Source organism: Danio rerio, chromosome 18 (genome assembly GCF_049306965.1).
Source record: "Danio rerio strain Tuebingen ecotype United States chromosome 18, GRCz12tu, whole genome shotgun sequence".
Classification (NCBI taxonomy): Eukaryota; Metazoa; Chordata; class Actinopteri; order Cypriniformes; family Danionidae; genus Danio; species Danio rerio.
In genome coordinates, this window is record NC_133193.1 from 38,368,161 (window position 1) to 38,891,764 (window position 523,604).

Genomic DNA, 523,604 nt, shown 5'->3' on the forward strand with positions numbered 1-523,604 from the left:
GTTTCCCCAGTGTTTCTGAACAGATCTCAGTCCACACAACACCACTGAAAATGCACATCACGTGACAACACACACACTCTGGCATGTGGTGAAGCGTATGCGCACATCTGAGCTCCAGGCAGTCAGTGGGTGCTTTGAGCGCACCTCCCCGAGTGACAGCAGCGCAGGTCGGACAGTTCATCAAGGATCTTCTGCTGGATTTCATCTCACTATAGTTGTTAAACATAATTTTTAAGTCATCTGGTTTCTATCTAATGGTCTTTTGACCATCTATAACTTGTTCTCAGGTAACATGTTTTGGCTGAGCGCAATATATTAATATATAATTTTTTTGTAACCACATACACGGATTCTGCACATTTGACTAATTGCTTGCCTTTATTTGCTATTATGTATAAACTTATTGTACTTTATACTTTAATAATGGCCATTATTGATTATTAAAACTGATATTGAGCAAAAGAGACTTTGCTTCATATTTGTTGAAGAAAAAGAAAGGAGTCAGTTATGTTATAGGCTACGTTTTGCAATAAATATCCAAACAGTGAAGATGACAGGAGGTCATATAGATATGTAGCTACACGATGCCTCAATATTTTTAAGTTAATATCAAAATAAAAACTGGCAGTTCCTTTTATCATGTTTTAATTTCATTGTTAAGATAGTGAAACAGCGTAGCCAGGGTGATGTTAATGACGTTATGAAGTAGCCTACAGTTTTTACCCGACATGTTCTCTGGAGTTTGTTTTCCATATCAAACATGCAAAGTCTGAACTTTGAAGAATGCAAGACTGAACTTTGTGCACTTAACATAGAAGAAAAAGCCCCAATCAGATGTTTGCAAATGTCTGCAGCCACATGTCGTTTTCCCCCATCTACACTAACACGGAGCAGCAGCGTTTTAAAACCAAAACGGCCTCTCCAGCGTTTTCTAAAAGCTCCATTTTTAGTGCTCGGGTATGGTGTGGACTGAAGGTGTAACCGTAGCTAAACGTATGCGTTTAAAAACGAAAAGGTATTAGTGTAAACAGGGCTCATCCAAGTTATACTAAACTTTTAACAACACAAAACAAGATATTTTGTGGAATAATAAAAAAAAGCCAAACAAATTTTTTTTTAACATTCTTCAGTATATCTTCATTTGTGTTGAACAGAAGAAAAAAAAATCAAACAAGTTTGAAACAAGTGGAGAATGAGTAAATGATGGCAGCATTTTCATTTTTGGGTGAACAGTCTCTTTAAAACTCATGGTTGAATAAAAGATGTTTAGTTTTTCACTGATGCTAATTCCATTACAGATGTGTCTGCAGAGTGCGGTAAACCATACCAGTTTTCTCTAAACAAACATTTATTGTCCAGGCTGAGTTTCTGTAAGAACACTCAAGACTGTTCTTCTTAAACATGGAAACTAAAGCTCCAGACGGAGGAGTTTATCAGCGCCACAAGGCCAACCCAGCAGCAGTGACGCACACACCCTGTAAAGTACAGCTTATTGATTTTACAGCTTAAATCCATGAGGAATGTCTGATTACTGTAAATGACATAACTCAGCTGTTTGAAGGAGAACTGAAAAAAAAAAGCTTCCAATGACGTACAGATACCTATCAAACTTTTACTTTCACAATTAAGAACAACTTCCTCTTGAAATTCCTAAACGTTTTGTCGATATTATCTTTTCTTTACTTACTTGGACAGGAAGACAAAAACAACACCTCTGCTCGTAACGAACAGATTGCAAAACACGCTGATAATACGCAAAAATTCTGAGACTACACTAAAAACCTACTTTTTAATATATAAACCAAATATAAATGACACTTTCAGAATTCGAGTTAAAAGAACCCATGTAACTATGTTGTGCACAACAGTATATATAATGTTATTACGTTTCATATACATTTATTAATCATATTATATATGATCTGATATGAACAGCTAAACGATTATAAAATAATGATTAAAAAATTATGCGTGTTTGTATAAAAAAAAATGATGAATGCATTTTCTCTCTCGATCGTTTCTATTTCAGCTTACTTTGCTCTTCTTCATTTCCATCCACTCTCAGAAATAAATGTACAATAGCCCTCTTTGTGGTGGTACCCTTTCAAAAGGTAAAAAAATGTCAAAATGTACCTTTTAGGTGCAATATGGTCCTTTACATACCAATATGTTTCTTCCAGGTTTAATTTGGATGCTTTTGGTACTAATACATATACTCTGGAAGCACAAATGTGTATCTTCTAATAGCTTTTATGCCTTTATATCTCAGTGTGTTCAAAAATGTCAACATTCATGGTTCAACTAAACCATTCTTTTTCAGCATGTGCTGAGTAGAGTCGAGGTCAGCTGTAATTCAATCTTCTCAGTTTCTGACCTCTTTTGACGACACTATAGCCAGCGGGCGACAGACAAGATCTCAAAAGCCCTTAAAGGTCTTCCTGTCTTTCTGCCTGCTTAAATACACACTTCTTGTAATTCTTACCGATTTCCTGCAGTTTCAAAACAGGCAACATATTCGTAAAAGTATTGCATATATTTAGACACGGGCATTCACAGCTTTATCTGTAATGTCAAACTGAACACATCCACCACCGTTCAACAATGACATCATACATTTTAACACACAACACCTCGTATCTCAGTAGTGATTGTGACACCAGCAACAGATTCACCACTGCCACTCCCAGTCTGATAGTTGTACAATATGAAATGTTGTCATAGAGATAACGAATAATGGAGTGTCACTATGAGATCCACCCTGGGTCAAAGGTCAAACCCACCCTGGACAAACAGACACATCTACTTTATCTCAAGGACAGGATTATGTGGGGTTTATATTTCAGGCTCACTTGTCAGGTGACTGCTGTTGTTGGACTGATCATCTGCCATGTATGAGCCATCAAACTTACAGAACTATGCCATTTCACACATTTTCATACACCAGACTTGACATTTAAATCCAGTCAGAATTTCAGATCAACACAGCCCATAAATACTTTGGTATATGTTGTTTTATTCTACACCACTGGTGAAAAGTTTGATATCTATGAGTATTTATTTTTATTTTGAGACTCACCAAGCCTGCATTTATCTGATAAAAAAAGTAAAGCTAAAAACCATTATATATAAATATATATATATATATATATATATATATATATATATATATATATATATATATATATATATATATATATATATATATATATATATATATATACACATACACACATATATACATATATATATATATATATATATATATATATATATATATATATATATATATATATATATATATACACACACACACATATACATACTATATGTATACACACACACACACACACACACACACACACACACACACACACACACACACACACACACACACACACACACACACACACACACACACACACATATATATATATGTGTGTGTGTGTGCGCGCGTGTGTATATATATATGTATATATATATATATATATATATATATATATATATATATATATATATATATATATATATATATATATATATATATATATATATATATATATATATACATACATACATATATATATAATGTTTTTTAACTTTACTTTTTTATCAGATAAACGCAGGCTTGGTGAGTCTGAAAATAAAAATAAATACTCAATATAAAATACTATATATATATATATTTTACAGGAATATCTGATTATTAATAGAGAGTTAAAAAGAACAGTGTGATGGCCAACTATGTGTCCCCACATTAAACAATGGTATATACACACAACCACACTTTATAATTCTTAATTTAGTAATTCTTATTTGTTACTGATTATAAACAATAATGTTAGACACAGTTTAGTACACTTCGCATTTTTATTTTCATTTAAATTATTTCAAGTCATATTTTACTAGTTTGTTGTGCACATTTTTAAGTTCTTTTGACAGGATTTATTGATATTAATTTCTTTGAGTAAAAGTTAGCTGTGGGATCCAAGATGGTGTGGCTCAGTGCTCCAGAGACTGCAGTCTAACAGAGGTCCAGCTTGGCAAGATTGTACTTGATTGTACAAGATTTGCCGAGATTTTGTTCCGCCTGACCAAACCAACATGCAAATTGGCTAAGGGGGGTGTTTGAATGTTTATTTCTTTATTTTTGTTTATTTCTAGTATTTGAACTGCTAGTTTTGTTTATATATTGATTAATTATTTTAAGTGTATTATTTGACTATGTTTGTTGGTTGTGTCGTATTAGTTTGTGATGTTTAGTTTCCTTTTCGTTATGGACTAGTCCTTGTCTTTTGTGTATATTAGTCCCGATTGTGTTTAAAGAGAGAGGTCTGTTTTTCTTTTTCTCTTCGTTTGTTTGTTTGATTTGGTTACATTTATTTGCTTTAAGTCTAGATCTGACTTTACTTTATTCAAACGCTTTAGCTTGTAACTTTGTTTCTAATAAATAAATAAATTTTCTTTTGGAAACTTGGTGTTCATTGCCCTTGACTGCTTGGTCCCTCATAAACAGCATCTAATTTTGATATCAATATCTGAGAAAAGAGTGTCCAGCAAATCAAACTAATGTAAGTAGCATGGCAAACAGAGAAAGAAATGACACAAAACCGAAATAAAAAAAGAAGAGGACAGGACTTGATATATGAAAATATGGAAAATCGTTTCTGAAATTTGCTATGGGGCTGGTGGACATCTAATGGGAACATTTTCAAAGTTCTTTTAGAAAACTTATGTTTAATAATTAAAATCAATAACTGCTAAATTAAACTGGTTAAACTGCAGTGCTTTCCTGTGATAAAGCAAAATGAACATCTCTGTATTTCAATTATTCTTGTCTGCCATTTAAATAAACAAAGAAAGCTAACCGTATCAGTCAATTTGTTTGTAAAAAAAAAAAACAGCAATTGGAACAGGCTGTGAAGAATCAAGACTAGTGCAGCACTACAGACCCCATAACATAATCAGGCTTTTATTGCCTCAGCAATGCTAGTTCAATCTTTAAAATGTCATGCAGAGTGACTGTGGTGAAAAGTTGTTCAACAAATCAATTTTGTGGATATTTAGAAATAGTGAGCCTAGTTTTGCGTGTGTGCAAGTCTCTTACCTGGCAAGCAATACAGCAGGCAGTCACCAATTTATAGGCAAAAACAAGCATGCACAACCACACAGTTAAAACACTCTGATCACGAGCGTGCAGAGACCCACGACTCCCGCACTGCCCTGAAACCACACACACATCCGGGAAGCAGACAAAGCTCTAACACATACACTCACTTCATGTGCATGGAGCACTGATTAACTCACAGCTCTGAGAAAACTCTCCCTTTCTCTCTGATACCAGGTCTCATGAACTTTAGGCAGTCTCTGTCCCCTGTCAGTCATCATCAGTCAGTCAATGTCTTCTCGTTTTTCAGATGATCCCCCCTGCACAATCTTATCTTTCTCTCCCTCCTTCCCTGATCCACTTTCCTTCACTATAGATCTGAGAAAGCATAGGGGCTCATACATCTTTTAATACACAATGGGAAACTTTTAAAGAAACACATGTTAAAATAAATAAACAAAGTCACGAATTATGTTATGCATTTGCTATAGGGTGAGTTCTGGCATAAAAGCAACCACTCAGATGAAAGGTTCTGTAAGCAAGTTTTTTACTATTCTAAATAATATAAATACAATAATATGTTTGCTAATAATATTGCCGATAAATCTGCAGAACATACTTCTTTATTTGAAAAACAATGCTAAAGTCCGTTATTCTCCTTTGAATATGTGTGTTCCGTGTCGGAACGTCTGTCTTTGTTTTGATCTCTATAACCAGCCCACTGCCAAGTATATGTCAGCACTCTGGGTTGCCTCTGTGGAAAACTGTGTATTTTGTTTCAATCTTGAAGGCTGCCGCAGTGTATGTGGCAGTGGAACACAACGTGACCTCTGGAGGACAGCAGCAGCCTCCAAAATGAGATGCTTAGCCAGAGTCAAAAAAATCTAAACAAGGTAGTTTTTAATTAGCAAAAAGAATTCATAGTTCAAATGTAAATATTAGCTAATATTATTAACACCGTATTCTAACAACACACAATTCCATCGACAAGAATTTGGCATTCCGCACCTGACGCAACACCGCAGAAACATTTAAATACAGGCATTTAGAAGCACATAATAGTGCACTGTACTCCAATGAAATGTTCAGGCTGATAATCTAATTTACATATTAAACCTCTTTAATATCTCTTATTAAACATCATTAAAAGTAACTGCTGAGTGACTGATATTTGTTTATTTTATTTTCAAAATCTAGAGTAAACTTCATGCTGATGCTTACAGTATGGCAATAAATGTCATGTAAAGTGGTATTCAAACTTACATTGGTAACATTTAACCATGAATAAAGCACATATTCAGTATCTGCGGTTGTCAGTTCCATACAAGTATGTGCTGTTGTACAGCCGCAAAAAAATAGAAATAGTTTTTAAAACAGAAAATTCAGGTGATGGTTTGAACAAAAATTTTTTTAACAAGGAAAATTTTCCTTTTGTTGCATGTAGTTAGGACACTGTGCAGGCTTAATAGTCGGGCAATGTTGGGGGAAACATATTACAAGTAAGGTGAATTGCATAATATTACTTTTCTTAGTAACGAGTAAAGTAACGCATTAAATAAAAAAAATATATATTCATCACCAATTATCATAGTAGAACAGCTTCTCAAGCAGTTTGTGATGCATTTTGGAAACGGGAGATGAACCCCTGGTCTAATGCGCCACCTGACTAGAGAAACCTGTTCTCAAAGACTTATTAATTGGGTAGCAAGCATATTCTGAATGACTTCGGCAGAATTCAAATGAGTAATTTTAATCTAGATTAAAAACAATCTACGACCACCTATATAAATATATAGTAATATTATGGAAAGTAATATTATGGAACTCGCCTTGTATATATACATATATATATAAATACACAAGGCGCGTTCCATAATATTACTTTTCTTAGTAACAAGTAACGCATTAAATAAAATAAAAAAATTGAAATAATATGTGAGTTACTTTTTTTAACAATGCAAGTTAGTTTTGTTTAATTAGCTTTTAAAAAATAAATTACTAAATTAAAAATTAAAGTAGTCACAATGAATCACGCAGTCAAAGAGAGAATGTTTTCATTATTTTGACTGCATTGAAGAAAAGGAAAAAGGGAATCAAAAATACCTGCTCCAACACTGGTCAGCCACGCTCCATTCTGTTGGTACTGTCAATCTGGCAACCTGAGTTTGTGTGAAGTCATGGTCAGAGGAGTCGGGTGAAAAAGTGTTTTGAATTAGGAGTGCAATACTTAGTTCATTCACTGGGGCTCAATCTTACTGCAGCTTTAAACCCATTGGAAATAAAGTCTGGTTTGTCCATATTTAACCCAGCATTGGGATTAGACATCTCAGCATCTTTTAAAGTTTTTATGGTACTGTGGCAATTGATAAAATGATACGATATATGAACTAAATATTACCAGCAGATAGAAAAAGTGTGTCGTGAGCTCAATATCTCCTAATAATAATGCTCTGAAGCAAAACTACTTTTTTTGGTTGACAATTTGTTGACAGTTTAGCAATAGCTTTTAAAGCACTGACACACCACATCAGATACTGTCAAAACAACACTTGACGTTTGGATTTCATGACAAAACTGACACAATTAAAAGACTGAAGTAGACATAAGGATCCATATTATATCGTTAACTTGATCAGTGAAGGCAGGACAGAAAGAAATCAAAAGAAATCAAAATGCAGATAATAGGTCATATTTAAATAAAAATGTAGATGTAAAGAAAACGTGCTGCAAAAAAAGCTAAAATATTTGTTGGTTCAAGATTTCAGTTTACAGGTGGAGGTGGCATGAAATTAGATGATGGCGGCTGACCCATATTTCTATATGCAGAAAAACAATATTTTATTTAAATGTGCCATGGAATATATTTGAACAAAATGTAAAATTGTTGTCTAAGATTTAATAGAAAGTACGTGACCTTATTTAGAAGGATTATGAATATTAATTAGCATGGATTAATATCAACCTCCACATAAACAGGTGAGTTTTTGTAGTTGACATCCTTTCACTTGAGAAACATCACAGAGCTGAGTGATTTGACAAGATGCAAACATTATAATAAGCTGTTTACATGTGGAATTTGCAGTGTACAAACAAGCACAAAACACAAGCCAAACTAATAAAAGACACATTTGAACAGACCTTACACCTTTTAAACAGATGAGACAGTTTAAGGTCATGCATGGCTTCCTTCTTTCCCAGAACTACCTATGCCTAATTTACGCTACATGACTTTAAACATTGCCAAATCACTGTGCGGTTCAGACAACATGACTTGATTGAGTGTCATGTGACGAAGTCGTTGTGGTGTTCACACTATGCAACAAAATGTAAATAATCCAAAATAGGGGGTCACACACTACATGATCAGACAACATCTCTGTCACCCAACAACACTGTCCAGCAATATGCGCAAAGCGAAACCATCAGAAACACTAGAACCCTATTTGATGCTTGTGTGATGGTGACCTGCATTAATGAAAAAAGCCAGACAGCATTTAGCTGATTATAACTCTAAAAAAGGAGTGTTTAAAAGCAGTGAAAGCAGTCAAAATTACCCATGTCCTGATTAACTCCATATTCCACAGTGCAGGAAGCTCTTCAACACAGACGTGATAAAAAACATAAAACATAAATAATAAAAAACAAAACAAACAAACCACATAAGTTTGGCGTAAGGCTCTGGGTCAGCCGCCGTGAACCATCTGCATAGTTCAGCTGATAGATGTGGCTTTTGTATGTTCTCATGCAGGGACCATTCCAGCCAATTACAGTAATTTCTGTTGAGCATGTGTAAACAATGGCCAGAAAACCAGGCCAGATTTATTAATCATTCTTACTGTTTAATGAAAGCAAACTGTCGTTATTATTAAAGACGCAAACCCCTTACTGCAGGATCTTTTGCAAACCTCCTACCTCCTGCAGCACGAGGACTTTATGATTGTTATGAGCGTCAGAAGTGGTTAATCTATTTGACAAAATATTTGACTGCGAGTCACCGCATCCCAAACCAATAAAACAATATAACTATAGAAATCTCCGCTGTGCTGAGAGAGAGCGCTTTTTACTGAACAGCGCATCATCGAGGAAGTAAGCGGGAGGGGGACAAGCGTGCAACTGCCTTGAACCGGGCCAAAGCACGCTTGTACCCCCTACCATCTCCCCTGACGGCTTGCACTCACATTACATTCGGGCCTGGGGACACTTACGTCATCGATGATGCGCCTTTCAGAAATCGCTTTTGCTCAGCACAGTAGACATTTCTTTAGTTATATTGCTGTAGTCGTTTGATATGCAGTGACACGCAGTCAAATAGTTTGCCGAACAGATCAGCCTCTTTTGACGCTCATAAACAACCATAAAGTCCTTGTGCTGCAGGAATTAAAAGGTTTGCTGAAGGCACAGCTGTGGTGCAGTGAGGGGTTTGTGTCTCAATAAATAAATAAACTACAACAATTTGCGTTCATTGAACAGTAAGAATGATTAATAAATCCATATCAAACGGTCCATTAAAAGTCACGTCTCGCTTTCAGTTTAGGTCTTAAGCAAGTTTTGTGGTCAGCTGTCAATTCTAAATGACTCAGTCAATGCCTTCTGGCTTGGGATGACAGGAAGAGCTACCACTGCGAAAATGTAAAGCGCTGAAGATGAGAATGAAAATAACACTGACAGATTTTGTTTTAAAAACCATGGCATCTAAAGTTACAAATAATGACACATCTTATAAGTGATCATGTGCTGAATGTTAATCCACCAACAACACTTTTCGAAGAGTGGATAAAAGACTTCCATTGGCTTCAAGTCCGCTATGAAATCTGTGGGATGGAATTTTCAGGTAGCTGTTTGCCAGATCTAGCACGAGAGCTTCTGTTTAATCCTTCATATAATTGCCAGATGCTGACCGACGTGCAAGTGCCAGCTATATGTAAAATTTAACACCACGTACACCATCGCAAACAGGCTTGCACGGAGTAAACTAATATTGCTACTCATGAAAAGACCAGTATTGCTATTGACATGGCGTATGCATATAATAAGGTACAGTATATGTCAAAAGCATCAGTGCAATATCAGACAGCACCCGTGAGAACAGCACAGTTACATTGTTAAGAGATTCATTCATGTCAAGCAGTGCGTGCAGGGCCTGTGAGCGATCCGTGTATCTTTTGGTCACTCATTTACGTTAGAAATTTTTTTTGTGATAACGGGATTTCCTTGAGACATATTTTCCTCATGCATGCATATCTATTTTTTGCTTGTTAGTTTGATTAGTGTTGATTTCAAATGCAATAAATATTTTTTGTATAAAACTTGTGGTAACAGTGTTTATAATTGGTGGGTGCGACTAAATTTTGGCTGATGCGCCTACATTTTTAAAGTGAGGAGCACTGGTGCTACCAAGCAAAAAGGTTAATTTCGAGCCCTCATAAACAACATCCAAAATGTTTTGGGATGAGATTGCATACTTACAAGGCCACAAAAAGGACAAAAGGAACCCCCTCCCTCTCCAAAACTTTTACTAAAATATTGAAATAAGTTCCATGCTGTCATAAATAATATGCTATCCTAAAATAAGTTCCATGCTCTCATTATAAATTTGCATTCTCTCGCACATACATTTTTCTTTCATCTCATGTTATTTTCCTTTTCAGTTTAAATGTTAATGCATTGTAAATGCTACTTCTGACGCATCTCAGACAGCTTCACATTTATCTGTCAATCGTTCAATCACATGTTAAAACAGAAGGTTTTAAAGTTTGCCGGTTACGTGCTACGCAAAACAAAATGACCTTCACGTATCTTCTCCCAGGTTCTCCAGGATGATCATGCAAAAGACATTCAAGAAACTGATTTAATAAGCAATGGTACTCATTACATGACTTATTTTTAGAAAGCAATCGTGATTACAATCAAGTGACAGTGGCGCTGGCCTTTGGCAAAACACTGCTAATGTAATAAATGTGCTTTTCTGGTTTGTTTGTGTTTGAAGACACTGTAAAAAAACCCCACCCACCCCCTTCACCCACCTCTACCCTCACTACAGCCAGCCATTTTCCACTTCGCCCCTCCCTCTGCTTCTTTTCATCCGTCTGTCTCTCTGTCTGTCTGTCTGTCTCTCTCTTTCCAAGAAGCTCCTAAAGCACTTTCATAATAGACATAAACCTGTCCAACAGCTTCACACCCAAAGCTTAAAAGAAGCCAGCAAGAGAGACGTCTAGATCTCTTACATTCTTCCTGAGAAGTGTTTTCAAACTTTTTTTTTTTCATTATTTAAGAAGTGGTGGAAGAAGCTGAAGTTATTATTTAAATAATTCTAAAATGCTGTCTTTTGAGACTTTCTCAGCATGCTCAACAGGAAATAAAGTCAATTGCACACACAGATGTAAATAAAGCAAAATAATGTATGTCTTGATCACTGAAGTAAGGCATGACATAGATTAAGAAAGACATGAAGAAACAAAACAAAAGAGAAGCAGCACCATATTTGGATTTATGGTTACTTGGTTACAAAGGAACCGCCCACAGCTGATTTTTCCATGACAGTGTGAGTGTGAGCGATGGCTCAATGTTGTGGCTGCGTGAACAGGCCTGTGTATGTCAGAGGCTGATGAAACACAGTTCATTTGGTTTGTTTATTTAAAAAAAAAAGTGTTATGAAACGCAAAGAAAATAGCTTCATAAGTAATATCAAATAAAATGTCAATCATGGTTGTATATAGAAGTATAAACTAGATAAAAACAACTAGTGACTACTGGCTTAAAGTGACTTGAGGAAATCCCAAATTATTATTTTTACTAGGTTTTTTAGTTTTTTGTGTTTTTTTTTTTTACTTTTTTCTAAAGATAATGAGTTTTAGTGTTATTTGAGTGCTTAAACTTATTTTATAAGGTTTCAAATGCAGCATTTCATATGCATGCATGTTTGTGTTTTTTATTCTTATCTGATCTTATATACTCAGCTTGGATGAGTTAAACAGCAAGCGCATAAGAAAAATCATTTGTGAAAAATATATATATATAGAAAAAAGATTAATCTTTTTGAGAATATTACAGTGTGACTGACAAAAACGTCAATAAAATATTAATCTCATATGTAAAATAAGAATAGCATTTCAAATGTTTCTTTTATGCAAGAAAATTAAATGCAATAAAGAATAAATACTTAAAACCTAATCAGTTTTAGTGAATTATTATTATTTTTTAAATCTAATAAATGTGGTCCCTTTAAGCTTAACACTTTTAATGCTGAAAAACTTCATAGATAATAAGAAAATAAAAGTATCGTGTTAATTTTTTTATTTTTTACTTTGATTAAAAATAAAAACATTCACAAAAGCAACATGATAACATGTTTTTTTAAACAATCATATGACAACCCTAACATGTAAACATTGAAATTTCAATTGTCATCACAGGACATAGGCCTTTATTTGAATACATACTATCAATAGTCGACTACATTTTTGAAGAGTCAAATGCATCCCTGGTGACAATTGGAAGTTTAGGGAAAGATTATGATTAGTCAACTTCCTGACAGTCATTTTCTCTGGATTGATTCATCCTGATTCATGGATCGTTCAGACAAACATACACAACTTGGATAATTGAGCTGGGAAACTGGAGATTAGCACAGATGTGCTGAGGAAATGCCCGCAAAAGATGTCTGAATCCTATGTTATCAGATCTGTTTATGCTGACTTTAGTCATGGTCTTACTCAGCAGAGATATAAACAGCTTTTTAAATTAAATGATTCAGAACTCAACAGACACATGCCAAGAGAAAATTCATTTGAAGTCCTCTGAACAACTCTATTTATCCACATGGACTCAAAGCGCATTCATAATAGTATGTTTAATGAGAATGTCTGTTCCTGGAAAATCAAATCCATGACCTTGACATTGCCAGCGTCATGCATTACCACTTGTGCTTCGGTAACACACGAGCTCTTTATGTCCAGCCTACTCAGTGCACTGATCGCCGGGTCAGTTTCTGTTCACATGAAGGTAAACAAAAGACTCATCAGAGATATGAAGTTTCATGTTGCAACAAAAGCCAGTAAATGCCACCTAGTTTCAGATGGATTAACCATCCAGACACAAAACTGGCTGAACATGTCGTCTATTTATGAGATTCAGACACAAAGACACTGATTTTGGGGGGATTTTTCCAGCTGGGATCTGCAGTATCGGGATTTCGACTCCTCCATTAGTCATCTTTGACTGACTAGGACAGTGAGTGTTTTTATGAAATCAAACAGCAACCTTTGGAAGTAATGTCAAAGTTCTAGTTTCCAGACACTGAAAAAGTTCCTATTTTTCATCTTTAGAAATTCACTCATACTTTAAAAACATCCCCACGTACATGTCATTAGGTTTAACTTACTCATCTCACCTTAACGCCTAAAAGACAAATATCTAGCGTAGTTGATAAATTTCCAAAGGAAGAAAAAAATCTTTCCAGCGAGTTTCAAAAGCACACAGATACAAGTGAAACTGAACAAACTTTGCCAGACTGGAAGCTTTTTGTCAGAAACAATGACATTTCGGTAACCCTTCTGATGACTTCGAAAAGGCCTATGGGTTGAGAATCCATATACATTGAACGACAACATGTGCTCTGATTTTAATGTGAATGTCAATGTGCCTTACATTTACCACTTTCACAATACTAAAGTTGGAGATTCACAGATAAGGAGATAAAAATAGCAGTAATATCTAATAAATAGTTTCAGTTACTGAGTGCTCAAGCATCCTCATCATGTTCATGCAATTTGAAGATGAAGAATCGCTATACATTAACAGGATCTTAAGCATAACAAAGCTGTATAATTAAATACAAAGAAGTTCCTTACTGGTACTCATAAACTCCTAATCAGTTTGAAGCAATATCAGTAGATAACAAGAAGCACAAGACCTCATGTCTGCTACTTGATAATAAAGCTGGTAATAAAACAGTGGTGCACAAACAAATGCCTCTCCTTTAAACTGAGACACAACCTTTTGTTATAACCTAATGTAATAGTTTGGTGATTTTTTGTGCAATGAAACTAAAATGTAAGGAACTTAAAACGTCTACTACATGCAGTCAGTTCAACTTAATATTGCTTTTTTGAAATACTTGTGTAAATTATGTGGGACTTTATTGTATATTTAGAAATTTTCAAAAATACTCATTACATCTTTGAACAGTTGTCACAGCACAGAGGCAAAGTATAATGATCTAGAGCAAACTAAAACTTAATTAATGTCATTTTTATTAAGAAAATCTGTATGAAATTGCTATGTAGTAACTATACAGAATTGAACAATGGATCTGCATACCCTAATAAAAGTCTTTCAATAAATCAGTATATTTTAATCTAACATTAAAACCAAGCTATTTTCACTGCTAGTTAATACAAAGATACGTTGAGTTCTTTAAAGCAGAACTAAAGATTATTAAACCAATAATTGTAAAAATGGAACCTTTTATTTGATATTATAATAAAGTTCACTATTTATTTGTTTGCTACACACTCTGAGAGGCCTTTACCATTCTATTGTCTGATAGAGTGTTTGCAACTTGAGATTACAAATAAACTTAATACAGTTCATTTTTACAAGCTTAAAGGTATAGCTTGGCCAAAAATGAAAAAAAAAAATCTCATCATTTAATCTTCATCATGACTTTCTTTCCTGAAACTAAAATATTTTGAAGAATGATGGGACCCATCAACTTTCACAGTGAAGAAAAATAAAACGAAAGCCACTTAAACAGCATTTTTCAAAATATCTTCTTTTGCTCAACAGAAGTAGGAAACTCAAATAAGTTTTAAACAAAAGAAGTGCGAGATGACAGAATTTTCACTATCCGTTTAACTATCTGGAATGGTTAAACATTTATGCAACAGGTAAATTTTAGCTAATTATCAGTAGGCTATCTTGAAAACTTAATGAAGTCTAAAACAAAGCAAGTAAGAAAACAGGACCTACCCCTGTTAGTTCATCGGGACTTGCGAACATACTGGGGGACAGACTGGTGGGTTCGATATCACTGCCTGTAAAATCATCTTCAGACTCCTCAAAGGACGAGGCAGATGATAATCCAGCAGAGGAAGAGCTGGACAGTTTCCTGTGGAACAGAGAGGGCGCAGGGGAGCCTCCACAGCCGCTGTCCGAGCAGGGCGAGTCCTCATCTGGATGCAGATCCAGCGAAAAGCCGCCAGTGCTCAGAGTCAAATCACTAATGCGAGGACAGTCCTGACCGCCACATAGATCATCGTGGGTCACTATTAGTTTGGGAATAATCCTAGGGCACGGGCTTGTGGCTTGTTGCTCCACTTCTCCACTCTGCCGACCCGACACGGGAGATTTTAACGTACTTTTGGTCATTTTATGAACGGCTAAGGGAGAAGAGCAGCTAAAGTCTACAAGAAAGTCTGGCGCGTTCAGACTCCGGGTCACATTTTCCTCCGAAACTCTGCCTGGAGTCACGGTACCTCCTTCTGACACTCTTTCCATGTCCCACGGCAAGACGCAACACTCATGGTTCTCCTCCTCCCGCACTCCTTTCTGTCCGCCTTGGGAATCCGAGACAGATCTCTCTAAATCCGTCGATCGACTCAGAAGAATGAAGTTTTCGGGCGCATGTTGATTACCGGAAGAACTCGAGTTTAAAATCAGTTTTTTCGACTCGTGGGCTCGACCATCCACAGAAGTCTTCTCCTCTTTATAATCGTCCCGCCAGCACTTCTGAACACTTGTCAAGTCCTTGGTTTTCATCGGATTGTCGTCTAACCGGTCACCGGTATGTGACGAACAAAAAGCTTTTTGCACGCGAGCTCGTCTGGAAGTCTCGAGTGCTGCTGCTGTGCTGTTGTTACAGCAGGGTGAAGGAGTGTTGCTGCTGGATGATGATTGGCCCATCGTGGATACCGTACAGCTCACTCACAGCCTTTTAAATGACACGCCCACTGCCCAGCGCTGCTTTAACCCTGTAAAAGATTGCCAAATTGAATAAATAGTCAGAAAAAAGCTTAGATTTTTAAATAATTATTGATCATTTGTATAAACTATTAAAGAAAAACATTTGCTTAAGTATTTTTAATCATTTTGTACAATATTTTATAGGCTGCAGGGCCAAAAATTTAAGTTCTGTTCACCCAAAAAATTACCCCCCCCCCACATAAAAAAAATCAAACAAAGAAAAAAAAAACAATTACTACAACACAATGTCACATTAAAGTCCGTGTGAAAGCAAAATGTGCAATGTTTGTTTTGAAAGCACACAATGCTATAATTACAGGCAAAATAAATCCACTGAAAAAAAAAAAACTTTTGTTTTGGTTTTCTAACAAAATCTGACCATCTGCTTTTGTTGATGGCTTGGACAAAAACACACTAAGCCCCGCCCCTCCAAACGCTTGTTTGATATGAGTGAAATAAGAGGAGGAGCACAAAAATAAAACCCCACCCCTACTCGATATTCATTTTCAGTTAAAAATATCATCATACTGAAATTAATGACTGCAACAATTAATCATGCAGGATATTAAGAACTGTGTTTCTCACAAAGTTTCTTTCTCTCTCTCCTCAGCTTAATTCATTGTAACTTTTTGCAGTCTATTCAACATTTAATGAACATTTTAATAATTAATTAATTTATTAGTTCTGACTGATAAGTACAGACCAAACAATTTCAGCAGTAATAATCAGCAAAAAGTTTGGCTCAGTGGCATTGTTTATGTTCTCTGCCTCCAATATGGCCGATTGATGATGCATCATGAAAATGCGAGACACAAGTTTATGCAGAAATTAAACAATTAAGATTGCAACAAAGACTACAACATGTGATGGAGTACCAAAAAAGCAGTCTTTTTTTGTCGTCGTAACAGGAAAACAGTGAATTAATTTTTTTATGAAGTCCTGGATCATGTAAACAAGAATTTGTTCACTTCATTCTTTCTTTTTTATCTACGCACTAACATCTCAATTTGACATTGGCTGTCCAGAAAGACTGAACCAAAAAAAAAAAAAAAAAAACTTTGTCCCGATGGATACATGGATAAGCGTGAGTATCTGTTTTTATTATTTTCACCATTGCTTTGTTTGTTATTCAGACAACATTGTTTGAAAAAAAAAATGCACACCCAAAGCTGTGATGTGGTCAGAGTTTTACTTTGTCTGTGTGGTTTCCTGCACACCTCAAACTCAATTCCTGGAGGGCCGCAGCTCTGCACAATTTTGCTCCAACCCTAATCAAACAGCTGATCCAACTAATCAAGGTGTTCAAGACTACTAGAGACTATTAAGAAGCTGTGAGTTGGAGCTGGATGGAGCTAAACTATGCAGAGCTGCGGCCCTCCAGGAATTGAATTTGAGACCACTGCCTTAGAATGTTCATCAGCCAATCAGAATCAAGCATTCAAAAGCCTTGTTTTATATGTAGACTTTAACTATAGTTTTAAATAAAATAAAATCCACAGAAGATGTCTTTCTTGGTTATGTTTTAAATTAACTCATAGTACAGGGTTGGTGAATACTTAATTTTAGGATCACATGATATTTGCAATATTTAATTTTTCATTCATTCATTCATTCATTCATTCATTCATTTCTAACTGCTTTTCCGAGGCCGGGTCGTGGGGGCAGCGGTCTTAGGAGAGAACCCCAGACGTCCCGCTCCCAAGACACTTCCTTCAGCTCCTCCAGGGGGTTCCCGAGGCGTTGCCTGGCCAGCCAAGAAACATAGCCCATTAAGGGTCTTCCCTAAGGCCTCTTCCCGGTGGGACATGCCTAAAACAGCTCCCTAGGTAGACGTCCAGGAGGCATTCGAAACAGATGCCCGAGCCACCTTAGCCGACTTCTCTCGATGTGGAGGAGCAGCGGCTTTATTGAAATCTCTTTCTAGGTGACTGAGCTCCTCACCGTTTAAGGGTGCGCCCGGCCACCCTGCAAAGGAAACTCATTTCAGCCACTTGTATCCAAGATCTTGTCCTTTCGGTCATGACTCAAAGCAGCTCATGACCATAGGTGAGAGTAGGAACGTAGATTGACTGGTAAATCAAGAGCTTTGCCTTTCAGTTCAGCTCTTTCTTTACAATGGATCGGTACATCAACCGCAGCCGCTGCACCAATCCGCCTGTCAATCTCTTGTTCAGTCCTTCCCTTACTTGAGAACAAAACTAATTAATTAATTACAGAATAAATTTTTCAGTGATACATATTGTGATATGGGGTATATTTTCACCAGATGATTTGAATAGCTCTATTTTAAAATGATATATAATTTTAGATTGTTTTGGGATGATATTGTATGTGAGTGCATCTGCATAAAATATAACAAACCAATCACAAACACTGTGTAGAGCACAATACAGTAGAGATACAAATAAAATAAACAGAGTTTTATAGTTTTCTGTGAGTTTAGTAGGTACACAAATTGAGTAATCAAATGTAAAATAACCCAGTATAGTCTTCATTGTATGTACTGTATAAGAATTTCATCTTTTCAAACATAAATTCTTGTTGATGAAAGGCTATATTGTGCAGGCCCATTTGATTCTGATTTGCTGATGATTAAGGTTCTGATATTCTGATAAGGTGTGCAATTATTTTCAGGGTACCGAACAGCAAAAGAACTGCACCGTTAAAGTACCATACAGCTAAAGTAAATCCATATCACCACACCCATTGGTTTTTATTATTTCTTTAACAGTCAAAAGTCATCAAATCATTGTTGTTCTCATCAATAGCCTAGTGGTTATAAGTGCCCAGAGTCACCAAAACAGCCCGGTGGTGCTCACAGCAACCTGCGTTTGATTCCCAGCTTGAGGGCCTTTGCCAATTCTTTTGCTCTCTCTGCTCCACACATTCCTGTCTCAACTCTCCTCTTTCCTATCTAGTAAAAAAGTTAAACCTCCCAAAAAAAAATTAAAAATCAAATAAAACAAAATATGTGTCACAGTGGTACAGTGGTAAGTACGATCCTCAAAACAAAAAGCCCCAGCTGAGTCAGTTGGCATTTCTGTGTGGAGTTTGCATGTTCTCCCCATGTTTGCGTGGGTTTTCTCCGGGTGCTCCGGTTTACCCCACATTCCAAGGACACTTGGGGTGAATTGAGTGGGCTAAATTGTCCATAGTGTATGTGTGTGTGTGAATGTGATTTTCAGTGAAATGATCTTGCCAGTCTCTAAGCGAGCAGTCTCCGGCCATTTGTTTCGACAACACTTAATCTTTTAATCGCCCAACAATTGCACAACACTATTTGTTCCTATCTGTCAGCTTGTCCTGCTTGTTTGTACTTAAACACTGCTAAACTAACTTGGACTTGTCATGGCGTCTGTATATTGCAGGTCTCTGGTGATTTGAAACACTTCTATCCTCATTTGTAAACAAAACATAATGCTTTGGGGGAGATGTGTCAAAACCGTCCTACACACAAAAGTGTTTTGTGGAAAAAAACCCTATCATGTCTTGAAATACAACATCTGAACAATGTCTTTAGGTGTGGTAAGCATATAAGCGGAATACTAAAAATAATGCATGCGAGGTGTAACTCCACTTCACTTTGTTGCCGCATTACAACCTTGGGAGTCCAATCTGCATAATTTTGTAATCATTCAACATATGGTGAGATGTGTAAACAACTATATAATACTAAACAAAGGAGCAGTTTAAAACAAACAAACAAAAAACTGACAAAAGTCATAAAATACAGCAATGCCTTTAGGTGTGGTAAATTTAGTAAAAGTGGAATAATTGACTCCAGTTTTGAATAATTAGTAACCACCCAGGGTGTGCATTATTTAATAGTAATTTATTGTCGCAACTTGTTGTTTCTTGCTTAAAATTGAATAAATACTTGTCAGTACAGAACTGTGCATTTGGTCCTCAAAACTGTGAATTCTAACAATTTCTTTTGTTCAATTTTAGGGCAAAAAAATGTTTTATTTCATCTTCAATTCCGATTTGCTATATTTTTTGTTTTTATTATTATCCTTTTTTATTTTAATAATGTTTAAAAACATTGCTTGTAATTATTAACAAACTGTTTTGAGTTGACATAAAAAGATTTTCCACTATTTATGTTTTATACGCACTCACTGGCCAGTTCATTAGGTACACCTGTCCAACTGCACGTTAACATACATTTCTAATCAGCCAATCACAAGGCAACAACTCAAAACATTTAGGTATGTATACATGATCAAGACTATCTGCTGCAGTTCAAACCGAGCACCAGAATGGGGAAGGAAGGTGATTTAAGTGACTTTGAACGTGGAATGGTTGTTGGTGCCAGGCTGGTCTGAGTATTTCAGAAACCACTTGTTACAACTGAGTTATGCAGAAGAGCATCTCTGAAATCCCTTGATTTCTGCTGCAACATTCAGATAGTAGTGTCAGAATTTGGCATCAACACCATAAAAGCATGGATCCACTCTGCCTTGTAATAACAGGTCAGGCTGGTGGTGGTGGTGTAGGTGTAATGGTGTGTGACATTTCCTTTGGGCCCATTAGTACCAATTGAGCATCGTGTCAATGCCACAGCCTACCTGAGTATTGTTGCTGACCATGTCCATCCCTTACTGACTGCAATGTACCCATCTTCTGATAGCTACTTCCAGCAGGATAACATTTATTTATTCACTCCTTTAAAAAACATGTACACATAGCCGTACTTCAATTGCTTAATAACACAATCAATATTAATAAAATTATCAAAGTTTAACCCAACTACAAAGGAATATTGTACTTGTATAAATCACACCCCTTACACAAACATCAATAAATGTCACTCCATAGATCAGTATAAACACATGTTTTTATTAAACAAACAAGGTTATATAGTTTAATAAGTGACACATAATCGAGTCCAACAATTACCAAAAGTACCCGTCTTCAATAAAAGTGCCCTATAAATCATAAGGGAAATGTTTAACTAACAGTCATTTGATTCAATGAGATAATGAAGATAATGACTGAGTTAACTGTGACCATATACTTTGTGGTCGAGGTGAAGAGAACAGCTGTCACGCGTTTGTCTCCCTCCAGTGCATAAAGACGGAATCTCCACACATTTCAAACAAATACAATCATAGTGTATGGCCTATTATCATTTTCTTTTTCAGGTCATGGATCGGAAATGACAAAAAGGCAAGAAAAAAACTACATAATTTTCATTTCAGGGTAAACTAAACAGGATTGTTTATTCCGCACTCTTAAAAATAAAGGTATCAGAAAGAACCGTAGTCATAAGAACCTTTTGTTCCCACATAGCAAAATTTCTCTGGCCCAGCTGTGGCCCACACAATCAGGTTTTGCTTGGCCCACATGCCGCATCGAATTACGGTACATGACTGGACCAAATCTGGCTTCCAGACAAGGGCCAAACACGGACCACATCTGGGCCAAGTCTCAGCCAAGTTAATAACTCATAACTGGGCCTGAACTGGGCCAGATAGGTTGGTGTGTCACGATTGCAATGAAATTGATAAACCCATGGAGTGATGCGCTTTAGGCACACTATGGGCACGCTTTTTCTCAAAGTGACCTGATTGGTAGAATTTTTTTTCTTTACTCAAAAATGATTTTAGTGTATTTTAAATGTGGGTCAAGACTGGCCAAACTCACATGGCCCACTTATCAAATTTTTAAATCTGGGCCAAATACTACATTTTTCATCTGGCCCAAATCTTGTGTGCCACCTTAAAGACGGTGCCACCTCTGCCAAACCTGGGCCATGTTTGGCCCACATGCTGTATGCCAGTGCCGGATGAATGCCGGCTGTGCCAGCTTTATGCCAAATCTGGGCCAGAATTCTTTGCTACTAGGGTTGTTGTTGTTGTTCTTCCTTGCACCCTCATTTTAAAGAGTTCCAAGAAGAAGAAGCACAGTGTGAAGAACATTTTCATAATCAAAAAGATCATTTCTCATTGTAAAGAATATACTGTGGAATGAGATTTAGGGTATTAAAGGGTAAAACCATCAATGCTAACTTTTACATTTATCTCTTTCTGAGACGTTCATTGTTTGCTCATCTTCCAGTTTACCACCAAGGTTATTGTAATAAACGAAAACTAAAATTAATATATAGCTAAACATATAACTAAAATGACTGGTCAAAAAGACTTTGTTGAACTAAAACAAAACGAAATATATATGTAAAAAACGTTGTTTGCCACTACAGTTACTCTAATATGACTTACACACTGACCACAGTACTGCTCACAACACCACACCACATTCACCACAAATATGAGTTATTAAGTGAAAAACACATAGGAGCAAGATTCATTGTTACATTACTAAAGACATAAAGTAAAAGTTTTACTTATTATTATATATTTAAAAGAAAATTAATAGACATTAAATAGTATCGTTTCAGTAGTTCTATAAGCACGTAAATGTATTGTATTATGTTCTATAGTTGTGGCACAACACTCTTCCTGTTATACAGGAAGTGTGATCTTCAGTGACAACGGCTCATGTTTTGAGGCTGCAAGACAAACCACAGTCGTGACATTCAGCTTTTTTTTACCTGACCTGTTAACATGCTCACAGAACTAAATACGACTACAAATTTCACATAAACACTTTTTATGATTAGTCAGTAGATAGTTCTACAAGCTATCTTTGCTCTTGTTAAAAATTAAAAACTAATAGTTTTAATTGGCAGGATAAGCCCTAAATTTATTTTTAATGTAACAAGGTATTTACAATAATTGAAAATCTACACAATTACATACTTATTTGAATAAAAAATAAATAAATGTTATCGTCTGTATTTTTTTTTAAGAATACATGAGTACTGGAGCAATGGCAGTTTCATTATCATATGAAAACATTTGAAAATACTGAATATTCATCAAATAGAAAACATTTGTTTTTGTCAAATTTTCTATCACATATTGTGTGATAATCTGCAGTTTTATATGTAAATCTGACATATGGCCATATATGAACATGTACAGTATAGTAGCTAATAGTAGACTTTTTTTTTTTTTTTTGCATTATTTTAAAATATGTGTTGCATATATTTTTCCAGTACTGGGATGCAGATGGAAGAGCATTAGCTGTGTAAAACATATGCTGGAATAGTTGGCAGTTCATTCCGCTGTGGCTACCTCTGATAAACAAGGGACTAAGTCGAAGGAAAATGAATGAATGTTGTATACATTTTTTTCTATGTGAAATTCAAACATGAACTAGGATGTCATATTTGTATATATTTTCATATATCAGACTTTAATTGGTACTCTTTTTACTTATATATAAATCAAACTAAATTGGATATATTGGGTACACTTAAAAAATGTTTGCTGTTTGCAAAAATTTGCTAAAAACAATTCTTGATTTATTTATTTTTTTTGGCAACAACTTAATTGCATTTATTCTCCTTTGGCTTAGTTCCATTTATCAGGGGTTGGCACAGCAGAATGAACCAGCAAGTACTCAGGCATATGTTTTACGCAGCGGATGCCTTTTCAAGCCACAACCCAGTACTGGGAAACACTTTATGTGTGATCCACTTAAATTTGTAAAAACTATAAGTTAACTTGTCGCCCCTACGCAAATCGATTGTGTGAAACAGTTTAATGTCTCACAACAGTGTACAGTTTATGCTAACAGTGAAGTTTAGCTTACCTGTTCTACCAATATCAGATCCTCAGTAGATTTTGTTGGAGAAACAGTTGCTGAGACATATGAAGGCTGAAGTAAACATTATTAATCCTCTTGTTCGTCCGCAAAGAGCCATGAGTCAGTCGGCCCAGCCGAAACACTCCCTTCTCAACTGAGATGACCTTTGAATCAATCAGGAAAGAAAGTCACTGGACACCTGAATCCGATTGAGTTTTATGAACATTTATGAGCTGTAAAAGACAGAGAGAGAGAATGAATAAAGCATTCTCTGATTTGGAGCACAAAAACAAACCTAACGTGGAAATTCATGCAGGTTATGAGAGAATGCGGATGACATATGGATGATTCAACAGCAATTTAGGGATTAAACGAGTAAAAGGTTGAATTTCCTCAGTTGACAAAAGAAGATCAACCTTTGCTGGGCCTTTTTCACAATGACAAGAGTTACTGTGAGTCGTCGAAGTACAGCTGTGGTCAAAATTATTGACACCCTTTTAAAAGGAATATAGTTTACCTAACAATTTTTTTTTTGAGCTTCTTTCTTCTTTTGAACACAAAGACACACTGAAGAATGTTGGGGAAAAACAGCTAGTGACTCCCATGATATTTTGTTCCTACTGTGGATGTCATTAATCCACCTATTTTTATGCACATTTTGGAATACCTCTTTAAAAATACTTAATACAAATGGCAAAACCCGGATACATTTTGAAAATGTACATAAAACACTTTGCGCACAACTAAGTCGAATCAATGTTTTATCTGATGAGACAAAATGAACATAAACTACGATGCAAACATAGGCTATTTACTGAATAAATTCCAGAATGCACATAAAAAGTCATGAGATTTAGTTTAACAATAAAATGGGAACAATAAGTTTAATGAGAACTAATGGACAAACCGGTCCACGGATATGGACCATATTGTAAAATATCAAAAATGTTGTTTTGCTCATTTTAAAATCTCTCAGGCAATGTCCGTCATCAAAGCTTTCGGTATTATTACTTTAAGAACTGTCTTAAATGTCTGCGCTCCCAAATAGTGTTTCACTCCTTTAAAAGCAATCACGCGATCATTGTCTTTCATCTTAGTTTTCTGCAATGAAAGTAATTTATTATATAGGGAAAAAGCCCTCCACAGTGGCTTCTCCTACCACAGCAAATTGCATTTTCTTTTTTGTTTTAGGTGACAGTTTATTAGGGAGTGACAATTTTGTTCTCTTTGACTTATTGGATGGAAATGGTGCTTTATTTGCAAAACGTTTATGCGATATTCCAGTTTTGCTCTTTTTCATTTTTGGATGGCTGCTTTTTTTTCAACATTGTTCAGTGTCTCTTATTTAGTTTTTTTAACAGAAAAAGATTTTCATTAAAGTTTAGAACCACTTGAATGTGAATAAATGGTGAGGAAATTAATTATCCTTTTAAAAATTAGCAAAGAAAGCTGGGAAAATAAATAGTTGGTAATCACAATCTAATGTTTATTTAAAATAAATTGAATGAACTGAGAAAAATCAAAATGAAATAAATGCTAATACTTTTGGCAGCCTTTAATTCAATGTTTTTTGAGACCTCCATTTCCCCAGATAACAGCTTTAGGTTTTCTCCAATTGTATATTTAAAGTCTGATGAGGTTGGAGGAAACCTTTAAAGAATCTTCTCCATATCCATTAAGTTATTTGGTCCATGTTGGTGCTCAATTCTTCTTTTACCCACTCATTTTCTATCCGTTTGAGGTCAGGAAGCTGGAATGGCCATGGCAGAAACTTCCTTTTGTAAATAGGGATCCTGGAGGGCCGGCATCCTGCAGAGTTTAGCTCCAATCCCAATTGGACACACTTGAAACAGCTAATAAAGCTCTTACTAGGTATTCTTGAAACTTCCTGGCAGGTGTGTCTAAGCAAGTTGAAACTAAACTGCAGGACACCAGCCCTCCAGGTGTTAGATCTAATCATGGACCATTATAAGATTTCTAGTCGGCTTTTCATGTTTTACCTGGAAGTATTTGAATGGAATCATTTAAAGAATTATTTCTTTAAATATTATTCCTTCTACATTAAATTGTCAAGTTGTCAAAAGTCACCTCGTTAAACTGTAGAGTTACATTTTTAACATCCAAAGGTTTTTAAGATCAAGGTCACAAAATGCAGTTCACAACCGTAATTCATTTGAATCTGTGCTGCTACATAACATGCTCAGGTTCGCTATATGGATAAAAAAGGGGGACCTTTTTACTTTTAGCTTTTTTTTTTTTTTTTTTTTTTTATCTGTTTAAAGGCCCAAGACTCAATAAATGTTTCTCCAGCTGAACTCTTTAGGATTAAGATAACCCTTTTGAAATAACCCTTTGTTTTACCACTCAATCTCTCCTCCCCACTGTGCAATAGATACACATCCAACCAATTTCCAATTTCCAAGGGATAGTTCACCGAAAAATTTATATTTACTCAATATTAACTCACATTTCAAACCATTATGAGTTATGTATTTTGGTGAACACAAAATCTTTTTTTTTGAAGAATGCTAAACACCTGTATTGTACCTGTAACCAATAACTTCCATTGTAGAAAAAAACATACTATGGAAATCAATGGTTAAGCTTCCATTCATTTCACAGACAATCCTTACAAGACATAAAAAAATTTTTGGGCCAAAAATTGCAACAGTTTCAAAGTCTTTATTTTTTATTAATGCTTACTTCTGTGGCAATGAGACCAATGTGCCTGTTGCAATGAGACATTTTAAATGCTATTGAAGACAGACAAAGTCACATGCATCACAGAACATTCATACTTCGATGTGACATTTCACAAACTGAAGCTGTGGTCACACTAGATTTTTTGTGTGTGAAATTCTGTTGTACGGGGCTGCGAAAGGGGTGGGATTAAACCAGATTATTAGACATTAAAAAAGCGAGCAATTGCTCCATGTTTTAAATTTCTGTTTAGAGAGGTTGTGTTTTGATCCTCGACTGGTCTCACGCAGTCAAGTGATGCCATTTCGCATGTCAGAGTTCACCAAGCTTGAACTTTGCAAGCTTCAACTTTGCACTGTAGCGACCTGCAAAACATGACACATGATCCTGTGTTTCCGGTCTGATGTATTCGCGTGCGTATGAATGGAAGTCTTTGGGGAGAAAACTCAAGTGTGACCGCAGATTAATTTGGAGAGGAGCATGTAATATAATTGACTGCAACTGGTCTCTATCCCTAATCACTAGCTGGCCAATCGGATCATACCAAATTTAACATAAATATATCCAGTGTAAACTTCATTCCTCATCTTTGTTTTGGAAGCCCTCTCCCTATCCATCCCTTCTCCCTTCACCTCAATTCTAGAATCAGGCAACGCTGCGGCTCAGTGGCTTCCACTGTTGCCCCACAGCAAGAAGGTCGTTGGTTCAAACACTAGCTAAGCCAGTCGGCACTCTCTGTGTGGAGTTTTCATGTTCTCCCTGTGTTCGCGTAGGTTTTTTCCGGGTACTCTGGTTTCCTCCCACAGTATAAAGACATGTAACACAAGTCACAAGCACCTAAAATACGTACACACTGGCACGTTTGGTGGTCTATTTTGGGGAAGTTATCGAGAATTACCTGATCGTGTTTCTGAATGAGTTAAGTAAGGACATTGGGCGAGGGGAAGAAAGAAGTCAAATGAAAAGGATAGATAGCATTCATATATATTTTTAATGCATGTTGTTGGTGCTAATTTTAATTTTTAATAGCAGACACTTGTAACTATATCACATGCTGAACAATAATAATTCAGATTTGGTCTCAAACTACACTGTAAAAAATGCAGGGTTCCACATAATTCACTGATGTTGTAATAACACAAATCGATTAAGTCAACATTACAGTGGATTGAACATAAAACAATTAAGTTGCCCCTCACCCTCACAAAAAACCCCAATAGGCTAATTGTGTAATTTCAACTTATTTTATATAAGTAGTTTGAACTAGCAGCAAAAGTATGCTTTGAACATGATACCAATGCTCATTAACTAACATCTTACACCTTCAGTTCCCATTAGAACGCAGAATTGAAAACGAAAGTTTGAAATGGTCAGTATCAGATTGACCATTTAGGTTTACATTAAACCTGAAAACTAGAACCAGAAGCAAAACTGAAAAAGGATGCTGATTGTTCAGTGTTGATCCACAAATGAATCATTAATGTTCTTCTAAATCTCTGAACTATGAGAGGTTGAAACTCATCTGGTGTTAGTGTGTTTGCCCTTCCCTGAGACACACTAAGCAGACAAGCACCAGCATGTACAGCTACTGTATGACATCTCAAGCATTTTTTTTTTCCTGGAGCCCTTTGGGAAGATTTGAGAAAGGCCAGCCTTTATTTTCATCATTATGATTCTTCTTTTGTAGGGACGTCAGATTATATAACGGTTTCAACAAAGAACAGTGCTCCAGAGACGACACACCCCAATAATTTGGATATACAACAAAAATCAAACCTTTCATGCTAAGAAGTGGTTAGGTTAAATTTATTAGCAACAAAAATAGGTTTCAGGTTTAAAGGAGACTTATTATGCCTCTTTTTTTAAACATGTAATATAAGACTCATCCCTAGAGTGTGTATGTGAAGTTTCAGCGCAAAATACCACACAAATAATTTTTTATAACTTTTTGAAACTAAACCTTTTAGGCTTTGATTCACATTGTCGCTTTTTCGTGACTGTCATCTTAAATTCAAATTGGGTTGTGCTCTTTGCAAAAGAGGGCGGAGCTACAAGCGCCTATGCATCAGTCTCCAGGCACTCTGGGGACGACCACGTCCTAGAGGAGCAGGTTTATCGGGATGCTGACTTAACAATTCATCAAGGAGTGAGGGGTCCAGAATGAATCAAAATCCTTCCCAGTCAACTAGATATTGGGGGGTCAGGGGTTGTCTGTGGAGAGAGAACAAACAGGATCAACATATGGCTTTAGTAAGGAAATGTGAAAGGAGGGTGCAGTACAGTACTGTGAAGGGAGGTTGAGGTGTCTGGGTTGATCTGGGAGTGGATGGTGAATGGTCCTATGTAGCAGGGACTCAACTTGCGGCATGGTAGATGAAGGCGGATATCTTTTGTGGAGAGCTACACCTTGTCCCCCGCTGCAGGTGGACATGAGCTGAGTCCCACACCCTTTCGCTCTTCCAGAACCAGTGTTCTACCACGGGCACCTCAGAGGTCTCGCCAGACTATGGGAACAGGAACGGTTGGCATCCTAGAACACATTGAAAGGATGTTAGAACAGTAGAGGATTGTCTGAGATAAATCTGCGCATACTCAGCCCACGGTAGATACTGGCTTTAGGTGTTTTGGTGTTGAGAGCAGTAGGTCCGGAGATAGTGGGAAACTTCTTGAATTTTATGCTTTTCTGGCCGTTAGACTGCAGATGGTAGCCAGAGGATAGGCTGATGGTTGTGCCCAGAAGTCTGAAGAAGGCTTGCCAGACCCTGGAGATAAATTTTGGACCCCAGTCAGATACAATGTCTTCAGGGAGTCCGTAGTTCCAGAAGACATGATAGAAAAGGGCTTCAGCTGTCTCAAGAGCTGTAGGGAGACCTTTCAGAGGGATTAGTTTGCAAGTCTTAGAAAAGCAATCCACAACAACAAGAATGGTGGTTTCCCCCTTGTGATGGGGGAAAGTTGGTTGCAAAGTCCACTCCTAAATGGGTCCAGGGTCGGCAGGGAATGGGTAGTGGCTCCAGTTTTCCTTCAGGCTGTCGACGAGGAGTATTGGTGGTAGCACAGATTGAGCAACCCTGAACCCTGAAGACATTCCTGGTCATATTGGGTGACCAATATCTCTGTCTAAGGAGTGAGAGGGTTCACCTGCTACCTGGGTGTCCTGAGCCAAGGAAGGTGTGTGCACTATCCAGAAGCTGAACACGGCATCCAGATGGTATGTACACTCGGCCAGGGGGAAGTTCAGGGGGTGCTGGTTCTTCAGCGGTGGCAGCTCGGATTTCCTCATCCAACTGCCACAAGACGGGAGCAAGGAAGACGGTGGAAGGCAAAATTGGTTCAGGGGTATCAGAGGAAGGTTCAGGTGAGTACATACGTGAAAGGGCATCAGCCTTTACATTCTTGTGGCCCGGTTGGTAGGTGATACTAAAGTTGAACCAGAAGAAAAATAGGGACCAACGAGCTTGGCGAGCGTTCAGGCATTTGGCATCACAGGGATACTGAAAGTTCTTGCGATCAGTGATGACAGTAAACAGAACCTGTGCTTCTTCCAGCCAGTGATACCACTCTTTCAGAGCCAAAGTAATAGTAAGTAGCTTGCGATCTCCAATACCGTAGTTTTGCACCGCAGATGACAGTTTCCTAGAGTAGTATGCACACGGATGGAGGGTTTAGGGTTTACCAGACCACTGGGAGAGAATAGCTCCAACTCCCTTGTCAGCCACATCAACCTCCACAATGAAGGGGAGCATAGGATCAGGATAACAGAGGACAGGGGCAGTGGTGAACATTTCTTTTAGGCAGAGAAAGGCATGACGTGCTTCAGGGCTCCAGGTGAGTGAACGTCATCCGCCTCTTAGGAGAGATGTTAAAAGGGGCAGAGAAGATACTATATTACTTTATGAATCTTCGATAGAAGTTGGTAAATCCAAGAAACGTCTGTAACTCCTTTAGCGTCCTGGGTTCTTCCCACTTTAGAAACGACGTCTACCTTGCCTCTTTTCATGCTGACCCCCTTAGGGGGAAGGAAATTGAGGGTTGATGAAACTCACATTTTTCAGTTTTTAGGTACAGGTGGTTCTCTCAGAGGCGATGGAGAACCTTCTAAACATGGGTTTGATGTTCAGCCAGATTACAGAAATAGATCATCTATGAAAACAATGGCAAAGTTGTGAGGAAGTCTCTAAAAATCTCGTTCATGAAACTTTGCAATATGGAAGGACTGTTAGCTTGGCCATAGGGCATCACCTGGGGCCTCATGTACGAAGACTTGCGTGGAAATCTTACTAAAACATTGCGTACACACAAAGCTGTAAATGTGCGTACGCAGAAAAAAATTCAGATGTATGAAACACTGCGTACGCCGAATCTCACGCATATTCTTTTGTACATCTGAATGAACGTGAAACTGAGCGCAACATGCACGAGCACAAAACCCCTCCCTGCCTCCTCCCCCGTATGAATATGCTAATGACTATGCTAATGGCAAAACCCAACGAAAAAGCAACGGCAAAAGCAAGCAAAAAGAGAAACTTTGAACAGAATGTGAATTGGAGGTGCTGCTTTCGGAGGTAGACCGGAATTAACAACAAAAGAAAAAAATAGAGTGGGAGAGTTTAGCTGATACGGTTAACACAGTTGGGTCTGAACATTGCACTGAGTGCATTTAAACAAGAAATAGTGTGGTTTATATCTGTAAACTGTTGCAGTACACTTAGTAGTTTCAGTGGCGCGCTCGTAAGACGCGCGTGATCATGTTTTGACACGTTCGAGCATGAACTCGGTTCGAATCTAGCGTCTGATGAACTCTTTCTTCTTTTTTTTCCCCCGCTACATATCAGATTTTGCCCACTATTTATCACGAGAAAGACAAGTAGGAATCATCAATAAGTTTGTGCATCATATTTTATTTGCACATTTATTGAATGGAAATGTTTCTGATTCTCGCATGCAAATTCATCTTCAGATAGTGTCTTTATAGCAATGTGTGTGCAGTAGATAGCTCAGATTACATTGGGAAAACAGGCGACCACTGCAAATTGTGCTTTAATGTTTAGCTGGTCAACTGTATTGTATGGAAATCTTACATACCTACTAGATAAACCCGTCTCATACAGCTGCCATTGCAAGGCTCAGACACTTTGTAGAGAGGAATTTAACACAACTGCCTCTAGGAGTCGCCAATGGAAATAAAACAGACACGCACAAAAAATGTGCGTACGCCTGCCAGAAAGCTGCCGTGAACCTGCGCACATTCCCACGTTCAGTTCATTGTTAGTAAATCCAAACGTGAGCGATTCTGAGCGTGAAACCTGGCGTACCCAAAGTTTTTGTGCGTACGCAGCGTTGATACATGAGGCCCCTGGTATTCATAGTGCTCGGAGGGGGTGATGAATGCGGTCTTTCACTCGTCGCTTTCCTGGATACAGATGAGGTTGTAAGCGGATGAAGTTGATGCTGTGGATGAGGTTGTAAGACACAAGCTTCACTGAGTTCTTCTAGAGCTACGAGGATTAGTGGCAAAGGGTAGGCGAATTTAACTATGGCTGCATTTAGGAAATGGTACAAAGCGATACAAAGCTTGAGTCCTCCGTCCTTTTTAGCCACAATGAAAAAGCTGGACGCGGCTGGGGATGAGGATGGTCTGATGGACCCTTTGGCTGAGAGCTTCATTGATGTATGCCTCCATCACCTCATGCTCAGGATGGGACAATGGGCAAATTCTTCCATGGGGTAATTTGGAGTTGAGCTGCAGGTCGATACTACAGTCCCAGGACCGTTGTGGGGGTAACTGTGGCTTGTTCCTTGTTGAAAATGTCACGAAAGGAAGTGCAGATGGCAGGAATGGATAAAATGGAAGTGGATGGAGTTTCCACTGATGTGGAATGAACAGGCAGGGAGGTGCAAGGTGTTGAGTGAATAGCAGGGGAGCGATGTGACCACTTGAGGTGCTGCCAGAACTCCATCCTCTAATCTCACCGGAACTTTAGTTGATGTCTGACTAGTGTTTTGCAAACCACGGCCTGCCCAGTATGACATTTAAATTAGCATGAGGAAGGATGAGAATTAGTTTTTCACAATGATGAGGAGACTGGATAATGACTTCTTTTTTTACACCTAGAGATTTTACCATCACCCAATGGTGAGTACTAATTGGTGGTAATCGTATAAAGGGTTTAATTACGAAGAGTAGGTATAAGATGTTGGGCAATGAGATTCAAAGAGATGAAGTTGCCAGCCGCTCCATAGTCCACCAAGACATGTATGGGAATAATATGATAATTCACAATCATCTGAGCTTGCATATGGGGTATGTTAGACAAAAATGGAGTGAGCGTAACTTTACTCACCATTAGGCGTGGTGGCAGACTGGGCAGGCCAAGATGAGATGGTTATTTTCACCACAGTAAAGACAAAGGTGGTTCCTTATGTGTCGTAGTCATTCTGTGAACTCAAGAGGATAGGCGTCAGTAATCATGGGTTCTTCCGGATCTGGCTGTGGTGATGGAGCTCTAGTGGGTAAAACAGGGTAAATAATCAAAGAGGATGGACAGGCAGAGAGATGCAGTGAAACACTAATGGCCTTTTTAATGAAAGTCTCTAGGTTGGCATTGTCATCATAGATTACCATTTGCTAACAAATTTAAGGCTTTAAACGATTCCGGTAAGCTGAAAGGAGAGCTACTTGATTCCAGCCGCTACTGTTATGTATTTGTGCTCTGTTTCTCTGTGTTTTTTCCCCACTCTCTCTCGCTCTCTCTTGCTCTGTTCTCCCATATCTGCTTTCATGCATTCTTAGGTTCCGTTCATTGGTCCATTCAGCTGTCAGTCATTCCTCATGGTTACGTCACATCCAATAAGCAAAGACCACACGTCATAAAAGCGCGCCAGACTATTTGCTAGTCACTTCCTTGCATTTTTCTCTTTCTCTGCTTTTTCCGCTTGTTTGTATTTATCGCATGCGTTTAGAAATTACCCGTCTAACTGTGTTTTTGTTGTTGCTCATTTCTGTGTGCACGTTATCCGTCAGTTATTCGTTCATCATTCTTAGTTTATCGTTGTTTACGAGGCTTGGACGAAGCAGACAGGTAAGACGGTCACGTGACATACATATTGCAACACATAGGACTACTCTGCTGTTTAGTACACTAGGTTAGGGGCGAGCGCCACTCCTTGTACTTTTTGGATAGCTAGATAGTGTAGATAGTTAGGACTCGGAAGATCTCCGAGGGTTAATTATACTGTTTTCACATAGTTAGTTAGCTAGATGCTTCAGGGAAGTTAGATTTAGGTTGGGTTTTGTTCTTTTCATTTCTTTAGTGCCGCCCGCGTCCCTTCTGCCAGCTCTTCTGTTTTTTCCTGTCTTTATTTGTCTCAGTGTTGTACATATTGTAAATAGTATATTTTTGCCTTGCTTACTTTTTCTTTATTTTTTGATTAATTCTTTGTTGTTATTCACTTTTGGGAATTGTAAATAAAAGCACATATTTTTGGCATTACTTTGTTTTTCTTTTGCACTCATTCACTGTTTATATAAATACATTTTAATTAATCAAATGTCAAACCCCACAACCCTAGACTAACATCAGGGGTTTGTAACACTACTAGCGGCAAGTGCTCGGAACTGCAGTGTGAACTTAGGAATGCTTGAGTTACCTTGTCTCAGGTTTATCAATTTGTTGTGCACAGATAGAGGGGTTGAGTGGTACAGCAAACACTGCTTTGAAATGACTTCCTTTAGGGCTCATCTTGTGAGAAGGAAGATTGGGTTAACTTTTAGCAAGGTAACAAGATCTACAGCTCGAGGCAATGACTTAGAAGCACATTTACAAGAACACAGTTCTTATAAAATGAGAACGATTTAAGATTTAAAGATTTATTGAGCTACACTACAACTCATGAAACTAACTTCGTAATAAGCAAACAACAAACAAATGCACACACACACACACACACACACACACACACACACACACACACACACACACACACACATACACACATACACACAGAGGCAGTTCAGAGGATGCAAAATGAGAAAAAAAACATCCCAAATTAATCCTAATACTTCTTATAAGATCTTACAAGGCTTATCTTTAACTGCTTAAGATCAAACTGCACCAGATCAGCAAGAGACAACATTAGTTTGTGTTACTTGTGTCCATTTGCTGGAAGTCTTGAATTTCCCTTGCCGGCTGGCCTTGGGAAAACACGATGTTCCTGACTGGCTGGTGGATTCAGTGACATTGTTGGGATTCACTCGTGGACGGCTGTCAGTTACCGAGGTGACGGACTGGTGAGAGTCGGTTTGCGGAAGCTTGTGCGGTTTCATCGGTCCTGTAACTTTGTTTGGGTGGCCCGTAAGGTTTGCTTGGGAAGTTCGTGGTGACCCAATCACGTGGCGGCGCGGTGTCCGGGCAGGCGAGAAGGGGCAGAAAGCAATAGCATGCGCAAACCAGGTTATGCAAAAAGCAGTTTCTTTTGTTGCAGGGTGTTCTTAAGTGACCTGGGGCCTCATGTACGAAGACTTGCGTGAAAATCGTACTAAAACATTGCGTAGGCACAAAGCTGTAAATGTGCGTACGCAGAAAAAAATTCAGACGTATGAAACACTGCGTACGCCGAATCTCACGCATATTCTTTTGTACATCCGAATAAACGTGAAACTAAGTGCAACATGCACGAGCACAAAACCCCTCCCTGCCTCCTCCCCCGTATGAATATGCTAATGACTATGCTAATGGCAAAACCCAACAAAAAAGCAACGGCAAAATCAAACAAAAAGAGAAACTTTGAACAGAATGTGAATTGGAGGTGCTGCTTTCGGAGGTAGACCATGGAAAAGCGGTTTTATTTGCAAGTTTGTTCTCCGGAATTAACAACAAAAGAAAAAAATAGAGTGGGAGAGTTTAGCTGATGCAGTTAACACAGTTGGGTCTGAACATCACACTGAGTGCATCAAAAAAAAAAAGAAATAGTGTGGTTTATATCTGTAAAAAATGTTGCAGTACTCTTAACAGTCTCAGTGGCGCACCTCGTAAGATGCATGTGATCATGTATTGACACGTTCGAGCATGAACTTGGCTCGAATACAGCGTCTGATGAACTCTTTCTTCTTTTTCCCCCCGCTACATATCAGATTTTGCCAACTATTTATCACGAGAAAGACATGTAGGAATCATCAATAAGTCTGTGCATCATATTTTATTTGCACATTTATTGAATGGAAATGTTTCTGATTCACGTATGCAAATTCATCTTCAGATGGTGCCTTTATAGCAATGTGCCTGCAGTAGATCGCTCAGATTACATTGGGAAAACAGGCGACTGCTGCAAATTGTGCTTTAATGTTTAGCTGGTCACATGTATGGTATGGAAACCTTATATACCTGCTAGATGAACCTGTCTCATACAGCTGCCATTGCAAGGCTCAGACACTTTGTAGAGAGCAATTTAACACAACTGCCTCTAGGAGTCGCCAATGGAAATAAAACAGACACGCACAAAAAATGCCGTGGAGCTGCACACATTCCCACGTTCAGTTTATTGTTAGTAAATCCAAACGTGAGCGATTCTGAGCATGAAACCTGGCGTACGCAAAGTTTTTGTGCGTACGCAGCGTTGATACATGAGGCCCCTGGTATTCCAATGAGCAGTTGCCATGAAGGGTGGGGCCATGCCCTGTACCATAGTAATAAGGGTCAATCATTAACAGACTGCATGAAGATTTCACGTGGTTAGTTTGTAACTATATCACATCAAATGTTGCAAGTCGAATACTGTTTGTGCTACTAGTTTTTCATTTACACCAATGTATTGCAAATGTCAATAGTTTTCGTTCAATACCAGACAAGATAATTTAAATCTGGTTTAAGGGTTAAAACAGCACATTGATTAACCTGGTTGGTTGGAATAAACACAGCATATGAGGAAGACTATGGCATATTATTCAAAGATTCATCTGCCTTAATTCTAATATTTTAAGAGATTGTCCTTCAGTCGTTTAAATCATTTACTAGTTTTGCTGAAGCATACCCGGAACATCTGCGGCCAAAGTATTGGTCAGAATAGCTCAAAATCAATTGGCCCTTTGTTAATGTGATGGTTTAAGCCCTCAAGCCAGTTCAATGACTGAGACAATTTGGTTCCCAGTTTCCATGATTTCAGATTCAACTCGTGTTAATTACTGCAATATGCCCATGAGTTCCATCATATCTTATTATTCAGGCATATATAATAGTTAATTTGTATGTTAGGCGACGCAGTGGCGCAGTAGGTAGTGCTGTCGCCTCACAGCAAGAAGGTCGCTGGTTTGAGCCTTGGCTGGGTCAGCTGGTGTTTCTGTGTGGAATTTGCATGTTCTCCCTGCGTTCGCAAGGGTTTTCTCTAGATGCTCCGGTTTCCCCCACAGTCCAAAGACACGCGGTACAGGTGAATTGGGTAGGCTAAATTGTCTGTAGTGTATGAGTGTGAATGAGTGTGTTGATGTTTACTAGAGATGGGTTGAGGTTGGAAGGGCATCTGCTGCGTAAAAATGTGCTGGATAATATGGAGGTTCATTTCACTATGGCGACCCCAGATTAAAAAAGGGACTAAGCCACCTAATTCACCTATACCACATGTTTTTTGACTTGTGGAGCAAACCAGAGCACCCAGAGGAAACCTACGCAAACATGAGGAGAACATGCAAACTCCACACAGAAATGCGAACTGACCCAGCCGAGGCTCAAACCAGCAACCTTCTTGCTGTGAGGCAAATGTGCTACCCACTGCACCACCATGCAGCCCTACCAACAAAATATCCTCCAAAATATACAATGACTTTTGTAATGTCCTTCAATATTTTGTCCATCAGTCTCGAGGTCACTCCAAACTGTAAATGGGTGTACGTAAAAAGGTCTTTATTTTGAGTGACATTGCTTGAATATTTCGTCCAGAAAAACAGAAAAAAATGCTTGGCTCATATCTAATTTTATGAATTTATCAGCTCTCCTATTCTTACTGCAAACAAGTCTTACAGTGGGCAACAGTACTGGGTCTTTGTTGTCGGATTTCACACTTCAAAATGTGCCACACGTTCTCTATTGAAGACAGGTTGGAACTGCAGGCAGGCCAGTCGAGTACCTGTATTCTCTTCCTTCACAGCCAGGACTTAATAAAGTTTTCTGCACAAAGTGTGCAGAATGTGGTTTTGCATTGTCTTGTTGAAATTTGCATGGGTGTCCCTGGAAAAGAAGGCAACATATTGTGCTCCAAAATCTCTATGTACTTTTCAGCATTAATAGTGCCATAACAGAAGTGCAAGTTAGCTTTGCCATGACAGGCCTTGGCTTTTGGACTTGCTGCTGGTAACAGTCTGGATGATTCTTTTCCTTCTTGGTCCGGAGAACACGGTGTCCATTTCTCCAAAAAAAAATACATGAAATACTCATTAATTTGACCACAGTACATGCTTCCACTGTGTGATGATCTAGCCTAGACAGACGGACAGTCCCAGTGATCTATGATCTAGACGGACAATCCCAGTCCCCCAGAATATGAGAAGGAAGGGGAGGAAACATGCCACCAAGTAGTTTCGTGCTCCAGAATCTCAGAGCTAATGACGGCCATACATGTAGTTCTGTATAAACATTGTGGGGTAACAGCCAGCATCAGAGAGCTCTAACAGCGGTACTACTGGCCAGGAATGGAAGCGGAGGTACATAGCCACTGTCAGCAGTATACGGACTGTCCATGTATCTCCCTTGATATCCCCCAATTGACCAGTGCCGTCACTTATCTGGGTGCGCTTTAGCCCCACTGGTATGACAGTAAGACAGGACTCATTTCATTATCCCTCCCTTCTACCCCTGTGTTCTCTTCTCTGTGTCAACAGCTTTGATTAGAAGACCAGGTTGACATTAAGAAGGGGGATGTGGCAGACCTGCCAGTGTGACATCAGTGTCGCAATGGACATGACTCCCTCACTGTAATCACTGCTTCTGACATGCTGATCAGGCACAGCTGCTGCTCATTGAAAGGAGAATATTTAAGTTGACTAGCAAGATGAGAGCAGGAAACCTCACTAGGTTCTCTCCTACCACTGCACAACCTGACCAGCACTTCACACCACACAATCACTGGACCCCTGGACACTGAATTCACCACCTTGCACATCCTAGCTCACGTGTCCTTTGCTCCACTCCCTCAATTAACACCCCCATGGGCATTTTCACTGTCTTTGTGTCCTTGTGATCTCTGGACTGTTTTTGCCCATAGGGTCCTGCTCTTTCTCTTCCACTGCTTACCACTAGCACTTGGGCTAAAGATGGACGACATCCCCCGTCAGCTCGAGGAACTGGATTGCCACCAGCTCTGGCTCACAGAGCGCGTCACTGGGAGCAAGGAGGAGAAGCAAAAGGTAGAACGGCATCAAGCTAGCAGAAGCATCCAAACCCCAGGATGCAAGAGAGAGAGCGGAGGAACCCCGGAAATGGCAACCTGCGAAGGGCACCACGCATCCAGTTCACAGACTTGTAGCCCACTCACCCTTGAGTGTGGAGTCATCTGCACCTTCTGGGGATCGGGTATGTTTATTCACCCGGCCCACTCCCCAAGCACTCTTGAGACACCCTTGAATGAGCAAAGGCATAGGATGACACGCAATGGGGGCCGCCAGCAAGATCTGGTGAGTGTCGCGACTGCCCTTCCGCAGACACTTCTCTTCAGGACACGGCTGAAGTTTCCCTACACTGAGAGCCATCAGTGTAGTATAGGAGCCTCCAGAAGTGCTGGCCCAGAGTTCGCCTGGTGGGAGAGGAAGTCCACCAGCCCACACTTCACCCAGCCTGTTACTCCATGATAAAGGACGATCTGTTGTACTAGGTTGCTCAGCGGTAGGGGGAAGAAACGGTGGGGGGAGAGCTATTGCACTCCAGGATCCCAGAGCTTATGACGGGCGTACATGTAACCCTACACGGACATCCCTGTGGTAACAGCCACTCTCCGAGAGCTCCAACAGCGCTACTACTGGCCAGGATTAGAAGTGAAGTTACGTAAACACTGTCAGCAGTGTCTGGGCTGCCAATGTACCTCCCCTTGACATTCTGCCCAAGCCTCCAGTGTCACCACCCATCATCTGGGTGCCCTTCAGCCATACTGGTAGGCAAACAGTGATACAGGACTCGTTTCATTATCCCTTCGTTCCACCCCTGTGTTCTGCGATCTGTGTCAACAGCAATCATCAGAAGACCAGGTCAACACTTAAGAGGATAAATTTATGGATAATAAATGCCAGTATGGCGTCAACATTGCCACGGACAAGACTTCTTCACTGTAATCACCGCTCCTCACGTGCTAATCTGTGACAGTTGCTTCTTATTGGAAGGGGAGTATTTATTATGGTGAGCAAGATGAAAGCAGTAAACCCCACTGAGTTCTCACCTTCCAATAGGCAGCCTGACCAGCACTTCACACCGCATGATTACCAGACCCCTGAACACTGACATTCATCACCCTTCATACCCCAGCACACTTAGGCCCAATCCCAATTCTATTTTTGTACCCCTACCCCTTCCCCTTGGCCCTTACAACCAAGGGTTAAGGGTAAGGGCTTCAAAATTTACCCCTAAGAATTGGGACAGCACTACAGCACCTGTACAAGTCATCATATGTCATCACAATCTCATACTTCATATCCAATCAGACGATGGCAACTGCTGTATTTATTTCAGTTGTGTTATTTTTTGGTATTTATCTACAGGAAATTACTGAAGGTATATATTATGTTATCATAACAATCTAATGAGGCTATAAGATCGTAACTGTACTGTGCATTTACACAGTGGTCATATTCATCTATGTAAACACACGAAAACAACTCTAACATAGCAGACACTGTAAAAAGCTCATTATCAACCACTAGACTTTTCTAACAGGGTATTCGAGTGTCAAAATGTTGTGGGACTGAATGATTATGATTATGAATTATAGATTGCGAAATTTAGCTTTTTTTTCTGTGCATTTTTAAAAGCATGATGGTAAAACATGAACGCGGTTATGAATATATTAAAAGATATGTTTGTCATAAAAATGTGTAATAATGACAATTGTGGCTGGTGTATTCTGGGAATTTTTTTTACTCCTTTGTTTAAAGTGTGGTCCTGAAAAATCTTCATTCAATGGGTTTTTTACCCCTTCCCCTTAGTCCTACGTCTTCAAGCTAACGAGAATTGAAACACCCCTCCCCCTTGATGTGTATGCGCAAAACAAGGGGTAGGGGTAAGGGGAAGGGCTAAGGGGTAGAATTGGGATCGGACCTTATTCTTTGCTCCACTCCCTCAGTAAACACCCCTACAGGGCATTTTCACTGTTTCTCTATGTTCGTGTGATTTTTGACAGTGACAACACGTCCTGCACCGTAACCATGCCACCCGGCCAGAACTGATGTAAGGCATTGAGCTAGAGAAGCATCCGAACCCCAGCATACGAATGAGAGAAAGAGCAGAGAAACCTCCAAAAAGGGCAACATGCAAAGGGCACCACACATCCAATACACAGACCCGCAGCCCCCTTGCCCTTGGACGCAAAGTCGTCTGCACCATCTGGGGACCGGGTATGTTTATTCACCTGGCCCACTCCCCAAGCCCCCATGAGACATGAGGCATCGGACGACACACAACTAAGGCTGACAGCAAGATCCGCCCACCAGTGTGAGCAGGATGGATGAGAGTCAACCCTCCCCTCCCTCAGACCCATCTCTGCAGAACACAACTGGAAGGTCTCAACACAGAGAGGATAGGAGCTTCCAGAAGTGCTGAGGTGAGGAGGAGAAGCAGGCGGTTGAAAAACCCCAGGAGTTTTTGTCCTTGCCAAGACAAAATGGAGAGTGTGCGGCGTGCTGGGACCATCAGTGGGTGCTAAACGAGCATGCCTGAGCCAAAGAGCAGGCCAAGGCATTAATGGATCTGGCCTGCATTTGGCTGCTTCAAGACCAATCGTTAGCCACCCAGGTCGTACAAAGGCTGGTGATCAGTCACCCGCTGTAGGCGTTGCCATTCCAGCGACAACAACACGCAACAAGGGCCAACAGCAAGATCCGCCCACCACCGTGAGCAACAAGATGGGTGAGTGTCGCAACTCCTCTCCCTCTGACACTTCAGATCAATACTGGAGGTTCCCTACACCGAGAGCAGTAAGCAGATAGGAGTCTCAAGAAGTGCTGCACCTGAGCTGAAGATGGATGACATCCACCACCAGCTCCGGCTCACGGAGTGCATCACTGGAAGTGGTACCAGCAGTGGGTGCTGGATGGGCATGCATCAGCTAAAGAGCAGACCAAGGCATTAATGGATCTGGCCTGCCTTTGGCTGCTTCAAGAGCAACCGTCAGCCACCTAGGTTGTAGAAAAGTGATCGATGCAGGCGTTGCCCTCCCAGCAATGACAACACATCTTGTGCCACAACCGTGCCACCTGGCCGGAGCTAATGGAAGGCATAGAGCTGGAGGAAGCATCCAAACCCCAAGATGCAAGAGAAAGAGAGTGGAAGAACCTGAGAAATGGTGACCTGCGGAGGGCACCACTCGTGCAGTACAAAGACCCACGGCCCCCTTGCCCTCTCCCCAAGCCCCCGTGGGACAAACAGTCCCAGTCTTTCTGATAACAAGAAAGCATCAAGGACTTGCAATAGAGGCTACCAGCAAGATACGCTGGTGTGCCAACTTCCTGTATGCCCTTCCAGTCGCAACCCATCTCTGGGAAACAGACACATTCACACACACTCATACACTTCGACAATTTAGCCTACCCAATTCACCTGTACCACATGTCTTTGGACTGTGGGGGAAACCGAAGCACCCGGAGGAAACCCATGCGAAGGCAGGGAGAACATGCAAACTCCACACAATAACGCCAACTGAGCCGAGGTTCGAACCAGCGACCCAGCAACCTTCTTGCTGTGAGGCGACAGCACTGCTTACTGTGCCACTGCCTCGCCCCGGCAACAATCAAAAAACTTTTTTCCTCTGATTCCTTGGCTAAAACTGATTCAAACGCAAACTATGATGTAATTTTCTGTGATGAATTTTTTTTTTTCTGCTATTTCAAATTTCTCATAAAACATTTTAGAACAACCTTGTCTTAGGCCATTTGTCTAATTTTCACTAAAAATTGAATCACATGATCTACAGCCTATGCAGACCAAAAGTTATAAATTTAAGTTGATTAGACTAACCATTTTTAATTAACTTGCGAACAAATTTAATGTAGAGCTAGCAAAAAAATGGACTTAAGGTGTTATCTCCATAAAACATTGACATATTTATATTAAATTTGGTGTGTGTTATCACAACCATGGTCTGAAGTGAGCTGCAGCATTTCGGTGCACTGCCCCCTAGGGGTCCAGATACAAAAAAAGGCTTTTTGCTTATAACTTCTTAACACTTTATCTGATTTCACAGGTCAGCCTTTTTCGCCGTTGGCTATTTTGAATTGTCAAAATTTTTTAAATCTTACAAATGCATTGGCGAATTGTTATTTAAGTTGTTATGTATCTTTGGGACTGTGCCCTGAAGGTGCTCAAAAAGTTGTCGCAGCACCACCTTTTGGTCAAATGTTATAACAATGTTTATAAAAATGTTAATAACTTTTGACAATTTTTTCCTGTTGTTATAAAACTTGTCTTGATGCATTCCTTGGGTTGTCCTGAAAATATTGATACCAATTGTGCCTTGAACTAAACTTCCTGTCCACCATCTAGCCTTAAGTCAAAAACCTACTTTTTCGAACTCCTCCTACATTGTTTGGCTAATTTGTACCAAGTATTCAGATCATCTTCAGACCATGCTGACAAATAGTTATGGAATTTGTGTTAATAGGTGTAATGGTTTTTATATACTGTACTGACAAATGTGATGGCATGATACCAAACTACATCTGAGGCTGTATCTTTGCAATAGTTAAAGAAATTGACACCACACAGATCAGAACATAAAAATTTGGTGACATCGCCTCCTATAGGTCAAGTACTATAAGACATTCATTAGCCATTATTAATAAACCTTACAAACTTGGTAATAACTTTTGACTGCATATGCTTATTTTGGTGAAATTAGTCTCAAAATATTATACCTTGGGTTATGCCAAAAACACAGATACTAATTATGTCATAATCTGCCAAACTTCCTGTCAGTCAATTTGATTTTGTTCAAACTATTCTTTTTTTAACTCCCCCTGGACAGTTGGTCCAATCTTCACCAAATTTGACTCCGATCATCTTCAGACAATGTAGATAAAAAGTTATGGAATACATGTTGACAGACAAAACTGTTGTCCTTTTAACCTATGCGTAAGCGACGTAATGCTGCCAGATGACATTACAGGCTGAATCACTGCAATGGTTTGAAGTATTGAAACCAAACTTAATGTGTGTGATCTAGACCTGACATTGACCAAACTACATCAGTTTGAGCCACCTTCTGGGTAAAATTGACAAACAATAAAATTCTATCTATCGAAATCATACAAAATTCATCACATGATTTTTGAATAGTTTTATCTATTGTCATGTGACTGCTCTTGCAGATTCCTTGGATCATACATATCATTTATTCCCTAATTGACATGACTTTCTGTCCACCATCTTGAATTAGTTAAAAAATCTGTTGTATTGAACTCTCCATAGATCGATAGCCCAATGTCCACCAAATTTGGCTTGGACCATGCTACCAAAAAGTTATAGAATTTTCCAGTTGCCCTGTAGCTTGTTGCCGTGCTTGTTTATGATGTGGCCACTGGGCTGCTTGGTTCCAATAATTGCTGCTTGCAGCTACATTTATTATTATACTACCTGACAAAAGTCTTGTTGCCTATCCAAGTTTTAGGAACAACAAATGATAGCTTAATTTCAGTTCATTTGTTCATTCTAGATCATTTGATATCAGAAGCGACTAATATGAAAGTCAAAGGCCTCTAGATTACACTTATTTTACCAAAATAAAACATGACTATGTCTGGATTTTTTTATTATTTAATTAGGACAGTAAGTTTTGAATTTTCTTAGACAAAACTCTAGTCACTTAGCAGAATTAATGTACAGTATAGAATATAAAACTTTTCTTAACATGCAGAATACAGCTGTGCTGGTCTTTAGTCAACTTATAAGGTTTTTGTGTCATTTAGATAAGATTTACTTTAAAACCGAGAGAAGGTTAATAGCTTGTTTTTTTTTTTCCAGCAAGGAATTAGTTTGGAATAAAATATTTAAAATTGAACAGTTTATAAAATTATCTGTTCCATAAAGAATCTATTAAAAATATTATTATTATTAAATATCAGTTTTAAGCACTAATAGCAACCCATATGGCACTTTACACATTTATTTAGCACATTTTCAAAATGTTAACTACTATGTTTGTATTTTATATATTTGGATGTTTAAAATTGTCAAGCGTTTAATATTCATATGTATTTGTGCTCTCGGGTGTTCTTGGGAAGACTATATAGAACCATATACCTTTTTTTGACTGGACTGAATTGTGTTACAAGATGACGCCTACAAATCTATACAATAAAGGAACACACAAAGAAACAACCAACAGAACAGAATTCAGACAGCAGTGCTCTTTAAAATACTGGAATCTGTTTAATGTGCATTAAAACCCAGGATTCAGCCTGATACACAGTCAGATTCAGAGAAGAGTTCATTTCTTCCCACTGTGAGCAAAACAAACCAAAAGACCTGAACACACGCTCTCGATGTGCCGCCGCAACATGTCAGCAAAACAGAACAAGGTGAATCATGCACATTTGAGTTTGTTTTAGCCGCCTGATGCACAAAAACCAGAGACCTACGCCTATACTTCATCTATATTCGACAAAAATAAAGTATGAGATTTCGCCAAAAAGAAGAATACAAATCTAAAAGGCAAAAACACATTGTATTTGTTACCTTTATATTAACTTAACCTAACTCTCATTCCTTTTTCGATTTTCTACTAAATTCTAACCTAAATCTCCCCCCACCCCAAAAAAGGTACATAATACTCACTTAAGTATTTAGAGTTCCAACAAAAATATATCATCTATGTATTTAGGTGGATAAATTAAGTAAAGTTGCAGAATGACACAGCATAGTTCACGTCAAGGTCTTGAAGGAACACTCTACTTTTTTTGTAAATTGGGTCATTTTACAAGTCACATAGAGTTCAACAGCTGAGTTTTACCATTTTTTGAATCCATTGAGCCGATCACCTATCTGAATGGAGCACTTTTCGCTTAGCTTAGCATAAATCACTGAATCAGATTAGACCATTAGCATTTAGCTTAAAAAAATTTTAAACAATAGTTTCGATAATTTTCCTGAAACTGTTCCCTAACTAGGTAACCAGCAATTCAGCACAATAACATTGTCATGGTACAGAAAATTATCAAAAATATTAAAAAAAATGTTGAGTATGATGCTAATGGTCTAATCCAATTCAATGAATTATGCTAAGCTAAGCTAAAGGTGCTCCTGTTAGACTCAGCTGACTGGATTCAATAATGGTAATACTGAACTATTTACCTCTAGGTGACTTGTAAATGAGCCTATTTCCAAAAAACAGAGAAGCAGTTCTTCAAATGAGTTTTTCAACATCAATATTACTGTGCATATAGACATGATTCTTTCCATAATCAGAGTAAAAGGACATCATCTTGTAAAATGTCGAGAGGAAGTGTTTGATAAAACAAAGGACTCTTTTCAACTCTCTATATTTGTAATACAGCATTGTGTTCTTGGGATGGATAAACGTCCCAATATAAGACTCTAGAGTGCAAAACAGGTGGTTTCCCATTTGTACAAAGTTAAACTTCTTTTCAGACTATTTGCAATTCTCTGAAACTCGAAACAGAGAAATCTCAGGGTTGTAATATGTTTCTCTCGAAAATGTTAAGATATATCGGTTTCAAGCATTCTCACATTCGCTCGATGTGCCAGGTGAAAAACAAAATCCTGGCTTAATATGTCAAAATGCTCTTTATTTAAGTCATAGAGCAGGATGTTACCACTCATATGGCTATATTTCTGTGGTATACGTCAATAAATAAACATAAGCTATGTGATATATAAACTAAACAGCTACTCTACACATGAAAATATCGCTACAGACTATTAATCATAAAATCATACTTAAATCCTCACTGTACTTTTAAGATTGAACATTAGGCACTGAGATTTTGTAGATTCGTTGTGACAGACAAACGGAGGAGAAAAGGGAAGGTTTGTTTATGGGGCGTTTGTTCATTTTGGCTTGATACAGATTCAAAAAGTCCTTGGTGAAGAAGAAAAGGCCATGTAGTGTTTATATACAGTTTAAAATACTTTCTTCTGTCATCTGATATTGGCTCGTTTCTCTCATTTACTCAAGCGGAAATCAAAGGTTTTTAGTGTTTCTGTGAGGTGTTGTTTGAAGACAAGGGTCAGGAGAGTTAAGTCAAGGCTACAGTCGGTCATTTATTTATCTATTGTTCCCTTCTATTGGCTATTTTTCCACAATATTCTCTTTGACGCTCATTCCTGAAGTAATGCTCTTCTACACATACACACACTTTTCAGGCTGCTAGTTGAAATTAGCCAAGCTGATCCTCATACTGCTTCCTAAAACAGTCACCAGCAGGAAAGAAGTCCCAGCATCGCTCCTGGTACATTTTCCACACGTATGACTCCTAGAAAGAGAGATAAAACAATATTGCATATGTAGATTTAGCAAAGTATTAAAAACATAAACACATCAAGGGGTCAAAACGAAGTGACTTTCAAGCATCACGAGAGTATAAAGCAGCAATTTTTTTGGGTAAAATGTGAGTGAATTAAAAACAAAAAACAAAACATGACATCCACTAAAATGTCATTCAGTTTCACAATGTTATCCATCATATCACTAGGTTTTAATCATTTGTCACCCACAATAATAAAAAAAATGTACTATGATCAATAAATTTTTATTTAATTTATTTTAATAAGTCTTGTGCTAAAAGGTGCAGTAGGTAATCTGCCAGGGCTGGACTAAAACAAAATATCGGCCCTGGCAATTTGGGACAGAGCAGCCCACTACATTCATTCAAAATGCTACCCATCTGTGCACGCCCTTGAATATGTTTACCAACTCCCTTTCTATAAACGCACTAAAGACATATATAGGAAATAATAAGAATTGACAAATTAAAAACTTAAAATTTAAATTTATTATTCTAATTAAAGTATAATCCACACTGGAAGTCCATCCTGTGTGTGCGAGTGTGTTTCAAGGGAGCCTATATTAAATAATGAACATAACAAAAACTGCCTGCTGATGCACACAGTTAATGTTGGTTATCAAAATAAAGATAAATAATAAAAGCAGTGTGTCAGAGCACCTTAAAAATGTTTAACTCAACAATGAAACATCAAACATAGATTGTACATAGTATAATAATTGTTTGGGCCCGAACTACAAAACTAAATGTAAAAAATTAGTATTAGTTTTGCTTATGTTGCACAATAGTTAGGTCATGTATCAATATCATTTTAACCATATTGTATAAATATTATTGTCACTATAAGCCTACATCATGCTGATGATCAAAAACAAAATGTCATGATATATCTCATGCGATTGTCTTCTGACCAAGTGCATCTTAAAATACATGAATGACACTCCTCATAGAGCTTTAGAAGCATACATTCTTTATGGTATATATAATTTGTAAACTAAAGACTTTCAGGTTAAGGAAACAGCATAGGAGGAAGTTACTGTGGACCTTAGTGCAGATGAAAAGTTGAAAATATATTGATCTGTGGAACAGTTGTTGATCCACTGCAGACGTTAAAGGGTTGCTCGCCGATTCTGCTCTCCATACGCGGGGTGTGGGGGGAAAAGCAGGCGTAACTCTCGACTATTTTGACAAATAAACACCGAGGTTGCACGCTTACAAAGAGCCCAAAATAGAAGTTTGTGCTTGGGTCAGCCTAATGTCAATAAAGAAAAGAACCAATGGGCTACAGATTATGTCACATGGGCCGGTCTGTTCGAAAAAGAAACATCTTACTTTCAGTGCGTCACAGATCACAGCATCGTCAATTAATTAAGCAGAAAAACACGACAGTCTGCTAAGTGTTTTATGGGCGATCAGATCATAAGAAGATGATCAGCCTAGCCCAAAAAGTGCGCAGGCCCAGCGGGAAACTGGCCGGTCTGCCAGATGGTCAGTCTGCCCTTGTCTGTCATCTGCCAAAATGCAAACTGTTAGCATAATAGCTTTGACGAACCCACACCGTAAAGATGACATTAGACAATCCACTAGAGCATGTCATTCGCCAGTTAGAAAACGTCATACTACAAATCCGAACAAAAAACAGTATTATATCTAGCATGTTTTTTTAGTTGAGAATTTAGCAAGCAAAACTTGTCATAATGTGCAATATTTCATGCATGCAAGGATCACTGGTCTCGCTCTCTCACCCGCTTTGTCCTAAAGTGACTATGGTGCTTAGGAATTACACATTACTAAGCCATACTTGCATGCTATTTCAGACGGAATATTCAGAGTAACATGGTAAACAACATAGGGAGCGCATCACAGGTTGTTATTGTGAATATAAACTGAACTTCACCTCAGTAAAGCAGGCTAGGTGAAATAACACTGTTTATTACTTATTATTATTATTATTATTATTATTATTATTATTATTATGGGAATTGTCGGCCCGACAAATTTTTAATAGATGAACATTTTTATAGTTTTATGCCTTACCCAGAATATAAAAATACAAATACATTTAGATGATTTACTTTAATCAATACTATTGGAATGTAAAGAGACTTTCATCCAGCACAACAACAAATGTTATTAAAGACAATCACCTTCTGCACCTTTAATTTTTACAAAATTATGTCTATTACAATGAATAATGTACAATGAAACATTTTACACAAATTTTAACATTTTATTTTCACAAAAGTTATTTTAAATAATAGAGAGCATTACCCACATACACCGTGTCCAAAAGTTAAGATTAAATTGATCAAAATTGACTTTAATATAAATAAAAAAATAATAATTTTTAACAGAGATGAGAATAAAAATAACACTGACCTGTCCTGTGTGCTCCGTTTCATCCTTATTGATTAAATACATCAGGAAGAACCTACATGGCACAAAAGATGTCATTTTCAAGTATGTAAACAAATAATTAGCCATCAGGGATAAACAAAGTTTCTACAATACACTTACATGTAGTTGGCTAAATTGTGCTCCTCCATCGTATGCGTCTCAAAGCCATGTGGAGTCGAGTCAAAGTAATCGCTTCCAATTCCACAGATGAAACACTTAGTCTTTGGAAAAACAACAAAAAAGGGTTTTATTGTTTTCAGAATGTTTCAGGCAGTAATACATAATGCGATACAAGTATAAGCTGGATTCCTAGCAAACACAAGGGGTGCTGTGGTGCACTGGAAGAAAGAAGGCCAGTTGTCTCTTTTAGTTTTATTCATGACAACAGTTTAAACACAACCTCACTAAGAAAACTAGCTGATTCCTGTGTCTGATTATTACATATGCAGCAAAAATTAGATATGTATAAAAGTTTATCTAAATTCACAGTATTTGTAGAGCAATAGAACCAAAGTACCCGAACCTACAGTGCTACATCTGCTGAGATGTTCAAGTGTGTATTCAATAAAACACTTTACAATCCAATGGCAAAAAAAAAAAAAAACAAGGCATTTTTGGGCACTTGAATGAAATTACTGCAAGGCTCAAAATTGCAACTTTTTTTTCTTTTTTTTTTTTGCATAGGATTTTAAAATGGGATATTTGCACAGGGATTTTGAATTTTCAGTCAGTCGGCTCAAGTGTCTCCAGTAAACTATCATGCTATTACAAAATCCCTAAGATGGTTTCTTTAAAAATCTGTGATTTTCACTGCCTGACAAAATGGGTCACAGACTGAATAAGTAGCACTGCATGAAACTGTTCCACGCCATGTCTCTAAAATTTGGACAGTATTTTCTGCACTCCCCTGCTTCTACTGACGGTGGTGTGTTTAAACTGACTTTCATCTTGTTACACTTGAAAAACTAAATGAATGCTTAACTCTATTAACCAGATTCTATTTTAATTCACTTATATTATGGATGCTGTAAAAGGTACATTATGAAATTGAAATGTCACTTCAACCATTTTTACCAGAAGTTTATTGGTGGCTTAAAACACTTGCTGTGCATAAAGCCAATTAAATCTGTGTGACCTGAAAACAGCAGCTCATTTCCATTTAAAAAGACATTAAAAAAATTATAAAGTGTGTGCTTTGACTAAAGAGCACATTTACATTATGTAATTAATGATCCGTGAGCTATTTTGAGCTGAAATTTCTTAGGCCCCATCCACATAGAGATGAAAAAAAACATTGTATCATATAGGGTTTTCATCCAGACAGAACCAGTGTTTTGGGAAAGTGAAAGCTATATTTTTTGAAACCCAGAGTGGACAAATCTGAAAATGACTGCATGGTACAGCACAGTTCGTTTCAGCTCCCTTTTGGGGGATTTTCTAGTCTGTTCCCTACCTAACATTTTACTTTTTTGTAACACCTCAGATGAGGTTCCAAACAAACCAACCAGTTACCAAAATGTGACTTATGCCGAGTTCAGACTGCATGATTTTGAAAGTAATCGTGTCGCAGATGTTTTCACACTGCATGACTGGGCAAGCGTTTTGTCGCTGCTTTGTTTACACTGCAAGATAGATCGGCAACAGGGACTTTCACATTGCATGACTTTAAAATAGGAAGAATCACTGACAACTTTGTCCAAACTACGTCTCTTAACCAAAAACACGTAGTATATATTTTGTTATCAACTACATAACAAGAAAGAAGCCTTTAATGGGGTAGAAAATGTACATATTTCATCTTTACACTCCTGTGAGATCTCTTAGGTCAAGTGAGCAGAATCTTCTTTCAGTTCCACAGTCTAGGCTGAAACGTAGAGGGGACCGAGCTTTCTCTGTGGCAGGTCCTTGGTTGTGGAATATCTTGCCCCCTGAGATTAGAAAGGCTCCATCATTATCAATTTTAAATCACTTCTTAAAACGTACCTTTTTAGCTTGGCTTTTAAAGATTAATTTTAATAGTTTGCTCTACTGCTAATTCTTTACATTTTTACAGATGTTTCTCTTGCCTTATTTCTATGTTTTTATATTATGTCTTTTTATTTTTATTTTTTACCTTGTCTTATGTACAGTCTTGTGGCTGCTTTTAAATGTGCTTTATAAATAAATTAACTTGAACTTGAACATATTTGCTCACCTGGGTTTGAAGGGAATTAGCTATTTCTCCTCAACTTTCTTTTTTTACCCAGTCGCATGACACGTCAAACAGAAACGGGTGCTCCTGCCAAATTTCCACTAGTTTTTCCTCCATTTCTTGAGTCCAAATAAACTAAAAATATGCACTTTTAACTTCTCCCTCAACCTCCCGCTGACCTGCAGGTGCACACACTACACACACAAGTGGATGCTGCTCTCTCATTGGCTGTAGGCGATCGTCAATGTTATTTTCAGTCAAAAATAACGGCATGATTTGAATCACCGACAGCTCCAGATATTTAGCACGACATGTATCTCACAGGCATGGGCGACTCATTAGTGATTATTTAAGATCGCGTCTTAGATAGTTGACATTGTGGGATTGTCACTCACGTGCACGAGCACCGATTCGCCTGTGATTTCAGGAGTTTGTCAGCGATTTCTCAAAACCTGTCGGCGAGTCATAATCGGGGATAAAATCATGCAGTCTGAACTCAGCTTTACACATTGTTTTTCATCTTTTGGCTCAAGAGAATCATCCCTACTAGCATCTTTAGATTTACAATAATAGATAAAGCAAAAACCAAACAAACAAAAAGCTCTGGCTTTGTGTGGATGAAGCCTCAGGCACATTCTATGGACCCTGTAAATAATGGAAAGACAAACTTTACCTCCATGTCCTCTCGGACTTGCTCCTGCTGATCTCTCAGCTCACCAAAGGCATCAATGATCAGACCTGCACACAATGCATACATGTAATTATGACAGACATTCTGAGAAAAAAACCCTGCCATGAAACAAACGTTTTCCTCACCTTGAATGATGGCCAGCAGGATGACAATAACAAAAAAGAAGAAGGTGATGTCAAAAACCACACGGTAAAGTTCATACTCGTCTCCAGCTGGATCTTCAATCTCATCTCCTATACCACCACCAGCTCGGACACCCACATACATATGGAACAGATAACACTGAAACAGAAGACATGATCTCAGTCAGGCGTGAAGTGAGAGAAAATGTAACTGAACCAAATGTAGAAGGTTTGTCGATGTTGTATTTTCACAGCACACATGACAAATAGGAATATAGCTAGTAGTTTCAGAATTTAACATTTGCAAATGGTTCAGCATTTCTTTGTCTTCCATGGACTTTTTGTTATAAAAACTGTTGTGGTATTACATTTTTAGCCAAATCTTAAAACTGCCCTATAATGTGACTGTAGCATAACTCTTAATAAATTAAATAGAAAACCGTAAAAAACATTAATAAATCTCTCAGGCCTACCCATGTCCTTTAGTGTGACCCCCATTTATTGAAAATATCCAACAAGTATGACAAGTTATGAAGAAAAACAAATGTTATTTACAGTTTGATAAAAAATAAACAGCACTATATGAAGATAAGTATCCAACAATAAAGTTAAATTACTCTCATGCTATTCATATATTATTAAAGAGGTGGTCCAGAGTGTATTTTTAAGGCTTGGTTGTGTTTATAAGATGCAAAATGATGTGTGCTCATGCTTCATTTGTAAAAAAAATCAAATTATTTTGTTCATATATCTTACTTTAGTATAATGGTTCTCAACTGCTTTGGACATGGGACCCACATTTTTACAGGGTCATCAAGCCGCGACCCAAATTTTTAGGAACTGTAATATAATTTCTTTTTTTTTTTATTATAATATAATTGTAATTATAATTAATTTGGATAAAATTGTTAACATACACAAGTAGAGACAAATAAACAAATAAACAATATTTTATTTGCTGTCATTTAACAAAATGTATCAAATTATAGAAATATTACACAGTAAAAATGACAAATACTGTAAACAGTGGTATGGAAAGTTTCAGTTACCATGAACTAAACTGAACTGTTAATAAAACATTAACAATGATTCTGTTGAACAGAACAAACCAGCAAATTACCGTAAAATGATTAAAATAATCATAACCATTTTTACATTTAATATGACAGCAATTATAAACATGTTTCACTTAACAGTAACTTGCAAAGCTAATGACATAACTGGGAATGTGCTTTACTCCTGATAAGAGTTTCAAAGTCTGGGGTGATGGTAGACATTGCTACCGGAAGATCATGCTCAATGTCCAACCGGTTCCTTTGCTTTGACTTAAGCTGCACCACGAAAGAGAAGCCACTTTCACGCAAATACGTAGCGCTGCACCAAAACTGGGAGAGGCTTACATCACTCAATTTCTTTTCAGCGTCTTATCACATGACAGCTCCACCAGCCGATTCTTTTTGTTGCTCAGCAATGTGATGCTTTCCACGTGGATTCCAAAGGGATTGCTTATCCAAGGATCATCATCATGTTTCTCAGGAAAGTCATTAAACCGGACTTGCAGCTTGTGGAGATGTTACCTGATAGTTTTCTTCAGTTAAAAATTTCCCGCTGTATATCTGTTGTGTTTCATTGCAAGTGTTGGGAAACATGTCTAGTCTGTCTTTGTAAAAACATGTTTCGTCCACAGTTCAATCTTCTTTTTGAATGCAGCAACTTTGTCACTGTTTAAAAATATTGTGCCCTCTCCCTTGCATTGATATGTTTAATGTGTTGAGGTGCTCAAACACATCAGCAAGATAAGCAACTCGGGTGAGCCAGATTTCGTCATTGAATGGATCAGAATGAGGAGAGTTATTTGCTGAGAGGAAGGCAGCGATTTCTGTTGTAAGTTCGTAAAACCTTGACAAAACTTTTCCGCTTGAGAGCCAACGAACTTCTGAGTGATACAACAGCTGTATGTGTTCAGAGCCCAGGTCTTTGCACAGATTTTTAAAACACTGGGAGGTTTTGGTACTTTTTTATGTAGTTCACTACTTTGACGACTTCTCTTAATGTCTCATCAAGCACAGGCACCATATTCCTATGTAATGCTTCTCGATTCAACAAGCAATAACTCCACGTTGCATTTGACATTCTCTAAAGAATTCTCTTCACCACCCCTGAGTGTTTTCCTGTTATAGAGGCACCGCCGTCAGTTGTGATCCTGACACAGTTTGCCCAGCTCAGGCCCAATGATCCGAAATACAAATCCATAGTACTCAAAATATCATCTGTGTTGTAGTGGTGGGGAGATCGCTGCTGCAGAGAAATTGCTCCCCCAAGTCCCCTTACCATACATATCTCACATAAACAAGTTGCGTGATTTGCAATGTCCGTGGATTCATCAATCTGCAAAGCGTAATAAGCACTTCTCTGTACACGAGATGTAGTTTGTTGTTTTACGTCATCAGACATATGTCTTCAATGTGCCGACAAATGGTATCATTTGACAGTGGTATGGTCTTCAGCTTATCTGCTGCAGACTGATCCAACACCTCTCTGACCATGTCCATGGCCGCAGGTAAGAGAAACTCTTATTGCTATTGTGTGGGCTTTCTTGGCCTTTGCTACACACTAATATGCTCGGTGTGTCTGTACTTGTTTTGAACATGAAGAAGTTAGGCATTTTTGTGATGCCTCAGCTCTTGGAGTCGTCTTTGAAAATAGTCCACAGGCTTGTCCTTGCAACTGGGATGTTTGGTTTCTAAATGTCATTTTAATTACTTGTGCTTTGACATATTTGTTGCTATAATTAAATTATATTTCACATGTCAACGGTACGGTTGTAGCAAAATCCGGTATAGGCAAAATAAGTTAAAAATGTAACTTTTGCTTTGTTTTTTTTTTGACCACACACTCCACGACCCAGTGAAAATGTTCCCTTGACCTACTTTTGGGTCGTGACCCACGAGTTGAGAAACACTGCTGTAGTATATACTGCTACCCCGCTAACATGAAAATGACTGTTCCTCAGAAAGGCCCACCCTCAAGAGGCTCTGATTGGCTAATATGTAGTGATTCGCTGATCGGCTCCATGATACCAAGAAAAGCGCCACGCCCCAACAAGCATGCACTTTTGCACTGTGTAAATACTATCAGTCATTGTAGCTCTTAGTCGTATCAGTTTGTGACTGAATCACACAGAAAATGATACAGGACACAGCTGAACCTCACGTCTGCTCTCTAAAATAAAATCTGACAAGTGTCTTTCACATACATTTTCGTTATAAATATGTAAGTAATATGAAACGTTCACATATTCTTTGTGAGTTTGTTATTTGAGATGTAGAATGCAGGGAAATTGGTCACATAGAGAGACACTGCATCGCTGGTAAAGAATGTGAGTGTTTACAGAAATAAATATGAATTTGTAGCTAAACTGTTAATGGTGCCAAACAGCATTTCTCATTGTTTACATCCTTGTTTTTCGCCCTTGCTACAACATACCATTAACACTAGAAACTGTGCATGTAATAGATCAATTTTAACAAATAAAAAAAGTAAAAATACTTAGAAGTTGTACCTCACAATTCACAGCTTCTTCTATAATGGTTGGAGCTGCTCCTTCTTTGAGGAGTTTTTAGTCGAATCCAGCACTGAACTGGGAGAAATTCTGGAAGCTGTCCTTTGTCAAATGCTAGCTAGATATCTATATATAACTCTCTGGAACATAATTAAAGTTAAATTGTGAGCACTTCTCTCTTTGTGTCATTTCTTTTGAAAGCCCAATTAAAGAAGCAGAAGAAGCTCTGTGGAAATAGCATTTAGACAGCATTTTAGCTTTCTCTGCTACATTACAGTGCCTCTGGCCACACCCCCTCGCTGCACGAGGTGTATACGTGTGATCTCACTAACCCGGATGTTTTTTTGTAGTCCCCAAACTTTGTTCGCTGTAGGCTTTGCTAAGCTAACTCTGTAAAAGCCAATGTCTCCCTTTGCATTGAACTTTGAGCGTATTACATTCAGAGATGTTGTTTATGTTTAAACAGCTACAATACATATCAACTAAAGTTTAAAATATGATATTGTAGTGGACCACCCATTTAAGCTAAGTTACACCATAGGACTGTATTTAAGGTACAGATCTCTAAAAAGGTAAAATAAAAAAATAGTAAAAAAGTTGAAAAATTTGTGAGCCCTTATATTTATGTAATTTACAACGTTGTATTTGTATTTTACAAAAATAAAATTACTTCCTATTTGAAAGCTATCTAGAAACACTTACAGTCATCATGTCATCACACTTCATATCTGGTTCGTCTTCATCCTCACTCATGTTGTAGAACTTTCTGAAGAAGTTGAAGGCCACCACGGTGTAGAGGTAGACCACCACAGCCAGCAGACCCACCGTCATCAGCAGCTAAACAGTCGCCATCAAGATTAACATCTGCAATTGATTTCTATCAAATATTAGCCAGATATGATGATTTTGGAGAGCTGTACCTGTTTGCCATTGTGGGTTACAGATGACAGGATGGTGCGCAGGGTTTTGACACCCATGGCAATGTCCAGCAGGTGACAGGCGAAGAAGAAGTTGTTAAAGTGGCCGAGCAGAGACATAACCGTATACCAAACCAGATACAGGAACGTCTATGAGCAGATAAAAACAAAAAACAAATCAATAGTGACAAATAACATCAGTGCACTGAAAAAAGCAGATAAGGAAATAAAAAATTCAGATTTTAATAAAACTCACATTATCAGTGAAAACCACTCCAAACTTCCAAATCTGGTATTTGATGTCGATAGACGTCAACCTGTGGATTCATGATATTTAAAAATAATATAATCTCTATTTTATAATTACAGAATATTTCAGTATTTATGAGTAGTGATGTCCAACTCTTAAAATAAATGACTACATACATTTGAATACATACATTTGAGTGAATCAGAATCCTACATTTTCGCGTGAAGTTTTTTTTTCTTTAAATGACTGTAATCGGTAAAGGGTTCCCTTTGTATTTGTTTTTGCTTTGCAAGTATTCCAGAAAGTGATGTATTAGGTGCCCCATGTTAGTCTGTGCTGTAGTGGAGAGATTAGAGCTGCTGGATTTTCATTCATTTATTCATTTATTCATTTTCTTGTCAGCTTAGTCCCTTTATTATAGTCCGCATTTCTTTGGACTGTGGAGGAAACCCACACGAATGCAGAGAGAACATGCAAACTCAACACAGAAACGCTAACTGAGCCGAGATTTGAAACAGCGATCCAGAGACATTCTTGTTGTGAGGCGACAGCACCACCTACTGCGCCACTGTGTCGCCACTGCTGGATTTTCAACATGTTAATTCATCAACTTCTCCCAAAACACATGAAGATTATTGGATGTTTAACCAGAGAATAAGTAGAATAAATTGTAACGGTGTCCATCTTATGTGAATAAAGCACATTGTCAGATTTTGTATGAAAATAATTATTATTGCCATCTCCATGGACATCAGCATGTACATTGTAAAAAATGCAGGGTTCCACACAATTAACTCATGTTATCCAAAAACAAACTAATTAACTTAATGTGAGACTTTTAACAAAGTCATGTGGATTGAATGTAAATTATGTTGAATGTAATTATGTGAATGTAATTAAGTTGTCCCAATGAAATCTCAAGAAATGAGCAAAAAAAATATTTTTTTTGTGTTATTTACAAACCATAAATGTTAGGGTTTTTGCAAGTGCTTATGTGGAAATGTCTGAAACTTAAAATAAATGCTATTTGTTTGTAAACAATTTGAATTTAAAAGCAGATTGGAATTTAGCAGCTGATCATATCATGCACAGAATGTTCTAATCACACCGGTGTGATCATATGCATCAGCACCATAAAAAAAAGAAATCTAAGCCAGACTAATGGAATAAGAAAAAAAAATGACATGTAAAAAAGGAGAGAAAAAATATCACAAAAAAAAATTGAGACATTATTAACCTATACATCTAAGGGAGAAGACCCAATTGCTGTATTGTCTGCTAAGGTTTTGGTGCATTTTCTAGTTAGTATCAGGTAATAACACAGAGATAATTTTGTTAACATATATACATGTACACTATTGGGTGTTATGTTTTCATAAAAACTTCTATAAATAAAGTTTAAAAAAATGTATAAAATAATATATAAATAATTATCACTGCTCCCATATTAACAATATTGCACATGTTCTTTTTTTGTATTACTTAACATCAACATGTCTTTTTGGTATCTTGATATCTACACTAATACGTGTGTCTTGCATCTTTCTGTACCATGTGAACATTGAAGGATCAGGCTGACGCTTTTTCTCATGTGTCATGGCGCTGACATCAAGAGATGCTAGATCCATACCCAGCAGCTCAGCGATTCTTTCTCTACCATAGATATCTCCATACTTCTCTAGCACCTGCAAAATAGGCATGTTTAGTTGTCAACAACACACAATACACAAAAGGTAACATCTGCACACACAGTTCTAACAAACCACTGACCTTTCGTTTTACAAATTTGTCCCAGTAGTTGTTCGGGAAAGACCTAAGTGGAAAATAGAAGTAAAACCATTTCAGATCATCTTGAAATTTATCCATTTTTAAATAATAATAATGATATAGTTGTATTACGGTGTATTAAGGACTAGTCGGTCCCACTGGCCCTTGATGTCGTCATCTTCTGGTTGTTCAGTTACATACAGACCATCAAACTCCAGTTTACGGGCCAGCTCCTTCTCTCTCTTAAAGATAACTAAAGGAACCTGGACAGGTATAAACAAATTAGCAATTCATATCAGATTAACCCACTGACAGGAAAATATCATGTTCCACAGAGCAATGAAAATTATCATAGCTTTAAAAATGACATGGGGTGAGTAAATGATAATGTCGTTAAAATAGTGGCAGAAATTAAAAGTCAAAATTTTTTGTTACTTAAAGTTAATTTAACCTCAGGATGCAATCAATTTTTACTAACTAACTTGCATATGCTGTGCACAACTTCAGTCTATAGCAGGGTTCATTAAAGGATCAATCTGCATTTTTAATGCTATTTTTCTATTTTTACTGATGGTAACTTGTTTATTTCACAATGAATGAGCCATTTAAATGAATCAATTCAATAAAAAGAGTGTGACCAGACACAATTTAGATACTGTTTTAGTTAAATAATAATAATAATAATAATAATAATTATTATTATTATTATTATTAATATTATTATTAATATTATTATTTATTATAATAATAATTACAAAAACAATAATTATAATTTTTTTAAAAGGTTATATTTAAAACTTTAATTTAATAACACTGAGTAAATGATGCATTTAAATGCACTCATGTCACCTATGAACCTCAGTTAATATACCGAAATGCCAATTGTCTATGCCATTTTCTGTAACTTCTTGTTTGGCACCTATTTCATTATTGTGTAATTATTATAATTTAAATTATTGTATATCTCATGAATTATAACATTTATAAAAAATAAAAACAATTTAATAATTTGACATTAAAAAACTGTTTTTAAAATTAAGAGGTTGGGAAACAAAACAAAACAGCACAGAACAGAAGAGAAGAGGGGCTCGTTTCAGAAAGGAGGTTAAGTGAAAACTCAGAGTATTTTAACCGTGAAATGAGAGAATCTCTGGCCTTTCCGTTTCAAAATGGCAGGTTTGTTAAACTGGAGAAAGCAGGGTAAGTCAAGCCTGTTTCTAAAAGAGAAGTAACTTTGGGCCTACTCACACTATGCTATCTGTACCGTGCCCCAGACCCGTTTCCCGGATCGTTTGAGAAGTGTGAGTGCACTGTATCGGGCTCAGGCAAGGTTTACTCGCCAGTTGGAAGAGGTGTGCAGAGCGCGGTTCACTTTGGGCTTTCGGTACGCTTGTGTGTGAGTGCAAAACGCGCCAAAGCACGAAAGTGAAAGAGAGACATGACTTTAAAGGGACTGTTTCATATGGATTTATTAATTATTCTTATTGTTCAGTTAACGCAAACTGCCGTAGTTTATTTAATAGGCAAACCCCTCACTGCACGACAGCTATGCACCTTCAGTAAACCTCCTAATTCCTGTAGCACGAGGGATTTATGATTGTTTATGAGGGTCAAAAGTGGCTGATCTGTTTGGCGAAATATCTGACTGCGTGTCACTGCATCCCTAAGGTCTAAAGCGATACAACTAGAGAAATCTCCACTGCACTGTGCTGAGCAAGAGCGCTTACTGAACAGCACAGCATCCATGACGTAAGCATGCCCAGGCCCGTTTGTAATGTGAGTTCGGGCCGTCGGGGGAGACGGGAGGGGGAATCATCGTGCTTTGGCCTGGTTCGATGCAACTGTACATAGTGTGAGTACGCCCTTTAACTCAGAGTCAGTTACTCTGTTAACTTACGCCGTGAATCTAACCTGGTCAGGAGCAGGTTTTATTTTCTAAACTTTCTGTCGGTCTCCTTCCCTTTTTAAAGACGAAGCGGTATTTCTCACCTTAGCCTTACGTTTCTACCCACCTATTTTAATGCTCATTTTGGGGATGTGCATAAAGACTGTTAACGGAAACATCATGATGCATATAACTTTTGAAAAAACGCATAAAAAAAACAAGCGCATAACTGAGTAGGATAAACTGTTATTCGATAAGAAAAGATGCACATAAACTACAATGGAAACACTTTTACTGAACAAATTACAGTATGTGCATTAAAAAAGGTTTGTTATAAGAGATCATATGATGATGGAAATGTGTGTGAATAGACAAACCAGCATGCTGAGCACACTGTAACATCTTAAATGTTGTTTTGGTCATTCTTTCATTCATTCATTGGTCATTCAAATGCCTTTACCGCTTCAGTATTAATATTATTATATTATTAATGACCTCCAGAGCATCTGGAGCGTGTCAAGAGCGTCTGTTCTCCGCATCTCATGGCTTCAAATGGTCACTAATAATATCTGTTCTTCATTGATAATACCTTTTTGAAGTCATGGTGTGAGCGAAGATGTCAACTCAAAGTTGATTGACCTAAATCAGATCCGCTATTTTGAAATCGAAAATGGTAAATCAACACAGAGTTCAATTTTAAACTCTGAGTTGGTTGAAACTCCTTACTGAAACAGGCCACAGAACAGAACAAAACAAAACAAAACAAAACAAAATAAAACCCTAACCGTGTGTCAACTAAGTGTCAACAAAAAATCCATATGTAAACATTGAACTCCTGACCTTGAGGCAGTTGTAGCCAATAATACACAGGAAGGAAATTATGGTGTGTAAGATGGAAAAGAAGGCCATGGCGGGCTCCATATATCCAGTGCTCTCCTCCAGGAAGTAGTAGACAAACCCGTTTTCCTCATCTTCCTCTCCATTCTCCTCCATTCCCGAACCTTCAGCCTCTCCAGAGCCTTCAAATACCCCAGAGCCCTCAAACACAGCAGAGCCTTCAAACACAGCAGAGCCCTCAAAGGCTCCAGAACCCTCGAACATAGCAGAACCTTCAAACTCTTCCTCCTCACCAGGCAATCTGTCAGACACCTAAAGAAGGAAGCAGCTGGTTTGAATCTTCAAAATTCAGCTCCTCTAATTATTACAGAGGACCACATGCTTGTGAGTTATTTTGGTGCAGGAGTTTCAACTTTTTGAAGCCAAAAACTCCAAAATATGACAACCCTATATCTAGTGGAGTATAAAGTACTAGAAAGCCACAGGTATGCGTATCTTACTAGAAAATGTACTTGGTAAAAGGTAAAGTCACTATTTAGAATATTATTTGAGTAAAAGTATCTGACATTTATTGTACTTAAGTTTAAAAGCAATTTTTTTAATATTTAATGTACTTAGGTAATGATAGAAAAAGTACATTTAAATGATGTAACTACAATTAAACAAAAAAACTTGAAATGATCATGTACAAGACTTTTGAACACACCATTTGGCTGCTGAATCTGCACTTTATGTCAATGTGTTTACTTCAATGTCTTGATGTTGGACAGTGACTTTTTAAATACCATTATCTATCAGCATAAGACACACTTTCTCCAGTTTGTTCATTCCCGGTGTTCATCTTTGCCACATTACGAGTGCCGCTGTCAGTTTTATTGTCAAGTAGGCCTAATATCAATACTTGCTATCCTGAAATGCTTGTTCGAAAAATGATATGAACAGCTGAGGTTGTGTGAGCACTCAATTACACATGCACTAATTGAACTAATTGACTAATTAAAGTAATGTAGCAGAGCACTGATTAAAGCTGCGGTCACATTTGAGCTTGTGATATTCTGTCGTGCGGCGCAGTGAAAAGGGCCGGGATTAAACAAGCTTAATAGACATTTTTAAAAGCGAGCGATTGCTCCATGTTGTAAATTTCTGTCCAGAGATGTCATGTTTTGATCCTCGATTGTTCTCTCGCAGTCAAGTGATGCGATTTCGCAGGTCAGAGTTCACCAAGCTTGAACTTTGCACCACAGCAACCTGCAAAACTTGATGCATGACCCGGTCTGACGCATTCGCGTGCGTATGAATGGAAGTCTATGGGAGGAAAAGCCCAGTGTGACTGCAGCTTAAGTCAAACTGACTTGCATTCTTAGTTTCTTTGGTTTTATTTTTTAGTAAGTAACGAATGTTCTTCAGTGAAATGTATCTTATAGTAAATGTATAGAAATCATTTTAAAAATATAGTCGAGTCAAATTAGGAGTTGCTAGAAAAATAAAAACGCAAGTAAAGAAGAGATTCTCGTAAATAAGCAGTATTATTACTTTGTTCACTTACATCACTGCCTATTTCTAAAAGAAGCAACTGTTGTTTCAAAATCCAACTGACCTTGTAGAACAGCAGAATAAAGTTGAGTGCAAAGGCGATAAACAGAGCCAGGAAGCGCAGGTTGTAGAAATTGCGAGACAGGTAATTCTAGGAATAAAATGGTCAAATATTTAATAGGTTAAAATCATCTGTGAATAATCTGCATAATATAATTTAATAAAGTATCATATAATAATAACTAATAATGAGAATTACCATGAATTTGATTCTTTGGATTTCAAGTTCATTCCAGAGTTCAAAGCCCACTTCCTCTTCCTTCTTGCCTTTCTTTGCTTTAGCTTTGGCTTTAGCTATCTCAGCTTGCTCTTCTTCTTGTTTGTCCTCCGTCTCAGGTTCAGCCTCCTTCTCTTTCTCTCCATTTTCAGCACTTTGATGAAAAGAATAAATACAAATGTTCACATATGAATGTATTTTATGAAAAAAATTGTACCGTTCTAATTTCTCCATTACTTACTCTGCTTTTTCAGGTTCTGGGGCTGGTTCTTCCTCCACTTTTTCCTCTTCTACGACTACTTCGCCTTCTACTCCTTCTTCACTCACCTGAAAACAATTACAAAAGAATTACAAAGCAATTATGAGAAGTTCCTTTGTTTTTGACAATCTAAAACAGGGGTCACCAATCTCGGTCCTGGAGGGCCGGTGCCCCTGCAGGGTTTAGCTCCGACTTGCCTCAACACACCTGCCTGGATGTTTCAAGTATACATAGTAAGACATTGATTAGCTTGTTCCGATGTGTTTGATTAGGGTTGAAGCCAAAATCTGCAGGACACCGGCCCTCCAGGAACAAGTTTGGTGAGCACTGATCTAAAAGCAATAGTATTTGGATGCAATTTGGATGCTCAGCAATGCAATGTCAGACACAATGCACTCAAATGGAGCAAGTGACGCCACGGTGAGGGGTAGGTATAGTGTTAGGTGAGCCATTAAAAAGCTTTGAATGCAGCTCAGATTGCACTGCACCAGGTCTGCATCCAGACCCCTTTCTCTAAAAGAACATTTACACAAAAGCTGGCGAGGAACAATTCACATGCTGAATGGTAATCAAAATTAAATCAAGATAGTGATTCTGAAAAAAAGCTGCGACTCTCAATAACACTTTATTTTGATGGTCCATTTGAGTATTAGTAGACTGTCTGATTAAAATCTGTTGATACTGCTCCTTCAACAAACATTTAACTGACTACAAGAAACTTTGGAAGTACATGTCAACTAACCCTAACCCCAACCTAACAGTCTACTTATAATCTTATAAGAATTAGTTGGCATATAGATGCAATGTAACTTAATTTAACAAACGCACCATCAAAATAAAGTGTGACCCGACTCTTATGGACATCTTGTAAGAAAAATGTTTCTGTGTTTAGTGTACTACGACTCTGTGTAGTCAACTCTGCTCCATCTAGATGCACATGCTGGAGGTTAATTTGAACCAGCTTTACTGACAAAACGCACATGAAAATAAACCTGGGTTAAATCGCCCAGCCTTACTTCAAGTACTAAAGTTCTTCTCACCAGTTTTCTCTTCAGCAGTGGACTGCCTTCTGGAGTAGGAGGCTCCTCTGGTTCAGTTTCTCCCATGTCTCCGAGACCACCATGAGGACCAAAGCCAGCTCTTCCATCTTCATCTTCTTCTCCCTCTTCTGCTTCCTCCTCTCCTCCTCCTGCTCCCTCCTCTCCCTCACCGGCTCCACCTGCTTCCTGTACTTTTCTTGCTCCTGGCTCAGGAGGAAGGTCACCGTGCACCTCGTCTTGAGTTGGGTCAGGCATGTTAGTCAAAATCTCTGTTAACGTCATCTTTTTAGCTCCCTCCACGAGACCTCCTCCAAAGAGAGTGTTCCAGATCAGCAAGAAGAAACCTTTGCAGACGCTGTAGATGAAGTGCAAGATGCCGAAGAGGACAGTGTAGAGGAACATCACCAAACCAACAATCATGTCCTTTATGGTCATTTTCCTGATTTTGCGGTAGCGGCGTCTGAGATTGCGGAAAGTAAAGAGGCTAAGGAAGTTAACAATGCTCTTGATGAAGTCAGCAAAGGCTGAGCTCGATTCAGGCGGTGCTTCTTCTCCATTCCCTTCCTCTCCTTCTCCCTCTCCACCTCCACCACCACCGCTCTCCTCCTCTTCTTCTTCATCCTCATCTTCAATGACCTCCTCCTCTTGCTCAGAGATCTGCGAGGCGATGTTCATCTCAAAGATGGTGTCCTCACAGAAGTTCACAAAGAGCTCCATCTTCTCAGACTCGCCACCCTCATTGACCACATCAAAGATGAACTGCCGTTTTGATTCTCGGACCTGAGGCATCTCCCACTGGTTACGATTGGCCTCGCTGATCTCAAAGTAGATACGTTCAATCCTTTTGCTAGCACCCATGATCTCGATTCGGCCCAGGAAGGGGCGGAAGTAGTTGAGCACACTCTCAGCTTGTTCCAAGAAGTTCTGCAAGCGAGTGTCATGAGGAACATGCTCAGACAGGTTGGTGAGGAGCACGGCGATGTTGAAGCCAATGTCTTTGGCAGGCTCTTGAAAGCGGTTGGCAAACTCCTCAAAATTGATCATCTCGTTCTCATCAGCTTCAGAGCACGACAGCAGGAACTGGATCTCAGATGGAGTGTACTGCTTCTGACTGTCCATAGCCTTGGAGAAGTCTTTCTTGGAGATGAGACCACGAGGGTCCGTCACATAGTCACGGAAAGCATCTGATGCCACAATATCCTTCAGTTTGAGGAACATGTCGAAGAACTTGAGAATCATCTCCACATTGCTTGATGACTCAACCAGCATGTCAACCATTTGGCGAGCGATTGTGCCATTCACAACATTACCTGTGGTAATACAGTGAATCAGACCATGACTAAAGTTGCTTTACTGATTTAAGAGGCCACCAAGAAAGTTCAGTACATTGAGCAGTTATCTCTTACCCTCAAGTAGAGAGAGAAGCATCACCACCATGTCCTTCTGTAGATCCAGAAGCTCCTTCAGCAGACCAATTTGACTGGAGTCCTGTGTTCACACAACCAAATTCAGACACACAACAACAAAAAAACACAGAGAATTATCGAAAAATGTCTCAAATTCTTCATGTAAAACCCATAAAAAAGCTTTTGGTTGTCATAAATTGCGTAGAACTTGTTTACCATTTTAATATAATATGCACCATGGAACCAAGAAAAGTATTGTGCATCAACATCTCTGTGGCATAACTAGCATCTCTGGGTCATGGATTGCTTTTTTGACGAGGGGGTGGGGGGATTTAAGAGACAGCACTACTGGGACAAAAGTCCACCTACTCTCAGCTTACCTCAGAATGGGTTCTACTCCAGAAATGATCCTTGGTTTGCATTTATAAATAGACACAAACATAGCATCACATACCGCAACCTTTTGTCTAACACATGAACATATGTAGGCGGATACAAACATAAAAAAGCCAGAAGAAGATGTCAATGAGGACGACCACATCAGCAAATTAGCAGTAAGCTGGAAGCAAATATTCAGAGCATCTGCTCAATATTGTGCAGCAATGTTATTCTGTATTGTCTCTGTTAAGATCAAACTCTTCATGACAGTCCCTGCAAAAAAATTTGGTAACACTTTCTATAAAGCTCATGCTCATAATGTATTATTAATATTATAGTCTATGTATGTATATATATTTACAAATGAAAAAATAATTAAAGAATTAAAATATTACAAAACATATTATTTTCTAGCCTACATAAATATAAAAACCAAACTTTCATGCCTTCTTCATCTCGGGGAGGGCTTTTTTCAGTTTATTCATAACAATTTGCTTTTTTATAATGTTGTTATTAGTAGTAGTAGTATTTATTATATGCATATTTATATTTGTTTTAGCTTAGATTTCAGGTTTTAGACCATATGGGGCAGCATGTGTATTAACTCAGTTGTTTGATCACACTTAACAAACAAAATTAATTATTTATAGGCTAATGGATGTCTGTGCGTACAACACGTTTCCCTATCCACGAGAGTAAAAGTGAAAGTAAAGAATCAGGAGGCTCATCTCTCACTCTCGTGCTGTATATGCTCTGTTTAACTGTTTTCTCTCTAGTAAATCGTTCAGTTTTTCCCACTTACAAAGTCCGCTATGTAAATAGCAAATGTGCTATGACGAGATGAAACTGACTCTTAAAGGGAATGGGAAATGTAGACACTGATTGTTTTTTTTTTTTTTTCCAAAACACACCTATAACTCTCTAAGAGAATAAACTCAACCATGTTAGACCATGCACTGTGGCACAAAGTGTATTTTTCTAACCTTAAAATAGCAAAAGATGATTCTGACATGCCCATAAGGCTTTTGTGCTATGCGCTTTGGACTTTGTGCATGGATCATCAAAATAGAGCCCGCAGTCTGCAACGTTATAGCATTATATTTAAGTTACCAAGGCTCAAAGTTACATTGATTATATTCTGTCTAATAAGTGAATGCTTCAATATTCTGAACAAGATCCCTGTTGCTTTATAAATACTTATTGTAAGTCAGTTACTAATCTGTATAAATGCATTATTGATGGCATTTTGCAAGTGTTTAAATCAGTGTATAATTTTTTGAGAACATGTATATTGAAAAATCAAATACATGCCTAATAAGTATTATTAACTATTATAAATGTAGCTTTAACATTCATTACATTATATTTCAGTCATGTCTTGCTTGATAATAAATAATTATAAACAGGGTTATAATGTAATGCATGGGCTTCATAGAAAGTGCTAGCAATATTTCCTTAAAGTGCCATAACATGTAAGCCCTGTACAGAAAAAGTGCAATATTTTGCACATTTGGACACATTCATTACAAAACAAATTGCATAAGCAATACATAAGCTTCACATGGGCCATCTCACAATAAAATCACATTCAAAACACACATGGAACATGTGTATTTGAAACATTTTCATATTAAAAAGAAGTATGTGATTCATGTGAAGGTGTTTATTCCTTAAGGTATAGGACACCATATAAAGCAAACAGCCTGCATCAATAACAATTATTATGGTCTAATATGTTAGAGGAAAATAAATGTCCTTTATAAGTAAGCAAAAGCACAAACAAGGCATAGCGACATTGTGTATCAAAATGAACCCAATATGGCCAAGTCCAAGACAAAAATGTTGACATTTAAAGTGACTTGAGAAGAATCTTGACATCCTGACAAATAACCAATAATTATGATAAAGCACACCTCCTATTCCGCTTGCAGGACATGTGCTGACACATAAGCAAAATGGAAGAAACAGGAGTGTGTGTGAGGAAAGAAGTGCAAAAGTGCATTAGACGAACAACAACAAAAAATCCTTACGCCATCTCGGAGTCCTTGGTCAGGGTGCATCTGGCAGGGTTACACATCAGAATAAAAATGTTATCCATAAACATTTTTAATACATTTTTGTATTGATCTCATCTCCCACTCTCTTCATCCACTCATTTATTATGTTTTCATTTCTTTTCAAAATTTAATTCACTTTTCTTTGTACCTACAACTTGAGGCTAAAATTGCTTTAGATTGGAATTAAAAAACATGTTAATTATCATTATGTTCAAAGAGTAAAACTCAATCATCCCACATAGCCAGATTTCATGAGGGAACTCTTTTATAGATTGTCAGAAAAGTGGAAAATTGCTCATATAAATGAATTCATATAAAAACATAAAATTTTTTAAATGAGGCGTAGCCCCAAACCCCATGCCCTAAACCCAATCCTTATTAGGGGATAAGCAAAGGGTACTAAATGTATGAAAGCAATTCATACAAATTCATATTAATTAGCCACTGAATCTAAAAGTTATGAACTGCTGTGAGATTGTGTTGCCTCATATTGTTGGTCGAGAAACCAACTTTGACACATATCTTTCAACAAACTGGTAAATGTTTCACTATCCTTTTTAAAGCTTGAGAATGGGAGAGATTCTCAATATTGAGAAATACAAAAATGCAGTACAACAGTACCAGATGTGTAACAAATATTAGAAGAAAAATCAAACACACAGCAGAGAGGTTAAGAAAAACGTTTAGCTTACTAGATTAATAGATTAGTGCATCAACATCACACAATGAAAATGTTCTACACCCATGGATCATTGGCAATTTTTGACTACGTTGGACTAAACAGAACAAATACAGAGGGAAATTCAGCAGTTTTGGAAGAGATCAGTTAGTGGACTAGTTCTCCATCATTAAAAAATACAATAAACCTCCTAGGGCTTAGTGGCCACATACATAGACAGCACATTTTAGCTCCTTGGTGGCTATTTAAAATGCTTTGAATGTTTTGTATTTTGTTACAGACATACAGAGTCATCCTGAAACTCTTTTGCAGCATATAAAATGTCTCAAACTCTTTTTTTAACTGTCCAAAATGGGCAAAAAATGTTTTTACTTTCTGATAGTCAAACATGTTCAAAAATATGTGTGTTATTAATGCATTATAAACTGTCAAGAAAAGTTGTTTTATGTAAATTTGGACCACGAGTTCACATATATGGACATAATTTTTCTCTAAAAGTACATCATATCAAAATATGATACTTAGGTGTTATTCTAATTAGGTCCAAATAAGTCCAAATAGTAAAGAGAAATAAAACATGCATAAATAAATAGATTTGGTAACTCCAGCAATGTTTATCCTAAATATGTAATTTGTGATATGAAAAGGGAGTGAATAAACCTGAATCAAATGAGATTATAACCTAACTTTTAAGTGTGAAACATAATTTTACCCATGGTTAAAAGCGGTGTTTAGAACAGCGATGACCTGGAGTTAAGCACAGTGTAAAAACCAAAATTAGTAAGATTTAATAAAAAAAAAAACAGACAAATAAATTCTAAAATAAATAATATAAATGATTTATAATTTTTGCACATGGATGGAATATGCAAGTAAACATTAGTGCTGAGAAAAAAATGCAAACTCCAAGCCAGAGAAAATGTATTTCATTAGTCTACTTTCTGGTCATACTTATATAGAATATATAGATAATACTTCTATAAGTATGCATGTATGAGTTCTATTATATAGCAAAAACAGTATGATCAATGTAGTTGAAACAACATAAAATAAAAATTAAGGAATGTATAAAATTATTTTACATAAAAATCCGATTCAGGGGCGCAACTACACATTTACTGAGGGTTATGCTGGGTATGCCCCCCACCATTACCACCACCACCACCACCACCACCAATCAAACTACATTTTATAACAGGCAAGAGATAGTGCCAAAATTTTCCATCAATATATTAAAGATATTTTTTTTCCTCATCAACATGCTTCAAACAAATACATTTTGCAGTTCTGAACACATCTGAAATAATATGATGTAGTAAATGTATGATTACACTAAGCCTGTTAAGTCACAAAGAATTAAATCTTATCACTCATATTTCTTCTCAATTTAATTTTCCTCACTAAATGATTAAAGCACCTTGACATGCCTTGCTTTTGTACTTTGTGTACACTTGTGAAAACAAAATGATAGATATGGGAGTCCTAAAGGGCAAACATAAAAACACAATCACTTCTCATATGCGAGGTGTAAGGTCTGTCTTTGCATTAACAATTGACTGAAACTGCTATTCCACCTCTCACAACGTGGAATAAAAAAGACAGTAAAATGTTTAGTCTAAATGATAAACAAAGACAATCTGCCTAAAATGTTCTATTTTATCAAAACGTTATGGGCAAACTTTTTTTGTAACTAAAATCAAAATAGTTTTGAGCAAAAAAAGTTACCAAAAGGCCTAATGTTTCAATATGACATATAATACATTTATAAAAACATGTGTATGGTATAAAAATAGATCTTGATAGAAGGATTAATAAACATTTCAAAATGTGAATATTCTGACTATTTGTTCATGTGTCAGTTTTAACAGGATTAAGAATCATTACAATCAAGTAAATGAAATTCATATTCACATAATCATACATTTTGTGTGATTCCTCTTATTTTGGCAAAATAATTAATTAATAATAAACAATAAATCAATTTTTTTTTTCAGATTAATCATAACTTTTGACCTCAACTGTACTGTATGTATGATTTGACAGTTTATTTTGATAAAAATGTAAAAAATCTAAATAGTTCCATTTATATGAACACTTTACCCTTGGCTGAGTGACTGCATGTTATTGTGTTACATGATTGTGAATAAAACCTGTGTGCCAACATATGCAGCTCATGGTATAATTTTTCATTTAATAAAATACAATATTATACTCGTATAAAATGCAAAAGAAACATTTTTAACAAAACATATTTATTTATTTATTTTAATTATTTGAAAATTTTAATAAGGATAATTAGTGTGTGGCAGCATATACTGCAAACCCCCTTTTTTGCGCCCCTGACCTGATGTATTTTCAGAAATACTTGCGCAGCCATACTTACTGACAATACTATGCATTTTTTTCTCCGTTTTGCTTTGCGTACAGTTGGTGAAATGATGCTTTGCATTTAGATTAGGCAAAACTAAATGACAAGTGCTTCATTATGTTGAAATAAACAAACATACAGATGACACTGATTCAGAGTTGGCGGAACTTTTCCAGGAAAGTGCCGGAGTCTTCTAGGTGCAATAAAATTGATCAATATGGTAAAATCGATCAGTCATGTTAGGGGTTTGTGTTTGCTTGACATGTGTGCTGATACCTGTGCTAATTTCATCATCATGTGTGCGAACACGTGCAAAAATCCCACCACAGCATCCCACAGTCTGCTGTGAGCGAGAGACTGCTGGTTTCCGGTGCAAGGGCCCTATGGTTGAGAAACAGCCAAGTGATTAAACATGATTGAGATGATGGTCTGGAAGAACCTGAAAGAGCTCAACTTCACAGACAATTGTCAACAGTACCTGGATATACTCTGTCAAGCTGTTGAAAACCTGTTTAGCCACAGTCATGGCCTTAGAGAAGTTCCTCTTGCCTGGTTCATCAATAATATCCTTTCCAGAGTAATACCAGTAGAAGTCACTGATAGATTCCTGAGATGGAAAAGACACACAATGACTTGGAGAAATCCTAATGTGAGCAGTTTAACCAGAACCATATAATCGGTCATCATTTACTTACTCTACACTTGTTTCAAACCTTTCTTCTGTTAGACGCAAACATAGGTATTGTGGGAATTCTTAAAACACTAGTTTGTATTGATGCTGGATGTCTTGGGTTACAGATATCCAAATTCTTCAACTATCTTTATTTATACTCAACAAAAATAAGTGATGTTTATTTATAAACTAATTTTGAGAGGATCACATGCTTATGATTGCTAACACCTGGATTCGCATTATTCAATTCTCAATGCACCAATCAGACGACTCCTAAGCTACTACAAATACCCTGGGTTACGCATTACTGCTATCTTTGTTTTGAAGAGTCCCCCCTTCCACCTCTACCCCTCCTTTTTCCTAGATGGGTGACACAGAGGCCCAGTGCTTCTGGTTCTAGGCTTTACCAAACCAGCAGACGTTTCTGTGCAGAGTTTGCACTTTCTCCCCATGTTTACTTGGGTTTCCCCCAGGTTCCCCGGTTTCCTCCCACCGTCCAAAAACATGCAACTTAAGTTAACTGACTAATCCAAATCTGCACCATAGACATGCTTCTAGTATATAGTTATCTCTTAACAGCAATCACTATCTGTTTATTAGCTACTACAGCAGGGGAGTTCTCAAGAACTACCTAAGCTCAAAATCCCCTTGCAACGGGAGGGAGCCCCGGGCTTGAGGATCTTATGAGCTCAGGGCTCTCTCTTGGGACAGCATGTCAAAGTAGCTTATAATTAATCATCAGCTAAGTGTAAACTCTTGAAGAATATCTCAAAAATTTGGAACCATTTGAGCATTTTAAATAGTAAGAAAATTAAGATAATTTTGGTGAATTATCATTTTAAGCTGTATTTGAATAAGTCTTCTGACTAAGCTTTTACAATTTTGCAATGAAATAGATTTGTTGAAGTAAAAACTAATTCTAATACCCTGATTTTTCTTTTGTATTTAACTTATTCATCAATGTTTCATTCAAACTGAAAAGCACAAAATGATATTTCGACCTTTAAAATACCCCCCAAAAAATAAATAAATAGACAAATTCAATCCAAGGGGCCATTCACACAGAACGTTACATCTAAAACAGCGTTCAGTAATGTCTTAGAGCAACTGTAAATATAGGAGCTCACAACGCTTGCCCCTTCAACGAGTTATTGTCTGATTAACCCATTGCTTTAAAGCTGAAATCAATGAGGGCCATTGTGTGTAAAAGTTGGATATATACACACATATATCCATAGTGTATAATTTATCATTGCTTGACATTGAAAGTAAAATGTATTTAAAAAGACATCTATACAAATGAAAAGTGACACTGGTTTATTTAACAACACTACACTGACAAACACAGCTTTGAACAGAAAGTATGATGATCTGATTTTAAACCTGTATCAAAGCTGGCATTTGCTAACTGTAACCAAGCAAAACAAACAAGAACGATGTATAAAATAAATACTTGCATCTTTGAAACTCTAGCTTCACATTGCCCAATGCCATGAATTTTTGGAATTTTTTTACACACACACGAATTTTTTTTTTTCCCCACAGCTTTTAGAACATTCCTTTCATAGATAAATTGAATCCATTTCTCTGTTGCCTGTTCTAACGCAAGGATTCTGACAGGAAATTCAATGGGTCATTTATGTCAGATAAATATATATAAAAAACCTAGTTGCATGTTTTCTTTTCAAAACATCTGAGCTGGCACACATAAGAAGCTTAACTAAACACAAAAACAAGAGTAAATAATCAGACTTCACCTTGAAATTGTTTTAATAATTTTGAGACAACTTTAGATTTAAAGATAATGAAACTTTACCTGCAGTCTGAGCAGAAAGTCTACTGTGCAGATGATGATGTTGATGGTGGTTGTGCTGCCTGTTTGTGTGCGCAGGTAGTTCTGGAAATCTGAAAGGAGAAGATCACTCAAAACAAGCTACAATAGTTTGTTTGTTTGTTCATTCATTTATTTGTTTATATATTACTAGCTACAATTTTGCAATTACCCGCTAATTTTTTAAGAAATCTTTTTCCGATGGTGTAATTATGTTTTTAAAAAAATATCTAAAATATGTTGAAGTCTAAAAACAGTTCAAGTCAGCATTATTAGCCCCCTTCAATTATTAGCCCCCCTGTTTATTTTTCCCCCCGTTTTTTGTATAACAAAGAGAAGACTTTTTTAACACATTTCTAAACATAATAGTTTTAATAACTCTTTTTTAATAACTGATTTATTTTATCTTTGCCATGATGACAGTAAATATTATAATAATAAGACACTTCTATACATCTTAAAGTGACATTTAAAGCCTTAACTAGGTTAATTAGGTTAACTAGGCAGGTTAGAGTATTAAGGGAAGTAAAAAAAAAAATGATAGTTTATTCAGTAGACTATTGGAAAAAAAATAGCTTAAAGGGGCTATTAATTTTCTTGAAATGGCGATTAAAAAATTATAAACTGCTTTTATTCTAGTCAAAATAAAACAAATAAGACTTTCACCAGAAGAAAAAATATTATCAGACACACTGTGGAAATTTCCTTGCTCTGCTAAACATCATTTGGGAAATATAAGAAAAGAGGAAAAAAATAATAATTAGGGGGCTAATAATTCTGACTTCAACTGTATCAGTGTTTATTTTGTTAATAAAAATGGTCACATTTATATTCACTGACAATCTTTAATTCCAAGAGTAGGGTAAGACGAAGACAAGATGGATAACATTAGATGCTAACAGGGACTACATCCGCATGCAATTTTGTTGACAAAAAAAAATAAAATACAAGACTAAAATGAAGTTAAAAAGTGATCAGTTATTAACCAAATATCTTTTTTACAATCCGCTGCATTGTGCTGTTTATTCATTATATTAGTGGATCAGAGCACATGCATTCATAGTTTTTACTTTTCAGCTGACCAAAAGCTCTGCAGCTCTGTCATGTTAGCCACAGGGTTTTTCAACTGGTGAACCATGACCTGATCCCGGCTACGGAGGTACTTTGCTTCAGCCCTTTAAGTAGCCTATTGTTAAAAATGTAATGTAATTCAGTGATAAAACAGTCCATACAGTTAAGAAATTATGGACATCTGTTTCATGAGCCATGACATGATGATGAATCTTTGGACAATAGCGTCTGCTAAATGACTAAATGTATATGTAAAATGACTGACTGACAACCTGATGCTAGATCGCAGCTTTTCTTAGTTTTTTTTAAGGACAAATATACATTAAAACAAATGTTGTGACAAAATAAAAACTTGATTATTGTGTGCACTTATGTGCCAGGTGTCCTATTTTTAAAAAATTTATAATTTAAGTCTCTAGAAGCTCACCATTATTGTGGCCTTCACAAAGCAGTTGCAGGAAGCGGAAAAGGTCGCAAGTGAATTCATCATCTGCCATCACTTTCTCCTCTAAAAAGGGAAACACACAAACAGCATGAATGTGAGGCAAGACAAACTAAACAGTGTCTTATTATTAGATATTATTACTTTCCAACTATTAAAAAAGTAGTTAATGTGAAAAACTAATTACAAAAGAGCCAGTTTTGATACTAAAACCTTTTAGATTTGAATATTAACAGAAGTTTCCTATGTTGATGGTAAAATATCATCCTTAGTCCACTTAATAAATAGATTCATATATAAGAAATAGTCAACCCAAAAATGTAACCCTGTCATCGTTTACCTACCTCATTTTGTTCCAAACCCATATAATGTACCGTTTTCTTGTATGATTTAGATAAATAAATAAAATTAAAACATCATAAACAAATATTTTATATCAAATATAGTATAAATGAGGTCTGAACTCACTTTATGACACCTTTAGAAGTTTTTTTTTCACCTTAAGAAGTCTTTCTTTCTTTCTTTCTTTCTTTCTTTCTTTCCATTTTGAAAGACATTTACTAAGCTTTCCAGTGATTTATTTGACCAATACAACTTCTAATATTATTCTGTAAATAAGAGTATACAGGTTTGGAACGACACAGGGTTAAGTGAATCACACTAACTAATATCACTTTCATTTTTGGGTCAACTGTCCCTTTAGAAACTTTGGGTGTTCTTTGATTTTAATCACAGCACTTTCAGCCCCCATTAGCATGTTAGTAGAACCACAAAAGACCTGCTGTGCCACATCCGTTTAGCTGTTTACTGAAGCAGACCAGCAAACGAGGAGACCTGACATCAACACAACGTTTAACACTAGTAGACACACACACTGACAAATCACACATGAAAAATACGGCCACTTCAAAGGGACAAACATTAATACAATAACTGAGAAAAAAAAACAGAGACATGAACAAAAGTGTACAAGGACACACATGAAAAAAATCACAGACACGGAAAACACAATAACAGTGAGATCTTCATGAAGAACATACATGGAGAAGAGTTTTGATCTTCTTAGACAAGACCTAAAAATTTAAAACACACTGACTCACAATCATGCAAAACAGATCTACTGCACTCCTGGAGGAGATGGAGAAAAAGGGAAAGATGAGCCATGGGAAGTTGAGGCCTCAATGGATTAATGTGCCCTGAAGTTTATATATGGAAATAAGTTGCTATTAAACAGAGTAATTCTGGGTGCACACCAAATGCTAATTTAGTTACTTGTGCGAGTACTGTAGATTACATACAAAGTCAATTGAAACTAGCAAATAGAAGCAACTTTCCACAAGGGAAGTGTAAATGACATTGAATGCATGAAGTGTTTGCTGTGATCGCATGGAAATTGTCTTAACAGTGTCTTCCGTGCAAGTACAAAAAATTCAACTTGAGAAGAAAACTTATGCAAGGTTAAAAAAACATCCTGTGAGTAATCTATAGAGAGTGATGGAATGGTTTGCGTCTGGTGTGAACCCAGCACAAGACTACGAGAAAAAAACAAAAAAACAAAACATGAAAATATCCTTGTTTTCCCTTAATAAAATAAATAGTGAACATATGGAAGTTAGATTAGATAAATATGGAAGTTAGGTTAGATAAATAAATAAAAAAACAAACAAATAAATAAATAAATAAATAAACAAATAAATAAATAGTCAAAATATAAAAATAGTTGTCATTTCAAAACTTAGTTAGGGTGCTTTCACACCTATACTTTTGTTTCAGAACTTGTCTATGTGAATCCAGCTATCGCGCTCGGATCCACACCAAAACAATAGGTCCGAGATCGCCTGAATGAGGTGGTCTTGGCTTGATTGAAACGAACTCTGGAGTGGATCGATTGTAGTGAAAAAGCGATACGATTCGAGCCTGGCTATATCACATTGGTTTATGGATATGTAAAAGGCATACGGCTATATGAAGAGAGAATTATGAGTAGGGCCGGAGGTCATTCCAGACATCCAAGTCTCCCAGAGGTTTCGGGGATCTCCCGCAAATGCACAGAGACTCCCGGATGACCGCAAACGAGTGACAATCTCCCGGATATTGCACGTTCCCTCCCGGTCCTCAAATACATTGCGCACCCTTCTCACCCCTCCCCTTGCATCCCTCCTCACTCTTCAGACACGTCGCGTGCACGATGTCAAACAACACCAAACCACCACCCCCCCTGACAGCTGAGCGGGACTCAGCAAAATAAACCGTGAAACTCTGACCAATCTCAGGAGAGTTTACTCACACATGACTTGTTTTAGCTCTTTTGGCCTGTTTAGAAACTTTGCCGTGTGAAAGCAAACCACACCAAGAAAAAAGAGCAACAATGTAACAATTTTAATCCCTGTTTAGGAACAAATGAATCAATTCACAGATGTGAAAGCACCTTTAATCAAAAAAAAAAAAAAAAAAAGTAAGAAAAAAATAGTGCAAAACATATTTAAAATTCAATTAACATAAAACAAAATAAAATTAAATTATTGTTTGGTCACAGAAATCAAGCATTACAGTTTAGCCATCTGGTTTTAGGATCTACTGTCTACAGATAAGAAAGATATAAGTCATATGAGTATAAAGCATTAGTAAATGTTAGATAACTACGTTGTGGGCCAGTGAAATCTTGAAAAAAAAAAAAAAAAAAAAAACTATTGGCAACTTTAAGTCTTGCAATTTTGGCTTTTATCACAATTCAACTGCAAATTCAGCATTGCAAGACAAAAAAAATGTCTGAACAGAAACAAACTGATTCAAACTGTGTTCACCATGAAATGCTCTCCATAAAGCTTTTAAAACTGGATCATTCTGTTCAATTTTGAAAACAGTTCAGTTTAGGGAACACATATAGTTTTTACTATAGACTGATTGCTTATTAGCATATTACTATGTTGGCTGTTTATTAGTACTTTTAAAAAACGTATCTTGTTTATTTAAAATTCCTACCCTATAACATAAATAGTACAGTTACTACCTTGCTCATATCAATACACAGGACAAACTATTCCTCAATATAAAATGATGACAACAGTTTTTCTATAACTGAAGAATATAGAATAGTATGACAGCTTGGTTAAAGTCAAAAGCAGCAATAGGCTGTGTTTGATTATTCACATTTCCTAGTCAGATTATAACAATGATATTTTCCCTTTCTTTTAGTTTATCTAAGCTGATATTAAACAAACTATAGAGCTGCAATATATATATATATATATATATATATATATATATATATATATATATATATATATATATATATATAGCGTAATGTATATAAATACATTATGTTATAATGTTATAGTATATATATATATATATTTTTTTGCCATTGTTTAAAATTTCTATTCTTTTAAAAATATATTTTCAAGTGAAGTTTAACAGAATGACGAATTGTTTAGAGTATTTTCTATAATATTTTTTTTCTTCTGTGGAAAGGTTTAACTATGTTGGTTTGGCTGGAAAAAAAAGTAGCTTTTCATTTTGCTTATTGGCTGTTTTACCTTATTTGCCTAGTTAACATAACCTAGTTAAGTTACTGTCATGCAAAATAAATAACATATTATGTACTGTCACTCACACGCACACACACACACACACACACACATACACACACGCGCACACACACGCGCACACACACACACACACACGCACACACACACACACACACACACACACACACACGCACACACACACACACAAACACACACACACACACACACACACACATACACACACACACACACGCATATTTATATACAGCATACAGTTGAAGTCAGAATTATTAGCCCCCCTCAATTATTAGACCGCTTGTTTATTTTTTCCCCAATTTCTGTTTAAGGGAGAGCAGATTTTTTCAACACGTTTCTAAACATAATAATTTTAATAACTCATTTCTAATAACTGATTTATTTTATCTTTACCATGATGACTGTATATAATATTTTACTAGATATTTTAAGACACTTCTATACAGCTTAAAGTGACATTTAAAGGCTTAACTAGGTTAATTAAGGTAACTAGGCAGGCTAGGGGAATTAGGCAAGTTATTGTATAATGATGGTTTGTTCTATAGATTATCGAGAAAAAATATAGCTTAAAGGGGCTAATAATTTTGTCTCTAAAATGGTAGATAAAAAATTCAAAACAGCTTTTATTCTAGCGGAAATAAAACAAAGAAGACTTTCTCCAGAAGAAAAAATATTATCAGACATACTGTGAAAATGTCCTTGCTCTGTTAAATATTTAATATAAAATATAATATATAATATAATAATATAAAATATTTAAAAAAGAAGAAAAAAAATCGAAGGGGGCTAATAATTCTGACTTCAACTGTATCTATATGGAGAGCAAATGTTCATAAGTGAAAGATTAGTTAAAAGCTTTTTACAATTGTTTTGCCACAAATCGAAGAACCCTGGTGTCAATTTATTAATATATTACCTGTTGTGTTATATATTTTATACATATGTTTATACAACAGTTCTGTCTGGTTCTCGAATCTGATAGACGTGAGATATGTAAGTAATATCAGCACCCATACAGCCTCTTTACCCTTTGTGTATTACTCCGCCCACATACAGTCAGCAACAAGCAGAGGACAGTCTACAGTTTGACAAATATTACAGCTGTTGGACAACATAATGTGCTTTTAAGACTTTTTTAGTTCAGAATGTACTTGTTTAGATTGTAACTATGCAGTTTATTTAGAAGAATAGTGACTATTTTTAAATATTTACAATTTCTGAGAGACAGCGCATCAGCAGCCATAGCCTGCCATACTGAGTAGTAGACCAACGCGGGTTGACGTTTTCATCCACAAGATGGCGACAGGACTGCAAAATAGATTACACCTTAAAAAAGACTGATAATAAGCCTTTAGAAGGCTCAAACAGCGTAACTACAGCAGATCAAATCATTATTAAACTGGTAAGTGATATTCCAAGTCAATCTCTCTATTTTGTATTATATAGTGCTGTATTTATAACGTTACCATAAGTAATTGTAGCGCATTAAGTGTGAGATATGGAACTTACGCATCAGGTGTTGTGTGTGTTGTGTTGGCAGAGAGAAAGATGAGATGCCCAAATCTATTTAACGTTTTTCCTTCTTGGAAACACAACAGCAGTCTGGTAGTAACTGCGCTGCTCTTTTGGGGGTTTATTATTGTGATATTGTAACAGTCGCTTAATGTTTGATAAGCATTTTATATAAATGTCCTGTCCCGTTTAAGAGGACTTCTTCTGTGGTTGTTTTACCTTTGAAATATAAACACACATGCACGGGAGCTCAGTTCAGTTCAGTGAGCTCTGAGAAGTGTGTGATGGTCGCTCTACCGCTATATAATTCTTTTATTTCAATTATGGAAAATTTATTTTGCGACATACTTTTATGTAGTCGACAGCACTTGGGAGAAATGCAAAAAGGCAAATAGGATGAGCGAAATAGTTTGTCTGCTTTTATGTAATCATAAAAGTCTCTGGGTAAACACCAGGGACACCTGGCACCCGTCACAATATACCGATTGCAACAGAAAAAAATACTGTAGACGGTAATAGACTGTACGGAAATATCTCTGTCTGATGGCATTGTCACGTTCAGCCTTATAATCCTACAATGTGAGCAAAATCAGCTGTTTTGTGATCACTTTAGACATTACACTATAGAGAGTCATTCAAACACTAGCTCTAAAGTGATGTTGGTGAATTAATAACAGCTTCTGCTGTTTTGAATGGCGGAAGAAAGTAGTTCCTAATACAAAAGGGTTTTTAGACTCTCCATGTTTGATTTTTTTTTACATACAATTATGCAGTTGAACTGTTGTATAAACGCAATATCACACTCGTAGCAGTAAGCTATGGCTGTATATCAGCACTGGTGGGACGCTAAGGCACTCTGCCTAAGGCCTCGTGCCAACGCACACCTCCCACCAGTGCTGATATACAGTCATATTGCATTGCTACTTGTATGATATCGCTCATATATATGTATATGATAAGGTTGAAAACAAATAAAGAGTGATTTTTGCAATATTTGACAAATATGACATTTTATATACAGCATGTGAAATCCAAATTTAATTTGTATATGTTGACATATATCATGTAATAGTTCAGCTTTTAATATGGGATTGTGCAGTCAGAAACACTTATGTTAACTTTACTATTTTTTTTTTTACAGTAAACCTGTGTTATGATTGAATCAATGAAACTACTTCAGTGATTCAACTGTCTGTACAGTTCCCTCTACACAATGTAAAATATGATACAACCTGTATCATATTTTAAACAACAATATTTAATGATTGTTAATGATTGTTTATTGAAACGGTGTGGATCTTGAGATTATGTGAACCAATGATCCTGTAAATGCAAGACTTCTCTAAAGAAATGAACGCAAGATGCAGAGTTTTGAACACTGGAGAGTCTGTGATAAAACTAGTGCCTGTTTACATTTTTTAAAATTGACATCAGGGTTCTGAAATTTGCTGCAAAACAATTGTGAAAAACTGTAATCAATGTTATTGATGACCATTAAATCAAGGTAAAGAGAGTTCTACAATCTAGGTCATCTCTATTGTTCTCTGCCATTTCAGATGCTTTAATTCTTTTGAAATAAGCATGGCGGCTCATTATTTGAGGGACCTCTTCAAATAATGCTAGATGGCTCATTTGAAAGACATGGGGTATTTTCCTAAATCTGCAAATCATTTCATTTCAGCTCTCTGTGATCTCCTCAGAGAAAACTGATCCGAAAAGAAAGTACAAAAGCCTTTCTTTCCTCTCAATCAGCCAGTGAATGTTGGAGTTACAGTAGATCTGTGAAAACAGCACTCAAGGGCAAAGCGCAAAGAAACTTTACAGCCATTGCTGATTCAAAAACAATTTTTTTTTCAGGAATATCATAAGAAACGCACTTTAAAATTTGTGATATCAAATCTTTCTACTGATTATAAAGAATGTCTCAAATCCTTGGCAATGACTGAAGAGTTATCTTTTAAGTTCCCTTGAGTGCGAAATGAAATGCAGGTAAACTACACGCCAGTGAAAGGAGATCTTCATAATGTAAGAGCTGGAAAAAGGAGGAGGACAGGAGGAGATGGGACAGGAGGAAAGAGGGAGTGATCGTAAAATATAGAGACAAGATTATTTACCACGTTGCAGCTTCATGTCTGAAAAACAAGAAGAGGAAAGAAGGAGAGGAGAGGCATAAACGAGAAGGTTGGGGATGGAGTGATGGTGGTGGAGAGAAAGAGAGAGAGGCAGTGAGTTGGACACAGTTGGACTGTAGGCTTCCAGCATGGGAAATGTAACAGACTGATACATACAGACACGGTACATTATGACGCTTCTGTGGGAAACAAAGTCAATGAACATTAAACAAATACAGTCTAAGTATTACACACACTGAGTGGAAACATCTGCTGTGAACCAAACATTTGTAATATATAATAATAGTATATTACATGCAAGTTTATATTCACACCAAAGGTTGAATTTAAAGCTAAACTTCATAAAATGTTATACGTAAAACTAGTTATTAAAATACATATGTCCAATGGTGTAGTAAACACACATTTTAAAAAATACATTTTCTCAAAACAAATCTTATCCTGTTCATTATTTCTATTTTTAATACTTTTATTAGATGTATTACTTTTAATAAAATAAGTTAAAATAGTTTTTTTAAACATCACGCAAAAGATAGGATTCAATCAATTCAGAAAATATTTTACTTTATTTATGAAAATAAGAACATTTCATTCCGGATTTTACCTTTTCAATTTTATTAATCTCTTTTAATCTGGTTTGTAATGTTAACTTCTCATGCTAAAACATTACTTGGAGTTAAAAGATCTTACCGGGTCCCACTCTTTATAAGAAATAATTTTCCAGGTCATTTCATGCAGCTTTAACTGGTAATTCATGATAAAACCTAGAGAAACCTCACTTGTTTCATATTCAAACATTAAAAAAAAAAAAAAAAAAAAAAGCAAAGCAAAAAAAAAAAACAAAAAAAAAAAACAACAACAACAGAAAACAAATACAGGACAAGATGTATTACTTATGTATTACATTTCCATGACGGAAAACAACCCTCTAGAATACCAGGTTTTCCAGAACGGAAATACCAGGCTTTTTAGAAAACAGTTTGAAACTGTCTGAATTATTCATTCATTTTCCTTCGTCTTAGTCCCTTATTTATCAGGGGTCACCATAGTGGAATGAACCGCCAACTATTCTGGCATATGTTTTATGCATCAGATGCCCTTCAAGCTGCAACCCAGTACTGGGAAACACCCATACACACACACTCATATACTGCGGCCAATTTAGTTAATCCAATTCACCTATAGTGCAAGCCTCGTGGGGAAAACAGGAACACCCAGAGGAAAACGAGAATATGCAAACTCCCCACAGAAATGCGACCATCTTGCTGTGAGGCAACAGTGCTAACCACTGAGCCCCAATTTAAGAATTAGTTTAATATATACTTTTTTAATTCTGTGAAGAGGCACAAGGATATAAAAGAGCTGTCAGTGTTTTTAAACTCACTTGTGCCTTCCTCTGACACCATGCCAAGACCCTCTGCCTTATTCTGCCTCTCAAATGCATTCAGGTCTAGAACACTGGAAAAAAAACAACAACAACATTACATTACATTTATATCACACAGTCTGACAAATTCACTGGCAATAAAATAGCCTATCCATGTGATAAAAACATGTTAGAGAAAAATACATTTAGATTAATCGGGGAAAAAAATAAAATAACAAACAAAAACTCTTGATATTCCATGACTTGGACCCTAAAAACCCATATAAAATTCCCTGACCTACAATGTCTGGAAGAGATCTTTTAAAATTCCATAATATTCCAGAAATCCAATAACCTGAGGGAACCCTGAGGTGTAATGGCATCACCACCCTAGGTGTGCATTATTTTTTAATAATTCAATAAATTTCATCAATTGAACATGTACCTGCAGGTTTGCATGAGAGCTTGTAAGCTCAGGAAAAAGCCGACATCTTTCTTATCCTTCAGGTAATCCAACATCCTCTGTCACACAGACACCAAAGAGAATGTTTACAGAATTGTAAGGGGTTAAAAGATCTGTTCATGTGACATTTAGTAAGAACAAAAGGTGTCATCTATAGAAATCAGAGAGTCTCGTCCACTGACCTGCTGAACATCACTGTTGCCGCCATTAAGGATTGAGATGCCAAGTTTGAGAGTTGAGGACACCATGACTCCTGTCTCACCTAAAACAAATGCATTTTACAAAGCAACATAAACCAAATGTGATACAGAAAGGTCTACAAAGCAAATGCTTGAGGTCAAAATTTTAATTTTAGTTTTTTTTTGTAAACAGTTTAAAAATGTTAAGTTAGGGGGACATATTTTTCCATAAAATAATTTATCCATAAAAATGATTTAACTGCATGTTTGGAACTGTTCAATGAAAGTAAAAAATTAAGTTGAGCAGACTTAGAGTTTTGATTTCTTCACTTGAGCAATTACTAGTGCTAGACGGAATCTGCAGACGTTTTAAGCTATTTATGCAGAGAATTTTTGTAAAAATCTGCGGATTTCTGCAGAATTATTTTGGGAGTATCATAACTAAAACCTTCATATGCAAAATAAAAAAATAATATATATTTTTAACTTTTATTTAATGTTTCAAATGCAAATCCAATTAGATCCACTTTATTTGGTAAACAAAGCATATCTCTCTTAAAATATCTCTACGAAAAGACAGAAAATGTTACTGTACAAACTGCATTGTACATAAATCAGATGAACATTTTTATATTAGTCAATAATATTACTGTAATTAATAAAAAACGAAAGAAATATAGATTTACACACATTTATTCAAGAAAATAAACATAATAAATGATGGGCTAAAAATCTGCAACTTGCATTTTTAAACTAACAGCATGCAAAGAAATTTTGAGTTTATTAAGCTTCTGTGGTTGAAGTTGTGCCAAGTTAGTATACTTGACTTAAACCAGCTTTTTCAGTCAACTTTAAAAAAAGTATTTGGCACAACTTCAACCACTAAAGCTTAATAAACTTTAAAAAAAAATGCCGCCAGTTGCTTTAAAATTTTAAGTTAACTCAACTTTTTATTTATTTTTTTATTTTTATTTTTTTACAGTGTAATGTGAACAAGCCTGTATTTATTTTATGGAACATGCAATGTAATTTAATCCCGTGATTGAAAATATATATTTCCAGCAGTCATTACTCTTCAGTAAAGAATTAGCTTAGTATTATTAGAACATAGTTTATAGTTAGAAATTGTTTTTATTAATTCATTAAGTTTGATTGAACTACACACAGCGTATGGGGAATATTTTCATGGTTAAATAATAATGAATAAACATTTGTTTTATGGTATTAGTTTTGATTTTAGTCAACTATCAATAATATTTCAAAAAAACCATATGATAATACAGTATATAATGCATCACATCATTGGTCAACAAGAAATATTTCTTATTATTTTGACTATTCAAAACAGTTATGTTGCAAATTTACATAAAAAACTGAATTCTTTAAAAAAATTGATTAATAGAAAGTTCAAAAGAACAATATTTATTTTATACAGAAATCTAACCAAAAAGCCCAGATTTAAAAACAATTAAAACTTTTGGTTGAAAAAAAACTTATCCACAGCAGAGTTTCTTCTTGTAAAGCACATCTGCTATTCAAAAAAGCTGAAACCAACTTGATGCAGAATATTGTTTTTTACTACAGTAAATTTTTGTTGCCAGTAACACTGTAAATTTTCAAGTGCCCTGCACAATAGTAATTATTAATTTACAGCGCGCATGCACATTTTACAGTATTACTGGAAATTGTAACAGCATTACTAACAAAATTTACAAGGGCACTGTAAAGTACCAATTACAACTGTGCTGATAAACTACTACCCGAGGTCTCCTCCCTGTGGGACATGCCTGGAAACCTTGCCAGGTAGGCGTTCAGAAGGCATCTGAAACAGATACCTGAGCCTCCTCAGCTGACCTCTCTCGAGATGGCTCGGCCATCTGTTTCAGATGCCTCCAGGACGCCGACCTAGCGAGGTGTTCCAGGTATGTCCCACCGGGAGGCAACCTCAGGGAAGATCCAGGACATGCTGGAGGGACTATGTCTCACGGCTGGCCTGGGAACACCTCGGGACCCCCCCAGAGGAGCTGAAAGAAGTGTCTGGGGAGAGGGAAGTCTGGGGTTCTCTCATAAGACTGCTGCCTCTGTAACCTAGCCCCGGAAAAGAGGCTGAAAATGAATGAGTGAATGAACGAATTTACAGGGTCCTTGAAAATTTTACAGTATTACTGGCAATTTTTACAGCATTTCTGTCAAGGTCTGTGTCCTCCCTGACACTGTGCAAGGTCAAGGAAGACATGGAGCAGGTCTTTCTTGATGCGCTTCCATGGTCTAACCAGACCTTACATTCCTTGCAACGGCCCGTTCCTGGCAAATTCTCCTGAGAAAGAACCTCCTTTCTCAGCAAAAAGGCACTATCAGGCACCTGTGTCCAGATCTCTGGAACCTCCATGTGTGGTCCATAGACAGAGCACAGAATACACAGGTGACCTACCACCTGCAGTGTTTGACACCATCACTTAGGATAGAGCCCCCTTTATGAGCTGCACCTGTGCCGAGAAGTCGAGTCAATTTATTGAGTGGTGTTCTTCTCATCAAGAAGACGCCCAGACATGCCAGATCAGCATTGTACTCTCCTTCCTTCAGGTAAAGCTGGAGAGAAATTTGTCACCCTCCTCACTGAAGGTTTATGTCACTGCCATCTCTGCTCATCGTGACACAGTAGATGGCAGCACATTTGGAAGGCATAATCTGACAATCTAGTTCATCAGAGGCCAAGGCGGCTAAATACATCTTGTCTAGTTCTCATGTCATTTGTAGTCCTCATTTGTAAACAATATCATACTTAATAATAATAATAATAATAATAATAATAATAATAATAATAATAATACACATCATCTTCATCAATAATATTATTTATATTATTATTATTAAAGTATGATTTTTTAATTTACTAATTATATTAAATATTACATTTAATTTCTCATTAAATAGCCTCATGATTTATTTATAGGATTTATAAATATTAGAATGCATGTTTTGTAAGTAATTTTATGTTAATTTAGAATAGACTATGGAATATTCTTAATATTTGTAAAGGAAACTATATGCGCCATGTACATATATTTCAATTAACATGGAAAGCGAGTGCATGTTTTTACCAAAACTGGTATTGGATTTTGTTTTGTAATGCGTGTGCTTTTAAAACAATCTAATTTACACAAAGAAATTGTAGGGTCCTTCTAAAGAAGTTGGTACTCCACCCCATTTAGAGCATCAATATGGGCGTTTTATGTTATAGCTAATGTGGTTGAAATGATAGATCTGCGACAGGGAAACTATAGGTTTTTGGAAACAATCATTAGGACATCGTTCATTTCCCAAACAATGCATCATACTATGATAGTTCAGCCACGAGTTACGTTGTTGTTTGGGAAAAGCACCACTGAAAGGGAACATCTTGGTTACTGATAAAGGCATCCGACTTCTGTGAAGTAACTTCTCCGCCAGCTGATTCATTGGCCTGTTTTCCTACTCTTCAAAGTGATTGGTCATCGGATGATAACCCACAATGTTCTCTTCAGGGAACGTTCGAGGTTACTAAAGTAACCCTTCGTTCCCCGAGGAGGGGAACGGAAGCACTATAAGTGGATTTGATTTGTAAAATCCACGCATTGGGAGGATTCGGATCAGAAGCCGCTTGTCTGGAGAGTATTGAACGGGCCAATGAATGAAATTAATTGGCAGCGTAAGCTTGCGCAGGTGTGCGACATCTGCAATTATCTCAGCATATAAGCTCACCTGAAGCCAGCAGACGCCATCCTTTTAAGCTGAAGAGACTTTCAAACAGCTAAGGGACAGTCATTATGGCGACGGAGTATAGTGCTTCCGTTCCCCTCCTCGGGGAACGAAGGGTTACTTTAGTAACCTCGAACGTTCCCCTTCGGGGGGAACTTCAGCACTATAAGTGGATTTGATTTGTAAAATCCACGCATTGGGAGCCCATTGAAAGCGCCATAATGACTGCACCTTACCAACACCCCCGATGAGGAGATAGTCAAGCAAGCGTGACGCACCCACATCATGGGGGGCGCGGTCCTCCAACGTGTCCCTGGCCCTAATTTATCCTACTTCAACAGAAGTTTTACGGATTTAGATATATTTTTTGGGAAGTCGTGAGCATCTAGACAATTCTAGGAAATACGACAGTACGTTGGGAAGCGTGCAATCCCGATAGGGAGGACGCTGCGGAGGCCATCCGTTACCCAAGGGGGGGATAGATGGCAGAATTTACATATGGACTAGCCCTAAAAAGGGGGAGTACGCATAGCAAAAGAGTGGTTAGCGGAGAGGGAAGACACGGGTCCACCCAGGGGGGGGACTTAACCGTGGCGGAATAAGCATATGGGATCGCCTAGTGGGGATCACGCATAGCAGGCACCTATACCCAAAACGCGGGCTGACCAGCGGGCAGACCTACAACGTAGTGGGCCAGCAAGTGACTCCTCCGCTGAGTCAGTGCTGGGGGCCACGGAGGAATCTGCAGGGCTCACCTGACGGGGAACTTTACTGACAGATAAAAAAGGCGCACGTACCTCCGTGTTAGGGAGAATGGCGCAGCAAGCGTGTTTCAACACCCTACCGAGTTGTCTCCTCAATCACCAAAGGGTTACCTAATACCCTTGAGGAAACCGGCTCCACTCGCAGATTGTAAAACCTTGCAAATGTGTTGGGTGTCGCCCAGCCCGCAGCTCTACAGATGTCTGTTAGAGAGGCGCCGCGTGCACGCGCCCAAGAGGATGCAACGCTCCGAGTGGAGTGTGCACGAACTCCCGGGGGACACGGCTGACCTCGACTCGAATAAGCGAGTGAAATGGCATCCACAATCCAGTGGGATAATCTTTGTTTTGATACGGCACTTCCCTGCTGCCGACCGCCATAACAGACAAAGAGCTGCTCAGATGATCTAAAATTCTGAGTACGGTCCACATAAATGCGCAGAGCGCGAACTGGACAAAGTAAAGAAAGGGCTGGGTCTGCCTCCTCCGGGGGCAGCGCTTGCAGGTTCACTACCTGATCTCTAAAGGGGGTGGTAGGAACCTTGGGCACATAACCGGGGCGGGGTCTCAGGATGACGTGAGAGTAATCCGGCCCGAATTCCAGGCACGAGTCACTGACCGAAAATGCCTCCAGGTCCCCGACCCTCTTGATGGAGGCCAACGCAACCAGCAGAGCTGTCTTCAGGGACAGAAATCTTAGAGATACTGATTCGAGTGGCTCAAAGGGATCGGATCGCAGACTTGTGAGAACGAGGGCGAGATCCCAAGAGGGCATGAGAGGGGGGCGAGATGGATTAATTCGCCTAGCACCCCTAAGGAACTGGATGACCAGGTTATGCTTTCCCACGGTGCCGCCAGCTACCGCGCTATGAAAAGCGGAGATGGCGGCCACGTAAACCTTGAGAGTGGAGGGCGACAGCCTGCTGTCCAACTTCTCTTGAAGGAAAGAGAGCACAACACTAATCTGGCAATTTCGGGGGTCTTCTCTGCGAGAGACGCACCATTCAGTGAATAGACTCCACTTCAGGGCGTAGGCGCGCCTCGTGGAGGGGGCTCTAGCCTGAGTGATGGTATTAACCACCGCAGTCGGTAGGTTACCTAAGTCTTCCTCGCGTCTAGGGACCACACGTGGAGGTTCCAAAGATCGGGGCGAGGGTGCCAGATGGTGCCCTGTCCCTGAGAGAGTAGGTCCTCTCTCAAAGGGATCCGCCAGGGGAGGGCCGTCGTGAGGTGTGAGAGCTCTGATGTCCAGGTCCGGTTGGGCCAAAGGGGCGCAACTAGCAGAACCTGTTCCTCGTCCTCCCTGACCTTGCACAGAAACTGCGCGAGCAGGCTCACTGGGGGAAACGCATACTTGCGCATGCCCCGAGGCCAGCTGTGGGCCAGTGCATCCGTGCCGAGAGAGCCCTCGGTCAGGGAAAAAAACAACTGGCAGTGAGCGTTCTCGGGAGAAGCAAACAGATCGATCTGGGCCTCCCCGAATCGCGCCCATATCAGCTGAACAGACTCGGGGTGGAGTCTCCATTCTCCAGGACGTAACAGCTGTCGTGAGAGCGCATCGGCTGCACGATTGAGCGTGCCTGGGACGTGAATGGCGCGCAGCGATTTCAGCCGCGGGTGACTCCAGAGGAGCAGACGGCGGGCGAGCTGAGACATGCGGCGAGAGCGCATACCCCCCATGCGGTTGATATACGCCGCCGCCGCCATACTGTCCGTCCTGACCAGCACGTGTTGCCGCTCCAGCACCGGTAAAAAGCGGTGGAGAGCGAGGAACACTGCCAACAGCTCTAGGCGATTGATATGCCAATGCAGCTGGGCACCCTTCCAGAGGCCCGCAGCCGCATGCCCGCGACACACGGCCCCCCAACCCGTGTTGGAAGCGTCTGTTGAAACAACAACATGGCTGGACGCCTGTCCTAGAGGCACACCGGCCTGTAGGAACGAGGGGTCGTTCCAAGGGCTGAGGGCGCGGCGACACAGCGCAGTAACCGAGACCCGGTGTGTGCCCGCGTGCCATGCGCGTCTGGGGACCCGATCGTGAAGCCAGTGCTGAAGTGGTCTCATATGGAGCAACCCAAGCGGCGTGACGGCGGCTGTGGATGCCATATGCCCCAGGAGCCTCTGAAAGAATTTCAGTGGGACCACTAGTTTGCTGTCGAGCTCCCTCAGACAGTTCAGCAACAGGCGAGCGCGTTCCTCGGAGAGGTGCGCTACCATGGTGATCGAGTCCAGCTCCATCCCGAGAAAAGAAATCCTCTGCACGGGGGCGAGTTTGCTCTTTTCTCGGTTGACCTGAAGCCCCAGTAGGCGGAGATGCCGAAGCACCTTGTCCCTGTGCATAATCAATTGCTCCCGCGAGTGGGCTAAAATCAGCCAGTCGTCGAGATAATTGAGTATGCGAATGCCCGCGAGCCGAAGGGGCGCTAGGGCACCCTCCGCGAGTTTGGTGAAGACCCGCGGAGACAGAGAGAGCCCGAAGGGGAGGACCTTGTACTGCCACGCTCGACCTTCGAACGCAAACCGCAGAAATTGGCGGTGGCGTGGAAGAATGGAGACATGGAAATACGCGTCCTTCAGGTCTATGGCTGCAAACCAATCCCGAGGACGAACGCATTGGAGAATGCGCCTCTGCGTGAGCATTCTGAACGGCAGTCTGTGCAGACAGCGGTTCAAAACGCGCAGATCTAGGATTGGCCGTGACCCACCGCTCTTTTTGGGTACGATGAAGTATGGGCTGTAAAACCCACTCTCCATCTCGGCTGGAGGAACCGGCTCGATTGCACCCTTCGCCAGGAGGGCAGCAATCTCCTCTCGCAAGACAGGGGCGGACAGGGGGTTGACCCTGGAGAAATACACGCCCGTAAACTTGGGGGGCCGTTTCGCGAACTGAATCGCGTAACCGAGTCTGATTGTGCGTATGAGCCACCGCGAGGGGCTGGCCCGCGCTAACCAGGCAGGCAGAGCCCTCGCTAATGGAGTCATCGCTACAATCGCTGACGTACCAGCGGTGGGGCAGCGCGGAGTGGGTGTGCTGATCCAGGAAGCACGAGGGTCCCGCGGAAGAGCTGGAGGAGAGCGATTCGCTCTGGCTCCGCACCCTGACTCCGGAGAGGGGGCTGGAGGGCTGAGGGAAGGGAGACCGTCCCCCCAGCGCTCGTGAGCCACTGGCGAAGCATGTAGAGTCTGCGAGCCGGAAGGCAGCGCGTCCCGGACTGGCAGAACTCGTGCAGTCACATCCGGGGAAGGGAAAAAGTGCTCTTTTACTGATGTTTTGGTGGCACTGAAAAGTACCGTTGTTATCGGGGCCCCGCCCTCCAGCGGGGAAAGAGCAAGTTTCCTCTTCTCCGGATGGCCTGTCTCAGGGACGCTTCGCGGTCCGTTTACCGGACTTAACGGCGCCCTGGGCAGGAGGGGCTGCCTGCTTTCGAGGTGAACGCCGCGCCCGCTTGGCCGGAGGCGCAGGCGGGGGCGGGGCAGCACTCGTTGGCGGGCGCCCTCGGCGAGGAACAGCGGAGGTGGATGGCTCGGCGGGCGGAGCGGGCTTACGGCCACGCCGATAGATGACATTGCCCATCGCATCCGACTGCTCTTTCACCGCCTTGAATTCCTGGGTGAATTCACCGACGGTGTCGCCGAACAGGCCAGCCTGGGATATGGGCGAGTCAAGAAAGCGAACTTTGTCAACATCGCGCATATCGGCCAGGTTTAGCCAGAGGTGGCGTTCCTGAACCACAAGTGTGGACATCGTCCTCCCCAGCGCACACGCGGCGGACTTAGTAGTCCGAAGAGCATAGTCGGTCGCGGTGCGCAGCTCATGTAATAAGCTTGGGTTGGACCCGCCCTCGTGCAGCTCGGCCAGCGCCTGCGCTTGGTAGCGCTGGTAGGTGGCCATCGCGTGCAAAGCAGAAGCAGCCTGGCCCGCAGCCTTATAAGCTCTGGCTCCGAGGGAGGCAGACAACCTACAGGCTTTGGACGGGAGGCGGGGCAAACCCCGCCACGTAGAGGCGCCGCGCGGACAAAGATTGACCGCGATAGCGCGCTCCACTGACGGGATCGCCTCATACCCCCTGGCAGCTCCGCCGTCAAGGGCGGTGAGGGCGGAGGCACACGCAGCACGGGCAGAGAAAGGTGCCCTCCAAGACTGCGTGAGCCTACTGTGCACTTCCGGGAAGAAGGGGACGAGAGGCTTCGAAGGCTTCGCCTTCTGGTCCTCTACGTAGCACCCATCTAGTCGGTCCGGCCGCGGAGCTGGGGGATAAACCATCTCCAACCCCACGGCCGAAGCAGCCCGGGAAAGCACGGCTAACATGTCCGCTTCAGGATCCGATTTGACAGCGCTCACCTGCCCGGAGGGGGCGAGCGGGTCCGGATCTTCGTTGGACAGTGAAAGCCCACCCTCCGATGCCGCGGAGGACATCTGATCTCCGGTGTCAGCGAGTGTGAGAGCTACCATCTGGTTAGACGGATCACTCTCACCACCCGAAGCTTGGATGGAGCGCCGTGAGGAGCGAGAGGTCCGCGAGCCCGTGGGCGGCGGATTATCTCCCGCTGAAACCCTCAGATCTGCCCGAGCGCCCGCTGCTTTTTTAGAACAGGAGGCAACTGGGGTGGCTCGCTCTCTTGCGAAAGTTAGCCGCGATCTTAGCTGTGCAACGGTCATGGCATCGCAATGACGACATGAACCGCCCGCGAGCACCGCATTAATATGCTGGACCCCCAAACATGCAATGCAGTGACCGTGTCCATCATCCGGAGCCAGGAAACCCCCGCATCCAGAAACGCACAGTCGGAGCGCCATCCTGAAAAGGACGTGCTGCACGACTGTGTTGCTCTTTTAGGAAAGTTGCAACTATACGCACCGCTCTGGAGGACCGGACCCAAAGAACCGCAGGCAAGGGAGTAACCCAGCTCGACCGTCTGCCACCGCGAAGACCCACTCTGGACCGGGAGACACACTCGTTCGCTCTGAAGTGCTGATCAGCAAGAGGAACCCTCATCGACTCACTCAGAAAGGATCTGAAGCGAAAAGGATGGCGTCTGCTGGCTTCAGGTGAGCTTATATGCTGAGATAATTGCAGATGTCGCACACCTGCGCAAGCTTACGCTGCCAATTAATTTCATTCATTGGCCCGTTCAATACTCTCCAGACAAGCGGCTTCTGATCCGAATCCTCCCAATGCGTGGATTTTACAAATCAAATCCACTTATAGTGCTGAAGTTCCCCCCGAAGGGGAACGCTAGGACAGTGGTTAGGACAGTAACCGAGATGTTTGTTTGTTTTGTTTTGTGTTTTGTTTTGTTTTAAGTTATGCATCACCTAATCTAAATATTCAGTTATTAAGCAAAAGTTGTTTTGTAGCATTTTTGTAATTTTGTTTATTTGATATGAGATGTGAACCTTTGCAAGCACTGATCATTTGCAGAACCATCTCAGCTGCTCCGCGATCATGCAGACGGGACTGCTGGTACAGAAGCCTTTGTTTCTCCATCTCCTTCTCCTGTTAGATGGACGAAAATAATCCATTTAGAATGAAGTCTAACTCATAACCCCCTGACCCATGACCATCCTACATACACACACACACACACACGCACACACATACACCAAGCACAACTGAATAAACTATCTAAAAGACTAGATACTATGTCTAAGATAAAGATAAAAAAAAAAAACATATAGCAAACATGTTGTTTAAGGGTGCTTTCACATCTGTGGTTCGGTTCATTTGGTTCGAACCAAGGGCTACAAATGATACATTGTAGCATTTATCTGCTGTTTTTGGGTCCTTTTCACACCACACTGATTGCTTGGGTCCAAACCAGTTGAAAAGAACCGAAATGCAATCATGTGACAAAATCCACATCACTAATTGGGCAGAACGTATTTCCTAAACTACTTTTCGATTGATCAGAATTAACATGCAGAAAAATGCCAATGAAACTTTCGCAAGTAAAAAAACTGGCACACACAAAATGTCACTTTTGACTATGGACCTACGACTGTGCTGACTGATTGTATCCCTGCTCATAGTATACTATACTTTGAACATCACTTTAGACAAACTATACATTTCGAGAATGAAGCATGGCGGTGGCTGGAAAACAATGTTTTAATACATTGCAAATGGCGAAGGCGCATTGCAAGTCACTTCAGGAGGAGGTGTAAATTAATTTAGCTAAACTGCGACATGGTCATCTTCTGGAAATATTACCAACGATCCATCAGGTAATGTTTTTCTCAATGTTTAAAATAGTTGGTAAAGCGCCGTCAAAATTATTTTTTTTTCTCCACATTGCATAATACACAACACATTAGACTTTGGCAGCTGGATTAGTCCAAAAATGTGCAGTATTTTTTGCAGTTGGGTCTATTCTAGTTTGGATCATATTCTCACCACAAACAAATTAATCCAGGGTTCGTTTGAGAATGTGTCAAAACCACCTCTTCAAGGAGGTATCTGTGCACTTTGGTCTGCTTTTAGTGCGCACTCAAATGCGACAGCTACCTTTCCAAACAAACTGCACCAAGGGGGAAAACAAACTCTAGTACGATCAACCAAACTAAATAAGGCAGGTGTGAAAACACCCTAAAACAGCTATTTTAAAGTCTGTGTGAAATCAAAATTCAGAGTGTTTATTTTGCTAGCTCACATTGTTAATCTTAAGCTGAATAATTAATCTGTGCCAGTTAATCCACAGAAAAAAAAAGTTTGCTTCAATAATGTTCAATGAAAGTCTGACCATACACTTCCGTGTTTGGAGTGGCAGTCCTTCTGTTCAAATCAACCCGAGGGCTTCCATAGCAACTGTATATTAATGCCCTCTCATAATGTTAGTTTCTTATTAGGGAGTGATGCTCAAAAAAAAGTCACACCCCTACTCAATATTCCGTTTTGGTTGGCAGTACAACAGGGTGCTGAAATAAAAGTCTCAGCAACTTTTGGTTCACACAGACTTTAAGGATTTGTTTTCCCTGAACACTAAATGCCTGATGTTAAATTTATTAATGAAAAACAGACTGCTTGTTGTTTATACAAGTTATGTACTTCATTTAAATCCACAGACATATCTTTCACACACTTTCTCATTCAAAACACAGGTGCAATTAGTCATGTGTCCGTTATTTGAGCCATTGGCACAAACTTTAGACTACAGCAAGCAAACCTGCTCTCGCTGAAGAGTGAGAAACATTTGTACACTGGCTCTTCCCTTTGATTTAACCACATTATTTAATTGGGTGCTGCTCTTTTTACATAGCCTTACATCATGACTGTAACTGTTCAAGACAACAGGATCTGTGATAAGAAAGGAATTTTTAATTTAATAGGAAACGTATGTTATTGGTATTATTTTAGCAAAATGCTTTAAGCTAACTTCTAACCATTTAGAAAAATGTGCAATATAATTGCTTCAAACATTCACAACCACAATGGGTTAAGTTTCTTTTGCATGGCAAGACTACATTGAGGCTAGATTTTAATTAATAATTTAAAATAAAACAAAAAGTATAGTTTTGGTCATTCATTTTAACAGTTTTGCGGCCTGAAATGCAAACTATGAAATTGTAAACAAAGTTTAGTGTTTTTTGGAAATTAAATTATTATTGTTGCTGCAGTCATCATTATGATAATCATTATGTTGTGTTGTGGTCTCACTTTTGGTTCCTGTGCTTTCTTCCAGTATTTAATTCCTGTTCTCTTAGCTCCCATTTTTATCCATGGTAACTCATCTTTAAATGATTATGTTCACCTGTATATATTTATATATACAGTATATAGTTTATATATATATATATATATATATATATATATATATATATATATATATATATATATATATATATATATATATATATATATATATATATATATATGTGTATGTATATATATATATATATATATATATATATATATATATATATATATATATATATATATATATATATATATATATATATAAGCTGTATGTTGATTCTGCTCCAGAAAAAATATTTATTCAATGGTGATGAAAACCTCATCTACTTTTTTAGAATTTTTAACAGATTTTGCAGAATATTAACAGCTCTTTTTTTTCACTGCTAATTTCATTTTTGGGTTTAGAATTTACCTCAGTGCAGACAAAACTTTCAAACCATCCAGTGTCCTGAAGACCTTTCAGTCTCTTTTAAGTATGTGTGTGTGTCTAAATGTAAATAAAAGCACTCATTAAATATAATATCTTGAATTTACTCCTATTTAAACTTTGATTTTTAGTCAGAGTCTGTATGCGTCAGTGACAGATGACAGATGCTTGCTCCGCTCATTCTCTTGTGTATTTACCCTGCCATGGTCACTCCCCTACCTTCTACTCGGAGTTATCCAAATCCTTTCAAGTTAAGATTTGGACTGACAAATAACAGCATTTTCTTTCTCAGTAGAATTGTTTTGTTTTACTACACACCTTGTTTCTGTTACTATTGAGAAATGTTGAGTAACCCACTGTTTCTAAGTTCTCTATCATTCTCTGTAGTGCTGAACTTTTATCAAAGCGAGCCATTTATAATTTGGTAGCGATGACACCCTGTTGACAAAAGAGATTACACAAATATATACAATGCATCAAGCGCACAGATTTTCAAGCTAAACCCACCCCTAAAAGCACCCAAGCATCCCATTTCCCAAACCCAACCCCCAGCAAGAAGCACCACCCTCTCCCACCCTGCCCTGAGAGCCAGGCCATGTACTTCAAAATATTGACTATAATTACTGTACGTATTTGTATAGCCATGTAGAAGAAAATGTAAAGGCTACGTATATATAGCTTTAACGGTACTTAACTGTATGTATCAACTGTAAATGCATTTTGACTTACTTCTATAAACATTTTCATAGTGAGATAAAAGTTTTCTTTTTGTAATGTTTTGTGTGTCTGTGCAGGCTTTTACTGTAGTCTTTGGTGAGTACAGAGAAAAAGACTTATTCCAATTCGAAACAAAGACACAGAGATGCTTTATGTAGACATACAAAGTTACGACATACATGCCTGATCTAAATTCAGAAAAATCTAATAACTTCACTGGCCACGGACAGATATTCTGGAAGATGTAAGAAACCCAGCATAATTTAACAAAACATTCCTTAAAGGAAGCAACTTTGATTATAGTTATGCAGTGTTTATGCCACGTCATAACTATTTTAATCACAAGATGATAGCGCAGACAGTCGTACAATCCCAGTTGATACACAAATACAGCTATATTTAATTATTATTTAAATGATGACATTAGAAAAAAATTAATCAGAATTTTTTTTAATTTTGACTAGATAATAGACATTATGTCATAGTTTTTGTTGACATTATGTCAATTATTTTTAGATTATTCTTTTCAATATTAAGGTATTAACAATATTTTAGAAGTTATTAACAGAAATATCACAAAAATAACTGCTTAACCTTTTTTATGACTGAAGCCAATGATATATATTTTTAAATAACAGGGAAAAATATAACTTTACGAGGTGGCAATTTAGTATGAATTAACACAAGCGATATTAAAACAAACTATTTATAATAAAAGTATGCATGTAGGTCCATCCCATAATTAACCTTCACTTAGGGGTAGCCAGATTGGACAAAAATGTACAAATTATTTTGTTTCATGTAACTTAGCCACCAATTTTGCCAAAACATAAAGTATGCCATGTAATTTAAAAAAGAATGTGAATCTTTTTTTTAAAAATGAGATATTTTATGATTTTAAATTCCAACTTGTAAGTACAAATGGCAAAACTGCAAAATATAAATAGGGAAAATCATAATTGCTCTTGTACTGGACTTTTCTTTTTACAAATATAGTTCTCTCAACATTGTCATCCATCTTAGATGAAATCACTGCAGTGTGAATCATTTATTGATATGAATTATGAATCTTCGAGTGTACCAAGATCACACATAAGTGATGCAATACAATGCTCTCTAGGAAAGTCTTCAGCTCTGTAGGTTATGGAATGGAGCGACTGAAACTTCCTCAAGCTGAATATCTGTGGTGAGGTGAGCAGGTGAAGCTATAGCTTACTTTCTGAATTTAAATTACATCATGAAGGACAAAACAGGGTTAGCAGGTCAGTGAAGCAGTAAGACACAAAAGATGCAGACAGAATGAAAAACTACAGGCGACTGCCTACAAACTCAGAGAGGAAAGAGTTTTTGGAGAGGTGGGGCTGAGAATGTATTAGTTGAACAGTTAAGAGGTATTTGCTGAGTGTGTGAATGAGTGCATAAATAAGTCTCACACACAAACACACACACTGCAGAAATCATCAGAAATGCTACTATAAGAATCCCAAAAGAACAACTATGCAGTTTTGAGGCCTGAGTTACAAATTTTCAGTATCACTGCTCTCTCATCTTGGCGGAAAGCACTAGAAAAAACTATTCACACCTTTCTTAGCTTCCTACAAATGAAGCCGAATTGGTCAAACTGTGATGTATTCAGCATGTCTTGTTATTTTTTTTTTTTTCTGTTGTCTCTTCTGTTTTGTGTGCAGCCATCTCTCTGCACTCTTTCAAGTCATGCAATAACCACAGAGATAAACGGTTAAGAGACAAAGACTCTGAATCCAGCAAAGGAGTGCACAGATCAGACAGAAGGAGGGACAGAGACAGAGACAGAAGAGAGCTGAAGGATGAGTGTGCGGGTGCAGTGGATGTGGACGTGTTCACTCAGTGCGTGGCAGGAGCTGTAGCTGTAGCTGTAGGCTCCGCTGACTCCCATGGCCCCAGCCCCAGGCCCCCCCATACCATCTCTGTCTGTCGCACCTCAAAGGATGGCTCCACGCCCCCCTCCTCTCCCCCTTCGTCCTCCTCACCAATGTGGCAGCTCTGCAGGGAGAGATGTGTGGGGTCAGCTAATGGGAAAACTGTTAACAAAGATATCGGGTATCAAAAGATACGTTTATGTACTTACTTTTGCCATAATATCAGCATATGACATATATAGATGATCCACTTCAAGTTTGCTGCAGTGAGGAGAACATAAATATGAGACAAACGTCAAATATATGATCAACTTCCAACCCAGGCTCATTCTGAAAACGTTGTCGTTTATGGAGAACGTGAAATACGTCCCGGGAGGTATGTATTTTTGCAGTTTTTGTTGTCGCGAATAAGCGAGAGGCCGATGTGTGCGTTTTTTCGCATCTCAAATGTCTCTTGTGAGAACTCACCAGAGGCCGCTGTTGACCGACTAAATGAATGAATGATTGACTGGGCGCCCGGCCAATCGACCAACCCACTGTCCTCCTTCCCTAAACCAACCAATTTTACAGATTGGCCTGCCTGCTTACTTCACCAAACCCAATCGACGCTTTACAAAAGCCATCCAGAAAAATAACAGCCCTAGTCTGATTTTTACCATGTTTTCAGATTTTACCACATTCTCACCCTGTTGTTCACTTGTTCATTTTATTTTTTGGATTCTGTTTTTGTCTTACCTGATTTCTAGAACCACTCTTCCCCGGACTCGAACCCGGTCGTCATTGTGGTCAACTCCTCTCTGCGCCTCAAGTCCGCTGACGCACACAACAAGCTAGCTGAACAAATTGGTTGTGGTGGGAAAGCCCTCCACACGGAGGTAAGCGGTCAGCCAGTAAGCGCCAAAGGGAATGGCGTCAAACCGCCCTGTAGCGTTTTTTGAAGAGCAGGGGGAGGGAGGGGGGGGTGTTGTTGTTGTCGTCGTCTGATCATCGTCGCGCGCGTACTGTTGCTGTGCGCCTACAGAAGGGAAGTACAGGGGGGGGGATTTGGGGGGGGGGGGGGGGGGGGTGGGGGGAGGTGGGAGGGGGGATGTTGTGTCGCGGGGGCACTTTTGATCATTTTGGTAGGGCACTTTCTATCCAACACTAAAAAGGGCATGTGCACTGCACAGGTTGAGCCCTATGTACTTTATAAACTGAACACTTTTCCATAAATTATTTTGTTTATTTAGTTTCATTTATTCATTCATTCATTTTCTTTTTGGCTTATTTCCTGCCCAGCCAGGGCTCAAACCAGCCAGTAAGCGGCAAAGGGAATGGCGTCAAACCGCCCTGTAGCGTTCGCTTAAAAAAAAATTAAATGCAGCCATACGTACCTCCGGCTACGTAATTTGTGGTCTCCAGAAACGTCCTCGAGACTACATTTTCAGAATGAGCCTGTGTTTTCAACTTCACTAGTGTCGGTTCAATTGACAATTTATTCAGATGTATAGGATATAAGATATACAGTAATATAGTTTCTGAGACAAAACGATGCACATTTGTCACCAAAGTCCCTTTAAGGCCGGGGTTTCAAACTCAGTTTGAAGGGGTGCTGACCTGCACAGTTTAGTTCCAACCCTGCTTCAACACACTTACCTGGAGGTTTCAAACAATGCCTAAATGGCTCAATTAGTTTGATCAAATGTGTTTAATTAGTGGTAAAACTAAACTGTGCAGAGCAGTGGCCCTCCAGGAACTGAGTTTGACACCTGTGCTTTAACGCAAGTACTTTTACTCAGCGGCCAACTTTGAAAAACATCTTCAGCATCCAGTTGCCTCTTCTGTTTCTTTAAACGGGGGAACAAATCTTCGAGAATCAAATTCTGTTTCGCAAGCTTATGATTAGATTTCATATTTGTAATCTCTAATGGAATCTCACAAATTTAGTTTGTAAATGTAAAAATGTATGTAAAATCATAACAAAGACTTGCTTTCTTAGTTCCAAACACAATTATGACTGTTTTGGCAGAATGTGATCAGATGTAATCCTGTCAATCAACCTACAGTATGTAATACTGTAAGAATACATAACTTACATATTATTGATAGCATTCTCTGAATAAAACTGTGTTGTATGGTTGTATGGCACATAGGCCATGGTATTAGCCTTCTGAGGTAATTTTAAACTTAATCCTGACAACTAATCTTTTATCAAAGTAATAGTGGCCTCTTTGTTTAAAGATGCTTGAGCACTCTCATATTAATTTGCTTGATGTCATGTGATTTGCATTAGAATGGTGGAATTGGGAATTCCCTAAAGGCAATGAGATCAGATCAGAAAAACCCCCAAGCGTCATTTTATACAGATTACAAAACCATTTGGTTTCAGGCAGAGCTACAAGCTATATTTCAAATTCAAATGTAATTTCTAATTTATCAGTAAGGCAAATATTTACTGCCATTTAGCTCTTTTTCTCATACAAAAACAGATGTATGGACAGAGCATCTCTTCCAGAGAACCTTCAGTTTAAGCCGATGATTGGCTTTTTTACTAGACAGCGGGGCATTCTTTGGTAGAAAACCCATATTCAATGTTGCATTTTTTCTTCATTCAACACTATTAACGGCATGGCTTCTGTATCCTATAGTCTTTGCCAAACATTAAGCTGTCTTTAATTGCTGCAGATTATGTTAAAAAACTAATTACAATTACAAAACTAAATTGAAAATAAAGCTGGAATTTATATTTGTAGTGACCACAAATTTAGCAAGGACAACAACCTCTCATTCAAAAGCAATTTCATACATTAATTTCAGTGTACACTGATTCATGAATTACTCATGCCATTATATTATTCTAATTTGAGGGAGGATGAGGCTTCCTCATCAGGGGTCACCAATCTCGGTCCTGGAGGGCCGGTGTCCCTGCTGGGTTTAGCTCCAACTTGCCTCAACACACCTGCCTGGATGTTTCAAGTATTCCTAGTAAGACCTTGATTAGCTTGTTCAGGTGTGTTTGATTAGGGTTGGAGCTAAAATCTGCAGGAAACCGGCCCTCCAGAAACAAGATTGGTGATCCCTGCTCAAACTCAACACTTGCGCCTCCTGTTGTTTACAATGTGTATTAGTTTGGTTTATCACTAAAATTTGTTTAATACACATATTTTCAAAGACTTTTGGCTGACTTAAGAGTGTATTTTTCAATCGCTACTGTTTATTGATGTGATTCTGCTATGAAGCAGTCTGTACTGCATAAAGAACTGAAAATAAATGTGACTTGAAGAAGAAACACAGAGTCAAGATTTTGCTTACAGTTTCTCGGTGAGAGCGGTGCGACTGAAGTGAAGGATGAGCTGATGAAGGGGGTCTGGTTTGGATTCGGTTTCTTCCTCTTCTTCCTCTTCCTGCTCCAATGCTTTCTAAAACAACAACAAAAAGCAATGCTATAAACAAACTGCTCAACAGAATGTAAAAAAAAAGAGTGTAAAATGGAACTATAGACTCACAGACAAGTCATCTATCATCTTGTCTTCAAATGAATAGCCCTCATTCTCAAGCCAGTTTCGTTTGTAACCGTCAAGGAACATGTTAGATGCCCGGTGCCTAAAGTGAGATGAAAATTATGCTTGCATGGCTAGTTTGAGTCCTGGACAACACTGAAATGAGGTTGTGTGTGTATTGATACCTGGGGATGTTGTAGAGCGGTGTCATTCTGAAGCAGGCCACCACTGCCCTGCGCCGCTGTTTGGACAAAAGCTTGTGCCACACCATCTTCTTAGACTTGTATGGATGTTCAGTCTGGTTGAAGATGAGGGGAGGAAGAAACAGCTTAAAACTGATGATAAAGAATTTGTAACAACAAAACTAGTAACGTAAAAGTGAGTGGGCCGTAGTTTTGCAATACCAGAGCTTAACATAAAATTACAATTTTTGCCTGAAAGAATTAAAGCTGGAAAAGTTGGCGGTTCATTCCGCTGTGGTGACCCCAGATTAATAAAGGGACTACGCCAAAAAGAAAATGAATGAATGAATTCATTAAAATAAAAAAAAATATTAGCTAAAAATAAAAAGTAAAGAGTCACGTAAAATGGGGATCTGTTTATGAAAAGCCATTTTAGCATTTGATCTATACAGTGTATTAGTATCTGTTTACATTCTACTGTATATAGTCATACTTATTTTTAGATACTTTTTAGTATTCATAAGGCATCAGTGATTTTTCCTTAGGTACTGCACTTCTTATTTATGTTAGATATTCATTAGACACAAGTATCTATTAAAGTAATGATTAGAAAGTCAATAACATATCTCATTCTGACTAGTGTGCATTTCATATATTTATTTTTATGACTATAACATACATACATAAAACATATACTAGCAACTGTTTTATAGGTGCAAGTAGATGCTGGAAACTTATTACACATAAACATTTAATAGTTAGAGACTAATTCTCATTTATTATACATTAGTAACACAATATGAGTATGTGTTAAAGAGTAGATGTTAAAACGGCTCGCCATAATATGTTAAACTAACTAATGCTCATTTTATTAATGGCTTAGTTAGTTTTAGTTTTGTTTTTATATACTGAACACATTTCCATAAATTATTTTGTCTATTTAGTTTAATTTATTCATTCATTCATTTTCTTTTTGGCTTAGTTCCTGCCCAGCCAGGGCTCAAATCAGCGACCTTCTTGCTGTGAGGCGTATTTAGTTTCAGATTTAGTAATTGTAGTTTAAGAACTCGTCTAGGGTCAGCAAGAGCAAAGTTTAGGGTTTGAACAGCTTACATGAACTCTTGTGGAAACTTCTTAGTAGTAAAAATATAATCGTTGTTTGAACAAACACTGAATCCAAAGCCACAAAAAATGCAACTAAAATGAATAAACGCAAAAGAATAAGAAGACTTCAGACAAGCTTCCTTATTATTAAAGATCATGTGTGTAGTTAGACATGCTTGGTTTATTTTTCTCGAAAAATTAAGAAAAGATTGAACATGTTTTATGATTTTATAGAATATTGACTAGTGACTGTTATTTGTTTTGGTTGTTCATTTATTGTGAATTATTTTTTTTTATTTGAGTTAATGATGTTTTTTGGCTAATAGTTTTAGATTTTGTTTACTAAAATAGACAGTGCCACAGTGTCCTTTCTCACCACTAGTGTATGCGAAAGTGCAAACCAGCCTCACCAACTCAAGATGGTAGAGAACAGCAGAAACTTCCTGAACTCTCTTCACAACTTTCTCTGGTGCATCAGCATCTTCAGCTTTCCCTGAGGTCTCTTTATAAAGAGCCATCTGCCAGCGCATGGATGGGTCCTCCACCTACAGACAGACAGAGATGTGTGTGTGTGTGTGTGGACACTAGCAGGAGTTGAGGCGTTTCATTCACTTGTCTGTTTGTGCTTACCTTGCCCTGTAGATGCAGGTTATTCTGCAGAAACTCCCTCACTTCTTCATCTGTGTCTTTCTGTAACATTTCAATCATCAGAGTATCAACAAAACTAATAGTACACAAAATAAACTTCTGTGAACTGTTCAGGTGAGAAATGAATACTTTTCCTCAGCAAAGATTCATTATATTGAGCAAATTTGTCCATTAAGTGTCAATATTTTCCCCTGGAATACATTTCATGAGATGTGTTTTTACCTTCATGCATCATTCAAATATACAGTATGCTGTTTATGATGAAGGTATTCATAACACGGCAGTTTTCACTCTATAAATCTCAGTCATTTACAGCTAAACGCTGCAAATTGTCCAGTGCATTCATAAGCTCAACAGAAGGTTATAATGCTCAGCAATCTGATGCAATGTGTTGAGGCCCTGTCCAATGCTGTGAATTTACACCTACATATGTAATTTGTTAATTTGTACCCTGTTAATTTCTGTCCCTGGTAGTCATGGATTGACATTAACTTTTTTTGGTCAGTGGTTATTCACAGTTTTGATGATAAAAAATTATTGCAATTAAATAATTCATTTATTAAAGATCCATGAGAATGAGCATTGGTATTGTGGGTTTGTTTTTATGCAGAAAACAGTATGGGAGTATTAAGTTCTTTCACACAATTGGTTTAAAAATGTCTTGCAGCTTTCGTGAATATGCATATTGGGGTAAACTTTGCAATTAATCTGCATCCTGAACCATGGAGTGTGTTTCGTTCAAATCAACTGTAATCAATTACATCTCTACATTTTCAGCCCACCATTTTTATCCCACCTACTGTATTAAATAGTGTCTTAATTTACATTTGGCAGGTCAATGAGTGTTAAAAAGATCACCCAATAATGAAAATACACTCACCATTTATTTAACCTTAAGTTATTTTAAATACATTGCTGTACATTTATTCAACAGAAAAACACCCAAACAAAACAATTAAAGATTGTATATATAGTCAAGTCAAAGACTACTGGTTTACAACATTCTTCAAAATATTTTCTTTTGTATTAAACAGAAGAATGAAATTAAAACAGGTTTAGAAAAAGTGGAGAATGTTATTTTTTATTTTAGGTTGAGCTATTCCTAATGTCAAGCCTTGCTGTTGTGAAACACTCAAGAAAAACTTAAGCTTTTTTTTTTTTTTTTTTTTTTGGGTTTTGCAAGAAACCAAACATCCTAATCAAGCTTTAGGTAGCATGCTGCTAAGTACCAGAGAGTAGCGGATCTTGGCCAGGTTTATGAGCTCTTGGTCTGCAGGAGAGCACATGTTGAGGCCGATGGGGAGCAGTTTCTTCAGGGCCGCCACGATCAGCGAGGTCTGCACCGAGTAACGGTCTCCGCGACGCTTCTTCTTGGTCCGGTCATCATCTGAGCCTCCACCCTATAAAAACCTTCCAGTGTTAGACTGACACAAGGCCACTTTTACCTAGGGTTCGCCACCAACAAGCTGATTTGGGAAAAGAATATGGGTTTCTTTTTGGAAAGACTGGATTCTGTGTCAAAATCAGTCTTTCAAAGGAAACTATCAACCTGAATAATGTGAATACAGAAACAATTCTCTGTAAACATCTCCCTTCTGTAAGTGTCTTGTTTTCTTAAAGGAACACTCCACTTTTTAAATAGGCTTATTTATTACTTCCCTAGAGTTAACCAGTTGACTTTTAACATTTTTGAATCTATCCAGCGATTTCTGGGTCTGGTAGGAGCACTTTTCGCTTGGCTTCAGCATAGATCAGGGGTGTCAAACCCAATTTCTGGAGGGCCGAAGCCCTGCACAGTTTAGTTTCAACCCTGCTCCAACACACTAACCTGTAGGTTTCAAACAAGCCTGAAGGACTCAATTAGTTTGATCAGGTGTGTTTAATTAGGGTTGGAACTAAACTGTGCAGAGCTGCGGCCCTTTTGGAGCTGAGTTTGACATCTGTGGCATAGATGATTGAATTGGATTAGACCATCTCTGTCATAAATTACAAAAAAAAGACTGGATAATTTTCACATTTAAAGCTTCACTGTTCTGTTGTTAAACTGTCTACTATGACCAACAGAAAAAGAAATGCTGCTATTTTCTAGGCAGATTTTCTGGCTTAGTTAGTTAGAATCTCTCATTTAATCAAAAAACTTCGCTGCCGATTCTGCAGCAGGCTCAATAATATTACACAATTTATTGTGGTGCAAGTGGTGGCAAATATGTAGGAATTGATGATGGGGATTTTCAGGCACTGCATAATATAATTGTGCCTGCTGCAGTCATGGTATGGCAGCAAAGTTCCTTGATTATTAAGCTGGAAAGAATATATATAGAATATATCCTATAATTTTCCACTAGTCTTAGCACACAAAGCAACAACAAAACAGTAGCTCTTTAAATAAGAAAATTATCAAAACTCTTTAGTTGTTTTATTAACAAAATGCTAATGATCTAATCTGATTCAATTATCAATGCTAAGCTAAGCTAAATGTGCTTCCACCAGACCCAAAAACCATTCATAAATGAAAAAACTCTGGTGTTTAAGCGGTGTTTAAACTCTAGGGGAATTGTAAAAAGAGTCTATTTTTTTGACTGTTGTTAGTTTCAATTAGTTTAATTTTCATTTATTGATGGGACATTTGGATCATATTCACGAACTGGATCTTTTGAACAGTTTGTTTGAATGAACTGCTTCAATAAATGGATCATCGATTCTTTTATGCTACAATGTAATGATCATTTGCAATTGTGTAATGAAAATCGTCCCAGGATAGGATTCAACATATCAAAATACATAGACAGCAAATATATTTTGAGTCAGTTAAAACATCACCGTGATCTGAAAAGTTTGTTACAATTATGTTTTGCAACTCACATCTGATCTTTCAGTGTGGGTGACCAAAAAACTGTTGCAACTGATTCTGAGCACAACGAGATTCGAAACTTGATTCAAAAACCAAAAGCCATGTTATGGCCACAATGTCCATTAATTGTTAAGGTGGAATTAGAGTATAGGTTAATTTTTTTCAGTCTGGAATAGAAGAAAAATTTTAATAGAAGAAAGATAAGCTAAAATCGCTCCCGTCAGAACCAGAGATAAGCTGAATGGATTCAAAAATGGAAAAACTCAGCTGTTTAACTCAAGGGGGAATTGTAAAATTAGTCTATGTTTTTTGAGTGTTCCTTTAAGTTTATGATTAGCTATAGTTTTTACATTGTTAACTAATGTGTTAATGGTGGCTGATTTTTTTGTATTACAAACTAATTAATAAGAAAATGGGGAAACTAACCAAACTGGCACATGTTTTATCTGTCAGTTTATTAGGAAGTGTTAGTGCTAAACATACAGCAGTCATCAGTGTTAGTAGTGTAAGTTGCCCACCCTTCAGCACAGCACACTTAAACACAGCACTAGGCTTTGGGGCCGCTCCGTCCCTCACACACACGCTCTGAATCTGTGCCTGTAAGACGCCATTAATGGCTGTTGCCTTCTACAACAAACAGTTTCCTCTGGCCTTTGAGATGAGATCACATAAGATAAGAGGAGACTAAAGATGACAAGCAAAATGAAGATGAGAAAAGTCTAGACAAGATTAGAGAAGTCATAAATAGGAGCAACGAAGACGTTATACTAGGGAGTCACGAGAAATGAAAATGATTCAAATCTTGTAAAGCAATTGGTTTATTTGTATGGACACAAAACAAAACTATGCCTTATTTAAACCAAGCACAGGCTACAAAATACACTCTCTGCATTATGTACTTCTGCCTACTCTTTTTTCAAACTAAATAGACACATGTTAAAGGGATTTTTATAAATATAAGTATAAAATATGTATAGCAACCTACATTTAAAGCATTGGCTATAGGGCTGCAACTAACGATTATTTTATTAATCGATTAATCTGTCGATTATGTTATTGATTAATCAATGATTCAGATAAAAAAAACAAAACAATAATTTCCAAACCTTTATTCAAAAAAGATCCTCCCTGAGCTGTTATAGTAATAATACTAGTGGCGACGCAGTGGCGCAGTAGGTAGTGCTGTGGCCTCACAGCAAGAAGTTCGCTGGTTCGAGCCTCGGCTGGGTCAGTTGGCGTTTCTGTGTAGAGTTTTCATGTTCTTCCTGCATTTATGTGGGTTTCCTCTGGGTGCCTCGGTTTCCCCCACAGTCCAAAAGACATGCGGTACAGGTGAATTGGGTAGGCTAAATTGTCCGTAGTGTATGAGTGTGAATGAGTGTTTGTGTGGATGTTTCCTAGAGATGGTTTGTGGCAGGAAGGGCATACGCTGCGTAAAAACGTGCTGGATAATATGGCGGTTCATTTTGCTGTGGCGACCCAGATTAATAAAGATACTAAGCCGAAAAGAAAATGAATAAATGAATAATAATAATAATAATAATAATAATAATAATAATAATAATAATAATAATAATAATAATAATAATAATAAACTAAGTAGTTTTGTCCTGTTTTTAATCCAAATATCTAAATATTTTCAAATCAATATACATACCAGACACATGAAATAGCATAAGAAATTGTCTTGATTTCTGAAAAAAAACACCTCAAAATTAAGTGATTGTTTGTTTAAAACAAGTTGAATTATTTGTAAATTGGGTAAGAAAAATAATCTTAATGAGATATAATCTCAAACAGAAGATTTACCAGTTCAAATAAACGTGCAAGTGATTGTGATCTATAACGTGAGATGGTTGACATTAAATTTTATTGCTCAGTGGTTATTCACAGTTTTGATGATAAATAATTACTAAAATCAATTAATTAATTTATTTATTGACATTTAAGTTATTTTTTGATAATCTTCTGTGTATTTGTCATCAAAGATCCATGAGAATGAGTATTGGTATTGTGGGTGCTTTGTTTTCATGCAGAAAACAGTATGGGAGTATTAAGTTCTTGTCACGTTTGCCTTATTCATGAAAAAGCAGAACACCCAGGATTCAGCATGTAAATTATCCAGTTACTTCAAATACATGCAAGTAAGTGGCTGGTGAACTTAGAGAAGAATAGATTCAACTTTATAGTTACTTTCACTATGTGTATCTGATATAAATAAAACAGAACAGCAAATTATATTTGAATGGATTGTTAGACTTCCTTGTGTGTTTTACAAACTCTAAATGTGTTGTTTTACTAGTACATGTGTGTATTTACATGTCTAAAACATAAATTAAGCATTAGGCAGTTAAAACGCTGCATAATTGTGATAATATGACATGTTTTTCTCAGCGGGGTTAAGTCGGTTTTGTTTTCAAAAAAAAAAAAAAAAAAAAAACTTTTTCGACGGGGTGCTTTGGTTTTCCGCGTGGGTTTTCTCTGGGTGCTCTGGTTTTCCCCACAGTCCAAAGATATGCGGTACAGGTGAATTGGGTAGGCTAAACTGTCCGTAGTGTATGAGTGTGAAAGAGTGTGTGAGTGGATGTTTCCCAGAGATGGGTTGCGGCTGGAAGGACATCCGCTTAGCGCAAGCTCTCTCTGGCTCAGTGCCAGACACCGCGCCAAAGCTCAGTTTGATTTTCTCAGTTGCCGCTCTAAAAGTAAACGAGCAAACGCTAACTTGTAATGCTTGTCAAGCTGGATTACGAGTAAAACATTAGCACCTGGGACTTTACGGTCCTCACTTCAAAACGCAACAAAAGTAGGACCCTGCTGTTGAAATCCCTTCCTCCTCATCCCTGTCTATGAGGGGCTGAACTCTGTATCAGTGTGCGAGAGAGACTGTGTTCACTCAGCGCCAGTGTTTTTTAATAATCAAATGTTCCTGTGTCGCACGACACAACAAATGGATTATGAAATTCATTGCCAGGGCATTTAGTAATCGATTTTTATCTATTTAATCGATTTGTTGTTGCAGCCCTAATTGGATATTTCAGTATGACTATATGTGTCAGTGTGATCTGTGAGCAAGGTGACGAGTGTTTGTGTGCTTCAGTACTGCACTTTTTTTTTAGAATAATCATCTCAAACTCAATTCTTGGAGGGCCGCAGCTCTGCACAGACTTGCTTAATAGTCTCTGGTCCTCTTGAACACATTAATTAGTTGGATCAGTTGTTTGATTAGGGTTGGATCAAAACTGCAGAGCCGCGGCTCTCCAGGAATCGAGCTAGAGAATTATGTTCTGGAACATGGACAATTAAGTTGTTTAGAAAACCTAATGTTTTGCTAATGTTTTGTTTTATTTATTCAGTATACCAAATTGGTATCGAAGTACTGGATCTTGTAACAACACTACAACCATGTTTGCCTCTTTACTTTATCACTCATAATCTTTTAAATAAGCCACATTTTAGATACCCAGGAGAAGTGAACAAGAGCGATGAGAATCTACCTTATTAAATGAGAGAAAAGATGAGTAAACATTAAATGAATTCAGGCTGAGAGGAACCCATGGTGAGGAGATAACAGATAGTTTTACAGTAATGGCAGTCTCACAGCACAGAGGAGGAGGTGATATCCTGCAAGGTAAATAATACCAGATTAACTGACATCTAACAGACACAAAGTTTTTAATAAAGTGAGCGAGTGAGTTGGGTTTTGGTAATGTCAATTAATAACATGTCAAAAGAATGGTCACAAAAGTCACATGAATCAAATAAAAAGAGCGGGAAGTACCACTTAAGTGGATATTAAACAGGGAGGGAAATATTAGATGAGAGATGTAATGAGAACTGTTCTGTGACAAGACAAGCCATATTCCCTCCCTACACTGTAAAAAATATCTAAATTTCACAGGTTCCGTATTTTGTGGTTTACATGGGTTTTCTGTTTATTTACAGTTGTGAGTTGCATTATGGGAGTTTTATCTCTGCTCTGTCCATTTTTGATGTTGAAAATTCAACACTACAAATTACAGTAGCATTGTGACTTTTATTTGCATTTTAGTAGTTTGAGACAAGATGTTGTTTAGGAAATTGCATACAGAGAATTAAATCTGTAAAATAACAAAAACCGTATGGCAGTTTGTTACCAGGATTTTGTACCGTAATTTCTAACACAAACACAAGACTTTAAACTATTAAAAATGTCAACAAGAGTCACTTTTTAAACATTTCAACATCAAACGCTTTTGGAGAAAAGATCAAGATCCCATAATAAAACCCAAAAGCATAAATAAGTGAAGAAAACAAACAAACATGAATCACCACATATGGAAAACTGTTTATTTACTAATATTTTTACAGTGTACATTACCAATGTGGCTATTGCTTTTTTTTCTGAAATATGCGAAGAATAAGTGATGGGTAATGATATATTTGCTCTAGTGAGGGAGCATTACCACCAGAGCTTGTGGAAGAAAAAGATTCAAACCTTAACATCAAACTGGAAAACAGAAAAGGAACCAGACAAGTCTGCAAGAACTTGCAGCAATCAAAATCCATTAGAGGCACATCAATCAAAATCACTGTCAGGATGATGGAACTCAGTCCAGCGGGAGTTCAAGATTCAGCTGAAGAGTGCCATAATCCTGAGACTAAAGTCTATGGCTGAGGGCTTTCATCAAACGAGGCAACAACAGACCTCACACACACTGGCAGTGAATGAGGGTTTGGACTTTTGTGTGTATGATGTGTGAGCATTGGCCAGTGTGTGTGGGAGTTTGATGAAAAACCCAACATTCTGCGCCATGCGATCAGCACAGCTCTTTTTTTTATCGTGCAAAAACACGGTCTGACCTCTCCATCTCCGGCCTACAGGCCCCGAATCCACACCAAGACAGGACACAGAGAGAGACAGCACTGTTAAAACTTACACCCTCACAGACAGGACAAATAAATAAATAAATAAATAAAAACATCAACAGCCCTATAAACCGCCTGTGAGAGCAGAAACAGTGTCTGTCCTCAACAGGACATGAGGTCAGCAATTGTCTGAACAAATGGAGTTTTAACAAACCTAACATGTTTTTTTTTTCTATTATTAAAGAACATTTCATAGAAATCAGTCAATAACAATTCATACACCCTTTTTACATTTCCAGTTCGCCATTGTTGTGTAAACTTAGGCTGCATTTGCACTGCATAGTGACTCAATTCTGATTATTTTCTCCCATGTGGCCCAGATCGGGTACACATGGATTCTGATTTGCTCAGATTAAGGCCTCATTTATATGTTGAAATTGATCTCATTTGAATCGGATACGTGCCCTTGTGTTTGTGGTAAAAGCAGGTGAATCTGATTTTCAACTGTCAATGCGAGTCACATGTCAATAAAAACGATGGCAAATGATGTAAACTCTGAAGCTTTCATTTCAAAGTTCTGCATGAACCCAAACCTTAAATCTCATATACAAGAACAAAAAAGCTTTTATATGCCCAGCAGGCAAAGGACGTCAACATGATGTCAGATTGACAATGCATTTTGTTTGGAAATGATAGTCAAGTTGACGTCAGAGCCCAACGTCAGGCTGGCATCAATGTCCAACGTCCAACCTAAAATCAACCAAATATCAACATCTAATGATGTTACAGTTGGATGTCGTGTGGGCGTTACCACTATGTTGTCTATGAGACATTGGATTTTTTTTTGCCATACCTGACGAAATAAATGTCAGTATTTGACTTCAACAGATGTTGGTTTAAGATGTTGGATTGACGTTGGATTTTGGTCACTTTCCAACACAAATTAAAATCAACTAAATGTCTGTCTCATTTGACGTCGTTATTGGACATCAAAATAACGTTGTCCTTAGACGCTGGCTAGACATAGAATTTTTGTCATGACCTAAATCTAACCTAATATTACCATCTTATGACATTGTGTGCCTGCTGGTTAGCTACTAGTTAATGCATTTAAAGATGCTTAAGCATCATGAACCTCTTGGTGCATAAATCTCGCTACATGGACATGACATTAAAATGCCCACCAGTTTAAAAAAGCCTATAGATTAAAAGCAGATGATTAAAATTAGAACTAGAACTTTTCTGTCATAACTATAACTATACCAAATCAATTTGTCAAAAATATCCTTGGCAACTGTGTTGAGAAAAATAAATGACACAGAACTTAAGAATGCTATATATAAATAAAAATATGAAAAAATAAACCCTGCAAACAGAATAAAACAGCAATGGAGAATCAGTCCCAGTCAGCACACACTCTTTTTTTTAGGCCATTGCATCAGATACAAGTCACTATATATGAGATAATGTAAGCAGGTCATTATAAAAATGGATTCCATCACAAAATCAGAATTGACCATCAAGATCTGCAGTGTAAATGACGTCTTAGAGAGCAGTGAATGAGAGAGTATTACTTTTTTTGCATTCCAATTTGCTCAAATAGCAAAAAAAAAAAAAAAATGCCACAATATTGTTTTCATGACTTTCAAAAAAGGAACTAATTGTGTATGACCAATAACAGCAGCCAGAACAATTTGAATTTACTGTTGCTGCATTAAAAACACCTTACATAAACATTAACTAGTTATAATTTTTTATTTTTTGTAATTTGATGTAAAGTTGATACATGATACAAAGCATAGTTTTAGCCTTTTTAAATTTGAGATTTTTGTAAAATAAAAATATTAAAAACTTCAGTGGATTTAAGATGCTGTTAAAACACATTATCACCATCTTGTGAAAAGGGTATATGAAAATGGTAAATAAAACAACTTCATGTTCATCCAAAAGGTCAGTTTAAGCAATAAGTGGACAGACTCACCTTGCTCATCTTGCTTTTGCTGTCAGCGGTAAGGAAAGACATGTTGTTGATCTCATTCATCACCACAAAGTTCTGCTCCTCTCGCTTGAAATTCTATAGAGATTGTAATCAAATAGTTTTTAAGAGAGAACTAGGTTAATTTCAAAAGAAAATGAGGAAAAAACAAGGAGGGAGAAAGAAGAATAAAAGTAAAGTAGACAAGAACAATGACGAGTATATCTCTGCAAGCCCCAGATATAAAATAATGAAGTAAGCATGTTTGGGAAAAACTACAACAATAAGTAATTAAATGCATATTAAAATGATTTTACAAAATGGCTGAGAAATGCTAAATACAATTCTTTTGATTTATTCAACCTATGGCTCATTATTGATACGTACCCCTATAGACTATTTTAAGGGATGTAAACAATAAGAATGGTCTTGACATATTTCCTGTTTTACATTCTTAATTTACATAGCTTCTGAGTACCAAAAAAGGTCAACCTAATAAAAAATAATGTTCTCACAGCTATTTTAACATCAATATATGATTGAATTGCCTTTTGTTACATTTATGAAGTAGTTTGATAACAAATCAAATGTTCATAGGCAAATGACATTAACACATTAAAATGGTCTATTTACATTTCTTGAGATCACAAAATGCGTCCCAGAAGCTATGTTTTTTTCAGTTTTTGTTTTTGCGAATGCACCAGAGGCAGCAGTGTACAATTTTTCAGATCTCAAGTTTCTCTCGCAAGTGCCATTCATGTCTGCTATTCCTGCATAAACTCACCAAAGGTCGCTGTCAACTGACTGACTGACAAACCAACCAATCACCTACCCACCCCCTTCCCTAAATCCAGCTGATAGTTTTCAAAAGCATTGATTAGCCCGATCACCCCCCTTCCTAAACCCAACCGACAGTGTTTTCCAAATTAATCCAGTTAAAGAAAATCCCACACGGCCACCTGACTTTTACCACATTTTCGTATCTTACCATGTTCTCATCCTGTTGTTTACTTGTTTAATTCATTTTTTTTCTTTTTGTTTTACTATTCTTTGCCAGACTCGAACCATGTCATTGTGGTCAACTTCTCTTCATGTCTCAAGTATGCCAACAAACAAGACAAGCTACTAGGCAAACTGGTAACATTGAAAAAGCGGTCCACACAGAGGTAAGTTGTCGACCCGTAGTGTTCGCTTCAAAGACGAAATGCAGCTATATGTAAGTCTGGCTACATTATTTGCGCTCTCCAGAAATGTATAAAGGGGTACGTCTCCACAATGAGCCTGTGTTGAATTTATCGATCTGGCCCTTTTTAGCCAATAGGTGGTGCTGTTAACAAATAATTTTAGTGTTTTTGGTGATCACCTGAGCACTTAAAAAATCTCGCACTCTTGTATAAGTAGCACTTGTGTGTATTGCCTTTTTTTATGCTTAATAGCTGAATGCCCCCTCATTTGTAAGTCATTTTGGACATAAGCATCTGCTAATTGACTAAATGTAAATGCAAACATAAAGACAAGAAAAAACAAGACATCAGAAAAAGACATGAGTTGAGATGGTATTATGGGAGACTAGATGAAATTAGATAGACAGTAGAGAAAAGACTAGAATTTAATTTAATAAAGTAAGGAAAAAATGAATTTACGTGCGATTTAGACCAGAAGATGAAGACTTCTCCAACCATCCTAAACAAGTCCTCAGCATCAGGATCAGGGCATGTCAGCCATCTTGCCCTTTAAACGACAAAAATAACCAAATCAGAGAGGATTTCTTCAGAGCGATAATCTTATTGAAACTGATCATAAAAGAATCCTGCAAACGAGTGATACCTGTTGTTGTCCACATATCGGATGAGTAGAGGGTAAAGAGCGTACAGATCTCTGCATAGCACAGCAAACTCATCTCGAATAGTTCCTCCCTCACTGTCAACCTCCGTCTTCCCCTCCATACGCAACTGCTCCTCCTCAGCCACAACCTTTCCACTGCGTTTCTTCAGCTTTTCCATGGTGGGGATGAAGTGAGATTTGAGCATCTCTGGCTTTGCTCTGCTCACAATTGGCTGAGCAAACACTTTAGAGCAACATCAAGAAGAACTATGAGTAACTTATCAGCTTTAGGTTGAGCTATTAACTTATTAGCATTGACCACCAACTGCTTTGCACCATCAAACCATGGGACCGATTTACACAATTTGCATAGAAACGTTCCTAAATACGCTACTTCATAAAATGAATTTAAAGTATACTTCTTTAAGAGTATGCATGTTTAAGCTGTTTTGGAATATTGTTTTGGACTGATCTCATGATGTAACTCTGTGTGTTCTTTGGTCCTGCATAAAGTTGCATTAATATGTCATCTGCATTGTTTTGTTTCCATATTGGTAACCGTCTTTTTTTTTAACTCAATATTTTGTGCCTCTTATATCTCTGACCACAATACTGGGACACATCTAGATCCATAATTAAAGTATTACAGATTCCATGTTTAGCTGCCGCTCACCTGCCAATCTCTTCATCCAGGATGCTTCATCAATACCCAGGTTGTTGACGACAATCTTCATGATGCTTCCCAGGAGTTGATTGAGTTGTTCGGAGGTGACGTCGGTGCACAGACAGCCTTCCTGCTCTGGGAAGTTCTCTGGTCCCCTTTCCCACCAGCGAGGCAGATAGTTGCAGAGCATAGGTAGGGTGATCTCAATCACGTGGGGCATCTCTGTGTAACGGGCCCCAGACTCTGCCAGATGCCCGATTTCTTTCATCAACACGTCCAGCTCAGGGATGTCCAGACACAGCTCCTGCACTTGACTGGGGAGACCCAGAACTAGAATATGGATTAAAAGAGAGTTAACACAAGGAAAACTGAGGCTGTTATTTGACTGAGCTTTGTTAAAATAGAACCAATAAAACAATAAAACCCTGAATTGTCTTAAATATGTGTATATTTCAATCTAAAATTGTGTTTCTTCCTTGAATGGTCATAATGATCAAATTGACCACCTTCGATTTAGCATCTGTTATACTTTATTCTGTGCCTTTAATTACGCATACTTGAATGTGGTCTCTGAACGGAATTGACACCATCCAGAAGTTTGGGTTCGGGGTGCAAACCTGTCCAGCGTGGACGTTCGCAGCTGGATACGCGATAGACGGGTAGGGGAAGTGGCACGTCGTGTGTCTGGCTGCTCTGTCCCTGGAGGATATTAAAGATATCTATCTGTTCAAAACTTTGATAAAAGGATTTCTGCTTTTGCGAGGCCCTGGGGTATCAACGAATGATGAAACCGGTCATTGTGGCTCAAAATCCCTCTAAGCTGGCCAGCTGGATTAAAACGTTGGTAAAAATTGGAAAACATCGAGGTGAAACTAGTGGCTTTGCAACAAGATTGGTAAGACCTGGTGACCAGTGCAGACATTAAAAATGTTGTTTTATTAAAAAGATGTTGTGTCTATGTACAGTATATGTGTTTATGTGCTTGGTTGCTGGAGCTTTTTTCCCCCTGATGGTTTATTTTTTGCCTCTCTCTTCCCAAATGTATCTTAATTCCTCTTTTTTTAAAAGCTACCTCTCGTTGACCTTTCTTCCCCTGAAATGTGTGATGTTTGTGTAATAGTCAGGGTGGTGGGGCTTCATCATCATCATCACCATCATCATGTATGCCCCCTTTGCCTAGCAACTGTATTAACAAAAAAGTAATTTTCATGGAAAAAAAAAAAAAAAAAAAAACATCACTTTACTTTAGACATGTCTTTCAAACTTTAAAAAACAACATTTATCTTGCACTGAAAAAAACTCCTGCTTGCTGGACAAAGTGAGATATGCATCTTTTGGGCACTGTAGTAAGTCATAAACAATTATAGACTATATTACAAAAAAAAAAAAAAAAACTGTATTTTTAGGGTAATGCCTTCATAAAATAGAAAGAAAAGCAATAAATTCTTTAAGGTGCAGAGGTTTTTCTTTTTACTCGGCCTGTCCTCTTCCGATTACACTAATGCAGGTTGCCAGATTGAGGACACCAATAAAAGTGATCATGTCTGATATGCAAGCCTTACAATATAAGCTACTATGCTAATGTTTAAGTCGAATATGTATAATTTGCTAATTAAAAACTACCTCATGTGGATATATTGAAAAAGCCATCAAGATTGAAATGAAATACGCTGCTTTCCAACAAGGCAACCTATTGTGCCAAAATGTAATTGGTAAAATGCCGGCGGGAGGGTTATAGAGACCAAAACAAAGGTATTTTCAAATAAAAAAATAAATAACTGACTATTAATGGCAACCCATTGTGTCAAATGTAATTGGGCAAACTTGCAGCAGGAGGGTTATACACTCTCAGAAATAAAGGTACGCAAGCTGTCACTTGGGTGGTGCCTTTACAAAAGGTACACGTACTTAAAAGGTACATATTGGTCCTTGAAAAAAATATATTAGTACCTAAAAAATTTAAGAGGAATACTTTAGAAATTTTTAGGTACTAATATGTATCCCTGAGGTATTAATATGGACCTTTTAGGTACAAATTTGTACCTTTTAAAAAGGTACCACCCCAGTGACAGCTCTCGTACCTTTATTTCTGAGAGTGTAGAGACCAAAACAAAAACATTTTCATATAGAATATGAAATAACTGACTAATAACCAATAAGGATACCTGACTTTAGCATTGTTTATCAGTTTAACAAGCAGGCTTGGAGAGTAACAGAATACATATAACAGTGTTACGTAATCAGGATACAAAAATACATAAAAAATTTATTTATTACATTGTACCTATGTCTGTATGGCATTTACATAAATATATAAATTTTCAAGACTGTATTACCAAATTGTGAAAATGAGACACAATTGCTTAATTTAAATAGGTTTTACTCTTTTATATATATATATATATATATATATATATATATATATATATATATATATATATATATATATATATATATATATATATATATATATAGTTTTGGTTGTTAGAAATGTTCATTTCGAAAATTAGTTTTAGATTTTTTACAGTTATACCTGACCATAAAGCCAATCCAAAAGTAATCAGGTTACATACTTTTATACGTTGGTGCTTGGATTAAGTTACTGAATACTGTTTTGATTAAGTAATTTGTAACTGTGTTCTTTTTTAAAGGAACCCTCCAAAGCCTGTGACAAGTATGTTCACTTACTGTAGCATGTTTCTTGAATATCTGCAAATATATCATGGTATTGCTATGCTTTAGAACAGTCGAAAACTAATCTACAGCATCTGTAATTCCATAATCTCAACAGAACCTTCAAATGTAAATATGACATTAAATATTTGAATATATGAAGTGTGGCCATTCTTATAGTTAAAGAATTCTGGTAGTTCCAGTGTTAAGAAAGCATTAGCTGATTGCATAGACTGTTAATGTGATATGTTTTGAGTGAGTTACTGACTTGTTCTCTCTCGTGGGGTTTTGGTAGTGTACACAGAGTATGAGTTGAACTCGTTGAGGTTTGGCTCCAGAAAGGCAACAGGCATGGCGGCAGCAAGATGAGCCAGACACTCTCCTAGAGCTGGTCTTTGGCTGTGTGATATCACATTCATTATTATATTTATAATATTGTACATATAAAACAAATGTACATATTTAAAGCTGTTTCCTTACTTCTCAGCATGAGGAGTCTTTACGGTGCCCAGTGAGTAGATACTGCACATGATGCGGTAACAGGAGATCTGCAAGTCATCCACTGAGTAATGGAAAGAACATAGATGCAGTATAAGGGACAGTGAGTGATGACAATTTTATATGTATAGCACAATTTTAGTGAAGTTTCACAAACTAATTTCGAGAGGAGCACATGTTAGGATTGACCGCAGCTGGTCTCTCATCTACAATTGTTAGTTAGCCAATCAGATTAATCCAAACTCACTATAAGTAGCCTAGCAAAAATTACTCCCTTATCTTCATTTCCAAAGAAAACCCCATCCACCCTTTTCTCCCCGTTTCTTCCTTTATTACTGGAAGCTCTCTTGAACTACCTCAGCTCATACTCCCCTTACATTCTCAATCGACCAGGCGGGAGCCCTGGGCTCAATTATCTCTGAACTCAGGGTTTTCTCCTGGAACAGCATGCCAAACCTGCTAATATTTTTCAAACAATATCTAAGTGTGAACTCTTGAAACTACTTTCATTGACAAATGTGCTATCCAACAAGTAAACAGAAAGTAAAACAGACAACAACAAATGATTTTAGAAACAGTTGCACTTCCTCACATCCGATTGGCTTTGAAATCAAAAATGTCTTCAAGTCAGAAGTAAGGTGTTCCTTAGCCTTACACAACAAAGCCAGATTGGAGAACTAAGGTATATTTTAAACCAGGGGTGCCCAAACTCGGTTCTGAAGGGCTGGTGTCCTGCGTATTTTACTTACAATCCCAATTAAACACACCCGAACCAGCTAATTAAGCTCTTTCTAGGTATACACTTAAAGGCTGGTGTGTTGAAGGAAGTTCAAGCTAAACTATGCAGGACACCGACCCTCCAGGACAGAGTTTGGACACCCCAGTTTTAAACTTTTAAACTTTAAAATGAACAGGAAGCCAGTGTAAATAGCATAGAATTGGAGTAATTAACTCTCTCTTTTTTGGTCCTGGTGAGGAGACGGGCTGCTGCATTTTGGACAAGTTGTAACCAGGAAAGGGGTTTCTGGCTAATCCCATTGTAAAGTGAGTTACAATAGTCCAACCTATAGTGTGTGCCTTATATTTTAACTACAATTATTAGCATATTCTTTTATCTATTAAATAATTACATCTTTACACAGTTATTATTTTATTTTAGTCCTAATTGTTATTGTATTATCAGCACTCTTAATACTTCATATTATACCTATTTAGGCTATTTTATTATTGTTATCTGACTTAATAAAAAATACCATTAAAATGAAATGACAAACCATTTTCATTGTTATTTTACTAAATGACTTGTTTACAGTTACGATGCTTTTTATTTTATTGCTATTTACTTATTTTTAATTAAATTATAATACTAACAGGTTGTTGTTATTTTACTTTTTATTGTTTCAAAAAGGCAATTTTGTCATTTTAATGAATCATTTTATTGCTATTTTGCTCAAATTTAAATGTAGCTATTTTTATTTAACTCTTTTTTTAAGCATGTAAGTCCTTTGACATTGATCACACTGTTAGACCTTACCAGGCTTTTTTACAGTAGAACACTGGCAACACTGTTGCCAGCTACTCACTGTAAAAGTTTGGTTACAGTAAGTAACTGGCAACAGTGTTGCCAGTTAATTACTGAAACTGAACCATTACAGTGAGTGGCTGGCAACAGTGTTGCCAGTTGTTTACTGTAACCGAACCATTGCAGTGAATAGCTGGCAACAGTGTTGCCAGTTAATCACTGTAATAGAGCAGTAGTGGTAACTAACTGGAAACTGTGTACATTTAATTACTGTACTGTAGTGTTACAACTCACAGCATTATACTGCATACACAATAGTATGTCAAGGTGTTACTAAAATTAATTAGTATTCTTGCCTTTTATTAATTCTTTAAATTAATTAAGTTGTAAATTCTGACAAATTTATTTTACTGTTTTGGCAGCAAACAAATATAAAACAGAAATTGTAAACCAAAATTAAGAAATCAGCAGATATAAATATCATCTTACATATTACTGAGAGCCACAGGTCTGCACAGCAAGGCTGCAGTCAAACTAACGTTTAAGCATGCAAAATTCTGTCATATGGCTCTGCGAAAAGGAGTGGGATTAAACAAAATATTTAGAGATTGAAAAAGCAAGCAACTGGTCCATAATTTTTGTTCAGAGAGGTCATGGTTTGATCTTTGATTAGTCTCAAGCAATCACATGATGTGATTTCACAGTTCAGAGTTCTCCAAGCTTGAACTTTCCATAGCTGCAAACTGTAAAATTTGTCGCATGAGCATGCATTCCAGGTCTGCAGCATTCACATGCGTATGAATGGAAGTCTAAAGGAAGGAAAGTGCAGTGTGACCGGGACTTTAAGCTGTAACTCTAATTAAACGCACCTGATAAAACTAATTAAGGCTCGTTAGAAATCTACAGGTAATGTTAAAGAAGGGTGGGAACTAAACTCTGCTGCCCTGCAGTTCTCCAGTAACTTGGAGTTTGACCCCCATGGTATATAGCAGGTGTGCTTAATCCTGTTCCTGGAGATCTACGTTCCTGCAGATTTCAGTTGCTACCCATATCAAACACACCTGCCTGTAATTATCACGTGGTGTTCAGGTCCTAATTAATTGGTTTAGGTGTGTTTGATATGGATAGCAACTGAAATCTGCAGGAAGGTAGATCTCCAGGAACAGGATTAAGCACCCCTGGTATATAGCATACTTTTAAAGCAACTGCTAACATTTATCACAATCACATATCCAATAAACACACACACGCACACACACACACAAACTGCTGCAGTGAAATGTGTTACTCTCTCCTCAATGCTGACCATGCAAAAAAAAAAACTGAACAGCAAAAAACAAAATAATTATTTTAAATTTTAAAGTTTTAAATAAATAAAAACTGTGTCAATTCTCAAAAACTTTAAAATAATTATAGAAAACAAAAATAAAGTTGGCAACACCGAAAAACCAAAGGATCCAATCTTTTATTGTTATAATTATCTCATGACAACAAACTTTTTTATTGTTTCAAATATAAATTCATAGATGGAAACACTGCTCTGAAAAATACTTAGCAACAAACTCACAACCTGGGACCGGACAGTGGAGCTTTTGTGTGTGGATGGCTTTGTGTATCATGTTTTTGTGATTCCCTGTGATGATGTGCACATGTTATCTTACTGAGATGATGGAATTTAATTTTGGCTTAGTTGCCAGAAAGGTACACACAACTGTTAGCATCTGTACATTATGGCAGTGTGCAATATAAAATAAATACATATACTTAAACAAAAGTAATGTAAGAAGTTATACGAGGAGAGGCTAACTAGCTAACAATGTAGCTTTCAAGTACACAGTTCAAGATAACAACAATATAACTTAAAACACAGCCTTATTTTATAAACCCTCAAAAACATTTGAACACATTTTACTTACTCATTTAAGATTCTTATTTAAGCCTAAAACATATCAGACTCAACATCTGAATTGGTAGACAGAGAATAGAGCACACTCAGCAGTAAACAAATCAAACACCTGGCTCTCTTAAAGGGCCAGCATTTTCTGAAAACTCTAACACCTTTGGTGATGCCTAAATCATTTTTTTACAGTTATTTACTGCACAATCTACAGAGTAACAGTGCAGTTATACTAATTAAACACACCTGATCAAACTAAATCTAAAGGTAGTGTGTTGAAGCAGGGCTGGAACTAAATTCTACTAGGCTGTGGCTTTCCAGGAGTTTGACAACCCTGGTACATAGCATATTTTCAAAGCAACTGCCTACATTTATCACAGTTATGCACATATCGTTTAATAAAAACAATAAAAATATACAATAATATAAACTTCATCCATAGAAAAAAATAAATAAATAAATAATCTGATTCTCATGTCGTTCCAAATCTGTAGTAAAAAATAATAAAAAAACACAACAAAGATCCTGATTTATACATTTATTTAGGAAAGCCTTTATACTGTTAATGGCACTTTTACTTGCCAGTTTTCCAGACAAATTCATTGAGTCTCTGCAAAAATGTATGTGCGTGTTGTTTAAGATATATTTATATTTTTTAATAACACATTTTTACTAGTTATTTAGCAAAATACTAATATTCAGTTGAAAGTGCAATTTAAAATCTTAACTATAGGTCAAACTAGGCAATTAAATTAGATTAATTATAGAAAAAGTAAACAAAGTTATAAAAATTATTGTGACAATTTCTTTGCTCTGTGTGAATATTTTTGTGGCATTGGTTGACTCCTGATACTCAATGTTAAAAACATAAAAGGAACCAAAGAAAACACAGAGATAAAATAAATATAAAATAGCAACATAAAGCATGATAGTAGATGGGGCAGTAATGGTTGAACAGTAATTTACCATTTATTATCACAGTAAATATCTGTAATGGTACATAGCGTAAATTACTGTAATTTATTCTTTGCACTACAGAATTTCATACAAATCCTGCTCCTTTTACAGTAAAATACTGTTTCCTTTCATTACAGCTAAACGCTGGCTATTTTACTGTTATTTACTGCATAATCTACAGTAAGGGTTAACAGTGCAATTAAGTGAAGTTTATTTATAAACTAATATCGAGAGGATCACATGCTAATGATTGATCACCACTGGTCCTGCATCAGCTCACGACTGATTCACCAATCAGATGAATCCTAACTCACTGTAAAGAACCAGAGGTTTTCTCTGGGTTCTCTGGTTTCCACCCACAGTCCAAAAACTCGCAACCTAGGTAACCTAGGTTACCAAATTGATACCATAGCCACTTAGCATGCGTACATCTCTCCTTAGCCATCCTATATCTGTCATTAACCAGAAATAAGTCAGAATAAGTCAATTCATAGAGAATTGTTGATTTACTCCATTTAAATATTTGAGCAGTTCCGATGCAAAAACCTCTAAGTGCCATCTGAAATTTCCTTCTAAATTGAGCAGGTTCCTGCATGTAGGTTCTGTTATTTATGTAACAAAAGAATAGGTTTCTTTAATTGTGTCAAAAGTAAAATAACTGAGAAAAATGCTAATGTTATAAGAAAATTTCATATGACAAAGTTTTTTTGCATAATTTTTTGCATCTGAACTCTTCATTTACAGTATGTATACTTTGTTGAAAGCTTACGAAAATAACTCACACATGACATCATCTCCAAACTGGTGCTGGGCGATGTGGTCGAACAGAGAGGTCAGGACTGGCAGAAGAGCAGTGGTGGTGTAGCTAATGTTCTGAGATACACCTTTCACCTTTTACACATACACAACAGGGAGAAATCTTTATCAAACAGCTCATTAGAAACCCTCAGTGAACAGCACTATATTTTTTTTATATCTGACCTGGTTTTTGGTGGACACTTTCCCTAATTTGAGGTTCTCAACCATCTTCTCAATATCATCAGCAGCACTTTCAAAGAATGAGCGCAGACCAGCCTTCACAATCTCAGGCCCAGATTTCATTACAGTCCTGTGAAACAAAAGACAACAATATGAGGATTAAAAACGTTACATTTGAAGTAAAAACTGTGTTGAGATTTTGCAATTCAAACAGAAAGCATGTCATTATTGAATATTGCTTTTGTCCTTTAAGTATCATATTTCAGCTTTGTTCATCATCAAAAAGAGTTTTAGGCATTCAAAAATAAAGAAGAAATGTGTATTAAATGTGATTTGTGCCCTTAAACTGCCCTTAAATTGTAAAACACTAGGATTTCAGTATAAGTACGGATAGTTGTGTTATCATAACTTTTAATGTGATTTCATGCAATGATGTTGAATGCAATTGTGTTATGTGTTGATTTTTATGTGATAAATGTGACACTGAATGTAATTTTGTGAAAAAGATCCATTTGTGTATAATACAAAAGTCATAATTCATGTAAACATTAGTAATTACACTGTAAAAATGCTGGGTTCCACACAATAGATTTGTGTTGGAACAACATGAAGGAATCAAGTTGGCTTTGTCATTTTTACATTTAAATGCACTGAACATAAAACAATATAGTTGTCCCCCCCAAATAATCAAGAATTGTGTTGTTTCAGATCATTTAAAATAAGAACTTTGAACAAATGGCAAAGCATACCTGGCATCCAGTGAACGGGAAAGAATATGAAGACAGTTGACCACAGCTGAGGCATCAGTGCCTGCACACACACACACACACACACACACACACACACACACATACACACTCATTCTTATAACTTGAACTAAAATTAGCCTCAAATGTGGACTGAAGCTACTATGCTACAACATATAACACTGATGTAGCATGAAGTGGTATAATTAAAGCCAAAGCAGATCATCTTCTGAAGCCATGTTTACACTTATTACATTTACATGCACACCAATAATGCAGTTTTAGGAATATTGCTAGTAAACTTCATCTCATGTTCCATGTTACTTTGATTAAAATATTGCGGTTAAGTTCATAAACATAGTTAAACACTAACATACATTAGGTGTGTTGCAAATTTTAGATCTGTGTAAAGTCAATGTTTAATATGTGTTCTAAGTTTGTCACACCAACAGAAAAATGTGTTATTAAACATCCAGACCATCTATTATTTATCATTATTATTAATATATATATATATATATATATATATATATATATATATATATATATATATATATATATAGAGAGAGAGAGAGAGAGAGAGAGAGAGAGAGAGAGAGAGAGAGAGAGAGAGAGAGAGAGAGAGAGAGAGAGAGAGAGAGAGAGAGATTAATAATGATATATATACAGTTGAAGTCAGAAGTATTAGCTCCCCTGGAGAGAAGATTTTTTCAACACATTTCTATACATAATAGTTCTAATAACTCATCCCAAATATATATTTTTTAAAATTTAGATTTATTTTATCTTTGCCATAATGACAGAAATAATATTTTACTAGATATTTTTCAAGACACTTCTATACAGTCTAAAGTGACATTTAAAGGCTTAACTAGGTTAATTAGGTTAACTAGGCAGGTTAGGGTAATTAGGCAAGTTATTGTATAATGATGGTTTGTTCTGTAGACTATCGAGAAAAAAAATTAGCGTAAAGGGGCTAATAATTTTGACCTTAAAATGAAGTTTAAAAAATAAAAAACTGCTTTTATTTTAGCCGAAATAAAATTGAAAGGGGGTCTAATGATTCTGACTTCAACTGTATAAGCGTGTGTTGTCTGTGTATGAATCACATGGCTGTCAGTTGTGTGGTCACGTGAATGGTTCTCACTGGCACTTTCTATTGCTTAGCACCGCTCAGCTGACTAATCAGCACGCCACAGGTGTAGCACATTTCTGCGCCTTTATCAATCCAGCCTTTCTGTTTCACCTTGACAGTTCAATGTTGATCATGTCTGTGTCCTGTCAGGCTCTCGTCATTGATGTTCTCTGGTGGTGAGTTGCTGTTTGATGCTTTAAGCTCCTATAGACTTTGTCTACACTTCTCTGCTGACGGCTTCACAAACTTTACCTGCAGGTGAGCTTTGTTTAATTCCAGTGTGAGACGCACCTTTGGTCTTTGGCAACACTCATCTGCTAACGACGTCACAAACCTTATTCATGCTGTTGAGCTCTGTTTGATTCCAGTATCAAATAATCCATCTTTGTTTTCAACTGCATTGGGTTCACTATTTATTTGTGACATAGTATGCCATGATAGACAGAGGCCAGTGGGTAAATTTTGCCAGGATGCCGAGGTTAAAACCCTTCTTTTTTTTCGAAGAACATCCTGGGATTTTATTTATTTTTTAATGACCACAGAGAGTCAGCACCTCGGTTTAATGTCTCATCCAAAAGACTGCACACACTGAGCAGTAGAGTCCCTATCAATATACTCGGGCGTTACGACCCACACAGACCAAAGGTGAGCGCCCCCTGATGGTCTCAATGACACCACTTCCAGCAGCAACCTGGCTTTCCCATGTGATCTCCCATCCAGATACTGACTGGGCACAGCCCTGCTTAGCTTCAGTGGGCAACCATGTAAGAGTTGCAGAGAACTAGCTGCTGGCAAAGTTACCACAGTGAAACTAAAACAGGCATAATGAATACTTTTTACCTAAATAAATGTTTTACTTTAACGTGAGCACAAAAGTGTAGTCAGTACTTCAACTTTTACCAGAGTCATTTTAAACATGAGTATCTGTACTTCTACTTGAGTAGAGGATGTGTGTACTTTTGCCATCTCTGCCAATGAGTCAAAGGGAAAAAATCACTTCCTCATAAAAAATAACTTCCTGATAAACCGACGTATAATATCAACACAAAAAATAGAGTTTGCTGTATTAGGAGAAGCCTCTGTGGGTCTGTTGTTCTATACCATAAATTACTTGCACCTCAGAAGACAAAGACAAAGTGCAAAAGAAGCATGGTGTCTTTTGGAGGCGCAAAATGCTCGCTGGGAGTGCAGATGCTCAAGACAGTTCTGAGAAGTTTGTTCATTAATGCCTTCCCATTGTGTCCATTTTTATTATTACATGAGCTACTGTATCATGTCTTTTTTTATGCTGGAATTTATTCAGTAGATGTGTTTACATCACAGTTTATGTGCATCTCCTCTAATTGAATAAATTTTTTATCTTATACAGTTGCAAAATTCACATAAAAATAGGTGGATGGAAACATAGCTTATGAGCTGGGACTAAAACTTAAGTCACCCGGACACAGCTACTGTATATGTCGGCACACTGCCCACAAAGTTATCAGCCCTGATACCACATGAACAAATGACCACCACATGGAGAAAAAAAAAAAAAAACAGTGGTATGCTCTGCTCTAAAATGACGGATGCATGTCCAGAGGTAGTGCTGAAACTAAGCTACCACCTCTCTCAAATGATCACTTGGTTTCATCGTTTGGTATCACCCCTTGGTTTCATATTGGTTTCAAAAATCCTGACTATGAAAATGATGACAAACTGTACGTGACTTCATCATTTGTTCTACAAGGTGTGTGAAATATTGTGGTAAAAAATAACAATAGGCATTATTATTGAAATTGCATTTAAATTAAAGCTAAGAGGTTTGTGTGTGTAAATGTGTGAAAATCTTGCTGTGCATAATCTGAAATAATTGCATTATTGATGTTCATCTAAACATATTCATTGCCAGTTCAAATCTAAACATTTTTGTATCCAGTTAGAATCTGATAAAAGTTATTGATTGTACACAGTGTGTTTCACAATCACTCAGATCTAATTTTTGTGTCCCATTGTGTGTTCAGGAATATCTGGAATATTGGTTTCTATGGCAACAACCAATCCCAGCAGGGACACAACATCATAAGATGTTAACATTAGGTTAGATTTAGGTCATGACGTCAGGTGACCAAAATTCAATGTCTAGCCAGAGTCTAAGGACGTTATTTTGATGTCCAATAACGACGTCAAATAACGTTGAAATTTGGTTGATTTTAGGTTGTGTCGGAAAGTGACCAAAATCCAACGTCTGATAGATGTCATAGTGGGAACGTCCAAACAATGTCAAGATGTAACATGATTAAATGTTGATATTTGGATGATTTTATGCTGATTTTAGGTTGAACATTGGACATTGACAACAGCCTGAAGTTGGGTTCTAACATCAACCCGATTTTTTATTTTTAAACAAAATCCAACGTCCCCATGAAAGTATTGAACAGTATTGCTCCTGCATTGGTGATATAGAGTAAATTAGTGTAAATTGTGTCAATTAAACCCTTCAATGTCAAAATAATGTCATTTATTTATTGTCATAAACTCTGAATCCCTGGACTATGTAGGTAAAGAAGGAAACTACAATAAACAATGCTTTTAAAACTCACCCTAGATTTACAGAGATGTGATCCGTACATGATTTCAAACTACATAATCAATGTAATGTAGCTTCAAATTTATGAAAAAACTTATTTCATGTGATGTTTTTGCCATTTAAATTGAATACAGTCAGATTACAACTGGATACATGCCAACATTGGATTTGGAAAGACTAATGAAGCTAGATATTTTCACATGATAGTGATTCTTGCTATACGATTACTGAGCCAACACTGCAAATGATGCACATAAGCAAAGCAAATCATTAGAGAAACCACTCAGAGAAAGAAAGAAGGGAAAGAAAGAAAGAAAGAAAGAAAGACATAGATAACACCAAAGAAAACTCAGAGCAAATAAATACAGTTATTAGAAATGGATGTACGAATGATGTGAAATGTTAAAGAAAAAAGGGGATGGTGGTGGGCAAATGAAATGTGCAATCAGGCCATCATGCAGGACTCTTACCAAAGAGGGAAACCCTGTGTCTCACCAGACCGGCCAACTTACAGAAGATACTGAGATAGAAGATACACAAAAAGAAGAAACAAATAGGGGCGGAGGGTTGAGAAAGAGAAAATGGCATGAAAAGGAATAAAAGGGTGAGGTTAGGAAGATGGAAAAGTAGGAGTAAAATAATGTGAACCGTTGAAGATAAATGTAAAATAAGGATGAGGGGACCCATGGAAAAACACTCCAGGAGGAGGCAGAGAGAAAAACCACAGGCAGGAAGAAATGTAAGGGGCAAAGAGGATGTGACAAGTTGCAACATCAAAACTATTGTACGTAACATCATAAAACATGTTCTTGGTAAGGTTGCACCAGCTCTTAATACGTTCTTAAACTGCAATGTAAAGTTTACACTCGAGATTTACAAGCAACTTTATTCAGTTCAAATACCCACAGCATTGCTACATGTCTATCTGGTGATCATCAGTCATGACCAATGGTAAGCATTTTAAATTAGCTGCACAGTATATTAGACGCTTCCTACATGTACAAAATCCTGTTAAATTGTGGCTTGCAGCCTTACTTTGAAAACAGACATTTGTTGATTCATTAGTAAGTTTTGTTCAGTGCTGTGTTATGCAAACTAACAGATATCCTTAATATAACAAAGTGTAGATGCTATGTAAATATCAGGTTAGTGTTGAGCACTATTTATAGCATAATAGCTGTGTAGAATTAAAACATAATCAAATTAAATTACAATGAGTGAAACACTCTTTTTTGAATGGTCTAGAACAGGGGTGTCCAAACTCGGTCCTGGAGGGCCGGAGTCCTGCATACTGTATTTCCAACTGCATTTAGACACACCTGAACCAGCTAATCAATGGCTGTTTTTCAATATGCGTTCTTCAGTGATCTTGCACCTCGTGATAACGTCATCATCAACTGCCAAATTTCAGTTCCAAAAAGCAAGACCGCAAGAATGGAAGACGCATGAAACTTCCCGGATGTGTTTTTGATATCGAGGACATGCTGATGCAGACTTGCTCAAGAAGTCCCAGAAGTCATTGCGACTGAATATACTGTACTCAGAGATTTTACTTATTGATCTCAGGAGTTTCTCCATATGAGATGGTGAAAGTAAACATGATCATGAAAATCTTAATAAAGGCATAAACACATTAAGGATGTTTATTTGCTGAAATTCCTTTTAAAATCTGTGTTATCTGTATTTTGCAAAGTATATTTATAAGGTTTTTGTGCATGTTATATATATTGAAAAGGGGAAAAACAATAAATTGTTGTATGAATGCTGTAATGTTTAAATAATTTTCAGTTAAAAATGGTGAAGGTCATGTGACCATCAAGAAGAACGCAGCATCTCATTCCTCACAGGACGTATTCTCTGTTCTTGCAGTCTTCCGAGTTCGGCCTGGCTCTCCAGAAGAACACGAGTGTGTTTTCTGCGTTTTTGGAATTAAGAAACAGCCAAGCTCTTTCTAGGCATTCTTGAAACTTCCAGACAGGTGTATTGAAGAAGTTGGAGCTAAACTATGCAGAACACCAGCGCTCCAGGAACGTGTTTATGTTGAAGGAAACATTATCAAATGAAACATATTCAATTTGTTTTACTGAAAAATGATTAGACACATTTATGACAATTATGTTTATGCCTGATTTATGACAGGTTAAGCTGTCTTGTTTTTAAATGTAGCTAGCAGGCCATAAGTACTTTGTAAAGTAATCCAAAGTCACATAATAATGCATTTAACTTCAGTGATTAAAAAAAAGCCTGAGAAGTTAGTGAGAAGTTGCTGAAATGCACTGATTTCATTTAATATTCTAGCTTGTTTACCTCATGCTAATTTTAGTATGAATATAACATTACTAAAATTTGATATCACTCAAAACTAGATTATGTTTTAACTTGCAGAAAGCTGGCGCAACCGGATTCTGAAAAAAAAAAACACATGTAATCAAATGAAACCATTTATAGCAAAAATGCTGATCTGCAGCATTACCTAGCAATCATCTCCTTCTCCTTGTTGGATGCGTGACCACCACTGCCCAGCACTTTAGCAGGAGTGGACAAGAAATACAGGCAGTGGTTCTTAAAGTACTGGTTTATGAGCGGGAGCAGAATCTACAGGAACAGAATACAAATAGGAAGAGGAACCTGTGAGAGGTTGAAAAGTCTTTCAAAGACTTCACACTGAGCTCTGTTTTATTCAAAATCAACTCAGATGCTGGTCAAAGGTGTCTCACCTTGGCAAAGAATTTAATCTCCTGTTCGTGTGGGGATTTTTCAACTCTTCCACTGCTCACGACAGCCTCTGGAATAGCAATAGCAGAGAAGAGCCATCAAATACTTCTTTTCATCAAGAGTAAAAGTTTCATCAATACAGTTTTGGTAAATGTATACCAAGATGAGCAATAAACTCCTGAGCGATCTCCATCCACTTCAACAGCTTTTGCAGGAACCCGTAAGCAAAGCGCTTCTCAATGGAGGAAATCTCCTGCTCCATGTCTTTCAGACCCCTGATAAAGATCAGTGAGGAGAAACAACATGATGTGAGTTTATAGTTTTATTGTAATTCACCATGTCTTAATGGGATCTATAATGCCCCCTTTGACAAGATATTAAAAAATCTCTGATGTCCCCCCAGAATGTATATGAAATTTTTAATGTTTGATTCAAAACCTGCTGTTTTGTTGTTTGACACTTTAAATTCAAATGATATCCTGCTCACAGCCCTCTTTTCAGAAGAGGGTGGAGCTACAAATGCATATACTGCTTTTTACTCAGGGATGTTCACTCTTTTTCCTTCTGATGTTTAAAAAGTAGGCCAATAGTTTCCCAAAATTAAAGTCAGACATTTCTGTTTTGGCTTAGATTTTCGACATGAAACAGTATAATGTTAATTAAAAACGTAATATTCTGCAAGTATGCTGCATCTTTGTTTGGATCATGATTAAAATGCAGCAGTCGCATTGAAGCAAAGCCTCACTTTGTTTAAGTGAAGAGATTTCTTTAATTTGTGAAACTTATTTGATTCGGGATTTGTTTTAAAACGGCAGTTAAGTATTATTATATCATATTTTTGCCACAGCAGAATAAACCGACAATTACTCTGGCATATGTTTTACTTTCCAGCCACAACACAGCATTAAAATTACACTAAGGCTGTATTTACACAGCAGATCTTAATGATCAAATCTGATCTTGTAACTGTATCTGATTTTTTCGACGACCTGCTTACATCATCTTTTAGATGTGACCGGTTGTCTGCATTTACACTGGACACATCAAAGACGAAATGACCAGGAAAAAAGAGCAGGTACTGACTAACAGCTGTTAATTAAAGAGCGCTCTTTTCACTATTCCTGTATTTAATCTGTTCGCAAGGTTTCATTTTTTATTATTCTTTTTGACAAGTTGTTTTATAGTTTATGGCAGAAAAGTTCTCATTTGGCCATCTTCTTTGAATCTAGGCCTTTTTTTAAATCAGTAGGCATCTTAATGTCATTTCCATGGCGTAATTTATGCATGTGATGTATGCAATGGTTTTAGTTTATATTGTTTATGTGGCGGACATTGCGTTCTCTCTCTTTCTCGCTAACATGCTTAAATACTTGTGCTACATTTCTTTGGACTGTGTGCAGAAAACAGAGCACCTTCACAAAGAAATGTGCATCAATAACAAAAGAACGCTGTGTGTCTCCAATCCAATTTTATATATTAAAAAAAAAAAAAGTTTAGTAAGAAAAATATGAGAAAATGGAATTGTGAAATCAAAACAGTGAATCAAATTAATAGAGTTGATTGAATCATTATATTCCTTCTGGACTGTTTAATTGGTTTTGCACATCACTAGTGGATCACCTGGTTACAGCGTATCCATTCAGCTGGAGGAATTTGAGCAGGTCTTGGGCTTTTTCTCTGTCTCTAGCCTTCTCTTTGGCGGTCAGTGTATCATAGGGTACCAACAAAGGATGAGTGCCACCACCTATGAACACAAAAACACACAAAAACTAGTGGATGGTCCACAGAATAGCACGATTTCCATATGATCAACATATTAGGTTTACATTCTCGTCATTATTTCATTGGTTAACAAGCCAATCATACCCTTGGCTTGTAGCTCCATTTTCTTCTTGCGGCCCCAGGTGTTGTGGTAGTTCTCTGCAAGCTGTTCTGCCATAGACTGAACACAGAACAGTAAATCAGTCAGTTTTTGTTTCATACAGTCTTACACAGAAAGAAAATAGATAATAATGTACCTGTAGCTCTCTGGACAAGGCCATGCCTATAAGGTCCACTGGCTGAGGAGAGTATCCTTGACTGGGATCATAGGTGGCCTGCAGGAGATATATTTGTAGGAGGGTATGAACAAACATGAACAAACAATTAAAAATACACCTATTATAAGTATTTATGTGGACGTTAATTAGAAAATACAGTAGTTCATTGTTATTTAATGTTCATAATAAGTTAGCTAATGTTAACAAGCTGTTTAGACAGACATGTGTATGGGTTATAGTGTATAGACTGCCATATTGGGGTGATGTTAACACACCCAGTCCTTTTTTTTAAGTCCTTTTTTCAAATAAAAACGGTGGACCAATTGGAGCGGTTTTGAGACAGACTGGGACTTGACGTAGGAGTGTGGTCCTCCCGCCCACCGATATTGATTGACAGACGCGCATTAACATAGCCTCAGTTTGTTGTTTCACGTCTGCCATTTTCAGCGTGTTAGTCAAAGTGATGTCACCAAAGGAACACCCTTGCTCTATTTTTGGATGAAATGCTCTTTGGGCTCAGCCAAAGAGCTTTCATTGTTTTTCTGCGAATGATCAACAGAGATTTTACATATAGTGGCCATTTGCGCTGAACAAGCAGTGAATGCAACGTATCGAGATTCAGGCCATTAAAAACAGCTGATCCACCAAGTCTTTCAGCATCTCTCCGAACACACTCAATTGATCTCGGCTGGCGGATCAACGTTCACCACATGGTCGCTCTCATTGGCGCCATTGTTTGTAACTTTAGGTGGGTTTGCAAACCAGTGTACTTCTCATTGCGTCATCCTTAATTTCAGCTGTTTGCATTTACCGCGATTACAGAAGCAGAGTTGCCTCACGTGTGTGTCTCTCCATAGGGAATTATGAACTTGCTATAACTTAGTTATAGCCTCAGTTAAAGTTAATCCAGTGTGTGTGATTATTAGTCTCGGTGTACAAGCTTGGAACTTTAAACTAGCACACAGTTGGCATAACTTTGTTTAGTTGCCACAGTTTTGTTCCATGCAGAAACACTGTGTTGAGAAGCCTTTATGATTAATTAACCATGACAAATTAAAGCGTTGGTAATAGTAAAACCGGTTAATCGTTGCATCCCTACAGGGATGACGCATGCATTGTTACATAGCGGCTGTAAAACTAAACAAAGACACAAATGATTTTGTAACTATCACTCTGACTCATTCTGGCACATTAGGAATATTGATTCCTCAACAGTAGTCTCTGCTTGGTCTGTGTCCGAGTACATGTGGATGAGCTGAATGCTGGTCCTCTCACTCATGTTGCTTCTCTCTGTCTGCCTGTCTGTTGCCATACACAAAGCGAGGGAGCTCCTGGCTCCACCCCCTTGTTAGGTTCGGCGAGAAGTCAAAACAAATTTTCATATGAAGCAACACACCCCTAAAACAGTGACCTGTGTACACGCCCCCAAAATGACACTTTTTTTTAACACATTAAAGTAAAAAAAAATCTAAATTGTGTTTTGAACTGAATCTAAACTGGTGTTGTCACATCCCCGGCTCATTCCTGCTGCTTCATCTTTACCTTGATAACCCTCTTTGTCGTCATTGTGTGACTATGACAGGCATACTCAGAAGAACCATATTATCAATATCAAATCTTAAAAAAGAGGTAATATAGGTGCCCTTTAAATCTTGAACTATGACTAATAAATGCTGTACAAGTATTGTTCTGTTTGTTCATATTAGTAAATACATTAAGATTAACTTCATGCTCAGTATTGTAAGATGTCTTAGTTTTATAGTATAATATTTAATTTTTTTATATGTTTAAAGACAGGCTACGTAGTGGCACAGTAGGTAGTGCTGTTGCCTCACAGCAAGAAGGTCGCTGTTTCGAGCCTCGGCTAGGTCAGTTGGCGTTTCTGTGTAGAGTTTGCATGTTCTCCCAGCGTTCGCGTGGGTTTCCTCCGGGTGCTCCGATTTCCCCCACAGTCCAAAGACATGCAGTACAGGTGAATTGGGTAGGCTAAAATGTCCATAGTGTATGAGTGTGAATAAGTGTGTGTGGATGTTTCCCAGAGATGGGTTGCGGCTGGAAGGGCATCCGCTGCGTAAAAACATGCTGGATAAGTTGGCGGTTCATTCCGCTGTGACGACCTCGGATTAATAAAGGGACTAAGCCGAAAATAAAATGAATGAATGAACATTTAAAGAAACTGAAACATTCTATTTTTAGGTAAATTTGCATTGAATATGTATATATTTTTAAAAAGTGACTTTTCGTTCCACATTTTTTCCTTCATTCATTTTCCTTCGGCTTAGTCTCTCTTTCAGAGGTTGCCACAGTGGCATGATCCGCCAACTATTCCAGCTTATGTTTTACACAGCGGATACCCTTTCAGCCACAACTCTCAGTATGGAGAAAACCCATGCACAATAATTCACACTACACTACGGGCAAATACATACACTATGGCCAATTTAGTTTATTCAATTCACCTATACTGCATAAATGAATAGTGAATATGAAAGTTAAATGATTAATCATGACTAATCACATATGAAATAAAATACACATATATGTGTGCATGTATATATACATAAGGATACATAGTACACGCATATACAAACATTAAAACGAACTATTATTTTGTGTGCGATTAGTCATGATTAATCTTCAAACAGCACTAGTTGATATATATTATCATAATGAGATGGATTGACAAATATAGATAAACCCGATGATGCAATTGCGAGATGAGTTCCTTAACATTTTAGCAGTCAAAACATTTCTATCTGAGTTCCTAACATTGGGTTCAAAAAAAAAAGATTAAGTTTCAGTTTTGTTCGTCTCTGTTACCTGTGCAGTCTGGGAGATCTTCCTGGTGGCCTTCACCTCAGTTTTTACCTCAGTCTCCCCATCTCTGGCTTTCTCCAAAGTCCATTCCCATGCCAGCATGGCCTTGATGGACTCCTTAATGGGCCAGCGATAGATCTCCTTATCCTACAGAGAGAAAGCGAAATGGAGGTTGATCTTGACAACAACTTATCAAAACAAAGCAGACAGGCATGACGTTGCATCAAGGAGCCATCGGACCTTTTCAGAGAAAGTTTTATAAGGCCGCAGCATGGGGTGAGTTTTTGCGTTCTCATCTAGAACCTCTCCGTATGTCCAGTTGTTTTGGATCTGAAAGACGGATAGCAAAAGTTACAAGCTGCTCCCCAGTCCCACAATGCATTTGGCTTCCACAGATGAGCATAAGTCATGATGCTAACCTTCTCAAAAGCCCATTTATCATGAGTGTGCTCAGCATATTTGTTAATGAAGGCATCAAGTCTCTCGGGAATGATGGTGCTGCAAAAATGAGCCAAAAAACAAAAACAAAAGAAACATTATCGTTCTCTTGGTGTTGTTCATTTGAATAAGAAACAATGATTGCTTTGGTTTATGAGGTTAAATTGCAGGCATGTAATCACACATTTTATAATAATAAATTAATAAAATCAATAATAATAAAAAGTTTACACTTTCAGCTTAATGTCAAATTCCCTCACTTTTCCTAGAATGTGTAGAATTTTCATGACTTGAATGTGTCAAGGCTTCTAGTCTCATTTATTTTTATTCATTTTCAACAAAAAACAAAACAATTTATGCTGGTTGATAATGTGAACTGTATTGCTTTAATAATAATAATAATAATAATAATAATAATAATAATAATAATAATAATAATAACAACAACAACAACAATAATAATAATAATAATAATAACTTTAGAAAACTGCAGTAAAATATGAATACTATTATATAATGGAATTTACCTGATTAACACTTCAATTTAGAAAATATGTAAATAGACCAAAATGCAGAAAAGTCTAATAAATAACATTATAATGCACAGATATAATCACAAAGATACTCACAACCTGTCTCATAACCTTCAGAAAAATAATAACAGCACTTTAACTGCAGCTGATTATTTTCTCACTTGGTAGTTTCCACTGGTTTGGGGTCGAAGTTGCCCTCAGCATCAACAGACGCTTTCTTCTCAGTCATTGATGAATAACTTGCATCCACATAGTCTGGAGGAATGGCACCGGCGATGGCACAGATGCAGGGCATGGCGATCTTAAACAGCTCTGCATCAAATTTCTACACAGACAAGATGACAAATGCTGTAGATGCTAGTACACATTTCATTTAGAATTCATCTGCTAAAAGCTGTTTGCGTCTGTGAAACCTTGTGTGCGAGAGACTCAAATATGCCCCAGAAGAGTTTGCGTGAGAGATGCAACTCCTCTTCTGATGTGACTCCGAAGTTTGCCCATCCGTTCGGCAGGCAATAATACTTCCAGCAGCGCTCGTAGTGATTGGTCAACAGCTAAACAATATAGGAACAGATAAAGTAGGAGTTATAAAAATTGCACTAAATTTATACACAAATAAGATGACAAGTATTTTAGATGCTCGTAAACACTTCATTTAGAATTCATCTGCTGAAGAAGAAGAAGAAGAAAAAGAAGAAGAAGTAGAAGATGAAGATGAAGAAGATGTAGAAGTAGAAGTAAAATATGTAGAGGCAGAAAAAATGTAGAAGTAGATGTAGAAGTAGAAGATGTAGAAGAAGAAGTAGAAGTAGTAGCAGTTTAAGGTGGTTGGAGCTAAAATCTGCAGAGCAATGGCCCTCCAGGAATTGAGTTTTGAGACCACTGATGTAGAGGAAGAAGATAGTGTAGAAGTAGTAGAAAAAGAATATGTAGAAGTAGAGGTAGTAGAAAAAGAAAATGAAGAAGAAGAAGAAGAAGAAGAAGAAGAAGAAGAAGAAGAAGAAGAAGAAGAAGAAGAAGAAGAAGACATAGAGGTAGGAGTAAAAGTAGAAAAATATCTAGAAGTAGAAGAAAAAGATGTAGAAAAAAGATAATGAAGAAGATGCAGACGTGGAAGTAGAGGTCAAAGTAATAGTAAAAGAAGAAGATATAGAAGTAGGAGAAGGAGAATAAGAAGATGTAGAAGAAGTAGAGGTAGAAGTAATTGTAGAAGAAGCTTTAGAAGTAGAAGGAGAAGGAGAAAAAGAAGATTTAGAAGAAGTAGAGGTAGAGGTAGAACAAGTAGAAGTAAAATAAAAAGTAGAAGAAGCAGAGGAAGAAGTAGTAGTAGTAGAGGACAATGTAAAGAAGTATAAGTAGATGAAGATGTAAAAGTAGAAGAAAAAGATGTAGAAGAGTTAGAAGATGTAGATGTGGAAGTAGAGGTAGAAGTAATAGTAAAAGAAGTAGACATAGAATGTAATGTGTATTTATATAGCACATTTTTTGTGTATGGCCATACACCCAAAGCACTTCACAATCATGAGAGGGGGTCTCTCCACACCACCACCAGTGTGCAGCATCCACTCGGATGATGCGACGGCTGCCACAGGACAATGGCGCCAGTGCGCTCACTACACACCAGCTATTGGTGGAGAGGAGAGACAGTAATAGAGCCAATTTGGTGGATGGGGATGATTGGGAGGCCATGATCGTAAGGGCCGATAGAGGGACTTTGGCCAGGACACCGGGGTTACACCCCTGCTCTTTCACGAGAAGTGCCATGGGATTTTTAATGTCCACAGAGAGTCAGGACCTCAGTTTAACGTCTCATCCGAAAGACGCGTATAAGGGTTAGATGTAGAAGAAGTAGAAGTGGAAGAAGCAGTAGAAATAGAACGGGAAGATGTAGAAGAAGTAGACGTAGAGGTAGCAGTAATAGTTGAAGAAGAATATGTTGAAGTAGAAGAAAAAGATGTAGAAGAAGATGATGATGATGATGAAGAAGAAGATGTAGAAGTGGAAGTAGATGTAGAAGTAAAAGTAGAAGAAGAAGAAGAAAAATATATTTGAATACCTTGAGGGGCATCTTGGCATACTCATTTAAGATTGGCACATCAAACACCAGCCTTCTCAACAGATGCTGCAACATAGATGGCCGCAGATACCTGAAATACACAAATAGTACTTCATTAGCTCCAGTATTGGAGTTTTGTACACTTCTGGTCAAAAGTATGGGCTTAATATGTTTTTATGTGTTTAAAGGAACACCACTTTTTTGAAAATAGGCTTATTATATTCAGAATAGATTTCTTTTAAAATAGTTTTGATATCTTACACTGCCTCCGAACTACAATACATACTACAGTACTACTTTTTAGTATGTGAAAATAGCATGCCAGAAGTACTGAGATGAACTGGTACTTCTGGTGTAATTCTGATGTGCGCATCCAATGAACGCGTTTACTTTAAGACACACATTTGTGAACTTTCTATCACCTCCCCTCGGATGAACAGCTGACACCATTTTAAAGTACATTCTACTTTATCAAGTGAGAGAGGCTAACATGGACATAACCTCGAAACCTTGATTTTGTGATCCCATACAGTATTAATGAGTGCTTTTTTGAGTATATACTTTAAACTGTAAAAACAGAAACAGTCTATAACATGTCTTCAATATTTATAAACTGATTGAATGTACATCAAATCCTACTATATCTTGAAATATATCGTTATAAGGATATGAGATGACTAATATGAGATTTTTGTCATATCGCTCACCCCTACAAGTAGTATGTGATTTCAAGCACAGTTCTACTAATCCCAGAACTTCTGACTGGTGGTGCATTTCTAAGCTTGACATCTATAGTAGCTGATGCCAGAGAGTGGATTACTGACTTGACAAGAGACATAAGGCAGTCCTCGATGACGTCCCTCTGGGCTTTGGTAAGGGCACGGCCTCGGGACAGCCTGTAGATGGTGTGCAGCATAGAGTCGATCATGATGGCGCGATGATCAGTGCCAGCGAACAGTGGGGCACATTTAGTGAGCAGAGGCAGAACGGCAGAACACAAGTAACGGTTCAGAGCCAGAGCCATTTCTGTGGTGCTGAACGCCACCTGGAGGAGCAGATCATTCCAGAGCAGTTTAGATTACGAAATGGTAAAGTTAGTATCAGTGTTGGGTAAGTTAATTCAAAAAAGTTATAAATGACTAATTACATAATTGAAATTAATTCTCACCGCCAACATATGTAGCACTATGAAAGTTCTTTCACAATTCACTTACACTTTAAATATACATGAAAATGTCAGGAGTGATGATTTTGATTGTGTCATTTTCAAAAAGTGTTTGAAGAAATTAAAATGGTAACACTTTATTTTGATGGTCCATTTGAGTATTAATAGACTCTTCTTAATATCTGTTGATACTGCTCCTTCAACAGATATTTAAGAACAGACATATAAGAAGCTTTGCAACTACTTGTCAACTTACATTAACCCTAACCTCAACCCAACCTAACAGTCTACTTATAATCTAATAAGACTTAGTTGGCATGTTAATGCAATGTAACTTAAATTCAACAAATGCACAATCAAAATAAAGTGTGACCCTTAAAATTTGTTGACTGGTGATATTCAAATGGGGCTTCTAAAATAATAATAATGTGCATTATTTGTCAGTTCTTGTAAAAGATTTGTCATTTTGTTTTTGACAGCAGCACATTAAAATTCGTCACCTTAGTATTATATGGTTCTATTTGACATTTTTGTCAAAATTGAGTTATTGACATATTCTAACATATTTACATTATGGGATTTTTTTAATAAGTTGTTTACATTAAGACTTTTTATAAAAAAAAAAAAATGTTACACACATACTGTTTGCTATGGAATGCAAAAAATTTAAAGGTCACTATCTCAAAATCATTCAGAACGCAGATAGAACCTTATAATTATTACAAGGTGACAAATTGTTGCAACAACACCAACTAATTTAGTTTCAAATTTAATTTAAGCTCTTTTAATGACCTGTGCTTGTTTTAAAATACTTTGCAGGTCTTGAATGCATTTGTCTGAAATTGAAATACTTTCAAGAAGTGTGGGAACCCTGTAATTACTTAGAAAAGTAAATTAATTATTCAATAAGGAATGTAATTACTTGACCCTATGCAACTGAAATTTATGTAAATCTCAAAAAGATAAATTAAATTGAAATCAAATGAATAGCTTAATTTATTATTAAGTTTTATTTTTTTTAAATTGTACCATTTCAAATGTACAAGAGTTTTGTTATTAATTTCTTTCTTAAGCATATGCAATATATTTTTAAGCATATGCAATAGTCTTGATGAATGAAATATGAAAAAAAATAAACAATTTGCATATATAACAAAACAAAATTACTTTTCTGCTGTGAATTGATTTATACAGAACTGTTGAATTTATTTAAAGTATTTTAGGCAAGTACATTTTAACCAATAAATGAAAAATAATCCCTTACTTTACTTTTTCTGAGGAAAAAGTCATTTAATTACAGTAACTGGTTACTTCATAGCTAATTACACCAAAAACTGACTAGTATAATGAAAAATCAGAAATATATGATTGAGTTTACCGTATCCAGAGAGGCTGAAGCTCTCATATCAGGCAGGAAACCCACTTCTAGCACATGTAACAGGAAGTCCTGGTTATCGATGCCGTACACTCTGTCCAGGAAAAGAACCATGGAGGCTTTGTGGTCTGGCACGAAACTCGCTGACATTTTTGGCTCAACGATCTGACCATCTATGAAATGTAGCGAAATATAAAAAGAGTTTACAGTGGCCTGTTTTCACAGTGTAAAAAGTAAAACAGATTATAAGAACCACTGCAGTTTGCATATCATGCTACAAAAGGCATAGAAGATGCAAAACTTTAGCACTTCATTTTTAAAGTAATCATAACAAAGTTCTATATATTGTGATTTTTTTTTACCATAAAGGACACAAATGGTTAGGACAAATGAGGTTTTACTAAACATACAGTAATTTTTGTTTCTACAGGCTCCGTTATATAAATCTATAATTAATTGTCAGAGTTCACATGACAATATCCATGCTACTGTGTAGGCTTTAATACCTGGAGGAGGCTGTTAGTCGGCAGGGGCTGTAGCGCTAGACTTTTGACTGTTTAACTTACTGAGGGATATTGAACAGAAATTATTCTGTACTCACATTTACATTTTATTACAGTTTGAGAACGTGCTGTAGTTCTCAGGTAAAAGTTCACCTCAGTTTGCTGACTACATCTTACAATGAGAGTTTGAGTAAGCGATTGCCTCAATCTCATGAGCAGAGTCTATCTCAGACTTTGCATATCTGTAATTTTTGTTAGAATCTATCCCTCGTTTTACTTGTTCATTACCCACTGATCTTTAAATAAGACAAATTTACACTATACTAACACTTTCTTTCTTAATTTATACAAACCCAGAGAAATTATTGTAGACCCCTAATTAACAAACAAATTAACCGCTAATTATTTTCCTTTGTTTATGTGATCTGAGATAACTGTATGTGAATAAATGGTTATTACATGGTAAGTTAACTTAGTTTATTCTAAAACTATTTAATAAATCTCACTACATGACTGACAGTATTTATTTTTATAATCTGCACAAATATTTCCACATCTTGTGGTTTCTCATGTACCTTTGCCAAAGGTGGGGATTTGAACAGGAAGACTGATGACTCCAACCAAGTCTTCAATGGGCACAAGAGATCGCAAGATGGCTCGGATTCTCAAAGCTTCGCCTTTACCTGCTTGGATCAACTGTGAACATTTGAAAATAGGTCAATTTGAATGCCATTGTTTATGTCAGACCGATTTTCTTTGTTTTAAAAAATAATATTAAGCAATTAATTAATTTTATCCTGCAATTATGACATTATCAGATTGTAAGTTACAATAAACACTAGTATTATTTATTTAAGCAAACTTATTATTATTATATATCTTGTCTGAAGCCAGGAATAATAAAACAATCATTCAAATAAATATATTAACGACATATTTTAATAGTATTTAAATATTGTATTTAGTTTTTCATACTATAACAAAATTCACAATAGTATTTCTTGACTGAATCTTTTTGATCAAATAAATGCATACTTGCTGAGAATGATTTTTTAAATGCTAATCTGTATATGCAATCCCTTTGTCATAGTCTAAAAGGCCATATTATTCAATCTTTTATACTTACATGCATCTCAGGAGCACAGCGACCCAGCAAGTCAATAAGGGCAGAATAAAATGACATAATAGCATTTCCAAGATGTAATCTATTCTCTTCGTGCTGATCCTCCCCTCCAAACCTGTAAACCAATCATAGAGGTCACATTTTTACAAGATGTAAAATAAGCATCTGATGTTCCCTTGAGTGTCCATATGAAGTTTTAACTCAAAATATCCCACAAATAATGTTTTATAACTCTTTGAATGTGCCCCTTTTAGGTTTTGATCCTAATAGGTGACAGTTTTTACATATTCAAAAGGGATTGTGCTCCAAGGCACTCTTTTCAAAAGACGGCGGAGCTAAAAAATGCCTATGTGTCAGCATAGTTACAGATTCAAAAACAATACTAACATCCTATTCTAATGAGGGAGCGGTCACTAGTGGACGGGCTCTCATGACATGTACAAAGGGAGCATGTCAATCTAAATGTTTCTGCTGACTGTTTTAATGAAGTGTGATTTACACACTGTGTTTAAACCTCTTATAAAAGTGTTTTTTCCAAGTAGGCCCCCTTTAAATGAAAAGCAAAATCCTCCAAACATTTATTGTAAGGTCTTACATGAAGCGTCTGTCTTTTTTAGGAGTTGGCCCATCTCTGGCAGGGTCTTCAGAGATCTTAATGGCCTCCTCAATGGCTGCTAACAGACCAGCACCACCCTCTCCTCTCAGGGCAGGGCCAAAGCACTCAGGACGACGAATCAACAGACGAACAACCACATTAGCATTCTCCTCTACGCTCTCACCTGCAGAAAAGACAAAAGTGCAAAAGGTACTTCATTAATTAAATTCATTTTAAGACAACTTTTGCAGAATTGCTGAGTACACAACTATTGATCTACAAAATGAATCATGAGATATAAGAGCAAATGAAATTAAGTGTGAGGTTACATCTTTACAATGTGTGTTCCCGTTAACCGTGGTTAGTGTTTATGGCCCGTTTCCACTGAGTGGTACAGTATGGTACAGTTCGGTTTGGTTCACTTTTATGGCCGTTTCCATTGTCAAAAGGCGTACCGAACCAAACCGTACTGTACAACTTTTTTGGCACCCTTACGAAAGGGTCGCAAACACAAGAAAGGGTATTAAAAGGCGGAGCTAGACACGCAGGTGAACGCTATTGGTTTACAGAGATACGTCATTTGCTTAGGCAACTAGCCAGAATGTAAACAAAGGACCTGCCATGTTTGAAATAAGAGATAACTTGCCCTCGCCGGGTCTATATCTGAAATAACAAACTTCTTGAGCTGATAATTATAACGTGCGCTTGATTATCGACAAGCTTTGGGAACCCGATCCTGTGAGAAGCTGACAAATGCGAGAATGACACATTCAGAAAGAAAAGGACAAACGCGAGAGTGGAGCGTGGAAAAAAGGGGAAGCCAAGGAGCACATTATTTCTTCAGCAAATTTGAACAAACTGCCTTGTTTTAATTTTCATCATCCCCTTTTAGACAGAGGCTACATGTGCTGCTGAAGATTACAGACACAGATAAGAGGTTTTCACTGACTGTAGGCTATACTTTGTGTTGTTCAGAACCTAATTAAGGACAAAATGTATGCTGTGTGTACTTTTTCTATAGTTATCGGGGACTGTAAGGGTCTATATGTGTTCATATATGTTCATTTATTTATTTATTTTAAATAATTACAGACGTTAAAGTAGGCTATTTCGCACTGTCATTGATCTGCAGTTATAATCAACTCATGATCATAGAAAAGTTAGTAATAAACATTTATACTGAAGTATTTATGTGTGTAAAGCGTCTGATTTGTAAGAAGTGCTTTTCATATGATAAGTAAATGACCTGTACGGCTTTACTGTAGACATTTTCTCGAGCGAAAATTACATCGACTGAAACTTTGTCATACACTACGCCCACCAAAAGGGTACCCTTGCTAGTGGAAACGCAAGCCTAAAGGTGACCCGTACCGACCCGAACCGTACCGTACTGTACCAGTCAGTGGAAACATGCAATCATGAACTTACCTGCACAGTGTTAGCTCAGTGCCACCTAGTGGTGGGTAGGTATGAAACAATTACCACTTTTTCTTATAGCTTTTAAACAGTTTGGGAAAAAATATTTAGATTTGAAGGAGCATGTCACATTAATATGCTAACACCTACTGTTCAAAAGTGATAAAGCATGTAAGTGCAGTTGTAGTATTTTTTCACATCTCTCGACCACTAGGTGGCACTAACTGTGGAAGTAAACTCATGATTGTCATAACACAAACCAGGTTGATATGAACACACATTGGAGAGATTTAGCATCTCACTTGATTTGATATGCTCGTATAATCGACTTACATGTTATTTGAGATAGGACTTGACTATTGCATGCGTATTTTGTCAGTAAAGCTGGCTCTGCAATCAGCAGTAAATTTCCAGCACCTGCTTCATGGAAAATATTGGTTCACTGACAAGCTATGCAAATGTAATGTGAATGATTCAATTGGTTTTTGTCTGAAATCAAAGATCAGCTTTGTGTCGCTTCTCAGTGAACTATGGCTTTGTGTTGCTGCATCTGAAATAGTGGGAGATTTACTATTGATCAGAGAGCCGTGTTTTCCTGACAAGATGTGCATAAAAATTGCAGCTTTTGCTGATTCGCAACCTTGATTTACTTTTGATTAATCGTACAGCCCTAACTTGAGAACAGTTTTACTAAATAACTTCAACAGTTTGACTAATTAATTGTCAACTGAATCGTCATGAGGATTTAGAGGATGATTTATTTGTAATCTATTTACAGTTTAATATTTAGAAAGTTAGAACATTTGAGAAAAATCTGCAATATCAGTGCAGTGCAGGTAATGTGTAGACTGTCCTCTATAACTGAAAAATTTTCCAAGGGATGCCATAGATTTACTAGTAGAAGAATAACATTGTTGAATGCAAAGATATATTCATATTTTTGCTACTTGCACCAAGGATCTAGAAACAAAATGCTCTAAATGTGCTAACCATTTACAAACACAGCGAAGCGCAGGAAGTCCAGATATCTCTCTCCTCCACCTGGATTCCACCCTATGTCAGGATAGCCTTTAGACAGAAGCATGGGGCACATTCGAAGGCCACACCCAGCCAGATAAGTCACCACCTGACAGCACAGAGAATCATTATAATTATGTGGTGCTACAAAATAAATTTTTATTTATTCTGCAAACAAGACAAATGTATTTTAATAATACCATTTCAAGGTCTTGCTCTTGCAGGGCCAGTGCCAGCTCATTGTTGTCAATGCAGGATGCAGCAGCAACATCCAGAGGAGTAGATCCACGCATTCCTATAGGGCAACAATAATATTTTTCAATCCATTTTGATTTAATAATATTTATGTTTTTCGATTTCTTTTTAGAAAGTAGATGTATTACATTTCCTTTTAGAGGACAAATAAATGATCTGTTTAGCTAAATGTGCAGTATCCAAAATTATAAATGTGACCCTGGACCACCAAAATATCTGTCTTACATTGCTCGTGTTTATATTTTTGACAAAAGCCAAACATTCATTAAATGGGTCTAAGTGATAGATTATTCTTTCAAGACAAAATACAATAAGTCATTCATTCATTTTCTTTTCGGCTTAGTCCCTTTATTAATAAGGGGTTACCACAGTGGAATGAACCGCCAACTTTATATGTAAAGTGTATTAAATAAAGAACATATTCCATGAGTATATTTTGTACATTTTTAACTGTAAATATACCAAACCTACTTAGTAGTAGTAATGCACACAGCTATTCACTTTATTTACACAATTTAACAGGCAATTTTCTCAGATTTTAACTTTATTTTGAACCCTAATTATTTAAATAGTTGCATCTCAGCCAAATATTATTGTATGCGAACAAAGTGCACATCAACGAAAAGCCTATTTATTCAGCTTTCAGGTGATGTAGAAATAGTAATTTCCAAAAAAATGACACTTATGATTGGTTTTATGGTCCAGGGTCACTGAAATTGTCTCACGCAGGCTGCCAGATTGACAAAACTAACAGGAACAAACAGGTAACACCTGGGCTTTCAGATAATTCTCTCTCTCCAATATGCAATAGATTTTTACTACACTTCTGGTCATAAAGCTTTGGCAGATTGATAATTTACCCCTCCCCTCTTTTGCACATATCAGACCAATGGATTCCAAAACAACCCAGACTCAGTTGTTAATTAAAAAAAATTTAAAATTAGAGTGTAGAATCACAATCTTAGACTGGCAAATCAGACTGTGTGAATGCTTTTGGGCAAACTGGCAGTGGGTGAGATCATAATGGATTTCATAACTGGTTGTAGTATTGTTTTTTTTTTTTTTTTTAACTTAGCATGTATCTATCTATCAACATATTATAGCATTTTATGCTTTATCGAAAACAATTAAATAAATAAAATAAACTAACAGCAGTCTTTGTCTCGATCACCAGCGATCTAACCACCATAGATTGCTGTAAAACATTCACACTCACACAAGCTACAATCCTGCCTCATAGTAGACTACAATTCCTGTCATGCTACACACACACCTGCTCCAAGTCTCCATTGATTATGGACTGATTACACACACATATTTATGGCTCACTTTGAGACACTGGCTGTTTCTCAATTCCAAGAACGCAGAGAACGGACTTGTGTTCTTGTGGAGACCGGTCTTGCCAGGTGTCCTCGGAAGAACGAACTCAGGAGACCACGAGGGCAGAGAACGCGTCCTTTGAGAAATGGGATGCTGCGTTCTTCCTGATGGTCACATGACCTTCACGCGTTTTAAATGGAAATTATTTAAACATTACAGCACTCATACAACGATTTATTGTTGTCCCCCTCTTCAAAATATATACTTTGCATAAAAACATTATAAATATACTCTGCAAAATATAAATAAAACCAATTTTAATACGATTTTCACCAAACAAACACCTTTAATGTGTTTATTCCTTTTTTAAGATATTCATGGTAATGTTTACTTTCACCGTTTCATTAAGGGAAACTCCTGAGGTAAATAAGTGATATCTCTGAACTTTAATAATAAATCTAGATAAAATGCAGCGCTTCCCACCTCCAGTCGCAATGACTTCTGGGACTTCCAGAGCGAGTTCGGTGCTCAAGTCTGCATCAGTGCGTTCTCGATATCAAGAACACATCCGGGAAGTTTCACGCGTCCTCCGTACTTGCGGTCTTGAGTATTGGAACTGAACTTAGGCAGCTGATGATGACGTTGCACGAGAACACGAGGACGCAAGACCGCTGAAGAACGCATATTGAGAAACAGCCACTGATTGCTGAGTCTTGTTATCTGTTCTAGTGACACTACAACGAGTTTACCTTTGTCTTGCTTTGCTGTGTTTTTGACCCTGACCCCACCTTGTTTGTTTTCAGTTGTCCATCTGCCTGTTATTTTGACAAGGACGCTGGAGTGCCCTTATACATCTGTTTGCTCCTGTGTTGATCATTACTTCTCTGACCATCCATTTAATAAACCTGCATTTGAACCCTCAATATCCGTTGTCAGCGCCACTTCCCCGTTACAGAATTTAAAACATTTTATAAGAAGAGTTTTTATAGATTTACCTAAGCATTTAAAACAGCAATCAACATAACTGCAGCAAGCACCTCTAATAAACAACTTTAGAATATATTGCTATATGATGCTGTAGATGCATGTCTTGGTATAAATAACCCTGATAAAAAACATGGCATCAGTACGTCAGTTCTATAAAGCCACCAACCCAGTCCAATGCCACTGTTCTGCAGCAAGTAAGAGAGGTGGTCAAACATGGAGCGCTGGTTCTGGCGGCTGATTCTGCAGAAGTAGCACAGGAAGCGACAGCAGTTGGTCACCATTTGTGGAAATCGAATTTCCTGCAGACAGAAATTATATATATTTATTTATTCATTTTTTCATCACTTTCAATAGCAGATTGAGATCCGTGTCCTGGAATAATAGTTTTTAAGTGTTCAGTATAGAAACAGGACTGCACCTTTGAATCTCCTCCACCTCCCAGCACGTTGACCATCACCTCCATGACTGTCTCATGCATGCCCAGCGCTCGCATCAGGTTAGGGTGCTGGTAGAACACTTTGTTGTTCATGATGTTCCTACAAGACAGTAGATGTAAACACTTGATACATAAGATATAATGTTCGTAGACAAAAAAAAATAAAAAATGGAAATACATATTTGGTATCAACTGGACTTTAAAAAAGTACTTTTATTGAGCAAAGATGCAAAGAATTAATCAAAGAAATTACAAAACTGTCCCAGAACTAATTGAGGTAAACAGTGCTGGGCATTGATTTAGATGTCCTGAATGAATAAATTCTGATTTATAAAGTATCATATTGATCTGATTCAATAATGAATTTGATTCTCAATTATTGTTTTCATTTAATTAATTTAGACTGATTACAAAAATTCTATTAGTATTTCTAAAAATGAACAGCAAATAGACTTTATTTCAGGTAAGTATGGATATTAAAAGAAAAAAACAATTCTATATTATACATTTATACAATATTAAAACTAATACAATTTATAAGAAAGCTGTCTGGAATACTCAGTTCTGATTGGTGAGTTGCAACATTTTAAGGTATGTTATTCCTGAGATAACAACCGCTAAATAACAGGCTCATCTGGAAACTTTGAAATGTCGTGACTGTTTTTGACTCTTTGGCGCCACCCTGTGACTGAATAATGCAGGTTAGTGTATACTAAATTAGCTGTTTTTGTTTCTGTCAGCTTTAAGTTGAATTAAATAATTAATAAACTATTAATACTATATTTTCGTCTTGGTTACGTGCATTTTAACTTTTTAAATGAAGTAAACATTAAATATGTGAGGACATTTCATGCACTTTATCTACTATATCCATCAGCAGTCATTTAAGACACCCACCCAATGCTCTGGATCATGAGTCTTTCCTCTTCCGGACCCATCTGGACAATAAGCAGAGATCGAATCTGCCCCAGGCACTCCAGCATTTCCATCGTGTCTTGTACAGACACGGCACTGATGGCGTAAGCCTTGGGCAGTGCACGAATCAGCTCTCCAAGAGCATCATACTGCCGGTGGAGAAGACTGAACATGAGTCGCACCAGCTCTGGATTCTGAATAAAGGCCTCTTGAGCCCAGTGGATCATTGTGTGGGATATCAACTCCTGTAAAGTACCTGATGGAAAGAATGTTCCCAAACTGTAACACTAAATATACCAACTGCACAATTTTGACCTGCATGAAAGCAAAAATATCGATCCAGAGATAACCCTTAATGTTGAATCACTACAGTGGATTCCATGCATCAACAGAATATACATTTACTAAACAGAACGTATTGTTTAGTCTTACAAAGGACAATTTAAATGAACACACAAAAGAACATTAAATAATAACAATCATGTATGGCTGGAAACTCATTTTAAAAATTAATAAAGTATGCACCATGATCCAGCGTTGTTTGATTTAGCATTTATTTCTGAGATACTTCCCTTTCATTAACTTGCATTCCCTTATCCCTTCCCCACATTTTACAAGTATGATGCAATACTTCCAAACAAAAAAGAGATACACAGACAACAATTAAATGAAATTATAGAAAACTCTTTGGGAGTTCGGCACTAAATGGTTCAAAATGGTTTCTAAATATCTGTCCACTGTAATCGATGTCATACATAAAAGGGTTAAGTAAGGCACAAAACTAAGTGAATCTGAACAACGTATTCGAGATGTTTTACTATATACAGTGTACTCACTTGGTTTGGGTTCTTCCTCTGGCTCTGGTTCCTCTTCTTCCTTTTTCTGCTTAAGGCTTTTGACCTTGTCCACCAAAGTGAGCAGTCTGCCTCTCAGAGATGTGTCCACCTCTTCCTCCTCCACTTCTTCCTCAATGTGGACGCCTGAGGTACAAAAAGATACAATGGATAAGAACCACAATTTTGCACAGACACAAATATATGGATATAACGACCATCTATGAAAACTGGAAACTTGCAATCTTAGACAGCTAACAATCATTTTGGGAAAAGCACCCCAGGTTGATTAATTCAGGATTCATCTGCGCAGCTCAGTTCAGTTTTTGCAGTCAGTGACTTGTGCAACAAACTAAGGCACGCCAATATTGGAGAATAAGACAAAAATGTATATTTGGAGAAATGTATATTTTGATCAACAAGACAAAAACAATTAATTAATGTTGAAAACAGCAGAAAATTGTAAACAATCAAAAGTATGTATCCCAAATCATTTTCTAGTTTAAATTGATTTTACAGTTGAAACCAGAGGTTTACATACACTCTAAAAAAAGGAACATAACCATTAAAAACAAATGTCTGATGGTAAATCATACTCAACGTTTACTATTTTAGGTCTGTTAGGATTACCTAAATCAGTGGTGTCCAAACTTGGTCCTGGAGGGCAGGTGTCCTGCATATTTTAGTTCCAACCCCAACTAAACACGCCTGAACCAGATAATCAAGCTCTTTCAAGGTGTACTAGACTTCTAGGGAGATGTGTTGGAGGAAGTTAGAGCTAAACATTGCAGGACACCGGCCCTCCAGGATCGAGTTTGGACACCCCTGACCTAAATGATTTACATTTGCTAAATGCCAGAATAATGAGATCATTTTATTTTTTGAGATTTTTTTTTTTAATTAATTTCTAGACAGTCAAAAGTTTACATACATTTCTTTGGATTTTTTTAGCTTTCCTTTTAAACTGTATAACTTTGGTCAAATGTTTTGTGCATCCTTCCACAAGCTTCTCGCAATAGTTTGAAAAAGATTTGTTCCATTCATCCTGACAGAATTGGTGTAACTGAGTCAGATTTGTTGGCTGTCTTGCTCGCACAAGCTTTTCCAACTCTGCCCACAAATTTTCTATAGAATTGAGATCAGGGCTTTGTGATGGCCACTCCAAAACATTTATTCTGTTGTCCTTAAAGCTCATTTTAACTAATCTGGCAGTATGCTTAGGGTCATGGTCTGTTTGGAAGACCCATTTGTGGCTAAGTCTTGAGATTTTGCTTCAGTATTTCTACAAAATGTTCTTTCTTCATGATGCTATCTAAGCTGTGAAGTGGACCAGTCCCTCCTGCAGCAAAACAGCCCCACAACATGGTGCTGCCACCCCCATACTTCACAATTGGAATGGTGTTCCTAGGCGTGTAAGCTTTCCCCTTTTGTCCTCCAAATGTAACACTGGTCATTATGGCCAAACAGTTCAATCTTAGTTGCATCAGACCACAGGACATGTCTCCAAAAATTATTCTTTTTCCCAGTGAAGTTTGGCAAATTGTAATCTAGCTTTTTTGTTGATTCTGGCTTGTTTGTTTTCCCACGTTGTCAGTAAAGGAAGCAGTGTGTTTTAGGTTTTCCTTAAATACTATTCTACAGTTGTGCCTCCAATTAACTCAAATGTTGTCAATTAGCAAATCAGAAACTTCCAAAACCTTGACACCATCATCTGAGCTTTTTGAGAGGCATAATAGTCTTATTGTTTGTAAACTTGACTTTCAAGAAAAATCACAATTTCTCAAGAAAAATACCTCTCTCATTATTCTACTGTTAAGCATAACAAAAGCAAATTTGATAATCCTAACTTACCTAAAAAGAAAAAGTTTAGGTACATTAACATCTGACTTTTTTAAATGGTTATGTGCCTTTTTATATATTCATTCATTCATTCATTTTCTTGTCGGCTTAGTCCCTTTATTAGTCGCCACAGCAGAACTTTTCCAGCAAGTTTTTACGCAGTGGATGCCTTTCCAGCCGCAACCCATCTCTGGGAAACATCTACACACACACACACACTACAGACAATCTAGCCTACCCAATTCACCTGTACCGCATGTCTTTGGACTGTGGGGGAAACCAGAGCACCCGGAGGAAACCCACGCAAATGCAGGGAGAACATGGAAACTCCACACAGAAACACCAACTGAGCCGAGGCTCGAACCAGCAACCCAGTGACCTTCTTTCTGTGAGGTGACAGCACTACCTACTGCGCCCCGCCTTTTTATGTAGTGTATGTAAACTTCTGGTTTCAACTGTATGTCATGAAGTGACTAGATGAAGTCTAAGTTGAACAAGTAGTTTTAAGAATTTAATTTCTACATAAGAAAAGTATCAAAGCAACTGAGGAAAACTGTCAACACTGACCACAGTGATTCAGGAGGTCATTGTGGAAATTGTTGTGGGTTTCTCGCACTTCATCTGGGACAGGGCAATCTTCTTCTTCTGGGTTGTGCTTGAAGTTAGTCAACAGGAAAATCTACAAGCACGAACAAAAACAGCAATCAGTCTCTCTAAAAAAAAATCTGTTAAAATTCTGAGGCGATGTAGTAGAAGTCAGAATTATTAATTTTCAAGACACTTCTATATAGTTTAAAGTGACATTTCAAGACTAAACTAGGTTAATTAGGTTAACTAGGCAGGATAGAGTAATTAGGCAAATTATTGTATTACAATGGTTTGTTCGGTAGACTATCGAGAGAAAAAAATTAGCTTAAAGACGCTAATAATTTTGTCCCTAAAATGGTTTTTAAAAAATTAAAAACTGCTTTTATCCTATCCGTATTAAGGCAAATAAGACTTTCTCCAGAAGAAAAATATTATCAGACATACTGTGAAAATTTCCTTGATCTGTTAAATATTATTTGGAAAAAAATTTTAAAAAAGAAAAAAAAATCAAATGGTGGCTAATAATTCTGACTTCAACTGTATATAAATAGGTGTGTGTTATACTTGTTCTTGTGGAGGAGAGCGAAACTCTCGGGTCCTGCGAGCTGTTTCTGCAGCAGACATAGTAAACGCTCTCATTAGCTCATTATAACGCTCACGCTGGTTTGACTGGATCTGCCCTACAAAATTATCAGAGTATGCCATTATGGCTTCAACTCTGTGTCTGAGCTCACAGTCGCAGAAATACTGTAGAAGAGTACACATCTGAAAGAGAGGGAGAGATAGAGAGGCATCTTAAAAACAGGAAAACAGAATACATTAATAGATGCCACATATAGCCTTACAGTTTTGCTGCAAGTAAAATACTGTGTTTTAATACTGTGTAAAAACACACATGATAACACTTTATTTCAACTGATATTTACCCTATACAGTTTGATGCAAAGCATGCTTGGAACTCTCATTTTACTCAGTTTAATTAAGGTTAATTAAAAAAGATTAATCTTATTTCTATGGTAACAATATAGTTCACAATATGATTATTTAAAAAATAAGGTACTTATTCCAAAAACAAAAAATAAATAAAAAATTCTTAGGCGTATTTCTTAGAAGATTTGGCTGAGCTGATGCTGATATCTTGTATGGGTTAATTTTAGGCTGATTTACAGCAGGGGTGTCCAAACTCGGTCCTGGAGGGCTGATGTCCTATGTTGCGTCTGAAACCACATACTTTCATACTATACAGTACGCTAAAATCAGTATGCGAGCCTAGTAGTATGTCCAAATTCATAGAATTTAAAAATCAGTATGCGAGATATACCCGAATGACTTACTACTTCCAGCGAGATTCTGATGTGCGAATTCCATGCACACTGTGATATCCAATGATGCCCCGCGAGAGAATTTATGAATGGGACTGAAGCGACGCAACTGACGCAGGTAGGTCACGTGACCATGACAAAATGGCAAATGTAGTACGTCCGAATTCCATTCATACTTTTCACATTCATACCGTGTAGAACGTACTATTCTAACGGCCGAGTAGTACGTTTAAATTGAAATGCAGTACCTACTGAGTAGTAGGCGGTTTCGGATGCAGCCCTAGAGAGTTTAGCTTTAACCCTAATCAAACACACCTGAACCAGTTGATCAAGCTCATACTATATCCTAGAAACATCCTGGCCGGTGTGTTGAAGCAAGTTGGAGCTAAACTCAACAGGACACCAGCCCTCCAGGACCGAGCTTGGACACCCCTGTTTTACAGAGCTAAGTTTGAGATATTTATTTCTCATAAGTGTTAGCTTCTCACAAAAAATTAAAGTCATAAAATGATTTTATGACCCCAATTGATGCTTTGTTCCTCGATAAAGTTCCTAAAATAAACTTTTTATTTTAATTTTAATTAGTGTAATACAGCAGCCACTGAATACATTTCTAATGGGGGTAACACTAGAACCCAGAGGGTGATGGTTTAGGAGCCATATTGTTAAGAAAAATGAGTATTAGAATATATACTGAATTAAGCTCTGTATAATTGGTGTCACACAAAATAAGGCGATTCCTTTTTTCATGAATTTTGACCAATGTATCAAATAAGACTAAGCATTTTACAAACATAACTTCATGTTAGGGTGTCACAGGGGCTCAATGGTTAACACTGTCCTCTTAGAGTCCTGGCAGGGAAAACTGGCATTTCTGTGTGGAGTTTGCATGTTCTCCCCATGTCCGTGTAGCTCTCTTCTGTGCCCTGGTTTGTCCCACAGTCCAAAGACATGCACTATAAGTGAATTTGAAAAACTATATTAACCGTAGTGTATGCGTGTGAGAGTAAATGCAATAGTGTATGGGTGTTTCCCTGTACTGATTTGAGGCTGGAAGGGCAATAGTTGACCAAAAGTTGTCTGGAATAGTTGGTGGTTCATTCTGCTGTGGCGACCCCAGATAAAGGGACTAAGCCGAAGGAAAATGAATTAATAAACTTCATGTTATTTGCCTATATTACTTTTCTAGTCTAAGGTAAACAGCGCTCCATGTGAATGTCGTTTAGTGTAGGCATTGGCACCTGGGGAGAGACTGCTTAATTTACTGCGTGATACTTTACACAGAGTTATTCTGTAGTGACATTCGCCGTTTCAAGTCGGTTCTCCAAAACATTTATTCTAAATCACAGGTAAAAGTTCAACCTTAAATCGTTTACATGATCTTACTATGAGAGAACGAGTAGAATGTTTTCCTCAGCCATGCCACTTATTTAAAAATCGAGGTATACATGGGATAAAAAATCTATTATGGTTGACCATTTATTCTAGAGTAGCGATATATACCGTCATACAACCAAATCCTAGGGTAAATTTACATTTTGAGTTCAACATAATTTGTTTCTACTAAAAACAATAAATTTGAAGTGTAAAATCAAAATGCTCCATGTTTATTTTGCTAGTGCGCAGGGACTACATTTACATGGACATCAGTAATCGAATTATTTGCTTTAAATTTTCATTTTTCATTCAAACCCACACGATCGCAGGGAGAACATGTAAACTCCACACAGAAACGCCAACTGAGCCGTGGTTCGAACCAGCGATCCAGCAACCTTCTTGCTGTGAGGCGACAGCACTACCTTCTGCGTCACTGCTTTGCCCTAATTTCAAAGTTAATCTAGATTATTCTATATTTTAAAAAATGTATATATGCCCACGTACACTAATTTCCTAGTATCACAATGTAGAAAGAAGGATGTGGAGATGGATACCTGCAGTTTCACAGACTCTGGCATCTTCATTTGAAGTAGACCCTCCTCTGGCGCCTCCTCTTCTTCCTCTTTGGCCTCCTCTCCTACTTCTTCTGCCTCCTTTTCCTCCTCTGCTTTTTCTCCATCCACCTTCTCTCCATCCTCCTCCTCTACGGCCTTCTCGACCTCTTCTCCTTCCTCTCCCTCCTCCTTCTTCAGCTCTTTCAGCTCCTCCTCTTCCTCCTCCCCAACTCCTTCATCCACAGCCTCCTCCTCTCCTTCAGCCGTTTCTTCTTTCTCTTTCACTTCCTCTCCTTCCTCTTTGGGAGCTGCTTCCTCGGCTGGTTCCTCTGCCTCTTCTTTCTTTCCAAACACACTGGGATCAATCATCTTGAGGATGTGCTTGACGTCTTCATTGTTGAAGATGCCCATGATGAGGAGAGTGCTGATGAGTTTGAGGATTGGAACGAAGTGGAACTCAACGCTGCCCCCTACAGGATCACGCATGGCCTGGCTGCCATCGAACACGGCTTCAGTAAGCATGCTTAGAGCCTGGGTCTTTAGATTCTGTCATGAAACAATGCACACATTAACAAAGAGAGCATCTGCCTACCAGTAGTCACAAGTGTCTATTAGAGTAGGGATCCTAAACTTTTCAGCCCGCGACCCCCAAAATAACAATGCCAGTGACTCACGACTCCCAATATCTTCTAAGGTGGTTATAAATACAGAAACCTTGCATGCAATGACACACACACACATACACACACCAATAGATCCAAGTACATTCTTCACTGATTTTTTTTAATGTATGTCAGTGTTGTAAATGTGCCAGAAAGTTTAACCTGGTGTTATAAAATCAATCTGCTGCATCTGACGCTATTGCTGTGTCTTTAATATAATGTAATTACCCCAGGAGTTGCAATCCAATAGAACTAGTAACTATAAGCTACTATAGTAACTATAAACTAATATTTTTTTCTTTTCAGTTCAGTTAAGTTAAATTCTTATGGTTTAATACAAATAAATAGATTTTTGGAAATCACCAGGCGACCCCCCCTTCATTGTCCCACAACACCTCGGGGGGTCCCAACCCCCACTTTGAGAACGACTGTATTAGAGCAGGGGTTCTCAAACTTTTTCACTTCGAGGCCCACCTTTTTCTCCCAAATTTTTTTGAAGGCCCAAACTGATTGTCTAGCGAAAATGCTTGTTTTAAAGTTTCATTTATTAGCAAAACATATATATTTTTGCCTTCTATTCCATTACTTTTCTACATCATTACACATCACAAACAGGTTTAAAGCTCTTGAAAGCTTTACTTCAGTTATTCTTTACAACTGCAGAGCATTTGGGCATTTACTTTAGAACCTGATAGAACTAAACGAGATGGCAAAAAAAAAACAAAAAAAAAAAAAAAAAAAACGGCTGCTGCTTTGATTTAGACTGACTTCTATTCATCTATTGATCTATATCTATTAAAATAAACAACCTAACCCTAAACGTAAAATACAGTAAAATCCCTCTAAATCTGCTGAAACACATCGATCTAAAGGTGGTTTGGTTTGTTGCTGGTCATTATTGGAGTTCGCTGACAAGAACAGTGAACTACTGAATCAGGACTGAGTCTCGCTAGATCTTTCTGTACGGATGCACGTCAGTTATAAAACGCTCGAAAGATATTAATTTGGACAACTATGATCATATTTCAAAGTGTTCACACAAAGAGAGCACAGTTTTTGATTCGACGGATGTGTGCAACTCTAATACAGAAAGAGTCGCAGACGTAAGGCACGCGTGAGCTGGTTATTACTTTAATCATCGTTACCTATACATTTGCGTGACTGTTTGCTAATCCTAGTTGATGCGCAGCGGTTGGAAATTTAAGCCACAGTCATGTCTGTTATTAACAGTGAGGCTGTTTTTGCACTGAGTCCGAATTAGCCTGTTTAGTCACAGGAAACGGAAAATGCCATAACTACTATCATTTTATAATGACATATTTAATAACGAATTTCAATAATTATAGTGTAATATTTAAGGTAATTTTAATCTCGTAGCCCACCTGCAGGGTCACTGATATTAATAATATAATATAATAAAATATGTATATAATGTAATATGTCTACTAGATGTATGTTGTAGCTAACTGTACCTGCAGAGGTATGATGGGGCTCAGGGTGTACAGATCTGGATCAGTGCCTACAAAGTTGATGGGGGAGAAGTGTAGCTTAGGTCTGAGGCAGGTGGTGAGACCCACTCCCGGCAGGTCATGGGCTGCCTCTGCATCTGGGAACAGTGTGATACTAAGCGTCTCTGATGTCATGGGAACAATAAACTCGCGATTGGTTCCTAAGCGGTTGCGTTTGGCTGACTCCAGATGAATACTGATAAGAAGGTCGTAGTAGCCGCTGCGGAGAGGGCCAGGCAGGTACGTGTTCTCAATCGCATAGAAGAGCTGGGATTCATCCACATGGCTGCAGAGGGCATGGGCTACACGGTTGTTGCCCAGTGCACACACGGCGCAATAAAGCATCAGAGTGTGATAGTGGAACTGCAGCAGGTCATGTTGCTCAGATAGTTCCAGGATGTCAATGCACCTGCAAGTGAGAAAACACATGAAAATTAAAATTACAGTCCTGTGAGTCCAATCAAATCACACATAGAAGGTAAATTGCATCATACTGAACTACCTCAAGACATGGGCACTTTATAATAGCAGCAAACTGTTTGGAAGCTTCAAATATGTCCAAGAAGATGTCCAAAATCCTTACACGAATTGACCCAGAGACTGTTTAGATGCATGTCACTGATGAGAAGATGGTGGATATTTACTGTATGATGTCCAAAATGGCCTTAAACACCCAGCAGGCACAAGACATCAACATGACTTTAGATTCCCGTTGTAACCCAATGTCATGGAAACCTTGCATTTTGTTTGGAATGAAAATTGAGTTGACATCAGAACCCAACTTCAGGCTGATGTCAGTGTCCAATGTCCAACCTAATATTAACCAAATATCAACGTCTAATGATGTTACAGCTTGACGTCATATGGACATTACCACTATGACGTCTATCAGACACTTGATTTTGGTTGCCATACCTGACAATTAAATGTCAGTATTTAACGTCAACAGATGTTGGTTTAAGATGTTAGTTCAACGTTGGATTTTGGTCAGTTTCTAACACAACCTAAAATCATCCAAATATCAAATATCGTTTTTGGACATCAAAAAAACTATGTTCTTTAACACTGGCTAGACATTGAATTTTGGTCCCCCGACATCACAACCTAAATCTAATCTAATATTAATGTCATATGATGTTGTGTGTCTGCTGGGCAATGACTAAATGCAGTACAGAATGTTACGTTTGCACACATCCACAAATTACATGTAGATGCATCAGCTTTTTACAGCATAATACTCACTACTCTTGAGTACTTTGAAAGGCTACTTTCTACTCATACTTTGAGTAATATTTACAACAGATACTTTTACTTTTACTTCCACTACATTTTTAGGCAAGTAATTGTACTTTTGAGTATGACTTTTCAGTACTTTTTCCACCACTACAACCAACACTTATTGTGTTGTGAGCAATACTAGCAGTTAGAGTATACATTGCTATACCCTCTGAATACCTATCTGAAAAAGTACACTATCCGGGAACCTAATTAAATGTTTTGAATACTATTTAGCACAGATATTTTGCAAACTGGGATGCAGCAATTGTGTGTTTCTAACTGGTTGCGAGGGAATTCTGAGTGATTGCAAGGCAGTTGCTGGAAAGTAGTTACTAGACAGTCTCAAATTCAATTTCTGGAGAGCCACTGTCCTGCAGAATTTAGTTCTAGCTTTATTCAAACATATCTCAGAAAGCAAATAAAGTCAATTAAGGTGATTTTGAGCTGGTTTGAGACACATTTTGCAGTACAGTGGCCTACAGTTGTCAGTAAGTGGAATATGAAATATGTCTACTAGTATGTGTGCACTATACAGACCCTTTAAGCGAACAGTTCACCCAAAATTAAACATTTACTCACAATTTACTCACCCTCAAGTGCTTCCAAACCTTTCCTTATTCCTTTTTCTTTTTGTGTTGAACACAAAATAAGTTATTTTGAAGAAGGTTAGAAACTGGTAACTTCCATAGTAGAAAAAACAAATATTGCGTCAGTGGTTACAAGTTTTTATAATTTTTTATAATTATCTTTTGTGTTCAACAGAAAAAAGAGACTCAAACATGATTGTGACAAGTGAATGGTATGTAAATGATGACAAAATTTTAAGTTTTTTGGTGAACTGTACTTTAAGGGAACATTTCCCCCCATTTTAATAAGATCTTTTTGTTTTTGACTTGCCCAACTGTACCTGTTTTCTTCAGGTATATGCAGCGCCATCATAGTGAGAGGCTCTGTACATTCCACCATCCAGCCATGCCTCTCGCTCACCCGTCCCACCACTGGATTGAGGAAGTGGTTGGGCATCCGGCTCCAGATGACAGGGGTCAACATCTGAACATCCAGTCGAGGTGGACACTGAGGAACAGGGTTCTTGCGCTCACTACGAAACATGGCTGCCGAAAGAGGCATGATATTCTATAGGATTGAGAAAAAAATAAAGATTTAACTAAGCAACACCACATGTTAGCTAAAAGAAATTATAAATGAAATCTGATTAGGCAGATGCGCTGACCTTGAGTTTTCCAAGTTCCAGCTGGAGCATGTTTTGGCTGCTTGGAAGAACAAACACAGCTGGAAAGAGCTTAGTGTTGGGCTCCACCTGAGACAGCAAATACACACATACACCATGAGTTCAAAAATATTATGCACTATTAACATCTCTGAAATCAAGTAACAAAGATAGCTATGTAAAGTAATGTAAAAAACTAAATGTAAAATTACAAAAAGAACCTTGATGTCAAAACGACATCAAAAAAACATGTCAAAAATGTGTCAATTTGATGTCAATTGATACCCCGATGTCAAAACATGTCCATTTGACATCTAAAATTTGTGTCAACACAACAAAAATTTACTGTATTACAGAACAGTTTAATGTGTTTGTTTTATGCCAACGATAGGTGTCAATTTGATGTCTTGTTCAAGGTAGGTTACATGTGTTGCATCAATGTGTGGATGTCAACATCAAGGTAGGTTACATGTGTTGCATCAATGTGTGGATGTCAACATCAAGGTAGGTTACATGTGTTGCATCAATGTGTGGATGTCAAGGTTTTGACATCAAATACCAATTTGCATTTTTTTACTTGTTTTTTGCCATCAATATCACTGTCAGTTTGATGTTGATTTGGGCAGTCATAATTGTCAATTCCAATTAAATTTTTGTAAAATTGTGTAAGTTGAAATGTAAAATACTTTTAAATAAGCTTTGCATTGATATATGGTTTATTAGGATTGGACAATATTTGGTCGAGATACAACTATTGGAAAATTTAGAACCTGAGTGTTCGAAGCAATAAAAATACTAAGAAAATTTAAATTGGCATTAAAAATTTTAATTGGCATTAAAATTGTCTGAATTAAGTGCTTAGCTATGCATATGACTAATCAAATTTTTAAAAAATATATTTTTTAAAGTAGGTTTTTAACAAATTATCTTAATGAAACTTAATATCAAACTCATTTAATTTATTTAACATTTTAATGATTTTTGACATATAAGAAAAACACATTCATACAATGTATTTGTACTGCCAAAAATATACCTGTACAAAATAAGGCTCACCTGGTAGAAAGTGTTGATCTCCTTTCCATTGGCTGTGAAATTCAGAAGGCCTGTTGCCAGATCAACCAAGCAACCAATCACCAGATCCTCCTGGCTGAACTTCTGCTGGCTGCTGCTGAACTCTCCTCCCCACACCATGTAGCAGTTACTTCTCTTTATACTGATGGAGAAAGAATATTTGGGTTCATGTATTCAAAATATTCTCAAGTGATAACCACACACTTAGTTTTACACATTGTTTAAACAAAAGCAAATAATACGATTTGTTTTGTTCAGCAAGGATTATTTTTCAGATTTGTATTTCAAATTCTTTTGAATTTCCTTTCATTCATAAATATCAAACTGGTTTCAATGCTGACATTAACAATATTTATGGAGCAGCAAATTAAAATTAGAATGATTTCTGAATGATCATGTGACATTAAAGGCAATAAAAGAAATAGATCAAAAGATTAATGTCATAAATCCGTCTCGTAATTTCATACCGGATTTATTTTCAAATAATATGCAAATATGCATATTTGTAATGTGTATTGGACACTGACAACAGAGGTGCGGATCCAATGGCAGGTTTATTATGAGAATGGTCTGGCAGGCAACAGTCAACACAGGGGCAAACAGATGTACACAGGAAATCCAGAGTTGTAGTCAAAAAACAGGTGAGTGGTCAATACAGACAGGAAGCAGACAACATAAATAAACAAACAAGGCAAGGCTCAAAAAAACGGCGAAGCAAGGCAAGGGAACCGCGTCATAATGTCCACAGTGACATCATAACACGACTCAGCTGAGAAGTGTGTGTGTGTGCACTGTATTTAAAGTTAATCTAACCAGTCTTTGAGCAGCCCCCAGCTATGTGAGCAATCAATCGTGATCTGGAACAGGTGTGTGTGTGTGGTGCATGACTGGAACTTGTAGTCCATATTCCAGCAGATATCTAGTCCTTTAGCAATCTGCACGTTTACCAGCGATCTGCCAGGATTAGATCGCTTGTGATTGTGACAATGTTATTCCATAAAATAATTTTGTAAAAATACACATTCTCTATAAAAAGATTTATTTTTGTCCACTATATATATATATATATATATATATATATATATATATATATATATATATATATATATATATATATATATATATATATATATATATATATATTTTTTTTTTTTTTTTTTTAATTGTATATTTTTAGTTTTTTAATAAAAGTTTTATTTTATGCTGAACTGTTTATCTAGTGGCAATATTTTATCTATATGCCAGTATTGATGAACTGTTAATCTAAATGGGTTTTGTGTGTGTGTCTAGGTGGTTTATGAGGACACAAATTTGTAAAATGACATGGGTATGACCTAGGTATCACAATGTTGAGATGGTTTACTAGAACATGCATTGTGATTCTTCAAAATTCAAACCGCATAAAAAATCATAATTAACAGGGTCTTTTGATCTTTGAATTTTGTCAAAGATTTCCTGTGAGGGTTGTGTTTAGAGGTAAGGGTAGAGTAAGGCGATGTAAGCAGTTTTTACAGTAAAATAAAATATATGCCTATGAAGAGTTTTCATAAAACACAAAAACCAATGTGTGTGTGTGTGTGTCTGTGTGAATAGTTTGAAGTTTATGTGGTGTCTCTAAGTTCTGTTACTTGACTCTCTGTGACTCTCCCAATGGGTACAATAAAAGAAATTAAAAGAAAACCTATTTTATTAAGTGTGCGCTACATCCAAAACACTGAAGATATCAAAAGTGATTAATAAGACTCTCTACTTCACTGTAAAAAGAAGTTTCCTGTAGGAAAATAACTCTTAAAATAACTTTTTTTTTTTTTTGTCCCAACATATCCTTATGGTTGCTGACTGAACTGGGCCACTCATGCACTGCTCTTACATCATCAAAATCGATAGTCACCTACATCACCTCACTATATTGATAATTTATTTTTAACTATATAGTTCTCCGCATTGCAGCTTCTTGTATCTGTCCTCACTGGCCCATATTTCAATAGCAGGCACAGCAGACTAGTGTGAACCGAATTTTTTTATGTGATCTCACCTGTCATGTATGTTGCCTTTGTCGTCTCCAACTGTCACTGTAACCGTACGAACTTTAGACAGATCGAAGTTGAGGTCATACATGTGGAAGTCTGGTGTGACCCAACCAACCCACACCTCGCTAGGCTCTTGTCCAGCGAAGATACGAACCGAGTAATAGTACTGCACAATGGACACAGAGGGAGAAAGATACTTAACAGAGAAAACTAGAGCATGAGGAGTGTCATTTATGATAGATCTTGTTGTAAAGACTGACTGTGGTGGTATTAAGGATGATGTCCACGTCATCGCGATCATCTGGCACCACGTCTTCAATCAAACGAGGCATAAGAGGTGGAGGTGGAGGAGGAGTGATCATGGCTGCCTTTTTAGCTTTAAACAAGAAGCTGAGGGAAGAAATTTAAGGGGTTAGGCATGTACAAGAAACTTGAGTAGAAAAATAAGTGATTATTTGTATTGAATGTGCACTTTGTGGTGTACTCTGAATCTTAATAGAATGTTTTAAAAAATCTATACTTGTAGATAGTATAATTTTACTGAAGTAAAAGGAAACTTCTAAGGAGATTTCACCCCAAAAACATAAAATGTCCCTACTATTTTCTCACCCCCAAGTGGTTAAAAAACATACAGTAAATGAGTTTCTTTCTTCTGTTAAACATGAATTAATATATTTAAAGAAAGATGAAAACCTTCAACCATTACTTTCCATAGATGAAAAAACAAATTCTATGGTAGTCAATGGGCTCTATTTTGACGATCCATGCGCAAAATGCAAAGTGCAGGGCGCAAACGCATTAGGGGCGTGTTAGAATCCACTTTTGCTAATATAAGGACGGAAAAATCTGCTTTGCGCCGTGGTGCATGGTCAAAAGGGTTGAGCTTATTTTCTTAATGAGTTATAGGTGTGTTTTGAGGCTAAACCAATCAGTCTTATCTCCCATTCCTTTTAAAAGTCAGTTATATTGCACCATAGCGCATTTGCTATTTACATGGCAGACTTTGTAAGTGGAAAAACTGAACCCTTCACTAGAGAGAAAACAGTTTAACAAAGCATCTCCAGCACAAGAATGTGAGATGAGCCTCCTCATTATTTTCTTTCGCTTTCACTCTTGTGGAGAGGGAAACTTCTTGTACGCACAGACATCCATTAGCATGTAAATAAATAATTTTGTTTGTTAAGTGCAAAGATTTGTTTCAAAACTATTTCTAAATTCAGTTATAATTTCCAGCAAACTAATAAATGAACAATAAAAACTAAGTGTGGTCAAAAAACTGAATTATATACTAATACACATGCTGCCCCATATGGTCTAAAACCTGAAAGGTGGGCAAATCTAAGCTTGTTTTTAATAAAACAAATATAAATATGCATATAATAAAAATTACTGCTAATAATGATAACATTATACAAAAGCAAATTGTTATGAATTGTTATGAATAAACACTTTTAAGTGTACTAAAAAGGCACTTTTCCTTACTATTTCATATACTTAAGCATTTTCTAAAAGCCTTATAATAATGTAGAGTTATTAAAGATATCTTAAAGGAGATATGTAAAAGGGGTGTGAATTATGTTTTCTTGTCTAGGTTTTGAGGATCTTTTGGTCTACTATGTCAGAAATGTCGTAGGCTGAGTCCGAAACTGCACACTACTCAGTAGGTATTGCATTTCAATTTAAACGTACTACTCGGCCAGTAGAACAGTTCGTTCTATACAGCATGAATGTGAAAAGTATAAATGGAATTCGGACGTACTACATCCGCCATTTTGTCATGGTCACGTGACCTACCTGCGTAAGTTGCATCGCTTCACTCCCATTCATGAATTTGCTCGCTGGGCATCATGGGACAGAGCAGCATGCATGGGATGCTCACTTTAGAATCTCGCCGGAAGTAGAAAGTCATCCGGGTACTTCTCATATACTGATTTTTGAATTCTATGAATTCTGACATGCTACTCGGCTCGCATACTGATTTTAGCGTACTATATAGTATGGAAGTATGTGGTTTCGGATGCAGCCCTACTTAAGTGATTTCTTGATTGTGAACAGGTGTGGCAGTAATCAGGACTGGGTGTGGCTAGAGAAACTGAATTCAGGTGTGATAAATCAGAGTTAAGTTTCACTTTACCAAGGGGACAAACACTTTTTCACACAGGGCTATGTTGTTTTGTTTAACCTTAATAAGATCAGTAAGGGGACCGACTCTTTTAACACTACTGTTCTCATACTTGTTGCTCTGTACACACAAAATTATGAACAAAATCTTAGTACGTTACTTATAGTTGCTTTCCTGAAAGTTCATGAGCTGTATATGGCCTTTAAGTTCTACTTAAGTGGGTCAAGCACTTTAAAGTTTAGATTATTGCAGTGAATTGTCTGAATGTAACATTCAGTCTGCACTTAAGTATATTTTGCTTCCATAATAAAGTACACGTTTAATATATATATATTTAAAAAACTCCCCACTTCTTACCCTTTCTTCTTTCCTTTCTCAGATGCAGTGTCTTTGTCGTTTTCTTTAACGCCTGGGATATCTTTAGGAACAGACGGCTCCTTTTCTTTCTCCTCCTGCTCTTTGCGACTGGCGGACTTCTTAAGCACCTCATAGTCTGAGTCTGGGTCCACCTCCAGCACTTCTTCTTCTGGGATGGTGAGGGCTCGTGTGAGGGGGGTAGTGCCAGCAGGCACCTTAAAGGTAAGGTGAAACTCCACTGGCATGCTTAGCCTGAAGAACAGCATGTCAGTGTTGGCGTTTTGGGATCCGAACGTCTTGTGGGTAATTTTTATACAGGGAGCACTGTCTACAGTTCCATCCACACGAGAGACCTAAAGGTTCAATGATAGCAATTAAGAAGGTCCATCAAATTCATATGTATTCACATTTATCCCTTAACTGTCTGTGCCACTTGTGTATTGATGCAAAAAATGTCATCAAACTTAAAGGTGCTGTATGTAGGTTTTAGAGTCCTAATATATCAGACACTTGTGAAACATGCTACATGATAATACTTGTTTATCTGAAAATTTAAAGTGAGTTATTCACCTTTAAAAAAATTTGCATTTCAGGTCTAAATATGTGTTTTTGTTTTAGTCCTTGTAGCTCTATCCACTGTCACTTAACTCAATTTCAGCACATCCTGCACAGACGAAAATACTTGGATGTCAATCCTACATACTGCACCTTTAAATCGATATGAATCTTTAATGCTTTTATGAACAGATTAACAATGTTCATATTGTTGCTGAAGTGAAAAAAGTTACACAAAAATTATATTTCAAAAACATTATGTACATTTAATTTTATAAAAATAATAAAACAATACATTTATTTTAAATTACTTTATAAAAAATATGTATTTTACTCAGAAAATTTAGTGTAAAGTAAACTGTTTAAATCATAAATGAAAGACAAATATATTTTAAAAAAATGTATCTAAAATAAAATAGCTCTTAGTAAATTTAGTTTGGGTACAAAAAGCTCCAAACATTACCATGACTCCTTTTTCTGTAAGGTTTGAGCTATATGAATGAAAGTATACATCATTTTATAAAGTTTGGGCAGTTTTATTGTTATTTGATATGAATTCTGTCTCTAAAAAATACTACAGTGAAAACCCAATGACGTGTGTTTTTCTAGGCACTGCATTACAAAATGAGGGATAATAGAAATATACAAAGAGTTAAAGTCAGAATTATTAGCCGCCTTTGAATTTTTTTCTTCTTTAAAAAAAAAATTCCAAATGATGTTTAACAGAGCAAAGGACATTTCACAGTATGTCTGAAAATATTTTTTTCTTCTGGAGAAAGTCTTATTTGTTTTATTTCGGCTAGAATAAAAACAGCTTTTAATTTTTTAAACACCATTTTAGGGACAAAATTATTAGCTCCTTAAAGCTATATTTTATTTTGATAGTCTACAGAACAAACCATCGTTATACAATGACTTGCCTAATTACCCTAACCTGCCTAGTTAACCAAATTTACCTAGTTAAGCCTTTAAACGTCACTTTAAGCTGTATAGAAGTGTCTTGATAAGTGAAAATATCTAGTAAAATATTATTTACTGCTATCATGGGAAAGATAAAATAAATTAGTATTAGAAATGAGTTTTTAAAACTAATATGTTTAGAAATGCGTTGGAAAAATCTTATATTCGTTAAACAGAAATAAACAAGCGGCTAATAATTCAGGGGGGCTAACAAAGTTTCTACAAGTTTTTTACATATGGGTTGCTTTAACATTGTGGCCTGAACTCACTTTACAACTTTATGAACAGTTAAGCGAAAAGACATGACGATCTCTCATATACCTCAATGTGGTTGTGATCAGTGGGAACGGGAACAAACTGGGGCAGGCTCTTGCTGAACCACATTGTGATGTCTCTCTTCATGTTGATGGCGAATGGCTCAAAGCCCTCTTGGAGGCCACAGATGGCGAAGTAGCGCAAACTGCTAACATTCTGACCAAGGTTAATACGCCCAACCTGAGAAAGACCCAGAGTGCAAACTGGAATAAAGCCTAGAGGGAGGAGAACACAGAAAAAAGAGTCTGATTTATAGCAGTGGCTAAAATATATCAATTACTATGTACTAATGTTTTATTACACACTTTTACATTATTTATTATAATGTTTAATTTGAATTAGTTTGACTTTTCATACAAGAATGAAAGCATCATTTGCATATTCAGTATATAATGCTATTGATCAATCATTTGTTTATATTTTATCTAAGAAAATCACAGACAGCATTGGAAGGTATTGGTAACACCAAGATGGCAGCATCTGTGAAAGAAATCAAAAAAAAAAATTCCAGATTTAAATACAATGTATAGGGTAAATTGGGATTTTTTTTGCTTTTAAATCTATAGGATTAGAGAAATGGATTTTGAAACACAAGACTGCAAAGTGTGATTTAACCCTCTACCACATGTTACTAGCATATGGCAACATGACATTTTTGTTCATTTCCCTGCCACTGCTTCTTTAAGAGCAATGTTTAATTTTTTTAGTTGGAAGAGAAAACCTTGGTGTAGCCAATGATATGCTATGGTTAAGTCAAATGACAGCAGGTTTTTCTGTAGTGCGATTTCTGACAGACTGGCATTTATTGTGAGTAGTTGCTGAATGCAAATGTAAACGTCAATAAAAACAAAGGATGAACTCATGTCAAATCCACAAAAAAAATTTGAAACATCACCTCTGATAATTTATGACGACATATTCACATCTTAATTTTTTTTATCAAATTAGTTTTTTGGTAAATCGATCAAATGTATGTGTTGCCGAATGGCAACACTGTTCAATAGTGGAACATGCAATATTGCAATGGTTTAGCTAGCTAGCATGGTCAGCTGTGAATTTTTAAGTTGTAACAATAACAACATGAATGCTAGTAATATAGTGTTGATTAGTTGTATGTTAATGACATTTGCATTATGAATAAAATCGAGTTTTAATGGCAGTACTACTTTTGAATAGGGAACAGTGTATTAGCTAACACCATCATGTTCTATGACAAGTGAAACAATAAAAGGTCAGAAGTGGCTCTTCCTGCAGATGAAAGTGAGGATGAGATGGGCTTTAGTGACCATGAGAATGATGCAGACTGGACAATTGATAAGAGCAGTGATGGAGACAGTTCAAGTAAGTTAGCCCAAGACAGACGAAGTATTGTATATAGTATAATATATAAATATTGTTTGTTCTCCCTGAGTTCGCATGGGTTTCCTCCGGGTGCTCCAGTTTCCCCCACAGTCCAAAGACATGCGGTGCAGTTGAATTGGGCAGGCTAAATTGTCCATAGTGTATGAGTGTGAATGAATGTGTATGGATGTTTCCCAAAGATGGGTTGCAACTGGAAGGGCATCCGCAGCGCAAAACATGTGCTGGATAAGTTGGCGGTTTATTCTGCAGTAGCGACCTCGAATTAAAAAAGGGACTAAGACTAAAAGAAAATGAATTAATGTGTGATGATCTCCCTGTGTGAACAGCACATATTTAAATTTACTGGTAAAGTATTTCTGGAAATTCAGTATCACTATGTGAAAGGGGCTATGGTCAATAATTTTTACTTGTGATGCTGAGCACTCGTTTGTGCTCTTACTATTATTCTGGACGTGTACAAGAAGAAAATATATCTGAAAACTTACGAGCCCAAAAGAAAAAGAATGGATGAATTATGAATATATAAATACTGATAGCTAGTAGCTACAATCTGATGCATCTGTATATACTACACTTATTTGTTATAATATTTACTGGAGAAAACATTTAAATTCACTGTATGTTGTATAGATGATAATACAATATTATGTTTTTTTTTCAATAATATTTAGCAAACAAATTATGGAATAAATGGAAGTTGTTGAAAAGTATGTATAAGGTGTGGTCTATAAGTTCTGTGTTAAAGCTTATGATACTGCAACACCAATTAAATAATTTTAACCAACAAAATTATTAATTAAAAGGAAAATTCTAAATTTGACATTTCTAAGTTAGATCCACTGTTGGACGTTATTGCAATATGGCAAAATATCATAAAGTACCTTAAAAATAGATATATTTTTTACAGCACAGTTAAACAATTCTAAGAAAAGAAAAACAGTCAAACATTTTATTTTTAAATAGATTTATCATAATGCGTGCGGTAGTTAAAATAATAATATTATTTAGGAAAACCAAAAAAAAAAAAAAGAGGTAGGCATGTCCAAACTCGGTCCTGGAGGGCCGGTGTCCTGCAAAGTTAAGTTCCAACCACAATCAGACACACCTGGGCTAGCTAATCAAGCTCTTACTAGGCTTTCTAGAAGCATCTTTCCAGGTGTATTGAGGCAAGTTGGAGCTAAAAAACTGCAGGACACCGGCCTATCAGGACCGAGTTTGGACACCCCTGAAAAGAGGAAAAAGCCTGTTGTGGGGAAAGGGGAAAAACCCTTTTGATTATACCATTTGCTTTGTTCGCCGCCTGTACCAATCCCTTTGTTTCATTGTTTACTCTTTAGATTTTTGTATTATTGTCTGCTCCTGTATTGAACCTTCATCTGACACTTGATTAAAGCTGGATTTGGATCCTATCCCTGTTGTTACAGTTAAGATCCTTACAGTCAAACACCATTTTTAACCGTATTTAAAATTTCTATGACAACTTTATATTACAATTTGTTATCATATTTGAGACAACTGAGCCAGACTAGCCTATAAAAATCTATGGTTTGCAATCATACAAATTTGGAACAGCATGTGAGTAAAAGTATATCTCATTTTAGGGCTAATTATCCAAAAATCTCTTGAATCTCTTTTAAAACAAAACAACAATTCTATCAGAAGTAAATAGTAATTACATTGCCTTTTAAAATCTATATGTGTCTGTGGAAACAAACTTCTTCAGGCTTGAGACTTTCAACTGCTTATTAAAAAACACCATTACGCCACAAAGCATCTAGGCATAATTAAAATCACACGGGTAAACACTAAAACAAGGTTATAGCCCAATTTCTCACCGTCTCCTATCTCAATGTCTTTGAAGGCCATTTCCGAACCAGAATCGCTGATCAGCATCTCTCCGTTGAGCGTGAACATGATGTTCATTTCAATGAGGTCTATCATGCAACCAACAACATCACCAGACTGCCACTGACGACCAAACGGATCATTACCAATGTGCCATCGCTGAGCCTGCAGGAAGAACAGAGTAATTCAGCGTTTACTGCAGCTATTCAAAACAATGTGGCTCCAATTAGCTGGAAAGATGTCCTATCTACCTTTTCCGTACACCCCATAGTGCTACAGTATGCATGAATTATGGGAGTAACTTCTATTAATTTGTTAACTGTCATTGAAGTGTTTTAGAAAGCAGAGATACTGTACAATAAGGTGCCATTATTCTTTTTACAGCTGATATATTGAATATTAAATTGGATTTAGCATAGTGAAGTCAAAATAGCTCTGACCACAGATAATATGAAAATTTTTTTTATGATTAAAATGTAGCACAAAGCTAAAAGTACTGTATCTCCCAGTCAGTTTTCACTATGCTTATGGATTATCAGGGTATCACCTTAAGCCAAATACCGAATTCCCTGTCATTTCCATTATTTTTCCGAGTAAAAAGCTGAATTTCCATGACCTTTCATCTCTATTTTTCACATCATTGTAACGTAAATGTGTCAAGACTTATGATGTCATTCACTTCTATTAATTTTTAGCAAAAACTAAACAACGTTATGGTGCATGTTATGTTAATTTTCCTATTGTATTGTTGTAATATATTTGAATGCCACTTGACGAGCAGGAAGAAAATATAATGGCATGGATCAAATAGACTAACTATAAAAATAAAAGGCAAAGCATGAAGCAAAAAAAAAAAATTCAATGAAAACATGACAGAAAAAAATAATTTTGACAGAAAAAATCCATTTGAAAGGAAAGTGAATTTTAAACAAAAATCCATGACATTCCGTGACTTAGGCAAAAAATAATTAAAATAAATAAATAAATAAATAAATAAATAAATAAATTCTAGAGTTTCTATGTCATATAGGAACCCTGGATTATTTACAACCCGGGCTCATTGTGGAAACGTAGCCCCGCGGACGTCTCTGCGGACCGCGATTTACGTCCCGGTAGGTACGTATTTGAGCGTTTTTTTGTTTTTGCGGATCCGCGAGAGGCCGCTGTGCGCGCTTTTTCGCGTCTCGGGCGTTCGTGCCCGCGCCATTCTCGCGCGAAAAGACGCCGGATCGGAAAAAAAAAAAAAAAAAGCAAAAGCCCTCGTCTTCGAATTCGACCGCGTTTTCGGATCCTGCCGCGTTCTCGCCCTTATTTTTCGGATTCCGTTTTTTGTCTTACTTGATTTCCGGAACCTGCTGTTCCCCGGACTCGATCCCGGTCGTCGTCCACCGTGGCCGGCTCTTCCTCCTCCTCGTCCGGGGCCTCCGCTCCGCCGACGCAACGCTGTGAGATAAGCGGACAAACTGATTGCGTCGGGAAAGCCCTCCACTCGGAGGCGAGCCGTCGGCCGGCGAGCGCAAAGAGGAGGGGCAGAGCGGCGCCACACAGCGTTCGCTCGAAAAAAACCAAACGCGGCCTTTACGTACCTCCGGCCACGTAAATCCTGGTCTTCAGAAACGTCCGCGGGGCTACGTTTCCAGAATGAGCTTGGGTTGATTATTTATGGCACAACTTGATTTTTAAAGAATAGAGGTTCCCCAAACTGTGTGTGTAACCCATTTTGATCTTGAAAGGTGGATTGCCTGAAATATAAAAGTATGACAATACTGACCCTGTTTCCATTGAAGACATAGGCCAACTCATCAGAACCAAGCTCAACATCAGAGCGGACGTTCGGTCGAGCCCAGCCGACCCTCATTTCTCCTGTAGTTACAGCCTCGAACTCAAAATACCATTTTCCTGAGGTAACACCATACTGCTTCTCTGCCCTGAAGATTCTCACTTTATCTCCATGCACATCCTCAACACCATGACCGCCTGTAGAAATATGGAAAATTAAAACTTTAAAAACAACACAAGCCCTATCAGATATTTCAATCTAAAGTGGGGCAATGGTTTTATTAAGGTCTGTTTTATAATCTGGATCCCATTAAGTGATACTGCAAGGCTGCATTTACACTGCAGATCTTGATAGTCAATTCCAATTTTGTGACTGTATCCGATTTTTTTGATGACCTGCTTACACCATCTTTAAAAAGGGACTAGTATCCGATCGTCTGCATTTACACAGCACACGGCAAAGGTGCAATGACCAGGATAAAAAAGAGCGGCCGCTGATTAACAGCTGATAATTAAAGAGTGCTCTTTTCTCTATTCCTGTATGTGATCTGTTTGCAGCTTTTAACAAGCTATTTTACTATAGTTTATGACAGAAATGTCCTCATTTGTCCATCTTCCGTTGATATTTGGGCTTTTTTAAACCTTTAGGCATCTTAATGTAATGCCCATGGCGTGATTTATGCATGTGATGTAGCTATGCACTAGTTTTATATTAGTTCATTTTGGTTACGTGGCAGACATTGCGCTCTCTTGCTCTCATTAGCAAATTAATTACTATAATTACTATTACATTAAATTTTTTACATATTACATTAATTACTATTAATAGCTTAGGTCCTCGTAGATAAGTTTTAAGGTTTGGGACTTTGCTGAAGTCCGCTCTGAAATGAAAGTGTCAGACTTGACATCATTCGCTACGGTTTTTAATGACACGTGACTCGCATTGACAGGCGAAAATCCGATCTACCTGGTTACACTGCAGACACGAAAACACAGATCCGATTCATATCGGATAAATTTCCACATATGAACAAGGTCTAAATCTGATTTGAGTAAATCGGAATTCATGTGATTTGTTCCTGCTTACACGTACATGGACCATATCCGATCGGTGCCACATGGTAGAAAAAAATCAGAATTGAGTCACTTAAACAGTGCAGTGTAAATGCGGCCTAAGTGTAACAAAGTGTTCCCACTTGTAGATCTGTTTAGTTGGTTAATTTGGTCTGGATGAAAAAGAAGACACATTTAGTCACTCAATCATTTTTAAGACCGAACCTAAAGACTCTTATATAGTAATGCCACGCTTTCTTCTTTTTACTGGCCTCAGTCCATTTGTGTCGCAAACTTAAGTCTGAGAGGCACAGATCACACTTCAAATAAATCAAATTAACAGTACAATTGCAACAGAGGTTGTTTTTTTTAATTGGAACAAACCTACTAAGAGTAAATTCAAACTCTTAGAAAGATACTGATATGGTACGCACTAATGAAGCATAAACAAAGACTCACTGCTCTCCTGATCTGGTGGCTCGATGTTATATCCGTAACCAATCAAAGTGCGTACAGCATTGTTCACACTGTCTCGGTTGGTCTTCTTGGTTCTCTCGTCTAGCAAATTGTAAGGCACCAGACGAGGGTTACGCTTATTCACAATATCCTGGGGGTCACAAAGAAAAAAAAAGTGTATTCATTATCACATTTCTGAAGAAGCATTCACTAAAAGTTTTCTTTTTTACTTAAAATGATGCAATAACTCTTATGTCACCTAGTTATCAATATTCTTTAAAATGCTCTTCTGCAAAAAAGCAGAATGTTGGGCCTGTAACTCACAATATTTATAACATTTATTATCCATTTTAAAAGTATTTGTCACAGTCAATATGTTATGTCATCGATGGCCACTAGAGGTAACTTTTGTGCGCTGGTGTGTTTTTGTGTACTGGTTGTGTGTTCTTAGACTGCAATTCCCATTATTCTTTGCACCGATTATATTATCATTGTCTTCAGCTGTTATTTGTTGAGCTTTTTATACAGTATGTCCCCTGCATTGTGTCTTCAGTTGCATTTGGATATTGCTTTGATAAGTGTGGTATATTGATTTGATGTTTTAAAGATATTTTTTGTGGATTACCAAACTTTTGTTTAACCTGTATCAGTTTTTAGAGTCTATGTTTTGCCTTTTGGCTCCCACCCTGTTTTGTGGATTAGCTTTTTGTTTTTGCTTGGCCTGTCAAGCATTTATGTGGATTATAATTTTTTTTGTTCTGTAAATAAAAGCAGCACATGTATCTTAGCATTTTCGCAGACATCAACCAAATGCTACTAAAGGTACAAGCAGCTTTCTCTCTTTCTCCTTTTTAATTATTTTCCCCCGTTTGTTGTGAATCTTTGAATGTTTCCTTCAGACTCCATAGCATGTAGGTCTTGCCTTTGGATTTTGTCAACCTTGTATCAACAGGGGATGGTGCTAGAGGCTTTGCCCAGAGCTTCCTCATAAAATGTCAGCCAGAAAAGAGCCTCTTCCCAAAATGGCTACCTACCCAGAGACTTTTTTCAAAATGCCCGCCTGCCTAGATCCTCTTCTTAAGGTGGCCAATAGTTCAGGGTCTCTGTCCAATGTGGTTGCCATCCCAGAGTTTTTTTCCAAGAGTATCTCAAGATACTCTAAGGCTGCATTTACACTGCAGATCTTGATGGTCAATTCCGATTTTGTGACTGTATCCGATTTTTTTGATGACCTGCTTACATCATATTTTAAAAGTGACTCGTATCCGATCGTCTGCATTTACACAGCACACTGCAAAGACGCAATGACCAGGAAAAAAAAGAGCGGGCGCTAAATAACAGCTGATAATTAAACAGTGCTCTTTTCTCTATTCCTGTATGTAATCTGTTCACAGCTTTTGAAAAGCTGTTTTACAATAGTTTATGACAGAAATGTCCACATTTGTCCATCTTCTTTTGATATATAGGCTTTTTTTAAAATCTTTAGGCATCTTAATGTAATGTCCATGGTGTGATTTATGCATGTGATGTAGCTATGCACTAGTTTTATATTAGTTTATATTGGTTAGGTGGTGGACATTGCGTTCTCTCTCTTGTTAACATGCTAAAATACCTATGCTATAAGTCCTCGTGGATGACATTTAAGGTTTGGGACTCTGCTGAAGTCTGTTCTGAAAAGGAAGTGTCAGACTTGACATCATTCGCTACAGTTTTTAATGATGCTCAACTCTCATTGACAGGTGAAAATCCAATCTACCTGCTTACACTGCAGACAGGAGAACACAGATCCGCTTCATATCGGATAAATTTCCTCATATGGAAAAGACCTGAATCTAATTTGAGTAAAACGGAATCCATGTGATTTGTTCCTGCTTACGCGTACATGGGTCATATCTGATCTGTGCCACATGGGAGGAAAAAATTGGAATTGAGTCACTTGAACAGTGCAGTGTAAATGCGGCCTAAGGGTGTACTCACATTAGGTACAGTTGCCTTGAACCGCGCAAAAGCGTGATTGTTTCCCCTCCCCTCTGCCCCTCGACCTGCACTCACATACGCTTACATCATCGACTGTTCAGTTTAACAGGAAGTGAAGCGCTCTCGCTCAGCACAGTGGAGATTATTTTTATATTTAGTTATATTGTTTTGCATTATTTTTTTTTTATTTTTATTTTTTGGGATGCAGTGACACGCAGTCAAATACTTTGCAGAACAGATTCACCACTTTTGAAGCTTATGAATTATCATAAAAGTCCACGTGCTGCAGGTCTTAAGAGGTTTTCTGAAGGTGCATCTGTCGTGCCGTGAGGGGTTTGCATCTTAAAAACTATGACAGTTTTGCATTCATTGAAAATTAAGAATGATTAATAAATCCATATGAAACCATGTCTTAAAAGGGATGTCGCGTCTTCAGTTTCAGGCTCGGGCGCACTTAGCACTCACACTGCAAGCGGTCAGGCAACTTAACCGCGCTTACTTAACCGCCCTAAAACCCAGAGTTACTGCCTAAGATGGCCACCGACCCAGAGACTCTAGCTGCATCCCAAATCACATACTTATGCACTATTCTACGCAATTTTCTAGTATAAATAGTGTAAGTAGTGTATTTACACTGAAAACTCTAAAAATAGTAAGTGATGGACACTTCACGCACTCAACGACCGCAGGTTTGCCTACGTAGCGGAAGAGGTGGAGCTATCAGACGCACATGTTGGATAACTTTATTTATTTTGGATGGTGAAAGCAAAATTATCCTACGAGAGTGATTATAGCGCCTCCCGATGGTGAATGCGGCAATACTCACGGCAGGTATTATTTGATAATTCTGTCCAAACGGTTTGAATTTCAGCTTAGTAAAAAAAAATAAGTGTGCCATTTGGGACGATACTACATACACATACTATCCTGTTGAGTGTGTAAGTGCATAAGTACATAGTGCATAGTGTACAGTGTGCCATTTGGGATGCAGCTATTGTCTAAGATGTTCAAGGTAGCCAACTGCCTTGAGCAGAGGTGCTCAACCCTGTTCCGGGAGATCTACCTTCCAGCAGAGTCTAGCTCTGACACCGTTAAAACACAACTAAATCAACCAAGGAGTGCTTGGTAGTTCAGAACAGTTGTGTTTTATCAAGGTTGCTGCTTAAATCTGCAGGAAGGTAGATCTCCAGGAACAGGGTTGGGCACCCTTGGCCTAGAATATCTTCTCAAGAGGACCACCAGGCCAGAACCTCAGTCACTAAGTTAGCTCCGTATGAGCCCAACATGCTCAAGATGGCTGCAGGCAATGGATCTGTGCTCAAGATGGCCACCAGTCCAGAGTCTCTGCACATGATGACTACCAGCTTAAGTTCTCTTCCCAGGATGGTAGCCAGTCCAGTGTTTACTCTTGATCCTATTCCAGTTTGCGAAGCCTCAGATTCTACTCCGGAGTCTGCACCAACCAGAAATTCAGAGATCATTTGTGAACTTGTTTCAGCTTGGAAGCCCTCAGAAGCTTGTTCTGTTTAGAGTGGGTGTCCCGAAGGCTGTCCTGGAGGCTGTCCCAGAGCCTGGCCCATTGCATATTCCAATCTGTGACACTTATGTTAAGCTAGTTCCATCTGTGCTGCTGTGGTGGTCCTCAGCCCCACTCAAGTGGTTGTCAACTCCATCTGCATCACCATGGTAGTCCTCAGCCCACTTAAATAGTCATCCACATCATCTGTCTGGTTGTCTGTCCTGCCAGCTCCACCTGACTTTATGCACCTGTTTATTCTTCTGTTCTGGATGTCTGCCATACAGGCTTCAACTTGGTTTACTGCTTGGTCCTGCTGGTCTCGCCACAGTCCTCTGGGATTTTCGTCCCCTTCCACTATATAGGGACTGGCCCACTGTCTCTACCCCTGATCCACCTCCATTCTACCTCCCTCCTGACTGTCTGTGCCCATATGAAATCCACTCTAACTCTTTTTTATGTCCTTGATAGAAGGAACTCTGAGACAGGTCTAGTGATTCTATTGCATTTCCCATCATTCATTGCACCTCTATTTACTTAGCTGAATATAGAATCACTTATATAATATATACTTATTATCACTTATTATTTAGCTGTTCTTTGTTTGTTTTCAATTGTCGCCCACAATAAGTATTCCAGGTCTGGTATATTGGTATGCTTCCTTGTTCCTGTCACCTCTGGTTGTTTTTGTCGAGTTTGTATTTGTGGATTACTTCACTTATGTGGTAACTTAGCCTGCACCCAGCCTTGTGTTTTGGATACAATGTTTGCCTTTCACACTATCATGAGCATTATCTTTTTGCCTTGCCTGTCACCCAGTTGTGAAGATTATCATTTTTGTTTTGTAAATAAAACCTGCACATGGATCCCTGGTTTAAAAGTTTTCATTACAGCTACTCCCTGCCAACAGTAAGTTTGTCACACTATTCTTTCCATTTTATTTTCTGTCTTTGTACTTTGTATGCACTTATCTTGATATATTCATTCATTCATTTTCTCATCGGCTTAGTCTCTTTATTAATCCGGGGTCGCCACAGCAGAATGAACCGCCAACTTATCATTAAACACTTAACACTTAAACATCCACACACACACACACACACTACAGACAATTTAGCCAACCCAATTCACCTGTACCACATGTCTTTGGACTGTGGGGGAAACTGGAGCACCCAGAGGAAACCCACGCGAACGCAGGGAGAACATGCAAACTCCCCACAGAAATGCCAACTGAGCCGAGGCTCGAACCAGCGACCTTCTTGCTGTGAGGCGACAGCACTACCTACTGCGCCACTGCATCTTGATATAAGTAACTATAAACATCAAGTGAATAAAAGTGATTAATATGGCATGTGATTTACGTGTGATTTAGGTTGTAAGTTTTACAAAGAACATTATATGACACAAATCTACATTAGATTATAGCCAGGAGTTGCTAAATTATTTTAGTAAAAAACATGACTATTATAAATTGTTTTATATTACTTGATGGTAATTACAGCTATAATGCAGGGGTGTCTAAACTCGGTCCTGGAGGGCTGGTGTCCTGCAAAGTTTAGCTCCAAGTTCCTTCAACACACTTGCCTGGAAGTTTTAGTATACATAGAAAGAGCTTGATTAGCTGGTTCAGGTGTGGTTAATTGAAATTGGAACTAAAATATCCAGGACACCGGCCCTCCAGGACCGAGTTTGGGCACCCTTGCTCTAATGCATCTGTCACATACTGTAAGTGTGATAAGATTTCCTATTAGAAATCCACATAAGAAAGGTTGTTAACAAAATTTTTTTCAAGAAAGGCCATTGATAACAGGTGGGTATTGTGTTTTCGATTTTCCACGCTAGCTTGCTGCAATGATGAAAATCAACGTATGTACAATTTTACTGTTGGGTTTTAAATCAGTAGAGGATTAAGCAACGAAAGCTACGCTGTCACAAATTATTTAATGTATTTGTTTTTTTAGCCAATGTAATATTATTAACTGTACTAGTTACTGGGAAATGTAATATTATTGCTTTAAAACTTTGCAAGTAACATTTTACTGCTCAACACTGCACATGTTTGGATTGACAAAATAATGTGAATAATGACAATATTTTTTCTGGACTTTCTTTTTAATTCATCACTGTCCAAACAATTAATGATAAAATGTACATATTTTAGTTTTATTTGTCATATATTATCAAAATATATATATATATATATATATATATATATATATATATATATATATATATATATATGCACTATATCTGCATTGAAGTTTGAATCTATTAATTGTATTATGTATAATTCTATAATTTCAGTTGCAGTATTATCTAGGACTTAACCACCTTTCCATAATGATCCATTTTTCGGTTGTAATGTATGATGAATTATTCAAAAATGAAATACAAATGATTGCATGTGCCTTTTAGACATAATTCATATTTCATTTTCTAGTTGTTACAGAATGCTGTAAATATAGAATTTTTTTTCAGTATGTTCTAAAGTGCTGTGTGCATGCAATAATACTTCATTACCTGATTTTTTCATTTGCAGTAGGTAAAAAAACAAATACCTCAAGGTGATGGAATCAAAAAAAGCAAAGCATCAGATTTACCTGCACAATGCTGTAGGTCCATCCTTGTCTGACTCTGTCTCTTGCCCAAACATTGTGCCCATTTTCTGCCAGCTTTTCCACCAACTGGTTCTGATTAGGCGTCAGTTTGACATGATTGAGGTCCAAAGGAGCGGGTTTGTATCCGCTGCTCATCACATAACTGAGCAAGAACCAGAAAAACAAGAAAAAGAAAAACATTACACATTAAACACACACAAAAAGTAAGGTTTAAGTTTTACATACGTTTTGGGCAATTTGATCTTTCTCAGATTCTCCTCTGCTTTCTCATCTCCCATGCCTACATGGCAGCCCAGAGCTAACAGGGTTCTGGAAAGGTCAAAGAGAAAAAAAAATGAAGTGGATGAATAAATTGGATAGACAGATGGATGCATAAGCAATGAACTTCAGATTTTGACATTCTGTAGACACTCACTTCAATGTCTCTCCAGACATCTGGAGGTTATAATTTCTCTCGGGTTCTGGAAGACTTTGAAAGTCCACTAGACACGGGTGCAACTTCTTATTATCATCCCTGAACTGAAAGAGAGTTCACATTTATTCATTTTGAAGGTATCCAACAGTAGGTTTACTTCCATCAAGAGTAAAAAAAAAAACACTTTAATTAATATTGCGTTGGTAAATGTGGACACAGTTCTCAGTGATCCAGTAAGTATATCAAATATTACCATTTCTACCTGGTGTTAAAATGCATGCATATGACATTGCAATGTGTTCTTGGATTTAGTTTTCATTACCATTAAATAGAATTATAGTACACAAAAATTGTGGGTACAGAGAGTATATGAAATAAAATATGTGTTCTTGTAATCAAGTATACATTAAATGTAGACTAAGGGGCCGATACCACTAAACTTGATTTTGAGTTCTGAAATCTTGAGGCACACTGCATTGCACTTTTTAGAAAAGATAACTTTTTAAAAATATTTTGTTAGGTAACCAACTGTATCAACAGGCTTGATGCTGGAGAGCATTATGTCTGTGATTGTTCGCACAGGGTTGACTTTTTTTCAACTGCAGGCACCCAAAGTGCTCCGTCAAAAAATGCTAGGTGTAGCAAAAAGAGCGCAAAACACTAACGCGGCTTAAACAGTTTGCAAATTGCTCACTGCTAACAGAAAACAATTTAAAATAGATGATTATAACCACAAACACACACACACTGTGTGTCACAGAGCGGGCCTCAGCTCGCTCTGATGGAGAAAACTGGGTTTAGGGGACAACAAAATTATGGCGTACTTGATAGCACTCCAGTACACAGTGTTTTATTTACATTGCTGGCAGGTGACAAAAACAGTCCACAGTGAAGAATATACACCAACACAAAATATTTGAAATGAAACGAACAAGATGTGCTTTGAATGCAAACTGTCAGCTTTAATTTAAGGGTATTTACATCCAAATCAGATGAATGGTGTAGGAATGATACAGTTTGTATATGTGCCTCCCACTTGTTAAGGGACCAAAAGTGGACAATTGGGTTCTAAGCTGTGCCATAACCAGGTGTGTGCTATTCCCCCATTAAAAGTTTTTAAATATCCTACATTTTAAATATTGCATGTTTTCAGATAACTTTTTTTAATAATGCATTAGTAAATGTCATACTATTTATAATAAATGGTGTATAATATTGTTCATTATTAGATCTTGTTAGTAAATACTTTATTATTATTTATTATTAAATTAACTAATGCAAATGTATTCTTTTATATAACATTTTTAATATATCTTTATAATAAAGTTGTCAATAAGTTTGTATTATGGCAATATGAAATTTCAACAATTATATACAGCTCTACAAATGATTTATACATAGGCAGAATTATTAGCCCCATTTTTTCGTTTTTAAATATTTCCCAAATGATGTTTAACAGAGCAAGGAAATTTTCACAATATGTTTGATAATGTTTTTTCTTCCGAAGAAAGTCTTATTTGTTTTAAATTGGTTAGAATAAAAGCAGTTTATAATTTTTCAAATGCCATTTTAAGGACAAAATTATTAGCCCATTTAAGCTAATTTTTTCCGATAGTCTACAGGACAAACCATTGTTATATAATAACTTGCCTAATTACCCTAATCTGCCCAGTTAACCTAATTAACCTAGTTAAGCCTTTAAATGTCACTTTAAGCTGTATAAAAGTGTCTTGAAAAATATCTAGTCAAATATTATTTACTGTCATCATGGCAAAAATAAAATAAATTAGTTATTAGAAATGAGTTATTCAAACTATTATGTTGAGAAATGTGTTAAAAACATCTCTACATAAAACAGAAATTGGGGAAAAATAAACAAGGGGGCTAATAATTCAGGGGGGCTGATAATTCTGACTTCACCTGTATGTGTGAATTTATTAAAAAAAATACAAAATAAAATAAAACTGACACAGACAGAGACAGAAATGCTTACCACTCCATAGGTCCAGCCCTGCTCAATACGGGTCACAGCCCAGAGCTCATGTATGTTTTCTGCAAGCTTCTCTCTGATCCGCTCCAAATGAGGAGGTAGAACAATCTACAAATAACATAAACAGCACACACTCTGACCACTGAGTCAAAATGTTTATGGCAAGCAACAGTTGAGTAGACAGTGTGTAGTTTAGTTTACCTGAGCAGTGTCAACAGGACAGGGAGTGAATGAGGTGTGTGTGAGGGACTGTGTGGGCCCTAACAGGTTTCTGACTCCTTCAAAGTCATGTTTATACTCTTTAATGGGCTCAATGCGCATCCTGTCTTTGGGAAGAAGAGCCTCATAACATGGTGCATAACCAGGAGGAGGTAAAAACTTAAAATCCCCATGACGGCCACCTAAAAGAAAGCGGGCTCTGGAAAACAAATGAAAAGCAGATCAACAAGTGGTTAAACACTATAAATGTGCATTTTTTTAAATTAGGGATGATTCAGTTTTTGAAAGAAACATTTAAAAAAAAAACTTTAAAATAATTTAATTTTTTTTATATATTTATATTTATTTAATTATTCCTGTGATGCATAAGCTCAAACCAATATTTATAAATAATATATAACAAAAATCTTCAATGTCTTTGAATATGCTGATGTGTTTAAAAAAGACTTTTTTTTTAGTTTTGTTTTTTTGTAAAAACTGTGATACATATTTAAAACCTAAAAGCAGTATTTATTTAAATCAACTATTTTGTAATATAAATCAGTCACATTCATCAATCATGCATCTTTGCTGAATAAAAGTGAAATTAAAAGGTATTTACTGGCCCAACACTTTTAGTTGGCACTGTGTTATTTGCAAAAATGGTATTTGTTTTAAATCCTAAGAACAATTTGAACTTTTTTCATCTCAATCAAATATATAATGTACAGTTGAAGTCAGAATTAATAGCCCCCTTTGAATTTTTGTTTTCTTTTGTAAATATTTCCCAAATGATGTTTAACAGAGCAAGGAAATTTTCACAGTATGTCTGATAATGCTTTTTCTTCTGGAGAAAGTCTTATTAGTTTTATTTCGGCTGGAATAAAAGCAGTTTTTATTTTTTTAAACATCATTTTAAGGACAAAATTATTAGCCCCTTTAGGCGAATTTTTTTTCCAATAGTCTACGGAACAAACCATCGTTATACAATAACTTGCTTAGTTACCCTAACCTAATTAACCTAGTTAAGCCTTTAAAAATCACTTTAACCTGTATAGAAGTGTCTTGAAGAATATCTAGTAAAATAATATTTACAGTCATCATGGCAAAGATAAAATAAATCAGTTATTAGATATGAGGTAATAAAACTATTATGTTTAGAAATGTGTTGAAAAAAAAATCTTCTCTCCATTAAACAGAAATTGGGGAAACAAATAAACAGGGGGGCTAATAATTCTGACTTCAACTGTATATTTAATTCTTATATTATGTACAAACTAAAATCATCTGTTGCTATAATTTCTATTAAAATCTCTGCAAAGTTGTTGCAGACTTTTATTTTAGTATGTTGACATGTTTTCTTACTGAAACTGAATATTGAGTAGAGGACAGGGTTTTATTTTTGCACTTCCCCTCTTTCACTTGCGGCAAACTAATGATTAGAGGGGCATAGCTATGCATATCTCATCCAATCCAGCAAACTGATGTCCTCAGAGAAGGCCTTGTCTGCCATTGCTCGAGGTACCACTGTTACACTTTTGCTGAGTTGGTTGACAAGCCAATGTCTTGGGGTTTGGCCGCTGCTTTTATAGGCTAAACTCCTGCCTTTTTGGGACCTGGGAGGTGACCAGGGTCAAGAAGGTGTCAAAAGCTAAAAGTCTAAATATATGCTGATGTTTAAAATATTCCATGTTTTCAGACCATAATAATTTTAATAATGCATTAGTAAATTTTAAAACATTTATAATATATGGTGTACAATATTATTCATTATTAGATAATGCTAGTAAATGCATTAATATGAACTAACTACTAATGTATTTTAGATAACATATAAAATATTCCTCAGAGAAGGCCTGACTGCCATTCCAAAGCAGAAGCAAATGATTAGATTTTGATAAAAGATCATTAAAATAAACAGTTTTATTTTCAGTGGATTAACTTGCATAGATTACTTGTTCAAATGAAAGCTACCAATGTACTTTTTAGGGTTAATTTCTTGATTTGTTATGGAAAATCTACAACTCAAGTGCAACCCATGACCCCTATGAGGTTTAAGCTGTATACCTTTTTTAGTTTTTGTAAAAAAAAAAAAAGTCACTCTTTTTTTCTTAATATCTTATTATTAGTGCTGGACAAAGATTAATCACTTGCAAAATAACATACACGCATACATGCATTTATTTAAGAAAATGTTTATTCATGTTTTTAAAATATATGTGCATATGACACAAATGATCTATAAATTTTAATATATATGACAAATTTAAATGTAAATATCTATAAAAAAATAGTTTTTATAGTGTTGTTTCTATGTGTGTGTATCAAAAATACATAATAAATATACATGTATATGCCCAGCAGCCACAGGATATCAACATGACATCAGATTAAAGTTGGGACGTTGCAGTTTGTTTAGAAATGAATATCTGGTTAAATTTAGAACTCAACATCAGATCAATGTCAATGTTCATCGTCCAATCTAAAATCAGCCAAATATCAACAGTTTGAGGTTGTGTGGACATTACCACTATGATGTCTATCAGACATTAAATTGTGGTTGTCATACCTGACGAATAAATGTCAGCATTTGACGTCAATATGACATTGGTTTAAAATGTTGGCTCGACATTGGATTTTAGTCACTTTCCAACACAACCTAAAATCAACGTCATTTGACTTCATTATTGGACGTCAAAATATTGATGTCCTTAGACGCTGGCTAGACATTGAATTTTGCTCACCTGACGTCACAGCCTAACTCCAAATCTAACCTAATATTAACGTCTTAAATATTATCTATCTATCTATCTATCTATCTATCTATCTATCTATCTATCTATCTATCTATCTATCTATCTATCTATCTATCTATCTATCTATCTATCTATCTATCTATCTATCTATCTAACACAATTATTTTGTCAATTATTTTGTCAAAACAAACTTTTATTTTTGTATTATTTGCCCAGCACTACCAATAGATACTAGCTTTTATGTGGACTTTAAATTTTTATAAGAAAAATAATACTTATTTAATTAATAACTATTATAAAAAATACAACAATAATGATCAAAATAGTAATGTTTAATTACTTCACTCCAGCAGAAAAGCTAATGGCAGGGAAGAACAAGCCATCTAAGTTGAAGTTCTCAAACATTCCCTGGACCGGATGGCCATTGATGCGGAAGGAGATACTGGGCACGCTCAGATCCAAACAACAACTCACGACATCATCAGCTGCCAAGGCATGCTGATTGGGCGAAGCCACCTGACGTGACACATGACCTGCACAGAGAAAAATGGCAGTTTAAAGACCATAAAAACTCCCATGCTGTGTAAAGAATAACAATGATGCTTTGCATGAATTATTGGAGTAACTTTAATTAAACTGTAAAAATATATGTGAATATAATATAAATATTTGTTTAAACTTGATACAGTGGTTTGCTATTATTTTACTCATAGTTCATGCATCAAATAATAAAAAGAACATCACCAGCATTAATAAATTACACTAGGCAAACCATGAATAACTGTATATGGGTTTTTCCACAGAAATATTATGAACATATATTGAGTGTTACTGTACTGTACAGTAAACAAAATAAAAACTTACAAGCAGTGTTTAGAGGGCACTCATACTAATGCTCACCACTGCCTAGGCTACATGTCCACCAAAGCATGTATTTCCCAAACAATGCCATAACTTGTGGCTGAAATACAATATAATATAATATAATATAATATAATATAATATAATATAATATAATATAATATAATATAATATAATATAATATAATATAATATAAATAATATAATAATATAAATGTAAATGATGTACTGAGTGTATATTTCCCAAAGTCATGGTTGCTCTGTCACAGATCTATTGTTCAAACCATGTTAGTTATAAAATTATGATGCTCTATATGAGACGGAGTGACAATTTAATTAGAGAAAATCTGCATTCAATTATTCTTTATTTGTTTTATACAAATTAGATTCTTTTACATGAACAAACACATGCATTCCTTTTCAATATTAATGTAAACGGCACATTTAGAGCCTATATTTCTTTTACAAACATTATGGAGAATATTCCATATTCTATTCTAAACAAAACCACCTTTAATAGCTAGCATATACAGTAGGCTAATATCTTGTCTTAAATAAACCAGATATATAGTCAAATAATTATGCACAAACAACTTTTGGTCTATTTATTTTGTTGTCATAATTACATTTATATTCAGAAATTCAATATTTTTTGTTTTCACAGATTTAACAAATTTCCGCTCGTCAATCCTAGGTTGTCCATAGCTTTTAATAATAATAATATTAATAATTCCTTACATTTATACAGCGCTTTTCTGTGCACTCAAATCGCTTTACACATGGAGGAGGGATCTCCTCATCCACCACCAGTGTGCAGCATCCACCTGGATGACACGACGGCAGCCGTTTTGTGCCAGACCGCACACCACACACCAGTTGATTGGTGGAGAGGAGGTGATGATTATGATGATTATGATATGGGGAGGGTTAGGAGGCCATGATGGACAGACCAGTGGGCAAATTTGGCCAAGATGCCAGGGTTAAACCCCTACTCTTTTTCAAAAGACATCCTGGGATTTTTAATGACCACAGAGAGTCAGGACCTCAGTTTAACATCTCATAGATGCCACTCACTGATTAGTATAGAGTCCCCGTCACTATACTGGGGCATTAGTACCCACACAGACCGCAGGTTGGGCGCCCCTGCTGACCTCACTAACACCACTTCCAGCAGCAAGCTAGCTTTCCCATGTGGTCTCCCATTCAGGGACTGACCGGGCGCAGCCCTGCTTCAGATGGCGATCATGTGAGAGTTGCAGAGAACTAGCTGCTGGCTACAAATCATAATTAAGCCACGGCTGCATTCAAAATGGCATAAATAATTTACAAAGGGAGAGCAATCGTCAATCTGAGCAGCGCTAAAACTGAACTGTAAACAATTACTTTGAAAGCAAATTACATGTGAGACACATAGCATTAACATTTTTTTGTATCATTTAAAGTGGATGTTGGTAGGTTTGAAAGGAATAGAGCATAGGGGAGATGAATAGAACACAACCAGGAACTATGCTTCTAATTACTGCCCTAAAAGTGTAGTTGCAACCACACTTGTTTGTGACACAGTTTGCGAATGTTCCTTGAAACCATGGGAAATAGAACTATGATTGTTGCAATGAAACTTTTGACCTTTTGGCCTTCAGAAATAAACCCCTGAGCATTTGTTTTGTGTTGTTGTCAATGGTAGTGCCGTGTTTTTGAGTACCTGCAGATCCTGAGCACTGTGTTACAAAAAATGTTTGAAAAATGCAGCGCCCATCAATGACACTTTTGAGCTAGCTATCAAATCACCGTGGAGGAGGGGCAGGGCCATACCACCCCCACAACAACTTGTAATGCAGCTGAGTAAAAAAAAAAAACACTGCAGTGCAATATGCTCACAGCTGAACGTTAATTGAACAGCGCTTGCATTTCTCTAGTCAAAAAAATGGTCCGGACATGCAGTAAAACTAAAAATATGCATTTAATCTGGCAAATATTAGAAAAACAAGATAAAATTACTGATATTTGACAAACATCCTTCTGCCAGCAGGTGGCGCTACAACTGCAACTGAATATTGGCATGTAGATGTCATCAGGTGTAGACCCTTATCAAATAAGATTGGTATCATTTGAAATGTTGTAGTCACGTGGAAAAAAGTAGACAAGATCAAGCATGTACCTGACCACAAGTGAAGTCCATCAAAGCCATAAGAGTAGAGGTCATCACCCACACCGTTGCCCCCCCAGCCCTCTCCTCCTCCTGGGTATGGGCTGAAGCCTTCAGTCATGGCCCAGCCCACTCGCAGATGAGTGGCCTGAGCCGTCACAAATGACTCCACATAGTCCACCATTACCTCAAAATACCACTTCTTATACTGGGTGGAACCTTCACAAGTCCCCAAGAAGATATTGGGCCTCACACTATGAAGAGAAAGTTACATTTATGCAGTTAACAGTTTGAAATTATTTCAGTTAAGTGAATTTGTACATCTTTGGAAAAAATTTCTTGCAGGAAAAAATAAAAAATATTTATTTTTGTAAAAACTATTGTATATTTAAAAGCATGTAAAAATATTTTAATAAAAATATACATTCAAATATAGCATTTATTGAAAAAGAGTGTAATTCTTCTAGATATTTTGATTATATAAAAATGGATACTTTAGATTTGGATCAAACTATAAAAACCTTCAATTAAAAGCTTGACTTTACTTTAAAAAGTGAGTAAATGTTTCTTTTAAAGCAATTATTTGAATTTTAAAAAGTGAGTAAAGCTCTTAAGTCAACTCAAAAATTTGAGTTACAACAGGTTTACTAAGATATTTTATAAGTAAAGACAATTTATTGATTTTAAGGAAACACATTTACTAATTTTTTAATAAAAGAAACTAATCGCTTTTTGCAGTACATCAATATACTATTGTGAGGTCAGATTTTCGTCTGAAATATGAGAAGAAAATCTGTTCTATGAGATTAGAAATTTAATATATGTTATATATATATATATATATACAGTTGAAGTCAGAATTATTAGCCCCCTTTTGATTTTGATTTTCTTTTTTTAAATATTTCCCAAATGATTTTTAACATAGCAATGAAATTTTCACAGTATGTCTGATAATATTTTTTCTTCTGGAGAAAGTCTTATTTGTTTTATTACAGCTAGAATAAAAGCAGTTATAAATTAAAAAAAAAAACGTTTTTGCTACAAAATTATTAGCCCCTTTAAGCTATTTTTTTTTCGATAATCTACAGAACAAACCATCGTTATACAATAACTTGACTAATTACCCTAACCTGCCTAGTTCACCTTATTAACCTAGTTAAGCCTTTAAATGTCACTTTAAGCGTATAGAAGTGTCTTGAAAAATATCTAGTAAAATATTATTTACTGTCATCAGGGAAAAGATAAAATAAATCAGTTATTAGAAATAAGTTTTTAAAATTATTATGTTTAGAAATGTGCTGAAACAATCTTCCCAAAACAGAACAGAAATTGGGGAAAAAAATAAACAGGGGCGCTAATAATTCAGGGGGGCTAATAATTTTGAGTTGCAGCTGGAAGGGCATCTGACACATAAATAGGGTACTAAGCCAAAGGAAAGTGAGTCAGAATATTTTATTTTATTTTCACTTTTCTATTTATTTTACAATTTTATTAAGCCTCACAGATACAAAATATATTTAGTATTTAGAATTATCCTGTAAAACTATTTTTTTACCATATAGTGGACATGGCAAAAACGTTTCAGCATTAATAATAAGTCAAAAATCACTATATTTCAACAAATAATACCTTGAAGCATAGTTAACGATGTTAGTCTGCAGTAGCAGGTCACGACCCGGAAGTAAATTTTCGGTGATGAGGTTTTGATTGGACCTCACAGCAACACCGTTACACACACACAGAGACCGCAACACGTCCAAAACCTGTCCAGAAAAACAGAGAGGTTGAGATCTTCTATGTGTGATAAACTGCTAAATGCTAGTTTAACTTAAATCAAGTTTGCAATAAGACCTTATGGTTTCGTCCGTGTTTGTCTAAGAGAGAAATGATGGACTTGATGTGATTCTCCTGAATGATGTTCAAGACTTCAGGACTTTCAATCAAAACACAGTACAGCACCTCGAGAATGCCTGGAGATCAAGAGATCAACAAACACTTATGAAGAGTAGAAACTATGTGTGACAATAATGTTGGGTAAGTTACTTAAAAAAAAAGTCATTACTTTCTAATGATCAATTACACCATTACAATTGCATTAAAATTACTTTTTTAAACATAAACTAATTACATAAAAATGACTTAATACTATTCATACAAATCTTAAACTGTAAATAGAATAGAAATGACAGGGTTTTAATTGCTATATATTTCATTGTTTCTCAGGCATAAGCAATTGTTTGACAGGTCTAACATTCTTTTGCGCTGCCTCTCTGAATGTATTGCTTATATTTTCATGAACTAATTATTTTGTCAACCAATTTTTTTAAGCATACTGTATGCAATCATCCTGATAAATGTTACCGTCTATAGATGAAAAATCAAACTGCTTTGCAAAACATTTTTGTATATCAAAATACAATCAATCTGTTCCTTTGAATTGATTTATACAGATCTGTTAAATTAATAAACAGTATTTGAGCCAAGTAGGTTATATGTAACCGTAATTAACTTATCTGAAAATTACTTCACTTTTTTGGCAGAAAAGATATTTAATTACAGAAATTAGTTATTTTGGAAATAATTACACCCAACACTAGTGGTGATACGTAAATAATTGTATTTTTTTGAGGCATTTGTTGAAGATATACCTGATGAAGCTTCCAGACGATCCAGTTTACTGACCAGCCAGTCCAGATTATCACAAAACAGAGCACAGTTAGAACGGTTTCCTCTGATCAGAGATGCTGAGAAAAGAGACATATTCACACACAGTATTATAAAAAATTTTAAAAATAAACATTTTAAACTGCACTATTTTACAATATTACTGTATTTTTAAAATAAAATAAATGCAGCTTTGGTGAGCATACACATTTTTTTACGTCCCAAAAACGTAAAAACCATGGTATCAATATAAAGCATTTTATAAAGCTTAATTTATTTGGCTAATAGCTCAGTAAGCACAGTAATATTGTGGATTTTTTTGCAATATTAAAGTACTTTACAGCATAATTATTTTAATATAATTTATTTACATGATAGCAGATCCAACTTGATGCTAGATTATTATTAACAGTTATTAATGTACAAATATTAATAGTGGTTCTTAATATCAAAGTTGCAAGCAGTTTTTTTTATTTATTTTTTTTTTGCTTTACATTTTTGTCAAAACAATCAATTGATCATCATTTATATTAAATATAGAAATCTTTTGCATCTTAAATGTCTTGTCATGTTTGATCAATTTAGGGAAATTAATCCTTAGAAAATGATATTCATTTATAATTTAAAGCAAATATATATATATATATATATATATATATATATATATATATATATATATATATATATATATATATATATATATATATATATATATATATATATATAAAATATAATTTTTTTACATTTTCCCAAGTGTTAAAATCACAGTATTTGAGTGTATCCAAAAATACTGAGTAACCATAATTGTTTTTAAATTTAAAAACTTGTATAAAAACAACATATTGAAAGGAATAAAGCAGGCATGTGTAAGACTGAAGACTGTGGAAAATTCAGTTTTGCCGTTGCATGAATGAATGATTTTTAAATGCTTTAAAATATAAAATGCATATTTTAAACTGTAACATTTGTATATTTAGTCACCAAGCAGCTCATAGAGCAAATTGACGATCTCTTTCCAGGATTCAGCTGCTTCCTCTCCAGCAAACTCAGAGAAGTGTGCAGCAGTGTTGTAGACGTTCAGCCGGTCGATACATTCCAGCACGATGGTGATCATCCCCTAAAACACAAACATTAAACAATCTCAGAAATGCAGTCTCAGACACATGCACTCAATAAATTTAGTAATGTCATTGTGAGGGGCGGGGTTAGGTTAATGCATGGCATAAAGTCTTAGCTTGCTTATGCAAGTTTGTCCTCCAGAATTAATAACAATAGAAAAAAAAAAGAGTGGGAGAGTTTAGCTGATGCAGTTAATGCAGTGGGGTTTGAACATCGCACTATGAGTGAATTCAAAAATAAATAGTGCGATGTAAAGATGACAAATTTTGTAGTGTGTATTTAGCCTATTAAACATTAATAAGTGTGTGTATTATGTTAAATGCATTTCAGCATCACATATTATTTGCACATTTATTGAATGGAAATGTTTCTGATTCACGTATGCAAATTGGACTTCAGATGACGCCTTTATAGCAATGTGCGTGTAGTCAATCGCTCTGATTAGATAGGGAAAACCGGCGATCGCTGCAAGTTGCACTTTAATGTTTGGCTTGTCAACTGTATGTTATGGAAACCTTATATAACTGCTAGACATGCAGATAATCCCGTCCCATACAGCTGCCATTGCACGGCTCAAAGATACTTTGTAGTGTGTAATTTAACACAACTGCCTCTAGGAGTCGCCAATGAAAATAAAACAAACTTACACAAAAAATGCACGCACACCAGACATGAAGTTGGCGTGGACCATTGCACATTCTCACGTTCATTTCATCGTTACTAAATCCAAACATGAGCATGAAACCTGGCATACGCAAAGTTTTTGTGCGTACGCAGCATTGATACATAAGGCCCCTTAGATTTATAAGTTTAATTTTTTCATTTATTGTATTTTATTTTACAATATTTTGAAAAAAAAACTTGAAACTGGTAACCACTGGCATCCACAGTACCATTATATAATGGCTATCATTTCCCAACATTTTTAAAATATCTTCTTCTGTGTTCAATAGAAGAACGAAACTCAGACAGGTTTGGAAAAAAATTGATGGAGAGTAAATCATAACAGAGTTTTACTTTTTAGGTGAAATATCCCTTAAATGCCTGTCGACACCATGACACGCACACACACACATACACACACACCTCCTCTTGGAAGAGGTTCTGTCGGTTGCGTAGCGAGCGCAGTTTGGTCTGTTTCTCCTCGTGTTCCAGCTCTTCCTCTGGAGGTCTGAAGTAGTGGATCAGATCCTGAAGGGACAGAATCACTCCATCCAGAGGCAGAGACACTGGACCGGGTGATTTGTTCTTCCCACTGAGAGAGTCCAGACCTCTGACATGTCCAAGACAAAGGAGAGGACACATATGCATTTACACAAGAAACAAACACATACAAGAGAATATAAGGTATATGTCTTCCTGCAAACCTGCAAAGGGCTGTCAAAATTAGCGCATTAAAGCACATGATTAACTTTAAATATTTAACGCGTAAAAAAAAGAAATAACGCAAATAACTCAGTCACAGTTTTTTTATTTCCTGTTGTGGCCGACGTGTGTTCAGGGAGGGCGCGTGCATAGAGGTGACCAAGGTGGCTGAGTTGGGCACAAACCCCCCGGTCCTCACTTTCATCCGCGAACCGGTCACTTTTGGGTTGAGGGCGGCATGATTGCCGTTTGCCTAGAGTGCCAGTTCAGCTTGCTCCAGCTCTGAGTGTGTTTAACGTGCAAAGAAATTTGGGATTTCTCAGACAGGGATGTAATAAGTAACAAAAAGTTAAATATCAGAATAAATAAATTAATAAACAATTCAGCTAAAAATCTTCTTTATTGAAGGAAAAAAATGTCACCTACTGTACATGGCCTGAGCATGAGTAAATAAGCTGTTCATTTTCATTTTTGGGTAAACTATCCATTTAAATTTTATAATAAAATCAAAAGAAAAAGGAAGACTTTTCTTTTTATCAAAAGTAACAAAAAGATAATAATGGGATGGGACAATGTCAATATTAATTAATATTATTAATATTAATGCTTATATTATTTATTTTCCAATTTTATCAATGTTAAAAAAAACATTTCTATATTTTTCGGGAAACTAAGATTTGTTTATAATATTCAGGATTTTTTGTTATAACATATTTTTAGTATTTTTTATAAGTGTATTTCAGTCATATTTGATTAATTCAATGCTTGGGTAAAAATAATAATAATAAAATAAAAAAAACATTGATTCTCCCAAATTATTCATAATTCAAACATAGTCAAATTACAATACCTAACAAAAGTAATTACTTTAATAATTAAAATTTTTATTATGTCATTTGTAATCAGAAAAAAAAAGAAAACACACAAAAAGCATTTGGCCAAAACTTTTCCACTGCTTATAATAAACCATTCTTTTCCTTATAAAACAAAATATGTAGCTGCTAACTATTGCTAAATTCTCACAATGTCAATGCTGCACTAAATATTCAGCATCATAAACTGTACAGTATGCAGAATGTTATAATGTGATGAACTGCCGTACTTGATGAACTGTGTAAAAAGGCCTGTGGTGCTGTAGATCATACGAGCCGCCTGGGACTCTTCTGTCTGAGAGCGAGAGCAGGTCAGTGCGTCATCCATATGGCCCTCTTGATGTAACATGACCTGAAAAAAAAGACAGAAAGACTTTGATTTATATGTTCAATCTTAACACTGTAAAAAATGGCTTGACATTATTTGCAACAGACTCATAAAAAAATGAACTTGAAGTTACATTTTTTCTTGCACATTTTGCAGCAGTTTTGACATTAAAATGCCAAGCAAGTGGTAATAAAAGAGTGTTCAGTGGCAATGCATTACCTCAATAGTTCAGACACTTATTGTGCAGTTCAGAAATTAAACGGGTAATGTGTTAGCATATTTAAAATAATCTAAGAATGATTTTAAAGCAATCATGTTGTTTTTGGCTTTTACACTGCTTCTATTGAACTATAAAACTAATTATAACATGTTTATAGTCAAAGTCCAGACATGAAAATTTAAATATGTAGTGTTTTGGGTTGATAACAATGTAAAAGATTCAAAGTAAATCGGCACACTGCCACTTTAGCTCTCAAAAAATGTTATTTAGTCAAAATTACAAAAACACTACGTTTCGACCGACATGGTCTTCATCAGGTAAAAACACCTGATGAAGACCATGTCGGTCAAAACGTAGTGTTTTTGTAATTTTGACTAAATAAAATTTTTTGAGAGCTAAAGTGGCAGTGTGCCGATTTACTTTGAATCTTTTGCTACTTATGTTTGTTTTTTGATCGTGCACCTGCCTTCAAGATTTTTCTAGATGTGCGCACATTTCTGTTTTTTGCTTGATAACAATGTAACCATGACAGTACACATATTAAACATTTGAAAGAAATAGTTCAAACAAAATGTTAATTTACTCCAAAAGCTCTATTTTGACAATCCAGGTGCAAAGTCCAAAGCACAGGGCGCAAAAGCATTAAGGGCGTGTCAGAATCCACTTTTGCTATTTTGAGGACAGAAGAATCCGCCTTGTTCCATGGCGCATGGTCTAACAGGGTTCAGCTTATTCTCTTAATGATTTATAGGTGTGTTTTGAGAATAAACCAATTAGAGTCTCATCTCCCATTCCCTTTAAGAGTCAGTTGCGTCGCGCTTGGCTCATTTGCTATTTAGAATTGTCAGGGTTCTGCCACTCTGATCTTGTAAATTCTTGTTTTGGTGGCAGATCTCGGACACTACTCGTGTCTGGTCCTGTTTCTGTCTCTGTGTGCGCGCGCGCCGTCGTGGGTGTACGCAGAGTGTGCGCGCTCCTGCTTGACGCGGCCGCGCGCGCGCTCTGCGTCCCTCAGACGCGTGCGCTCTTGTACTCGTGTTTGTGTTTTCGTCTGTCAGCAGCATGGTGTTTCATTCCCAGCGTCTCAGTCTTGTTGGTTTCGGTTTTGGTCGGCGCTGGGATGAAGCATGCATGCTGCATATGTGAGCGCATGGTGAGTGTTTTCATTCATCGTGTGCTCGTGTCTTGCGTCTTTTGTCAAAGCACGTGGCTCGGTGTTTACATTGTGGTCACGTGTTTTTGTCGTGTGCTTCAGTGTTGTGTTATGTGAGCGCATGGCTTGTATTGTCTCTCTGTGTCATGCGCTCTCCCGTCTATTGTCTTGTCCCACCCACCTTGTTACCTTGTTTGTAATTATTATTTTCACCTGTCCGCCTGTCTGTTTATTGGTTTGTCTTTCCTATTTATTCTCCTAGTGTGCTCTGTTCTGTGCTGGTCCGTTATTGATTGTTTCCTTCCCTGTTGTACGAGGTTTGCTGATTCCGCTCTACAACAGTGGTTTAAAGTTGTGTCTGCCAAGTTCCAGATCTTGTCTAGTTACGTGTATAATATAATGTCGTGTTTTTCCCCACATGGGGAGATTTGAGTTTTGTTTTTGTTTTATTTTTCAATAAATTCTTCATTCTCCGCATTTGGGTCCTCGCCTCCTCTTCATCACCCCCATTCCCTGACAGAACGGACCAGCCAGAATGAGGACCCAGCGGAGTGAAGATGGCTCCTTCGCTAGCCGCATTATTAAGTTGCTGAATTTGCAGTCACTGAAACAGTGTGTCTTGAATTTGGAGGAGTTTGCGGAGAAATTCCGCAAGGCAGCTGAGGGGCTGAATTTTAATGACTGGCTGCTTATGACCCACCTAAATTTTGCTCTGGACAAGCCCCTTCTTCCTCTGCAGATCCAGAGAATGGTGGGCTGGTCATACCAGCGATTTATTAATCACATGGTTTAGCAGCAGGAGAAAGGGATCCTTCAGAAGGAGAGGATCCCTCGCACCACCACCAGCGCCGCCTCCCAGCCCCTGAGCGCCCTCCAGTGTCGGCTTCAGCCCCTGAGCGCCCTCCAGTGTCGGCTCCAGCCCCTGAGCGCCCTCCAGTGTCGGCTCCAGCCCCTGAGCGCCCTCCAGTGTCGGCTCCAGCCCCTGAGCGCCCTCCAGTGTCGGCTCCAGCCCCTGAGCGCCCTCCAGTGTCGGCTCCAGCCCCTGAACGCAGCTCAGTGCCGATCCCAGTCCAGCTCCTTGCCCTGGCGGCGCCACCCAGACGTCTTGCCCTGCCGGCCCCAGCCCGGCTCCTTGCCCTGTCGGCGCCACCCAGACGTCTTGCCCTGCCGGCCCCAGCCCGGCTCCTTGCCCTGCCGGCGCCACCCAGACGTCTTGCCCTGCCGGCCCCAGCCCGGCTCCTTGCCCTGCCGGCGCCACCCAGACGTCTTGCCCTGCCGGCGCCACCCAGACGTCTTGCCCTGCCGGCGCCACCCAGACGTCTTGCCCTGCCGGCGCCACCCAGACGTCTTGCCCTGCCGGCGCCACCCAGACGTCTTGCCCAGCCAGCCCCAGCCCGGTTCTTTGCCCTGCCGGCGCCACCCAGATGTCTTGCCCTGCCGGCGCCACCCAGGCGTCTTGCCCCGCCGGCGCCACCCAGGCGTCTTGCCCCGCCGGCGCCACCCAGGCGTCTTGCCCCGCCGGCGCCACCCAGGCGTCTTGCCCCGCCGGCGCCACCCAGACGTTTTGCCCAGCCGGCCACAGCCCGGCTCCTTGCCCTGCCGGCGCCACCCAGACGTCTTGCCCAGCCGGCCCCAGCCCGGCTCCCTGCCCTGCCGGCTCCCCTCTGGTCTCCAGCCCAGCCGGCTCCCCACAGGCCTCCAGCCTCAGCCCAGCCGCCTTCAGCCCTGCCGGCTCCCCAGCAGCGGCCTTCTGTCCAGCCGGCTCCCCTCAGGCCTTCTGTCCAGCCGGCTCTTGTCAAGTCGCCTCCAGCTCAACCGGCTCTCTACAGACCTCCTATCTTGTCTCCCCTGATAGACTCTCCCTGGGTCGTCCCTCCTGCTCCTCCCTGGTGTTCCCTCCCTGCACCCTGGACGGACCCTCCGGCTCCACCCTGGCTCCCTGCCGGGCCCCCCGACCCACTGAATCCACCCTGGACTGTCCCTCCTGATCCTCCCTGGTCTTGCCCTCCCATCCCTCCCTTGTTTGTCTTGTTGAGTCCGGCTTGGCTTCCCTCCCTCCCCTCTTCATGTCGTCTTGCCTGTTCACCTCCCTGTCTAGTGTTTGTTGATGTTGTCTTGTGGTGTTTCTTGTCTGTCTTGTACCTTGTTGGATGTTCCCTTTAGGGACGCCAGGTGGCGTCCCTTTTGGGGGGGGGGTAGTGTCAGGGTTCTGCCACTCTGATCTTGTAAATTCTTGTTTTGGTGGCAGATCTCGGACACTACTCGTGTCTGGTCCTGTTTCTGTCTCTGTGTGCGCGTGCGCCGTCGTGGGTGTACGCAGAGTGTGCGCGCTCCTGCTTGACGCGGCCGCGCGCGCTCTCTGCGTCCCTCAGACGCATGCGCTCTTGTACTCGTGTTTGTGTTTTCGTCTGTCAGCAGCATGGTGTTTCATTCCCAGCGTCTCAGTCTTGTTGGTTTCGGTTTTGGTCGGCGCTGGGATGAAGCATGCATGCTGCATATGTGAGCGCATGGTGAGTGTTTTCATTCATCGTGTGCTCGTGTCTTGCGTCTTTTGTCAAAGCACGTGGCTCGGTGTTTACATTGTGGTCACGTGTTTTTGTCGTGTGCTTCAGTGTTGTGTCATGTGAGCGCATGGCTTGTATTGTCTCTCTGTGTCATGCGCTCTCCCGTCTATTGTCTTGTCCCACCCACCTTGTTACCTTGTTTGTAATTATTATTTTCACCTGTCCGCCTGTCTGTTTATTGGTTTGTCTTTCCTATTTATTCTCCTAGTGTGCTCTGTTCTGTGCTGGTCCGTTATTGATTGTTTCCTTCCCTGTTGTATGAGGTTTGCTGATTCCGCTCTACAACAGTGGTTTAAAGTTGTGTCTGCCAAGTTCCAGATCTTGTCTAGTTACGTGTATAATATAATGTCGTGTTTTTCCCCACATGGGGAGATTTGAGTTTTGTTTTTGTTTTATTTTTCAATAAATTCTTCATTCTCCGCATTTGGGTCCTCGCCTCCTCTTCATCACCCCCATTCCCTGACAAGAATACTGTACAAACACCTCAAAACTCCTTAAATCAACATATTTAGCATTTCAATACTTGTAAACAATGTTATTTAGTATTATGCTGAATTTACCTCACACATTTAGGGCCCTATCATACACCTGGCGCAATGTGGCGCAAGGCACGATGCAATTGTTGTTTGCTAGTTTCAGCTTGGCGCAAGAGTCGTTTTGACGTTTTGCGCCACGCTGTTTAAATAGCAAATGCATTTGCACCCATAGGCGTTCTAGTCCAAAAAAGGAGGTGTTTTGAGGTGCATCGCTGGCGCCTTGCTATTTTGAGAAACTATAATAGTCTGTTCTATAGACCAGAACAAAGCCGGTCTAAAGTCTAGCGCAGAGCGCGTTAGTTGTGCGCCTCCGTTGCACATTGCTTAATACACACAAGATGTAGAGCAATACGCAAATATCTTTACATTTGAAAAATAATTAAAATATTAAGGATATATTTAGGATATAATAAAAATGTATAAATGGAATAAATATAAAGGATTAAAATATTACAAAACATATTATTTTTTAGCCTACATAAATATAAAAACCATACTTTCATGCCTTCTTCATTTTGGGGGCTTTTTCAGTTTATTCGTGACAATTTGCTTTCGTATAATGTTATTAATATTAGCAGTATTATTTATTATATGCATATTTATATTTGTTTTTTTTAAACAAGCTTAGATTTTTCCACTTGTCAGGTTTTAGACCATATTGGACACAGTATGTGTATTTGGATATGTTTTTTGACCACACTTCGTTATGATTGTTCATTTATTCGTTTGCTGGAAATTAGAACTGAATTTAGAAATAGTTTTGAAACAAATCTTTGCGCTTAACAAACTAAATTAATTATTTATAGGCTATTGATGTCTGTGCATACAAGAAGATTCCCTATCCACGAGAATGAAAGTGAAAGTAAATAATGAGGCCTTATCTCTCATTTTCTCATTTTCTCTCATGTATGCTTTGTTTAATTGTTTTCTCTCTAGGGAAGCGTTCAGTTTTTACACTTACAAAGTCACCATGTAAATAGAAAATGCACCATGGCGCGATGCAACTGACTCTTAAAAAGAATGGGAAATGAGACGCTGATTGGTTTATTCTCAAAAAACACTTATATCTCATTAAGAAAATAAGCTCAACCATTTAGACCATGTGCCACGGCACAAAGCAGATTTTTCCATCCTTATATTAGCAAAAGTGGATTCTGACACGCCCTGAATGCGTTTGCGCCCTGCTCTTTGCACTTTGCCCATGGATTTTCAAAATAGACCCCTTAATGTCTATAGTTCGGGGTTGTACTGCCTTGTGTGTTTACTTCATCTGTAAACTAAATTGAATTGTGTGTGTGTGTTTTTCCACATTTTTTGAGTTTGTGTGAAACATGTTTTGTTATCATGTGGTTTGGAATTAACTGAGCTTCATTACCCTTCTCTTCATGGTTCCCAGGCGAGCCGCTTTAGCATCTAAAGCAGCATATGTGAGCCACAGGCCTGTAGAAATATGCTGCATAAAGCACATGGACTCGCCATACTTGATCTCAGGAATACCCATTCCCTCAACATCCCGCTTTTTCTTCTCCCCTTCCACTTTCTCCTGTTCTCCGAGAAGAAGAAATATGCAGAAAGAAAAAATAAGTGGTTAACATTTGCAGACTAACATTTCAAGTAGTGTTTATATGAGCTGAAACAGACTTTTGAGGCACGGAAGGAGAAGGCAGATTGTTTAGTGTTTGCTTTTTCTGGATCCAGAACCATCAGGCCCTTCTCATCATCCAGACACAGATATCGACCTGTTGTGATGTGGCGAACGCGGAACGCCTGACCCCACTTCATGTGGCTACCGCTCCATCTGCACAGAAAAAAACTTAATGTAGAACACATTTTCCATTAGTAAATAAGTCTAAGGTAAGAGAAGAAAGATTGTCTCACCCGATTCTCAGAGGCTCAAGTCTCCACAATGAGCGGGCCTGACTACATACCGCCCCTCCTTCATACTGCGCAATCCTAGACAGAAATGGACATTACAAAAAATATATATATAAACAACACATCAAAGGGATAATTCAACCAAAAAATAAAAATTTAAAACCAATGAGTTTCTTTCTTCTGTTGAACACAAAAGCATATATTTTGAAGAACATTAGTAGCTGGTGTAACCCCGCCGGTCCTACACCACCCAACCCACTCTGAGCTGGTATCGACCCAGCAAACTTCCGCATGGGAGTCGGTTGCTCTACCAATGAGACTAAAGACCATGGCTTCTAGAGTCTGTCGCTAGAGCATGTTTGAAGTTCAGAGGAGTGAGTTTACCTGCACAGCACATACTAGCTGGCCTAAGTTAAACTCACCCCCCTAAACCTCAATCCCATCCGGGTCATGACACTAATGTAACCCCGCCGGCCCTACATCACCCAACCCGCTCTGAGCTGGGATCGAACCGGCGACCTTCCGCATGGGAGTCAGTTGCTCTAACAAGGAGGCTAAAAACTGCCATGTTATATATATATATATATATATTTTTTTTTTACTTATGGACCCTTTTTTTACAAGAAACATTTCATGGTCTAAACATTTTTTTTTTCATATTTAAAGACTATATAATAAAATAAGACTCTATTATTTTATTATATAAAATGTTTGTACATTCAAGAAGCTGTCCTTTGTATTATTTCATATTTGTATCGAATTCCAAAATAGTTAATTTAAAAAATAGTCAACACTTTACTGAAGTGTTTCTAATGCAGTGAATGGGACAGTGCATCTGACATTTTTCTCTTCTGGCAACTGATATCAGTCTCACATAATTTGTTTTTTTTTTATATATATATAAAAGTTGTGATAACACTATTGTGTAGTTTTTCCTTTGTTATTTGAACAAGTTGGAATAAAAAAAGTATTTGTGGTACTCTCCCATTCACTGCTCTCTGAGAAACTCAGACATGTGAAAATGGTCTATTATTAAAGTCAATAGGTCCCAGCAACAAGCATTCTTCACAACATCTTCTTTTGTGAAGAAAGGAACTGATAAAAGGTGAATAACCACAGGAGGGGAAAAATTATGAGTTATTTTTTTTTTATAGAAGAGCTATTCTCTTAAAAAAAATCAATGTGCAATATACAGTGTGAAAAGATTAGAGTTCACCATTTCAGAGGTCAAATACAGTAAAATAACAAAAAGAGTGCACTTAATTGACGCTTCACTATTTTGATTGACAGCTTAGTTGACTAATTATATTGCTGACATTATAAGGTCCCTGTCACAATGCAGATGTGGACGATACAGAATCAATTCTCTATGATTTTCTGTTTCTGAATGTTACTTGATAATGTGATGCTGACTGAACGCAAAAAGAGAAACTCTGTAGCGTACAGTCCACAGATTAAACTTCTTATTGATTTTATCACGGTCTGGCTTTGGTCAGAAGGTTTTACGACTCCTGGCTCCAAGAAGTCTGGATTTTCCTGACAGCTTAAGTTGTTCAGGGGAACTGGAGAGATAAGCAGGAGAGCTTCAAAGACATTCCTGCCCAAATACCCCCCCCATGTTTGGTACCGATGGGTTTCTGCTGACATTTTACAGCACATGATGCATAGAGAAAAATCATAACTAGCATTGCCTTATTCTTTAATCCCCTGTATTAAATGCCTGTCCGCATGCTTTGGGCGGACACTCAAATTTGCATACGAGGGACCTCGAGACAAAGAAAGGGTTCGCGCGCAAACTTTCCCCTGAAATCATTGGTCAGAATGCTGTACGGGTTGTCACGTGATCCGCAGGTATAAGCACACTTCCCCCCAAACATCTGGGCAGAAAGAGAACTTCCCAAAAAGGAACATCATTGACGGTGGCCCTCGGGCCACACGTGGCTTTCTAAGCCGCATGGACTTTTTCCCGCCACGCTTTCTTTATTTTCCGGCAAAGTAAATTCAGTTTAAAGTTTGCGATCGTGTTCGTCCGAACTGCATTACAAACTCCACGCATCAAAGGACATCAAGAGTAGTTTCATCACGACGGAAGAGAGACGCATAAGAGAGACCGCCAGACATGAAAGACCAGGTGATTTTAGTTATGCGATTAAGCTGTGCCCCTTTTATCAAAAAGGTGTTTTTTATAACCTTGGTGGTCCGTAATGGTGCGTGTGGAACTGAACGTTTTGTCACTCTTTAATCTGAAATCTATATTTTCTAGCTTTACTATTTCTCTTTGCTGTTACACGTTCTATAGACCTGATATCTCCACGTGGTTTACCTTTGTTTTGTGTTTAATCTATGTTTGTGCGTTTGTTTGTTCGTTACGTCTGACTAGTCAATAAATTCCATTATAATCAAATGAATTGTATTGTTTGCCTCACGAGAAAATGTCACTGAAATACAGATTCCCCTGCCTAGCTATTATAAGTTGTTTAAAACCTTTGAATGATTAATCTACTTCACAAGAAGTAGCAATTAAATTCCCTTTTTCTAAATGAATAGATTACAGTGTCCGCTCGGAAGAGCGGCGGCTCTGCTTGTGTTCGTTTGGTCAAATTGACAATAAATTGATCCGGAATATTAATGATTAATAATAATTCGTTATTGTTGATAATTAATATTCATAATTTGGGAATCCGCTCGGTCACGCGAGCATGATCATTTACAATCATATGTTTGTTTGACCAAACTGACTGAAGCTTAAGCCGGAATATTAATAATTAAGAATAAACCGTTATTGTTGATTATTAATATTCATAAAATGAGCTAATTTCATGCTACATATATTGGTGGAGAATGCGGGCAGTTTTCCAAACATTTTCTGTGAAACAAACTTTCCAATTCATTGTGATTTATTAAGCGCGATATAGAAGAAAAAAAAAAAGGACCGCGAGAAGCATTTCCTTTCTTCAAAACTGGGAGGACGAAACGCCTTCTCCAGCCATTCTGTTCACTAAACACAGCAGAGAGCTGCCCGTGTAGAGTGTAACAATTTAAACTGCAGTTCATATATATTTTAAATCGATTTTGCTAAGACGCACGTTCCGCAAATCATTTAAATATATTAGTGTGCCTGTCGGAGGAAAAGACACCTCTCTCAGCGCTTGTAAGACAGTATGGAAACCCCAAACCTGTCCGTTTTAAAGGCCTTCTTATAGCTAGAAAACCTCTAGCCTATTTCTCCCGTGGTTTAAAACTGTTAGATTAGCTGCCTAACGTTTAACCTCTTTGCTTCGCCGCCGTGCGAAATTAATTTCAGAACTGCTGGACGGTTCTAAATTAATGTATTTGGGAGCTGCAAGCTTGCCTGTTAACCGCTTTCTGACGAAAGGAATTCTCAGAACCATAAGCGTGTTTTTTAAATGGTACCAAAATCTGATATGGATGTGAATTCCCATATTTCAGTTATGTTCGTCCGGACCAAATCTGTGTACAAACGTGCACCGCCTCGAGAGACGTCTCGCATTTTATGTTTGTTTGTCTAATTGTAATGGTCGAATATTATTATCAGTGTTACGGCAACATGATATATAATGACCGTTTATGCGAATCTTGGTGGTTCGCGCTTTGCCTTTGTGAAGTCAGCCGCATACCAAGTTATGAATGAGAGCTTCTCCCATTCATCAATCCGCTCTTCGAGCGCTCATTGACTCCTCGTCCACGTAACTCGTGCGCGCGCACGCATGCGTGAATGACGTAGTCACCACCCCAAAGCATAAGATCCGCCTTCAGGAGGCAGCGTGTGTGACGCGGCTTACATCACAGGGCAAAACCACTCGCTAGCTTCTAACGACTAGCCTCAAGTAAACCAACCCTTCGCGTCTTAATATTACCAAACTGTTAGCACAAGGCTAACCGGATGCGAAGCGTAACAACTTGCTAGCGGCCAACGCCAGCTAATGCTTAAGCAAACCAACCCTTCACATTTTGTAACGTTAACAAACTTTAGCACAAGGCTAACCGAATGTGAAGTGCAACTCGGAAACATCACCCCCTGTCTCCTTCTGCTCTTCTCACATCAGTTCCGCCCACCATTGTGTCTCAAGTGGTCTTAAATGGTCAAACAGTTTGGAGTTAATTTGTTTTAATTTCGATTAAGCATTTTTTTTTCCCTGTTATCATTTTATCCAAACAATAGTTTAGTTACCTAAGTGTAGATTATTGGTCTGTTTTTATTTCTTTTGGTATTATGAATTATTTTGTTACTTAAAATTTTTTTTCATTAATTTTCTGCCTTCTGTCTTTTTCATTTTAATACCGTTGTCCAGTTTATTTTGTTATTACTTGATTTTTAATCAAGTTCCCAATAATCTATTCTAAACTTAGGTCATGTTTAATTTTAATTTTGTTGGTTTTGCTATTTGGGGAATAGCCTTTAATCTCTCTATTATTATCATTAATAGGCATATTTTTTTCTTCCCTTTTGATTTTTTTTACTCCATCTTTTCCTCATGCCTTATTTATTCCCTCACCTCTTAGGTTATAGGGAAAGTATTTCTATATAAGGGCAAGTATTAGTCTGAAGCTAAATTCAGTGCTATCAATCTATAGATCCCACATCTGATCAAAACATGTTGGGCTAACCCATTAATGTTTGTAGATGCCCCTGAATACTAAGGCACTCTTTCTACTTTTTCTAAGCCGTCCTGTACTGCTTTTACCTATAGGGGATTATTATGATTATTCTTTTAGATTCTTTTATGCCGATTTAATTTTCCTTTAGCCTCCCTCCATCACAGGGTGATAACCTTCTCTATCCATCAGATACTATAGCATACTAAGATTCCTACTCCAACTGGCTCGCCCAGAATAGTAGATCCATAGTACTGCCCGTATCCAGACCCGAGTCCTCTGTGCTTGTGTGGTTAAGCGTACAGGTTATTCAGGTTACAGATCAAAAGATTGGGTTCATCTGTCTGACATAACTGACCCCTGCTGAAGGATGCGTTAGATACTTTGGCGTTTTGTCTCTCCGGCTTGTGTGGATCACAGTGGCATCAGCAATCGTACTCCAAGAAGCACCGTCCGTGTCAACTGGCATACGATCAATCTTGGTTAATTACCCTGTCATGATTCCACACACGTGCCCGCCTGAGTGAGATTGGCCACCTCATTCTACAGGCCTAGTGCGGCACCGGAATCATCAGGCAAAACCCAATTTTGAATCATGCCAGGCGGTCAGTGACTTCCTTGAGTGCTACGTATTGTGCTAAAAGCCTACGCTGTGTGAGTTCACAACCGAGTTACATTATAGGCAAGTGATCTGATAGCGACTGCAGTAGGAGTTGGGGAAAGTCTAGTCAGATAGCACGCTCTTGCGACCTTCATCTGATTGCCTTTCACTCACCACCAAGTGTAAATAGCATGTAAAACCTAGTCTAAACCTAGCCCACTACAGGACTATAAAACGAACATTTTAGACGTGCCCATAGGTTTTGCTGTTCTCTATCTCTCTCTCCCTCGTTTCTCATCCTTGTCTGTCTTTCAGTTTTATTTTTATTCATATTTACTGATATCCATATTAGTATTTTCTTTCATTTTTCTTTCCCTGTACACTCGTTCATCCGAGCGAGGTGCCTTTTTGTCTAACTTATCGTTAGTATTATTCATTTTTGTTTTTGGGTTACTGTTATTTTTATTTACTTAATTATTTTTAGTTACTTTGACCTGCTCAGAGACCACGCCATTGAGAACCACCAGGGTGATTTAAATAATTGATTGATAATTTGCACAGCCTGGCGCATGACTAAAAGCCTTGAGGACCGTACGTAGATATCAACTGTTATCTAGCCACCCAAATTCGACATCCGAATTGTCCGGCCCCCAGAGGATCCTTAGAAGGACCAACATCTAGCCGGCACATACCCCCTAGCTGACAACCCTGTCAGACTCATAATATAGCACAATGCTTACATCCACTCGATTTGGCCATGTGGGTCTCTCTCTCTCTCCCTTGTGATCTCTGTCTCACCCAACAGACCAGCATGTCAAGTGCGCCCAGCCCGCTGCTCACTGGGACCAACTGGAGGCCTGGTTAAGTGCTTAACCCACAACCTCCTACTCAACGACGCCATGGAGCTGCAGCGGCCAAGCAGAGAACAGCTGGACGTCTGCATTAATCCGCTGAGGGCGAACGACCTAGCCCGGAGCCATGACAGCCAAGCCCAGACTCAACTCTCCAGGGCCCTGACACACCTCACCCTTGCACCGGCCAGACCCATAGGAAAGTGTCTCAACCAGCTGGAGCATCGAGCCCAGGACGCCTGCAAGACGACGAGGGAAAAGGACGCCGAACTTCTGGAGCAAATGGACGGACTACACGCGCCCCGATGGAGTTACAAGCGGACAACGCACACAAGGAGCGACGAGAGGAGAAAGCCAAAGATGAACTGAGTGTAAAGCTACAAGCTGAAACACTATTGTAAAGAGCAGAACTAAAGACAATGAAGCTCAGGTCAAAGCCTCTAAAGTCAACGGCTGAGGGCCCGAGCAAAATTCCAACACGGAACCCAACTAAAAGACTTATGCATGAACTCGACAGAGTTCACCCAGAACTGTCACATTCCTACAACCCATGTGACTACCTGAAAAGGGAAGTGCCACAGTCAGCCCCAAAAGCCAAGACTGGATAGACCAGCAGAGGGGGGTTTATCCAACTCATGCTGCCCCGCCAGCCAGCATTCCAGCAATGCCCGTCAGCAACACAGGGCCAGGACTCCCTCCAAAGGGGTCCCCCATGACAGACACCATCTGTCAGCCAAAGACTTGAACCAGCTGGCCAGGGAAATGCCAACTTTCACCCCAAACCCTGCTGGAGGCGACGACACGCACCCCTAATTCTAAGACATTGACTTTGACACCTTTACACAGAGGCCAAGTGCCACTCTCTGTGACAAACTGTATCTGCTAAGAATTACTTCGAGCCGTGAGGCAAGAAGTTTCCTGAATCAACAGCCCCGTGCCATCAAAGCAGATTACGAGCGATGCAAAGCTCTTACAAGAGTGTTTTACCTGACCCTGTGTCAGAGTAAGGACTGATTGTCGCCATGGGTCTCAGAACAGCCACGAGACCTCAGAAGCATACTGCAGTCGACTACACCAACCCTACTTCGAGACAGCAAATGAGCCACGGACGGAGGAGGAGTTCACCTTCCAGATCCTCTCTCTCCCAAAAACCTGCTTTCTGCGGTGAGTCCGCACACGGGCAATGCCCTGCCCCCACGCCCTGACCACCCAACAGCGGCAGAGTTTAGCTCATAAAATCTGTTCAAAACAAAGACTGCTTTGAAAGACTGTCAAACACCTACAAGCTACCCTGTCTCAGAGTCTCATCCGGAGCTGACTTTAAAAGGCACGTTACTGTTTCCCAGCCGCAAGACTTCCAAACAGTGAGTTAAAGCCTTTCTCCGCCAGCAGAGGACAGCACCACCAGGAAGGCGCATGTCCCAACAACAGACAGGATGCTCAGAGACACACTTGGACAAGCCACTCACCACAAGCAGCCCAAAAGGAGCCTAACAGCAACCAAGGAATGACCAACCTGCAGTAGCCAGGAGCTCGAGCAACCAGCATCCAGCTAGTTACACGCCAAAGAAAGCCAAAGGTGAAAACCTGACACCAAACAACGACACAGTGGCGTCATGAGCAGCAGAACTGCTAAAAAGCTTGAAGGGGCCCTACAGGAAGTCAAGCCAGACTCCTTATGACTTGAGGGGGGTCCAAAACCATTTACCCCCCTGAACACCTGCTTTCTGCTCCATCCCCGCAGAGTACTGCGAGTCCAACACCAGCTAAAGACTGTGTATCTAACTGCAGCATCACGCTTCCCCCAAGAAGCAGCCAGTGCCACCATGCTTGCAACCTCGGGTACCAGGAAACACTGGTCTGGTTGTCTGTTTACCTCCCGAGCCACAGCCCACCAACCAGCCACACCTGCGTACAAACAACTGCTCAGGCCCCTGCACTTCAACTCTTGGGGAACCTGAACAAAATGGCGTGGCAACAACGCGCTACTTGGCTGTAACCGTGGAGATGAAAGAAAGATGAAAAACGCGCGTCAGCACGGGAGCAGACCTCACATTAATGTCATCTTTCCTGTTTGAGTAACTCAAAGCAAGAGCTCAGAGACTAAAACGAACACTTAAATGCCAACCAGGCAGGCTGCTGGTGCAAACCATACAGCCAAACTGAGGTTCAACTAACCTACATCGCTCCCATTCAAGTAACTACTGACCCCATGACTGCAGTGCACCCCGTGTACCCGTCGCCAATGGGCACATACCTGCTGCTGAATGGTAAAAATCCGCTGCATACGTGTGAACCTCTTTCGAACTTTGAACCCCTTTAAAATCTGGGCCCAAGTGCGAGAACTCGCTCACAGCCGTCAGGTCAACCCCAACAGACAGTCAGGTCACCGAGGTCGCGGGAAACTGCTGGAACCCGCGAGAACCCAAACTCAACAACATAGACGGGGTCAAGGTCGCTACTCTGCAGCCTTCAAACCAGCTAGCAACCCCAACGCTTGCTGCCCCAGGCCTCAAAGGGCTTAATGTTAAATAACCGGACTGTGAATGACACTGTACTTGCACTGTGAGTAGACAACCCAGCAGCCATTAGCTTCGCACTGTGCGACACTCCGCTGAACACACCCCCAGACCTGTGTTCAACTAACAAGCATACACACTACTGTCCTGATACATCTTCAGGCATATATATAGACACCTTTAACGACTGGTGATAGGCACCCACACTTCTCACAGCCAACAACAATGGCTGTCACCCTCAAAAGCCCCACTCAGGCCAGACCATGCCAGAGGTCTGCTCCGTCATCAGCAAACAAGACTCTGTGGTGCCAGCCTATACAAACAGGTGCTCTATATGGCTCTCCATATGAAAGGCCGAACTCTAAACCATACATTGGGTATTCTTCCAACCAACAACAGAAGGGGCATAAAACTGGGCCTCAACCTGGAAGCCATACCCTAAATTGAACTGTCCTCATGAACAGTATATGTCTTGTGTAATAGCTGCATGGCAACTGACATAAAAATCCCCAAAGACTACCTACTGGGACGATTGGTCAGCTACGAGTTCCATGACTTGGATTTCTTGGGCCAATTAGTGGCCTCACCCTACATGCAACGACACCAGAGGGGAGCTTAGAAAACACAGACTATACTATTCCATTCCAGCTCGCCACACTCACGTCTGTCTTACCAGTAAACAAAGAACCGGTAGGCAGAAGTGAGCTCACAGAGGACTAACTCCTTGCCGTGTGCCCAGCCACTTGTCACCCCATCACTAACATGGATGAAGACAGGGCATTTTCCTCAACAGGACGGATATGCTGAGGCCACGCAGGATGATGTCAACCGACAAACGTCAGCACATCCTGTATGACTACAACGGTGTCCTCGCTAAAGACTCTCTAGACTGCAAGTTCCACTGACCTTCAGATGGAAATAACCAACTCCATGCTGGGAAAAGGACATCGGGCTATGCAACAAAACCTGCTCGGCACCCATCTGGCCCGTCCTCAAGCCCAGGGTCAAAGGGTGCCCGACCATAGAAAGCTAAATCAGCAAATGCGTTGTCACGAGGGCCAATGACACCACTGGAACAGGAAGTGCCCAGAACTCAAGGACCAACCATCTACTCAACGCTTGATGTGGTCCCCGCCTTCGGGACAATACCTGTGCATCCAAATGACCAGCATAAGCTAGCTTTCACCTTGAACAACAGACACTAAACGATCATGAGGTGCCCCGTCGGCTAGGCCAACTCACCAGCCGAAAGCAACACCCTCCTGAACAAAGCATATCCAGATGCTTATGTTAGAGGCAACCTCATCTACGTTGAAGACATCCTTAATGAAAGTACCACCGTGTCTGGCCACTCAAAGGAGATAGACCATGGCCTACAACAGTTGACTGTGGCTAGCGCAAAGACTACCGCCTAGCAAGGTCTCTGAACTGAGCGGCTCCCTAAGGGGGTGCAACTACTCCAGACACGTCATTAAGAACTGTTCAAAGACTTCTCGACCCGTGACCACCCTGTCAAAAAGGGCTGTCCTTCTGTTTGACGGAAGGTCAACAGCTGGCCACGATTGAAGTGAGATAACGTCTGGGCATATGCAAGTAAGACACTCCTTGCGCCAGAAGGCAAATACTAAGACTGTGTAACAACATCACTCTGCACGGTGGGTGCCATTTCAACAGCTATTCTCCAACTTCTTTGGAGCACAGAAGCCATCATAGACACCTGCCACCAACCTGTCATGTTACTGAACAGTCAGCACATCCGGGATGGCATAAAGACTAACGCCAGTACAGCCATGCGGCCGATGGCCCCCTAGGGCCACTGTATTGACACTTGTTACACCTTAAGCCACAAATCCACGCTGGGTAACAGCATAGCTGTTTACCAAGACTGTACAACTGACAGACAATTGGCAACGCTGTAAAGGAGGAACCCCAGCCACCTCTGCCAACCTGTCATTCAAGTACTCCCAAGTACTGGGATGAGAATGCGTGCCAAGGTATGCCCACAACCTGTGTCGATGGATGCTCCCACAACCACCGCAGTATGCAGAAATGGCAGCCACCATTGTAACCCTTCAAAGCACAGCAGCCCATGACATCAGAGTGCACTTAGCTGCAGACTCCAACTTGCTAGACTCTGTTTCACGTTCCACCTCCCAGGGGGGAAACAAAAGGCTTCAGAACTGCCCACCACAAGCCCGTGAAACGTCAACACTTTTTCTTCTTCCCAACTAGGCAACCACAACACTGACAACCACATCATGGTCGTCTACAGAAGAAGATGAGAACAGTTCAAACTTTCAGGCACTGACGAGGACCTGAATGACTGGACCGGTGCCCTTACCAAGAAGGTGCATCACACGGTGGACCATGGTCACCACCCAACCAAAACCCCGAGATCTGGCAGCTGTAACCGGCAGCCAACAACCCTGCCTAGCCTAGCTGCCACATCCAATCTCACCAGCCCGACAAATGTCGCAAACGACATTGCAACCACGTAGGCATCTGACTCCTCACGTCAGACCAGTTTTATTTTTTTTCTTTTACTTTGTCTCTTGTTTTGTTAGTTTTCCACCACTCACCCCACCTACCACCCGATCCTGCTGTTTGACCTCAGCTTCAACACAGATGTCACTCAACACCTCCTACATCTTAAAAAAAAACAGGTGCGTGTGAATCCTTTTTGGGTTGTCCCTGAAGACCCCACGACACAACAGTTCGTGCTGCCTCAGAGCCAGAGGGGGGTAATGCTAATGTACTGACCCTGCACACAGCAAAACATGCCCAGGGCGCTGATTCACTGAGCACCACAGCAACAGAGAAACCATACTCTCATGATCAGACGCCCAGATGGATCGGGCGGGACACTTCCATGGGCTCACAAGGAGCAACAATTTTTTTTTTTGTGTTTTTCTCTCCTTCGCTTTCTCTTCCCTTTGAACTCATATGCCAGTACACCAAATGGGTAGAGTGTCTCTCAGCACCGACGACACAGCCCAGACCATGGCATATCTTCTGATGATGTAAACAACTTGGACAGAGGCACCCACCCTGCACTACCAACATCACACAGGAAGGGCAAAGACTCCTGGTTGTATACGCTTAGCTGCATAGCAGCCAACCCTCAAACCTACGTATCACAACCAGAGTAACAAAGACTGGGCCACAAGCCAGGAAAGGGGGTAGAGACCCTGCAACCGGTGTCACCGTGGAATGCCCAGCCAAGCACAGTCATCACAGACACCACCTACTCTCTCCCCTGTTCCCTCTCTCTCTCTCTTCCTTTTCTACACAGGATACAGCCACGATCCTGTACCTGAGTCTCACCAGAAGACCAATGCAACCTCACAACTATACTCCTCTATCACTCATCTCTGGAAAACTGCGGAACAACTACCACTCCGTGCCTCCCGACAACAGGGAAGCACACATTAACAAGGGCCTCGCCATTCAATAAGATGCAAGCACCAGTGGACAAGTGCACCCCTGACCTCCCCCTCAAAGCTTTCCTGCGTGAAACCAGGAAAGGGGGGGAAAGAGCATGAAGAAACTAAGTCAAAACTGCTTGAGTCTAAGCCACGACTCGTCGACCCAGCAACGGAGGTCGAAGGAAACTCACCTCCAACCCATCCTGTACGTCAAGTTAGATTTCAACCAACAAGGTTTTCTCCGAACCTTCTTCGTTGCAAAGGGGGGATATATGTAGCGTACAGTCCACAGATTAAACTTCTTATTGATTTTATCACGGTCTGGCTTTGGTCAGAAGATTTTACGACTCCTGGCTTCAAGAAGTCTGGATTTTCCTGACAGCTTAAGTTGTTCAGGGGAACTGGAGAGATAAGCAGGAGAGCTTCAAAGACATTCCTGCCCAAATACCCCCCCCATGTTTGGTACCGATGGGTTTCTGCTGACATTTTACAGCACATGATGCATAGAGAAAAATCATAACTAGCATTGCCTTATTCTTTAATCCCCTGTATTAAATGCCTGTCCGCATGCTTTGGGCGGACACTCAAATTTGCATACGAGGGACCTCGAGACAAAGAAAGGGTTCGCGCGCAAACTTTCCCCTGAAATCATTGGTCAGAATGCTGTACGGGTTGTCACGTGATCCGCAGGTATAAGCACACTTCCCCCCAAACATCTGGGCAGAAAGAGAACTTCCCAAAAAGGAACATCATTGACGGTGGCCCTCGGGCCACACGTGGCTTTCTAAGCCGCATGGACTTTTTCCCGCCACGCTTTCTTTATTTTCCGGCAAAGTAAATTCAGTTTAAAGTTTGCGATCGTGTTCGTCCGAACTGCATTACAAACTCCACGCATCAAAGGACATCAAGAGTAGTTTCATCACGACGGAAGAGAGACGCATAAGAGAGACCGCCAGACATGAAAGACCAGGTGATTTTAGTTATGCGATTAAGCTGTGCCCCTTTTATCAAAAAGATGTTTTTTATAACCTTGGTGGTCCGTAATGGTGCGTGTGGAACTGAACGTTTTGTCACTCTTTAATCTGAAATCTATATTTTCTAGCTTTACTATTTCTCTTTGCTGTTACACGTTCTATAGACTTGATATCTCCACGTGGTTTACCTTTGTTTTGTGTTTAATCTATGTTTGTGCGTTTGTTTGTTCGTTACGTCTGACTAGTCAATAAATTCCATTATAATCAAATGAATTGTATTGTTTGCCTCACGAGAAAATGTCACTGACATACAGATTCCCCTGCCTAGCTATTATAAGTTGTTTAAAACCTTTGAATGATTAATCTACTTCACAAGAAGTAGCAATTAAATTCCCTTTTTCTAAATGAATAGATTACAGTGTCCGCTCGGAAGAGCGGCGGCTCTGCTTGTGTTCGTTTGGTCAAATTGACAATAAATTGATCCGGAATATTAATGATTAATAATAATTCGTTATTGTTGATAATTAATATTCATAATTTGGGAATCCGCTCGGTCACGCGAGCATGATCATTTACAATCATATGTTTGTTTGACCAAACTGACTGAAGCTTAAGCCGGAATATTAATAATTAAGAATAAACCGTTATTGTTGATTATTAATATTCATAAAATGAGCTAATTTCATGCTACAACTCTGAAGCTCCGAACAAGTGTAGCGCTCGGATAATCTGTGGCCTGCACACATAACAGATGCATAATGGTGGCGTGCGAAGTCAGACTGGCACTGTCTGTATGAAAAGTAGCGTTAGGAAGCACTTTTGCTTTAGTGATGTTGAAAGGGAAAGATCTTGGGCAAGAGCCTCAGCCTTCCTGAGAGAACACACATTGAAGGTAGCAGCATCATGGCTAGAAGCAGAAATTAGCTGGTTGGGTGTTGCAGAGGGTCAATTAATGCTTTAAATGTACAGTCATGTAAAATAGTTAGAACACCCTATAAAATTTTTATGTTTCGAATTCAGGATATACATATCATCTACTTTTTGGCAGATATCAAAATTTAGGAAATAAAACCTCAAATGAGCAATAGTATGTACAATAGCATACAAAATGAGGAGCCTTTAGGGGTGTGACAAACAAAACCTGTTTAATTAAAATTGGGTCATGCAACAAGACAATGATCCTGTCTTTCTGTCACCGACTCGGTCCCAGTCATTCAACTCTCTGGCCAGTAGAGGCATTTACATTACATAGTAGCATTACATCATCCACTTAAACTGATTGCGCACACACCTGCTCTAAATCCCGTTAATGACCCGCACCACCTGTTATAAGCCACGCTCAAACACCAGTCCAGTGCGAAGTCTTGTTCTGACACGGCTAACATCTCTGAGCATTATTCCCTTGCCTGATCTCCTGTGTATTACCCCGGACTGTTTCTGACTTTGAGTTATCTTCTGCCTGCCCCGAACCTCGACCTACGCTTGTTATATGGACTCTGAACCACGCCGCCTGCCACTGACCCATGCCTGTTATATCACACTGTGTCTGTCAGCCGCCAGCCCCTCGACCATTATTGCATACTGTTGATGTGAGTTCGCACTTTAGTGCGTATTGTATAAATGTGATTGAACTGTGTCTATTAAATACTGCAAATGGATCCCTCCGTATCAGTCAGGTTTTATCTTCTAAAAAGACCTTCCAAGGACCATATAATGTTTTTAACTTTTTTAATTGATTTATTTTTGTCCTGACATAGAAAACCATGAAATTCAATTAGGCATCCTAACTTTTTCACATGACTATGTACTAGTTTGAGTTCAGTTAAGTTCAGATAAATTACTGGAAATAGCTAAATTTTGTCATTACATAATTAACATTGCAGTTAGATGATCTTTAAAGTTGTAAAGTTGTCACACTAAGCATCTACAATGCTCAAACCCACTGAGCTGAGAAACAACATAGTGACAATGAAAACTGTTATGTGAGGAGCCACTCAAATGCTTACAACATTTTCAGCAGCGGCTACACATTTTTAATATATGTTTATAACAGTTTTAAGAAAGCATATGTGTCACTTCTGTAGGGCGTCAACGGATCCTTCCAGAACCAAACAAGTCACAGACTATATTATCTTTAAAGGATTGGTTGGTGCCTACATGTCTGAGCTTTTGTTTTTTATTTTCAAAGCAATCCACAGGCACCCAGCAAAAAGTTATCTACAGGATGGCTTGCCAGTCGCGATCACAAATTGGTGCTAATTAACTTTACATCTTAACACAATAAAAGAGGCTACACTCAAAGACCCCCCAAACCAGTTTTTGAGAATGCTCAGCAAAGCCTCTTTGTTTGCGCCTGCAAATGGCATCTGTGAGGAATACACATTCTAGGCAGACCAAGCTGAGATCAGAAAAGCTTTCAAAGTTAAAATGAAAATTCAAGTAAAACTGTGTTTATTTGAGTATTGTATGTTTGCTTTAAGTTTCTGTAAGTTTTTGTGTGTACATGTTCCATGTGTTTAACAAAACTGTTATGGATAGTAATTGAGTTATAGCCCTCGGTGACAAATGAAATCTACAGAATTTTTTTGAGAAATACTTTATTTGTGTCTATGTTATGAGACTTTATTTTAACAACTATTCTATCGCGGCACCCACACAATGTGCCAACCTGGCCTTCTAAAGGAGGGAATTGGGGTGTGACCCCACCCCGCAGCTTCTCTGATTGGACAATCATTGTGTAGGCCCAGCCTATACCAAAGCATATAAAACTTTGAACAAAGGAAATTTCTTTGTCGTCTTGTGCTGGTCGTCTTTGCCTGTCGTCATCTCTGTTGCTGCCTGGATGTCGCTTTTCTCGTGCTGTGGCCGTTACATCACCTCGCCGGAAGCCTCGTTACATCACGGAGCAGACCGTGACCTTCCCTTGCTGCCGACTCGACCACCGATCTGCTTGTGCAACCGCTTCAACAACAAGTTGAAGTCATAACTACAGAAACCCCAGCAAGGACTTCGAATGCCACCTTGTCCAACATCTTTTTTCCCTAGCAACCAACTCTAAGCTTCCCTGAAAGTAAGTATACTCCTCTTCACCGATGAGGGAATTCCAGCACGTCATTGAAGTTGCTACACAGACCAATCAGCTTCGCCGGGATTTCCCTTTGGACAGGTCAAGAAAGCCAAAATTCCATCAGAATACAAGTAACACAAACAAGGTTTCTATCCATTGCTGAAACTGGTGTGAATTAAGTAGTAAACAATAGCGAAATTCTCTGCTTTCATGGTTTCTCTCAGGTTGCAATGCTAAGAACTTAGCAAATGCTAGAAGTTGAATCCACTCAGTCATCACTCTCTTCAAACTGCTTGTGTGTGTGTGTATGTATGTGCGTTTTTTATGTAGATTAGTATGTTGTGTTATAAAGTAGGAATAAACTTTTGTTTAATTTTTAAGATCCATGTTGGTGTTTTGTGTGCTTTATAAGTTAATGCCTCAGCTTCAGATACTGCTACCTTTCTCATTAAATGATTAGATACTGTTTTGTTGGTTGTGTTACAGTAAATATTCTGTTTGCTGGACAAATGCGTAGGTTAAGTGTAAGCTTTGAATAATTCTATGTGAATCATGTTCAAATCTTTACATTCGAATCCCTAAAGTTTAAATGTGATTTAAACCAAAGAGCTGATTCTTTTACTTCTATAAAGCCTTAATGACCGGGATCTGTAACATTAAGACAAGAAACCTGTTGTTCTCATTTGAGAATCCCTAATTTAAACCCTTTACAGTAACTTGCTTTTTTAACATTTTTTCTTTGGTTAAACTGTGTTCCTGACATTACCTTTTGAGTGTTTTGTTTCAACGAGAATGTAATGATTGTATAGTGACAACCAGAGTCGGATCCTAATGCAGATTTTAATAGAATCGTTAGGCAGTCAAGGTTCAAAACAGACAGTAGCATGCAGATAATCCAAAGGGTAATCAGTAAAGAGGTGAAAGATTGTGGCAGGTGGCAAAACAAACATAAACATAAAAAGGGTCAAAACAAGGCTAGACTAGACTAGACAGAGAAATATTTGTAAATGCTCACTACAGTGAAAACAAGACTCAGTCTGGATGTGTGTGTGGGATTGGTGTGTATAATCTAAGCAATCAGTCTTGATCAGCTTCAACTGGGTGTGTGTGATCAGGAGGTTAACTGAACAGGTGTGTGACTGACAGGCATGATGGGATTTGTAGTTTGGTAAAATGGCAGGGTGTGTTCTCCAACAGCCTGCAAAGGCAACACTACTGGTGATCACAACAGATTAGAGCTGAAGATCTTTACCCGGACCTGAAGGAACTAGGGGTTGTGCTGAGCTTGCGCTCGCGTTCCGGCTTGCACAGTAAATGAATGGTCATGTGATGCATTTCGATTAGCGCGAGAAAGTAATCAAATCGATTGTACCAACTTCAAAACACATCCCTTCAAAGGTGAAACAAATGATGACGCAGAAGTCAAAAAGAGTGAATTTTGCAGAGTGGGAAAATGTACAGCAAGCTGACAGGGAAAATGACTAGAGTACTTGCTACATTGAAACTGCTGTAATGGAAAAACAAATGGACCAGCGATCAACGACCCAGCGACCTTCTTGCTGTGAGGCGACAGCACTAACTACTGCACCACTGCTTCGCCCAATCATTCAAATACCCATCATAATTTAGAATTTATTTAATTTAATTTGTTATAAAAGACTTATTTTTATTGGTGTGTTGGCCAATTTAACAGCTATGTGAATGTACCAAGGCCTATTTAGAGTGCTAAGATGTTACAATGTTACAGAGAACTTTTTTTTTTGTTTCGACTTCTGAGTGGCCTACAGCCTACAATTGCTATGAATAAATTATGTTAAAACACGTATAAACAACTTATTCTTGAAAAAGGCAAAAGAGCTTTGTGCATGTGCACGTTTGAATACTGTCTGGCTGTAAACAGGTTCGTGATTTAATCCAGGAATCATAGACTCAAAATGCTAATAAAGGATTTACTGCATGAAGGGATTCATTAAAACACAAGGTGTTGTGTGTGAAATCGCTGAAATGCAGTCAAGATTGAGAGCACTGTTGTCTTACTTGCGCTCCTCCTCTCCCTGATCAGGTGTTGAGATAGCCAGACACTCATCCATGTGACCATGAAACAGTCTTAGGACATGACCTCCAGTTAAGTACCCTGAAAATATAGCAATTTAAAGCTCAAGCATCTTTTGCGAATTACAGATATATTTCAGCACATTTATAATTTAACATTTTTTTTTTATCTATAATGATTGATAATCTTGCTGAAGTCTCACCCTCTGCCAGCTCGCAGCCTGAACAGACTGGATTCATGTTCCATAAGGTCTGCATGAAGGAGGCATCAACCATCAGGTCTCCACTGGCGTATGACAGATGCTGCAAAAGTCATCACAGGCATCAGCTATGCAGAGGTTTGTGTTTGATATTGCTGGTTTGCCAAGGATTCAGGAAGTCTTACAAGATATCTCTCGGATGACACGCTGACAAGGATCAGGTCGTCTCCTACTCTGACCTTCTCACCCTCGGATCTCTGTTTGGATGCAGGATGGATGGTCCACCAACATGCTTCCCCTGAACACAGTAAAAAATAAACTGTTAAATTATTCTAACATACATTTGTTTGATATACTGACACAATTAAAATTATATAATGTTTTATTTTGCAACAACAAAGGTATTTTATGTAAATATGCAAGACGTCTGATTAATTAACTGATTTACTGTTGGTAAATAAGAATAACGAAGAGCAGTAAACAGTAATGCAAATGAAACCAAAGTATTTGCACTATTAACCAGCATGTGGCTGTAATTACGACGACACATTCAAGCAATAAATATAAATAAAACAATACAATATTGGCACTATTAATCAGAATGACAAGCTTATTTGTTAAGCTAAATACCAAGATCTAATAATAATAATAATAATAATTATAATAATAATAATAATAATAATAAAATAACTATTATTATTATTACTATTAGTAGTAGTGGTAGTAGTAGTAGTAGTAGTAATAGTAGTAGTAGTAGTAGTAAAATAAATAATTATTATCTTTATTAAATAATAATAATAATAATATTAATAATAATAATAATAATGATAATAACAATAATAATAATAATAATAATAATAATAATAATAATATTTATTATTATATAAAGATAAAAACTTATTTTAAATAATCACATTTTAAAATAGTATTTATAATGATAATAATTATTATTAATATTATTTTTGTGGTAGTAGTCGTAGTATAATAAACAAAAAAATATCATTATATTTATTAAATAATAATAATAATAATAATAACAATAATAATGATAATAATAATATAAATTATTATTATTATTATTATTATTATATGAGGATAAGTATTATTTTATTTAATCATAATAAAAAAATATTTATAATATTAATAATAATAATAATAATAATAATAATAATAATTATTATTATTATTATTATTATTATTATTATTATTATTATTATTTTTATTATTATTATTATTAATAGTATTATTATTATAATTATTAGTAGTAGTAAGGGTAGTAGTAATAGTAGTAGTAGTAGTTGTAGTAATAGTATAAACAATGAATAATTATCATTATATTTATAAAATAATAATAATAATAATAATAATAATAATAATAATAATAATAATAATAATAATGATAATAATAATAATAATTATTATTATTATTGTTGTTGTTATTATTATTATTATTATTATTATTATTATTATTATATAAAGATGAGTATTAGTTTTATTAATCATAAAACCAATTATTATTTATAATAATAATAATAATACTTATTATTATTATTATTATTAGTTGTAGTAGTAGTAGTAATTGTAGTAGTAGTAGTAAACAATGAATACTTATCATTATATTTATTAAATAATAATAATAATAATAATAATAATAATTATTATTATTATTATTATTATTATTATTATTATTTTCCCAGAGATGGGTTGCGGCTGGAAGGGCATCCGCTGCATAAAAACTTGCTGGATAAGTTGGCGGTTCATTCTGCTGTGGCGACCCCGGATTAATAAAGGGACTACGCCGACAAGAAAATGAATGAATGAATGAATGAATGAATGAATGAATGTATTATTATTATTATTATTATTATTATTATTATAAGTATTATTTTTATTAATCATAAAAACAATTATTCATAATAATAATAATAATAATAATAATAATAATAATAATAAAATAATAATAATGGATATTATTATTATTATTATTATTATTATTATTATTATTAATATTATTATTATTATTATTATTATTATTATTATTATTATTATTATTAATAGTTGTAGTAGTATAAACAATGAATAATTATCATTATATTTATTAAATAATTATAAAAACAGTTATCATTTATATTAATAATAATAATAATAATAATCATAATAATTATTATTATTATTATTATTATTATTATTATTATTATTATTAGTAGTAGTAGTAGTTGTAGTAGTATAAACAATAAATAATTATCATTATATGTATTAAATAATAATAATAATATTAATAAGCATTATTAATATTATTATTATTATTATTTTTATTATTATTATTATTACAACTACTAATTATTTACGTTTTTCATCAGATAAAATAATGCAACTAATACTTGTAGTAAATAAAATAAAGTAAAATATAATGAATAAATGTTTATTCCTGTTACACACAAAATAACAGTAGTACTAATAGTTTTTTTTTAAGTATTAAACACAGTCCAGCATGTCAGTAAACATACTGTATTTAAATTTTTTTTTTTTTTTTTAACTGGATTGCCTTGAACAAACACAACACAACATAAGATCCACACATTGGTCTTGATCAACAATGAAATTATTTGATATTTATCAGGATATATCATGACACAGAAAGTACCTGTTGCATCCAACTGCAGGCCCACATCAAAGGCCAGCTTGTCTGTTAGTGAACGTGATGTCGTCAGGCAGCTAAGATACTGCAATACAGCAGAACACACACATCTTCTTAATAACAATGACAACAAATGAAACATTGGTAAATGGTGAAGACTTGTCATGCGTTTCTGACCATGCTAGAATGGTAGTGTCTCAGGAGGATGGCATGACCATAGAGCAGCGTTCGGTGTCCTCCTCCCTGAGATGACTGTAGATAAAAGTACATGACAGAAAATGAAGTTAAAAATGTTTTCATATCAGTAAACAGTGCTGTGAGGGCTCAGAAAAGTTGGCTATGTTTGATGATTTTAAATAGGAAACTGGAGATCCATCTTTTTGGTGACATGATGACAATAAAAGAGACAAAACAGTGGACATTTTAAAACTAAAAAAGCATTGTTATGAAGGGAGAAAAGAAACGAAAATACCAAAACTTCCTTCACATCCGTTCACATTCACAGGAAGTGGGTTACAGTACCATGAGGAGAGCATACATAAGTACAGAAACACTCAATGAAGAGTAGAGTCAAAGGTCACACCAAACCAGGTGGATTCACATTCTTCCGCCACGACGACAACAAACACATCCTGTGGACGGCTTACCTTTTCTCAACATCCAGTAAGGTTTAAAAGCAAGAGAACACAATTATTGTTGCTATTAGTGAGTTTATTTCTAAAGTATCATTCTATTTATGAGTATGATTACATAATGATGAGAGAGAGAGAGAGCACCACAGCAGACCTGAAAGAAAACTCGATTGTTAATCAACCGTACGTCGCTCCAAATTCAAATACGACTTTCTATTCCTCTTTCTATATATAGGATTTACTGAAAGTTACTGCTAGTTTTTTTGCTATGATATTGGACCACTTTATGAAAATTAAGCTTATGTAAATTCAAAAGAATTATGTAGATTCTCATTTCTATCCATTTTGAATCTCAGGTTTATGTACATGAACAGATGTTAATAAGCGTGGGGGATTTTTTAATTAAAGTAAGTGGTTGGATTTCAAACCAGTTGACTACTCACGCTATCTGTAAGATATTGTATTATTACAAAATATTTATAATTTCCACTAATAGGGAAAATGTAATATTGATGTAATATATTTATGGATAAAGCAACCACATTCTTTAACAGAACTTAAATCCATCATTTTTCAGGACTGACTGTAACAAAAAAAGCTTTTTACAAATAAACCTAATTTCACTTCTTGATTACTTTAGTGAGTAAAGTTTAGTCGTTGTTGTAGTAGGAATGTAGGCTTCCATTCTTTCTTCTATTATTAACGTTGCATTTTTAAACTGCTGTGTGAGGACATTTTGAGACTCAGTTAGTACACAGTTAGACCATTTAGTAAGTGCAGATGTCAATATTAAACACTGAGTGGGAATCCTGTTCCACAGAAAGTCATACATGTTTGAAGTGACATAAGGGTGAGTAAAGAATGACAGAATTGTCATTTTGAGGTGAATCAACCACAATGTTGTATATTATATTGAACTGAAATATGGCAGATATTATTTTCTCGTGTTGTCATTGATCTCCCAAATCCATGACTTGACGTCATTCTTAATAATATACCCGATAACAATCTGTCTTTGAGTTATGCTAACCACAAACATCCTTTTACACATACCTTGTGTAAAAACCCACTTAAATCTCTTGAGGTTAGTTTGGTAATTGATTTCAGTGATTTGGCAACTGTTAAACATTGACTTGAAAATGATTTTTCAAAACAATGGTTTAGCTGGTTTCCAGCAAAAAAAATAAAAATAAAAATAAAAATATATATAAATGAATAAATAAATAAATAAATAATCATACATAAAAATAATAATAAAAAAAATAATAATTGTGTTTCATTTGAAATTACACTAAACTCAAACACTAATTGGCTGAGTGTATAAGTGCAGATAGTACATCCTAGCCTTTGTATGTATGTATGTATGTATGTATGTATGTATGTATGTATGTATGTATGTATGTATATATGTATGTATGTATGTATGTATGTATGTATGTATGTATGTACACTCTCAGAAATAAAAGTACACGAGCTGTCACTGGTGTGGTGCCTTTTCAAACTGTACAAATTTGTACCTAAAAGGTCCATATTAATACCTCAAGGGTACATATTACCTAAAAAGTACAAAGGTGTTCCTTTTAATTTTTTTAGGCACTAATATATACTTTTGGAGTACCAATAAGGACCCTTTGAGTACAAATGTGTACCTTCTGAAAAGGTACCACCCCAGTGACAGCTTGTTTACAAGAGTGTTTGTATGTATGTATGTATGTATGTATGTATGTATGTATGAAGAAATATGATGTACCATAAATGTTGAGATGTACAAAAAAATGCTAAACTTAGAGGAGATAACATTGTGAAAGCAATGTCATGTCATTTACATCAACAACCTAGTCAATATATTGTTTCCAACTACAAAAAATTGTCAATAAAAGCCACTTTGCTACACTTTCCATCATATAAAAGTATAAGAGGAGAGATTATTAAGTGGTAGTTTACCAAAAAACAAACATCTACTCACCAGGTTAAATTGAATTAAATTGTAATGTCATAATTTTCAGTTAAGGTTAAGTCTCATTACGGTCTCATTATATAATTTACAAAAATAAAAAATATGCAAAAAATAAGCATTTTTTTTGGTAAGACATTAAATTGCTCAATTAAACATTTAATTACAGTTGAATAAAATGTACTAAAACACATTTAAATATTTAAATAAACGCACTATATAGTAAGATGTTTTGGAAATCTGTGTAAAAGATGGCCAGTAATGAATGTCAGGGTATGTTTAGACAACAAAAAATCAATAAAAATAGCAATACTACAGCACTGGTACAGCAATGTAATCTGCAATTTTTGTTAAAGTTGTCAACTATCTACACTTCTTTTTAAGTCTGACATCACACATTCCGTCTTAAGTTCTATCAGATGTAAAAAGTAAATATGAAATGCTGCTAACATAAGCTCATAAAGTTCTGTAAAAATATTGACTACTTCGTATTGCTTTTATCCCAACCCAGGTTCATTCTGAAAACGTACCTCTATATAATTTTTTTAAGAGCACCAAATACGTCCCAAGAGCTACGTTTTTTTTTGCAGCTTTTGTTTTCGCGAATCCACGAGAGACCACTGTGTATGCTTTTAGAGATATTTTTAAAGACCTTCACTCAAAAGTTTTAGTCTGAAGGCCCAAAAAATGCCATTATGATGTAAACGAACCACAGAAATGCATACAAATTGTTCAGTTTTTTTTGTTGAAAACGGTTTCATGCATGTATAACATTTGTCATGTAACATGCCCGAGCTCATCTTACACACTGGAATGCTCTCTCTCTCACTCACTCTGTCTTTCTTACACACTTATACACACAGACTAGTTGACACTCGAAATGCCATTTGGACAGCAAATGGGATTTCAACTCCAACCAAACCAGACAGAGTGGGGAACAGATGACAGCGGTCAAAGATCAGACAGAAGGAAAGGTTTAGGGGTAGTGAACATTTCATCCACACTGAACACCGAGTAAGAGATTTAGGAAGAAAGGAGAGGAAGGGTGCTGCGGTTTGAAGGAATAAAAGTATGATGAGACATGAGACATACCCATTTATCCAAATCGACTGCCTAAAGTTGGCAGGAAAGGGAGATGAAGGGTCAGGAGAGAGACAAAAAGTACAGGAAAATAAGTTGTGCTAATAATTCTACCCTCTATTGGCTTTGGATGTCCCCATGCACCCCAATTAAATAAATAAAATAAAGATCAGTAAACTGCAACTGGTGGCTGGTGTATGAAAACAAAAGAAAGAATAATGGAGAAATTGGTTAGTATGAAAAAAGGGGGTTAGCATGCTTTCATCACAAAATATATTGATTACTGATATATTCACTTTTACATGGCTGTTATCATTCATAACTGAAGACAAACTAAAGTTTAAAGGTTTTAAACAATCTAAAACAAAGATGTTGTACGCTGTATACACTCATAAAATAACTAGAGCTGCTTGTTTGAATCACTTATTTAAAAATGAGTTGAAACAACACAATTCTTTAGGTTTGCTTTGAAACAACTTAATTGATTTATGTTTAATCAACTTAAATTCATAAAACAACTATCGAGTTACCTTCATCTATTTGTGTTGACACAACATGAAGGAATTGTGTGGAACAGAGGTCTGCATTCCCGCAGCTGTACTGCACTACTGCCAGATTTGTAGCGTTGCGGGAATCCATTTTCGAATAAAAAAGTAGCAGTAGGTAACTCTGGTGTAATTTTAACATGAGGGGGCGGTGTAACAATAAGGCGTTCCTGAGTCCTGATGTTATTTCGGAACAGCATATCTGTGATATCCTCTTTTTTTTGAGCACTAGTACTGCTAGTGCTAATGACTTTTACACATAATGAATGCATGACCAGTGCTTTCTGCATGTGCTTATTTTTGCACAGTCTTTGCACATATTCAATTCAATTCAATTCAGCTTTACTTGTATAGCGCTTTTACAATGTAGATTGTGTCAAAGCAGCTTCACATAAATGGTCATAGTAACTGGAACAGTGTAGTTCAGTCTTTAGTGTTTAAGTTCAGTTCAGTTCAGTTCAGTTTAGATCAGTTCAGTGTGATTTGAAATCATTACTGAGAGTCCAAACACTGAAGAGCAAATTCATCGCTGCGTAGCTCTACCAATCCTGAACCATGCAAGCCAGTGGCGACAGCAGAGAGGGAAAAAAAACTTCCCCTGAATCATCAACATATCATCTACATAACGATCCTCAGAGCAGGCTTAACCATGGCAGAGCAAACAGAAGATGCACTCTCCTTGAAGAATGTTTAGCTTTTATTAGAAAATGGTCAGTTTACTGTTAGGAAACCCACATCAGGCAAGTCTGATGTATGGGAATCATTTTGATGTGTCATAGATAAATATTTAAAAAAGAAAAAAAAATCAAGAGGGCTAATAATTGTGACTTTAACTTTGTTTTGTCTTTTAAAACAAAAAAAGTTTAACTTTAAAAAAAGTTAAAAAAAGTTTAACTTTAACTTTAATTGTCACCTTTTGATTAGCCCTGTCTAGCCCTCTTGATTTTTTTTTTCTTTTTTAAATATTTATCAAACAATGTTTGACAGAGCAAGGAAATTTTCACAGTATGTCTGATAATATTTTTTCTTCTGGAGAAAGTCTTATTTGTTTTATTTCGGCTATTTTTTTCCTCGATAGTCTACAGAACAAGCCATCAATATACAATTACTTGCCTAATTACCCTAACCTGCCTTGTTAACCTGATTAACCTAGTTAACCCTTTAAATGTCACTTTAAGCTGTTCAGAAGTGTCTTGAAAAAGATCTAGTAAAATTTTTATTTACTGTCATCATGGCAAAGATAAAATAAATCAGTTATTAGAAATGAGTTATTAAAGCGTTTATGATTAGTAATGTGTTGAAAAAATAAATGAAAAAATTAAACAGGAGTGCTAATAATTCAGGGGGGCTAATAATTTCGATTTGATTTTAACTGTGTGTGTATATATATATAATACACAATTTTAAATGATTAGGCTCAGTCTTTCTCATGACTAGTTTCTTAAACATAGTGTTTTTAGTGTATTTATGAACTCTTCAGTCTACATCACACTAGTAAAATAAAACCTTCTCATCAGTTATCTCTATCCTTATTTGATCATTCCTTTTCGTTTTGACCCTCTGCTTTTCAAATCCCTCCTGCTCAGAGCTCTGTGTGTCTCTCACCTCCGTCATGTCCACGGTGTTCGCCAGCATCTCCTGCAGAGCTCGAACCGACAGCGACTGCTCCAGCACAAACGAACAGATGGCCAGATCAGGGGGAACATTCTGAAGAACAAGACCAAGAAACATACAAATGACTCAGCATATTTAGGAACAAGAGCTTTGGAAACAGCTAGTAAAGCTCTTAAATTTATATTATTGTCAATAGGGTTGACTCCTCTAAATAATGCTTAATTCTTCCAAAATGACGTTGAAATAGGATGTGTTTGGGGGGTTAGGGGCAGGGGTATAGAATGCGAGGTCTGACAAAATTAGAAATATATATTAACAAATAATTAAATGTACAAATAAATGTATAAAAAATAATTATATATAAATAATTTATTTGGTAACAATTATATACTTAATAGTGTGTTTTAAATATATTTTAAACATTTATTTTTATTTTATTTATTTATGCTTTTATATATTTTCACATTCATACTGTATGTTTAATTATGTATTTATTTATTCATTTATTTATTCATTAATTTTCAGCTTAGTCTCTTTATTCATCAGGGGTTGCCACAGCGGAATGAACTGCCAACTCATCCAGCATGCGTTTTACACAACAGATGCCCTTCCAGCTGCAACCCAATACTGGATAACACACTCATTCACACACACACTTCGGCCAAATTTGTTTATTCAATTCACCTAATAGCGCATGTCTTTGGACTCTGAGGAAAGCCGGAGAACCCAGAGTAAACCCATGTGAACACGGAGAGAACATGCAAACTTCACAGATAAATGCCAACTGATCCAGACTCGAATCGGAGACCTTATGCTGTGAAGCAACAGTGCTAATCACTGAGCCACTGTGTCGCCTTCATTTATTTAGTTCCACATTTATTTATTTTTGCATTTCTTTGTCTGTAGGTGCAATGGGGACGTTTTACCTCAGAAATACAAACTGAGCTGCAGCGGTAAGATTCTGAGAGTCAGACAGTGTTTAAGAAAAACTTTAAAAAAAATTAAAATAAATAATAATAATAATAATAATAATAATAATAATAATAATTAAAATGATAGTTAGAATTTTTTTTATATGTATAGAGAACAATTATCTCGGTTAAATAGCAGGAAAATATTTAAGAGATAATTAAAATTTTACAAGAGGAATTTTGCAACTACGTAATATATATTTTTTTTTAATATTGAGTGTTTTGTCTGTCAAACAAAACGTGATATACCTATAAAATTAAATTAAATTAAATTAAATTAAATTAAATTAAATTAAATTAAATTAAATTAAATTAAATTAAATTAAATTAAATTAAATTAAATTAAATTAAATTAAATGCTTGGTATACTGGATACATTTTGAAATGAGAAGCGGCACTACCGCTCAGAATATTAACAGTGCATGACTGAACTATAATTTATTTTAAAATACTGTACCTGGGCATTTGAAGTTGTCTCTAAAAAGCACAGCCGGTTCCCAAAGCCTTCGCAGGACAGGCACAGTTTGATCTGCTCCTTCAGAACGGTCGCTGTGCACTGGAGCACAACCTGATCTTCCTGTGAGTCACAGAGGAGAACACAGAGGGAACACTATAAGTGAGACCATGAACAGAGCCAGGTGGAAACTCATCACAATGGGATACAATAAATACCTATTCATAGTGAGACATGCAAATATGCTGGATGATAACATGCTGATTAGTGAGACACGCACACACATACAAGCGCGTGTAAATACAGTAATAAACACAGCCATGTCCAAACACTCTACACCTGTTCCTTCACATTCTCAGCTGTCCACTTCTTCTAACTGATGATGTATTGTAGCCTTATTCTGCTTTCACTTTTCCCCTCTCTCTCTCTCTAACCAGGATGACCTGGAGTCATTTGTTTCCCATCACTCTCTCTTCCTCATTAGTCACACTGTCCCGAGTCTTTCTGCAACAGTCCATTTGTCAACACTTTGATCCTCTGCTCAATACAGTTCAGCCTTAGGGCAACACACTGCAAGTGAATATGGTGAAAAAAGTAACCTAAGAGTGATCACCAGTTGGTTTATTACATTAATTATAATTATTTGTTTTGTATTTTCTGAAGTGTTACTGTGGGTGTAAGTATGCAAATGACACATGATTTCATAAAAAATGCAGTCATTTGTACACATTTCCAGAACATAATGCAAACACTGGATTATATCAGGTTCAAAATCTTTTTCTTTTTTTTTTTTTTTTAGACACATTAGAGTAAAAGGCTTTTACATAAGGGAATTTGGACATCTCTAATTATCACTTCACAATTCAGAAAACACTGTGAACAGCCAGGGAAGACATACAAACAGTTTTTTTGTAGAATAAACTATTGCATATAATCAGACAAATTATTAGCTTGCCACAATTATTAGCTTGCCTGTTAACTGTTTATTCTTTATTTAAATATCTTCCACGTAATGTTTAAAAGAGAGTTCACAGTATTTGCTATAATACTGTATATATTACACACTTTATTAGGTACACCTTACTAGTACCAGGTTGGACCCCCTTTTATCTTTAGAACCGCCTTAATCCTTCGTGGCAAAGATTCAACAAGGACCTGGAAATATTCCTCAGAGATTTTGGTCCATATTGACATGATAGCATCACGCAGTTTCTACAGATTTGTTGGCTGCACATCCATGATGCGAATCTCCCACTCCACCACATCCCAAAGATGCTCTATTGGATTGAGATCTGGTGACTGTGGAGGCCATCTGAGTACAGTGAACTCATTGTCATGTTTAAGAAACCAGTCAGAGATGATTCGAGCTTTATGACATGGTGCTGGAAGTAGCGATGGACATGGTCGGCAAAAATACTCAGGTAGGCTGTGGCATTGAGGCTAAATTGGTACTATTGGGCACAAAGTGCACCAAAAAATATCCCAGACACCATTACACCACCAGCAGCCTAATGACAAGGCATAATAGATCCATGCTTTCATGTTGTTAACGCCAAATTCTGACCCTACAATCTGAATGTCGAAGCAGAAATAGAGACTCATCAGAACAGTCAACGTTTCAGAAATACTCAGCACCAATAGTCATGCCACATTCATAGTCACTTACATAAATCACTTTTCTTTCCCATTCTGATGCTCGGTTTGAACTGAGGAAGATAGTCTTGATCATGTCTGTACCTAAATCTTCTGAGTTTCTGCCGTGTGATTAGCTGATTAGAAATTTGCGTTAACGAGGAATTGGACATGTGTACCTAATAAAGTTGGTGGAGAGGGTATATATTTTTCAATTTTTCTTTTTCTTTTCATTTTGGTTTCTGGTTTTAAACTGGAAATATATATATATTAGCCCATTTAAGATTTTTTTTCTTTTTTTCTTTTTTTTTTTGGCTACAGAACAATTTTGAAAAATAATAAAAATTTCTAATATTTACATAATAATTTCTAAGGATAATAATTTCGCCTTAAACCATATCACTCTCTAAGAAATTTTAAAGAATATATATCACTAAAACCATAAAATAAATGTTGCTGATGTGGAGATTTATGGCTCAGGGTTGGAGAAATGACTGATCTTGAAATAAATCTTAAACATTAAATCAATAAACCTTTATTGTAATTGATAAAGATTAAAATCTATATATACAATTTGATAAAATGTGACAAAAACACTTTCAATTGTATGTTGAATGTTTTCTTTATATTAGACTGAATAAAAAAAAACACGTATTGAAAATCCTGAATGGACAAAATCTTCGATTTCACAGCAGCATGGAACAAAAAGTTTTTTTAATGGTTTAACCTTTAACATCCATTGAACAAAAATTTTTAAGATTATTAAAATGTTCTTTACACTATGATAAAATGTCTCTGAAGAAACTATATATATAACATCTTCTATGGAACCTCCATTTTAAGAATATATGGTTCTTATATATGGAGTCTTTGTGTTTTCTTTTGGCACATTCTGTCCCACAATCCTCTGCACAGAAGAAACCGGGACAGTCTATCCTCTGTCAAGTGTAGGGCATGGAGATCTTTAAAAAGCTACTGGTGATGATCTATAGCCACCACAACACATCATGACAGAAAGATGATTCAAGGCTGAAATTAAAGCCATGACTTTTAAAGTCAATGCTACTGAATCTACTTACTATGTAATGCATATATGGTCTTTTTTTCCAGAGATCATATTAAAAATAACCTAAATAGTAGGTCACATGTCAGAGTTTCATAGTAAATTATAATCATGAAAACCTGGTATAGCCAAGCATAATGGTGAAAGTTTGTAGTAGGAAGTGTGTGTGTGTGTGTGTGTGTGTGTGTGTGTGTGTGTGTGTGTGTGTGTGTGTGTGTGTGTGTGTGTGTGTGTGTGTGTGTGTGTGTGTGTGTATATATATACTTATTTTCAGAACATCTAACTGGAATTTTACCAAATGAAATGGATTTGTAACTAAGGTTACCACACAACAAAGGGTGAAATATTAAATATTCAAGGTGTCTTTTCATGAAGTCACAGACTGTCGATTCTTGACTGATATTTGTAACAAAACTCCCAATTATTTCAGTATCAATGTGCAATCAATATGCAAACAGAACCTTATAATTAAAATTATAGCAACCTTCCTAAATGTTTCTGTCACAGTCACCCTTTAGAGCAGTGGTTCCCAACCTTTTTCTCTGGGGCCCCCCCCCATGAACATATACAAACATTGGAGCCCCGCCACCATATAAATACACACGCACGCACACGCATATGTACCGTATATATTTTTATATATATATATATATATATATATATATATATATATATATATATATATATATATATATATATATAAAACTGTATGTGTGTGTTTATGTGTATTTAGATAGGCTTTGTCATACTGTCTAATCTTTTTCTTCGCCTCTGAAGAATCATTACATTGACGTTTGTCTGCCATTTTTGTTTTGATTTTGCCTTTACGAGAAGTTGGACAAGCACATTGCGCAAGTGAGCAAAATGTAAAAAATTATTTAGAGTTATTTATTTTCATTATTTTTACTATTATGTTGGAATTTTAAGCATGTGTTTTGATTTTTTTTTTTTGCTACTTAAAAATACATATATTCCTGAGAATTTTTTTTTTTTATAAATATTTCCCAAATTATGTTTAACAGAACAAGTAATTTAACAGTATTTCCTATAATATTTGTTTTTCTTCTAGGCTTATTTGTTTTATTTTAGCTAGAATAAAAGCAGGTTTAAATATTTTGAAACCTATTTTAAGATCAATATTATTAGCCTCCTTAAGCAATATATATTAATATATATTTTTGATTGTCTGCAGAAGAAACTACTGTTATACAATGACTTGCCTAATTACTCTAATTAAGCCTTTGAATTGCACTTAAATTTGAATGCTTATATTTTGAAAAACATCTAGTAAAATATTATGTGCTGTCATCATAGCAAAGATAAAAGAAATCAGTAATTAGAAATGAGATATCAAAACTATTATGTTCAGAAATAAGTAAAAAAAAAAAAAAAAAAACTTCTTTCCATTTGAAATTGGCCAGGAAAATGGTTGCTAATATTCAGGAGGCCTAATAATTCTGACTTCAACTGTATATATACAGTTATTTTCCACCCTGCAAAGGAAAGAGAAATAAATATAATAGAATAAAAATATAAAACAAACTGTGCTTTAAGCATCTCTACTGTAAGAAAAACACTTTAGCTACAGAAATCCTTCAGTCAAGAGCAGAGAAACATTTTCTCGTTATGTTTGATTAATGATGATAAAAACAGGCGGCAGCAGGAATATTTTGCGCTGTCTCTTTAATGGTTTCTCTTTCACGTCTTTTGATCCTCAACTCGTTTGTTTATTACACAAATGAGGGTTAATATAAATAATCACTAAACACAGCGTTTTGACACCTATTTGACCATTAAATCGCTCACGTTAAGATGACTAGATGTCTGCGCTTCTCTGCTCGTCTCAGGGTGCGAATGAGAGCGAATGCTGACCAGCCGCATGATTCTGACTGCGTGTGCGTGTTGCACACACACATAAGCACGCGGTCTTTCGCAACACATACAACTGGAAAGGGGGCGGTATATGATGCATATAATTGTTTATCTTGATTAATGCTTTTTTATAATCGTTTGAAATCGAAATCGGATTTTGGATTAATTGCACAGCCCTGTATAATAGTGGAGCATTTTATGCCTTTTTCTACCTCAACACTTATCCTCTCCCGCGTCCCCCTTGTGAACTCTGGCGCCCCCCTTAGGGGGGCGCGGACCCCAGGTTGGGAACCACTGCTTTAGAGTACCAACCAAAAACAATAGAGGGCACTGTACACCCCACATAAGCCACTCGCTCAGACTATATGTCCCACAATGCATTGCATCTCACACCTGATTTACATGAATTCAGGCTGATTGTTCTTGTGCAGCCTTTGTGCGTTGGCATAGCCCTCGCCGTGGCTGATGCTGACGCACACCAATCAAAAGAATGTAAATACATGTCGCAACGACGCGTAGCACAAGCTCTGTGATTGGTCGGCTTGGTAGCTGTGACCAGTGTGGGCAGGACCAAGAGCCACATCTAGCCCGATGGAGCGAGTGTCTATGTATCAACTCCTGTAAAGGAGCTCCAGATAAAAACTGTTGTAACTGGCAGACATGCAACAACATTAAGCATAAGGTAAACACAAAACCTTATACTTAATGTTGTTGCATGTCTGCCAGTTTCCCACTCTGAATGAGGGTGTTTCAGCTACTTGTACATCAAGGTAGCATACAGAAAAAACAAAACACTCATAAAGAAACATGACACAGTGGAACTTAAAAACTTCACTGGCAGCTAGCGTTTCGGATGCACGCATGCAGCACGCAGAAGTATACATGCACGGCTAAGCGCAAGGCATGTGCTGTGGGTCAAGCCGATCACTCAAAGCAGAAGTATAAATCAGCCTTTAGACTCTGATTAACCAGCCCCTGAAGCCATCTTCACACATTTAAAAGGACCTCAGTCACACTCATTGATACTATTTAATGTACATTCTAAGCAGTTTTTCCTGTTCCCTCTTTGTGTTTTGATTGTTTGCTACCTGCCTTGACTAGTGGGGGGCAGAGCGAGGCTTTGTAAAACACTGAAATAATCGAAGCAAATATGTCGAGGCTTCGAAATGTTATAAAACCCATCTCTGCAGAGACACATGGTGGTTACTTTTAGGTATTGCTCTAAAACTACTTCAAATAAACAGTAATTCGAATTGAGGAATTATGTATTATGTATATCACAATGTATGTTTGAAATATCGAGTGATTTAGTGGAGCGGTTAGTGTTCCTGAATTTGAGAACACATTGGGTTTGAATCTCGGGTGAAGCAACTACAGTCATTTAAATTAGTCATTTTTAATGCTTTGTTGTGGTAATGTGTTTTGTTTTAATATTGGTCTGAATGAACTCTTTTTCAGTAAATATGTTTTGTTTTAGTCATAAAAATTAAACATTAATAAAAACATCAAATCACAATTTCTGAATTTATGTACAAGCTGGGATTTGAACTCAGGACGCCCGTAGCACAGTTGTATTATGCCCACACATGGACTATAGGCTTAAAGGTGACGTACATTAAAGTGCGCATGCACAATGTACTGCAATGCTGTGTCCAAAATTGCATACTTTTATAGTACAACAGTTGTGTAGTAAATATAAATTCAAATGTAGTTCATACATATAATGTAGTCTGTAAAACAATTCTCTGATTCATACTCCAGAGCTGAAGGTGCTTAATGCACCAAAACGCTGGATGCCAACCACTGTAAAAATACAATAAGGTTTAAAGATCTCTATTACATAGTTAATGTTGCAACCAAAGACATCTATATTAATATCTATGGTTGTAACCCGCATGCTTACTCTGATGGTTGGGTTTAGGGTTGGAGTAGGTGCAGACCTAAATAGCACACAGTGTAATGTCATTCATTCATTCATTCACTTTCTTTTTAGCTTAGTCCCTTTATTAATTAGGGGTCACCACTGCGGAATGAACCGTCAACTTACCCAGCATATGTTTTACGCAGTGGATGCTCTTCCAGCTGCAACCCATCACTGGAAAACACCCATACACTCTCATTCACACACTTACACTACGGACAATTTAGCTTACCCAATTCACCTATAGCACATGTCTTTGGACTTGTGGGGGAAACCAGAGCACCTGGAGGAAACTGAGCTGAACATGGGGAGAGCATGCAAACTCCACACAGAAATGCCAACTGACCCAGGGGAGGCTTAAACCAGCAACCTTCTTGCTGTGAGGCGATCATGCTAAACACTGCGCCACCATTAAGCCCGTAGTGTGTAACTTATTAAATAATACAAATTATATTTTTCTAGCGACAACCGCTTGACCATGCATCATGACTTAATGGATGTAACTGTTCTACATGCTTTCATTCATGAAATCAAAATACAACAGGAAAGTTGCCACACATGCACACTAACACGTACGTGACGTCAACATATATTTCGTCAACATCAGATCTCGAAACACTTATGAAATGACCAACCCTTTAAGTTGCTTTATTCATGTAACCTGGATGTTTCGAAATGCTTTGGAGCAGTGTTTTAAAACATCTGCGGTTCAGGATCTCGACATCGTATAGATACGTCGGCTTTGGTTCAGCAATCCCTGACCTTTGCCTGGATTTTGGATTACTATTTTTGGATTATGCTTGACATTGTTGGTTGCACCTGTTTTGTATAGTTTTGTAATATGTGTGTGTGTATATAAAATATAATAAAATAAGCATTGCTGACTTATTATATTAAAGCTGAATATTTCCCTTCTAGATTAAATGCAACATTATAATTAAAAAAGTTGATCTTATTGAAGCTTTGATTAAACAATTAAAAATACAGTATTTGAAATAGCTATGGATAAATGTGAAGCATCTCCATTATCACCCAATGATCGCTATAAATACATAATAAAATCACACATCTTTTATGAATGAAGCAGAGCCATTAATAGCATGTGCATTGCACTCTAAAGTATTGTGAGACTGTCTGATATGGTGGTCTCATGATAAGCCGCTCATGATCTACAGGCTTAGCTCATCTCTGTATAAATAGGCCCAGAGCAGCGCGGGGATTTGGCAAATGCAGAACACTTTACACCACCAAACCCAAACAATCAGTGCTAATGTGTTGCTTATATGCTTCAGAGCTCACGCAGATTACAGCAGACAAAGACTGTAGGAGGACGGACTGTCAGAGGCTTGAATCAACACTGAGCTGAATGTCACACTTATTTATGCCTCTTAATATGAGTGTAGGATTACAGCCAAACCATATTTAGGCCTAGATTCACATTGCAGGGATTATTTTAAACTTTACTATTAAATGAATTAAATATGTGTTTAAGAGAAATATCTTCCCATTGAACTTTATTCAACAGCATTTATTATGTCAAACAGCATTTACACAGGCTGTGTACAAAAAACTTGAAACCACTGCGAATACATTGATGAAATTAACAGTTGGATGTGCCAAAACTTACTTAAGTTAAACGAAGAGAAAATTGAAACCATTGCATTTGGGAACAGAGATGAGGTTCTCAAAATGAATGTGTACCTTGGCTCTATGGGTCAAACAACAAAAAATAAGTATATGAATCTTGGTGTTATTCTGGAATCAGATTTGAATGTCAGTAATTATGTCAAAGCAGTAAGTAAATCAGCATACTATCATCTCAAAAACATTGCAAAATTCAGGTGCTTTGTTTCTAGTGAGGACTTAGCAGTGCCGGAGTGGGATTCCTTTTTAGACCTGGAGTTTCAAACCTTAGACCACCTCAGTTCACGACTGACTATATTAAAATAAGGTCTTTTTCTTTTTCAATTAGTTTCTATTAACACTATCACGTCGTTTTCAAGGAAACAGCTGCTTTAGAACTTCAAATGTTTTTCATAAATATGAGAGGATTAAAGGGTAGCTAAATCTCCAACACTATTCTTTAAAACATCACACTGTCCTTTCCTGCAATATATGAATATATATTCTGTGCAAAATTCTTTATAGATTTCCAGTCCTTTGTAACAGTGGCCACACAAAAATAATAAAAATAAAGTATGTACACCTACATAAGTACCCAAACAGTATTATATGCCTTAGATAGAAAATAATAATAATTACTCAGATGAGGATCGAACTCGGATGGATGGCGTCATAACGCAACATGCTGACTACTTGACCACAATGGCGCTGTTATCCCAATGTGTTTGGAATAAAAAAAAAGTATTGCACTGTTATCTGCAAAACTCTTTTAACCACAGTATTACTTTCTATTGATGGCTTAATCTTTTTCTCCCCTTTTTAGATTTTTACTCAAGTTATGTCAGATTTGTTAATGTAGTGAATCGTCTTATTTTTATTGAGCAGGTGGAATATTCATTAATATTAATTATTCAAATTCTCATTTTCACTAAGGTCCTGCTGTTTGGGGTCAGATGATTGTTACATCATCATCAACCTGCAGGATGCATTTTGCTCACAGGGCTGTGAGAAAATAAACAAAAAGAGCAGAACTGTGGCAAAATAATGAATAAAAAGAGTGAGGGTATGGTCAAACAAATAAATAAATGAAAAAAAAAGCAACTGCTGAGAGTGCAAGCACCTAGGGACACTGGCCCTCGAGTCCAAAAAAACCTGTAATTCTCCCGGTCCTCCTGATTAGCCACTCCAGGCCTGGCACTTGTTCATGCTTTTATCACCAGCAGGGTAGATTACTGTAATGGACACCTCACCGGCCTTTTCACCACGACAGTCAGACAGTTGCAGCTCATCCAGACTGCTGTGGCCAGGAGTCTGACCAGAATTAGAAAATCCGAACACATCACACCTGTCTTCAGGTCTTTACACTGGCTCCCAGTTACATTCAGAAGAGATTTTAAAGTATTATTAATTGCATTTACTGAATAAGCACTGTGCTACATCAGACAAATCACACTATTATGTCTTTCTTTTCATTTTCATTCTCATTCTCCTAAACCCTGTTTTACCACATTTTAATCTGTTATTATCAGTTTTAATCTCTTTTATTATTTGTTTTTATTTTCTTATACTTGTTCTTATACTTGTTTCTTTTATTCATGTTTATGTTAAAAAAAAACTTTGAATAACCACTGTGTGTAAAATGTGCTATATAAATAAGCTTGCTTTGCCTAAACTGCTCACTGTAAAAAAAATCCATTAAATGTATGGCAAAATAATGGCACTATGGCAGCTTTGGTTACCAGAATGTTGCTGTCAAAAAATGTTGTAGAAATGGTAAAAAAGAAATTTCACAATTTTACAGTAAACATTTACATATTTTACCTTTGTTACACAGACAAAAACACAACAATAAGCATGTGGTAATAAGACAGTCATGTGATGAACCTATGCCCACCAAACGTTTCCCACAAGCAGTAAAGCATACTAATATATAGAAGGCTACTAATGTAATTTACTACTAACCCCATACCTTCATACTTTCGATAGAATATACATGTTTCAGCAATGACAGTGTGGGTATACCTCAAACCGAACACTGCAGTGCTTTTTAATTTTTATCTATTTTTCATTTTCATTTCACAATCCCAGAAGTGTATTGAAATTGTTAAAGGAAGTGACGCAGCTCCCGGACCCTAAAAAGTGAGGTTCGTACATTTTTTGATCAGTGTTTTTCATTTTTGATAACATTTCTTGTGAGAAATGTTGTTTTTCTGTATAAATGTTGTAGTTCAGTTATAATGTATTGCTCTTTGCAAGAAATGTGTCCTGGACTTGTACTAAACTGTTATGCAGCTTCAGAAGTCTTTAGAAGAATTTTTTACAAGAATCCTTCATTCACATATGCTTAAAGTCCATGTAAAAGCAAAATTTACCATATATATATATTTTTTTTTTAACAGACATTTATTGCATTGTGACATTACATTGCACTCTGTGCAAATTAATCCAGTGAAAAAAAAATGTTTTGATAAACAGTTGCTTCTGTGTTTGGAGTGCAAGCCCTTCTCTGTTGATGTCAGTTTGAAAGCTTCAGCTACAAAATTCTTAACTTTGCCCTTTTTACCATAAGTTTGCTAAAAGAAAATGATATACAGAATATTCCCTTTAAGTTGGAAGAACATCAACATACTAAAATAAAATTATCAGCAACTTCTGGTTTACACATACTTGCTAGTCTAAAGGTAAGAACCACTTGCCTAAGAACCAATGCCATTTGCACTTTGGGTATCCAAAGTTCAAGTCTCATGGGCCTACGTCAGCCCCCCATCTAACTTAGGTTCCTCTCTTCACACGGTCATATCAGGCAAAAATAATTCTTAAAAAACAAGATCCCATCCTAGGCTGTTTAATGTAATTAACTGCCATCTTTTTCTTTTTTGAGTTTCAAGAGAGCACTTAATTAATTATTGTGGTTATTGATTGTACTTAAAGGGATATTTGTGTTATTATTTATTCTTGTTCATAATATTTATCATTTATACACAGTCAGTTCAATTTGTGGAAATGTTTTTGTAGTTTTTACATGTTTGTTACAGCTTATAATTTATTAAAATTATAGTTTTATTTCATAAACAACAAGTTTGCACCTACATTTTGTGATTTTTATTATTTTCAGTTAAATAAAAGACTACGTTTAATAAATGTTTTAATACTAAAAATATTAAGTACTTACTTACTTACTTACTTAATACTAAAAAATAAGTCTAAAAATCCCATCTCGATTCATTCTTATGAACCTAATCTTGTGTCTGGGTAATGGGACATGGTTCTCATCACACCAGATCGTATCCGCAATGAGCTTGAGTTGCCTAAATACTACCCAAAACAAGTCAATTGTAATTTCATGGTGAACTGAGTTGAATGGACTCTGAGCTGACACGGCTGTATTTTGAGTTGAATAAATTTACACATCTCTCTGAAGAGCTCAAACTGTGTGTTTGCAAACATGCTGGGACACCTGTGGCTGTCAAAGAGCTGCAGAGGCACAGGTGTTTGATCACCGCTGATGGCACAAAGGTCTCGGTGGGGTCAGAGGAAACTGGGGCTGTTTCTGGGTGAGAACAAAGTTGTCTATGACTACGGTAGCCAAATATTTCCAAGCTGATGTGTTTCTCCATTATAATGACGCATATCATCAACCTTCAGGAACACAGCACTGAATATTGACATTCTCATTACAGTGAAATGTTTTGTCGCAGTTCAGCAACAAGAAAAAAATTAGAGATTTTTTTTCAATATTGCCCATAGTCATGATTAAAGAGTCTCACCAGGACTTCACAAAGCATTGATGATTACTGCAGGCCAAAATGAATACAGAATGTGATGTTTTTATGAACTTTTTAAGGTGTTTTACCATTAAAACACAGCTATAATTATGCTTTAGAGTGATATGAATAAATGCTATGTAATATCAGGGCTTGACATTAACTTTTTTGATCACCAGCCACTGTGGCTAGTAGTTTCCCAACGTTACTAGCCACTCATCATTTTCACTAGCCACAATTTTATTGTTGGCAAAATTCATTTTATATAAACAAATTTGTCTCCGATATGCTAAAATTACTTGATTTAAATTTTGGGAAATGTCCACATGCCTCCTCAGTCATTAAACTTTTTTGTGTGTTGTGACCTTGCTCAATAAGCATTAGCAAACGAGTTTCATAGTGTCACGTTACAGTTACTTTTACTCCATGTGACTTTTTAGGTCTCAACACTACGTATTTACCATTTTTTTTTCTCTGGCCACACCAAACAAATTATTTCTTGCCACAAATTTTAAATGTGTCAAAACAAGCAAAATATAGCTGTTTACATACACTTTTTCTTTAACAAAAAGTTCTTAAAAAACAACTGACATTAAAAAATGATTGTCATAAAACTATGCACAGAAGTCCGTCCACGCTAAAGGTGCCAGATCTCTAGTTAACTATACATAAATGGAGAGTTACTCTTCTTTTAAAACAATTTCAAAGGATAATGATTAAACCATATTAAAAATGAATGTAAGCAAGAAAGCAGGTGTAAAATACTGTGTGTGATAATGAACAAATTATTATGTGCATGATCATTAACATTCATTCATTCATTTTCTTTTCAGCTTAGTCCCTTTATTAATTCGGTGTCACCACAGCGGAATGAACCACCAACTTATCCAGCACAATTTTATGCAGCGGATGCCCTTCCAGCCACAACTCATCTCTGGCAATCATCCAGACTCACCTATTCACACTCATACACTACGGACAATTTAGTCAAACCCAATTCACCTGTACCGCATGTCTTTGGACTGTTGGGGAAAACGGATCACCCGGAGGAAACCCATGCGAACACAGGGAGAACATGCAAACTCCACACAGAAATGCCAACTGACCCACCCGAGGCTACTACCTACTGCACCACTGCGTCGCCATAGTTAACATTAAACCCATTAATGATTGTTTCAAAGAATGGTTAAGGTGAACAAGGCAGCCGCTGCTGTTTGTAAATATGTACCTCTTAAAAGAAGCAGGACTGTGGGTGCACGAGCATCACTTATTGTCCAGTCTATTTCAAAGAGACACAATCACACCAGTTGCGTTTCCAGGCACGATTGCTTCACGCAAGGTAACGGGAGCACAACTGTGTCTCATCGTGCGCGTGATCACCCTTCACTCTTTATTCACCAACTTTCTTTTGCTTGCGCGCGCACAGTTATTTTAACAGTAAGTCGTGCTGCTTCTCGATTCTGAGATCACATTTGCATGCTTATTGACAAACGATCATAGACAATAATTCTAGTCTTTAGTGACTAACCAGCAGTGGCAATTTAAAATAAATTTTCAACCAGCCAAAGTGGCTAGTGAGAGCGGCTGTCTTACCCGCCACAGCTGAAATATACCCGCATTTATACCCGCAAATATACCCGGGTTGGCGGGTATTAATGTCAAGCTCTGTGTAATATCATTGTTTACACAATTATTTCCTTTGTAAAATTCTAATTATTGCACCTGGTAAAGACAAAATAACATTCCTAAATTCAGCAAAATCATGTACAATGTTATACAATTTTACATGTGTGCATTCAAACAATGCATTTTTTAATGTAGTCACTTCTGACGCATTTGAATGACCAAAAATAAATTAAACAACATATTGTGAAATATTACAGTTTAAAACAGAGATGACTGGGGGCCAAAGTTGGCCCATGGTAACCTTTGATTTGGCCTGGCATGCCATCTGAAAAGAGAGGAAGAATAATGAAAATGGTTTTGAGATTGTCAATTCAAATTTATTGTAACACTTTTTTTGTTGGTTTGTTTGTTTGTTAAAAGCTAACTGAAATGAAATGTTTCAATAAAATGGAGTAAATTGATCAGATTTTGTTAAAGTGTACATACTGTCACCTGACAATCCAGAGACTTAGGTGAGCAAATCACGTAAAAGGCAGATTCTGCTTGTACTCAGCATTGAATGTTAGAAATGTAATTGTTTATGTTTTTATTGCAATAAGTTATCATTCAAAAAGTTATACTGCATTAGTTAATACAATATGAAGTAATGTTTCCAACCCAGGCTCATTCTGAAAACGTAGTCCAGCGGACATTTTTAAAGACCGCAAAATATGTCTCAGGAGGCACGTATTTGTGCAGTTTTTGTTTTCGCGAATCCGCGAGAGGCCGCTGTGTGCGCTTTTTCGTATCTTGAACGTCTCTCGCGAGTGCCGTTCGCGCCCGCGCTGTTCTTGAGTCAACCCACCAGAGGCCGCTGTCTGACTGACCGAATGATTGACGGCGCGATCGGCTAATCGGCTGACCCACCCTTCTCCTTCCCTGAACCCAACCAGTTTTACCAATTGACCCGCCCGCCCACTCACTTTCCTAAACCTGAGTAACAATTTAGAAAAGCTGTCTAGAAAAAGAAAAACACTCGTTCGCATTATTTTTTGGATTCTGTTTTTGTCTTACCTGGTTTCTGGAACCGCTCTTCCCTAGACTCGAACCCAGACACCTTTGTCAACTCCTCCTCTCTGCATCTGAAGTCCGCCGACGCACATGATGAGCTGACGGGACAAACTGACTGCAGTGGGAAAGCCCTTCACACGGAGGTAAGCGGTCAGCCGGCAAACGCGAAAGGGAACGGCGTCACACCGCCCCGTAGCGTTTGCTTAAAAAAATGAAATGCAGCCATACGTACCTCCCGGGACGTATTTCGCGGTCTCCAAAAACGTCCTCTGAACTACGTTTTCAGAATGAGCCTGGGTTGAAAGTTTCTTATTTATTTTTAAATCATATTAAATTAATTAGGAAATTACCTATGGCAATTTTATTGTTTTATAGTTTGGTATATTTACTTTCAGCCAACAGCTATCAATGATATTTTTTTTTTTTTTTTGGCCCTTCGTACGAAAAATTTCAGGCACCCCTGGTTTAAAAGAACTACTTTTGCGGTATTGCACAAAAAAAAAAAAAAAAAAAATATATATATATATATATATATATATATATATATATATATATATATATATATATATATATATATATATTATAATTATTGTCAATGTTTTTGCTGCTTCTTTATGTTTTGCTCACATCCAAACCAAAACTTAATAATCCATTTGAGGACTAATAATATTTTAAAAGAAGTGACCACCAAAAAAGTACAATTGTTTTTAAGGGATCATGTGACACATTAAAATGATTGATAACACTTTACAATAAGGTTGGGTAAGTTAATGTTAGTTAATGCATTTATGAACGTGAACAAACAATGCACATTACAATTGTTCATTCATTTTCTTTCAGCTTAGTCCCTTATTTTTCAGGGGTCACCACAGCAGAATAAACCACCAACTACTCCAGCATATCTTTTACGCAGCGAATGCCCTTCCAGCTGCAACCCAGTACTGGAAAAACACCTATGCACTCTCACATTCATACACATACACTACGGCCAATTTAGTTTATTTAATTCACCTATACTGCTTGTCTTTGGACTGTGGGGGAAGCCGGAGAACACGGAGCAAACCCACCCCAACACGGGGAGAACATGCAAATTCCACAAAGAAACGCCAATATTTGCCAAATCCAGCGACCATCTTGATGTGAGGCGACAGTGCTAACTACTGAACCACCATAACAACATTAGTTGTTCATGTTAGTTAATGTTAGGAAAACACAGTTGTTCACTGTTCTTTCTTGTTATGTCACAGAGCATTGACTATGTTAACAATGGATTTGAAGCATGTATATGAATGTTAATAATGCATTTGTAAATGTTGAAATGTGATTAATAAATGCTGCACAAGTATTGTTAATAATTAGTTCATGTTAGCAAATACATTTCCCAATAAACCTTATTGTAAAGTATGACTAAATTAATATCCATTCATACAAATGTACCCATTTACAAACACTTGTAAATTCATTCATTCATTTATTGACACCAGAAAAATGTGTTTTTGTGTAAATAAATGACCAAAAAGTTTTTAATTTCTAGCAAAACTACAACTAAAACTACCCCCCAATGTTTGTATATCTCTTTATTTATGAATTTAGCCATGTCTTAAATTTAACATGTGGCTAAAAAAAGAAAAAAGAAAAAAACACAGTAAAGAAAGTACAAACTCGATCAAAACCTCACTGACAAACACTTATAAACATTTAATCATACTATCTCTACACAAACAGGAAAAAAGCAAATGTAGAGCGCTCTATGAAAACACGCAGCACTGTTTATTATTAGATTGAGAGTGGGGATTCCCCTTCTCCTTCGGTCTGCTGATAAAGGCCTCTTCAAGCCAAATCTCTTCATCGTGAAAACCGCCTTCACTGGCCGCTGACACTGACAGATGGAGGGATGGTGTGGGTGGATTAGCAGAAGTCGATAGGGAAAAGGAGCAGAGGCTGGTGCATTAAACACTGACCTCTTTTAAAATGCCTTTGTCTGTCCAGACCATCATGGACCACAAAGGCAGAGCAATCTTTATACGCAGGACCCCCCGCAACTATTTCCCAATACAAAATGTCACTTCCTCTCTAGGTGTGCAGCCTCTGGTCATGCAGCCACTGTGGTATTTATGAGGATGGTGGTTATTGTTTTCCTGTCTGCACTCTAAATGTATATATACATTTTATATATTCTATGGGCCACTATCAAGGGTGTAGGTTTGAACTTGACATTGGTGGGGATGGGTGAATCAAACATGTGTGTGTGTGTGTGTGTGTGTGTGTGTGTGTGTGTGTGTGTGTGTGTGTGTGTGTGTGTGTGTGTGTGTGTGTGTGTGTGTGTGTGTGTGCTGCTGTTATTAATTTAACTGCTATTAAAATATATTAATAATTAATCCTCTCTTCATACAGTTTATTAAATTTTAGGCCCATAACCAAGAGGGGTTCTGGTGGTTTGAAAGACCAAAAGTTGGATTGCTATTATTTTTGATTTTTTTCTTATTATTTAAATGACCAAATTCTGACTGAGGAAAGCTCAATGTACTGGTCCGTTTGTTTTTTGCCTCTAGGCTTCAGTGTTTAATTTAAAAAAAGTTTTAACAGATTTCTTAAAAAAACAAAAAAAAAAAAAAAACATGTAATGATAGATGATAATACATTTTTTATTTTAAAAATAAGTATCTTTTCATATTTTGTTTTATTAAAAATTGTCATTATTTATAAATCTGTAATATAAAATCTTACAGTTTAAATGCACATTTGTAAATAAAAACTTAACATAGTAAAATAATGTGGTAAGCAATTTGACAAAACGGTTGGAAATATTTTTTGATACATCAAAAAATGTGGTTATAATATCTAGCAAATATGATAATTCAGCAAAAATTAGTTCTTAAAATGTCACTAATATAAATATGCAATATTTAAACCTCATAGTTCAATAGAAATCAGGCAAATAACTGCAAAAAGGTTCCGTTTTTCAAAACAACAAAAAAGCCGTCTGATGAAGGCAGACTTCTGCCGAAACGCGTTGGTTTTTAGAGATCTAGCCATGTGAATAAAGGCTTTTTAATTTTTTCACTTTACTCGAGTGCCTTGGACTGATTCTTGTTGCAGATTTGATGAATCCCTTACCCAAAGAGCACCGACCATACATTTGAACTTACCCCAGAGCGCTTTTTGTTTTTGTTTTGTTTTTTCTGAAACAAAAAAGCCGTCTTTTCAATAAGCTGGCTACAGGCTTGATAGTGTAATGATTATTGAATGATAAAGAGAGTTTTTTAAATTTATTTATTCTTTTTTTATTGAACATTTTAATTTTGAACAAAGCCTGAGATCCACCCAACAAAATATGTAAAATAAAAATAAAAAGAGTAATATTACAATAATAAGTACATAATCAGGATTGAAACATAAATAATACAGTCTCTCTCATATTTGACCAAAATTGTACAGTTTTTTTAATGGCTCCATTTATTTTGGCTGTGGTGTATTCCAGACTAATAATATCCAGTAGATAGAGCCTCCAGGATAGGTCAATTGGAGCAGATGGATCCAGCCATAGTTTCAGGATTGTTTTTTTGCAGCAGTCAGAACCCCTGACAGAGTCCTTTTTTGGTTGATGGATATGGAAAGTGATGAATCGTCCAGCATAAGAAAAAGCAATGGGTCGCATTGGATCTGAGTTTCCATTAGTTCTGATAAAAAGTCTCGTACCTTGGTCCAGAATAGTGCAATTTGGGGACATCCCCAGAACATAAGTATAAGTTGTAAGTGACAAAAGGGGTCTGAATTTATTTTCATTTTAAATAAAGAGATAGTTTTAATATAAACTTCTGTTTATTTTAGCCATAGAGCAAATTAAATATGTCTCATATATCAGTATTCTGCCTATAATGCTGTATTTTTTTCTGACATATTTCGTTTAACCAAAATTGGACATGCTAGAGATTAGGAGAACTGGCGGGGATCATATATACTTTAGCTGTTTATTTTGCAGTTAGTTTTCAGGGCATATTATTCACAGACTAGCCTATATCAGTCTGCTATAACATTAGACTGTGAATTAAAGCAGTGGAAAACACGAGCATTAATGGCATATCCTGATTATCTTATTCAGTAGATAACTTTAGCATTCATGTGACTTACACTTTTGTTGAAAAAAAGCTCCTTATATCCACCTTTTTTCCACCCAACACACCCTATTCTTGTGCGGGGAAAAAACAATTCACTGCATTTGGCACTGCTAATCTGAATACAGCCACAGCCTCACACATGATAGCAGGGAAAGGCACAGCCAATCAAAATGTTTCTATGTGTTTTGGGGAATAAAGGACTCAAGGAGAGAATGTGATTGAACCCTTTCTACGTGTCTAGGTTAATGTTAACTGCACACTTTGTTTTAAGAGTATTAAATTATAGATGGGGACATTTCAATGATCGGTGGTAATTGGTGGGGACGCGTCCCCTCCGTCCACCCTAAATCTACACCCCTGGTCACTATACAGTATGTAAGCTGTCAGCCATAGTGTCAGGATCCAGCCCTTACAGCCCTGTCACTCCTGTCTGTGTTTAATGTCTCTTTGTTTGTTTTGTGTATTAGCACATGGTTATCTCTTTTGTTGTGTTGGCCATGTGCTCCTCTTGTCCTGCCTCCTTGTTTTCCTATGCCTCGCCCCCTTGTTTAGTCCTTGTTTGTCTAATTATGTTCACCTGTTCCTTGTGCTATCTACTCCCTTTATATTGAGTTCATTTTCCACTTGTCTTTGCCGGTTCGTCATACTATCTTTCGTGTGCTTGTCTAGCTTATCTTGTTTAGTGCATGATAGAGGTTTTTTCCATATAGTCTAGTTTTGTTTCCTTTGTCTAGTCTAGTACAAGTCTTTTTGATCTTTATCTTGAATTAATTTATCCTTTTTGATTCGGTTAATTTATTTATTTATTTTATTTATTTTTTCTTTCAATAAGGTTGCTGTCATTTTCAACTTTATTTCTGTTTGCAGCTCAAGATTAACTTCTAGTTTTCATTTTGCTATCTTTGTGCTCCTTAGCCTCAGTCTAGCCCTAGTTTTTAGATAATTCTTTATTTTTTAAATTCCTGTTCCTGTGTTTTGCATTCTGTTGTATTTCTAGTTATAGCTTATTTCTTTAAGCCTTTTGTTTAAGTTTCAGTAGTTTCATTTAGTTCCTTATTTGCTTCATTTTTGTTTTTTGAGCTCTTATTTCCCCTCTTAATTTTTTCTCATATTTACTTAGTTCTAGTTTTTTTTTTTTTTTTGCTTGCTCTTCTTTTTAATTTTTTTGTTTCCCCAGCCGTCTAGTCCTGTTGTGTTGCTTGTCTCACTTCCCTCCTGAGTCATCGCTGGTTGTGGATCCCCTTCCCTTGATGATCGATCTGTTTGCCACCCCTGTCCTTAACCAGAGGTTCGGCTAGCTACCTTTTGACTGCTTGGCCTGAAATTTGGAATTCCCCTTTCCTGACCAGCCTGTGTTACCCTCTTAAGACACTTCCCTCTGTATCATCCTGAAGTCCTGAGTCTCCTCCCCTCACCAGCCTGTTCTCCTGAAATCGTCCTGCACTATTGACTGTCCTCCTGCATAGCCTTGTTTACCTCCTGAAAATAAACCTTGTGTTCTCTTGTCAATTCTGCATTTGGGTCCTACTTGCCATCCGTGACAGTACGAACCGGCCAAACAAGAACCCAGCAGAATGAGCATCACTATTGTCCGTCCCACCACTAAGGAAGGGAGATTGGCCCTCAAGCGGGGACTGGCTCAGCTTCGCCAGCAGGGTCTGGAACCTCGGGCATTTGCCCAATTTTTCTGGACCATGGCCAGGGGCCTCGACTATGATGACTGTGCTCTCAAGAAGGCCTTTAACCGCTCCCTAGATGACCCTTTGCCAGAGTGGGAGATGGAGCAATTACAAATTCTAAATTTCTGGGACTTCTCTGATTATGTTCATTATCGTAAGGACTGGCAAATCCTAAATCCTCCTGATGATGTTAGCAGTGACCACCCTACCATCCCTCCCTCCTCAAATCAAAACCACCATCATCTTCCGGCTCCCACTGTGAAACGGAAAATCAAGAAGCAGGTTACCCAAGTTGCTGCCTGCCCCAGGGTGTCCTCTGCACGGATTCCTATTGTTGAGTCAACTGAATCCACCACAATTGCCTCTGGGGAAACCAAGTCCCTTGAACTCAATTTAACTTCCAGAGAAGTTTCCCAGTCAACGTCTGAATTCATGTCTGTTAAGTCTGACCCAGTTACATTGCAGTCAGTCATGTCCAGTGTTGATAGCTCTTTGTTTGTGCCTGCCCAAGCAACCCAAGATGTGAAAGACCCGTCAACCTCCCGCCCTGGGAGGCGTACGGGTAGGAGAGCCCGTGCCAGGGAGGCCAGAGCCCTTCGCTTGAAGACAGTGTCGGCTCCAGCCCCAGAGCGCCCGCCAGTGTCGGCTCCAGCCCCAGAGCGCCCGCCAGTGTCAGCTCCAGCCCCAGAGCGCCCGCCAGTGTCGGCTCCAGCCCCAGAGCGCCCGCCAGTGTCGGCTCCAGCCCCAGAGCGCCCGCCAGTGTCGGCTCCAGCCCCAGAGCGCCCGCCAGTGTCGGCTCCAGCCCCAGAGCGCCCGCCAGTGTCGGCTCCAGCCCCAGAGCGCAGCTCAGTGGCAGTCCCGTTCCGACCCCTTGCCCTACCGGCACCACACAGATGCCTAGCCCTGCCGGCCCCAGCCTGGCTCCCAGACCAGCCGGCTCCCCACGGGCCTCCTGACCAGCCGGCTCCCCACGGGCCTCCTGACCAGCCGGCTCCCCACGGGCCTCCTGACCAGCCGGCTCCAGCCCTGCCGGCTCCCCTCAGGCCTCCTGTCCAGCCGGCTCCAGCCCTGCCGGCTCCCCTCAGGCCTCCTGTCCAGATGGCTCCAGCCCTGCCGGCTCCCCACAGGCCTCCAGCCCAGCTGGCTCCCCACAGGCCTCCAGCCTTGCCGGCTCCTCACAGGCCTCAAGTTCATTTGCACTCTTCCATTCCTGTCCCACTCAAGACCCCTGTCCTACCTATTCCTGTGGATCCTCTCTGTATTGTTCCTCCGGCTCCACCCTGGTCCTCAACCTGGACTAAAGATCCTTCAAAGTTAGCCCCTAACTCAGTTTATGTAGCCGTGAAGGATATAAATAGTTTAGCTCCTATGCGGATTCCTGCAACCCTGGAGGGGATCATGGACCCATACCCTTTTCCAGCTTCATCAGCACTGGGGTGCTCCTCAGATTCTGCCACTCAGCCTTTACACGTGGCTTCAGATGAGATCTCTGATTCAACCCATGTAACTGTCCCTGCAACTCCAGAAACCCTTACAGAATTGACCTCTAATCCAGTATCTGCAGCCCTCGAGGGTATATCAGATAAAGACCCTGAGCCTGTCCTGACTGCCTTGGAGTACGCCTCGGATTTAGCCCCTGTTCCAGTTCCCACAGCATTGGAGGTCTTTACAGATTTGGCACCTCAGCCAGCTTTACCAGTCCAAGTGGGCTCTAAGTCAATCCTGAAGCCTGTGCCTGCAGCTCTGAAGGGCAAACCCAAATTTAACCCAGACCCTAGGTCCCGTCCCAAGGTTTTCCACACTAAGAGACTGAATGTATCTAAAGGAGCCTCGACTTTTCCTATCCCCCCCATCCCCCCCTCTTTGTTGACAAGCTCTAGTGGTTTCCAAAGATCTGCACCTCCCTGGTTGCCCCAAAACAACTTCCCAGGACTGTTTCCTCCCCGTCCAGCAGCACCTCCAGTTTTTCCAGTCTACCCAGGTCTTGCTCCCCACTCTCCCTCCCAGTTGTTACCCCCTGTGTTTCCAGCTCTCTCCAGTCCTTCAAGCTTTCTTTCCCACCCCCTTTCCCAGTTGTTGTTACATCCCTTGCCTCTGCCAAGATTGGACGCCTGGAGGCGTCCGTTCGGGGGAGGGTACTGTCAGGATCCAGCCCTTACAGCCCTGTCACTCCTGTCTGTGTTTAATGTCTCTTTGTTTGTTTTGTGTATTAGCACATGGTTATCTCTTTTGTTGTGTTGGCCATGTGCTCCTCTTGTCCTGCCTCCTTGTTTTCCTATGCCTCGCCCCCTTGTTTAGTCCTTGTTTGTCTAATTATGTTCACCTGTTCCTTGTGCTATCTACTCCCTTTATATTGAGTTCATTTTCCACTTGTCTTTGCCGGTTCGTCATACTATCTTTCGTGTGCTTGTCTAGCTTATCTTGTTTAGTGCATGATAGAGGTTTTTTCCATATAGTCTAGTTTTGTTTCCTTTGTCTAGTCTAGTACAAGTCTTTTTGATCTTTATCTTGAATTAATTTATCCTTTTTGATTCGGTTAATTTATTTATTTATTTATTTTTTCTTTCAATAAGGTTGCTGTCATTTTCAACTTTATTTCTGTTTGCAGCTCAAGATTAACTTCTAGTTTTCATTTTGCTATCTTTGTGCTCCTTAGCCTCAGTCTAGCCCTAGTTTTTAGATAATTCTTTATTTTTTAAATTCCTGTTCCTGTGTTTTGCATTCTGTTGTATTTCTAGTTATAGCTTATTTCTTTAAGCCTTTTGTTTAAGTTTCAGTAGTTTCATTTAGTTCCTTATTTGCTTCATTTTTGTTTTTTGAGCTCTTATTTCCCCTCTTAATTTTTTCTCATATTTACTTAGTTCTAGTTTTTTTTTTTTTTTTGCTTGCTCTTCTTTTTAATTTTTTTGTTTCCCCAGCCGTCTAGTCCTGTTGTGTTGCTTGTCTCACTTCCCTCCTGAGTCATCGCTGGTTGTGGATCCCCTTCCCTTGATGATCGATCTGTTTGCCACCCCTGTCCTTAACCAGAGGTTCGGCTAGCTACCTTTTGACTGCTTGGCCTGAAATTTGGAATTCCCCTTTCCTGACCAGCCTGTGTTACCCTCTTAAGACACTTCCCTCTGTATCATCCTGAAGTCCTGAGTCTCCTCCCCTCACCAGCCTGTTCTCCTGAAATCGTCCTGCACTATTGACTGTCCTCCTGCATAGCCTTGTTTACCTCCTGAAAATAAACCTTGTGTTCTCTTGTCAATTCTGCATTTGGGTCCTCCTTGCCATCCGTGACACATAGTGGAAAGATTAAAACAGGTCAGTTAACACTCACGATCAAGCTGACAGTAGGTGAGTTTCCATCCACCTGTGCAGGCCTGTATAGCCAGCTAATTGAAAGGCGTGATTCTATATCTCAAAAGGTGGACATCTTTGCAGTCATTCGTCTCATTTTCTATTAAAAAAGCTTCAAATCCTGCATTTTAGTGTCATTTTAACCACTATTTTTTGCTGGATCAGCTTGTTGGATGATGATCATATCCAAACTTTTCAATGCAACAAAAGCATTAAAAGTGCTTATCATAACATTTTACCATAAAATGTTTATTTACAAATGCGCATTTTAACTGTAAGTTATTACAGTCTTATAAATAATGTAATGGTGACACTGTGGCTCAGTGATCAGCTCAGTCGCATGTCACCTCACATCAAGCTCATTAGCTAGAATTCCGAATGGGAAAGCTGGCATTTCTGTGTAGTTTGCAGGTTCTCCCTGTCTTGGCGTGGGTTTCCGGGTGCTAAAGGTTTTCCCCATTCCAAAGATATGCGCTTTAGGCTGAATTGGATTAACTAAATTGACCATAGTGTATGAGTGAGTGTGTGAATATGAGAGTGTATGGGTGTTTTCTAGTACAGGGTTGTGGCTGGAAGGGCATCCGCTGTATAAAACATGATAAAATAGTTGGTTGTTCAATCCGGTGTGGCAACCCCAGATAAATAAGTGACTAAGCCGAAGAAAAATGAATGAATAAATGTTATAATGTAATAATGAGAATTTAAAATAAAAAAAATTGAACAAAGTTATTAAAATAACACTATTTTATTATCATCCATCCTTAAAAAATACAATTAGGAATCTATTAAAACTTATTTTAAATGAAAAACTGTAGCCTATAGGCAAATAACAAACTGGTCAGCACATTTCTTCAGTCAGAATTTGTCCATTATTTTATTGGTTATTTTCACAATCCATGAATTTATTTTTATATAGGGCCAAATTCTGCACTTTGTCAGTAGAGGGATGGGTCTTTCAAACCACCCGAACTCCCCCTGGCTATGGGCCTGCTGTGTTAGTGCTCATTGTGGGTCAATGAGGGTTTCCAGACACTGTGTTCCTGTAAACAAAAACTTGCAATGAAACCCACTTTGATTCACCCGTCCCCACCAATGTCTCAGAGTTCCTCTGATAGGTCCACTACTGTGGAACTGACAGTGATGAGCAGCGCTGCTTGTGAAAGTTTTTTTTTTTCTTTACTTTACACAGCATCAATAAAAAGAGGCACTAACATGTGCAGTGTTTCCAAATATCTTTTCTTGCATAATTCTGTAAATTAACATCATGTTTTTGTTTTGTTTTTTAAACCAGAATGACAAGTTGATGATGTTCATGATGTCATGATTTGGAGGGGAAAACACACTAAATGACTTATTTGATAAAAGGAGCACAGTCTTAGACATGTGAAAGATACAGTACACTGGCTTTGGTGCAGTGTTGCTTTTGTGCAGCATCAGGTTTTATTTTTTTTCTCCCTCATTTACAGTTGATTGCTGTTTTTGCCCCATTGATTTCCATCATAACAACATTTTTTTATTGCAAAGCCATGACACCAAATAATCATGCATTCCTGATTGTTGGTGGTTTTCCCCTTTTGGGAAGAGATAAAATGTGCACTTTTTACTGTAAATCAAATCCATAAGTGATTTGCAATACTTATTTCTTCTATTTAAGTTTAATTCAATAATTCAGATAATTCTGAAAAACAGGAACTAAAAAAAAAATAACCATATTTGAGACCCTGAATCACAAATCCTGTCTTATGCTATGTATTTTGAAAATGGTCAAAAATTCATTGTATTGGTTATTTTCTTTTCAGGCGATGCAGTGGTGCAGTAGGTAGTGCTGTCGCCTCACAGCAAAAAGGTCGCTGGTTCGAGCCTCGGCTGGGTCAGGTGGTGTTTCTGTGTGGAGTTTGCATGTTCTCCATGCGTTCGCGTGGGTTTCCTTTGGGTGCTCCGGTTTCCCCCTACAAGTCCAAAGTCATGTAGTACAGGTGAATTGGGTAGGCTAAATTGTCCATAGTGTATGAGTGTGTGTGAATGTTTCCCAGAGATGGGTTGTGGCTGGAAGGGGATCTGCTGTTTAAAAACCTGCTGGATAAGTTGGCGGTTCATTCCGCTGTGGCGACCCCGGATTAATAAAGGGACTAAGTGGAAAAGAAAATTAATGAATTTTCTTTTTCTTTTATGCCAAAAAATCTTTAGGTAAAGAATATCATGTTCCATGAAGATATTTTTTAAAATATCTGCTCTTAATATATAAAAATTACATGTTTGATTAGTATTATGCATTGCTAAACATTTGATTTGGACAGCTTTGAATGCAGTTTTCTCAATAATTCAAATTTTGAATACTTTATTATGTTATTGAACCCTCAGATTGAACTGTAGATGTCCAAATAGTTTTATCTCAGACAAATAATTTTCTATCCTAATAAACTATTCACCTTATTCTTTGCCGACGAGAGAGCGCAGCCATTTGAATCTTTTTGGCTCGAGACTTTCTGGTCTCATTTACTTCCATTGATTTTTAGACGTTAAAAACAGCTTGTTACGCTGCTTGACGTTGCAAACTAATATTTTCTTATTATATTATTCTACTTGGTCTGTATAGCAATACAAACATTTGTTTGTAGAGCAAGTAGTTTGACCGTTTTCTGCGGTTTATTAGTCATTTCTCCCATTGGCGACTGAATCAGAAGTTCGAAAACAATCCGCATTTCTGCATTTTAGAATAAGGTCAATAGATCAATGGAGACATGTCAGTTTTCTGGCATTACCATGACAGAACAATAAGAAATACACCACATAGAAATGTCCTGTCTGAACATCTGCATCATTTGAGTAGATTTTGCTTTCCGGGTGAGCATGTTCAGTTCATGCATAAGCATATAGAATACAGCGGAACATTAAGCTAAGCTGGAGGTATTTGTTGTATTGTGGGTTGATTTGAGATCAAACTTAACCAATAATTCTGTAATGAACCTCAGTTACACTATAGTGTACAATTTCCTATAATTATTTTAAACACAAAGTAAACATTATATGCAAATGTTAGGCTTAATACACAATTGTTTATTCTATAAGACAATCTATTTCAAAACAATCTGTCTGCAGCCTATATGCAAACAAAAGTTTAGGTTTTATTTTACAGCATAAATATACAGTATTGATGACATTTTCTTGTTCAGGTAAACATTGTGGATGTTAAAAATACTTTTCTTCAACCCAGACTCTTTTCCGTTCTTTGTAAACTTGCTTGAAAAGAGTCATATTTTCTGCAACTCACCAAAAATGTTTTTTGTGGCTCAATGAGGCACAAACTAACTCATCATTCCTATAACTCCAGAAATAAGACGCCTTTTAAGAGCGGCATATATTTTCTAGTGTCAGAGGAACGCCTGTGCATGTCATAACAGACACTACTGCACAGTTGACAGAGATCTGATAGCACATCTTACATCCAACAGTCGCTAAAAGAGGATCACTTACCATGAAGACAAGACAAGGACAGGTGTGGAGAATGACAAAACAGTTTCCTACTTATCTGCTTGTTAAAGAGATGGTTCATCCAAAAGTTATGTTTCCATTTAAAGATGCTAATTAAATGTATGCGCAAAACTGAAATATCGCATTAAAGACAAAGAAAATAAAGTTTATATATAAACCTCAATACTTCACAAGCTGAAGCTGGGAGAAATTGTCACCACTATCCCTACTATAGGTTTTAATGTTGAATATAAGAACATCTGCTTCACTGTGTGGGACGTCGGCGGTCAGGACAAGATTCGTCCTCTTTGGAGACACTATTTTCAATGATAGTATAGAGTCATTGCAATGTTTCCATCCAAGTAGTCAAAGAGAACACGATCATCACTTCCTGATTAACTGGCGCCAAATATCAAAAATAAAAACAGAATTAGCCGTGGTAGGAGAAGCTGCGTGAATTATTTCTTTATTCAATTAATTACTTGCGCTTCCGAAGACAGAATGCCAATGCGCAATAAACGCATGGTGTTGTTTAATGGTGTGAGATTCGGAGCACAGACACTCTTGACAGTTCTGGAGGTAACTAGTAATATAATAACTCTAATACTGGAATGGTTAAGGTGATTTAGAATGACCAAAACAACATTTTAGATGTTTTACAGTGTGCTCAGCCTGCTGATTTATCCATTCACACACATTTTTATCATCACATGATCTCTAAGAAGAATACTGGAATATACTGGAATTTAATAAAACAAATATTCTATTATGTGCATATTTTTATGTGCATTTTTAAAATGTATGCGCATCATTGCATTTCCATCAACCATTTTCCACAGTCAATCGGTACTAATGAGCCCAAAGTGTGCCAAGAAAATATCCCCCACACTATTACACCTACACCACCAGCCTGAATCATTGATATAAGGCATGATGGATCCATGCTTTCATGTTGTTGATGCCAAATTCTGACCCTACCATCTGAATGTCGCACCAGAAATATAGAATCATCAGAACAGACAATGTTTTTCCAATTCTGGTCAGCCTGTGCAAATTGTAGTCTCAGTTCTTAACTGACAGGAGTGGCACCCAGTGTGTTCTTCTGCTGCTGTAGCCCATCCGCCTCAAGGTTGGATGTGTTGTGCATTCAGAGATTATCTTCTGCATACATTGGTTGTAACAAATGGTTATTTGAGTTACTGTTGCTTTTCTATCAGCTTGAACCAGTCAGGCCATTCTCCTCTTACCTCTAACATCAACAAGGCATTTGCACCCACAGAATTGCCACTCACCGGATTTTTTCTCTTCTAGACCATACTCTAGAGACGGTTGTGAAAATCCCAGTAGATCAGCAGATTCTGAAATACTCAGACCAGCCTGTCTGGCACCAACAACCATGCCACGTTCAAAGTCACTTAAATCACCTTTCTTTCCTATTCTGATGCTCGCTTTGAACTGCAGCACATCATCTTGATTATGTCTACATGCCTAAATGCATTGAGTTGCTGCCATGTGATTGGCTGATTAGAAAGTTGCAATAACGAGCAGTTGGACAGGTGTACCTAATAAAGTGGCTAGTTGGTGTACATTTAATTGCATATCATGTTTCCCACACAATTTAAAAATCTTTTAAGATTGACATTTATGGTGGTAAGAGTATTATTATAAAGACCCTGATCACAGCCAGGTCAAATACAAAATGTTTTGGTTCATGCTTTTTTGGGGGCAATAAATAATGACACAAATGGTATCCTCGCATAAACTTTGCATCATAAATGGAAAGCTCAGCAGCTCCATAATTTATAGTGTTTGTGCCTTTTAATTGCATTTTTTTTCTGTGAATGTGTCAAGAAATTTTTTGACAGTTTTCATTAGCACCAAAAAAAAAAAAACCTTTACAAAGATGCAAGCTATAAGTAAATCTGGCCATTCGTTCTTTTGTAGTATACTAAAATTTGCAGTCTAAAGCAAGTCTTTTTTTTAAGAGGAAAGCCTGTGCTTCCTTCCTTCCTTCCTTCTAAAATAAATTCTGAATGGTTTGATCACATTTACTTCAAAACACATTTTAAAGTATGACTTCAGTGTCCATATATTTTATGAGAGCACTCTAGTTACAACTCTATCTGACAAGAAAGTTATGAGTCTCTCCTAAACACGCACACACGCTGTTACAGATACACATTTTAGTTTTATTTCTTCTCTTAACAGAACATTACCTCCACTTGAAACATATTGCAGTTCTCTTGGTCCTAAACATGTTTTGCTGATTCTTCCCAATTCCATCCATCATTACACTTCTCCTCCCCTCTCTCTCTCTCTCTCTCTCTCTCTCTCTCTGTCTCACCCCAACCTCGCACTCTCTCTCTCCCTCTCTCCGTGGGCCTTCCCCCACTCCTCTACATAGCTATTTTGGGTGAGTGCACCTGTCATTCTCACATTCCCATCCTCTGCTGACTGGCAGATACTTCAGAGGCTCTTTCAGGGCAAAGGAGAGTCTCTGATCTCACTGCCACACAGAAAGCCAAAGCACTAACTACAATATCCCACATGAAACTTTTTCAAAACCTGTCACACGTCGTACTACAAAAAGTATTATGAAAAAATATCAGGAAAAAATAATGCTTTGATTCAACAAGGGTGAATTGAATTGACCCAAAGGCATGACTAAAAACTTTTAAAATGTTTCAAAGCACTTTTATATGCACTTTTTGGGCAATAGACTCAATTTATCTAGAATTAAATGGTTGAGTTTTACCATAGTATTTTATAACAATTTTAGCTTAGCTTAGCATTGATACTTGGATCGGATTAGACAATTAGCATCTCTCTTAAAATTTTCAAAAAAGAGTTTTGATAATTTTCCTTTTTAAAGCTTGACTGTTCTGATATTACACAATGATAAAAAAATAGTCCCCGGCTAGGTAACAGAGTAACATCACTGTATAATATCATTATATAAGTATCATCCTGTTGCAGCTATGGTTCGACAGCAAAGTTCCTTGATTATTACACTGGAATGAGAGTACAGTTCCTATAGCCATATCAGCCAAGAATAGAATCGGTCTTGGTACACTACAGAATAGTCAAGCTTTAAATAGGTCTGAAAAAGGTCTGAATAGGTCTTTTTTGAGAGAGGGAGAGAGAGAGAGAGAGAGAGAGAGAGAGAGAGAGAGAGAGAGAGAGAGAGAGAGAGAGAGAGAGAGAGAGAGAGAGAGAGATGCTAATGGTGTAATCTGATTCAATGATTCATGCTAAGCTAATCTAAGCTACGCTAAATGTGGATCTGCCAGAACTGGTGATTAGCTGAATGGATTCAAAATTGATAAACCTTAACTATTTAACTGTAGAGTAGTTGTAAAATAACCCTATTTCCGAAAAAGTGTAGTGTTTCTTTAAAATAAAAGCTGATGTTTTCAACTTTTCACTCATCAGAAGATATTTGATCAAATTCAGTATAAAACTTCAGTTTAATTTCAGTTTTCTTTTAGTCTTCTGTTTCTAAAATGTATTCAGCCTGCCGCACCTCCTTTCAGCTTACCACCCATCCAACAATCACAATAAGTTTTGATGAGCAACAAAGTTTCATATTCTGTCTATTTTACCTTGATTTTTAATTAGTACATGTTCTTTTTTTGTTCTTCACTGTAGCATGACAATCTGTGTGAATATAATCATTACTCTTGACTAATATTTTACAGCTCATGTCTCACGCCAATAAGAAAATTGCATACAATAAATAAATTAGTATTACATTTATGGAAATGTTGTCATTTACTGTACACATCACTGTACACATCGTTTGTTACTGTATGTACCAATCTGTCATGAAATGCAAACAAGCTATGAAAACTACACACTTACATTTCAACAGTGACTTGCAGAAGAAACATTATTTTATGATTGATTTTAAATGTTAATGTAAAAATGACAGTCAGTTTTACATAGTTAGATTTCTTAAAGGGCCATGACACCCCCACTTTCGGTTCAAGTCTACCTCAGAATTTTGCATCATAATGGGCGTGTAGCTTCTTGATCAGAGGCAGGAGTGGGCGTGGCTAGCAGAGCAGAGGAGAAGGAGGGGAGCGAACAACTGTTGTCAGTCGGCTCACAAAATGAGACACAAACCGTGAGAAGATGGTTTTATAGTTTACAAAGATAAAATGCAAAGAAATAAACAGTAATTTAATGCCCTGCAACATTTGTCATTCATAATCTCATACACACAACCACAATTTATACACTTGTAAAGATAATCTTACATTCTAATATACATTCTAATCTATATAAACACTTAATGAGGTCTGTGTTTATATGAATGCAGACTCAATGCAGCAGGTCTCTTGCCCTGTCTATTTTAACCATTAGCCCTGCTGGTAATCTAGAGGATTTAGGCAAACACAGCAGCACGGCGATGTGTCTAAATGTGAAGGAACTCCTGATAAAAGACAAAGTCCGCCATTCTCCAATTCTCATACTGCTCTCCCAACAAAAATGCTTGCTGCACTCAAACAGCTTTGCTGTATCGGCCCTGACAGCATTGCAGTAAAAAACATGCAACAAACCCAATGTATCATCGAAACAAACACATATGACCCCTCATGAACTACTAAATACTGTGTGCCAAAGGTCCGTGGATGTGGTTTCACCCCGTCATCAAGGTAGGATCACACAGCTTGGCACTGGCAGCTCTGTCTTGCCTTCGGAAAGCGCACTCAGTCATGAATAATTAAGAAGCAGGCTCTTCTCATAGGATAAGAAAACTCAGCTATGAATAATAATAAGAAAACCAACACATTTTGCGCCGCGTCGCCGATTTTGATCCCGCCCCAAAAATCATTTTAAATCCGGAAGCTGAAATTAGCTGTCAAAAGCTCAAAATTATAAAGTTTCCCCCACAATTAAAGCTGACAGGTGCTAAAATTATCTTAACTGATGCTCAACACACACAAATCTGTTAAAATCTAAAAAAAAAAAAAAGTACTCAAGGGTTTCTTGAACCTTTAAAATGTAAACAAATGTCAAGTGATTCAAAAAATATTACATTTAATACTGTTACATAAACATAACTGTGATTTCAATACTGAGCTGTCATTTTTTGGGTGTGTATACATCTAATAAATACAGTACATGTACCACTGAGTGACAGTTTGTATAAAGAAGAAGGGCCCATGGGCCAAAGTTGGCTCATTGTAACCTTTGATTTGGCCCACCATCCCATCTGAGAATGATGAAGAGGAGTGGGGAGAATGCCTTTAACAGAGATTGTCATGTCAAAATTGACGTAACCTTTTTTGGGGTGTTTGTTTTGTTACTGAGCTACAAAAAAAGCAAACTAAGATGAAATGTTTCAACTAAATGTAAATGAATCTGAGTTTTTAAAATGTAAATAACGTCACTCGACAAAAAGAGGACTATGCAGGAGATATAAGTGAGCAAATCAATGCAAAAAAGCAGTGTTACTATTATAAATGATAATGTTTTTGTTTTTACTGTAATAAGTTCATTATAAAATGTAAAAAAAAAAAAAAAAAATATATATATATATATATATATATATATATATATATATATATATATATATATATATATATATATATATATATATATATATATATATATATAATGTATTAGTTGAAATAAAGCAATGTTTTCTAGTTGTTTTTAAATGTATTAAATAAATTTTGTAGTCAGCCTCAATAAAGTTTGGTTTTTGGCCCTTTATTAGAAAGGTTTGGGCACCCCTGGTACAAACACTCAATATTTACAGCGTAACATCAGACAAAACGCACATATTCACTAAATGCGCTAAAGTATCAGTTCGTTTAGGGTAATAACAAACAGGCTCAGGAATATCATTTGTTTGCAGTTGCTATACGGTTAGCTCTTACCTTTTTAGGAAACTGTACATTGACAAAAAATGCTTACATGATTAAAATTCAGACTGAAGGCTAGGTGATGAAACATGAAGACAAACTTTAGTTGATTACACAAACAACCTCATTCTCAAAGCCTGAGAACTGTAGTATCTGTTTGTCCCAGTGGTCTGCATGAGAGGCACTTATGAAGGTTCTCATCACTGATGCAGTTTCATCAATTGTTGAAAACATCTAGAGCTCTTAAACTCCCGAAATCCGCAGTTTTATGAGTCATAATCATGACTTCACCAACTGAATTTCTAATGTTTGACTCACAGATGCTGTACCATGTGCTTATGGGTCTTCATTTAGATAAATATAACATGCGCCTAATGAATATTCAGTCTTTGTTTATCCTGCTAATAATGTTTGTATTTCCACAGATTAGTTCACCCCAAAATTGTGTTAAAAACTGTTATTAATTTCTCATGTCCTTCCTCTCCCTTCAGACCTTTGTAGCACAAAAGTAAGATAATTTAGAGCTCTCTGACTCTGTGAAATCAAATTATCTTTTCAGCTTAGTACTTTTATTAATCTGGGGTCGCCACAGCAGAATGAACCACCAACTGATCCAGCATATGTTTTACGCAGCAGATGCCCTTCCAGTCACAACCCATCACTGGGAAACATCCATACACACTCATTCACACACATACAATTTAGCTTCCCCAATTCACCTATAGCACATGTCTTTGGACTTGTGGGGGAAATCAGAGCACCCGGAGGAAACCCACACACACACAGGGAGAAAACTCCACACAGAAATGCTACTGTAACTGACCCAGCCAAGACTCGAACCAGCAACCTTCTTGCTGTGAGGCGATCGTGCTACCCACTGTGCCATCGTGACACCTGTGAAATTAAATGACCAAAAAGTATTTCATGTGACTTCAGTAGTTTAACTGTAATTATACAAATTTGTTTGGCAAAAAATACTATCATAAGCCTGTTTGCCTATATCTTCTCTCCCATACAACGAGAGAGGCAGCAGCACAACACAAAAACATTATAAACGTTAAATTGCCCATAATAAATGTGCACCCAAATCAGATAATCAGTCATTGGTGTACAAATTCATTTTTGCTACACAATAATGTTCTTGGAGCTTTGATTTTATTTAGAGTTAGTTGAACCACTGACGTCACATGAAAATATATTTGTTTTGCTTTTCTTGTTTTGCCAGGACCATTAGTGTCTATGGAGGATCGGAGAGCTCTCAGGTAAATTTGGCAGATTTTTTAAGCTAATAAATTATGTCGTTTTCCATTGGTCAACCCATTCCATTGCCCTTTATTATTATTTTAGTGATATATCAATTTGGTTGCTTTACTTAAGATTTTTCTTTGTGTGTGTGTGTGTTGTCAGGCAGTATATTTTATTTCTATTAAAAAAATTGGACATATAATACAATAGTTGGTTAATAAAGATATGATTTTAAAATAAAATCAGTTGTTTACTGTATGTTTTTGTCTTCTGATTTTGTAATCATGCAGAAAAAAAGTTGTAAAATGTATATTTATTTGTTAATTTGGTCATTGTTCTACAAATTGACTCAATAATGTAATTATTATAAGGGGTGCGTCACAGTTTTCTTTAATAATAATAATGATACTACATTCAAAAACTTGCACTTTACTTTGAAACATTGTTTTCTGAAGACAGTGTTTTTAGGAGCCATTTACACAGAACACAGCTTTCCATTCCATCTATTTTCGGTTGTTCTTGGATGAAAACGTGGTTGACAGACATGTGAGCCTATTACACTCGCGTCTTGCCTCTTTTGCACAACCTTGCACATGAGTGCTGCTATTTTAGAATGCCATGTTCAATTCAAATTATTTCTTTTACTTTTACATGCTGTGCTTCTCATCTGTGTCAATTCCAAAGCAGTGGACCAATCAGAAGAACTCGGAGGCAGGCCAAGCATTGCATGACTGTCACGATCACCAGCGACCCAGCCTTTGCAGAACACATAGGACTACAAATCTGCTGGTAAATGGACAATAAGAACCAGTCATGCACCACACACACTCAACCGGTTCCTGACTGAAACACACAGCTAATGCTGCTCAAGTACTGATTACACACATATATATACGGCTCACTTTGAGACAGTCATTGCTGAGTTTTGTTTTACTGTTTAGTGACATTACAACGTGTTTCCTTTGTCTTGCTTTGCCCTGTTTTGATCCTTGCCTTGTTTATTTGTTTATCCCTGTCCGCTGCATGCCGTCTGACCATCTGCCTGTGTATCTGACTACCACTCTGGATTGCCAGCGTACATCTGTTCATCCCTGCGTTGACCATTGCTTACCTGACATTTTTTACATGCATTTGGATCTGCACCCCTGTTGTCAGAGTCACATGACTGTTACACATGACAAGTTGGCTTACATTTTATTTGACGGGAACATGGCAATGGAGGCACTTCTTTAAAAATCAATCCTGAATACTGTGTCTCAGGTTTTTTCAAACAGAAATATGCCTTCTGTGTTCATTTTAGTCAAGCATTCATGCTGGTAAAGTGAACTGTCAATACATTAAGATCACTCTATTAGCCAACATGGCAAACATAATAGATAGTTGGTGATAATGTGTCCATGCTAAAACAGGGTCAGAGCATCCAAACAGGGCTAATTCAATATCTGTACTAATGTTTTCTCCTAAAACCTTTGAATACCACTGAAATACATTCTTCTAATACTCAGAAATCTCAGGGCAAAACCAAAAAGAATGAGCATGCATCACCTCTGAGATCTTGCATCTGTCACATAGTAAACTGAAGTTTAGTTTTGCTATAATGTAGCCTATGTAACACTTTAAACTGTATAAGATGTACTCCTGCTTTGATAAAGCAGATTTTGCTTTAGCTCCTCTTCCCAGATATTTGAAATGTTGATTTCAATAACATCTTTCCATGCCAATTTATGGTGATCAGAAGACACAGCAAATTGGGAGACAAACTGGGAAACTAATTGTGTCACCAAATGTTTAGCCATATAGAATTGTTTAAACAGATTATATACTATGTTCCTGTGGTAATTCCTTAAACTAAGTATGTTTTATATAGTGGCACACCTGTAAACAGTGGGGAAAATAATGTGACCGAGAATGATTACAAGCTTGTGCAAGTGTTCAAAAGTGGCAAATTTCCCATCTACTGTATATAAAATCCTTGACTAGGGTCAAGCATTAGCTTTCCCATTATGAAAATATTTTATCTTACTGGCCAGGTAAAAAAAAAATTGTAGTATAACAAATCTGGATGTGGACTGAAGGGCATGTAATGTTCAATGCATTCTTCATTAGTTAATGGAATTGAGCACAACCATATTTTATTTTGGGATTTCTTTAAAGATAATGAGTTAAAAAAAAAAAGAATAGCTACCAACATCTGACTGTGTTTCCATATGCAGCCATATGGATTGCATGCCCTTCAAATTATTGACACTAATTTAAAAAAAAATAAATAAATAGTAAAAAATCAAAGCTTAGATGCCTTTAGAAGCATTATATGCCCAATAATAATGTTGACAAACTGGTAGTGCTAGCCCACCAAACTCTTTCGCAAATGCCCCTTAGTGCCTTGTAGCCCCAAATGAAATTCAAAATAACAAAGTCTAGCAGCTTAAAAAAGAATGAGGCGGACAAATAGGCAGATTCTTAAAAAAGATAAACAAATGGGGCAAAGAAACCACTTTAATTGCATTAACCTGACCAATTAAAAATAACAGAAGTATCCTCCATTTATCAATGGATCATCTTAATTATTTATGGCTTCTGTGAAATTTAAACTGAGAAAATGTTTAGAGTTTTTAGGAATAGCTAAACCTAGATATGTAAAGTGATCCTCTGCTATTCTAAATGTTAGAGACCTCAGAGCATCCAATCCTTCTCTACACTTATTTCAATGTGCTAATGAACTTGCACCCTCCTGGCGTCAGTCGTTGCTAAGAAACCTATAGTTATACTCTCTTGGGAACCACCATTAAAAGACCATTTAAATGGTAATTAATATTGCATTATTACTGAAATTTATTTTATTTATACAATGTATAAAGTTGTATGGTTGGTTCTTCTCACATGCTGTGCAGTGCACTTGCCGCATTCTGAAAAGTTGTGATGTTTTCAACTCTTAAAATCGTTACATTAACAGACCTGCTTCGTTCTCTAATTGCACATGCTTGCCTCATTTCCCCATTTGAAATAACGAACTTAAGCATTGATTTGGCCGGCAAAGCCACTAAAACATCAAAGCTGTATGCTGTGGGGGAAAACAGCCCATTAGAATGAATCCATAGAGACCATATTTGGTGCTTTACCTTTACTTCTTTTTTAAATTAGGAATTGTTTTTGCTTGATTAATTATTATAAGTTGCTGTGTAATGTTTTCACCAGTTATAAATTCCAGTCTTAAGTTTTATATACTGCCTAATAAACAAATGGAAGGTTGGTTGGTTAACCATTCACCATTCAATTTTTTCCCTGTCACAATATGTGAAAATATCAAAGTTTTCAGAAGTCTTTAGGTTTAATTGTTGTATTAAGAAAATATGCACGTATTCTAGGGCTGCTCGATTATGGGAAAAATCATAATCAAAATTATTTTGATAATAATTGTAATCATGTTTATTCAAAACGATTATATGTTTAAGTCAAAATTATTCACCCTCCTGTGAATATATATATATATATATATATATATATATATATATATATATATATATATATATATATATATATATATATATATATATATCGCAAATGATGTTTAACAGAGCAAAGAATTTTTTACAGTATATCCTATAATATTTTTTTCTTCTGGAGAAATGATTGTTTGTTTTATTTTGGCTAGAATTAAAGCAGTTTTAAATATTTTGAAACTTATTTTAAGGCCAATATTATTAGCCCCCTTAAGCAATATATATATATATATATTTTTTTTTTTTTTTGATTGTCTGCAGAAGAACTACTGTTATACAAGGACTTACCTAATTACACTAATTAAGTCTTTGAATCACACTTTTATCCAAATGCTTGTATTTTGAAAAAAAAATCTAGTCAAATATGATGTGCTGTCGTCATAGCAAAGATAAAATTAATCAGTTATTAGAAATCAGTTATTAAACCATTATGTTTAGAAATGGGTTGAAAAAAATCTTCTTTCCATTTAACAGAAACTAGGGGGAAAAGGGTCGCTAATAATTCAGCAGGGCTAATAATTCTTAATAATTCTGACTTCAACTGTATATATATATATATATATATATATATATATATATATATATATATATATATATATATATATATATATATATATATATATATATATATATATATATATATACAGTTATTTTCCTCCCTATAAATAAGGAAAGGGAAATAAATACAATAGAATAAACTATGAAACAAGCTGTGCTTCAAGCATCTTCACTGTAAGAAAAAACTTCAGCTACAAAAGTCATTCAGTCAAGAGCAGTGAGTGATTTTCTCCTTTTGTTGTTTGATTAATGAAAAAGACAGTCGGCAGTAGGAATATTGCTGAGCAGTAAGAGCAGTGTGGTTCTGTTTAATGGTTTCTCTTTCACATGTCTTTTGATTCTGACCTTGTTTATTACACAAATGAGGGTTAATATGAATAATCACTAAAAACCGCGTTTTGACACCTGTTTGATTTTCATTAAAGTGCTCACAGTAAGCTGTTAAGGCTGAGCACACACACACAAAACAGCATGCATTCTCATTGGCGCTTTTAAAAACATGAGTGATTCGAATGTATATCAATGAATGATGTGCATCCCATACTGCAAAAGTTACATTACAGTACATGCTTTTAGTCATTTTTAGGTGAAACTGAGATTTGCAGAGCAACAAATGCATTCAACTGGAAACGGGGCAGTATATGATGCAATAATCATTTATCTCGATTAATGTTTTTTCATAATTGTTAGAAGCCAAAATTGAAACAAAATTTTCGATTAATTGCACAGCCCTGATGTATTCCTTTGCCTTTTAGAGCCCTTGATTCTTTTATGGTGTAGTTTGCGTCATGCTATTCAGTCATGCTAGAAGTAAGTGCATCCCTGTCAGATTATGTCCTGATTCATTTGCCAATATAAGGATTATTAGGTGAATTGTTGTGTGGTGGAGCTATTATTTTAAGGGAAAATAGCTTGGATTAGGCAATCTGGTATAGCGATTTTAGGGAAGGAATGCTTGATTTTTGATGATAAAAACAAAACTTTTGCGACACCTCCAGGCTACTGCAATTAATTTCCATTCAAGGGAAAAGGATTGTTTTCCTCCAAGCTGAATTTACCCCCAGGCCATGTTCCCAGCTACTATGCAACCACAATCAAGTCTATGCAAAAGACCAACATAGGCTCATTCTGAAAATGTAGCCCTATATAAGTTTCAAGAAATTGTGAATTATGTAGCCAAAATTACCAACCTAATCTCACAGGGAAACGTAAGTATTTTATGTTTTGTCAGTTTAGTGGCTAATTCGTACAAATTCGTACGAGGTCAGTCGTATGAAAATGTAAGATTCTAAATAGGAGGCGTGGCACCCAACCCAACCCAACCCCTAACCCCAACCGTCATTGGGTGATCAGCAAATCATACTAAATTGTACTCATTAGATCGTACGAATTCATACGAATTAGCCACTAAATCAAGAAGTTACGAATTGCTGTGAGATTGCGTTGGAATTACATATGGCTGCATTGAATTTTTTTAAATGAATGGGTGCGGTATGACGCCGTTCCTTTTCTCGCTTACCAGCTGACTATTTACCTCCTTATGGACAGCTTTCTGGCTGTTACCGGTTTGTCCAGTTAGCTCACTATTTACGTTGGTGGACTTGAGACGCAGAGAGGGGATGACCACGAAGATGGGGTTTGAGTCCGGTGAGGAACGGTTTCAGAAAGTGGGTAAGATAAAAACTGAAGCCAAAAAATTAAATAAAATAAAAAAATAAATAACAGGTTGAGATTGTGGTAAAAGATCGTACAAATCTGTGGGCTTTTCTTTTTTTGAATTGCTTTTAAAATTATAGTCTATGGGGTTTAGGGAAGTGGGAGGGCGGGTCAATCTATGCTTTTTAAAATATTATTGGTTAGGTTTAGGGTCAGTCCGTCAAACAGTCAGTCAACATCAGTTTAGAATGGCACTCGCGAGAGAAATTTGAGATCTCTCAATCTCTTTCGTGGATTTGCGAAAGCAAAAACTGCAGAAAACGTACCTCCTGGGATGTATTTGACAGTCTCCAGAAATGTATATAGATGTACGCTTTCAGAATGAGCCAGGGTTGCAACAGACACAAAACTTACAGCTGATATAGTCGAAAACACTAAAACGCAGGTAAAATATAAGTAAACAGCCTCTCACAAAAAAAAAAAACATGGGAAAGCAAAAGCAAATAAGCTGATACATCTGATTTATAATAGGAGCCATGAATATTCCTCATATTACAGTTCTGTGGTAGACTCAGGGGTCAGTTAACGTTTTAGGCTGACGTGTGTGATTCTTCTCCTTACAGGCACTGCAAAATGTAGCAGAGGAAACACCTGCTCATTGTGTGAGATACGATCATGACCACGGTCCGTCTATGAACAGATGGTCAGTTATGAGCGAGGTGTAGATTCGATCATCTCGGGGTTAAGCAAAGCATAAGCCTAAAGAAGACCCACTCAAGACCTGAGGTATCTTCAGAGGAGGTCTCTGATCCTCCATCATCTTACAGCTCTCACTCTCCCCTGTGACCGGACACTCTTTATGGGCAGAGAAAGAGAGAGAGGGGGCCTTATTGTGGGCTAGATTGGTGTAACTGAGCACTAAAATTAGTGCTTCTAGATCCTTCTCTGCTCATTTCTTGGGCTGATTGCCACAGATGTAGCTTTCAATGAGAAAAAATACAGCATTTTAAAATAGAAACACAACTGAAAGCCTTATATACTCATGTGATTTTTTTTTTCTAATTTGAGCTGTATGCATATAGAAATGTAATTTGACTTTTGCGATTATCACATCATACAGACTGGGAATAAATAAGTATGGCCTATAAATAAGTATTAGGATTAATAATCTTATTAAATATTAATAAAATATTCATTAATAGCTATTAAGATTATTTATAATAAGGACTAAAATTATGTTATTTATATATATATATATATATATATATATATATATATATATATATATATATATATATATATATATATATATATTTTTTTTTTTTTTTTTTTTTTTTTTAACATTTTAATACAGATAAAACATGACACTCCTGAATTCTCAGTATCAAAGTTTTTTAAAAAAAATACAGTATGTCTCTAAACTTTATTTTCCCATCTTTTGCTCAAGCTCAAATCAATCATTTGTCATTTACAAGGGATTAACAGGCTCCAAATTACACTGGTTACTTGCTTTTACGCGTCATGTGCAACACACACATGTAAAAACACACACACATTTGCTGTCCTCCCTGTGGATTGAGGCAAACACGAAGTAGGACACAGACTCTCTTGCTCTCCCTCCTGAGTGTCAGGCGCTTATAGTGGAGAAACTATAAAAGGAAACTGCTGTTATAGCCTGGAACCCGAATACCCCCTCAAATGCACTCCAACACCACTGATGCTCTTCTTTCTCTCTCCCTCTCTCTTTCTTTCCATTGCTTCATTTTCAGCACCTTTAAGAAGCTCCGTAACACCTTGAAAAAGCCACATACTCACTGGGAGTATGTGGCTGTTCCAGGACACATTTTACATATTTCCTTATGAAGGTAAAAATCATTTACTTGGAAATTTAGAAATTTGGGATTGTTCATAAAGTGTTTTTTTCAGTCTAACACAAAAAAAACATCCAAATACAATTTAATTATAGAGAGATTAAAAGAAAGAGAGATTAAAACACACACACACACACACCCTGTAAAAATCTTTGATATTTAATAAGAAATATTAAATGACAACTTATTTACATTATGGGATTTTTTTATAAGTTCTTTACATTTTAGGACTTTTTAATTAAAAAAACAAATGTTCCACACATACTGTTTGCTATGGAATGCAAAAACTGAAGCTCAATATCTCAAAATCATTCAGAATCTTAAAATTCCATGGTGACGAAACATACAAACAAACAAACATACAAATAAATATATAAATAAATTACAATTCTTCTTCCAATCTTCAGACTTTTGAACTAGAAATTTAGTCAAATTTGTGCATATTTAATGAAAGAATGGCTTATTTGCATATTTAAACAACATTTTAGATAACTTGTGATACAAAAAAAGTTTGCAGTACTTAACATAATCAATCAGCTAACAGGACAAGTATGGTGATAACTAATAATTGATTTTTTACCCTGTTCACTTTCTGTCATGCCCTAAATAGGTCCTATTATGCTTTTTCACTTTTTTAAAGGTTAGTCAGTGTGTAGTGTGAATGTTTGCATGTAACAACACCTCAAAGTTACAAATCTTGATGTTCACTCCAAAAGGATATATTTCGATAAAATATTTAGATATATATCTTTTAAACGAAAAGCTCATTTGGATTATGAGCATTGCTTTCTGGCAATAATGATGTCATTAATGACCCTTTTCCACCTAGGCAGTTCCCGTGTTGGTACAAAGCCAAAGTCTAGTTCCAAATTGGTTCTTTGTCTTTCAACACTCAAAGCACTGACTCTGAACCAGAAAAAGTGGTTCTTAGCACCAAAATATTGCTGGCTAGAAATATGGTGTACTTGCGTCAGGTGAATGGGGTTACCATGACCCATAGATATATACACTAGATATCGCATAGGGACCTTGAGCATGCGTCAATAGCGCCGCCACATTGGTACAGTGCTCCCAGGACAAATGTCATCCAACCGCACTAGTCAAGACAGTGTTATTATGTGAAGATGCTGGACTTTAGCGCTGTCTATGGGTGTAGTAACGAGCAAACAAAGAAAACAAAGCACAAAGCCAGAACTTTTCATAGGTAATATTACGTTTTTTTTTTCTGTTTTTGTATGTTATGAACTTTTGTGCTAATCAGGTAACGTTATTGATGATAACAGTCACTTACTGTATTCACCTTACGGCAAAGCAGCTCCAACTCGCACTTAACACTCGGCTTATGCTAGTTTTGTTGAATAAAATCAGCAAAAACTGCAAAAGAAATATGACAACGAGATGCTGCGCTGCCAGAAACTGGTATTATTGTCGGCTAATGTTAGTGAAAGAGTCGTTAGGGGGATTCATTCACAAACGAATCGCTCCCTCCGTTAGTATGAGAAGTGAAAGCAGGAGAGGAGGTGTGTTTCAGGACATGATTAGATCAAATTTAACAGAGAGTGTGGATAGTACATTTTTGTACACACAAACACAAGCTTTTTGTCAGGAATGCCTGTGCGGTCACTGATCCATCAATGTAGAAAAGTGATGTAAAATTATCATTTTCGTAATTCCAGGAAAACTCCAGGAAAACTCCCGATCATAGATATATGTGCATATGTGTATATCTTTGGCTTTGGATGGCCACAGTCCTCCACTGTACCTTGGTCCCGCATTAATTTCAAAGGAGCGCTACCCTGTAGCAAGATGGCGGCGCTATTGACGCATTCCGTCCAATAGACAACAATAGGCCAGGCGACATCTAATGTATATATCTATGACCATGACCAATGAGACAGACAGAAACAGTTTTGAGTGCTATATTTGAAATAGCAGTGGAACATAATAATGAAAAAAAATATTAATTCAATTATTGATCAAATTACAATTTGCTGTGCGAACAGATTTTGCTCTTATTTAGCTTTTTTTCTTTGTTGTATAAACTTATTTAGCTTCAACGTGAGTTTAGTTAAAATAATGATTGTTAACAAATAAAGTCTTACTGCACAGCATAACGTACAACAGCCCTTTAAATAGTATAACAGTTTTCAATTAATATTTCAGTAGACCAGATTAACGCGTGAACCTCGTCAAGCATTTGGTGCTGTTAGGAATAACATGTGAATATATCTAAAAAGCACTAATTCATTCCACTTAGTCTCTTATTTATCAGGACTTGCCACAGCAGAAAGAACGTTCGAGGTTACTAAAGTAACCCTTCGTTCCCCGAGGAGGGGAACGGAAGCACTATAAGTGGATTTGATTGTAAAATCCACGCATTGGGAGGTTCGGTTCAGAAGCTACTCGTCTGAAAGAGTATTGAACGGGCCAATTAAGAATGAATTGGCAGCGCAAGCCTGCGCAGGTGAGCGGCATAAGCAATCAACTGAGTATATAAGCTCACCTGGCGCAGCAGACGCTATCCTTTTTAAGCTGAAGAGACTTTCAACAGCTAAGGGACAGTCATTATGGCGACGGAGTATAGTGCTTCCGTTCCCCTCCTCGGGGAACGAAGGGTTACTTTAGTAACCTCGAACGTTCCCCTTCGGGGGGAACTTCAGCACTATAAGTGGATTTGATTGTAAAATCCACGCATTGGGAGCCCATTGAAAGCGCCATAATGACTGCACCTTACCAACACCCCCGATGAGGAGATAGTCAAGCAAGCGTGACGCACCCACATCATGGGGGGCGCGGTCCTCCAACGTGTCCCTGGCCCTAATTTATCCTACTTCAACAGAAGTTTTACGGATTTATATATATTTTTTGGGAAGTCGTGAGCATCTAGATAATTCTAGGAAAATACGACAGTACGTTGGGAAGCGTGCAATCCCGATAGGGAGGACGCTGCGGAGGCCATCCGTTACCCAAGGGGGGATAGATGGCAGAATTTACATATGGACTAGCCCTAAAAAGGGGGAGTACGCATAGCAAAAGAGTGGTTAGCGGGGAGGGAAGACACGGGTCCGCCCAGGGGGGGGGACTTAACCGTGGCTGAATAAGCATATGGGATCGCCTAGTGGGGACCACGCATAGCAGGCACCTTTACCCAAAACGCGGGCTGACCAGCGGGCAGACCTACAACGTAGTGGGCCAGCAAGTGACTCCTCCGCTGAGTCAGTGCTGGGGGCCACGGAGGAATCTGCAGGGCTCACCTGACGGGGAACTTTACTGACAGATAAAAAGGCGCACGTATCTCCGTGTTAGGGAAAATGGCGCAGCAAGCGTGTTTCAACACCCTACCGAATTGTTTCCTCAATCACCAAGGGTTACCTAATACCCTTGAGGAAACCGGCTCCACTCGCAGATTGTAAAACCTTGCAAATGTGTTGGGTGTCACCCAGCCCGCAGCTCTACAGATGTCTGTTAGAGGGGCGCCGCGTGCGCGCGCTCGAGAGGATGCGAAGCTCCGAGTGGAGTGCGCACGCGCTCTCGGGGGACGCGGCTCATCTCGGCTCTGATAGTGAAAGAAAGGCATCCACAATCTAGTGGGAACTTATTTCGGTACGGCACTTCCCTGCTGCCGACCGCTATAACAGACGAAGAGCTGCTCAGATGATCTAAACTCTGAGTGCGGTCCGGATAATACGCAAAACGCGAACTGGACAATAAATAAGGGCTGGGTCTGCCTCCTCCGAGGGCAGCGCTTGCAGGCTCACTACCTCGTATTAAAACGGAGTGGTAGGAACCTTGGGCACATATCGCGGGCGGGGTCTCATACGTGAGAGAAGCCAGCCCAATTACAGGCACGAGTCACTGACCGAAAAATGCCTCCGGGTCCCCGACCCTCTAATCGATATCAACGCGACCAGCAGAGCTGTCTTCAGGGACAGAAAATACTGAGTTGAGGATCGAAGGGATCTGACGCGGCTTGTGTAGCGAGGGCGAGATCCTAAGAGGGCATGAGAGGGGGCGGGGTGGATTAATTCGCTTAACGCCCCTGAGGAACCGGATGATGAGGTTATGCGTTCCCACGGTGCTGCCAGCCACCGCGTTATGAGAGCGGAGATGGCAGCCACGTAACCTTGAGTGTGGAGGGCGACAGCCTGCTCTCCAACTTCTCTCGGCGTAAAGAAAGCACAACGCTGATCTGGCAAATTACGGGGGTCTTCTCAGCGAGAGACACACCATTCAGTGAATAGACTTCACGTCAGGGCATAGGCGCGCTCGGGGAGGGGGCTCTAGCCCGAGTGACGGTATTAGCCACCGCAATCGGAGGTTACCTAAGTCTTCCTCGCGTCTAAAAATCTCTTCAAAGATCGGCGAGGGTGCCAGGTGGTGCCCTGTCCCTGAGAGAGTAGGTGCTCTCTCGAAGGGACTGCCAGGGGAGGGCTATCGCGAGGGAGAGCTCTGACATCCAGGTCCGGTTGAGCCAGAGGGGCGCAACCAGCAACCTGTTCCTCGTCCTCCCTGACCATGCACAGTAACTGCGCGAGCAGGCTCACTGGGGGAAACGCGTATTGCGCGTGCCCCGAGGCCAGCTGTAAGCCAGTGCATCCGTACCGAGAGCACTCGGTCAGGGAAAGAACAACTGGCAATGAGCGATCTCGGGGGAAGCAACAGATCGATCTGGGCTTCCCCGAATCGCGCCCATATCAGCTGAACAGACTCGGGGTGGAGTCTCCATTCTCCAGGACGCAAGGCTGCCGTGAGAGCGCATCGGCTGCACGGTTGAGCTTGCCTGAATATGAATGGCGTGCAGCGATTTCAGCCGCGGATGACTCCAGAGGAGCAGACGGCGGGCGAGCTGAGACATGCGGCGAGAGCGCATACCCCCTATACGGCTGATATACGCCACCGCCGCCGTACTGTCCGTCCTGACCAGCACGTGTTGCCGCTCCAACACCGGAAAAAAACGGTGGAGAGCGGGGAACACTGCCAACAGCTCCAGGCGATATGCCAATGCAACTGGGTACCTTTCCACAGGTCCGCAGCCGCATGCCCGCAACGCACAGCCCCCCAGCCCGTGTTGGAAGCGTCTGCTGAAACGACAACAAGACTGGACGCCTGTTCTAGAGACACCCAGGCCTGTAGGAACGAGGGGTCGCTCCAAGGGCTGAGGGCGCGGCGACACAGCGCAGTAACAGAGACTCGGTGTGCGCGCGCGTGCCATGCGCGTCTGGGGACTCGATCGTGAAGCCAGTGCTGAAGTGGTCTCATATAGAATAATCCGAGCGGCATGAAGCGGCTGCGGATGCCATATGCCCCAGGAGCCTCTGAAATTGTTTCAGTGGGACCACTATTTTACTGTCGAGCTCTCTCAGACAGTACAGCATCAGCTGAGCGCGCTCTCCGGAGAGGCGCGCTGCCATGGTGACCGAGTCCAGCTCCAGCCCGAGAGAAGAGATCCTCTGCACGGGGGCGAGTTTGCTCTTTTCTCGGTTGACCTGAAACCCCCACAGGTGGAAGTGCCAGAGCACTTTGTCTCTGTGCATAATCAACTCTGTGCATAATCAAAAGAGAGGGCAATTCAGCCAGTCGTAAAGAAATTGAGTATGCAGATGCCCGCGAGCCGAAGGGGCGCTGAGGCACCCTCCGCGGGCTTGGTGAGGACCCGCGGAGACAGAGAGAGCCCGAAGGGGAGGGCTTTGTATTGCCAAGCTCGACCTTCAAACGCAAACCGCAGAAACTGTCGGTGGCGAGGAAGAGTGGAGACATGGAAATACGCGTCCATCAGGTCTAATGCTGCAGACCAACCCAGAGGACGAACGCACCGGAGGATGCGCTTCTGCGTGAGCATTCTGAACGGCAGCTTGTGCAGGCAGCGGTTCAAAACGCGCAGATCTAGGATTGGCCGTGACCCACCGCTCTTTTTGGGCACGATGAAGCGTGGGCTGTAAAACCCGCTCTCCATCTCGGCTGGAGGGAGCGGCTCGATTGCATCCTTCGCCAGGAGGACAGCAATCTCCTCTCGCAAGACAGGGGCGGACAGGGGGCTGACCCTGGTGAATACACACCCGTGACTTGGGGGGCCGTTTCGCGAACTGAATCGCATAGCCGAGTCTGATTGTGCGTATGAGCCACCGCGAAGAGCTGGCCCGCGCTAACCAGGCAGGCAGAGCTCTCGCTAATGGACTCATCGCTACAATCGCTGACGTACCAGCAGTGGGGCAGCGCGGAGTGGGTGTGCTGATCCGGGAAGCTCGCGGGTCCCACGGAAAAGCTGGAGGTGAGATATTTGCTCTCACTCCAAACCCGAGCTCCGGAGGGGAGGCTCGAGGGGTGGGAGAAAGGAGACCGTCCTCCCAGCGCTCGTGAGCCACTGGCGAAACGCACCGAATCTGCAAGCTAGAAAGCATAGCGTCCCAGACTGGCAGATTTCGGGCTGTCACATCTGGGGAAGTGAAAAGTGCCCTTTCATAATGTTTTCATGGCAGTAAAAAGTGCCGTTGGAAATGGGGCCCCGCCCTCCAGCGGGGAAAGAGCAAGTTCCCTCTTCTCCAGATGGCCTGTCCCAGGGGCGCTTCGCGGTCCGTTGCCGGACTTAGCGGCGTTCTGGGCAGGGGGGCTGCCTGCTTCCGAGGTGCCCGACGCGCTCGCTTCGCCTTAGGCGTGTGCGGGGGCGGAGCAGCTCTCGTAGGCGGGCGCCTTCGGCGAGGAGCAGGTATGAATGGCACGGCGGGCGGAGCGGGCTACGGACCGCCGATAAGACATCACCCACCAACTGCTCTCTCACCGCCTTGAATTCCTGGGTGAATTCACAGACAGTGTCGCCGAACCTGGCTGGGGATATGGGGAAGTCAAGAAAGCGGACTTTGTCGACTTTGCGCATATCAGCCAGGGGTGGCGCTCCTGGACCACTAATGTGGACATCGTCCTCCCCAACGCACACGCAGCGGACTCAGTAGTCCGAAGAGCTAAGTCGGCGGCGGTGCGAAGCTCGTAAGCCTGGGTTGGACCCACCCTCGTGCAGCTCGGCCAGCGCCTGCGCTTGGTAGCGCTGGTAGGTGGCTATCGCATGCAAGGCGGAAGCAGCCTGGCCCGCAGCTATGTAAGCTCTAGCTCCGAGGGAGGTAGATAACTTACAGGCTTTGGATGGGAGACGAGGCGGACCCCGCCAAGAAGAGGCGCCGCGCGGATTTACCGCCATCGCGCACTCAACCTGAGGAATCGCCACATACCCCCTGGCTGTTTCACCGTCAAGAGTGGTTAGGGTGGAGGAACACGCAGCACGAGCAGAAAAAAGTGCTTTACAAGACCGCGTGAGCCTACTGTGCACCTCCGGGAAGAAGGGAACGCCCCTCTAGTCGGTCCGGCCGCGGAGCTGGGGGATAAACCATCTCCAACCCACGGCCGAAGCAGCCCGGGAAAGCACGGCTAACATGTCCGTTTCAGGATCCGTAGTGACAGCGCTCACCAGCCCGAAGGGGGCGAGCGGGTCTGGATCATCATCGGACAATGAAAGCCCACCCTCCGATGCCGCGGTGGACATCTGGTCTCCGGTGTCATCGGGCGTAAGGGCTACCATCTGTTAGACGGATCGCTTCCTCCGCCCGAAGCTTGGATGGAGCGCTTAGAGGAGCGGGAGGTCCGCGGGCCCGTGGGCGACGGATTATCTCTCGCTGAAACCCTCAGATCTGCCCGAGTGCCCGCTGCAGAGCAGGGGACAACTGGGGTGGTTCGCCTTTTTGCAAAGGCTAACCGCGATCTTGCGCAACAGTCATGGCATCGCGATGACGACATGAACTGCCCGCGAGCAGCGCATTAACATGCTGGACCCCCAGACATGTAACACAGTGCCCGCGCCCATCATCCGAGGACAGGAAACCACCGCATCCAGAAACGCACAGTCGGAGCGCCGTCCTGATAAGGACGTGCTGCACGACTGTGTTGCTCTTTCTGTGAAGTTTGCAACTTTATACGCACCGCTCTGGAGGACCGGACCCCAAGAACGCCAGGCAAGGGAGAAACCCAGCTCGACCGTCTGCCACTGCGTGTACACACTCTGGACCGGGAGAATGCTCTCGTTCGCTCAGAATCGCTGGTCACAGCAGGAGGAACCCTCATCGACTCGATCAGAAAGTCTCTGAAGCGAAAAGGATAGCGTCTGCTGCGCCAGGTGAGCTTATATACTCAGTTGATTGCTTATGCCGCTCACCTGCGCAGGCTTGCGCTGCCAATTCATTCTTAATTGGCCCGTTCAATACTCTTTCAGACGAGTAGCTTCTGAACCGAACCTCCCAATGCGTGGATTTTACAATCAAATCCACTTATAGTGCTGAAGTTCCCCCCGAAGGGGAACCACCAACTATTCCAGCATGTTTTACATATGATGCCTTTCCAGCAGCAACCCAGTACTGAGAAACACCCATTCACTCTCTCATACACACCAGCACTCATGCTCTACAGCCAAATTTGTTTACCCAATTCACCTATAGCACATGTCTTTGGACTGTGGGGGAAACCAGAACACAGAAGAAACCCACGCCAACACGGGGAGAACAAACAAACTCCACACAGAAATGCCAACTGGCCCTGCCGTACTCAAACAAGCAACCTTCTTGCTGTCAGGCGACAGTAACCACTGAGCCATCATTTCAAAGTGCCAATGCTATAAATATTGTGAATGACATGTTCATTATTACAAAATATCAACAAATGTCTCTTCGAAATAAACTATTAAAGCTCTATGAACACGTTCTCATTTGTAAAGTCGATCTACACAAATGATGACAGGCTGCCCTCAGACAGTACACTCCTTAAACAGAATCAAGACTTTATATAAAAAAAGCATAGTAGGACACCTTCAAAATTGTCATGATAATGTGTGCTGGCTAATCAGAAAACTCAAAATAAAAATGTAACCTGTATGCCTCACTTAAAGATGCATGCTATTACAACAGTAACAAAGAAGCAGTTCTAGAAACAGTCAGTACAAACCAAAGGGCTTTCCTGAAAGGATTCCCCCAAGGACAGAAAATTGCCAGTTCTACACTGAAACACGCATGCTGAGTCATTGTATGCATCACAGCAGTCACACACTCTCCACACTGCACATTACGCTACACCAGGAAAAACAACATCAGGTTTATTTACAATAATGTAGAGTTTTTTTTTTTTTTTTTTTTTCTCAAGCAGATGAGAATAGAAATGCATATCTAAATAGGTGATGGGTTTCTTGCTTCTTTGGACCTTTTTTGTCCACTATATTCTTGTCACTGTGTAATTTTCCTTTTTATATAATTATAAAAAGTATAATTTTCCTTTTTTTACAGTGTCATATTTTCAGGGTATATATATATATATATATATATATATATATATATATATATATATATATATATATATATATATATATATATATATATATATATATATATATACATATATATATATTAATCCTAAAAATATCCATATATATTTATATATTTTTTCATATCTTTCTATCTATCTATCTATCTATCTATCTATCTATCTATCTATCTATCTATCTATCTATCTATCTATCTATCTATCTATCTGATCTGTGCATACCCACTGCACATGGGAATTTGTAATTATGTACACACTTACTTTACATATACATTTGTAATTATGTTTCTCTATCTGCACATTTCTGATTATTAATAGCAACCTGTACATATATTCATTCATTGTTAATCTCTGTTCATAGCTATTACAACCAGTATTTAATTTTGATATTACATCCATCTGTAAATATCACCGTAGTTTTTAACTATAACTGCACTTTATAACTTATACCTGTATCCTGCACTTGCTGCTATTGCACTGCTGGTTAGACTTAAACTGCATTTTGTTGCATTGTACTTGTACATGTGTAATGACGATAAAGTTGAATCTATCTATCTATCTATCTATATCTATCTATCTATCTATCTATCTATCTATCTATCTATCTATCTATCTATCTATCTATCTATCTATCTATCTATCTATCTATCTATCTATCTATCTATCTATCTATCTATCTATCTATCTATCCTTTTTTTATTTGCCAAGGCAGCATTTTTTATTGTCATATTCATTTAATAGTGTTTAATTGTTTTAGTTTTATTTAACAATAACAAAACTGGATGGCAAATATGCAAAACAGATTTACACTTTGTGTACACAGTCTAAAACCAGTGTTGATTTCAAACCAAACTATTTTGTGTTGATATTTTTCTCATATTACTTGATTTGTACTCTAAATTATTCTATTTGTACTACACTAAAGTGCACTACATACTCTTCTCCATCTCTTCCACTCATCCCTCTCTTTTTTTCGGTCCTCAGTAATATATAAAACACACAGTAAGAGAAAGTGGGAGTTCTGAGAGGAAAAGGTGGGTCATTTCAACCACCACATCATCTACACACATGAAGTATCCTATTTTACAACGTATAACACTAAACTCCAGCATAAACCAATTTTAAAAATCAACTAAGGTACTTAATTGTGCAAAAGGGAGAGCAACATGTTAAATAATTATTTATTTAAAATCTTTGGATAACTGTAAATATTAAAATCCAATACAGACATATTTCTTCCAGACAACAATACCAAAATGTCTGTTTACACAAATGAACAGCTGTGAGACTTTGTTTTAATGTCTCGTCAAGAATATAAAAGGTTGACCTTTGATGAAAAAGGCGTGAGGGGATTCTTTGCAGCATTGTCATGCGCATAACACTCTAATTAAGATTTCTAAAAAAGACACAAGGGTGTATTATGAGCTGTCAGCTGATCCCACCGGACAAAAGGATTGACAGACAGACGACTTAAAAGACAGCGGAATGTTCTTTAACAGCCAGTTCATTAATTGCATCCATTTATAAAGCTAAGAGCCACAACTCTGGATTCTGATTGGATGTTGCTTGGTGAGCTTAGACAGATAGTCCATCCAAATATGAATATGTAAATACCTCAAGCTTAGTCCAAATTTCTTTTTTCTGTTGAATACGACCAAAGAAGATGTTTTGAATAATGTTAGTAACCAGACAGGTTAACTTTAATTTTGGATTTACACAGTTGGAAATTTTATATATATATATATATATATATATATATATATATATATATATATATATATATATATATATATATATATATATATATATATATATATATATATATATTATGAAAGTCAATGGCTTTTGTGAACTGTCTGTTGCCAACATTCCACACATACTAACATTTCAGTGTTCGATGGAAGAAGAAACAAAATGCAATTCAAGTCAAGGATGAGTAAAATGGTCACTCTCTAGTAAACTGTCTTCATATAGCTTAATAAATGTTAAATTTTGGGTCACATTTTATTTTAGTGTTCATTCATTTTCCTTCTGCTTAGTCCTTTTATTCATCAGGAGTTGGCACAGCGGAATGAACCACCAACTCATCCAGCATATGTTTTACACGGCGGATGTCCTTCCAGCAGCAACTTAGTACTGGGAAACATCCATACACACACATTCAAACACATACACTACAGCCTAGCTTATTCAATTCACCTATACCACATGTCTTTGAACTGTGGAGGAAACTGGAGCACCTGGAGGAAACCCACACGAACACTGGGTGAACATGCAAACTCCACACGGAAACACCAATTGATCCAGCCAGGACTCGAACCAGTGGCCTTCTTACTGTGAGGTTACAGTGCGAAACACTGAGCCACCATGTCACCCGGTTTTAAATTATCATTCATTCTTTCATTCATTTTCTTTTTGCCTTAGTCCCTTTATAAATCTGAGGTCGCCACAGCGGAATGAACTGCCAACTAATCCAGCATATGTTTTACGGGCATGGGTGTAAGTGCTAATAAACAGCAAATATCTTAAAAATTGGCAGGTAATAAGCCAGTATTAATGGTGAAATTTGGCACTTTTCCTAAAGTTTTACTACTATTATTATTAATAAATTATATAAAACAGAAGCAGATTTAGAAAATCAGATGAAATTTGAAATATAAATAATATAAACTCCTCTAATACTTGAGCATATTCTATAATTTATAATCTGATTTATGAACATGTTTATCGTTATGTTTATGTAACTAGATGCCAAAGTGCCATCTGCTGCCTAAGGTCGGTTATAGTGGATTCTTGAAGATTCTGGTTTTAAGAGCTGTAGACTTTTAAAAAAATAACAAAATAAAATATAATCATTTATTTACTAATGAAAAGGAGTGTTTGAGCATTTAAGCATTTCTCTCTCACTCACTCACTTTCTCAGGTTTGCTAATGCCCCCTAGTGGGCCCCGGCCCCCTGGCTACGTGATTTAACAATCTTTACAAATTAATGAATAAATTAAAGAATTTCAGACAATCTCCACTTCAAATCTTACAGTTTTTCTTTCTTTCTTTCTTTCTTTCTTTCTTTCTTTCTTTCTTTCTATTTTTCAGTCTCCTCATATCTGTCACAAACGTTGCATCTCTGCCTGTTTTAATTCTTCTCGTTTTCTCTTTTTCCTCAAATCTGCAATCTTGCCTTTATTAATCAACCCTAAAGTTGATTTATATGATAAATTGTTTTATCTCTGAGTCTTTGGTTTAGTTTGCAGGATGAGGGGCAGAGTCCAGCTGTCTCCCCCCTCAAGGAGCCGCCTTGCTTGTTGAGTCTTCCTTCTAAAAGTCTCTCCTTTCCTGAGGTAAAAATAGCTAACGATCCAAACAGATGCAGCAGCCGCTGTCCATCCACACACATTCACATGCATCCATCCAAAGACAGAATCTTCTAGAAGAATGAGCAGAAAGTCACTTACAGGCACTTACAATATGAGTTCTAAGTCAGCAATATTAAAAGCAGGACATGTCCCTGATTAGACGCCGTCCCTCAATGTGAAGATAGGCAGACTATCAACTCCATAAGCAGGTCAAAAGACATGTGGGCCACCATAAAAATAGTCAACTAAATACAGGGTGAGAACCAGGCTTGCAAAAATGTCCATCAGAAAACACCTCAGTAACAATTTAGCAAACCAGTAGAGTGTGAATGTGGAATATCTATTAGGGTGATGATGAATAAATGTGAACGCAATAAAAAATGCAATTAGATGCAGAGACATTTCCAATCTAGCAAAACAGCAACAATGTTACTAAATGTTCCAACTGAAAGGACTAAACCAAAAAGACTTGCAAATTTAGAGTTTGCTAATTAACCACTAATCTAAATAATCACATTATTATACCATAAATATAATTATTATACCATAATTATACTGTATATTCTTAATCTTTATAACTATATATACTTTATTTTACTTCTTGTTTCTTGATACTGCATATGAAACAATACAGAAGTAATCAACTCACTTTTATTTCAATTGAACTTTACCCTAACAAAAAATAATAATAATAATCGAGCTACAATAATAATAATCTGCTATAAAGTTTCACCAATGCCTCATCATTTTATTAGGCACATTCAGTTCCTCAGAAGGTTGGATGTGTTGTTTTTAGTGCAATAATAATTCAGTTCTATTAAAAGTGAATGTCAGAGTGTTGAATAAAAATATAATATAGTAATAATTACAGGCATATTCCTAACTCAAACACAACAAGTGCATATTCTTAATGCATACAGAATTAAGACTTAAATACAAGGACACCGTAAAATAAAGTGAAAAATGAAAGAATCACGCATAATGCACAGGCAAAAACTGTTCAAAACTCTTTCACTGAGATTCAACTTGAAGCCCACTCCTCTAAAAATGTTTATCCTTCTTATTATTATGAAATCAAAGCGGGTCAAGAAGGCATCACTCACCGTCCGCAGGAACTGGATCTCTTCATCTCCCCCCTCTCCTTCTGCCATCCTTCTCCGAGGGTTATTTGCAGCTCCTCAGGAGAAATCAGAAAATCCGTGCGTTTTCTCTTCAGTGTGTTTCAGTGTCTTCTCTCTATCAGTGTGTGTGTGTGGGTGTGCTGGAGGACAGCATGAGTCCTGTATCTCTCACAACGAAGTGAGAGAGAGTGACAGAAGATCCTTTGCTGCTTCTCTCTCTCTCCTCTCTCTCTCTCTCTCTCTCTCTCTCTCTCTCGCTCTCTCTCAAATCGTGTGGATGGTGCTGTACCTTCTTACACATTCACACTGCAACCATATTTGCACAACTGGGCCACCCCTTTGCCTAAAACTGATCCTCCCCCTGGTCTAATAGGCTATAAATGGAAAATGTGCTTGTGTGTGATGATGAAGATGATGTCTGGTGGAAGACACTGACAGAGACACACGCAAGCAGATATACAAGTCATTTAAAATATTTTGATATGAAATAATAATGCTACATTTATTTGGTTTGTCAGAACTAGGGATACCTATGGTAATATCTGTACAAAAACAACAGCTTGAACACAGTAGTGTGCCTAATGTGAGCCGAACGCAGCCGGTTATATCGAGTGCATCTGAGCACAGACATTCTGTGACTGAAAAAGAATTCAGACAGTAAACTGATAGTGTAATAATCTAAATAAACATTAAATTGTAAAAATTTCTGGCACTGTATGTGTAATAAATTGTAATGATTTAAAATGAATATTTATTATTTCGATAAAACTCATATACAACAGCATTTTTTATGTTTTCGATATAAACAAATACCGATATTGCAAGTAAACAAAGTCTGTCTGACATTTTTAAGCATTTCTATCGTTTTTATCAGCTATTTTTAGGTTTGTTGTTTCTAAAAGGAGCCTGAAAAAGATGTAAAAGATCTAAAATAAAATAATAAATATGCATATCAAATAATAATAAATAATTTTATGTTGAATATTAACAGCATTGTATAAAATATATAATTAATTACAAATAATTGCATTTGATTCCATTTTCATTTAATTTACAATAAAATTTAATTGGGTACAACTAGATTACAGACTGTTACATCACAAAAGACAGAAGTACAGGATGAAACATTTAGCCAAATATGTGTGCACACTATTCTCCTCATTTCTTTGTGTAATGCAAACTGCTGAAACATGACTTTTGGCTACTATAGCCTTTACTCTAATGCAGAAAATCTCTAGGTTTTGATATACAAATACGAGTATGTTATTGAGATACTGTATGTATTAAATTATTACATCACAAATCGTGTGACTATCACAAGCAAATAAAAAAAAAGAAAATTAACACTAAGTGGGCACTGAGCCAGCAAGCTAATTAAGCAATTAGACAGATAGATAGACATGTATATAGATACACAGATAGAAAGATGGACAGACAGAAGTACAGACAGGTAGACTCAGAAGGTAAATCATATCTTCAATCATATTTCCCTGTTTTGCATGCACAGACACTCACAGTCCACCAGTCGGCCAGACAGTCTGACAGCTGCATCAGCAACACACCCATAAAATTACTCTAGAAAAATACACAGCCAGCATGCTGCACCCGAACCCACACACACATATATACATAAACACACACACTCATACAAGCCACCATCACATGCAAAGATGACAGCTGGCATCACTCCTCACCTCCACAATCTCCATCTGAGTGTCATGTCTGCACGAGCTCCTCCTGTCTCTAGCTGTTAGTACATCGGAGAGTGGAGTAACGGGGATGCAGATGGATTTTTGGGGGTCTTTGTTGGCAGCCGAGGGCTGAACTTCAGAGAGCATGCTCAGACTGCACGTAATGTAAACCGGGAACCAGAGTGCTTTTTGCCATGTATTCGTTTATAGCGCCCACAAGATGGCGCCGTCGTCGTGTCATTTTATAAACTCACTGTGAAAATACTTTAAAAGAAAAAGAAAGCTCTCACAAAAACAAAACAAATAGGATATAAAATAACACGTGGACACCAACATGTAACAGTACAATAACAGTTATAGAAATAAAATTGTAGCTGAAATTATTTGCAGTTTTAAGTTGAGATTTTGTTAAATAGATACGTATGACTGATGATGTTTTATTAGCTTTAAAAAAGCTTGGTTCTTGATCATGGCGAAAATAACTAACTTTTTCTGTTATTCACACAGAAAGATGTACCAACATTAATTGACTCAGTGCAAAGATTGTTATAAAAATCGATGATCCATGTTGTGGACCTCCAGGGGTATGTTTTGAATGTTTATTTCAATGTCTTTAAAAACCTTACATTTTTGTTTTAAAGGAGACTGTAACTGTTCTAAATTCAAATAAATGTTTGTTCTTGAATTTTATTTTTGGCACAATTTATTTACATTATATAGTGTTTTTGAACCACACTATTGTAAATTGTGTTGAACGTATATTATTGTTATATTACTACACTTTGTTAATGTAAATATTACAGCATGGTCTAAATTGGTTTAAAAATTAAACATTTAAACTGTAATACAGTAGAATGCAGTTTTTTTTATTACAAGCTCAGATGTATGTTGTCGTATTATATACCCTGTGAGACACTGTACCAGAAACGTACATTTTCATTTATAAAATATGTGTCAGGGCCTGAATTAAGCTTGTTGTCCTCAAAAAAAAAAAAAAAAAAAAAAAAAAATTGCATAAAATTATACAATTAGAACACATCCTTGATCACTGTCAGCTTCTTCATTCAATGATGTCACTTCCGAGTCATAGTCTTAAAGGTGTATTGTTCACATTTTATGTTTAATTTAATGCAAATGTGACAGGACTGACAAAAACATGGGGACAATTGTAAATTTATTTGTATTATATATTTGTAGTATTTATTTGTAGAATGTATTTATATTTTCATGTTTTTAATCAATTTTTGTGAATAATAACAACTTAAACTAGCTATTTCTGAAGTTTTTCTATTTTTCAAAATAACAGTTTTTAGGATAAATTAGACTACTAAAGCTGTAGGTTCAATTGGGCTGATGACAAGGACAAAGACAGCGCTTGTACATTTGTAAAGTGTTTTTAAAACATCTTGTTTTAAAACAGTAAAACATCTTAGAACCAAATGAATGACATATTCCTTTACTGAACAACTTACAGAAATCAACCATTAGTCCATTTTCGAAATTTTTGGGATGAAATACTTTTCATTCACTGAATTTACACTTTTTTTTCAGGGACAGATAATGTCAGTTTTTCATTTGTTTATATTATAGTTTTATTACAAAAGCAACTATAGAATAGTACAGCAGAATAAATTCTGTGTTGGTCATAGTAATAAATTCATAGCATTATAGGCTATTTACTATAGGTAACATTTGTGTTTCTTTCATGTGGGTATGTATGCTTAGAGGCCACATTTCACTTTCCTAGACTCAAAAGGTTACTCACATGTAAAAAAGGTTTTCAAGATGTCACAACATTTAACAAATTTAGCCTCCAGTAGCTACTGATGTAAACAAATGTAAAAAGGGAAAAAATATTGAATGTGTCAATACAATTTTAAAGTTATTAAACTTTTAGTGTTTTGTTAGATAAAAAGGTTCACCTTGTTGTTTTATGTTAGGTTTGCAAAATCATCTTCTAAAGAGTATTGCAGATGTGAATATTCATACAAGCTTATCTTGTAGATATGATCAACTTGCTCTCGAAAGTTCAAGAACATTTTGACTGTTCCAATATGGCAGACGGCTTGTGTTTAGCGACCCCTTGAAACAGTCGCAAATGAGGAAACTGTTCGAATAGCTCCAGATGAGCAAGTAAACAGTATAAGGTATGGTTATTAAAAATGTATGTTTTATAAAATACACACAACAGCTTCAGTATTCACGTTTTTATCCAAGTGTCTAGTTGACATTGTAGGAAATATGTTTAAGTATCACTAAGTTATGTTTACAACAGACTTTCCTTGGGGGGTTTTGACATTCCTGCATCATATAGCCTGTTTAGGCCTGACCGAGCTAGTTAAAGTTAAAATCATTGAGTAAGCTGAGGATATGATTCTGAGAGCCAGTGTGGTTTTTTGAGTTATGCAATCACAATTGCAGAATGTGCAGCAAGAAACTTACTGAAGATGACATCAAAAGCAAGTAGTAATATTTTCTGAACAATACTTCAGCAGAAGTCCACTGCTAACTGTTACCAACAAATATATCACCCTCCCTCATGCAGACATTGCTTAGTTCAATAAGCCAGAGCAAGTGCTTCAATATAAACGTTTTAGTCTAATCATTTTGCGGAAGTAAACAAAGGTGGAGTAATCAGTAAATTAAGACAGTCAAAAACATGAATATATCTGTAACAACCCAGAGCTCCCCTTCACCGGTTAGGGATATTTCACCTAAAAATGATCATTTAATCTACATTAACTCACACACAAATGGGTGCATAAATGAGTTTCCTTATTCTGTTGAACACAAAAGAATATATTTTGAAAAATTTTAGAAATCTGTAACCACTGACTTCCAGAGTAGTGCAAAAATATCTGAGCAATTCCAGCGTTATGGATGTGACATTTGCAGAAAAACATCAAAACATAAATGCACATAGTAAGTATATGTTAACAGCGAAGCATCTGTTTATCTTTTCCAAAACAACTAAGCAAAGAGTTATGGGATCAGAAGAATACCCATCTGTAAATGAGGAAAATACACATGTGTTATGGATGTGATAAAACAGTTTTGCTAGTTGGTAGTATACAATTTCTGTGAATGAAACTGCACAACCTAAAAGAAATGTTTATCAAAAGGAAAAGAGTCAGCTCACTATGGAACAAAAATCGTTGATTTTATTTTATTTGACATTTTTGCATTTATGAGGGAAAAGCTTTGTTTTTGGATGTGACACTTTTCCGTTTTGAATGTGACAGATGTGAAATTGCCATGTTTGTGCTTTGGGTAAATGACAGAACACTGACAGAGACATTTTAAACATTAAAAATACTGTAATATACTTGGTTACACAAAAAATGTAGAAATGGTTTTTCTATTTTGGTGAAAACGTAATTTTTTTCATGTCAAGTTTGACATTTGCATGGATTTGTTCATCTGTGGAAGTCAATGATTACTAGTTGCCAAATTTTCCACTTTATTTGTGTTAAACAGCAAAGTGAACCTCAAAAAGGTTTGTGACAAGTGTAGGTTGAGTACATGAGGGTAGAATTATCAGTCATGGATGAGCTATGCCTTCAATACAGCACAAGACAAACCACATTTCACAGAATTGATATTCTAGGTGTCATTCTGAAAGATGGCATCTGATTCATTCGCACCCATCCTTTAACCGACAAGCCCCCTCACCCTGGCATGAGAATCCCACCTCTGTGCGAACACACATACACACACACACACAGACACGGGCACAGGTTCCCACAGAGTTTGCATGCAGACACATGCACAAACACACATGCAGCAGTCTTTCCAATCATCTCCCCTCTCCTCCATCCTCAACAAGGCATCCTTTCAGTGTCCTCTCCAGCTGCACGTGGAGGGATTCAACCCTGGAGACACTACCTTACTGTTAAATACAGAAAAAAAGGGACAGAAGATTAGAAATGTGTTAACAAACTGAACTCAAAAGGCAGGTACAGACTCGCAAGTCCTTATGCTACACGCTACATGGAAATTTGTGGGGAAAAAAAACCCTGAAGGCTTGCTAATTTACCTGTGGCCTGAAGGTAAGGAACTGACAGTGACTGAAACAAAGCTGAAATGCATAACAAAAAACACACTGACAGACAGGAAGCTAATAAAAAGCAAACTCTGCTCTGAATTCTGATTCACACTTGCAAGACTGTCTGTTTTCACTCGGTGATCTTCTGTGATTTTTAATGTGTATCACTCATTCTCACAGTCTTTAAAAGAGCTCAAGCCCTCCCTCTCTTCTCGCTCTCTCTCTCTCACTCACTCACTTTTGTTCCTCTCCCTCTGTCACACATGCAACAGATGACAGTTCCCCTATCTTTCAGAGCCAGTGCCTGTATTTCAAATAGAGACTTGTTTGTAGTGAATGCAGCTAGTTGTTTGTTGTGGATATGCTCATTTTAACAACTTTTTTGTTGCTTGTACAGTTGCACTTTTTCATTTTTAATGCACTGTCGCCGTATAGGGGTTGTTGGGCTTTCTTTTATTTATTGTTTTGGTTAACTTTGTGCCCTGTGGTTGATGTTGTCTGGTAATATACAGAGAGGAAGAAAAGAGGGTGGGGGGGGTGTAAGTGCAAGTGAGTGAGTGAGAGAGAGAGAGAGAGAGAGAACTCTGAGACGCAGCAGCTGGTTTTTAGGTTTTACGCTTTGACAGAAGTGACTGAACAGACTGTCCATCACAACCTGTCAGAGGTCAGCTAGTACCTCTGGTTGGAGGAGAGAGACTTCAAGTTGCCCAATGGGACAGGCAGGGGTTTAAGCAGCACGGGGGACGCCAACAGGACACCGGTGGATGGGATTTGACACCATGAATCGCAAGGAGTCAAAAAGGTACAGACTTTATGACTTTCTATTCCATTCTGACTGTGTCTCGACAGGTGTCCGCGCTCTTCACCAATGATTTGATGTCACCTTTAAAGCAAAAAGTCTGCTTTAGCTCTTTGTGTCAGTGAGTTTAATGTGCAATGGAGGTTTAAAAACTCTGTTGGCGCCTCGTTTTGCACGCACTGCAAAGTGATCACTGTGGTTATCTGACAAGCTGTGGTTTCTCCTCATGTTCTTCAGAACTATGTGTTTAGGTTTCAGTTCTCTTTGTGAGAAAGACAGGCTAGTCACTCTCAAAAGCATTCAAACAGCACATTCATCATTCAGACGCTCCCTTTGACAATCTGAATATGTTTGCATTTGCAAGATCTTTTAGATTCACGCATGTGTGTGGTGAAGCAGCAGTGGTGCTGGTCTCTGATCTTTAACAGGGGATTTCGCACTAGGGAGATGAAGTGCTTTTGACCTAGTTATTCTCTTGTGACCTGTTGTGGATAGAGGTATGTTCGCTTGTTCTGTTTACAGTACATAAGAGGCATTAGCACGAACATACTGGTTGGTGTTGAGAAGAAACATTGCTATTGTCAACTCATTTAAAAGCTAATCGTTGAGTTAACCTGCGCTACATTTGGGGTCAGATTTTAATGCATGTGATCAAATATATGTGCTAGTATACATCTGAACTCTGTATATAGTAAAATTACTGTATACTTTAACTGGCATGAAGTAAAGTGTGAATGGGATTAATGATTATAAGGACTAGGAGTTTATGGGGGTGTCTGCTTTGTGCAAGTTATCTTAGAGGTGTTATCTGATTGCTTGGAAATGACTGACTTAGCATCGGCTGAGGTGATGCTATCTGTGAAACACTCATAATAGCAAGTGATTATGATGACAAATATGTATGTTCACTATATAAAATATTACTGATCTCTTGAAAAGAATATATATATATATATATATATATATATATATATATATATATATATATATATATATATATATATATATATATATATATTAGGGATGTAACGGTATTGTAAATACCGTCATACCGCAATATTAATTTTTTTCGATATTACCGAAGTCGCATGACTCGGTAAAACTATAGGTCTTCTGAGAAAATTTGCTCAGGCGAATGAAGCGAACGGGAGGTAGCGGAAACTACAATTCCCATCAGCCCAGGGGTGGCCATCATCCCTTGCGGTCTGTTGTTGCTACAGATCCAGTAATGCGGAAATGGAGTGTGCTGCTAGAAGCGGGGATGAAAAGAGCTGGAAAACTCTAAAGCAGGTCGCACACTAGAAGCGCCGCGACACGGCGCGTACATGACAGATTAAAGTATCGCACACCAGACGCGCACATTCGAATGATATTTTACATGAAACTAATCAGATGGCGCTCTGTGGCGCGGCTGAAAAATGAACTGCGTCCTGAGCCGTCGCCGGGCGCCGCCGACAGCCGCCGACTTGCGGCGCCGGTGTGTGTATCCTGATAGAAACCTATGATTAGAATTCTAAAATACGTGGCGCTGCGCGGCGCGCCGCCGAGCGTCGCTTCTGGTGTGCGACCTGCTTTACACACACAGTTCAGTCCTGCATTATCTCCGTGTAAGTTCAGACTTCGCAAGTTTGATCAAGGCTGCAGTCTCTTCTTCCCAGTTTGATATGGAAAAGCAGATTATACCGAGGACACGGGTAAATCTTCAAAGGGAACAGTGTACTTTATAACTTCATTCACATCACCTTGGCTACGTTGTTTCACTTTCTCAGCAATAAAATGTAAACATGATTTAAGGAACTGCCTATTTTCATTTTAATATTAGCAACTTAACAGACAGCAGAAATGTTGAGGCGCCGTGCTGCATGAGCGTCATCTTCACTGTGTGGATATTTATAACAAAACGGAGCCGATAACAACTGCCTCCTTTCAATTTCAGTGAAAATACGAAACACAGCCTCTCTTTTGCTGAGTATCAGTTTTAATAATCGATAATGGCCATTTTAAAAGTATAACATACAATAAGTTTTTACATTATAGGAAATAAAGGCGATCAGTCAATATACAGAATGTACGTGGTTACATTAATCATTAACTTATCTTTGCGCTCAGCCAAAACATGTTACCTGAGAACAAGTAATAGATTCCAATGACCAAAGTCAGGGAATATGTCGTTAGATAAAGACAACAAGATAAATGAAATATCCCGTTTAATAAATATAGTGAGATTAGATCCAGCGGGAGATGCTTGATGAGAAGTCCGACTAGCAGAGCTCTCATCTGGGTAGATGGGCTGAGTGTGATTAAATGTTGAATGTGATGAGTTTTCAACAATACTAAATTGAAACTTTATTTTTTTACATGGTTTAATAATTTTTTGTTATTAAAATTGAAGTTCCTGTTTCAAAGCTTACAGATAGATGGCTAATTTGTATGTCATTGACACTTTTGGCACTTTTTTGGAGTATTTTCATAAGTTTTGTTTTTTCCTGTAAATGATTCAATAAATACCGTACCGTGACATTCATACCGAAGTATTACCGTACCGTGAAATTCTGATACCGTTACATCCCTAATATATATATATATATATATATATATATATATATATATATATATATATATATATATATATATATATATATATATTATCCGTGTAATAAATACCATTTATTTAATAGATATTGGATGTGTTGACCGAGATCTCAGATCATCAGGTACAGGATGGAGAGGACAAACTGACTCATGGGTACAGAGATAGAGAGAGGGTGGTCCACAAACAAGGCCTTCAAAGGGCTCTGGCATCAATTAATCAATTAACGAGAGAAAGGGAGGAATTTGCATGTGTGTGCGTGTATGTGTGTGTGCGTGTGTTAGACAGAAAAGAGAGAAAAAATAAAAAAGAAGGAGATGAGGAGAAAGCAGGAGGGCTGGGGGTAGGGGAACGGAGCTGGAGATGTAGCCAGGAACTGGGAGTAAAACACTGGCTACTGTGGCAGGGAAGGGGTAGGGAGGAGGTTAGGGGGGATTTCCAAAGAGAAAGGAGAAGTTGTTTTCTGAATGACATGAATAGAGCAAATGCAGGAGGAGAGGAAGAGAAAGTGAGTGAGTAGGTGCTGTGCATGGCCGAAACACTCACACAGTGTATGATTGCAAATGTTTCATTGGATTATTAAACTGAATGGCAGGTTGTCATGTGTCTACGTACACAAACAAAACAAACTCTTGTTTGGAGAAATGCTAAAAAACCTTGGTGTACTAAAACACCACATGAATTCAATAAGAATTATTGTGTTTGTGTATAATAATTGATCATTTTCACTCAATATTTGTTGTAAAAAAGGCACTATGAGCTGAAGTTACATCAAAATATAAACCGCAGAAGGCAATGTCTGACATGAGGGAATGTAACAAATTTGCTGTCAAAAGATTTATGTCAGTATAATTATTTATTTTCAATCAAAATACAAACTAAAGAATCACTTTCTGCCTTACATCCAAAAGAAATCCAAGCTTTCTGTAGTTTAGCATGAGCAGTGAAGTTCCACCTAGATTTTGCTCACATTCAAGCTGGACACACACAATTGCCAAGTTCACCAACAGAAGGCTGCTTGGTTTGAATGGAACTTTGGTGTGAGCAGTCCTTCGTACATCTTTATCTCTTCATCACAGTACAAAGTGGTACACGGTTGTAATTCCTGTGCAAATGCATCCATGGCACCTCTGAGATGAATTAGACTGTCTCTGTGAAGAAATGCCACCTCAGAAGTGCCTCTGTGCCACCTTTGCTTAAGTAAACATCCTTAGACTGTTGAGTTAAGGTGACTCTGTGCTTGCTCAAATTCAGTATTTAGACACAATGTTACACTAAAGCTAAATTAAATTACAAAGTGGACACCAAAGCGACATCAAAACACAAATGTGACAAAACACAAACCGTCAAAAATTCAAATCTAACAGTAGCTTCAAAAATAGATTTTAGGACAGTCCAATATTTCCAATACTTTACAGTCAGACAGGACAGTGTAATATTTTTTTTATATTTCATTATGTTGGCGATCAAAATGGTTTTGGATCAATCAAAAAGTGTTTGGATGTTAAATTGATGTCAAGGTTTTCACATCAAATCGACCAACACTTTTAACATGTTTTTTGTTGTGATGCTTGATCAGCCAGCAGCTAGCTTTTGCAACTCTCACATGTTTGCCAACTGAAGCTAAGTTCAGTACCTGGATAAGAGACCACATGGGAAAGCTTGGTTGCTGCCGGAAGTGGTGCTAGTGAGACCAGCAGAGGGTGCCCAACCTGTGGTCTGTGTTGGTCCTAACGCCCAAGTATATTGATGGGGACTCTATACTGCTCAGTGTATGCCATCTTTCGCATACTGTAAGATGTTAAGCCGAGGTCCTGACTTTCTGTGTTCGTTAAAAATACCAGGATGTCCTTAAAGAGTAAAAAGAGTACAGGATTAACCTGGCTAAGTTTGCCTACTGGCCTCTGTTCATCATGGCCTCCTTACAGGGCAGGCCCTGTACATTTAGGGGCCCTAAGCAGAATGATTTTGGGGCCCTACCTTGCTCTAAATAGTGGAATATTGCCATTGCAAACTGGCCCACAATGATGTTGTTGCTTATTAAATACAATCAATGAAACAGAGAAATAAAGCCTGATTTCTTCTACTTAATAACTCTCTGAATGATTTGGACTTTTAAAAAAAACACAGTTTTTGTCAACTAGCAGCTTCAGAAATGAAGAATTTAACTATTTTTAATGAAGGGACCAGTGATATACTGTATATATATATATATATATATATATATATATATATATATATATATATATATATATATATATATATATATATATATAAAGGAAGCAACAAATACTGGGTTAATATTAATACCCAAACACAAACTTTATTATTTCCTTCTTTCTCCTTCCTTGTTCCTTACATTTGAGATGTAGGGTCCAGAGCTTATATTAAACTATGATTAATTCAGTTAGGACATAAAGTTTATAAACAAGTCTCAGGAAAAAAATATATAACCATTGTGCAAAATATGCCGTTGAAAGAGGCTCCAATATTGCATTTCAGTAAAATGCATTTTAGACTAAAAAACGGGTCTGTAAAACCAGGAAAATATTTAATATTTTGTATAAGTGGATGGCACTTACTAATCTGTTATTGCCTATTTTCAATAAATGTGCTTCTAGATTATGTCTTTAACATCATCATTAGCGCTTAAAAGCGATGCCAAAAATGATTTTGTGCTTGTCTCTCCTCGTCGTCATTTTTCCCCTCAGTTTCTCTACATTTGAAGAAGAACCTTAGTTTTGTTTAACTTTCACGGTCCAATCTCCAAAATAAATCAGGTATATAGTGGCAGGTAATCAAGCAAAGACCATAGCTGTGTCCATGCACGGGCTCACGTTCTTGTGGCAACCGGTCAGTCTTGTAAGTTTCCTTTAAAGAACAATGTCGAACCGCGAGAACACAACGCATATGAGATGCTGCGAGCTTCATGTTGCTCACATGACTTTCACTCAAAAACAATTTCAACTTTAATAAAGTTATGATTTTTTTTATTTTCAGTGAAAATTTATAAATATTTAAGCACTAAAGCACTGTCAATGAAGATAATTTGTGATATGCAAATAAAAATGATTTCAGCAAGGAAGCAGCTTGCACCACAAGCGGGTTGTGGGGGCGCCCTAGTGGCAGCGGGGCCCTAAGCAGCCGCTTAGTTTGCTAATAGGGAGGGCCGGCTATGCCTCCTAACCATTTCCATATCAAAATTTGCTTCATCACTCTGGTTCCTCTCCACCAATCAGCTGTTGTGTGGTGTGCCATCTGGCACAATATGGCTGCCGTTGCGTCATCCAGCTGGATGTTGCACACTGGTGGTGGATGAGGAGATTCCCCTCAAAAATGTGTGAAGCACTTTGAGTGTCCAGAAAGTGCTATATAAATGTAAGGAATTAGTATTATTATTGGTGTTAGTTTGATTCAGTGGGTATGGCTGTTCCACCATTAGTATCAAATCTTAATCCTGCATTCTCTCTGAGCTGCATTAACAGTCTGAGCGACCACCTCAGATGTGCCACATTTGCGCGTTTTTCAGTGTTCAACAATAAACAGTATTATCACCATATCGTATCATGGCTTAAATATACCAGGCATAGACATTTGCATAGACTTGTTTACAAATTAATTTACATTATCCAAGTGCATTTTCCCTAATTTGTTTACTGTGTGTGTGTGGGGCTGTATCTCTGCATGTGTGTATTTCTCATACCTGAAAAGTTCTGGCGTATATGAATTGTGTATTGTCTATGCTGCACATCAGGTTTATGCAAAAACGTGGTGAATTTGCGTACTGGAGTCAAGTCTTATATTCGGTGTGTAAAAAATAGCCTGAACAGAAGAAAAAGGAAATGTGAGGTGCAGTTCATGAAGGTATAAATAGGAAGGCCACATACGAGTGCCTTCCTGGTCTACAAGCTTCAGTTGTAGTAAATTTACACTCTTGGCTTGAGAGTATATTTGTGTGACCCTGATCTTAGCGCTTTGCTCAATGAGGTGTAAAGGTAAGCATCAGGGTGTGTGTGTGTGTGTGTGTTTGTGCGCAGAGAGAATTGAAAACAGAGTGCTGAACTGGACACTGATTCAGGAGGAAGGGAGAGAGAGCGGCAGGGAGGGGTTTTGGACGTTCTAAGAAGTCATCGCTACTTCTCTGCAGTCGCGGCCAGCTTCCTGTTCATGCCGTCACAGACCACAGTGATTCTTGCTGATGCTGCCTGTGATACTTTTCAACACATAAGTCAGAAAAGCCAACTTTACAGAGTGGATAATCCTTTAAACTACGCAGCACCTGTAAGTATTACAGGCTGGAAGCCTGATGTTGTTGCAGTTCTCTTTGTGTGACTGATAAAAGAAAGAGCTAAGCAGAAAGACAGAGATGCTTATCTATAGTGTTTCTCTTCCTGTGACATTGACGACCTGAATAATGACATCTACTGTATAGGGCAGCAGACATAAACACACATCCTTACATATAAACATCAACATACCTGATCTACCAGTAGGGTTTGCAGAGTGCAAACAGTCACACATGTGTACAGGCCTTCAAGGGCCGCCCATGGCATTAAGGGTATGTAAAAAAAGATTAAACATTAGTCCCTTGGCCAGAGTTTTTCTCTCTTCTCTCATTTGTTATCTGATCGAAACTTGAAAGCAATTGTTTTGTGTAAGCGTATTAAATGTTTAGTTTATAGACATTCACAAGTACTTGACAATCAAAACAGCAATGGCGACCTTCAGGACTGTGCGAGTTAGCAAAGTGACATTCAACTGCTGGCCTGACATGCATAATCCAATGTTTTTAGTTCATAAGGGTATTTGTGTGAACAGTGATGGTTCAGCATGTTCTGTTATTAAGGATGTTTCAATAAGTGATGGATGACATAACCGTAGCTATATTGGTATTAAATGCTGCTCATTGCTATCCTATCATTTTGAGAGGATGACATGCTTATGATTGACCACTGCTGGTCCCACATTAGCTACAGCAGGGGTTCCCAAACTTTTCAGCCCGCGACCCCCAAAATACCAATGCCAGTGACTCACGACCCTCAATATCTTCTGAGGTGGTTATAAATACAGAAACCATGCAAGCAATGGCACACACACCAATAGACCCAAGTATATTCTTCGTTGATTTTTAAAAAAAAAAAATGTAAGTCAGAGCTGTAAATGTGTCAGAAAGTTTAACCTGGTTTTATAAAATCAATCTGCTGAATCTGACGCTATTACTTTGTCTTTAATAGAATGTAATTACCCCAGGGGTCGCAATCCAATAGAACTAGTAACTATAATCTACTATAGTAACTACATACAGTGGTAGAATGTAATTATACGACAAACAAATTATACAAACAAATAGATTTTTGGAAATCACCAGGCGACCCCTTTTCATTGTCCCGCAACCCCTTGGGAGATCCCGACCCCCACTTTGAGAACCACTGAGCAACAGTATCTCATGATTTACCAATCAGATGAATCCAAAACACACATAAATAACCAGATTCCTTTACCTGAGTTATCTTCTGCTTGAAGAATCCCCCTATCCGCCTCAACTCCTCCACATTATTTCTAGCATAATTCAGGGTATGGCGGCATGTTGGCTTAGTGGTTAGCACTGTTTCCTCACAACAAGAACGTCGCTGGTTCTACTCCCGGCTTGGTCAGTTGGAGTTTCTGTGTAGAGTTTACATGTTCTCTCACATGGGTTTCCTCCGGGTGCTCCTGCTTCCCCCCCACAGCCCAAAGATTTGCAGTATAGGTGCATTGAATAAACAAAATTGGCTGTTGTATATTAGTTTAAGAGTGTTTAGATGTTACACAAGGAAGGCCATCTGCTGCATAAAACATATGCTGGAATAGTTGACGGTCCATTCCACTGTGGCAACCCCTGATAAACAAAGGAAAATGATTGAATTCAAGGGAGCTTTCTAAATCTACCTGAGCTCAAACTCCCCTCTTGCCCTATAAAACGGGAGGGAGCCTCAGGCTTGACGATCTTCCGAGCTCAGGGCTCTCTTCCAGGACAGCATGCCAAACACGCTTTATTTATCAATCATCAGCTAAGTGTGAACTCTTGAAATATGTCATATATACTTATTCAACAGTCTACACGTTTGTTCTATTATTACCTACATACACTTGTCACAATATACATATTAAACTACCAAATCGTACAGTTAAACAGACTGTCTCTTCGCAATTTTACAATTCCTCCTAAATTTTGTGTTGTAATATAAACTTGTTGTAATATTGTTATGGCCAATCAAAAGCTGCTGTGATGTGCATAATAATGAGTGTGTTTTTGTATGGCTTGTTTTTCCACTGGAATTTTACTCTCATGGGATTTACATGAGAACAAGGAAACAATGGTGCTTGAGACTCACGGTATACAATTTCCATGTACTAGGTAGCCACAGTTATGCCCAATGTTGTTAGAGGAGTGGTTGCTGAGGTGTTTTTGGTGATTTCTAGGGTGTTTACAACTATTTATTTATTTATTTTTTTTTTTTTTGTTATCGATGTGGTCATTGGTGTTATTAGGTAAATCTTTCTAAGCGTTTACTAGGGCACTATTTTTAGGTTACTAAGGCCTATCCCAATTCTATTTTTGTACCCCTATCTCTTCCCTTTTCCCTTGGCCAGTGATACAGAGTGTGAAGGGGAAAGGCTTCAGTATTTTATCCCTAAGAAATGGGACACCACTGCAACACCTGCACACGTCATCGCTATCTCTTGCTTCATATGAAATTAGACGATCACGACTGCTGTAGTTATTCAAGTTGCGTTATTTTTGGTATTCAGGAAATCACTGAAGGCAAATATTAAGTTATCACAACAATATAATGTGGCAACAAGACCGTAACTGTACTGTGCATTTACAACATGGACATTTTCATTTAAACAAATGAAAACAGCATTAACATTATACCAACCAGACACTGTAAAAAGCTCATTCCCAGGCATTAGACTTTTCTGACAGGGTATTTGAGTGTCATCAAGTTACAGAATGTTGTGGGATTGCTATACAATAGTTATTATTATGGATTATAGATAGAGATATTTAGCTTTTTTTTTTAAGCATGACGGCAAAACACAAAAGCGGTTATGAACATATTAAAACATATGCTTGTTTGTTGTAAAAATTTTGTAATAATAACAAAAAATACTAATTTGTGTATCTTCTTACTTCCGTGTGCAGCCATGCTGCTGTTGTAGATGGTGTATTCTGGGAAATTTTTGTACCCCTTGGTTTCGAGTGTGGTTCTGAAAAATCTCTGTTTCAAGGGGTATCTAGCTCTCAGCCTTAAGCCTCCAAGCTAAAGAAAATTGGGACACCCCTACCCCTTCATGTGAAGGTGCAAAACGAGGGGTAAGGGGAAGGGCAAAGGGGTAGAATTGGGATTGGGCCGAAGTAGTTTTTGATAGTTCAGCTTGTTTCTGAGTAGTTGCTAGGTGTTTTAGCAGGTTGCTAGGGCATTTTGATGTTATTGCTTCCTTTAAGGGTGTTGAGTGACTGCTTTTAGTAATTCTCACTAGTTGAGAGGTATTTAAATAAGTAGCTGATGTAGTGTTTTGGTTAGTTGCTAAGTCTTTTTGGGTGGTTGCTAAGTTGTTGACTGGTTAAGGTCATAAGAGCCTTTGCCTTAAACTTGAGTCTTCTCTTGCTTTGTTAGTCTATCAATTTATTCATTTTTATTTTATTTTATTTTACTTTTACTACAATTTGAAACCTTATATCAGACCTATGAGAAACCTGACTGGGTATTGTCATAAATCACAGGTGTCAAACTCAGTTCCAAAAGGGCCGCAGCTCTGCACAGTTTAGTTCCAACCCTAATTAAACACACCTGATCAAACTAATTGAGTCCTTCAGGCTTGTTTGAAACCTACAGGTAAGTGTGTTGGAGCAGGGTTGGAACTAAACTGTGCAGGGCTTCGGCCCTCCAGGAATCGAGTTTGACACCCCTGTCATAAATGATAGTATCATCACATGGTTATACTTAGGGTTGGTTTTAGAAAGTTTCCAACTATGTTTCTCATAACTAGATGTCTTACACACATCACTGCTGTGGTTTTCAGTGCAGCACTAAAAATGCCACAGATGAAGTTGTTAATATCAACAACACTTATCATAAAGTTAAATAATCAAAATGCGCTTGACAAGACAACACATCATTGTTTTGTTCCTGTGGTCTGATGGCTGACTAAAACAGTGTTCATTTTGTTAAACGAATGTCTCTCTGCATATTTTCATCATATGATCATATGGATTGTTTTAATATAAAGCTGAAGTCAAAATTATTAGGCCTCATATGATTTTCTTTAAAAATAGATCATTTAATTTTTCACAGTATTTCCTATAATATTTTTTTCTTCTGGAGAAAGTATTTGTTTTATTTTAGCTAGAATAAAAGCAGTTTTAATTAAAATGTTATTAATATTATTACCCCTCTTAAACATTATTTTTTTCAGATAGTCTACAGAAAAAAAACACTTATACAATGACTCTAGTTTGCCTAATTTAATTTAATTTCATTATCTTGTCGGCTTAGTCCCTTTATTAATCCAGGGTCGCCACAGCGGAATGAACCGCCAACTTGTCCAGCAAGTTTTTACACAGCGGATGCCCTTCCAGCCGCAACCCATCTCTGGGAAAAATCCACACACACATTCACACACACTCATACACTATGGACAATTTTGCCTACCCAATTCACCTGTACCGTATGTCTTTGGACTGTGGGGGAAACCGGAGCACCCAGAGGAAACCCACATGAAGACACAGAAATGCCAACTGAGCCAAGGTTCGAACCAGCGACCCAGCGACCTTCTTGCTGTGAGGCGACAGCACTACCTACTGCGCCACCGCCTCGCCCTAATTTGCCTAATTAACCTAATTAACTTAAGTCTTTAAATATCACTTTAAGCTGTATAGAAGTGTCTTAAAAATATCTAGTAAATATTATTTACTGTCATTAAGGCAAAGATAAAAGAAATCAGTTATTAGAAATTAGTTATTAAAACTATTAAGTTTAGAAACACGCTAAACAAATGTAACATTTTATAATAACTAAACACTATAAATCAATTATTAAGCATTATCAAATAATGAATTCCTCGTTTGTTAACTCTACATTAACAGACGTTAGTAAGCAGTTTATAATTGCAGATGCAAATGCTCTATTTTTGACTTAAAAGTGAATTTAAAATGTGCTTAATAATTGTACTTTCATACATGCTGATCAATTTTTCATGACTTAATTAAGTATCGCATTATTTACAAATATTTAAAAGTAGTTAGCAGTTTTTAAGATAATTTAGAATGAGTTAGTAAATGATTAATAAACTATTTAAATCAACATTTTATAACCTATTATTCAGGCATATACTAATAGTTGTTTGTTTCTGTTAATAAATGCATTAATAACTCGGCTTCGTCCAGTTTTGTGACCTAATCTAAAGTGAGGACTATTCATGCTTTATAAATCCCTAATAAATATTAATTAAAGGCTCAGTATCAAACGAGCAATAATCTTTGCAATCTTATCTAAAAAGTAAAATTACTGTAAAGTTTAAACATTGCCTAATAACAGGAGTGTCAAAATACAACATAAAACTGGATAAAATATCAATATAATAATATAACAATATGTTATGATTGTCACTGGATGTCAAGAGAGCGAAGAAAAGAGGTTGGATCCAAATGCAATTTTTTAATGAAAAAGATTATTCGTGCAGGCAAAAACAAGTGAGGTCAAAAAACACACTCAGGTATCATGAAAGGCATCGAAAAATGCAACAAAGCGATGATCAAAGTACTAAAAGTAACAAAACAATCAACAAAAAATAACTAGAAAAATTATAAACAGGAAGACACTGACAAACAAAGACTCCGCATTAACTGGTGTGTGCAATGTGTATAACTCAATGTCTGTATAAATAGTCTAAACAATTCATGATGATGGTATTCAGCTGTGTCTGATTAATAATGAATGGTGAACGGTTTGTGCAAAGGCATGCTGGGATATGTAGCTCCTGAAGGACGTGAGTGAGTGTATATGCCAGCGATCTTCCAGGAACAGATCGCTGGTAATGTGACAGTATGACAATGATACAACATTTCAATCCTGATGTTTAAACTGTGCAGTAATTTGATTTTAGATTAGATCGCAAAGATTTATTTTTCATTTGATATAGTTTCATTTGTGAAATGAATAAAGTCGTTTATGTTCTTTTTTTCCAGTTTAGAATATAATCTTAGGCTTTAATTTTCATTTATAAGGAGTTTATGAAGCATCAATAGTCCTCACTTTAGATTAGGTCACGAAACTGGATGAAGCTGACTTATTAAAGCATTTATTAACATATAAATTAACTATTAGTATGCCTGAATAATAAGATTTATAAATGTTAATTTGAATAGTTTATTAATCAATTACTTGCGCATTCTGAATATTCTTTTAAATCCAGAAACTTCTTTCAAACAACTGGATTGTAAATTATTCAATACTTAATTTTGTAATAAAAAAATAATAATTAACAAAGTATGAAAATACAATAATTAAGCACATAGTACATGTGCTTATAAGTCAAGAATAGAACGTTTGAATTTGCAGTTATAAAATGCTTACTAACATCTATTAATGTCGAGTTAATGCTTAAGAGATAATGAAGTAACTATTTGCTAATGCTTAACAAATGATTCATTCTAATTATTATGAAGTGTTACCAAAAAATCTTCTTTCCATTAAACAGAAAATGGGGGAAAATATGCAGGCGGGCTAATAATTCTGACTTCAACTGTACCTGGTGGTTGGTCGATAACTTTAATAGCATCAAGGATTCTCAAACTGTTTTTTTTTTACATGTGTTTCCAGCAGCAGGAAGTCCCGTCAGGAGGGTGGGATAAAGAGCAGAAGACCAGTGCAGAGGAGAATGACCTGCCCCAGTGCTCAGGAGATCAGCCGTGCTCTTCAGAGTCCACCGGCTCACGCTTCATTCCGCTCTGCCAGCCTGGATGAACTCATCCTCCGCTGCCTCCACTGCTTCGGTCAGTGTCTGTATCAGATCAATGCCATCCCAAACCCTACATGACAGCCATCCGCATGCATCTTTCAAGTCGTGTAAAAATATTGGACCCCCTAATAGTTAAAGGAGGACTTTTATATGATATGATCATTGCTCGTCGTAAGATGAAGTCACACATCTCCCACATTTCTTTTTCTTGGGGTTCTCAGCCCTGTCTCTGGCCTCATGTGCCCATCATTCCCAGTCTCTCTGTGCCAGGCAGATTATGTAAGTTTGCAGAGGAGTGTGAGGGACAGAGGGACAGGCGCTCTTGTCAAAGAGAGAGAGAGAGAGAGAAACGCAGATAAAGAGAAACAGAGGGAAATCTTTTGGCTTACTAGCATTCAGGGCCTGGGAATGTGTTTGTCCCTCTATGCTAATGAGACAAAGCCTGATTGTGCGCCTCAGTTTTGCAGGCTTGCCCTCTCTCTCTCTCTCTCTCTCTCTCTCTCTCTCTCTCTCTCTCTCTCTTCCACTCTCTCTTTTCATGTCCCTCCTCCTCTGATTTGTTACTATTTTTATATGTGATTTAATTCAGACATACTGTATGCTGTTGATCAATAATTCAATATATTAATAATGAACATGCACAATATTGATATCATGGGCGGTTTAAATTATTATTAATAATTATTGATTATTACAACTTTCAGAGTGCCTTTTCAAATTATTTTATTGGCAGTGTTGTTCATCACAGCACTGAATGCTTGAACATTTAACATGCAATTTATTTTTAAACAAACATTTTCTTGATATACTGGCATACAACCTATTTTACAATATTTTTAAATAAACTGAAAACATTTTGTGACTTTTTATAGGCTTTTTGTTCATTAACTCTATGCACCAGGAGTGTATTTGTTAACATTTATCTCAAATCAATGTAATGACAACTACAAAAGCATTTTTAGTCCTAGGTGATGTTAATTTTTAGTTAATGCACAATAATGTGTTAAAACCAAAAATAATCACAATTTTTTTTTGTTAAATTGACCTTTTTAATATTACAATATTGTTGCATTTTTTAATAACTTTAAAATATATATATGGCTGTTTCTCACTGTTGATTGTAGTGCATTAACTAAAGTTTACTAATGAGACTTATCTAATATACTAAGTAAAGATTTATTTATATACAGGTAGCACCTTTCCCAGACATTGAGTCACAAAGTGCTTTACAATAAGAGAAAACAACTAAAAGAACACTTGGCAATAAAAAAGACATTTTAAAACATATTAAAACTAATTAGAAATCCAAATACAGAAACACTAATACTGTTAATTTAAAGCTTGACCAAAATGGTGCATCTTTAAATGCTACTAAAAAGTTCAACTGATCCCAGAATTCTATCGGGAGTGCTATCGGGAGAGAGTTTTATATTATTATCTATTATAATGATACCTATTGTACTTTACTCTGAAAATGTTTCAAAAAAGCTATGCACTAATTATTATTATTTATTTATTTATTTATTACCTGCTGAAATTATCTGTTTTGAAGCTTAGGTCAATATTGTAATATCGTGATAATTGCTTCAGCGATAAATTGCAACAACAAAATCTACTGTATGATAATGTCCCCTATGTCTATAGCATATGCCCTTCCAAGTGCAACCCATTACTGTGAAACATCCATACACACCCATACACTACAGACAATTTAGTTTACCCAATTCACCTATAGAGCATGTCTTTGGAGTGTGAGCACCCAGAGCACCCGGAGGAAACCCACACCAACACGAGGAGAACATGCAAACTCCATACAGAAATGCCAACTGACCCAGTCGAGGCTCGAAACAGCGACCTTCTTGCTGTGAGGCGACAGTGTTACCCACCACTGTGAGGCCTGCATTTTAAATGTAATTGTTAAAACTAATTATCGTTAATTACATAGTTAAATGTAATAAGTAGTTTATTTTAGATTTACATTCACACTTTAGAAGTAAACATGTGCACATTGAAGTGTCTTGTCAGTGCAGTTCAACAAAATGAGCAGGATTGTATTGTCTTGTAATGTTAAAACTATATTGTATTTCATACTACATATCACATGCTTCATTTAAGAATTACAAAATTAATGGCCACAGTGTAATTCATCACATTGGTGTGCATTATTGTTTTAGAACTCTGTCCTTTTGGCACTTTTTCTTTTAAAGAAGCTTACATTGACAAGTACATTTACAAATGATTTTAGATTTAAATGTATTCTTAAAAATCAACATGATGGTTCTGTGAAGCAATTGAGTAAGCTGTTGAATAAGGTGTTTCCAAGTGTTGGATAGCGGCTGAAGGGGCATCCGCTGCGTAAAACATATGCAGGATAAGTTGACTGTTCATTCCGCTGTGGCGGCCCCTGATTAATTAAGGGACTAAGCCGAAAGGTAAATGAATTAATAAATGTATATGGAATGTTTTAATATTTATTTTTATTATTTAGACTTTTAGAACATTAAATAGAAAGGTCCTTTGAAGAACCAAAATGTTAGTTTTTCTGTCATCACTTAAAAAAATCCATTCTGTAACCTTTATTTTTTTTTTTAATTATAATGAAATATAGGTTAATTAAAAAGGATAAACTTTATAATTAATTGGTATATCCACATTTAAATTATATTTAACTCATTTCTTTTTATCCTGAGGAGACACTTGTTTTTTAGAGTTTAAAAAAAATTACAGAGAGTTTAATGATGAAAAACCGTGTAGAATTTTATAAAAACATAACTGGTACTATGTAGTGTCAAAACATTTAGTGTTTTTACCACAAAATGTTTCAGCATTACATAGTACCTGTTATCTTTTTTGATTATCTTTATAATTTATAATTTATAAGCTGCTATAATGAACTAAAATTTTAAATAATTAATAATATAAAATATATTAAATGTAATAGATTGTGATGGACCCTTTTCACTGTTATGACACGTTTAATGGTCATCATAATCTTAAATCCTTGAAAATTTGTCAACCCGGGCTCATTGTGGAAACATAGCCCCGCGGACGTTTCTGCGGACCGCGATTTACGTCCTGGGAGATACGTATTCGAGCGGTTTTTTGTTTTCGCGGATCCGCGAGAGGCCGCTGAAAAGAAAATAAATGAATGAATAAATAAATATAGATGACTAGCTTTTATACAGCATATAGCCAGTCATAAGATTAATTTAACTAGAAACTAAAGATTTAACCTAGAAAGCACCCAGTACAACTGCATAACTCATATAATTGTGTTGAATTGAATTCTAAACTTTCTCTTTTTTTTTTTTTTTTTTTTTGCAGACTCCGATGGGAAGCTAAACAGAGGGACGCAGCTTGTCAGCATGACCCTCATGATGCACAACTGGGTCGTACCATCACACATCTTCGCCCATAAGCTACTTTCTCTATATCCTTTATGCATCTGATCCCAGAGCAGCTGAGTCCATCATTCATTGAGCAGTCTTAGATTCAGTCACAGCAACACGCAGCCTCACATGGCTCTTAATCCCACTGACAAAGAAACAAGAGCTGCCCTGTTTTTGTTTAGCCTATTAATTGAGGCTGGATTATTTTCTCTTTTAGATTAAGAGAGTCTGTAGTCACACTGTTGTGTGCTTTCTCCTTGACTTGTGATCACATATAAGGATTGTCCTGCAGAGAAAAGGGGACAAAGGCGTCCACAAATCTGTCACTTTATCAGGTTGGTGGATCTGCAGCATCCACACGTGCACCTAAAGACTGCAGAATGAATGGAGGGATTCACGCCTGCCCTCTACTTCTTCTGTGTCTGTTTCAGGCAGTGGATTAGCCAGTTCAGACTGATGTTTGAGATGGACCCTCTGTTAGAAAAAGCCATGGGAGATCTCTGGGCTCTGGTCAGTGCTGAGGGAACCAATTCGCACCATCAGCTCATCAACACACCTTATATGTGAGTGATTTTACCGTTGAAATTCAAGTATTGGCATAGAAAAGCATTGGTAAAGGCAGCGTTCACACTGCAGCTGAATTCAATTCACTTTATGGAGTTTTTGTAGACACTAGGACTGCAAGATATTAGGAAAAAAACTGGCATTGCAATATTTAGATTTTCTGTGATGTATATTGAGATATTTATATAAATTAAAAAGATAAAGCACATTACGGGCATAAATAAATACAATAGATCAAACATACAAATTTAATAGGCAGTGCTTAATGGTTTCTTGATAGTGGTATTGTGGTAAAATAAAAATGTATTGGTAATGGAAAATTACACTGTATGCAGTTGAAACAAGAAGTTTACATACACTCTAAAAAAGGAACATAACCTTTTTTTTATGTCTGATGTTAAATCATACTAAACGTTTACTTTTTAAGGTCTGTTCGGATTATCTAAATGATTTACATTTGTTAAATGCCAGAATAATGAGAGAAAATGTTTTTGGAGAAGTTTTTATTAATTTCTAGACAGTGAAAAGTTTACATACATTTCCTTGGTATTTTTTTAGCTTTGCTTTTAAACTGTATAACAGTTTGGTCAAATGTTTTGGGCATCCTTCCACAAGCTTCTCACAATAGTTTGAAGAAATTTTGGCCCATTCCTCCTGACAGAATAGGTTTAACTGAGTCAGATTTGTTGGCTGTCTTGCTCGCACAAGCTTTTTCAACTCTGCCCACAAAATTTCTCTAGGATTGAGTTCAGGGCTTTGTGATGGCCACTCCAAAACATTCACTCTGTTGTCCTTAAAGCACATTTTAACTAATTTGGCAGTATGCTTAGGATCATGGTCTGTTTGAAAGACCCATTTGTGGCCAAGTTTTAATTTCCCTGGCGAATGTCTTGAGATGTTGCTTCAGTATTTCTACACAATGTTCTTTCTTCATGATGCCATCTATGTTGTGAAGTGGACCAGTCCCTCCTGTAGCAAAACAGCCCCACAACATGATGCTGCCACCCCCATACTTCACAGTTGGGATGGTGTCCCTAGGCTTTCTTCTTTGTCCTCCAAATGTAACACTGGTCATTATGGCCAAACAGTTCAATCTTAGTTCTATCAGACCACGGGACATGTCTCCAAAAATTATTCTTATTATTATTAGTTTTTTTGCAAATTGTAATCTTGTTTTTTTTGTTGTTGTTGTTGTTGTTGTTGTTGATTCTGGCTTGTTGATTTCCCCATATTGTCGCGCAAGGAAGCCATGTGTTGAACTTTTCCTTAAATACTATTCTACAGTTGTGCCTCCAATTGTTGTCAATTAGCCATTTAGAAACTTCCAAAACCTTGACACCTTAATCTGAGCTTTTTCAGAGACATAATACTCTTATTGTATGTAAACTTGACTTTCAAGAAAAGTTATAACAATTTCTCAAAAAATTCCTCTCATTATTCTGCTATTAAGCATAACAAAAGCAAATTTGATAATCCTAACTAACCTAAAAGAGAAAAAGTTAAGCCACATTAACATCAGGCTTTTGAAGTGTAAGAGCTTGCTTTTGAAGTGTTGATTTTTCTGTGTCTGTTTCAGGCAAGTATATTTATTATAAAGCTTAATAAACATGTTGCAAGCATAAATTGATACAATAGAACAAAGATACAAATTAAATAGACAGTGCTTAATGGTTTTCTGGATTTTGTTTGGGCTTCCAACGGTGACATTTATGTCACACTGAACTGAACTGAACTAAACTGAACTTCAACTCTGAAAACTGGACTGAAGCAGTTTTAATGTACCAGAACTTCTATGTTACGCTGCTTTGACACAATCTACATTGTAAAAGCGCTATAAAAATAAAGATTAAATAAATTAAATTATGGTTTTGTGGTAAAATAAACAATAACATTGTAATGTAATCAAACAATGGAAAATAACACTGTATAGTCATTATTGTAATAAAAAAAATACTATTAATATTTGTTAAAAGATTGAATAATTCTTTATTTAAGCTATAGATCTTTTTAATATTGTGGCCAAATGGTTTGAATTAGTTGAAATCTTAGTTGATCGCAGTTACATCCGTGGTCACCACAGTGGAATGAACCGCCAACTTATCCAGCACGTTTTCCGCAGCGGAAGCCCTTCCAGCTGCAACCCATCTCTGGGAAACATCCACACACTCATTCACATTCATACACTAGGACAATTTTAGCTTACCCAATTCACCTGTACCACATGTCTTTGGACTGTGGGGGAAACTGGATCCACAAGAACGCAGGGAGAACATGCAAACTCCACACAGAAACACCAACTGACCCAGCTGAGGCTCGAACCAGCGACCTTCTTGCTGTGAGGCGACAGCCCTACCAACTGCGCTACTTCTGTTATTCTTACCCAATTCACCTGTACCACATGTCTTTGGACTGTGAGGGAAACCGGACCCACAAGAACGTAGGGAGAACATGCAAACTCCACATAGAAACACCAACTGACCCAGCCGAGGCTCGAACCAGCGACCTTCTAGCTGTGAGGTGACAGCCCTACCAACTGCGCCACTGTGTTATTCTGCAAATACTTTAAAAAAATGACCATAATGTTCTTTACTTCAGACTTAACATCTATACAAAAAAAATTAAGAGACGATTTGAAAATGATCAGTTTTTATGTTTTGATTTATAGATTTGTGTTTGAGTAATTATATTATTTTTGTTTTATTGTTTAGACTACTGGTGACATTTCTTTCAAATCTAAAATACAAATGTTGTCATGTAGAGCATTTTGTTTGCATAAGATAAAAAAAAGAGTAGCATTACAAAAGCTTGAATTAGTTCATGTTAGTTAATGTATTTACTAACACAAACAATGAAGAATACATCTACTACACTATTTATGTACATGCCATTTAGGCATGTAGACATGGTCAAGACAGTCTGCTGCAGTTCAAACCGAGCATCAGAATGGGGAGGAAAGGTGAACGTGGCATTAACCACAGTTGTTGGTGCCAAACGGGCTGGTATAAGTATTTCAGAAACTGCTGATCTACTGGGATTTTCACTCACAATTATCTCTAGGGTTTACAGAGAATGGTCCGAAAAAAAAAAAATATCCAGTGAGCGGCAGTTCTGTGGCTATAGATGCCTTGTTGATGCCAGAGGTTAGAGGAGAATGGCCAGACTAGTTGAAGCTGATAGAAAGGCAACAGTAACTCAAATAACAACTTGTTACAACCGAGGTCTGAAGAAGAGCTTCACTGAACGCACAACACGTCCAACCTTGATGCAGATGGGCTACAGCAGCAGAAGACCACACCGGTTGCCTCTACTGTGAGGTAAAAACAGGAAACTGAGGCTACAATTCGCACAGGCTCACCAAAATTGGCCATGCCGTGAAGCACAAATCATCTCAGACTGGTTTCTTGAACATGACAATGAGTTCACTGTACTGTTAAATGGCCTCCACAGTCACCAGATCTCAATCTAATAGCACCTTTAGGATGTAGTGGAATGGAAGATTCGCATCATGGATGTGCAGCCGACAAATCTACAGACAACACAATACCAACTTTTTAAGTTTTTACAATGTTTAAGAGGTGATAACAAATTAATATTTGATTGCAGTAGCTCTTATTTTTAATCGCAACAAATAAAAGTGTGTGATATTCTAATCAACTGTCAGAAAAAAGGGAAAAAAATGCTCTATATAACAATTTTTGGACTTTGGAATTAAATTTGGAAGAAATTATATTGGAACTTTATAGAATTTAATAAATATTAACATTTTCTCAAACACATTTTTTCTGCACAGAGTTTTGTAAAAAATCTGCTGATTTATGCGGAGTGATATTGTATCATGACTAAAAACATAATATATGAAGATAACTTTTTTTAACTTTAATTTAATGTTTACCATGCAAATTCAATTACATCCAATTGTTTAATAAACAAAGCAAGTTTCTTATATAAAAAATCAACTAAAAGACAGAAAATATTATAAAACATTATTGTAATAAAATCATGTAAACATTGTCATATTAGTCAAATATATTACTTAAATTAATTTAAAAACTGAATAAATATAAATGTACACACATTTACACAAGTAAATAAGTAAAAAAATCTAAAACTCTGTAGAAAATCTGCAGAACTTCTCAGTAAATCTTGGCTTTTTAAAGTGGCCTCATAATAATTTGCTTAATTCTTGAAAAAAGTAAATATACAAAAATACAATATTTCTTTTTTAAATACACACATATAACATGAAGAGTTCAGAAGCAAAACCTCTAAGCGCAATCTGAAATTTACTTCTAAAATCAGCATTTTTCCTAGTTTCTAAATTGATGTTTAGATATTTTACTTTAAGGGCAATGAAATAAAACTTGCCATCACCATAAAAGTGAAACTACTAAACCTACACACACTGAGAAAAAAACAATGCTCATTTTAGAAGAAATTTTTAAATGGTGCTCAGAGTTTTTTTTTCTTTTTCTTTTTTTTGCATTTGAACGATTCATGTGATATTTGCATATTTTAAATACATTTTTTATTACTCTATATTTACTTTTTGACACTTCATACATGTAGATATACTTATACAGGGGTGCGTTTCCCAAAACCATTGTTAGCCAACTAAGGTCGCAAGTTCCATCATTAAAAACATAGTTTGTTGATTTGTAGTTTCCCAAATCCGTTGCTCCGACAAGCTTTCACAAACTGCAACGCAAACTTGAGCACTCACAACCACCTCTCCGGAGCTGTAGTTTGAAACATAGCTCATCCCTGTGTTCTATTCCCACTTATCCCCCCTATGCTTTATTCATTTAGAACATTCTAACATTCAAAGTTGGAATTATTAAAAATAAAAAAGCATTAAAGTCGTCTCTCTTAGGTGTAATTTGCTTTCAAACTATTTTTACAGTTAAGTTTTAGCGATCTTCATGTTTACAATTGTGCTTCCTTCGCAGTGCACTTTGAAAACATTGATGTTATTTTGAACACAGCCTCATGGCGAAAGCTATAGGTGACCTATCATTTAAAAGCAGAATTTATGTTACGTCTTCAAAGCTTGTGAAAACAAAAAGCATATGTAAAATTGTTTAATTTATAGTAGGTTATTTAGTGAAGTTTATGTATAAACTAATTTCAAGAGGATCACATGCTTATGATTGCTAGCGGCTCGATGCGCATTATCAAATCCACTATGCTCCAATCATATGACTCCTAAACTACTATAAATGCCCTGGGTTTCATTCCACTGCTATCTTCGTTTTGAAGAGTCCCCCTTCCACCCCTACTCCTCCTTCTTCCTAGATGGCTGACACGGTGGCCCAGTGCGTAGCACTGTTGCCTCACAGCAAGAATGTCTCTGGTTCCAGGCTTTACCAAACCAGCAGACATTTCTGTGTGGAGTTTGCACTTTCTCCCCGTGCTTACGTGGGTTTCCCCCAGGTTCCTCGGTTTCCTTCCACCATCCATAAACATGCAAATTAAGTTAATTGACTAATCCAAATCGGCACCTTAGACATGCTATAGTATGTAGTTATCTCCAAGAGCAATCACTTACCGTTCATTGGTTACTACAGCAGGGGAGTTCTCGAGATACCTGAGCTCAAACTCCCCTCCCACCTTGCAACGGGAGGGAACTCTGGGCTCGAGGATCTCATGAGCTCAGGGCTCTCTTCCGGGACAGCATGCCAAACAAGCTTTTATAATCAATCATCAGCTAAGTGTGAACTCTTGAATTAGGTATCTGTATTTGACATGGGCCTGCTGATTAGAACTTTCTGCAGTGGTTTACAAGTGAAAAATTTTAAAAGTAGATTTTTATAAAAAATATAAATAAATAAACAATCATTATCATCATCATTAATATTAATAATATTATTGGTAAATTATGATTTTTTCTAACACATAATAAATATTACATTTCATTTTATAATAAATAGTCTCATTTATTTATTTATATGATTTATATATGATATTGGAGTACATGTTATTGTAAGTGATTTAATGTTTTAGAATAGGATCTGTCATATTCAAAATAATATTTGTAAAGGAAACGTAGGCGGGTGCATGTTTTTACCAAATCTAATATTGGATTTTATTGTAAATGCGTGCTCATGTAAAACAATCTAGTTTGCACAAAGAAATGATGGGTTCTTCTCTAAAGAAATAGTTACTCCGCCCTGTTTAGAGCATCATTATGGGCGTTTAAGTTATTACCAAGATGATTCAAGCGATGGATCTGCGACAGAAAAACTAGGGGTTTTGGGAAACACTTGTCACTACATCGTTCTTTTCCCAAACGATGCATTGTACTATGATAGTTTAGCCACAAGTTACGTCGTTGTTTGGGAAACGCACTCCAGTATAGTCAAATCATTTCATTTTTTTTTTTTTTTGCTCTGAAAAGTGTATGTCTTGTCTCGAGTCTTCTCTGATGTGTTCTGATCTGTTTGGTTTCTCTCTCTTCATCACTATATGTGAATCCAGTAATCCTCCAGTGAATATTTCCCAGACTCCCTCTCCCCTGGTCAAGAAACGAAAAGTTTCTCTGCTGTTTGACCACATGGAGCCGGATGAAATGGCTGAACACCTCAGCTATCTAGAGTTCAAAAACTTCTGCAACGTCTCAGTAAGTCACTCTCCCCGGATGACAGCTTCACTCACATTATCTGAACAGATGTTCTGAAGCGAGTGTAAAATTGATCTGACGGGTGAATACCGCTGACTAATAAAACTACTATGATCACACCCATTACACTCATACCTGTACGTGCCCATTCATATCAGGGAATCGTTGCGTCTCGCCGATCGTGTTAGGTGACTGGCTGGTACATCTGTTGATTATGTTTATTTCTGTGTGTCACGTTAGTTCCTGGATTACCGCAGTTATGTGGTTCATGGCTCAGTCCGGGACAATCCTGCTCTGGAGCGATCAGTCATGCTGTGTAATGGAGTCTCGCAGTGGGTGCAGCTTATGATCCTCAACAGACACACGTCACAGCAGAGAGCAGAGGTCTTCACCAAGTTCATTCATGTAGCACAGGTATTCATATAGACACACACAAACACACATACAGTGGAAGTCGATATTATTAACCCTCCTGTCATCTTTTATCTTTTTCAAATATTTATGATAAATGATGTTTATCAGAGCAAGGAATTTTTTAATAGAATTTCCTATAGTATTTTTTTCTTTTGGAGAAAGTATGTTTTTTTTTCAAACAAAATTTGTTTGTTTGTTTGTTTTGTTTTTCAGCTAGAATAAAAGCATTTTTTTATATATTTTTTTTATTTTTAAACAACTGTCTACAGAAAAAAAAGCTCTCGGGTAAAAAATGTTCCCTACAAACATACTTTTGTTGCGTGTTAGCAGACCACTGTAATCCACATATGTGGGTCCATACGTGAGCTGTGCTCTCATCATGGGGAAACGGAAACAAAACCTTGTTAAGGACATTTATAAACGCGAAACTGATGACCCATGTTTCTGAGTAATTCTTCTTCCACTTGTTTTGATTATGGTTGGCAACAAAACTTGGCATCTCTCTGCCGTCTGAAGTCTGTAACAGGTAAAAAAAAAAAAAGTCTTTGAAGCTATATCATGCATATTAATAAAGTTGCATCTCATTCACAATAGAGTACGCTGATTGGTTCCAACCAAGGCTTTCTCAGTAATTAATAAACAGATGTGCTGAAAACTCAATGACATAACATTGTACCGGTCGATACATACTGCCATGCTGAAATTTACACAATGACCTCATCGCCATGACGTCCCTTCAAAATTTCTTTTTAAAACGGAAGAACGAAGTTGCTCGAAAAAACGCAAAAACAACCACCTCACATTGACCATGCTTACTGACCAGACTGGAGCCCTGGCTTCAATTATCTCAGAGCTAAAGGTTCTCTCCCGGGACAGCATGCCAAACCTGCTATCATTATCAAGCAATATCTAAGTGTGAACTCTTGAACTACTGAAATTTATGTGTACTAATAGTGTTTTAGCTTCGTGGGACGTATATATGACTGTCAACATCACAAAAAAATGCGTTTTGGTCTTTCGTGATCCTTTAAATTAAAGTTTCTAAAAATTTTGGTATACAGCAAAGCCAAATTCTGACTTACACTTTTTGTACAAAGGAAAATAAAAGCAGAGATTGTTTTCTCCACAATGATGCCTCTTGTTCATAATCTTGGTATCTTTGGTATCAAATTTCTGGCTTGGCTGGGTATCTATATACAATTGATATCAGAATTATTAGCCCCCCTTCTATTTTTTTTTTTCTTTTTTAAATATTTCCCAAACGATGTTTGACAGAGCAAGGAAATTTTCACTGCGTGTCTGATAATATTTTTTCTTCTGGAGAAAGACTTATTTGTTTTATTTCGGCGGAATAAAAGCAGTTTAAAAAAAATTAAAAATTCAGGTCAAAATTATTAGCCCGTTATGTCTACAGAACAAACTATCGTTATACAATGACTTGCCTAATTACCCTAACCTGCCTAGTTAACTTAATTAACGTAGATAAGCCTTTAAATGTCACTTTAAGCTGTACAGAAGTGTCTTGAAAAATATCTAGTCAAATTTTATTTACTGTCATCATGGCAAAGATAAAATAAATCAATTGTTAGAAATGAACTATTAAAACTATCATGTTTAGAAATGTGTTGGAAAAATTTTCTCCCCGTTAAACAGAAATTGGTGAAAAAATACACAGGGGGGCTAATAATTCTGACTTCAACTGTATATTTTATATTTATATATTTTATTATTATTATTATTATTATTATTATTATTATTATTATTATTATTATTATTATTATTTTTGTCTATTTGGTTTGGATCTTTTGATGAACAATTGGTTTGAAATGGATAAGAATTAGTTGCATAAAAACTTTAAAAACCAATTTGTCAACAAAAAATAATTGAGGAGTCACTGTTCTGTTGTGGATGTTAAAATGAAAGGATAGTACATGTTGAAATATGTATGTAAATCAGTAATACTGCTGTAATTTTCCATAAAGACACTGACGTAGAATGTGCTGTATGCCTGCATGACAAAACATGTGGTTAAACTCCAAACCCTGTCGCCATTCGTTTTTCAGGTTGTCGGTGATATCTGTCCTAGAGCCATCTTACTCATTTTTAAAAACCATTTTACGACATGACGTTTGAGGTATGACACGTTTTAAAATCATGACAATTCATCAAACCATGTCAATATACGACAGCTCACTTTGAAGATGCCCAATCGTTTCATGTGTTGAAACGTTGAGAGGAAATGATTGCGTAATGTGTGCTTCATGTGCTGTCCTGCATTGAACCACGAAAACAAAAATGTACTGAGACAACATGTAATGAGACAACCTGAAGAAAACACCAAGGAAAAAAGCAAATGCGTCAATTAAGTTGTAGTGGGGAAGTCTGATATAAGTGATCTTATTTGAGAGTAATCTTCCTGTATTAGGAAATGATCTGGGAGAGCTGTTGCATAACTGTTTCTTTCAAGTGCTTTTTACAGGAAAGAGGATGTAAGTGGCTTGCAAGTTACCATGTATATAAAGACCATATTAGTAAAATACCTTGTGTTATCTTGTCTTTTTATTTATTTTTTTTTTGAGCAGAAGTTGAGATCCCTGCAGAATTTCAATACTTTGATGGCGGTGATTGGAGGTTTATGCCACAGCTCCATCTCACGTCTTAAAGATACTGCCAGCCTGCTGTCCTCTGATGTTACAAAGGTCAGTCTGACTCTCAGAATTACTGCCCACATCCTCTTTGAGCAACTGTTTGTGACCCCGGATCACAAAACCAGTCATGTGTCAACTTTAGGAAATTGAGATGTGTATTTCATCTGAACGCTGAATAAATAGCTTTCCAATGATGTTAGATTTTCTTGTGATAGGACAGCCTGATCTCACGAGGAAACGTAAGTATTTTACGTTTTGTCAGTATAGTGGCTAATTCGTACGAATTCGTTCGAGTTTAGTTGTATGAAAATGTACGATTTTAAGAAGGAGGCGTGGCACCTAACCCCACCCCTAACCCCAACTGTCATTGGGTGATGAGCAAATCGTACTAAATTGTACGAATTAAGGCCCTTGCACACTGAGACGTTTTTTGCTTGCGTTTTCCGTTGACGTTTAATGCCTTGTGACTAATCTAAGGGCATCAATGTGATCGTGCACACCAACGTGCAAAACGCCAGGCACAAAAGTGTCATTTTAAAGAAATGCCTCATGCTCGTTTCTTTGTTTTGACGCGCCACGTCAAAACCTTTTCCACCAATCAGATCGGCACTTTTGTTCATGTGCACGGAGCTGCTGAAAATACAGTAAACAGCACTTGGAGGGTGGGAGGGTGTGGGAGTGTCTATTTGGGCGCGCGCGAGTTTCAGAGTCAAAATACACACACAGAAGAAAGTGATGGTGGTTAACCTACATGGACATCTGTAGTCGAATTATTTGCCAAATTATCAAATGGTGGACTTTAACTGCAGTTTGGCTCTTTGATTCAGGGAATTCATTCTTGCAACTCGCGACAAACAAGATATTTGATTCGAGGATCTGCTCTAAGCGTGTATTTTTCATGCAATGTTTGATACCCCACGGCGAATGAGAGAAAAAACCCTCCGCATTTCCCGGAAACTTAGATGCACACGGCAGGTAGCATCAGAAAGCCGCGTGTGTTATTCCGGTCACAAAATGCAGTAAAAACCCTACACGAGGTTAAAGTTTGGTTGTGGTGCTAACATGTTTACACTCGGTGCAATGGTTAACTTAGTTCGATACGAACAAACTGAATAAACAAAGAGCAATGGTCGCTCACTTACCAAATCTGTAGAGACAGGACAATCCACAGCAACTAGAGCCGCGTCTTTTTTAAGAGAAGACTACAAGCGAATCCGGATCTCAGCGTTTGCAGATGAGAGCAGCTCTCAGGTAAACAATGTTCCTCCTTAGACACGTAAGTTATTGTTGTCGAGCGTCGCGTACACTGTTAATCCACACGTAAGTCCAGATGAGCTCTCACAGAGAGAAAATGAAAACAAAACTTAACGGCTGCAAACTATAAAAGCAACACTTCACGCTTGTTTTGCCAACACAACGTGGTGTCTCTGTCGTGTAAACACGGTGACACTAATGAATATTAATGAAGTTGCACAATACAGCGCGCTGATTGGTTTGAACCAAGCCTTACTCATGCATTAATGCATCACACTGTAAGACGTAATAAGACTCACTCTGGCACAGACGCCCAGTCTGCACGCTGGAATACAACGCTATTATGTCATGACCGTGACGCAGCTTCAAAAATTCGTTTCAAACCGGAAGTACGAATTTGCTTGAAATAACGCAAAAACAACCAATTTAAACTTTTTAGTGAAATATAGGTGTCCTAATAGTGTTTTTAGCAGTGTGGGACACATATACGACTGTCAACAGCTCAAAAAATGTGTTTTGGTGTTTCGTGACCCTTTAACAAGCGTGTGAACTTCCTCACCTCCTCTTATTCTGTGTTATAAGTGGGTGTCAGAAGCTTAAAGCTGTGTAGCGCCATCTAACGTCAAGGAGTGATTTTGCATACTCTTCTGCTTGACGGCAGTGAAAATCTCTTGGGTTTGAATAAGGAAAAACGTCTCATAAAACGCTGTCGATAAATGCAAACGAAAAGCGTCCCGGTGTGTAGGAGCCTTTAGATCATATGAATTCACACAAATTAGCCACTAAATCAAAAAGTAACGAATTGCCGTGAGATTGCGTTGGATAGGATGATTTTTGACTGTTTTTAAGTGTGGAATCTGCGGGTTAAAAAAGATCTCAATGCTAACTAGAGACGTGGACAATATTGTTGGTACCCTTCCATTTAAGACACATTTTACATTTCTCTATGTAATTTTCTTCACGTAAATAAATCAAAACATAATTTACAATATTGTTGGTACACTTCCATCGAAGAAAGAAAAACTACAGTGGTCACTGAAATAATTTAATATTAATCATTAATCAGTAAGTATTGCAAAAAAACTAATGAAAAAACTAATATTGCTTTCGAATTTTAACTCAACAGAAGTATAAAAAAAGACAAAGTAATAAAACTGGCCAATTTTGTCCACATCTGTACTGTAAATTGTCAAAACGTTGTTCAGATCGAGTTCATCTTAATAGACTTAAACAATTATTCATTCATTCATTCATTTTCAGCTTAGTCCCTTTATTAATCAGGGGTCACAAACATTTGTTTTGCGCAGCAGGTGCCCTTCCAGCCACAACCCATCACTGGGAAACACCCACACAATCCTGCATTCACACAAATACACTATGGCTAATTTAGCTTATTCAATTTAATTTAGCTTACTACCACGCAGACACAGGGAGAACATGCAAACTCCACATAGAAATGCCAGCCAACCCAGCCGGGGCTTGAACCAGCAACCTTCTTTCTGTGAGGCGATAGTGCTACCCACTGCGTCACCATGACACCCAAAGAGACAATTATGTTTTGATATATTTACGTAAAGAAATTTACAATATGTCTGCGCGGAATGATCTTTCCCTAATTTTGAGCTATTCCCACAAAATATAAATGTGCAAAATAGGACTGTGGGGAAGCACGGTGGTGCAGTGGGTAGCACAATCTCAAAGCAAGAATGTCGCTGGTTTGAGCCTCAGCTGGGTCAATTGACATCTTTTTTGGAGTTCGCATGTTCTCCCTGTGTTCACTTGGGTTTCCTCCGTGTGCTCCGGTTTCCCTTACAAGTCCAAAGACATGCAGTACAGATAAATAGGCTAAGCTAAATTGTCTAGTGTATGTGTGTGAATGGGTGTGCATGGATGTTTCCCAGTGATGGGTTGCAGCTAAAAGGGCGTCTGCTGAGTAAAATATATTCTAGATAAATTGGCGGTTCATTCCACTGTGGCGACTCTGTATTAATAAAGGGACTAAGCTGAAAAGAAAATGAATGAATGAATGAATGAGTAAGACTGGTTTTGTGTTTCACAGGGTCTCATTTTTAGCATGACTTAAACCCAATAACTAATAAACTTGCACTGTGACTGCCTAGTTGACCAGTTGTGCATTGGTTATCATTAAGAAAAAACAAAAATCATTCCTTAAAATAGTGTCAGGAACACAGTTTAAACAAAGAAATGTGTCCTTTTTTTCCCTGGAGTGCATGTTAAAGGGTTAAAGTGGCCTTATGGTTATTTCAGATACCCTTGTTGCGTAAGTGTAAAACACTAAATGTGATTCAGTGCATTGATGTACTCAAAATTTTTTAAACCTTTATTTTTCATTTGTAAAGATATTTACATAATGCTGTACATCCTGCACGTTTTAAGCAAAGTTTAAGCAAGGCGCACAACTGACACGCTCTGCGCTGGACTTTAGAACTGCTCTCAGCTGGGGCCTCATGTATCAATGTTGCGTACGCACAAAAACTTTGCGCACGCCAGGTTTCACGCTCAGAATCCCTCACATTTGGATTTACTAATGATGAAATGAACGTGGGAATGTGCGCAGCTCCACGCCAGCTTCGTGGCTGGCATACGGCATTTTTGTGCGTGTCTGTTTTATTTCCATTGGCGACTCCTAGAGGCAGTTGTGTTAAATTGCACACTACAAAGTGTCTTTGAGCCGTGCAATGGCAGCTGTATGAGACAGGTTCATCTAGCACAGGGGTGCTCAACCCTGTTCCTGGAGATCTACCTTCATGCAGATTTCAGTTGCTACCCATTTCAAACACACCTGCCTGTAATTATCAAGTGCTGTTCAGGTCCTAATTAATTGGTTCAGGTGTGTTTGATCAGGGTGAGAGCTGTGTTTTGCAGGAAGGTAGATCTCCAGGAACAGGATTGAGCAGCCCTGATCTAGCAGGTATATAAGGTTTCCATACCATACAGTTGACCAGACAAACTTTAAAGCGCAATTTGCAGCGGTCGCCGGTTTGTTCAATGTAATGGGAGCGATCTACTGCACGCACATTGCTATAAAGATACCATCTGAAGATGAATTTGCATGTGTGATTTAGAAAAACATTTCCATTCAATAAATGTGCAAATAAAATATGATGCATAGACTTATTAATGATTCCTACTTGTCTTTCTCGTGATAAATAGTAGGCAAAATCTGATATGTAGCGGAGAAAAAAAAAAAGAGTTTATCAGACGCTGAGTTCATGCTCGAACATGTCAAAGCAGGTGGAAATTCACTTTACGAGTCGCGACACTGAGACTGTTAAGGGTACTACAACATTTTACACCTATAGATTTCACTATTTCTTTTTTAAATCCACAGTGCGATGTTCAGACCCAACTGTGTTAACCGCATCAGCTAAACTCTCCCCACTCTATTTTTTCTTTTGTTGTTAATTCCGGAGGACAAACTTACAAATAACACCGTTTTTCTCCGGTCTACCTCCGAAAGCAGCACCTCCAAATTACATTCTGTTGAAAGTTTCTCTTTTTGCTTGCTTTTGCCTTTGCTTTTTCGTTTGGTTTTGCCAAAGTAGAGTCATTAGCTTATTCATACGGGGGGAGGAGGCAGGGATGGGTTTTGCGCTCGTGCATGTTGCGCTCAGTTTCACGTTCATTCGGGTGTACAAAGAATATGCGTGGGATTCAGCGTGCGCAGTGTTTCATACATCTGAATTTTTTTATGCATACGCATATTTACAGCTTTGTGCTTACGCAATGTTTTAGTATGATTTCCACGCAAGTCTTCGTACATGAGGCCCCTGGTCTTTTGAGCAGTCAATTTTAGCTGCTATCCAAAAATGCGCCCTAACACAACTCTTTTCTAAACCAGAACACCCATGAGTCCACAAAATGGCACAAATGGATTTGCTATTTAAACAATGTGGCAGAAAACGGAAAAATCAAAGTTGCATTGATCTGAAAATAGCAACAAATTTTGCGCCTTATTGTGCCGGGTGTATGATAGGGCCCAGAATGCCCAAGCCTACTGCCCGAGAGACATTTTAAAGATGGCCACAGAGTGAACGGACTTACCTTTAAGGGACTTCGATATAGCCTAAAAGTTCAATACACTCATATTATGTACTTCAACAGATGCCTATGCGTACACATTAATTACGGTAAATCAGCAAAATAAATAAAATCAGTTTTAGTTAAAAAATAGGTGATCTTTGAAAAATGCCTGTTGAAATGGCACTTTGGAGGTTACCACATTAGATAAACCAATTATTATCCCTAAAAACACTGAAAATCTAATGTAATTGAATTAAAGTAACTATATAAAGTTGATTTACTGAGGCTTGTATATGTATTACGCAAACTACTGAACAAAAGCTGACCCCTTATAGTCAATGTATTCGCATACTGCTTTTTATGAACGTGTAAAAATGTGTTCTTAATAACAAAATATACACAATACAAACATAGTTAAGAAAGTGTTTGTATCCTTTTCAGCAAAAATACATCGATAGGATTTCACGGACAAATCGAAAGTCACGGAATGCCTTGTTTTATGTTTCGTTACAAGCTGTGTACACATTAACAATATGAAAGTGATGAAAACATTTTTAAATATTACTTTAAAGGGATAGTTCACCCAAAAGTCAACATTTCCTCATCATCTACTCACACTCAAGGGGTTCTAAACTTTTATGAGTTTCTTTGTGTTTTGTTGAACAAAAAACAAAAATTCTGAAGAAAATGCTATTGACGTCCATAGTAGGAACAAAAAATTAAATGGAATTCAGTAGCTTCTTTCCAACACTCTTTAATATTCTTTCCTTTCATGTTCGGACCAAGTGGGGGTGAGTAAATCATGACAGAAATTTCATTTTTGGGTAAACTTTCCGTTTAAGATTGTGATTAAAGTAAGAATTCACATATAAATTAATCTGAACTCACCATTGAGTTGTTCCAACCTTAGCAATTTTTCTGTTTTCTGTTGAACACAAAAGATATTTTGAACACCACTGGTAACCAAAATTCTGATAATCTCTATTAAAAAATACAAGGGAAATCAATAGGGACCAACAAAGATTTGTTCTTCAAAATATCTTCTCTTATGTTAATCAGAAGAAAGAAAGTCTGCAGGATTATAACAAGCGGAGGGTAAGCAAATGACAGAAATTTCATTCTTGTGTTAAGATCTCTTTATTCCAGGGGTCACCAAACTAGGGACACCGGCCCTCCAGGACTGAGATCGATTACCCCTGCTTTATTCTATAGAGCTTTTAGCAAATGATCTATAATAATCCTTACATTGATTCAACGATGTACCGTGTTAGCTCAGAGGTCATGGATTGTGAAAAATAATGTACAACACACTCCTATTAATTTAAAAAACCCTCATATTTATACCAAAGCTACTTAGTGCTGTGTACATTATCCACATACAGCAACCAGAACTCAATCGCCTTCAGAGACTGTTTAGATTTTTTTGGGCCTGCGGGTTCATTGTGGGCATGTTCATACTGAAGGATTCAGGCTCCTTACATAAATGTTTTAGTTGCTGTCCTATTCAAAAAAGAGAACTGAAAAAACAATCCTGCTGTTTTGCCTTTGAGCAAGACACAGCACATGCTGCTTCAGGTTGAAATGTTTCTGAGATGTGAACTATAAATCACTGTACAAAAACAGAACAGAAAGGTGAATGCAATTTAGCAAAGAAAGAAAGAAAGAAAGAAAGAAAGAAAGAAAGAAAGAAAGAGAGAAAGAAAGAAAGAAAGAAAGAAAGAAAGAAAGAAAGAAAGAAAGAAAGAAAGAAAGAAAGAAAGAAAGAAAGAAAGAAAGAAAGAAAGAAAGAAAGAAAGAAAGAAAGAAAGAAAGAAAGAAAGAAAGAAATAGATTTGACTTAATTACAACTGACATGTTAAAAATGTATTATACCTTTTTAGTGATGGGGTTATGTGTTTAAATTGTCATAACCAAGATTAAGAAATGATGTAATGGTATAATAAATATAAAATATATATAATATAAAATTATTACATTTATTTATTTTTAATAATGTCACCAAGTTTTACAATTTATCGGTCCTGAGCTGTGGAAGAAACTTAAAACACAAGCTGTTTTGGAATCTTGTTTATGAAGTACAGTAGGTGCTAATCCTTGAAAATAAAATACAGATCATTACAACAACAACATATATTCAAATGACATTGACTACATGGATTACTGTTGGTAAGATGAAATAACCTACAGAAAAAAAAACTGAAAAAAATATATTTATGAACATCGAACAGGTTTTTTTTTCCATTTATTTACGCTTTTGCATTTCTCTATGATCCTAATATTGCTTCATTAATGTTGAAAATGTAACTCTGCAGTTCAACGAAATTAATTGTATTTACAATTTTAGATGTTTGAACTAAATATTAGGCTATAAACCTCTAAATAAAACTTCTGTAAAAAACAAAACAAAAAAAATAAACACTGCCATTGTGTTATCATGCTTTTGTATCGCAATCTGCATGATTAAAAAAGGTGATATATTGTTTGAAATTACTGAAAACGTCAAAAAAGTCACTTTTCACCATTAAATTAGAAATTCAGCTCTGGTAATCCAATTCTAAAGCATAAATAAATGCAAAATAGCCACAAAATACAATAAAATATTTAAGCGGTAGTTCACCCAAAACTGAAAAATATTTCATCCTATGTATTGGGTTTCTTTCATCTGTTGATGACAAAAAAAGATATTTTGAAGAATGTGGTAGCCAGTACCCATTCCTTAATATATATAAATATTTTCCTACTATTGCATGTTCTTCAGAATCTTTTTTTTTTTTTTTTTTTTGTCATCAACAAAAAGAAACTCTAAAAGATTTGAACACACACTAGGGAAATTAAATTAGTAAAGCTATCCCTTAAATCAGGGGGGTCCAAACTCGGTCCTAAAGGGCCGGTGTCCTGGAGAATTTAACGACAACCTTAATCACATGTGAACCAGCTAATTACGTTCACACCTAACCTTTCTGACAGGTGTGTTAAAGCAAGTTGAAGCTAAACTCAGCAGGACACCGGCCCTCTTGGACAGAGTTTTGACACCCTTGCCTTAAATTAAAGTATTTTTTTTTAATTGATGAATGAAAAAAGAAGCATCTTTTTATTGCTTTCAAATCACTCACAACCTCTAATAAAGTCATTCTTGATTTAGTTTTATTATAGATAATAATATTGTGTCATTTCCATTTTGCCTTTAAATCCTTTGTTTGTTTTTGATTTACTTTCATGCATGTTCCATTAGATTTTCCAACTCATACTACTTTAACTGCAGGTTAAGCAAAGGTTATTCAGACACCTTCTCACATCATCACAGTGTTTTCTTTTTTAGTTCAGAAAATTACAATCAAATATTACAAGAATTCAGTTCTTTTTGGTTCAACTGTGATGGAACAAATCCATCCTGATAATACTAGATAATGTTGATAGAAATGTACAGAATGTGTTAAATTATAATCAACCAAACGAATTCATATGTTGGTATGACAATATTTGCACAACACTTTGTGGTTGGTTCATGGTTATCCTCAAAGACAGCCTGTAGGCTCTGCTGTCTCCCAAACTTATAAACTCTGAACGTCAATATTTTTTCCAGACTCTGTGCAGCAGCTTGTTTGACTTCCTGTTGCTTTTTAATCCATTATATGAAAAATCTGTAGGTAAATGTCAGTTTATTACGTGAAAAATATCAATTTGATGTCAACTAAATTGTTGGTTCGACTGTAGATTTCAGCTTCACAATACTCAGAATACAATTACAGAGTGTAGTGGCTGTTTGTTTAAGTAAATAAAAACTTTCAGAAATAAAGCTGTCAGTGGGTCAGTACTTTTTAAAAGGTACATCCTTGTACTTATTTGTACTTAAAGAGTACAAAAGTGTAGCTTTTGTAAAGGTACTGCTACAGAGACAATTTTTGTGCCTTTATTTATGTGTAGAGTGTAGTGTGAATTTAAGGGGGTAGTTCACCCAAAAATGAAATTCTGCCATTATTTACTCATTTTCTGCTTGTTACAAACCAGTTTGAGTTGTCCTTCTGTTAAACACAAAAGAAGATATACTGAAGAATGTTGGGGAAAAAACAGGTATTTTTGTTCCTTTCTACTACAGATGTTTGTTTTCTTAACATTCTTTAAAGTATTTTGTTTTGTGTTCAACAGAAAAAAGAAATCTTTTGTTGAACCACTTGAGTGTCAGAAAATGTAAGGGAATTGTAATTTTTGAGGGTATTTCTGTGCAGAACTTTGTACTCAACCAACCAACTGAATAAAATAATAAATACATAAATACATAAATAGGGAGTAGAGAGTATAGGAACTGAAAAATTAACAAATGAAATAACTTTTAAGTTTAACAATACACATCCAATTTGAACCACACAATTTACTATAAGTATCTCTATACCAATTAAATAACAATCCATGCTGTTTTCCCTTTCTCCCAGACTCTCAGTGAGCTCACAGAACTGCTGTCCTCCTACAGCAACTACTCAAACTACAGGCGCGTGTACAGCGAATGCACAGGCTTCAAGGTTCCCATCTTGGGTGTTCATCTGAAAGACCTGATCTCGCTCAATGAAGCGCTGCCAGATTACTTGGAGGATGATAAGATCAACCTGGGCAAACTGCAGCATTTATACAGCAACATCAGTGACCTGTTGGCCATCCATGACTGCACTCCGCCGTTTGAGGCCAACAAAGACCTGCTGCACCTGCTAACGGTGAGACACATGATAAAAACAAAACAGTCTGCTTTGACAGCAAGAAAGAGAAAACAAATGGATTTTTACTTGGAAACCTTGGTAGTGTGTTCTTGGTAGTGTTTGTTGTGTGAAAACACTGTAAAAAAAATTACAATTTAATCTCCAAGTCACAACAACCAGTGTTGGCTAAGTTACTTTTAAAAAGTAATTATTTACTGATTACTAATTATATCATTAAATTGTATTAAAATAGCTTTTTATTATTTTCATAATTATTTCATTATTTTTGTCTAAAAAGTAACTTAATCAAGGAATTTAATTACTTTACTCAATGCTAAAAATTTCTATAAATATCAATGCAAAGACATTGATTCTCTCTTTGCGTGCGGGATTCAATGTAACCACGTTTATTTTAATTTAGCAATTTTTTAAAGTGAATTAATTAAAGAAAAAAGGTCCCTCAAATATTATTATTTCATAATTTAATTAATTTAATAAGTAATGCATTACTTGTTTCTTAGAAAAATATTATTATGAATTATAAAACTGGTAATTATTAAAAGCTGGTAATAACACAGATTTCATATATCATGCTAAATTTACTTCTTTGGTTAAAAAAATATTTTAAAAAATGTATCAGCAAAATCGTCACCTTAGAATTATAAGTTTCTAGGACATTTTTGTCAAAACTGAGTTATTGACATATTCTTATTAAATGACAACTTATTTACAGAAGTTGTTTACATTTTAGGACTTAAAAAAATGTTACACTCATACTGTTTGCAAAAACTTTGTAGCTCAATATCTCAAAATCATGTATAATGCAGATAGCACCTTATAATTCTAAGATGACGAAATGTATTTCTATGCGAAAAACATGACTCTCTAAATTGATTTATACAGAACTGTTGAATTTCTGTTCAGTATTGAAAGGTCATGTGAAATTCTTTAAAATGTGCATTTTTTAATTTGATGTTTGACATAAATTTAACCTAAAAAAAATGATTTTTTTTTATTTGATGTTTGATCTACATTAAACCTCCTTCCTTTTTAAAAACAGCATAGAATTATGTTTTCCATCACAGCCCTGCCAATGAGAGTGGTTAAGCTCAAGCACATCAAATGAAAAGCAAATGAGAAGCATCTTAAAGGGGGGCGGAACATGCCAGACACTATAGAGCAGTGTTTCTCAACCATGTTCCTGGAGGACCACCAACACTGCATGTTTTGGGTGTCTCCTTTGTTTGTCAAACCAATTACAGGTTTTTCAGTCTCTGCTAATGAGCTGATTATCTGGATCATATGTTTGGTTAAGGAGAAATGGAAAATGTGTGGAGCTGGTGGTCCTCCAGGAACATGGTTGAGAAAGACTGCTATACACTACCTGACAAAAGTCTTCATGTCTATTTAACAACAAATAACAACTTGACTTCTAGTTGATCATTTATTAGAAGTGGCTAATATGAAAGGCAAAAGCCTCTAGATAATACTTATTTTACCAAAATAAAATATGATCATACCTTGAATTTTAATTATTTAATTAGAACAGTATGGTCTGACTTTGCTTAGACAGAAGTATTGTCACTCAGCAAAAATAATCTACAGTATAGAATAGAAAGTCATGCGTGCAGTGGAAAATAATTAATATTGTGTATGACTCCCATGAATTTGGAGGACTGCATCCATACATCTCTGCAATGACTCAAATGGCTTAATTCAAATAAATGAATAAAGTCATCTGGAATGGCAAATAATGCATTCTTGCAGGACTCCCAGAGTTCATCAAGCTTATTTGGATTCATTTTCAAAGCCTCCTCCTTCATCTCACTCCAGACATGCTATAATAATGTTCATATCTGGTGAGTGGGCTGGTCAATCCTAAAGGCTGAAGTATGAGAAGGAGCGATATCCTGCTGAAGAATTTGCCCTCTCCTGTGGTTTGCAGTGTGATGGGCAGCACAAATGTCTTGATACCCTAAGGCTGATTTATACTTCTGCACCAAGCACATGCATATGGTCCGGCGCAGCCTGTGTGCGATCCCGTAGCCCTTGCCGATGCGCACCTCTCTAAAAAAGGAACTACACATTGCAACGACGCATAGAGCAAGCTTTGTGATTGATCGACTTGGTAGTACTGACAAGTGTAGGCGAGGGTAAGAACCACACAAGCCCAATAGAATGAGTGTTTACAAGTGTTGAGTCCAGTGAACGAGCTCTACATGGAAACTGTTGTTTTGTGTTTACTTTATGATTAAAGTTTTTGCATGCCTGCCAGTTCCCGCTTCAAAATGAGTGAATTTGAGCCACTTGTACATTAAGGTAGCATTCAGAAAAACAAAACACCAGCGAAGAAACAACACAGAGGAACAAAAACCTCACTGCCAGCTAGCGTTTCGGAAGAGTTATTGCGAACAACGTACAAAGTATAAGGGCCATTATTCAACTACGGGCACTTTCAGCCTTGTGAAGTTGAGTAAAAAAAAAACTTGTTCAAAATGAACATAACAGCCTTATAAGTTTAAACAATTTGTCTAGTTTTAAGATCTGTTAGAGGACAAACTTAGATAAGAAGAGAAACATTTTTTCCATTGTGAACTGAACAAATGTCAATTCCACTACATCTCAATATATAGCTTTTATTCAAAACTGAAATAAATTATGGCAGTCAAACATTGTCTAAGATATTTTTTTTATCTAGTTTAACCAACATTTGCTCAATATATACAATAATTATACATTTGTCAATGAAATAAATTAGACGTATGCTGAATTGTACACCTGTCACACTCTAAAATGTTATATTAATTTAGTTAAGAGCTTATTAGAAAATAAATGAACTGAATTTGTATATTAAATTGAGCATGAACTTATACTTTGTGAGTATACTTTTAATGTGTGATGAGAACTTTTTAAATATTTTTAAAAAATGTGTGTGGTGATGGAAATGACTAGCTTCACCGATTAGCTTTGAATTGAGCCTTTCATGTATACAAAACACTCTAATTTACCTTAATTTTGTTTGGTTTTTAAAAACATCTTTAAAGGTACAACATGTTTGAAAATGACGTAGAATAAATGTATTTCCTTATCAAGCAATATTTATGTAGATTTTTTTCATGTGTTGTTGATAAAATTTTTAATTCCCTCCATCTTAAACATGTTCTCAGATGGCACTATTCATTTTCATAGGAACCACCTAAATAATCTTTCACACAAACTTTTTAAAGCGACATTACAGTGTTGTGTTGGAAATGACACTGATACTGTGCGACAGCTGTGTTTTGTATAAAAAATATTCTTGATAATAGTCTCACATTAATAAGTATAAATATTTAAATTATTTCACTAGTGCTTAATTAAGATACATTAATAGATACCAGATGAATAATATTTCAAAATGTTTTTTCATTGTTAAAGTTTAAAACTCTGGGTGTGCGACAAGGTGAAAATAGGGATTTTAACACCTAAAAGGAGGTTGAATAATATGAAAAATATATAATAGAAAGTTAGTAAATTTTTTTAAAGTAGGTTTTATTGGTAGTTTAACAAAGAAAGAGGAATTTGAACAAAATTATATATATATATATATATATATATTTTGGATATTTGATCAAAGGACAAAAGTGTACGTAGGTGAAGAATTACCCTTAAATTCATGCCAATCACTCGACACAGAAGTATAAACCAGGCTTTAGGTTGTTGATGTTGCCATCCATCCCCTAACCATGATTTTTCATTCACCAAACTTGACTCATTTCTGTGGAAACCATGTGGTCCATGTGGGTCTATGTGGGTTACAATAGGTCTTCTGCAGTATTTGTAATGATTGAGATTAGAAAAAATCTACCTTCTGCCACTTTTACAAATGATCGCCTAGAAGTCAAGTTATTATTTGTTGCTGTTACAACTGGAATCGATGACAATACTTCTGTCAGGGACTGTAGAGCATTTGATTAGTCAGAAGACTTGATGAGAAGCTAAAGTATGAGGTGATTTAAAAAACATTGATATATTTAAGCAGAAGCGACAAACTTTATGTATATATATATATATATATATATATATATATATATATATATATATATATATATATATATATATATATATATATATATATACCTACAAACTATACAATACTATACAAAACCTTTGGAGGGTTATATCTTCTAAAAGCTAATTCTGTCTTTGTTTTGGAGCTCACTAGATTATAGACATCCTTAACTTCATTTTAATTTTTACAGGACTTTTAAGGCAAGTATTTTATTAGTAACATTACATAAAAACAAAGTCTTTACCTTTTCATCAGAAAAGCTATTAAATTACAGCAACTATCTACAACCAACACTGAGGTAATGATTTGATGTGGATTTAACTAAAATAAGTTTAACCAAGTTAACAGTTTACCAAAAGTTTTTGATGTACAAAATTCTGCTTTAAAGGTTTAAAGTCAGTTGTATGTATTTTAAGTTGAAATGACTTGTAAGGTCAATTTAAATCAACTTAAAAATTGAAGGCAGCTAATTTGTTTAGACTGTACATACATGGAATAATGGTGCCTGTTTAGGAGCACGTAAACATGTTTAGCTTCATTTCCTGACCAGCATTCATCTATTTATAAGCTTAAGAGTGTATTTTCGGATGTGACTGGGCAGCCCTCATTTCTGTGGTCATGCTGGACTGTTTGTGTGTGATATTGAGAGATGTGGATTGTTTTGTCATGTGTATCCGTTGTGCTCTGCTTTGCCCACAGCTCTCGCTAGACTTGTATTACACTGAGGATGAGATATACGAGCTTTCATATGCCAAGGAACCCAAGAACCCCAAAATACAGGTAATACTGGCTATACATAAATTGTAGCTCTTGTACATTTCATTGGTAAGACTTTGCAGTAAGGTACAGAAATATATGGCAATATTATATGAAAACACACTTACTGGCCACTTTATTAGGCACACCTGTTCAACTCATTAATGCAAATTTCTAATCAGCCAATCACATGGCAGAAACTTAATGCATTAAGGTTGTAGACATGGTCAAGACAATCTGCTGCAGTTCAAACCGAGCATCAAAATGGGGAAGAAAGGTGATTTAAGTGACTTTGAACGTGGCATGGTTGTTGGTGCCAGACGAGCTGGTCTATGTCAAAAACTGCTGATGTACTGGGATTTTCACGCACAACCATCTTTAGGGTTTAAAGAGAATGGTCAGAAAAAGAGAAAATATCCAGTGAGTGGCAGTTCTGTGGCCGCAAATGCCTTGTTGATGCCAGAGGTCACACTTTGTGCCCATCACTACCAATTGAGCATCGTGTCAATGACACAGCCTACCTGAGTATTGTTGCTGAACATGTCCATCCCTTTATGACCACAGTGTACCTATCTTCTGATGGCTACTTACAGCAGGATAACATGCCATGCCATAAAGCTGGAATCCTCTCAGACTGGTTTCTTGAACAAGACAATACGTTCACTGTACTCAAATGGCCTCCACAGTCACCAGAGCTCAATCCAATAGAGCACCTTTGGGATGTGGTGGGGCGAGTGATGCAGCCAACGATGGATGTGCAGCCAACTAATCTGCAGCAACAGTGTGATGCTATTTTGTCAATATGGACCAAAATCTCTGAGGAATATTTCCAATACCTTGTTGAATCTAGGCCATAAAGGATTAAGGCAGTTCTCAAGACAAAAGGGTGTCCTATCTGGTACTAGTAAGGCGTACCTAATAAAGTGGTCAGTGAGCGTATATAATAACAAATATGTAAAAAGCTGTACAGAATTGTAATCCTTGTTTTTAAACATCTGTAAATAGGCATTTTTTTCAGTATTTTGAAATATAGGTTGCATAAATATTATGTACAGTAGTCAGCATTTAATGTGGATTAAAACCTTTATCCTAAAATTATTGAACAACATTCATTCTGGTATTTTTTTATTCTTTATTTTTGATCCACTTCAACTGTTGTCCACTGGATGTGATGTAATGTCCTTAATTGTGCTTGTCATATATGTGATTTGCATATATTGTCATATCATATTTCTGTAGAGAGTTCAATTTGTCAGCATTGGTTAGCTTCATTATTTAACAAAATATTTTACTAATTTGAACATGTTTATTAATATTAAGTAATGCAACTTTTTTAAATTTGCTAATACATTATTGTAATAAAATATATTTGTGTTTACATTACGTTTATTTTAAACGGGTCTGAGCTAAAATGACCAAACTATGAACAACTACACTATCTACATTAACTTTAATTTATAACATGTCACAGACCCCAAAATACAATTATCCGTGTACTGTACAGACATGAATGATTTTATTTGATAAAGGTTTAATCAATTTATTGATAAAAGTTATATTATTGTTAATTTTCTGTATGTTTTACTTAATTGCATTTTATGTCTTTGTTTCAATTAAATTTTTTTTTTTTATTATTAATTTATTAAGATTTTATTGAATAATTTTTGGTTTTAATTATTTTTGAAATATTTTCAATATTAGATTGGTTTAATAAATATTAAATATTATTTTTCAAAATAAATTCAAATATTCTTCCCTAATAACCTTGTTTTAATCATATATTTATTCACATGTATTAAACTATTTATTTAAAATAACCTAACACAAATTAAATAAATTAAAATGTTTTTGTACTTTTGATATGGTTGTCTTCCAAACACATTTCAACTCCTTGCATTCCACTAAAATAACTTATTAATTAATATACATGAATCAATAGATAAAGATGTTTTTTGATGTGGGCCATTAAGAAACCAGAGAGCACACTTTAGGAACACCCTAAATACCATTCAAAACATCTTAGTGACCACACAGCAACACCCTGGCATCCACCAACGGTGTCCTGGTATTACAGTATCTGGGACAGCAGCACTCAAGATTTTCTTCAGAACAAACAAAAGCATTCTGGTCTCTAACATTTAAAACACATCATACATAAGCAAATATTTGGCACAGATTACATATTAGGCATTAGTCAACAGGCTGATACTGTGTGCTTTGGTACAATCTGACCTTGTATGTGACCTGTTTCTAGACAGGGAGTATCCCATGCTAAGGTGTGGGTACACGACTCAGCGCTATCCTCTTTGTGCAAGCACACTTCAAAGAAAGCCACAAAGAAGACACACAGTGCTGAAAGACGCATAATCCTTATCTTGGTCGCTTTCAGTGTGGGTGTTGTTACGTATTTCGATTACTTCCCATAAGGCCTCTCTGCTTGTGAGAGCGCTCGCATTTTACAAAGAGCCCAGCTTCGTGTGTGTAGTGTTTTCACAGTTGCTGATCTTATGCAAGTTGGTGTTGAGCGTCAAAACAAAACTGTCAGGTCTCTAACCACCGTTTTTTTGTTTTAGAGTGTGCATTTACACTGCCCTGCTGGCAGAGGCTATTTACACTGACTCTGCCCTAACCCATTCTTTTGTTTATGTATTCTCATCAAATAGCAGAACACAAAGGAGAACAACATGTTTGTTTTAAATAAAAATAAATAAACATTCAAAAAATGTTAATAAAATGGCTAATGGGTATTTAAAGATTCAAGAAACCCTTAAATACTTTTTTTGTGTGATTTTAACAGATTTGTGTGTGTTGAGCTTCAGTTAAGACAATGTTAGCACCTGTTAGCTTTCATTGTGGATAAAGCTGGATAATTTTGAGCTTTTGTCAGGTAATTTCATCTTCCGGCTTTAAAATAATATTTGAAGCGGGATCAAATCGGTGACGTACTGTATCTCCGATCTGCCTGTTCAGTGATGTTGGTTTCTCAATAGTATTCATAGCTGAGTTTTCTGATCTATGAGAAGACCCTGCTTCTTAATTATTCATGAGAGCATGTGCTTTTCGAAGGCAAGGTAGGCCTACCAAGCTGTGGCACACAGTATTTAGCCGTTCATGAAGAATCGTATGTGTTTGTTTTCATGAGCCACAAGGTTTGTTGCATGTTTTTCCCTGCGCTGCTGTCAGGGCCAATACAGCAAAGCTGTTGGTTTGCAGCTAGCATTTTTGTTGGGAGAGATGTACAAGAATTAGAGAATGGCGGACTTTTATCAGTTGAGTTTGTTACCATTCAGACACATCGCCTGTATTTGTGCTGCTGTGTTTGCCTATGTTGAAAATCCTCCGGAATACAAACAGGGCTTGATATAGATAGGAATAGATAGGGCAAGAGACCTGCTGCACTGCTCCACTGTGTTTGCATTTAGACCCGGGGATTGAAGAGGAGCGAAGTCGTCCTTATTTATATAGTGTTTATATAAACATAATTACCATTATAACAATATAACAAATTGTGGTTATGTGTATATGAAATTACAAATAACATATATAGCAGGGCATTAAATTACTGTTTAATTCTTTGCATTTTAACTGTAAACTTTAAAATCATGGGTCTCCTCACAGGTTGTGTCTTATTTTGTGAGCCAACTGACAGTTGTTCGCTTCCCTCCCTGCTCTGTCGACCACGCCTACTCATCCCTCTGCCCGCAGCACTCCACGCCCATCATGACACGTTTTTTGAAAACATTCTGAAAGAGAGGGGTGTCATGACCCTTTAATAAGAATGTGTTTATGATTAAGGTTATGGCCAGTTTCCCCTGAGTGGTACAGTACACATTTGTTTACTTTTCCATAAGGTATCATACCGTACCATTATTTTGGCACACTTTCTTAAAGGGATAGTTCACTCAAAAATGAAAATTCTGTCATCATTTTCTCACCATTTACTTGTTCCACCAGAGTTTCTTTTTTCTCTGTTTAACACAAAAATGTATATTTCGAGGAAAACCGTAAACCTGAACTATTGACTTTACATAGCATATATTTTAATTTACTACTATGGAATCAGTGATTACAGGTTTTCAGCTTTCTTCAAAATATCTTCTTTAGTGTTTAACAGAAAAAAAGAAACATAAAGGTTTAAAACCACGTGTGAGTGAGTTAAGACTGAGCTAATTTAAATTTTTGGGTGAACTATTTCTTTAAGCACAACATTGTGGGACCAAAAGTTGGAGCTAGATTCACTGTTGAATGCTATTGATCACAGAGAATCACCTGCGCATGTAACAAACCAGGGGAATGACAACACAGGAAGTGTCTTGTGTTAAAAACACACACAAAGCATGACACTAAGTGAAGTTTATTCATAAACTAATTTAGGATCACGTGCCTATGAATGTTGTCAGCTGTTCCTGCATCAGCTCATGATTGAATATCCAATCAGATGATTCCTAACTCACTATAAATAACCAGTTTTTTATCTCAATATCTTCATCTTGAATCCAATGATCATAGTCAAGCTCTTAGTGAGTACAGCTCTCTTTAGTCATTTATCCGTCAGTTAGCTAGAAATAAGCCAGGAGGAGTTCATGGAGATCTACCTGAGCTCAAACTCCCCTCTCGTCCTGCAAACGGGAGGGGGGAGCCCAGGGCTCGAGGATCTCATAAGCTCAGGGCTCTCTCCCAGGAAAGCATGCCAAACAAGCTTTATTACCAATCATCAGCTAAGTGTGAACTCTTGAATAATAAAATAACAGTGTGCAGAAATAAACCATGCTCAACAAAGCGAAATTCTTCTTGTGACAGTCACCTGCCAAGAAGTAAAGATAGAAATCAGCTGTTTCACTTTACATTTGCGCATGATTGGATCTCGTCTACATTTGAAATAATGAATTTACAAAATGCGTGATACAAGAACTTCACATCAGAATGATGTTAATTGCAATTTTTGCCCATTTTCACCACTTTTGCTGAAAATTATACATTTACTTTTAGTTGAAGGAAAATTAATGGGATATCTACAAAATATACCTGCATATCTGTCGAATATTAATTACATTTTTGCAGTTTTACAAATATTTAGGCTAAAGCACATATTTTAAGCACATATTTTGGCTCGGACATTACAATTGGTGGTTCTATGTGGTTTGGTATATCTCTGCGCGCTTTGTTCGCGTACATGTCATCAGCGAATTCACACTATTCAGACTGAATGGGCAAATGTTCACTGATGCACCTGATGCTTGTACGAACCACCAGACAATTGTATTGTATTGTGTATTAAAGCTGTCATGTAAATGTAAACACAGCCAGGAATATCAATCTCTACATAAACAAATGATGTTTAATAAAGCTAATTGCTAAACATTTACTCTAAAATAATAATCCACAATGTTTAAATGTGCATTAAACACAATTCTCAGCAGTGTACATGTGTTTGTTACCTCAACTTACAAACAGCTCTGGCCAATTTGATAGTAAACAAAAGTTAAAAGTGTTAAGTTAACAAAATATACAAATAAAAATACCTCACACTTCCTCTGTGTGGTGCTGAATACATTTCTAAATCTGTATATCCAGCAGTTTGTGTTCTGATGAGCTCTAAATGGTCATTGCTTAGTAATGCATAGAAAACAAATTGGTGCAACTGTCTTTGATTGTCTCCCATTTTATAAATAAGTGTCCCACATACATGGTAAGTTTAATATACAAGCTTTAAAAAACTTGAAAACAATTCATCATTATAATAATCTCAAAATGTAGCCTGAGGCGTACATATAAATGAGCATTATTATTTAAATAATGTTTTGTTAATTAATTTTTATTGTTTTGTTTTTTGTAGCCTGTAGCTCCTGTTAAGCCCCCAGTGGTTGCAGAGTGGGGATCTGGAGTGACTCCGCGTCTGGATCCTGCCACCATCTCAAAACACGTCAAGCAAATGGTGGATGTAAGTGAGAAAAACATGCAGATTCCCACTGTTAGAGCCAGTTCCAGTTAGATTGAGACGTAGACGGCCAGTTCCTGGCTGTCCACTCTCACTTCCTTAAAATTGTGAAAGGCCTTTAAAGCAAATGTCATAAGTGTCTCACATCGAAGCTGACAGTGATTCTGTTGCCCTCTGCAGTCCATCATGAAGAACTATGATTTGAACATGGACGGCTACATTTCTTTGGAGGAATTTGAGAAGATTGCTGCCAATTTCCCCTTCTCTTTCTGCACACATGAGAGTGATAGGTAAGGGAAGAACTGTTACACTAATGATTTAGTTTAGGTTTTGTAAGATTTGTGTTTGATTTTGAAACAGTATTAAGTTATTACAGAGACAATATCAATTTAATCAATAATACAGTAAAACAATATTATTGTAAAAAAAAAAAAAAGCTATAAATTTTCTAATTTTGAATGTGGCGTGGTGGCACAATGGGTAGCATGATCGGCTCACAGCAAGACGGTACCAGGCTCGAGCCCCAGCAGGGTCAGTTAATATTTCTGTGTGATGTTTGCATGTTTACCCCATGTTTGCGTGGGTTTCCTCCGGGACCTCCAGTTTCCCCCACAAGTCCAAAGACATTTGCTATAGGTAAATTGAATAAGCTACGGCCACAGTGTATATGTGTGAATGCAAGAGTGTTTGGGTGTTTCCCAGTGTTGGGTGGCGGCTAGAAAGCCATCCGCTGCGTAAAACATGCTGGATAAGTTGTCGGTTCATTCTGCTGTGACGGCCCCTGATAAATAAGGGGACTAAGCCAAAAAGAAAATGAATGAATGAATTTTGAATGTTTTCTGAATTTTTTATTTGTTATGCACATGAATATATTTGTTTAAATTCTGTACATAAGTTCAACAGTTTTGTAAACTATTTAATATTGTTTTTTTTTTTTTTTTTTTTTTTTTGTTATACAAATATATTTTGCAGAATAATTATATTTTTCAACTAAAGAGGACTACATTTATCAAGACAATTAAGAAAAAAATGTATTAAGAAATTAGTTCATGGTCAATTATTATTATTATTATTTTTGCTAGTGCACATTGTCGTTCTTTAAGTGAACATTTCATCCACATGTGTCAAACTCTGTTCCTGGAGGGCCAGAGCTGTGCAGTTTAGTTTCAACCCTAATTAAACAAACTTGATCAAGCTTATTGAGTGCTTAGGGTTGTTTGAGAACTACAGAGAGATGTGTTGGAGCAGGGCTGGAAGTAAACTCTGCAGAGCTGTGACCCTTCAGGAATTGAGTTTGACACTCCAAAATAATCAAAGTTAATCTGCTGATTTTTTTCTTTTTCTGGCCGTTTTCAATCAATTTTTGAAGTGGTAGTTCTTCTCTGTTGACAGCAATTTGATGTCTTCAGCCACCACATTCTTAACCACACCCCTTTAACCATTAGTTTGCTATGAGAAAATGATGTGCAAATAGTAAGCCCCACCCCTTCCCAATATTTCCTTTTAGTTAAAACTACAGTTTTTTTACAATGGCTATGACAGTTTTTTCAATACATTTAACAAGTTTGCTAAACTCTTAATGCAGCAACACACCTAAAACACACAATTGACAAAACAGTTAATTTTATTTTCAAAATCACACATTGTAAACTAAACCTCTAAACTTCTTTTCAAAATACAATAATAAACTAACACACTACACCATGTCTAACAAAACACTGCAAACATGTTTCAAAATGACATAATTGTTCAAAACACAAACACATGTTCTCTTTCAACAGAAACATTCAGTCAATCAGAAAACACTGACAATAAAAACACTATCATCAGTTAAAATTACAGAAACTGCATTAGTTTATGTGTCAGCTTTGCCCTTATATTTGAAGACTCTCTTCATTTTCATTTTGTTGGGTTTAGTAAATGCATGCATTTTCTTTCTTTTACTGCAAAAAAAGAAAAAAATTGCTTTATAAAATTTACAGTTGATGTAAAAAATACAGACACCGAATTGCTGCAGTACAGATTTAATTTGCAAAAGGACATCACTGCAAGATAAACAAACAGAAAAAGCATCGCAATTATAATAAAAAACAAAATAATTTTGTATTCAGCCTGGTCTTCTGCATTTGCATGGTAACGATGGCCCTTTGGCCTATTATGTTTCTCCTACGACGACACCTTTTCGCTAAGTTGAAGCCAGCCTCGTCAACATAGATAGTTTCATGTGGGACTTGATTGACCTCCAACTTCATGATTCTCTAAAAGTAATTAGACACAGTGTAAATGCTTTACTGTACTGTATAACTAATGTATGTACTAAGGAACGGCAGGTTTATAGAGTAGTTTACTGCAAAACACACTGTGCATAGTAAAGTAATCACTGTATTGCATAACCTTACCTGGACGTATTGGTGACAGAGTTCTGTAATGTGCTCACTGTTCCTTTCAAAAACCTCATGAGTCCCTTTTTAGAATACAGTAAGATCATGTGATTTGAAAAATGTGAACACATGAGTGTGCTTTCTAGATGGCAATCATGTTCATATGGGAGATGGGAGCTGTCATATATATATATATATATATATATATATATATATATATATATATATATATATATATATATATATATATATATATATATATGTGTGTGTGCGTGTTTGTGTGTGCGTGTATATATATACATATACAGCTGATTCCCATCTAGATACCATACTCATGTGTTATGGTTTTTCAAATCACATAATCATATTAGAACATAGTGTTATCTGTTCTGACATACTGTGTGAAAGCAGTGGTAAATTGTACTGTAAAATTACATTGTTTAGGTTTTGGTTGAGTTTGTGTGTAAAAGAAGTTCAAGCATTTTAAATTGGTGTTAACTGGATGCATTTTGTGTCAAAGCAGCAGGAAATGTGTTAATTGTATAGCCCACGAAGACTGATGTTGTGCTAACCGTGTTAAGAGTTTAGGAAACTTGTTAAATGTATTGAAAAAAGTGTCATAGCCATTGTAAAAATCTGTAAATAAACATACTGAAATAAAAGTCTCAGCAACTTCCAGTTCACGCAACCTTTAAGATGTAAAAATTGGATTTTCTCCAGGACTGAAAGAATCCAGGTCTTATGTTGCTTTGCTCTGTGTTTTCCAGAGAAGGAGAGATCAGCCGAGAGGAAATCACGTCATATTTCATGCGTGGGATGTCAGTGTGCGCCAAACTCGGCTTTAACCTCCACAACCTTCACAACTTTCACGAGACTACGTACAAAAGGCCCACATTCTGCGACACCTGTGGAGGATTTGTACGTATTTAAACCAACACTACACTTTTCTTAAGCCTTTTTCACAAGTCGCCTAGAGTTAAACAATTGACTTGAAACATTTTTGAATCCATTCAGCCGATTTCTTGTTCTGGCAGAGTCACTTTTAGCTTAGCTTAGCATAATTAATTGAATCTGATTAGACCATTAGCATTTCAATCAAAAGAAAATTTATAATATTCTCAATTAAAAGTATATATATTTCTTTTTTAAAAACTGTTTAACTCTAGGAGACTTGTAAAAAACTTTTTAAAAGTATTATGTTCTTTTAAACTTATAGCCAATATATTTTAGCAGATTTGACTAAATGTAACATCTAACTTTTCCCCCCTCTGCTTTTCCATTAGTTATGGGGAGTCATAAAACAAGGCTATCACTGCAAAGGTTACAATATCTCAATCAATCAGTCTTAATACTGTATATAATTACACCTCAGCACCACAATAACTTTGCTGCTTCTTTCTGGCTCTCTCTTTCAGACTGCGGAGTGAACTGTCATAAGCACTGTAAGGATGTGGTAGGAATGGAGTGTCTGAAGAGGCTTCAGGTCAACAGTAGCTCTTGTCCCTGTACACCAGGACCAGTTTCAGGCCTTCACACTAAAGGCAACAGCTGGAGTGAGTTTTCTCAATGTATGTGAGCTGCTCATTAATGCTAAATAGATCAATATCCTTCAGTGATCATTATAATATTATATACTTATATAGCTCTAAAAAAAATTGCTCTTCGAGATATGAGGAACTTTTTACAGTATTTATTTTTTTGTCTTATTTCTTTTAGTTTGGCAGGAATACAAACATTTACATTTGAAAATTATTAGTGGTAATATTATTAGCTCCCTTAAGAGTTTATGACTACAGAATAAAGCTCTGTTATCCAACGACTTTCCTAATTAACATAAGCTGTGTCCCAAATCGCATACTTATGCACTATTCTACGCCATCTTGTAGTATAAATAGTGTAAGTAGTGTGTTCACACTGAAAACTCTAAACATAGTAAGTGCACTTTAAATACCCGGATGATGCACTCATTCAGCCGCTAAAATGAAGTGTGTAATGATGGACACTTCACGCACTCAACGACCACAGGTTTGCTCACGTAGCGGAAGGGGCGGAGCTATCGGGTGCACATGCTTCATAACTTTATTTATTTTGGATGGTGAAAGCAAAATTCTCCTACAAGAGTGATTATAGCGCCTCCCGATGGTAAATGCGGTTATACTCACGGCAGGTATTATTTGATAATTCTGGTGTTTATTTCACTGATTTGGCAATCGTCAAACGTCATCAGGGAAACGGTTTGAATTTCCGCTTAGTGTAAATTATTAGTGTGCCATTTGGGACGACACTATATACATATACTATACTGTTGAGTGTGTAAGTGCATAAGTACATAGTGCATGAGTGCATAGTGTATAGTGTGCCATTTGGGATGCAGCTATAGTTAAAGATGCAGTAGTTGATTGTCTATTTTTTTTGTCACAACATTTTTTTGTTGTGCTGGTTGAAAGTGTCTTTACATTACAATAGTAATTATTAAAGTAAATGATCTAAATGTATTTATATATATTTTTTTAGGCATAAGAAAATTTGTCAGGCCTACAATTCCCATAATTGTGATTAATAGCCCAAACTGTCTGTCAAAAAATGTAGATTTGTACATTTGTGCATCTATTCACGCAGATCCACCGTTTGCTTTTGCATGCGCTCTGCTTTCATGACATGTGCACACTAGAGAGAGAGTGACAGTAGTAAAATCAAATGCTGAATCAAAACGTTTTAAAATTCCGAATCAATATTGGAGTTAGTTTTGCATGCTGGAGGATTGATAACACTACGGCTGAAGTATTTCTGTTAGACAGGTAATGTTACGTTTAAAACTATTTTAGTCATGCGGAGCTGATGTTGATTGTGTTTTTATGAATAAGTTCTATGCACTGAAGTGTTGTTCAGCCACTGAAATCTCCCGCTGAAATATTGATGTGACTATTTTCAGGTTCATAAGGTCATGTTACAGCATCGATAATGTCGATTTGTATTTAGTTTAACAACAAAACATCAGTAAAAAGCGCTATTCCACTTAGCCTGCTTTACTGAGGTCAAGTTGCTTTTATATTTACATTGGTTCATTTTTGAGCAATGACAATCAGTGACACGCTCCCTATATTGTTTTGCTATTCACACTAGCAGCAACTTTGTATTGATCTGTCGCTCTGGGTGGTGACCTGCTGCAAACGGGTCTGTGTAGGTCTACAGCATGGAGAATACAACCAGCCTCTGTGTGAGCAGAGAGAATATCATGTGAGCTCAACTGTTGCTCCTATTGGCTGTCGCTCAAGAAAGTCGTTCTTCATTTTCATAAAGTTGAAAGATTCTCAACTTTGTTGCGTTGCTCGACACTCCCACTTGGTCGCCAACGGTCGCTGTCGCACGCGAATATGGAGTAGAAGTAGCTCGCTCTCCGTTGAAGTGAACGGTCGCTTTGCCACTGCGAGTCACCCGCAGTGTAAATGAGGCTTAAGTGTAATTCCTGCACCCTGCCAGCCAACCACTAAGCATACAGTAGTGGCTTTATGACAAAGCGCGCGAGAGAGTGAGACCAGCGATCCTTGCATGCATGAAATATTGCACATTATGACAAGTTTTGCTCGCCAACTACACAACTGAAAACGTGCTAGATATAATACAGCTTTTCATTCAGAATTGTAGTATTTTAAAGTACTACAAAGTTTTTAAACTGGTGATCGACATGAACTAGTGCATTGGTTCTCAAACTGCGGTACGTGTACCCCTAGTGGTACGCAGGCTTCCTTCTAGTGGTATGCGGAGGAATCGCTGAATAAAAGTAAAAAAAAAAATAATGAACACTTATAACCCTTTGATGTGCATGATAACCTCGATGTGAACAGTAAATTAATTTTAATAGGCTAAACCTTTTATTTTATTAAAATTTTTGTCATGTTTGTTATTGAAGCTAATTTCCTCCCCATATTTGTAACTGTTGGGGGCAAATCCGGTATTTTTATATTCCAATGTTGACGTATGGTTTAATCCAGTGGTCACCAAACTTGTTCCTGGAGGGACGGTGTCCTGCAGATTTTAGCTCCAACCCTAGTCAAACACACCTGAACAAGCTAATCAAGGTCTTACTAGGTATACTTGACTCATCCAGGCAGGTGTGTTGAGGCAAGTTGGAGCTAAACCCTGCAGGGACATCGGCCCTCCAGGACCGAGATTGGTGACCCCTGGTTTAATCACTTGTTTTTCTGACACACATAGCTTACTCTAACGTGTATAAGCAGATTTAATTTCTAATTTAAATATGTAAATCCAATTTATATATCTAAAATACAAGTTAATGTTTAGATTTCAAACATATACAAAGTCAAACTCAATTTCTGGAGGGCCGCAGCTCTGCACAGTTTAATTGCAACTCAAATCAAAAACACCTAATCAAACTAATTGAGTGCTTTAGGCTTGTTTGATACCTACAGGAAGATGTGTGGAAGCAGAGTCGGAACTAAACTCTGCAAGACTGCGGGCCTCCAGGAATCGAGTTTGACACCCCTGACATATAGCCTATCTTTATGAGGTCAAAGGAACATTTCCAGTTTTTGATGAATAGGCTACTTTATGATAATACGTTATATTTAAGTACAGCAGTTATCTTTTTTTCTTTTTAAGAACAGTGCTATTTTAATTAACTTTTAAAAGCACATTTTAATTTAAGCGTTGAGGTTTTATTTATTTTTTGTTATTTTTTTTATAAGCACAGTACAGTGTATATGTTCAAACTATTTATAATGTTTAAAGTGTCTGACAATAATAAATATTCATAAAAATAGGAACTAATCTACCATATTTTTGAAGTGCAGTGCTGTAGCTGCGTAATTAGGTAATCTACACTACTGTATTTCAGTGGTACTTTTAGAGAATTTTTTTTGAGGTGGTACTTGGTGAAAAAAGTTTGAGAACCACTGATCTAGTGATCTAGTGTCATCTTTAAGGTGCACATTTGTGATTTCAGGAGGTGTGGCTTTGGAAGGCAGGAGAGCGACTGTGATTCAAAGAAATTATGCTAATGGATAGCATTTTGATTCCTACTGCACCTTTAAGCCTTTAATTTGCATTTTAAACTGAATACTACCTATCAAGATAACTAGTAAGTTTAAATATAAAGACAGAAGAAATTTGTTAAACAAAAATGTGTTGAAAAAAAAGCATATCTACATTATACTTGAGAAATATTTTTTAAAAAGAATAACACTTTTTACAGAAGGGCTAATAATTTTGCCTTTAACTTTTTATGCCAGTTTGGGAAACTCTTGCAGAATATGTGTTGTTTTACACAAACACACACACACGCACGCACGCACACACACACACACACACAAAGTTGAAGTCAGAATTATTAGCCCCCACTCAATTATTAGCCCACTGTTAATTTTTTTTACCCAATTTCTGTTTAATGGTGAGAAGATTTTTTTTAACACATTTCTAAACATAATAGTTTTGACAACTCATTTCAAACAACTGATTTATTTCATCTTTGCCATGATGACAGTAAATAATATTTAACTAGATATTTTTAAGACACTTCTAAACAGCTTAAAGTGACAATTAAAGGTTTAACTAGGTTAAGGGTAATTAGGCAAGTCATTGTATAACAAGGGTTTGTTCTGTAGAAAAAAATAGCATATTTTTAATTGCAAAATGAGTCATCAATATTTTTAACCTTTTTTACTGGAAGACTAAAATTGATACGCCTAATTCTGGTTACTGTGAATTCAAGTTAACATTTGTTAGCACATTGTTTAGCATGACTGAAATTCAGACATTACTACGTTTGTCATGTCGTCATCATCTCATGACTTGCCTGCATCAGTTGTTTTGTGTTGTGCTTGCTATGGCCTCATGGATTCACACTTCAGAATCCCAGCATTTTGTAGATCATCTGGTGTACTGGTTTGCTAATGCTATTAATTTGGACATACTACTAATTCATAAACGGTTTATCACATATTATTTAATAGGTTTAGATGGCTCCCCAGACATTGGGATAAAGGATACAGAGAACCAAAGAACTTTAAACAATTTTAATAATGAAAATAAACAAAGAAAACAGGTGGCGACGACTCCCAAGCTGAACGCTAACAAAGGGTCCAGGCATGATCCTTTTTCATCTTCCACTGCTGTCTCTTCCTCCTTCAAGCTGCGGTCACACATGAGTTTGTGTGCGCGAAATTCTGTTGTACGGCGCTGCGAAAAGGGGCGGGATTAAACATGATTATTAGACATTAAAAAAAAAAGCAAGCGATTGCTCCATGTTCCATGAAACCCCCCATTTGGGGTACTAGTATCAATGGTATGGGACACACTGAGATACTGACCCGGTGGTCAACTGTTGGTTTGGTAAGTTATAGCTATTATCAATAGATGAACTTTAAAGGGCACTTATGTTGAAAAATCAACTTTTCAAGCTGTTTGGACAGACATATGTGTAGGTAAAGTGTGTAGACTATCATATTGAGGTGATATAAACACACCCAGTCCTTTTTTATACAATTAAACAACACAAAAACGGTGGACCAATTGGAGCGGTTTTCAAACCGACCGCACCTTGACGTAGGAGGGTGGTTTCCCTGCCCACCAAGCTAATTTGACAGCTGCGTATTAACATGTCTCCGTAGCAACGCGTATAATCATATAAACAAGACTGGACGTGCGCAAAGCAACCAGGAATAAAAGGTCTGTTCAGTTTGCTAGGAACATCAATCATCATCAAATGTGATCATGAGTGAGTTTTACAAGTTTAAAATGTTTTAAAGCAGAGCATGTTTGTAATGAATTACAGCGATTTACTTCAGATTCACTTCATCAGCACAGCTGCGTATCAGAACAATTATAAAAGAAGACGCTTCAATCCTGGTTTGTAGACATTAAATCAGGTTTATTTTGTACATTAACATAACAGATATTTATACAGCAGTGGAGATTAACCTGTATCCTGTCACATTTGCCTGCAAAAAGACTGCAGACCTAAACAAGCGCGCTGTCTGTGTGTGTCCATGAACATTGTGACGACATTGTGTGTGACTCATCGTTGCAACTCCACAACAAATGCATCAAATACTCATTGGGAAAGTTCTTACTGTAGTATTTCTCACAAATGTCTGTTGCACATATCCTCTCGTTTCCCCCTTATTTCTCATACAATTGTTATACATGCTACTTGAATTTATTTTAGAATTCCCATATTGTTTAATAATGAGCTATAGTTTGTTAAGACTGTATTCTGTTTTATTTGTACTGCAAATCTTTTGTTGTTATTGCAATAAAAAAAAAAAATGATCACGCCATGTGATCGGTCACCATGACTGCAGCAACTTTGAGCCCCGAACTGTCCAGCCGTTTACAACTCCGCCCCTGCCTGTGCTCGGCTAATCACGTTAATCACCGGCTGCATCCATGCTTCATGTCGAATGCACCTAATGTTCTCGAGTCATACAAGAGATTTGGTTCAAAATGAATGAGTCGTTTAAGAACGATCCATTACTACTGGTAAAGCCCCCCAAAAGTGAGCCATACTGAATCAAATTGTTTCATACCATTGCTGTGGAAAAGTGCCTTTACTAGCTGAACACCATCACACACATTGAGGAAATGTGCATAATATGGGCACTTTAAACTGGCAGGTGATTTACTAACCGTTCTCCTGTGTTGCAGCCTTTCAATCAGGTTCCGAAGAGGAAGCGTTCGTCTTTCCAAATGGAAATGAATCTGAACACTCCAAGGGCCAAACTTCATCAGACAGCGACGCAGAAGCGGCCACACTATCCGACAGGTCAACTCAAACAGAGCCAGGAGTTTGGACACCGGTGGCCAAACGGAAAGATCGTCTTCATTCCCAGAAACAGCATCCACCTCTTGAAAAGGTATTGCCATGAAGCATTGTGTTTCTTTTCATAAGCTTTTCCACAGCGTGTTTTAAAATACATTACATAGAAGCTAATGTAATGAGCGAGTGGGTAACCAAAACGTCTTGAGACTAACGTCACCTACCTGCCTTATATCATCCCAGAGCGCAACTCTTCCGGCAAGGGTGCGAGGTTCATCTGCCCCTAGCTCTCTCCTACAGGAGAAAATGGATGAACTGAAGCTGAACAAAGATAAACGAAAGGAACCAGACTGAAGTAGTTTTTGTGCATGTGGCCGTCTGGTTGTGTGTGTGTGTGTGGGGGGGAACTGTTAAATACACTGGACAGAACACTTTGAAGAACGTGTCCTCGTCTTTCTCGCCAACTGTCTTCTTCTATTGTCTTCAACAGATTGTTCATGACGTTCATTAACTATGATGAAATTCTACCCAGAAGGGATTTTATTTAAGGAATTGCTGATGATCTGTATTTTGATGAGCCTATTGGTGGATCCGTACGGTTATAGCTCTATGCACCAGCGTAAACTGCCAGCGAGGACCACATCAAAAGACCTCCAGTACTAAAAGTTGGACTGCTATATCATCCATCTCACTACCGGTAGTCTTTATTCGAGACCACATGGGTTTCTGTCATGAAGAGTGAGGTTTGAGCAGAGTATGAAACTGTATTGTCTTAATGTTCACACTGGAAAACTTAAACTGTGATCAACTGTATTGAACTTGAAGAGTAAGAATGTACCTCCTCTGTAAAGGGATGCCATTTCGGTGCTGATATAATACCCAGAATTCATCACTGTGCCTTATGTAATGAACAATTCATCGAGTAGCAGACAAAGGGTATTGTATCACTGTTTTATGCCAGACAATAGTCCCGTCTCGGTTCAAAATGATCACAATCGGCTTCATTAGTGCTCCGGCGTATTAAAGTATGAGCATTAATGAAAAGCAGCGGGAGCGTGACATTAAGGGTCATCTCTGATGAACACTGGACCTATTTTCAATTGTTTTTCTAATGTGTTTTCTGTTAGCTCTTTTGTCATCTCCAACTTGAATGTCTGTTTTACTAAATCATGAATTTAGGTTATAGATTTTTATTTATTGAGGAATGATAAATCCATGATAAAGCACTCTTGGTGTGATTAAAATATGAATGTGAAAGAAAAAGTCGACGTGTTTATTATTGACAAAATCCAGGTTCATTAAAGGAGTCTCATTATGCTTTTTACACATTAATGTTGCTTTCTGAGCATGAAAAGGTTTTCTTCCATGAACGCATCACAATATCTTAAAGGGCACCTATGGTGAAAAATCTACTTTTCAAGCTTTTTGGACAAACATATGTGTATATATAGTGTATAAACCATCCTATTGGGGTGATATAAACACACTCAGTCCTTTTTTTTCAATTTAACATCATAAAAATGGTGGACCAATTAGAGAAGTTTTCAGACCGGCCGCAACTTTACGTAGGAGTGCGGTCCCCCCGCCCACCGAATTGATTGACAGCTGCGCGCATTAACATGTTCCGTTAGTCATGTGTATATGTCAACAAGACCAGGCAGACATACGCAAAGCAACCAGGAATAAAAAGTCTGTTCTGTTCGCTAGGATCAGCAATCATCATCAAATGTGATTAAGAGTAAGTTTCACATGTTTAAAGTGTTTTAAAACAGTGCACGCGTGTAATTAATTACAGCGATTTACTTCAGCTTTACTTCATAAGCACAGCCACGTGTCAGAACAATTATAAAAGAAGACGCTTCAATCCCGGTTTGTGGATATTAAATCAGGTTTATTTTGTACATTAACATCACAGATATCCACACAACACTGGAGGTTAGCCTGTATCCTGTCACATTTGAGTGCAAAAACAGTGCTAAGCTAAGCGCTCGCTCTGTCTGCCTGCCTGTGTGTGTGTGTGTGTCAGCTGCGGTGTGCCTGTGTATATCTGTGTGTGTGTGTATGTATGCGCACGCGCTTGGTAACGATATTGTGTGTGACTCAATGCAACTTCACAATACTGATTAGTAAAGATTAGTTCTTACTGTAGTATTTCTCACAAACGCTATGTGAGACCTTCCTTTAAGTCTGTGTGTTGTCTGAAGCAGGCGAGGGAGGAGATTAAAGCACGCGGGAAGGCAAGTAGAAACAGTAGGCGGGCAGAAGTCACCTTAAAGGCGCAGTAAGACAAAACCACCCCCTCGTGGAAATCAGTATAAAACAGCATCTTGTAAAAGGTATAATGAAAAATCTGATGGGTATTTTGAGCTGAAACTTTATATACACATACTAGAGACGCAAAAGACTTATATTAAATCTGAAAAAAGGGGTAACCTAGGTGCCCTTTAAATACAAGGTATGGGCTATATGCACAGCTAGTGTTTTTCAGCCAATGATGAACTTTTGGTGAATGTTTTGTGTGACTATTTTCAATTTTATAAGGTTCCTTTTACAGCATCGATGTTGTAATGTAATTCAAATACAATCAGTTAAATAGACTTGAGCATCCATGTGGTTGTTAAAGTGTAAAATGAGACGAAAAACTGTTTAAACGCAGGCGTCGTCATTGGCAGCAGAAATCAGATCTTAAACGCTGTGATTTTGGATGGTATGACAATTAACCGAAAGCCCTGGGGCTGGCTGACTGAAAAGTCAGTGTGCACACAATATGAAAGGGTAATATTTTATCATTTGCAATATTCTGATAAAAATTATGAAAATAATGTTATAAGCTACAATTGGTCTGTGAACACTCCTGTTCTAAGAACAGTCTGGGATTTTGTTTATGGTTCGGTGCAAAGGCTGATTTATACTTCTGCGTCAAGCGCACACGCATGTTATGGTGCAGCCTACGCTTGGACGCATAGCCCCTGCTGTGGCCGTCGCTGATGTGCACCTCTCAAAAAAATGTAACTACACGTTGCAACGACTCGTAGTGCAAGCTCTGTTATTGGTCAGCTTAGTAGTGCTGAAGAGTGTGGGCGGGACCGAGAGCCATGCGAGCCAGATTGTTTACAAGTGTGGAGTGCCGTGAAGGAGCTCCAGATGGCAAATTTTGCTTTATGTTAACCTTATGATTAAAGTTGTTGCTAGTCCGCCAGTTCCTGCCTTAAAATGAGCCACATGTACATTAAGAAAGAGTTCAGGAAAAAACAAACCAGCGAAGACCAACTGCCCGCTAGCGTTTCGGAAGTGTTATTGCAGAACAACAGAAACAGCGCGCAGAAGTATGAATGCACAGCTACGCGCGTTGCATGTGCTGTGGGTCACGCCGATCACTTGACGCAGAAGTATAAACCAGGCATCTAAGAGGCGGTCAACCACCTGGTCTAATCCATTCTTATGTTTCAGAGAAAGATATATTTAACCCTCAGGGTTTCCTCTAGGATTTTTTCCAGCTGTGGCAGCAGGCCTTTTCACAGATCTACCAGCTACCTATGGCGTTATTTTAATGACAAATGTAGTGAGCGCAGTATTGCAAGTCGAGATCGCATTTATGTAATACAAGCATGCAAATCTCTTTGCTTGCGTGCTGATTTCTTCTGTTCGTGCACAAAACTTGTTGCACGCCTTCAAATATATGCCGCTCAAGTGCAGATTTTCTTCTCAAATAAACACTGCTTTAGTGCGATTAGTGTGTTTATACCCAACATTTATTAGATTTGCTCGGAATATTTATGAATTACTCCAATAGACAGAGCGGCATTAATGTGTCCTGAAGTAAAGTGAAATGGCTATAACCATTTGCGAGATAAAGTCATTGTACACAAAACAACAGACCTTTATCTATAAAGTAGAATTACGGAAACTGTGTTCATCTTAACTGAAAGCTGTCATGTTTGCTAGCCTTACGCATCACGCACTTGACAGTCAGCCAGTCAGCATATCACCTTGATCATTGGTTAAACAAATAACGCACAGCACTATGATTACAGAAAAGTTTGCTCTGTTATAATTCACTTGCCTTGTAATATGTTTTAGTGTGATTATAACCCGCTATTTAAGAAAAAATGTCTGAATGTTTTGAATGAGAAGCTGTACTGACCCACAGCATAATGAATTTTGGTGTGGCGCTCGCCCATGGAAGAATGAATATAGTGGAATCAATGACCCTTGTGCACCATTCAAATTTACTACCCTTTGGTTTTGCTATAGATGAAAACATACACTGAATAAACTGCTGTAAAAATGCATCCGATTAGTATATATATATATATATATATATATATATATATATATATATATATATATATATATATATATATATATATATATATATATTTATATATATATATCTATTTTATTTTTTTTTTTATTTTTTTTTTTTATTGCATAAATCTGTTATTTAACCTCAGTCCTGATCAAAACTACTAAATGTTTTACAAAATGACAGAATTTTAACTTTTAACTGCCAAATTCACAAATGAGGTCACTGATTTGGAAAAAAAAAGACGTATTTTCAATATAAAAAGTAATTGTGGACTGGACTTTTTTACCTTTTATCACAGTCTTGGACATGTGAACGATTAGTTAAAGCATTGGCTTTGATGCATTGTTACATTTTCATATACTGATTTACTGGTGGTGGCTGTTTTTACCACACTGACTTCCATTAGAACCACATTTGATGATCCATAAATACACAGTCTTTGTTTTTGTTTACTACATGTAGTTCTGAGAGCTGAGCTGCATATTTTGATTTTCTCAGACACATTAAGGCAAGTGTTTACAGGTCACTTTCACACTCCTACACACTTACAGACAAACATACACTAATTTTAATTTGCTGTTTTACCTCATATAAAATGAGGTAATTAATCTAAAGGTTAATGGTGTCAACTGACAATCAACAGTAAAAATTACACATTTTACCTCTTCACAACAGGGAAAACCACCAACAATCAAAAATGCATGATTATAAGGTGTCATGGTTTTGAAATTAAAAATGTAGTTATAACGGAAGTCAATGGGGCAACAACAGTCAATGGGGTAAACATCACGAGGCTGAGTGTCTCTCCAGTTACTGCATTTTTGTTGCCTTGTACTTGTACATGTGTAATGACAATAAAGTTGAATCTAATCTAATATAATCTAACAGCCAACTGTTAATTAGCGAGAAAAATATGAAAAATCTATCAAAAACAATGCATCAAAGGAAATCACATGTCCAAGACTATGATAAAAGGAAAAGAAATCCAGTCCACAATTACTTTATATTAAAATTGTCATTTTGTGTTTTTTTTCCAACAAATCAATGACATTGTTTATGAATTTGGCAATTAAAGAGTTAAAATCTTATAATTTTCTAAGCAATTTAACAGTTTTGATCAGGATTGAGGTTGATTAACAGATTTTTGCAAGAAAAGTGAGAAAAATATTGATCTGATGCATTTTTACAGCAGTTTTTATTTGTGTATCAATAAACATTGTTGAGCATTTTCTCAAAATGTGTGTCAAAATAAGATTTAAATCATTCAGCTAGCTGAAACACAGACAAAGTTATGGCCGAATCGAGACTCAAAATCACCCCAGGCCGGCAGATAGCTCTCTGCAACTCTAACATGGTCGCCCACTGAAGCTAAGCAGGGCTGTGCCTGGTCAGTACCTGGATTGGAGACCACATGGGAAAGCTTGGTTGCTGCCTGAGGTGGTGTTAGTGAGGCCAGCAGGGGGAGCCCAACCTGTGATCTGTGTGGGTCCTAATGCCCCAGTATAGTGACAGGGACTTTATATTGCTCAGTGAGCGCCTTCTTTCGGATGAGACACTAAACCGAGGTTCTGACCCTCTGTGGTCATTAAAAATTCCCTGGCATCCTGGCTAAATTTGCCCACTGGCCTCTGTCCATCATGGCCTCCTAACCATCCCCATATCATAATTGGCTTCATCACTCCCACCAATCAGCTGGTGTGTGGTGTGCTGTCTGGCGCAAAATGGCTGCAGTCGTATCATCCAGGTGAATGCTTCACACTAGTGGTGGATGAGGAGATTCCCCCTATGTGTAAAGCGCTTTGAGTGCCCAGAAAAGTGCTATATAAGGAATTATTATTATTATGAAAACATCCCCAACAGCACATAAGAGTTACCCAGTCCTCCACATAACACTGATAGCCTAAACCATACTGCTCAAATATAGATCCAAGGGGAAGCATCAACAGTGAGAATGACATGGCTGCTAGAATAGAGGGCACTGCACCGGTCAGCGCTAAAGAGGAGGAGTGAAAATTTGTAACACCACCATGTGTGAATATTAAATCATCAGAGTCGAAGTAGTGTTTTAAGATTTAATTCTCAAAGCAAAAATTAATTGGACAGGTCAGAACAGTAAAAACATCCAGCACGAACTAAACATTTTATAAATGAATGCAATACTTTCTCCGCCAGTATAATCATCAATGCTCTTAAAATCAGCTAGGATTTTATAGAAATCAAGAAGAATAAAACTTTTTGTCCTCAAAACAAAACTCTTCTCAGTTTGTGTTTTTGAAGGCAATGAGTATATCAAACACTGAACAACTACAATTGAAACCAAAAAACATGCTTTTTACGGTCACATGTTAAATTGTGGGAAATGAAGACATCATATTTATGATATGGAAAGCATCTACTTTCCAAATTAAACACATTTCAGGCAAATCAGAAGTTGTTTTTGGCAAAACAATCAGTGTTGAGGAAACACCTCAGTTACTACACCTGCAGGTGATTTGTGGTACTACAACTAGAATATCTCCATATAATAGCTTTAAATTACACTTGAAAAGTCTATTAAACCTTAATTTGACCTTAATTTGATACTAATAATATCTAGTTTGATCATATCAGCAATGTCCATATTGAGTTATTTAGCTTAAAACAATCACAGCTTAATCAGTTACCAGCCAGTGTTTACCTGGATTTGGGAAAAGGGTGTGTAAATGTTTAACAATATGCGTGTATGAAATGGTGGACGTTAAATGGAAGGATGCGTTTCATGTAAGGCAAGGTCTGTATGTGTGTAATTACAGAGGTAATGATGTCAGATTGTTGTTCTGGTTCACTGTGAGCCGTATGAACTCTGGCTGCCCTGCTGTCCTGAGTAGTTCCCGTACTGACCGTAGTACTGGTTCCACTGGCTCTGATTCTGGTAATACTCCTGCCATTGCTGCGCATACTGCAGAAAAAAAGACAAAGCTTCATGAAACAACTACTTTTCAAAAACATTTTTGGCCAACAGGTGAGATATCCGAGAAAGCCAGACAAAATAGGACTGCAGGATGCATTACAGAGGTATATTCACCACATAATAGGCAACCGATTAGAAAATAACTAAATCAAAACTGAGGCTATCTTACCCTAGCCGCCTCATACGCTAACCATTCAACAGTTTAGTTCATGCACAGCAGGAGAGGTGAAATTTTAAAATAATCAAATAATAACTAATAGACCGTGATTTTTCTATTTTAGCCAAAAAGCCTGATAGATTAATTGTTGTGCAATGAAATATAGCTTTACTAGCTGACAAGGAAACACGCATGGACAGTGTATCTACATAATTCATTCATAGAAAGAACAGCCAGAAGGGGGAAATTGATGGAATTGTGTCGAATATTAGCATCATTTACCCATAACAAAGTACACCTATCACCGTCTGTACGTATGTTTGTGCTCTTTATACCGTTTCTAATATAATTTGCAGTTAAGTGGAAGAAATAAATCAATTGAAATGCAAATTAAAGTATGAATAGCAGAAGTGAACAAATAGATTTCCCTTACCAGCAAATATTAATCCGACACTAAATATAAAAGCAGACACTAACCCGCTATAACGTCGTCATCAATAACTAGGTCTCAAAAAGACTGCCGAAAACATGAGTGAATTGTAGCTCTGACATGGACATCAAGGCTTATAAATTACTTAAAAACAGCTGCGAATGAAGTACATTGATCACAAGTGCTCAGATTGGGATCATAGCTCTGTTTTGTACTGTTGATATGTACTATCAAATATTCGTAGCTTGAAACAGATGTAAATATGATTGCTATTAGCATTACTACAATGGCGAAGGTTTAAACAGAACAGTGCTTATAATATCGAGCAAAAAAACTAGAAAAAGACAGCTGTGAAACATAACCTGCTTTGTATTTTTGTAGGAAACACAGTTTAGATTTGTTTAGGGTAAGTGGAGTGTGAGTTATAGCCCCAAAATACAGAGAACAACTTGAAGAGAGAACAGTACCGATAAGTGGTATCATTAAAAGTAGTAATACCGTAAAAACCTTAACAATACCCATCCCTAAACCTAAGTGACATGACACATTTAAAACCTTCATACTGCAGAAAGAAAAGAACTGTTTGAAATACTGGAGACATAAAAGTTCAAGACACCCTGGAGTACTTTTTGAAATGTAAACTGATTTGTGTGTTGAGCATCAGTTTGGACAATGTTAGCACCTGTCAGCTTTAATTGTGAGGAAAATGGTGAATTTTTTCCTTATGCTGTCAGAGCTGATACAGCAAATCTGTTGGTTTGCAGCTAGAATTTTTGCCAGGAGAGCTGTACATAAATCCGAGAATGGCAGACTTGTCTTTTATCAGTTGAGTTTGTTTTTAATCAGACACATCGCCTGTATCCATGCTGCTGTGTTCCCCTACGTTTGAAATTCTCCAGATTACTGGCAGGACTAATGGTTGAATTAGACAGGGTAAGAGACGTGCTGCACTGCTATTCACTGTCTCTGCAATTAGACTTGGGAATTCAGAAGTAGAGAAGCCCTCCTCGTTTATAGTGTTTATATAAACATGATTATCTTTATAATGATTTAACAGATTGTGTTTATGTGTATATGAAATTATGAATAACATATGTGGCAGGACATTAAATTACTATTTATTTCTTTGCATTTTAACTTTGTAAGCTATAAATTATGGGTCTCCTCACAGTTTGTGTCTCATTATGCAAGCCAAATGACAGTTGTTCACTCCCTTCTTTTCCCCCACACTCCTCCCTCTGCTCGCAACGCTCCATGCCCATTTTGAAGCATTTTTTTTTTAAAGAATTCTGAGGTAGACTTGAAGCCTAAGAGGGGGGTTTCATGACCCTTAAAGCCAGTTCCTTTGACACCAGCTACCACACAAGAGTCCAGTAACTGATACAACATTTTAAGTGGTAATTTCAACTGCCAATTTTAAATGTGTGTGTACAAAGACGTCTTTTCTGCCGCTACCAGTTAACTGATGCATTTTTTGTAACAAATCACCTAAATGTAATTTGTTTGCCATTACTTTTAGTATTCTTCGAAATCAGAAAGGATTCACAGTAACTGACCTGTTGATACTGCTGATTATAGTTCTGCTGGTTGTAGGATTGTCCAGATCCTTGATTGTCCTGATACCCTTGCCCATATCCTGGGTACTGATTATAGTTGCCATAGTTGTAGCCTTGGTTGTAATTTCCTTGGCCATAGCTGCTCTGGTTGCCCTGGTTGTAGCCTTGATTATAACCCTGAGGATGATGATATGTGGAAACAAAAACACAGACAAATATAAAATAAAACAGAATGCAAAGAAAAAAGGGCTATGTCAGAAAGCTTAGTGGGCTGACTTGTTGCCTCGCTGCACTGTCAGGAAGTGACTCTAAAGCAGGGGTCACCAATCTCGTTCCTGGAGGTCCAGTGCCCTGCTGGGTTTAGCTCCAACTTGCCTCAACACACCTGCCTGGGTGTTTTAAGTATAGCAAGTAAGACCTTGATTAGCTTGTTCAGGTGTGTTTGATTAGGGTTGGAGCTAAAATCTGCAGGACATCGGCCCTCCAGGAACAAGTTTGGAGATTCCTGCTCTAGAGGCAGCGTTTATGAAAACACCTCCATGGTTTCCACTACATTCATACTTCCATGGCGGGGCGCCTTGCCAAAATTGATCCCACCACGGCAACATTACAGCTTTTCATCCAAAACATTCAGCTGTGTTTTTATAATAGCGGGTGATAATCGCAATAAAATGTATTAAAAGGTAACTTTTCTGTAACCGTAGAAGTGTTGTGCACTATTTATTTAACCCTTTAAGGTTACGTGCTGACTGAGTGACTGGCTGACTGACAGGTGCGTGATGCGTGAGGCCATTTCACTTTACTTTAGCACGCATTAATGCCGCTCTGTAGGTTTATTGTAGATATTCGTAAATATTCCTAGCAAATCTAACAAATGTATATATACTTGTTACATAAACGCACTAAATTGGACTTAAGCAGTGTTTATTTGAGAGCGCACAAGAAGATCTGCGCTTGAGCAGCACATATTTGAGGAGGCATGCAAAAAGTTTTGAGCACGAACAGAGGAAATCGGCACGCAAGCAAAGAGATTTGCATGCTCGTAGATTATTACATAAATGCGATCTAATACTGCGCACACGACATTTGTCTTTGAAATAATGCCACAGGTAGTTGGTAGATCTGTGTAAAAAAGGCCTGCCGCCACAGTTGGAAAAAATCCTACAGGAAACACTGAACTCATAATATGGATTTCAGACAGACTTCTGGAGGCAGCATAATTATTTAATCCCATACAACAAAAAAAGTTTTGTTGATATTACATGGATATTTGCTTACTACAACAGTAACTAGAAGTGCCTAGAAATGCCATCAAAATATCCAAAACATGCATTTAAATACAAAGTGAAACCCAAGCATCACTTCAACATGCCATGTTTTTTTTTCTTTTAGCTCAAATGTGAGAAATAGAACACAAATAGTGAAGAATATTTACATGCTGCCTTCAAAATTGGATCAAAAGAAGACCGGAAATGAAACCGAGTTTGGATTCAGATGTACCTTGACGTCTTCCTACTATGGCTGCATGATACTGGAAAATCTAACATTGCAATATATAATTTGATTTAAATACATATTTAGCAGATAACTTGAATATGTTTATTTAAAGAAAATTTCTAAATACATAAAATACAGTGGTTCCTCACTATGAGGTGGTTCACTTTTCCATTTCACTTTACTTTAGCACGCATTAATGCCGCTCTGTAGGTTTATTGTAGATATTCGTAAATATTCCTAGCAAATCTAATAAATGTATATATACTTGTTACAAAAACGCACTAAATTGCACTTTCGCAGTGTTTATTTGAGAGCGCACAAGAAGATCTGCGCTTGAGCAGCACATATTTGAGGAGGCATGCAAGAAGTTTTGAGCACGAACAGAGGAAATCGGCACGCAAGCAAAGAGATTTGCATGCTCGTAGATTATTACATAAATGCGATCTAATACTGCGCACACGACATTTGTCTTTGAAATAACACCACAGGTAGTTGGTAGATCTGTGTAAAAAAGGCCTGCCGCCACAGTTGGAAAAAATCCTAGAGGAAACACTGAACTTATAATATGGATTTCAGACAGACTTCTGGAGGCAGCATAATTATTTAATCCCATACAACAAAAAAAAGTTTTGTTGATATTACATGGATATTTGCTTACTACAACAGTAACTAGAAGTGCCTAGAAATGCCATCAAAATATCCAAAACATGCATTTAAATACAAAGTGAAACCCAAGCATCACTTCAACATGCCATGTTTTTTTTTCTTTTAGCTCAAATGTGAGAAATAGAACACAAATAGTGAAGAATATTTACATGCTGCCTTCAAAATTCGATCAAAAGAAGACCGGAAATGAAAGCGAGTTTGGATTCAGATGTGCCTTGATGTCTTCCTACTATGGCTGCATGATACTAGAAAATCTAACATTGCAATATATAATTTGATTTAAATACATATTTAGCAGATAACTTGAATATGTTTATTTAAAGAAAATTTCTAAATACATAAAATACAGTGGTTCCTCACTATGAAGTGGTTCACTTTTCGCAGCCTCGCAGTTTTGTGGATATATTTTCGCGCAAATTGACATGCTTTTCTTTTTTCAGCGCATTTTGTTCTGCGTTCTGATTGACTGTAGACCATTGTCTATCAATCTCCTCTGTGCCGTGTCTCGTATAGTAAATAAAGCATTCAGCTTGCCAAATTTACATTAATCTTCGATCGCTAGCAGTGTGACTTTGAAGTGCTGTACTGTATGTTTGCAAGTTTTCACCCCACAATGTTGACAAAACATTCTGCACTGTCAAAGGCACCTGCAGTCGCACCCACTAGGCAGAGAAAGATGCTAACCATCGCACAACAAGTTAAACTTCTGGACATGCTACAGGAAGGTAGAAGTTATTTGGCTGTAGGGCACCATTACAGAATAAATAAGTGAAGATCAACCATTTTTGATCTTAGGTTTTATTCCATCATACTGGACTTATTTCTCTATGAACGCTTGAACTTTGAGACTGTTTAACGAATAGAGAAAAGTGTGAAAATGTTAATGGCTGTCTAAGAAAAGTGTATGAAGTGTGTAGTGAGGTATTTACAGCCAAAAACATCTATGATAACTGTAAAAAAGTAAAGCTGACTACTTTGCGGATTTCACATATGTCGGATTAATTTTAAAACATAACTCCCGCGAATAACGAAGCACCACTGTATAATAAACATTCTACAAGCATGGATCAATAAAATAAAAAAAAGATTCAAAATAGAAACTCAGCATATCCTGCAATGTGAATATTGTAAATGATCACATGTGATATTGATGCTGAAGCGATATATTGTGCAGACATATTTTCTACCTTGGAATGCTGGAATACTTTTTTTAATCCAATAAAAACAAACAAATAAAACATACAAACTAAACAATTCAATAAGCAAAAACAAAAAAATATTTTTACAAAAAAAACAAAACAAAATTTAACAAAAAAAAAACATTTTATAAATAAACAAAGAAATTAATAATAAACATATAAAAACGAATCCAAAACAAAAAAAGAAAAGATCAAACACACGTTAAAAAAATACAAACAAACATCTTATGCAACTAAATATTTGTCACAAATAAAAACTGATAAGCCACATAAAGCACTCACTTGACCATATCCCTCTTTGTTATAAGAGCCATAGCGACTATTATTGTAGTTTCCTCCAGTTTGATGGCTGCTGCTGCTGCTGTATCCGTCTCGACTGTCTCTGTAATTCCCTCCCCAGCGGTTCTGACTGTAGCCATCACGATTATAACCTGACCAAAACGCAAAGCAAGAAAATGACTAATGACAGAGCAGTCAAAACTGAATCAGATTGCATGAGAGCTAATAAGTTCAACTGACCTCCTCCGCTGTAGCCTCCTCCAGATCCTCCTCTGCTCTGATGGCCTCCTCTTGATCCTCCATGACTGTCGTACCTCTGGTTGTTGTTGTTTTCACGTCTTCTGTCTCCCCAGCTGTTGAAGCGTTTTTCAGGAGGAGGTCCAGCCTTCCGACCTTCCTCATTGTAGCGTTTGATCAAGTCTCGAGCTTCGTCTCTCTGCAGCTCGATGAACATCACTTCATCCAGGAAATCTCCCGCCTCTGGCAGCACAAAGTTGGCTTTGGAGCCATGAAAAAAAAAAAGCAGATCGATTCAATTTTAAACTTGACAAAATGCCACTGTTCCAAAACAAACTCTTTATTCATATTAAACAGTAAACGTATAAATCGTGGGAGATGCTCAACACTATTGCAAACCAAGCTCTACATCCAGAAAAAGAGTGTGATTTTTTTTAAACGTGTGACTAAGATGTGCATGATAATATTAGCTTGAGAGCTAAACATGTGCATCAACACATTAAAAGTGGAATTCGGCTTTATTTAAACGTGTCCTTATTAATAAAATAATAATAACAATAATAATAAAAATGACTTAAAGGGATAGTTCACCCCAAAAATAAAAATTCTGTCATCATTTCCTTCACACCTTTCACTTGTTCCTAACCTCACTGAGTTTCTTTCTTCTAGTTTACAGAAAGAAAGATATTTTGAAGAATGTTGGGGAAAAAAATACTATTGGATTCAATATTACTTTCCAATATGGATATCCATGATTGCTGGTTTCCAACATTCCTCAGAATATTTTCTTAAGTGTTCAATAGAAGAAAATAAAAAGTTTAGAACTACCCCAAAAGTTTAGAGTGCACATAAATGGTGAAGATAATAAAATTTTTGGTTGAACTGTGCCTTTAAATCTTACATTTTAACAATGATTTACATAAGACCCTCATTAAAATGACTTTTCAAATGATCTTGTCTGCCATATTTATAAAAACAAATAGGGATGCTCCGATCAGAACTTTTGGAGAAGATACTGAGTAATGATTCTTCGTAATGGTGATTGGTTGATGTAGAGTACAGATTCTGGCGACGCAGTGGCATTTGCCTCATATTCATCACAATGAGCAAAGTGAATTATTTTTTATTACGTAAAAGTCAAAGAAATTCAAGATGAAAAATAAAACACCATGACAAACAAAACTGTAGGTTGGCAACAGCCTCAAAACACATTTTACAAGTTCACACTTCAAACCACAAGGTTTTACCCACTTGTTAGCAAGAAGTTTATTTATACTGTATATATAACAAAGTTTACCAGAGCAAGAAACACAGTATAACAATATAAACACAGTATTTCTTAGTATATGTTGTCTTTTTTTCTTTTCGTTTGCATAAAAGCGGTTATAATAATAATAATAATAAAACAAAAAATAAAATATTACAAGTTATAAGGTCAATTTAATATAAAAACACAAGCTAGTTTAAATTGCACTTTAAGCTGAATATAATAGTATCTTGCAAAATAACCAGTAAAATATTCTATCCTGTCATCATGCAATAAAAAAATAAACTAGCTATTAGAAATAAGCTGTTAAAAGTCTAAACATTAGAAAAAAAAAAATCACTTAAAAAATATTTAAAAATGAATTAAAACTTTTACAGTAGGACACATTTTTTTTGCCTCCAACTGTGTATAAAAACCACTTTCATAAACTTAAGTTGAATGTTAAATGAATGTCATGCTCAGTTTGTAGCATCCCATTTTTCATTTTTATTCTTTAATGCGTTCCTATTTTAATTACAAATAAAGATTAAATAAAATTTTGCAGACCTATTTAGTGATTTATGATGTTGTTTTTTACAGCAGAGTTCCTACCTTTCATTTCTAAAACGGCTTGATCGGGCACATCTTTCCCATCCTCAGCTTGCTTACACCTTCGTTCCTTTAAATCCTCATCCCTCGGGCAAATTACAACAGCCTTACGGTGAAACCCTTCAAAAGGGCGCATCTTTCGTCTCTGGGCTGATCCATATACATTTGTCTAGACAAAGTGACAAAAGAGAAGTAGAAGCAGTTGATTATTGTGGTTGTTTTTGTGTTTTGTTTATTTATTTTTTGTTCATCCCAGCTCTGATTTATCTTTAAAAAAAATCAACCCTGCAATAGAATCCAAACAGAAGTCTATGAAACCCAGCATACTGGAACAAAAATCTTATTAGAGACTCTTTGTAATAAGGTTGGAAAAATGTAAAACTATTAAGACCACTGTAAAAACAAAACAAAATATAGCTGCAAGCAATGTAGGAGGAGTTAGAAAAAGTAGGTTTTTGCCTATAGGCAAGATGGCAGGCAGAACGTTCAGTTATTTAAGGCATAATTAGTATCGATCTTATACCCAAGAAATGTATGAAGACAACTATTATAACAATGGGCAAAATTAGTCAAAAGTTATTAGCACTTTTATAAATATCGTTATAACATTTGACCAAAAGGTAGCACTGCGGCAAAACTTTGAGCACCTTCAGGTCAGAGTCCTGAAAGCACATACTGACTTTCATAACAATTCAAAAATGTGTCCATAAAATATGTGCTGCGTCCGAAACCACATACTTCCATACTATATAGTACACTAAAATCAGTATGTGAGCCGAGAAGTATGTCTGAATTCATATAATTCGAAAATCAGTAGGTGAGAAGTACGCGGATGACCTACTACTTCCGGCGAGATTGTGGAGTGCGCATCACATGCACACTGCGCTATCTCATGATGCCCCGTGAGAGAATTCATAAATGGGAGTAAAGCAACGCAACTGACGCAGGTAGGTCACATGACCATGGCAAAATGGCAGATGTACAGTTGAAGTCAGAATTATTAGCCCCCCTGTATTATTAGCACCCTTGTTTATTTTTTCCCCAATTTCTGTTTAATAGAGGGAAGATTGTTTCAGCACATTTCTAAACTTAATAGTTTTAAAAACTTATTTCTAATAACTAATTTATTTTATCTTTGTCATGATGACAGTAAATAATATTTTGCTTGATATTTTTCAAGACACTTCTATGCAGCTTAAAGTGACATTAAAAGGCTTAACTAGGTTAATAAGGTGAACTAGGCAGGTTAGGGTAATTAGGCAAGTTATTGTATGATGATGGTTTGTTCTGTAGACTATCGAAAAAAAATTAGCTTAAAGGGGCTAATAATTATGTCCCAAAAATGTTTTTTTAAAAATTAATAACTACTTTTATTCTTGCCAAAATAAAACAAATAAGACTTTCTCCAGAAGAAAAAATATTATCCGACATACTGTGTAAATGTCAATGCTCTGTTAAACATCATTTGGGAAATATTTAAAAAAGAAAATAAAAATGAAAAGGGGGCTAATAATTCTGACTTCAACTGTAGTACGTTCGAATTCCATTCATACTTTTCATATTCATACTGTATAGAACATACTTTTCTAACGGCCGAGTAGTACATTTAAATTCAAATGCAGTACCTACTGAGTTTCAGACGCAGCCATAGTAATTTTTAACATAATTCAAAATGTCCGACGGTCAAAATGGCTGACCTGGGAAAATCAGACATCATTCGGCATGCTCTGCCAGACGTAAAGAGAGCAATTTTATGAAGTCTAGACTAAGGGTTGAGAAATTATAAGCAAAAAAAAAAGTTTTTTTTGTATCTCCAGACCATTAGGGGGTAGTGCACTGAAATGCGCCAACTCATTTTAAACCATGGTTGTGATAACACACACCAAGTTTGATGCAAATACTTCAAAATGTTACAGAGATAACACCTTAAGTCAATTTTGACAAGCTTTACACTAAATTTGTTCACAAGTTAATCGAAAACGGTTTGTCTAACCTACTTAAATTCAATAACTTTTGGTCAGCATCATCTGGAGATCATGTGATTCAAATTTGCTGAAAATCGAACAAACAGCCTAGAACGAGTTTGATTAAATAGGTTTTGCAAAAAATTCCAAGGAGAGAAATTTTGATTGTAGTCCAGTCGGTTCAAAAGTTAAACAATTGAACAATAAACAATTGAAGCTTGTTGGGTTCATAGCGCTGCCATAGACTCCCAGAGCAGAAGAAGAAGAGGAAGAAGCCGGAAGAATAATAATAAGAACCGGAATAGATACAATAATGTGCCTACGCACCTTCAGCGCTTGGCCCTTAATTATATGAAGTAAAAACTATCACAATATTCTTTTGAATTTTAAAATAAAAACCTTCCTTATAGATGTTTCTTTTTTTGTAACGTTAATACAATACTCAGTTAAGAAAGTGTGAAAATGTGTTTTAACTAAATTCTTGCCGTGTCATGGATAAGAAACATAATGGAAAACCATGGCGTGATGTCTTTAACAACATGTTTGATGTCATAAAGATAGTGGAACTTGCAACTGGTTTCCAAAAACAAGAGCATAACAAACTATGGCCAAATACCAAATAGTACCTAAACTCTCCCACATTATGAGAGGCTGACTGCTAAATTTTTGCTGTGTCATTGACAGAAAACAAGTCAGAATACACTGTGCTTTTTCCATCAACCATTTGTCTTCTTTAATAATATGTGATGTCATGTCAACTACCAAGACACCTTACGTCAAACACACTTGCTATTAGGAAAAAACAACATAAAAAAACAACAATACATTTAAAAATAATAATTTAATAAAAAATAAGAATAAATAGAACATTTGAACTATTTAAGCAAGTAGAGTACTTAAGAGACTGATATGTACACTCCAGTTACTGATATATATTTATATATACTTTTAAGATACTAATATGGAAATTTTAGATACAAAGACAAACTTACAAAGGTAATATTGCCGTTTTAATATGGTTTCATACAGTGTATGATAACAGACATTCATGACAGCTACACTCAAAAACAAAATTGCTGGGTTCTTGTAACCAATGTTGGGTCACAGTTGGACAAACCCAACTGTTGGGTTAAAGTCATATCACCCTGCAGCCCAAGACCGGTTACCCATTGAAGCTAAGCAGGGCTGAGCCTGGTCAGTACTTGTATGGGAGACCACATGGGAAAACTAGGTTGCTGTTGGAAGTGGTGTTAGATAGGCCAGCAGGGGGTGCTCAGCCTGTGGTCTGTGTGAGTCCTAATGCCTCAGTAAAAGTGAAGGGGACACTACACTGTCAGTGGGCGCTTTCGGATGAGACATTAAAATGAGGTCCTGACTCTCTGTGGTCATTAAAAATCCCATAGCACTTCTCGTAAGAAGTAGGGGTGTAACCCCAGTATCCTGTCCAAAGTCCCTCAATCGGCCCTTATGATCATGGCCTCCCAAATCATCCCCATCCCCCGAATTGAATCACGGTTTATCCACTCCCCCAACAGCGGGTGTGTGGTGAGCACACTGGCGCTGTTGTCCTGTGCCTGCCGTCGCATCATCCAAGTGGATGCTGCACACTGGTGGTGCTGTGAAGAGACCCCCCTCATGATTGTAAAGTGCTTTGGGTGTATGGCCATACACAATAAATGCGCTATATAAATACACAATACAAAAAAAAATAAAATAAAATACACATTACAAAGTGTCATTTAAATTTATCTTAGGCTAGAGATGCAGTCTAGTACCAGGTTGAACCTCCTTTTGCCTTCAGAACTGCCTTAATCCTTCATGGCATAGATTCAACAAGGTACTGGAAATATTCCTCAGATATTTTAGTCCATATTGACATGATAGCATCACACAGTTGCTGAGATTTTTCAGCTGCACATCCATGATGTGAATCTCCCATTTCACCACATCCCAAAGGTGCTCTATTGGATTGAGTTCTGGCGACTGTGGAGGCCATTTGAGTACAGTGAACTCATTGTCATGTTCAAGAAACCACTCTTAGATGATTCGAGCTTTATGACATAGCCCATTATCCTGCTGGAAGTAGCCATCAGAACATGGGTACACTGTGGCCATAAAGGGATAGACATGGTTAGCAACAATACTCAGGTAGGCTGTGGTGTTGACACATTGCCCAATTGGTATTAATGGGCCCAAAGTGTGCCAAGAAAATATCCCCCACACCATTACACCACCACCAGCCTGAAATGTTGGTACAAGGCAGGATGAATCCCTGCTTTTTAAGTTGTTGATGTCAAAGTCTGACCCTACCATCTGAATGTCGCAGGAGAAATCAAGACTCAAGAAATTGTAGCCTCAGTTTCCTGTTCTTAGCTGACAGTCTTGACCATGTCTACATGCCTAAATGCATTGATTTGCTGCCTTGGAATCGGCTGATTAGAAATTTGTGTTAACGAGCAGTTGGACAGGTGTACCTAATAAAGCTTCATTAAGCTTTTTTAATGCAAAATTAATTTAAATAGCCAATTATGCCACAGGATGATAAAAGTTATTTCTTAATAAGGAACTGGATAGCTAAACACTCTTGACACATGAACGTGTAAATACTGTACAAAAAGCCTACAACAAATGTCGAACTATATTCTGAATATGGAATGTCATACTAAATAACTTGTATAATTGACATTAACTATCATTTAATTTTATGTGATTTTGCTCACATGGCTGATAATTGAATATGAATTAGATGATGTCATTACGCTGCTGTCCTGCCACAGTAATCTGTCCTTCACAGCAAACTCAAGCACAATCTCTAATCTTTTACTGATTCACAAATTTCATTGAAAAAACAAATTATAAGGAAAACCAGGATCTGACTAATCATCTTAGCTCGTTTAAGCGAGGTACAACAAACTAACCAAAGAGAGCTAGTACAGAAAACACTCTGACACACTGTTTGTTTACACTCCTGTTTCTAAGGCCCCGTTTACACTAATGCGTTTTAGTTTGAAAACGCATAAGTTTTGCTACGGTTACGCCATCCGTCCACACTACGCCGGAGTTCTCGAGCGCCGAAAACGGAGCGTTTCAAAAACGCTGGAGAGGGCGTTTTCATTCTAAAACGCTGCAGCTCCGTCTCAGTGTGGATGGGGAAAGACGGAGATATCTGAAAACGGAGGCGGGACTGCAGACATTCGCCTCTCTGATTGGGGCTTTTCCTCAATATTAAGTAGCCTAACACACAGTTCAGTCCTGAATCTTCTCCGTGTAAGTTCAGACTTCGCAAGTTTGATCAAGGCTGCATCTCTTCTTCTCAGTTTGATATGGAAAACATACCGAGGACACGCGTCAATCTTCACAGGGAACAGTGTACTTTATAACTTCATTCACATCACCTTGGCTACGTTGTTTCACTTTCTCAACAATAAAATGTAAACTTGATATAAGGAACTGCCTATTTTTATTTTAATATTAACAACTAAACAGACAGCAGAAATGTTGAGGCGTCGTGCTGCATGAGCGTCATCTTCACTGTGTGCATATTTATAACAAAACGGAGCCGATAACAACTGCCTCCTTTCAATTTCAGTGAAAATACGAAACACACCCTCTCTTTTGCTGAATATCAGTTTTAATAATCGATAATGGCCATTATAAAAGTATAACATACAATAAGTTTATACATTATAGGAAATAAAGGCAAGCGATCAGTCAATATACAGAATGTAGGCTATGTGCTTACATTAATCATTAACTTATCTTTGCGCTCAGCCAAAACACGTTACCTGAGAACAAGTAATAGATTCCAGTGACCAAAGTCAGGGAATATGTCGTTAGATAAAGACAACAAGATGAATGAAATATCACGTTTAATAAATATAGTGAGATTAGATCCAGCGGGAGATGCTTGATGAGAAGTCCGACTAGCAGAGCTCTCATCTGGGTAGATGGGCTCCAGCGATTGCCAAAGTGTGTGTGTGTGGTCACGTGATGTGCGTTTTCAGCGATTTGGTGTGGACGGAGAGCAGTTCAGAAACGCTGGGTAAAACGTGAGTGTGGACGCGGATCGTTTTCATTCTAAAACGCCGTTTTAAAACTAATACGCACTAGTGTAAACGGGGCCTAAATCTGCCTTCTCAATCACATTACTCATGTTGTCAAAGACAGCAAGCGATGACAGTTCACAGAGCAATGTGTAGTCTGACATATAAAAAAAACTGTTGTAACAGAAAAAAATATACTGTGTAACAAGTAAACAGTTTTACTAGTCTAAAAGTGTCTCTCATTCACTAACGTATGTTTTTGTGTGGATTTCACTCAACAGATACAGTATTTGTTTATGAACAGTCTCAGCATGCTGAGTGTGATTGTAAAACTCAACTACCTCACAAACAAGAGCAGCTCTGAAAAGCTGAAAAGGTTGGTTTTACCTCTTACCTAGTTACTAACACAAACATCAACAACCCACAGGAAAAGTGCTGTCTCTTTAAAACCAAGGTTATTTTTTTTATAATTAACACAGCGACGCAGGGAATTTTTTCTTACTCACTAGTATGAGATTACTCAAAATCTTAATAGAGTCAAAGGCAACCAATACATGACAACAGAGGCTCACAAAATAACTCAAATGTAATTGGAAATGCAAAATGATTCAAATGCTTAAAAAAAAAAACAGAAAAAAAAACATCACATTGACACTTCAGTCCAATCCATCAATTATTGCTTCTTCTACTCTATCATTTTGTGGCACCCTGAAAGACAATACTATTATATATAAATAACAAGCTAGAAGTACATAACTGGCAGTCTGGCATGTCTTCTCTGGGTATAATAAGGAAATATTTGCAGTACCTGATCCAATATGTAGTTGCGCTTTTTGTGGGAGGCGATCTGAAGTAGTCGGTTCAGACACTGAGTGGCCTGCTGAATCAGGATGTCCCAGCGGCCGGCATAGTTCCGCTGGCGACGCAGTCCCATCACCTACAATAACATCATAACAGACCTCTAAGTGAAAGGCCTCTTGTAAAAACAATAATACTGTAAAGCTATTCTAAACACTGCTTCCTTTTAAAAGGAAACAAACTAATTTAAAATCTTACCGAACTTAACTTTTGAAAAAAAATGTGTTTTTTAAGAAAAAGTACTCTAAATTTGTATTAAACATTAGTCAAAATACAAATAAGCCTGTTTCTTTTTGGTTTTCACTTGACTCTTCTTTTTTTCTTCAAAAGTTAAAGATTCTAATCAGATGATCTTACCTTCATTTTCTCCATGATGGCATTTGTGCCCAGGATGTTAAATCTTTTGTCCGGGTTCATCTCAGCATGTTTAGCAGCCCATGTGGTTTTACCACAAGCAGGAAGGCCAACCATCATCAGGACCTTCAGACAAATGTGATACTCTTTAGATTACACACTAATTAGTGAGATATGCATCGTATTGTTAAATGAGCATACACTATAGATAAAGTGGAGATCAAAATTAGATTAACTTTCTAAATTTAAAGCTCGATTCCATTTAAGTTATGCTAATATATTCCGATCCTCTCAGTTATTAGTGTAACTCTGACACCTGGTGGTAAATTCCTTAATTTTCTGACAAACCCTGTTTAATTTTACTGGTTTCACTAAGCAGGATGGTGAGACATCGTAAAGTGACTGAAACCCTTCAAAGAAATAAGCCTCAAACAGATCAAAATAAAAAAGATTTATTACAAACCTGTGATTTCAAAACATTTTGTATCTTTACAATAGCCCATTTCTAACAAGAATACTATTGAACTGTCGAAAAATTACTAGGAAATAGAGAGAGGTGCAATCAAAAATGTGCCGTTCACATTTTTTATGTCATTAGTTTAGAACATTTACTGGTAATGTCAACTTCTCATTCTGGAAATTTACTGAACAAAACTTATGGCAAGAGGTCTGTTCACACATTATCTTAATTCAATGGAAATTTTCCAGAAAAGTCAGTGTGTGTGAAAGAAGTGACTGTCACAAAATCATTCAAGTCCCTCAAAAGTTGGTCGTCCACAAAAGGTGATGGAAACTGCAAATTCCTTAAAGTTTTTACACTGGCTTGAGTGGTTTTGAACTTGTGCAAAAAAGGATTGAAGTGAATAATGGAAGACAGAAATGCATTTGCAGAATAAACTCTTCAAAGAGTAACTAGTGCTGTTGCTTGGCCACAGATTGCTGAAGTTATTCAAAGCAAGGGCCTGAACACTTCCTAGTAATATTTCTAGTAGTAAATAGTTCTCCTATTTTGGTCACTTCGTTTTCAATAAAATAAAGTTATTATTTACTTTATTTATTTATTATTTACAGTGTCATGGTGTGTTTTATAAAACACTGTCCTATTAAGCACAGTGTAGAAACTCTTAAAAATTAAGAAGATTATTATGAAAATGATGACGCAGTTTTTCTGATAAAGATCAAGTGTTCATAAACTGTTTTCTAACTTTGATCTCTATTGTGTAAATTCTGTCAGACTTTGAGAAGAATGTTAAGATTTGCCTTTAGATGACATTATATGAATGCACTGCAAAGACAACATAAAACATCAAATCTAGTGATCACACAACCTTTTTAAAAAAATTACCTGACAATCAGATTTGCTGCTTGGACCTACAGTGCCTCTGACCCTGTTCTCCAAGCTGACGTCTCCGATGAAGGAGTAGCCATCTGGCAATGGAAAATAAGGCTCCTCCCGTTGGCCAAAGTTGAACTCGACAGCGCAATTCTTCACCAGAACATGAGGAAACAGGGCCTGACCAGCCAGCTCTTCTTTAGACACACGAAAAGCCACATCAAGCCATTTCCCATTCTTTGAGAAAGCCATTTCCACCTGTTCATGGCTGTCAAAATCCTGCAAACAGCACAAACATACGAGACTGTTTATCCATCATGTCCACTATTTCAGGTAGGATTGTGTTTATCATTTAGTTTTCTTTCATTCCAATGTATGATGTTGCCTAGCTAGACAGCATTTTAAGTTGACAGTACATACTAGGTCCTACCAACTGTGGGAATATAAATTTAGATTCCAAAGTAATGCAAAATGGACTTCTAGAAGACGCTGTATAAATGCAGATTAACCAACATATCTCAAAAAAGAAATTCTGCTTGTTTCGAGTCTCCTGGACTGGGCTCTCTTCTCTTCTTTTTCATAATTTATTTTTTTCAACACAGATAATGTTTAATTAAATTAAAATTATAGCATGTTGTGAGATTTTTTTGTATTTTTATGCTCAGGGTATTTTGTTATACAAGAAGCATGTTTTTAGTTTAGCAATATGCATAACACACAATTTAGCTGAAATACAACAGTGAGCTGTACTCTCTGTGTAATCTGAAATTGCTGTGATGTGCTCTAGAAATTCTAGGATATTTCTTTAAGGAGGTGTGATGCATTTTACATGCTTTCTCCAGTAAATTGTAGGTAAATGTGTAAAATAAACAGTAAAAATTATATACATTTTGACAAAATAAACATTTAAAAGCTGTTTTCATCTGTTTAATATTGTTGCTACAAATCTGTACACTACACCAGTGGTTCTCAAAGTGGGGGTCGGGACCCCACGAGGGGTCGCAGGACAATGAAGGGGGGTCGCCTGGTGATTTCCAAAAATCTATTTATTTTTATTAAACAATATGAATGACCATATATTATCCATAACCTACTGAAGAGAAAAATTTTTTATTTATAGTTACTATATACTATACAGTTACTATAGTAGCTTATATTATTATTGGATTGCGGGTAATTACATTATATTAAAGACAGCAATAGCGTCAGATGCAGCAGATTGATTTTATAACACCAAGTTAAACTTTCTGGCACATTTACAGCACTTACATACATTTAAAAAAATTAATTGAAGAATAGACTTGGGTCTATTGGTGTGTGTGCCCCATTGCATGCCAGGTTTCTGTACTTATAACCACCTCAGAGGATATTGGGGGTCGCAAGTCACTGGCATTTTCATTTTGGGGGGCACGGGCTGAAAAGTTTGGGAACCCCTGCACTACACAACGATCCCTTTCAAACCAAGAGGCTTTCTACTGATTATGAAATTGTGAAAAATTACCAAATGAAATGAACTAGACAGCAGAAAATCAGCTATCAAAATGCTATCAAGCAACTTTCTCATTGTGCTAATTCCAAATGAAAATGACTCATTTTGGCGGACATTGCCTTTCAGAAAATAAAATTAAACAGTAAAGAGTTATTTAATTATAAAGACTAAAAGCTGTATCTATGATACTTCATTCAGTAGCCGTTAATGCTTGATGAAGGGAGTGCCTGAAGCTTCACATTAATGTTACTGTCATGGTGATGACCGCCAATGACATTCAGCTTGGCCCAGGGGTTGTAGTAGTAGTAGTAGCTGTATATAAAGATGTACATGAAGATTGATAATGAAGAACTAGGTAATTATTACCAACCGTACAACAAATTTTTCCTCTATTTTGACATATTTTGCTGGCAAAACATGAACATGATTAGCTAGCATATGCACTTGTATTTGTAGAAAGCAATCTGATTGGCTGATGCCTTTTACTATATTTGTGTTTGAACAGTTTATTTTACAAATTCTGCTGTGAGCAATGGACCCAACGAGACTCATCAAAATCACAATTCATTTTGCCAGTGCTTGACATCACTCCGTTGAAGGTAATTGAAAGAAATTGAGAAGTGTTATCGCTAATGCTCTGTGCGAACAATAAAACAGCTACTAAGATGACAGATTCAATATTCAAAGCAAAAAAGCAGAAAAAAATTAATAGCACTTACAATATAACATCCAATGATATCGCCTTCACCAAATTTCTCTCCATAGTCTCCAAATTTGTAATTGGTAGACTTTTTTCCTGTTCCTCCATAGCCATAAGAGAACGCCTCCTCTCCTGAAAGAAGCCATTTCACATATGTTAGAATCAAGAAAGACCATTCATTTGATAAATTGCCATTGACTATGATTGTATGTGTTTGTTTTACCAAGCTGTGTGCTGCAGGAATCCAGAGACCAGCCCACTCTCACAACATGAGGGTCAGGCTCACTGCTGGGAAGATGTTTTACTGATATATACTCCTTTACCTGAAAAATAAAGTGCCATGATACTAATCATGTTGATAATGTTGTAATGACTTTGGATGTGCAATATTGACCAAAAGGAAATGAATCTAAACACATTGTGAGACTAGATTTTTAATTAGAATTATTATTTTCTTTTTTTAATTAACTTTATTCTCTATTGGATATTACCTTTAACTCATAGCAAACACGTCCCTTGTTTACTCCATATGTAGCACGTGCTCCAGACCAGAGGTAAGCAAACCCTTCAATGGTTAAAGGATAGCCGCTGCAGTGGTCAGGAGAGACTTTGAAGTGCAAATCACTGTTATCTGTTAAGGTGAGTAAAGAAAATGACAAGTTTATTTCAAAGTTATTCCAAATCCTAATTAGACCAAACATGTGTTCACATACAAGTATCAATGGCCACCAGCGTGTCATCAAAATCTTCATCGTCCTCTTCGGCAGAAGGCTGAGGTGACCGGGACCTTTGATTAAAAAAATAAAAATAAAAAAGTTGTAAATCACTTATTAGTCTACATTAAGTAATGATCTGGATGATGTAGAAATAAAATAGTGATGCACCATTCTTGATTTTTCATGGACAATAAAAATAAATAAATAAATAAATAAAACATTGAATACAGTATAAATTTAAAACCAAATACAGCTTCCTTAGCTTTGTAATATTCTGTTACATAAAATATGCCTGTGCAAAAAAAAACAAAAAAAACAATCAAACAAAAAGAAACATTAGACAGGTTGAATAAAAATTTGAATTCGCTCGGCCAGCAGATGACGCTTGTAACATGAAATAGTTTTAGGACATTTTCATGTGCATTTTGTTAGGAAAGCCGGTTCTGTAATCTCCAACACCTCTTTTCAGATAGAGCAGCATTTACTACACAGAGAAGCAGTTCAGTGACAAAGATATGGGAAAAAAATAATAATAATAAATTACAGAAGATTTAATAATTTGTGATGCTGAAATAGAGGATAATCATTCTGTGATATTGGTGTCTAACATAAATGCTTGATGATATGTTTATTAGTCACACTGAATCAATAAAAGCAGAGTAATCCGCCCTCTGGCCTTCAAAGGAGGTTTACTACTGATCACAGAGCTGTGCTTCTCTGTCAAGATGTGCATGACAATATGCCTATTTCATGGGGCCGCTATTTTAAAAAACAAAAGCGAGGCTGTGGTGGCAAGAACCATAGAGGTAAAGCACTAGCACTATTGCAACAACATGCTGTGGTCTACAAACCTCCAGCTGTTGCTGCGATTGAAATAACAGGAGTTTTACGGGAGAAATAACAAAACAGAAGGGTGGCGGAAGATGGGCCTGAAATACGGAAGACTACCATGAAAAATGGGAGTGTTGGCAGGTATGCCTTCACGGCCAATCACTTTTGTTGAGCACTGGTGAATACTATTGCAAATCAATACGATGGTGCTCAAATCTATGGTGCACAAATATCATACAGTGAAAAAAATCAGTTCATTAACTAGAGTTTGATAAATGGTTGGCTAACTAGTGCCATTTAACTTAGCTAAAAAATAATGTCTGATATCGCTTTCCATTGAAAACGGACCTTCATGTCCCTCAGAAGGCAGTGAAATCATAAATTTATGTCACTTTCTCTTCACTGATAAGATATACAGCTAGGTACACAAGGTTCCTATGCGCCTCCAATCAATACTTCCGGGTTTTTTCACACCGCAGCTTCGATTTCGCTTTTAAAATGGCAGCCGCGAGAAATTAGTAACTACTGCAGCTTTTCTGAATTACAACTTTGATTTCATTTCGAGTTATCGTGCAGCCCTACAAAGAAGCTGTTTAGTAATAAAAACCTGGACAAACAGTTCATTGAATAATTCGAAAATAATCCACATCTGAGGTGTAATGGCCAAGACTACCTTATGTGTGCATTGTTTTCTAAAAATACAACAGCCTGTCGACAATTATTTCCTACTTAATGCTGGAAACATCACAGAATCGTTGGATGTTCGGCCATTACTGTGTGGCCCCGGACCTGCTAGCCCGGTAAAGGATGTCTGATGGCCCATCTCTGCTCCATTGTACACATTTTGTACTCCAAAATTATTGCAATATGCCACAGCAGAGACTGGCTAAATTAAAACCAAAAATATTTGGCTGCCGAAAAATACAGATTGAGTGTTAAGAGAAAGTATAAGTCTTGTGTAAAATTCACCTCTTGTCTTCACGGTGATCATAATGGCTGTTACCGTGGGCCTCATCATAGCGCCTCTTGTGGCCATGATGTGAATGTCTGTCTGGTTCAGTCTTGCACTCTTCAGTCTGCTGGCTTTCCAGAGCTTCCCGTTCACTGCTGGCTTCAGGTCTCTGCTCCTGCTCCTCTGTCTTTATATCATTTTCACTTTTTAGCTTCACTGGAGCCACCTCATGTTCTGTAAAACAAGTGATATTTAAAATTAAGCAGGGTCTCATAGACCAATGGGGGGCTTAGAACTCTTAGTGTGGGACTTAAGATTAATTAAAAGAACTTAAATCAAGGCAAAACATCATCAACAAATGCTATCCCATTAATGCTATAAGTGATTGACAGCTTCTCTGAGTGTAGCAGTTGCACATCAGACACCTTTAGAAAAAGAAATGTAACTTAATTTTCCATAAGGGTACAAATGGTTTGTTCTAAATGGATCATTTGACATTTTTTTAACAAGTAGGTTACAGAATTTATAATAAAATATCAATAAAGCATGTCACAACACACTTGTAATATAAACTGGCAAAGAAGCCAGTCATAACACATGCCATAAATAATTAGCCTCCCTACAACATTGAAAATTGAAGCTGAAAAGTAATTCCAAGCATTTATTTTCATTTTAACGTTTCAGCATTTTTAATAAAACAATTATCGCAAAAAAAAAACACTGTATTAGTTATTAGGACTGATAATGATTTAAAGTGGTTTGTATTCATGAAAACGTGGATCTATGAGCAACAGGTTCAACTGCATCAATATTTAAGCCAAAAAAAATGTTTTATTTGCTTCATCTGCTGTCAGTCCCTCAGCAAAACTCTAAAATGTGTGTACGCCTGGGTCAGAGTCTGTGTAAGCACATTTTCCAATCAAGTTTATTTTTAAATCTCATTTTTCACTTACAAAGCGGCGTATGAGTATTTCAGAGCCTGTTTTATGCATGTGCAAGGGTTATGAGACTCCATATCTGCTAAATGTATAGCATATTCATGTATTTTCTTCTAAAATACATCAAGTTAATTGGCTGTTTAATTGAGAGAGGAATAAAGTAAATGTTCTAGTAACACAAAGATTGTATATATTATATGAATAACGCACATTACCCAGTTATATTTACAGATAAGTAAGTCACAGGCAGACAGAGAGAAGAGCTGTCATGCGAGAGCGATTGTGTGTGTGTGTGTGTGTGTGTGTGTGTAATGTAAATGACATGGTCATAACTAATAGCTCATAGAAACATGTTAGCTACCTTTTATCTAATATAATTGAGCATATTGTTGAGTTGGTTGAATCTCAATCAGCTCCCTGGTAAAGCACATGTTGTCCTTGATATCAAAGATCAATAAATGCTATAGAAACTGTTACAGAGTTACTACGGTTAGTTCTTAGGTTTAACTGTGATCAAAACTGACTGGAACTACCTGTGCATGAAATGATTTTAGTATCTTCTAGTCAATCAAAATCATTCATTTACAGCAGTGGTCTCAAACTTAAAGGGCGCATAATTCTTTTGTGTCCCCAGAATGTGTCTGTAAAGTTTCAGCTCAAAACACCCATCAGAGTATTTATTATAGCTGTTTAAAATGTCTGTATTATAGCTGGGAAAAGGTTATTGCTGTTTTTTTGCACTGAGCCTTTAAGGCGAGTCATCCCCGCCCACCGATCCCACGTGCCTGTCAGCAACATGCCTCAATCGCCGCCCTCGGCTGCCTCAGAAAGCAGATCTCGCGTAAGGTTTGTGAGAAATACTACAGTAAGAGCTTTACCGATTAGTATTTGATGCATTTTTTGTGGAGTTGCAACAATGAGTTCACGCACACACGCACAGACACGTAGCGCAGACACACACGCACATACATAGCGTAGACACACAGGCAGACACACACACAGCACAGACAAGTAGCGCAGACACACACACACATACATAGCACAGACAAGTAACGCAGACACACACACACACACACACACACACACACACACATACATAGTGTAGACAAGCAGAGAGACACACGCACACACATACATAGCGTAGACACACACACACACACACACACACACACACACACAAACACACAACCACACACACACACACACACACACACACACACACACACACAGAGAGACAGTGAGAGAGACACGGGGCTGTGCTGATGAAGTGAATCTGAAGTGAATCGCTGTACTTCATTACACGTGCACACGTTTTAAAACATGTTAAACTTGTGAAACTCAGTCTTGATCATGTCTGATGATGATTGATGATCCTAGCAAACTGAACAGACCTTTTATTCCCGGTTGCTTTGCGCTCGTCCTGTCTTGTCGATATGATTTTATGCATTACTACGGAGACATGTTAATGCGCACAGCTGTCAATCAATATTGGTGGGCGGGGGGACCGCACTCCTATGTAAAGTTGCGGTCGGTCTGAAAACCGCTCCAATTGGTCCACCGTTTTTATGTTGTTAAATAAAAAAAAAAAAAAAGGACTGGATGTGTTTATTTCACCCTAATATGACAGTATATACACTATACTTACACACATGTATGACCAAACAGCATGAAAAGTAGATTTTTCACCATAGGTGCCCTTTAATTCCTGGAGGGCCAGGAACTGAGCTCTGCACAGTTTAGCTCCAACCACCTTTAACTCATACCTGCTTAAAGCTGCAGTCATGCTGCACTTTCCTCCCCATAGAATTCCATTCATACGCACATGAATGCGTCAGACCGGAAACGCAAGCTTGTGTGTCAACTTTCACATTTCACTGCGTTGGAAAGTTCAAGCTTGGTGAACTCTGACGTGCGAAATCACATCACATGTTTCAGAGAGATTAATCGAAAATCAAAACATGACCACTATGGACCAATCGCTTGCATTTTTTTTTATGTCTAATCATCTTGCCTTATCCCGCCCCTTTTAGCAGCGCCTTACAACAGAAATTTGCCCGCACAAACTCTAGTGGGACTGCAGCATTATAGTCTCAAGTAGCTTTGAACACCTTGATTAATTGGATCAGCTGTGTTTGATTAGAGTTGGAACAAAACTGTGCAGAGCTGCAGCCCTCCAGGAATCGAGTTTGCGACCTATGATTTAGACTGACCATTAGAGTAAAATTCAAAAACCATAATTACATTTATTTAGCTCAACGATGGCAGCTGCAAACCTACCTTCCTTGCTGACCGTCTCAACTGTTGCTGGCTGCTCATCTACAGACGTTATTTTGCTTTCATCATTAGGGACTTCAGGAAAATCGGTGCCCATCTCAGAGCTCTCTTTCTCACCAGCCACCTGTTCTTGGTCAGACTGTTCATCATTCCCAGCTTCTGCAACTCCTGTCACATGCAAACATGCAATGTCATAAATGCATGTTCATCACTACTACTACTATTCAGCATGGATCAAATAAAGCATGCAAACTCGAGTACCTGTTTCCGCCTCCTCATCACAGGTGGGCTGTTTTTCATCTTCCAGAGCCGCCAGGAGCCGCTCCACCAGATCTGCTTTCAGTCCTCGAGAGTCCAACCCACGCTTCTGGAGCTCCTCTTTCAGCTCGTTCACTTTCAGTTTCTTCACATCCAAACTCATCTTGCATGACACAGTGTGGAGCTCTCACTCCTAGTCCTGCCGAAATTGAAGTCAAATTTAATTATCTATAAAATAAATTAAAAAAAACGCTTCTGCATAGAGAGCATTTAATTGGCGAGAAGATTTGATAAGAAACTTTAAGAATGAGGCGATGGCAAAAAAACTATTTTTGATTAGTTTTGCCAAAAGAGACAAACCTAAAGATTTGAACATTTATAACTTCTAAATGTGATTTTTGTCATCGTTTTGGACCACACTAAATTAAAGATTACCTTAAGACTAACATGTTGATACTAACACAAAGAAACTTCACTGGGACTTTATTCATTCATTCATTTTCTTCTCGGCTTAGTCCCTTTATTAATCCGGGGTCCCCACAGCAGAATGAACCACCAACTTATCCAGCAATTTTTTTAGGCAGCGGATGCCCTTCAAGCCACAACCCATCTCTGGGAAACATCCACACACACATTCACACAAACACTGATACACTACGAAAAATTTAGCCTACCCAATTCACCTGTACCGCATGTCTTTGGACTGAGGGGAAACCGGAGCACAAGGAGAAAACCCACGCAAAGGCAGGGAGAACATACAAACTCCACACAGAAACATCAACTGAGCCGAGGTTCAAACCAGCAACCTTCTTGCTGTGAGGCGACAGCACTACCTACTGCGCCACTGCCTCGCCCACTCGGGCTATACTTTCTGTTAATATCTGCTCCTTCTGATTATGTTCCAAACCTATATTCATTCTTGGTCTCAACCCAAACAAAAGTATAATAAAAGAATGTGGGTGATCAAACTGTTGCTGGCTGTTGATAGTAGGAAAAAAATATTCTGATAATGAGCAGGACCAGTAACTTATGGGTTAACCACATTCGTCGAAATAACTTGTGTTTTAATATATAAAAATGCTTCAGGGTAGGGCTGGCGATATGGGCAAAAAAAATCCTGTCTATATTTTTAGGAGGAACGACGGTATACGATATATGTCCAGTATTTTACCATAAATGATTACTTGAGAGTGAAAGCCTTCATTAAAACTTTATTAAACAGTTTTTGAGCGAAATATAATTCAAACACAGGAGTCTCCCTCCCTGTTTTTATCATCATTATAATTATCATTATTATATTGTTATTTGTTAGAGAAGCTAACAGCGAGATATTAAAGTAGAAAAAGAAATGTTTGGTAGACAAATGCATGTTTTTTTAAGTTTACTTTTTAAGTTTTAATAATCGTTTAAACCACCAACCGTTTGTACACTAGGCACTCACACAAATCAAATCACGCCTTCCAGGTAAGGGGCTAAAATAAATCAATCAATCAATTAAACAATAAATAAATGATTAAATAAAATGATTACAATATAATCAGAATTGAAATCAATATGCAATAACAGACCAGAACGCAAAGCTAAATTTGTTATAACGTAATTGTAAAAACAAGACTGTCCTGTAATAAATACTGAACTTAAAATCAGTAAATACGAGGTGGTTTTACTTTCGAAATGCGGTATAAATACATCCCATTTTGTCGTTTTTAATCCTTTTCCCCACATTCAGGTGCTGCTTGTCAATTTCACAAGGCTTCTATGTTCGTTATTGCTGTCAACTGTGGAGGAAATGATGGATAAAAGGTTCCTGATAAACTGCTGTGACAGCTGCAGGCGCTGTGTGATGCGCATGCACACGAGGGGGAGTCGGATTTGTTCAGGGAGTCAAGATTTCGATACAACACCGGCACTGCATGTTCCTCTATGTCACATGTAGTGATGGATCATTCCTAAACGTATAGTTCATTTTTAACAAATCTTTTGTATGACTCAGTGAGTGAATCATTAATTTGCTAATGTTTTCCTTTTTTTGTGCAAGTGGAGCTCGCGACGCGTGCAACCTTGGAGTGTCTGTTTCGCGCAGAATGTGCACATGTGGCCTCAAATTATACCGATATGAAAGATATTGGATAATCCTGCATCGCGTCGGGGAATCATATCGATAAATGCCCAGAATTCCATATACCGCCCAGCCCTAGTTCAGGTTAAAATTGGTAAGATTGAATAAAGGATGATTTATAGGTCTACTATCCTTTTTATGCTAACAATACAACAAGACATATATTTCTTTTCTTATTTGTTGATTTAATTTCTTGACTATCACTTCTAAATGGACCTATTACCAATGAACCACTGTTCGATTTATTTGTATTGTGTGCATTAGTATTATAAATATTTGTTATTTGTTTTTGTTTATATTTTGACAACTCGCAAATTAGTAAAACCAACATCACATAGAATCTAGACAAAACCTTGAATAGTGATTTTTTTTCTTCCTACACTATTAGCAGAGTGCAGAAGATGTGGATTAAAGGTAATAAGTCAAAAAATATTTGAATTCTTGCACAGATTGACGGTTTCATCATGTCATTTGCTCTGACTGGTTATTCAGCAATGACTCTGAGTGTGAGTGTGTCAGAGTGAAGTAGCAAGTAAACAATTCAAGTAAAAAAGCAACACAAAGATGCTGGCTGTAATTTTGTTTAATTTTTTTTTTTAAACAATAGTCCTAACAGGCTAAATGTTAAAACAACATCAGGGTTGCCAAGTTGCCTATTTTCCAGCAAATTGAGCTGCTTTTATTTACTTCACTTGCCACAACTTTGTTTAATTCTGTAAGTTAAAGGTTGACATATTGCATCAATTAAATTTATATAAAAAAATAATAGATATATATGGAAATATAAAAAAAACCTTCAAATATTTCAATCCCATAAATTTACATTTAACCAATGATAAAAAACGTACAAGGATGATGGTACTGAGAAAACACTTTTGTGAGGCACGGGGAAACTGGAGAGATAGTGGACCTGAAATGGGTATTCACAAAATCATCATTATTATTTTATATGTGGTAACGCTGTTCGTTCATGCAAAAATAAAAAAATAAATAAATAAAAAAATGAAAAATAAAAAAAATTAAACGCAGTATCAGGCGAGAATGATTAAAACCAAAACAATAAAACGTTTCATTAAACAAATAAAAAAATATATAATTTTTTTCTTTATTAAATTCATCTATCCTTATAGATTGTTTATTATATTTTATGCACTCCTATGCAGAAATATCACAATCAATCTAAAATTATACATTCTTTCGAAATAGTTATTCAACTCATCTAAGTGAAATTGCATTCATATTGCAATATATAATCACAGAATAAAAAATATTGCAATATGATATTTTCCAATATCGTTCAACCTATATATATAAATATATATATATACACACACACACACGCACACACACACACACACACACCTACATATAGCAGCCTACATGAATACATATTTTATAAATGGGCAGTGTGGCAAATTTTGAATTTTGATTTCATCGGGCTAGTTTTATTTTGCATTTTGTAAAAACCGTTTTGATTTGATTTGCCTGTATAACGTTATATATATACTGAACTGAACTTAAACACTAAAACCTGAACCACACTGTTCCAGTTACTGAACCACACTGTTCCAGTTACTATGACCATTTATGTGACGCTGCTTTGACACAATCTACATTGTAAAAGCGCTATACAAATAAAGCTGAATTGAATTGAATATATATATATATATATATATATATATATATATATATATATATATATATATATATATATATATATATATATATATATATATATATATATTGAATTCGAAAAAATCTCCAAGGACAAAGGTTTTAGCTTAAAGCTTCTGTATAATGTTCAACTGAAAAAAAAAAAAAAAATCACCAACACTGAATGGCCAGAGAGTGAGTACATTAACAGCAGTTTTTCATTTATGAAACAATCCCTATAAGAACATTAGCTAGGTTTTAGCTACAGTGACTACAATAGCTAACCAGCTAAACAGCCTGACCCAACGTGGTCTTTCAGTTTGCACTAGCTCAGACTGTTAACTGGAAACAGTTTCATGTTTCTAGTGGGAGCTGGTTTGTTTATAGTTCCCCAGTCTATTATCTTCAACCAGCTAATTGCTAACTTGAATCATGTTAGACCACGTAACGTTACAAAAGAAACGTGATAATAACGCACAGGAAGAAACCAGCTATGATTTTTTTAAAACAGGCACGAGTTCAGCAGGGTGGGTCATTCACACAGCTAACTGGCTAACGTTAAATCTCCTGCACATACATGTTGTTTAAATTACTTATCACATGCATTAGAGTTAAATAATCTCATCTAATGCAATTTAGCAAAGACATACATTCAAATTATGATCGGAATTAATGCGAAATGGCATGCATTCGTCTGATTTCTCAATCTAGGGAACACGTTATTTTAGCTAACTGGGTAAACGTAACGGAACATGCATTAATATTATTATTGTAACCTAATGCAAACTCTAAAATGGTAGTAAAATGTGCAATGGACCTACCAGAGAAAAGGCTATTGTTCAATTGAAGGAGCCTATTTGTGTAATGTAAACAAACACAGAATTACAACCTCGCGGGCTTCTAGTCGGGGCAGCAGGAGACACACTGAATATTGTTCATAGTGTTTGAGTGCTGCCTCCTACTGGATGGACCTTCGACACTCTCAACAGTCTTTGCCCTCAACGCAGGCCTATGGTTTACAGTTGAATTTAAGTCTATTTCTGTATTATTTAATCGTAGGATTTAAATGAGGAGGTTTTTTTAGCCAACGTAATTAGAAAATAATTATATGAAAATTCATTCATTTGTTCATTTTGCTTCGGCTAGTCCCTTTATTCATCAGGGGACACCACAGCAGAATGAACCACCAACTCATCCTGCATGTTTTACACAGAAGATGCCTTACCTGCTGCAACCCAGTACTGGGAAACATCCATACACTCTCACATTCACACACATACACTACGTACAATTTAAAATACATCCTTTTTAAATGTAAGGGTAAAAAAACTATAGCTTTTTTCAGTTTAAACACAGTATATTTCATTTTGAGAAACATTTTAAATATTGTGGAGCAGTAAACATATCAGGCTAAATGATTCAAATGAATCATTGACTTCTGCTGTCTTCAAAGACAAAGATTTCTTTACAATTTAAAACAGCATCTTTGGATCTTTTTCTGCTGGAGATACTGTTTTCCTATAAAACAGCGGTATACCTTGAACACAATCATCGTCACATGCCTATATCAGACCTTTTTAAGTTTAAATAAATGTGTTTCAAAAACTTTTTGTTGAAAAAATAATCACAACAACAAACTGTTTTCACAATTTTAATATAATCAAGAATATTTTACTTTTTATTTTACAATGATACATATACACCCATATACACGTGCCATATTAAACACAGCAGTCTTTTAATGCAATGGGGATTTTCTGATAGCACACACAGTGAGATAAGCTCTCTGTTTCTTATGCTGCGTGACACATCCATATTTATCATACGAATATTGTCATTCAAGTATTCACAAAGCGGATGTTCAGATCATCAATATGCCCAGCTTCAAAATCTTATTACATTTAAGCTCAAACTAAAGATCACTCTCTGTAAATTGTGGCAATTTATTTTGGAAAAAAAAAAAAAAAAAAATCACTGAAATGTTATAAAATAACATTCAAACTGAACAGTGCAGAACAATGAGTAGTCAAACATATGCAATGGTTTAACAATGTCATCAAAAAAGATTGATAACACGATCATTCAGCCAATCAGTAATGAGTAATGATAGTATGTCGTCCTAATGGCCAACGTTCATCATACACAACCGTATTACTTATTTTCTTTTTCTTTCTATTTTTATAACAGTGTGTGTGTAAGAAGACTTAAAGCTATAGTTCATCCAAAAATGAACTTATTTTACTTACCAATTACACATGAATCGATTGACTTAATTGTTTTACAAATTTAAGTTGGTTGAACTTTATTTTTTTAAAACAATTAAGTTATCCCAAAAATACTCCAGAATTGTGTTGATTCAGCTCCTTTTAACCTTTTAAATAAGTAGTTTGAACAAGCAGCTTTTTAAAATGTAATCGCCTTTAAGTGATTGTTGCTTACTTTGAACACGAATTAAGATTTTTTGAAGAATGTTGGAAACCTAAAAAGAAACAAAAAAATACTATGGAAGCCAGCGGTTACTGCCTTCAAAATGTCTTCCTTTGTGTTCAACAGCAGTACAACAAAGTAAAAAGTGAGTAAAAATTTTAATTTTTGGAGTGAACTATCCCTTTAAGCAAGACTTTGTATGCGTGTATATGGCAGTGCTGCACCACAACTGATGGCAGTCCCTATTAACAAGTCTGTTTATCCTCCTCAGAAAGGGCCTAATTCAGTGATGCACACAGTTATTTGGAACTTGGGGCTGCTGGAAGAGACAACAGAAGTCTGTTAACCTCTCTGATCTGGGCATCCAGTGTCTCTGTGGTGAGGGCCAGCTCTCCTAGTTGCGTCTGCAGGCTGGTTATGGATTGTGCGAGCTCTTCTTCTTTTCGTCTGGAGTTTGCAGCCTGACGGCTGTACTCGAGCACCATGCAGCCTCCACCGATGACAAAAATGATGGCTTCGCCGAGCAGCTCGGCTCCAAGCTCTGCAGCCGCGTCTTCATTCAGGGGTTTGATGGTGGAGCCGCGGAAACCCATAATTCTCATCTTTGTTCTCATCTCGATCCAGTGATATGCTGTTGAGAGAAAAAAACATGACAGATCTTTTTAGTGACTTGACATGGTTGTTTAAGAGGTATGAAGGCCTCCCATGAAAAGGATAAGACTACTACACTATAATATTTATAAATGTTGTATTTAAAAGAGTGTATGAAACTATGGTAATAAAAAAGAAGAGACTACAGTGATATTAAAATTAATATGGTGTGTAAAAGGACTGCCTTATAAATTAGGCATAGTAGTTTATCATATTTAAAATGTGAAAAAGAGATTATGTATTGTTAAATAGAAATTACATATACAAGAGAGATTGCATTGCACAACAACACATATTTAAACATTTAAACAAGTTTGGTGTGATTAGGATTTTTAAATGTTTTAAAATGAGCTTTTCCTGATCACCAATGCTGCATTTATTTAATCTAAAATACAGTACAAATTGCAAAATTAAAAGTAGTTTATAATTTAATTTCATAATTTATTCCAGTGATTTTGGAGATGAATTTTCGACTTCATTACTCCAGTCTTCAGAGTCACATGATCCTTCAGAAATCACTCTAAAATCAAACATAATTATTTTTAATATTATTAATATCATTATTAATGGTAATAGTAAAAAGCAATATTGATTTGAGTATTAATTTAATTTGAAACTACATACAATATAATATAAATAAGAATTTAATACTACATACATTTAATAAATGCCCCCTTGTTGAACAGAATCATTTTCTTAAAAAAATAAACAAACAAAAAACATGAAAAAATAATAAAACTGACCCCAAACTTTTAACCAGTAGTCTATATTAAAAAGAGTTTTAAATGATATAAAAAAAATACAGATTAGCTTCATAATAAAATTAACTAAACATTTACATAAACGTAATATTTACAAATATTATTAAAAAGTGTATAAAAGTATCACATTAAAATAATAAAAATAGAATACAATATTGAAATAAACCTCCTTCACTCTCAATAAACTGTAATATATATATATATATATATATATATATATATATATATATATATATATATATATATATATATATAATATATATATATATATATATATATATATATATATTACATATACACATGTGTGTGTGTGTGTGTGTGTGTGTGTGTGTGTGTGTGTGTGTGTGCGTGCGTGCGTGCGTGTGTGTGTGTATATATATATATATATATATATATATATATATATATATATATATATATATATATATATATATATATATATTACTATTTATTATTATACATTAAACATTAAAACAATATAAGAAATTACAAGTCTTCGTTTTATAAACAATTCGATAAAATTAATCGCTATTAATTTGTCAAAGATACAAACGGTACATTTTCGTATGCTTTTGAAACCCTCACACAGTCGCAGGCCTCAAATAACACTAGCAAAATTATCAATTACAATCCAGACTCAACATTGTATATACTTGCGAATGATCACATTGTGATGTCGATGCTGAAATGAAATATTGTGCAGCCCTATTATGTATTATTATAATAAACACTAAAACAATATAAAAAATTACAAGTGATTCGTTAAAAAAATGACTAATATATGAAAACAAACAATATTAAAAATAAAAGAACATAACAATTCATTATATTAATACTAATTAATTGTATACATGTAGGGGAGCAAAGTGGCAAAGTGGGTAGAACATAAGCCTAACAGCAAGGTTGCAAATTCAAGCCTCAACAGCATCCGTTGGAGTTTCAGTGTGGAGTTTGCATTTTCTCCCTTTGTTTGCGTATGTTTTATCCGGGTGCTCCAGTTTACCCCACAAGTCCAAAGACAAGAGGTATAGGCGAATTGGGAAAGCTAAATTGTGTGAATGAGTATGTGTGGATGTTTCCCAGTGATGGGTTGCAGCTGGAAGGGCATCTGCTGCGTAAAACATATGCTGGGTAAGTTGGCAGTTCATTCTGCTGTGGCGACCCCAGATTAATAAAGGGACTAAGCCGAAAAGAAAATGAATATGTATAAATTAACTGATAGATTTGTTATATAGCTCTTATTTATATATAACAGTACTGTATGATCACATTGTTTTTTATGCAACTATATTAAACATATTTAGCAAACCAGGAAAAAGAGGCACGTTCAGTTAATCTAAACTTGCATTTTAATGTTTATGATCATAAAAAGTCTTCTTAAATTGACTAGAGTAAAAGTATATTAAAGAGAGTAGGCTAATGTATGAAACATTAACATATACAATCGAATTAATTACAGTAAAAATATTATGTTAATAAATTATTATTGTATTATAACCAATTTAAGAACTAGCTGTAAAGGCACTTTTTTTCTACTCGTGAGTCGTGTGTACCCTCTCTGCTCTCAATGACAGATCAGTCCCGCCCTCTTGTATCAAGCTCCAATCTCATTTGTCAAAAGGAAACTTTCCTCCGTTACCTCATTTGTCTCTTCGATAGTCTGTCACTAAAAAGACCCAATAAAAATAGCGCAGCAGCCGTGATTGGCTATAAGGTAGAAGTAGACAAGCGTCCATTGGCTGCGTGTAGCTATGTCCACACCCACATACACCCTTAGCATTTGCCTGACATCATTTCATCGTTTTTCACGAACAGGCAAATATTAGCTTACCTTGAGCCGGAGGAAGGCAAATATAGTTTTTAAAGAATTCACTTCTCCGCGCGCCCGCTTTTATCCTATTAGCCACTGGTTTGCTCAATTGTCGCACGCCCAGATAGAGCAGCTTTGCAATCGGAAAGGCACCGACAACCATCTTGGCGGAAAATGCGTCATCTGGGAAGGCGGGATGATAAGGACGTCATGTGGGCGATGCTTATACGTAATGTAATGACGTAAAATTAATATTAATAAGATTTATAAATGTATTAGTATTTTAGTGTTCGGTATTATTATTATTATTAAAGACATTAGTAAACAAATATTAACTTTTAGTTTATTTTAGCCAAGTTTGCTCCTCTATTTGTTAAGTCGCTTAGATGTACGGACGTTTATGATGTATTTTTACAGTTAATTTCCCCCAAAATCTAAAATCAATAATAAAAAATATTAAACCAAATAAACAAACGAAATCTGTCTTTCTTTGGCCATTGTCTCTCGTTGTTTACCTGCGCCAGCTGTGCGTCTCTAACACCTGGGTCGGATTTCAGAAGCGGTGGGCTGGACTGAATTTCTCAGAAGTTCACAAGCAAGGGTTGAACACCGTAGAAAAGTTTTCCAGACAGTCATGTAACGCATCCATGCTCGGCGGGACTAAGTTTTAGGACTTCACTGCACGACAATTTGACTACTATCGCAGCTGTTCAAGGTACAGGAATCTTTCATGTTATTGTGCTTTTGAGAGTTCAGCTCGGAGATTTACTGTACATTGTGAAGGCGACGTGGATTGTACAGTAGACTTGTTTGTTCCCGTTATGTCAGCTTTTGAACACACACTTTTTCTCAGTTTTACTTTAAAAATGTGTAACATTGTTATAGTTTTAAGGCGCCTTTGTGTGTGAAGTGGACGAGGAGGAGCCAGTGGCACTTTAATGGGAATCAGATGTCTTGAAAACGCACGCAGAAGCTTTTGAAGGCAGATCCCATTGAGTTGTTCTCTGAACGATATATTATTCATTATACAACCTGAATCAAGTCTTAAAATTAGACCAAGGCTTATCCGAGCCTTTATTTATTTAGTGATATGGTAACTTTGTAAAATATTGTGCTCAGGATTTTAATACAATGTACACAAAGCCTTCTGCATATACTGTAAGACCCGTCATCATGATGAATGACTGTGGCTTTTTTAACAGATGTTTGTAAGCAGTGTTACTAATTTGGATACTAGAAATGCATGAGGTCTAAACTTTTTGATCATCAAGCCTACTCCATCCTACTTGATGTAAAAAGCCTGTACATGAAATAATGAACTTTGCTTTAAACCTTTTGTACAAAATCTACATACTTTCTTCAGCTCTAAAATTTAGGAATTACATAAAGATTTATATTTATACAACTTTATATTTTTTATCCATACTTTCAGACTTTGGCGTTTAATGAAATACTAAAGCAGAATTAAAAAAAAATAATAATTGTGATGTACTACAGTATTAGCACAAAGTGAGATCTTGTGACACTGTGTCTATATTGTTTATCACACTATTTGAATATTCAGTCTGAAATCGCATGTAATTATGACGTCAAATGAACATTAGTACCAATTAATTAACTGCATGCCAACAATGTTATACTTTGAGAGTCATTGGCTGATAAATATGTTTTCCCTATTTACAATATGCAAAGAATACTTTTCTGAAATGTTATTAAGGTGAAAGTATGAATGTGCAAATATAACACCAACTTTACCCCTAATAATTTTAAGATGAATATTTACAGACACTTGGCACTTAATTATCTTTTTTATTATTTGTGTATTTTTTTACATTGAAATCCTGATGCCTATCATGCATTTTACTATGATTTTACATTGCAGTAATATGTCATTCAGTGCAACAATAGTTTCAAAAATGCCATAAAAGCCTGATATATCAAATATAAAATAAAATATATTGTTTACTTTTTTTTGTTTAGATTATTTAGTCATTTTCTAATCTTAAAATTAGTTTAAAGTGTCAATAATATATTAAACATGTAGAGTTGAACACACCCCACGTACTGCATCTTTTGTTTAGCATTGTGGTTTTATACATTCTTTGGTAACCGGTCCATAATGAGTACCTTCATGTCATTTTTTTGAAAACATTGGGAACGGGTCCAGTTCCACTGTACAGTTCTCACTAAATGCTGTCAGAGCCAGCTGAGCTACATATTTGTCTGTTCCTGTCCTGCTACAACTTGTTCCATTCCATTATTTCTCCTTTTGCACTTTACACTGTAAACATGAATATTTGCATGTTGGTTCAATCACTTTCCAGCCTGTATTTGTGTGCACTGCTGTTCAGTCTTCAAAGGTTAAACTGGGTCAGGTTGGATGCTGGGAAACTTGTGTGATTCACAAAGAATGTTAAGCTTGTAATTTTAAAGACCTGAGAGATTCCAGAAGCAAATGTTATTCGAGACTGTTCAGAGTGTCCTCTACACAGGGCTGCACATAAACAAACATCCCTTAGAAAAGCAGAAGTGGCCAGTATCATAGGTCAGACTGAGTGTTAGGATTATTAATACCCACCCATGGAATCATGGGTGACTAACAGGTTTTAGTCACAATGTTCTCGGATGGCCGTCAGTGTCTAAAATTTACCTGACACTCCTAATTTTTTTGTTCATCTAAATCTGATAAAATGTCTTGATTTTAGAGATAATTTGACTCTGTCTGTCTGCCTGTCTGTCTAGCTATCCATCTTATTATATATAAAATATTATTATTATTATTTTTTTTTTAATGAACTCTCCATTTTAATTCTGTCACAGGATGTTTCCACCCACATTTTTAGGTGTGCATTAGGGTAGAGTTCATCAAATCCTAGTCTTTATCTTTTTAGGCGTGCATTTCTTTTTTTTTGTAATTTTCTAAAGAACTTCTTTAGCCGGTTACTATTGCACCTTTTGGCAAGGACCTGCATGAGTTCCAGATCTGTTACATACGGTTTGAATGACTGTTCTTATCAACTAGACTATGAAACACTCTTGTTGTCTCTAGAATGATAGCTTTGGTTGGTTTCAATGCCATGAGATGGCGTAATGTCTGAGACACGTCATGAATGCTCACTTAGACTTACAGGTGGTGGTTCACTATATCTTATTGTATCTTCAAATCTCCCCTGACTTACATTCTTCTGTCGGACTCAAAAGAAGATTTGTGTTTTCAGTGCAGTGAAAGTCAACTGACTTAAGCAAATACATTATCTTTCATAAGCTATTTTTATTTCCACAGATGAAAGTTAGTCAGGTTTTGGAATGACACAAGGGTGAGAAAATGATGACTGAAGAGTCATCGTTGCTTGAACGATTCTTTTGACTGTCTGGAGAACTGTTGTTGTCTAAATGCAGCTTGGGTTGGGCTGTTTTAATACCACATGGTGCCAGTCTGACAGCAGCTATTTCACCACAACGTGCTGATGAATGAATTTCACATAGAAATGTTGTCACTTGTGTAGGTTGTGATTGGTCTGTCTTTTTTTTTTTTTTTTTTAATGAATTACCAACAAGATTAAGCTAGTAGGCTTTATCTGAAATCGACCCCCTAGATCAGAGATGCCCAAACAAGGGCCTGTGGGCCAAAGTTTGCCCATAGTAGGCTTTGATTAGGCCCGCCATCCCATCTGAGTAGAGAGGGAGAATGATAGGGATGGTTTAGAGATCCTCATTTCAAATGTAAAGTAATCTTTTAGTTAACTGAAATTTAATGTTTAAATGTAAATGCTGTATGTTAGTTTAAAATGTGCATACTGTCACCCGACGAATAGAGGACAATGCAGAGAGTTTGCTGAGCAAATGAAAGCAAAGATAGATTCTGCTTGACGAGTGTATTCAGCATTAAATGTGTTATAAATGTGATTGTTTTTATTGCAATAAGTTATCATTAAAAGGTTTTTCTGCATTATTTAATATTTTTCAAAGCAGTTATTTTTGAATAATATTAAATAAAATAGTTTGGTAGATTTATCTTCGGGCCACGACTATTAATGATATTTGGTTTTTGGGCCTTCATGCGAAAATCTTTGGGCACCCCTGCCCTTGACTCACTATTCCCTACATTAGTCTGCTTAAAGAAGTGAAAGAAAATGAGTGAGTGAATCTGAGCACTGACTGCACCGGAAGGGATGTTGTTTAGTTTGTGCTTTGCTGGTTAATAAACCTCTCAGAATGATTTGATTTTCAATTTCTTGGACAGACCCTGTGATAGATTATTAACATTTAGCGAGCTATTAGTAATGAACCAAAGTATTTAGATTTTTGTCAGGTATACAAATGTTGATTTCTCATTTTAATAGTAATTTATTTGGAAACACCAGTAGGATTCTGCTGTGGATGCCATTCTGTGGTCAAACGTGGTAATTAATTTTGCATGTGTGAATACTTAGTGCATAATGGGGTTTTCTCCTGCTGTTGAATGTACATTGGTCATACAGATGTTATTGTGGTGCATTATAGGATTGATTGAGTTTACATCAGAATGTTCACAATAGTTTCGGACACCACTGCAAATGGCTGCTTCCTCTAATATTGCCCATAACATTTATTGTGTATGGCTGTATGCGAAATCACCCCTACACCTATATTCACTATTACCTTCCATTAGTCCACTAATACAGTTCATCTGAAGGAGTCACACATTATTGGGATTCTAATGCAGTGCATTATTAGGATTTTCTAGCTGATTTGTGTATATAGGTTGTAGACTCGTTATTGTTCTGCATTGTAGGATTGATTGATTACACTTATCATAACGTCCACTACAGAAAAATGGGCCGCTGTCAGAAGCGCAATGAATTCTTTCATGGTGTGATTGGTTTCCACATGTGGAGTAAGTGCGTTTGTGAAATTTCCTCACTAAATAAAATATTCCGTGATCAACTTTTAGTGGTGTTATGACAAAATAGAAGCAATTAGGTCTGGGTGATATAACAAAAAACTCACTTTACATAAAATAATAACTAATAATATCACTAAATATAATGCAAAATGTAAACATTGTACTCTCAATATTGTAATAGTCTCATGATGTTGTTCATTCATGATTTTATCTGCATCCCAATAATGGCATGTAATATTTTGTTCATGTAAATTATGAAAAAGTGTTACCTTAAACGATTTTGTGACACTACAAAATGAACAATAGAGCAAAAAATGAAACAACAGACTTTTTATTGTCTCCATATTGTATACATTGTAATATTGCACAGCCCTAGAAGCAATTGGGAACAACACCAATTCATCCACCACAAAGTGGTAGGCCATGTAAAATTACAGTGTAGGATCAGCACAATCTGAGGTGCAGAGAAGTCACCAGCTTTTTGCAACAATTCAATAGTTGCAGACCTCCAAACTTCATGTGGCTTTCAAATTAGTTTAAGAACAGTGTATAGAGAGTTTCCAAGCCTCAAATTAACCAGAACAATGCAAAGTGTTGGATGGCTTGGTGGTTGCCAGTGCAACCGTACAGTACTTCTCTGACTGCAATGTGCCAAGTGCAACGTTTGGTGGAGATGGGATTGTGTTGTTTTTCAGGGGTTGGGCTTGGCCCCTTAGTTCCAGTAAAAACATCTCATAATGATTTAGCCCACCAACATTTTTTGTAGTGTCATGCTCCCAACTTTGTGAGAACGTTTTGGGTATGAACCCTTCCTGTTTCAACATGACTGCGCACCAGCAAGCAAGTTTCAAAAAAGAAGTGGGCGAGCAAGTTTGGTGTGGAGAAACTTGACTGTCCTGACCTCAACCAGACAGAATATATTTGGGATTAATTATTGGACCAACTTCATATTTACCCCAACAGATAAAGATTAGAAGTGCATGTGCAAGATTCAAAACATCTGGCAGTATAGGTGTGTAAAAATGTAGGGGCTTGTGATTTCCATAGTGCAGAGAATTGCAGAAACCAAGGCTTCATTGACTGTGTCTTGTATTATCTTAATTGCACTGCTCACTTCTAACGTCAATCATTTTACAAGTAAATATAAAGGCGGCAACACCAAAGCTCCAAAAGTATAAAATGTATTATACCAAAAGGCTATCACATTGCATGTAAAGTTTTGAGAACACGTCACTTCGTCATACGGTGTGCACGAAATGTCACTTGCTATGTGATAGCCTTTTAGTAACAAATCTGATACTTTTGTAGCTTTGGTGTTGCCGCCTTTATACTTGCTTTTTGTCCTCTTTTTGGCTGAGCAACCTTTTGAGATTGATATGTGTGTTATTGTGCATTTATGCGAGAGTTTTACATCAAAGTACATCATAATTTGAACACAGTGTTTAAATAAGTATGCCAAATCAAAAACACCTACTGGTATGATTGGTTGACAGTTTTGCTCACCAAAGTCAAAGTCGGCTTTATCGTCAATTCAACCACATGTACAAGGCATACAGAGAGTTGATTGTGTTACACTCAGACCCCAGGCGCATAACAGATAATATTAATACAAAAAGTTACATTTTTAAATTAAATTACAATGAATGCAATCACACATATAATATAATCTAAAAACATATGTAAAAAATAACAATTTGTAAGCAACACAATTACACTTAAGGGCACACAATAACACTGCAACCAACAAGATGGAAAACACAAAAACACCGTTTTGTCTGGAGAGAGAGAGAAGCCACAGTGTGTGCATGCGCCGCCATCTTGTTTTAATCTTGTTTGCTTATTTGAAAATTTGGTTTCAAAGTTGCATAGGAAAGCAGCTCCTCTCCCATGTAAACGTCTGCATGTATGTTTGAAAGCCTGTATACTTCAAACGCTGATGTGATTTAGGTTTAAAAAAAATGCATCAATAACATCAAATGATCTATAATGGCAAACAAAAGCAAAATATAAGTGAATATTTAATTAAAACAGTTTATAAAAATATAACTGTAAAAATCACAATATTGTTTAAACATGAAATGTAAAATTACAGGTTTTATGATTTTAGACTATTGTTCTGCTGTCATTTATTATAATCATTAATCCACAGTCTGGATAAAATGAAACCTGAATTAAAATAGTATCCAGATTTAAAAAAAAGAAAGAAAAAAAGCAGATTGATGGATTGTGAGAAAAATTCAGCAGATGTCATTGAGCCCCATTTGTTTATTACTATGACTATTTATGAACTTTCAGTTATTTAATCTGTTGATATATTTATTATTCAGTAAAATTTTTAATTTGTTGGCATAATGTGAAAATAATGCATGTCACATAAGTTGTTATATTTAAAGATTTGCAATTAATTATAAAATGAATTAATCATCCAGCTGTAAAATACACCTTATCCAGTCAAAATGCTGTTCTCCAGTGTGCAATTTAAAGGCTATGATTACACAAATACTGGATCTATTAATGTGTGCTAAAAATGCAGGGATGTAACAATTCACCTGACTCTTGATTTGAAACAATTCACAATACTAATCTCACGATTCACAACTTAGTCTTGATTTTTTTTAAACAAAATGATTAGAAACAAATTTAAGGTAAAGATCCCTTTCATTTTTTTTCTTAAATGCTGCACATTTTATGTAAAATAATACATTTTATGGCATAACTAAATTGCTATTAAAAAAAAAAAGTATATAATAAACATTTACAAAGCCCCCAGCTAATGAAAAAAACTCTTTCACTGGGGACTGCGATGGCTGTTGTGGAGAGGAAAGCCTTTCCTAAACCAAAGATCAGTGATCCAGACTCTGGCATAAAAAAAAAAAAAAAAAAAAACTGATTATAAAAGGACTAATTATATAGTAGGACAGGAGTTGAGCAAGATTATGAAGGTGAATAATTAATATTACTTCTATAAATAATTAGTATAAGTATCAGTGTGATACACTTAAGAAGACATAATCTTGAACATTTTTAAATATAATAAGCAAATTAATAAAATATGCATAAACTAATTTGAAAAGAAGAGGGTAAAATATTTTAATACCTTGCTCTGTAGCAGAACAGCTTTCTCTTACAGTCTAAAAAAATCTTCACACTTTCGTTATGAAAACACTGATGAACCATGTGATCTCTGTAGCACTCGTCAGAGCAAGCAGAGTTTGGCTTATTAATAGTTTTGTTTTTGCGTATAGACGTCTTCGACAGTAATTTTCACTGTGATGAGGGCTTATGTGCGTCATATTCGTTGTTCTGTTAGTGTAAGTAAACGTCTTTGTACAATACTTGTAGTATGTTTTGTCTGGCGAACTTCACCACTGTCAGTAATGATTTTCAATAATTTTGAATAATGATTTCAATCGGCAGTGAATCGTTACATCCCTAATTGTAAAAAAAAGGGTCATAGTCTGCCTCTACGGGAAGTTACAGAGAATTTTATTTCAGTATGTTGACATACTTCCATTTGAAACTATTAAGTAAGTGACGGGCCTTTATTTTTACAAATTGTTCCCTGATAGCAAAATAACATTAAGAATGGTGTATTTGGTTAAGAATATTAATAGACATTTCCTATTTAATCCCCCAGGTTGACATCAACATAAGTAACGCGGAAGCAAATGGTCAGACTTTCCTTATCAAAACAAACATTCATTTAATTTTCTTCAGTTGATTTACTTGCACGGATTAATTATTCACCTTAAGAATAACAATGCGAGCTAGCAAAGTAAACATTGTACTTTTTGATTTCACTCAGACTTTAACATTCAACTGTTACATTCTAAATCTGCTTACCATAAAACAACATCAAGCAATCACAAAATATATGTTAACTAACACAAGGAACACACAACACCACATGTCTGGTGTTTTCTGTGGATGCAGATGCAGGTCTTTGATAAATACAATATTCTGCCTAATATTTGCACTGATTAAATTAATGGTTATGCTAATATTAAGCCCTATATTCATAATTATGGGCAATAATACTGTAAAAAATTGTATGACAAAAAGCCATGGCAATAATTTTTTACCTTCTGAGCCCGAGCACTCTTAAATCCTCAATGATGCGACTGTTCAATTAGGAAGAGAAGCGTTCTCGCTCAGTACAGTGGAGATAGTATTAGTTATATTGTTTTGTATTTATTTTAGTCAAATCTTTTGCTGAACAGATTCACCACTTTTGACGCTCGAAGAGTCATCGTGCTGCACGTTTTGATGGTGGTAGCTAAACTATAAGAGTTTGCACTTGTTGAAAAGTAAAAAAAAATAATAAATACATATGAAACAGTCCCCTTAAATGTGATGTCGAGTCTTCAGTTTCATGCTCAGGTGCACTTTGCACTCAAACTAAAAGTGTACCCACTACAATCTCATGGCAATTTGTAACTTTTTAATTTAGTGGCTAATTCGTACGAATTCGTATCATCTAATTCGTAAAAATTAGGTACGACTTGCTCATCCCCCAATGACGGTTGGGTTTAGGGGTGAGGTTAGGTGCCACGCCTCCTTTTTAAATTCTTACAATTTCGTACGACTGCACTTGTACGAATTAGTACTAATTGGCCACTAAACTGGCAAAACATAAAATACTTACGTTTTCTCGTGAGATCAGGTTGGTGTACCACACCCGAGCCTAACCGAACCGCGCTCTGCACACCCTTTGTTTTCCTAGTGAATCACATAAAAATGCTGAATGGAAATGCAAGTTACACATAAATTCTAAAAATGCAGATTGAAAACATGCTTTCAACTGATATGTTCTTTTAATTGATAAAAAAAAATGTGTTAGAAATGCATTAACCTAATAAATTCCTCAGTTCAAATCAAAACATGTCATGGGATGTTATTTATTTGTACAAACCATGTCATGGGATGTTATTTATTTGTACACTGCTTTAATGAATGGTTATGCTAATATTAAGCCCTATATTCATAATCATGGGCCATAGGCAATACTTAAAAAAATGACATGACAAAAAGCCATGGCAATAAATGCTTTTATGTCACGTTAACTTCATTTAATAAGTTAATGAGTAATTTAATCTACATTCTTGTAGCTATACAAAGTTTAACATACTTTTTTAGTCAGTTCGACTTAAGTAGATATGACTCAAGTTCATTTAATTCAACTAAAATTTAAAGTCAGGAAGATTTTTTGATACAGTTCCCTAGTAATTCAGATCATAATGATTAGTTCAAAGGACAAGTGTAACAACCAACTGAGTATCTTGAGTTGAGAAAGAACACGAGCAGATGTTTTCTGTCACCACCACGCCTCGATCCATCACTAAACACTGCTGTCTTAATCTGCTGCTTTCCGCCTCAGGCTCACAATGGGTTTGGTCTTCTTATCAGCAAGTTATTATTAACCTGTGACTTTCTCAGCTCCACATTCCAGGCTCACTTTTTCAGGTCTGAGTCCAACAGCACTTCAACAAAAGTGCTCCTTTATCAGTAACACAAATTCTTAATCAGCAAATGAGAGGGGGGAATTAACATCACATGGGGGGGAAAAGATTATTAAAAATTGTTAAGATTTTCTGGAAAGGTGAAGATTGTTTTTAATTCAAATGATTGTAATTTAGGAGTGTATTCAGAGGGTATTTAGAAATCAAAGACATATATCATAGAATATGTGTATTCAAGTCATTGTATACTAGATGCACTTTTGAATAATTTAAGAACTAAAATATCAAATAGTGTTGTCATATTTATAAATATTAAATGAAAATAAATGTATTTTTAAAATACTTTTATAGATCTGAGTAAAAAGAAAACAAGCATGACACTATTATTTTTTCAAAATAAATAAACAAACAAGCATTTCTTTGACCGTTTAAATTCCCTGGTTTTCAGATCATATGCTGCCACTTCTTGTCTTGTTAGTCTTGTCACTTTTCTTTAAGAAGGAAGGAATCGTGAAAGTGCATTCACTGATGTGAATCAATGAGTGACAGTTACTAGACTGTATTAATCGTGACAGGACAGACAAGAAGAAGGCTTTGAGGTATTTCCTGTCTGTTCTTGAGTGCTGTTTGGACAGAGAAAAGTGCTGGTAAAGAAATATTCAGTTTACTTTGCCCCAAAGAAGTGAAAGTTTCAGATAAAAAAAAAAAAAAAAGCTTCTGGACGTTATTGTCTTTAAAGCAGCTGTAGATAATATAATACCACTTACAGCTAATGAATATCAGCTTAATATTACTAATAAGCCATTATTATATCCGATTATTTATCTTTGTTTCCACACCTAAATTTGTAATCACCAGGTGCAACACTTGATTGTGCATGTGCGCGTACTTGTGTGTTTGCGTGTAGGAGAAGTGATTTTGCAAGATGAGTGACTCAATACTGAATAATCTAGAACTGACTGGCTCTTTGAAAACTGCAATAAGAACAGACTAGTAAACATCTGTTGTTGTTATTCCTCAGATTTTGGTTAAAAATTGAGATCATGATGTAATTTACTAGAAGTTTTGAAAAAAATACATTTATGCATGTCCACATGAAAAACCTAATACGCTTGAATAAATTTTAGATTCATTTTTAGAAACTTTTAGAAAAAAATTGTCAGAGAACAATGTTAATAATTCAGTATGGTTCCGATACCACAATTTTTTAATGCAATACCATACAGATACTTTTTGTTAAAATTTTTACGATAATAATATCGAGACCATTTATTATTTAAAATATAATTTTTCGAAATAATGTAAAAAAAAATCATTTTTTATATATATATATATATATATATATATATATATATATATATATATATATATATATATATATATATATATACGTCATGTTCCGTCACGTCACGTTCTGCCGCAGATTGATTGGTGTAACGTCTTGTATACAAAGTGCCATCGACAATCCTGTTCACAGCGCCAAAACATTTAGTTTAGTTTAGTTTTTTAAAAAATAGTTAAAATATTGATAATTTAAAAACAATATCGATACCAAATTAAAAGCCTTTGAGTATCGGTATATCGATACTTGAGCATCGATGTGCACATCCCTGCTATACACTTAAGTGTATCACATAAAAATGCTGAATGGAAATGCAAGCTACACATAAATTCTAAAAATTCTAAAAACATGCTTTAAACTAATATGTTCTTTTAATTTCCACAAAAATGTGTTGGAAATGCATAAACTAAATAAATTCCTCAGTTTAAATCAAAACATGTCATGGGATTTTATTTGTTTTTAATTTTCCTCAAAAGATGATGTGTATAAACAATAGGGCTAACACACTGATCTTAATCACATCATCTCATGTTGTCATTATAATTCTAAAAATATCTGATTGAAAGTCCATCATCATCATTTTTTAATTTCTAGGAAGTACATCCTAGAATTGTCTATAGCATGATTGTGTTCCCAATCATCAGACATCCGCCTCCAAATGCAAGATAACATGGGAGAGATTGTTATTGCGTGTTGCATCTGCCATCCACAACACATGTATTATAGAGGAAAACTTGTGGTGGTGGCTGCTTTTATTTTGAATCATTGATGAATCATGCTCGTTTCCCAGCAAGTGGAGATTTTATTCTCTTGAACATTTGAACATAAGAGACAGAGACAGTGTCACCTTGTCGCTTACTGTTTGTCAACCACCATAAATTAGGGAAGTACACTATTTTGGATGCAGCCCACTTGCTTAAATACTAAATGAGTTGGAGATTTTGAATGGTTCGCTTTAACATTTTTTTTTTTACCGTCACATACTCTGTGACATACCCTGACCAGAACCTTTCAAATAATGTAACTACACAATGCAGCAATGTAGAGCGCAAGATTTTGATTGGACAGTTTGAAATCGGTGAAGAGTATGTGCAGGGTTTTGAGCACCGGTGCCCAATCTTGCTCGTAGAGATCTACCTTGCTGCGTAGTTTAGCTCCAACCCTAATTAAAAACATTTAAACTAACTAAGTAAGATCTGCAGCTGAACTCTGCAGGAAAGTAGATCTCCAAAAACAGGGTTAAACATCCCTGGTCTAGAGCCATGGAAGCAGTGCGAGGCCTGTTGCATGAGTGTTTAACAAGTGCTAACAAGTTTAACATAGCTCAATGAAGCTATTCAGGGATGAGCTTGATCAGTACCTGGATCGGAGACCACATGGGAAAACTAGGGTACTGATGGAAGTGGGGTTAGCGAGGCCAGAAGAAGGTGCTGAACCTGTGGTGTTCTAATGCCCCAGTATATTGATGGGAATATACTGTCAGTTAGAACCGTCTTTCATCTTTAATTAAGATCCTGACTCTCTATGGTCATTAATCATTCCATGGCATTTCTTGTAAAGAATAGGGGTGTAACCGGCCAATCGGGCGGACCGGGAGAGTTCCCGGTGGGCCAGTCCGTTTTTTGGCCGCGAGGGCCGGTGTTTCTAGCTGTTTGCACTCTCAGCAGTTGCACTTTTTTTTTTCTTTTTTTTGACCATAGCCTCACTCTTTTTATTAATTATTTTGCCGCAGCTCCGCTCTTCTTATTTATTGTCTCGCAGCCTCCATGATGAGCAAAATGCAGCCTGCGGGGTAATGATGATGTAACTATCATTTCGGCCACACAAGTGTAACAGCACCATTGTGGTCCAGTGGTCAGCACGTTGCGTTATGACTTTGTCAATCTGTGTTCAATCCTCATCTGAGTAATCCTTTTTTTTATTTATTTTTATTTTTTATTGTTAAACTGTAAGGTTGTTGAACATTTGAAGTTCTTAAGCAGCTGTTTTCTTGAAAAAGACGTGATAGTGTCATTAGAAACTGAATTGGAAATGACCTTATTTTAATATAGTCAGTCGTGAACTGAGGTGGGCCGGTCTAATGCTTGAAACTCCAGGGCTGAAAAGTAGTCCCACTCCAGCCCTGGGTGTAACCCAGGTGTCCCGGTCAAATTTCCAGATCAGCCCTCACCCATCAGGGCCTTTCCCATCCACTGAATTGGCTTTATGACTATCTCTCCTCTCCACCTGTAGCTGATGTGTGGTGGGCACACTGATGCTATTGTCCTGTGACTGCTGTCACAGCATCTGGAGGCTGCAAAGTGGTGTAGGCGAGGAGAGATCCCCTCATATCATTGTAAAGCACTTTGGGTGTATGTTAGTGCTTTCCATACATGCTTTCCTTGTGCTGAAGAATTTTTATATTTAAATGTATAATTTATAAATGACTTATTTATATCTAGTACCTGTTGTCAGATACACTCTCAGAACAAATGGTTCAATGTTGTACCAAGAAAGGTAAAACCCCTTACTAGGGAAGTACCTGTTTATGGGACAGAATTGTACGTTAAGACAAACAAAAATATTTGTACCTTTAAGCACAGGATTTGTACCATGGGAAACCAAAATTTACCTTTGTTTATTAAAACTTGCACATACAATATTACAAGTCTGATCCATAAAGGTACCACTAGTGACAACTTATCACCTTTAACAGTGTCAAAATGCTTGCCAAACATTTATTTAAAATGCCTTAATGTTTTGTTTACAATACTTACAGTTTTATGTTTTACCAGTTGTTTTGTAATATTGTATTATAGAACTTAATAATTAATGTTTATAAGTTTATTTACACATATACTTTTAAATGGTGATTCATGTTTTAATATTGAAATTGTTTATAAAGCCTTATTGTCTTTCCTTTAAATATATATATTTTTATATAGGGATTATAATAAAGGAGTTGTCCAACACTTATGTAGCTTTTTATAGGAACAATTGTGTACCTTCATGTTAAATGTACCATAAAAGTTACAGAACAGTATCATAAGAGGTCTTTTCTGTACCATAAAAGGTCTGACTTTTACAAAGGTACAAAACTTTCCTCAAGGAGCATTATTTGTTGCACCATGTACCTTTTTTCTGATAGTGTAGACCAATGTTTACTACACCGAGCCATAGTTCAATGACAAACTAAGCAAAATTGTGTTTATTAGTGCAGACGATTAAATCAGGCACAAATGAATCAAAGAAAATAATAATTTTGCCATAGCTTCTCCATGATCTGCAGCTCTGTGTTGCTGCTACATTTGAAAGCATGTGGAATTGATTCATTCAGTAACATATTTTTACTCCAAGCTCAATTCATTACTTCTGCCAATTTTTAAAAATAAATTCTGTGAAATTATTTTGTAGTTGTGTGTGTGTGTTCGTTTTAACTGAATCTATGAAAGCAGTTAAATCTTCTGTTTATTCCACAACGTTTATGGGGATTTCATGGATTTTTTGTGTGTTTGGAGTTTCCACATGAGAGCGCCATTTGGCCATCAGAAGATATTTACTGCTGATCATTAGAACCATGCTTCCCTGACAACATGTGCATGACAGTTGCAGTTTTTGATTAATCATGATGGCGATTTCAATTTGATTGATTGAACTGTCTTATAGTCTGAACCCATTGTCAGAATGATGATCTAAACATCAGGGGTCCATTCTTCATCTGTGGATTACTTAGTTAGCTAGATTTGGTTATTTATGGTTTGACACAATCCAGGATTGTTTTGTTTTTCAAAACTCATCCAAGAGTTGTTGTCATGGCAACAGGTCTGGTAGCAAAAACCTGCTGGGGAGCAGGCTTATTTCAAATCAACATGATTAGATCGGGTCTTTTCAAGCAAAGGTAATATTGAAAGTATGAACCGAATTCTGATATTTTCATATATATATATAAAGACTGTCACGGGGTGGTTCTCCCTAAGGGGTTTAAAGACAACATTTATTAATATGTAGCTTTAGCTACAAACGCATACTATTTTAAGGTACCAGCTGCAGTACAATAATTCCCATCCACTGAAGCACAATATATAGTGATTATATAGTGTTATAGACAAGCACAATATGCCAGTGATTTGTTGCTTCACAGAAGTTGCAGGCACTTTTAACGATATCAAAAGGCTTTTTTGATGCAAAGTTTATTTAAATAGTTAATTATTCCTTAGGCCAATTCTCTTGACAAATTAAAGTGTAAAGCCTGTCGCACACAAAGTATCACGTATCATATAGACCATTTTGAGAGATGTAAACAAAAACAATAATCCCAATGTATTTTCTGTTTTACCTTTTTTAATTTTAATAGCTTTCAAGAGTCTAAAAATTGATACATTTTGATAAATAATGTTATAATAGCTGTTTTAACATTAATTTATGATTGAATTTCCTCTTGTTACAGTTATAAAATAATTTGACAACAAACAGGAAATGTTCATGAGCCCATGACATCACCACACTAAAATAGTCTATTTATAAAACTGTTTTCTATGAAAATTCTATTTTATGTAATTATGTATGAATTCTATTTTATGTAATTTTGATCAAATGGATAATTGAATATTAATCAGATTTTGTCATTTTGTTGCTGTGCCATCGGCCAATTGTTGTATTGCTGATCATGAATTCAAGGATCGATAGATTTGTCCTTCGCAACACATGCAGTGATCTCAGATCAGTTCATCCTGACATTTTAACCTGATTCATGAACTTGTTTAAAGAACCAAATTAGCCAGAGATAAGTTATCAAGATTAAAAGATCCAGCGTCTGTCAAATCATCTTAGGTCATTTAAGTGAGGTACAAAGAACAGGACAACTGTTGTGATTGCTTTGATTGATTTAAACTTTTAAAAGTAAACTTTAAAATCAAATGTTTACATTTAGGAATAAGGATAGCAATTCATAATGATGATTAAATTCATATATATTAGTATAACTTGTTCAGCTCTATTATATGGAGGGTGGCAAAGATCTAACTATTATATGATGTGTATCTGTTTGCCTATGCACAGCCACACATTTAAATTTCATGTAAGCAAAGGTGAAAGTCGTTCTAAAGGTTTCTAGCATCATTTGCCTGGGGGTCATAGTTGTTGAATCATTGGCCTATGGCATAAATTTAATTATATTGTAGACAAGAGGCTGTTGTAACAGATGTCAGGCATGGATTGCAGGTTACTTCATAAATCACAAAGGGTGGATTTCTGTTAAATGTATTGGTATAATTTGAACTGGAGGCCTGGTCTGAGTGGTGTTGGAATGCATCAGAAAGTCCTCCTCTTGTAAATCCTGCTTATGAGCAATGTTTTATTAGGCAGGGCATGTTTTATCATTTCACCGTTGCAGAATAGCATCATCATGACTCATTAATCTTTGTCTGTGCCATATAAACGGTTGGGGTTTGTAGAATTTTAAAGGTGCCATCAAAGCTGCATTTATTTGATGGAAATTTGGGCTTTAAATTCTCTTATTAGGCCCAAATGAACGATAGTTTATTGACCTTTTTTTAACGCATTTGCAGGCACAGCTTTTGGGAACCTGAAGGGCTGAAGACTTTTAGTCGTATTCACTTCCGTTCTTTTTAAACCATAACCAAGCAGCTCATTATGTTGCTTGATGTTGCAATTATATTTTGTGATTTTATTATTTTTATTTATTTTCATAAACACTCATTTGTAGAGCAAGTAGTTTGACACTTTAATGCCATTTATTATTTATAGTCATTTCCCCAATAGGCAAATGAATCAGAAGTTCTAAAACAATCGCACAAAAGAGTTTACTTCCACATTGCAAAATTCAAGGTCAGTATTATGCCTAGATTTCTTTGTCTTTTTTGAAAACTGACCATGAAGAAATTAAAATTATGCACTGAACAGTATGTGATTTAAATAAACAAACACACAAACATTGAAGTTGTTATGACACATTTAAAGGTAAAGCTCACAATATTTTTGTATTTACTTTCAAGTCATCAAGGTGTAGGACACTTTTCTTCAACAGAGAAATGAGTAAGATTTAAGATGAAACCAATATAGGCAAAACCAGATTTATACCTTTAGCTTTGGCTCTTGATCATACGTTGAGATCTTAAAAAAGTGAAATCTGAAGAAAGAGACTTTCCTCTCAAATTATTACTTTTAATCCCCAGCCTGTACAGCCAGTACTATACATGTTCACAACAATCCATAGCTTTCTATCACGTAAGGACGCATATCAAACGTTGGGACCATGCAGCCAAATGTGGCCCAAACCGCATGAAATTTGATCGTTTCAATTCCGATTTGTGTCACTTTCATATGTGGTATGAAATCTGATACAGATGTGATTGTTTTGCAATGCGACGGCAGTGTAAACACTTATGCTGGAATTACTGCAATCTTTATATTGTTTACGATCAACATTCGTAATTCTGGCTCTTACTACAAACAAGTGGCTGATCAATAGTAAAATGGCATAAAGGGCAAATCCCCCAAGAAAGTTAAGGTTGTTGATTTTGTTTATTTTTTAGAACTACAACTGCCGCTCAAGCGGTTAAATAACCTTTAACCAAAAAACACTGTTCCATTAGATTTAATATACATTTATACCACTATAATAAAATTCCATAAATAAAATGAATAAAATACTGCATACGTAGAATATATCACGTAAATAATAATGCATTAACAAAACAGTTGATGTTAAAGTTAACAGTTAAAGTTTGTGTGTAGCTGTACTTTTGCACAGTTTAGGACCGTGATCTGTTCACACTGTAAATCTGATATCGGTCACGTTTAAAACAACAATGAGAACAGCAATTAAAAACAAAAAAAAAATCAGATCTGAGAAAAAAATCGGAGTGTGAACGTAGTTTTAGTCTGCAGCATCTGATATAAGCATAATGATGCACTGTAAAACTGTAAAAAATTTGACCTTAAATTCACAGTAAATTACTGGCTAATAATTGCATTACTTTCACAGTAAAATACCGTATATAAATTCACAACATATTACTTTGAGGTAGTTAACAGTAATTTACTGTGATTTTGTTACATTAAATTACTGTGAAATCACAATCATATAGTGTAACTTTATAGTAGATAGGAAAGTTCATTACTGTGATTTCACAGTATTATCTTGTAGAATTTACTATATTTTACTGTGAAGCAGGCTTTCCCTGGCTAGTCATTCTGACATTAACTCTGGGCTAATAATTCTGACTCCAACTGTACATATACAAATAATAATAATAAAAATATTTATGTAATGTTTGTGTAGCATGAAGGGCTTAGTCTTACAAGTTAGTAATCTATACTTTTCATACAATATTTGCCTGATTACAATCCAAAATCTAGGACTTAGAACCAAATGCTAGTTAATCAGAATAGTTCCTAAGGCACAGACATAAGTTTCATTTTGTTTTATTTTTCATAACAAGGGACAGTGGACATTAACGTAATGTCCAAGAGTGTAAATGTACCCAAATTAGCACAAAGACTAGTTTTTATTGTTAGTAAACACCATGCCAATAAAAATACAAATTCAAACTAAAAACATTACTTAAATAAACAACATAAAATAACAACAGCAGCAAAAAGCCTGTAGTGTTCACAATGTTGATTATTAAGAAGCCATTTCTGAAAATTACATTTAAATGACTTAACCATGTAACCATGCATAATTTTGTAAACTACACAACCATTAAACTTAATGATGTTTTCCCAGTAAGCAGGCTATTAGTATAACCATGTATTCGCAACAATTTTTTGCTTTGAATCAGAAACGACACTTATGATGTTTGATGTCATGTTAGGTGTGTTGTTAGACATTGTGATGATCTTCCTCAATTTGATCTTCCTCTTTTCACTCAGGCTGTTCATTGATTTTACAGGACTCATACATCCAGAAACCCGGACACCATGAACTCCCAGGGAGGCTTTGGCAGCAACCTGATGTGTAAGTACTTTAATGCCCCAGTATGATTCATTCCAGTGTACTAACAATGCAGGACTGGACACGACGAATCAGTTTTAATTTGCTTACAGGTTTAAGCTTGCAAATATTTTTTCCAGGTCAACAACTAAAGCATTAAAGAGGTCTGTAGTGGCTTGTTGCATTTGTCCATTTTTGTGAATGTCTAAAATCACCCTTTTTGGGGAAGCTACTCTGAAACTGTAGCTTAATGAGCGAATGTAGACTAGCCATTTTCTGCACAATGATGTTCTGTGCAGACTAACTTTTACCGTCAACCCCTGAACACATACTTATGGATCATACATAAGCTACTGTGTTACGGTCCGTGGGAGTTTGTATTTTTGTGCCTTCTCCCTCTCTGTTTTGCTTGTCTCCTTTCGTTCCCTTCGCATCTCCTTGTCTATCATTCGCTCTTTGTCTCGCCTTATCACCTTTTGTTCCGCTACTTTTTCTCTACTAGGTACCTGCTGATTGGATCCCGAGCCTGTCACTCCTCATTAGAGCGTTTCCTCGTAGACCAATTGTTCTGTGTTTCTGAATAACTACATCGATGTAAATTAAGTCATGGTTAAAGAGTTTATCATTCCTTTTTGGGGAAAAGGGAATAGTTTACTAAATCGCACGACATACATTTTGCCTGTAGGTAACTTCAATGTTCAGAAACACTAGGTAAGTGGGTGAGCGCCGCATTTTGTATTTTTGCTTATTATTTCAGGGAGTTTAGGTGTGGCATTGCAAACGCTGAAGATTTCGGTTTCTTTTTCACGTTTTGATCTTTATTAGTAAGTTTAGAGGGGGATCTTGTGTTCTAGTTTAGGTGGCTTTTGGTTTTGTTTAGTTCTTTGCTTTGGCGCCACTCTAGTTCCTTTTTCCCCTAAAACTTTCGATTGTATTTTTTTTTCTTATTATTAATATTATATATACATTGTACAAAGCGCACACATGTAAGCCTCTCTTTTGTTGGCTTCATTTTTCTTCTCCTCGTAAGAGAAATAAATGAATTGACTGTAAATTTTGTGTCCTGGTGTATTTTCCATCTATCTACTCAGTAATAATTTAATATTATAAGTGTTACGTTTATTTTTTCCTAGACAACTTAATTTAACCGTAACATACTGTATATATCTTTGTCATCTTTATTTTACCCTCTTTTACCTCCAATCACAACAGAGACCCTTCAACCATTTGTTGCAGTAAGTCAGGTTGACCAATTGTGTTCGAGAATGGATAGTGAGCAAGCTAAACGTGCAATTGCTGCTTAGAGGGGTGACATTTAGGTCAACGAAAAACGCTTAAAAATTTTGGTTGTATGATTATAGTCTAAGAAATAATCTCCGTTTCTTGCTTAAAACAAAAATTATTTTAAATTTGGTTTTGTAGTTTGGGCCTAAATACATATGTGTTGCCGTTTTAAAAGTTCATTCGATTGACTATATAAAAATCTGTGGTTATTAATAATAATATTATTTATTTATTTATTATTTATAATATCATTTATCTGTGGTCTTTTTGGTCATTATCAATGTATTGTCATCTTAATTGAGCATGTGCAGCGTGGCAAAAATAGACCAAAACTATTACGGCACTGCTGCTTCAGTGATGCTCACGTCTTGCGCTGACACGCTGCTTCTATGTGCAGTATGAAAGCTCTAATCTGTTTACATGGACACCAAAAAAAAAAAACACGCGCTACTTACGCTTGCGGTGTGAAACAGGCTTGAGTCTTTCAGCACTCTCTCTGAAAACACTCGATTAATCTCGGCTGGCGGATCAACACTCGCCACATGATCGTTCTCATCGGCGACATAATTTGTAAGTGGGTATAAGTGGGTTTGCAAACCCTTTGTACTTTCCATTGCTTCTTCCTCAAACTTTAGCCGTATGCAGTTTCCGCGTTCACAAAAGGCCTCTGTCATCTCAACTAGGTGCGCCTGAAAAGCATGAACGTGTTGTGTTGCGTGCGCGTCCCTCCATTGGAAGTAACGAACTTAAACTAGCTTGCCTTAATTATTAGCCTCATTCATAGTCAGTCCAGTGTGCGCGGTTGTTAATCTCAGTTTACAAACTAGCTCAGCTAGCACAGTTGGCATAACTTTGTTTAGTTGCTGCAGTTTTGTTCCGTGCAAAAACACAGTGTTGAGAAGCCTTTACGATTAATTAACCATGGCGAATTAAATCGCGATTAATAGTGAAACCGGTTAATCGTCGCATCCCTACTCGCAGTATTGCAGTCTTTATAAAATTAACATTATATTATTGAATAAATGTACCTTTTGTTGAATTTTTTGCTTTGAAATGGGGACATTTGAATGTCAATTGTGGGTGATAACCACTTGGTGCAACTCTCGACCGTAGAGAGGCTGCATATGTTGTTCACCCCTTAGCATCGTGCATTGATGATGTTTATATTCATAAAAGGTCAGTTAAGTTAGTATTAAATTGGATGAGTTTACTGTTTTAACATTTTAAATTGTCATGCTGTAATGAATTAAACATGATCTAAATCTCAGTTGATTGTAATGTTATTTAATTGTCAACTTTGCATCAAAATGTCAAAGGGTTTTTCAATTTTTTAATGTGTTAGTCAGTGTGGAGTGTATGTTTGGGCGTAAGAAAAAAAGATCTAAAAAGCTACTAATCTCAAAGTCAACTCCAAAGGGAGATTTTTAAATACGAGAGATAGATGTAAGAAACATGTTAATTATGATTATATGAGTTTATCTGTGACGGCTGATGGGTTGCACTGCAGTGGAGATTAGAGCTCCTGGATTTACAACTCGAACACTCATAAACTAAACATGAAAGTAAGTGTCTGTTTAACGGGGAGAGGAATAAAGTAAACTTTCTAGTTTCGTAAGCATTGTGTGTCTGTTGTAAAAAACACACGTTGTGAGATTATAGTAAAATGGTTATCATTATTATTTCCATGAACCTCTGTGAGTATTTTAAAAACAATAAATGTTTTATTCTGCTTGAACATGTGTAGTCAAATGTCTGCTACCCAAAACTAACATTATATCATTGAAATCATTGATAACAGACATCCAACCTCTCCCAGAAGCTCCTGAAGATCTATAAAAGAGACTATAAGTGAAGTTTATTAAGTGAAGTTTATTTATAAACTTATTTTGAGAGGATCACATGCTAATGATTACTTACAGCTGGTCCCGCATTATTTAATTTATGATTCACCAATCAGATGATTCCTAAGCCACCTGCTCAGGTGAGAGCAGCACACATCGGACAGTTTATCAAGGATCTAACGCTGGATTTCATCTCACTATAGTTTTTAAATGTGATATTTAATTAATCTTGTCTCTATCTAACGATTCTTTAGTCTTTTGAATCAATTTTTTGTTCTCAGTTAGGGTTCTATTTTGACGGTCCATGCGCAAAACGCAGGGCGCAAACACTTTCTGGGCGTGTCAGAATGCATTTCCGCTAATATAAGGACGGAAAAATCGGCTTTGCGCCATAGTGCATGGTCTAAAAGGTTTGAGTTTATTTTCTTAATGAGTTATATTTGTGTTTTGAGAATAAACCAATCAGAGTCTCATCTCCCATTCCCTTTAAGAGTCAGTTGCGTCGCGCCATGAGCGCATTTGCTATTTACATGACGTAAAGTAAGTGGAAAAACTGAGCAATTCACTAGTACGAAAACAGTTAAACAGAGCATCTACCGCATGAGAATGAGAGATAAATTCACTTTCGCTCTCGTGGATAGGGAAACCTTATACGCACAGACATCAATTAGCCTATTAATAATTAATTTCGTTTGTTAAGCGCAAATGTTTGTTTCTAAACTATTTTAAATTCAGTTCTAATTTCCAGCAAACTAATAAATGAACAATAATACCCAAGTGTGTTCAAACACCTGAGTTATATCCTAAAACACATGCTGTCCCCCATATGGTCTTAAACCTGCAGGTGGGCAAATCTAAGTTTGTTTTTAATAAAACAAATATAAATATGGATATAATAAATAATACTGCTAATAATAATAACAACATTATACAAAAGCAAATTGTTATGAATGAACTGAAAAAGCCTTATTTGCGCTCATATGTGCGCCTATAGGCGTTCTGGTCTAAAAGAGGAGGTGTATTATGGTGCATTGCTGGCGTGTTGCTATTTTTAGGAACTAAAAAGTCTGTTCAATAGACCAGATTAAAGCAGGTCTATAGTCCAGCGCAGAGCACTATTTGTGCCCTTCGCTGACACATTGCTTAATACATACAGGGTGTACAGCAATACGCAAATATCTTTACATATGAAAACAAATTAAAGGATTAAAATATTACAAAAATTATTATTTTCTAGCCTACATATAAAAACCAAACTTTCATGCCTTCTTGATCTCGGGAGGCTTTTTCAGTTTATTCATAACAATTTGCTTTTGTATAATGTTACTATTATTATTAGTAGTATTTATTTTATGCATATTTATATTTGTTTTATTAAAAACAAGCTTAGATTTGCCCACCTGTCAGGTTTTAGACCATATGGAGCATAGCATGTGTATTTGGATATAACTCACTTCGTTATTGTAGTTTATTTATTAGTTTGCTGGAAATTAGAACTGAATTTAGTAATCTGTAATCTGTAAATATTTTAATCTTTGCACTTAACACAGAAAATTAATTATGTATAGGCTAACGGATATCTGTGGGTACAACACGTTTTCTTATCTACGAGAGTGAGAGTGAAAGTAAAGAATGAGGAGGCTCATCTCTCATTCTCGTGCTGCAGATGCTTTGTTTAACTGTTTTCTCTCTAGTGAAGCGTTTAGTTTTTAATTACAAAATCCGTCACATAAATAGCAAATGCGCTATGGCACAACGTAACTGACTCTTAAAGTGGATTCTGACACGCCCTTAATGCGTTTGCGCCCTGCCCTTTGGACTTTGCGCATGGACCGTCAAAATAGAGCCCATAGTGTTATTAATTGAAATTACTGAATATTAAAACTGATATTCAGCAAAAGACACAGGGTATGTATCATATTTTTCAGTGAAAATGAAAGGAGGCTGTTTTTATAAATATGCACAGTGAAGATATCAAATAAATATGTAGCTACACAATTCCTCAATTTTTGGTGTCTGTTAAGTTGTTAATATCAAAATGAAAATAGGCAGTTCCTTAAATCATGTTTTAATTTTATTGTTAGGATAGTGAAACAGTGTAGCCTGCGGGGTGGCGTGAATGAGGTTATAAAGTAGCTTACACTTGGTTTTTTGGAAGGTGGGCCTACAACAAGAGTCGTTTTTGCCAGGCTGGGGGGAAAGGTATTGTAATGTAAATTGTGATAAAATTGATGCGTTTTCAAACCACTAAGCATGAAAGAATATTTCAGTGCACTCGAAAAACAGAATAAACCCTTATAAGTGAGTAGAATAGGACCCCTTAAAAATCAAACATTCACATTAGGTTAATCACGATATCCAAACATATGTTTTTAAGAGGACTTCAAACTATGTTGCGCCATTTAATTTAACTGTCAACACCTATCATCTTCCGTACACTTGCGGGGCAGGTACTTTTCACCCTTTTTCTCAAAAAGATAGGCCCATCAATCAACTGTGCAATAGGCATTTATCCAGAGAATGATAACACAAACTTGCTCATCTGGTTTTGAATGACAGAGGAGTGGTCGTTTGAGTGCGTTGAAAAGCAAACAGTTTCAGGAAAATGGTTAGTCTACAATACAAGCTACTCATCAGGTTATGGTACACAACCATTAAACTACCCTTCTAAAAAGCTAGTTATAGATGATGTTTCATGATGAAGTATTTTACTTAACAACTGAATACAATGTAATGATAAATGTTTTAAAGGGCAACTATTAGGCCCCTTTTTACAATGCGGAATACAGAATGCGTCTGTGAAATTTCAGCTCAAAATACTCATCAGATCATTCATTATACCCTGTGAAAATAGTCCATTTTTGTGTCGGAGCAGTTTTGCACCTCTGGCTTTAAATATAAACAGGCTGATTCTCCCTTTCATACTCCTAATAGAGTGTGCTGTTTGAGCATGTCTGCTTCAGCGATACCTAGCTTTAGATGTCAGAGATAGAGATAAGCACAGCACAATGATAAACAGCGACCAATGAAGCAGACACCCACAGTCATAAATGCCCAAATTGAAACTGAACAGGAGGTTTCTGAATGGTTATGATGTAGCTGTTGTAGAGTTTATTTGGCCTTTCTGCAAGAATGAACGAGCCACACATAAACGCTGTTACAAAGTTCGCTGTGCATCATTAATAAAACACCACATACTCACACACACACACACACACACACACACACACACACACACACACACACACACACACACACACACACACACACACACACACACACACACACACACACACAGAGAGAGAGAGAGAGAGAGAGAGAGAGAGAGACACGGTGTGTTTTACCATCTTTAAAAAGTATTTTTAGCAAAGTGCAATCAAAGTTAACACATGACAAAAAATTTCTGATTTGTATGGCAGTGCACAAAACAAAAAAAATGTTAGCCACATTTGCACTGGAACTGACACATTAATTTACTTGACGATTAGTTCAAAATCGTATAAAAATACAAAGTGTAGCACTTATTTGTTCTTAACATACGGTTGGAAATAGATCTCTCCATAATCTACATTTCTTTATTAATTGGTGCAATTGTGAAAGTGAAGATAATTATTCTGCCTTGTGAGAGCTGTTAGCATCGTTTCTCAATGGTCTATGGCTCTGTGTTTCTATATCTGAAAGTATGTGAAAAGACAACATTTAGTAACATTTAAGTTCATAAGTTCAACTGAGAGTCTGAAATAAATCGTTCTGTGAGATGATTCCATAGTCTTATATTTATTAGTCATGTTGAATCAATAAAAGCAGTTAAATCCTCTGTTTGAATTCTTGGGTTTTGTCATGAATGTGCGCTTGCTGTTATTATGTCAGCGCCATTTCACCTTTAGAGATTCATTAGTGATCACAGAGCCGTACTTTCCTGACAAGATGTGCATGAAAATCCAAGATGTGCATGAAAATCAATCTCATCTTTAACTGAATCGTGATTTCGATTTCATTTCGATCTATCACAGAGCCCTACTTAAAACAATGTAATACAATTATGATGTCAAAATGTTGTATTATAGTATTCAGATATCTAAAAGAAAGTGTCAAGATCAAATTGCAAAACTTCAGCAAATTTCTCGCTGAGGTACTGTCAAGCTGCTGAAAAATGTAGTTATGCTATTTGCTTTGCTACTTGTTGCCCTGTTGGATATTAACCCAATGTTTGTATTTGTGTGTTGTAGTTCAGTCCATTAACAATGAACTGAATGCATCTTTGGCCACGGCAGATGAGCTCTCACGAGAGTTCTCCTCTCTCCTGACAGAAGCTGCTCCTGTTGTGCAAACCTCTACGGCACAGGTACAGAACACGACACTGAATTCCTTTAGTATTTTCAACTAGTTCTGCTAATTTCTGCCCAAAACCACAGACTAAACTGTTTCAGCACTGTTTTTGTTTTTGGTGGCTGACATTGTCAGGGGTAAAACAAAAAAAAATAAAACAAATACGACTTTCTCCAGAAGGAAAAAACATTATCAGACATACTGTGATTTCCTTGCTCTGTTAAACATCATTTGGGAAATATTTCAGAAAGAAAAAAAACATTTCAAAGGGGGGCTAATAATTCTGACTTCAGCTGTATATACACACATCTTTAGCCACAAAATATTTGTATACTCACCAGAGCTACATTCAGTTAATGTATTTTAAAAACACAATATAAAAATAGCAATGTGAAATTACAATAATATTGTTTAATATTATGGTTTATGATTATGATTAATATGTTTATTTTTTGTTTGCTTCTTTCAGGTATACCATTTGTTGTTATAATATACAGTTATCATTATCATTGCTGAACACTGTGTTCTGCTGCTGCTGCTTAATATTTTTGGATACATTTTTTCAGTGTTCTTCACATAAGTAGAGATTTTTTTAGAAAAGATAAATGTTTTACCGTTGCTTTAGATCCTTTTAATGTACTTTTGCATCACAAAAGTATTAGCAACAAGCTTAGAATGACCAAGAGGCGACACTCAAGTGTAATTCGGGAAACAGCCACTAGAGTTCGCGGCGGACCATTTTGGAATGAAAATTCCAATAGAACAACAGCATATTATAAGTCTGTTAAATAAACTATTAAAAGTGCTGATGATTGTGATAGTAAGTGTTGTATTGTCGTCTTTCAGGTTGTATCTCAGCTTTAATGCGCTTTTTAAATAAATAAATAAAAAACAAAGCAGCTGATTGCCATCGCGACAGTAATGAGGTCCAATGGACGGCCGATCACTTTCACTCCAAAATGGCGGAATCCGGGGCTGTTGCTGGGCGCTGCTGTTGCAATGGAACGTTCTATTGAGTGTCGCCTCTTGGTCATTCTAAGCTCTTTGGTATTAGTTAATTGAACAGAAATTTAAATCAAAATATAGTAAAAAAAATAATAATAATAATTCAAAATATGGACGAGATTATGTTTCATCATCATTTTGCTTAAAAGATATCTATATGTAAATTGACCTATGATTAAAAACAAGGGATCATGCAAAATTGTATGAATTTAACAGAAATCTTTTAAAAACACGCTGAAAAATAGGATAAACCCAGTGGTTTGAAGGATAGCAGCAAAGCACGAATATTTCAACTTTTTAATATTTTTGTTTTAATATGTCTAGATTTTTGGTATACAATGCTCTGCATAAATGAGTACACCCCCCTTTGAAAATGAATATATTTATTCATTTCTCAGTAAATATAGATGATACTTTTTGGTGCATTTATTATAAAATTTTATTTAAAAATATATCTATTAAAATAGGAGTTTAGCCAGCTAACATCTTTAGGAACATAAAATAGAGAAAAGATAATACTTTTAAATGTGCATGAGTTTCTGCAAAAACAACAACCACCACAACAACAACAACATAAAACCTTACAACTAAACAATCTTTTATGTTTCTCTTGATTTTTACTGTTTAATAAAATGTTATGTAATGTATTTCTCCAACATGTTCATATTCAAAGTTATTTTGTTAGATTTTTTTCAATTTTGGTTTTGGTACTGACTAATCTAATGTATATAAACAAATATATTATTGTAAAGTATTCTATAGAATAGTATACCTTCTAATGGAATAATATTTAATCTGAAAATTATGACAGAAAAATGTTCTTGTCAAAAACTCAAATGGGACTATATTTCTCACCAGTGGATGTTTTCTGTCATTTATTGTAGATTTCCAGCCCTAGGGCTCAGATCAGCAACGATGGCAGCTCCAACAGCTTCAACAATAATGGAAATGAGAGCTCCAAGACAAGCTTTACCCAGAGCCCCACGAGTGTCTTTAGCTCAGACCCCATCAACAGCAGGAAAGAATCCAACCTGAACCAGAATCCATCTCCTCAACTTATTCGAGAGAGCATGAAATACATGCCTTCATCTCCCAGTCCTTTGACCCAGCAGCATTCCCCTTTTGCCACCCGTAAAGACTACTCTGATTCACGATATACATTCGACCAGAATATGTCTCCAAATACAGTACGGAGAACACAGATGCCCCTGAGGCCTCAGGATCGAAGCACAAGAGGATCAATGAGCTATGGGGAGATGTCCAGTCCAACTTATGATAGTAAAACATCTCGTAGCTCACCTCAGGCTCCGTCAAGCCCACTTTTTTCAGCTCCCAGGTCACCGAGGTTGGATCGACCTCCTTCCTCTCAACCATTTAGTCAGCAGGCAGCCAGTACACTACCACGCAACTTCAGACATCCAGGTAATTCTGATTTTAAGTCGATTTAAATGCACAATTTTAAACAAAACAATTAGAGCAGTTGGGCCACTTGTAACCCAAAGGATGTAGTTTCACTTTACAGTTCTAACTGCTCTCAGTATGTGTTCATAGTGTGTTTGTGTGTGTGCACTTGTTTATGTGGTTTGCAAGGACAGAAAATTGTATAACAATGGGTATCACTTATTGAGGTGGTTTACGAGGATACCTTATACTTGATACTGTTGCCTTTTCATTAAAGTCCACATAAACCGGGAGCTTTGTTTTGTTTTGTGACGCAGTTCCTAGAGAAACGGAATATTAAATGAGTAAACTATAAAATGAGTGGCTTGTTTCTGTTTACTGCGAGCTGATTGGATGTAGTAAAGTAGGCATTTCATTCAGAATGATCTGAAAATGAGTTTAAGGAGAGGTATTACAACCTCCTCACCATTTCTGTTTGTTCTCAAAACTGACAGTTGGAGGAGTGTGGCTAATTATGTTAGCCATGCCCAATTCCTAAGATATATATCTGACAATTTAACTGAAAACAAACAGGAAGTGCATTTGCAGTTTTCAATTAATGATTAGAAGGGCAAACTATTCGGTTTTTTTTTTCTTCTTTTTTTTTCTGAACGACATGCACAGATGAATTGTTCAACAAAAAACTAGCAATGTAAGCTAACAAAATTAACATGGTTAGTTTGGATTTCTTGGGGACTTTAAAGAACATCTTTGCCCTTCCTATGCAACCTTCGATTTGCTCAATTTATGTAGCGATGCGTGAATGTCAGATGCACTCCACAATGATAAAGACACTGTTCCCCAAGCAGCTTCTGTAAACACAATTTGAAAAGAAGCAAAAGTGGACACTTTGGGATTTGTTCAGTGGTTGAAAGAGTACTGAAAAATCATACTCAAGTAAAAGTACCATTACTTGCCTAAAAATGTAGTGCAAGTAGAGTAAAAGTATCTGTTGTTAATAATACTCAAAGTATGAGTAAAAATTAGACCTTTTAATAGTACTCAAGAGTAGTGAGTAGTGAGTATTACGCTGTAAAAAGCTGATGAATTTTCATGTGATTTTGGGGATGTGTCTAAACGTAACATTCTGTAGTGGATCTAGTTATTTCTCAGCAGGCATACAACATCATAAGACATTAATATTAGGTTAGATTTAGGTTGTGATGTCAGGGGACCACAATTCAATGTCTAGCCAATATCTAAGAACAATGTTATTTTGATGTCCTATAATGACGTCAAATGACGTTGATATTTGGTTAATTTTTAGGTTGTTAGAAATTGACCAAAATCCAATGTGGAGCCAACATCTTAAACTAACATCATGTTGAAGTCAAATACTGACAATTATTAATCAGGTATGGCAACCAAAATCCAACATCTGATAGACGTCGTAGTGGTAATGTCCACACAACGTTAAGCTGTAACATCATTGGATGTTGATATTTGGTTGGTTTTAGGTTGGGTGTTGCCCTGACGAGTTCTGACGTCAACCCGATTTTTCATTCATTCATTCATTTTCTTGTCGGCTTAATCCCTTTATTAAGCCAGGGTCGCCACAGCGGAATGAACCGCCAACTTATCCAGCTGGTTTTTATGCAGCGGATGCCCTTCCAGCCTCAACCCATATCTGAGAAACATCCACACACACACATTCACATACACACACTCATAAGCCGCGTTTCCACTATCGAGCCTAAAAGTGAGCCAGGGCGAGCCAAGGCCAGTGGCGTTTTCACTGTCACTTCCGGTGCCTAATCGGGCCAAAGCGGGGCTTTCTTGGGGCCAGCGGCCGCCCTTTTCAGCTGGGGCTTCAGGGCGGAGTGAAAGGAGAGGCGGCAGTTTTCTGATCGCACATGAGTACATGCGCCAAACAAATAAATAAATAAGGGAAAGAAAACATCTGGCCTTATAGTCTGGGGTCTTTTTGCGTATGATCGCCCTTATGTTTCCCTTTTAAATTTAAGGCTGCTGCATAAAATAATAAAGTAGTTTTAATTTATAGTGACTTTTCTTTGCTGTGTCTTCCTTTATGTTTCAATAGCGCATAATAATTATTACACCATATTAAAAACACAGCAGACAATAAAGGTTTTCGAGAGTTTTTGTCAAGTATAAAAGGTGTTTTTGTGCGCGTTTAAATGCCTGTATGTGTGTGTGAGACCGGGCAAGAGCGCTCCCTTCACAACTCTGTTGATGCCGCGAGTGGGCAGATATTGAGATAATATGCCCAGCCCGATTAAAGCCCTGGCTCGCACTGGCTCGATAGTGGAAATGCTTGGCTATAGACTACGGACAATTTAGGCTACCCAATCACCTGTACAGCATGTTTTTGGACTGTGGGGGAAACCGGAGCACCCGGAGGAAACACAACCCGATTTTCATTTCCAAAAAATGCAACCTCTGTGATGTGATGTCATGTTGACGTCTTGTGGCTGCTGGAGGTCATTTCGGTCATTTATTTATTTTTTTTTGGCGAAAATGTTATAGAACTATTATTATTAAGTAATAAACAGTACTTTTTTTCCTGCAGAAATGTGAGCACTGATCTAAAATGCTCAACTTAAAATGCTCTGCCCCTTTCACCTTGTGAGCAAAACTGTGGTTGTTGAGTGTGTGAAGTGTCCAACATTCCACACTTCATTTTACCGGTTGAATTATTGTGTCATCCGGGTAATTCAAGTGAACTTATTATTTTAAAGCACTACCCACACCAAGGGTGTCAAACTCATTTTAGCTCAGGGGTCAAATGGAGAAAAATCTATTCCCAAGTGGGCCGGAACTTTAATTATTATAAATATATGTCTTATATATGTACAAAAGTATTATATATAATACATATATAATACATTTGTTGGTCCTTCTATTATTTTCTATTAAGATTTCATTAAAAAAATCTATAATTTTATTTAAATTTAATTATACATATATATATATATATATATATATATATATATATATATATATATATATATATATATATATATATATATATATATATATAATTATTTTTTAAACATATACACAGATTCAAAGAGAACCACAGGTCACAGGGAGATTAAAAAACAGCTTTAAACAACTGAATGAATATTTACTATAAAATATCTACTACTCAAAAATATACAGACAAATGTAAAATACAATAAAACCCTAAATCTGTTGAAATGTGTCGATCTGATGGCGGTTGAGTTTGCAGCTGGATATTATTGGGAGATCACTGACAGGAACAGTGAACAGCTCTGCTAGAGCTTATCTGAAGCTCATAGGTCAGTTTGTTTATGGCAAAAACACCATTGAGCCTCGCTAGATCCTGCTGTATGGGCACACATTCGTTATAAAACAATTACAGGACATTAATTTGGACAACTATTCATATATATTAAATAGTTATATGATACACACAAAAATACACACTTTCACTTCATGGATAGTTTGTGAATGAACAGACTTACATGTTGCTTACCAGTTGCAGAGACGATCCTGAGGCGTTTTTTTGCGCAGAGTTTGAAGTAATCCATCACAGAACAGGGTGCACCCTTATAGATAGGGTGAGGAGCTCGTAGTAGAGCCACTGCTCCATCACATCAGGAGAAGTCAGCTGAGGTAGCTCGGGCATCTGTTTCAGATGCTACGTAGATGCCTGCCTAGGGAGGTGTTCCAGGCATGTCCCACCGGGAGGAGGCCTCAGGAAAGACGTAGGACACACTTGAGGGACCATGTCCCTCGGTTGGCCTGGGAACACCTTTGGGATTTCCTAACACCCCATTCACTCAGGGCTTCAGCGTCAACCCTTGACTGAAGGCGTGTCTGAAGTTGGGGCTGACGCGATTGTCATAGCAGCGTCAGCCAATGAAATTCAGTCAGCAATAGGCAACTGTTTAGCTGGTGTATTTGCATACAGTAATCTGATTGGCTGATGTGTCCACAATGCAGTTCGACAACGCCTGACATCACCCATTCAAAGTAAATGGGAAGCGTTGGCGCTGACGCCCCGTGTGAATGGGGTGTAAGACTGCTGCCCCACGCAACCTGGCCCTTGAAAAGCAGATGAAAATGAATGAATGAATGAATGAATGAATGAATGAATATTCTAAACGCAAATTTTCTCACTGTTTTGGGGAACACTAACAATACTGATACTAACATCTAAAAAGCGTTATTTTAATGTCATGGGACCTTTAAAAATGCAGCACTTGTATTGACAACAACAGAAAGAATTTCTGTTGCTCAAATTTCTGCAGCGCAAAAACACTTCGGTGGACATATGCCCTAAATATACTAAACAGTGTTTTTCTTTATTAAACAATGTAGATGTTTCAGGTTTTTGCTTATTGTTTCTCTCACACGTTTTTTTGACTTCTATCTTCTTTCAGAGGAAGGAATGCAGAGGCCGAAGAACTCCTCCAAGTGGAACGAGTCAGACCTTGATGCTTCATATGAAAGAAAGCATCACCACACCTACGATAGTAAGTCCCTCTGTTGCACAAAAATCACAGTATAAATAAAAATGTTAGTCATTTATAAACTCAGGGGCAATAATGTGTAATAATTAAAAATGAAATTCTGGTTTCAGTTCATGCAGTTTAAGCTTTTAAAATATCTTTATGCATTTTTCAGATATTTAAAAGTCTGCAGTTATTATAAAGTCCTGAAATCAATCAGTTGTTGCTTTCTGTAGAAATTCAACACACAATGTTGTAATTTGAGCTGTTGGAAGCACTAATAAAACAATTAAATAAATAAACAGGCTTAGACTGATACATGACAGGCCTAATAGAATTCTTTTTAATTTCATTTTACAAACATGTAAAAAAAGGATTTAGTGTAATGTAAAAAAAATAAGTAAACATGGTATATTCTCCACTGGCTCCACCCATATCTATTCCACGGTCATATAGTATTACTTCTTGTATAATGCACAAATCTAAGGCTGTTATATAATTTACAAATTATTTTTAATGTCTTTAGATGCTCTAAAAGATTGTTATAGTAATAACAAACAGTGTTTTGTATTGTTACTTAAAGTAATATATGAAGAGTTCAGATGCAAAAGCCGCTAAACGCCACTTCCACCAAAAATGAGATCATGACATTGAGTGAATGCTTCTAGTAAGTAAGTAAAGGTTTATTTGTAGTGCACCTTTCCCAGACATTGAGTCACAAAGTGCTTTACAATAAGAGAAAACAACTAAAAGAACACATGACAATTAAAGAAGACATGTTAAAACACATTAAAATTAATTAAAATTTAAATACAGAAACACTAATACTGTTAATTAAAAGCTTGACCAAAAGCTGCTTCTTTAAATGCTTTTTAAAAAGTTCAACTGATCCCAGAGTTCTCAGTGCTATCGGGAGAGAGTTGCAGAGCCGTGGGGCCACCACACAGAAAGCACGGTCACCTTTAGTCTTAAGACGAGTTCTGGGAGTGGCTAACAGGTCTTTGCCAGAAGACCTCAGAGACCGGCTACATGAGTGGCTGTTTAAGAGATCTTGAATATACAGGGGTGCTTGACCATGCAGAGCTCTATATGTAATGACCAAAATCAAAAAAATTACTCTAAAACTAATAGGAAGCCAGTAAAGTGCCTTAAGCACAGGTGTAATGTGTGACCTCCTACTGGTGTTAGTTAAAAGCCTCGCTGCTGCATTCTGCACAACTTGCATCGCTCCATAGAGGATTTTTTCAGACAAGTGAACAGAACATTACAATAATCCAACCGAGAAGAGATGAAGGCCTGGACAAGCATCTTGCTCTTCCTTTGACACAATATCTCAGATTTTTGCAATGTTCCTCATGTGAAAAAAGCATGTACGGACATTTAACATGGCTAAAAAAACACAGAGCTTGATCAAAATGACACCAAGATTTCTAATATCACTGCAATTTGAAGATGACAAACCCTCAAAAACTTGGCAGATCATTTGGGTGATGCTATCTGGAGCAAAAATAAACATTTCTGTTTTATCAGGGTTCAGTTGCAGAAAATTGTCTGCCATCCATTTGTTAATGGACTAAACAATCCTGCAAGAGAGACAGTTTGTCTAGCCTGTCAGGGCTAAAAGAAAAATATAATTGAACATTCTAGACACGTAGTCCATGTTTAACAAATAGATTTGCTTCAAATCATCTATATCGCAGCATCAGTGCATTTCGAAATAACAGTTTGTTGGCAAAAGCTGCTAAACACCACTTGCCTTTGACAGCAAAAGCCGCTATATCCCGAGAACCAATCAGAAGGCGCGAATTGAATCATACGTTTTCAATGTAGCAGCGCACAGATACGAGGAGACTGTTTTATTCTACCTTCGATTATAAAAGATGGAGTTTGACAAACTGAATGAGCCTGTCCGACTGTCAGTGAATGGCAAATGAAAATGTCCCTTACCTCAAAACTCTCTTCATTATAATAAAAAGAAAACGCACTGTACAGTCAGAAGTGTAGCATGCATTCATAATGTTTTTTTTGCTCAGCGACGCTACTTTGAATGAGTCAGATTTACTATACATTAAATGGCGACAGTGCCTTACGAAAACAGAGTTAAAATGCCGCTCTTTTATCCCATGTGGATGCTATGAGGATAAACAAGAGACCGAGGTGAGGTGAGCATGAATGATTGACAGCTTCCAAAATTGTCTGAGAGGCATCCCCTTTATGCCCAGTAGACCTTGTGTTATATTTGCTAATTTAAGCTAGTTTTTAAAAGATAAATATAATGTATAAAATACATTATTTATATTACTTCATAATACCTATCTGATTAGCTTTTTATATTAATGGACAATACACAGATATGTTTCATAATGTTTTACACTACATTATTTAAATCTACCAAGCTTAGCTTACATTGATCTACGTTTACATTGCTCCACTTGCATTAAATCTAAATCCCAAATATCAGAAATGCCAGCAGATTGTTAAGATTTAATGTCAGTTTTAATGTTATTGATTAATGTATTCACTTACAAATTTCATTCATTCATTTTCCTTCTGCTTATTCCCTGGTTTATCACAGTGGAATGAACCGCCACTTCCTTGACAGGTTTATACATTTTAGGTGGTTTGTATACTGTGTTTTTTTTTTTGTTTGGTAAAATAATTTCTTGTTGCATCTTTAGTGATTTTTAACTTATGACAATGTCTTGTCCCACATGTGGATTTAGAGGTTTTTGCACAAAAAAAAAGCACAAGTGGATTTAGCTGGTTTTGACGCAAAATAAAATCTACCTTGTCAAAAACCAAAAAAAAGAGACATTTTTTTGAAAAAGGTTATTTTATTTACTAGCTAATAACCTTATCATTACACATAAAATGAAACTTTTGAACCTAATCAGATGAACCCGATAGAAAATGCTTATTTACAAAAAAAAAAAAAAGAGAGAGGTCTGATGGATTTAGAGGATTTTGCATTCATATTCAATTCTTAAATAACAATGTGTTATTTAGTTACTTTTTGAGGAAAATAATGTGAAGTGTATTTCTATTTAAGCTTAAGATTATAATAATTTATACTTTTTATATAAATATTTAATGGATGTGAATACTTGTTTATTTAAATCATTATATTTTGAATTAAGTGGCCAATGTCATTACATTGTGAAGAAAATGAGTTGAAACATCATTATGCAGTAAAGGTTCCCTAATCTCTTTCTTCGTCTTCATTTTTGCATAATTTTATGATTTCCTTTGTTTCTCATAGAAAATGAATGGGTCAGACCACCTGTCCCCAACAGCAACTGGAAAGAATCTAGCCTGGATGCTCCTACTCCTGCCAAAAAGGTGTGCAAACTGTATCATGTTTAGGCATGTTACAATAATTGCTACATTGATTGTATATGCACATGATTGTGATTATTTTTGGTGCTGTGATATTATTTCCATTGTGTTTCCAAACATAAATAAATAAAAAAGATCAGACTCTCAAACAATGTCAGCATAATAATCAGTTATAGTTATAATAAATATATATTAAAGGAATATAATGATGAAGGTGATTGAAAAAGGATCAAATGAGAAAGGTATGATGAAACTTTAATTAATAGCTATTTGCAGTACTATGTTTTTTTTTTCTTCTTCTTCTTCTTCTTCTTCTTCTTCTTCTTTGGGTCTGTGTTACAAAATGTAAAGGTACAAACGGATTTAAACATATAATATGTCAAAGATGCCAAAAAGATAAAATCTGTCTCATCTAAAAAAGGAGATGAGTAAAAGAAGAAATAAGTTTAAGTAATAGATGAATGAATATGTGGTAATGGGGTGGGAAAATAATAAGCTTGTGCTTCATCCCACTACATTTTCGACCATGTTGAAATGTACTTTTTGTTAGTGATATTTTATGTATGATATTTTTGATCAAAAATAAATAAATCTAATCAAATCAACCAACATAGTTGCGTGCAAGAAATAAAAAAGCATCACACTGCACCGAAGAAGAATTGCTAAAAGAAATGTTGCCAAACAACAGACAGAAGCATATTATATAATTCAGTGCAACAAAGGTCCAGTCTTTTTTAATGTTATTTTTTTATTATTTCTTTTTTTATTGTTGTTTTTGGCCAAGCAAAGCATAATCAGTCACCTACAATAGGTTATAAAATTACAATTATATAATTCAACGCAATTATTCCTGGCACAATGAGCTCCACAACTAAAAGATGTTATTGTGACAGACTTTAGGGAGTGGAGAATGCGTGTGCAATTATTGATTTTGCTATTACAGTGAAATGTCTTGTTGAATTATCCGAAACGATAAAAACCAGGGATCTGAGCCAATGATGTTAAAGAACACACCCGTTGATATTTTCTTTCTTTCTTTCCCACATGATGCCTCTTGAATGCATTTTTTTTTCAACTGCAGTTAATCCACTTGATACTCTACCTTGTTAAAAACATAACAGCCGGTGAAAAAAAAAAAATCATGTTTTTATGTAATTATGTTTTAGGAAATTCCAGGTATAGGAAACAAGTATAGACAGTTCCTATTAAAACAGACAACAGCTGTTGACTCTCTTTCTTGCAAGCCCTGATTTACCAAGGCAAATTTTTGTTCTTCGCTTAGAGGTGAAAGGAAGTTGGAAATACCTGAGCAGAGATATCCAGCTAGTAGGGATGCATATTTCGGTTAATTTTGCCAATCGACAACTGCCACTCGTTAACCGAATATTAACCGTGAAATGGTCAGATTAGTATTAAACTATTATTTAATTAAAAAAAAAATTATATTTTTGACACATTAAATATTGCGTTTTAAAATACTGATTTATTTTAACAGACGAACATATTAACAACAGAACATCTTTACGCACCTGCAGTGTTTCCGATAGCATAGAAAAAAAAACAAATAAATAGAATAAAATAAATAGTCCTGCCCTAGATATTTTTCCCCTTAAATGGCAAATTTAGATTACAAAATGAAAACACAGACTGAGTCCTTTTTAAAAACCGGCATAGGCTGTTTTTTCCCCATCATATGTTTTTTTTTTTTTTTTCTTCTGACAAATAATGATAATAATGATAGCAGGCTATATCAAATTGATCAATCCACAAAAAATATGCATTTAATTAATGCTCCGCTCGTCCACTGTTATTCTTATATTACAAACCTCTGTCAACATTTTTAATAGAAGTCATAGGGCTCTATTTTGACAATCCATGCGCAAAGTGCAAATCGCAGATGTGCAAAAGCATTAAGGGCATGTTGCTTTTTTAAGGACAGAAAAATCCGTTTTGCGCTGTGGCGCATGGTCTAAAAGGGTTCAGCTTATTCTCTTGATGAGTTATAGGTGTTTTTTGGGAATAAACCAATCAGAGTCTCATCTCCCATTCCCTTTAAGAGTCAGTTGCGGCGCACCATAGCGCATTTGTTATTTACATGATGGACTTTGTAAGTGGAAAAACGTTTCACTTGTAAGAAAACAGTTCAACAGAGCATCTGCAGCGCGAGAATGAGAGATGAGAGAATGAGCTTCCTCATTATTTACTTTCACTTTCACTCTCGTGGATAGGGAAATGTGTTGTACACACAGACATCCATTAGCCTATACATAATTAACTTTGTTGAAGCGCAAATATTTGTTTCAAAACTATTTCTAAATTCAGTTCTAATTTCCAGCAAATAAATAAATGAACAATAATAACAAAGTGTGTTTAAAAAACTGAGTTTTGCTGTGCCCCATATGGTCTAAAACCTGACAGGTGGGCAAATCTAAGCTTATTTTTAATAAAACAATAGATAAATATGCATATAATAAATAATACTGATAATAATAATAACATTATACAAAAGCAAATTGTCATGAATAAACTGAAAAAGCCCCCCGATATGAAGAAGGCATGAAAGTATGGTTTTTATATTTATGTAGGCTAGAAAATAATAAGTTTTATAATATTTAAATTCTTTAATTCTTTTTCATTTGTAAAGATATCTGCGTATTGCTGTACACCCTGTGTGTATGAAGCAATGTGCAAGCGAGGCACACAATAATACGCTCTTTAGACCAGCTTTGATCTGGTATATTGAACAGTCTATTATAGTTCCTCAAAATACCAACGCGCCAGCAATGTGCCTCAACAAGCCTACCTTTTTTAGACCAGAACACTTATGGTACACTATTAAAACAGTGTGCTGACTTGGGCGTCTGGTTTTGCCTTGAGCTTGTGTGCTTTTATTTCCTCTCTCACTCACTGTTCATGTGCGCGCACTGGGTGCGATAAAAGACAATGACGAGGCTCATATGTTAACTTTTTGTGAAGTATAGGCTTCTATAGTATATAACAATTTTGTTGTTTACATATGATAGTTCATTCATTTGTATACATGTTTAAAAGCTAAAAATGAAGGCCTCAGCTTGGTGCAGAGTTATTATTATGCAAAAATCAAGTAAGTCTTTGAATTTATTTAATTCGTAGATTATGTAGCTATTTTAGAAATGGATATTTTATAAGAACTATTAATAACCGTAATTTACCAAATGGGAAAAAAGGTTGTTTTGTTGGTTGTACACTAAATCATCACAACTATAGCTTATTTGTTGTATTTATGAGTGGTGCCGGAGCGCACTCTGATAAAGAGAAAATCCCTACGCTCTGAGTTGTGGCCAGCTTGTTTCCAAAGCAGCGCACATTTCAGAAGTTTTGTTTTGCGGCTTCTATCTCCAATTGTGCAAATAAACAGACGTGTTTATGATGTGGATCAGCTGGTTCAGCTCGTCTGTGTCAAACTGTGACCAGCAATATTCTTCTCTTATTTTGTTTCTTTGGCAAAATATGTCTGTAGGCACGTGTGGTTGCTCGTGTTACTGTCCCGCGAGTTAACAAATATGTGTTGCATATTTATGCAGCCAAATAAAAAAAAAATATATATATATATACATTTTTTTTAATCGTTTAACTGATACCATTAGTTATTTAATTTACTGAAAGAGAAACATGGACAAGTTAAAAAGCATTTACTTGAGTTCTCAGTAACAAGTGTCCATCAACTTGTAGGTTAAAAACTTACAAGTTGCAAAAACTGTCTTTATTAGGAACTCTAGATATGAGCAAAAGAAGCAACCGAGCTCTCATTCTCCATAGACAGTAAGGTTCCCAAGAGTTGAAATGCAGAAAGGTACCAAAAACATCCTTAAAATAAGCCACCTGCCTTCAGTGGTTCAATTGGAATATTATCATGCTACAAAATACTTTTGTGTGGTCATAAAAATGACTTTATTCAACCATTTCTTCTTCCCAGTGTCAGTATATGGTGCGCATTCACAAGTTCTGCACACTGATCTAATCCCGCTGGATGCGTGCTCATGATTTTCTTTGTCTGAAACTATATACACATCCAAGATAAACGTCATCAGCTGATTGAGCGCTACAAACACAGTGTTCTCGCGAAAATACAAAATAAGTTATTTTGAAAAAGATTGGAAGCCTGTAACCATTGACTTTCATAGTAGGAAAAACACCGGTTACTGGTTTTTAGCATTTTTCAAAGTATCTTCTTTTTTGTGTAACAGAAGAAAGAAACTCAAACAGGTTTGTGACAAGTGAATGATATGTAAAGTTCAAATTTGGGTAAACTAACCCTTTAATTTGCTTTTTGGAAGAAGATTCATTATTTGTTAAATATAATAAATATCTGATCGACTCGTTCTTACTCTGCAGTTCAGAAAATATCTGAAATGTGGATATTCAGCAAATAAAGTCATTTCACATTTATTTAAATAGCAGTCTATACAATAGATTTCTTTAAAAAGCATATAAAATAACAGTATCTACATCCACAACTTCAGTTGCTACTATGTGCTCTTGTTTTTACTCTCATCCGAACAGAAGTAATGAGCCCGAAAAGATTTCCATTTCAAAAAAAGGTGGAGCCACAGAGCCACATCTACCTATTTTGTAATCATCATAACAGACCATTGGTAGTTTGAAGTCGTTTACCAAGCTGTTTTAAACTGCAAACTTTTGAACAAACAAAGTTCCGTCTTAAGTTTCCCTTTTTTTTTTGTCTTGTTACAATTTAAATGTTCTTTATTGCTATGACTGGTATGTTACATCTGTATTGTGAAATCACTTACTAACAGATCCAACTATGAAAGTGCACCAAAAACAAAAGGGCATTCTCCATTTTCTAATTCTCACACCATCTTTCTCTGTCTTTGCCAATAGGAAACTGTGACACAATCATTTCCACCATACCACCACAGTTCGCTTCCAAGGAATGCTCGTATCTCAGTTCCCCCTGATCTCTCCTCAGGCAGCAGCACACCTTACAGCAATCCGTCAATCAGTTCCCGGATCTCCGTTCCTCCTGTCAGCTCTGGAGCTCCTCGGCACAGGCCAATCCCCCTTTCTGTCATCTTAAGACTCCAGAATCCCCACTACTATCCTGAAGCTGTGAACAGATACGTCCCTGGCCCGATAGGAGAGCCACAGCAGGGAGTTTACCACCATCTTCCTCTGCCCCAAGATTATATGTGGCAAAACCAAACACCTCAACGTCAGCAAACTCAAAAACATCCTGCCTACTATGGAGAAGGTACCTCCTCAACTTGTTGACATGAGAGGGTCCATGAGTACTTGTAAATGAGTCAATGATGTAACACTTTTTCGGAATCTATTGTTTTGTTCAACAAATACATAAATGCAGTTCACTTGGATTAAACGACATATATTTTGTCAAAGGTAGCCTTTTAATGATTTAAATAAAACCTTTTTTTATTTTGACAAGTTTTTTAGCCAAATAAACTATTAGTTGAAGTAAAAAAAAAATGTGTGTATATGTATATATATATATATATATATATATATATATATATATATATATATATATATATATATATATATATATATATATATATATATATATATATATATATATATATATATATGTGCATTTGAAATACTGTGTGCAAATTCATAATCATATAATTGAATCAACATTAATAAAAAACAGAAAATTATATCACAGAGTTGTATAATGTGGTTGAAATTGTAAACCAAAGTGACTAAATATCTAATGCCATTTTATATTTGTTAATCATTAAATGATTGTACATTTATTTGTGATTTATTAAAAGAAAAGCTTTTAATGCATGGAAGCATTTTTTTTAATAGCACAATTTAATACAATAATATTTAATGCAATAACAAAGACTGCATTTCTGCAAGCTTGGTACATCCAGTTACATTTACTTTACTTTAATTTAATTTAATTTAATTTAATTTAATTTAATTTAATTTAATTTAATTTAATTTAATTTAATTTAATTTAATTTAATTTTTATTTATTTATTTTTTTTCTTAGACCCATATACATTTGCACATGTTTTACCTTTATTTTCCTTCTTATAAACAGTACTCCATCCCACAGAGGTTGATGCTGAGCTCGAGAAACTAGACTCGAGCAAAACTGTAGGCCCTGTGAGTTTGATTGACCAAGGCATGAAACCAGAAGAAGAGTCAAAAGTGGAGGACCCAGAGATTCCTCGCCCCCTCAGCCCCACACGCCTGCAGCCCGTCATGGCCCCGCAGGCAGATCTGGACACCGATCTCGACGAACTGATGCGCATCCGAGCTGAGTTCCCCAGAGCTCTAAAAAAGCGCAGCTCACTCGATGTTTCTCAGCCACTACCAAACATCCCAGTTTCCCAGCCCAACTATTACAAGCAGATTATCAATAAAATGTTTCGCAGGACGGCTGTTCGCATCAGGGAAGAACCAGCAGCTGAAAACAGCAGCTCTTCTGATGGAGAAGAGAGCTCAAAATCTCCTATATCTGTAGTTCCAGTAAGAGTCACAGAGACCATCTCATCTGAACAAAAGGTGAGGGGCGGACAGATAACATATTGCTCAGACACAGCTGAAGGTTAACAGGATATTTGATTTGAATCTGCTTTTCGATCTTATCTGCTCCTACAGGGTGTTCACTCTATCTTACGGAAGGGCAAAAAAGCCAATAAATCTGCCAGCCGTAGAGCTCACTTGAGCCCACTGATTCTGATGTTGGATGGGGCTTTGGTCGGAGAGTTGGAGACTGTACAGAGGGCTGCACAGAAGGTGTGTTTCTCTCTACATACTTTAGAAACATGAGTTTTAGTAACCCTCATTTCCCAAGAAATCAAAAGTTTTCAGAGAACCAAAAAAGGAATGAAAACTATGAAGCAAATCAGAAAATGCTGTGGCGTTCATATCAGCTCGAAGATATACTACTGCTTCGGAATATTAATTATGGTTTGTTTTACAATAAAAATACTTTTAAAATATGTAAAACTAATATTGAAAATCAAATCATATTAAAAAATCTAATGGATAGTTTACTCATCTTCAACACAATGAAACATTTTTTTATGAAAACAGAAGATATTTTGAAGAATGTTGGAAACCTGTAACCAATGACCTTCGTATTTGTTTTTCCTACTAAGAACTTTATTTAATTTTTGGGTAAACTATCCCTGTAAATGTTATACGTTTATAATAATAATAATAATAATAATAATAATAATAATAATAAAAATAATAAAAATAATAAATAAATAAATAATTATTTCAATAAATATTATCAAAGTCATGATAAAATCAGAAATGACAAATTTTTTTTTCTGCTTGTTAGGTTACATTTGTTTTTCTTGGGATGAATAATTAATATGAATATTAATCCACTATAGGAATATTGTCTGGGTGATCTCTAACCAAAATCTGAATATTTACTTCAGCTCCGGAATGCCATTCCTTTGGTGGTTTGTGACAGTTTGTCAGCTTGCATTTTAACAAAATAAATATGTAATATGTTCAACATTTAGTTTAGGTTGGAAGTACTGTCCTTCACAATACTGAAGTAAAGTCAATAGAAATTGCCGGTACTCAGGTAGTCAAAGGGCAGCTCCTTCTGTACTATGGTTTGTAATGCTGTCAAATTCTTTTGCACTTGTCTGTCTTGTATAGATGAGTGACCCAAGCCAGTCTAATGATGAAGGCATCACTGCTCTGCACAATGCCATCTGTGGCGGACACTTCCCAGTGGTGGAGTTCCTTGTGCGAATTGGTGCTAATGTTAGTGCTCCAGACAGCCATGGCTGGTAAGATGATCAATTTAACAAATGTATGTATACATGCTTATATATGTCCATGCGTATGTGAAGTATATATTACTGTCATCTATTAATAGGAAGTTTGAATAATTTTACTAACCCTGACATTTGACAATCATTCATCAAAAAGAGCAAATCTTATTAAATCAAATAGCATTTGTTGCGTTCATTTCAACAGAATATAATTAACATTTTATGTGTTCATTCCCCAACACATAGTTCATAAGGTAATTCTTTAAATTGTTTGTTTGTTAATTTGTGATGTCTCATGCCTGTAAGCTGTAAACTGAAGCAATTAAGCCTGTAAATAGAAGCAATTAGTTCAAGTTTTCAGGTTTGTGATATGTGTTCATCATGTGACAGCCCCATTAAGGAGTAGTTAATCTCTGTCCTGTGGATAAAGTTAAAAACTCTTTATTACCACATTCACTGTAATGGAAAAGCGATCATGACAGAAAATCACACGTTCATTAAATGTTAGAAAAGTATTTTAGAAAACATTTTCAATTCATCTTTATTTCTATAGCACTTTTTTTCAATGTAGATCATGTCAAAGCAGCTTAACATAGATGAAGAAAAGAACAAAAGCCTTTATATATTTCAAATTGTGGAACATTTCAGCAAGTTAGGCAGGTAAGAGAGTAGTGGTAGCATGCTGGTGTAGTTCTAGTAAATTAAAACTGGTTCAGTTTAGTATAAATGTTTCTGTTGAAGTTCAGTTCTGTATAATTTATATAAGAGGAGCTCAACCAGCACCAACCAAGAGGCAACAGTGGCAAGGAACCAAAACACTGACTGACAGAAGTGAAGAACAAACCTTGGAAGAAACCAGGCTCAGCAGGAGTGACCAGTTCTCCTTTGGCCAAAAATCTTGGGCAGAGTGGGTCCGAGTAGGTCACATGCAGGGCAGGTCTGGAGACTCGTCTGTCACTGGGCTCTTTGCAGAAATCCGTCTAACACTCTTGAGTCATTAATGCCCACAGCAACCATCTGCTCTGAATGTTGGCTGGATCAACGATTATGTAGGATTAAGGAGAAAAAGAAAGCCTAACATTCAATTTTAAGTATTTTTGGAAGTCACAAATGATAAAGTTTGAGACCAGAAATGCATCACATAACCGTAAATGCTGAATTATTCTTCTGAGCCAAGTGATCGACGTTACCCACAGTGCATATCTTGCGCATAGTCATGCATTATATACTGTTCTCTGTTGAGTTGTTCTGCAATAACACTTATGAAATGTTAGCAGACAGTGGGGTTGTATGTTCCTCTGTGTCGAGTTTCTTCATGGGTGTTTTGTTTACAAAGGAAATATTTGTAATTCTACCTTACTGTACAAGTAGCTCAAACTCGGTCAAGCCTCATTTACACTACGAGCGACTCGCATCGGCAAGCGACTGTTCATTTCAACAGAGTGAGCGACTTCCGGCGACCCCTGTCAATGCGAGCGACAGCAACCGCTGGCAACCAGGTGGGCATGTCGAGCGATGCCACAAATCTAAGAATCCTTCAACTTTATGCCTCATTCACACTAGCAGCAACTGTGTAGCTGTCTGTCGCTCTGGGTGGCGATCTGCTGCAACGCAGGTCTGTGTAGGTCTACAGCACAGAGAATACAATCGGCCTCTGAGCGAGCTGAGAGAGGATCACGTGACCTCTTCTGGTACTGGTGACTGTTGCTCAAGAAAGTCGCTGTTCATTTGGATAAGGTTGAAGGATTCTCAACTTTGTTGTGTCACTTGACACGCCCACCTGGTCGCCAATGGTCACTGTTGCTTGCATTGACAGAGGTCGCCGGAAGTATCTCGCTCTCCGTTGAAATTTGGGATGCACTGGTACCATTTTTTTGGAACCGATTCCGATACAAAAATTCTGAGTATCAACCGATACAAATCCGATCCCGATACTGTGCGTATTTTTTTTTTTTTTTTTTTTTTTTTACATTGTACAGTTTCTATAGTTTTGGGGATAAACTCAAATATTATATCTTCTTCAGTAAAAATAACAGACCTATAGGCCAACTGTATATGACAGACAACTCAATTTAATTTAAAACATGATGCTTGTTGTAGACTAGGCTACATTATTTGAGCATTTGTTATGACATTGATCTGTTGTGGTACAGATTATGTTTCCTTTTTTAATATTAAGATTAAGATTTTTTTTTTTTTAAATCTGTAATAGGCAACCACTATTGACCCTAATTGTTGGTAAAATAATTAGCCTTCTAGCAAAGCCCTATAAATTTATGCAGGTTTAAAGCAGACTAAACTAAACTGCCCGAGTACAGTTTTACTTAATAAGCATTCCCTCGCCTAAACTCGCCGTGAGTGAGTCGGGGAAACTGGAAGCATTTCTGAAAAATTATTTTTGTCTGAAAAATATATTTTTGAAATGAATTTTGATTGGTATAATTTGTTGGTTATTTTAATGTATTTTTGTTGGTCAATTAATTACAAAATATACAAGAATATTTGAAGTGAAGTTCAAAACTTAATTCAGCACACAAACTGACAAACAGGTATGTTAAATAAACTATTAATACAATTAAAATTACAGTAAAATATTTACAATTTTAGAATAGTCTATATTAGGCGAAATAATTTTTTGTTAATGACAATCCATATTGTGCCCGTCAGTTTCACTTTTATTAATTTAATCAACTACTTTGATCACAATGAGCCAGGCTTTACAAACTATTCACACCACTTAAAGTATCCCCCTCGTAAGAATAAACTCAGTCACAAAGATGAGAGAACAGAAACTCATTGCGAGAATAATCTTACAGAGCGGCGCATGTCCCATCTATGTAGCCGGTGCATGAATGAAGCACTTGATGATTTCCAAGACACACCGCGCAGCCCTCCGGAATCTGCAGTCACTTCCAAAACAGCAGCACAAAGGGAAAAAATCACTTTGTTGAGGATCTGTCCAATGTATTATTGAGCCTTTTCTCATTTATAATTTCAGGTAGGCCTACTTTGTGTGTAAAAAACACACACAAGAGAACCCTTTCTACCCCAGTGTTGCAATTACGATCTGCTGATTTAACATACACAGGGCAACATGATTTAGAAACCGCAATGAACTCCATGTTGCAGGTCAAAATGAACCCATTTAATGCAAAACTAAATGCACTTCTGATTATTATAACTAACAGGAACAAATAGTCTTGGAGAAAGTTTTTCGAGTTGTCATGAATGTGACACGCAGTTTGAATTGTAAATGAATAGAGGATAGATGCAGTGGTGCAGTAGGTAGTGCTGTCGCCTCACAGCAAGAAGGTCGCTGGTTCGAGCCTTGGCTGGGTCAGTTGCCGTTTTTGTGTGAAGTTTTCCCTGCGTTCTCGTGGGTTCTCCGGTTTCCCCCACAATCCAAAGACATGCGGTACAGGTAAATTGGGTAGGCTAAATTATCCGTAGTGTATGAGTGTGTGTGGATGTTTTCCAGAGATGGGTTGCGGCTGGAAGGGCATCCGCTGTGTAAAACCTAGCTGGATAAGTTGGCGGTTTACTCCGATGTGGTGACCCCAGATTAATAAAGGGACTAAGCCGAAAAGAAAATAAATGAATGAATGGAAGATAACTGACAGGCACAGCGGAGAGAAGCACTGAACTGAACATGAATTTAAGCAGCAGAATATTCAACTGTACATAAGAATGGCTTTAAAGTATTTAGGATATAGTAGGCCTACATGACACTTTTCTAGCGCCTTATAATTGGCTTCCTTCGTAGCTTTTGTTGGCTTATAAATTACACAGAATAAAGCACTAGCGCAAGATCTGATTTGGATCAGTACCAGCTGCAATATCGAACCGATATCCGATCCAAAAATCAGGATCAGTGCATCCCTAGTTGAAATGAACGGTTGCTTGTCGCTTTGCTGCTGCGAGTCACTCATAGTGTGAATGAGGCTTGAGGCATCATTCAGAAGTGGAAACCGATGGAAATGCAACAACTTTAATCATGTTTTAAATGAAAAAACAAAAGTTTCCACAAAGAGCTTGACCATCCGCATACACTGAACGGCAAACATATGAATCAGCCTTTAAGAGTAACTATCATTGTAGTAATACAACTGTAAGGAAGATTCAAAATGATTTATTAATTTCTTTAACCAAAGAACAAATCACCAATCAATGTGAACTAACTATTTCTCATTCTGGCTCAGACTGCATAGGCTAAACCTATGGGTTTGTTGTCATAAGATGAACAAATAAATTAAACCCTCAAATGACTCAAAATATGGATCACTTCTATTTCTTGCACAAACCCTATAGGATGTTGAGTTGCACTAGGAGTTGCATTGACAACTCGTTGTTTCCTAAGTCACAAGATTTGTTCAAAGTGAAAAATCATCCATACAGTAAATGACCCATCCCTTCTCCCATCTCATTAACAGGACACCCTTGCACTGTGCTGCGTCCTGTAATGACCGGCAGATGTCTGAGTTTCTGGTGAGGAACGGAGCAGCAGTAATGGCCATAACAGACAGCGATGGGGCCACAGCGTCCCAGAAGTGTGACCCGTACGCTCCAGGATATGAAGAGTGTGAGAGCTTATTAAGAGGTGAGGATAATGCAGTCAAGTAAATGAAAGCAGACCTGAATTGTGTACAGATTTAAACCGTATGACACAAGTTTTTACAGGCATGACGCCCATTTGCATTAACTCCCAGGGTTATATTTAGCATGTCAAGATGAGCTGTACATTCCTGAGTTAATAGTACATGTACTCAAATGGGTTGGAAACAACGGTCAGTACTAATCAGCTAATACATAACTACTGGGTGGAGATGACATGTAAAACACCTTGATTTATTCACAAACACTGAGTAATTTGAACACACTAATCTGTACACTCATTGGTATGGACAGACAGAATGTGTGGACATTTTTTGCTATTTCTGCACAAAATTTTGTAAAATAAAAAAACCTGTAGATTTAATGTAGAACTAAAAACTTAATATATGAACTAAAAAATGGCATATTTTTTACTTTTATTTAACGTTTACAATGCAAATTCAATTAGATCGACTTATTTGGTAAACAAAGACCTATAATATCTCTACTAAAAGCCAGAAAATGTTACTTTACAAACTGTACTGTAAAAAAAACATATGAACATTTTAACATTACTATTATTATATCACAAAATATTAGTGAAATTAATTTAAAAACTGAATAAATATAAATTTACACACATTTACACAAGTTAAAACATAAGACTTAATGATGGGCTAAAAATCTGCACATGCAGATTCTGTGTGGGCCTATTCATCGACCAATTTGTTAGGTACACCAGTTCAACTGCTTGTTATTACAAACAAGTAATCAGCCAATTACATGATAGCAACTTAATTAATTTAATCATGCTGATGTTGTCAAAATGTCTGCTGAAGTTCAAACCAAGCATCAGTATGGAGAGGAAAGAATGCAATTTAAGTCTCTCTGAATGTGACAGAGTTATTTGTAGGAGAATTTCAGAAGCTTCTGATCTGCTGGAATTTTCACGCACAATGATTGAATTATCCAAAAAGGGAAAATATATTTTGATTTCCAATTAGAATATCCAATTGTGAGTTCTGTGAGGTTAAAAAGCTTGTCTATGTCAGAGTGATGAACCGGGTTGAGTTGAAAGAAAGGCAATTGCTACAATTACTATAGTGTCATGTGTAAACACTGCAGATACTAATTGGCTAAAGAGTATCATCACTACCAGCGTCATTGGATTTGCTACAAGCGACACTTAATAAAGAGTAAAGTCATCTACAGCCACTGTAGGATTTTATTAATCGACTGCTGCAGTCAACATAGCTGTATTGACGTCAGTAGACAAGGTGCAGATGTTCCTCTCACTGTAAAATGTCTGTCAAAGTATTTAAAATCTACCAATGAGAGGTGAAGCATGAGTGATGAGAAGACAAGCCTCAACACATTTAATAACAGTCCCACATATCTTTATATTTGGCGAGTTCAAGTTCAAAATACACAAAAATAACAAGCAGAAGAACGAGCGGTGATCTCTCTCTCTCTCTCTCTTTCTCAATTCAATTCAATTCAATTCAATTTAATAATTGCTTTATTGGCATGACAAATGTATTTCCAAAGTATTTTTAAAGTTTACAATAAAAAGAACATTCTCATATATTAAACAAGCAAAGCAAACACAGTAAATAGTAGTCGTATTAGTAGTAAAATATATATATATATATATATATATATATATATATATATATATATATATATATATATATATATATATATATATATATATATATATACAGTTGAAGTTTCTTTTTTTAATATTTCCCAATTGATGTTTAACAGAGCAAGGAAGTTTTCACAGTGTGTCTGATAATATTTTCCTTCTGGAGAAAGTCTTATTAGTTTTTACTTTGGTCAGAATAAAAGCATTTATTATAGTTAAGCTTTTAAATGCTACTTTAAGCTGTATAGAAGTGTCGTAAAAAAAATTAGTCAAATATTATTTACTGTCATCATGGCAAAGATAACATAAATCAGTTATTAGAGATGAGTTATTAAAACTATTATATTTAGAAATGTGTTGAAAAAATCTTCACTCCGTTAAACATAAATTGGGTAAAAAAATAATCAAAGGGGCTAATAACTTAGTGGGGCTAATAATTCTGACTTTAACTTTATCTGATCTCAGTCCAAAAGACCACCTTTGAGATGTGGTGAAATGGGAGATTTGCACCACACAAATCTATCAGTATATGCCAAAATCTCAGAGGAATGTAGCAAGGCCTTTTTTAACCAAAATAATAATAATAATAAAAATAAAAACCTTTCTAAAGTCAAATGCATGGTTCAATCTTGTGCTGGCAAGGAGCACCTAATAAATTGTCCCAGTGAATATTTACAGCAGTTTACTTTTCTGTAGTCACCATGATGTCTGTGCTATTGTTTAGGTGTGGAGGAAGCAATGGGCGTAGAGAACAGTGGGGTGGTGTATGCGCTGTGGGGATATCCTGCCCAGGCTCCTGATGAACTCAGCTTCAAAGAAGGAGACATGGTCACCATTCTGCAGAAACCCGAGGGAGAGGGCTGGTGGTGGGCTTCACTGTGCGGCAGAGAGGGCTTCGTACCAAACAACTACTTTGGGGTAAGAAGAGGCCATTTACAAGAAAATGGCCGTTGGTAATATTATGTACAGTAATTTGTATTTTCAATTTTGTTTGCATGAGGCATTGCTGACACGGAAGTCACAATAAAGCAAGCAGCCTTTCATTTTCATAGACTTAAAGAACTATTCACATTCACACTATGTGCACAGTGAAATTTGTCATTTTAAGTCTGTGTCCACCAAGACATTTTTAGGTTGAATCCTTTAGTTATGACACAGAATATTGACAATACTGTTACCTGTTGCTGATTTTAGAGATAATTTGTCTTCAAAAAATGTTAGTACAATTTTCCCCCCAATTTTTAGGTGCTGTGCTTGATGCATACCTGTCAATATTGGGATGTGAAAATAAGGGATATGCCCACCATAATAAGATATTGCCTCGACCCAACCGTAAATATGCTAATTTTGAGCTGTTTTATTGTAAATAAACAATCAAATTGTTAGTAATATGTTTTATTATTATAATTTACAAAAGAAAAAATAAATAGTTTACATTAGCAGCAAATAAATTAGCAAACACTTCAGCTTATTTAAATTATTAGCTGTTAAAATGAAACAGAATTAAGTTATCAAATCTCCTTAGCCATTTCTTGACTGTATAACTTACATATTCTGATTAAAGAGCAATGAATGGATCTATTATTTATTTAGATTTTTTTCTTTTTGATTACATTAAATAACAGAGATGTCACTTTAAAAATGCACAGATCTAATGTTATAATGCAAGCATTCGATTGCTTTCCTAACTTTTTATGCTCATTTTGGTACAAAATTAGTTGTGTTTGAAAAATAAAAACCCGTCATAAGCAGTGATTTGTCCACTGTGTATATGATGTTATTGAGTTAACTCATGCCTTTGAGAGCCCACTCTACCAGGAGTATAGCGTCCTCCAGTGAATGGTCCAGTGTTTTCTCTATTGATGATATTTGTAGGTCACCGGCTTGCTGTGACTATATTTGCCAGATTTGATAATCTGACTGTCTAAGCCGTACAGCCTAGGGTTTTATCTGTATACCTACAATTATTACAACAGTCCTCAACTATGTTTGGGAATTAGTATTTGCTTATTTGTAAGATCCTTCTGAAGTGCTTCAAAAGCAATGTTCAAAAGGGAACTAAAGCAACCTTGGTTCCCTAAGATAAAGAAACATTGCACCGCTAGCAATGCTACAAACTGCACACATTCTATAATTGTTGGGGCATTAAAATGAATGTGAAGAATGTTATGATAGGCAGGCTGGCCCCACCATTTCTGACAGGATAAAGTGCCTTTTGTTTTACATTTACACAAATGGGAACAAATCTGGCTTCAGTAAACAAGAGTTCTCGTCTATATGCATTAAATGCAGTGCTCTCAAAGATCTCAGGGAACAGATGTTACGTCAGTAGCCACAGAGTGTTTTGCTTGGTTTCATATGCAGTTTTCGCTTAAATATTATCATGCAAGTCATGCAAGTTTGTTGTGTTGCCAAAAGAAAACTGCTAGGTTTGATAATTAGTTCTTGTATGAGCAATGCTTCATGGATCAATGGACCCATTGGCCCTCCAGGTGGCTCTGAAATTTTTCGTGAGATAACTGCATTAGAATAATTACCAAAAGTCTTTGTGCTTAATTTTTTTAATAAGTGAAGTTTATTCATAAACTAATTTCGAGAGGATCACGTGATTATGATTGAACACGGCTGGTACTGCATTAACTATGTATGATCCACCAATCAGACGATTCCTAACCCAGTATAAAGAGCCAGGGTTTCTCACTACAGTCATCTTCAATTTGAAGAATCCCCCCTTCCACCCCTACTCCTCTACCTTTCCCTTCATAGAGCGGCACTGTGGCCCAGTGGTTAGCACTGTTGCCTCACAGCAAGAACGTCACCGGTTCTAGTCCTTCAACAGGCCGGCTGTCGTTACTGTGCGAAGTTTGCATTTTCTTCCCATGTTCGCGTGGGTTTCCACCGGGTTCTCCGGTTTCCTCCCACATTCCAAAAACATGCACTACAAGTGAATTAATCAATCTAAATTTGGCACTACAGTAAAACTCTCATGCAGCAGCAGATCCCTTCATAGCAATCATTTTAGACATCAGCTCTTATCAAAAAGGGGGAGTTGTCAAGGTCTACCTGAGCTCAAAGCTCCCCTCTCGCACTGCAAACGGGAGGGAGCCCAGGGCTTAAGGACCTTTTGAGCTCAGGGCTCTCTCCCGGGACAGCATGCCAAGCTTGCTTATAATCAATCATAGATATATATATATATGAGATGTTGTTGTCTATTAGAAGGAATGCGTCAATAGAGCCGCCATTTTAGTACAGGGTAGCGCTCCTTTGAAATGAATGTGGGACCAAGCTGCAGTGGAAGATTGTAGCCATCCAGAGCCAGAGAATTACACATAGACACATATATCTATGATCAGGAGTTTTCCCTGTTGTCAGTATGCAATTTATTTTTTTAACTACAAAACTTATAATTTTACATCACTTTTCTACATCAATGAATAAGTAATCGCACAGGCATTCCTTACAAAAACCTTGTGTTTGTGTGTATGGAAATGTACTATCCACCCTCCCTGTAAAATTTGATCTAATATGTCCTGAAACACACCTCCTCTCCGGCTTTCACCTTTCATACTGACGGAGAGAGTGATTAGTTTGTGAATGAATCTCTGTTATGATTGACTCACTTCTTTAGCAGACAATAATACAAGTTTCTGGCACCGCAACATCTCATATTACTTTTGCATTGTTTGCTGATTTTATTCAACAAAACCAGCATAAGCCGAGTGTTTAGTGTGAGTTGGTGCTACTTTGGCTTATGGTGAATGCAGTAAGTGACTGTATTATCATCATTAACGTTACCTGTTTAGCACTAAAGTTCATAACATACAAAAACGTAAAAAACTAAATCTTACCAATAAAAATGTTCTGCCTTTGTGCTTTGTTGTCTTTGTTTGCTCGTTACTACACCCGTAGACAGCACTAAAGTCCAGCATCTTCACATAATAACACTGTCTTTGTGCGGTTGAATGACACTTTTCCTGGGAGCACTGTACAAATATGGCGGCATACAATATTGACGCATGCTCAGGGTCGCTATCCGATATCTAGTGTATATATCTATGAAAATCAATCATCAGCTGAAACTCTTGAAATGTTATACAAAGTATATGCTCCTCTCTTTTCCTATAATGTCTAAAATAAATGTGGTTTGTCTGGTAAGCCACAGCAGCCTTTTGTCTTTCATACATTCCTCTAATTTTTACCCAGGTTTTAAAGGTCATTTATGTCCTAATATTCATACTATTGCAAGCATGCACTGCACTATGAGGTTTAGCAGGTCTTTCATTTGTGCTGTTCTCTCTCTCTCTCTCATGCAGCTTTTTCCTAAAGTGCGACCCAAGACTCTCTGCTGAATTCATCCATCTGAAAAAGGTCATCTGAACACAAGACTCACTGGTGTTTGAATGTGTTGGAGCTTTTCTCAACTTTCTTCATTTTAAACTTTGTATTATGAACAAATATAATGGGATTTCAAACATGTACAGTGTAGAAGTAATGTTTTTTTGAATTCCAGTTCAGTTTTCTTTGTAGCCAAACATGACAAGTCGATTCACTGGGAGTAGTGGACAGATAGGTTTATATAAACCTTACTATTGGAAAAACTGTCATTTAAACATTACATTGGAGTGTGCTACCTATTAGACATTCAGTTTCATTGTATGAGCAAGATAATTAACGTATAAAAGTCTCAGAATTAGTTTGTTCGGAAAGGCTTGACTATAGTTCTTCAGCACTGCGCAGAAAGGAATTCATTAGTATGTCAGTATTGCTTTTTGTTTCTTCATTTGCATGCTAGCTGTTTACTGATTCCTAATCAATAATGTTGCATTGATACGCAAATGCTTTTTAGATATTGATTCGAGAGACTGGTGTCCTTAATCCGCTTCAGATGATTTACAGTATTTGATAATGTTACTCTTTATTTTGTTTAACTTTATAAACTGGTTATTCCTGTCTCTGTTTTCACAGTGTGCTTTATGGAATATGAGCAAATGTCTTCTTAAAACCGTGTCCTCTCTATGTGGGTTGTGTATTAAATATTTGCTTTGATGTGAGGGTAGTTTGTATTAGAGGTATGTGTGTGTGTAAGAGAGAGAGAGCTTGCTTTGTTTTCCTTGTTGAATCCGTTGACTGTGACTTTCAGAAGACGCTGATGCATTGTTTCTCTTTGTAATGCTCAGAATGAATTAAATAAATAATAATTGTACAGTTGTGGTTTGTTGTGCTCTTTACAGGGACTTACATAATTGCTAATAAAGCTATTTGCAAACCGGAATATGCTTGTACTTTATCTGGGGGCATTTTTGTGCATGAAAACCACCAGCAGAGGGCAAAGCACAAACACACACAGACCACAACACTATGCCCACGTGACCTCTAGAGGTCACTAAAGCAGCATTGTATGTATTTTTTTTAAGTTAATATATCGCAAATGATATATTAACATAATTTTCCTCATCGCTTTGGTCAGTTATGAATTCAATATTACGGCGTCTGCTTGATTAATGAGTTTAAAACAGGAAAGGAGGCAGGGAATGTATGATTTGAAGCATATATGATTAATATATGACCGTGTATGAGTAAACACAATACTCAGGTTTAATTAAGGCAAAGCAAGCTAGCAATTAATCTTGTTAATGAAGTTCCAGAGGATTCTTTAGATCAGCCTGCTATCGGATCAGTACCGTTTATTCCACTACACTCAAAGATGAATGCTGGCATTAATAGTGGTACACGAATTTAATATACTCATAGCAGATATAATTATGGTCAAACCTTTAAATAAAATCCACCTACACTGGAATTACTGGTGTGTCAACTAAAAAGCTTTTCATTTTCTAGTTGTTTGTAATGTGGTTATGCTTGTGGTAAGATTACATAACCCTCGAGGGGCTTTATTCTCCTGAATACAGTGTTCAGAGAACGATGGTCTCAGTAAACATCACTGCGCACCATCATAGTCGCAGCTGGGTACTCGTGAATGGAACAGAAGTGTTGTAAAACAGCCACAGATGTCCTCAGTGCACGATGACATAAATATAAAAAAACGTGTACTGTTTAAATAGTTTTATAAAACATTACAGTTTTTTGTGGAAATCGAAATGAGTTATTTATATTCTGTGACAACATTTTTATTCATTCTCTTCTTTCTTAAAAGGAGAGTCCTGTCATCTTTTTTCACTTTTTCACCCCTGACTTGTTCCAAACCAGTTGGAGTTTTTTTTAGCACAATATAAGGATTTTAAAAGATATTTTAAAGATGTTTTGAAGAATGTTGGAAACCTTTAACTTTTTCAAATATGACCATTTTAGGAAAAACAAATACTTAAAAAGTAATTGGTTTCAAACATTCTTCTGTGTTCATTCATTAATTTTCCTTCAGCTTAGTCACTTTATTTATCAGGGGTTGCCACAGCAGAATGAACCGCCAACTTATCCAGCATATGTTTTACACAGTGAATGCCCTTCCAGCTGCAACCCAGTACTGGGAACTGTGTTCAACAGAAGATTAAAAATGAAACTGAAGAAAGGAGACCAGTTTAGACAGTGAAACTAGAAAAAGAGCATTTAACTTGGTTGTATAGGCTTTTATTTTAGCCCACTGAATGCACAAAGAGGACCAATCAGAATCATTGCAATGGGAAAGATATAGTAATGTTATGAGTAATGTTAAGTATAGTTCTTGTTTTAAATTCATGCCACTAGAATTCCAGTTAAAATAAAAAAAATTTACATGAGAAAGTGACCAAATTACAGTTGTACAACAGCTGTCTAAACCAAAAGAAAATATAATGTGTTCATTTACCAACTATGAGTTGGCATTAATCGTAACTTTGCCATATGTCAATACTGTTACTGTTGATGGAATGTAAAAAAACTTTAAAGCTGAATATCTCAAAACTCAGGACTTTTTTTTTTTTTTTGCTGTTATCCGCCCTATTTTCTAATTAATTATGAGGTTTAAATACTGTATTTGAAGCACTTTTTTTGCTGGATTAGCTTGTCAGATGGTCAACTTATTTTAAAATGCAAATTTATTACATCATATATCAATCGAAACAAATAAGAATAATAAAATATAAGAAAGATTAAAAAAAGTGTTTTTTTAGAAATTGTAGCCTTCTTAACCCTTCTGGCTAGGCGGTTAATTCTTCTGAACTGGAAGAGACTGTACCCTCCTTCTCACACTTTTTAAATAAGAAATGTTCTTCTTTTTATGAAAATAGACAAAATTAGGTTTGTCTTCACTGCTCTACGTCTAAACTCTTCAGCTTGACCCTAGTCCTTCTGATTGAGTTCCCACACCGTACTCCCAGCTTGGTGCTGGATACTAGTTCTGGTCAGCATATTGTAGACCTGTATTTTCTGTATGTAAGATTGCACTAGTGTTTTTATTATTATTATTTTTATTATTGTGTTATTTTTTGCTCAAAATACTCTTCAGTGTATTTGTTTATTGTTACTGTCATGATCACCAGCAATCTAACCATCAGAGTTCGCTGGTAAACACTCACACACGCATAGGACTACAAACCTGCTTGAAATGGACTACAAATTCAGTCATGCAACACACACACACACATAACCGGTTCCTGATCCTGACTGATTGCATACTCACAGCTGATGCTGCTCAAGTACTGATTACACACACATATACACAGCTCACATTGAAACACTCATTGCTGAACATGCAGTGTCAACCGGCACCTGGACTCTGAGGTCTGTGGGATTAGGGCAGAGCAATAACAGAATCTGGTTGCACAACTGGCACAGTAGGTGGCGATATGTACAAAGAATACAAGTCGCCAAAACACTAAGAAGAAGAAGAACACTTATTGGCTGCGTCCGAAACCGCATACTTCCATACTATATAGTACGCCAAAATCAGTATGCGAGCCGAGTAGTATGTCCGAATTCATAGAATTCGAAAATCAGTATGCGAGAAGTACCCGGATGACTTACTACTTCCGGCGAGATTCCGGAGTGCGGATCCCATGCATGCTGCGCTATCCCATGATGCCCCGCGAGCGAATTCATGAATGGAAGTAAAGCGACGCAACTGACGCAGATAGGTCACGTGACCATGACAAAATGGCGGATGTAGTACGTCCGAATTCCATTCATACTTTTCACATTCATGCTGTATAGAACGTACTTTTCTAACGGCCAAGTAGTACATTAAAATTGAAATGCAGTACCAACTGAGTAGTAGGCAGTTTCGGACGCAGCCATTGTCGAGTCTTGCTTTCTGTTATAGTGACAATTCAACGTGTTTTCTACTCTTGTTTGCGCCTGTATTTACCTCACCTTGTTTATCCAGTTCTCCCTGTCTGCTGCCTGCCTCCCAACCTCTTGCTTGTTTTATCGACTATGATTCTGGACTGCCTTTATATATCTGTTTGCACCTGTGTTGACCTTTGCTTGCCTGACTCTAAATAAACCTGCATGTGGATCCAAATTTCAGTTGTCTGTCACTCTCCGTGTTACAGTTACATGTTTATGTCCTTGTTGTATATTTTTGTAATGTGTTTTACAACGTATAACTAAAAAGTTTTAAAAATGTGTAGCCTATTATCATTTATTAGGCAAATAACAAACTGGCCAGCACAGTCAACTTTTTTTTCAGTCAGAATTTGGGACATCAACTTTGCACCAAAATTGCTAAATTTGGTGTCTCAAATTCTGTGCCGACAGCCAACACAGGATTTTGCTTGGTCAGCAAACTCCTATGAAAAGATGTTCAAGCACTTTCTGCCAGTATAGGCAAAACAACAACTCTTGTAAGACTTTTTTGTTGGATATGCACTGGACTTATTTCACACAATGTGTGTTTTTGTGCTTAAATAAATCACTCATACTATATGTATCTGTCTATTATTTTACAAAAAAAATGTGAAAGACTAAAATAGAAACCTTCAGTATACGTGTGGTCAACAGACTGCTTTTCCATAAACAAAAAGAGGAAACATAATTCCAGAAACGTCATTTTGCATGTTATCGGCATCAAATTCAAAACATATACTCAGGAGATGTGTGGCTTTTGACCTATTACTTTTCTGTATTGCTCCAGGACTTATTTCATATATTTGTTTATGAAATAATAAAATGTTTAGTGCGGTGCAATTTTTATACATAAATTAAGCATCAATATTTTTTTTCTATTTTGAGCATTATAAACTCTAGGTGATGGATAATAAAGCCCAACGTGTCTTCTTTCCAAAGATACATGAACTGTGAATGTAGACCAAACTATTCAGCAACTGTTAATGTTTTAGTTTGGGATGGTCACTTTTGAGAAAGTGCGTCTGACGATGAGTGAAAGAAGGACACCGAGATAGTCTCAGAAAACGTTTTACAGAAATCTCATTTTGCATGCTATCTTAATCAAATTTGAAACAAACTCATGGAACACTTGGCTTTCAATGCATAGTTTTTTTCTAGGACATTGCATTAATGTTGTGTTCTAATGTTTGTATATGAAAAAATAATATTGAACACAAGACAATTCTTTTTCTCATGACCATAATGTATAGCTTTTTATATTGTTGAGCATGAAACTGCCCCTTTTACCACAGTAAAGCCCAGTGTGTCTTCTTTCCAATGATACCTAATTATTTGTGTTTGTAGCTTACTGGAGTCAAGAGCTGTTACTATTTAAAGTTAGGTAGGTGTAAATCCCCAAAAAGTGAGAAGCCTTTTTCAATGTTATTTTCACAATTCATTATAGTAAAGCAGTCAAAATAGGACAAACGAGCTCATGTACAGGACAAAAGCTTCAGTGAGGGGTGGGTCTTTCAAACCCTCTGAACACCCACTGGCTATAGTCTTGTAGGATTTACAGGAGTGTAAAGAAACAATTATATTTGAGGCTTGCTGTATGTCATTTCCATGTACTGAACACTTATCATTATATGGAACCTATGCTAAATGCTAAATACAATCTTTCAGATAATTGAATTACATCTGATTATTTTCTGGCCAGTAAGCCTCAAATAACATAATACCAAAATATATGTTAAATATACATATACAATCACATATTTTACCCCAACACTACATTAGTACACTCTCAGAAATAAAGGTACATGTGCTGTCACTGGGGTGGTACCTTTTCAAAAGGTATTTGTACTTAAAGGGTACCTAAAAAGCATTTATATGGACCTTATATCTTTTGAAAAGTTACCACTCCAGCGACATCTCGTTTACCTTTTTTCTGAGAGTGTATATAGATGTGCACGTGCTTCTTCAGGCATAGAACAAACCAGTGTTCATCACTCACAGTAAGAGCTGTGTTTGATGCAGGACTGGTGCTGTTGTGACGGGCCTTTGTATTGAATGGTGATTGTGTGAAGAACTCATTTGATGCCTCATTGGAACCCCATTATGATGGAGGGTAGAGAGAATAGAGTGCTTTGGAAAGCTCGAACAGACAGAGCAAACCTCATATCCACAGGCACACCTCAATGATTTTCAGCTTTTTTTTTAAAGTCTTTCACACTTTTCAGACCTCATCCTTTTATTTCCCGAAGCTCGTCTTTTTTGCCTTGTTGAGTTCCACTCCACTGCCGGCCATCATCTGTTTCATTCTCTCTTGATTCTCCCACTGTCTTGATCCATCTGTGTTTTTATTATTTTTTTTTATATATATTCTTCAGTTTGTCTCTTCACCCCATTTTTAAAACAGACACGCATTTTTAGTTTAGAGATGAGTCTGCCATTATTAGAGATGGCATTTTGGCCCATCATCTCCTGACAGGCCCACTTGACGTGACAAGACAGTGTCCGTGCGCCGCAAAACAAATAAATGTGTAATCAGCCTCCAACAGATGGGCTTGTCCGATGTCTCTACAGAGAGAAAAAAAGAAAACGATTAGAGTGGAAAGAAATGATGTGCTGGAAATGAAAGGCTCTTTCTTTATCTCTTCTTTCTTTTTCATGTGTAAATGGAGAAAAGGAAACCTTTCAGCTGAATATGAAAGTAATCTATATTTTGGTGTTTACGATTAGCAGAAAGAAAATCATTGGTGCGCATGACTGAATAGATCATAAAGTGCACATGACATGACCTTGGATAAAACTATTGATTAACACGTTAGTTTTGAATGATTTCAAAGGTGCCTTACCATTAAAGCTGACACATTTGTTGATATATTGATATAATCAATACATCATATGTACAGTGTGTGATGTACTGTATTATAAGTATGGTGTAGGGCCTCCTTAAGCCAGGTCACTATGTGATACTGGTGGAGGAAAACATTTCCTCCCTTGCTGCTCTAAAACATCCTAAAGTAGCAATAGTATTTATATCTGGTGACTGTGCAGGCCAGGGAAGATGTTCAACTTCACTTTCATGTTCCTCACACCACTCTGTTACCAGTCTTGCTGTGTATATTAGTGCATTATTGACCTGATACATGGCATCGCCTTCAGAATACAATGTCTGAACTATTGGGTGCACATGGTCCTCCAGGATGGTGTAACATGCAGTCCGGAGGTAAAATTCGTTATGATCCCTAAAATTGGTCTAGGTTCTTTTCTACGTGAGTTTATGACCCATGGTGCCAGCAAGTCTGCCGGTTTATCTACCAATTTGCTGGCCAGAGTTGTCCCTTCTTCAAGGACATTCCAATGAACTGTTTACCTTCAGTATGTCACCATGGCTATTTCATCAAAGAACAAAAAATATTGTACATACCTTTCTCTACTTAGAGAAAAAAATTGTTCATGCAATGTTCATGCAATGGGCCGGCCCTTTTAAGTAAAGTCATGAAGAAATATGCCTCAACATATCATAAACTCATTCATTTATTTTCTTTTCAGCTTAGTCCCTTTTTTTTAATCCAGGGTCACCAGAGCAGAATGAACCGCCAACTTATCCAGCACATTTTTTACGCAGCGGATGCCCCTCCAGCCACAACCCATCTCTGGGAAACATCCACACACACACTCAAACACTACGAACAATTTAGCCTACCCAATTTACCTGTACCGCATGTCTTTGGACTTTGGGGGAAACCGGAGCACCCGGAACTCAGCTCCACATAACTCCACATAGAAACTGACCCAGTCGAGGCTGTGATCTGACAGCACTACCTACTGCGCCCCATATCATGAACTCTTGTTAGTAAATATAGTTTAAAATTAGTTTACACTAATGGTAAGATTTTGCCAGAGATGGGTTGCAGCTGGAAGGGCATCCGCTGCGTAAAAACTTGCTGGATAAGTTGCTGGTTCATTCCGCTGTGGCGACCCCGGATTTATAAAGGGACTAAGCAGACAAGAAAATGAATGAATGAATAATGGTAAGATGGAGAAAGTATGGTTCATTCATTTACTCCCCCATCTTCAATTTCTGCCAAGACCGGGAATTAAAACCAGCAATGAAGTTCACATGCTCAAATCTCTAACAACTGGGCGACAACTGTCCCTTACTCTTTTGAAGTTCTGAAAATCTTAATTTCCAACATCACTACTCAAAAGCTAAAAATCAAATATGATAATGAGTATTTTGCTTCTGCCTGTAAAGAGTGTCTTTAGGTTTCTTGCATTCCACTTTTCTTTTTTCAGGACATTTGGTTTTATCCTGTGCTTGTCCTGCCATGTGATTTCTTTGCTCATACAATGATTCGTTTCCAAGTGATATCCTGTTGTCTGCTTCTCAATGGTTGTTTGTGTCACGTGATCTGTTTTATTTAGTATATATATATATATATTTATATATATATTAAAAAAAAAAAACTCATGTTTCCAGTTGTTTTTGTCTAGCTTTGTTTTTTGTGTAACCTGCTGTTTGGTGAGTTTGTGCTTTGTTCTGTTCATATCATGTCTGCATCAAGTCTGTTCAAGTCATGCATTGCTTGAAAAATTAAACCAATTATTTCACAAAATGATACGTTTTTTTTTTCAAAGTTTTCGAAACACCACATGGTAGCGATATCTGCTGGAAAAAAAGGCAAAACGTAGATCAGGCTTTTTTACTTACACTGCAGGTGTTAAATTAAAAGTAAAACCTACAAATGCAATTAACTTACTGTCTAATATCAAATCCTGTGGATTTTATGTTATCACAAAGATCACCTTCCAGCCCAATATCATTCAAATTTCTAAATGTTTCAAAACTGTAATGATGTAATTGTAACCGTACTCTCTTTTGCTCTGCGAAGTGTAGTGAACGACGAGAGGAAACCATTTTGAGTCTCCTTAGTTCAAGGTAAAGGTGGAAAAGACCGCTCAAACAATAGGACAACAGGTATGGCTGCTTGGACTATACCACCTTGATGTTAACCCAAATGTGGAGAAGAGGTGACTCTTTTTACATTTATATTGTTAACACAAAACAACTTTAAATGAACTAAGTAAACAGGAGGAAAATATAGTAAAATCAATGTGCTTGAAATAATCCTGTTACATAATGAAGCTTCATTTACTTAAACACATGACATTGCCAACTTTATACACACCCCAAACCACTGATTTAAAACAAATGTTTCATAAAAGTTTCCAAGCTTCATGAAGAAGTGTTTCTGACTGAAGCAGTCATCAGTACTTTGCTTTGTTCATGCTGGGTTTGATTTTAATACACTCCACTTGCTCACTGACATTTGCTGTAATCAGTAGACCAATCACAGACACATCAAACCAATTATACGCTTCCCCTAAAGAAAGGTTTAGAAAGAACAAAACTGATCAGATTTTTTGAGCTTCTTTGACAAATTTGGTGATATTAAATGCATATTATGGAGAAAACAGTTGCTTGACCTTGAATACATTTAGGATTCAACTTCAATTAAATTCATGTTTATGTAGCGCTTTTACAATGTAGATTGTGTCAAAGTAGTTTAACATAGAAGTTCTAGTAAACTGAAAATGTGTCAGGCAAGTTTTCAGAATTAAAGTTTGGTTAAGTTCAGTTCAGTGTGGTTTAAATTTCACTGCTGAAAGTCCAAACACTGAAGAGCAAATCCATCTATGAGCAGTCCCAAAACCAAGCAAGCCAGTGGCGACGGAAAAGAAAAAGACCCCAAAACCAGAAACCAAGCTCAGTTAGGCATGACCATTTCTCCTCTGGCCAAACTTTCTCTGCGGAGCTGCAGTCTAGGTGCCAGGGGCTGGAGGACACTGAACATCGATTGTGGAGAACTGCAGGTGTGAGGAGATCACCGGCTGGCCCACACGACCAATGCGAAGTCTCGTCTTTCACTGTTAGAGACCTTGAAAACAAAATGAGTAACCTTTAAAATAGTATAATGTGACACTTTAAGAGTTTTAGCTTTCCAGCATTCAAAATATGTCCTTTTGTTTTCAACAGATAGAAAGAAACTCAAATAGTTTTGAAACAAGTGGAAAGCAGCAGCCATTGCAGCCTGATCTCACAAGAAAACGTAAGTATTTTATGTTTTGGCAGTTTAGTGGCAAATTCGGACGAATTCGTATGAGTTTAGTCGTACGAAATTGTACGATTTTAAAAATGAGGCGTGGCACCTAACCCCACCCCTAAACCCAACCGTCATCGGGGGATGAGCAAATCGTACTAAAATGTACAATAGATCGTACGAATTCGTCTGAATTAGCCACTAAATGACAAAGTTATGAATTGCCATGAGATTGTGTTGGCCATTGACTTTCGTAGTACTTTTTTGTTTCTACTGGTTTCCATCATTCCTCAGGATATCGTGTTTTGTTTAACAAAAAAATTAATGAAAATTTTGAAATATTTGATTAAATGATGTGTAGGTGGTTCATTCCGATGTGGTGACCCCTGATAAATAAGGAACTAATTCAAAAGAATATAACTGAATTATTAATTGTGTAAATTTAATTTTTTTGGGTAAACTATCCCTTTAATAGTAAAAATACTGGCTCACATGGCTGCCCCACCTGTACTTGGATACATACTTGGATACACAGGGACATTTATTAATGCATTTTATAAAGAAAGTGCTAATTATATGGCTCTATCACACCCATAAACCCACACAGGAAACCTGTGGAATGACAAAAGACCCAATTACTATGATTTTGAAGCATTTTAAATTACAATAAGACATTTGGTTGTAAGCTAATTCTAATAGAGTACAATTATGTCATTATACAAAAAATGTCCTTGTTAACATATAAAAACCAGCACACACTCACACCCACAAACACACACACATAAAACATGGCCCCTCCTTACACCAGATCCCTGTCCCTGGAGTCATAAATGCTGAATGTTCATCTTTAAAGTATTAAAGGCCATGTGCTGAGTAATTACTGCCGAAGATATTGGCTTTGTAGGATAGACAGTTGGGAGATCTTTCTGTAAACAAGCATGTTTCTCAATGCAATATGCACAGAGTGGCGCATGTGCGTGGATGGAAATTATTGCAAATTATCCCATTACTACAGCTTAGAATAATTTCTATTTACTCCTGGAGAGTTTGATCAATGATTGTACCTCAGTAAACACAATTCTGTGAACCCAATTAGAACAAATTAAATCTTGCTTAATATGATGAACATAAAATTACTGCCTTCAGGGATTGCAGCACAACAAATTCTATGATAAAACCCAGTTAGTTACATAGAAGACGAGTCAACTTTATTATCATAGTTGTTCTCTAACTTTAATCACTAAGTTTTCTACAGTAAAGCACTGCTCTTGCATGGTAAAACCACAATTAAAATGCCTTTTAATTCTAAAGGTGAAGGTTAGATTATTCCTGTAAAAGTGTCAAGTCTCACAAAGGCAATGCACAGTATGAGTAGGAGTTAAATACACAAAGATTCACCATTGTTATGGGAGCCATAACATCAGGAATTTACTATGCTTATTAAAAATGGCAATCATCCCCCTCCTAACAAAGCTTATTTTTCTGATTATGTAATTATGTTGTACAATTTTGAAACATATGGGACACTAAATGTGAGTATCAGGACCAACGATGACTGATGGTGAGTGCTCTTTATACTGTTGCTGCATCCCAATCCGCATACTATCCGTCCTAAATAGTATTTGAAAATAGAATTAGTATGTCCCAAACCATAGCATGTTGAAAAGAGTATATCAGAGGTTCCTGGATGATTTGCTATTTCCGGTAAAAATTTTAAGTGTAGAAGCGTCCATACTCTAACCGCTGATATTGCCCACAATACATTGCGCATTGGATGTTATAATTCGATTAGAACTACAAATGTGTGTGTAATGTGTAAATAAACTACAAACATGATGGATGCGTGAGACCAACCGTCAAGTAGAGAGGCTTCGGTAAAGATGTTTGAGTGACTGTTAATATCTAACTGGAAAATATTTAAATCGCATTATCTGTGTTATATTTCTTCTGCAACAACAATACTGAACTTATATAAGGACACGTTTGGACATTAATGTCTAAATGCAGAATTATCCAAATACCTGAGGAGATTTCTTTGCATGAAAGAGCCGTGAATGGGTGATTAACCTGCTGCTACGTCTCCAATAAGGTAGGAAATTAAATAGGACAGAAATGTGGGTGTGTGGATGATTGACAGGGGGCATAACTAAACAATACAACGATCTGTTAAAGTGGAAGTAGTAAGAGGGGTAAGCTTGCATACTCCTCTCTTGCACACTCGAAAGTATAAACTTTTCCTTCACAAAAAAGTACATACTTTTAAGGCGTAGTATAAGTATGCGAATTGGGACACAGCGAGTGTGTGTGTTTGTGAAAAGGTGCAGTCAATTAGTAATTAGGGGAATGTGAACGACTGTGAGTGGGTTCAGGTAACAGGGGGGACTCTGACACCTGACAAAAAGTGTTTGCAAATTGTTCTTTAATTTTAAAATCAAAATAAAATATATTTTAACCGTATTCGTTTTTTCCCGACTGACTTAAAGTCGAGAGTTTAGTGAATGACAGATTTTCTGTGTAAACTGAGATCAATAAACAAACACAATGCTACAAGAAATTATTGTTGTCAACAGATATTTGTTCAGTTCATATGTTTATAATGTTGTGTGGCAGGATATATTTACATTTAGATTATGAGACTCAGATTTCAAGAAAGCATTGCCTCCAGACTCTGTTGGATTATTCATGAATACACATGTACTACAGCATTTCTCATTTGCATACAGCTAAGTGAATAACCATAATCATGTCACTGCAGGCACTTTAATAACTACATTAACCATGCTACTTTTTTCTCTCCGCAATAGTCGACTCTTAAATTATACCGTACATTCGGTTCTGTTTTTAGTTTCGGTTCAAGCCCAAACCACCCTGTAATTTACACTGCATGTATGAAACATCTCATTTAGTATGGCAAACATTCGCTCTCAGCATGCAGGAGGGTGTGAGGCTCTCAAAATAGGGCAAAAGAGACAGTGAGTGCCATATAAAAATATCTTCCCATCTTTTTTCTTTCCTCTACTCCCTCTGTTTTTGTCTTTATCTCCAGCCCTGCTCTCCATACCCTCCTGTCCCTCTCTCCCTTCCCCCGGAGTAATGAATAATAGAGGGATGCTTGTCTTCTCTCCCTCCTCCGGTTAATCAGGCCTTGCCTGGCTGCCCTCTCCATCCCTCCTTTCCTCTCTCGCAAGCGTTCTTTAATAAATCATTCAGGGTTTCAGGACGACAGCAGCCGCAAGTGGAGGAGAACACCACTAAAGACCTCCACGTCCACAAATATCCTCTTCCTGTGTCTCCATTTTCTTCAATGTCTCTCAAGAGACACTTTCCATCTATTACTCTCACTCACCTGCTCCTATGTTAACCACGCTTTCCTTTTTTCATCAGTCTCGTACGCTCTTTATAGACTTTATTGTTCATCCCGTTGCGCTCATAGAGCACTGCAGTGATAGCATCAGCTTAAAACACAAATCCCCAGGTGCATTTAGAAAATAATTGAGATATATTAGATGAGGGTGATGTGCATTTATATTACGGGTATCAAATCTGTCTAAACATTTACCAGTAATTCACCCATCACTACTAGAAGTTTGTTGGCTGATCATAAAATATTGTTAATGGGTGAGCATAGGTATCAAATCTGTTACATATAGGTAGCATATCTGTTACAATATGCACTCTAGGCCCTATCATACAGCTAGCACAATGTGAATTCTGGTGTGATGTAAGAGGTTTTTGCTAGTTTCAGTCCGGTACATGTATCATTTTCATGTCCTGTGGCACACTATTTACGTTTCAGATGCATTTGTGCATATTTTGAGCCCATGGGTGTGCTGGTCTAAAAAGGAGGTGTGTTAAGGCCTGTTTTGGGGGTAATGCTTTATAAGTAAAATGCGTTACGTTATAACATTACTTTTCCAAAGTAACAAGTAATATAAAGCATTAGTTTTTTTAAATAAGTAATATTATTTTAGTTTAAAAAAATTTAACACAAGTTACTTTTAACCTTGCTTAATTGGCCTAACAAAACATAGTCCAATAAAAATGACCTTAGTCAGGTTGAATCACACACTCAATGAGAGAGTGGTTGCGAGGGAACAGACAGTCAGCTTGCACTCATCATCAGGTCTCCTTTTTCACAGCAGATTAGTCAGTGTACTGTTCTAGTAACTGAATATCTAAGGATATGGGTTTATTTCGAGTCAGAGGGAGTATCCGATATGTTAATACTTAGTGCAGATGCAAATCTCCGTTCAATTTAATGAACTGGTTCGACCGGTTTAATTCAATTCAATTTATGTTTATTTATATAGAGCTTTAACAATGTAGATTGTGTCAAAGCTGCTTAACATAGAAGTTCTAGTAAAGTCCAGATTTCAGCGTTGAAGTTCAGTTTAGTTCATTTTAGTGTGGTTTAAATTTTACTGCTGAAAGTCTCTGAACACTGAAGAGCAAATCCATCGATGCACAGCTCCACAAGTCCCAAACCAAGCAAGCCAGTGGTGAGAAAAAAAAAAACTTCACTAATTGATAAAGTGAGGGAAAAAAATGAAGATCTCACTTAGAATATTTGGTTAAAACAAATGATTAATTCGCAAATTGCTCGTCATCACTACAGAAATTCAAAATGGCAGGTGGGAGACTTACATTTTTGCAATGTATTCTCGTTATTTTGAACTCATCAAACAAAAGAAGTGGATTGTTCATAAGTGTTGACTATGTGTAAGTAAAACTGCAAGAAAACTGGATGTGAATCACTACACCCTCACCCTACCTTCAGCTATGATTGACATCACTTCACATTCTCTAGGTAAAACAGTTAATTCGACTAAGCTAAAAATTTGCTTTTATTGTTGAGGAGCTGCAGCCACTGTCTACTGTAGAAGCGACTACGTTTTGCAATATAGTAAGACTTTTTCTCTTTTGGGAAATGAATTACATATTTGTTAAGGCCATATGAAGCAATTTATTCAATGTGTAAAGCTCAAAGATTTATTTTAATTTGGGAATTTTTTTATCGTCTTACTGTTCATTTTGTCATTAAACATTTTAAAGGTTTAAAATCTGTTTGTTTGTTTTTTTTTTCGGGGACAACGGCACCAGTGCGCTCACCACAAACCAGCTATTGGTGGAGTGAACAGACCGTGATACAGCCAATTCATTGGATGGGATTGGGAGACCATGATCGTAAGGGCCGATTGAGGGGGAAACACCTCTACTCTTTAAGAGAAGTGCCATGGGATTTTTAATGACCACAAAGAGTCAGGACCTCGGTTTAAGGTTTCATCCGAAAAATGGCGCACACTGACAGTAAAGTGTCCCCTTCACTTTTTACTGGGGCATTAGGACTCACACAGACTGCAGGTTGAGCGCACCCTGCTGGCCTCTCTAACACCACTTCCAACATCAACCTAGTTTTCCCATGTGGTCCCCAATCCAGGTACAGACCAGAATCAGCCCTGCTCAGCTTCAGCGAGTAACCGGTCTTGGGCTGCAGGGTGATATAGCTGTGGCCTCACCAGTTTAGCATTCCCATTTTCTGCATACAAAGTCCACCATGTTAATAGTGAATGCACCATGGCACGACCACAACTCACTGATAAAGGGAATGGGAGATGTGACTCTGTAGGGTTTGATGCATGTTATGCCCAGAAACACACACATAACTCATTAAAAAATAAGAACGACCCTTTTAGACTTTGCGCTGGATGCGCTGACTGTTTTTCTTGTTCTTAAAATAGCAAAAGTGGATTTGAACCATGCACAGTGCACTTATCATGGACTTGGATCATTAAAATAGAGTCCTCAGGGTCTAATTTGACTTTCCTATTAGGTTATATGTAGATTCAAGCACCCAATTTACAAGAAAAGTGTCTTCAGAATACTTACAGTGTCTTTTGGCTTACTTATCGTTTGGCTAGATCTGTTAATTTCTAAATGGTGAGAATTTTCTTGCACAGTCTGCTTGTGTAATCATGCATTCTCAATGGTATGAACCATTATAGGCATACTTATTCTTACATGCTCACATTGTCGTTTATATTGAAGTTGATATTTAGCTGCACCATGTTGGTGTTTCGCAACATCTAGTTTTCATGAGGTGGGTTCGTTAGCCCAACACTCAACCCCAACGTGGAGGATCAGGACATAAACACATTCACTATGGACAATTTAGCTTACCCAATTCACCTACAGCATGTCTTTGGACACAGAAATGCCAACTGACAAAGCCGGAGCTTAAACCAGCAACCTTCTTGCTCTGAGGCAACAGCACTGACCATTGCACCACTGATCAGTAAATATTATTATTTACAGATCAGCGCCAACTATCAACTACTAACCTGTAAACCACCCCATTTTCACCCCCCTCCCCACAACATCTTGTTTTGATGTCCTTCTAAGGGAATCAACTACTAAAGTACAATGTATTCCAAATGTACAAAAATACAGAAGAACAAACTGAAAACACACCTATATTAAAGTCACATACTCTGGTTGTCCTTCTAATCATGTTAAAGGAGTGGTCTAGATCAGTGGTTCCCAACCTTTTTCTTTGGGGCCCCCCCCATGAACATATACAAACATTGGAGCCCCCCCACCATATAAATACACACGCACGCACACACATATGTACTGTGTATATATATATATATATATATATATATATATATATATATATATATATAAGTGTGTGTGTGTATGTGTGTGTTTGTGTAATATTAATATATAGTAATATGTATAGAAATATTAATTAATCAGTTTTAACTTGTCTTGGCCTTCAATAAAACCAAAATTTAGGTAGGCTTTGTCATACTGTCTAATCTTTTTCTTCGCCTCTGAAGAATCACTGCATTTACGTTTGTCTGCCATTTTTGTTTTGATTTTGCCTTTACGACACGTTGACAAGCAGATTGCGCGAGTGAGCAAAATTTAAATAATTATTTAAAGTTATTTATTTTAATTATTTTCACTATTATGTTGGAATTTTAAGCATGCGTTTAGATTTTTTTTTTTTTTTGGTACTTAAAAAAAAAAATATATAATAGAAGGGCTGCTCGATTTTGGGAAAAATCATAATCACGATTATTTTGGTCATAAATGTAATCACGATTATTCAAAACCATTGCCAGTTAAAGTCAAAATTATTAGCGCTCCTGAGATTTATTTATTTTTTATAAATATTTCCCAAATTATGTTTAACAGAGCAAGGAATTTTAACAGTATTTCCTATAATATTTTTTCTTCTATTTGTTTTATTTTAGCTAGAATAAAGAAAGGTTTAAATATTTTGAAACCAATTTAAGGTCAATATTATTAGCCCCCTTAAGCAATATATATTTTTGATTGTCTGCAGAAGAAACTACCGTTATAATGACTTGCCTAATTACTCTAATTAAGCCTTTGAACTGCACTTTAATCTGAATGCTTGTATTTTGAAAAATATGTAGTAAAATATTATGTGCTGTCATTATAGCAAAAACAAAAAGAAATGAGATATTAAAAATATTATGTTCAGAAATAAGTTAATATTCTTTCCATGAAACAGAAATTGGGCAGGAAAAGGTTTGCTAATATTCAGGAGGGCTAATAATTCTGACTTCAACTGTATACATACAGTTATTTTCCACCCTGCAAAGCAAAGAGAAATAAATACAATAGAATAAAAATATGAAACAAACTGTGCTTTAAGCATCTTCACTGTAAGAAAAACACTTTAGCTACAGCAGTCCTTCAGTCAAGAGCAGCGAGGGTTTTCTTGTTATGTTTGTTTAATAATGATAAAAACAGGCGGCAGAAGGATTATAGCGTGCTGTCTCTTTAATGGTTTCTCTTTCACGTTTTTTGATCCTCAACTCATTTGTTTATTACACAAATGAGGGTTAATGTACATAATCACTAAACACCGCGTTTTAACACCTATTTGACCAATAAAGCGCTCACGTTAAGATGACTTCAGATGTCTGTGCTCCTCTGCTCGTCTCAGTGTGTGAATGAGAGTGAATGCTGACCGGCCGCATGCTTCTGACTGCGTGATCGTGCTGCACACACACATAAGCTCTTTCGCGCTTTTAAGAGCAACACGTGTACAACTGGAATGTGGCAAAATATGATGCAATAATCATTTATCTCGATTAATGCTTTTTTATAATCGTTTGAAACCGAAATCTAAATCGGATTTTCGATTAATTGCAAAGCCCTTTATAATAGTGGAGCATTTTTATGTCTTTTTCTACCTCAATACTTATTCTCTCCCGCGCCCCCCCTGTGAACTCTGGCGCCCCCCTTAGGGGGGCGCGGACCCCAGGTTGGGAACCACTGGTCTAGATTGTAATTTTAAGGCTTGGTTGTGTTTATAAGATGAAAAGCAATGTGTGCTCATGTTTCACTTGAAAGAAATCACGTTATTTTTTCATAAATCTTGAAAACGGCTGTCATATTATAGTTCCTCCCTTCCTAGTTCCTCCAAAAGTCCCACCCTCAAGTGACTCTGAATGGTCATCTATCAGAATGTGGCTCCATGTCACGCCCGTACAAGCACGCGCTTTTTGTGTAAACAGTCAGTCAACCTCATGCCCGCTCTCTAAAATAAAATCTGACAAGTGTCTGTAACGAGTGAAAATGGGGTGCGGCTCAATTCAATTCAATTCAATTCAGCTTTATTTGTATAGCGCTTTTACAATGTAGATTGTGTCAGAGCAGCTTCACATAAATGGTCACAGTAACTGGAACAGTGTGGTTCAGGTTTTAGTGTTTAAGTTCAGTTCAGTTCAGTTTAGCTCAGTTCAGTGTGATTTAATTATTACTGAGAGTTCAAACACTGAAGAGCCAATTCATCGATGCGTAGCTCTACCAATCCTGAACCATGCGAGGCAGTGGCGACAGCGGAGAGGGAAAAAAAACTTTAATAGAGCTCCTTTAATAGAGATCGCCATAGAGATCGAGAAGTGCATGTGCGCATGTGGGCGGATGTTTATTTTTCTTTTTTTCTGATGCTCGGATTAAGTTATTTTCTGTAATATTCAGTGACACTGTTGACAGAAGAATAAAGCACAAGATGTGGGATGCGACCTGTGTGAGCCTTGATTGATTTTTCTGCTGCTTCATGAGTTAGACAAGCTCTCCTGTTTTTTTTTTTTTAAACTCAACACGTTATATGACATCTTTTACATATATTCGGATCGGAATATGCATGTGTAAGTAACATGAGTCGTACACATACCTTTTACGAGGTCATTATCTGGGATGTAAAACGCATGGAAAAGCTGCCTATAGAGAGACACTGTAAGCACTGGTAAAGAGTGTGTGTGTGTGTGTGTGTGATAAATAAGAATTTATAGCTAAATCGTTAGCGCTGCCAAACAGCATTTCCCGTTGTTTAAACCTTTGCTACAACATGCCGTTAAGGCTAAATACTGTACATGTCATGATGAATTTTAACAAATAAAAATACTGACAGGTTGTGGCTCAGTTCACAGCTTCTGCTTGTTGCTGCTCCTTCTTTAAGGAGATTTTAACCAAATTCAGCACTGAACTGGAAAAGATTCTGGAAGCTGTGTTTTGTCAAATCATGCTTGCTATGTATTTTATAATTCTCTGGAACATAGTTAAGGTTGAACTGTGAGCACTTCTGTCTTTGTGTCGTGTCATTTGGAAGCCCAAATACAGAAACTGGAAATAGCAGCGTTTGGACGGCATTTTCGCTTTCTCTGCTGTAACATTACAGCACCTCTGGCCACGCCCCTTAGCTGCGCAGTGTGTGTGCGCGGTAAAAGTACGTTTGTAATCTCACTGGCCCGGAAGTATTTTTTGTAGTCCCCAAAATTCGTTCATTGTAGGCTTTGCCTTGCTAACTCTGAAAACCAAGGTCTCTCTTTGCATTAAACTTCGAGCGTCTTACATTCAGAGATGCTGTTTATGTTCACACAGCTACATTACACATCAACTTTTAAGTTTAAAATATGATATTGTAGTAAAGCACCTCTTTAAGATTAATTTTTTTAGCTAGAAGTTATCTCATACATACAAATGCAGTTTATGAGACACGTTGTTATAAAATGAACATGAAATTATTGAAAATGGTTACATGAAATGTTGAAATCAAGTGTCAAAAAACATTTAGAGCCAGTCTTTGACATGTTTGGGTGATTTCAACAGTGCTGATAAACAGTTCAATTCTACTTGATTCTACTTTTCTTTTTTAGTCTTTAGTCAGGCTACAGGATCATGGCAGAAAGTTGTGACGTACACTGCCGGTCAAAAGTTTGGGGACAGAACAATATTTTAATGTTTTAAAATAAGCTTAACCTGCTCACCAAGGCTACATTTGTTTCATCAATTTTTTTCATCAAACAGTACAAATTGTAAAATTGTGAAATGTTATTGCACTATAAAATAACTGTTTTTGAACTGTAGGATAGTTTATATTTTTATTTAATAATTTATTGCAGTGATTCTAAAGATGAATATTCAGCTTCATTACACCAGTCTTCAGAGTCACATCATCCTTCAGAAATCACTCCAATATTAATACTACTAATACTATTATTATTGTTATTGTTAATATTATTAGTAGTAATGGTAACGGTAATAAAAGCAATAATAACAGGTGTAATAATTTAATTTAAAAATACATACAGCAGTTATTTTGTTATTTAATTTTATTTTTTACAATTAATAAATGCCGCCTTGATGAACAGAATATTTTTCTTTAAAAAAAAAGAAGCATGAAAAAAAAAAACTGACCCCAAACTTTTGACCGGTACTGTGTATCAACCTAATGAGTCATTGAATGATTGATTTAACCAATTAGTTCTAAACATTGATTCATTCAGGAACAAAACAAATGACTGCTTTTATAATGCCTAAAGTATACTTTGGTTTTTGACGTGAATAGATGAGGCCCTAATATGCTTCAAGCTAAATCAAAGAATGAACTAATGTAACGACATTTTAATCAGGTCAAAAATTTGTTTCGAATTCAATTCAGGAATTTCAGCAACACCGGATTAATAAATTGACTAAGCCGAAAAGAAAATGAATGAATGAATGTCAAAGCAAACTATCATCAGTCAATTTCATCATAGGTGTTTGTTAAGGTCTGACATGTAAAATCAAACACAGTAGAGCTGCTTAAAAACTCTATTGTAATATATATCAAAAGCGACATGGTTGCTCAGTGGTCAGCACTGTCATCACACAGCAAGAAGGTCGTTGGTTCGAGTCCTGGCTGAGTCAGGCATTTCTTTGTAGAGTTTGCATGTTCCCTCAGTGTTCATGTGGGTTTCGTCTGGGTACTCCGATTTCCCCTCACAGACCAAAGACATGCGGTACAGGTGAATTGAATAAACTACATTGGCCGCTGTGTACAGTATATGTGTGAATGAGTGTATATGGGTGTTTTCCATTACTGGGTTGCAGCTAGAAGGGCATCCACTGTGTAAAACATATACTGGATAAGTTGGTGGTTTATTCTGCTGTGGCGACCCCTGATGAATAAAAGGACTAAAGCTGCGGTCACCTTGGGTTTTTTGCTCCCATAGACTTCCATTCATACGCACGCGAATGCGTCAGACCGGAAACGCAAGGTCATGCTTCACGTTTTGCAGGTTGCTGCGGTGCAAAGTTCAAGCTTGGTGAACTTTGACCTGCGAAATCACATCACTTGACTGCGTGAGGCCAAGCGAGGATCAAAACATGATCTCTCTGGACAGAAATTTAAAACATGGAGCAATCGCTCGCTTTTTTAATGCCTAATAATCTTGTTTATTCCCGCCCCTTTTCACAGCGCCACACGACAGAATTTCGCATTATCAAACTCTAGTGTGACCACAGCTTAAGACGAAAAGAAAATTAATGAATAAATATATATCAAATATTATAGTGCTTTTGAACCATATTATTGGATGATGTATTCTGTCACCATGTGCTTTTGAATGAAATGGGAAAGTGAGTGATATGCTTTCATTATTGTTATTGATGATAGTTGATATGTATGGGATACATTTTATCCAGGCATTTGTTATCACAAATTATTACACAGTTGTCTCAAATACTTGGTTGTAATTGTTTTTTGGTGACTGAATCTTGTAACTGGATTACTGCAACTCATCACTGGGAAACACCCATACACTCCCATTCACACATATACTCTACGGACAACTTAGCCGATCCAATTCACCTATAACGCATGTCTTTGGACTTGTGAGGGAAACCAGAGCTCTCGGGTCTCAAATCCACATGAAGATGCAAACTCCACACAGAAATGCCAACTGACCCAGCAGAGGCTCGAACCAGCGACCTTCTTGTTGTGAGGCGATTGTGCTATCCAGTGCGCCACCGTGCGTGTCATTTCTGTCAGATTTATAATGAAATAGCAGTGTAATAAATAGAGAAAAGTACATCCAGGCGGTTGTTTTCGCAGTATACAGCCCATCAGTCTTAAACATAAAGGGCCCTATCATACACCTGGCGCAGTGTGGCGCAAGACGCGGCGCAATAGTCTTTTGGTAGTTTCAGCTTGGTGCAAGAGTCGTTTTGAGGCGTTGCGCTACGCTGTTTAAATAACAAATGCATTAGCGCTCATTTTTGCGCCCATAGGCGTTCTGGTCTAAAAAGGGAGGCGTTCTGAGGCGGACCACTGGCGCGTTGCTATTTTGAGAAACTATAATAGATTTTTTAATTAGACCAAAACAAACCCGGTCTAAACTCCGGCACAGAGTTGCGCCTCGCTTACGCACTGCTTAATACGCACAAGAGAGCAATAGGCAAATATCTTTACATGTGAAAAAATTTAAATATTAAGGATATATATAGGATATAATAAGAATAAAGGATATAAATATTAAGGATTAAAATATTACAAAACATATTATTTTCTAGCCTACATAAATATGAAAAATCACTGCTTTTACCTTCTTCATGTCGGGAGGCTTTTTCAATTCATTCATAACAATTTGCTTTTGTATAATGTTATTATTATTAGCAGTATTATTTATTATATCATTATTTATATTTGTTTTATTAAAAACAAGCTTAGATTTGCCCAACTGTCAGGTTTTAGACTATATGGGGCATGGCAGGTGTATTTGGAAATAACTCAGTATTTTGACCACACTTGGTTATTATTGTTCATTTATTCGTTTGCTAAAAATTAGAACTGAATTTAGAAATAATTTTGAAACAAATTTTTGCGCCTAACAAACGAAATTAACTATTTATAGGCTAATTGATGTCTGTGCATAAAGGTTTCCCTATCCAAGAGCGAATGTGAAAGTAGTTCCATTATCTCATTCTCACGCAGTAGATGCTCTGTTTAAGTTTTCTGTTAAAAAAAAACTGTCAACTGTAAACTGTTTGCTTGTGAAATGCAAATTTTTTCCACTTAGACTTACTTTGCGTCCTGTAAATAGCGAATGAGCTCTTGGCGCGACGCAGCTGGGTCTTAAAGGGAATGGGAGATGAGACTCCAATTGGTTTATTCTCAAAACACACCTATAACTCATTAAGAAAATAAACTCAACCCTTTTAGCCCATGCGACTTGGCGCAAAGCGCATTTTCAAAAATGCGTTCTGACACACCCTGAAAGCGTTTGTGCTCTGCGCATGGACCGTCAAAATAGAGCCCAAAGCCCCACAGGTGAAGGGTGAGAATTTCCATATTTGGGTGCACTATCCCTTTAACCTCCTCTGTCACATACAATGCACTTGAGATGCACTCATGAGGCTTTTTTTATCCTCCACTTCCAAACACACGCCCACACAGAGAACAATGTGTGTTTTTAATACTGTCACACACACACACACACACATTCTCAGTATATACTATTATCTGTCCCTTCCAAATTCACACACAGTCACACATTCAAGGGATTTTGTGAGGTTTAGTGGGATTCTGATGACTGCGGAGAAGATGAGAAATAATGAAATAACTGCCGAAGCGGCCATTTAAAGGGATTAGACTCACAATGGGAACACCTTTCAGAAGAGCCTGAAAGCGGTGTGTGTCTCAGACTCTGTGGCAATTAAAGTGATTAATTCTGTGAACTAAGGAATGGAAGGGAGATTTGGTAATGGAGGCAGATTAAAAGTAATTGTCACAGAACCTGACCCTGGAGAAGAGAAGAGAGACAGGCAGAAAGACAGAGCGTGATAATAAAAAAGGAGAGACACATAGAGAGGCAGAGAAAGAAAGAACGATGGTATAAATCAGGATAGAGGGAATCAGAGCTGGACTTAATGACCGGCAGAGTGATTAAAGGGTGAATGAGAAAAGTTCAAATAGAATAATGTCTTTGCTGACTTGCACTGACTTCCCTGAGGTTGAGTCTGATTTTTGCCCTTCATGTTGGATCAGAGAGAATAAATCTATTTTTTGGCACTACATATACAGTAGTCTCCCAAGGTGTCTTAACACAGCTGAGTTAAGGCAGCTCTGAAGTGGCTGTCTATACTTTAAATTCTCTGGAAAGATGCAATGACACTTCAAAGAAGAACTAAATCATGACAACACATTGTAATTTCATTTATGCTCTTATGATTTACTACAGGAGTGACACGGTGACTCAGTGGTCGCCTCACAGCAAGAAGGTCGCTGGTTTGAGTCCTGGCTGGGCCAGTTGACATTTCAGTGTGGAGTTTGCATGGGTTTCCTCCAGTCTAAAGACATGCGGTACAGGTGTATTGAATTAACTAAATTAGCTGTAGTGTATGTGTGTGAATGAGTGTGTATGGGTGTTTTCCAGTACAGGATTTTAGCTGTAAGCGCAACCGGTGCGTAAAACAAATGCTGGATAAGTTGGTGGTTCATTCTGCTGTGGTGACCACTGATGACTAAAGGGACTAAGCCGAAGGAAAATAAATAAGTGAATGAATGGATTACTACATAACTCTCTGGAATTCTTTTCTCTGATTGACTGTGTCATTCTAAGGTTGTCAGGGTTGGTGAGGGGAAAGGAGTGAGGACTCAAGTGCAGGAAAAATGGGAATTTATTAAATAATAAAAATAAAATAAAATGCAAAATAAACTACCCCGAGGGGGAAAACATTAACAAAACAAATACATTCACATACAAACAGGACTGGGCAGACTGGCAAGGATGAGGACTGGAAACACAACAGGACTAAACTTCAAACGACAAAATGTGATGACGAACTGGCACAGGACAGCAAATGTGAGGGGTTTATAAACTGTAGAAAATTAACACAAACAGGTGAACACAATTAACTAATAATGGGTTAACAAGGAGGGTGGGACAACACAATAGAAGGGAGAGCGCATGACACAGAGAGACAACACAAGCCATGCACTCACATAACAGGACAAGAACATGCAGCCAATGAGAGAACTCATTAACCGCATGTTCATGACAACGAACACAACACTGAAGCACACGACAAAAGCACGTGACCACAATGTAAACACCGAGCCACGTGCTTTGACAAGAGACACAAGACACGAGCACACGATAGATAAACACCTTACCATGTGCTCAAACATAAACAACGCGCATGCTTCATCTCAGCGCCAAGCAACTGAAACCAACTAGACGGAGGCGCCAAGAATAAAGCAGCGCGATGCTGACAGAATAAACACAAACACTAGTACAAGAGCGCGCGCGTCTGAGGGACGCAGCGCGCGCGGCCACATCAAGCGGCAGCGCGCACACTCCGCGTACACCCACGACGGCGCGCACGCACACAGAGACAGAAACAGGACCAGACATGGGTAGTGTCAGAGCTCTGCCACTAAAACAAGAATTTACAAGACCAGAGTGGCAGAACCCTGACAAAGGTGAGTTATTCCCAGCTATTACAAGGCTCTCTGGAATACTTGATTCCCATTGGTCATTTACACTATTCCAAAGGTTGTTGTTATGTTGTTTCTAGCTAACAACTGCTAAAATAACACAAGTTCATTAGGCTACTTTGAATCATCTTGACAGTCAGTGTATGCATTCACATTAATATATCCACGTTTATAATTGCTCATTTTGGACTGCTTGGAGCCATCTTGGGATTTAGCTGATTATGTTTCTGTAAGCTCACATTTAATTAAATAATTGATAAACTATTAGGGCTTAGAACAATGTTTTTGTCTATGTTTTTTTCTTTATATTTTGTGGCAAGCTATGCAATAAGCCAGATAAAGTACATCCAGCCGGTAGTTTTTTCTTCTTTATTACTTTCCATCTGGCTGCCAATAAGGCTATCAGAATTTATTCTGCAATAACAACCACCTGGATAAACCTTTTTTTTTTCTAATACAATAGGTAGATATTAAACAACATAACTTTACTAACCTTAAAACTAATTTTGTTATAACCTGCTGGATTGAGGTTCTTAAATTTAACCAATATTCACTCAAAATTGAATTTTATTATGTTGTATCTCGTTGAATTCTGGTTTATGCTATTTGAATGTTTGGTGGCACTTTATTTTGATGGTTCATTTGAGTATTAGTAGACTGTCTGCTTAATATTTGTTGACACTGCTGCTAAACAGATATTTAACAGACTATAAAAACTCGGCAAGTACATGTCAACTTACACTAACCTCAACCCTAACCCCAACCTAACAGTCTACTTATAATCTAATGAGAATTAGTTGGCATGTTGGTGCAATGTAACTTAAATTCAACAAACAGACCATCAAAATAATGTGTGACTGAATATTTAGTTATTTGCATGTTTGTCTATGTGTTGTCAAACAGTTGTTCGTTCTTCGTACATCGCTTAAATGATCTAAAATGATTTGCCAGATCCTGGATCTTTTAATCTTGATAACTGATCTCTGGCTAATTTGGTTCTTCAAACAAGTTCGAGAATCATATTAAAATGTCTGGATAAACTGATCTGAGATCGCTGTGTGTGTTGTAAAGGACAGATCTATCTATCCTCAAAATCATGATCAGTAATGCAACGATTGGCTGACAGCACAGCAGCGTTATGACATCATCTGATTTATATTCAATTATCCATGTGAGCAAAATTGCATAAAATGAGCAAAAAACAGTTTGTTAAATATGTTACGCAATACTTTCCACATTTGTTGTGGGCTGCAGGCTTTACACTTTCATGTGTCAAGAGTATTCATCATGTATTTCAATACATATCAATGTATTTAGTTAGCCTAGTAGCCTAGGCCTACTCAAGTTTTTTAATCGGTGTAAGGAATAACTGTATAAATTAATTTGCGTTAAAAAAGGTGTCTGCAACTTTTGCGAAGCAACAAATCACTGGCATATTAGTGGTCAAAACACATGCATGACTGCATAAATTATCATACTTTTAAAAAAAAAAAGTTGAATATTGTGTTTGTATCTAAAATGTTCATATCAATAATTTTTTTCTATTTGAACCACCAGGTAGCAGTCTTTGTACTTATTTCAGAGTGCAAGTTTCATTAGTTTTGTTACAACTATGTAATCATATATTTTTAAACTTTATACATATAGTTAAAAATATATATCTACTATTTTCCCAAGTATATATAACTACTGTAAAAAAAATATCAGCATTTGGTACATAATTATTATCTTATATTATTATCAGTATTATCTTTGCTTGAAATGACCCAATCTAATCCTGTTTATATGAAATGAACCTGCTCCCAAGCAGGTTTGAGCTACCAGAACTGTTACTATGACAGCAAGTCACAGATGAGTTTTGAAGAACTAAACGATCCTGGATCATGTCAAATCGTCAATATCCAAATCCAGCTAATTGAGTAATCCAGTACAAAGAACAGACCCCAGAACTGTTGCTATGATAACAAGTCTCAGACAAGTTTTGAAGAACTAAACAATCCTGGAACGTGTCAAATCGTCAAAAACCAAATCCAGCTAATTGAGTAGTCCAGTACGAAGAACAGATCCCTGATGAAGATATTTTCTCAGTATGTTGGTTCTCAGTGTTTTTGTATTTGCATGTGTTTTTTATTTATCTTGCAGCGTGTTTGAGTTATTTCGGCCACCGTACTAGTGTGTAAAATAGAGTGGAGGAACTATGACGTCAATTTGCATGCAAAAACCCAGAAGCGAGTTAACATTTTAGCACTTCCGGTTCCCTCGTCCCAAAGTCAATGGGTTTTTTGTATGGGGTTTCAGTAAAATCGCTAAAATAAGGTTCGTGGCTAACACAAACTCACTATACTTTCACGTTTTGTTCTACGACATAAAACACATCCGTTACAGCACACTCCTGAACTTTTTTAATCGCTTATGCTTCTTTAAAAGGACGGTTGCTATCAAAGTGCTAAATGGGACTACAGGTGGTGTCGGGGACATTATACATCATCGAGCTGATCTGGTCTGGAGCGCAGCTCGCTTGTGTTGGGCATTCTGATTTATCTGTTTTTTAGGTATTTTCATGAATAGTATTTTATAGTTTGTAGTATTTTTCTAATTAGGAATTCAGATTGTGAGTAGATAATTCCTTCACTTGTAAAGACTGTCGAGACAGATTAATTTGTTGATCATTTATTTTAATTAAACAATACTACTCACCAGTTCAGCCTGCCCTTTTCCTGCTCTCAGTAATGCAAACGTGTGAATGAATGTGTAAAAATACATGCATTTTAACTGTCATTTTCAAGTAATCGAGTGATTTTTCGTCTTTTTTTTCTTTATCTAAACAAGTTTAACTCTGTCATAACTGCAATATTTATACTCATCCATAAAAATATAGCATATATGACTGTATGGGCTGCTTTTCACTGTACTTCGTGACATAAAAGGAATATTGAAAGTTGCTCTGTGTCCATGATGGAACTTGCAGGCATTGATTTGATACTTGTCCATCACGCCTCATTTCTGTCGTCTGTTAAAGCAAGCAGGCTGTGTGCACGCGAGCGATACACTTATTTAAATATGTATTATGATAATACTATGTAGGCACATTTATACATAGTTTTAAAACTTTTAGAACAACCGTAAAGCAAAACAGATGTATTTCCCACGTAAAAACAATCCAAAAGGCACCTAGGTCTATGTTATATCTATGTTATTTATTTGTTTATAAAATATACTGTGGGTTATAATATAATAAACAGAGATATTAACTCTTTGTCATGGACATTATTTCTAAAAATAAGCTTGATAAGTCGTCTGTAGCAGGGTAGTGCTGACGTCACAGGCGAGCGCCCCGAGGGCTCTGTAGTCCGTTTATAGCCTAATGTTAGCTTTTCAACTCTTGCGTTTGCATTTAAGATCCAAAAGTGCTCAAAGTTGTATTTTCATGTGAGGATTATCCGGCTGGACAAAACGTGTAAGTGTAATGAACAGTGTTTGAACACAGAACTTATAGGGAACTTATAGTTTTCACTATAGGAATTTTCACGAGGGAACCAGTTTTATGCTAGCAGCCGATTAGCCTACAAAGTGACGTCATAGTTCCTCCACTCTATACACTGATAAAGATTTCCACCTAATGTGATGTCAAGCCCCATTTATGGAAGTAATGTAATCATAATCGAGCGCAGCCGTGATGTTTACAGATTACAGGTCTACACACGAGAAAACTACACAGATAATGATGTGCGCGCAAACATCACCGCTGCGCTCAATTAATATAGCCATTGATTTGCCGCCATATTTAAGTAGTTTGGATTACTTTTTTGGATTCCAGATTACTTTTCCAGTAATGTATTGCATCAAAATATCAACAGCTTTTAGTTCAATCTGAACATGCATTCAGTCATCTTGCATGCACAAAAATAATTATTAGTGATGGGTCATTCTTGAACAATTCTTTCATTTTGAACAAATCTTTTGTAGGACACGAGAACAATGAGTCATCTCAGGGAGTGATTAGTTCATTTGCGCATGCACACATTTGTGCAGGTGGAGTAGAAGATTAGTTCCTTTTTCGAGTCCTCTATCGGGTTTGAGTCATTCCTTCATCACATGAAAGACAGAAGCCACTCATACGCAGTCAGAGCTGGAAAAGATTTGATCTGTTCATTTCTCAAGTCCTCGAGTTGAAGTCATCTCTCTTTACATGCTGTCCCTTGATGAACAAACAACTTAAAAAACAGAAGACTTGAAAGATTAACTAATCATGGCTTCTTTTGGCTCAGGTTGTGTGCATTGGTTAAGTTTAAATGGGACTGTCAGCATGACTTGAACAAACCACTCAAAATTAAAGGCCTGTCAGAAGTGGTGAGCTGATATAATCATAGACAAAACTACAGGTAAACAATGAAGAATTATTTTCTCTTACTTATAGCGTTCTACAGTAGTTATGACTTGTTTGTAGTGTGATCAACATTTGGGATAGTTGTACATGAGTTTGGAAGCAACTCGTATCATTTTAATAATATTTTGGCAAAATGAACAAAATGACTCAAAAGATGAGTTCATCTCACTGAACGAGACACAAAGGTCAGAGACAGTAAAATGATTCAAACTTCCCTTCACTATTCAGTATTCCTTGTAATTAATTGAAAAGTCTTCTTCGCTTACCAAATTTTTATTTATTTATTTATATTATTGTAATAATTCAGGCAAGACCAGATTGAAAAAGTAACCCAAAAGTACATTGCAGAATGTAACAACTACAATTTATAGCTCCATATTTATGATAAGTTTATGTGCTGTTATATTTTGTAGTTCTTTAAGACTTTAATATTCTTTTCCTCATTTATTGTGATACCACAAAAAAAGTGTCCAGTCCCTTTTAAAAACATAATTTCTTTATTCCACTAAAAAAAGAAGCCATGCAGGTTTGAAAAAAATTTGAGGGTGAATTAATGATGACAATATTATTTTTATTTTTGGGTAAAATAATCCATTAAGCTGTCATTCTCTCTTTGTTCTAAACGAGGTGCCTTACTGAGGCTAATGAAAAAAGTAGAAAAGTGCTGTGCTAAGTAAAAACCATTGCAGAGGGGGAAAGAGATGCAGCGAGTTATATCATCATTGGCAGTGCTGAGCTCTACTAATGTACCCACATTGCATTATTGTCTCCTAAAGCATGTAAAACCTCATCCAGCGTTTCTCAGCGAGGTTTCAATTGCTCTCATCTTTTTTGATGTGATTATGTCAACATGAGAAACCCTGTGTCTGACTCATGGCCAAATGTGTGTGTGTATAGCACTTTAACAATACACAAGCATAAGGTTCACACACATTTACATTTACATGAAATTATTTAGCAGATTCTTTTGTCCAAAGCAACTTACAATTGAGGAGGCATTCAGTGATTCTTTAAGAAGAGGCAATACACACAAGAAGTGCTAATTATACAGAGAAAATGGCTGTTTCTCAATATGCGTTCTTCAGCAGTCTTGCTGCCTTATGTTCTCATGTAACGTCATCATCAGTTGCCAAAGTTCAGTTCCAATACTTAAGACAGCAAGAACGGAGGACGTGTGAAACTTCCCGGATGTGTTCATGATATTGAGGACACAATGATGCAGACTTGAGCACCGAACTCGCGCTAGAAGTCCAAGAAGTCTTTGCGACTGGAGATGGGAAGCGCAGCATTTTATTTAGACTTATTATTAAAGTTCAGAAATATCATTTATTTACCTCAGGAGTTTCCCTAAATGAGATGGTGAGTATAAACATCACAATGGACATCTTAATAAAGGAATAAACACATTAAATGTGTTTGTTTGCTGACATTCGTACTAAAATCTGTTTTATTTATATTGTGCAATGTATATTTGTAATGTCTTTACGCATAGTATATATATTGAAAAGGAGAAAACAATAAAGGTCACATGACCATCAGGAAGAACGCAGCATCTCATTTCTCACAGGACGCGTTCTCTGTTTTGTGGTCTCCCGAGTTCATTGTTCCGAGGACACCTGGCAAGACTGGTCTCCACAAGAACGCAAGTCCGTTCTCTGCATTCTTGGAATTGAAAAACAGTCACTGTTTGAGGTCAGAGAATTTAGTGCTATAATCAGGGTTTCACATCACTGGCTTGTTCCTGCTCACCCAATCAGCGTTCATCTTCACAATCCACCTCCATCCAATCCCGTGAACTCTCACCAGCCTTCTAATGTATTCAGTGCGAATAACCCCTAACACATCCACAGTACAGCGACAAAATAATTTTGGTCGTTTCAGTGTAGATGATCAACTTTTAACAAATATCTGAAAACCAAAGTGTAAACGAGTAGTGGTTTTAGACCAAAACACCATTTTCAATTGTATCCAGCTTGACGTAATTTTGGTCTCTAGTGTAGGCCTATGCGCTGATGTTAGTTTAGTTTGTGTGGGATGCAGTACAGGCCGAGCGAGAGTGCAGCTAAATAAATAATCATTAGCAGCCTCACTTTAATTTGGGTTATAGCTCTTGAGAAGGCTAAAAGCACTCATGACTCAGTCCCCACAGGCTGTTCTCTCTGTTTCACTCAAAGCTTTTCTCTTTCACTGCTTCTCCACAGTACACCGCTTCATTTGACCCTTTATTTATTAATGTCATTCATTCTCATCTGCCTTCTTTTACTCATTTGGGTTTAAAGTAAATACATCGATTGACGTTTCCTCTCGCTAATGCTTTGACCCTTTCAGTTTGAAGTGGATCTTTTCTCAGGGCCTCATTTAAGTTTCCCCACGTTTCGTGCGAGTGAGAAAATTAAAACAATAATTTTTTCCCCAATTCTGTTTGATGCTAATGGTGAAAAAATTATGCACTTGAGGTTTATGAATGAATCATATCTCAGTAAGAGACATGCTGTTATGTTTCTAAGCAACCAGAATAGCTTGTTTAGTTTTTTTTTTACAGGCAGGGAAATAAAAGGATGAATAATTTTAAAGACTTCATTGAAATGAATCCAGCTGTACAATGCTGTTTTGTCATTTTGACTGAAAATTGTTGTGTTAATGACAATGACCAAATGTAACCCAGGCTCATTCTGAAAACGTAATGCAATATACATTTCTGGAGGTTCTGGATGATGCATTCTTTTGCGTTTTTTGTGAATCCACCAGAGGCAACTGTGTATGTTTCTTGAGATCTCAAATTCCTCTCGCTGGCGCCATTTGCATCTTCTGTTCTCACGTAAATCCACCAGAGGCCGCTGTTGACTGACTGACTGACCTATCGGCTGACCCACCCTTCTTCTTCCCTAAACCCAACCAACAGTGTTTTTAAAAGCACAGATTGACCTGCCCACATGCTTCACTAAACCCATCCAATAGGGTTTTAAAAGCATTGATTAACCCGACTATTCACTTCCCTATATCCAGGGGTGTCCAAACTCGGTCCTACAGGGACCGTGTCCTGCAGATTTTAGCTCCAACCTGCCTCAACACACCTGCAAGGATATTTCTAGAAAGCCTAGTAAGAGCTTGATTAGCTTGCCCAGGTGTGTCTGCTTGGGGCTGGAATTAAACTTTGCAGGACACCGGCCCTCCAGGACTGAGCTTGGACATGCCTGCCTAAATCCAATTGACAGTTTTCATAAGCAATCCAAAAAAAAAAAAACACCCTCACCTGAATGTACCACGTTTTCAGATTTTACCAAATTCTCACTCTGTTATTTACTTGTTTATTTTAATCTTTGGCTTCTATTTTTGTTTTACCTGCTCTCTGGAACTGATCTTCACCAGACTCAAACCCTGTCGTCATGGTCAATTCCTCTCTGTGTCTCAGGTCTGCAGACACACATGACAAGCTACTAGACAAACTGGTAACATTGGAAAAGCTATCCATACGGAGGTAAGCGGTCAGCTGGTAAGCGAGAAAAGGAACAGCATCATACCGCCCTGTAGCATTTGTTTTTAAAGACTACATGCATCCATATGTATTTCTGGCTATATAATTCACAATCTCCAGAAATGTATATAGGGCTACGTTTTCAGAACGTTGCCCAAATGTTGCACAAAAGTGTTGATGGGCTGCATAGTCTAAATTTTGTATAATTGTATACCCTCAATTCCTTTTTGTAAAACTATCATACACCATAAAAACAGATATGCGTATATTGGGAGGAATTTTTCTTTTATTTTGCTAAATGCTTTAATTTTGTTTTACTTTTTTATTTTAAAAAGATGTTCGGGACCATTTGGATCCACTCTTTTCTGTTTTCGGCTTTTGAGTAGTACATTATAATTAATTGAAATGCTGTAATTAAATTTATGTGGGTGTGCTTTTGTGCATCTAAAAATTATCTTTTGCACTTTGCTCTAACAAAAGCATCTAATAATCTCTTATCACCGACATCCAAAGACTATAATAATAGTAATGCAAACATAAATAAAAAATCAGTTTCTCAGTTAATTGAAAAGAAATAGTGTAATGTATTGTTAACACTGCAAGTAATTTTAAACTGACACAGAAATATTACATGGCCTATATATTTTCATGTGAAGGTCTCGGTTTGTTTTTCACACTCTGAGGAAGCTGCCTAGTGTTTGTAGCTTTGTCTCCTAAAGAATGGGAAACAAATGCTTAAATGAAAATTTTTAAATGAGTTCGCGCCTCGAATGTTTTTGCCATGCTAATCAAAATATTGCATTCTATAACAAAGTAAAAGAACGCATGTCCAGGATAATGCAGTTTCCAACCTTTTGATAAACATATTAACATTTTGTTAAACAAATGTGTGACTGTAAATTTTGCTAAATAAAGTTATTTATTGTTTATGAACTCTGCTTGTTTTCTTTGAAATCTCTCATTTTTTCTCTCCAGATTGTTCTTGCAACCTCTTCCATGAAACCATACTGGGCTGCAACCTGGTGTTTGTAGACCTTTACTCTAATGTCAATATGTAATGCAGAGAAAAGGGATTCATGCAAAGCATCATCATTCGTATAAGATCACCCCCTTCCCCAAAGCCAACCAATAGTGTTTTAAAAAGCACCGATCCCAGCAAGCAAAATTCATGTGGCTCAAATTCGGCAAACATACCGCATGGAATGATGGCACTTGGGCGGTCCACTCCTGTTTGCCTGATCTGGGCCACAATTATGCCATAGCAATATCACATGTCAGCCAGAATTCAACCAAATTAACCAGAACTGACCCTATTCTGGGCCACAGTTTGCTTTTATTCTTGCCCAGATCTGGCCTACACCTTAAACTTGCTGGGTGTGGCAAAGTACACAAATCCCAAAATGCATTGCAGTAAGAATACATTCTATTGCTTATTGATGCTCCAGTTTTTATTAGCTTTTGATTCTACTGTTTATGTTGACGTTGTTGATTTTGTCACTTTTAGTCTTCTGTTCGTGATGTTTATTAGTTTTGTATATTTTGTTTATTGTCACCGTTGTTGAGGTTCATACGCTGATGTCTTTGTGAGCAGAAGTTGAACCATAGCATTTTTAGCTAATAAACCTTCATAATTCTGTGGCATGTGCAAGCATGTTATTACGGTACTTCTAACAATGGATTAAACATTGGTTAACATCAGTGAATAATATTATTTCTTCACAGGTTGTGCCTCACTTAATTTTATTGTTTTTTTACTTGGCTTGTTTGCTGTAAGGAATAGTCTTTTCAAGCAAAGTTCGTAAAAGTTTCTGCAGCTCAAAGGAAAATATATATTAAGAGGTTCAGGGCTATGGGCCCAACTAAAGCAAACACTTTTCTCCATGATGGTGACTTTAGTCTATGTAATCCACATATGTTTTAAGATAACTGGGCCACATTTGCCAAATATTCTCAGGGCCACATTAGGCTCACAGCCATATTAGCCAGAGTAAACTGCTCCAAATATTTTCCAAAAGCGTCCCACATATGTTTTAAGATAATTGGGCCACAATTTCCATATCTTCTCTGGGCCACTATAGGCTAATGGCTGCATTAGCCAGAGTTTACTGTGCCAAATATTTGTCAAAAGTGGTCCACATATGTCTTAAGATAATTGGGCCACATTTTCCATATCTTCATGGGCCACTTTTCGCTAACGGCTGCATTAGCCAGAGTTCTCTGTGCCGAATATTTGATAAAAGTGGTTCACTTATGTTTTAAAATAACTAAGCCACATTTGCACCTACACTTGTGAGCCACTTTAGGTTTAGACTCAGATAACCCTTAAATGACTATGCCACATTTTTGCCAACTGTGGCCCAGATTTGTCCTTCATCATTTGGGCCAAATTGATAATTTTCCACATGGGTATTAGGCTCACATTCGGATTACATTTTGCCACAAGTGCCAAATCTTTGCCTTAAGTGGACCATATATGAATTTGAATCGTTGCCGCTTATTTGTTTTTTAATTTTAAAAAACAAAGCAGCAAAAGAAAAACCCTCACCTGATAATTACCACATTTTCAGATTTTACCATATTCTCGCCCTGTTATTTACTTATTTAATTCAGTTTTTTTTTGGCTTCTGTTTTTGTCTTACCTGTTTTCCAGAATCGTTCTTCACTAGACCCCAACCTCGTTATCACGCTCAAATCCGCTCTGCATCTCAATTCTGCCGACATACATGGCAAGCTACTGGACAAACTGGTATGAGCGGAAAAGCCATCCATACGGATGTAAGCGGTTAGCTGGTAATCAAGAAAAGGTACAATGTCATACTGTCTCATATCATTCTTTTAAAAAACAAAATGCAGCCATACGTACTTTTGGCTACATAATTCACAATCTCTAGAAATGTATATAGGGCTAAGTTTTCAGAATGTGCCTTTGTCGCAGATTTCTGAATTCTAGATGCTAAATTCCTTTATAACAGCATATACTGTATATCTCTTTAATACAGAAGCAGACATTGACATGACTTAAACAAACATAAATAATGGCTTGATGGAATGAATGAATCATTCAATCAATCAATCAATCAATCAATCAATCTCTACATAGGCTTGAAACGAATCTGCATAATGCCACCTTCATTTGTATCCCCTTGAACAACTTCAATTTAGATGTCCTCAAAAAAGCAACTATAGCTGAGGCCTGGAAAAGGTAGGTCTGTGTTGTCAGCTTGTCAAGAAGACCGTGTTTTCTGAGCTGTCAAAGCAAAACAACATTGCCTTCACATACAAAATATGAGAACTCAACTGAAACTGTAAAACTGACACCACCCTTTGTGTTTGTATCACTGTGTATACAAGCATTGAGAAAACCACCAGAGCTGAAATACATGTACCAATGGGTGTTTCATTTTAAACCCACACTTTAAAGGCTGAGCTAAAGCAAGTTTTGGCTGTAGGGCAGCATCGGGTGAACCTCTGTCAGGCTACATCTCATATCAATGGCATCACATCAGAGGGGGTTTGCCAAATTCAGGATGTAAAATCAGTGTCAGTCACTGCCGAGAGTGCTCTGATTGGTTTCGATTAGTTATGAATCAAAGCATGTGAACAAAAACTAAAGTAATGTAAATAAGCAAATGACACAAGTCAAGCAGGAACACACAAAAAAGTTGGCTTTCATTGCATCATATTATGATTATATCTTAAATTGTTTAAAACAATATTGATTACCACAAGATCAGAAATGTTTGCAAGAGTGAATCTCTCTTTGGTGAGCGAGAAGTACTTTGAAAATGGTACATAAATGCTGCTTTGTTCATGGTTTGTATGTGTGCAACACTAATTCTGGTTTCCTGTTCTGAAACGATAATACAGAATACTGCCACCTGCAGGTGCAGAAAGATACATACTCTCTCATATTCATTCTCGATGAATCTGCCGTTTTCCTTTTGGTCCTTTTGGTCCAAAAGGACAACAACCAAAGAACGTTCGAGGTTACTAAAGTAACCCTTCGTTCCCCGAGGAGGGGAACGGAAGCACTATAAGTGGATTTGATTGTAAAATCCACGCATTGGGGAGGTTCGGTTCAGAAGCTACTCGTCTGAAAGAGTATTGAACGGGCCAATTAAGAATGAATTGGCAGCGCAAGCCTGCGCAGGTGAGCGGCATAAGCAATCAACTGAGTATATAAGCTCACCTGGCGCCAGCAGACGCTATCCTTTTTAAGCTGAAGAGACTTTTAACAGCTAAGGGACAGTCATTATGGCGACGGAGTATAGTGCTTCCGTTCCCCTCCTCCGGGAACGAAGGGTTACTTTAGTAACCTCGAACGTTCCCCTTCGGGGGGAACTCCAGCACTATAAGTGGATTTGATTGTAAAATCCACGCATTGGGAGCCCATTGAAAGCGCCATAATGACTGCACCTTACCAACACCCACCATGAGAGAGCGGTCAGGCAAGCGTGACGCACCCAGATCACGAGAGGCGTGGTCCTCCAACGTGCCCTTGGCCCTAACTTATCCTACTTCAAAGAAGTTTTACGGAATAGGTATCTTTTTTGGGAGTCGCTAGCGTCTAGATAATTCTAGGAATACACAACAGTACGTTGGGAAGCGTGCCATCCCAGTAGGGAGGACGCTGCGGAGACCATCCGCACCCAATAGGGGGAAACAAATGGAATTACATATGGACTAACCCTGAGAAGGGGGAGTGCGCATAAGAAGGTGGTTAGCAGATAGGGAAAGCACGGGTCCGCCCAGGGGGGGAACTTAACCGTGGCGGAAAAGCATATGGGGATCACCAGCGGGGATCGGCCATAGCAGGCACCTATACCCAAAACGCGGGCTGACCAGCGGGCAGACCTACTACGTAACGGGCCAGCAAGTGACTCCTCCGCTGAGTCAGTGCTGGGGGCCTCGGAGGAATCTGCAGGGCTCACCAAATGGGGAACTTTACTGACAGACAGGAGGGTGCACATCTCTCCGTGTTAGGGAAAAAAAGGCACCACAAGCGTATACAACACCTACCGAGTTGTTTCCTCAATCACCAAAGGTACCTAACACCCTTGAGGAAACCGGCTCCACTCGCAGATTATAAAATCTTGCAAATGTGTTGGGTGTCGCCCAGCCCGCAGCTCTACAAATGTCTGTTAAAGAAGCGCCACGCGCACACGCCCAAGAGGATGCAACGCTCCGAGTGGAGTGCGCATGCACTCCTGGGGGGCGCGGCTGGCCTCTGCTCAAATAAGCACATGAAATGGCCTCCACAATCCAGTGGGATAAACGTTGTTTAGACACGGCACTTCCCTGCTGCCGTCCGCCATAACAGACAAAGAGCTGCTCAGAAGATCTAAAGTTCTGAGTACGGTCCACATAAATGCGCAAAGCGCGAACTGGACAAAGTAAGGACAGGGCTGGGTCTGCCTCCTCCGGGGGCAGCGCTTGCAGGGTTACTACCTGATCTCTAAAAGGAGTGGTAGGAACTTTGGGCACATAACCCGGGCGGGGTCTCAGAATAACGTGAGAAAATCCCGGCCCGAATTCCAGGCACGAGTCACTGACCGAAAATGCCTCCAGGTCCCCGACCCTCTTAATGGAGGCCAACGCGACCAGCAGAGCTGTCTTCAGGGACAGAAATCTTAAAGATACTGTATCGAGTGGCTCGAAGGGATCAAATCGCAGGCTCGTGAGAACGAGGGCGAGATCCCAAGAGGGCGTGAGAGGGGGGCGAGTTGGATTAATTCGCCTAGCGCCTCTGAGGAACCGGATGATGAGGTTATGCTTACCCACGGTGCCGCCAGCCACCGCGTCATGGTGAGCGGAGATGGCAGCAACGTAACCTTGAGAGTGGAGGGCGACAGCCTGCTGTCCAGCTTCTCTTGAAGGAAAGAGAGCACAACACTGATCTGGCAAGATCGGGGGTCTTCTCTGCGAGAGACACACCACTCAGTGAATAGACTCCACTTCAGGGCGTAGGCGCGCCTCGTGGAGGGGGCTCTAGCCTGAGTGATGGTATCAACCACCGCGGGCGGCAGGTTACCTAAGTCTTACTCGCGTCTATGGACCACACGTGGAGGCTCCAGAGATCGGGACGAGGGTGCCAGACGGTGCCTTGTCCCTGAGAAAGTAGGTCCTCTCTCAAAGGGATCTGCCAAGGGAGGGCCGTCGCGAGGAGGGAGAGCTCTGATATCCAGGTTCGGTTGGACCAGAGGGGCGCAACTAACAAAACCTGCTCCTCGTCCTCCCTGACCTTGCACATTAACTGCGCGATCAGGCTCACTGGGGGAAACGCATACTTGCGTACGCCCCGAGGCCAGCTGTGGGCCAGTGCATCCGTGCCGAGAGAGCCCTCGGTCAGGGAATAAAACAACTGGCAATGAGCGTTCTCGGGGGAAGCAAACAGATCGATCTGGGCCTCCCCGAATCGCGCCCATATCAGCTGGACAGACTCGGGGTGGAGTCTCCATTCTCCAGAGTGAATCTGCTGCCGTGAGAGCACATCGGCTGCACGGTTGAGCATACCTGGGATGTAAATGGCGCGCAGCGACTTCAGCCGCGGGTGACTCCAGAGGAGCAGACGGCGGGCGAGCTGAGACATGCGGCGAGAGCGCATACCCCCCATGCGGTTGATATACGCCACCGCCGCCGTACTGTCCGTCCTGACCAGCACGTGTTGCTGCCCCAGCGCCGGAGAAAAACGGTGGAGAGCAAGGAACACTGCCAACAGCTCTAGGCGATTGATGTGCCAATGCAGCTGGGCACCTACCCACAGGCCCGCAGCTGCATGACCGCGACACACGGCTCCCCAGCCTGTGCTGGAAGCATCTGTCGAAACAACAACATGACTGGACGCCTGTCCCAGAGGCACACCGGCCTGCAGGAACGAGGGGTCGTTCCAGGGGCTGAGGGTGCGGCGACACAGCGCAGTAACAGAGACTCGGTGTGTGCCCGCATGCCATGCGCATCTCGGAACTCGATCTTGAAGCCAGTGCTGAAGTGGTCTCATATGGAGCAATCCGAGCGGCGTGACGGCCGCAGCTGAAGCCATATGCCCCAGGAGCCTCTGAAAATATTTCAGTGGGACCACTAACTTGCTGTCGAGCTCCCTCAGACAGTTCAGCAGCAGGCGAGCGCGCTCTCCGGAGAGGCGCGCTACCATGGTGACCAAGTCCAGCTCCATCCCGAGAAAAGAGATCCTCTGCACCGGGGCGAGTTTGCTCTTTTCCCAGTTGACCTGCAACCCCAATAGGCGGAGATGCCGGAGCACCTCGTCTCTGTGCGCAGTCAATTGCTCCCGAGAGTGGGCTAAAATCAGCCAGTCGTCGAGATAATTGAGTACGCGGATGCCCGCAAGCCGCAGAGGCGCTAGGGCACCCTCCGCGAGTTTGGTGAAGACCCGCGGAGACAGAGAGAGCCCGAAGGGGAGGACCTTGTACTGCCATGCTCGACCTTCGAACGCAAACCGCAGAAACTGACGGTGGCGTGGAAGAATGGAGACATGAAAATACGCGTCCTTCAGGTCTATGGCTGCAAACCAATCCTGAGGACGAACGCATCGGAGGATGCGCCTCTGCGTAAGCATTCTGAACGACAGCTTGTGAAGGCAGCGATTCAAAACGCGCAGATCTAGGATTGGCCGTGACCCACCGCTCTTTTTGGGTACGATGAAGTACGGGCTGTAAAACCCGCTCTCCATCTCGGCTGGAGGTACCGGCTAGATTGCACCCTTCGCCAGGAGGGCAGCAATCTCCTCTCGCAAGACAGGGGCGGACAGGGGATTGACCCTGGTGAAATACTCGCCCGTAAACCTGGGAGGCCGTTTGGAGAACTGTAGTTCGTAGGCGAGTCTGATCGTGCGTATGAGCCACCGCGAGGGGCTGGCCCGCGCTAACCAGGCAGGCAGAGCCCTCGCTAATGACGTCATCGCAGCAATCGTTGACGTACCCGCGGAGGGGCAGCGAGGAGCGGGTGTGCTGATCCGGGGAGCGCGAGGGTCCCACAGAAGAGCTGGAGGAGAGCGTTTCGCTCTGGCTCTGCACCCTGACTCCTGAGAGGGGGCTTGGGGGCTGGGAGAAGGGAGACCGTCCCCCCAGCGCCCGAGAGCCGCTGGCGGAGCATGCAAGCCCTGCGAGCTGAGAGGCAGCGCGTCCCAGACTGGCGGGGCTTGAGCTGTCACATCCGGGGAAGGGAGAAAATGCTCTTTGATCGAAACTTTGGTGGCACTGAAAAGTACCGTTGGATTTTGGGCCCCGCCCTCCACCGGGGAAAGAGCAAGTCTCCTCTTCTCCGGATGGCCTGTCTCAGGGACGCTTCGCGGTCCGTTTACCGGACTTAGCGGCGCCCTGGGCAGGAGGGGCTACCGGCTTTCGGCGAGCTCGACGCGCTCGCTTCGCCGGAGGCGGAGGCGGGGGCGGGGCATCGACCGTTGGCGGGCGCCCTCGGCGAGGAACAGCGGAGGTGGATGGCTCGGCCGGGGATGGAGCGGGCTTACGGCCCCGCCGATAGATGACTTTGCCCATCGCATCCGACTGCTCGCTCACCGCCTTGAACTCCTGGGTGAATTCACCGACGGTGTCGCCGAACAGGCCAGCCTGGGATATGGGCGCGTCAAGAAAGCGAACTTTGTCGACATCGCGCATATCTGCCAGGTTTAGCCAGAGGTGGCGTTCCTGGACCACAAGTGTGGACATCGTCCTCCCCAGTGCGCAGGCGGCGGACTTAGTGGTCCGGAGAGCATAGTCGGTCGCCGTACGCAGCTCGTGTAACAAGCCTGGGTTAGACCCACCCTCGTGCAGCTCAGCCAGCACCTGCGCTTGGTAGCGCTGGTAGGTGGCCATCGCATGCAAGGCGGAAGCTGCCTGGCCCGCAGCCTTGTAAGCTCTAGCTCCGAGGGAGGCAGAAAACTTACAGGCTTTGGACGGGAGACAGGGCGGACCACGCAAAGCGGGGGCGCCACGCGGACAAAGATTGACCGCAATGGCGCGCTCCACCTGCGGGATCACCTCATACCCCCTGGCAGCTCCACCATCCAGGGTGGTGAGGGCGGAGGCGGACGCAGCGCGGGCAGAGAAAGGTGCCCTCCAGGACTGCGTGAGCCTACTGTGCACTTCCGGGAAGAAGGGGACGAGAGGCTTCGAAGGCTTCGCCTTCTGATCCTCTACGTAACACCCATCTAGTCGGTCTGGCCGCGGGGCTGGGGGATAAACCATCTCCAACCCGACGGCCGAAGCAGCCCGAGAAAGCACAGCCAACATGTCCGCTTCAGGATCCGTTTTGACGGCGCTCGCTTGCCCAGAGGGGGCGAGCGGGTCCGGATCATCGTCGGACAATGAAAGCCCGCCCTCCGATGCCGCGGAGGACATCTGATCTCCGGTTTCAGCGAGCGTGAGAGCTACCATCTGATTAGACGGATCACTCTCAGTACCCGAAGCTTGGATGGAGCGCTTGGAGGAGCGAGAGGTCCGCGAGCCCGTGGGCGGCGGATTGTCTCTCGCTGAAGCCTTCAGATCTGCCCGAGCGCCCGCTGCAGAGCAGGAGGCAACTGGGGTGGCTCGCTCTCTTACGAAAGCTAACCGCAATCTCAACTGCGCAACGGTCATGGCATCGCAGTGACGACATGAACCGCCCCCGAGCACCACATTAACATGCTGGACCCCCAAACATGTAATGCAGTGATCGTGTCCATCATCCGGAGCCAGGAAACCCCCGCAACCAGAAACGCACAGTCAGAGCGCCATCCTGAAAAAGGACGTGCTGCACGACTGTGTTGCTCTTTTAGGATTTGCAACAATACGCACCGCTCTTGGAGGACCGGACCCAAAGGGACGCCAGGCAAGGGAGATACCCAGCTCGACCGTCTGCCGCTGCGTGGACTCGCTCTGGACCGGGATGAAATCGTTCTCTCGAAATGGCTGTAGATCAGCAGGAGGAACCCTCATAAGCTCGATCAGAAAAGGCTCTGAAGCGAAAAGGATAGCGTCTGCTGGCGCCAGGTGAGCTTATATACTCAGTTGATTGCTTATGCCGCTCACCTGCGCAGGCTTGCGCTGCCAATTCATTCTTAATTGGCCCGTTCAATACTCTTTCAGACGAGTAGCTTCTGAACCGAACCTACCCAATGCGTGGATTTTACAATCAAATCCACTTATAGTGCTGGAGTTCCCCCCGAAGGGGAACAGCAAGTTTTCTTGATACTAGTTCTTTGAAATTGACTTGGTGTGTCCTAGGTTTAGACCATTTACAGAAGGATTAACATCTGACCAGAACCAGAACAAAGCAGGTTTGCAGAAAGGAGTAGTGTTGAGGTTACAGACACAGAAAAAAAGATACTTCAATATAATTTACCCTATGAAAATTAAGGTTGGGAAAGGGCAAACTCAGTCTGGGGACCAAGCAGTTCTCCTCTAGCCAAATAAATGAAGAGCCAGAGTGTAGTAAAGTTCGGTGTTGTGTGGGAAGAAGAATACAGGGTCGGTGAAATCAGGTAAGCAATATATTTTATTTTATTCATGCACACCACTTGCAGGCTGTGTCTGTGTGTGTGTGTGTGTGTGTGTGTGTGTGTGTGTGTGTGTGTGTGTGTGTGTGTGCTCTCTCTTCTCCCGACTGCTCCTCCCGTTCTCCTTAAGAAGGGAGTCTCTCCGGCCCAATCACTAGAAAGACAGGTGTTATTTATCATTTCTGATTGACCTGCTGATTAGCCGCCGGGCTCCTAGCATGCTCTCCCCCCCATTGGGTGTTCGATCACGCTTACCTCTCCACACAGAGATATAGGTTAGCCAGCCATAAATGACTGTCTTATCAGTGAACTTGAGCATGATGAACATCTTTTTTGGTGTAAGTGCAGGTCAAATGTACACAAACTGCAAGGAAATCTAAAGATAATAATACAAGCCCAATCAAGATGCAGATACCAATGTTGTGCTTGATGGCATGAATAATCTGATAAAGGTGATTCAAAGACACAACTGTTTTACAGTGGACCATGAAATGTCCAACACAGGCTCATTCTAAAAATGTAGCCCTATATATGTTTCTGGAGATTGTGAATTATGTAGCCACTAGCCAGAAGTACTTATCCTTGCATTTCGTCTTTAAAACGAATGCTACGGGCGGTATGATGCCATTCCTTTTCGGGCTTACCAGCTGACTGCTTACCTATTTGTGGACGGCTTTTTGCTGTTACCAGTTTGTCCAGTAGCTTGCCATATACATCGGTGGACTTAAAATGCAGAGAGGAGCTGACCATGACGATGAGGTTCAAGAACGGCGAAGAACGGTTCTAGAAAGCATGGAACAAGACAAAAAAAAAACAAAGAATTAAATGAGAGTGAGAATGTGGTATAATCTGAAAACAAGGTAAAAATCAGGCAATGACTTTTTCTTTTAGATTTCTTTTTAAAAGTGTCGGTTGGATTTAGGGAGGTGGGGGGGGGGGGGGGGGGGGGGATCGGTTCATTTGAAAACCATATTGGTTGGGTTTAGGGAAGAAGGAGGGTGGGTCAGTTAATCGGGCAGTCAGTCAATAAGTAAATCAGTCGACGGTGGCCTCTGGTGGATTCTTGTGAGAGCAGGAGGCGTGAATGGTACTCGCAAGAAAATTTGAGATCTCAAAAAGCGTACACAGTAGCCTCTGATGGATTACATGAGAACAGCAAGTGCAAATGGATCTCCAGCAATGTATATAGGGGTATACTTTTAGAATGAGGCTGGGTTAGAAAATGTCATTAAACAGAAAAACATTTACAGCATTTGATACAAACTGCTTAGACATTTTTTTATATACAAATATAAAGATTTTGTGAGCCTGCAATTGTGTATTTAATTTGAATCAAGCCCTACAGATGTCTGTTTTAAAACTGTGCATGAGTAATTTACCTTGTTTTGTTCAGTTTGTAATTCATGTATGTTTGAACTATTTACCGTTCCTTAAGGTTTACTTGTAATGTTATAACAATTTTATAACTCAATTTTATAAATGATCTGTTTTTAAAATCAGAATGAAATAAAAAATTACTCTTCTTATTTTTATATGTATAAAGTAGTGTTTCTTTAATAAATTATGTATATGTGCACTTTATTATTTATTAAAAATTAATTTGCCCTCATAATCCTTTATCAGGTGTCACAGTAGGGCAGTGGGTAGCATGATCGCCTCACAGCAAGTAAGTCACTGGTTAGAGCCCCGGCTGGGTCAGTTGGCATTTCCTGTGTTAGCGTGAATTTCCTCCGGGTGCTCTGGTTTCTTCCACAAGTCTAAAGACATGCACTATAGGTAAATTGGGTAGGCTAAATTGTCTGTAGTGTTTGTGTGAGAATGAGAGTGTATGGATGTTTCTTAGTGATGGGTTGCAGCTGAAAGGACATCAGCTGCGTAAAACATCTGCTGGATGAGTTGGCGGTTTATTCCTCTGTGGCGACCCCGGATTAATAAAAGGACTAAACCGAAAAGAAAATGAATGAATGAATGAGTCCTTCATTAAAAAGTTTTAGTCTCCCTGTCCTCTTGAAACAACTTTTCATCACTTCTGGTCATATGGAATGCCTTTTGGGAGGATCTCGTTTCTGCCCTGCATTTGCCTATTCGTAATCTTCCTTCATTTTCTTAGCATCTTCCAATGATCTAAGAGGTTGCCAAATAACAAAATCATGCATAGCCCTTTTTTTCTCATGTTAGGGCCATTTCAATCACAAAAAAGGATAATATTTACTTTAAGGGCCAATCTATTATAGATTGTCAGCAAACGGCAAATGTTTTGATTGGCTTGTGTAATTGCATAGGAAACAGTATTAGTCTCAAATCAATATTTCAAAAGAGAAGTGTGCTTTGAAAACATGATCTATATAAAGCAATCACTGTCAGAACAAGCATTATTTAAATACTTACCTATATTTGCAATGGTTTAATCCAGCTGACTGCTTCATCTTTTAACAAAAGATTTCCAATAGTCCCTCCAATTGATTGTGCCTTATTTACTATTATACATTGCCTTAGATTGCTCTTGGAACAAAAAAAATCATTTAATCCTCTAATGCGAGCAGGACTTTATTAAAAATAAACCATGTACTTGTTCCTGACAGATCCTTCTGAAATCTAAACACAAACACAAACAAGATGTGCAGATGAGTCAAAGCGAATGTTTTTTCACTTTTCAGTTTGTCATGTTTGTTTACAGATAAGAGAGAGTGGAGAACTTCAAAAACTACATGTGTGTAGGCTGGAAAGATGGAGAGTCCATATGACATAACCTTGCATTTGTAATTCCCGAAGGGAGTGATCTTCCATATGGTTGTACACATGCTCCGCAGGTCTAGCCTGGAGAAGCTCAGCTTCTCTGAGTTCTTCCAAGTCTGCAGGGACCAGGAGAAGTGGCTAATGATGCTGCACAATATGTGTAAATCTGCAATCTGCCCAGTAATCAATACACGGGTGAAGACCTACACATCCATGTTGTTCACAAATAAGGACTTCTTGTCTCCTATACATACGCCTACATTGCCTTGTGCTGTGGGATGGACAAAGGGTAAAAACGCATCCTTTAGGTAGTTTAGCCCCAAGAAGAAGGTCGATGGTGTTGTCCCATGGCTGGCTTACTGAACACATTCTGGAACGCCAATTATTCCAGGTGAACTTCTGGTTCTTCATGGGTTTCTAGATTTTCAATGAGGGACAATTTAACTGAAACAAACATAAACAAAGGGCAAGGAAAGGTAAGGTAAATCATGAAGACAGTGATTCTTGCATTAATTACTTTGTTAAATGATATCACAGAAAGTCCGGTGGAACTCTTACACAAGTGAGGGTGTACCAGGGTGTGCCAGGATTATGCTGAGGGTGGAGTTCTCCAGTACCAGAAACCAAATGACTTAATGAAACAGGCAAACTTAAAGGGTTAAAACTAGGGCAAAGAATTTCACCTTTACACGTCCAAGTGGTTTTCCCTTAAATGTTTGCACAGACAGTTTATAGTCGTATTTTTCCTTGGAGAGAAGTAGTCGCCTTTAAAAGGAAATGAATGAATGAATGAATGAATGAATGAATGAATGAATGAGAAGTAGTTGATTTAGGCATTGTTGTGAAGATCCAGGTGAGGGTATGGTTGGAGGTAAATATCAGACACCAATAAACCAAGAAAATTAAATTATATTATGCTTTTATAAACCACATAACCATATTTGTACTCCAACATATATAGAAGTGCTTTTAAATATTTAATAACATTTAAACCTATTACGAGGTGCTTAGATAATTTGTTTGATACTGTGATGAGAATTTACGTCAAAGAGAGACTCTTACAAAGCATAAGAGTACTCGCTTGCAATCCATGAATGAGTCTTTCACTTAAGCGATCTCCCAGATTGAAGAGTCTGTCATTGCAATGTGTACTGTCATGAATAATTAAAGCAAAGCGGCTTCTCAGAGGATAAGGACACACAGTCTCACAGAGATAAAGCTACATTCCAGCAGAAGCATCACAAAGCAGTGGGGTCTTTTTCCATGTCACTTCCTGTGACGTGCTGTGTTTATTTTTAAGTGAGTGATTGACAAAGGTGAAGTGACTTGACATTTTAAAAACCGCAACACACAAAGTGAGCAAAATAAAAGCTCAAAATGAACCAGTTTTCCTCTGCATTTAAAATTAACGGATGCTTACGTTGTCTTTAGTGACACAGCACAAACGATCTGTTAAAATCTTAGAAATTCATTCATTCATTCATTTTCATTCATTATCTTTTCGGCTTAGTTCTTTATTAATCTCATGTCCCCACAGCGGAATGAACCACCAACTTATTCAGCACGTTTTTATGCAGCAGATGCCCTTCCAGCCCTGTGGGGAAGACCGGAGCACCCGTAGGAAACCCACAAATAAGCAGGGAGAACATGCAAGAACCATACTGAAACGCCAACTGACCCAGCCGAGGCTCAAACCAGAGACTTTCTTGCTGTTAGGCGACAGCACTACCTACTGCGCCACTGCATTGCCATATTAGAAATTAGCATTTAAAAAAGCATAAATGGGATTTAACCATTAAATCATTACATTCTTTAACAGGCTTGAATTTTGTTGACAAGCCTTCAAAATTGTAAATATTTCAACACAGGCTCATCACAGGGCGAGTCAATCTGTGCTTTTGAAAACACTATTGGTTGGGTTTGGGGAAGGAGGAGGGTGGGTCAGTTGTTTGGTCATTCAGTAAGTCAGTCAACAGCGGCCTCTGGTGGATTTATGTGAGAAGAGCAGGCACGATTGGCACTTGCGAGAGAAAATTGAGATCTCAAAAAGTGTACACAGCAGCCTCTGGGGAATTTGTGAAAACAAAAACCAAGGGATATGGCCACCACTGCAGTATGTGTCCCTTATTTTTTGTATCAAATGTGGTAACCCTAGTGACACTATTATGATTTTTATACAGTTTTGTCCTCTATGAATGTGTGTGTAACTTATTTTAAAATTAAATCACATGGATTAAGGACTTTATTTCTTTTTTTTATTTATGGAATAGTCAATCTCACATTAGACTTAAGAATTAGAAAAGATACACAGTGTATCAAACATTTGGCATTAAAGTCGTAAATCTATACTTCCGACAACCAATACACAACCATTTACTTTTTCTGTGATGCCCAATGGAATTTAGGATAAACATTTGACGCAAAGATATCTTATTACCGAGATCTATGAAGAAGCAACATACAAGTCATGAATCTCTCCTGTGGGAGCTCCATAAATGGATTGTGTTAGCTTATGCCTGTCTAAATATTGACCGTCACAATGCCTTAATTGCAAATTTCATGGATGAGACACCTTACAAATGTGAGTTAGACCGAGCATGACTGGAGTGTTATTGGATATCGAGGACAGAAATGCGCTTTCGATTCGTATCATTCTGCCCCCATTTTGCAGATTTGTGTTTTTGTGTGTGACATTTGTTGATGGAAGTCATCTTGATCCCTCACAAAGCGAGTTCATGCTCTTGGACGCACATCATCAGAGCTTCGCAGAGGGGGGCAAACCACAGGAGAGAACAGGATAGATTGAAACGTAGAGAGGGATTGAACAATTTGGATAGGCAGTGGGATTTTAGTGGGATTTCCTTTTTTTATCCCATCTTTCCATTCTGATTATCCTTTCAACCAATTTTTCTCTCTTCCCCCCTCTTTTAGAGATAAATAATTCATGGCTCCTGAGGCGCTGAACAGTGCTGGAAAATTCTAGGAAAGATAAGTGATTCTGATGATTGCTGATACTTGGCATGTAACGCCACGCGTAACAGAAAATTGCACAAAGACAGCATCTCTTCCACAGTGATGTACAGCCTGCAGCCACGGTACAGCTCAGCCCTCCCTTTTTCTTTTTCTCTCTCTTTCTCTCTCTCTCTTTCTCTCTCATAAACACATACTTATTTTGGTGGTTTATGAGGACCCTCAATTGGCATTATGTAATTTACAACCCTAAGCCTAATCTACAAACCCTAACCCTAACTCTTAAAAACATCAATTATACTGTCTTACCCTAACTCTATCCCAAAGCCCAACACTCAAAGGTAATGTGGCAAATTTTGAATGTGAAAAGACCCTTTTGAGTGGGATTTTAACAACGCAATCTCACGGCAATTTGTAACTTTTTAATTTAGTGGCTAATTCGTATGAATTTGTATGATCTAATTCATACAATTTACTACGATTTGCTCATCACCCAATGACGGTTGGGGTTGGGTGCCATGCCTTTTTTAAATCGTACATTTTTGTTCGACTGACCTCAAAATTTGTACGAATTAGTCACTAAACTGACATAACGTAAAGTACTTACGTTTCCTTGTGAGATCAGGCTGGATTTTAAATCCATGTCACCTGGTATGTACTCATAAGCCACCCTAACGTTGTATAAAATCTAGGTCATACCAATGACAAATTTATGGCCTTTTAAACCACCAACAAACTCTTTCTGGCCACTTTATTAGGTACACCTTACTAGTTCCAGGTTGGACCCCCTTTTGCCTTCTGAACTGCTTTAATCCTTTGTGGCATAGATTCAACAAGGTACTGAAAATATTCCTCAGAGGTTTTGGTCCATATTGACATGATAGCATCACATAGTTGCTGCAGATTTGTCTGCTGCACATCCATAATGCGAATTTCCTGTTTCACCACATCCCTAAGGTGCTCTGTTGGATTGATATCTGGTGACTGTGGAGGCCATTTGAGTACAGCAAACTCATTGTCATGTTCAAGAAACCAGTCTGAAATAAATCACACCTTATGACATGGCGCGTTATCCTGTTGGAAGTAGCCGTTAGAGCCAGCATCAAAACTCTGGTAGGCTGTGGCATTGACATGAAGCCAAGAAAATATCCCCTACTCCATTACACCACCACCACCAGCCTGAACTGTTGATACAAGGCAAGATGCATCCAGGCTTTCATGTTGTTGACGCCAAATTCTGACTCTACCGTCTGAATGTAGCAGATGAATTTTGGTGAGCCTGTATGAATTGTAGACTCTGTTTCCTGTACTTAGCTGACAGGAGGGGCAACCGATGTAGTCTTCTGCTGCCTTTCTATCAGCACGAACCAGTCTGGCTATTCTCCTCTGACCTCTGGTGTCAACAAGGCATTTGCACCCACAGAACTGCTCACTGGATATTTTCTCTTTTCTGGACCATTCTCTATAAACCCTAGAGATGTTTGTGTGTGAAGATCCCAGTAGATCAGCAGTTTCTGAAATACTCAGACCAGCTCGTCTGGCAAAAACAACTATGTCAAGTTCAAAGTCACTTTAATCACCTTTCTTCTGCAGAAGATTGTCTTGACCATGTCTACATGACTAAAAGCATTGAGTTGCTGCCATGTGATTGGCTGATTAGATATTTGTGTTAAAGGGCAGTTGGATATAAAGTGGGTAGTAGGTGTATTTTCTAAAGTCAAATTTAGCACTTTTTAAGCATGCTCCCGATGTATTTTCAAACTTTTCCAGCAATTAGAAATGTATATATGTACATACTTCACATTATAGCAGAGGTTTAGTATTCTATTACAAGGAAAACATATATTCCATGTTTTTCCAAAGCCCAACATCGAATGACTGTCATTTACTCTCTTTAAATGTGTCGTCTTGCATCTTAAATTTATATTTATTGTAATTTCATGCATTCTTCACTCATAACGGACTCATTCATATGCATTTTACTGTCATTTTATACATATTTATTTTATGTTAATATAGTTAATAATTATTACCTTTTTAATTAGACAAACTGTTGTGAAATAAACACATCTAAATTTTAATGCAGTTTCAAGCACTTTATCCAAAATCTAAGCACTTTTCAAACCTTGAAAACACTAGATTAAAATTCAAGCATTTTAAATGATTTCCAACACCCGTGCGAACCCTGCATCAAAACCAGTACACACACACACACACACACACACACACACACACACACACACACACACACACACACACACACACACACACACTTACACTTTGTCAGCATTTAGGCTTTGTTTTAGCTACAAGAGACTGAACTGCTCTTGTCTCAGCTCAAAGTCACCGTCAGGTCTGTCCACAGGCCTACATCACTTGATTCCCTTTGAAAGTGAAGATTAAAGCACCAGCCACCACTGAAACATCAAAATGTAGCTGTCGGGTTACAGGAAAACAAAAGCTACTTTGGATATGTGAAGCTAATTTTAGTTTTTAGAAAAGCACACGCTCATGCATTGTTAGTGAAGCCACTGGAAGCTGCTGGATTTACTTTTTTATCATCTATTTTGTTAGTAGATTGCTTGCTCAAGGATGCCATTAGTGATAATAATGCTCATTTTTAATTAAATCTATTCATTTATTTAGAAATGGCTTTTTTCATCAATTCATGCATTTTTTCGGTTCATAAATAGTAATAACAAAGTATGATACAGTATTATAATGCAACAAAAGCATTTTTTTTGCAAATTTTGCAAATCTATTTTAAAAACAGTAACAAATAATGCACTATGAATACTACTGTATGTGGTCAGCCATCTGTGTCAGCACTGGAATCTGAAATTACATAACTGACATTTAGGTGTATAAAGTGTCCAACATTGCACGCTTGGCATGTAAATTAGGACACATTTTATGTCTTTTTATAAAACTGCATTATTTCTAATTTAGGAAAAAAATAATCTGCTAAATGAAAGTAATGTGGGCGTCACGCACATCTTAATTTTGCCAAGTGGTAGTTGTGCTGAGACTAACATTTTTATGATGACCCAGGGACAACAACTCTTTTAGCAGTCCAAAGACATGTGCTATAGATTCATTAATTCATTCTCTTATCGGCTTAGTCCCTTTATTAATCTGGGGTTGCCGCCAACTCATCCAGCCCATTGTAACGCAGCGGATACCCTTCCAGCCGCAACCCATCTCTGGGAAACATTCACACACACACACACACACACTCATACACTACGGACAATTTACCCTTCCCAATTCACCTGTACCGCATTTCTGTGGACTGTGGGGCAAACTGGAGCACCTGGAGAAAACCCACGCGAACGCAGGGAGAACATACAAATTCCACACAGAAACGCCAACTGACCCAGCCGAGGCTCGAACTTGCGACCCAGCAACCTTCTTGCTGTGAGGCGACAGCACTACCTACTGGGCTACTGCGTCGCTTTGCTAGAGATGAGCTGAATAAATTAAATTGGTCGTTATGTACAGTATGTGCGTAAATGCGAGAGTATATGGGTGTTTGCCAGTGTTGGGTTGCAGCTGGAAGTGCATTCTCTGCGTAAAAACATGCTGGATAAGTTGGCGGTTTATTCCGCTGTGGCGACCCCGAATTAATAAAGGGACTAAGCTGAAAAGAAAATGAATAAATGAGTGAAGGTGATGTGGTCAGACCAGCATGAACAAATCAAACATTTATTTATTTTCTTTTCGGCTGTGTCCCTTTATTAATCTGGGGTCGCTACAGCGGAATGAACTGCCAACTTATCCAGCATATGTTTTCACACAGCGGATATTTGCCCTTCCAGCTGCAACCCATCTCTGGGAAACATCTTTACACACTCATTCACAACGGACAATTTAGCCTACACAATTCACCTATACCGCATATCTTTGGGCTGTGGGGAAAACTAGAGCACCCGGAGGAAACCCACACAACACAGGGAGAACATACATACTCCAACTCGAACCAGTGACCTTCTTGCTGTGAGGCAACAGCACTACCTACTGTGCCACTGGGTTGCCAACAAAACAATCCAATAAAGAAAAACAGGGGTTTTAAAATGTGTAAAATGTCATATGTACTTTTAAATACACAAGCATGTTTGTTTTTGTGGTATTTGAGACTCTACAGTGAATTTTATATTGTTAAAGATGTATTTTCTTAGCCTTACCTTTCCCTAAAACCTTTTTCACATAAAAAAGGACACGTCACATCTGATTTTAAAGGGCACCTATGGTAAAAAAAAAAAAAAAAAACTAATAAGCAGCTGTCAATCAATTTGGTGGGCAGGTGGACCTCAATCCTACGTCAAGTTGCGGTCGGCCTCGAAATCGCTCCAATTGGTCCACCGTTTTATTTTGTTAAATTGAAAAAAAAAAAAAAACAAGGACTGGCTGTGTTTATATCACTGCAATATGACAGTCTATACCAGGGGTCACCAATCTCGGTCCTGGAGGGCCGGTGTCCCTCCAGGGTTTAGCTCCAACTTGCCTCAACACACCTGCCTGGATGTTTCAAGTATACCTAATAAGACCTTGATTAGCTTGTTCAGGTTTGTTTGATTAGGGTTGGAGTTAAAATCTGCAGGAACAAGTTTGGTGACCCCTGGTCTGTACACTGAATTACAGCGATTTACTTCAGCTTTACTTCATCAGCACAGCTGCGTGTCAGAACAAATATAAAAGATGCTTCAATCCCGGTTTGTGGACGTTAAATCAGGTTTATTTTGTTCGTTAACATAACCGATATTCATACAGCAGTTGATATTAACCTGTATCCTGTCACATTTGCCTGCAAATAGAGTGCAAAGCTAAATGTGTGCGCTGTCTGTGTGTGTGTGTGTATCTGTGGGTGTGCGTGAACTTTGTATTGTGTGTAACTCATCGTTGCAACTCAACAACAAATGCATCAAATACTACACTGGTAAAGTTCTTACTGTAGTATTTCTCACAAACGCTATGTGAGATCTTCTTCCTTTATGTCTGTCTGTTGTCTGATGCAGCCGAGGGAGGAGATTGAGGCATGCTGTGAAAGGCACATGGAAACGGTGGGCGGGGAGGACTAGCCTTAAAGGCGCAGTACAACAAAACCACTAACCCCTGCTAAAAGTTATAAAAGAGAAACTTATAAAAGGTATAATAAAAAATCTGGGTGTTTTGAGCTGAAACTTTACAGACACATTCTGGAGACATAAAAGACTTCTATAAAATCTTAAAAAAGGGGTAACCCATGTGCCCTTTAACAGGTGAAGCCTGTGTGACGTGATGCGTGTGTGTTTTCTTCCTTAAGGGATGGTTTGATTTGAAATATGTCTTTACACTCAGAATGACTTCAAAGTAAAATGGTAGTCAACTCTGAATTTGTGGTGGCTGTGTTTTAAAATTACATATCTTTTAAATCATTCAAGCGATGAAAGATTCTGAAAGTCAGACAGTAATCAGTTTTGAGTATTACTGGATGATTAACCCTGCCTGGTTAAAATGTTAAAGGGTCACGAAACACCAAAACACATTTTTTGAGCTGTTGACAGTCGTATATGTGTCCCACACTGCTAAAAACACACTATTAGGACACCTATATTTCACTAAAAAGTGTAAATTGGTTGTTTTTGCGTTATTTCAAGCAAATTCGTACTTCCAGTTTGAAACGAATTTTTGAAGCTGCGTCACGGCCATGACATAATATTGTATTCCAGCGTGCAGACTGGGCGTCTGTGCCAGAGTGAGTCTTATTACGTCTTACAGTGTGATGCATTAATGCATGAGTAAGGCTTGGTTCAAACCAATCAGCGCGCTCTATTGTGCAACTTCATTAATATTCATTGCTGTCAGAGTGCAGACGGCAGAGACGCCACGTTGTGTTGGCAAAACAAGCGTAAAGTGTTGCTTTTATTGTTTGCTGCAGTTAAGTTTCGTTTTTATTTTCTCTCTGTGAGAGCTCTGAGTCACGTGTGGATTAACAGTGTACGCGACGCTCGACAACAATAACTTACGTGTCTAAGGAGGAACATTGTTTACCTGAGAGCTGTTCACATCTGCAAACGCTGAGATCCGGATTCGCTTGTAGTCTTCTCTTAAAAAAGACGCGGCTCTAGTTGCTGTGGATTGTCCTGTCTCTACAGATTTGGTAGCTGAGCGACCAGTGCTCTTTGTTTATTCAGTTCGTATTTTATTCGTATCAAACAAACTATTGCACCAGTGTAAACAAGTTAGCACTAACAGTTACAACCAAACTATAACCTCGTGTTGGATTTTGTGACCGGAATAACACACGCGGCTTTCTGACGCTACCTGCCATGTGCATCTAAAATTCCGGGAAATGCTGAGGTTTTTTTTTCTCTCATTCGCCGTGCGGTATCAAACATTGCATGAAAAATACACGCTTAGAGCAGTTCCTCGAATCAAATATCTCGTTTGTCGGGAGGGACATAAATGAATTCCCTGAATGAAAGAGCCAAACTGCAGTTAAAGTCCACCATTTAATAATTTGGCAAATAATTCGACAACAGATGTCCATGTAACAACAGTCACATTGTCCGCTGTGGTTGTGTTTTGACTCTGAAATTCAGCGCGCCCAAATAGACACTCCCACACCAAGCCTCTTTTCTTCCTCCGACACTCCCCCCTAAACAGAGCTGGACACGCCCACTTTTCTGACTTTTTCCAAAGTAGAGGTGTGAAAACACCCTGCTGAAATGAGGGGGTTTCATGGCCCTTTAAACGTTTTACATTAAAAAAACAATCCAAACATTACTTTTTAAACTACGTGAAATAATGTAACTTGTAATCTGTTATCAATTACATTCACAATGTAACCTTCCAATCAGTGGTTGATGTCATAGTCATTCATTACACTTTTTTACAGATGCTAGGACACTGTTCTCAATACTTTGGTCACTTTTGCAAAACTCTTCACACAATTCTCCTAGCCGACTTTTAGCTTGGCAAAGCAGTTCATTTCACATTCAAAATGCACCACAACTACCAAAACACTTTATTCAGGTCTCAAATAAACTCAGTCTACCAGAACACTAGCAAAGGTTGACAGCTGACAAACACACTTTCTTTGTCACCCACAAAACAATGACCTAAAAAACATTAACAACACATAGCATTACAGTGTTTTCTTGTGTAAAACAAGGACACATCTTTGTTTATAATTGCAATACACAGTTGAAGTTAGAACTATTTGCCCCCCTTTGATTTTTTTTTCTTCTTTTTTTTAATATTTCCCAAATTATGTTTGACAGAGCAAGGAAATAATCACAGTATATGTCTGATAATATTTTTTCTTTTGGAGAAAATCTTATTTGTTTTGTATTGGCTACAATAAAAGCAGTTTTTAATTTTTTAAAAGTCATTTTAAGGCCCTTTATATATTTTTTTTCCGATAGTCTACACTACAGAACAAACCATTGTTATACAATAACTTGCCCAATTACCCTAACCTGCCTAGTTAACCTAATTAACCTAGTTAAGCCTTTATATGTCACTTTAAGCTGTATAGAAGTGTACTGAAAAATATCTTGTAAAATATTATTTACTGTGATCATGGCAAAGATAAATTAAATCATTTGTTAGAAATGAGTTATTAAAACTATTATGATTAGAAATGTGTTGGGAAAAAAAATCTTCTCTCCATTAAACAGAAATTGGGGGAAAAAATAAACAGGGGGGGTAATTCTGACTTCAACTGTATATTGTTAATAACTGCAATGTATGTTGCTGGAATGAACGAGATTATGCAGAATTTGTCAATATTTTCGGTTGTTTATTTATTTATTTATTTATTTATTCATTTATTTTTGCTCTAAGTAATTCCAAAATACAAGAATTTGTATACACATCATCCAGTGATACAGAATAGTAATGCTAATCTGGCTGGTTAAAATGCAATTTTAGATTTTAAATAGGTTTCACTAAAATATTGCTGTTGAATTTTACTGTCTTATTCAGTTTTACATTATTAACAACAAGATTCATTCATTCATTCATTTTCATAAAAGGCTTAGTCCCTTTATTAATCCGGGGTCGCCACAGCGGAATGAACCGCCAACTTATCCAGCAAGTTTTTACGCAGCGGATGCCCTTCCAGCCGCAACCCATCTCTGGGAAACATCCACACACACATACAGTACGGACAATTTAGCCTACCCAATCCACCTGTACAACATGTCTTTGGACAGTGGGGGAAAACGGAGCACCCGGAGGAAACCCACGCGAAGGCAGAATAAACATGCAAACTCCACACAGAAACGCCAACTGAGCTGAGGTCGAACCAGCGCCCCAGCAACCATCTTGCTGTGAGGCAACAGCACTACCTGCTTCACCACTGCCTCACTCTAATAACAAGAGGTTGCTGTAAAAAAAATTATATAGTTGAAGCAAGAATTTTTAGCCCTCTTTGATTTTCTTTGTTTTTTTAAAATATTTTCTAAATGATGTTTAACAGAGCAAGGAAATTTTCACAGTATGTCTGATAATATTTTTTCTTCTGGAGAAAGTATTATTGCAATATTTTAGCTTGAATAAAAGCAGTTTTTAATTTTTAAAAACCATTTTAAGGTCAAAATTATTAGCCTCGTTGAGCTGTATATTGTTTTGTCTATATTTTAGTTAACCTAATTAACCTAGTTAAGCCTTTAAATGTCAGATAATTCTGACTTCAACTGTATTTTTGTATGTATATGTATGTATATATATATATATATATATATATATATGTATATATATATATATATATATATATATATATATATATATATATATATATATATATATAAATATGGAGCTAAATATTCACAATGAGCCTGTGTTGCAGAAATGTATGTTTTTATTATCAGAAGAGGGCAACAGAGACTCGCATATTTAAAGGCAAAGGGAAAACTGTGAATGCTATGCATGTGGTCAATTTGCTTGTTATGGCCAGTCATGTTCAATCTATTTTTAACAAAAATTTTAAAAATGTCAAAATGGTGTTTTGTATAGTTTGTGCTATTACGTTCACCTAATCCTTGTCTAGAAGCTATATTTATTGAATTATTTACTAAATTTTTTGTTAAAAAATGTTTATCATGTTAAGCTATAGAAGTGGGCAGGTTTAAACTTATCTGTTATTTCAGATTGTGTGTGGGAGCCTCTCTCTCTCTCTCTCTCTGCAGCAGTTCTGTGCCATTTTGTGACTCCAGCAGTGAGAGAATTACACATGTTGGGCTGTGGGGATGCTGGATGTGTTGAGTAAGTTGGTTCAGCTGCTGATTCGGTAATGAGCTTGTTGAGGTTGGATGGTCTTTGCATTGCTGAGGTCGCCTTTCGTGTGTGTGTATGTGTGTGTGTGTGTGTGTGTGTGTGTGTGAGAGAGAGAGAGAGAGAGAGAGAGAGACGCTAGACAACAGGGTCAGGAAATCAGTGGGAAACCAGCTGGATTCAGCTCAAGCTCCTTAAGAGGATTGTAATGTGACAAGTCATTAACTGGAGCTACTCTGAACCGCAGCATTGCTGACTGAGAAGACTCTGTACACTTACTAGCAATGGGGAGCTGCTACAGAGCACTGTGTATGCTATCTGGTATTTGTGTTTAATACTTTATTTTTCTTAGATTTCAGAGGTTAATCGAGGTGATTTATCAGCTGCATCAAACATTTCAAAATGTTGAATATATATATATACATATATATACATATATATATATATATATATATATATATATATATATATATATATATATATATATATATATATATATATATATATATATATGTTCATTTGGAAATTATTATGGGTAATTTGATTATGCTTTCAGTTATTAATATAGCTCTGTTTACACTTATGGAGGGTTTACAGCTATACAGTTTTATAGCTATACAGGGTTACTGTATTTTTGTTTACTAGTAGGGGGAAAAAAAAGAAAAAAAATGAATCAGTATAATGTAAAATGAATAAAAATTATTCAAGATGATTTCTTGGGGGCTGCAAGGTGGCGCAGTAGGTAGCACGATCACCTCACGGCATGAAGGTCGCTGGTTCGAGCCTCAGCTGGGTCAGTTGGCGTTTCTGTGTGGAGTTTGCATGTTCTCCCTGTGTTCACGTGGGTTTCCTCCGGGTGTTCTGGTTTCCCCTACAAGTCCAAAGACATATAGGTGAATTGGGTAAGCTAAATTGTCTAGTGTATGTGTGTGAATGAGAGTGCATGGATGTTTCCCAGTGATGGGTTGCCGCTGGAAGGGCATCAGCTGCGTAAAACAAATGCTGGATAAGTTGGCGGTTCATTTAGCTGTGGTGACCTGATATAAGAACTAGGCCAAAAAGAAAATGATTGAATGAATGGATGATTCCTTGGATTTTTTTAAAGGTAAGATGTTGTAAACAATTTATTTGGGCTGAATTTAAACAAACAAATTAAATTGAACATTACTAAATTTAACTTGTTTGTGTAAGTTCAACGCATTTCAATTGTTTACAACAATTTTTCAGACATAATTTTTTCAGTGTAAGTTATAATTATAAAGCAAATGCAAAACAGATAAGGTTCACTGTTAACTATTCCAAGTAAAATGAACAATGACTTTCTGTAAATCAATTACAGCAAAGATATTGTATTTACTTATACAGCACCGTTTATCTTGCTCTATGTATTTAAAGAATTGTATGTATATCTTTACTTTAAAATATACAGTCATTTTTACAATGTAACTTTAAAATACAGTAACATACCTCATAACTGTCCTACAGTAAAATAAAGTTCATATTCATATCAGTTAAATGCTGTCTAACTTACAAAAATCATTATCAATGTACAAGTGGTACGAATTTTATCATACTACAATTTTGCAATTACGAAATAGTAACAATTGTGAGATAAAAAGTTACTTGTATCAAGTAAAAGGTTGAACTTATGGCAAAAAAGTTAAATGTTTTATTTCATAATTATGATTAGTCAATTTTCTTGTCTTTTTATCTTAAGATTTTGAACTTTAATTAATAATAATAATAATAATAATAATAATAAATAGTTTTAATCTTATTATTAATCACATTTTATTTGTGATAAATTGAAATATGAAGCATGATTGATTTGTGGTTTTGTTTAAGCTTTTGTGTTATGTGCTTTCCAAATGTTCCAGCCTTATTCAAAATCCAGTTAAAAATGAGACGTTGCAGTAAAAAAATAAATATTCAATTCACCTTTATTTGTACAGCGTTTTTACAATGTAGATTGTGTGAAAGCAGCTTCACATAAAAGATCATAGTGTGTGTGTGTGTGTGTGTGTGTGTGTGTGTGTGTGTGTTTGTGTGTCTGTATATATAATTAGGTAAGTTATTGTATAATGATGGTTTATTCTGTAGACTATCGGGGGGGAAAATGAGCTTAGAGGGGCTAATAATTTTGACCTTAAAATGTTTTTTAAAAATTAAAAACTGCTTTTATTCTAGCCAAAATAAAACAAAAAAGACTTTTTCCAAAAGACAAAATATTATTAGACATACTGTGAAAACTTCCTTGCTCTGTGAAGCATCATTTGTGAAATTATTGGGAAAAAATATAAATATTCAAAGGGGGCTAATAATTCTGACTTCAACTGTGTTTGTATTCATTTATTCATTCTTTATTTTTTTCAGCTTAGTCCCTTTATTAATCTGGGGATGTCATAGCAGAATGAACCGCCAACTTATCCAGCACACTTTTACGCATCAGATGCCTTTCCAGCTGCAACCATTACTGGGAAACATTCATTCACATTCATTCACACACATACACAATGGACAATTTAGCTTACCCAATTCACCTGTACCACATGTTTGTGTGTGTGTGTGTGTGTGTGTGTGTGTATCTATATATATATATATATATATATATATATATATATATATATATATATATATATATATATATATATATATATTATTTTATTTTATTTATTTTTTTTTGAGGCAGTGCATAATACATTGTATTGCAAATGACTGTCAATGTATGAATCAACATCAACTACTACAATAAATTTGCTTTAAGTATACCAAACATATTGATATATAATTATCTATCATACATACTGTTTTTCGTGTGCATGTTATAGTCTTTTCTTAGGCCAGTGCGGGTTTCTGTGCGTCCAAACGTAATGAGCAGGAGCGCAGCACAGCGCTGAGCTCATTTGTCTGGCTGTTGTCAGGTGTGAAACTCTCTCTACTGTCACTGGGGATTATTTCAGCCTGTCTGCTCTCAGTGTGCCCGAATAAACAGCATGTGCGCACACATATATGCCACTGCCATACATTCTAATATATGCAGGCTATTTGTGTGTAAATGTGTGTGGGTGAACAGGTTTTTGTGGTTTGAGAAGACATAAAACTGTATAATGACTTGGAAATACTCGCTTATGGTGGTTTACAAAGATATGCCCTGCGTGTTCATAATTCTAAATGCTGCAAAATCATATTTAAATAGGTATGTTGACATTTAAATTTTACAACATGCAGGTTTCCTGTTAATGTTGGTTTTAGGGGTAAGGTAAAGTCATATAACCAAAAGCCTTATACTCATTTCTACAGTATAAAATACATTATGCCAATGGAAAGTCATCGTAAGTCAAATATTAGTCACACACTTATTCACTTACGATGACTTTCCATCAGCTTAATGTATTTTTTTTTCTGTAGAAATTAATACAGTATTAGGCTTTTAGTCCGTGTGTGTGTGTGTTCGTTATTGCCTGCAGTGCAAGGGAGGTCAAATAATATGAATCTCTTTATTACCGCCATCCTCCAGCATATAAGAACATTACCGATTTTCCATATGGATTACTGCTTTAATCAACAAAATAAATGACCTCAACCTTTTTAGATGGCTGATGAGTCGGGTCAGGATGCTACTATATGCGTCATGACATTGACCTTCTGCTGCAGGACGGATTAGAGCTCAAAGTGATCTTTGCACCTTGATGCTTTGCGTGATGCCTGGACTAGGAGTAACCTGCTGGTTTACTAGAATGGTTTAACCTTTTCACAGGTCAGTTTACAATAGCCCCTTTCACACATACAACGTTTTTTACAGAAATTTAACAGTAAATTACCCATGAATCATCTATGAACAGACATTTTTAAAATACTGGAAAATTCATTTAAGCAGTTTTCTGGAATGAGAAGCTGTAATGTTACCCGTAAACTACTTCAACTCTGCTGTGTGTAATTGCAGAAGGAAAATAGGTAGTTGCATGTGCATGTTTAGAACATGCTGATATGAGACATCTACTCCAGGCTAATCAATCAGAAATGATGCATTGTGCTGTTTGCAGAAATAAAAGCCTTTTAATCCTTTGTCCAGACTCATTTAGTTGATGCTTGTTGCAAGCTGCTGTTCAGATAATGCTGCTATTTTCCTTCTTGGTGCCGACTGTGGAAAAATGATCAATAAATTGCTTATGATGTGAGTTTAATTGCAAGTGCTGCTATCAATAGTGTGACTTGCATACAGTATATAAAGAGGAGTGGAATTTACCAAATACAAAACTGGTAGTCTTTCATTCCAAAGAGGGTCTCACAAGCTGCAGCACAAGCATAAACAGTTGAAGTCCGAATTATTAGCCCCTCTGAATTATTAGCCCCCTGTTTATTTCTTCCCAAATTTTTGTTTACCTGAGAGATTTTTTCAACACATTGCAAAACATAATAGTTTTAATAAATTAATTACCATGATGACAGTAAATAATATTTGACTAAATATTATTTCAAGACACTATTATTTAGCTTAAAGGGACATTAGAAGGCTTAACTAGGTTAATTAGGTTAACTAGGCAGGATAGGGTAATTGGGCAAGTTATTGTATTACGATGGTTTGTTCTGTAGACTAAAAAAAAAAATCTAGCTTTAAGTGGCTAATAATTTTGACCTTAAAATGGCTTTAAAAAATTGCTTTTTTCTAGACAAAATAAAACAAGTTAGACTTTCTCCTGAGGAAAAAATATTATCAGAAATACTGTGAAAATTTCCTTGCTCTGTTAAACATCATTTCGGAAATCTTTTAATCGGAGTTGTTTTAAAATTTTCCACCTCCACTTTTCTATATATTTGCAGAACTGTCTATTTCCCTTACACAACTTTGTGTAGCCGTGTGTGTAAACATTATTTATTATTATTTTTATTTTTTTTTTAGTTACAAGTAGCACCTTTGTCTTTGCATCCTGTAGTAACAACATTTTTTTTTGTCCTCTAGTATTTTGGTTTGACAAACTATGTAAAAACCAAAGGTTTGAAACAAAAATTAAACCTTCAACAACTAAATAAATAAATAAACTTTTTTACAAATACAACCAGGCTAGAGGTTGTTTATTTTATCACATCTGCCTGTGTGAACAGTGCATTTTTTAATTTATAGATATAGTTGTGTCTGGGGAGAGGGAAGTCTGGGGATCTCTCCTGAGACTGCTGCCCCCATGCCGAGGCCCTGGAAAATAAGGTAGAAAATATATGAATCAATGAAGATAGATGTTCCGGCAATTTAACTTTATTACTGTGCTAAAGGGGTTAAAAGTCTTGGAGTGAGTTTTTATAATAGCTTTAGAGGCCTTTCCCATATCACATTTGAAACTTTGTGGAAAAACAAGGTACATTGTCCTTTACCAATTTCAACACATTTCTGAACTTCTGTTCCCATGGTGTCTGTAGTTGCTAAGCTATCATCAGCCATTCTTTTAGAATCCACCATTGACAAATCCTTGCTGAAGCACTGATAAAAGTTAGTAACACTTTATTTTAATGGTCCATTTGAGTATTAGTAGACTGTCTGCTTAATATCTGTTGATACTGCTCCTTCATCAGACATTTAACTGACCATAAGAAACTTTGCATGTACATGTCAACCTATACACTAACAATAACCCCAACTTAACAGTCTACTTACAGTCTAATGAGAATTAGTTGGCATGTAGATGCAATGTAACTTAAGTTCAACAAATAGACCATCAAAATACAGTGACCTAAAAGTTTTATTTATGAAGGAAATTAAAAAGTGTGCTCAGCGATTGTTTGAGGTAATTATTTATTTTTCTTTGACTTAATCACTTCATTTATCAGTAGTCACCACAGTGGACTGAATTGCCAACTTATCCAGCATATGTTTTATGCAGTGAATGCCCTTCCAGCTGCAACCAAGCACTGGAAAACACCCATACACACTCTCACATTCACACACATACACTACGACTATCATGTGTATTTAGTGTACTTACCCAATTCACCTATAGTGCATGTCTTAGGACTGTGGGGTAAACCGTAAAACCCAGAGGAAACCCACACGAACGCGGGGAGAACATGCAAAATCCACACAGAAATGCCAACTGACCCAGCTGAGGCTCAAACAAGTGACCTCTTGCTGTGAGGCAACAGTGCTAACCACTAAGCCTTCGCGCCACACTGAAGTAATCAATCTATTGTTATCACTGAAATGTTACAGTGCATCCGGAAAGCATTCATATCGCTTCACTTTTTCCTCATTTTTTTTAATGTTACAGCCTATTGCAAAATGGATTAAATTAATTTATTTCCTCAAAATTCAATATACAATATCCCCAAATGACAACGTGAAAAAAAGTTTTTGAAATTGTTGCAAATTTATTAAAAATAAAAAACCTGAAACATCACTTGTACATAAGTATTCACAGCCTTTGCCATGAAGCTTTAAATTGAGCTCAGTTACATTCTGTTTCCACTGAGCATTGTTGAGATGTATTAGCAGCTTAACTGGAGTTCACCTGTGGTAAAAATTAGTTGATTGGACATGATTTAAAAAGGCATACACCTATGTATATAAGGTCCCAGGGTTGACAGTGCATGAACCAAGCACAAACCAAGCATGAAGACAAATGAATTGTCTGTAGACTTCCAAGACAGGATTGTCACAAGGCACAAGGCTGGGGAAGGTTACAGGACAATTTCTGCTGCTCTGAAAGTTCTAATGAGCGCAGTGGCCTCCATCATCCGTAAGTGGAAGATGATTGGAACCCCCAGTACTCTAAAGCTAAAGCTTTAAAGCAGTCTAAAGCTGGCCGGTCATCTAAGCTCAGTAATCGGGGGAGAAGGGCCTTAGTCAGGGAGGTTATCAATAACCCGATGGTCACTCTGTCTGACCTCCAGCATTCTTCTATGGAGAGAGGATAACCTTACAGAAGGACAACCATCTGTGCAGCAATCCACCAATCAGGCATGCATGGTAGAGTGGGCAGACGGAAGCCACTCCCCACCTGGAATTTGCCAAAAGGCATCTATAAGCCTTGGTTTAGCCCAGACTTTTATTTCAGTATGATGACTTTTTTCAACTGAAATGGAAGTTAGAGAAGCAGGGTTTGTTATTGTGCTCATGCTTTCATATTTCCCTTGTAAAAATTATAGATGCCAGGGGAGGCGTAGCATAGCATATGTCATCCAAGTCATCAAAGTGATGTCATTAGAGAATGACTGCCATTCCAGAGCAGAAGCCAATAGTTAGATTTTACTGAAGATTACCAAAAACAAACTGTTTTCAGTGGAGTACCTTGAAAAGACTAATTGTCCTGTAAAAATATTGCAGTAGAATCGAAAAAAAGTGTCAGTGACTTGACATTCTTTTCAAAAGCATCTAAAAATGAATACAAATACATGACAATGATTATAACTGTATGCAACAACATCTCATTCTGAATATGTAGCCCTATATACGTTTCTGAAGATTGCGAATTATGAGCTACGTATGGCTGCATTTCGTCTTTAAATCGAACAATACAGGGCGGTACAATGTCTTTCCTTTTCACGCTTACCAGCTAACCACTTACCTGCATGAGGACAGCTTTTCTGATGTTACCAGTTTGTTCAGTAGCTCGACACATACGCCTGAGGGCTTGAGATGCACTCGCAAGAGATATTTGAGTTCTGAAAAAGCGTACACAGCGACCTCTGGCGGATTCATGAAAACAAAAACTGCAAAAAAATGTAGCTCCTTAGGCGTACTTTGCGCTCTCCAAAAATGTATATAGGGGTACGTAATCAGAATTTGCCTGGGTTGGTATGCAAAGCCAATATTTACGGGCATCATTTTGTGAAAAAACACATCAATGCCCAATCAGATCAGTAATCAGCCATTTTTATTTTGTTGTTTAATTTCTATAGAGTGTTTTAACAAAGTTGTGCTTTCAAAATTTACATAAAGGCTATACATTTTTTTTTCTAAAATCTTACAATTTGAAACTCACTTTTAAATGTTTGCTTTTTCAGATCTCCTAAAAATGTACATAAAAATTAACACAACACCTAAAAAATACATTTCTATTTTTAGTTTAAAATGGTGTTGTGTTCTGTTCAAATTCTTGTGTACTCATCACATCACATACATCACATCTTTTCACAGAAGTCACCTCAGTCTATCTTTCACTCTGCAAATGTGTACGTTCACTGTATATGTATTGGCTCGTTCTGTTTTTGTTTCCCCCTATTAATGCAGACCTCTGACCGACCTCAACCTCTTCATCTGTCTGCCCTTGTCCTCCCAATTTGTGTGTGAGGTAAATGGTGAGTGTATTTGTTGTCAGCCAGGGTGCAGCGAGCAAGAGGAAAGGCTATTGATCCATGCTGACCATACACTCAACCAAACAGCTGTCGTCCTGACAGCACAAGACAAATGAAGCATCAGATTCACCGTGCTGAATGACCTATTCCCGTCAACACACATGAAAGACTGGAATGGTGGAGGGAGGGGGGAGAGAGAGCGCACCTCATGAAACACCACGCATAAGCCTAGAGGATTTTTATTGATTACTAATGTCCATCCCTTGCTCTCAGCTTTATCCCAGTCGGGTCCCCTGAGGTCCATCGTATTAATGTTAAAATCCAGGACAGAACAAATTGTTGTTGTTTTTTTTTCTCCTCCATGTACTGAATGGAAATCTAAATTTCACAAAAACAATGTCTAGATATGGGTCAGGGGGTGAAAACAACATGAAGAGCTTACTGCCTCGGATTAAACAATTCTGCTTGGATTTACTATAGAGTTCACATTAATAACGCAGTACAGGACTGTTCACTTGTCTACATCAGCTCCAAATTAAAGCTGAGTTTTTTTATTTTTAGGGTACAAAACTGGAAATTGAATGTTAATTGTGAGAATTTGAGTTTGCAAGCATAGTGTGGTAAAATATCTGTTGACCAGGGTTCAAGTTTGAACACATCAAACACCTAATTAGAGTAATAATAGTCATTGTTACTCATCAGTTAGCTGGTAAAATAATTTTAGCAATGCAAGAGAATCACAAATTATCATCTCACTCTGACTGCTTTGTAATTATACAAATATTTTCTTTATTGGTTTGTCTAGAAACAAAAAGTTAATAAAAAAATCATTGTTACTAAAATATTGTGCAATCATGTGACTCCTTTGGAGTCTTTTCAAACTATTTTATATTTAAAAGACATCTAACAGACAACAGACAAACAAGGCTACATTTTGTCTGTCAATGAGAATCTAACAGACATCTAACAGTAGACTTGTCAACAAAAAGACAAGAATGAATGACTACACATGTGAAGTCTGTCCAATCAGTCTATTTGATGACTAGTCTATTTCTGGACTATAGCTAGACACCTATAGGATTTTCAGTGGAGGCTCAATTTTTGCAGTGTTTTAGCCAAGACAATTTTTTTTCTTGGAGCACCTATACCTGAGACTGATGTGTAAGCTTTTAATGTGGATTTTGTTTGCCTGAAAACAAAGCCATCATGATGGCTAAAACCCTCATATGAAAGAAGAAAAATGTTGTGTTAACCCTGACAGTGCGTATTATCAAAAATCATTCATTTTCTTTTCGGCTTAGTCCCTTTATTTATCAGGGGTCGCTGCAGCAGAATGAACCAAATTTGTTTTGCGCAGCGGATGCCCTTCCAGCTGCAACCCAACACTGGGAAACACCCACACACTCACATACACTACGACCAATTTAGCATATCCAATTCACCTGTACCGCATGTCTTTGGACAGTGGGGCAAATCGGAGCACCCGGAGGAAACCCACGTGCAAACTACCCACAGAAATGCAAGCTGATCCAGACGGGGCCCGAACCAGCAACCTTCTTGCTGTGAGGCTATTGTGCTTTACACTGCGCCATGGTGCTTATATTATGAACAACTAAGCTATATTTGATATATTTTATTTTCATTCATTCATTTTCCTTCAGCTGAGTCTCTGTTTCAGAGGTTGCCACAGCGGAATTAACTGTTCACTATCCCAGCATATGTTTTACACAGTGGATGCCCTTTTCAGCAACCCAGTATTGTGAAACATCCACACACTCTCAATCACACACACACACACACACACAGTTCATCGAATTCACCTATAGCGCATTTCTTTGGACTGTGGGGTTAAAACGGAGTACCCAGAGGAATTCCACACAAACATGGGAAGAACATGCAAACTCCACACAGAAATGACAACTGGCCCAACTGACTTGACCCAGCAACCTTCTTGTTGTGAAGTGACAGTGCAAGCCACTGTACTGCCGCTATATTTTATTTTCATTTCATTTCATTTTCTTGTCGGCTTATTCCCTTTATTAATCGGGGGTCGCCACAGCGGAATGAACCGCCAACTTATCCAGCAAGTTTTTACGCAGCGGATGCCCTTCCAGCCGCAACCCATCTCTGGGAAACATCCACACATCATACACTACAGACAATTTAGCCTACCCAATTTACCTGTACCGCATGTCTTTGGACTGTGGGGGAAACCGGAGTACCCGGAGGAAACCCACGCGAACGCAGGGAGAACATGCAAACTCCACACAGAAACTCCAACTGAGCCGAGGTTCGAACCTGCAAGCCAGCGACCTTCTTGCTGTGAGGCAAACGTGCTACCCACTGCGCCACTGCATTGAATATTTTATTTTGTTTATATTTATTTATTCTATTATTGAAGGCATAATGAAGTTACAATTTGCATGCCCCTATACATTACCCTGATCAAAACAGGTAGTGATTGCTATAGTAATCACTAAATCTTGCAATGGAGTCCAGACATTGTGTTGTCAAGCAACTCTAAAGTTTACTTTGTTATTTTACACATACATTAAAGATCAACATGCACTGTTTCAAAGTATTCTTCATTTGATTTATACCCATATACAGGTTTTCAATGAATGCCCACAGCAACAAAAAATATGTATCTCCATCTGTCACCCATGGGTAAAAACTCTATAATGACACTGCATTATGGCATGCTAGAGTACATTCTATGTAGGCATGCATTGTTGCTATAGCTTGTGCACGTTCCAGTCAGTGCGGTTTGTTTCAATCAGTGCATAAGTTCTTTTTTTATTGATTTTGAATCAATGCATCAAGACAGCTATCACCTTGTGGATGAACTAATTGCTGGGAAAAGATTTTATTGACATAAGTGACTCGTTTGCAAAAACAAAATCTGGTACCTGTGTACATGCTATTATGATGACAACCTTTGCCACATGCACCGTATATTGATTGTGCATGTACGGTAAAAAAGTGTTGAGTTATGCATGACTACAGGCCTCACAGCAAATACCTCTATTTAGATTTCCTTTGTTCTTTTTCCTTTCAGTTCTTTTTTGGAAATAACTGGTCTTTACCTGCAGTTGATTAAAAGCTGCACATGCAATAAAGATCTGTTTATGTTGTCAAGGTTGAAATACTATTTCAAAGTAATCTCACTCAGTCATTCATTATCGGCAGTCACCTCAACAGAATAGGCATGACCAATCCCTCTTACACAGATAAAGCAACACATTATAACACCCTGTCTAATATACTGGTGTTCTGATATTGCCAAAATAGCACTGACCCACTGAGGCATGGGATTTAAAAGCCCCCTGAAGGTGTACGTCAGTCTCTGGCACCACATTAGCAACAGATCCTTAAGGTTCTGTATGTTGTGAGATGCTATGGGTTGAACTTGTTGGTCCAGTTCATCCTACAACAACTTAAATGAATTGAGATCTGAGGAATTTTAACCCCAGGGCAACACCTTCAACTCTATATTCACATTCATCATTATATTCTTTAAACCAACGGTTCCCAACAAGGGGGTCCCAGCCCACAAGGGGGCCTCAGCGAGCTTTGTGGGGGGTCGCGTCATATTTAAAAAAATTCCTAGCAGTGGACAATTAGGAGAATGATCGTGTTGCCTTAGTTCATTTTATCCCTTAGCTCAGTGGTCCTCAACCATCGTTCTGTGGATCAATTGGTACCAGGCTGCACAATAAATCATTAATTACTTAAGTTTTATTATTTTAGTCTGAATGATATTTTATTTTGAAAAATGACCGTATTCTCTTGCTTACATCTTGGTCACTTTAGAGCTCAAATTTAACCAAAAAGCAGCAAAATGAGTATGAAACAGACGTCTTTAGTAAGTTTCTTTGCCAAGGGGAAAAGGCCAAGTGAAGGAACTGCCAATGAATGGATCCGCAACCGATTTGTCAACAAATAAGGTGAATCCAGCATGTCTGTGCAAGAAGATCAACTGATGGAGATCCCATGTGACGGCGGCCTTTTAGGAGCCATTCGCATATCGTGTGTTTCTAGAATCTGCACGAGATTGTTATTTCCAATGGACGTGCGTGGTTTGCGCGCACAAGGGGCCTGACACGCTTGCACCAATGAACCCCGGGCCGAGAGCGCACCGCAAGTCACGTGACAAGAATTGACCAATCAGCTTCAGCTGTAATGGAATATTCACATTTCGGTAAGATAATTTTTCTCAGATAAACACAGTTCACACCAACACTGCAGTGCTTTATACTTTTCTCCATAATTAAAACTTGTATTAGAGAGACAGCAATGTTTTTTTTAGCTTGTCATCCTCTGAGAAAACGGTTAATGGTCGCCTCCCTGCTGAAAAATCCAGCTTAAACCAGCCTAGGCTGGTTGGCTGGTTTTAGCTGGTTGACCAGCCTGGTTTTAGAGGGGTTTTGGCCATTTTCAGGCTGGTTTCCAGCCATTTCCAGCCTGGTCTTAGCTGGTCAGGCTGGAAAATGACCAGCCAAATCCAGCTAAAACCAGCTTGACCAGCCTGGTTTAAGCTGGATATAGCTGGTTTTGGCTGGACTCCCAGCTTGGCTAGGCTGGTCAAGCTGGTTTTAGCTGGTCATCTCCCAGCCTGACCAGCTAAGACCAGGCTGGAAATGGCTGGAAACCAGCCTGAAAGTGGCCAAAACCCCTCTAAAACCAGCCTGGTCGACCAGCTAAAACCAACCAACCAGCCTAGGCTGGTTTAGGCTGGATTTTTCAGCAGGGCTAGCAACCTACGAAACATCGAACATTTTTTGTCATCACTACTGCAAACTTTTATGAGCAGTAATATCATTAAATGTAGACGGAGGGCTCAAAATATTTACCATATTTACAATATAAGGGAAAAAAGAGGCAAAAAAAGGTTGGGAACCACTGCTTTAAACAACTCCTGACCAATGCATGCAGTTTGTCAGGACAAATTATGTAGCTAAAAGAGGCCACTTCCCCTAGGGTAAACTATTGTCATAAGGAGGTGTACTAGTGTTTAAGTAGGTAACACATGTCACATCTATGTTCACTGGAATGACTGGACAGGCTTGTCCTTATCCCACAGTGTATACTAGTGCCATCACTTACCCAAATAAATGGTGCACACATAGACATCTGTCTATGTGATGTAGAAGTAAATGGGACTTGTCAGACCAGGCAACCTTCCAATGGCAACAATTGCGTGCCCATTATAGCTGCTTTTGTTGTGAATAGCGGCCATCATTAACACTCTGACTGGACTATGGCTATGCAGTCCCATATCCTCCTAAATCCATCATTATATTTATATTTTGTGTATTGTGCCACAATAGACCTTCTGTTGGCACAAAGGATATAGCCTTGGAATAGCAATGATGGGTTTTAGTTGCACGAAACCTAAAACAAAACTCCCACAACTGCATTTCAGAGATATGCTGACTCGTTGCCTTGCCATAGCAATTTGACTATTGTCAGAGTTGTTCAGATCTTTATTCTTGTCCGTTTCTCATCCATCCAACATGTTGACTATAAAATATATTGTTTTCTAATCATCTAATTAGCAACTAAGCAGTTGTAGCCTAATTGTTAGAAAGTTAGACTCGTAACCCTAATGTTGTAGGTTGAATATCCAGTACATTCAGTAGTTTTATATGAGGAGAGCGAATGAACACTCTCTCTACCACCTTCAAAATCCACCACTGAGGTGCCCTTGAGCAAGGCACCAAACCATCAACTGCTCCCCGGGCACTGCAGCAAAATTTCTACTATGTGGCATTGTTCGGAGAGCATCAGTGTTTGAGCCCTGTTTGGGCACTAACTCATAAATACACCACATTAAAAAATAATACAGTTTCATCTCCACATTAAAATGTATGTCACCTTGGTCAAGCTTTTATTTCCTCTGCCAACAGTACCCTTACTTGGTAGACATAGTGTGCGCAGGAGTGAAGAGATCAACGTCATTTAAGCTCGAAAAAGGAAGCTATACAAACCATTT

The 523,604-nt window shown here is 37.4% G+C and overlaps 6 protein-coding genes across 57 annotated transcripts in view; 2 read left to right on the forward strand and 4 right to left on the reverse strand.

The window, feature by feature from the left end:
• Window positions 1-16,024, reverse strand: part of itpkcb (inositol-trisphosphate 3-kinase Cb) — a 31,511-nt gene extending 15,487 nt beyond the window's left edge. The window contains exon 1 of the mRNA NM_001305471.1: window positions 15,074-16,024. Within this exon, the coding sequence (NP_001292400.1) occupies window positions 15,074-16,006 (933 nt within the window). The 5' untranslated portion in view covers window positions 16,007-16,024. The remainder of the gene's footprint in view (window positions 1-15,073) is intronic.
• A 28,986-nt stretch (window positions 16,025-45,010) lies between these two features.
• ryr1b (ryanodine receptor 1b (skeletal)) lies at window positions 45,011-288,804 on the reverse strand. 28 transcript variants are annotated; one of them, XM_073929469.1, is made up of 109 exons: window positions 288,596-288,804; window positions 232,928-233,047; window positions 231,491-231,592; window positions 229,353-229,373; window positions 225,852-225,926; window positions 225,681-225,759; window positions 223,222-223,334; window positions 223,040-223,139; window positions 222,822-222,918; window positions 204,734-204,808; window positions 204,497-204,653; window positions 204,231-204,398; window positions 198,285-198,406; window positions 196,904-197,090; window positions 195,680-195,815; window positions 194,683-194,778; window positions 193,886-194,004; window positions 193,664-193,797; window positions 192,047-192,288; window positions 189,369-189,561; window positions 186,276-186,492; window positions 186,078-186,182; window positions 184,085-184,188; window positions 183,895-183,978; window positions 183,652-183,811; window positions 177,562-177,709; window positions 176,042-176,247; window positions 174,261-174,435; window positions 171,070-171,278; window positions 169,234-169,586; window positions 167,015-167,144; window positions 166,760-166,920; window positions 164,707-164,866; window positions 163,654-163,740; window positions 163,330-163,556; window positions 161,109-161,553; window positions 158,975-159,520; window positions 156,286-156,486; window positions 155,701-155,812; window positions 153,298-153,441; window positions 152,444-152,717; window positions 151,529-151,646; window positions 151,277-151,409; window positions 148,749-148,843; window positions 148,522-148,657; window positions 146,116-146,299; window positions 145,524-145,635; window positions 144,973-145,093; window positions 143,898-144,067; window positions 142,179-142,399; window positions 141,355-141,445; window positions 139,712-139,852; window positions 139,460-139,623; window positions 138,747-138,825; window positions 138,568-138,657; window positions 138,331-138,474; window positions 135,490-135,567; window positions 135,338-135,413; window positions 135,092-135,215; window positions 133,631-133,746; window positions 133,474-133,541; window positions 133,230-133,351; window positions 131,227-131,276; window positions 127,056-127,116; window positions 126,310-126,436; window positions 126,111-126,219; window positions 120,935-121,016; window positions 120,723-120,853; window positions 117,791-118,111; window positions 117,121-117,361; window positions 116,937-117,024; window positions 115,300-115,392; window positions 113,313-113,327; window positions 106,852-107,022; window positions 105,605-105,664; window positions 105,385-105,519; window positions 103,874-103,986; window positions 103,695-103,791; window positions 103,501-103,607; window positions 100,419-100,470; window positions 100,271-100,333; window positions 94,872-94,971; window positions 84,978-85,057; window positions 84,778-84,854; window positions 84,351-84,424; window positions 82,949-82,966; window positions 75,745-75,825; window positions 74,232-74,320; window positions 72,221-72,349; window positions 72,019-72,123; window positions 68,669-68,698; window positions 66,641-66,670; window positions 66,261-66,342; window positions 64,855-66,164; window positions 63,797-63,882; window positions 63,538-63,709; window positions 63,343-63,429; window positions 61,749-62,057; window positions 59,156-59,286; window positions 59,027-59,069; window positions 58,808-58,941; window positions 57,263-57,323; window positions 57,010-57,156; window positions 56,792-56,926; window positions 52,531-52,687; window positions 52,388-52,452; window positions 49,644-49,744; window positions 49,506-49,557; window positions 45,011-47,096 (listed from the first exon to the last, which is right to left on the reverse strand). In XM_073929469.1, exons 1-109 carry the CDS (start codon window positions 288,641-288,643, stop codon window positions 47,001-47,003), a joined length of 15,312 nt encoding a protein of 5,103 aa, XP_073785570.1. In that variant the 5' UTR covers window positions 288,644-288,804; the 3' UTR covers window positions 45,011-47,000.
• Window positions 288,805-294,888: 6,084 nt separating this feature from the next.
• rasgrp4 (RAS guanyl releasing protein 4) lies at window positions 294,889-354,525 on the forward strand. 23 transcript variants are annotated; one of them, XM_005173660.6, is made up of 18 exons: window positions 294,957-295,151; window positions 301,776-302,019; window positions 308,607-308,779; window positions 312,070-312,175; window positions 312,407-312,469; window positions 312,566-312,697; window positions 319,173-319,314; window positions 319,555-319,728; window positions 322,311-322,427; window positions 332,105-332,380; window positions 337,113-337,193; window positions 343,006-343,110; window positions 343,288-343,397; window positions 346,256-346,406; window positions 346,772-346,808; window positions 346,904-347,056; window positions 353,151-353,359; window positions 353,506-354,525. In XM_005173660.6, exons 3-18 carry the CDS (start codon window positions 308,665-308,667, stop codon window positions 353,614-353,616), a joined length of 2,082 nt encoding a protein of 693 aa, XP_005173717.1. In that variant the 5' UTR covers window positions 294,957-295,151; window positions 301,776-302,019; window positions 308,607-308,664; the 3' UTR covers window positions 353,617-354,525. The 23 variants fall into 23 exon arrangements, with proteins under 23 accessions (NP_001038327.1, XP_005173717.1, XP_073785302.1 ...); XM_073929201.1 differs by having other exon boundaries at window positions 353,753-354,525; XM_073929197.1 differs by having other exon boundaries at window positions 346,904-347,041.
• A 5,104-nt stretch (window positions 354,526-359,629) lies between these two features.
• On the reverse strand, window positions 359,630-389,765 carry hnrnpul1 (heterogeneous nuclear ribonucleoprotein U-like 1). The gene is given in 16 exon segments (NM_213271.1): window positions 359,630-360,509; window positions 362,665-362,841; window positions 366,309-366,457; window positions 366,546-366,803; window positions 368,401-368,566; window positions 375,213-375,341; window positions 375,620-375,742; window positions 376,962-377,228; window positions 379,158-379,270; window positions 379,362-379,461; window positions 379,630-379,769; window positions 379,852-379,925; window positions 381,655-381,871; window positions 384,853-385,017; window positions 385,111-385,306; window positions 389,701-389,765. Coding segments are annotated over 15 exon segments (2,355 nt in total). The 5' UTR covers window positions 385,271-385,306; window positions 389,701-389,765; the 3' UTR covers window positions 359,630-360,392.
• Window positions 389,766-390,843: 1,078 nt separating this feature from the next.
• opa3 (outer mitochondrial membrane lipid metabolism regulator OPA3) lies at window positions 390,844-394,713 on the reverse strand. Its single transcript, NM_001080166.1, has 2 exons — window positions 394,550-394,713; window positions 390,844-391,937 (listed from the first exon to the last, which is right to left on the reverse strand). The coding sequence occupies exons 1-2, from the start codon at window positions 394,689-394,691 to the stop codon at window positions 391,606-391,608; spliced, it is 474 nt and encodes a 157-aa protein (NP_001073635.1). The 5' UTR covers window positions 394,692-394,713; the 3' UTR covers window positions 390,844-391,605.
• A 379-nt stretch (window positions 394,714-395,092) lies between these two features.
• ppp1r13l (protein phosphatase 1, regulatory subunit 13 like) lies at window positions 395,093-451,045 on the forward strand. 3 transcript variants are annotated; one of them, NM_001014320.2, is given in 13 exon segments: window positions 395,093-395,243; window positions 414,110-414,174; window positions 421,505-421,620; window positions 423,494-424,031; window positions 428,420-428,512; window positions 431,748-431,827; window positions 436,706-437,075; window positions 437,910-438,361; window positions 438,458-438,595; window positions 439,481-439,614; window positions 444,030-444,196; window positions 446,562-446,755; window positions 450,151-451,038. In NM_001014320.2, coding segments are annotated over 12 exon segments (2,355 nt in total). In that variant the 5' UTR covers window positions 395,093-395,243; window positions 414,110-414,137; the 3' UTR covers window positions 450,187-451,038.
• Window positions 451,046-523,604: the final 72,559 nt, after the last annotated feature.

Bases quoted from the DNA above. Each gene is read 5' to 3' on its own strand.
- ryr1b (XM_017351957.4), bottom strand. From the start codon at position 288,643: ATGGCAGAAGGAGAGGGGGGAGATGAAGAGATCCAGTTCCTGCGGACG. The intron at 156,487-158,974 runs GTATCCATCTCC...CCTCTCTTTCAG, and splicing joins CAGAGTCTGTGAAACTGCAG to ATGTGTACTCTTCTACAGTA. The intron at 66,165-66,260 runs GTAAGAGATAAC...GTATTACCACAG, and splicing joins GCTTCTCTCTCTACTTGAGG to GTAATGTTGTGAATGGCACA.
- rasgrp4 (XM_005173657.6), top strand. From the start codon at position 295,114: ATGGGATTTGACACCATGAATCGCAAGGAGTCAAAAAG. The intron at 295,152-308,606 runs GTACAGACTTTA...ATGTGTTTCCAG, and splicing joins AATCGCAAGGAGTCAAAAAG to CAGCAGGAAGTCCCGTCAGG. The intron at 308,780-312,069 runs GTCAGTGTCTGT...TTTTTTTTGCAG, and splicing joins CCGCTGCCTCCACTGCTTCG to ACTCCGATGGGAAGCTAAAC.
- opa3 (NM_001080166.1), bottom strand. From the start codon at position 394,691: ATGGTTGTCGGTGCCTTTCCGATTGCAAAGCTGCTCTATCTGGGCGTG. The intron at 391,938-394,549 runs GTAAGCTAATAT...TTCTCTCAACAG, and splicing joins TTGCCTTCCTCCGGCTCAAG to CATATCACTGGATCGAGATG.
- ppp1r13l (XM_005173644.6), top strand. From the start codon at position 414,138: ATGAACTCCCAGGGAGGCTTTGGCAGCAACCTGATGT. The intron at 428,513-431,747 runs GTAAGTCCCTCT...TGTTTCTCATAG, and splicing joins GCATCACCACACCTACGATA to AAAATGAATGGGTCAGACCA. The intron at 437,076-437,894 runs GTACCTCCTCAA...TCTTATAAACAG, and splicing joins TCCTGCCTACTATGGAGAAG to TACTCCATCCCACAGAGGTT.